Source organism: Camelus dromedarius, chromosome 10 (genome assembly GCF_036321535.1).
Source record: "Camelus dromedarius isolate mCamDro1 chromosome 10, mCamDro1.pat, whole genome shotgun sequence".
Classification (NCBI taxonomy): Eukaryota; Metazoa; Chordata; class Mammalia; order Artiodactyla; family Camelidae; genus Camelus; species Camelus dromedarius.
The window spans coordinates 22798232-23229567 of NC_087445.1; the positions used below are offsets into that span (position 1 = coordinate 22798232).

The 431336-nt window shown below is 37.0% G+C and overlaps 1 protein-coding gene and 1 long non-coding RNA gene across 2 annotated transcripts; both read right to left on the reverse strand.

Moving 5' to 3' along the window:
• Nucleotides 1-17445: 17445 nt before the first annotated feature.
• LOC135322341 (uncharacterized) lies at nt 17446-23564 on the reverse strand. Its single transcript, XR_010382866.1, has 4 exons — nt 23443-23564; nt 22366-22429; nt 19045-19154; nt 17446-17522 (listed from the first exon to the last, which is right to left on the reverse strand). It is a non-coding gene; the product is annotated as an uncharacterized LOC135322341 (long non-coding RNA).
• A 60794-nt stretch (nt 23565-84358) lies between these two features.
• Nucleotides 84359-404311, reverse strand: CCDC171 (coiled-coil domain containing 171). The gene is made up of 29 exons (XM_031449678.2): nt 404065-404311; nt 396279-396436; nt 388371-388506; nt 380107-380281; nt 375268-375458; nt 372960-373091; nt 359881-360027; nt 346840-346932; nt 343221-343381; nt 336925-337063; nt 313183-313285; nt 300521-300627; nt 298672-298761; nt 297437-297637; nt 294720-294887; nt 292997-293185; nt 278482-278986; nt 277588-277704; nt 259594-259820; nt 258924-259106; nt 255771-255956; nt 217436-217581; nt 215364-215418; nt 201464-201595; nt 174936-175088; nt 133464-135906; nt 131511-131683; nt 104827-105012; nt 84359-84628 (listed from the first exon to the last, which is right to left on the reverse strand). Exons 2-26 carry the CDS (start codon nt 396320-396322, stop codon nt 135685-135687), a joined length of 4002 nt encoding a protein of 1333 aa, XP_031305538.2. The 5' UTR covers nt 396323-396436; nt 404065-404311; the 3' UTR covers nt 84359-84628; nt 104827-105012; nt 131511-131683; nt 133464-135684.
• Between the last annotated feature and the right edge of the window lie 27025 nt (nt 404312-431336).

Consider the following 431336-nt stretch of genomic DNA (forward strand, 5'->3'; position numbering starts at 1 on the left):
ACTTGTGGACTTTAAGCTTCTGCTTGTGAAATAATTCCAAATTACCACCAGTCCCAGCCACCCCACATGCCATCCCTTGCCCCTTGAAGCTTGACTTGCTGAGAGCACATTGGTTTTTCAAGGAGAGTAAGAGGACGGTGCAAGGGTTCTGGAAACAGCATGCTAGGTTCCGAATCTAATTCAGACACACTGTACTCTGCTCAGAAGGAAAACTTACAACTCGCAGCTGCATTGCAACAAGCACTGGGATGAAGCCATGCAGGGCCCCCGCATATTTTCCTTGGCCTCGGCACAGGCCGTTGACATCATCAGAGCCTTCACTCATTCATCCACTGCTGTTTGGAGCCTGTGGCCGTGTGAGGCTGTGTTCCAGAGTCTAGGGAAGGTCTGATTGCAAATTGGGTGGTGGTGGGGATGGAGGTGGTCCCATTGAGTTTGTAAAAACAAACAAAAACGCACTGAACCATGCCTTTCCTCCACTGGAGCGATGAGTGAAACTAACCCCAACTCCCTGCCCAGCCCACTCCCCTAGTGCAAACACACCCAGGCCAAGGCTAGCCCGGAGACCCGAGGAGCCTTTGTTCTGTCTGCGCTATTTTGGGGATTGATGACGAATGTTTGCCGTAGGTAAGAAAAGCAGGGGTTCCAGTAGCAAATTCTCTCACATCCTTCCAGACGTCACTCAGGCCGCTCTGGGCCCATCTGCATTCTCCTGCAAATCCCGGGTAGCAGGAAAACCCTGTTAATGGTTCCCAGAGGTCTCAGAAAAGAAAATGGCAAAAGTAGGAAACATGAATATTAGGAAATAGGGCATGTGCGTAGGTGCACACGCTCCAGGATTAATAATTATTTTTAGAAGACAGCTCTTCTCTATGGGGGATGATGTAAAGGAGACCCTGTTAGCCGAGCCTCCCAACTCCTCAAAATCTCTCAGTTCTGGTAGCGTGGGGAGCAGCTGGGGCAGTGGCCAAGACAGGAATACTGTGAGGCAGGTAGAAAGCACCTCTGACCTTCCCAAATGTTCCTATCTGTGTTGAGAAAGTGAGATGTCACAGGCACCATGGACAGAACTCCAGAACTCTGGACTTGGTCGCTGAGACATAGTGTGGCTAAGCAAAAATCACACAGCCTCCGGATGCTGTAAACGGAATGTGTATCCTGGAGGAGGCCACTCTCCATTCTATAGCAGCCAGAGCCTGCTCCCCCTCACAGGCTCATGAATGGAATCACTTCTTTCTCAAACATCATCTGACACAAAGAGTTTGAGGAGAGCGCTCAGCCCCACGGATGCCCATCTAACCCAGTGCTGGAGGGGACCAGGGACATTCTTGGAAACATTTAACAGCCTGTTGTCTCAAGAGAACTGGTCCAGATTTGTAGTATTTGCCGATTTCTGAGACATTAATACTCCTGTCATGGTCAGTTTCAAGCTACCAACTTTGGGGAGAGAATTCACTGGTCCCTTGTATTTCTGGACATCTTGTGAGCAGAGGTACTGACAGATTTTGTTCTGAATTATTTTCTTAAGGATGTCTGTATTCTCTGTCTTCCTCCAATGCTGAAAACATGGGACTTCATGTCCCTAGAAGGTGAAAGACAGGCACGATGCAAAGAGTCCTGATCTCTGAATCCATCTCCTCATACAGGAGCAACCCAGGAGAGCCATCTATCAAAAACATCCACGTTAGACTCTGCTCAAATGAGAAATTAACTTTTCTCATGATACAGCACTGATATTTAAGGTTGCTGGTTATGGTACCTAGTGCTACTTACTCTGACAAATATAAAATAGTCACCACTACTGTCTCCACTTACTGATGAGGAAACTGAGGATGTGAGGTAACGGACTAGGTCTCACCACCAGTAAATGGCAGAGCCAGGATGAAATCAGACCTGTCTGCCTCCAAAGCTTTTTCCTGTGCTTTGCTGACTCTTCATGACAAAAACCCATGTGTGGTGAGGCTTCTGAGGTCCACAGTTTGCCCAGAGTGGGAAACAGGTCTTCCAGCCAGAGAAAGTCAGTTTTCCTTGGTCATCAGTCCCGCCTCCAGGGAAATCTGGAAGGAAGGCTGACCATCTGCAGCTTCCAGGAAGATTGATTCCTCGCGTCCAAACTACTGCTGTTCAGGGCAAGGCGAGGACCCCCTGAAGAACTCTTAACCTGATGAGTATTGTGCATTCAGGACAGCTGGCAGACTAAACAAGGGCCCCCCACGGCCGCTGAAAGACCCCCGTCACCATGGGATTGCAAACACTGCAACAATTTGGTAGGAACTCATACCATGAAATTGCTTAACACCCATGGTCCACATTGGATGGGAGCTCCCCGGGCATCTCAGCGAGCATGACCGGGACCCTGGGAAGCAGCTGCCTGGCTTTACCTTCCAGAGAGTCCCATGAGACTGAGGTTAGGCACAGTTTAAGCACTTACTGAGCACCTGCTGTGTACATTACAACTACAATGATTACTTCTGAGACCTGATTTCAGAGACTAACAAAGGATTTGTTGTTCTGATTTCTGGATATGTTTAAGAGAAAAATCTGACAACGGTATTAAAATAAGGTCACATGTGGTTGGACAGTCATGAATGATCTTGGCTGAAAAGGATCAAAATACATGAATTCAGGACTGTCTTGGAAAATACCTGACATGGAAATGCTAGTGGGTGATAGGAATGAAACAGATCAGGTGAAGAGAGCCTCTTCCATCTCGACTTCCACATCCCAGTGTCAACACTGAGTCAACACTCAGAAAATCTCTCTGAAATGTTTGGCTTAATAAACAAGAGTTTTTTGGAGCTCCCTTGGTAGTTCTTTCATTTTTTCCTGGACCCCCAGGAAATCTGTGAGGTTCACCTGGATGCCAACTCGGGGTGGTGTGGAGGCATTTTTGCCATTGTCTTTCCAAGGGTTTTTGAGAAACATATGGGCTGCTCAGCGCAGGTCCAATTAACCGTTCACCCTGAGCCTGTGCCCAGTGGTCCCACCATCACCACAGCCAGGTTTTTGGTGCTTCTGACGCGAACTGAAGAACACAGCCCAGGGGGTGAAGGAGCATAAAGCGACTAAGCTGCAAGGCTGAGGGCCTCTCTGCTGAGCTCTGGAAAACGCAAACTTCACAGACCATTTCTTTCTCCAGGTCCTGCCCAGCCTCTCCCAAGCCTTGGCATTCAACAGTCCAGGAGTAGTAATAGTAACTAATAATAGAAATCACTTCCAATCATAACATGAGGCCTGAGCTTACGAAAAGAGTCACAGGGATTAAAATAGTCTCGGTATGAAAGAAACTGTTTGTTTCACAATTCAACCTTTGGCCAACACAGCTACTAGATCCCTGGCCGTCTCCCGGGCTGGCCTTTGTGTGCGTGCAACAGGGAAATTCCAGGCTGTGTGTAACTCCCTGGGGCCCCTGCCACTAACATAACTAGTCATCTTACTACTGTCCCTCCTCCAGGCTGCCACCATTTACCTTCCAAAAACTTGCACACGAACTCGTTTCTCCCCCTGGGTGTCGTCTCATCGTTTAGGTAATAAAGCTCAATCCTTTTGCCACTATATGCCCCAAACTCTATACCAGCCTTATAGGCTACTGTATTCTACCCCTGTTCCCCCTTCTAGAATCCCATGCTCTAATCAAAATTATCCATACGTTTTGCTGGAACACATTCTTTTTTGCTTAGTTAACATTAAAGTAAAAATGTATATGCAGTGAAATGCATAGGTTTTCAGGGTACCATCTGATGAGTTTGGATAAATGCACGTAACTGTGTAACCACTCCCTCAGTATTTCCATATCTCAGAAAGTTCCCTCATGTCCCATCCTAGTCAATTCTCTCCCCCAGAGGCAACCACTATCCTGATTTCTGTCACCATAGATTAGTTTGCCTGCTTTGAACTTTATACAGAGGAATCACACAGCATGTACTCTTTCGTGTCTGGCTTTTTCCACATAACATAATGTTTTTGATACTTACACATGTTGTCACATGTATTGGTAATTCATTCTTTATGTATTAGTTACCGCCAAAGAGTATTCCATAGTGAGAATATTCCACAATGATGGAATTTTTTTTTATCCATTCACCTGCTGATGGATACCTGGATCGTTTGCTATTATGAATAAAGTTGTTATGAACACTCTAGCGTAAGTCTTTTTCTGGACATACGTTTTCATTTCTCTTCGGTAAATATTTAGGAGTGGAACTGCCAGAACACAGGATTGGTGCATTTTTAAGTTCTAAGAAATGATCAAACTACAGGCTGGGATTCCAAAATTTGTAGATACTGACAGGCATATGTAGAATAGACAAACAAGATTATACTGTACAGCACAGGGAAATATATACAAGATCTTGTGGTAGCTCACAGTGAAAAAAAATATGACAATGATTATGTGTATGTTCATGTATAACTGAAAAATTGTGCTCTACACTGGAATTTGACACAACATTGTAAAATGACTATAACTCAATAAAAAACTGTAAAAAAAAAGAAAAAGAAAAAACATATAAAATTAAAAAAAAAAAAGAAGAAGAAGAAGAAAGAAAGAAAAGAAACGATCAAACTGTTTTCCAGAGAGGTTGTACCCAAAATGTATAACACCTTAAACTCAGTAATGTTTCCTTCTCATTCACATAGTGTCCAAGGTAGTTCCATATCAGCAGGGTGTTGGAGGGAGGTTGTTACACACAGTCATTTAGATACCAGGCTACAGAAAGCCCTGCCATCCCCAAATAAGGCTTACAAGGTAACCGTGAGCATCAATATTTGACCAATGGATGGAGAATGAGAGGACAGAGAAAGAACACCTTTTTCTAAAGCATCACTGTTGAGAACTAGTCACTGGCCTCAGCAGGAAAGCTGTGAAATGGACCCCAACTGGACAGCTGCTTATCAGCCACCAGTATGTACCACGGAAGGGGAACACAAGACTTCAGTGTTCAGTTAGTCATCTCCACCACACCATGGGGTAAAGTCTTATCCTCCTTTCCAGTTGGCTATTCCCATTGAAACTGTCCCCAGTCTGTGTGGAATTAATCCTTACTTCCTCTATACTCCCATTGTGCTCGCTGTCCCTCTACTATAGCCCTTGTTAGGATCTGCCTTTCATGATTTATCTCCACATTTTGCCCATCACTTGGCATCCTCTTGGAGGGCTCTGAGGTCTGGCCATGTTAGATCCTGGTATTTGGCACACAACATGGTCTCCATAAATGTTGGCTGAACTCACTATGGTAGAGACACACGGTGCCCACCAACTCCTCCTCTTGGACACATCACTTCTCTACACCTCCTCCTCTCAGACACACCACCTGTCTGCACTCCTCAGTTGCCCCACAGTGAGCTGAGGCCATGTGACTTGTCTTGCCAATGCAACATGAACCACAGCTCCATGGCAACCTCCAGGCTGATGCAGTAAGGACTGACCATCCCTCCTGATATTCTAGGTCTCTTTCCCCTCACCTGCCAGCTGGTTGTGGAGGCTCCGAGGTCAGTGGAGCATCCATGGTCTAACAAGCAGAGTCTGTGTCCTGAATACTTGGTGGAACCTAGTCCCTCTGCTGACCTCACTGCTGAGATCGAGCACTGTTTCCTAAATAAGTTAGCCTGACGCAACTACCCACTCACACTGTGGGAACCCAGCCTCTAAACTCAGAAGGGACAACCAGTTATCTGTCTTTCTACCATCTTTCCTTACTTGCCACTAAGGGCCTACAAGATGACATCAGGCCCACACTGGTGTGTGATTGCCAGCGTCCAGGTAAAGAGAGTTTTCAAGGTGTAAGTTCAATTGTGATTTTGTAGCTAAATTTGATAATGATTCCATTGAGTCTTAAATGTTATGTATTTCTTCTGTATTTCATTCCACTATAAGCTCTTAAAAGTCAGGCACTAATTCTTGCTCCATATCCTGGGTATATAAGCTATTCATTCATTTAGTCAATATTTACTGAGTACCCACTCTGTGTCATTCATTCTTGGGGGCAGCAGAGACAGAGCAGTGAATTGAACGGAACAAGTCCCTATCCTCAATGAGTGAGACAGATAATAAACAAATAAATGTGATTGTTGAAAAGCAGGAACAGACATCCCCTCGTATAGCATCAGCTCCTAATACAAGAGGATCTTCATATTTATTTGGGTCAGTAATTGATTGATGACTGTCTCACTCTCAGAGCTGTGAGGCCCATGAGGCTGGAGCACCCTTCTACCCCTGGCATCTAATACAGTGCTGGCCCAGAGTAAACACTCCATAAATAGCTATTGAACCAAAAAAGTGAATATCAATGACTACAGCTACTATCTGCTGAGAGTCCATTATTTTCCAGGTACCATGCGAGATGCTTGCATGTACTACCTCATTTAATCCTTACACCGTCCCTGCAAAGGAGTTATGATTACCTCTGTTTTACCTGGAAGGGAACTGGGGCTCAGAGAGGTTAAGTGACCAGCAGTAAGTGACAGACCTGACACTAGAATCCTCATGCTTTCCTCAGGACCACACTGCCACACAAAACAACAACAAGGGCTTGTTTTACATTCCACATAATCCTCAACAGTGAAGAGCGACCACTAAAGGCCACCATTCCTGTGAGCTAGACAATTCATCCCCCTCTGCAATTTGCCCTGGTCAGCCCGGGCCGCCTTCCTCAGCAGAAGGAAGACGGGCGCGAGTGGTAATTACAGACTGTGTTGTCCTTTTCATTTATGTCTTCACAATCCAGCTTGACATCATGTCATAAAAGTTTATGTACTGTGTTCTCTCCGCTCCTTACTAATATTCTCTGGCGTTCTCCCCGGCCATCCAGAATCAATACCATCTCTCCTCTCTCAATAAAGTAGGGAGCTGTGAACAAGGCCCAAATGGGCACAGTGACGATTTGTGGCAATTAGACGTCACGCTGAAAAATGGCCACGCTGAAGGAGAGTGGGAAAGATCCAAGGACCAGCACACCATGAATGTGCCCCACCAGGGACCCCAGAAATTGGACTGCTTAAAAATACCCTCTATCCTCTCACTGCTTCTCTTACCCTCTCTGCCTCTTTCTTTCTCACAAGAGATAAGGAGAGAGAAGTGCATTCAAATTAGGGACCCCAGCAATCAATTTTTACTTGCAGTTGGTGGACTGTAATCAATGTTAATTAACCAGATTCTTTTTCAGCAGAGGTTGGGACAGGAGAGTAACTGCACAATACTTTTCACCACGACAACGGATATTAATGGGCTTAGGGATGGCCAGAGGGCCGGAAAGAGGAGGGCCGCGCTGCGATGCCCCGCGGAAGAGTACGCATGCGCAGGAAGATGAGCGACTGGGCCGATTACAAAGTGGTTCTCTCCGCGGGCCCTGGTAGCGTTTTTTGGAAGCTGGCGTGGGGAAGCTCAGCCATTTGCACTTTCTTCACCAAAGAGTGGACCTTCTTCCCCAGGAAAAGCGGTCTTCATCAGGGGACGATTCCTACAGTGTCAGCTAGGTCACAGGCAGCCAAGCCCCCTCCCATGATGCTATCACTTCGGAGCACTGCTCACACCTGGACCATGTGGCTCAGTGGGAAAAGCAAAGAATTTAGCACCAGAAGGTCGGTTTGAGCCTTAGGTGGTGCCTCCTGGCTCTGGAACTGTGGTCAAGTTACATAACATCCAGACCCTCAGCTCACCTACCTGATTACAGCAACTGACCTTCTCCTGGGCATTGATGCAAGACTCACATACGATTCTGCACAGAGGCACATTATAACATGCTACAGGAATGTCAGCAGCTACTACTGTAAGTCACAAGGACAAAGCCCCAGAGCCTCTGACCTCAACCAGCCGGTATGCAAGATGGGACCCAAGGTTCCTTTCTAATCTCAACCCATCTCTAATGATGTAGGAAGTTGCCTTGGCAGTTATCCATGCCAATTTTTTATTTAAAAGATTATTACCTATTTCTAAACATAAGTGTCGCATTGGAAAGAAGACCCCCCCCCCCCCCGCCAAATATGCCAATGCTATTTTTCAATAGCCCAGAGAAAGTAAAAGAAAGTTGTAACAGTTGGAAACATGACAGAGCTGCCAAAAACAAAATCAAAAGCTGTATCTGTTTTGAAACAGTGCAAGCCTTACAAATTTTCAGTAAAGACAGAGAACAGAACCAAAGAAGCCTTTGGGCTCCATGTCCTAAAAAGACCCACCACAGCCAGGTTCTTGGAGTTTCCTCCACACCATTTTAGTCAAATGGTGACTCTACCTTCAAAAGAAGCTTTCACAGCCTTCAATCAAGAGAATAGCACCAATATTTCTCATGCCTTTCAAGTCCCCTGGGAGTGAGGGAGAATACTGGGGAACATGATTAGCAGGTCATATTACCATGAGAGAAAAAGATTCCTGAGTGCCCTTAGTGGCCCCCTGGCCTCCGGAATATGGAAGTCCCAGCTGTGGTGATATACACTAGCTCTCCTTTCCAAGGTACCTGTAGGAGTCTTCCATGTAAGGAAGATGAATGAAAGGAGAGTAGGCTAGGAGAGAGAGGAGGAAAGAAGAGACAGGAGCAGAGGAGGTTGTCAAAGATTCATGGGTTCAATAAGCAGTGGTGAGCATACGCCATGAGGGAGCCTCCACCCCCGCATGCCCAGCTCACTCTGGAGACCCAGAGGGAAACACCATCTCTGCTCTTAAGTTGCTTACAGAACCCAGGCTTGGCTGGAGGGAGGCAAATTCACAGATAATCACCACATAAGGCATGGGGAGCAGGGCACAGAGGAGAGGTGTGTTCCCCTCTGGGGTTACAGGGGGTGGGGAAAGGAGGAGTCTCTAAGGAAAGGATGTTATCGGTGAAAAGAAGGACAAAAGAACAGAAGGGAGGATGAACTGAGGAAACAGAGAGGGAGGGAAAATCAGGAGACAGCTGGGGAAAAAATTATTACCTCACCCCAGGATTTATATACTAAGCTCATATGCAAATCTTGTCTCATTGATCTGTGATTTCAGTGAATAAAGCTGCCTTTTCTGGAGCTATTGATTGTGAAAAGCAAGCTGAGAAGGCCAGGGCAGTCCTGCAGAGACCTGGGGAGTGAGCTCACAGTGGGTGGGCCTTGCACTTAATTAGAGAAGAGCAATTGCTCAGAGTGATGAAGGTTCATCCTTGAGGGAGGAAGTATTTTTAATAGCACCTCCTTCCCCAATACAAAAACATCCCAGTTCCACAAGCCCGGCCTTGTCCACCACCCAGAGCCCTACAATAGGGGCCCCTCTTGGCCTGGTCTAAGGGTAGGGAGCCTCCTCTGCTCACAGGAGCACCATGTAGAAGCATACCCTATTTCCCCCAACTATTCAGATTTGCCCATGCGCGAGGCTTGGCCCCTCCTGGCTCTCTGTTGAATCCCACTGGTTTCTGGGGAAAGAGTTAGGAAGTCAGCCTGACTTTGGAGAAGAGAGACATCAGTTTTGGATCCACTCCAACAAGCAACTGGAAGATACCAGGGGCCGAGAGTTCATCCTGGGGCCAGAACCTGGGGGTCTTTCTACAGGAGCACTGAAGCTGCTGAAGTTGGCCAGCCCAGAGGGAGAAGGTATGGAAAGAGAAGAGGGCTCAGGGCTCAGCTTGGGAAGACGATACATTCAAGGGCTGGGAGAGAAAGAGGGATCTGGGAGATGAGGACAGCAGGGCAAGGGAAAGCAAGAAAAGGAGATCATGAAGGGACACAGGAGAGGAGAGAGATTTGGACACTTTAGAGTGGAGTAAGAACCAGATGGTAACAAATGTGTTCAGTGCTTATCCTGACTCAGGTTCACAAAGCGCCTCTTCATTAGGCATTATAGCAGGACCCGTGAGTATAAGAGAGCAAAGCTTACCTGCCCTCATGATGCTGGCAGTCTCCCGGGGAAGGCAGAGGATGTGTGGCAGGCAGGGCTTCTCAAATTCCGTGGTAGAGGACCAGTTGTTATTGCTTTCTTGCCTATCCATTGTGGATAGATAGCATGTTGTGTCAATGTCAAGTTGCTATAAACGTTTGCAAATTTGTATTTCCATATTTATCTTCTGACAGACTGGATTGCCTACAACATCTTGAGTAGCTTAGATGACAGAGATGCTGAATGCCTATCACACAGCTCCTCTCTCCTTCTACCTTACCCAAGGCATCCAGCATTTTTATGGATGCTAAGAAACTACATTTACCAGCTAAGGATAGGCAAGTAGATGTCTTTTGGTAGAACTTATGGGAAAGTTTCATGAAGGGGACTGACTCATCTGGGAGACATTCCCTTTGGTTCCTGCCCCTTTCATGGATGTGATGGCTGGCATTCCAACAACCATCTTGGAACCATGAGGCAACACTAAGGATATTGGGACAAAAAGCTTTAAGGACCTGGGTCCCTGCTGAGCATAAAGCTACCACATCAACTCTGGACAGCCTATCTCTAAATTTCTTGTTACATGAAAGAAAAGCTTTTATCTGGTTTAAGCCTCTGGGACAACCATCAAGTACATTTTTCATCTGTCTCATGAGTTAACAGGCACTGATCATGTGGGGCGGTAAATACTATCATCACAACAATTAGAAAAATTCAGTTAAATTGTCTCTAACACAGCTTGGAGGGAGGGTTTGCCTCTGAAAGAGGCAACAACAGAATGAAAGCCTGAAAGAGGACAGGAGTTAACTAGGGAAAAGGGTTTATGGGGGAAAGAGTTTTCCAAGCCAAAAGAACACACCTAGTTTATGAAAAAGACCAGCAGGTGAGAGGGAGTGGGGCCATAAGGGGACTCAGAGTAGTTTACTGTGGCTGGAACAAAAGTGAGAAGAGGGAGTGGGAAGGGAAAAAATAGCAGGAGCTGCCAAGGGGTGGGAGGTGGTTGTCCACATGAAGGAAGCAGACACCTGACCTTCTAGAAGTCTCCGTCCCAACCAAACTCAGAATCGTACAAACAATAGTGTTCCCTGCTAGAAATCAGCTAGCAGACATTGGCTTCGGTCTCATCTCTGAGGAGGGAAATCAGGTTCGGTTTAGCCAAGTCACTCACCTTTTGGCTTTCTGTTTCCAGATCCACAAAACGAGCCTCATGCCACTGTCCCATCAGCATCACTAGTGCTCTGTGAACAAGAGGTTGTGAGATCTTACCGACAAGGAAAATAAAGACTCCACATTCAGCCCTCCCATTTTACTGATTAGAAGTCTGAGGCCCGCAGAAGTCACCCCACCTAGAGGGGGAGGGCTGAGCCTGGAATTTTCATCTCCCAGCTCTCAGGCTGTTATTCTTTTCCTGCAAAGAGCTGAGTGTTTTGCACTTGAAGTAGATAGTTATTGTTCCTGCCAAAGGGAACACAGCAGAGCAAGATGATAGAGTTTCTTATTTCAGGAAACCTAGTACTTGAAGGTGCTTTGAATAACACATACTTTTGAAACTAACTAAATATTTGGAGTGTGTCTTCCCATCCTTCCTTTCTGCTCTAAAAGCAAAAACAAGTCTCTGTAATTGGGTGAGGGGTGGGGGAATGTGTGTTGAAATAGATAAAAGGGAAAATTTAACTCAGTAACCACAGATGTGAAAGTGCCTTGAAATATTTAGACCAGATTCACATCTTTGGAGGTAACTCAAGTTTCCACTGAATCACTGAGAAAACATAGCCAACCCCCTTCGGTGACTTCACAGTTGCTCTCTGAAAAGGTCATTGTAATCCACCCTCTTCATTCCATAAACGAACAACTCCTTAGAGTCCTGTTGGGATGACCATTTTGGGGGGGACTACAGAGAAAGTTCATAACCAAAAGAAGTGATATTACAGTAGTAACTGTTACTTATGGAAAGTTTGCCTGTTCTTTCGCTGAGTGCTTATCCTAACCCTGAGGTACAGGAATTGTTGTCCCCATTTTTTAGATAAAGAAGCTGTGCCTCCTGACCACCTTCACATCCAGTCACCAGCCCTGCTCAATCATCTTTCATGACATCTCTTTTGTGTGTCATAGCTTTCTCAGTGTTTCCTGGAACTCTGATGCCTTCTCCTCTCTGGTAGTCCCCATCCAGCCGACACCTTCCATTCCCAGACAGATGTGGGATATTTCTTTTTAGGTATCAAGGCATCGCTGCAAACTGAAAATGCCTAAACCGCCAAAACTTTTATTCTCTTGCAAACTCAGCCTTCATCTTAGCTTTTTATTGTGAGTCAGTTGCCCAAGATGGAGACCACAAAATCTACACTTCACCCAAGAGGTCTATCCACATGCCCCCGAGTACACCTTGTGGTTTCCAACCTTGCCCATGCCATTCCCTCCTCCAGGCTCTACTAAAATTCCACCATTTCTCTGAAATCTTCCCTGATCTTCCCAAGAAGTTGGCTTAAAAAGTGCAGAAAAATAACTGAACAAGGGTGTTCACAACATTGTTTCTAATGGAGTAGAAAATCTCAGAGAGAGCAACAAGGATCTATTAAACAGCACAGAGAAATATAGCCATTATTTTATAATAACTTTAAATTGAGTATAATCTATAAATATATTGAATCACTATGTTGTACACCTAAAACTAATATACTGCAAATCAACTATACTTCAGTTAAAGAAAAACTCAGAGAACTGAGTCCAACTGTCAAGAAGAGACATTATGATAGACACAAACAATGGAAGACAACACAGCTAGTGAGAAATAAAACAAAGATCTGATAACTATACGTACTGACAGAGGTTAAAGAACAGTATGTATAATATAATCCCACTATGTAAAAATACATGTTTCTATATACATAAATCTGAAAGACTTAACAGAATTCTTAACAGTGTCTATCTCTGGGATTAGAGATGAAGCAGAAATTTCACCCTCTCCTCTAAATACATTTCTAACTTATATTAATTTTTATGGCAGTGAATTACTTTTAAAATTTTTATAATTTTCCATTTTGAAAAAAGTGGTTTTTTTTCTTTTTTCATTGTTTATAGTCCATGGTATATTGGAGGGTCTGAATATGTCTTATACATCTTTTATCTCCGAGGACATGTAGCACAGTGTCTCACATGTCAAGTTTTCTTAAGTTGGGGTATTTTCATTGGTCATACAGCACTTGCCACAGGAGATTCAACTTAAAAGCCCCACTCTCTGGTGTTGCCTCATACATACTATGGATGCTGTAGACACCTAAACACACACGTAATTCACCACCATCTTCACATACCTGAGTGGAAACTAAGTAAGGTGAAGAATTCATAACCATTCTTAAGGAAAACCTGTTCATCAGATTTGGAGGGAAGAGCTAGACCACTCAGATATATATAACAAGAAGGAAAAAAATGAGGACAAATTTGCCGATTTTTACTCAATCTCTGCTTTCTTTTAGTTTCAAGGTTTTAAAGTGTTTTCTCCAGGAGATATCATGTTATAGCCAGAGTCAAAATCCATCCCCAAGATAGGAGAAACTCTGCTTAAAATGGGCACTCAAAAATGGGAATGCATAGGTCCCTATATTTACCTCTCCCTGGTTGGTTGTTTGCTGGGAGTCGGTGTAAATAATTTAAACTGCTGAGCTGTATTTCTGATTCTCAGTCATGCGGCAAGGTGTGAAACCCAAGCAGCCAGAGCACCTTGTCAGAGGACCTTCTACAGGACAGAAAAGAGGGTGCCAAGTGCCCTCTCAGCACACAGTAGCTGCGACCGCAGGCTTCTTTAGAGACCCAGAGGGACATACCCAAGAAACAGAACTTCAAAAATGGAAATGTTTGGTAGACTGAAAAAGAAAACTAGACTTCATAACTACTCACAGATAATAGCAAAGTAGTCTCATTGGCTAAACAAGGATATCAGTGTGTACTGTTATTTCCAAAAACAGCCCACTACGCCAAAAGATACTTTTAAACGTCAGTTCCACCTCCACCACACTAGCCCTTGAGAGACCGAAGTTCACCAAAATCTCCTTGTGGAATTGTGATCTGTGAGAAGACAATACTTTAATATTCCCATTAGTCACAAAGGCTTCATTGATGACAACTCTATGCCTATAGGGTATAGGGCAAAGAGGAAGAAGGTGAGAACCTTGCCATCAAGGAACTGAGACAAACATGGAAGAGTGCATAATGATGAACTCTCGTAGGAAGTAATGTTGTGCAAGGGTTCAGGGGGCTAGTCCATCAGGGAGTTATTAGATGCCTCTATGAGTCCTACAAATGTTGAGGACCATATGAGATACCAAAGAAACATGAGATGGGACTCAGATGCTGTTCTCCAGAATCTTCACATCTTCTTGGGGAGGGCAAGACTTTCAATGGGAAGCAATGTGAGAACCGCAGTAGAGCATAAAACATTAAATTATGTGGTATAAAGATAAGTGACAAATTGAGGGTTAAGAAAAAAAGCAGTTGAAGACATCAATTCACTTCACTTCAATTCGACATTTTTGGAACTCCTTATTATGTAATAGGCATTAGGTAGACACTTGGGAGAGGAAAATAATAGGACAATTTGGGACAAAATGATTTCCTTCCCCAGACGAACTTACAGTTTAGTAGGGAAGACAAGACATAGACCTAAATACAATTAATTCCAGATGCTGTCAATTGGACTCAGTTGCTTGGCCCTACAATGTCAATCCAACCAAAGACTGGTATTGAGTACAAATCAGTTAGGAAGATTTTGGCAGCAAAAAAAAAATAAATAAATAAGTGGAAAAGAACAAGGAGGGGGGAGATGAGAAGAAGGAGGGAAAAGAAAAAGGAGAAGCAAAAGAAAGAGAAGGAAAGGGAAGGAAAGATCTTGAATCAGATGGCTTAAACCAGAGAAATTTGCTATTCACGTAACTTCAAGTTCAGAAGTAGGAGGATCCTAGGCTGAGGTTACTCTCAACTCTGTGCCCTGCTGTCCTCATTTCTGGCTTCTTTCTGAAGCTAGTTCCACTTGGAGAGCAAGATGACTACAGCAGTTCCAGGCCAACACTTCTTGATATGACACCAAGGAGAAAACAAGGGACAGTGTGTTGAGAGATTTCTCTTCTGAAGCCACCACCACCATCAGCCCCTGCACTGGCCAAAGTTAATGTAGCTGTGGAACCATGACCACAAGAGTCATCCACCGTGAGCTGGGCCCTGGGCTGGGTGCTATGAACAAGACAAAGTTCCTTGTCCTCCAAAACCTCATATACAGACGGGGAAAACAGATGAATAATGAGTTACAGCACCATGTGCTATTAGAAAATCAAAAGTGGCATTTGGGAGATATGAAGGAGAAAATTCATGGAGCAGTAAAGCTAGCTGGTAGAAGAGGAAGTTATAGGCAGAGAGAGAAGTAAGTTCTAAGGCTAGAGGCGGATTCCAGCGAGTCTTCATCAGATCATGCCCTAGGTGCCACCGTGTGTGGCATGTTCCTAGTGCCTGGTGAACCAGCTGGAAAATATGAACCCCTCCATTAATGACAGTCAATATCTAAAATGAGTGAATTAATGAGCTCAGAGTATAAAAAACAATAGGCAGTTTCATGCATCTGGTGGGATGGAGAGGGTCTTTCATCCTATGCTAAGGAGTCTGAATTTTATTTTGAAGACTATAGGAAGCCACTGAATGTTTTAAGTGAAGGAATGGCATGACCAAATTTTGGTTTTGTAGTAGATCATTCTTGCTGTAGTATGGTGAAGGGAAGACTAAAGGCAGCTAGAAATGTTAGCAAGAGTTTGCCAATGATAAAGGCCAAAGAGGATTAGAGACTAGTCATCACCACCCAAGGATGGCTCTACCACATAGAAACTCCTGGATCTCTCTTCTGGTTCCATCCATTTGGCACAAAATTCTGGGACCCCATCTCTCAGATGACATCTGACTGGGAATTTTTGCCTTCATTTCCTGAGCTCAGCAGGACTGCAGTTTGAAAGATCCAGTCCTCCTTCTATGGTCTTTAGTTACTTACGTGGAGTTGCAAATACATTTCTACATGACCTAGAAGCATCCTCTCAGAAGAGAGCCTCCTGCTAGTTAAAATAAACCAAACAACCTATAGGCTGACCAGCTTCTGGGGCAAGGTATTATACAGACCAGAACTTTTTAAATAGTTGTGGTCTCTTTCATGTGCGTATGCTGATTGAGCAAGGGGTTAGCCAAGAGATTATCTGTCTGCATAAAGGACTCTTACTGAATCAGCTCTTCCCTGCCTCCTTCCTGTTACCCCAACACAGCCCACTCCCAGAGACCAATTGCTCTGGGCTGTCATTTCCTCATCTATTAAAAAAAAAAAAAAAAAAGGGAGGGGGAGTTGTTGAGGGGGAGTGGATCAAAACCTGATTTAGCCTCAGGGAGTGGTTGAGGTGAAGAGTATCCCGTCTGCTGGGTGCTCTGAGCTCTTCAAAAGAGCAAAGGAGAAGGCATATTATTCATGCAAGGCGGTGTTTTCCACTCTCCTCTCTGGGGAGTCCCTGCTGGGGAACAGAGGAGGTGGAGCGAGGTCCCCCCACACTGTCTCCGCACACTGTCTCCCCAAGCCGGCCTTGGGGAGGCTCCAGGGGGGAATAAATCGCCGGCAGCACAGCTCTGAGAGGAGAGAGGCTGAGTTGCAGGTGTGCAGTAGGCAGTCCTGGAGAAAGCACCGGCCTTCGGCCAGCTGTGCTCTGGGCCAGGCTCAGAGGCTGCCTGCTCGGGCCCAGCTCCTCTCCAGCGCAGAGACCCTCCCATAGCCGCCCCTCTTCGCCTTCACGTAAGCCCCACCTCCAATCCCAGTCAGAACTTGGGACCCATTAATAATGAATCACTGGGACTTGAATTCAATTCAGCCCATGCACATTCACTGGGAGTAATAATCAGGATTTTTATCCATCCTGCATATTGGCCTGTTTTTCCTTTGTGCTACAGTCACCACCTGAATTGGATTAGAGAAAGCAAAATACTGCAATTCACTGGAGATCACATTTCCCTTTCCTCCACCTTTGCCTCCACTTGCTGCTGAAAAACAAAGGATCAGGAAGGCTATGGCTGGGGCTCTGGCCCGACCAGGCTCAGTTCCACCTGCTCATCAGCCTAGGCACTTAAGTTATTTACTTAGCCGAATGAGGGCGCTCAGCTTCCAGAAGGCCTGGGCAGGGGCCAGAAGAGTGATGCTTTTGCCCTGAGGCAAAGACCTCTGGATGAAAAATGTTCTTGAAGAGAAGTTGTGTTGTGTCTTGTGTTTTTACAGGGGTGAGCAAAAGGTGTCACAACAGTGGGTCCCAAGCACCATGACAGTTTTCTCTCTCTCTCTCTCTGTCTCACACACACACACACACACACTCCCTACCCGCTGCCTTCCTGTTTAAGGAGAGGAATTGGATGATCTGTTTCTGTGGGCGCCCCATAATGGCATGGGGGCATTTCCCAGATTGTTTCTTCCCTGGGACAATTGTTGGATCTGCTTGGAAAGGAGTCCTTGATAGGATATTCAATATCATGCATTTGTTGCTTTAAAAATACCAGTGCCCCAGCAAGAGGAGGTCATGTACTTCTTACTGGCACATGTCCCCAGACATGGTGTTTTCTTTGTCTTGGAGAATTGCTTTGGTTTAATGGGTGTTACACACAAAGAATGATGGGAATCTGGTGATCATTTCTGAAAAACAAAAAAACAAAAACAAGAGAAGTCAAGCAAAGGCAGGCCATTCTCAGTGCTGTAAAGACCCTGAGCAGCCACTCGGAGCAGATCTTGTCCTCCCTCAGGAAAGGCCTTTGGTGGCGCTGGGGAACCCTGGATGCATTTAGTGTCACAGAAACCTTTTTCTAATGCCCAGGTCCGCATCTTCCCTCCCTGGACTGCATGAGCAATTTCACTCCATCTTTCCCACAGGCCTCCTCTGCTAACCCTTCACAGATCCCATTCCTGTCCTGTGAACCCGGGAAGTGATTTTACTGCGGTTGTTGCCTGGGTAACCCCACAGAGGTAGGAAGCTCATTCCGGGGTGTTTTCTCCTAAGACGTCTCAGCTTATTCTTACACCTCAATAAGTCACATTAGATCCAAGAAAACAAGGTAACAATTATAGCCTAAATTGAAGAGTGGGGTGTCCCCCATGATAACTGTGTTTCTCGCCCTCAAGCAACCTGTTCTGTGCAAACCACATTTGGACACGTCTGCTGGGGTGGGAGGGCTGCACCCTACATTTGAGAAGGGACAGAACATCAATCCATAAGGAGCCCTGGGCATTCCACTCCCAGCTTTAATCTTTTTTTTATTTTTTAAATCAGGAATGCTGGCTTTTCAAGGCAATCCTGGAAGCATATCCCTCAGCAAGTTCTGCTTTACCCTCCCAGGCCAAGCTCCTAAAGGGGAAGGGCCTGGCCATTTGCACCTCCGTATTCCTAGCACTTGGTGTGCTATAGATGTAATCAAACTAGTATTATCACTCAGTGAGTTCTTCACCTCACACCAAGCGATGTGTAGATATTCTCTCTCGCCATTAAATATGCTGAGTTGATTTTAACTAACCCACATAGTAGGAATGACATTGCTTTAAGGGACATGGTGGTAACTCAGTTGTGGAATCAGAGACGCCTTCTTTTAAATCCTGGCATTGTCATAAATTAGTTACTTGAAATCTGAAAGTAGTATCTGCCCTATCTGCTCCACAGAGCTATCATGAAGGAAATGTCAAGAAATATTTGTCAGTTATTCCTTTGTAAATTCTAAAGTTCCCTACAAATCTAAAGTTTCCTGAAAATCTAAGCTGCCATAATATCAACAGCCAGATCACACAGTGGGGCTGTCACAGTTTGAAGTGGTATGGTATGAAGAAAAGTCACATGTTCCAAATTTCTTCCCCATTGATCTATCATAAATTGTCTCCTCTCATCTGCTTCATGATTCCCATGACTGGAGTCACAGCTTGGATAGCAAAAAAGGTTGTTGCCAAGTTACTGTATTAGTTAGCTATCGCTGTGTAACAAATAAGTCCCAAACTTAGGTGGTTTAACCACAATAAACATGTATCATCTCACATAGTTTGTGTTGGTCAGGAATTTGGAACAGTTTTGCTCAAGGGTTCTCATGATGTGTGCAGTTAAGATTTTGACTGGGGCTGCAGTCATCTAAAGGCTTTACTGGCACTGAAGGATTCACTTTCAAGGTAGTTCACTTACATGCTGCTGACCGTTGGCAGGAGGCCTCAGTTCCTCTTCATATGAGCTTCTCCAGGAGCTACTTGCATCTCCTCACAACCTGGTACCTGGCTTCCCCCACAGTGATCAGTCTGAGAGAAAGAGCAAGCAGAAAGATATGGAGCATAACAGAGCTAAGAAGCAATTAGAAATGGTAAGCACTGTGGCAGACTATAAAGAAAGTTATGGATAATTTTGCATTAGAAAAAGAGGACATTTTAGCAATTACTGGACATTGATTCTGAACTAATGTTAGTCTTAGTAGCATTCCAGAAAACCACCATAACCCACAGGCAAAAGAGGATGTTTACAGGATTCCACTGATAAAAGGATTTTGGGGCTACTTTTATTTCTTCATGGGTCCACTACAGCCATGAACATATTCTTTTGTTATTTCCATAGTTCCTGAAGATGTAGTTTAAGCAGACATACTCAGCAACCGGTAGAATCACCACATTGGCTCCTTGACTTAGAGAATGGGGGTTTTTATAATAGAATAGGCAAAGCAGAAGCACCTGCAGCAATCCTCTGTACCAAAATAATGAACTAAGAGTAATATATTCCTGGGGCACTAGCAGAAGTTAGTCTACCAACAAAGACTTTAAAGTTGTAAAGGTGGTGATATCTATCACATCTCTATTTAACTGGCCAACTTGGCCTTTGCAAAAGACAGATGGATCTTGGAAAAAGATAGTGTATTATTTTAAGTGTTACTAAGGTCATGGCTACAATTGAAGCTGCTGTTCTAGATGTTGTTTCTTTACCCTACAGGTCTGCCATCTGGCTGTTGATCTGGTGAATGCATTTTCTCTAACAAAAGAAGTTTGCCTCTACCTGACAGGAATAACAGTACATATTCACCATCCTGGTCTGGGGACTATGCTAATTATTTGCTTTACACTGTAATTTAGATTAGAGGGATGTTTTGATCCTCTGCCCACAGAACATTATGCTGGACCACAGTTTAGATAACACGAGGCTAATCAACCAGGAAGGCTGTTAGGAGCAAATACCCTGGTAAAATACGTATGTGTCAAAGGTTGGGAGATACATACATTGGAAATTCAGGAATTTCAGAGACATTTCTAGAAGTTCACGTCTCCGTAATATTAGAATGTTTTATCCCAAGTGGAAGAAAAATTGCTGCATCATGCACCCATCACTACTAAGAACAAGCAACACCTTTATTGGCCCTCTTTAGGGCCAATACATTCCACACGTGGATGTCCTCCTCAGACCCTGTTGCTGAGTCATGCATAAGGCTACTCTTTCTTTGAGTGGAGTCCAAAGCAGGAGAAGCTGATTCAGGCCACAACACAAGCTATTCTGCCAACAGGTTTTCTGACCGATGAATCTAATCAAGCTTGAAGCATTGGTAGCCATTCAGGAAGTCTAGTGGAACCCACGTCAAGCCCTGAAAGAAGTCCAAGCCTTGATAGAACCCCAGGTGATTATATCCAACATCATATGAGTATACACTTTTTTAAAGAAACAAGTTTACTGAGGTATAATTCACATATAACACAATGTACCCATTTTAGTGTTCAATGACTTTTGGTGATTTATATGCCTGAAAAACCACAACACAATCAAAATAGAAACATTTTCATCAAACTAGAACACTTCTTGTGCCCCACTGCACAAATCCCCATCCCAACACCCAAACCTCGCCCCAGACAACCACTGATTCTGTCAGTAGAGACTTGATTTATCTTTTCTAGAGTCTTATGTAAATGGAATCAGGCAGAACTCTTTTCTATTGGGATTTTTTTCATTCAGTGTAATATTTTTGAGATTTTTCCCTTCTGTCACATGCATTAATAGTATCAGTGGCTTGTTCCTTTTTATTGATGAGTAGTAACACATTATATGGATATACCACAATTTCATTATCCATTAATAAACACTTGGGTTGTTTCCAGGTTTTGATTCTCATGAATAAAGCTACTATAAGTATTCTTGAAGAGTACTCATGTGGACATATGTTTGTGCTTCTCTTGAGTAGATACTTAAGGAGTGGAATTTCTGGGGCATATGGTTAGTGCATATTTACCTTTACAAGAAACCAACAAACTGTTTTTCAAAGTGATTGTACCATCTTACAATGTCATCAGAAATATAGGAGAGTTCCAGTTGCTACAAATGCTTACCAATGTTTGGTATTGCCAATGTTTTTAATTTTAGCTGTTCTAATGGGAATATAGTAGTATTTCATTATGGTTTGAATTTTTATTCCCTGATGTTTAATGATGCTGAGCATCTTTTAAAAGGATTATTAGCTTAATTTTTATATCTTCTGTAAAGTGTTCAGATTTTGCCAGATTTTTAATTGCTTTTTTCTTATTTTTGAGTTGTAAAAGTTCTCTCTATATATAATGTAAACAAGTCATTTGTCAGATACATGTATCATGATTACTTTCTTCTAATCTGTGACTTAACTTTCATTTTCTCAAGAGTTTCTCAGAGAGTTGAAGCTTTTAACTTTAATGAAGTTTAATTATCACATTTTATTTAACAATTTGCTTTTTGTGCCCTGCCTATGGAACTAATTTTTCAACCAAAGAAGCAAGGCAACAGACTAATCTTACAGTATTCGTGGTGTTACTAAGTATCCCATCATCCAGAAGCAGCCAGTCTTACGGAATGGTAAAATGAACTCTTGAAAAACAAACTTATGGTTACTGGGGGTTGGGGGGAAGGAAGTGGGGAGGGATAAATTGGGAGTACAGGATTTGCAGATACTAACTACTATACGTAAAACAGATAAACAACAAGGTCCTACTGTATAGCACAGGGAAATATATTCAGTACCTTGTAATATATATGTATATGTATGTGAAGCTGAATCACTATGCTGTACACCAGAAATTAACACAACATTGTAAATCTACTGTATTCGATTTTCTTAAATGTTCAGAACGGACTCTTGAGCACTCAGTTCCAGCTCCATCTGGGAGATACCATACTCCGAGCTAGAAGTGAGTCCTGCAGGACACGACACAGGCTATGAACCAGTAACCTGTATATAGTGTTTCCTCCACAGCCAGAAAACGCGATTCCACTACCCAGAGCACACAAGCAGGAAAGGGGCCTCTAGTATTTCACCCCATGCTCTACTTTCTAAATGTTCTCTTCTCATTCCTGGAACTCTGCTGGTTTAGAGGCTGTAGGACTGAAAAATTAAATTCTCCCAGCAGGGAGCACAACCATGTTTCCAGTGAATTGGAATTTTAGGCTCTTCATCCTATTGGACATTGTTGTGACTTCAGGTAGACCTGCCTCCAACCCTGACCCTGGACTTACACAGTTCAGAGATGTTCATTGTCTGGCTGATCAGTATCTCCTGCAAAATGACTGCTGGTGTCTCCTGCAAAATGGAAGAACATTCAGAGTTTTTAAGGAGTCAGTTACTTTGTATCTTATCTTTCTTGCTGTAAATATAATTTTTAAAAAAGCACTAAAAATCGCAAAAACAGTTCAGTTTACCACAAGGGAGGGGTATTTTCGACTATATGCATATTTAATTAGTTATGGCATTATGTTATATGAATAGGCTAACACATTGCCTATTTTATTCATTGATATAGATTATTTTTATGATGAACCTAATGGGACCCATTTTGCCCTAGCAGATAAATGGGGCTATAAGGCAGTCAGACACAGGATGGGTACGTTTCAAAAGAGAGAAGGGTTTGGAAAAAGTCTGGGACATGTAGCACTACTGTCAGTAGGAGAGGGAAAAGCCTAGTTGTGGGAAGAAAAGGGAACCAGTGTATATCCTAATGTGGGCATGCAGAGGCTGAGAGAGGAGATACTCAAAAGGGGACATGAGAAGGAAGTAAAATCAAACTCACTTGTCCCAAATACCTAGTCCTGCCATTAAGGGACAATTTAATCTAGTAGAAACTCCACAGATATCTGAGTTAGGAAAGAAAATCCCTGTCCAAACTCTGCCAGATCTTCAAGGAATGTTCACAGTGCCACCACTGCCTTCAACTAGACTGTATTTTTCTCATCTGCAAAATGGGGAAATTAAAAATGGATGAGGACACCTCTTCCTCGTTTCTTAGTCTCATGAGTTTAATATGGTATCTAATTGAGTCCTTTGATCATCTCAAGTAATGGTGCATAAGGTATTTAAATTTATGCAGACTGTTTCTTTTGAAGAAGTAAAAACAAAACACATTCTCATCTATTAATGTTTAAATTTTCCAATGAGGGCACATAAAAAAAGAAAATATCCTAGTGCCCAGACGAGGGTCCAAACCTCAATTTTAGTTTTAACTCTGCCAGTTACTTGTTCTGTGACCTTAACCAAGTCACTTCCATTCCCCGGGACTTAACTTTGTTTACAGAATTACAGGATGAGATGTCACTCACCCGGGTCCCTCCAGCTCAGGATTCAGTGATGTGGGAGCTTCTGCCACAACTTGTCTCAGTCCTGACAGTGATTTTTTTCCCTGGATGTCTTGTCTCAGAGTTTGGAAGATGAGAATAGCTTTTCCTGGCCATTTGTTGTAAAGGAAATGAAAGGCACAAAGTATGGAAATATCAATCATGAGCATTGTGATTTCAACAAAATTTATCTTTGATGCATTCTCACTCTCTACCTGTTGAGGCTCACAGCCTCTTCTCAGGGCCCAACCCCAACCCAAGCTTTTCCCACAAGTTCAGGATTCTCTCGTGGTGTTTTGGGTAACCTGGTGAGCAGGTTGCATGGCCTGGAGGAGTCTCACAGACACAGTGGGGTTTGGCAGTCTTCAAGAAGGTCAAGGAAATGTTTAAACAGCGGTCAGAATACCAAGGGCTAACAATATTTTTTCATTTATGCTTAGGACTGTCAATGTTTTATTGGTAAACTTTAATCCAGCAATATCAGGTATTTTAAAGTAAATTAACTTGATGTACACATATTTTACATGTACATGTATAATTATATGTAATGGCTATTTATTCATAGTGTGTATATTCAAACCCATGATGCCAAATTCTTGGAATAAGTCCTATTTGGGTCATCCCAGCCCTCAGAATCTTGTTCTACAATTGTTCATTCTAGAATCCATTAAAATCAATCAGTCCCCAGCATACCCTGTACTGTAGTAACCAATGACTTGGGAAACAGCACAGGGCACAATATGTTAATATCCATTTGGCAATCAATGAAATCAAGGCAAATATGGGATAGGTAACTTTTTTAGCACAGAGAAAACAGAAGATAAAATTCAGGATCCTCCAATATTTACTTGTCAAATGGAAGGCTGCCAGTAAATACTTGTGAATGAATGCAAGAAGACAAGAGAGTGTCTGAGTTACTGTATTATACTGCATCCCAAAGAGCAGCACAAAGGCTGAGACCGGAGTGACAAGTGCCAAGCTCAACCAACTCCAAGTACCCTTTTTGTTCAATGAAACTGACATAAGGTGAGCAGTTTCCTGTTTTGTTATTTACTGTTTTTGAAGCAACTTTCAAAGTCTAAATTTTCAGCCCAGTTTCTTTCAGCTTCTGAAACTACAGAATACTTTGTGAGTGAAGTTTATCCTGATGGCTCTGAGATTTCCATTCATTTGTAAATAAAAATGTGCTTTTGTATTACTATGTATAGCACATGATATTTTATATTAAAAGAAACAATTTTATCATCACATCTATTAAATTATGTGGAAATTATAATGAATTGCATGGTATATGCTATATTCTAATGAAATGTGTTATTTTATAATAGCTCCTTCTAAATCCCAGGCCCTACCCTGGTACTCAGTCTCCAAAGATGGTTAAGACACAGGTTGCAGACCTTGAGAAAATTACAGCCATGTGGAAGAGACGGAAATGTTTTAAAAAATTTTTTTTGTTAAAAAGAAGTAGAAAGTCTGTGTTTACAAGAAAATCTCTAAAATATTTAGCATCATGTCTACAACTTACTCTCAAACAGTTTAGAAAAATATATGTATACTGTAATATGTATAAATAAATGTGTATATATATGCATATATACATATATATATAAACACATATCTTTAGAGAGAGAACAATAAAGCAAATATGCGAAAATATTAGTATTTGGGGAATTTGGGTAAAGGATATACAGCATGCATTCTCCATGAGGCAATATTGTACTCAAAGGAATGAAAATTGTTCTTGGGAGCAAAAAAATCTGACTATTTTTCCATGTAAAGCTCAGATATACATAGAGTTTATAAGTAGATTTACAATAAATCTGTGATATTAAAATTTCATGGCAGAAGGTAATTAGAAAAAAAAATCTGTACAAGGGCTGGGGGGCAATAATGAGGAAAAGACTGAGAAACACTGGTATACACGAATTCTTTATACTCTTTTTGCAATTCTTCGACAAGCCTGAAATTATTTCTGAATAAAAAGTGTAAACATTGTGATATGCCAGTGCTGGGACTGTTATTGGAGCTTGGATGAGGGGGCCCTAATTCTGCAGGAGTGGGTGAGGGTGGCGCTGGGTCAGGTGACAGGGGAAGTCCCTAACAGAAGGGTGACATTTGCCCCAAACCTTGAAGGAGGATCATGAGTGTGCTGGGTAGATAAGGACAGGGTCTAATCCCAACAAGCTTCAGAGGAAGATTAAATTCTATATCATTCAGTTTTATTGTTTAGCATATCTTACCATATTCTAATGAGATACAAATTGATAAACCATGTCTTTTCTAAAGGATGACTCACAATTAAATAACAATTCGTTGTTACACAGAAGATCCAACTTCTAAACTTTCTAAAGAAATGGGAGTTTGAGGAAAAGCCTTTCCTCTAGGATTCACCCCAACTTTCAGTCTCTGAGGGAATGTTTCTCGAGTCACAATTTATAGACTTGGGAAAGCCTTGGGATTTTTGGACAGGGAAGGTGCCATCCTATGAAACTGGCCTTTTGCTCTGCAGTTGCATTGGGTCACAGAAGGTGGCTTTCACATTCCAGAGCAGCAAACCCTGCCTTGCTGTCAGCTGGAAATCCAACACTGAGCTGTGGAAATGCACAGTCAGAAAGCATGCTGTGAGAAGAGGCACATAAAGGGGCAAACGCTGGAAAAATTGTACTTTTCTTCCCATGACAGTTGCCTTTTGTTTGGACAAATAATTTGAGGAGAGAACAAAAAAGCGGCTGTTTGCTTAATGCCAAGCCACAAAATCATGGAGCCTTTCTGGCCCCAGCTAGGAGAAAATTCCTTGTCCCAAGCATTCCTGATGACTGGTCTTCAGGTCCTGCAGACTGAGGTGACACAGAAAGCACCCACTGTCTCCAGTGCCCCCTTCACTCGGCAGTGCCCACCTCACTCATTTGTAACTCAGTAGGACAGGAGGCCAGGGAGGCCAGAGAGCTCAATGCCAGGCCAGGCCAGGCCAAGCCAGAGGGGGCTGCAATGGAGAAGGGTGACCTGAAAGTAAGTCAGTAATGTGTAAGGATGCCCTGCCTGCTAGTTGCCTGTTTTCTTGGCGAGAAGAATCTGCAAAAAGAGCACAAAACCTTGTGTTCAAAAGTTTTGGCGTTTGTAACATATACAGACGCGTACACACATAGACACACATGCCCAGAAACACCCAAACTGCTTGTGATATATACATTTGGTGCCAACATAAACAGGATCTTGGCCAAAAACCATGTTGGTTAGCAACTGGCCAATGAAGTGTTTAAAGTTAGAGGCCAACAGAAAAACCCAAACAGTGGTGTTTTTTCTTAAACTTGAAGCCACTAGTCAGCATTGCTTTTCCTTTGCAGAACGGCTTTCTAATATCTTCACTCAGGAAAGATCCTGTCTGCAAAGAGGCCTGTGATGAGTTTGCTATTAGGTGAGTTCATTACCATAAATCCATCCAAGGCAAGTTCCAATAACAATTACCAGGCCATCAAGCCATGAAACCCAAGGGCCGTTTTGAATTTGTGACCAGTGCCAGTGAGAGGGAGGAGGGAGGTGCCGGGCTTCTACAACTGCCTGGTCTCCAAAGTTTATGGAAGGACTGAGGCCCCAAAGGAGGAAGGAGCAGCTTGCTGGGCCAGCCAGCTGCCACCTGGAAGAGTAGGCTGGGAAGGAAGTATATGCTGGTCACTCAGACCTACAGAGTCCACCCTTGGCCCCATGTAGAGTGAGCACGTCATCCTAGGGGTATCCACACACTAGACACGACTCTTCCTCACCATCTCCCACCTCCAGGGATCAAATGCTCCTTCTACTCCCTAATAAAGTTGGTTCCCAGGAAAGGACTGATGTCCATTATTTACCACTTGACTGAATATATTTTAGTCAATGTTAACAGGTCATAGGATGTGTTGCACTTGAAGTCTATGGCCCAACAGCCTTGACTTCTGCTAGAAGAACTAGAGTCCTTGGACAGCAAATGGGAGAGGGTTTGGTAAGGATGAGGAGTGTCAGGCTTTCTCAAAAGGATGCTCACTGTCTGCGTGTTCTTCATATCTCAGCCTCATTCTCCATTCCTAAGTAGGTTAAATCCGGCCGAGATGGTCTCTTGGTACCATATACCTCTCCTTAGCCCTTGCTAAGTCAAGACTCATGTCTATACTGAACCACCATTCTCTCTCAAGTACCTAGCCCAGTACCTAGCATATAGCACATTTCAGTGACTGTTTGTTGAATGAATAAATCAATGAAAGATTAGATGAAGGTTTGGATGGATAAATGGATGGGTAGATGGGTGGATAGATGGATAGATGGATGATGGAGGCATGGATGAATGATGATTGATGGATGATGGAATTTCAATATAGCTCCATCGGGGCCCTGTTCATCTTTCTATGATCCTGCCTCCCTGAGAACTCTCTTGCAAACTTAAAGAAGCCCAATCAATAGGTGATGGTGTTACTGGATGCTCATGATGAATTACTGCAGTAGCAACTGAGAAAGGCCAAGAGAGCAACCAAAGAGAAGGGCTGGGAAGGTAAAAGGCAGAGAGGGAGAAATAAGAGAGGTTGAGAGGTGTGCAGAAAAACAGACCATGGGCAGCTGGAGGAGAAAGGCAGAAGCTTTGGGGACCTGAAGGAAAAACAGAGGGAAGAGAGGCAATGAGACTAGCCATGGTGCTGGGGGGCGGGGGGAGTGGGAGGCAACTGAGAAGTGGGAATCATGGAAAAAGAACTTGTATTATCTGGAAAACAAAAACAATAGGGGCTTCTCTAATAGGACTACAGGGAGGTGAAAGTTGAAAGTGGGAGGCTTGTAAGAGACGAGGAGAGGAATCGTAACCAGAAAAATTTAAGTAGCAGAGAAAGAGAGAAACAAGACGAAAGAAAAATGCTGGTCCTGAAAGCTACAGAAGGGGTGCCTAGCCTGGGAGAGCCAAAGCCACAGCCGCTCTGCCAAGGGAGGAAACCTTAGGAGACCCGCCCAACCAGAATCTCGAAGTCTCAGACTTTTTCCACCTTATGAGCTGTAAATTGATCTATTCAGTTAGAGAAACCTGGTTTTTATTGAGTAATTTCCTCTGAACGACCTCCAGTTTTGAAAATGTCCCCAAAGTTCTCTGACTGCTCCCTCCCCCGCCAGGTCCCTGCGTCAATGCCCGTAAATCACAGAAGGCAGGCCCCCCTTGCTGCCTGTCCCCTGGCTAATCCTGATATGGCATGGGGTCCTGCGTGGTGCCGAGACCTCGGCTCTGTTTGTTCTGCCAGCCAGGTCCCAGAATGCACCTCGCTGAGCTGACATCCAGGCAGCCGCTCAGGAGCCCCCAGCCACAGAAGAGATTTCTAACTGTTCCCAAGCCACGTCCTATGCCTGGCCTGGATATCAAGGAAATGTCTCCATTTTTCTTCTTAGCCCTAAAATGGGGCCTCTTGCAGATACAAACAAGGAGCTCTTTTATGGGAAGCACTGCCCATCACTTGCTTTTACATTGCATCCTTTATGCCAGTATCCCTCAAAGCACTTTCACAGACAAGTGTTATTGTCTCCCCCCTTACAGATGGTACAGAGAGGACAGCACAGAAAGTTAAGTGGTTCAATGAAGGTCACTCAGAAAGTCAGAGCAGAGGTGGGAAAAGAATCAGAGCTCCCTGCTCCCAGGCCTATCACCTGCCACTCCCAGGCCTAGATGGAAACAACCAACATCTGTGAGCGATCTTCCCACACTCCCAGCAGCAGTGTGCAACAACCCCCCACCTTTGCTACTAAGGCTCAGAACTGAAACCCTCTAACCAGGATTGCATAGATCCTTGGATGGAAGGGGCCATCTTGCAAAATCAATTGAAGGCCGATGGACTTGCCAAGACCCAGTAGGGTGGGAGGGGGGCCTGAAAGCCCCCTCAGGAGGCAAGATGCAGGCGTCAGGCTCGAAAAGCAATTGCATTACCTGTGTAGCTGAGGTTTTACTGCTTGCTCAATCTGAAAGTTAGCGAAGTAGTAATCAATGAAAAGGAAATATAATTGAGAAGATTAAAAGCTGAGGGTGGGTATGGACTGGGGAGGGAAGTGATTGCTAAAGAGGTCCATTTGTATAATTCAAAGGTCGATGCCTCTCATTAAACTCACATCTCCAGACACTCAGGGGATGAAAGAAAATCTCTCCATGCTGACTGGCTGACACCTAAGAGTTTCCTCCGGCCACTTGCAAGGGTAGCGTGAGACCAGAGGGACAGAAGAAACTGTTGGAAGGAGACTTTAGGAGAATCCACAGCAAAAGAACATTTAGAGAAATGAAACACAAAACCAGGCCTTCTGACCCTTTTAAAAATGATATCCAAGTTTCTTTTAGACTAAGGAGGGCTTGTTTACAAGAGCTGAATGAAGGCTGAACTGATGCCCAGGGAAGTTCTAGACTGGCACAACCTCACCTCCTCTGTTTATATTCACACCCACCCTTTAAAACATACACACACACACACACACACACACACACACACACACACACACACACAGTTTATCCTTACATGGAATGGGGAATGCATGTGTTTCTACAGCTTCGGATCAGTCACGGGCTCTGGCTGACACCACATGTTTACTTGCAGAACTAGCAACTATCTGTCTCTGAGGCAAGTGACAAGTTTGTCTTCCACATTACTCCCTGGGAAAGAAGGTGTATAGGCAGGTGTGTGTGTGTATATCTATAGGTCTAAACTGACACTTGAGGGCTGTGGAGTCCAGGAGGCCAGGCCACCACTGCCAGCCAGGACATGAGCACCAGAGCAGACAATACTATGGTTTGCCTTCCTGCTGTTGCTCTTTTTCTGTGGAGGCTGCTAACAAGAGGATACCCACTCTAGGTCTCCCTTGTCCCTTCATTCATCTTCTGTCCTTGCTGCCAACACCAGCAACCCCTACCAGTGTGTCTCGGAGACTACAGGATATAGGCAGGGCTGCCAGACTTAGCAAATGTATTCATTTGCTATTGCTGTGTAACATATCACCACCAACTTAGCAGCTGAAAACAACACAAATGTTTCTCTCACAGTTTGCAGGGGTTTGGAGTCTGGCATAATATGGTTGGGTTCTCTGTTCAGGGCCTCCCACACTGAAATCAGGATCACCCAGGCTGCTATCTCTCTTGAGGCTTGGGGTCCTCCTCCAAGCTCTTTCAGGGTGTTGTCAGAATCCAGTTCATTGTGGTGTAGGTCTGAAGTTCCTATTTTCTTGTTGGCTGGTAACTGGGGGCTGCTCTCAGCTCCTAGAGGCCCACTGCTGTGTCCTGCCATGTGGCCTTCTCTGCAACATAAAAGTATTCTCCTTCAAGGCTAATGGAGAATTCTCTACTGCTTTGAATCTTAGACGTCTTCTGTCTCTGGCCCCTAGATCCAGATTTAAAGGGTTCTTATGGTTAGGATCTAGCCCATACAGACAATCTCCTTTTGGATTAACACAAACTCAACTGATCAGTAACCTTTATTACATTTGCAAAAATCCCTTTTGCCATGTAATGTAAGAAAATCATAAAAGTGATGTCTCACTAAGTTACTGGTGTCACCCACGCTCCAGGGGAGGAGATTATTCAAAGGTAAGGGTCAGTGGGGAGCGTCTAAGAATTCTGCCTAACACAACAAATGAAAATACAGGATGCCCAGTGAAATTTGAATTTCAGGTTAACAATGAATACTTTTTTTATTATGATTATATCTCATAAAATATTTAGGACACACTTATACTTAAATATTATTTGTGGTTTATCTGAAATTCAAATTTCACTGGGCATCCTGTATTTTATCTGGCAATGCTAGACACAGAGCCTCAGGGCCTCTGCTCCACATACAGGACAAAACTGGCCTGCAGTAGAAGGCATTTCCTTTGTGAAGCAGGCAGCGGTAGAACTTTCTTCAGCTGGGGGCCCTTTGGTGATAAGAGAAGGCCTCTGTGGCCATATTTCTACAGCATCACTATTTCTGCTTCCCTCCCCCAGCTCCCTCAGCCCAGGGCTGTCAACACTCTGCAAATGCATGGAGAGCAATTGTTGTTCCCAGGCCATGTGCAGAAACGGCCCTGAAGGTCAGCCACAGAGTCTCACTTGCCTAGAATCACAGCCTGGTGGGTGGAGCAGGGAATCAGGATGAGGGGGGCTTCGGTGCAGGGGGAGGCAGATGCAATCCCAGGCCCTCTCCCTTCTGCCCTGTGTGGAAGATTCCTGCCCCAGAAGAAGCTCTTTCCCTAGAGGTGGGTCATACAGGCTCCGGGCTGTGGAAAGCTCCCCTCACCGGCAGTTTTCCTTGTGAGCGATGCTTGGCTCTCCTCACGGCTGCTCCAAATCCTTGCCAGCAACACTTCAAACTCTGGCCGGCCCAGTGTTACATTTTAACAGGCCAGGCCCTATTAGTCTGATCCTAGGATGGGTTATTCTTTCCAGTTTTCACTAACAAAAATCCCCTTTTATTTGGACACTCAAGTGGCCTCTAGGAACGAGGCTTTCATGAGTTGCCAAAAATGTTCGGATGCGGCAACATTTGTGTGTGTGGCCAATTACATTGGTACCTCTGGGGCTGATCCCACAGGCCTTTCTCAGGCAAGACTTCTATGAACTTCCAGCAGACCCCCCACCCTTTCACTTGAGCTCTATCTGCAAGAGGAGGTCCTGGGTGGCTGCCTGGGCGGCTGGAGATGAGTTTATGCCTGGAGTTCTTAACTCTTATGAAATCAATCCGAGTGGGGAGAGTGATTTATAAGAGCACTGGTCAATGCATTATTAGAATTAATATCATTATTTCGCTGCTTCCTTTTTTAGTTTTTTCCTCTCATAAATCAATTTAGTTCGATAAGATTGGGCTGAGTTTTGGCTGCACACAGACTGGAGTGTTCTGCGTGGTAAGAGGAAAGGACTGTTTGGCAAGTTCAGACAATGCCTCCATTGTTTTCTGATTTATTGAAAGCTCAGGTTTTGCTAGTATTACATGGGCTTGTTGATGTTTTGCAAAGCAGGGATTAGAATTTTTCTGACCTGAAGGCTATCTCCGTATAGCGTTGGTTTCTTAGAGTCTCTAGTTTGTTGTAATTTGCCTTTTCCATAGCCAAGTAATGGCCACTGAAAGGGTGGGTAGGTATTTTTATAATCATTCTCTCTTTCCATCTTCCTGTTTGGCCAACACACACTAACTTGTCTCATGTCTGCTCTGAGTTTCCTAACTGCCTGCAGAAGAGGATCTATTTGAGTCTTTTCCTTCATCATCATATGTATTAAATATGTTGGTTGTGCAATCTGCCTTTCCTGTTGATTGGATCCCAAGCCAGCGCAGGCTGGAGACCCCCATTGAAGGCCCACGAATATGGGTATCTGGAGCATATTCATGGGGGTTTAGTCGCTCTCTTTCAATAATCTCTTCATGCACTTCATGTAAACATCCCCTCCACTACATGCTTCTCAGAAATCTGTTGCAGGAGACGTCACTAGGGAAGCCTGAGGTATTTTCTTATGAAAAGGACAACATCAGAAATGCTTAGAGATTAGTCTGCAATAGGAAATCACAAAGAGCTGATTTGTCTTCAAGTCCAGTCATGCTCACTCATGCTCACTTCGCCCTTCATCTCTCTCACCCACCACATCTTCACCCTTGCGTCATCATTCACCTGCTCGTCAGCCTTCCTGGAGCTCCATGCCATGGCTTTTGCTATCTATAGTTCTTGCCTGGAGATTCTGACTCCTCTTTTCCTCCTTGCTCTGAAAGCAAAACAGGAGAAAAAACTTAGGAGAGCAGGGTGCAGTCCCAGTGGAACACGAAGCAGCTCCTAAGAGGCATTTGGATATTAACCCATCTAGGGCTGGCCAAAAGCCTGGTGGTGATTTGTTTTATTAATTCTAGCAGAAATTGATATTTAAATAAGTCTTAAAGAGACAGGACTTCCAAATCCAGGGTCTTACATATAACACTCACTCACTAAACTATTGTGGAATCAACCAGATTTTATATTGATCAGTTTTTTTTCTGTTTGAGAAAGAGAAGTTATTAAAAAACAAAACAAACTTTCCACAAGTGAAAGCTTTCCCCAATAAGGGCTTATCATTATATCCTTAGAGATAATCCCATGTCAGAATTACAAAATAAGCCACGATACCCCAGTACTTGGAGCTGGGAATTCACAGGGCAGCCTCAGTTTTCCTGGAAACATGATTTGCCTTCATGTGAGCACAGCACATCGACATCATACCATCATTGCCCCCCAATCCCAGTTCACACACCATCTCTGGCTAACACACGCAAGTCTGTTTCTTCCAAGGAGAGAACTTAGAAAGGAACATGAATCAAGAAATTGCTTCTGAAAACTGAAAGAGATCATTAAAATGTTGGTTCTGGAATGCACATCACTGAGACAGCAATCCAAAGGTGGCAAAAACTTGACAAGTGGTGTTACAAGTAAGGAGCTTTTACTCCCTTGTAATTCCATGTTCTAAGGTGCTAGGTTCCATTTCATCTTGTCATTAACACAATATTCTGGAAAGCTGACACATGAGTCCCGTTTTACATATGCCATAGTTGAGGCTGGGGGAATTTAAGTGGCTTGTCCCAACACTCATGGGTATGGACCAAAGCCAGCTTTCTTGTTCTCCTTTTGAGAAACACTGTTCAGAATGAATATATTTTTTCTAAATAGCAATTCTTAGTCACATATCTTTCCAATCAGGCTGTGAAGTCCTTGGTAATGGTGATGATGACAATAGGGATCATTTATTTTAATCCACTACATTTCAAGCACTATATTATGCTTAAATATAACTTAATCTTCAAAATTACCCTGTAAGTTAGGATAATAACATTAGCCCCATTGTATTAATTAGGAAAGGAAAGGCTCAGAGTTGTGGATTAACTAATGCAAAGTCACACAGCTCAAAGATAGCCAAGCTCTAATTTGGACTGCATTCTGTGTGCTTTCAGTAACTGCTGGATTGCACTGCAGTGTATGCTTGGTTAGAAAACCTAGGCTGACTGTTTTTGTGTCTCTTTCCTGTAAAGAGTTTCTTTCTCCTCATTTCTCACAGCAGGCAATTCCAACTGCTAGCCCCATATAAACATGTCCTAGTGTGTAACTGACTCATACAAACTCAGGGCTAACCATCTAGAGCACAACGCACCAGGTACAAAGGAGGGGAAGCTTCTCTGTCTCTCTGTCTCTGTCCATGTCTCTTAAGAGCTACTTTTACAGCTCAACATTGTTCTATTTCTGGCTTCTCACTGATAACACAGATCAGGGCCACAAAGTGAGATCCACTCGTTCACATCCATGAGTCTCAAGCAGAGCACAGAAGTGTACAGTCAGGCCTTCAACTACTGGAAATGTTCATGGATCACTCTGGGTAAGGATTCATCATTTTTGAGACAGATAGTGTAGTTGCTCAGTGAAATCAGAAAGCCAAAACCAGAACAAATCATAATAAAATTTATATGGAACCACAAAAGACTTAGAATTGCCAAAGCATCACTGAAGAGAAAGAAAGAGGGGGGAGAAATAACTCTCCCAGACTTCAGACAATACTATAGAGCTACAGTCATCAAGACAGCATGGTATTGGTACAAAAACAGACATATAGACCAATGGAACAGAATACAGAGCCCAGAAATGAACCCACAAATTTTTGGTCCACTAATCTTCGACAAAGGAGGCAAGAATATACAATGGAATAAAGACAGTCTCTTCAATAAATGGTGTTGGGAAAACTGGACAGCAGCATGTAAATCAATGAAGATAGAACACTCCCTTATGCCATACACAAAAATCAACTCAAAATGGATCAAAGACTTAAACATAAGACAAGATACAATAAACCTCCTAAAAGAAAACATAGGCAAAACATTATCTCATATACATCTCATATACATATACACCTCCTAGGGCAGTCTACCCAAGCAATAGAAATAAAAGCAAGAATAAACAAATGGGACCTAGTGAAACTTACAAGCTTCTGCACAGCACAGGAAATCATAAGCAAAACAAAATGACAACCTACAGAATGGGAGAAAATTTCTGCAAATGGTGAAACTGACAAAGGCTTGATCTCCAGAATATATAAGCAGCCCATATGACTTAATAAGAAAAAACCAAACAACCCAATCCAAAAATGGGCAAAAGACCTAAACAAGCAATTCTCCAAGGAAGAAATACAAATTATCAATAGGCACATGAAAAAATGCTCAATATCACCAATTATTAGAGAAATGCAAATCAAAACTACAAAGAGCTATCACCTCACATCAGCCAGAATGGCCATCATTCAAAAGTTCACAAATGACAAATGCTGGAGAGGCTGTGGAGAAAGGGGAACCCTGCTACACTGCTGGTGGAAATGCAGTTTGATGCAACCACTGTGGAAAACAATATGGACATTCCTCTAAAGACTAGGAATAGACTTACCATATGACCCAGTAATCCCGCTCCTCAGCATATATCCAGAAGGAACCCTACTTCAAAAAGACACCTGCAGCCCAATGTTATAGCAGCACTATTTACAATAGCCAAGACATGGAAACAACCTAAATGTCCATCAACAGATGACTGGGTAAAGAAGAGGTGGTATATTTATACAATGGAATACTATTCAGCCATAAAAACCAACAATGTAACGCCATTTGCAGCAATATGGATGTCCCTGGAGAATGTCATTCTAAGTGAAGTAAGCCAGAAAGAGAAAGAAAAATACCATATGAGATCGCTCATATGTGGACTCTAAAAAAAAAAAAAAATCCAAAACAGAAACAGACTCATAGACATAGAATACAAACTTGTGGTTGCCAAGGGTGGGAAGGGACAGACTGGGAGTTCAAAATTTGTAGATACTGACAAGCATATGTAGAATAGATAAACAAGATTATACTGTATAGCACAGGGAAATATATACAAGATCTTGTGGTAGCTCACAGAGGAAAAAAATGTGACAATGAATATGTGTATGTTCATGTATAACTGAAAAATTGTGCTCTGCACTGCAATTTGACACAACATTGTAAAATGACTATAACTCAATAAAAAATGTAAAGAAAGAAAGAAAAAGAAAGAAAGAAAGAAAGAAAGAGGGAGGGAGGGAGGGAGGGAGGAAGGAAGGAAGGAAGGAAGGAAGGAAGGAAGGAAGGAAGGAAGGAAGGAAGAAGGAAGGAAGGAAGGAAAGAAAGGAAAGTAAGGAAAGAAAAGCTGTGTTCAGCTCCCAACTCTAAAACACACTAGCTGTGCCGCTTCAGGCCAGTCACTTAACTTCATTCAAGGTACTTCCTCACCTATAAAATGGGGACAATGCCGTTCTACTTTCAGTAGCTATGAGGATTACAATACACCTCTTCTGGCAAGGAGTAGGCCATCAACAAATATTGCTTTCCCTTTTGGAATATATGGAATATAATACAGATTTAGCTCAAGATGCTAGATTACATAAATTGTAGCCATCAACTCCTAGACTCTGTCTTAACACAGTGAAGCACTCAGAAGTTATTGCCTTAAGTGCAACTTAATTTACCCTTGTAGTAAGCACTCCAGCCCACCTGTGTGGACCACCCTGCATGGCTTTACCTTGGCACTTTGGAGGTTCTCAAGGGCTAGTGAGTCCAAGTGTGGTGGGTGGTCCCAAACTGCGAGGTTGCTATTTCATCTCTTTGCCCCACACATCACTTTTCTGTTCTGTTGGTGTGACCTCAATTTATTTCTTGCTTTCTCTATTCCTCTGTCGTCCAGTGATGTTCTCCATTGTCCTCAGACCCTCACTTCTTTCTGATTTTGTTTTCTTTTTTTTGCCCCTTTCCTCCAGTTTTCTCAGTCTTCAGTACCAGTGAGACTTGGCTGGTATCACTACTAACTGGCCAGCAGGAAACAGATGGCACACTCAAATTCAAAAAACTCTAGGAAGGTTTAATCAAAGGACTGTAAAGTGTGGGCAGGGTGCACCACACAAGGGATGATGCAGTACCCTGGGTCTAAGGACAAGGGAGCTGTTACCACCTCTAGGCCCAAAGGGATGGGGGAAGGAACCCCGAGCTTAGCTTCTAGAACCTGGAAGGAGGGTGCCAGAGAGAGAGAGAGACCCTATTGGAGAGGGACAATAGCCTCAATAGAGAGAACCAGGATAAATACCTCCAACCTTCTCTCATTGCTAACCCCCACGCCCTGTAAGTGTTTCCCATTAGACAAACCCATCAAGAAGCCAAGGAGCAAGGCTTCCAGGGCCCAGAGCAGGGTGAAGTAAGGTAGAGGGTCTGGAGGGACACAGACACCAAAAAGAGCTTGCCTTGTCCTGGCTCACAAACCCAGCAGTCACCAGAATTCTAGATAATCAGGGCGTGGCTGCCATTTTATGCAGACTCACTGGCTAAATTGTGTGTTTCATCCTCATTCCATTTCCCTTTCTTTCTTTAATTTTCTATGGCCTGCTCTACATTTAATGGAGCTATTTTAAGCATACACAGGAGATCTTCTTGCCATACACAGGGAACAATCAATGTTCTCACTTAATAATTCATTCTTTCATTAAATGCCCCCCAAGTAATTAAATAAAACATGAATAAATTCCACACTGATATTTGCTAAAGTTTTGTTTCCAGAGAATTTTACCTGTTGGCAGATATGCCAGGACCATTATTTACTATGAGGAACAATGAAACAAGAAAACCGCACAGTGGATAGTCACAGGGTACCAACTTCATTCTCACAGTTGTCAAACGCTTACTAAGCACTAGATAGTTTAGAGACATCATCTCCAAAACGGAAACAGTCCTATGAAGTTTTAAAGAAACAGAGGCCCAGAGAAGCTTAGTGTCCTGCCCAGGGTCATATCAGGCAGAATTTGACACCAGGTTTGTCTGGACCAAAGTCCTGCTCTTTCTACTATTCCCACCCCTCACTCCATCTTTCTAACACTTCTATGGGGAAGTAGGTGATGCAGAAAAAAATACCCTAGTAAGTCAGGGTTGTCCACATTTCAACACACACGTTCATGTGGTGTGTGTGTGTGTGTGTGTGTGTGTGTGTGTGTGTGTGTGTGTGTGTGTGTATCTATCTATACCTATATAGATAGATATATATAAAAGAGAGAGAGGGCCAAGTGTGGATTTCAGAAGCTTTGGAGACCACCTCTGAGGAACATTCTAAAAGAATGAGAGTGAAAAAGGGGAGAAAACTGGCAGAAAATAAGATTTTCTGCTCCTTCCTCATTCCCCTGAGCATCCTTCCCCACAGAAGTTTGGCCAGTAATTTTCCACAGGCCCAAATGTTTATCTAAGTTCTCCAAAGAAGCCCACCCTCACTGAGAGTAACTGTGTCCTGGCCCTGGTATCAGTCTGTAAGAGGCACAACTACTCCTGAAAGGCTTTTCAAATTAGAACTGGGATCATACTCTTTTTTAATAATTTGTTTCCTTCATAACCTCCCTGTTAGCATGTACTGATTGTTTCACATCATCATAAAATATACTTCTTTGCTTTCACATTAGTTTTGGAAAAGGTGTGGACTGATGCTAAACCTCCAGAAAATCCTCTGTTAGGATAGTCTAAATGCTTAGGGAGGAAACTCATCTCCATACACATCCTGACCACTTCCCTACCCCTATCCCAAAGAGCTCCTCCTCCTTCATGTCCCTTTTGGAATAGTGCCCTATCAGTACCTTTGTGGTCTCAGTAACCCCTGAGTCCTGCCCCTCCCTCACACCCACAGTATCAGTCATCAAGCCTTGTTGGATCTGTGCTGTGAATCTTTCTCCTTCTTTTTTCAATGACCACCACAGTTTAAGCTCTTATCCACTCTCTGAGACACAATGAGTACTCCATACAGGTTCTTCCTGAATAACTGAACAAATGAGCCATTTGAGAGAGACTCCCCTAACCATCTCTCCGCTCCCTACCCATGTTCCACTGAGCCACTAGAGTTAGCTTTGTAATACTTAGATTTGATCATTTCCTTCCTTACCTTAGGTACCTCCAGTTGTCTGCCAATTGCCTAAGAGAATATCCCAAATGCTTTAACCTAACACAACAGGGACCCCATCCTTCTTTCCCAGTGCCCCCTCCAGCCTACCATGCACTCTATTCATTTATGCCTCCCTGCTTTGCTAATGTCCTGTCTACCCACAATGCTTATAGCCCTACTTCTTACAGCACCTCCTGCACTAGCATGACTCCATTCTCTTAACCACTACACTATGAACGGAAGGAATTCTTTGGCCCAGACTGGCTCAGTTATAAACGGCTAGGGGAACAAAGTCACATATTGCACACATGGCCAGTGGGAAGCATTCCTCTGTGGGGGGTGGGCATGGAAGGTGAACCATTATTAAGAGGCAGCCACCCCAAGTTATCTGTGATACTTCCTATGCTGCTGTAGACACACAGAGAGTACAGGCTCTGTGTCCATCAACTAGTGTGGCAGGCAGGACCCATGCATCACAGAGGCCTGTCTGCTGACTGCGAGAGGCTGTGGCAGAGGAACCAGTTATTTTATCGGTTAGCTAACATGATCTCTTGTCATTCACAATCTAGAGACAAAATTCTTCGCTAGTTTTTTTTCTGGCTCTTGATAATTCAGCCTTATGTTACCATGCACTCCCTAAAGGAAGGAACAGAGAGTGAAAGAGGGAAATGGGGGGCAACATAAGAGAGAAGAGGCACAGAGAAATCAATGCCCTTCTTGTAAAATTGTTCTTTTCTCTTTTCACTGGAACCACCCATTAAAAAGCATGAGATCAGAGTAGATTAGAATACTTCGAACATCCTTTACCTGCAGTCTTTTCTTCAAAAGAGATTTTAGTGGCACTATATGAATATATCCGACAGACACGGAGCTGGTGGGTGCAGGCAGACTGAGAGCCCAGCATGGCCTCCCAAATTCTCCTCCACAGCCGCCTGGGAAGCGGCAGGGCTGGAGCCCTATTGGCAAGCCCAGAAAAAGCCCAATCTCAGGTCGGTCTGCTCACCAGAGAGGACTGAATCTCAGCCTGGTCCTGGAAAAGGGCTGGCGAGGGAGGGCGCAGGAGGTCTTGGGACAAGCCCTGGTGGAGTTTTCTGTATTCGCTCTTCATCAAAGAATTCTAACAGAGCTGTTTTTCTTTTACCTTTGCAGGTCCCTCACTCGAGAGGAGAACATGGCTGTATCATTTGTGGCCTGCATGTGTTGTGTCTGGTTCCCGTGGTTTGTTTTCCTGCTTTGAAAGCGAAACCGTGCATGGCTCAGAGATGGAAAGCAGACCACAGTTTGTCAGCGCGGCCATTCGTCATGTCCCCCAGAGGGGGCTGGGAACTCCTGCAGCCTTGAGCACTGCCAGCACGCGGACCACCCAGCTTGCGGAGCTCGGAAGGCCACCAGGCAGTGCCGGGCACGAGGCTCTGCTACCCAGCTAGACGGGGGCCACCCCTGGGGACGCAGGCCTGAAATAAACCAGTGTGATGGACCTGGGGCCTGGCAGTCCAGGTCTCTTGCACGGTGAATCTGAAGTGGGCCCGGGTAAACTTGCAGAAAGGTCCAGAGTGAACAGAGCTTCTCAGATCCGCTTCAGAGCAGAGCCGGGGAGGAAATCACTTTACTGCTCCGTGAAAAGTCGTTTGGCTATGTTGAACTCTTTTGTTTTTTACTGTTCTGCAGAAAGCTAGTTGTAAAACACTCTGACATACAGCAAAGAGCAAATGTCTGCACCTGCCCAGGGGGTGGGGGAACCAAAGGAGGCAGGAAGAGGCATCGCTGCAAGAAGAGGTTCCTAATGCAGCTGTCCCAGGCAGGGCGGCAGTTCTCAGCAGCTCCATCAGACTCACCTGGGCCTTCTGAAGGATGCCGTAGTCTGCAGTGGCCCACCTAGATCTTTGGGGCTGGCCGCCTGGAATTTGCATCTGTAATAAGTTCCCTGGTGAATGTTCTGTGAACTCATTTGAGAACCAGAGCACCAGGCAGTGTGATTACAGGACTCCATGATTGGGGAAGGTCTCTCCGTGTGAGTCCAGAAAGGTGCTCTGGTCTCCAGGGAAGCAGAGGCAGCCGGGGCCAGTCCCAGAGCTGACTAGCACGGCCGAAGAGGAGGATCCTGTTTGCTTTGCCAACTTGAGCCAAGGCTGGAGAAAATGAGAGTGGTGCTCAAGGCTTCGGAATCCATAAAAGCCTGGTATAAATATGTACACCACTTCAACCTGGAACAATAACAGGACAGAGTGGGAACAGATGGTAACTGGGCTTACGGAGGAGCAAGTTGAGTCTAGAACTTGTATTCAAGACCTTATTCACGCTTATGTTCTTGCTCATTTTTACAGAAAGTGATGACTGTCTCACATTGTAATTTATTAAAGGTAAAGCTGTAATAGAAAAACATGGAAGTATGTGCTTTCACACTTTCTCTCATTTAAACTTACAGGACAACCTATCTCATTCGTGTTGGGCATATGCATCCAAGGCCCTGCACTGTGACCCAGTGTCGACTCCAGGCGCTCAGCATTCATCAACAGCATCGACGGGGCTCCCCTGGCAAGTGCAGGGATACTACAGTTTATCCTGACCCTGGAACTGACCTGATCTTTCAGGGTTTCCCAGAACATGATGAAGTGGTCCCTACCCTTCAGTCTCTCTCCCACTGACCTCTGCCCAGGAACACCCTCAGACCAGGCCTGTGTTCCAGGGATTGGCTGGGTTACCAGTTCTCTGGGACCATTTGGTGCTTCGTCAGCCCCCACTGGATGGCGACTCCTGAGTCAGGTTTCCTGACTTCATGACTTCAGCATGTGTGGCTGAAGGGACTGAGCAATCGTGTTCTCCACAACATCTGGCATGCTCTGTCTCTTGGGCTTCGTCTTGCAAATTTTCTAAGGAAAAAGAATCCTAATTATCTAATTTCTTTCCCATTGGGTACCAGGGTGAGTTTCGGTGGGAGGAAGGTATGCTGAAAAGAAAATGGCTCTTACTCCTTCTTGTGCATTATCTGACTTTGAAATCCAGTGATGAAAATGTCTGCGGGAGAGAGGAGGGGCTTTGGCAGGAGAACACATTCCAAGAGCTACTGGCCCTAGCAGTCAGCGATCCTATGTTGTCACAAATGATTTATGTTAACACAATCAGTGTTCCTGAGGTGGGGGTGACCACCACTGACTATGGCCAAGGCTCCTTGGAAAAACAAAGAAAAGGAAGAGCTGATGGAACAAATGGTGTGAGGAGAGAAAGAGGGATTAGAGAAAAAGTACATGATGAAATGGGGATTAAAAAAAAGAAATAGCTGGAGGGAAGAACCAGGAGATGATTCTCTGCTTTACAAGAATTACTATTTCTATTTCCCTGACTATCTTCTTCTACTTTTAAAAGGAAAGGTGTTTTCCTTCATTGTATTAACACACAAGAAGTGCTTCACTGCATTAGACATTTGGGGAACTGTTGATTGAGGAGTCTCTCTCCTCATGTTAGAGCAGACAACTCTGAGCCAATATGTGAAATTCAATCAGACTTGGTAAAGACTCAGGGAGTAACTGGAATGACTCATGAATTTCTTAAAAAATTACCTTCACGCAAGCTGGATGAGTGAAGTTGTTTGCTTTGGGGACAGAAAGGTAGGCTAAAATGAGGCCATCATTGGTTTCCTTCTCTCTTCCTTTTTACTTCCCTACTTTTTTGCTAAAAGAGTAATTTTTAAGAGGATAAAGATGATCAAATTCATTCACATTTGGGATCATGAAGTCTTGGACCCATGATTGGCTTATGGTGTTTTTCATGTGGTGAGGATTGAAAAGAGGTCTTTAAAATGGATACAAGCAACCTCTTTGGTTGTCAGCTAACTCAGCATCAACACCACCTCCCACTACACCACCCTCTGCATCAGAGGGGAGGAGCCTGGAAACACATTTTCAGAAATCTTCCCCTGTATGGTTGTGGGTGAGAATAGGCCTTTCAGAGGCCCTTGCACAAAGTCTGGAAGCCAGAGTTCTCCAGCTAGATTTCCCAGCAGACACGTGGTCAGTCAGCAGATGCTGGGGTTTCCAGTCAAGCTCTAGAGAGTCACCTGCTCCAGAGTTGGAGGCCGGTGGTGTAGGCTTCCTGGAGGCTTGAAATTCATAGTGACTTCCGGAAAAGCTTTTGAGAATTACCCACACCAATCTGGAGGGAGCTGAGCTCAGCAGTGGGAGTTTCCTTGAACTTAGCTCCCCAGCCGTTCCAGCAGTTTTGTAAGCCTCTAATTCTTTGAATTGAAGCCATTACTGCTTATAATACTTAGAGTGGCTTCTATTTCCCTGAACAAGCTCTGAAAAATGCAGCAAGCTGTTGGAATGGGACAAAATCACTTTGGGAGGGAGCGTAGACAGAGAAGAGAACAAGAAGCACATAAGCTACTTCCTTCCTTCTCCTGCTTCGCACAGTCTGACAGGCTGCCCTCCAGCTCAGTGGGGTCATTCTCAGCATTCAAGCTGGGTGGCTGGTAGACCACCTCTGATGCCCCCAAAGATATTCCTTCCCTGATTTAAGCAACTGCCTTCATTTTGAGCATCCTTCTTTACAGATTTCAAATATTAATAGAACAAATTCTGGAATATATTGATTCAAGTTTAAAAGGAAACACCTGTGTTCAACGTTCACTCAGTGGAATATTCTGCAAGAACAGAGTAACTCAAGTAGAAAATAATGTTTCAGTCTCTTTAGTCTATCACTAATCACAGCAAAATCAACTGTTTGCTTCTGAGCACAGTCCCTGTAAGCCAGAAAACACAGTGAGATCACTAAAGGGAGGGGCTGAGCACAGGCAGCATATACACTAAAAAATTTGACTAAATGAGTTTTTGAAATCACAGAGAGAATTCCAGGAGATATGGTTATCAGGATAAAATAGCATTTCTTGGATGCAGAAAGGGCATTGAAACTTCTTAACGCCTCCATGGAGGAGCTAAAAACATTGAAAGACCCTTTCAAAACCTGGACCTAAAGAGGTTCCATCTCCAGAGAATCTGAATTTCTGGATCTCTAAGAAAGGAAGGAATGTGAAGCTATGCCTTTCTAGAATCACCCCCACCCTTGTCCTAAGACGTATTCAACAACACAGAAATAGTTTAACTGGCTAGCCAGCCAGAGGACCCAAATAAACAGTTTCATTTTCCAACAAAGGGAGTTATTTAAAATCTCCTTGGACTACCCCAAAAAATCAATGTCAAGAACAACACAAGCAACATTTGGAATGATCTCAGAGTACTGTTTCAACCTTTGTTCCTTCCTGTGGTGAAGAGAGAGTAGAATTTAGAAGTTCTGAATTTGAACCCCAGGACTGGCCAGTTTTTAACTGAGTGGCCTTGGGAAAAATTACTTTGCTTTATTTGATTTTCTTCAACTATAAAACAGTGATAATCGCTGTACCCATGTACCCTCCTAGACCCCCATGGTTATTGTGAGGATAAAATGATGAGTATGAAATGTGTTAGAAAACAGGAATATTCTCAGCATATAACCTATTCCTAATATCTTATATTCTTGATTATGGTAACCCTAACCAACTGCTCAGATTTTAGGTTATCACTCTTAATGACAAAATAAAAACACTCCATAACCAATTACTGTGGCATGGGAGTAGATAGTGATTTTATTTCACTGACTTACAAATAGTAAATCTGCAACCACACAGCATTACCATGACACACACATACTTACAAATAGGAAAGTCCATAGCAAAGTTGTTATGGTAACAGTATGAGATTGGAGTGGACCATGTCCCCGCTAATAAATGTCAGGTTGATTTGAATTACTTACTAAAGTACAGCTTAGACAAAGCCAAAAAGGAAAACCAAAGCTTTCTCGGTAAAATGGATTCCCAAAGCATAAATAAAAGATTCCACCTGAGAAGAATGATTTATTATCTCTCACTCAAGAAAAGGATGCACAGTCCATTCTACGTGACTACATCTCCTAAACTGTTTACTACTGGTTTGTAAAAAGCTCACACATGTGTGTTCATAAGCACACAGATACAGACAAGTGCACACACGCATATACACCACAGATACTAAAGTTCAACTAAAAGAAAAACTAGAAGTCATTGATCACTTGAAATGAAACTAGGAACATCTTTGCCCTAAAAAAGCAAATTTCCCCACCTTCAGGTCAGAAAGAATGATGAAAGTTTACATCAGCCAAAAGGAACCTGGTATTCAGGAAACCCAAGGCATTAAAGTGAGGCTGTCACAAAAGAAAAGAGACAACGTCTAAAACTTAAAAACCCATCCTACCTAACATGAAGATGTGAATGAATTTATTCTGCTTCAAACCAGATTGGACCATGTATAATTCACTTCCTTATAAGCTATTTGATTAGAAATGCTGGAAATAATCATTTAACAGCAAAAAAGAAACAACCCTTTGTTCTCCAAGTTCTCCGCGCCACCAGAGATAGGACTCACTGTGAAGAATATTTACATTTTTGTGAGGAAGACACTATACACCTTTCTTAAGAGCAGCTATCTTGAAATGAATGAACATAAAGAATTTCTTCTTTTTTTAGTCATATATAAACTAAATGTTTCTGTTTTCCAACAAAATTTAGACAACTTTTCAAAGTCAACAACAGGTTTTTAAGGTTCTTATTATGTATCATTTATAAGATACGACTGGCTCATCATGAGATCAGCACTACTCTATAATTAAGATAAATGAGTATCTGGGATAAAATATTGGATCAGTGGAGAAGAATTCATTCGAGGGCTCAGTGAGCATTTCTGTCTTGTGTTTAAAAAAGCTAATCAATAAGAAGCAAATATTTCTGGTGCATTATACAAATATAGCTGGCAGTTCACCATTTAAAACCTGGGTTCCCCCCATGCAAGCCCACCTCCGGAGCTCTATCATACCTGGCAAGAACACAAGATTCCCATTTTCTTTTTCTTTTCTTTTCTTTTTTTGTTTGTATTCAGATGGGGAGGTAATTAGGTTTCTTCATTGATTTCCACTTGGAGGAGGTCCCCAGGATTGAACCTGGGACCTCTTGAGTGCTGAGCATACGCTCTACCACTTGAGCTATACCCTCCCCCCAGATTCCCATTTTCTTAAGGAGCTACATCAGTTAGAATGTGTTTGATTATAAGAGGTATAAACAATGAGGAAATGTATTACCTCACTTATCAGGAAGTCTAGGCACATCGTGGCCCAGACTCTGATGCTCTGAAATTCTCTGTTTGGCCCTTTCCCACTTGTTGGCATTTGTATTCAAACTGGCTTCCTTCATGACTGCAAACTGGCTGTCAACAGCATCTAGGGCTACATTTTTCCTTATTCATATTTAGTCAGCGAGAGACAAAAACCCTCTCCCAACTGTGGAGTAAAAATGCTTCCCTTCAGTCTTTTTTGGCCAACTTAAGTTCAGTGGCCACACCATTGACCAACAGTTGCCAAGGGACCATTAGGTGTGAATTGTCCTAATCACTGGTTCCAGAAGTAATGACCAGCAAAGGAGAAGGGGTGGTAAAGACTGGCTCGGACAAATCAAGACCCATCTCTGAAACCAGAGGCTGAATGAACCTACGTGAGTTATTGGGCTGCACTCAGTGCAGAGGTTGAACACCAGGAAGAAAATCAGGGTTTTGTTAGGAAGGAAGAAAGGGAGAATGGATGCTAGTAAATAATTGACAATATCCATCTTAGAACCCAAAGGGCTTAGCAGAAGTGGTAAGAAGAATTCGGCCACTGACAGTGTGTCTGGAATTTATGTGGAACAGTGGTCTGCCGTCAGTAGGAAGGGGTGTTTCTAATTGTAAATCCATATGCCTCCACCTAGCCCCAGGAAGAAAGATTCTAGTTTCCTTAAGCAAGAGGGCTGCAAATAAATTTAAATAGGCTGATGAAACTTTATCAGAACCTGTTCTAAGAATTATAAAAACAAAGACATTCCCTTTATTGGCAAAAACAGAAATAGCAGCTGCTGATTTAGAATGTAAGCAGCAGAATGGAGAAACATAGCAAGGTAGCAGCAGAAAAGCCCAAATGCCTTCAAGAAGACAAAAGTCTCCCTATCAAGGAAAAGGAGACTGGGGTGGCTTTGGGAGTTAGTATTTCTATCAGATAAGAGCTCAAAGCTGAACATGTGAAGATAATTTCAGAATCCTTGGTTAGCTGTTAAGAACACTTGCTTAACACTGCTTTCTCTCCCAGGCTGGAAAATAATGTTTCTCATAAACGAGGATCTTCCAAGAACTTTCCAAAGGTGAGCAGCTGAATTTCTTGACTTGCTGTGTCACCACAGGAAGGTCACAGAGGAGACCACAATACTGCTCATTGGGTAGATCAAGCCTGGAAAAGGCATGGCCTTTTCATTTGAACATGCTTCAATATTCCTATTTTGAAGTTAGAGAAAAAGGGGTAGGAAACAGTTAAGGAGCTTGAAAAATCAAAGAAAACTATGGGCAAACCAAATTTTTAAAAACTGGAATATAATGTATACTAACACACATACACACACACACACACAAACTATTGTCTGAAATTTTCGTATCATTAAGACCAAAGTAACTGCTTGGCTAAGTCATCTTGAATTACGTAGAAATGACAGAACTTCCCAGACTAGCTGCCCATACATTCTCCAACAAAGAAATCCACTATACAGTGATAAGTGGCTGTGAATTACATAATCAAGATTCAAATAATTTTCACAGTCTAAAATGTTGGGAAAAAATGATCATGGACAAATGCAAAGCCCATTACTTCGGTTGAAAGAATCAACTGTAAAGACCGGGGGATACCTGCTTAAGAGCTGTGAGTTTTGATTGGGTCTGTCAGCAGACAAGTTAACTATGTGATCATTAGTCTAAAGTAATTTCTTAAAGAAATCAATAAAATATTTAGATCATGGAAAGTGATAACTCTACCACTTTCAAACTGGATCAGACCACATTTAGGGTTCTTGATAACTGGTGAATTAATGATTATGCTGACAAAGCAGAACATGTTCAGAGGAGAGGGCAAAAGGGGAAGGCTCGGGAAATCATACCATAAATACAGCAGAGAGGGCATCCTGTAGGGTTGGAAATAAAGTTGTTCTGTGTTACTCTAGAGAGCAAAGACCAAGGCAGTGGCTTAGAGCTCTCTGTATGAAAAAGAGGACACCATTAAATGTCCTATGTCACATGTCTGAAAGGCAAAAGGACAGACCCTGGAGCCAGTCAGCCTGGGTTCATATCCTGCTCTGCCACATATTGACTCTGTAACCTTCAGTAGGTTGATGAAATCCCCTGTGCCTCCCTTCCTTCATCAGCAAAATGAGGATACTATGAGTCCCTACCTCCTAGGATTCTTCTGAGGAGTACATGAGTTATAAGTGCTTAGAACAGTGCCTGGTAAATGGTAAGCACTGTATGCATCTTTGCTGTTAATATAAAGAACCAGTTTTTTCATAAACAGAGATTCCATGTGTATTCATTCAGTAAAGCTGCTATAACAAAATACCACAAACGAAGTGCCTTGAACAACACTGATTCATTGTCTCACAGTTCTGTAGGCTACAAATTTGAAATCAAAGTGTCGGCAGCATTGACACTTTTCTTTCTAAGGGCTGTGAGAATCTTTTCCATGCCTCTCCCCTAGCTTCTGGAAGTTTGCTGGCAATCGTTGGTGCTCCTTGGCTTTGAGAAGCATCACCCTGGTCTCTGCCTTCATCTTCACATGGAGTTCTTCCCATGTGAATGGCTAACTTCTTATATTTTCTTTTTATCAGGACACCAGTCATACTGAACTAGGGCTCATATTAATGTCCTCATTTTAATGGGATTATCTCTGTAAAGACTCTATATCCAGATATGGTCACACTGTGAGGTATAGGAGGTTAGGACTTCAACATATTAATTTGGAGGGATGCAGTTCAAGCCATACTCATGTCACTGAGGATCTTCATAAAGAGGCTACATGATCAGAGATGTTGCTGGTTTAATCCTCCAATGCATCTGATTGAGGACAGGCTTTTACAGAACAATTATAGGTCAAATCAGGACTCACAGAATGCAATTTAAGGTACAATAAAAAGCTTTCTTTCTCAATCCAGAGACCTGACTTGGCCTCACAAATTACAATAGTAAAAAGACAGGGCTATACATTAACTTCCCTTGTTCATTTTCCTGTAGAGACAGCAATGGGAAATATCTCCTTATGACCCCTTCAAGGCTGCATTCTTGCTTCAGCATTCTTTTCCTCCACAAGTAACAAGCACCCAATACAGCGGTGTCAATGAAATAATATTCTATCACTTCTGGAGCACTGCAGATTTTTCCATCTTCACCTCGTTTTATCTTCCCAACAATGATGGAGAATATGGATATCAAATAGTTCATCCTTATTTGCACATGAGGGAACTGAGAGGTTAAGCTTTTAGTCTGGGGTCATGTAATTAATTAATGGCAGTGCTGTGATTAGGTTTATGTTTCCTGATAATCTATCAATTACAAGTCAATTTATTGAGCATCTCCTGTTTGTTTAGTACTGTGCTAAGCATTGAAGATTGAGACCAGGGTATCAGTCAAATCAAATCACTGAAACTTCTAGCACTTAATTATAAGCTACATCAGTTGAAAGAGAGTGGATTCTTGTTCGCTCTTAACTAAGCCATGACCATAAAAGCTCTCAGAATATGGTTTTTTTTTTTTGTCTTGGTGCAAATGCATGCAGATCACCCAAAGGACTTCACTTTAACCTCCCACTGTAAGCAATATTTTGAAATGCTGTTTTCCTGTCCCTTGTTAGAACTGCTCTCTCAATTCTTCCTGCATCTTAGCAAGTTCTGGAGACTCTGTCTCTGCTCTCCCTTCCACACCCATACCTTGGAGAAAGTCGCACTGCCATTTGGGTTGGTCATCTTGCCACAGAAAGCAATGGCAGAACTTTCTGGGGCTCTGAAACCACTTCCACTTTTTAAACTTAGGTATCAACTCAGAAAGGAGCAGAGTGTGCCTCCCCCATGTGTCCAAGGACAGTCCTGTTAAGTGAGTGCATCTGTGAGGTTTCTGCCTAACAAACAACCATAAAAATCTCAGTGGAAATCAGCAAAAAGCTCTTATTTTTTGCTCACACATCTGAGTTGTCAGAGGTTTGGCTAGTGATGTAGGCTGAGCTTGGCTGGGCTTGGTTCCAATCTGTGGGTTGGGTTGAGAGCCCCTCCACATGTCTCTCATCTTCCCTGGAAGAGCACTTTCCTAAGGCACGTCCTTTCCACAGCAAAAAGCAGGAGCACATGAGGGCAAGTCCCATCCCAAGCTCCCACAAAACCTCCATTGGCCAAAACAAATCACTTGGCCAACCCTCAAGTCACGGGGTGGGGAAGTACTCCCCACCCAGCATGAAGCCGTGTGAAAGGTGAACAGGTACAACACAGCTCTGGGGAATGGCAGCGCAGACCAGTCACGTGCTCGCCCCATTCATCAGGTTGCCCCCGATGCCGTGCCCCCTTAGATACCTGCCCTTCCAGCAGCACAGAGCCTTTGACCAGTGAGCTATCCTACCTTCTCCTTTCCTCCCCAAATTCCATGACACCACCTTTTCAAAAGCATCTCCTCCCGTCTCATGCTGTTTTATTAAAAGCATTCGGCCAGGCTGGGAAGTTGAGGAATCCCACCTGCATCTAATATATGATAATTTACTAATGTAACCCAGCAAACCCAGTTTGCTTTTTTCCTTAGTCTGTTGTTTGCCTGTTGCATTGTTGTTGGCTGAGTTCCAACAATCATAATAGGAAAGGGAGAAAAGAAACTATTTAGAAGATGATTATCCAAATATCCAAGCCATTCTCCAGGTAATGAATCCATACTGAGTGAGACTAGCATTTGGAACAAAAACGTAAGAGGAAAAGAAAATGAAAAATTCCCATTAAAGTAAGTGGGTCCTACTAGCCTGTCTTTGCAGGCCCGCAACATGGAGCCCTACAGATTTAGTCGTTCACACCTCTCCGATATTTTCAAAGTCATTAACCAGGGTGGACTTGTCAGGGTTTCAACAATGTAATTGTTTAGCTATAGATTTCCTTGCTGGCTGGGGCCTGAGGTTTCTGATAATCACAGGCAAAGGCAAAAGTCAAAATAGACAGTGCATGGGGAAAGGGAGAGAACCCAGCATGTGAATTTACTGAGGTGCGAGGGCCTGGGGCAGCACGCAGAGAGGGTGAAGGCTGCCAGAGGTAAGGATGTGGAAGAGCAGGGTGTGGGACCATGCAGCTCTAGCGTCAGATCACAAGTGAGATTTCTACTTCCGGACAGAGTGAAAACGAACCTGAGATGCTGGCTCCCTCCCATACAACCAACCTGGAAGAAGCACAGAAAAAGAAGCAAGATGGGATTTGAGGAAACACAAAACTGCAGGGAATCCCCGGGTAGACTGAATATGGGTGAGGACCAACCTGATGCAGCAGGTATCTGAGAAGTGATGGAGGACACTCTTAAGTTGCCCACATTATCTCTGGAGGATAATCGCCTGCCCCACTGTGGAAAAGAAGGCAGCGACATCAGCCGGGTGGTAGGTGGGACAAGGATAACGCCAACACCCTGTGGGGTGACAAACTGATGAAAAATGTAGACTGGCTAGCTGATCTTCAGCATTCACTCCTCTACCTCCTCCATGCCCCCTCACCTCAGGGCTGGTGGATCACAATCAAAAGCCTGTGTTCTTCAAGTTGATTTTGACCTCCACTCAAAATGAGAAAACACATTTTATGTGGCTACTTAGTACGCAGATAGCCCTGTATAAAGGAAAGAAAGTTTCACAAAAGAACGTGCTTACTGTTGGGATGCCCTCTATATTTTCCAACCCGTCCTGTCCTGTCCTGTCCTGTCCTATCCTATCCTATTTCATTCCATTCTATTTATTCTGCCACTCCTCTCTTCCCCTATCTTCCTCTCCTGCTCCCCTTCTCCTTCCTCCTCTTCTCCTCCATCTCCTCTGCCACCGCCTCCTCCTCTTCCTCCTCCTTCTTGTTCTCGTCCTTTTCTTCTTCCTCTTCCTCGGCTCTCTCCCTCCTCCTCCTCCCCCTTTCCCATATTAGCTGACTCACTAAATTGATTTCATGACCCATTAATGGGCTGCCACTCAGAGTTTGAAAAACTTATCCATAGTGATAATTTCCTTCCCAGGTTGCTTTCTCAGAACATTTAAGAGAGGATTCTGACCAAAGCTGTGGCCTAATGAAGGGGCAGAAGTTGAGATTTGGGCTACACCTCGGAGGGGCTTGGAGCACTCTGCCTTGGGGCTCACCTCCGTCCCTCTTCTAGGAGCTTCAGCAATACAAAGACCCTCTATCAACACAGATAACCAGACGTGGTAACTGTTACTCACGGAAAAAATAATTTTAATATAGAATGCAAAATTTAGCCAAATTATGATTGAAACCTGGGCGCTCAATAGATATATTTTCAAGTATACAAGGCTTTAACAGGCTTGCCAGGCTATTTAGACAACTCAGGTAAAAAGTAAATCCAGGAGATTATTAGAAGAAATAGAGGAAATAAAGGGATTCAAATAATTAGTAGAATGTGTTGTCTAAAAAATTAAGAAACAAAGAAAAATAAATAAATGTATTCACAATAACCCAGAACAAAAGTTTCAAACAATATCAACAAGAGGATGGGGGAAAGGGATAGACAGTGAGATGTGGGAATGTGCTAAGATGTCCAGCTTTTTCAGGGTAAGATTATAGATGGATGACAGATGATAAAAATAGACAGATGATGGATGGAATATAGACAGATCTGAGACAGCCATAAAGATAAATAAATTTATGTATAGGAGAGATAGACTCTCAAATTACCTAAAAATTTTTGCATATCTATCAACAATATATGGTCTATGAGAAAAATTAAAAGAAAATAGAAAGGTTAAAGGATAAAAAAATATTCAGAGCAAATATGAATCAAAGAAGATCAAAGTATCAATTTCAGTATCTGACAATGGAATTCAAGACAAAAAAAGAATATAAAGAGCAATAAAGCAAGAATCATATAACCATCACTGGGATATACAAAACTCACGCTATATATATTGTTATATATAGTAACAATGATAAAACTGGGAGAAATGGGAAACAAGGCAACATCTCCCCACAAAAAAAAGCACAAGTCACAGAGTCACATTTGTACTTAGAGCGTTGGGAGGCTTCCTACCATCCTGAGACTAAAATTCAGTATCAAGGCTTGTGAGGCTTTACATGATGTGGTCCCTCTTACCTCTCCAGCCCCATTCTTCATACCTCACTCTCTTCAGTACTTTCTGTATTTTTTAAAATTTATTTTTATTCTTCTTAAATGCCTTTTCTTTCTTACTTCCAAACCATAAGATCTGTTGTTCTTCTACCTGGAACATCTTTCCCATCTCTTTTATCTGGCTAATTCTTACTTATCTAAACCATCTTAGATTAGGTATTACTTCTTCCACCAGCCTTGAACATATCTGTCCTTTCATAGTATTCCTCTCAGTTGTAAATTTCCTGTTTGACCATCTATCACCTCCACTAGACCATAAGTACTATGAGGAAAACGTAGTGTCTGTGGTGGTCATCAGTGTACTTCTAGTGCCCAGGACACTGACTGGCATAGGAAGGAAATGAAAAAAGTATTTTAATAGTAACTGAATCCATAAAAATATCTGTATAGTAAAACAAAAACTTTTTCAAAAGGAAGTAAGTACAACTTCTGGTTCAACATGACAGAATTAACATGTGCATTTATCTCTACTTCTGCCTTCCCAACAATTAAACTTTATGAAAATGCCAGTAAAATGATTTTTAAATGCATGAATCTTCCAGAACAAAGAGAAAGCCATCACAGATAGCTTATCAAAATCAGTAAAGATGAAGCCTAACTGGACGGGGTCAGTGGGCATGGAAATCAACAGGAAACAAGATCAAAGCACAGAGCTGGAAAGGCACTGTAACTGAATGTACTGGGTATTTTGGAATATGGTGGGTAGAACACACGGCTGAAAATAAGGAGACTGATTGAAAGTCCTTATAGAAAATGTAAACACCTCCCCATCCTCTCATCTAGCCCAATGATACCAAGAAAATTCCTTACACCCAAGCAACAGAAAAGAGGAAAACTACTAATTTAAAAGAAACAGACCAAAAAAGGATTCACAGGAAATAGAGACAAGGTAGGAAACAGAACAAATACACATAGTTAAATATTTTTTTGCTGTACTATTTTTAATGTCCACATCTTCCTTCCTAGTTATTATTATTATTATTATTGGTAGTAGTAGTAGTAGTAGTAGTAGTAGTAGTAGTAGTAGTAGTAGTAGTAGTAGTAGTAGTAGTAGTAGTATTCCAACTCTATTTTGTTCATTCTGACTTGCATACCTTCCCAAAGGGGCTTCTATCCTTCATTCGAATAAATGTATTTTTTAAATCAACACAATTAATATTCTATGCGAGATAAAAGTAGATTTTACATCCACGAAACAAAAACAGAGTGCCTGAAAACAGAATTTCACCAAATAAGTAAGAGCTCTTGTAATTTAAAAATATATCTGACAGCTTTCTTGAGAGCTGGGACAGAATAGTAGGTATAAAATATGCTGTGTCTCACCCAAAATTATCACTCCGCTGATCCTTATCCAGAGCTCCTAAACCAAACCTGAGTAAACAATGCCTTTCTATGCAAGGTGCCATCTTGGGGAGGAGGAAGCAACTTTGGTCCTGCTCACACCAACCTCCAGTTCCTCATTTGTGGTCTTAGTCCCAGGTCCAGACTTCAGCTCTAATCTGTGTAACCACTGATACTCCCAGGGGTCCTCCAGCAAATAGGGATCAAAAGATTTATGCACATTAAAAAAAAAAACTTGACTAGAAGATAATACATGGGTTTAAAGAGGTAAAATGACTTGCTCAAGATCGTGCAGATGAGGGATACAGACACTAACTCCTAAATTTCCTGATACCTTCTACTTGTTAATTCATTCATTCATTCAAGAAACATTCTAGCAGGGGTAGGAAAGATAATTAGTTCCTGCAATTAAGGAGCTAACAATCTGGAGAAGAGAGAAAGAGGTAAGCAAGACTGTTCGACTAATGTTAAGATGGAGCTCTGCTGAGGGGGCTATGATAGTTCTGGAAGGGTATTATACCTGAGCTGGGTCATAATGGATAAAGACAAGAGAAAGAGAAAGGGATGCAGAGGACCAAGATAGAGAGGAGAGTGACCACTGTGTTTTGGGGGCACTTCGGTGGCTTTTGAAATCTGGACGGCAAAGATCAAAGTCACAAGGAGAGAGGAGACTGAAGCACTGGGCAGGGGGCCAGATCAGCCAAGAGCCAGAGTGCCATGCCAATGAACCTGGATTTCATCCCACAGCCAGACAAAAGGGAGATTTTTAAGGGTTTTGATCAGGTGAGTAATTCTTGCCCAGTATATAATCCATTTATTGATACGGATTACAAAGGCTATGAGGGTATGAGAAAGGAGAGACCATTGGAAGCTGGTGATTATGCCTGAAGGAGGCAGATGATTTAGGCTGATGAAGAAGAAAGGTGAGATCACTTGGAAAAGGAGGCAGTGGCATGAAAGAAAATTGGGAATGAGAGTGCTGAGTTCCAAAAACAGTCAGAAGAGCCCTCCACCTCCAGGAAATAACCAGGGACAAGGAGGAGGGTAGGAAAGATGGGGCCGGTTAAGGCAGACACCAAATTGAGGAGGTTAGACCTGACATAACATATTGGTGCTTCTCCAACATTTCTTCCCAACAGCCGAGGAAAAGGAACCCCAGAACTCTTGGGTGGTGGCTGGAAGCAGACTTCAACAATCTCAGAACTTCTCTGAAATCTATGTTTAATCTTTAAAACTCATATGAGCTTTACATTCTTCTTTACATAAAATCAATCTGTTTTAATATAAAAATCTTTTAAATTACTTTCTCATTAAAACACTTAACTTCCCACACCCCAAGAAAGATTTCATATTAAACTAGTATTCCAGAAAGATACTTCTGTGACTTCTCATGCCTCATGAATGCCAGTATCTGAGGGGCACAGAGATGCCCAACAATGAGAATTCCAGTTCTTCAGGTAAGCTGTGAGGTGAAAGAGGTATTTGAGGAACTTAAATAAGCTGAATGGTGCTGCCCAGGTGAGACAGTTTGAAATGGGTGTTAGAAAGCCAGGTAAAGAGGCTTTTGAGATATTCATGATGAGATCTTAGACCAGAGGATGGCAGTAGATGAAGAAAAAATGATATACACCAGAGAAATTTTTGAAGACTTGATGGATGATGCAATATGGGGCCAGAAGCAGAAGAAGGAATCAAAGATAACCCTGACTTTGAATTAGAGGGACCAGATGCCAGGGTTGAAGAGGAATTTGAGCAGAGGTGTCTCATCCTTCCCAAGGATCAGGAGTAACATATTGACTTCAGCCAGCAGTGCATACCCACATGTGTGCTGCACATGTGGAAATGTGTTAGAGATGGCTGGACATGGGGGACAAGATCTAAGGTAGAAACACCTCACAGCAGTCATAGTTGACACTACAAGAGTGGATGGAAGGCCTGAGTGAGTTAAGGGGAAAGAAAAAAATTGACGACTCAACTTTGGGAGACAGACATAGATGAGGATTGGAAAAGGAGAGAGGAGCCTCCATGCAGGAAAGACAGAAAAGGTGTACCCACCTAACATACGGACATAACACTTTCAATTACAAGCAGTGGGGAAAAATCCAAACTGGAGAAAGATAAGTTGGTTGGGGGCGGGGGGGAGATTTACTGACTGGTATAACTGAAGAGTCCAGGTGCAGACCCTGACCTCAGGTATGGTTAGAACCCAGTGCTCAAATAATGCCACTGGAAACCCATCTCTATCTACCCCTTCACTCTTCTTCGCTTCCCAGTGGCTTCACTTTCAGACAGATTTTTTCATCATGATGGCCCCTGGAAGTCCAGGTTTTATCCTCTCATCTCATTAACCAGGATGAAAGAGAACTTCTCAGTCCTAAAAGTTCCAACAAAAGTTTCCAACAGAAGTTCCAGGTTTGGCTCTGATTGGAGCATCCTGGCTCACAGGACCAGACACCTGGCCAGACCTGGACCAGGTGCCCCAAAGCCTCTGCACCCACACCTACATGAATTAAGCACTGGGGAAGGGGGTGGCCTTAGATGAAAGACGGTTATGCAGCTTCCATAAAAGGAGAAAAGGAAAGGTCTCAGAGAAGCAGAGAGAAGGTCCAGTGAGAGAGGGGGAGGTTTTAAGAAGTGGGGGTAGAGATAAGATGGCCAAACATGGGAAATACCCAACAAAGACTAAAGTGGGGGCAATGGAGGCTGCACTACACTTGGCTAGACAGGAAACAGGCCAGCTCCTCTCTCCTCGACATCCCCCCACCACCGTAGGAGAGTGAGTCTGAGCAGTCAAGCCCCACCCCTCAGCTTTCCTCCCCGACTGCCAACCTGGCATCCAGAGCCCAGGCCCGCAGCACCTCCATCACCACGCCTCCCAGAGACATGCCACAGCCACTCTGGCTGGGGCCTGCAGGCCTCTCAGGCAATAAAACGTCCAGGCTTCAGAAAGCGGGCTTGTAATGTGAGAGACAGGTCCTTCCTGGCTGGACTTCCTGCCACACACATCATCTGATTTCTTCTTTCCCAGCAGGTAATTTTTCCAGGAAAAGAATCCCCCCTCCCCGGTCCTTTGCCTCTGACCCACTGTTTGCCGAGGCAAAACCAGCAACGCTCCTTGGCTGGACTTCAGAGTTCCAGTCCAGCCAGGGGTGCTAGGTTGGGATTTAACCAAGAACCCTGAGGGGCTCATGTTCTGTGAATCAACCCCCCCACGCCCCGAGACATCAAACCACACTTCACCCCTCACTCTTTTCCTGGCTGCTGCAGCTCATTGGCGTTTAAAGCAACATCACTGGCAGCAGTTCATCTGGAACATCCTGGTGCTCTCCTTTGCATGATAGCGAGCACCCTTTCCCTCCGAGAGCAAGGGAGAGAAGCAGACAGACAGACAGACAGGGAGAGGGGAGTCCTGCGGACAATACAGATAAATACGGATTTCACACTTTCGCAGCAGGAGGGAAGCCATGGCCATCACATCCAATGTTGCCCTCCAGCCCAGGATGGACCGACAGCAGCTCCCCGTAGGAATCTGAGCTGGATCTTTTTGTGTGATGTTTTGAAGCATGTCAGCACTCCTGGGCACCGTCAGCCTCCTCCAAACGACCTGAGTGCGGGTGTGAATAGTAAGCTCTCACTGCCTTGGGCTGTGCAGAGGGAAAGGCTGGGAATACTGTTCCTCTCACTGTGAAAATCAAGGCAGAAATGCCTCATCCTCAGCTCCCCAAATGCCCTTGAAGATCAAGGGGCAGATAAGCTAATCTATTATAAATTCTAATGCAACACAGTTCCCTGACCAGAGCCTCTCCTCCTTCGGTGCCCCGAGCGTTAGCCAATATTTCATCAAAACCAGCTCCCTTCTGCAGGCCTGCAACTGCTCCTCCCACTCACCCCAAGGCGCGTGTACTGGTGCCTTCTCTGGGTATGTGCTACACACACACACACACACACACACACAAGCACACATGTACAGGCACACATGGACACACATTTACAGACACAGCTGGACCCTGATTATCCTTCCTGATTTATGACCGTACCTTGCCCAGTCTGGCTTAAAATGATCATTCTTCACTCTCAGAATGTTTTAATTCCACAGAAGGATGCTTCAAACACCAAAAAGCATACACACATGCACACACACAAACACACCTCAAGGAGACACTCAGAGCTGGTCCATGAGATACTCATTTCTGAGAACTTGTCTTCTGATTTCAGCTTTCCCCCTTATTCCATCTAGGCCTGATCTCCAGGGTCATGGAAGTAAATCCCAAACCCAAGAGCAGCCCAGCCACTCCTATGGGCAGTGCTGTTCATTTCTTGGCAGTCAGGAAGTCCACCTCATACAGCTGCTTCAGTACCTGCTCAGTCTTAATCCTCCCTCCAGTTAAGTGGGTCTAATAAATGGCACCAGGAATCAGGATGTGAGAATTTGAGTGGTAACCCTTTAGAAGATGAACACATGATGATCACTATTCAGCCAGGGGGAGGGCAGCACTCAAACTGACCCTGAGACCCTGTCTGGGTGAGCAGTTTAAGAAAGCATCAAAATCTAACAGCTGGGTGCAAGCAAAGAAGAAATGGCCCCCTTAAGAACTGCATTTCTAGCAGACTGTAATCCCAGGTTTCTACTGAATGTAATTATAACCCTAAAGGAAAACCTCTCCGCAGGGCTTCCGGCGTGCTCTGCACTGTGTTTCACGTGGACCATCCTCTGAGGAAGGCTCTATCATGAAGCCCTAGTTTGTAGATGAGGAAACAATAGTGGAAAAGTTAAATAATTTGCCCGAGTGGTGGAGCCAGACCACCCTTTCACACATACAATATACTGCAGCAAGGAAGGGCCTGAACAAGGGAGCAAGTGTGTGCACGTGGAGAGGAACATGGAAGAAAACTCAGCACAGTACCCTAGGGTTAAGGTGGTGGGATTCCAGACGATTTTTTCCTTTTTACTATAGTTTCTATATTTTTGTCTAGATTTTCTCATTTCTACAGTGAACACATGTTGCTTTTATAAGAATAATTTTTAAGTGTTCTTTTGAAAGAGCATCTCCCCTTTCTGTTTCTCCAACCACTGTGCTTTTTCACCCAGAGCAGCAGAGACAAACAGGGCCAAGGCTCACAGTTAGGCAGGCTTAAGCCATTCCTAAGACACAGCCACCAGAACAAGGCAGAGTGACCGAGAAGAGGTTTAGTCTGCTGTTAAAAAACATCATTAGGGAAGTGGATTGTGGCCTCATGCGCCCCAAATCCATCCAAGCTCCCAATGTCTGTGGACCGCATCAGAGAGATAGTGGAAAAGATGGAAACAACCCCAGATAAGGGTCTGGAGACCAAGCTTCTAGACTTTTTCTCTTTTTCATCCTGTGGTATCCAAATAATTTCTCCTTCGTCTGAACCAGCTTTCTCACCTGTGACCTCTGAGGGCCTCCTGGATTCTAAGAACCCTAAGAGGTGCTGTGTGAGTGCCAGCCATGCTCCATGTTCGTTACGTGAACTGTCTCACTTCATCACCACAAAAAGCCAGGAAGCTGATCTTGATATCCCCACTTCACAGATGGGAACCCTGAAACTCCAAGACTACATAACTCGATCAAGCTCACCAAACACGTAAGCCACTGAGCTTGGATGCAAACCCAGCTACAACAGACCTCCAGATTTTGGAGTTCTTTTGGAGTTAATCATGTTGTTAGATTTCTAATGCCAATATTCTCAAGCAAATCCCTGGCCCAGTCCTCTAACTCCAGCTCTGTGTCAAAGTGGTGTCGACATTATCATTGCTGCTTTGGGGGATGATTTTTAAGCAAAGTGCTTTGTACCTCTTACTCTGTCTCAGCCCATCCTTCTCCCCTGCTTGTCACGCAGTCTCCAGAGTCCTTCAGGGCCTCTCAAGCTTTCCAAGTTTCATCAGGAAGAGAGCTTAGCTCTCTGGCACCCACAGAGAGACAATCACACATTAGCCTCTAGGTGCCAGCCTATGAGCTTTTCCCAGAACGATCTAGAAGTGGGAGGGAGGACGGAGTTTACACTATGCCCAGCCTGTTAGCTCTTCGGACGGGCAGCAATAATGGAGAATGTGATAAGCTGTCACTAGAAGCCAGCTCGGTTCTCTGAGACTTAATGGTAGAATAACACAATAGGGTCAGACTAAAAAGGTTCCCTTATGAAAATTTTATCAGCAACTTTGGTAAATGGCTATGGGAAAGGTGCTTTGCTCCCAGGCAGACCTGGGACCCGATTTTACAAGGTACAGGCGGCCTGCATTGCATCACCTCCACAAGATATTAAGGGCACTCAAATTGAATTAACACCAAATCAAGCCAGTGCACTTAACAATACAAATGCACTTAAGGGATGCCTCAGGATGATTTGTGACTAAAGAAAGCAAAGAAGAAAACGGCCTGCAAGCCACAAGGGTGGTGTTGTGTGTCATATACAGGAAAGGCCATAAGTAGAACTTAGAATACCGGAAAACCATGAACTTCGGGGGCTCTCAAATACCTTAGACCCAGCCGTAAAGTAGAAGGCCGCTTTTGTGGTATGCAGAAACAACTGATAAATAAATTACAGCCCATTTTCTTAGTGGCATAGTCTCCATTACCTCTGACAGCGGCATAACTACTCTGCTAAGATGATAAGAGGCAAATAATGGTGTATCAGGTAGCGCCCCAGGAAATTCTTCGCCAGTTGCCAGGTCTCTTCATGACAGTGATGACACAAAGACCCTCAGTGAGAGCCAAGTGATGAGAAGTGACAGCTCGCCAGGCAGACCTGGACAGGTCCTAAAAAGCATCAGCTAAAAACGTCCCTGGCAGAGGGGACCCCATAATCGGGGCTGGTGCTTTGGTTCCTTTCCTTTCCCCATCAGCATTTGTCAACGTCGACTTTCTCCTCGCAGGTCTCACTCCTTTGCTCTGTCTCCCTCACCCTCTTCCCACACCCCTGTTCTCACTCGCCTCAAATTCTCTCTCAGACAGCCCCTGTCTACTGAGCTGGAAGACAATTTGGCCCTCTTCACAGATGAATGGCTCTTCTGAGATTATCTTGGAAACTTGGACACATTCTGGACTTGGGAGAATTCAGGGGGAAAAAATGGCCTCACTGGGGATTCCTTTCCATCAAGTGAAATACACACAAAAGCATGCTTTTGTTATCCTTCCAGGAAAGAGCTGTCTCTACGCAGGGTCTTACTCAGAAAACGGGCTCCATTTAGGTTGGAGGTGGCCTAATTTTGTCAGAGTTAAAGCAATTGCTCGTCAACTCATGAGGTGGCTGGGAAACTGGGACAGGGGGGTTCCATTTTTCACTACAGAGGAAGAAGTTCCCAAAAAGGAAGGACAATTTCTAGCTGTTGTGTTCCAGCCAGGACTTGCTCGCTCCAGGAGGCAGGCGTTATTGTAAGGGAAACTGACGTGGGGGGACACAAAGTTCTCTTCATCTGGAATGATGGCTCTTGGGCCCTTGCTTTGCTAGAATTCAGCTGTGTGACTTTGAGGGCATTACCTGACTTCTCTTTAGTAAAATGGAGATATTTGCATCTTTTCTAACATTCTTGTGGGACTGTCTTGAGGAAGCAGCAAAAGTAATTGTGGGAAAGCTTTTTGAAATTAGGAACCATCTGTATATAAGGCACTATTATGACTTAGGTCTGTTTGTAAAATATACATGTAGAATATATATGACTTACATGTTTGCAGAAAATAATCTACAAAATACACATGCAGACCCACTTCTTACAAAACCAGTCCTAGGTCCCAAGAAAGAATATTTAAACTACCTGGTTTTCCATAACAGGAGCCTCCTCTCAGATAATCAGATAATCAGAGGAAGAAGAGCAAACAAATGTGAAGGAAATCCATTGAAATTCCCAAAGTTCACTGTACCAATGACTTGTTAGCTTCTTCCATACAAACTTTGAAGCCAAACAATCAATGGAATCATTCCTGGCATTCTCAAGTGCACCAAATACATCTGCAGGCTCATGATAGGGTCTTGCTTCTCAGAGTGGAAGCCAGGGCTTCGCCCCATCTTCACATCATCCTCAGAGAAATCAGCCAGCCTGACAGGTGGCAGCACTGCAAGACACACATCCTTTGGGGTCCTTTACCTCCACCCTGGTCATCTAGAGCCCCTGGCCATGTTCTGCCCTCTGCTCACTCTATTCTCCATGATCTGTTAGATGCTTAGGGGTCACTACTTACATTGCTTACTTCTTATCTATTATTAGTCCTCCTTCCTCAAACAACTTCCTTCTTTGAATCTCATAAATCATTCATCAATGGTTCATCTAGTCAACACGTATTTATTGAGTACTTTACCAGATGCCCTGCATAGTGCCAGGTGTGAGGAATAAAAGGGTAAATAAGACAACATCTCTAACTCAGGGAGCTTACTTTCTGCATCACTGTTCCTTTCTTTAAAAAAAAATTATTTAGTTTGTTTGTTTTTAGGGGGTTTTTTTTTGGGGGGGTAGGAGAGGTAATTAGGTAATTTATTTGCTTGTTTATTTATTTATTTTAATGGAGGTACTGGGGATTGAGCCCGGAACCTTGGGCATGCTAAGCACTCAGTCTACCACTGAGCTATACCCTCCCCACCCCTCCACTGTCCCTTTCTTGACCTCCGTCTTTAGTTTCTCTGTTTGGTCTGAAATGCAGAGTGCTAAGCTGAGCACACCTTTCTAGAGAGGGACGCTTCTCCATAAACTGGAAAGGAAGCAAAGTTTGTGTTACCCCAAAGCCTCCATGTATACATGCCCAACTCTACCCATCAGGCCTATCAGACAGAATTCATTCCTCCCTCACCTGGGTTCTCACCTTTAGACTCATACATATTTCTATTACATAAAGTGTTCAATTATTTGTTTACATGCCTGTCTCTCCTAAGCACACTCTGGCCTTTTTGGCTTGGGTACCTGTTCACCTTACTCATGCCTGAATCTGCAGAAGGCTTGGTCCTTAGCTGGTACTCAGTAAGCCTTGTGGAATGAATGAATGAATGAATTTGTCACCTCTTTACTTCCTCTGTTCATGACCATCTTTCCTTTCTTTTTTTTTTTTTTCCTATTATTCCCAACTCCAGCCTATTATCCAGAGAGGCAGTATATCACAGTGGTGACAACAAAGGCTCCTTCTGGAGTGGCTCCCATTGGCTTGCAAGAGCAGATAGTTAAATATTCTGGAATTTTTTTTAGCTGATGTTAAACTGTTAGTAACTTGAAATTGGCTTTAGTGGGAGTATTTACATGAGAGAAATCAGTAAATACTCTACATCAGGCATTTAGGATTTTGTTTTTTGGGGGGGGGTGCTTATTTGTCAGTACACCACTGCTCTGATTTAGCCAGACTTGGATTTGTAGCTCAGTTTTGCCACTCACTAATTGTGTGACCTTGGACAACTTGCTTGGCATCTTTTAAGACTCAGTTTCCTCATCTATCAAGAGGGAATGATAATTACGGCTTGACAGCATTATTGTGCGACTTGAGTGATCAAATATTTATAAAGTGCTTAGCACAGTTCCTCATACATAGAAAGTGCCCAATAAAAGCAATTTATTAGTATTTGTATTTGTATTAGTATAATTCCTTGGCTTTTAGTTAATGTATTCTTTCATCGTTTGTTATACTTTCTTTTCCTTATTCCCCAAAGGATTTGTGACAACTCAGTAAAGCAAAAAGCCACAGAATCGAAACTATAAATTAACAGTCAGGATAAAGGAAAATAAAAATCTTAATACCAAGTCAAAATCACAACACTATCATGATTGGATGGAATCTAACAGACTAAGGCTCACTAGAGTGTTAGTTGGAGATTTCTTAAGATGTTGCCAAGAAAGTCACAAAGTGTTAGAGCTGACAGGGCCTCAGAGATCTAGATCAATTCCTTACCTTTCAGTTGGAGAACTGAGGCAGGCAGGCAGGAAGGAACCATTTCTGGAGCACTTACAGGCATGATGGCAGGTGTTCTCACTGCCATCATTTCCATGCTGTTCCATTTTACAGATGAGGCCACTGAGGCCAGTGAAGTCTCAGGCCCCTCCTAAAGCCACCAGCTGGTAGTGGTAGAACTGAAATGGGACCCAGATTCCCATTTCCCAGTCCACTCCTTTCATCTTTCCAGATACCATGTTGTCTCAATACAGAAAGAGCCATTTTGTGATAACAGCTTCCTGGAGATCAAAAAATCTCTCAAGATCCAACAGAATTATAGGAGAAATGGCAGGCACTGTGGTGGAGGGGCCTTCCCAGGGAATTTCCTAGGTCTGACTGTGACAAATGAAGCAATGACATGCACGAGGCCAGTGGCAAGAACAAGTTTTTGCATAAAACACATCCTCATGTCGTGCGGGCTTTTGACAGAGTACAATTAAGAGCTGTGTTCTTAATTGATAATCATTTGTGGTCCCCTCTGAAGTTCAGGTATTTTTCTGCCGGTCTTATAAATAGATTTTTTTCTAACTTCTACCAATAGCTTCAACTTCATTCTTCACAAAACTTTCTGTTGGAGTGGTGAATATGCAAGGCGATCAAATCTCTTTTCCCTTCTTCAAAGGAAAGAAGCAGCACAAAACAAGAAAGGGGTTAAAAAGCAAGAGAGGGACAGACCTGGGTGGGCAAGGAAGAGCCTGTAGAATTCACAAAGGGAACGAATCCTCCCCTTATGGAGACTTGACAGCAATGTCTCATTTATGAGGCCACCACCCTTCTTTGGCAGTATGCAGGCCGGTGGCCCAGCCTGGGAGTTCTGTTTTATGGGACTCGTGTTATTGCCGTCTGAGGTGTAGCTGACCTCACACCAAATAAACATGTCAGCCACTCCTCAAATCCCGTTCCCAGGTGTGGCACCAAGGCTCCCTGCAAGGACCCTCATGGCCATGACTCTCTTTTCCCCACCTCCACTCAGAAATGGCCCTCAAAGTTCTAGTGTCCATGCTAGCAGCCCTTTCCCTCTCTCCCTATCCTCTTCCCCAAGTTATCTGTCACATTTGTCCACGATGTCACGAACTGGACATGCATGCCATCTGAATGGAGGGCAAGTCACTAACCTTCAGAGAAACTTCTGGATATTAAAGAAGGTCCCAGAAGGAGGAACACCAATACACAATTAAATACAAGTTCTATTACACATATCTTTCAAAAGTTAGGTAGGGCATTTTTTTGTATTATTTCTTTTCCCAGTTTTTTTAAAATGTATTTTTCCTGATTTGTTTTTCACACAGCAGTCTTAGCTGCTCAGACTTAATCCCAGGCTGGCTCAACCACAAGCATAATTCAGAGCCACATCATTCCGCACCTGTTGGATGAGTTGGGTAACACTGACTCACTCTTACATTTCTAAATGAGGCAAGCAGGGTTAAAGAAGATCTGTGAACCACAAATCAAATGAAACCCCCACAATCCACTGGAAAGCCAACTCTAAGCGCCGTTTGCATCACCCACCGTGTAGAAGGCCTCCCCCGACTGTCCCTCTCCAGACGTTCATGTGCTCATCTGGGAATATCTGTGGTTGGGCCATGCACCCCCTAGAAGATTGATATGGATTCCAACTCCGCCCACCATCTCCGTGACCTTAGTCAAGTCACATCAACCTCTGTCCTTTAAGTGTAAAATGGGAATACCAACAGCTGCTTTACATCCTTCACACAACAAATCATGATAATGTGATTTTTAAAAATGGCAGTTGCTATTCTTGTGATTAGATCAAAAGTGTGATGGGTGTGTGTTTCATTAGATCAAGCCTGGAGCGCGTGGTTCTGGAAGCATTTCTTTCGAAGCTAGCAGCGAGGCCGCTGTGGAGACAGGAGAGGCTCCACCTTGGGAAGAGGAGAGAGACGTACTGTGGGAAAGCCCACAGCTCGCCCAGACAGCCAACCTGAAACCACACTCTTCAGAAAGTACTGCGTGTCCACCCTGACAAAAAGAACTCAAACCCTAGGGCTTGAAAACTCTGAGACTGTTTTCCCAGGCCCAGCTCTGCCTTAGAACTTTGCTGAGGAATTTACTTCCCTCGTCACTTGAGGGAAATAAGAAGCTCGCTGAGACAACGATAACTCTGTTCTGGAGGTGAAACAACAGCTCTGGTTCGGCCTGTGTTTTATTCCCACCTCTCCTGCAGGCTTTCCCTGAAGTCTACCAAGGGAAACAGGCCTGGGAGGGGCATCTTTGCAGGTCTATTACAAGGTCTTTTTGTGCTCTGCTTCTCAAGTTCCTGACTCTGTGAAACACAACTTGTAAAGTGCCTCTTTAGGCAGAAATACCACTGAAATCCATGTCCTCCTCCTCCTCCAGGAACCAGGGAGAGGTGCAGGCACCCATGGGAAGAAGGCCCTCACCCTTACAAACATGTCTGAACCAGGTGAGGGTGACTCGTGCAGGCCAGCAAGGAACCCCTACATGCTAGGCTGTCACTGTAGAGTAACAGGCAAGGGGCTGAGAAATGAAGGGAGGAAGAGGGAGGCGAGCGTTCTCACGGTGGACCGTGAGGGGAGAGTGGAAGGATGTGGTCATGGGGAGAGAGGAAAGAAAGATGAATGGGGCCTGAGTCAGTCATAGGCTAAAGCAAACAGGAAGGTTTTAAAGTGAGATTTGAGGAGAGGAAGTGGTTCTGAGCAAGGAGGGAGAGACTTCCAGAGATCTGTCTTGGAAAAGAGCTACTCTTCATTTTTTTGGATAGTCCTACTCACATGAATATTTCCTGGCGGTACTGACAGACGGGTGAACCAATTTTTTATTATTTTTTTTTTCAAATCACAACTGGCTCCAACCTTTCCCTAGAACTTGAACCAAAAAGGATTAAGACTTTCAGTTTGAAAACATACAGTGTATTCATTTGTGTTACACTGCACCGCTGCCTGCTGCTCTTAGCAAACACTCTGGGCCACCCAGATGAAGGGAGCACGGGGAGCAGGGTGGCCTGTCCAACTGAGGTCATCTCTCAAATACTATGTCCAGTGCACCTCCGTGGTCCAGGTAACATGATCCCAGGAGAGCTCAGCATCTTTCTAAATTGCCAGATGTAGAACTCCAGTTGGCTAACTCTCCACCTGGCAAGAGGGGCTGTGCAGGGAGGGAGGGGAGAGGGACAGAGATGCAGGGCTAGGGGGTCTAGAGTAAGCTCACATGAAAGGATAAGGGGTTTTTTGTGTGGCATTCTATGGAAAGCATAAAGACACAGATCCAACCAAACAAAGGGTCACCTTTGATAGAAGCACAGTTCCTTGCCTTATAGGAACTAACCTTAGGATAGTTCTAAAAGCCAAAACAAAAACCAAAAAACCCTTCATTTAAAGGACTTAAAAACAGCAGATCTTTCCAGCTCCTTAGGGATGTCCCCTTCCTAAAACAGTTTATCAGAAATTGTTCTGTCCATATTGTGAAAGATAATAAAATCCTCTGGGCTTCAAGAACTAAGAAGCTTTGTTTGACTTCTTGATTTATGATTCTGGGAAATGAACCTCATAAGCCTCATTTTTCTCATCTATAAAATGGGGCTAACAAGCTTTGTTCCTACCTCAAAAGATACTACTCACATGGCCTGAATTTACATGAAGATCCAGATATGTACACAAAAGAATATTATTCACAATAGCAGAAATTTTTTGCAGAACAACTAATAACATCCAGATTATCATTTGTTTCTTCCTGGTCTAAAACCAGTCTCTGGCATGGCCAAGCTTAAGGCTGGATCACTTTTTATTGAGCTAGAAAATAAACTATTTAAATAAAGACCCCAGTGTTTTCCTGTGCTCTGTCCATATTTTCTATTATGAAGTCCAGACTCACTCCACACTGCAATAAAATTTCAAACCTTGGTATCGTGAACACATTTTAAATGCTTATATTATTTTTAATAGCTTTATTGAGATATGATATATGTTTTCTTATATACAAGTTTCCCCACTATTCAAAAGTATAGTGTTCCTATGAAACCTTCCATAAGCCAAAATGCTGTAAAGCAAAGAAGCAATTACCTTAGAACACATCTTGCTAACGGATGCATGAAATAAATCGAAATAAAGCATGAATGCTCACAGACACAGTTCAAAACTGTGGCAGCTTGATGCTGAAATGGTGGGGCCACTCTTGCTGCCTCTACGATGGCTTGTTGAGATACCCATCCTAAATGCTATTTTCGCTTTTTGCCCTTTTCTGTAAAAGTGGAAATCCTCTTTGGATTTCTTTTGGTTGGTGAAATGGGTACTAACACAGGTCTTTCGTAAAACTGAAGTGGCAAAAAGCGAACTTTCAAAAAGCAGGGGATACCTGTATTATTTTTTTGTACTTTAAAACTTCACTGTCAAATACAGTAGTCACAAGCCTCAAATGCCTACTGAAATTTAAATTTAACTTAGTAATTATTTGGTTTAAAATCCAGTTCCTTTGTCACACTAATCACATTTCAATTACTCAATAGCCAAATGTGGCTAGTGGTTATGGATTAGACAGTAAAAATATGGACTATTTCCATCATTGCAAAAAGTTCCATTGGGAAACATTGTTCTAAAATATCATCAGGCATACCTCAGAGATATCGTGGGTTTGGGTCCAGAACACCAGAATAAAGAGACTATCAAAATAAAGCAAGTCCCATGATTTTTTTTTTTTGGTTTCCCAGTATACACAAAATTTATGTTTACACTATACTGTAGTCAGTATATTAAGTGTACAATAGCATTATGTCTAAAAAATGTACATACTTTAATTAAAATATTTTATTGTTAAAAAATGCTAACCATCATGTAACAATGAAGGATTGCCATAAACCTTCAATCTGTAAAAACCACAATATCTGCAAAGTGCAATAAATGAGGTATGCCTGTATACTCATTACAAAAATTTGGAAAATACATAAAATCATAAAGAAGAGAAATCTATTTCTTATTTTCTTACCATCCAATGAAAATCACTGTTAATATTTTGGCAGATTCTTTACCAAGTTTTCCTTTTTCTGCACATCTGCTTCTTTTGTTTTGATGACATTACATGGTTGTGATCTACTGAATATATGATGCTACAGTCTGCTTTTTTGAAGTTAAAATATAAACATTCTTCCATGTCATTTTCTACTTCTCAGAAACATTTTCAATGGCTACAGAATATTTCATCAAGTAGCAGTGTCATTACCCTATTGTTAGGCACAGAGAGGGCACATGCTTGAAATTTTTTAAAATAAAAGTACATTTTAAAACTTGACACCATTTGCTAGCTTAAAGGGGGCCAGAGAAATTGCTTTGCTCTATGGTAGTTCCTAACTAATTGTACTTTACTTGGAACATACACAAAATCCAGGAACAGCTGACTGATATCCAGGAATAATCCACCTGAACCAGCGGGGGCTTCCTCTTTCCTCCTGAGCTCCTGAAAGTGGGGGAGGCGCACAGGCACCATCACGCCTCAGAACACCCATCTCCCACGACTTGAAGGCTGTGCTCAGCAGATGCTAAGTAAGGGCAACATGCTGCAGAATGAGGATAATCATTACAAAATTACATGTTTCACTTGCCAAAAGCTAAGGCAGAAGGATTATGCTCTCACAGAGCATTCTTTCTGCAATACACCGTGAGCCTCCCAGGACTGAGGAGGTGATTTACCTGAAAGGGCCCCACACAGCGCCTGGCACACTTTCCAACAAGCTTCCAGAAGCCTCACTCTGCTGGTTCTTCTCCTTCTGCACTGGCTGCTCCTTCTCCATCCCCTGTGCAGGATTCCCTCCATGTCCTGAACTCTGAGCATCCAGGGCCCAAGGCTCTGCCTTTGGACCTCACCCTAATGACATTCTCCCCTGGATGGTCTCAGCCAGCCGCAGGGCTTTAACCACCACAAAGACCCCCAAGTTTCTCTCAGCCTCTTGACCTCTTTTGGAACCTCAGTCTCATAGACCCCCTGAACATCTTCTACAGGCATCTCAAAATAAAAATGTAGTTTTACCCCATTCTCCCCAACAAATGAACAAACAAATGAACAAATTTTCAAAACCCTGTAGTCCTCCTTGCTCTCATCTTCTCTAACACTTAGTTCATCATTAAATCCCATGAGTTCTACCTCCCCAACCTCTGCTGCCCTGACCAAGCTGCTGCCCTCCTGACAGGTCTCTCCGAGTCCACACATGCCCCTCAGGGCCTCCTCTCCACATTACTTCTCCACCAAGGTGGTTCCACCCACCTCACCATTCCTGGGGTGTTTGGAAACACAGAAGCATTTGGGGCTGTCACCACAATGCTTGTCGCCGTTAGCCCCTGGGGATAAGTATCCTAAATGCTAGGATGGTTCCTCACAGCTAAGCATTCTTTCTCCCCAAGTGCCGAGAGCCCACCACTGAGAAGCTCTGAACTAGAGATCCTTCTAAAACTAAAGTCAGATTTTGTTTTGCCCTGTTCAAAACCTCCCGTGGTTCCCCATCTCACACAGAACAAAGCTGTTTCTTACCAGGACCCAGGAGACCGCCCTGATCCACCCTCACCTCCCCACCCTCCTCACTCTCCTCACTTCACATGGCTCCTTGCTCTCCCTGATCTGGGCTTTCACACTGTCTGCTCTGTCTGCCTGGGGGGCGCCACCTGGCCCCCTCCCTGCTGCACTCAGGCTTTTGTTCAAATGTCACCTCCTAGGAAGGCCTTTCCCACCATCACCATCTCTAATAGACCCCAGAACCAGCAGCCCCTTGGTGTCTGTCCCTTTTGCTTTCTTCCTCTGGCTGGCAGGACAGTGGGTTACCAGCGAGCCCTTTGTCCTTTCCAGCCATGGTCTGGCTGTTGTCTCATTGAAGCTGTAACAGGACCAACCTCCAATATCCAGGCAGGACCCAGGGTTCAGAGTGTGGCTTCAGAGAAGAACCACACCCCTCCAAAGATGTGAACGCCTCACGAGCACACTTTGAAAAACAGCAGAAAAAGGCAGGTATGTTGCAGGAGGCAGGAGAGGGCATCATCAGGCCAGGCTTCAGGTGCTGGGGATCAACGCCAACCCCCTCCCCTTTGACAAAGGCCAGCTCAGCCCTGGAACTAAGATGAGTGCTAACAGGGGCAAGAAATGAATGCATCAATGACAACTGAGAGGAAACATGCCCAGGGAAGGGATGTCTAGATTTACACTCATCTGTGGATCCAAAAAATCCTCTGGTGGAATAAGAATAACTCTCTGAAACTGTGCCTTGAAACTCATCACTCTAAAAAGCTCATAAAATGAAGAAGTGCAGCCATGGGGAGGCAGCCAGCATCTTGAAGCCTGCAGCAGGTGCCAGATTCACATCAGGAGCTCTCTCTGGCCAAACAGTGCAGAATTTGGGGATTCAGCCTTCATGACAAATAGCAGCTGCTGTCACCGTTGATGGTGAGAGACCACACTCAAGAGGCAGGCTGACCGGCAGATTGCTTTTCGGAGAGGCAAAGGAGCGCGAGGGAGAGAGAAGAGAGGCAGTCATTCCTTGATCTGTATCTGAGCCTTGCATCCTGCTGAGTTATTTACATCCTCAAGACAAGTCTACGAGGACAGGAAACTGAGACTCGGGTGGGTGTAGTAACTCGCCGTAGGGCACAGCGTCAGTGGTGGAGCTGAGATGGGAGCCCTTACTCATCCCCATTCCCCGCTCTGAGGCTCAGCAGGCCTGGGCTCTGATCCAGGCTCGGTTGGTGGGTGACTTTGGGCAGTTATCCTTAGTTCTACAACCTCAGGTTCCCCATCTATCTGAAGCAGACCTGCCTGGAGATCTCCGAGAGGCCGCCCAGCTCTGAAATTCTATGATCTTCAGAACTTACACCCATCAGTGAGGATTTGTCCAGCTACAACTCTGAGAAAAATTATTCCTGTGGTTATGAGACTCAGAATGTTAAGGCTTTGCAAATGTTACCGTTCCAGCAACAATGTGTGCATAGAATATTCTTGGCCGGGGAGGAATATTCGGGAAGAACGGAAGTCAGCAGTGGGCTTAAATGAGCTGAATGGCAAGAGAGGTGATGGGAGGAGGGAATCTGGAAAGGCTCACGGTCTGTTTGAAAAGAAAAAGGGTTTTAATGAGACGTGCTCACTCACTCTGGATTTTAACAATCTCTCAAAGTGTAACTCGGGGAAAGGAGAGTTAAGGAAGAGGGTTTGTGGAGTGAACAGAGAGGAAGTAAGAGAAAGTGATAAAAATAGGACAAATTCAGCCTATCAAGCAGAGGGCAGGGTCTACAGACAAGCTGGCCCCTGGGTAGGGAGGCCCACAGTTGGCTCTCAAGAATATTTTAATGCCAGAAATTAGGTTTGAAAAACAGACATTTCATTTTAAAAATTGGGAAGCTCTAATGTATACAGGGCAGGTCAGTTAGTTACCCTCTTCAGGCTTGTTTCCTCACTTCTGATGGGAAGAAGAGTTCGTACCTCATAAAAATTTTGTGAGCATAAAATGAGGCAACAAATGCATAAGCCAGCAATGCGTTTAACCTGAAAGTGCTGTTACTCATTCAGTGACAAGAAACAGCTCATGGCAACAGCGAACAAGGATGCTAAGACCATGCAAGGCCAGCTTCCCCAGTGAGAGCCCCCTGGCCACGTGCTAGAGAAACCGCAGAAGGAAATTGGGACTGGGACCAAGGGTGGCCTCCTTGGAGCCTCTCTACCTCCGTCCGCTGGCTCCTTTAGACAGAGACGGGCCACTTAGAGGGATGGAGAGGCCCCGACAGGACATGCGGCTTTCCACCACTCCAAGATGGAGGGAACTCAAGTCAGGTTTAGTTAGAAGATGAAAGAGATATGATACCATTTATACCCCAAGACAATGAGGATAGTGTAAGTGGTTGAGAACTCTGGGTTTGAATTGCTGGGGTTGGATTTCAGATCTGTCATGGCACAGTCAAGCTGGGTAACCATAGTGTGGGCTGGGTTTCGGAAAAAACAGCAAAGGATGAGGTAAGTGGTACCTGCAGAGAGCTGTTATCACTAAAGGGCCCCAAAGGTCAAGCAGGGCCTGATCAGTAGAACCCTGAGAGACAGTTCCCTAGAGATGGGAAACCAGAGCAAGCCTGTTCAGGCCCCTGAGGAAAAAGGAAAGTGTGGAGGGCAAGGAGAAAGAGGATAGCCCAGGACCCTCCTGGGACAGGGAACAAATGGAGGCCTGGGGCCTGCTGGCTGCAGACATACATTGTCCCAAAACTATTTGTAGATAAGGAAACTGAGGTGAGAGGGGCTAGGTGATGTGGATAATCAGAGACACAGATGAAACCAGAATCCAGCACTTCCGTCCCTCAGTCTGGCCTTGTAGCCTAAATGCCTCTTTGAAACCATTGCTAGTACTCCCACCCATGGCACTTAACACATGCCAGGCATTGTTCTGAGTACCTTACATACCTTACTTAAATCCTCAGAGCATCTCCATTAGGTGGATATGATTATTACCTCCACTTTACAGATGGGAAAACTGAGGCCTAGAAAGGTAAAGCCACTTACCTAAGGTCACATTACCTAGTCAGTGGCAGAACTCAGGCTGGAACCATAAGAACTTCACCCCAAATCTGTGATCCGAACCTCTAATGGAGAACTGTCAGAAGGAGACCCATAAATAAGCAGGAGGGACCGTCACTGTCACTGAGGTATCAGGACTTGAGGTAACCACTTATTTGCTGGAATGTGGCATTCACTGCCCAGTGCCCCCAGCTCACTCTCTAAGGCCCTTCCAAGGGGACCTCCTATCCTTCCTCCCTGGCCAGCTCTCTCCTAGAGAGGTCTGGCGGGGGCATGGAGCAGCATATGAGGACTCCTGGAGGGCCCAGGCCTGCCCTTCAGTCTGCACCTGCTCTGGCCAGCCCAGCTATGATGCAGAGTGCCATCTGTGTACAATAAGGGCTCCACACGGTCTCCACCAGTTCAGTTCATCAGGCAGTGTGTCCTGCGCCCACTCTAGGCCCCTTAATTGTGTTCCCCAGAAGGTTCACAGGACAGAGTGATGGATTTTTAGACAGGAGGCAGCTCAAGTTCAGCCCAGTGTCAAAATTTGATGAGTCAACTGGTGCTTTGCCCAAATCATAAGAGCTCATTGCTGGATGCAGTACAGACTTCCTCACCCAGGCACCCTCCACATGCCCTTTTCCACTGGGGTCCTTGCCTCCTGATTGATGTGCCAATGCTGGCAGAATGCTAATCCTTCTGAATCCCCACTCCCTACCCAGCCCAGGGCCAAGGATTCTATGTCACAGGTAAGGAACAGGATGCAGTAATCAGGCAATGTGTGGTGGGCAGAGCTCTTCCACAAGTGTCTCCTTACCTCCCTTTCATGACAACCTTGGAAGTCAGGCAATAATAATGATGGAGAACATTTATTGATCTCTTAATAGGGGCCAGGTTCTGATAAAAGTGCTTTTTATGGATTACTTACACAGGTATTGTTGATCCCCATTTGACATGAGGAAACTGAGGTTGAGAGAGGACATGTAATTTACCTGAAGTGCCAGGATTTGAATCCAGGGAGTAGTGACTCTAAATACTCTGATATCCTCCCTCCTCAGGTAACAAAGGGTTTGGTACGCCTGGATAAACTATAAATGAACTGTTGGAATCTGTCTGGAAAGTAGAAAGTGGTGGGAACTTTTTAAATTTCAAATAAAATATATTATGGTCATATTTGCCCTTTTTGGAGACAGGGAGGTCAGCATGCAGCTATCATGATGTTGGATGGATGAATAATAAAGGCCACCTGCACTGAAGCAGTGGCAGGAGGTAGGGAAGAGGAGGCAGATCTAGGAGATGCTGGAGGTCAGCTCACCCCTCGCCTCCAGGAGAAGAGTGCAGCAGATCCTCCAGTGCCCTCCCTGGCACGTCCCCTGGGCTTTGCCATTTCAGCTGGACTTCCAACAGCCTCCCCGGCACCTTGCCTGGGGTTCCCCGGGGCTCCCGTAGTTCTAAACCAGGGGCCTGTGCCCCAACCTGGTGGGTATTTGACACTGCCTGGAGACATTTTGGATTGTCATGCCTGGTAGAGGGGAGGGTTACTACTGGTATCTAGTGGGTAGAGGCCGGGAATGCTGCTAAACCTCCTAAAATTTCCCAGGACAGCTCCCACAGCAACATATTTGTGGTTCAAAATGTCAATAGTGCCGAGGTTGAGAAATCTTCCCTGCAGGATTAAGACTCCATTGCTCACAGTGGCCACTAGCTTGATGAGGCCCCTTCAGTGACCTCCTTCCTTTCTGCCTCTCCTCTGCTGCTTTACTGAGATCTCCTAGGATCCTCTCCCAATGAGCCATTTCCACCGAAATTACCATCTTAACATGTGCTTCTGAGGGTTCCCAAACAGGAAAGGCCTTGAGCTGTTTCTGGTTTTGTTAAGCAGGTGGAATCTATCTCCTCTCCCCTACTGAAAAAAACCACTCTCCACCATAAGGAAAAATATGTTTTTAACATCTTTACAGAGAAAAGAAAAAAGACCAAATGAATAGAAAACAAATGGCGACCTCTTAGGACACACTCAAGAGAGCACTGAAAAGAACAGAGACTGGATGTAGGCAGAGTCCACTCCCGTGTGTGTCCTGGTTGAGGTGAGTCTGAAGGATACTCAATGAGTAGGGCAAATTGGCAACAAGAAAGAGAATGGGGTTCTAAGGAGAAAAAGTGGCCTGTGGTGCTCCCCAGATTCTAACCCCAGGTTGCAATCCCTTGGGTTTCCTTTCCTTTCAAGGCCAGTTCACGGGGTGCCCTGGGAATTGGAAACACAACTGTGGAACATTACAGGGAGTGCACTGGGCCCAGAACGTCTCCTCCCAGTGCATTTCCTCTTTGTGGGAGGGAACAAGATGGCTGCAAATGTCTCCAATGTGAAGGGAAATCTTTGCTGGTGTCACGGCCAGGGGATTACATCTGCCTACAGTTACAGGATGTATCACTTGCAGAGAATTCCTTCCACAACATATTCAAAGAACAAAAAAAAAAAAAAAGTATTAAATAGCTGGTTAAACTCAATCTATATTTTTCATTTTTTTTTCCTCCTGTGGTTTTTCACCAAACTCCATTTTGACATGCCATTAAAAGAAAACTCTATGTGCATGAGCAATAGATTTAAAAGAAAAAAAAAACTAATATATCGTGCAACCCAACGTATACAATTTGGAAGAAGTAACCGGATCCTCTGCTCTGGCAGGCTGTAAACTGGGCTAGGGAGGGACATTGTTTTTCTTTTGGTCATTCTGCCAAGTTAAAAAGGAAGTTGGAGATTAGAACAAAATATTTAAATCAAAAATGAATCCTTCAATGAAAGTTGCTTGATCCCCTTTGCTACCACCCCCTGCCTCCCTTCCCCCTTATTGGAAGCATATTTCTCTTTGAAAAGAAGTAGTGTATTGTTGCCGAATAGAAGGGAGACAGCCCACTGGGGAGACACATCGATCTCATCATCTTAAAAGTGGGAGACAAATGACCTAAGGCCTCTTCCCAATCAAATGCTGTTTCTGCACATTCTCAGAATAAATGACACCGTTTTCCCTGGGGAGCAGGGAGTGCTCTCTCCGCAGCTGGGCTCACCTACGCTAGCTGTGCACCCCAGCTCTGAAAGCAAGGGTGAGTGTAACTAAGATGGACACATCTGAGTGATGCCGGGACATCGCATTGTTCTTTGAAACTCAAGCAAGACTTTGACTCTTCGTAATGCGGAACTTGTAGAACAGCCCTTGTATTAAGATTCAGTATTTTGGCTTCTTGAAATGTCTTTCAAATGCACCACAAGAGACGGATAGATAGCTTAGGTTCTACTGAGGAAAAAGATCCAAGAAGGGAGAAGTAAGGAACAAAGCCACATTGAACATCCAAAGATTCCCTCTTCCACTGTATCTGCTAGTCTCTCCTCAAAAGGATTCCATTTTTGAAGTGGCCCAAGTAAACGTGGTCCTCTTTGTGCTGTGTCCCCTTAACACGTGTTTAAAAGAACAATGCAAAACAAATAACGTGGTGGGAATTTCTAACATCAAATCCTTATTAGAAACTTGGTTCAAAAATTCATGAAGGAAAAAGTTAGCAAGAATGTGATTCCTGAAGAGCTCAAGAAAACAGGGCAATTAAAAATAATTTTATTAAATCTGTTATCATCTTTGTAACTGGCCGGGTCCTACATACGTCAGTACTCATCCTCATGATTCTACGGTCTTGCTAACCAATGCATCTACTGCTCTTCAACATCCTAAACAACTGTTGATAATGCAGCCTACCAACATGAATCAGACAGTCATAACAAATAAACAGCAGAATCATCCAAGATGTACATGAAAAAGGGTACACTGATGGCATTAATAACCATGTGGCAATATATAATAATGGTTTTGCTCTCCAGAGGCCAAGAATCAGCTGTACTACGCAATGGATTATGCAATAAACATTTGCAAATAATAGCTATTTTGACAATGAACAATTATATAGAACACATCTATATCCTGATTTTTCTCCCCAACTTCTCTGGCTTCACCATCTTATGACTTCAGGCATTTCAATGCTGATCTTGTGTGAGAGATGACCTGGGATTATCACACTTCCCTGACTTAATGCCTACCTAATACCTGTGCAAGTCACCTGGAAGCCTGGCACTCCCCCTTGCAAGCACTAAATATTTTAGAAAAAGGATTCAAAACTGAAAAACAGCATCATCAAATATTGCTTGATAAACCCCAGTGCAAGCCTTTGCCATGGTCCACTTTGCTCACTTACAACATGTCTTCAACAGGAGGCAACCACTCAATTTTACCCAATTCGTGTGTGCGTGTTTGTGTGTGCATGCATGTGTGTGTTTCTTCTGCCTGATCATCTTCAATGATCTATTAGAAACGATAACAAAAAAAGAGCTTCTGTCCCTTCAAGCCTCTCTTTTGTTCTTAGATGTAAACCCCAACACCATCCTCATCCCTAGATAAACTGCACATCTCCATACGACTTCTAGCTCACCAGCTTGATAGTTCTTAATGGCACACGTTCAAAATATCTGTAATGAAAACAGCCATCTCCCAGGGAATGAGCCAGATGCTTTACCCCCATATTCTCATCTAATCCTCCTGACACCTTGCCCTTGGGTTTATAATTCACTTCATTTTGTACAGGAGAAGTTGAGGCTCAGAAAAATCAAGTGACTTGCCCAAGGTCCCTGAGAGTCAGTTGCCTTCAACCCCTCAGCATCTTTCCTGGGGCTGGCCCTGCCTGGGAGCCATTCTCTGTCAGTGCCATGCCACCTGGCCTATGGGGGCTGTCGTTTGAGTTGATTGTGTCACTCTTCCCTCAGACCAGAATCCTCATGTTGTCTCTTTTTTGTCTCACCCTGAGTCATCTTGTAATCATCTCCCACCCGCCTGGCTGGGTCAGCCTCTCTGGCCAACTGGGTTGCCTCCCTGACTACATACCCACACCGCTGCTACCCTGGAGGCTGTGCACTGCTGACTCACTATTCCAAGGACACTGCTTGCACCCCTCGGTGCTCCTAAGACTCTTCCTCCACCATGAACTAACTAGCCGTGTGAGTCTGGGAAAGTCATTACAACTTTTTGACAGTTTCTTTACACTTACAGTAGACACCATAATCCCAGCTCTATCTCTGGAAGAAAACTCAACTGATGATCAAATGAGACTCAGAAAGTGGCCTTTTGGGGGCATAATTCCCATGCCAGATTTTGTCTCCAAAATAGCCCTGAAATGCAAATTTTCAGCCAAATTTGCTCAAAATGTGGTGTTTCTGAATATGAATCCAATGCTGGTTTTTTTCCTCCACAATTTCCTCCTCTGCCCACAAAGAATGAAAGCTGGTCAACAATTTTTCCCTGCAAAACCTGAGTTCACAGTTTGTGGTCCAAAAGGTGTGGCCAAGAATTTTACTCAGTAATAAACTTAGCATTTCTCATTTGTGAAATCACCAATAAGGAAATTTCAATAAGGAGTCTTATTTTTAATACCTATGAATCATATTTAATTAATCCAACCTTAATTTTCGAGATTAAGTCATTTTCACTGAGGTGGCCAAAAAGAAAAAAACAAAAACAAACAAACAAAAGTTTCGGAGGCATAAATTGAGAATCCTGGTACCCAGACTGGTTCAGATCAAAACAAATCCCAAGAGCCTCCCATGCCTCCTCTTTACCATGCAGTAAAAATTCCAGCTCCTCAGCCCGACTTTCCAATCCACTTCCAGCCTCAATCTGCCTTTCCCACTTGAAGTTCCTTTTTTCCTACATGAACCATTTGCTGGAGCCGCTCTGGATTATTTGCTCTTCTTTTAAAAACCCTTTCATTTTCCTTCCTCTGCATTTTCCTTCAGACCTCCCCCAACCCAGAATGCCTCCCCCAAGCCCCTTGACATAACCAAATCCATCTAGTTCAAACCTCCACTTCCATCTACAAAACCTGTCCTCACCACGCCAGCCTGAACAGAATTCTCCTTCCCCTAAGCACCTGTGGCAAGCTCATCCTCTTCCTCACCATGTGCTGCCTTCTGATGCTTCTCCCAGTGTCATCTTGAACATCATTAAACATCATTCCTTTTCATATTTTAACGTTTGGTGCCCCGCCCTGCCTGTCTATCCCAGAGCGAACTAATGTAGCACTTCACACAGAGTAGCCACTCATTAAAAACTTGATGCTTAAATTTGACCCACATGCTTGCAAACTAGTCTGATCAAAAGAAATATTTCTCATGCATAAAGCGATGGAATTGTAGAAATCCACCCAGTTAAATATTTTTGGCTAAAAAGGAAGGAGTATCTTTCCACCGTCTCAACGGAAACCGTGCACGGGAATGTGTTTGGGGTTCAGAAGTAGAGAGAGGCTTGTTAATTTTAAAGCCACATAGCATGTTTGGCTAGGACTATGACTCCATTTGTGTATTTCAACCACGTAAAATACACCCTGGGATTCTGGACTGAGAAAAATAGCCATATAAGGAGAAAACAAGACATTCCCTATAGCTGCCCTTGTAAAACACTCCATGATTTAACCCTCTGCTCGGACAGATCCAAGCTCCCGCACTTTACAACTGCAAACAATCAGATTTCTGGGAGGAACTCAGCGTGTGACCAGCACCACTAGGCACAAAGGATGGCAAACAAAACCTGACCGGTCACGCACAGGGCAGCACAACCAACGCTTTGTAGTCCCCTGCCTTTCTCTCCGCACTGGGCCGTCCCAGCCGCAGCAGAGCAGGCACCGAGATGAGGGCCAGCCCAGAGACAAATCTGAGGGGCTCATTAATTCTTTCCTTCAAGAACACCGGGATCTGGGGTCTGCCCCCACCTTCTAGGTGGTAGTCCATCAATCTGCAGAATCCTCCCATTGGGGAGGTGGGGGAGGGAGACAGGGGCTCAGAGAAGAGAAGAAAGAACTCCAGGAAGAGCAGACAGAGGCAGGGGCTGGTCGACTGTGACACCCGTCCCCACACGCAGTGCCCGTGGCCTCGCGGGGCCTCTGCTGTGGGCAGAGGACGGAATACAGGGCCAGAGACCCACAGAGAGCCCTGGGAGCCCTGACTTTCACTCTCGTCATCTTAATGGCTATTAATAACTGTGTGAGATGCAGTTTTCTAGACGGTAAAACTGAGGTTCTGAGAGGCTCCATGTCCCTCCCGGGTAATGAAATGAGTGGGGCTATGATTAGAAATAGTCTTACGGTGTGGCTGACACTGCTCATTTTTTCCTGCAGTCCAGTCTGGTCTTCCTCCTTCTTGGAATAGGCTGACTCCCCAAGACACACGTACACAGTTATTGCGGAGCAAAGAAGATGGCGACCCAGCTAGCGACAAGGTTTCCCAAGCTCCCACGCGGCCCGGGCGGTCACGTGACCGAGCTCCCGCGCGAGGCCCGCCCGCGGCAGCGGTGCGCGCGAACTCTGGGGCCGCGGGCGCTGCCCGTGGGCTGCAACGCAGAGGTGGGAATGAGGGCGAGGACAAGAAAATAGAAGGAAGCTGGACGACCTAAGGAGCAGCGCCGTCTACCTGCTCCGCGCTGCCGCCTACATCTGGGCTGCTGAGAGAAATGAACAATCTCATGTGAGCCGCAGTATTTATTCTTCAGTGTCTTTGTGACAGCAGTTTAGCCTGCACCTTAACTAACGCGTGTGACTTTCTGCTGCCTCAGCTGTGTGCAAAGAATCTTGAGGACATACTAGCTTGCACTCATTTAAAAAGCAGAAGGAAAAAAATCATTGCCAAGTTAGCATAACGGTCAGCAGTATTCATGTGCCAAAAATCACCCCCTCCCTGAGGCAAGGCTGGAAAGGGCCTCATCTATGCAAGGGAGTCCTGTCTTGCACAGGTTAAAGGTCAGAAAATCCAGATTCCTACCCCCCCCCCCCCATAAAAGAGTGTCCTGAGGAAAGTTCACCTTCCCAAATGAATTTCAGAAAGAAGGACCCTAAGCCTTTTTGAGCGGGAATCAGAAGCACTATGTAGATAATTGCCACTATCATTCCGAAATTGATTTATTCAAATCTTCCTTGCTAATTTAAAAAAAAATTTTTTTTTACCTATCTAAAGAGATGTGTTAAAACATCTCCTCTCGTTATGATTGTATGTTTGACAGTTCGTACTGGGAATTCCGTTTTTGCCTTTTATTTGAGGCTACTGGGTAGATATTAGAATTGTTCTATTTTTATAACAATCTTTATCCCTAATCATGAAGTTTGCCCTAAAGTCTGATAAAATTCTGCTAATTCTATTAACTTCCTTTTTTGGCCTGATAGCTCTTTCCCCATTCTTTGCCTTTGTTTTTTTCCTCTGCCCTTATAGTTTAGATGAATCTCTTATAAACCACAGATTTTTTTTTCATCCAAGTCAACAATCTCTGTGTTTTAATTGACACATTTAGTCTATTTACATTTATTTAGGATTTATTTCTGCAATCTTATTTGGGGTTTTACATTTACTTTGCTATATATAATCTTTGCTTTTCTTTTTTCCTGCCTTTTAATGGATTGATCAAGTTTCCTTTCCCCTCTTTTCCTATTGTACTGCTTTGGTAGTTATTCATCTCATTTTTATGCTTGTATACACATACAACCACGTTAGATGTGATCTTTACATTTTTATCACACATACTTGCCTTTAAAAAGTATAAAATAAGTCAGCATCTCTACTTACCTCCCAATCTTCAGAGATCCAAACATCTCCCATTCTTTTTACATATTGTTGTTCAATACTTCAGTTCCACTTTATTTGGTACCCTTAAAATTTGTCAATATATATTTTTTGTCAATATTATTGTTATTTTCCACAGATGATACTTGTCTAAATTTAGTATCCCTTCTTGGATTTCATTCATTCATTCTCTTCTGGTTCAGTTTTCTTCTACTTGAAATAAATTCTTTAGGAGCTTCTTCATGAGAGTCTTTGATAATTAAAAACAAATAATTTCATCTCTGTTGTTTAATAATAATTTAAGTGGATGAAGAAGTGACAGTTATTTTCTCTTAGCATTTTGGATATATTATCTTATTGACTTTTGGTTTCTGTTGTTGCTGTTGAGAACCTGTTGCCTATCTAATCAATTTCCTACAAAGGAAATATGCCTTCTCTCTGCAGTTGCTTTGAGAACTCTTTGGCTTTGGTGTTCTGCATTTTCATGATAGTGGACTCAAGGTTTGGATTTGCTCTTATTTATTCAGCTCATGGCTTGTGCTGTAGCTTTCTGAATCTTGTGATCCTTATCTTTTAACCATTATAGAAAATCCTCAGCCTTTTTTGTCTTTGAATATTTTTTTCCTCATTCTCTACTTTCTTGAGATTCTTATTATTTCTCATTTTATCACCCATATCTTTAATTACTCTCATACGTTTATGTCTTTGTGATCTATTCTGAATTGGAATCAGATATCTCTTCCAGCATATTAATTTTCTCTTTAGCCATATCTAATCTATTCTAATTAATGACTGTAGTTATTGCTTCTAGAATTTTTCTTTTTCAAACCTGTATTTTCTTTTTACATGGAACCTTGCACATTTATTAAGTTTCCAATTCCTTATTTTATGTCTCTAATCATTTTAAACACACTTACAGTCCTGAAACAACAGATCTGCTATCTGAAGTTACTGGCAATCTGATCCTAAGTGTGTTCTATCTGTTGGTTCACCATCAGGGGATCGTTTGCTAACACGTTTTGTAATTTTGGAGGGTAAGCTTGTCTCCAGTGTTGCCTTCTTTATGGGAATCCCGTGTGTGTGGCCTCCACTGAGGGTAAGTCAGTAGAGATTTCTGCATTTGGTTCACAGTTGTGCGGCATCATGGTCTAGAATCACATATTCTTGTTACTAGCTCATCTCAAATATTCTTAGACCACAAATTCAGCATAAATTCAAAACTCAAACTCAAGGAAGGCATAGGTTCTTGATTCAGAATTCTTGATTCATAACTGAGAGACATTTCTTTGTACTCAGATCTCTGGTTAAGACAGAGGAGTCCCCTTGTCTTCCTGTGCTGACAGCTTGCATCAATGCCTGTGTTTGGCCCATCGTGGAGGCCACACAGTGCAGGTGTCAGCATTCACGACTACTTGCCTTTCTAGTTCAAGTTTCCAAGACAACGAATGTGGTCTCTATGTCTTTGGTTTAAATGTGGCTGGCTCATCTTGGGTCAGGCATCCATACCCAATGCAATCGGCTGTAGACAAGGTCTCATAGCACTTAAGGAACTCCCTTTGGGGCTGTGTTTGGAGAGAGGACTTCCCTAGCACGAACACCTAGAGGAAAGTAGGAAATAATCATTGAAGGAAATAATTAGCATCTCTGTAACCAATAACGTTTCTCCAAAACTTCTCTTGTGTAAGCTCTGCTGTCATTGATTGTGTAGCCTCCGTGGGGGGCATAACATTGTTAAGTGTGAGAATCTGAGCTATTGTAACCAGAGTGGGCACTGATAGTGCCTCTCAGGAAAGATCAAGGTGAGCACGTTCTGCAGCGCAGTGGAATCTGTTTTCAACTCAGATTAAATTTGGAAGTTGCTCTTCCATACAGCACCTAGCCCAATGCCTGACATGGTAGATATTCAATATTTGTTGGAATAAAATATCAAACATTTCCTTCGCCCTTCAGTGAGGAGATAATGCAGTGCACAGAGGTAGCAGGCAGAAAGTATTCAAAGAGAGACAGAAAGCTACAAGGCCATGCCAAGAGAAAGAGAAATCTTTCCCAGAGAAATAAGTAAATCAAGGCAGGCAGTGAGCAAAGAATGCTGGAGGAAAGTTACATCTTTAGAGGCTCAGAATTTGGAGTAGATTTTGAATTAGAACATATGCCAACATGGAGAATATTCTTCAGTTCATAAATAAGAGCACCATCACAGGCCACACAGACCCTTCCCGCAGAGGGGTCACTGTGAACTTGGGTATTACATTAAGATAAAGCACACCCCACCAAAACCGAAGGCAGTTCTCTTACACACACCTGCATAAGGGACTTAAGGGGAAGGAACTGAGAAATATTTAAAGGGACACACTGGGATAGTATTTCTGCATGTAACAATACCCATGTTAATTATGTATTAAAATATATGTAGCTCAAATCATCCTGTGGGTTCCTTCTTAATATGTTCTTTTTAGTTTTTGTTTTTAACACCCAAGTTAAAGGATCTCTCCAAATGCTCTTATAAATAGATATTTGGATTAAATGAGCACTGCAGTCAAAGCTGGGGAGCTAAGAAAGCAGTTCTCCTTACAGAATGCTGCCTTATCCAGGATTTTTTCTAAGTGTAATACTTCTTAGATTCAGTCTACTAATGGAGTCTCCAAAATTTCTTTAGAGAAAGTCTTAGGGGTGGCCACATGGTTGAAAGATGGGGCTCTCAGACTTGATTTGAAACTATATTTGTGTACCAAGTATGCTATGCTTCTCCTCAAATTGTGGTTTTATTAAGGTTGGCTTGGGGGAGGAGGGAGGTTAGACCTCATTCCCCAAGCTAACCTTTGGTCCGTCAGAACTCTGAAACTGAATGGAGGACCCCACATATAAAAACTCTGACGATTAAAACCCACAGCAAGAAAAAAGATGATTGTAGCGCCAACCCAGGATCCAGGGAAGCTTTGTTAGTTAAAGTTGCAGGCTGTTTTGGCTTTTCAAAACACTCAAACCACCTGTCCCCCAGACTAGGGGTAATCTTCATCACGACGGTGACATGCTCGCCCCCTGCCCGTTCTGAAGCACAGAACTCATGACAGTCTTCCTGGATGAATTCAATAGAACTTAACTCTGTCACAGACCTGGAAGATCTAATACCAATAATGACCTCAACACTGAACCTAGGGCAGTATTCCCAACAGAAGCTCCTGCAGTTGTTCTCAGATGAAATCAAATTACTGTGGAAAAAATGTGTGAGACCTCCCTTCCCAGACTGGGGTGAAAAGGGCAGCTTCCTGGGTTACCACCCATGGAAAACACCATCTCACCAGCTTACAGGTGGCGTTATTCCAGCACAGGAATGCGGGGAATGTGTCAAATGTGTGTGTCAAATGTGTGTCAAATTAGGTAGCCTTCCTCTTGAAACCGTTAAATCTTTGCATCTCATCGTAGCAGGGGTTCGTAGACGGGCCGGCGGTGGGAACCCAGCAGCATAACAACTGGAACCAAGCATGTCCCTGCAGAAACGAGGCACTCTGCCGTGGCCCAGAGCGGGTGCCTGGGCCTGGCATATCTCACCCTCCTCCCCCCAGGGAATTCTTTCCAGAAACGCTGCTGGGTGGCAGCTCCCTCCTCTACCAGCATTCCTGCAAATATTTATGATATAAGATAAGCACTCAGACTTCAAATTTATACTAAGCAGCTCAGGTGAAAAGACTCTATTTTGCATAGACGAGCATTCAGAACTCTGAGCAGCTTCTGGGTGGGAAATAACCATTGCACCCTGCTCCTCTCTAGAGCTCCCTACGTGGGCACCACTGAGAACCAGAAGGCACCCTTGCTGGGGAGCCCCGACTAGATGTCAGCCCAGGGTGTTGTAAGTCGCAGGACACTTCCTGAGTCCTCACCTGGTTTCACCTCTCTCAGGGTCCTTGTGAGAAATAAATGAGGTAACAATGTCAGAGGTATACTAACCTCTTCTATTCCACGATGCCATGGTACCCAAGATCATTTGTGGGCTTTGTCCTAGCCCGTGCAGCAGGTGGGCACTTGTGTTCTTGATTGTCCAGCTCCAATTCCCTCTTGCTCTACTAACAGCACCTCAGTTTTGTCCTGGAGAACCTCTCTGCTGATGCCGATGGTTTGGGTGCCCTCCTCTGGCCAATGGCTGAGAACGTGACCCACACTAGACCAACTGGAACTGCCCTTCTGGGAATGTGGGTCAGGGCAGGTTGGCCCCTGGACAGAAAACTTTCAGAGCTACTTAAAGCTGGGATCCAGACCCTAAAGAGCCTGTCCATCGGTCCCTGTTTTACCACATCCCAGAAGCTGCCCTGATCCTCATTCCCTCCTCAGGTTCTTGGAGCTGCTATCCATCCTTACAGTAGATTCCCTGTCTGCTTCTTGGAGCCAGTGTGGACTTCCACGCCTTGCAACAGTGTGTCTCAGTATCCCCTTCCTTGCACAGATGAAGAAAGCAATTACCAGCTTCCAGGAACTAACGAGGCGGGGGGAATGAGACGCCACCCTCCAAGCTGGCAGCCTGTGCGCCCTCCACTGCACCCTCCAGGGACTCTCCTCTCAGCCTCTTGCCTTCCCCTGTCTGCCACATCACTCTCTCCCGTTCCACGTCACCCCAGCTTGCAAACCAGATCTCTTTCAACTCTCAAGTCTCTTTTTCCTTTGGTACCGGTCTATTTTCATAAATCTTTCATTTTAAAATAAATCTCGGTGTCTCGTTCACCACCACATTTCTAAAATTCATTCCTCTGCCCCATTCCTCTGCCAACGTGCTCATTCCAGAGGAGGGCTGGCAACATCCCGGCCTTTTGGCTCCCTTTCCTGCCACCTTCCTCTCTCCCAGAGAGAAAATGAGGTTTGGACTTGGGTGGGTTGAAAGCCCATCCATGCATGCCACACATAACATTCCCTTCCTCGGCACTGGTGTATTCTGAGACAAAAAGGCCTTTGATAATGTTTCTCTGGGGGCCTGTTTGGCGACATTTTGCGAACTGAGGGGCTTTGGCCAAGTTCCCCCTGCTGGAGAGTGAGCAGCGGGAACTGACGAAGGGCAAGTTCAGTCCCCGCCCAGGTCTCTGGGCAGCCTCTACGGCTGAGCCCTGTGCACTGCCACATCCTCACCCAACCCGGGGATTGAGGGCATGATCATCGTCCATGGTATCTATTCCACCTAAACATGTTTCTCCTAATTGAGCCTCTACAAAAATGGCCCTGTTTGGCAGCCAGGGATTGTACCCGCCCCTCAGGAAGTGGTTACATATTAGAATTCAGGGTACCTCTTGCAGCTGGGAAACACATTCTATAGACCATCCTCTGGGGGCCTATACGGAATTCACACCTGTGATTAACTTAACTGGCCGTCCTATTTCCCTAAAGCCTTGTACAGATCCAGTTGAGAGAGCAGCTCTCTGGCAATGAACAACTTGAGTTTTTAAGGGAGAAATCAAGGTGTAACAGATTCAAGTAATTTAGCACATCACAATAAACACTGACTTGAGCTAGGCTAGATTTCTGCCGACGTACATAATGAAAAGTGTGTATGCTGATTTCTGTCTGTATGACCTAACACCTATTATTAGATTTGTCCTGAACATTTTAAAGAGTTTTTCTAGTGTGAAATATTGAATTTTCTTTTCACTAGAAACTTCACATGCTACTGAAAATTAGATTAGTAATTTACTTCTGTGTGGGATTCAGAAGTAGCATGTTGTACGACAGAATGACCGCATATGTGAAACATGTGTTTGTGCTCAGTTGGGAGAAATTATTTTTATAAATGCAGGCTGAAGAACTTATTTTTAAATGACTTCTCTTAAACTTAAAATTTATTTTAAAGCTAAGCTGCCACCACCATTAAGAGAAGGAGAGAGAGAGAGAGAATGTGGGCAGAATTCAACAACTCCTTTCCTAGCCATGTTGCATTAGGCGAGTTCTCTAAATGATCTCTTAAATTCAAGGTTCTGGCCTCAAAACTAGATTTGTTTCTCAACCTCATCTCTAGTGTACTCTTGTGCCCCTGAAAGTTGAATCATGGGCAGAAGTTTCCAGTGCTTTTATTCCTTCCCTGCTTTGAAGTCCATTAATTCTCATGTTGGTTTTCCCTCCACCCTCCTGAAAAATATGTGTGCGTCCCCAAGATGGAAAGCCAGGAGCTGGCACCTGAGGACGCGATCACATGGAACAGGGATGGCAGGAGAGGCGAGGACCTGACCAGTGTGGTGAGCCACCACCACATACCATAGAAGGGAAGTGAGTCAGTCCTCTGAATTCTGTGGTGATGAACCCAGAGACTCTATCACCCTCTTCCCTCCCTGTGGGCACATGCTGACCAAGCTGGGGCCGCCTGGTGTAAGGCAGGGCCAGACAGTTGTTCTTTTGCCCTTAACCATGCAAAATGCTGCTCTCGAATATCAAGTGTTGCTCATATTCTTAATCTAAATTCACTTTCAAAACACATTCTCTTTCCAGTAAAGAGAAACTGAATAATACACGTCTACAGTGGACTCTAAAATCAGGGTTTTGTTTTTTTTTTCGAAGTGACTTCAGAACAGATGAAATTACTGTATACATACACACATTTTTAAAACCATGTATATAACAAAATATGAATTTGTGCACTTGAAAGAACGCAATTGAATAAACTGAACTGAATGGGTCTATTCAACCAAACATTCCATCCATATAAAAACACAGATAAGTACAATGGCTGTAGAAAGTCATACTGATGACGATGATGGCATTATGACCCCGACTACTATGAGGTACCTGGAGTGACTCAAATTACCAGTCCCAGTCCCAGCTGGAAGAAGCATATTGTCTGATTAAGCGCGCGCACACACACACACACATGCACATGCACACGCACACACACTCCAGTCACTTCTTATCTGATTCAGCCTGCGCCTTTACTTTGTAAACCAACTTGCTTCCCAGGTCTTTCTCATTCTGGCTCCATAAATCTCATATCTACCTTCCTATCTTTTCCTCTCCAACCCTGGCTGCCTCAACTCGATTTCAGGCCCTCTTGCTTTTTTCCCAGATGACAGCAATAGCCCCCTTTCAGGCATAGGATGTTGCCTGTAACAGTCCACCAACGTGTGCAGGGCTGACTCATCTTGCTACCCTGACTCCCTCAACCATAACAGACCATGCTAATCAATCCCAGAGCTCTTCCCCTTGAGCCCAGACACGACTGCACAGCTCTTGCCCGCATATCACTCCATGGTCACTACCAGTTTATCAGAGTTATCTTGGAAACAGAATCTATTCACCACCCTTGATCTAAGGCCTTTAAAACAAGGTTCTTCAACCAGGACTGATCATCAGCATCACAGGTGCCTGAATAGCACCTAAGATCTAAAATGGGATCTGCAGGCATGAACATGGGCATCGTAAAATGCACCGTGCATGACTTTTGATGTGCAGACTTCATTAATGACTAAGTAAAATGACCCCAAACCAGAAAGTTCTGCCTGCTCCAAGTCCTCTCTCACCTCTCCTTTGCTACATGCTGCCTTATAATCTTCACTGGTTCCTGTTCCACAACTATGAATCTTGAACTTTTCCTAGCCAGCTCCTGACAACTTCTATTTGGATACCAGCTATATTAGTGCAGGACTAATAACAGGACAAGTATACCCTACAAGGAGCAGATGTCAGGATGGGATTGGATGTGCAAAGCTTTACTATGAGAAATGTGCACGGAGCCAGAAGAGACTGGGAGAGTTGTCAGACTGCAGTGCAGGTCTGACCCCTTGAAAAGGAGAGAGAGATGGGTACAGTCATCTTGGGCTGCAGTGCAGCACTAAGGCAAGTTCAGGAATTCCTGGAGCCAAAGTCACCCATCAGAAGAGTCCAGTGTTTTGGCATCCCTGCCATGCGCAGTCATTGACTGGAGCAGACCATGGGCAGCATGGCTTCAGCACAAATGCAGCAGCTTCAGAGTGCAGTAGCCAAGGCCTCGGTCAGCTAGTGACTCCCTGCATTTGGAGCTCTGGGAGGTGCCTTCTCAGAGCTGCCATACCAGGTAACTGACAGAGGCTAGGACTGTTGGATTTAACAAATAAACATACATGCCACCGATTACCAGGGACTGGAGGAGTGGGGGAAATGGGGAAATATTGGTCAGTGGGTATCAACTTTCAGTTATAAGATTAACAAATTGGGGGATATAATGCACAGCATGATGATTGTAGATATTCATAAAATATACTGTATCATATACTTGAATGGTACTGAGTGGATTTTAAGTGTTCTCATTACAAAAAAGAAATGGTAACTATGTGACCAGATGGAGATGGAAGCTAATACTGTGGTGGTAAAGTCATTTTGTTATAAATGTATCAAATCAACAGTCATATACCTTAAAATTACACAATGTTATATGTGAATTATATCTCAATAAAGCTGGGAAAAAATCCAGGACACTAAGTTACATTTGGATTTCAGATAAACAACAAACAATTTTTAGTCTAAGTATGTGCCAACTGTGGATGTCCGGTATTTTACTTGCATTAGGCTGTATCTGTGACAATCCTTATTTTTAGAACTGGATCTGTAATTTGGCACAATCCTAATAGGTCCCTCCCCTGTCACTCTCTCTCCTACCCAGTCATCTATCCTCTTCACTACTCTGTATCGTCTTCTGGAAGCACCATTTTGGTCATACCAGCCCCTACCCAAGAAACTTCCAATAGCTCCCATGGCTTTCAGAATGAACCTTAAACTCCTCAGACTGCTATTCAGCCTGAGTTTGCAGCATTGGTTCCCACTGACCTTTGTACCCCTGGGCTCCAATGAGACCAGATCTTGCAGTTTTCAAGACACACCCTTACACAGTTCTAGGTATTCTGCCTTTGCTCCTTCTAGTCCCTCTCCCTAGAATGCCCTTCCCAGAACAGCCTTCCCCCAAATCTCCACATTTCCAACTTTGACCTGTGCTTCAAGGCTAGTTCAAGGGCTGCTTTCTTCTTGAAGAGATAAGCTATGTTCATCATCACCCTGCCCAGAATCATTTACATCTAGTGACATAGGAAGAAGCCAAAATAACATAGAAAGACAAAACCTGATATGCCCTGAACATCAAGCTTTCTGTACAGAGTGGATTTTAGCAAACAATGTTTCCCAGTTCCATGGGTGGCATTAATATCGATAGCTCCTGTACAACCAACAGGGTAAGTCTTGCTTTTAGCCCTGGTGCAGATGTTTAATTAATCAGGGCCGTCGTCCTTGTTCGCCCTTGACTGGGTTTCCCTGATGATTACCCACCGGAAAACTCAGCCCTTTAATGCAAACAATGTCCTGATTAATGTTTTGTGCTGTGCACCAGGTTAGGGGAGCAGGTCCTTCATTAGTGAGCCAGCCTGGACTGCAACATTCAGTCCTGAAAACTCAAACCTCATTTCATACGCAACTGTCTTTCCATTTTCTGTGTGTCAAACCTTTATTTAACTCCCTTTTCTTCCTCCCAACTTTGATTTGGGGGAAGGAAGTTTGCAGCAACTGAATATAAAATAGTAAATTATTCTGACTTCAGCATAGTTTTGAGGTTGATTTGAGTGGTGAAAATGCCCTCTACCCAGCCGTGTCACGGCCTCTCCGCAGTCGTGAGCCTGGGTGTGCCTGCTTTTTGTGGATGGCAAAGTATTCATTCATTCAGTGCCTTTCTCTCTCCCTCTTTAGAAAAGGGGAGGAAATCAGATGATGAAATGAAAACCTTTAAATAAAATATCATTCACACAAAGGAAAAGAATTTTCCTCTGGGTCATTATCAGTGGAAACCCAGTGAAAAGATAATAAGCACAAGATTCCTGATTAATTAAACATTTGTGCTCATTGTATGCAATTATTCTGGGGAAAATCAACTCCGGGACATCTGTTTACTCAACCTTGGGCTAAGAAACCACCAAACTACCTCTGCCCTGCATCTTCGGGCATGATGTCAAGGCACAGAACTGATAGCTCACAAGGCCGAGGAATATGCTCACTAATTTTCTAGGCCGGAAACATATGACCATGCCAAATGAGCAATAAATTACGAAGGTTGAGTAAGCTTGTAGAGGGTTAACTGGAGAAATCAGGAGTGACAATATGTTAATATAATACATATTTACCAATATGCATAATCGTTTTATGCTACAGAGCAATTAAATATAGATGATAAACATTTTCATGAATGCTTCAGTTATTATTGCTTTTTACCCAGTGAAACCACATTTCTAGCTTTTTCCTTTTCACCCAGTGTCTTAGTCTGTTGGGCTACTATGATAAAATACCTCAGACGGGGTAGCTTATAAACAACAGAAAGCTATCTCTCACTGTTCTGGAGACTGGAGTCCAGGATGAGGGCACCAGCATGGCCAGGTGAAGGCTCTCCTCTGGGCTGCAGACTGCCAACTTCCTGTTGTGTCCTCACGCGGTAGAAGAGGGGCAAGGGATGTCTCTAGAGCCTCTTTCACGGGAGTGCTAATCCAATTCAGGAAGGTTCTGCCCTCCTGACCTAATCACTTCCTAAATGCCTCTCCTCTTAATGCCACCACCTTAGAGGCTAGGATTTCAACATAGGGATTTGTAGGGGACACATATACTCAGACCACAGCACCTAGTTAGGTCTCCAGTTTCAATGATGTTCCCAATATCCCTAACCCCCATCACTGTCACCCCTGTCTTATCTTCCTCCCCTGGCAGTTGGGGCCAGGGAATATCCCTGCCAAGTTTTGTGGGAGCCCAGAAACAAGAAGGAAATGCTTCTCCCCTTATCAGCTGATGAGCCAAAACCACAAGTTGCAAATTGAAGAAGATCAGAGTCCAAGAGTAGGTTAAACAGAAAGAGAAATGGAGGCCCAGGAAGTCAAATGGGAGGAGGCCCTGGGCAGTGAAGGAGCAAGGGCTGGAGAACTCACTGGCTGGAATCCAGATGCCCAGAGCAGCTTCCTAAGAATCTCCCACTGCAATCGCACAGGCTCCAGGGAAGGAGAATCTGGATTCTTAGAGAGCCTGCATGAGATGTGATCAAATGAGCACACATGTTGGAGGAACTGCTAACAACTGACTGACTCTCCCCATCCATCCAACACCATATGCATCTGCTAAAATCCTGGTTCTGATGGGACAGGGTTTGGGTGTCCTCAGATCTACCAAGTAGAAGACTAAAACCATTAGGCTCCCCTGTGAAGGGAGAGAGGGGTTACCATATCCACTCCTCTGAGGGAATTAATCACCCTGTCTTAGGAGTCACTGCAGGAAAGATATGACTCTGGGACCTGGTCAATAATCTCCATCTGGCCATAATTTATGGGAAAACAAGGGTGGCTAGGCAAGCATTGTGATGAAAGCCCTTGAAAATATCTTCTAAAATCAGGATGCCCACCAAGGGATGAAATGAAAAAGCAAACAATGCTCTCCCTTCCAAACCAACAAAGAAAAAGAAAGAATAAAAGAAGTGACCTGGAAATCCATGGAGGTGGAAGATCTTTTTTGTTTTTTTAAGAGTCTAGCTGATGCAATGAAGATCCTGCTCAGGGCACAAAAATGATCATTTTCATGAGGTTATCTATGGAGTGCTAGATTCTAAAGGATAAGACGTCCCAATATGCTGGGCTTCCCAGGGCTATTTCTGAGTGGTCCTAAATCTCAGGCCCCATATTTGTAAACAGTCCTCTCCCATATATGCTCTTGCCTGTTGTTTCTGATTGTTGTGTCCAAGATGCATAGCCAGAACTCTTTTTGGTCATGTGACTTCTTGGAATGGAGCTACCTCTTTAAATGCGTTTTGGTTTCCAGTTTAGGGTACTGGCTGGAAGGTATACAGCAGAATATAATACCAAACTCATGAAAGACAGTGTCTCATAATCCCTGTTCTGGACCTGTGCTCCTAAGTCTGTCTCAACTGCCCTTGCTTCTGGTGGTCTGAGCATGCCCTTGGAGGCAGTTCCTCTATACCCTGAGGCAGCCATGATAACAACTGATAACTCTTCCTCCCATATACGGTAAGGACTCTCATAGGGTCCCCAGCTTCCGGGAGGTAGGCAGAAAGGATGTGATGTTAGGAGATAGCCCCTTGTAGTTCAAAATATTCTCCTTTTAGAGTGGGCGCTCTAGCTTTGATTATGCGGGTGTGGGCCAGTTTGAGATAGGATAGGATCAAGGCATTGTATTAGTTTCCTATTGTTGCTGTAACAAATAACCACAAACAACGTAAAATTATACTTATAGTTCTGGAGGTCAGAAGTCCAAAATAAGTCTTACCAAGCTAAAATAAAGGTATGGATAGGGTTGCTTTCCTTCTGGAAACTCTAGGGGAGAATGCTTTTTCTTGCCTTTTCAAGTGTCTAGAGGCTGCATGCAGATCTTGGCTCATAGTCCCATCTTCTTTCTTCAAAATGTATTATTCCATCCTCTGCTTCCCTCATTATTTCCTATCTTTGTTAACTTTTTTTTTGTTACATTTTTACTATCTTTGACCTTCTTGTCTCACTCTTGAAAGGACCCTTGTGATTAAAATGGGTACACCCAGATAATACAGAACATCTCCCCATCTCAAGATCCTTAACCACATCTGCAAGGTCCCTTTTGCCAGGTAAGGTAACATATTCCTAGGTTTCAGGGATTAGAATGTGGACATCTTGCTGGGGGTGGGAGGGAGAACATTATTCTGTCTACCACACATGTATTTGAACACCAGGAAGCCTTGGTTGTGACTGAGCAGGTGAATTCCTTACTGATCTTCAGATGATCAGTTACTAGGACACACAGAGTGAAATAAATAAATAAATAAATAAATAAATAAATAAATAAATAAATAAATAAATAAATATTGAATAAGCAGGTGGTAATGTCCAGTGAACCCTGGAAATTCACAAACATTTTTGCCTGTTTTGGAGGTCTCCCAGCTGGAAAGGGCTGACTCCTTGGGGGACTTCATGCAAACAACCTGCCTGGATTGAACATGGTCCATGAATTTCAACTCTAGTTTCACAAATTCATGTCTTTGGACAAGACCATAGGTTGTGCTGCCCCAATTCATGAGGGATAAATTAGAGCAGTAACTCTTAAGTCAGGGTGTCAAAGTTCATTGTTTCTCAGAATGTTAATCATTTTGCTGTACTAAAGACGGCTCATGGTCAAATTCAAACACATTTGAGAAAAACATAGTTAAGTTCCAACCTAATTACATCTATCTGAGTCAAAGAGATTTTTTTTTTTGAAATCTGAGGACCTGTCAGAGCCTTTAATACGCTAACAAGCAGTTGAAACCACTGAAGGGGAACACAGAATAGAACATAGCCCTAAATATTTTGACCTCAGAACCCCTTAGAGAAGGGCACCTGTTTATGTCTTAGAGAATTTGGGCTCTGTGGAACAGAACTGGAGAAACACTGTGTTCAAATACTAACTATTTAGGTGATGATGATGCTCTGTCCAGGGTTTGATCCGGGTACTGATTATTCAGTGTATGGAAGGTTGTTTATCACTCATCAGATTCCTGGATGTGGATGAACTGCCATCACCCCAGGGTTTTGCTCTACAAAGACCTGTGCTGCAGGAGCAGGCAAATGACTCAGCTAGTGGGCCTGAGGAGGAAAGCACAGCCTATCAGAAACAGAACACCTTGGTATGCTGGCATCTTTCTTCTTCACAGAGAATACAGGGGCCTAGAAAGAGATACAGGGCCTGAAGAAGCTTTACCATAAATTCATGCCTTTTTATTTGCAAATGATGTCAATTTCAGGTTCAGCAATGAAGTGTACCTACCTAGATAAAAAATTATTTTTTGTGTCTGAAAATACTTCCTGGTGGACAGAGTATTTTTCCTTAGGAGGACCCCTAGGTGAATCTGAAGGACGGATATGGTAAAGGGGTGAGGCAGGTTCCACTGACCACTCTCCGCTCCACAGGCCTAGCAGGCAAGGGTGGTGCATCCTACTGCTGGGCAGCAGGCCTCACAGCCACAGTCACCCAGCCTACGGCTCCCCCCACTGCAGATATTAGCATGACATTTCCATCCCATCGGTTCTGACAGGTAAGATAGAAGGTGACTATAAATACATGTGGGAGGTCTCCAGACCCATTTACCTCCCTTGAGACTTTCCTGGAACCAAGCCAGTAAATTCTATACCATCCCAAATGAGCTGTATTTTCCTTGCTTCAGTGTCTGTTAGGATATGAGGTTCCATACATACTCAACTGCTCACAGCTAGAGTGCCCATCACCTCCCTCCAATCATAGCCACTCTGCCTACTTGCCCCTGGTCCAGGTCAACATCCTAATCATCTCTCTCTCCCCGGATCCTAGATAGGCTAGCAGTGGTAACTTCTGGGTTCCTTCCTGCATCAGTCAGGAGAGGCTGCTTTTAGGCTGCAGTAACAAGCAAGCCCATGTTTCAGTGGCTTAAAGCAAAAGTGTATTTCTCACTCATTTCACAAGTTCATCTCTCAGCAGCAGGGGGCTCTGCTCCACACTGGCCTCACTCAGGGGCTCAGGCTAACAGATCCTGCACCATCTAGAGCATAGCTAGCTGCATAGGAGGGAGGAGAATGGTAATCTTGTACTGACCCTCAAAGACTTTGCTCACATTTCATTAGTATTTTCATAGCAGCTATCATTTATGGAATATTTACTCTGAATCAAACACTTTACAATCATTTAATCCCAAGCACAATAAACTTATGAGATATTTATTTCCTCCATTTAAAAAATAAGGGACCTGAGTCTTAGAGAGATTAAGTAATTTATTGCAAATCTAGCAACTGGCAGAAACTGGCTTTGATTCCTAGTCCAGCTAGCTCCCAATCTCCTGCTTTTACCTAACTTGCCTTCTTCACTACAGAAGTTTCTCTGAGTTCTTATCTATTTACTTCTATTTATTTCTTATTTCTTATATTTATTTCTTATATATGTGAAAAATATTACAAAAATGTAACAATTAAATCACAATTATATATTTAAAGAATTGTCTTATTGAACTGGGAAAATTTAAGTAAAAATGTAAAACATAGCCAAAAGCACATAATTAGTGTAATATTTACATTCATCTTTGCTATTCATCTGCTGCTAAAGTTGCTAGTTTATTTCCCTACTCACACTTAAAGAACTTTATTTGTTCAGTAACTATTTTCCTTTCTTCCCCCCCGAAACATCTCTTGACAAGTCTCTGAATACTTTACATTTTAAGAGACTTTTCAGTGCCAAAGTCCATTGATGACTTCTCCCCTGCCCAGAAGCTGCTAGTCAGCAACACTGAGCTTTCCATTTGAGCTCCTTGAATTCATGCTCAAACCAACAGAATGAATTCACCCATTTGTAATGCTTAATGACTTGATTCATTCAGTTAACAACTTGTCAAAATATTTGCATTTCCAGAATATTTTTGATGTTTTATAGAGATAATGAAAGCAAATATTTAAAATCCAGACCGTTCTGGAAAATATAGAATATATGGCAATTATAGGTTGTAGCTATTCCAAAACCACCAATAATAGTTTAAAAAAAAAGAAGTTTCCTCCTTCTGGTATTTATATCTTCATGCTGGTATGTATCAACTAATCAACAGACTTAGCATTGACTGGGTAGAGGGTTATTCCTCTTCCCACAAGTGAAATTGCTCTAACCATGTCTTTCTTTCTTTCTCTCTTTCTTTTTCTTTCTCTCTCTCATCCCTTTCAACCCTTACCTAAAGCCAGATTGTCCTTGGAGTTCAACTCCTGCCCTTGCCTGTGGGAAAACCAGAAATAATAACTAAAAAAATCTGGTGGCCTTCTGTCTTCTTACAACAGAATTTGGAGTCCCTTCCATAGGGAATTAGGCTCTGTGTGGAATGGGTCCTTCATTTAACCACCCACAGATGTCACCCAATTTACTATCAGTGGGCATTGGATGGGAACCATCAACTCACCAACATCTGAAAGATGTTCTTTCTAGGGACTCGCCTCTGGTTCTTAGGAAGACAGAAAGAAGAGGTGAGAGCTCAGAGTCCTTCCCTAGGCAGGCAGGGCAATGTGGTGTGATCCCAGAAATCATGGGTTAGAGGTCAACTCCCAAAGCAAAGGCTTTGGAGAGGGATTTTGAAAGGAAACTGTTAATGTTTTGCCTTTGCAACAGGCTTGTTCCCACTTTCTTAAATTAATCCACCACTTCTTTAGACTCAGTCAGTCTTCCAAATAGCCCTAAAACTAAAAGCCTATTATCCATGGGCAAAATCGCTCAATCCTGGACACTAAGTCAAATGACCAAAAGGCCAGACTAGAAAGAGATATCTCTGGGGAGGAATGATGGTGGCCCTGGGTGATGTCTTCTGAGTTCACACCATCTCTGAAAAAAAGGCTATTCTGGGATTGCTGAAGGCTTAGTTCCCCATAACCCTCTGTAGCTGTCCTGGGTATCAGCAGCTTTCTGAAAAGCTCAGTAAGGAGAAAACAGAACCAACCCTCCAGTGAAGTGAGGAGTTGACAGGGCCTCTGCGACTGAGCACAGCTCCACAGGGTGCCGTTCAGATTCTCTTCTGTGTGAACAGTGATCCCTGGGGCTGCACAGCCTTAGGACGTAAGCCGAGGCTATGATGGAGTTTGATTTATTACTTTGATTACTGATTATGCGTAAATGATCATAATTTATTCAATAAGGAAACAAGTTGCTTAAGAAGTTAATAAATGAATAAGGTCCAGGTATTAGCAGGAAGAGAAAATAATGTTTGAATGACTACACTGTTGTTAATAGAGTTAATTTATCTCTTTGTGACGTTTAAATACTGATATATGCGCGAAGAAATCCACTTTAAAATTTTGGATCCCCCCACCCCGGCCCTGCAGTTTGGGAGCCAGTGGAGTCATCTGTTGCCCTGTCTCACTTTCTCCTCACCTTCAATTCTACCAAAGGCAAGGCTATAAGCTCCTCAGAAATAATGACATCATGTCTTTCTAGTCACTAGCAGCTTCTTTTACTAGATAGCCTAGAAAAGCTTGGAAAATGATAATTCATTTAGGAGGTGAGACACCAGGTTAGCAAACATTCCAGACATTTTGAACAACGTTGTGGTGGACATGGGAGATCAGCACCTGACATCCATCCGGCCCTCCTCCTAGTGGGTCTTCCTGTACTGCAGAAGCTGGAAATCTCAAATCTATATTTATAGGACTCCCTGGCCACCACAGTGACAGATGGGATTTAAACTGCAAGGCAGAAATGAGGTAAGGCTGTGTTTTGTGTTCCTTTCTCCATTTCCATTGGCAAACACTGCAGTGGGCTCTCTGGTTTTCCTGTACAGATTCCCTCCTCCCCCAACAGTGGTAGCTTCACAGGGCAGAAGCAGTTCTTTCTGTGACCCAGTTCTGTGATGTGGCTCTCAAAGTCCTTATCTTACAGCTCAGCCCAGTCCTGTTTCTTTTGCAAAGCATGTAATGAAATAAATCTCCATAAACTAGAGCAGGTGAATTCTATTCCCAGCTACTGAATCTTGACTCATTCCAACTTCACCCAACCTCAGTTTTAACCAGAGAAATAAAAACTGCCTCTTAAAGTAGCAAAATACTTCAACAGTGCTCTTTGGCGCTTGTACTGGTGGCGCCAAACAGGTACTCTCAACGTCACAGGTTAAGAAGCAAATAACTACAAGCTCTTAGGAAAGCAATTAGGTAAAAAAGAATCAAGAATTTAAAAAAGCCTACAACTCAGGAATCCTTTTTAAGAATCCTAATTTTAAAATATAGGAAAAAAGCTGTATGTACTACGAAGTCCCCTGCAGTATTATTTATAATACTTTGAAAGTGGAAACAAGCTAAAACGACGGTCATAGGGAATGTAAAATAATCATGTGCTATCTATGTGGCTTGGTCATAGCAACATGAGAGTATGTTTAAGTGACTCCATTAAGTTTTAAAATCAAAATAGCAATGCTTTGTGCAGTGTGATAAAAAAAAAAACTATGACAGTAAAACATGCAAACATGCATAGAAAATATAAAGTCAATATACCAAAATGGAAAAATAATCTTCTCTGGGTGGAGAGTCTGGGCAGCCTTGGTAAAATTTCTTTCACTTTTCTGTTTTTTCTCCCTTAATTTCTTTAATTAAAATGTACATTTTTAAATTGAAAAATAAACTTTAAAAAACTTATCTCTAATGTACCAGCATAAAATCTTTTGTGGTTAAGTTTCTACTGCTCAAATCCATTCTTCCCCCGCCCCCATCATCCAATATTTATTAAGCAGGCCCTTTAATGTCACAAGACTCTACTGCCACGCATTGATTTTTATGATCTTACTGGAAAACCGCTAGGTGCATAGAAAGGTATCTGCGCATAGTGTCTGCATGCACATAATATATCACCTTGGATTGCCAGACAGCAAAGGAGAAACACCATAAACACTAATTTTTACTCCTAGATGGCTTGGTAATTTGCTAAATTTCCCTGTAATTGCTTCTAATTATTCATTACATTAGAGTAGAAGGGGGTGGCTATAAATTTTCAATGAAAACAAAATTTAAATACAATGCATCCAAGATGTCTCCGCAGACCCAGGTGGCAACCTGTTTTCCTTATTAGGGAAATTCGACAGACATCGGCAGCACACGCTGCTTCTTAATGTGACTGAGGAGGCTGAGCCCAGGAAGCAGCACTGAAGAGCGTGATGCTGGTTTGTGAGGATGCTGCAGGAACGGCTCACCACTTCCACTCTGTATGAAAGCATTGGGGGGGGGGGCTGACCACTTGCACCCTCCCTGCGAGGTGTCAGCATCTCCTGGTAATTCAGAGCAAGGCTGGTCATTACTCCATTCATTCATTCGTTTGCTCTTTCTTTCATTCACAAAGTACAGATCGAGCACCTGCTCTGAGTGATGCAGCATGAGAAACAAGCCGCTCCTTAAGAGGGCTGTGGGAAGGTGATCTACAAGCAAAACACCATAGCCCAAGGTGATGGACTGTACCTCCCCAGTGGCACAATCAGAGCCCAGTCCCAGTGCTTCTAACACCTTCTAGACAGAGCTCTGTCTAGAAAGGGATCCGAAAAGCTTCAGGGAGTGGGTGGCAATGGAACTGGACCTTAAGGGACAATTAAAATTGACAGTGTATGTAGCTGCTGTGGCAGGCAGTGTGGCAGTTCATCAGAAAGCTAAGCACAGAGTAACAATATGATCCAGCAACTCCATTTCTGGGTATATAACCAAAAGCAGGGAAAGCAGGGACTCAAATACCCACGTTCATGCACATCCATGTTCACAGCAGCATTATTCACCATAATCAAAATGCAGAAACAACCCAGTGTCCGATGGTGAACGAGTGGGTAATTAATGTGATAGATCCACATGATGGAATGTTTCAGCCTTAAAAAGAAGTGAAATTCTGATACATGCTGTAACATGGATGAACCTTGAAGTATCACATTAACTGAAATGAGCCAGATACAAAAGGATAAGTGTTACATGGTTCCACTAATTTCGGGTACTGGAAGAGCACAATTCATAGAGCCAGAAAGTAGAACAGTGGTTGGCAGGAGCTGGGGGGAGAGGGAGTAAGGGACTCTTCTTTCAGTCAGGCAAGATGAAAAAGTTCTGGATGTGGATGGTGGTGATGGTTGCACAACAATGAGAATGCACTTAATGCCACTGAACTGGACACTTAAAAATGGTTAAAATGGATGATTTAATGTTACCACAAATTTTAAAAGTGTTAACAAAATTTGACAGTGTAGCGAGAGGAAGGGCACTTGAGCCAGAGCACAGAGAGGGACAGGGAGACCAATTTGGCTAAAAGATACTGGATGCAAGAAGTAAACAACAATAATAACAAAAGAAGTAACCATAAGTATAACCTTCAAATAGTATTTATTTTTCTGCCCCGGGCCCTGTACAACTTCTTTTGCTACATTATCTCATTAAATCTTCTCAATAATCTATATTTTATTATCCCAAAGTTAGAGCTGAGAAACCTGTGACTAAGAGAGGGCAAATAATTTGCCCTGTGAGCATCAGAGTCAGGTCCTGACTGTGTCTATCTGTCCTCAGAGCCCACCCTGCATGTTTTTGCCTCCTGCAGGTGATGTGGGAGAAGTGGGTTGGACCCCTGAAGCCCTGGATTAAGGAGCTGGGCAGTAATGAGTAAACAGAAGGGATAGAGGAAAGAATTTTGAGCAGCAGAATAATGCAAAGAGAACTACATTTAGGGAGTAGTAATCTGACAGTGCGAGACAGGAGGCTAAAGGGAAACCTGGAAGTTTTCTAAAGAATAAATGATGACAATCTGGCTTGAGAGGCTGCAATGGGAAGAGGAAGGATGGGCATGGTGGTCTCTTCAAGGGATCAGACACAGACTGAGTATGGAGGATAAGATCATTCTGATAATTATTCTGTGGTTTTTAACACTGGGAAGATTGTGCAGCTATCAGAAATAGAAAGCCCAGAGAAGGAAACAGGTCTGTGAAGGAAGAAAATATACTGGGGGCATTTGGAGTTGAGAACACCAGTAGATCTGATGGGTGAAGACATTCCTCAGACTGTTGGAAAGTGGAAGTGTCAGACGTTAGTTTGAGAAGTTTGAGCACTCAGGCAGGAAAACCATGGCAGCCAGTGTGAGGGTTGGGACCACACGGCTAAAACCTTCACATTGAAGCCTTTAGGAGTCCTCAAGATGCTGGCTGGCTCCCTGCCTGCTCACCCTGCCAGTCTACACCCTCTATCCTTGCACACCAATCCCATCAATCACCCATGAATGGAAAACCAAGGAATATCAGACACTTGAGGAGATTACAAACATGAATAAGGAAGATCGAGATGAATAAACATGAACACATGACCCCAGAGGAACTGGAGATCATTCAGTGAACCGAAATCACTTTCACTGGTGTTCTGCAAGAGATTTGAGATAAAACTGTATCCGTGAAATGAGATCATGTTGCTATGATAAAAGAACAACCAGAAACCCATAAAGAATTCTTCAAAATAAAAATTATCAGTGTCATAGTAACAAAATTGCAACAGAACATTTGGAAATAAAATCAAGGAAACAGCCCTGGACAAGGAAAAGCTGACCAAGTAGTTAACAAAGCCTAAAACACAATAAGAGTAAAGAGACCCAGATTGCCAGTCCAGGAGGACCAACCTCTGACCAATCAAAGACATAATACAAGAACAAAAGCTCATGAGTCTACATGTCAAAGGAGTCCATGAGGTCCCAGCACAAGCAATAAAAGAACCACACACCCTTGTAAAACCTCCACACCAACAACACAGAGATCCTAAAATCTTCTAGAGCTAAAAAGACAGTTCATCTTCACAGATGCTGTGGGCATAGGGGCAAAGAGGGCAGTGGGGAATCACACGTGGGACATCCACCCTGTGAATGCTTCAGTCTTGAAGGCCTGCCTTGGGAAAGTTCCAGTGAGCCAGAATTTAATTCCCTTTAGTGTTTGCTTGCCATAACTTTCAGGAGAGAACTTCCTATTTGGCGAGCAGTCCACGTGGGTCTGACGCCATGAGCAGGACGGAGTGGTCAGGGAATGAAAGAGAGTCTGTCCTCTCTTCACCTCCTCAGGCTCCGCAGAGAAGGAACGGGCGCTGCTGGCTCAGTGGGGATGAGGCTCTGAGTCACTAGGGTGTCACAGTGTGACAAGACCAGCAACCCTTGAGAGGATGAGGAACTGAGACAACCTTCTGACGGGTGGGTGGGGAGGGGAGAGCCCCCTCTGGGAAGGGAAACCCTTGGGTCTCAGCTGAGCTCCTCACACCACTGTCATTTCCTGTCCATCCGTCTCCTGCACTCACCGTGAGCTTTGGGAAAGCAGGGTCTTATTTAGCATTTTTCATCCTGCACTTACCCGTCCTGGTGCACAGTTCAGTAAATGCTGAGTGGCTGTCTGGACAGAGGCAGGAATGGATGAATTTCTCCCTTTGTTCCACAGAAAAGGTGACAGTGGCTTCTGGCTGGCCGTGCCTCTGGAAAGTATGCACGTTCTGCTCCATTATTAAAAGAAACTCCGCATAATTGGGCTCCATTGTCACTCCTAACAACAGAGAAGACCATTTTGCCTGTCATTCTTCAGAAAAATTGTGAATAATAAGTTCATATGGATTATTAAAACTTCACCTCTAAGAGAACTACACTGCAAAATATTTAAAACACAGCATTTTTCACACTGCTACTCTTCCTCCAACGGTGTCTTTCATTCCTGCTTCCAGAACTGTCTTTCTGTGCTGTTCCTCAATGTCTTTACTAAAACTGCCTTCTTTGCCTGTGGCTTACTCCATTGACGCTCACTGTGAGGCCTCTGCTCAGATGCACGATCTGTATCCCTGCTGTGAAACCCCATGTGGGGACACCTCTGACTAATTCACTTCCATCATTGTTTCCCAGGGATCCTACAATCCCACTCCTCTTCCTCCTTTAAAGGCTAAATGCTGTCTCTGAACCATCCGCTAAAGGGCATTGTGTACACAGAAGGCAAGCGCCCTTCAACCCACAGGCAAATATTTACCTCGCATGATTCACATTACTGGCCTCCGGCAGGAGCTTAAGTCTCCTCTCCCCACTCCCTCTTTTTCTACACGTGGCTCCAGACTGAAGTATTTCAGACCACAGTTGCTGTTTCTCATATGCACCCCCAGTGCCCATGATCCCTGGAGTGTTGCTCAAGATCACCTCCTCAGTTTTAAGAAGGGACTCTTCCTTGCTTCCCCTACTCTGTGGATGAACCTGCCACAACAACTGTCTCTATGTTACACTAAATGTTACCTTTCCCAGCTTCTCTTCCCTGTTAAAATCCACATATTCTTACATATGATTTTAGCAACATATAATGAGACAAGGAGGCCATCTCTGGTTGGGTCTCACAGAGTTATAACATTTGGTGAAGGAGGTGGGGAGGGAATGACTCATCCAGAAATGACTGGCTGGTTCACAGTAACCAAACTTATAAGGGACTGATGTATAAATCAGAAAGTCAGTGCATCAGTTTTGTTATAGCAGATAGAACTTACTAGTGACTCAAAGGTTGTATCTACTTTTGAGGAACCCACCTTTCCAGGATCCAGTTGCCTAGAGTACCAAGGTAGGAATCAGATAGTTGATAGAAGAATATGTAATCAGAGTGAAAGCAGTTGAACAATCTTGTGGAACATTTTGTCCAATTTCTGAAAGGCCTGATGGATTATTCCTGCCTTTCTAAAAAAGCTCATCTGATCAATGGCTAGATGACATGAGTCCATTAAACACAGTCTTTCTCCCTTGAAGAAAACTAGACAGTACACTTCAACTCAGGCTGCCCAACTCAATCTTTTCAACACTCTGCCCATATCACTGACATGATGATTAATTTAGCAAACTGAATTCTTACAGGGCTGCTTTTTTCTTTTATGTATGTGTGTGTGGTGGGTAGATGAGAGTGATTTTCCATTCAATCATCTAAATTCAAAAGTTGGCTGATGTGTTTGTATTTCACTATTATAATGTCCATACTGAATATTCACCATGTTTAGAACCACTGGCGTAATCTCTGCATCTCTGTTAGTGGTTGCCAAAAACAAAAAACAAAAAAAAAACCTCCCAATTTTCACATCCTCTCTGTGTCTCCTGAATAAAAATCTACATTGAAGGAGATGGGACCAAGTGATTTCAAAGGTCCCTTCCAGCTCTATAATTCAAGGATTTTATGCCTGAGATCAGTGTCCTGCTCTTAAAAAAATCAAATGACCACATAAGACAAAGGCCCCCTCATTTGTCCTGGGCACACAGCAAATGGAAATTTGCACTGAAACTGACTGGAGAAATTAGAAAAAGAGCAATGAAATGATGCATCAAGTGTCAAGAGCTTTCTGAGGGGACGAGTTCCTGGTTCAACTGCGTGTCTTACTTAGGTTCCAAGCCAACAATATTTACCTATCTGACAAGCTATTGGGGTGGAGGGTAGAGGGGTAAATTTTGTAACTATCAAAAAGGGTTTTGAAACACTTGGATGAAATGTACCATACAAGGACTAAATATTCTAATTGGCCCTTTTCTGTCTCATTATTTGCCAGTGAAACTAGTCCTGTTGATCTCTCGATAACGGGGGCGTTTAGAAACAGAATTCCACGCTCAGACAAAATCCAGGTATTCACTGTTAACCGTTAGTAAGTGTTGTATGTATGAGAACTGGGGTGTCCTCTTTTCCTTCAACTACAAAGTGTCCCTTTGGAGCTCACGCTTCACTCCCCCACACAAAATGCACTTTGCTAAAATGTTTACTGTGGAGTGGGGTCCTTGTAGAAGGCTGCTGAGGAGGTGAGGGCTGTGTGCAAACACACGGTGGGGAGTCTGGATGGGTTTACAGTAAGCACAACCGCCCCACGGGGACTGGAGCCTTTTACCTCTCACTGGGGGGAGGGAGGGTGGGGAGTGTCTGCCATTGACCGGGTGCTGCAGCCCCAGAAATCAATTCAGCTAATGAGGGCTGCAGCTGGGAACAGAGAGGAGCAAGTGGGAGCTGGCAGGTGACGTTGTAGGCTGTCTGCAGACACAATGGAAGCACAAGAAACAGTGACCACCACGTCCGTCCACTTCACCTTTGGATGCTGCAAACTCGAAACTGGGTAATATGAGCCAGTATTAAAGGCCTAAAGCAGAGGTTTAGATACAGGCTGCTTTCCTGGTTGAATGGAGGTCTTAACTAACTCGTCAGCCCAGGACACAACCAGCACCAGAAATAACAAATAAGGGAAAGAAAGATGATTTTCTGATACTATATGCCCTTGAGAATGTTGAAAAATTCAGCCAGGAAAAGGCAAAGTGTCACACTTAGAGCTACCACTCATCTCTCGTAGAGCAAAGATCAAGAAACCAGGACCCACTGGAGAAATCTTACCCAATGCTGTGCTTTCCTTGCTTGACCTGGCTTTGTGTTGTGTTTCGCTCTGTTTTGTTTTAATTTCAAAAGTCTTTGGTGAGTTTTCAGGGCTGCACGTTGTGAGACGCCAGGTATACAACCCAGTGTGGTAGTTCCTAAGTGCTTCCCCATTCACCAAATGCCCCACGGCTCCCTTCCCCTGAACCACATTTCTGCTACCTGGCTGTCCCTACAGGTGTCTAAATTGTCCAGATTTGACACTAAGATGTAGAACACCAAGATTTCTGAGGAAAGCTAGGAAAGGGCCTAAGGCCTAGAGAATGACATGTTCTGCCCCTGACGGTTGTTTGAAGCTAGGAGCTGGAGGAGGTGTTAGATTTCCTTTCCCTGGAAGAGCCTGGCTTTGGATGGATGAGTTGTCCAACTGTGTCTAAAGTGGAAGCCAAACTAGATGTATTCACACACACACACAAACACACACACATACATCAGTTTAAGTGAGAGATAATTCCTTTATCATAAAATTTCCCATTAGGGTATACAAGTCAGTGGATTTTAGTATATTCACAGATACGTGCAACCATCACCACAGTCAATTTTAGAACTTTCTCATCAACTGAAAGAGAAATCCTCTACCTTGCAGCAGTCACTATCTCTCTGCCCAGCCCAGGCAACAATTAATGTACACTCTGTCGCTGTAGGTCTGCTTATTCTGGACATTTCATACAAACAGAATCACATGTGATACTTTGTGGCTGGCTTCTTTCATTTAGCATACTATCTTCAAGGTTCTTCCATGCTGTAGCATCAATCAGTACTTTATTCTATTTATGGCCAAATAATATCTTATATTGTGGATATACTGGATTTTATTAATTTATTCATCAGTTAATGAACATTTGGGCTGTTTCCAAGTGTTTTTTTTTTTTTTTTTTGCTATTATGAATAATGCTGCTATCAACATTCCTGTATAAGTTTTTCTGTGGCATATATTGTGGTTTCATTTCAGTAATATTGAGGAGTGGAATTGCTCAGTCAGATGATAATTCTATCTGTAACCATTTGAGAAACTGCCAGACTGCTTTCCAAAGTGGTTGCACCATTTTACATTCCCACTAGCAATGTATGAGGTTTCCAACTTCCCCTCACTCTCCCCTACACTCGTTATTACCAGACTTTTTTATTATACCCATACTAGTACGTGTGAAGTGGTATCTCAGCATGGCTTTCGGCAACGTGTGGAGCATCTTTTCATGTGTTTACTGGCTCTTTATATATCTTCTTTGGAGAAATGTCTATGCAGATCCTTTGTCCATTTTTTATATGTCTTCCTATTATTAAATTGTAAGAGTTCTTATATATTTTGGATACAAGCTCCTTACTGCAAATATAATTTGCAAGTGTTTCTTCCACTCTATGGATTACCTTTTCATATCTTGATAGGATCTTTTGACACACAAAAGTTTTTAATATTGAAGACATTCAATTTATCTATCTTTTCTTTTTCTTTCGTTGCTTGTGTCTTGGTGTCATATTTAATGTTCCATTGCCAAATCTGAGATTACAAAGATTGACCTCAGGCTTTCTAAGAGTTTAAAAGTTTATAGCTCTGAAATTTAGAGCTTTGATCTATTCTGAATTAATTTTTATAGTATGTGATGTGAGATAAGGGTCCAACTTCACTCATTTGGATGTGGCTATCCTGTTGTCCCAGCATCATTTGTTGAAAAAAAACTATTCTTTCCCCATTGAATGGCCTTGGCACCCTTACCAGGTTTCTTCTTAAGATCTCTTCCAAGTCTGACACAGACTTTCTTACAGTCTTAACCTTCAAAAGCCATCCCTCCTTTTAATCTTATTTAATATAGCCAGAATTCCTACCTTTCATGAGTGCAGAAATGTCATGTTTAAAGTCAGGTTTTCCCCAAGTCTTCCTGAGAGCCCCCAGGACACACTTAGGTGTCCCATGGTTCTGTCCTAATGGCCATTTGCCTTAAAATGCAGCCACCTCTCTCTCTGGCCCCCAGTGCTTGCCATTTTGTCATGGCTTCTGACTGTTGCCCCTCTCCTTGGATTCCTGGGCCCCAAGCATGGCCACAAGCCTCCCTCTTAATTGCCAGAGCACAGCTAAGAAAATGTAGTAACATCTAACACAATTTTACTGAAGGCCTAGGGTATGATGCAGAAAGAAATTACAACACAGGGGACAATAACATACAGTTGGATGTTGGGGATTGCTGTCCCAGGTTCCACTTTGCTGTCCACGAAGCAACCACTGGATACCTCCCACCTTAGTCCTCTGGGCCAGTATCACCCCAGGGCCAGTATCAGCAGAACTTCCCCAGATAAATGTGTCCTTCACCTGCCCTACATCCACTCTCCTTTTAGCTGAAGGAGAAGAAAATCTTTTCTTTTTCCAAGTTACCATCATTATAATCTTGCAAAGATGTAACTCTGCTCATAGCAAGGATTTTTTAAAATATTATTATGGAGAATAGCTTATGTCCTCTTCATCTTAAATACTCCATCCCAGAAAAAGATCCAGCTTTAACTTTGCAGAACAAAGGAGCTCACAGAACTGTCGTTCCCAAAACAAAAGAGCTGTGTGTACTCAGGTGGGAAGTCAATGTCTACTTCTAGCTGAAACGGAAACTTCTGGCCACACTGAAATCACAGATACTCACCCTCCTATCCCTACTCTTGCCATTAAACAGGCCATCAGGTTCCGGGGTACGATCTCTGGGAACTCTGTTACTGAACCTGGTGTACCACAATAGCTTTTCCTTAGCTCTATTGTTGATTCTTCAATTAGAAATATTCTTAAAGAATTTTTTCTTTTTTTTTTTTTAATGGAGCTACTGGGGACTGAACCCAGCATGCACTCTGCCACTGAGCTATATACCCACCCCAACTCAGTAATTTCTTTAAAAGAGAAGAGTTATGTCTTATTTCCAATTTGGACTTTAAGAAAATATATTCTTACCTCTGATATGCTATCTTTAAGGTTTTTGATCATTTCCCTTATGGCTCTTTTTGGTAAGAAAATGAGACTCACTTAGTAGTTCTAATACTATCCTACTAAAGCAAAAAGGTGACCACATATATCAATAGTCAAATTGATAGAAAACTGAGAAAACCTAAATGCCTTTAACAAGAATCATGTGACTATAAATGACATGCAGACTGTGTGGTTTTTTAATCCAGATAAACTTCTGAGTTATTTAGTCCAATATTATTTGGAAGGGAAATGGAACTAATTTTTTAACAAAACGTTTTACCTGGACTGCTATAAAAATAAATTTGAGGAAAAAAAATCTTGAAAGTAGATAGTTAATGGTAATAATCTCTTAGATCTAAAAAATGCTTTACAGGCAAATTGACTGTTGACAACTCTGTTCTTTTTGCTCCAAAACAAGGATTGATCCTCCTTAATTCTTCATTATAAAAAAATCAGAAAAAAATAGAACTAATTCTTATTCTGAGTAACTTATATTCTTGTGCCCAAAATGCCTTTAATAGAGCATCCAGCATAGGGTAGAAACCTAAACAAGAAATTGGTGATTTAAATAAAGTGGAAATGTGAATGTTCTCAAGTCTGCCTGTGTGTGTGGTTTGTGGACATGAGGCATCTCCTCCCCCGAGCATCTAGCCTGGCTCCTCTACAGAGCAGGCCTTCACCACTTCCTGTGGGGTGGATTTTATGTGAATGATCTTCATTACCCAAACTTTATACAATAATTCTGTAATGTTCAATGAAAATGAAAACTTCTTGGACTGAATATTTTTAATAGCCAGACTGCTTGCAAGATACTCCAGGCTGGCAAGGATTTTGCAGGGATATCTGTGCAGACAGTGTCACTGAGGAATGAACAAGCAGGCAGCAAAGCCTGTGGAGGCAGCAAAGGGTCTCTCCCTGGGATCAGTGGAGATGGAAGCAGGGCAGTTCGGCCTTCTCACTCCTCCTCAGTGACCTCAAAGATCCCCCCATCACGGGAGCTGCATCATAAAATGGCTCCTTCGGCCCTTTTCCTTCCCAGGCTCCTTTGGTTTCCCTAGTCCTGACATTATTTACCTTCAACTGGTATTTCCCGAACCTCGGCTCTGTACTACATGATGGGCACACCCAGAACCAAGTGCAAGCTCACAATATAGTGTTCCTTCAAAATTCTAAGGCCAACGTTCTGCCAAAAAAGCTCTGCTCAAAGGGGCATGAAGCACTGAAAAAACATGGGTTTGTAATCAGTGGTATGACATGGTATTGAAAGCCATGGACACGGATGAGTTTGACTAAAAAGAGTATAGGATGAGAAAGACAGGGCTTCAGAATAAGGCCCCAGAAAGATAGATCCTGAATTCCTGTAATGGCCTACCTTTGGGCTTCCTTCATTTCAAAGAGAATTTACTCTTCTATCTTATTTAAGTTACTATGAGTTTTTGTTTTCTGTTAAGTGCATCCAAACTCAATCCTAACTGGAAAAGTAAGGCAAAAAAAGATTAGTCAAGAATGAAGAAAATTAAGGAGCAGTCGTTGAGGTAGGAAGGAAAACTAAGAGAATGTCACAGAAGCCACGGGGACAAAAGTATCCCATGAAGGAGTGATTGGTCGAAAGTGCCCAAAGCTCCTGAGAGATAGAATACGGTAACACTAAAAAGCATTCCTAACTATCCATTGGACTCAGTGGCCTACAAGTCATGGATGACTTTTGTGAAACTGCACACATTTGTAACCAAGATGGAATTCCATTTGGAGTGGGTTGAGTGATGAGCAGTGAAGAAATGGAGACCACAGTATAGACAAACCTTTTGAGAAACCTGGCTGTGAAGGAGAGGCAAAAGATACAGTGGAGGCCAGAAGGGGATGTGAATGAGGACAAGAAAGGTTATTTCTAAGACAAGAGTGGCTTGAGCCAGTCTTGAGAGGAGTGAGATAACAAGGAGGAGCATCAGTCCTTATCCAGACCAGGTGCTATGGCCCCTCATTACAAACACCTCCTCACAAGCACCCTTAACTTCCTTTCCTGTCTCCCTGGCATCTGGGAGGGGACACCTCATTCCAGAATGAACCCACCGATTCTCATGTCTTCACCTAAACAACCACTGGAGAAAATCACGCAGCTGAGCTGACGGGCTCTGTCTAAGAAGCATTCTTCCCCCTCTGAGATGAGTATTCCATGTCTTCTCTCCTCTCCTCAAATCTCCAGACTCTCTCCCCACCCTCAGTCTGCTAACGGCCTGACTTCAACTTCATTGGAAAATCGAGAGCATTAAAAATGGTTTTTAAAAATTTTTTCCAAACTTTTTGAAGTATTAAATAGTATGTTTTTCACCAACACCTCCTTGTCACAGAGATATGTCTCATTTAGGCAATTCTGGAGATGCGCATTGCCTGAAGGAGGGTTACTGTAAGCAGAAAAGTCAATTTTTTTGTTTTTCACAGTTATTTTATAGTCAATAATCTGGAAAGAAAAGGCTTTGGGTTTGTAAGTTTACAAACTTTTTGAGTTTTATAGATCTTAGCCAGAAGACACGTGGCAACGCGTGTACATGTTTTGGATTTCACAGTGATGGGAGCTGTGAGGGCACGGGGCACGTGCAATGTGAAATTCTCCTGCCCCCATGGCTAACAGCATCCCCATCCTGGCACTTCCCTCCTCAGTTCTGATAATGAATACACAAGGGCCTGAGAAAGGTATGGTTGTCAGGGGCTCAAACCCCTCAGGAATGACAATTTGGGTAATGTCACCAGGTAAATCACTGGGACCAGCTAAGGTGATAGCTGAGGACAAGGAGGATTTTGGATAGACAGCGGAGAAGGGAGTGAGTATCACTGGCAGCCCTGAGACCAAATGCAGCAACAGTGGCTGTAGTTTGTCCTTCCAACCTCCCCCTTCTACATTTCCCCTCCAAAAGAGAGGCCCCCTGGCAACCTGGAAGAGCACTCCCTGAACATCTATGAAGTGGGTCTGGACTCTGGCAGCCAAGGAGGTGGGGACCTGCTCTCCCTTCAAGAAAGAACTTGCTGTTCTGATGCAAGGAGTGCTGGATCTAAGAGCCTCTGGCTGTAGCACCTTTGGGATCTTCGACAGTGTCATGCTCCTCTGGGCAGTCCCCAGCCAACTGCTAAGCATGGTGGGGCTACAAGGGTCTGGCCATCTCTGCCCGAAACAGGTCTCCTCTAAAAGCTGTCTTTGCTCTAAAGCTCCATGTTGGATTGGCGCTGTCTGGTCTGCATGAGCTTTGAATCTCTCCCTGCCTAATTCTTCTTCCCTTCTTCGCCTTCTATAGGTGTCAGATCAGCTCCACCATCTGAAGGCTTCCTCCCCAGTTCCACTCCCTCTCCCTTGATCTTTCACAGGCATTACTCACACTACTCCTCAATACACCTCTTGCACTCTCAACTCTGTCTCAGTGCTTGCTTCCCAAATGACCCAAAATGACACAGATGGTTGAATGATATGAGACCCAGGATGCAAGTGGACAATCCCCTCACCCTATACCAATTCAGGACTAAGCTTTGTTGATTATTCTTTTTCAATGTATGATGTATCCATCCTTATGTCCCATTTTCATTACCTGTTTGAGCCTTCACTACAATTTGCTTTCATATTTATTTACTTAATTGTGCTTAAAATTATTTTTAAAAATAATACAATGTAGAATTCAAACAATACAGAACTAAAGTTATCCTTTTATATTCCAGTCCTAATCCTCAGAGTTAACCATTAACTTGTACATTCTTCCAGACTGACTTATATTTCTGCATATAAACACGATTATACTAAACATTGTTATGCAACCTGCTGGGTATTTTTAACCTAAAAATATTATTTTGGACATATGAACATCTTTCCATTATCAATATATGTAACTCCACTTCATTCTTTTTAATAGCTGTTATCATATTTAGTTAATGAGTCTGTCATGGAAAAACTTGTATTTCTAGGATTTAGCTGCTATAAATAAGGCTGCAGTGAATCTTGTATTTATTTCTGGGAACTGATGCTCCATGTCTGCCCATTTTTTATTGCAGTGTTCACCTTCTTCATACTGATTTGTAAGAGTTCTTTAAATGTTGGTTTTCAGAGTATAGGTAACCTCCTTGGTTAAGTTTATTTCTAGGTATTTTGTTGTTTCTGATGCAATTGAAGTGTTTATGCCAGTTATAAAGTTCTGGTTCTTGAAGTGAAAAAAAAAAAGTGAATGAAGGGCCACAAATGGCAAAATATCCTTCTTTCTTATGGGTGAGTTGTATTCCAGTACATATATATTTGCTGCATCTTCTTTATCTATTCATCTGTTGATGAGCATTTGGGATGCTTCCATGTCTTGGCAATTACAAATAATGTTGCTATTAATAGCAGGGTATATGTACCTTTTTGAATTAATTCTTATTTTGTGGTTGGCTTTATTCCTTTGATAACTATGCAAGTTTAAAAAGCTAAAGCTCTAAATGTTCTCAGAAACAATGAACAGTACATATATGTAAATTTTTTAAAAATATGTGCAGTAAAAACATGTCATAATAGTTTCTGGTGTACAGTATCGATGGACTTGGAGGGCATTGTGCTAAGTGAAATAAGTCAAAGAAAGACAAATACTGTAAGACATCACTTACACGTGGAATCTTAAAAAATACAACTAACTAGTGAATATAACAGAAAAGAAACAGACTAAGAGACGTAGAGAAGGAACTAGTGGTACCAGTGGGGATAGAGAGAGGGGAGGGGCAAGATGGAGGTGGGAGGATTACGAGGTACAAACTATCAGGTATAAAATAAGCTATAGGTATGTGTTGTACAAGATGGGGAATACAGCCAATATTTTATAAAAACTATAAATGGAGTATAACCTTTAAAAATTTGTGAGTCATTATATTGTATGCCTGTAACATGTAATACTGTACATCAACTATACTTCAATTTTAAAAACATGATATTGTAAAATAAAATAAATAAATAAAAAGAAAAAAGTTCTTTAAATGTTTAAGAAATTAGCTCATTTTCTGATATGTGTTACAAATATTTTTCTGTAGTTTGCTGTTTATCTTTTGACATTGCTTGTGGTATGTTTTTTTCTATAAAATTTAAAGTGTATACATAGTCAAATTAATGAGTTTTCTTTGTTACAGATTTTAGGTTTAGAGTTGTGCCTAGAACAACCTTTTCTATACCACTATTATGAAAAATAAATCATCTATGTGTATTTCTAGTACATTTCTAGTTTTCATTTTAAATATTTAAATCTTTTATTTTATGGAATTTATTTCTGTATAAGTGACCTAGTTTTATTTTTTCCCAAAAGGCTGCCAGTAATTCTAATGCCATGTATTAAACAATTCATCTTTCCCCACGAATTTGAAATACCACCTTTACCACACTCTAAATTCCCATGGTAGTTCTTAATTACTATGCTCCCCAGCCCCCTAGGATCCTTGCAAAACCTGTGTTAATCGGCCATATGTGAAAAAACAAATGAGATAAACAGCAGAATGGAAACACTGACCTAAATGTAAGTCAACAGGAGAGTTCTCCAAGGTCCTTATCACTACCTCTAAAGTTGAAAGAAATGGTCCACATCGTCAGTCGGTTCCAGGCAAGCAAGCAAGAGGGCACAGGCCGGGGCAGTCTGGGCTCTTGTTGCCTTCTTAATGTGAAATCCTTCCCATTAGAGTCCTTGGGTTTTATGAAAGCGTGGTAGTTTTTAATGAACGCAGAATTCCAGCAAAGCTTTCACTTCAAAGCCTGTTGCTATTACAGCCGCTGCATTAGTAAAGTAAGTAAGGGGATCAGTTGCACATGAGAACTCTGAGCGTCTTACAGCCTCCCTCAGCAGCAAGACAGCCTATCTGAAGGTGATTGCAGATGGACATGGCCCGGATCTTTGAAGTATGCTCAGTGCAGAATCAATTCAGGAACTCACAGATACTAGTTATCAGCTCGTGTTTATTCACTTCGCAGAGAAGGGTTTAATTAGAGTAATACATATTGGTCAATGCTTTGCTTTTAAACTTTACCTTTGGCCCATCAGCAGATCAATAGGTATTTTAATCTTCTTCTGTTTTAGAACTGGTTTTAAGACTCACAGCAGAGGCCCAGATTTCACAATCATTAATTGCTATTATCAGCCCCTTTCATTTCCTAAACGTCAGCAGTTTCTTAAAATCCTGCTCTCATTCCTCAACTAAGTTATCCCTTCTTGTTCACCACTTGGTTCTGCAGTGTCTTTCAACCAAGTACAGAGTTTGCCAATAATGGGAAGAAAAAGAACGCCCTGTAATTCTCCATTGATTAACCAGTCTATCTGCCTTCATCAACAGTTGCACACAAAACTCTAGAAGTACTCTGGCCACTTCTTGATGGATGCTGTCAAGTACTTCCAAGGCCCCACGTGTGTCTGCCAAAGAGCAGAGGACTCATATTCTTTTTCTCTTTCTTTAAACCAGTACTGAATTATCCTCTTTGGGTGGCCAATTATTCTACATATCACAGTGTAACATCTTTCTTCCCAAATTGTCAGTATTTTCCAGTGTATCAAAGGTTGGGACATCAGGAGAATCTGCCCTTTCCTCACTGCCTAATTCGGGCACATCACTTAATCTCTGTGGATCTAAATATCCTCATCCATAAAATGGGATCATAAGAGAAAATTTTTGGAAATTATGAGATAATACAAATAATGTATTTTGCACAGAGTCTGGATACCATAACACATCCTATTAATGGACTGTTCCTGTTAACAGTGTTGGTATCACTGGTGTTTGTCGACTAAATAAAGGGTTACTAACTGAGTGGACACGAGGACTCTTACTAAATGGTCAACTGTATTCCCACCTGTGAATGCATCTCTTACTCGACTTAGGTAGAAAAGGAATTTGCATGATCCAGCGAACAGTCTTTTTACGTAGTGTACTGCACTATTTCAAGCAAGACTATTTCCATTGGCCACATTATGGAGCCTCCCTTCTTGTACTGCTCTTCGTATACACAATTCCTTTGCTATTTTTATAGAGTTTATTTTATTCTAAACATAAAATTATACATGTTTGTTGTAAAAATATAGAAATCTAGGAAAGTATGATGGAGAAAATAACAATTATAAAGAAAACAAGAATTATTCGTAATTCTACTTCTGGTAGTATTTTGGTTTTTTTTTCTCACATATATACCAGTGTAGCTATATACATTATGCATACATACAGAGACAGATCAAAATCATTCTGCATATAGAAGCAATTCTACTTAAAAACAGGCTTGGTTCTCAAATGTAAATCCATTTGTTCAAAAGTCCTTAGCACAACATCTGTTGTTGTTGGGTAAAGTCAGACCATTTTGTTCTGTTGTGTAGCTTAGTTCACATCCTCAAAAGACTGAGCAGAAAGCCTATAAAAATAACAGCTTCTATATACAGTTTTATGCCCTACCTTTTTGATCAAACACCAAATCATGAGAACTCTGCATGAGAACAATGCAGTAAATATTCTATGAAACTGTGATTCTAAATATTGCATTATCAATTGTTGTAGGACTACAAAATTTACTTGACAATTCCTTATTTTGCTTTTACAGATAACCTTGTGATACATATCACACAGAGAGATCTTAGTGTACATCTCTGGTTATTTCCTTAGGATAGATTCCTAGAAGCTGGATCAGAGGTAATGGAATCAGATAAGAATTATGATATAGATGGCCAAACGCCTTCCTGCACGATTGTACTGATTTACACACTTCCCACTCTGGCACTATCACTGCCACAAAGTTACTATTTTAAAAATCCCCCCGGTCAGGTGGGTGTGAAGATGTATTCCCTCCCACCCACCGTGGTACGTGCTTTCTGGGCTCTGGGGGTCTACACTTCCTTTAGCCCTCGCAGGCACTAGGGCTCCAAGCTCTCTGCAGTAACCCACGGCTGTCCCAGCGCCGCAGACTCATGGCACTGCCTTCTTACCTGTTTGCCGCTCCCCTGGGCTCTGCCGTTTCAGAGCCACACTGACTGGCTTTGCTTACTGTGAGACCACACAGCCGTCTCTTCCGACACCAAGGGCTACAGACTGCCCTGGTCTCTGCTCTGCCACAGACTGGAAAGGGCTGTTTATGTTGCTTCATTGGTTCTGGATGGGAAGATGGTTTCTGAGCCGAGTTTCTCGTGTCCCTACTTCAAATATGCCCCTTTGACACAGTTGGAGGTAAAGTTGTCACAGCAGTGTTTAGTTTCCAAAGACCAACACACACACACACACACACACACACACACACACACACACACACACACTATTTTACTACTTGTCTTCCTACCTAGGGGTAAATAAACATAAATGAAGTGATTACTACAAACTTTTCTCATCTCAAGCAATCATATCTATCTCAATGAGCAGATTATTATAACTCCTTACATAATTATCCAGCACCAGTCAAAGAGATTTCCCAAACAGTATTCAACACAACTGTTTATCTGGGAACAATTGCCTGAGGGACTTTGGGATCAGCACTGAGGATCCCTCACAAGGTGCTAAACACCAAATCACTGCCTTCCTAGATATTCTTTATATACTTCAGAGACTCACACACAAACACACACACCTCAAAACTTCTCACAAAATCCATAAAATACAAACTACATAAAATATAAAAAATATTGCATATTGCCAGGTCTCAAATATTAAAAAGAGAGTCTGGAAAGTAAGAAAAATAGTAATAACGTCATTTCTTAAGAAATAAAAGCCTAATGCTACTTGGAAATTAAAGATATAAGAAAGCAGAGAAATGAAGTGGACTCCAGTTTGCACGGCAAGTATGCGTTCCAAGTATGCTGTGGTTGAGTTCACCAAGGGACAGACAACTGGGGAAAAGAGAGCAGACACAATGACATGACCTCAGAAAGTATTCATTATTTAAGGGGGAAGAGAAAAAGGGGCCAGAAAAGAAGCAGCAGCTATCAAAAAGGTAGGAGAATAACCAAGATCATGCATTTACGTGGAAACTGAATGAAACAGGAGCTTCAAGAAGCAGGGACAAGTCCACAGTTAAACACCGCACAACTCAAGGACAAAAACTGACATAACTGGGATTTATGTGTGGGAGGTGACCTTCCAAAGAGAATAAAAGTTCAAGCTTCTTGAATGACTTCCCTGGGGGTTCCCATTATCTCCTCCTCACCCCACGCCATTTTCTCACAGAATCTGCCATGTGTCCCCCTCCTTCTCTTCCTGTTGTCCCTGCTGAGCAGATAACTGCCCAGAGGGCCCTCCCTCTGGGCACAGATGACGGCAGGAGGTGGACCACAGAGATTCAAGAGTTTCGAGCTAAGCTCTGTCAGGTTCTTCACCTGGAGGATGCCGTGAACTGGAGCTACGGTGGCCACGTCTGGGCCACTTGGAAACTGAGCTGAGAGGGCCTGCCAGCAGAGGGAGGGGAGGGGAAGCAGAATTGCAGACAGCAACAGCGGTGCGAGAGCAGGGAGCCTCAGAAACAGGTGGGAGAACAGGACTCTGCCTCCTCTGGAGTCTGGGCTGCACTTCTCCCCCTGTGGTTCCACGAATTATCCCACTTGCCTTTCAGTGATTTTGAGTGGGATTTGGTGCCTCATAATCAAATTACCGCTACTGGAGACAGGGACTACTCCGTGCCATGTAGCTGTGTGCTAAATATCCTCTCACAGGATGCTCACAAGAGCCCAGCAAAATAGGTGTCATTATGCTCCCTTTCCCTGAGAGGAATCTGAAGTTCATGAGGTTAAATAACGTGCCTAAGGTCACACAGCTGCTGAGTGAGTTCGGTTCTAAATTCTCATACCACTACTCTGGGCCATACACACGACAGAAGCTCAATTACTGCTGATCGAGAAGTCCTCAGAAGTGCGTAGAGGCTCTGTCTGTGCTCTAATTTCTTCCATTATATTAAGTTATAAATGGAAGACGTTAATTTGCATTACCCATGCATCAGCATTTGGTATGCTCCATGAGAGAGGAAGTGTGTCGGAGAGAGACAGAGGCTTCAAAAAAAGAAGTTTGTGTTCTCCCGGTTCATGAAATAAACTACAACTACGATATGAACTTTATCAGAAGTTCTTAGAGATGCGAACAGAAGTATAATCCTTTTCAGTTATTAAAAGAACTGAAAGCTTTTTATGGTGCATGAAAAAGACAAACTCCTCCCTTTCAAATTATTCTACTTTCTAGTACAATTCCTTTAGCTGGGAGGACAACTTCAGACACTTTTTCAAATAACCCCAACCATTTAAAATGTACCTTTAGGAAGTCATGCTGAGAGTATATGGAAAAGAGACAGACATAGTCAGGAGAGGGGGGTGGGGAAGGGGAGAGAAGGAAGAAGAAAAGGTAAGACATTGTTTCTGAAGTAGGAAGAATTTCCCACTTGTTCTGGCCTACTTTAAAATGAGCTGGGTATTTCTATCCACAAAGAACATCTAACATTGTTTAGGTCACTACAACTTAAAAATCTTCTACTTGTTTCCTCCAAACAAATCTTTCCACCTATTTGCCATCCCCATCATACATAAATCAGGGCCACTGACATTAACTAGACACTTTCACTCAAAGTTAGGAGGCTATCTCAGTCAGCTCAGGCTGCTTTAACAAAATACTGTAGATTGAATAGCTTAAACAACATACATTTATCACAGTTCTGGAGGCTGAGAAAACCAAGATCCAGGTGCCATCCAATCCAGTTCTCTGTCTGTTAGCAGACTGTGGCTAGGAAGTAGGCTGGAAGGTAAGGTGAGATTACTTTGCCCACTCTTTCCAGGACTCACTGTATGGGTAGATACAATGATAGCTTTTACTTTTTGAGGAATTCCCATACTATTTTCCATAGTGGCTGCTCCCATTTATACTCCCACCAAACTCAAATGGCTTAAAGACCTAAACTAAGATGAGACACTGTAACTTTCCTAGAAGAAAACATAGTCAAAAACATTTTCTGACAGAAATCTCAGCAATGTTCTTCTAGCAGTCTATCCAGGCAACAGAAATAAAAGCACAAATAAACAAATGGAACGTAATTAAACTTACAAGCTTTTGCAAAGAAAATGAAACTCATAAAACAAAACAACAGCCTATGGACTGGGAGAAAATATTTTCAAATGATGTGACTGACAAGGGTTTAATTTCCAGAATATATAAAGAGCTCATACAACTTAATACGAAAAAAAAAAAAAAAACAATCTAATCCAAAAATGGTCAGAAGATCTAAACAAGCAATTCTTCAATGAAGACATACAAATGGCCAATAGGCACATGAAAAAATGCTCAATATCACTAAATATCAGAGAAACGCAAATCAAAACTATAATGAGGTATCACCTCACACCAGTAAGAATGGCCATCATCAAAAGTCTACAAACAATAAATGCTGGAGAGGGTGTGGAGAAAAGGGAACCCTCCTACACTGTTGGTGGAAATGTACTTTGGTACAACCATCATGGAAAACAGTATGGATATTCCTCAAAAAACTAAAAACAGAGTTACCATATACGATCCAGCAATCCCACTCCTGGGCATATATCCAGAGAGAACTCTAATTTGAAAAGACACATGCACCCAATGTTCACAGCAGCACTATTTACAATAGCCAAGACATGGAAGCAACCTAAAAGTCCATCAACAGATGACTGGATAAAGAAATTGTGGTATATTTATACAATGGAATACTATTAGGCCATAAAAAAGAATAAAATGCCACTTGCAGCAACGTGGATGGACCTGGAGATTGTTATCCTACGTGAAGTAAGCCAGAAAGAGAAAGAAAAATATCATATGATATCACTCAATGTGGAATCTAAAAAAAAAAAAAGGACACAAATGAACTTATAAAATGAATTGTGAGTTCAAGATTTGCAGATATGTAAAATAGATATACAACAAGTTTCTTCTGTATAGCAGTGAACCTATAATGAAAAAGAATATGGAAATGAATATATGCATGTATATGTATGACTAAAACATTATACTGTAAACCAGAAATTGACACAGCACTGGAAACTGACTATACTTCAATTAAATATATATATAAACAAACAAACAAGAAGACTAAAAAAAAGTTTATACACCACACCATGACCAAGTGAGATTTATCCCAGGGATGCAAGGTTGGTTTACCATGTGAAATTCAATCAATGGAACACATCCTATTAATAGAATAAAGGTCAAAAACCAAATGATCACCTCAACAGATGCAGAAAAACCCATTTGACAAAAGCTGATCCTAAAATCCAGAAAGAAATGCAAGGGATACAGACTAGCCAAAACAATCTTGAAAAGAAAAGTAAAGTTGGAGGACTCACAAGTCTTTTTGTCCCAGTTTCAAAACTTAACTTCAGAGCTATGATAATCAAGACAGTGTGGTACTGGCTAAGAATAGACACATATAGATCAATTGAACAGAAATGAGAATCCAGAAATAAACCCTTATACTTACTGTCAAATGATTTTTGAACAGAGTGTCAAGACAACTCAATGGAGAAAGAAGAGTCTTTTAATGAATGGAGCTGGAAAAAAACAAAAAACAAAAAACAAAAAACAAAAAACAAAAAGCAAACAAATGGTGCTGGGACAACTAAGTGTCCATATGGATAAAGTTGAACCCCAACTTCACTCTATAAACAGAAATCATTCACTGACCTAAATATAAGAGCCCAAACTCCAAAACTCTTGGAAGAAAACAGAGAGTAAATCTTTGTAAACTTGGTTTAGGCAATAATTTCTTAGATACGACATCAAAAGAATGTGACAAAAGAAAAAAGTAGGTAAATTAAGCTTAACCAAAATTAAAAATGTTTCTCCTTCAGAAGACTATCAAATAAGTGAAAAACCCATATAATGGGAGAAAATATTTGCAAACCATGTATGTACGGGACTTGTATCCAAATATATAAAGAACTCTTACAACTCAAGAATAAAAAGACAATTTTCATTTCCCTGTTGATCAGAGATGTTAAGCATCTTCTCATGTGTCTGTACGTTTTCTTTGGAAAAATGTCTGTTTAGCTCCTCTGCCTGTTTTTAATCATTTTTTTAATATTAAGTTGTATCAGTTCTTTTTAAGGACAAAAACCACATGATCATCTCAACAGATGCAGAAAAAGCAGTTGATAAAATTCAACACCCATTTATGGTAAAAATTCTCACCAAAGTGGGTAGAGAGGGAGCATATCTCAACATCATAAAAGCTATATATGACAAACCTACAGCTAGCATAGTACTCAACAGTGAAAAACTCAAAAGCTTCCCACTAAAATATGGGACAAGACAAGGATGCCCACTATCACCACTCTTATTCAACATAGTCTTGGAAGTCCTAGCCATAGCAATCAGGCAAGAGAGAGAAATAAAAGGGATCCAAATTGGAAAAGAAGAGGTAAAAGTGTCACTATATGCTGATGACATGTTACTATATATAGAAAACCCTAAAAGGTCCACACAAAAACTACTAGAGCTGATTGAAGAATTCAGCAAGGTAGCAGGTTACAAGATTAACATTCAAAAATCAGTTGCATTTCTTTACACTAACAATGAATCAACAGAAAAAGAAAGTAAAAAACAATCCCTTTTAAAAATAGCACCCAAAGTAATAGAATACCTAGGAATAAATCTAACCAAGGAGGTGAAAGAATTATACACAGAAAACTATAAACCATTGATGAAGGAAATTAAAGAAGACTTTAAAAAATGAAAAGATATCCCATGCTCTTGGATTGGAAGAATCAATATTGTTAAAATGGCCACACTGCCCAAGGCAATCTACAGATTTAATGCAATCCCTATCAAATTACCCAGGACATATTTCACAGAACTAGAACAAATCATAAAATTTATATGGAACCACAAAAGACCTAGAACTGCCAAAGCATTACTGAAGAGAAAGAAAGAGGCTGGAGGAATAACTCTCCCAGACTTCAGACAATACTATAGAGCTACAGTCATCAAGACAGCATGGTATTGGTACACAAACAGACATATGGACCAATGGAACAGAATACAGAGCCCAGAAATGAACCCACAAACTTTTGGTCAACTTATCTTCAACAAAGGAGGCAAAAATATACAATGGAATAAAGACAGTCTCTTCAGTAAATGGTGTTGGGAAAACTGGACAGCATCATGTAAATCAATGAAGCTAGAACACTCCCTTACACCATAGACAAAAATCAACTCAAAATGGATCAAAGACTTAAACATAAGACAAGATACAATAAACCTCCTAGAAGAAAATATAAGCAAAACATTATCTGACATACATCTCAAAAATGGTCTCCTAGAACAGTCTACTCAAGCAATAGAAATAAAAGCAAGAATAAACAAATGGGACCTAATGAAACTTACAAGCTTCTGCACAGCAAAGGAAACCATAAGTAAAACAAAAAGACAACCTACGGAATGGGAGAAAATTTTTGCAAATGAAACCAACAAAGGCTTGATCTCCAGAATATATAAGCAGCTCATAAGACTTAAGATATAAGACATAAGATAAAAGACATAAGACATAAGAAACAACCAAACAACCCAATCCAAAAATGGGCAAAAGACCTAAACAAGCAATTCTCCAATGAAGACATACAAATTATCAATAGGCACATGAAAAAATGCTCAATATCACTAATTATCAGAGAAATGCAAATCAAAACTACAGTGAGGTATCACCTCACAACAGTCAGAATGGCCATCATTCAAAAGTCCACAAATGACAAATGCTGGAGAGGCTGTGGAGAAAGGGGAACCCTCCTACACTGCTGGTGGAAATGCAGTTTGGTGCAGCCACTGTGGAAAACAGTATGGACATTCCTCAGAAGACTAGGAATAGACTTACCCTATGACCCAGGAATCCTGCTCCTGGGCATATATCCAGAAGGAACCCTATTTCAGGATGACACCTGCACCCCAATGTTCATAGCAGCACTGTTTACAATAGCCAAGACATAGAGACAGACTAAATGTCCATCAACAGATGACTGGATAAAGAAGAGGTGGTATATTTATACAATGGAATACTATTCAGCCATAAAACTTGACAACATAACGCCATTTGCAGCAACATGGATGCTCCTGGAGAATGTCATTCTAAGTGAAGTAAGCCAGAAAGAGAAAGAAAAATACCATACAAGATCACTCATATGTGGAATCTAAAAACACACAAACAAAGCATAAATACAAAACAGAAACAGACTCAGACATAGAATACAAACTTGTGGTTGCCAAGGGGGAGGAGGGTGGGAAGGGATAGACTGGGATTTCAAAATTGTAGAATAGATAAACAAGATTATACTGTATAGCACAGGGAAATATACACAAGATCTTATGGTAGCTCACAGAAAAAAAAATGTGACAATGAATATATATATATATGTTCATGTATAGCTGAAAAATTATGCTCTATACTGGAATTTGACACAACATTGTAAAATGATTATAAACCAATAAAAAATGTTTTAAAAAAAAGTTGTAGAAGTTCTTTTTATATATTAATTATTAACCCTTATCAGATATATAAGTTACAAATATCTTCTCTCATTCAGTAGATTGGCTTTTCATTTTGTTGACGGTTTTCTTCACTGTGCAAAAAGCTGTTTAGTTTGATGTAGTCCCATTTGTTTATATTTGCTTTTGTTGCCACTGCATGAGGAGACAGGTCCAAAAAATACTGCTAAGGCCAATGTTAAGAAGTGAACTGCCTGTGATTTCTTCTAGGAGTTTTACGGTTTAAGCTCTTACATTCAAGTCTTTAATCCATTTTGAATTTATTTTTGTATATGGTGTAAGACAGTGGTCCAATTTCATTTCTTTGCAGGTTCAGTTTTCACAACATCATATGTTGAAGGGACAGCCTTTTCCCAATTGTATATTCTTGCCTCCTTTGTCATAGAGTAATTGCCAATACATGCATGGGTTTATTGGGCTCTCTATTGTATCCCATTGATCTGTGCATCTGTTAATATCAAAAGGACGAAAAATAACAAGTGTTGGCGAGAATGTGGAGAAAAGGAAACCCTCATGCACTGCTGGCGGGAATGTAAGTTGATGCAGCCACTACGGAAAATAGTATGAAGGTTCCTCAAAAACTTAAAAATACAACTATCATGATCCAATAATTCCACCCCTAGGTCTTGATCTGAAGAAAATGAAAACACTAACTCAAAAAGATATATGGACTTCTATGTTCATTGCACAATAATGTATAGTAGTCAGTATATGGAAACAACCTAAGTGTTCATCAATGCATGAACAGATAAAGAGGATGTGATGTGGACACACGGAACAATGGAGTATTATTTAGCCATGACAAAGAATTAAATCTTGCGATTTGCAACAACACAGATGAACCTAGAGGATATTGTGTTAAGTGAAATAAGCCAGACATAGAAAGGCAATTACTTTATGATTTCACTTATATGTGGAACCAAAAAAAACAAAACAAATGAACAAACAAAGCAAAACAGACTTATAGATAGAGAAACAAACTGGTGGTTGCCAAAGGGGAGCAGAGTTGGGGGATGAACTAGGTGAAGGGCATTAAGAGGTACAAACTTTCAGTTATGAATTAAGTAAATAATGGGGATGTGATTTACTGCACAGAGAATACAGTCAATAATATTGCAATAACTTTGCATAGTGACAGATGGTAACTAGACTTATCGGGATGGCCGTTTCAAAATGTATATAAATATTGAATCACTGGGATACACCTGAAATTATTATGGTACTGTATGTCAATTGTACTTCAATTAAAAAAAAAGACTAAAGAGTTGAATAGACCAATTAAAAAACAAGCATAGGATTGAATAGACACTTCTCCAAAGAAGATACACAAATGGCAAATAAACACAGGCAAAGACGCTCAACACGCTCAATTAGTCATGAGCAAAATGCAAATCAAGACCACAATGAAACACCACTTCACACCCACCATGATGTCTATCATCAAAATGATGAAAAATAACAAATTCTGGCCGAGATGTGGAGAAACTGGAACCCTGACACATTGCTGGTATGAATGATGTAGTCACTTTGGAAGACAGTCTGAAAATCCCTCAAAAGCTTAAGCTTGGAGTTACCATATAACCTAGTCATTCCACTCCTAGGCACATACACAAGAAAATGAAAACAAAGGTCCATACAAAAACTTCTACATGAATGTTCAGAGCAGTATTCTTCATAATAATCCCAAGGTAGAAACAAACCAAACGTCAACTAACTGATAAGTGGATAATGGAAATGTGGTATATCCATACAATGGAATATTCTTCCACCTAAAAAAATGGAGTACTAATACATGCTCCAATATGAATAAAACTTGAAAACATCATGCTAAATAAAAAAGTCAATATATATGATTCTATTTACATGAAATGTCTAGAATGGGTAAATCCATAGAGACAGGAAGTAGATTACAATTGCCAGGGGCTGGGGGTAATAAGGAATAGGGAGTGACTGCCGCTGGGTACAGAGCTTTTCTCTGGGGAAACGAAAATGTTCTGTAGTTAGAAAAAAAGTGGTAATGGTGGCACATCCTTGGAATATACTAAAAACTATGGAATGAACTGTATGATAAGTGAATTATATTCCAACAAAGCTGTAATTTTTTAAACATAAGTATGTGCTCTAAGTGTTTAAACTCTTACTTAAATTGTTATGAAGTAGATGAACTTAGTCAATGTATGACTGTCAATTATAAAAGTTATTTAGTGATAAAGTGACACAAGGTTTCTACTCTGATTAACTTGACATTCAGGGAAGACTGTGTTGGACTTCCTCAGGAGTTTCTCTTATGGAGAACAAGGATTCTACCTCCCTACAGATTAAAGAGAATAACAAGCCCTACAGATCATTAAATGACTTTTAAGCTGGTAGTGGCATCCACATGTCAGGATAGTTATATACAGCCCTGCAGGTTGTGCACGAGTCATTCAGATGATGCAGTAGATGGTGCCCTCTGAAGGTGTGCTTGCTGGCAAGCCCTGCTGTGCCCTTCAAGGAGTCTTGGACCCAAGCACACTTCAGTAAGAACATCACCACCATTAATTATCTGAAAGTGCAATTTCAATTCTGATTGTGAAAGTGAACTCTGCTTCACAGGAATCTCTCTTTAGTCTTCTTAGTACATATTTAGAATTATTTCTCCCCAGCCCAGAGGAAATCTTAAGCATAATCACAGGTGGTGCTTCTGTAACCATACAAGTAATCACAATGAGTTCCATAGTCAGCTGTGCATCAAGGTCACTAGAATAAGCTTTGCCTTTAAACCTCAGGTCCTAAATGATTTGCAGGGAGTGTTCCAATTCCAGAGCTTTCTACGCACAGTTTTACTGTGAAAGCCTCTTACTTTCAGACCAGAAGTGACCTTAGAAAAAGTAAAGACAAATATATTTTGCTTATTTCTGGAAGAAAAAGGGTAAAAATGAGATATTCTAGCCTATATTCTGTATTTATTTCTTGTATGGTGCTCTTTACTAGGCATTCAATATAATTCCATTCACTGTGGATTGCATGTAGGATTTTTCCCTTATATAAATATCCTAAAACGCAGAAGGGATCTATGGAGAACAGGTAGTTCCCCTTATATTCTTGTCATTAGTGAATATTTATGAATATCTGATAGCTCTTAACCTGTCAGCTGAGTCTTCTTCAAATCTAAATAAGACTTTTTATTTTACATAGTTTCCTACAGCAGCACAACATTTCTGGAGCCGCTTCACTGGGAGGACTCTGTCAACAATCAGCATTTCACAGTCATTAACATGCAGTAAAAGACAATGAAGCATGACTCAATTAAACCACAGAAAACCTGTCTTCAGGTAACATTAACCCAGTAGTTTTCAAAACCTCTGTGGGGCTTCTGCTGCATGACCAGCATTAAGGTCAGTACTTTGAAAACCCATGCCTAAGCATCTAACAAACCCACACACAAGATGATTTAGAGGAAAGAGCAAGACTCTGTTTTGATTAACCTCCTTCCCATACTGTATCCAGATATTTTACAATTTATAGCATGCACTATCAATTAGGTCTCACTACTGCAAAGATTAAGAACAAATTCTCCACTTGAGATGTCAGTGGAAACTTAATTTGCACAGAAGATACAGTTTGGGAGACCCGTTTGGGAATCAATTCTATTTAAAACAAACAAAAAAAGGCTTATGCAAGGAGTGGTTCAGAGAAAATATGTTAGCACCCACAGCGTGAACTGACAGGACATCTGATGTCTGGGTATGACAACCCACATATTCCACAGCCAGAAAAGAGTCATAATAAAATTGCCAAGGTTCAAGAGAAAAGATGGAGCTCTTCTACCAATTTGTGAATGTACATATTTATGTCTCACTTAACCAGGAGGGCTAGATGTATTCCTTACAGAACCAGAGGCTTTTTGGTTTCTTTTTCTTTTCTTTTTTTAATGTTACTTTTTAATGGAAGTGCAGTTGATTTACAATATTAGTTTCAGGTGTACAGCAAAGCAATACAGTTATACATATACATATATATTTTTTCTTTTCATATTCTTTTCCATGATATATTATTACGAAATTGAATATAGTTCCCCATGCTATACAGTCGGTTCTTGTTGTGTCTGGTTTTGTTTTTGCTGAACTTGAAATACTGAACACTGTAGGTTTAAGTCTGCACTATTTTAGGTTTCATATATTGAACGCAATCATTTCAGATAAAATTTCTCTCATTAAACTAAACCATTTAAAAAAAACTATATGATTTCACCAAGGTAAAGATAAAATATATTCAAATATTACATAATAAAAATTTTTGAAGACTTCATTATTTGGGTAAATTATTAAAATTCTTTTACTTCAATTGTAACAAAAAGCATGGATAAGTGACCAGGGCCATATATTGAACTCCTGGGTAAACAGTAAAAGAAAATACCCTGGCACATTTAAAATATGATTTATAAATTCCAAGTCATTACTCGAAGTCCTAGGTTTCCGGTCGAGACAGCGGAGTGGTAGGACCACGAGATTGCCTATCCTCGTGACTACAATGAAACCACAACTGAATGCTAAACAACCATCGAAAAAAGACTGGAACCTACCAAATCATTACTCGAAGCTATGATTAACATAAATTCTTTCAAGTTTGAATTTCCTTTGTAAGAAAGCAATAAAAATATGCCAATAGAAGGGGAATCAAATAAAAACAATAGACCTTTAAGATAAACAATAATTTAAAGCATAATGTCCTTTTAAAACTGTAGACATTAAAATACACAATGAAATCACAAGTGAATTAAAAAATTATCAAAATGATGGCAACAGAATGTGACTAAATGTCCCAATCAGACCATCGCTGTTTATTATATTCAGAAGCCAGGAATATAAAATGGAAACCTAAAAAACGTGAATTTCAAGTTATGAAGGCAATTGATCAGGATAATTTAAAAGAAATGATTTTTCTGTTAGAAAATATTAAAATGAAAAAGAATATGAAAATAAATATATGTATGTATATGCATGACTAGGACGTTGTGCTGTACACCAGGAATTAACACATTGTAACTGACTATACTTCAATAAAAAAAAAGAAAGAAAATATTAAAAGATTAATGTATTAAAGTCTCAAAAAAACATTCAAAATTTACTGGTTGTATTAGTTTCCCATGGCTGCTGTAACAAATTACTACAAACCTGTGGCTTAAAACAACATAAGTTTATTCTCTTACCTTTCTGGACCTTTGAGAGGAGAATCTGTTTCTCTGCCTTTTTCAGCTTCTGGCAGCACCTGTGTCCTCAGCGTCTGGCCCTGTCCTCCATCTTCAAATTGCATAGCTCGAATCTCTGCTGCCATTGCCACATCGCCTTTTTCTCTCTGTAGTCAAGCCTCTGCTTCCCTTTCCTATAAGGACATTTGTGATGGCATTTAGGGCCCACTTAGATTATCCAGGATAATTTCCCCATCTCAAGGTCCTTAATTTACTCACATCTGCTAAGTCCCTTTTGCCATAATTAGGTAACATTCACAGGTTCCAGGGATTAGGACATGGATATCTTTGGGGTCATTATTCAGTCTACCACATTCATCCAAAAATATATATTAAAATCCCATCTCCATCCTAGGATTTACATAAAGTAAATTATGTAAATTTACTTTCTTGATTAGCTTTACTCAGCATATGTGATTGTTTTCCATTGGGAAGTTACAGCTTGGTCAGGCTGGCTTACTACTAATATCTTTCAACCCAGGGTCTGTCCTTAGACTATCCACGTAGTCTCTCAGCCCAAGCTAGAGACACTGGGCAACATAGTAAAGGGTGCTGGTTCCTCTGAAAGATAGGTACAAACATCACTATTCTTCCCATTATTAGTCATATAGATGGATGGGTGTGTTTCATTTTGTTTTATCTAATCAGTGCATAGGTAATCTAGATTTCAAACCAAACACACTTCTGAAAATTATTCCTAACTAGTTGGGAATTTTTTTTTTTAATTTGTCCTTTTTAGAAACTATTAATTCTGGAAGTCAGGCCTAGCAAGGTGGAAATAATGCGGGCTTTGGAGTTACAGCGCTGGGCTTACTAATTATTAGGTTCTGTGTGATCTTAGGTAGTCAAATGCTTAATATTTTAGATGCTCAGTTATTCATCTATAAGATGTGATGCAAATACCTAATAGGCTTATTTTGAGAACATTAGAGTTTTTCTATAATAGCTGGCATAGAAGAGTTCCCCAATAAATACCAGTTACTTTCCACTTTTACATTAGAAAACTTGCCCATAAAAAATGCACAGTAAAATACTAAGATCAATTTACCACTGTCCAGTATTTTCTATAGAATGAATTCAGATATAACTGGTAAATCAAGTAACACGAAAATAGGAATGATCTCATTAAGTACATGATAGCAGTACATACTATAAATGTGAAATAAATAGTGCTGTCAAGTTTAATAAGAGTCAGACATTTGGTAAATTAACACCATTCTACTATTTACAAGGTTATTTACCCATGTCATTAAATAATCGTTGACCTGGCAATTCTCCCAATTTCCTACACCTCTCTGCAGTTGTGTTTTATCATTCTCAAATGTTTATGCTACAAATGCTTGCAAAGCCTCCAAAAGTAAGTGTGACTTCGGAATCAAAACAATAACTTTAAGAATCCCCTTGAAAGTGATGGATGATACAGGTATTTTTCTAGATCACGGAAGGTAAGAAAATCCACACACTAAGGTGTAAAGTAAAACTTCCTTTCCCCTCCAAAAATACTTGAAGTTGTTCTCCTGAGAAAAGTCTACTTCATACATCACTCTCAAGGAAGTAAAGAAGCTGATAGAGCAACCATCCTTGCCAACACAACACAGATCTCAAATATGCAGCGAGTGGTCACAGAGGTGCTCGAAAGCAGTCTAGAATTTCTCAGATCTCTATAGGATACGTCATTAAATCTTCTCCTCCTGCTGGGTCTGACTTCTGGGAAAAAAAAGCATACAGTATAAAAATTACTATATTTGGTAGTGAATACTAACGATCACTCAGAAGGCCCATCCTTCAGTCTCTGTGGCCTTCAGCGTCCAGTTGGTTATAAATGTGACATGCTTTGATTTGATTTAATAACCTTCTTGAATTTATAGTTCAGAATTTATTGAATAAAATCTATCTGTAAAATCAGATACTCACATATATGGAGAGACATATATATTTATTTCTGGTGTTATCCCATTAACAGATTGCAAAATTAATGCAAGAAGACCAAGGTCTGTCCAAGGCAACGTTTACAAAGGTGTCCGTCCCCCTTAAATTAGTAGAATCTGGAAACAGAGTCAACACAAACACACACACACAAACCAAACGTGTAAGTGATATAAGGTAACACTGTTTTCCTACAGTGTGAGAACTGGAAGCTCAATGATGTCAACGGACTAAAAAGCTGTATTTGATTTCAATATAGAGAATACCTTAATCATTGCACGGAATGGCAGAAGAGACTATTTTGAAATGTGCAGAAATTATTCTATGATCTATATGAGAACAATCAATAGCGTTTTCTGTATTACAATAAATTTGTAAGTTGAATTTCATACATGTTACATTACATTACACAGGGCATATTCTTTAATACTCAAAACCCAGAATGGTTAATAAAAAGAACACCAAGTGATTTATACCATCCAAGGTAACATAGCACTGTTACTGTCATACTGTGTAGCAGAATGCTGTTTCTCATAGTACTGGGCCAATATAATAAGCTTTTTATAAATCCTTAGAAAGCTGTTTATGTGAAGTAAAATTACTTGGTTAATTTGGCTAATAACATTAAGAGTTAGTATACCAATTTTATGCACCAAGATCAATTAAAAAATTCCTAGAAGTTGGGTATATTTGAATCAAATGCCACTGTAAAATTAAGACAATATAGATTCCATAATACATACTATTATTTTCCAATGTATCCATAATGAAGAACTCCATAATGAAAAATCATATAAAATATGAATTTTATGTCAAAACTCTGTCAAAAAGTACAGTTCACACCAGAAGTTAGTATCACTGGGGAGTTAAAAGATTAATACAGAAACAAATACATATTACAAATATTCTTTTGTTTCTCACTTACCATGATGCAAACTGCAAAGATTTAACCTTTAAGGGTTAAGGAGTTTAATCAATGTCAATGTCTGATCTTCTGAAGGCGATAAAGAACAGTCTGTCTAGCGATACCCAACAGAACATCACTTTGTCAAGCCACAAAGCTCCCAAAAGCTTGTCAAGTAAGTTACCAGAAACCTCTTTGTGGTTAGAACTCAGCTCCTTCCTGCTTGACCTATTATTTGATATTTGACCACTTGGTTGCAAGACACTTGCTCTTTCTAGCTGAAATGTCACTGGGGCATCTTGTCAGCTCCCCGACATCTCGGCCTGACATACAATTTTACTTTTGTGTGCTACAAGGCAGAAAATGCAGGGCAATGGCCTTGTTTTAAATTCTGTCAGCATCAAAGATGGGCGTCACTCTTGGGTCCTACCAACAACAAAAACAAAAAAGGAGTCTATTTTGAAGGTCAAAACAGCCATTACCTTGAAGTTTTTCAGCTTATACTAAATACATTACCTGCTATACTGGTGTGGGAACTGTCCTTAAAAAGTGCCTAAACACACCACAGAAATCTTCTCCGCACAATTGCTCTACTTTCTTATCAAATGCACACTTGATAAAAAGTATGCGTTTTCAATGCCTGCAGGGACCAGATTCAGCAGTTAACTTAACTTGTTCAAATGGGCAAGTGGTATCATGTAGCTTTACAAGGAGCAACCTGACCTTCTCACATTGACCAGGAGTGACATTATTGTGCAGGAGGAGAAGCAGTCACATCATTTCTGTTTTGCACAACCTGCTTAAAGTTTGCAACTAAATGCTTGTCTTCAGTTGAGCTGACAAGAGAGAAGAGGGGGCTCAGTGAACCATGGCAGGGCTGCCATGAAATGACAGGAATCATTGGCATACATTTCAAATAGCTCTCTCAATCCTATTAAAGTATTGCAGTCCTGCTTTAAAATAGACAAGTATGAAACAACTTTGATAGATAGAGACTAAAATGGCTTATTGATTTTTTTAAGTCTGAGGGAAATTACCCAAAATGTGTCATTCTTTAACATTTAAAAATATGTTACATAAAAATGAGCAACTGTGATAATAAATAAAACTTAGAGGGGAAAAAAAGTTGGTTATTTCATTATTCAAGGAAACACACAGGTACCTGCACACATCAAGATATCACACAATTTTTTAAAACCCACTGCCCCTTGTGCTGAAACAGAATTCAACTGATAAGAAAATCCCCCTTCAAAACAATTATAATTGTACTGTTAACTCTTCCTGCATCTTTTTTATTTCATAAAGTCATAATCCAATCTGAGTTGGTCTCTTGGCAATAGCAGATGCAGTCCCTGGAGAGGACTGAGATGATGCCAGGGGCGCAGGATTTATACGTGTCTCCTTTAAGAAAGTGTAAGTTGTATCAAGTTCAGCTTTCAATGGCAAAAAATCCCCAACATCAATTGTGTCAGCAGGAAGAGCAGGTCTTGAAGGAAGGGAGAGATTTGAATGGTCTCGTGATCCTGTCTATGATACAAAAAAGAAAAGAATAATAAATATGGAATTGAAAACTCTTAATCAGAGTCCAAAACCATAAGCAGAGAAATGGACTAAGAATAACTGTAATATGAAATGGGGTGGAAATTGCCATTTAAATAATCTATATGATAATACATAAATATTAAATTATTTCCCAAGTTGTGACTGAACCACTTATTTGTTCTCTGTCATAAACTTGTCAGGACATCAGGAGTTTGCCTAAACACTGAACACTAAAACTTTGTATAAAACTTTTATAAAGGTACTGAATCAGAGTCAATACAATCAGGCATTTTTTACCTCTGCTTCCATTCCCTGGCAAATTGCAGAAACCAATGCTTATTATGTTCATTTCCTTATGCTACATAATATATACTATATAATTGGCAGATTAGACTGCTCAGAAAATGAACTATGGATATTTACGTTTTTAAGTTATCAGCATGATTTATTTAATTGAACAGCATAGCACAAAGAAAAATAAGTCAATCCTGCTGCCTTCTAGGAAATAGTACACTGAGATATAATATGCCAGTGAGATGAACTTTTTGTCTTTACCTTTAGTAATATTGCCACCACCCTATATTTCTTTTGTTTTTTTAAATTGAAGTATAGTTAATTTATAATGTTGTGTTAGTTTCTGGTGTACTGCAAAGTGATTCAGTTATACATATATAACCTTTTTCATATTCTTTTTCATTATAGGTTATTACAAGATACTGAATATAGTTCCCTGTGCTGTACAGTAGGACCTTGTTATTTATCTATTTTTTGTATAGTAGTTTGTATCTGGTAATCCCAAACTCTTAATTTATCCCTCCCTGCCCTTTCCCCTTTGGTAACCAGAAGTTGGTTTTCTATGTCTATGAGTTTGTTTTTGTTTTATAAATAAGTACATTTGTATCACATTTTAGATTCCACACTGAAGTGATACCATATGATTCGTCTTTCTCTGTCTGACTTACTTCACTTGGTATGATAATCTCTAGGTCCATCCTTGTTGCTGCAAATGGCATTAGTTCATTCTTTTTTATCAACGAGTAGTAGTATTCCATTGTTTCACATCTTCTTTATCCAGTCATCTGTCAATGGACATTTAGTTGCTTCCATGTCTTGGCTACTGTAAACGCTGCTGCTCTGAACATTGCAAGTATCTTTCTGAATTAAGAGTTTTCTTCGGATATATGCCAGGAAGGGGATTGCTGGATCATGTGGTAACTCTAATTTTAGTTTTATAAGGAAACTTGATACTATTTTCCATTGTGGCTGGCTGCACCAGATAACATTCTTACTAACAGAGTAGGAGGGTTGCCTTTTCTCCACCCCCTCTCCAGCATTTATCATTTGTGGACTCTTTCAATGATGGCCATTCTGACCGCCACCACCATGTTTTAATAAAGACTGTTATAAGTATTTGGAAATCATGCACAAAATATGGAACTGCAACATGAAAACAATCTGTCACATATTTTAAAACATTATGACTAGCCAGAAACTAATGGAAATCAAACTTAAGAAATCTACACACTCATGAAGTACTTGAAAACAGAATTAATATTTTGATGAAGCTATATATTTAAGCCTTAAGTAACATCAGTAATCAGGAGCTAATAGTTAACCTAAAAGAAGTCTTACCAGTAAAGCAGATAGCTATTATTTTGTGGCATTTATAGGTAGCAGGAAAATAGTGATCAATTGTACGTCAGAGTTTTCCATATTTCCAGCAAATAAATGTTGCTGAGATAATAAGTCTAGTCATGAATGTCTCCACTACAAACCACATTTTACATTGCAGAGGTTTTTAGAAAAACATCTTTTTGGTAGATTCTCCTATGGTTTTGACAACAAAATAGCGTTAACTCTAAGGATCTGCTTTATTATGTCATGTTATACAAAACCATTTCTACATGTGAAAACAAGAGGGAAGCTATCTCTGGCTTTAGGAGAGTATTAGAAATTCACTTGTATGCGTTACCATTTTTGTGGATTTTTTTAAACTACAACTGAAGAAAAATCAATGACTGCATCTAACACCTAGTTCAGCAATTTTCTTTGATCTCTGTTCTTTTGATTTCTTGATACTCCACTGCAAGCCTACAGCTGACGGAAATCATCTCTTTTTATGCTGGAAGTTAAAAAAAAAAAAAGAAAAAGAAAAAGAAAAACACCTAAAATGGCCACTTGAATGACTCTATGAAGGAGAGGATTTAGCTTATCCTTATGGAAGGAAAAGAACTCCCGAGGTCATGTGTTGACTCTGATTAGCAGCACTGATGAGGTTTTACTTGCAGAACCTTAATGCTGGGCCTGAGCATATTAGTTCAGAACCTGAGAAGGGGCATCTCATTACATCGGAGTCTGGAGATGTAGACTCCTGCACTTTTCCTGCTGCTAGAACCACCTTATGTGATTTTTTTTTTAAGCCAGTTGTCTGAATTGGTAGTGTTATTACTTGATCGATTTTGCTGCTGTAAAGACTACAATGTCATCTACCAACTCAGACCCGGGGGTAGGAGGAATACTGAAACAGCAGCAGATGGTGGGGCATGACTGTCTTCATAATAAAACTCAGAGCAATTGTATTGTTTATTATGAAAAAAGAATATCGTCAGGCAAGACTTCAAAAGTTTGTTGTTACATCTTTATATTTCAAGTTCTGGTCTGAGACAACTATACGTGCAAAGGGAGGGGCGTGCAGAATCAGAGCAAGATGGTCAGCTCTTCCCTGAGGGTATCTTCTTCCTGATGCTTTAGCCGTGAGACAGGTAACGGTGCCAAACTGACCAATCACTCCTGCTTTGCAATGTTACATAAACATGTAATTTACCTAAATCTATGTTCTGTACTTCCTTTTTTGTTCTTATGATTCTATCAACCTAACACATTAGCAAAGTCATCTTTTATGGAACTGCTCACTTCCCCTTAATATCTTACGCGGATCTTGGCAGTCTACAAAGGGGCCCCTCTTTTGCCTTTTCTCATTTTACTTTTTCATATGTCTATTTTCCACTGTGTTTTCTGAAAGTATTTTTTAAATCTAATATAACGTTTTATGACTAAATAACCTGAAATGGGGTACTGAGTATTTCTCCAGTATTTCAAATCAGAGTCTCACTTTTTGTATACTATCTTCCAACGTTACGTCCTAAACATAGGAAATAACCTAAAAAAAAAGAGATTCCTTCAGACTTGTACCCCTCAAAAGGTAGGCACTCCATCAAGTAAACAGACTTACTTTTGTGTAAATGAAAACATTTTTTTCTGTCACTGAAGTCATTTACTGTACTTCATACACTGCTATAAAATAATCTTTTTCATGAAATGGGATAAAATTTGATTATAAGTCACTTAACAGCTTAAAAACAAACCATCAAAATTTCTGGTGAAATCTTGATTTCAAAATGGCATGTTAAAATAACAAGTAAATATAAACTACTTTTCTTGCTACAAATAAGACTCAGAAATATATCATAACACTTTTAATGTAACACAGAGAATAAAAGACAATTAAATAAATTCTTATCAGAGACCATTAAAAGTTAACATTCACCATCTGATCTTATGTTTTAAATCTGTGGTCATTTAAGTTACTTTTTAAACTCCTGAGGTGTTCTGGTAGTCTCTCATATAAATCCAAATTAAAGCAATTTTTAAAAAAGAAATTAGTTACCTGAAATAAAAGCTAGGTGTCATGTGAATCTTTATGGAGGCACTTTCATTTACTCAATAAGCTATAAATGATTCTATTTGAACTGTTACAGCCCATCAGCTAAAAATATTTATTCACTATACAAAATGTGTCTACTACATTTCTGCATTTAAAAAATCTAACGAAATATACTAATTAGACATGTCCACTAACCAGTTTTCAAGGCTTTAATATCTTAGTTTTCTAAGAGTGTTTTTTCAACAACAAAAATAAAATATTAGTGTAATAATAAGATAATGACTCAACAATTGTACATGAATCAAAGCCACTTTGCAGTCCTAGCCTTCTCGAAACAATGACACTAAGCCATTTGCCTCCTGTGTAGCATTTATGACCGAGTTAAGTCTTCTAGAAACTAGTACTACAAAAAATGAAGGGTGATGTGATTTAGTAAGCCTGAATAGTATTGCAAGGAGATTATGCTAGACACATAGTACGGTGAAAAGAATACTAGACTAGGGGTCAGAAGACTATGGTTTTTCTTCCCAGTTCTGTTCTAATCTAGCTGGGCTATTTGGGCAAGTGAACTAGTCCTCCTAGGTCTCACTTTCCTGGCCTGTGAAATGAAGAGCTAGGCTCTCTCCAGCTCTGATGTTCTACAGGTCCACCATGATTCCAACCCATGATGACATGTAAGGTTAACGCCTAACTTTTGTCAGTGACATTAACCCAGAAATCAGAGTTTTCCAAACATAATACTTAAGATTTTGAGAGGCTATAGATGGACCATTTTTAAGGGGAAGGAATACATACTGCATATGGTTCTTTAAAAAAAGGCAAATAGGTAACAAAATTAGCCACAGTTTAGATGATGTGGCTACATTCAATTAAATCCTGTGATACATTTTTTATTACTTCGACCTCCATGATGATGTTTTAAGCTCTGTAAATTATTGACTGATTTTAAGTAGAGTGTGCAGTTCCACATAAACTGATGAAGGAATCAGAGTACCCACAAGAGGGCCTTACAGTGAGGCTCCCTCGCCATTTCTACTTTAGCTCCTAATGTGTTCTCACCACTAGAGCCTCAGTACTCAACATCACAGAGTTTTCTTCCTTCCAAATACTTCAAGTTAGTTAGTTAACCAAATGTTACCTGCCTATTTTCCAGTTCTGCTGTGCTGACATCATAGGACACTGCAGCTCACACAATCAGAGTTGGCAATACTTATATACATAATTTTCTCTTGTGGAATGCTCAGTTATGTACCTGAGACATCTATCCACACACACATATAAATATAACTGATAAATAAATACATATATACTTGCTATATGCATATTTGTGTGTATATACATAAACATATGAGCATGTATGTATATATATATATGTATGTATGTGTATATATATATATACACACACACATACTTGCTACCACATCATTAATTATTTATTCCTTGTAGTTATCAATTCTAATTTTTAGTTACTAATATCAAACCTGTAGAACATTTTATACAACATTCTCTCCATAAGTCACTAAATCTTAGCACAGACCAGCTTGGCTCTTTAGCTCAGTGACGTCAAGATAGGCTAGGAAGGGATATGTGAGTCAGTGGAGCACTGTAAAGGAGTTCCCAGACAGAGGGGGAACAACTGAAGAGGCCTGGGTACCTAGAGACTAACATAGGAAGGCAATCATAGAGGCAGAAACAAATCATAACAGAGAGGGAGAAGACACTAATAATCAGCGTGACAAGTTACTTAACCTGTGTGAGTCTGCATCCTATCTGTATCTGCATAGGAAGAATAATCCCTCATAGAGTTGTTACAAAGATTAAGTGAAATAACATACACAAAAATGCATAACATACAGTAGCTCCTTTTGCCTCTTTTTCTATTCTTCTCAAGTGATAATAAATTCCAAATTTTTAACTAGAGCTAACATGCATTGAGCATATATGCCAGGCGCTGTGCAAGGTTTAGCTTTATAGGCGTTACCTCAATTCTCACAACCACTCAATGAGAAGGTACCACTGTTACCCTCACTTTACAGGTGAGGAACTAGAAGAGTGGAATACACTGCCCCACGCTGCACCACCTGGTGACTCTTGATCCATGATTCTTCTCCCCTTATGCTTGACCACTACCTTCCCATGCCACTCAAAGAAGACACAGCCTTCAGCTTATTTATATCCAGAGCTATTTCATAGAAACATTAAGGGCTCAACAAATATCTGTGAAACTGGAAAATAAAAGCACATAGAGGGGGGGAAGGTATAGCTCAAGCGGGAGAGCGCATGTTTAGCATGCACAAGGTCCTGGTTTTGATCCCCCACACCTCCTCTAAAAATAAATAAAGTACCCCCTCCCCCAAATAAAGTTAAAAAAAGCATACAGATTGTACTCAAGGTTAAAAATAGATGTTTGTATTTTTGATAACATATTTTCTTACAGTCCAACATTTGAATATCCCTGTATTAGAGTAAATAAAGATTTTATGACATTTATATAAAATAAAAGTTCTAGCCCTTTCACCAAGAAGCTTACGTGTTGTTACATTCAGAGATAAAAACTCAGCTCTGAAGCTTTAAATTACACTAGAACATTTAAACTTTAATTTTAAATTACTTTAAAGATGTCTTGTGCCTGACAAGATAACAATTCCCATTTTCTTCTCTTGGATGTTTAGATTTCCTGACATGACTGAGGTTGGAAAAAGAGTCAAAGAATTTTCCCAGATGGCTTTTGTTCTTTCTTTGCCTACTTTCCTTCACTCCCCTGTCCTCCCAGTGTGCTCCTTTCCTGGCATTTCTAATATATCTGATGGTAGAGAATACCAGAAATAGCCAGAAAATGCAAGGAGACCATTTTTTCCTGTATCTTAGAAATATATATATTTTAAACAACCCAAAGACAATCTGAAATGTGAGTACATCCATACACGCAAGTATATTACAAAGGTCTAAAACTGAACAAATAAAAACTTAAGCATACTATATAGAAAAAAGCTACTGCAAAACTGAAATGATAACCTGATAAAAATATATGTGACTCACATCATAGCCATAGGGTGACTTTCTTAATTTACAAATGGCTCTTGCATATCAAGAAAAAGAAGGACCTAATTAGAAAACAGGCACAGGATAGTGTATTTTTTAATACTGGGTTTAGTTGTAACAGAAAATTCAAAATGTCAGTGGCTTAAATAAGACAGAAGTTTATTTCTCTCTGATATGGCCACTTGAAGCTATGAGGAATCCAGACTGCTTCTATCTTGGGTGCCACAGCCTCAGTATGTGCTTCTACCTCAGGATCCAAAATGGCTGCTCAAGTTCCAGCCATTTTGCCTACATTCTAGCCAGAAGGAAAAAGGACAGAGCAAAGGAGGTGGTACCACTTAGATTTAAAGACACTTCCCCAAATCAGAATACTTTTGCTTACATCCCATCAGCCAGAACTTAGTCACATGGCTAACTTAGTTTCAGGAGAGTCTGAAAAATATAGCTTTTTTCCACCCTCTGAATGGCCCAGGTAATATTCAGAGGTTCCATTACTAGAAAAGAAAGAGAAAACAGATATCAGGAAACCATTGGCAGCCCCTGTCTCAGATACATACTGGCTGTTTGGGCGGGGAATAGAGAAATACAATAGCCAATAAACATGAAAAAAGAGCTAAACCTCATTCATAATTAAAGAAATGCAACACGAAACATGACAATGAAAGCTTACCTTCCAGATAGCCCAAAATTTAGATGTCTAATGATATCTACTGCTGAGAAGAGAGAGAAACAGGCCAGTTCCTACCTTGTAGGCAGGGATGTAAGCTGGTGCAACCTTTCTGGAAGACACAATTTAAATTGTACCTGCCTTTGATCCAGAAATTCCACTGCTAGGCATTTCTTCTATGGCTACATTCACAAAAGTTTGCTAGGATAAGCATACAGACGTATTCATTGAAGAATTCTTTTAGAAAAACATTTTTTTAATGAAACTACAGGGTCCATCAACAGTGTTATTTAAGTGAAGTATGACTACAACAATTTAAAAAATTGAGGTAAATGTGTAGGTACTGATGTAGAAATACGCAGAAGTGAAAAAAGGTTCAAAATAGTGTGTATGTGTGTATAAAAAAGAACCCATTTCTATTTAAAAATAAGTATAAACATAGAAACATGCATGTGTACATCTTTTTTTCTTACTGAAAAGGGAATCACATCAAACTTAATTTAAAAAAAAAAAAAAGGGGGGGGATAAATAGGAGTGTGTATTACGCAGAAAAAGCTTTGAAAGTCCAAAATTTTCTTTCCATGGTTTTTCTACCTTTAAAACTGATGATTCATGAACAAAGGCTATCAACTGCTAGTTCATGAAAGTCAAAATACATCTGATTAATAAATAAGTGGGAAAAATATGGTAACCCCCAAAAGTAATCAGAAATGTAAAGTAAAATGTTTATTGTCAATCAAAATTGAATTTTAAAAATTATGATACTGAATGCTAGTAAAGGCATTATAAAACAGGCACTCATAAATTGCTAGTGATTGTACAAATTGATAGAATCATTTGGACTATAACTTGGCAACTGTCTTAATGAAACAGTTAATATCATTTGACCCAACAATTCCATTTATGATTAAGTTCCTAATATTAATAAAGACAGACAAAAATTGGAAATAATCCCATATTCAACAACAGAAGTACATTTACAAGAGCCACTTGATGGAATGTTGTGTGGCTGTAAAATTTATGGTTATAAACATCTGGATAACATGGACAAATGCTTTGGCTTGACCAGTGATCAGAAGCCTTTCTCTGTAAAGGGTCAGATAAATATTTTATGCTTTGCAGGCCATATGCTCTCTGTTGCAACTGCTAAACTCTGCTGTTGTAGCCCAAAAGCAGCCATAGACAATATATGTAAATGAATTAGTATGGCCATGTTCCAATAACACTGTATTTATGAACACTGAAATTTGCATTTTACATATTTTTCACATCATGAAATATTACTACCCTTTTGATTTTTTTTCAAGCATTAAAAAAATGTGAAAACCATCCTTAGGTCACAAGTTATATAAAAACAGGTGGGAAGTAGATTTGGCCCACCAGCGGCACTTTGCCCACCCCTGAGAGAGGCTATCTAAGCGAAAAGGAGATACGCAAAATTACATATAATACTTGTTGTGAGGTAATGGTACTGTAGGAGTTTTTTTCCCTAAATTTCTGCATTTTCCAATTATCTACAAGCATGCCTCACTTTTACACTAGAACCCTTTTATTAAAAACGACTAATTTTATATATACTGAAACTATTTTAGTACAGTTATGACTCTGAACTGTGTGGTCAAAATGAAATGTAATTGGTTTGTTAAAAGTCTCGGGGGTAGGTCTTGAATCAAGTATTTTTCAAGTTTTGAAAAGATTTTAATTTAGCTAAGAACACTTTCTTATTTCAGCTTCCTCAGTTATCTAACTCATATCCACAATCTGACATGAAGTAAATAAATACACAAAGAATTTTATGGAGTATCTTGTACCTCTACTCTGCACAAATGCAGCTTCTTCTGTAGAGTGGCTACTTACAAGTTGTGGGCCTTCATTTTACTCCAAACAGCACTTCCAGCTGCCAAATTACAACTTCTGTGGTCAAAATGTACACATGTCACACTCTCTCTGGGAACTATTAGGTAAAAGTTTTCTGACCACTTTTTCATTACTGAAGAATTTCCTCTTAAAATCTTAAGTCCTTTTCATTCAATGTCAAAAATTTACTAATAATCTGGAAGCTATAAACTTAGACCTTTTAGCACCATGTTTTTCTCTGAGTGGAATTGACCAAGTACTCAGGTAAAGAGGAGCAGAAGAAAGAAAGAATCATCCAAAATTTAAAGTTGTTTGAAAGAGATAATTTTCCTAAATCTTACTAACACTGTAAGTATCTATCAGTCACATTTTCTCAACAAAATGAGCAATAAATTTACATTTTAAAAGTTAAAACCCACTTTTTCCAAGCCTCTCCCTTCCACTGCTGGTTTAAACCACAGTCCCTCTTTATTCCACTATATCACACCTAAAATCCCTAGCAATTCTTCATGAGATGCTGCAAACATTCTTTTTTCCCCCACTGACCATCCAAGATATAAGTCCTGTATTCCCTATGGCTGCTGACCCTTTGGCCAGTGGCAGAGCTGGGCCTTTCTGGAGGGAATGGTTATGTTCAGTTATAAGAATGCGGCCTCTCTATTTCTCAGTGAGAGCGGGGCCCTTCAGATGTAAGACAAATCATGTGATCTGGGGTTCACATCTGTGGAATGCCTTCAAATCACAACAAGTGCTGGGGAGTATGTTCCAAAATAAACCACTTAGCTGGCAATGACATTTCCTTTAAATGATGGGCAGGAATGTTACTTCTGATAGAACCAGGCCACTTCCAGCAATCTCAAACCAAACCCATCTCTAGGGAGAACATCTTATAGAATAGCGAGAATAAAGCACAACCACAAAATTCCAAAATAATATAGTTACAGATTACATTTCAAGACTCTACTTCTTACATGACCAATTCCATATGATAGACTTTCCCCATGGTTGCATCAAGCGTATCTAAACCTATGTTCACCATTAGTATCATAAATTAGCGCTATTCATTAATCCTTCCAACAGATAATAACAATAAAAATAATACAATAATAATAAAATCCTTTTAATAGCTATCTACTCAAAGCACCTACAATGTGCCAGATACTGTTCTAGGTACTGGGATACAGCAGTGGATTACACACCAAAAAATCCTCTGCTCTCTGGAAGCTCACTCTGTCCTTAACTATCTGTATCCTGAGTCAGTCCAGTTCTCCTAACATTATAATTTGCTCAATACTGTATAACCACACAACTGCTGTTTCGTAGTGTTAAGTTTAATGGACAATGGCACTTAGAGTCTGCCAGCCTCACTATTCTGCTTACATAAACAAGGTCTCAATAATGAGTTACATTTCCCTGGTTTATCTCTGACCTGTTCACACAAAATCTCAAGTGCCCTGGCAGAGTCCCCATCAAGACTTGCTGGATGTTTGCAATCTCTCCGCCAGGTCCTCCTTCTGATGTAGTAGAGGGGCTCACTGTGCCATATAGGTAATGTCTCTACATGGCATTGGCTCTATGCCCATCCTCTCTCTGTGTCTCCTGAAAACCAGCAACTCTGACCAGAACCCAGTGTCTCACGCTGTCTGTCACAAAATATTTCTTTCAGCTTCCATCTGTAGGTACTTTTTTCTAAAAGTCCAGATGCCAGTCCCTAGGCCTGCATGGAGGAAAAGCACTGAGCTGTTCTCTCCGTCTCCTGTCTCCTGCTCTGGACACCTGCCCCTAAAACCTTCAACAATCACCAAAGCCCTCACTCAAATTAATTCCCAAAGAACCTGCACACCACTTTTGCACAAAGGCCCTGACTTCTCTGGAACACAGTACGGGTTCAGTGTAGGGTATCCATAACTTAATGATTTTGACATAGGTTTCAAAGCTCTTTACTAAAATTTTTCATCAGTTATTTAAGTGCCTCTTCACTTTCTCTAGCCTATAAATGCTAGAGAATTTTAATTTTGTAAACTTCCAGACTTCTATTTCCTACTTCATCTCTTCTTTATTGTCTATTTGCTTATTATTTGAGAATATTCAAATTTGCTCTCAAAGACAAGAAAACATAGGACAGACGGAACTCATAAAAAGTGTTAAGCAAAGAGAATGAATCAGCCAGTGGTGGGTGAGACATAGGCAGAATCCTTACAATAAGAACAGATGGTAAGTTAGCACCCAATAGGACAGTTTACTTACAGATAGAAAGGGAAGGAAAGACCACATCATAAAGGAAAGACATGCCACTCTCTAGGTTAATGTCATCCTCCAATTGGCCCCAGAACTACAGATAAAACCCAAAACTGTTCGGCAGCCCAAGTGGCAAGCTATAGCGATTGGCCAGTATTTGTCCTGCCTCTCTCCTAGAAGGCAAGTGTGACTAGGTGGCCCCAGGCACCTTCTGTCACCCAATCCCCCTTTTTCAAACCTCCACCCTGGTCCTCATAACCTCATGAAGGGTGGAGAAGGCTCATGCAGCCAAGAGAGAGGTCCTATGAATGCTGCACAGCCAAGGAATCAGGTGGTATGGTCCGTCCCCCGCTTACTCCCTACCTTCCACTTCCTGCTGTGTGTTTTAAATTGATTTGATAAACCATGTGATTTGAGTACCTTAATTTGGTTCTTCAACCTCTCATGTAACGTGCCTGATAGAGTACTTGAAGGCTACCACTACATCAAGGTAATGTCCCATAAAACACCTTTCCTCCCCAGCGCTAATCAAAACACAGACCCTGAAGCATGCCCTGCTTTCTCCTATCTCAGCATCTCTTTCTCATGCTGCTTTTTTGTTTAAAAGGAGACTTCATCAGGTTTTCACAGTTTATCACAACTTCTCTTGTCCCCAGACTTTCCCTGCCATCTATCCCCTCGCATCTGGGTTCCATGTCCCTTCTCTGCATTATTGTGACAACCCACACATCCTACTTTATATAACAGCACAGCATCACAAGCTGCTGTTTGCTTAAACCTGTGCTGTTCAATGCAGTAGCCACTGGCCACATGTCATTATCTAATTTTACATTAACTAAAATTTAATTTAAGGTAAAATTAAATGAAAAATTAAAGTTCAGTTCCTCAGTCACACCAGCCACGTCTCCAGCATGACGGTGAGTCCTAGTGGACAGCGCTGGCTGAGGGCGCTCCTTCCCCGGAGGTACAGGCTGTTTTGTTTGTTTCTGTGCTACCAGGAGCTTGACTAGTTACTGGCGCATCGAAGGTATTCCCTGTGTCTGCATACTGCTGACTCAATGGAATGTTTCTAATCCATATTCTAAAGAAAGCCAACAGGAGGGCATGTTTCGATATTAAAACTTTTCTCTCCCCAAAAAAAACTTCTATTTCACAAATTTCAATTTTCATCCTTTAATTCTAACTTTCTCCAATTCTTCCTTTCTAGAGTGTCCTTTAAAGTTTCAGGAGGGACCTCACTGTTCCTTTCTGTGTCTATCTTTCTCGACCTTCTGGTGAGTGTCTTAATGGCATGTCACCTGAGGCCACGCGGAAAAAGAAGGAAAGAAGTTTGTGACAAAAGACAAGAAGACAGTAGAGGACAGTTCTCTTGGCAAGTGTCCATTCTCCAGACACCCAGGCAGAAATCCTAGCTCTCTTACGCCAGATTTCTCTATATAAGAGGAAAATGCATTGCTTATTCTCCTGCTTTAATTTTCAATTTTTTCTAGAATCTTGAGAAAAAGATTCTATTATGAACTAAATTTGGAGGCAATCTAATTGTTTGATATAAACCTTCAAAGCTTCCTTTGAATTGAATGTCTATCTGCTTGGGCAGAAAAGGGGAAAAGGGGAATTTACATTCACTTTGCTAAACATTAGCATCTTTTGTTCAATCAGGTGAATGCAGGACAGTTCCAAGAAACAGCTTAGAGAACAAGAGTTGACACAGACGGTGTAAAATCTTTTAAGGTGCTCGGATTCAATGAGGGAGAAAGTGAGACGGAACCATATTTCAGCTCCCTAACTGTGCGCCAGTCTGCGGGAACTTTGTGACAGGTCTCTGTCTCTCAGCTACACTTGACTGGCTTTTGCTGACATTCAGCTGTCAGACAGCAACCCTCTACCAGGCCGCTAACATGCTCCACAGCTTCACCCAATTAACTCGCTTTCACTTGACACGGCAGCAAAAAGCTTCATAATAGGTGGTCAGGGTGCACGGTGTCTGCCGCCCGCGAACTGCTCATACACAGCAAGATGTTTAACTGCTTTCTTCTTGCCTGTGTGCTCAGATCTAGGATGACTACAATTCAGTCATTCCATCTATTGAACTGGACGGGAATCTAAGAAATATTACAGTGATGTAGTAAGCTGCTCAAAAACAGACTTCCAGATGACTAAAGTTAAATTTATTTCTTTAGGCCCCTCTGAGAGGAAGATTTGATGTTTCACCATCAAAATTTAATACCGACTAGCAATCAATCTGTGGTTAGTGTTTCCACTCTATCATTAATAGTAGAATTGTAGGAAGATGACCTGGGATAGAAAAAGAACATCTGACTTACTTGTCAGAACAGAAAGGTCTAGGCACAAGTCAAGAGTGCGAAACTCAGCCTTTGCTCATAAAAATGCACTTTTTTGACAAACTCAACAGTTTTTCTATAAATTTGTGTCCTGCTACTTAGCCTTTCAGAAGAAATACCCTGTACTTGAAAATGTGTTTGGCTAAGAAATAAAAACTCATACTCATTAAAAAAAAAAAGATACGAGTAACTTACACACTTTCTCTCATTTCCCAGTATGTTGAGACCTAAGCAATATAACCGGTTTTCATTTGTTTGCACTCTTTAAGTCTGGAAATTGTTTTCCATGTTGCAGAAAGAAAAAGAAAAGTAATATAAACCGTTTGGTTTCCTACATCTATAAAGTCATGTAACGTAGAGGCCACCAAACAAGTCACCTTATGATAGGACTCTATCATTGACATCCAGATGCAGATCCTTGTAGCTGCGATCAAGATAAAGTTACGACTTCAGCTCCAAGTACCCTCTCAGTAATCAAAGCTGAAAATCTAATTAAAGGAATGGGGAATTCTAGCTTCCAGCACCATGAACTAATCCTAGGAGAGATTTACCACTACTTTACACTAGGCGAAGTGGAGTTTAAGTGTACTGTGCCATTCTACATGAGTCAGAAGACTTTCTAAGCTTCTGGAGTCGTCTGTAAGTAGCAATGCTTTTGTGACATGCCTTCAAATGGAAGGAAATCCTTCTCTACATAAGATGCATATCTGTTCTTTTGCACACTCCTCAATTCTTACCAGATGCTTGAGGCAGGGGTAGATCTTGATTAAATTGCAATTAGGAAAATACCCTGCCTCCATTTTGTTCATTAAGTCCTGTCAATTTTTCCATCTACATCTAAGCTACAATCGAATCCTCCATCTCCATTGTTACTCCTCACACACACTTGTCATTTTGACTCCAAAATGCCTTACCACAATTTATTACAAATATTCATGTATATGTCTATCTTCTCATAAAACCTTCAGATCCCTGAGAAAAAGTCCCTTATCTTATCCTATTAAGGATATAACATAATACAATGCCCACGAGTGAGGACTTTGGGTTCACACTGCCTAGGTTCAAATCTTGAACTCTACACTTGCTAGTTTCTTCATCTGAAAGAAGGAGATATTAACCCACCTTAGGTAGGATAATGAGAATTAAATTAGTTAACATAGACAAAGTGCTTGGCACAGTGGCTGGCACACAGTTAACATTCCATAAGTACTGGTTGTTATTATTCTTATTACTACATCCTTAGCACTTGGCAAAGTATGTAGTACTCAGTAGGAAAATAATGCATGGTAAAGGGATAATTAGCTATTTTTTGAATTATTAATTCATTTCAGGGATGATATAAAGAATAAAAATTGTTCATGAAGAAACTAAGTAATAGATTTAAAACTTTGAGTTCTGATGGTATCATTTTACAGAAATAAATAATAATTAAAAATACCTAAAGTTTTAAAAATCAGTAAGAATTTAACAAGTTTCTTAGTTTTTTTTTTTCTGAGCAGATAATATGCTCTTCAGAGAATAAAGAAAAAAAAACATAAGTTTCTATTGTCCATAGACATTCTTATGTACCCTCCTTTTTAAAGGATTTGATGGCTTGTTTATCTAATTTGAGGAAGATCTCATTTTTTTACAGAATTTTTAAGGAATGTGAATGAAAGATTTATTTGAAATGAACGTTCTACTTGGATACCCTTTTAAAATTATTTTAATCCCTTTTTTCCTGAAAATAGCTTTACATTTTTCCATCTTAACTAGAAGAGGAATTTGGATTGATAAAATATAGAAGTATTTCCTGGGCTGAAATGCATACAAAATAACAGGCCATGTTTTATTAATATGTTGTATGGCCTTTAATTAAAGACATTAAAAAACGGAATTGTCCTTTGCACTTAAAAAATTACTAGTATTTGAAGTATAAACAAAAATTTGCCAAACTTCTAAATTTAATTTCAGTTAACAGCTACCCTGACTTATGCCTTTTATAAAACTAAACCCCACATTAAACTTACTAACTGTAACAGTTTCCTAGGGCTGCTATAACAAATTGCCCCAAACTGGGTGGCTGAAAACAATAGAAATTTATTTTCTAACAGTTCTAGAGGCTAGAAGTCTGAAATCAAGGTGTCAGCAGGGCCAGACTTCCTCCAAAGACTCTGGGGAAAAATTCTTCCTTGTCTCTTGTAGCTTCTGGTGGTTACTGGCAATCCTTGGCGTTCTTTAGTTTGCATCACTCCAACTTGTACCTCCATCTTCACAGGCCAGGCCATCTACTCTCTCTGTCTCTGTCTCTCTATCTGTGTGTCTTTCCTTATAAAGACACTGGTCATTGAAACTGACAAAGGCCTGATCTCCAGAATATATAAGCAGCTCATACTCAATAAGAAACAAACAAACAACCCAATCCAAATATGAGCAAAAGACCTAAACAAGCAATTCTCCAACGAAGACATACAAATGATCAATAGGCACATGAAAAAATACTCAATAGCACTAATTATCAGAGAAATGCAAATCAAAACTACAATGAGGTATCACCTCACAACAGTCAGAATGGCCATCATTCAAAAGTCCACAAATGACAAATGCTGGAGAGGCTGTGGAGAAAAGGGAATCCTCCTACACTGCTGGTGGGAGTGCAGTTTGGTGCAGCCACTGTGGAAAACACTGTGCAGATTCCTCAAAAGACTAGGAATAGACTTACCGTATGACCCAGGAATCCTGCTCCTGGGCATATATCCAGAATGGACCCTTCAGGATGACACCTGCACCCCAATGTTCATAGCAGCACTATTTACAATAGCCAAGACATGGTAACAGCCTAAATGTCCATCAACAGATGACTGGATATAGAAGAGGTGGTATACTTATACAATGGAACACTACTCAGTCATAAAACCTGACAACATAATGCCATTTGCAGCAACATGGATGCTCCTGGAGAATGTCATTCTAAGCGAAGTAAGCCAGAAAGAGAAAGAAAAATACCATATGAGATCGCTCATATGTGGCATCTAAAAAACAAACAAACAAACAAACAAAGCATAAATACAAAACAGAAATAGACTCACAGACATAGAATACAAACTTGTGGTTGCCAAGGGGGCGGAGGGTGGGAAGGGACAGACTGGGATTTCAAAATCATAGAATAGATAAACAAGATTATACTGTATAGCATGGGAAAATATATACAAGATCTTGTGGTAGCTCACAGAGAAAAAAATGTGACAATGAATATATACATGTTCATGTATAACTGAAAAATTGTGCTCTACACTGGAATTTGACACATTGTAAAATGATTATAAATCAATAAAAAATGTTAAAAAAAAAGACGCTGGTCATTGGATTTAGGGCCCGCCCTAATCCAGTATGAACTCATCTTAATTTAACTGATTTTTTAAAACTGAAGTATAGTTGATTCACAATGTTGTGTTAGTTTTAGGTGTACAGTAAAGTGATTCTGTTATATATATGTATGTTTCTATTCTTTTTCAGATTCTTTTCCATTATAGGTTATTATAAGATATTGAATATAGTTCCCTGTGCTATACAGTAGGTCCTTGTTGGTTATCTATGTTATATATAGTAGTGTGTATATGTTAATCCCCAAACTCCTAATTTATCCCTCTCCTACCTGCTTTCCCCTTTGGTAACCATTTTGGTTTTCTATGTCTGTGAATCTATTTTTGTGTTGTAAATAAGTTCATTTGTATCATTTATTTAGATTTCACATATAAACAGTATCATATGATATTTGTCTTTCTCTTGTCTGACATTTTTCTCTTAGTATGATAATCTCTAGGTCCATCCACATTGCTGCAAATAGCATTATTTCATTCTATTTTATGACTGAGTAGTATTCCATTGTATAAATATATTATATCTTCTTTATCCAGTCATCTGTCAATGGACATTTAGGTTGCTTCCTTGTCTTGGCTATTGTAAATAGTGCTATTATGAACACTGCAGTGCATGTATCTTTTCGAATTACAGTTTTCTCTGGACATATGCCCAGGAGTGGGATTGCCAGATCATATAGTAACTCTATTTTTAGTTTTTTAAGGAACCTCCATACTGTTTGCCATTTAACTGATTATATCTGCTAAAACCCTATTTCCAAATAATGTCACATTCCTAGGTCCTAAGTAAACATGAATTTTCTAGAGGACTCTATGCAGCCTACAATACCAACTACTAACAACGTAAGAGGTAATCAACTAGGGTAATTATTCTTAAAATTTTGGGCTTAGGGTACCTATGTAACTCTAACTTTAGATTATTTTAAATAATAGCTTAAATATTAGTTTAGCAAAATCTCATGGATTTCCTAGGCCCTAATAATGTTTAAAAAGTCATTGTTCATGAACACCATTTCTGGTTGAAGCTATATATTTACTCTTCAAATGTTACTAAGCAAATGGAGCAGATACGTACTGAGGCCTAATTATACCTTACAGTGAACTAACCTTTTCCTCTTCATTTCCAATTGCTGAATATTTTATGTTCACTATAAACAAAATATGTTCAGAAAGCAGTAGGGTGTTTTTAAAGTGTTTTAAATGATGCCATGATAAACATAAACTTTTATCCAAAAGTTCCACAAACACCCTATGAAAGACACTTTTCAAATGTCTGTGAACACTAAAGTCTCAGAATTTCTATAGTATATGAGCAACTATAATTTTCTAATAAATACATGCAGAAACGGTTTACAACAATGGTGATACACATCGCTTGTTGTTCCATTATCCAAATTCAGGTTACAACAATTTGTTGTCACTCCCAAATCCCAAAGTAGCTTGATTTGTTAAGATCATGTTTTTCACTTTTTTAAATGAACATAATTTTATTATAATAGAATATCATATATGCAAAAAATGAGACAAATTAAAATGTTAATTTTTTAACCTAAGCAGTAAAACCCATGTATTCAGAAAAAAAAAAGTATTAAAATATAAAAATGCTATCACCTCTGCCATCAATAAGCCAGGCACTTAACAACATATCTTGAAACCTAACTAAATATGATGTTTTTAGGCAAAGATATAGAAATGTCCATCAGAAGGCATTCTAATGCTAACTCCAAAGCTGTTCCTAGAATAGGGGAGTTACTTTGAGGCCTTGGTAGTTCCTTCCTACATAGAGAGTAAGTGAAAGTTTTAATTCTGTGCCCAATTAATCAGAACGTAACAAATAATATTAATAATTATAGCAGGGACTTTATAGGTATCCTTTCTTTTAATCTTCATACAAGCCTAGAGAGAGAAGCTATGATGAGGAACTGAGGCATTCTTGAAGAGGCTGTGAACTGAGCCAGGATCACACGGTTAGCACGAGGTGAAGCCAAGGTGTGAATTTTCCCACTTCGGAGCCCCCACACCCAGCCCCTGTGAATGGGCTCTCGAGGTGGACTGCCTCTCTTTAAATCTTTGCTTCCGCACCTGGGAAACCACACAATATGGAGATAATAATAGTACCCAAAATAATATATAACCAGGGGTGTTGTAAGTATTAATAAATTAACACATACTAGGTTCTGAGAATGTTGGTTTACACATGGAAAGTACTGAATAAATGCTAGCTAATCTTCCTCCTCTTCCTGCTCTGTACCAACCCTCTGGCTTGAAAACCATGTATATCCATAAGCCTGCTCTTTTTCATGTTCACAGACTGTGCCTTTACCTGGAAGATACTTTCCCTTGGTCACAATGGGGTTTCAGTAAGAAAATGTAGAATGAGTTCGGTCAAAAAGTAAACTGCTGGCCACGGTGCTTTACAAAGAGCCGGCAGTCTCGGCTCTCCGGCTCATCCGCTAGATGGCGCTGCACAAACCACCCAACGTTTCTGAGTCTCATAAATAGTACCTCGATTCTAAGAAAGTTACAAGGTTGTATACAATGGTGTATTTTGAAAACTGCAAAGAATTGCAGAACAAAATTATCATCATTATGGGGCTAAGGATATAAGGATGATTAAACACCATACCTGACTTCCAGACCCCAAGCCTAGCAAGATAAAAAATGTACGTAGGCCTGCAAGCCCTCACCTTGATCTAGCTCTAGATGTATGGGTCTGGTCCGAACAAGGAGTCGTGACTTGATACACTCCTTGAAGATATTAAGTTGATTCTCGGGACCTGACCCTTTTTAATCTCTTTTCGTAAATTGTTAACAATCACTAAAGGAGAGCGTTTACCAGTGCTCTCAAGATTTTTCAAAACCAATGACAATCCCTGGATCAGGCTGGTACCCTGGAAGGAGTAGGAGTGGAAACAGGATAGCCTGATAACTTGAAAATAAATTCATAACTCCAAATGTATTTTAAAAAATCCCTTCATAAATAACTGGGGGACTATATCTCAATTTGCTCATATGATCCCCAAATAAATGTACAATTTTTTTAAGTTGGGATTTATTCATTTGATAAATATTAACTCATTGCTATTACATGCTTAATTATTGTATGATTTCATATCAGTGAGCCAGTTTTTTCAAACATACAGCATTCTGACCATTTACAGAAATAAAAGGAAGCACAATGTCTTATCAATCTCTGCATGATGTACTCCATATGCATTTCAGAGGTTCTGAATTCATCAATAAGTGTTTGCTTCTGGCACTGACCTTTAGAAGTCTTTACATTTCCTTTTAAAAACTTCTGTTCCTCTTGTCCTTAAACTGACGTCCAACTGCCAAAATGCCAATTCTAGGGTCACTGAATTAAATGCATCGACGACAACAGTGACAAAGCTGTTAACAATGCTGAGAAACACACGTGTACTACTGGATCATTATTACGTTGCCATGAACTTGATAGGAAACAGGAAATCTTCAAAGGGAAAACTAACATCAAATAGAGCTGACAAGACAGCCAGCAGTTTAACTCAGGATCCATCTCCTTACTCTGTTTGGTTTGGGTTCAGCAGCTACGGTTCAGGGGTCAGGGCTATTCTTGGATGGGCTGACGTTCCTACTAGCAGGTTCTTAAGCTGCTTTGTTTCTTTTTTAAAATTTACTGTTCTACATTGCTACTAATGTTATGACACCACTTATAGTGTAGAGGCTCTTTATCAGAATTTAAAATTTCTAGAATACTCTGTATCTTGCTTATGGTATATTTCTTATGATAAGGAAAATGAATCAATTTTTTTTTCTTAGTGATATGAAATGTCAACACATAAAGGTTATTTGTTGCAGAATTATAGTTTCTACTGAACTAAAATGTCCTGAGCACTCTTTTTACTTAAGCTTAGAACTTAAAAGAACAGTTCTTTTATTTTCTGTCTTATTTTTAAGGCCTATAGATGGTCAACTAGAATATTCCTCACCATCATCATTATTACCTATTTATTGTACTCCAATAGTCTGCTAGCTGCTAAATAAGACACAAACAAAGACACAATCCCTGATCTCAGGTGAACAATTCAAATACAACCACGTATCAGAAATTTCTTTCCTTTTCTGTTTTCTTTCCCTTAAGAAAGGGGGGTGGGGAAACCACAGAAGCAACATTTTCAGTAATAACTAGACATAATGAATGACCTTAGTAATAAAGAAATTCTGAACCCACAGAGACAGTGGACCAATCACAGCCACAGGCTTGGCTTTTTGAAAACTGAACTTCCAAACAAGCTGGTGAACTTTAAGTTGGGCCACATAATTTGGAATTTGTGATGGAACTTTTAGCAAGCTATTCCTTATGTTCCAGATTGTGTACTAATATCTAGGAATAGAGCAATCTCCTATGCACATGGCACTTCTTTTTTAATGGGGTTAGTCAATTAACAATCAACTACAGTATGGTATGATTAATGTTATAATAGTATAACAGGGTGTTTGGGGAGAGACTTGGGGTTTAAAACTTGGGGAAAAATCAACTAGGCACAAGGTAGAAAATAATATTCCAAACAAAGGAATCAGCATATATCAAGGCTTGTGAGACAGACAATCTGGTACTAATTTTTACTAATTTAAGTAAAACAACTAAGTTAAAAAACACAACTAATAAACACTATAACTGATAACCTTATGTTAGGTCTTTGCATTTTGTCCTTAAAAATGAATTGCCTTATTTTATATAAAATGTGTACATTTTGTTTCTAAGTGACTACTTAAAACACAGGGTTTCAAGCTGCTGTTTATTGTCTAGGATGTCTTTCAAATCAAACATTGTAGGTCTTAATTTTCAATAAACAAACAGCCAATTTTCTATTTTTAATACTGGATTTGAAATACTAAATACATCAAAATGTTAGTATAAGAATTTTGATACAATGAATGGAACTTATGGCTCTGTTAAAGATCATGTCAGATAAATTTCCGCAGGTATTCTTTTTTTGATTCCTTACTACCATTGTATTTCAACATCAGTGTTCTTTATGCCTCCTATCTGTCCAGTGATACACTATGGGTGCAAATTAAGAATGACTAAGAATTAAAACAAGTTAAACTATAAAAATGGTCAAAGCTACAATGATATCCAGAAGTACTCAACTAAGTAAAAATTAACCAAGTGTCAAATCAGGAGTACTACCTGTGGGTTCCACTAGCCAACATACCAATTTTCAATGAATTCAGGGGTTATCAGTATTCTATTACAAAGGTGAAAATATTTAGATACTCATTTTATTTATTAATCTAAAAGAAAACGGGAAACTGAAACAGATGCCATTATCAGCATTATCAGCAAATGATCTGAATCCTCTGAAGCAACCTCCCAGATGAGTAAGGTAACAGTGAAGTGATACAAACCCATAAGAAGACAGCGTTTAATTTGTACCTACATAATTCTGGAGGTTACCAAGGAGAACAGAAGGTTATGACAGAATTGATAAAGTGAAAGAAAAAACATTTGTTCAGTGCTAGAAGGAATGTAGAGATCCTCTGCTCAAAATCTCCTCTTTTACAATTGTGAGAACTCCCAGAGAGCTGATTCGCCCAAGACCATACAGCCAGGGTGGCAATGCCACAATTAAGTTCTTAATTTTTGGCTCTTCAGGCCAGTGAGTTTCCACTGCACTGAATTAGGAGCATGTCCCTTCAACTCATCTGTACCTCAAAAATCACCAGTAGAAACGTTGAAGAGATAAAGCTATAGTAGCAGTGAGTACATACGAGGTGTGGTAAGGAAGACAGAGAGGGAAAATTAGTGAAATGCTTGGCTGACATCTTCGTTGGTCTCCAAATTCAGTCTGCAAGGTTGGCTTTATATAAAGGGTCCTCTCCTTATTCCCAATAAGGAAATTCTGTGACTGTCCCTACCGAGAAGGAGGTCGAGGCATAAAGTCAGTTACCATTGCACTTCTGTTCCATTGTAAATTTCCTTCAGTCACTGAAAAAGAGAAATGACTCTAACTGGCTTGGAGCTTAACTGGCTAAGATTTTGAAATCTACAGGTAGATCAAAGACTGTGCATAGAAAGCCATGCTTTCACGTGGTACTCCGAAGGCTTTACTAAGTTTATGAAAGTCAAGTATAAGATGTAGACTGCAAAACATATGCTAATATACGCTAACATATGTTTTCTTTCTTCAAAGGTTAACTATACGCTTTTACTCAAAAAAAATATATCACTATTCTCCCCAAAACGAATGATATAAAGTTATATATTTAATAAAAAAAAAAAGCATCAACAATCAGTATCTTGTAACAGTTGTTCCTAAAAAAGTTTATACATAAAGTAAAAATATTTGCTGGAAGAAACAAAAACAAATCTTAGTTTTAGGCTTTCAAGCAGCCATAAAGCAAGTAAAAATGATTTTACGAAGTACACAAGTTATCATAACATTATTCATTGTTTTTCTTTTTCTTGTTTTTTTTTTTTTTTGCCTTGAGTATATAGTCTATATTTTATGACATGTTTAAGTAGCTACTTATTTAACAGATCAATGTTCCTGAGTGTCTTCTTGATATAACATGGGCTTTCAAACTTTTTCAGTGCAGAATACTTCCATTAAATGAAATCGTATTCAGAAATTTCATTTCTAAATAAGGTAAAGTTATCCTGCTTAGAATAGGGGTGGAAGTGAGAAATCTGTTCTCTAGGTTTCCCCACTCCCTCCCTGAGGTAGCCATATGAGACAGGGATAAATAAGACTGAAACTCACTAAACAGATGTTTCTAATAAATGATAAACCACCCCCCTTTACTTAGCTTTCTTAGTATTGAAAATAGTGACCAATTTAAAATTTTTTGAATATTTCTAAAAAGCATGGCTACACACCTGATGCTTTTGTTATCAGTGCCATTAAAAGAAGAAACAATGTAGTTATAAAATCTGAATTATTTTAATAACCTTACATCAAACTTCTTGGTTTTTTACCTGCTTTAGGAAAAACACTTAACTTATTTTAAAGAATTGGAGGATTTTATATTCAAATAAATATGGATAAAGAAATATAAGTACATGAACCATGATATTAAAAAAAGATTAATCCACAGACAAAATATAACTATACCCCCAAATAATGAATACCTATTTGTATATATAGAGCCTCTATATAGATATACACATATATCTAGATTCAAAACCCTTTCCTAGGTCTTTTTATTTTCACCAAAAAAAAAAGAGGCAAAAACAGTTAGGAAATACATAATTACAACTGTAAAAACCTGTAATAGCCAATGTCATTTAATAAAATATTTTTAAATTAAGTCATAAGCCACCAGAAGGATTAACAAAATGATACATCAGAACAATCACTTTATCATGATAAAATTAGATATAATCTATATTGTATAAAATTATATGACAAATTTTTTTTCAACCAAATTCCTATTTTCAGTTAGAATTCATCAGAAATAAGATGGTGGAGACTAGAAACATAAAGCTGTAACCTGAGCTGGCCCCTTACATTCTGGAAGAGTATCTTTCCAATTGGTGTCAGACAAACACTGAGAACAAAAGGACCTCCAAAAGAATAAGCCGAATTCAGATTCCATCAAAGTATGCCCTAAGCCAAAGTTCTGGGAAACCAAGACAGCTACTTCTTCCCAATTTCTCAGCTAACACAGAATCTTAAGAACAAACGCGATATATCCAAACTTCAAACCAGTATAACATGGAAGGATGTATACTTTCAATTCTCTGTGCAAAAAACAACTTCAAAAGGAAAAAGGAAGGTCCTTTTGTTCTAGGTAAAAGGCCTTAACCATAGGCCTAGTGAATATGTCACTCTTTATACAAGTCATTTTTTACTGAAAGGAAAAAAGTTAGTCTTCTTTTGCACAGAAAACTATAAAACTATAAAACTTCTATTGACGTTTCAATGTTCTTGTCTCTAACAGCCTAAAGGTATACTCAACTTAAAATTTGGTCATTTTTAATGTTTCTGTACTATTTCATACCCTGGAATCCATTTTCTAAGAAAAATATCTATCTCCATCTTTGGTTAGAGCATGGGCTTTGAAAACACAGACAGCAGTTCCAATCTAAGATCCCAAACAGCATGATATTGGGCAAATTACTTATCCTCCCTCTATGGACTTATCTGCAATATGGGGAAATAATATTGCTCTTATAAGATTGACACAAAGATTAAATTAAATAATAAGTAGAATAGACATAAATATGTCTCTGTGGTATCTGGCAATTAGAAAATGTTACTGATATTATTTAGGGACTACTAATTTAAACTCAATTTTGAATTAGTTGCCAAGACATGTGTGCTGAATCATCAACACAACTGTTCACCCACCCAGGCCTCACAATCCATTACCTACATATCAACTCTTAATTCGATTTGAACAGAAGTTTCCTTATCCATACATGGTCCACAGTGAGTCTGTAAATTGTTCAGTGAGTCTGAATAGTAGAAAAAGATGTGCCTTGACCACCCACTTTGTTGGATTTAATGTCTTGGGTGTGGGAGATTTCATTTTAAAGAAATCATTAAGCTTCCTCTTGAGTATTCGGTTTGGCACAAACCGTGCATTTTCAAGTAAAAATTTCTTTCAACATTATTATGAGAATTATGACTATGCTTGTTGTTTAGCTTCCCACCTTACTTTTTTGGTATTGCTTTCTATTTACTGTTCACCTTTTAAATATTGACAAATTAAAAAAAAATTCATAGCATATAAGAGGAGTTTTAGACATCTAAAATACAATGACACTGGAACTACTTTAGATATGTAGCTGTAATATGTATGATCAGTGGCAATTGTGTTGAAAATTCCACACTGTTGGAACAATCTAATTATTAAGACTCTTATTTCCCCTGCAGGTGTAAATACAAGAGTCTAATAAGCTTTCTCACTATGAAAAAACATACATATATTATATTAAAATATTAAAAACTATTTAATGAGGTCCGTTTCCTTCCAAAAGTAAACTGAGGTTGTGTCTGAACCAGCTTGAGGCAAGGGAAGTTTCAAATACAACGTTTTTAAAACTAGCCATTATTTCCCATGTTGAAAAAAATTGCAATTTTATTTCCTAACAGCAAATGAAACTGTCAGGAAAATTTAGGTGTAATAAAATTGGGTGGTTAAACCAACATGCTGGACTTGAAATAAAACTGAATTAAAGGAATTAAAATTAATTCTTATGTCAGTCAACCCTTTAAAAATACTATTCAAAACTTACTGTTTTTACAAACAGAACTTCCTTGTTCTTGATAAAGTACAAAGTTAACCATCTCCTTAATGACTACTAATGGTGCTACAGTTGAAACTGTGCATCGAACAATATTTTGCATAAAAATGTGTTGCTTCTGGCAACTTTTCTGCTTAAATAAAAAGTTGTCAAGGAGGGTGACTTTAGTGGTACAGAGTTTTAAAATGGTGGACTCAGTCCAAGGTTAGCTAATAACGGCTGACATGCCCTGGAATCTTGAGGCCTAAATCAACATTGTTTTCACAGCTGTAATTAAGCCACCTAATCAGAAGCACATTTTGACGGGACAGTTTCTGGAAGCCAGACATTACAATTTCTTATGCCTGGAGTGCAGTGGCTCATGAGAGGTCCTCGTTTAATTTCAGGTTAAATGGGGGGGGGGGCAGTAAAATAAAAGGACTATTTTTTTTTAAGTAACATACAACTGTTGAAATGAAGCAGGCCTATGTGTTCATGCCTTGACCAGCCTTGCACCCCACCCTCCTCTGGCTCTCTGCTGAGTCCCCCAACTCTCAAGTGGCAGCTGCACGCAGCGAGATGAAGGGTCTCTGCCAAGATCAACAGATGAGCTGGTCTAAACTGGCTCTCTGTGTGTTCTGATTGTAAATTGTGCTGGTGATGATTAGAGAACTCTAACACAGGATGTCGACTCTTAAAACTGTCCAGAGAAAATAATTTTTTTAAGTTCAGGAAAAATTTTTTTCTAACTTTTTTTGTGGCTTGGGTATAGTGTTGTGTCTATAACTTTCATATGATTCAAATGAATTCACCCAAATTAAGCAACTTTGTTATTAAAAAAGAAAAAAAGAAGGCCATGGCTTGGCTCATAGCAAGGACCTTCATCTCGGGTTGTTTATATAATAGTGCTATAGAGGGTGGTTCTCCGCCGGCACACGAGTCATGTGTTTCTACCACCTGCCAACAGAAGATATTCCTAAAATGATGAAAATCTAGGATGTGATATTCACATCTTATCAAGTAACCCTGTGGATGTCTTTAAAACAGCTAAATTGCCAGCAGAGGTTGTTTTCTGCAATGTTGTTGCGTTCTGTAACATTTCAACTTTCAACCCCAGAGGCCACTGTAAAACTATCAATATGAAGGCACTAGTCACTGGAGTCTGATTACATTTAGTTCTGCATTTTAATTACATATGGATTCTATTAACCAAACCTTTTTGCCTTATAGGCAACATTTTAATCAAATTACTATAATTTTCAAATATGTTACAATAGTTTGACAAGTTAAAAGTTCACATTCCTAACATATTAAATATCAAAAAAACTTTGCATAAGAAAAGGAAATACTCCTCATAAGTAATGCTAATACATTTTCAGATTACTTTGGGGACTTTCTGACTACCTAGTTACAAGTTATATTGTGAGATTTATATTACTGGTATACATTTGCAAATGGGTTACTGGTGTTGAATATAACCAAATTCAAAATATAATTATGATTATTACAAGTTTAGAAACACACATTCATTTTACTGTAAATTGAAGCAAGAACAAAACAAAGCATGGTTAGACTCTAAGTATTAAAAATCAGTATCCGTAACTTCAGTCAAAGAATTTTTGAGCTGAGAGGGAATTTAGATTTCATCTAGTTGAAACCCTTCATTTTACAGCCAGGAAAAACCAAGACCAAGAACTTGTGTGATTTATTTCCCAAAGCTTTGTGTTGAGTTGATAACAGAGGTTGTTCTAAATCCAAGTTTCCTCTGACTCTGTCACGCTACTTTCCAGTACAATACATTGCCATTCTGTGTAAGCAACAATCTAGCTGCCTATCCAATACCATCCAAGAACTAAAAGAAAGATGGCTTCACGTGGCAAAACACACACAACGTAAAATTTACCATGTTAACAATTTTAAAGTGTACAATTCAGTGGCATCAGGTACATTCATAATGTTGTGCAATCATCACCACCATCTTACCTCTACAACTTCTCCATCACCCCAAAAGTAAATTCCATACCCATTAAGCAGTCATTCTCCATTCCCTTCTCCCCCTCCGCCTTGCCCCAGTCAACCACTAATCTGCTTTCTATCTCCATGGAGAAGAATATATCTATTCTGGAAACTTTATACAAATGCAATCATATAGTATGTTGCCTTTTGAGTCTGGCTTCTTCCATTTAGTACAATGTTACCAAAGTACATTCATGTTATAACATGTATCAGTACTTCATTCCCTTTCATGGTTGAATAATATTCCATTGTCTCAATATACTACGTTTGTTTATCTATTCATCAACTGATGGATATTTAGGTTGTTTTCATCTTTAGGCTATTATGAACAGTGTTGCAATGAACATTTGATATTTTCTATTATTTTTTGAAAAAATGTTTCATGGCATTACCAGTAGGTGTGAAGTGGTATCTCACTGTGATTTTGACTTGCACTTCCCTAATGACTAATGGTATTGAGCATCTTTGCGTGTGTTTGTTGATCATCTATATATCTTCTTTGAAGAAGTGTCTGTTCAAGTCCTTTGCCCATTTCAAAATTAGGTTGTTTGTCTTTTTGTTGTTGAGTTGTATGAGTGCTTTACATATTAGACCCTAATCAGATACGTGAGTTATATATATTTTCTCCCATTCTGGGGGGTGTTTTTTAATGCAGAAGTTTCTAATTTTGATGAGCTCTATTTTTTCTTTTGTTATTTATGCTTTTAGTGTCATATCTAAGATCCATTGTCAAATCCAAGCTCATGAAGATTTGTATCTGTTTTTCATTAAGAATTTTAGGTCTTATATTTAGATCTTTGATCCATTTTGAGTTAATTTTTATATATAGTGTGAAGTAAGAGTTCAAGGAAATACATTTTTGAAAATAAGCTTTTTAGCGATTTATCTAAAGTACACTTCTAGTTCTAAAGTAAGTCTCACATACTCTAGGCCAAAGAACAATTAATTTTAATTTGATATAGCACCATTATCGACAAACATTTACTGAGTACCCACCATGTGAGTAGAAGATATCACACTGGTCATTTTATGTCTTTATGGGTAAAATATACAGTCAGGGGCCTCAAAAAATCTGAAAAAGTTTAAAATTATTTAAGTGTATACTGAGAAGAATGTTCTTCATTGTCACAAATAATTTTTAGTTTTGGGTTTTTTGGATTTGGGGGGATTTTTTAGGAAGAGCAGTAAAGAGGAGAAGAAATATACAATTTATATTACTTGAAAGTATTTACTTAAAATTTTATGTTGGCCTAATAATATATAGACTATCCTCTTCATCCACATTAATGATTTGCTAGAGAAATATATGAAATATAGTTTTAAACTTAAGACAATTTTGTGTGGAAAAAATTTGAGGTAGAACTATGGTTTGTGCAAAGTGCCATGACAAGTGTATATTGAACAAGTATTACTGAAGGACTGCTCTTGCCATTAATTTCAATTCAAATCAACCAGCATTTATTGAGTTGAGGTCATTATAATGGATTATAAAAATAATGAATATGATATCCCTCACAGACTCATGATACGGTAATATACATACACAACTAACTGGTTATGTAAGTCAGACTACTATATAGTTCTCCAACAGGTAAATACAGTGATAAATGAGCATAACAAAGGGAACGCTTACTTCTGCCAGCTGAGAGGTGAACTAAAAACCAGATGGAGTCAGGATATGTCTGGATGTCAATGATAAAGAATTTTCACTTTATCACGAGGAAAGTGCAGAGCCAAAATATGTTTTGGGTCAAGCTAGGGTCTGACCTTATCTGTGTGTTGGAAAGATAACTTGGGCACTAATGTGGCAGGCGAGATGGAAGGGGAAAATCTGCATATGGGGAACCTCACTGGAATACCATGGCAATAGCCCAGGGAATCCTTAATGTGAAAGGTAGAAAGGAGAGACTGACTCTAAGAGATCTGTGGTGATAGAAACAATAAGACTTAGCAACTGACTAAATATTGTTGGTAGAGGGAAAGTAGAACAAATTTAAGGGTGCTCCCTTGGGCTGGGAGGTGAACAGCTATGTTGGAGCTAGGGAATGGAGGGAAAGCACAGGTTGGGAAAACGGGACTGGTAGAGTCAGATAATAAATTCAGTTTGGGACCTCGGTGAGTTTGAGGTTTTTGCAGAAAATCAAAGTGGAGATTTCCAAAAATCTAGCAGGCAACTGAAGCCTTCAAAGAACTTGATTTAGTAAGAAAAATAAAATAGAAGAGATACAGCATATTTAGTCACCACCACTCTGAAAAACTGGTAGGAATATTTAGAGCATTAGACTGTCAAATTACCATCTCTACTTTCTACAACTTAATTACTAATTGATTACAATGATCAGAGTTTGAAATTTTCATTCTTGCTATGCCCTGCTCCACCCTTGTAATATTTCATCACTGAAGAGTAGAATTATATAAACATATATTTATTACACATAAATATATGTATACATATATAAAAATGTATCTGATATTAAATGTTTATTATAAAAGTACATATTTATATGACAAATATAAATTATATATACTTAGATAAACTATATTTATATACTTATATAAATAAAAATTTTATGGTATCATGCCCCTATAGTCACTAACCAGATAAGTGAAGGTGGTTCCTCTTAAACTGCATCACACAAAAACCAAAAGGCTAGAAGGGAGCTGTAAGGCCAGTGGTATACACATTATTATCTCTAGGTCCCTATTTACTATACACAAAAAGCTTGAGTTTCTGGACTATGAGAAACTTTAAAAGTTTGGAAGTTTATGTCAAGGATGAAGGAAAATGTTTGCATGTTGACTGAGCTTTCCCACCTTTTGATATTTTTGTTTCCCTTATTTAACTCTGTTAGTTTCCAAAGGCCAGAGCTGGACCTCATGATAAAAATACAGGAGAACTTAATGAACACCTAAGTAAGCAGTATTTAGCACAAGGGTAAAACAAGTGTTGTTATGACAACCAATGTCAGTGAATTTCAAGACAAAATAGAAAACAAAAAACAAACAAAAAATGTGGTTGGGAAGAGTAACTACATAAAGCAAAGGGAGCACGTGTTTTCTAGCACAGTTAATGGAGACATATGAGTCAGAGGGGTTCTCAGAAAGCTGAAAGTCACAGCTCATGGGCACAATGCTCCTCCCCAAGTTTCCTTCATCTCTCACCATCCTCCACCTGATTCATGCTGTTCTAGTCACCTAGATGTCTTTCCATCCCTTCAGCATCCCATGCTTTCCCTTGTCAATTCCTACTAATCTTCCCTTTCTCAGCTAAGACCTCAATTCTTCACCTAGACCACCCCAAGCCAAGGTTAGATCCCCCAGTTACGTGCTCTCATAGCATCTGTGATTCCACTTCAATGTCATTCTTTTAATTATTTGTGTAGTAGTTGTAGTCTCCACTATACTTGAAGGGCCATGATAGCAGAGACTTGTTTTAATCCACACTGCAGTCTCAGAGGAAAGCACGAGGTAAGAAATCAGAGGCCCTGTTCTAATGTGATTGGGGTCTAATTAACAACTTGGGAGCAAGACTCGAGAATCTGTACTATTTTATACCATTGAACTGCACCGGAGAGCCTGTCTCTACAATTATGGCTTGGTTTATGGCTCATTATTAAAAATTATTTTTCTTGAAGGGCTAAAAACCTCAATAATAAACAACAGGAATCAACTCAGATAAAGTATCTGAAAGATTATGAAAGCATTTTACCTAGAATAAGTTACTTAAATTCCGTCAGTTTTTTTATCCATACAACACTAATACTAACAAACAATACTTCCTCTCTCAAGAAAGTGTAATAAAAATAAATGGGACAAAAATTTGGGGAACTTAAAAAAAGGGGATTCTCATTTTTTTTATCTTAACTGAACCAAAATATCTAAACCTTTCAGGTTTATTGACTATATAATACCACTTGACAGCCATCCAATCTGACATAATGTGAAAAATGATGCAAAGATCTTTCTCCTGCAATATACTAAACATAATGTTCCTCTGATTTGTAACTTATTATTTTCTCACAAATAAAGTACTGTAGAATTAAAAACATACTGCTTAAACATACAATGGAAATGAGGCAAATCGACACTATAGCTTGAAGCATCATAACTCACAGCAAAGTATTTGGGTTTGGCATTAAGTGTTTCACATACTGAAATATGTGTTTCTCCACAACTGTGGGTGTGCCGGTCTCCGAACACCCACAAGTAATTGGTTCTGACTGCTGTACTGTTCTCTACTGGGCTGTATGGTACTCAAAAGCTCTTTACTCAAAGCCCTTTCTGGTTACTATTACTCAAGATAAAAGCTCTAGCACAGCCCAAAGTTAATGGGTCAAAGACCAACATACTGAAAATGTTAAAGTCCTGGCAAGTGTACAATTGATGAGAACTCTTAGATGAACTCCAGCATTACTATTACATGTTGCTGAACAAAAAATGAAAATGTCACCTAAAGAGGGACAAAACTTTTAAAGATGACTATTCACATCTGCAATATGACCAGTCTCTTTCTATGCATTACAACGTCATGATATATTAAGTTTTTTATTAATAATGAATGTTTATTTTTTATTCCCATCCAGTGAAATGGTGGGGAAAATACAGAAATGAGCATATACTGACTGTCCTCAGTTCATTAAATAAGTGATAACAACAACAACGAACATTAATACTGTATTTAGTATGTGCTAAAAGCACTGATTTAAGGGCTGTTTTAGTTCTTTTGCCTACTCATAAAATGATTTCCTCATGCCTACATGTATTTCTTAAAGCTACACGTATAGCTTAGCTAAAGGAAATATACATAACTACAAGAAAAATTTTTATGTATAGTGAAGCGAACCAAAATATATTGAGCACCTGTCAATATGCCAGATTGCTTAATCCTCACAACAGTCCTAAAGGTAGGCAATTTCATTTACATGTTACAGATATAGAACTTGATACTTAAGAGTGTTGTGTGGGCAATAAACAACTGTGTCAGAAAGCACCCCCAGGCCTGCCTGACTCTAAAGCCTCACATGAGGGAAAGGAGGCAATGGTAGGTGGGGTGGGTATTGCAGGAGAAAACTAGTTCATCTGAGGACCCAGTAATAGAGTTTCCAGAATGGCCCAAAATAACAAATCCTAGAGAGACCAAACAAGAACATCAAAAGCTAAACAGTCAGAGGCAGAATCAAATCAGGGTATCAAGTAAGAAGCAGGGATTGGATGGTGCAAGAATGGAATGGAAACATATGAAGGTAGAGTTTGAAGTGACTGTTACAAGTAGTCTTGGGCTCCAGGGGGTACAGGCTGTTGTGTGACCTAGATGTCTTTAATTGAGGGAGAATGAAACTAAAGTAACAATACATTTTTTATTATACACAAAAACTCATTATATAATTTAATTCATTAAATATATGTATTATCCATAAGGTCTATTCCTCAAAACAAAATGAAGTAAATATTTTGACTGCTTCTCCCCCTTAACAAAGTATCAAATTGCTACACATTCTTCAAAGAGTCCCACAAACACTTCACCTTCTCAGTACTTTCTTCTGTCAATGTTAGGCAGGATGAACTCCACCCTCATCTATGTTCCCACAGACTTTATATATGCTATTTCTATGATTTGCTTATGTGACCATTTCCTTGCTAGAAGAGGAATCCACAAAGGCAGAGATCGTGGCGTCACCTTTGTCCACATTAAAAAAAAATAAAGTGGTAGACAAACATCCAAAAATATCAGTAATTATATTAAATGTAAATGGTCTAAACACCCAAGTAAAAGCCAGAGATCATCAAATGGATAAATAAAACAAAAACAACTACATCTTTCTACAAGAGGCCCACTGTAAATATAAAACATTGGTTAAAAGAAAAGAGTGGGAATAGATAGATCATGCAAATATTAGCCAAAACAAAGCTGGAGTGTGAAAAGGTGGTAAGTGAAATTATAAAAATGGACAGTATAGTCAACAGGGGCCAACACCAGACTGCTGGAGTCTTATTTTAAGACAATATTGAAACATGTTCAAGTCACTCCCATATTAAAGCAGAATTCCCTGAATCCTCTAAACACTCTACTCCAATTTTTCACATTTAATAGCTAAATCTTTGAGAGAGATGTCTAAATTCACTTTTTGGGGGGGGGGGGCAACTCCCATTAATTTCTCCACTTCTTGCTAAAAAAGACTTTGCTAAGGTTACCGAGGTCTTCCATGCACTAAATCCAGAGGCCATTTTCAGTCCTCATTCCACTTGATTTTCAGCAGTATATGAGACTATTTACATGTCATCTTCTTAAAATACTCTATTCTCATGGCATCATACTTTTTTGGTTTTCCTCTTCCCTCTGCCTGTTCCTTCATAGCTTACTTTCCAACCGTATCCTCTTCTACTCAAGTATTACATGCTGGAGTTTTTCAAGCTTCATTCTTAGGCCTTTTTCCCTTCTCACTTCTATAAACCATCTCTATGTAGTCTTAGTCTTATTAACAGCCTCAAGTTATATTTGTATAACAATGACTTGAAATTTGTATCTTCAGCTTGGCATCCTGCTTGAATTCCAATTCAAGCAGCCTTCTTGACATCTCCAGGTGGGTGTCTCAATGGCACCTCAAAATTAACATACCCCAAATTAAACTCACAATAGCCCCTCCTGTTTCAATGTTTCTAAGTAAACGAGATCATTTATCCATTTCCAAAAGCAAAAAACCTAGGACTTCTCTGACAAACCTCTACCTCATGTTCTTCACATTCAATTGTTTCTTCACACTACAGTCAAAGTGATCTTTTTAAAAATGCAAATCTGAGCACATCACTCCTTTTTGAAAAAGTTTTTCCATGACTCTCCCCCCGTTCTTAAAGCAAAGATAACAAAGTCTGACCTCTGCCCTTTTCTCCAGACCACTATTATCTCAGACCACTTTGCCTTTGCTCTCTTTATTCCAGTCACAGTGGTCTTTCTCAATTTCAATCCACAGAGCCTTTGTGGCTGTCCGCACTCCCCTCCTTCTGATCTGGAACACTACTCTCTTCCACCCCTGGTTACCTCCTACCCAGTCTTCAGATACTGGCTCAAGCATCACTAGCCCAGAAAAGGCTTTACTCACACCTCAATCTAAGGCAGGCTCATTTGTTCAAAAACTCCTATACATTTAGGTTCTTTTCTTTCCATGGACTTACCCTGGTTAGTAATTATACATTAATTAGTGTGATTACATGAAAAATAATTAATTCCACTGTTAGATTTTAAGTTCATGAGAGCAAGGATTGTCTATTTTGGTTCACATGACATCCCCAGGAGCAGAACTGAGCCTGCTACAGAGTAGATGCTGAATAAATATTAAACAAATGGATAAAGAAAAAAACTAACAAACAATAATACAAAGAAGGCAGAGCTCGAGTAAGCAGAGGCCGGAGAGCCAACAAAGAAAAATCGATAACAAGTGAAACAAAGGAGGTAAGTATTTAAAGAAGAAAGTAGGTAAAGCCTCATACATCACAGAAAAATTAAAAGAGATGAGAAGGAACTAATGGATAAGCAGAGCAAACAGAAAATTATTGGTGACCTTTAAGAAAATAGCTTCAGTAGAATGAGCATATACAAGAAGAAAAATATAGACTACTTTTCAAGAATACGTCTATGAAAAGAGGGGAAGACTGGCTGCAGAAAGTGCAGAGAGCTCAGCCATGGGAATATACTGCTGGTGATCACAGAGCAGGAGTTACATGCTCAGGGCTACAGTAGGAAGTAGAACAAAATGACGAGGTTTGCAGTGGAAGATATTAGGCTGGTAAATAATTTTGTCCTGCAGTGCAATCCAATTACTTTCTATCCAGATAATAGTGATAAAAAATAATAGCTAACTGTTTTTGGACTACTCATTAAATGCAAGGAAAAGTCCAAAGTACTTTAACACTTCTCACTAGACCTCCCAACTTCTCTATTAGGGAGTATTATCATTGTCCCCATTTTACAGATGAAAAACCTGAGACCCAGGCCAGGTGATCACCAACTGACAGAATGTGAATTTGAATCTGGGTTTATCTGACTTCTACAGCACATACCATTAACTGGTTAACCCAATATACATTCCTTCTTCATTCCCTTGTCCCTTGACTCATAGCTCAGGGTGGCCACATGACCCATTTCCAGCTGACGGAATGTAAGTGGAAATATATTTGGAACTTCCTTGGAAGGCTTTTTTTAAAAAATATATAAACATTTAAATACATACTTAATATCTATTATCTATTAAATTTATATTAAAATCTCTAAATATATATATAACTTATATAACAAATGTATGCTATAAATATTTAAATATTTTTTAAATGGAAAGCCTTCCAATGCTTTATTATATATATATATACATATAAAACACAGATATTGTGGGCCATCCCATTCCTCTGACGTGAATGTGACTGCAGATCCTAGAGTGGGCTACTGTCTTAAGACAATCAGGGAGTAGCAGAGATATTATAGAGAAGTTTGCACCACTAAACTAATGACAATAGCCACCTACTTCTAGACTTCTTACTGTATGAGAAAAAAACATGTTTTTTCTTAAGTCATGAGTCAAGTTTTCTATTATTTATACTTGATTGCACTTCTAGTGGATATAATTCCAAAGCCCATGCTCTTGTCTACCAAACTCAACTGTATCTCATCTATGAAATAAAAAGATTAACCTCCCTCAGAGAGTTCTGAAGGAGTTCAAGTTAGAAAATGCATATATAAATGTCTTGAAAAATAAAAATTATTGTACAAATTTTTTAGTGTTTTAAAAATACTGATTCTCAACGAATGGAAGTAACTGGAGTGCAAACACACCACAGACACATGGGACTGGGCAGCAGTATCCTGCAAGGACACATCAGAATCCCGTGGGGAAACCTTTCACATCACACATGTTCCCTTTTGAGAATCACTGCCAGTGTAAACCTCCTCTTACAAATAAGATGATGAGCATCTCCTGAGTGTCTGTTCAAAAGGCTGAGAAGTGACATTTTATTATAATAGTGAGATACATTAAGCACATCTCCATTTTTGAACCCATGGGGGCACAGTTCACCCTACCGAGTTTGACTGTTCTTAAAATATAAGTAATTATTTTTATATGAATAACAGTAACAAAAACAACAGCTGATACAATCTAAACAGTATAATGTAGTATTAATCAATGGGATCAGAGAGTTAGCAGGAAGAAATGTAAATATACTCCAGAGAAAGGCTAGAATATATTCCAAATACTTATTAAAATCTTTATAAAGGTTTCTTTGTTTTAATTTCTCTTACTTGAGGTCAAATTTACTACTCTCTCATTAAAAAATTAACAAAGTAATTTTAAAAATTGAACTCAACTTAACTCACATCTCAGGTTCCAAATAATTGGTTTGTTCATTTATTGGATAAAGTACTAGTATTTTTCATTCAGTAACCATTTGTTGAGCCCCTATTGTTGGGTAGACTGCTCTCAGTACTACAGTGACTTTACAGCAATGAAGAAAATACCCTAAATTGCTTGTCTTTATGGAACTTATATTCTATGAGGGTAAGCAGCAAGCAGAAAATAAGCAAATAAATAAAATATATGTAAACTGGTAAGTGCTCTAGTGACCAAAATAAAGCAAGAAAGGCATAAAGTAGATAGGCAACGTGGGGGTGAGAAGGAGACGGGTTTGTGGGATGGGAGAGGGTTGGTGGTTGCAATTTTAAATACCATAGTGATAAAGCTTTCATTGGGAAGCTGACATTGAAGCTAAGACCCAAAGGAGCTGAAGAACCAAACCACAGCTATGCATCTATCTGCTTTCATGATGACTCTTTTTCAGTTGAATCTATCATTGGAAATTAGTCAATATCTGAATAGCAAAATGATACTGTTTTTCCTTACAAGTCACCCTGATCCATTCTAATCAAATCAAAAAAAGAAAAAAAAGATATTCCAGTTATCGGTAACCCCCTGAACTTCACTGTTGATATAGCTGGCTTTTGAGAAAAAAGTTTAAATGTGTATTTTGTTCCTTCATGTCACAAATGTGTTCATTTTTGATACTCTCCAAACACATATTTCAAATGTAGAAAATTTTGTTTAGTCTTAAATGAGCCCAAATTTCATCATGGGCTAAAATTTTAAGACATAAAATGACTGCTGAAACTGAATTTTAATCATATAGATGAATCACAACATGCATCTTTAGCTAGGCATGTATTATGGATAAGTCTAGTTTTCTACAGAGAATAATCACATGTTCTAATTACCATTTTGGTTATACGCATAATTAATAATATTCTGTCTTAATGGGACACAACTGAATCTTCAGACAGTTGCAAGCTTTAACTATGCATACTGCCAAATCCAACTGTCAGCTGCACTGCCAAACACAAAGGAATCTTGATGTAGTGTTTTAGCATTGATAACAATGTGCATATCTTTGCACATGATACAATAGAAAAATTAATTGCTTTTCTTCCTTCAAAATTTTCTCCACACTTAATAATTTTATCTTGCTTGATTGATCATTTACCCTAAATTATATATACTGGCGAGTGATCTTATGAACAATAAAAACATGAATGTAAACGTGACTCAAGATTCAAAGAAGAAAAAAACACTGGACTTACTGATTGTAAACTTTCATTTTCACGTAAACAAGCTGTGTGAAGTTCTGATTTCAAGGTTGCAATGTGACTTCGATGAGATGTCATTTCCTTTTCTAATGTAGCAATTCTGTTGCTTGCAAGCTGGTAGACATCGATGAAACTTTTAATCATAGCCTTAAGAAATAAAAATAATGTCACATACAATTCAAATAAAGCTGTTCCCAAGGGAGAATTTCCATAATTTGAAAGCAAAATCATTAAAATTTTAAAATAAACAACTTTTCATCTTTCTTTAAAATAATAAAGCTAAACCTCACATTCTGTATTGAGAACAGTGACTATTTTAAGAAAGTTTGGGAGAAAATAATTGAGACCTCTTCCAGTGTATTTATTTAAATAAGGTGTACTTTGATCTATTGTGCTTAAAATTTAGAATGCAGTTTTTAAAGATGGCACACTTATTTTCTTTGTAAAGTTAAATTCAAGTTGTAATTTGACCTAAATTTCAATCTTAAGACACACAATGGATAGAAATACAAGACATTTCAAAATAAACTTGGTAAAATTTTCAACCCACCTAAAAAACAAATGGTTTGAAACAAAAGGAGCTGAAATAATCCTGTGATTTTTAACAGTAAATAATGTGATTCTTATATTGTAAGAAAAGCAAAATTACTTTCATTCATGTAACAGAGGAATGCCCTTGCATTATACTAGATATAATAAAATAAATAACACAAGGAAGTGCTGGTAACTTTTTCTCTCTCCTAAACAGTATAATGTTTGGGTGATTGCTGGGACTCTGAATTACAGTTTAATCATATTTTATAGGCTTTTTCTTCTAAAGCAAGCTGGGGTGAATTTTAAGTCCAAAAATACTATTATACCTTTTCAAAAAGTCTTTCCAAATACTTCAAATATAGCAAAGTAAAATCAAACATTTCAAAGACATATTTAAATACAATGTTATATTATTTCCAAGAAAAACACGTTCCAACCACAGCCACAAATTAGTACAATGGTAGACAGTCTGAGAACTTCCAAGTTATATTGAATCTGAAGAGTCTGGTTTGAGAAAGCTTTAAGAAAATAGATATTTGGGCAATTCTGAATGCATATGAAATAAGAATCTGATGAACAAAAAAGAAACAACATACACACTGTCTGAGAAGCAGAAGTAGGTGAGTCATTTGTAGTCAAAAGCAAGAAAAGCCACACCTTTTTGCCTAACAAATTCTTATTTGCCCTCAAAAATCCAGCTCAGAAACCACCTCTTTCAAGAAGACTCTTTAGAGCCCAAAAGCAGCGTTAAGTTCTATTCTGGGTCCCTCATGCTTACTTCTGCTATTGCATTTATCACATTAGCAGACATGTATTGGTTTACACGTTTATTTTTATTACACTAAAGAGTTCCGAGGGCCAGATACTGTGCCTAAGCATGTCTGTATCTTCAGGGACGGTGTGAAAGACTGACTGAACAAATGACCAACTGAACGAATGAATGAGTGAATGAATGAACAAATGAATGAAAAACCAGACAAGATGAAATACCACAAGTCAAATAGGCATATTCAACTTGGCAAAAAATACCTTATAGGAAAGGCAGAAGATATCTGGGAAAATATAACCTTAACACTGTAATGAACAAATTATTAACCATACTTTGTTCAAGTCAAAAAAAGAAGCAAAAGCATAGCTGTAGGCATAAAAAGACAGAGTACGCAAAAGTGAAATCTATCGCCCAATACTAAGTAAGCACGATACGACCTCATGTTTGGGAACATCCCCCATGTCCTAATGCACCTGACTTTGAGTCATTAAAGTAAGCCTATGGCTAATACTAACACAAAATATTCAAAAGTATATATTTACATGGTATACTCACTTTATACAGTATATAGAAATGAAGTATATCCAAAAGTATAGAAAGTATATAAAAATCAGAAACTATGAAATCATATCTGTTTCTTCCTGTGCCAAGTCTCTCTCCACTTTTACATTCATTTACCTTCTCCATTGACGAGGTGGACCAGGAGTCACAAGTCCTATTTTTTCCTGGTTCTCACTGTGCCACTTACTTAGCTTTATGGGCAATGCCATGTCATCTCTCTGAGCCCCCATCTCCTCCCTCCACAACATGGGGAAAAGGGTCGTTTTCTCGCTTACTGCCAAAACTATTGTAAGGATCAAAAAGTTAAAAATCTAATACAAAGCTATTCTCTTAATACTTCAACCACACCGCATCTAATATTTAAAAAGCCCTCTAAAAATGGTAAACTAGTGAATTTCACTGCAGTATTACCACTGTTTTATTTTCAAATTGTCCACTAATATCTTAATGCGACAATCTGTGATTGGTGGTTCATATACACGTGTTCTTGTTATATAAGGACCTAAAGTGTGTAAAAGGCATGAAAACTTGCATAAATGCTTATTTAATAAAAAGAAAAAAGAAAGTACCCTTCTATCTTTAGCAGGGTCCTGAATAATTATTTCAATGTAAGTCATAATAGAATTGGCCTCTAACATTTAAGGATAAAAAAGTTCAACATTTTAAAAGTTATCCTGTTTCCTAAATTTGGAGAAACACATTTCATGAATTCTCACATACATAATATCCTACAAGGAATAAACAATATAAATGATATCCCTTCAAACCTCTCTTTAAAAAAAAATACTTTTTGAGAAGTAATAATTGCATTTTTATATGATGGATGGAACAAAGGCCACAATTACTTTGGCTCCTTCCTTGACCTACTTTTAATAACTAAATTCTAATATCCAATGCAGTATTAAGAGAAATCACATATTACCCTTTATAACACTAAAAAGAGTAGAATAATAATCTACTTTTTGCTTAGGATTTAGAATCTGAAATGCTTAAAATCATTAAAGCAGTACTTCATTTGAGAGACAAAAGAAATTTTGTATAATACTTACTATATAGGATATTTTTTTCAGAGCAGCAAAGGTACATCAATCAATACAAAAAGCATGTTTCATGGTAAAGCGTATGTAAAATATACTATACGCTTCTCAAATGAAAACCTTCAGAACTGAAAGGTAGTGTCAGTGAAATGGCAAAGCTATTCAAAGAAGCCACAGCTCTTTTGAAGAATAAAGAATGTTAACTTCCAGTATTAAAAAGTGATTCAAACTATGTAATAAAAGATGCCAGTGAAATATCCAACTCTTTAATAAAATAGAGGCACCAACTTGGTAGAAGAAGTGAAAATGACAGCTGGAATCAAGTAAGGGCATGGGCGGAGGAGGGAGTGGCATCTAATGGCCTCTCTATCAATCTCCTGAAGTCCAGCCCTTGACAACATACCTCACTCCTATATTAAAACATCATATTTTTTCACATTAGGAAACAATGACAGAGCAGCATAATATTGTGTACAGCAAGTCCAGTATTTGTTATTTTTTAAATTTTTTAAAATAGCTTTATGCTTTTAAAAAATTTTTAAATAGCTTTACACTTTATTATTATATTAATTATTAATTAATTATTATTTAATTATTTTATTTTGGTAGGGGGAGGTAACTACGTTTATTTTTAGAGGAGGTACTAGGGATTGAACCCAGGACCTCATGCATGCTAAGCAAGCACTCTACCACTTGAGCTATACCCTCTCCCAAGCCCAGTATTTGTGAATTTATCCTATGTCATCTTTGGCCCTTGGGATTTTGAGTATACCATGCAGTGAGACATTCATCTCAGAAGGGCTTACCCAGTTATATGACAAACAGAACAAAAGACAGTTTCTGGATAAAAACTGCCTTTTGTTTTAGAGATAATCTATAGTGTTTATAATCAACATAACAAGATGGAATTTATATAAATTCCACAACCTATCTATTTTAAGGAAAAGCATAAATGTTTTAGAATACAAAAAATTCTGAGATACAAATAGGTGACTGTCACTTGAGGACTAGAATATTATTTATATAATTTTTTATGTACATATTATGCAGTTTTACTGACTTCAAAATTGGACTTCAGGGAAAGTGGGTGCCTTGGGAAGCTGATGTCAGGAGAAGGAGGAATTAGTGTAAAATGTCATAAGACCTAGATGTCAACAAAATAGTAAATTTTTTATTTATATTTTTCAGTAAGTAACTGGGAAGCAAAAACCTCTGACATTTTACTTTAAATTATATAGTTATGGATATACTTCATTTATATACACTATATAAAGTGAGTATACCATATAAAATAGATATACCAGACATATCAAACATGTGAAATATAATAAATCCCCATAAAATGGGGGTAATGATTCCTACCTTACTAAGATTTTGTGGGGATTAAATGAGTATTAATACATGAAAAGACCCTAACTATATGACACATAGTAACACTCAAGTAAATGTTAGTTATAATGATGACAATAACATCAAATTAGGAAAATTACTATTTAAACTCATAAAATATTCAATATTTCTGATGGGTGTTATGGGACATATTATAAGTATTTTAAATATAAGATATTCTATACCTATTGAATATATTAAAATTCTTTCAAACATAAAGAATTTTGGAAACTAATGAGTATTTACTTCCTAACAACAAACATCCCATTGATAATAAAAGTTACAATTTAAGATGTCTTTCTTAAGGAAGAAAGTCTTACAATAATATTCTTATAGTTTTCAGTATCAAATTTTATTCCTTGGCACCTCAAATTAAACATAAATTATTTTCTTCAGTATCTAAAATTTACTCATTTAGTAGACTTGCTTCCAATCCAGTATTTTATAATGGAGGAATATGGCAGAGAATGAGGGTTAAAAGATCTGTTACTAGTAGTCTTCAAACAGCAACTATGTCTACCAACCAAGAGCCAGTCTAAGATCTGGAACTGGACTCTTCAGTTTGAATGCCTGGCTTCTGGCCCTCCCTAAATGCATCATTCACCATGACATTCCAGTACAAAGTTATACAGGAAAGACTGGACAGGGACAGAATGGCAGCCTGACAGCTACCTCCTTGCTTTACTACAGGGAATTGCATGCATGGATGTGTGTGTGTGTGTGTCTGTGTGTGTGTGTGTGTGTGTGTGTGTCTGTGTGTGTGTCTGTGTCTGTGTGTGTGTGTGTGTGTGAGAGAGAGAGGGAGAGAGAGACGTCAGACTGATAACAATGTTATCAGCTGGCAAGAATACTGACGAATTATTAAGGAATAGAAAGGGATAAATTAGGAGTTTGGGATTAACACATACATATATTTGTATATAAAATAGATAAACAACAAGGACCTCCTGTATAGCACAGGGAACTATATTCAGTATCTTATAATAACCTATAATGGGAAAGAATCTGAAAAAGAATATATACATATATGGATGTATGTATAGAGAATCATTTTGCTGTACACCTGAAACTAATACAACATTGTAAATTAACTATGCTTCCATAAAAATGGTTAAAAAGAAAAAATATATAATCTAGATAGAATGCTTTTGATTGCCACCTGTCATCAAAGAAAAAGATCTATGGATTTGAAACTCTCTCTTTTTGTTAAATAAAATTGCATAATTCATACTCAAGTTCAGGAGTACCTGGAAGCAGCTTTTCCAGCAAACCTTATATAGAAGAATTTAAAGACTACTTCTAATCTCATTGTAAACCACTGTAAAGATTACACTATATAAAATAATTTAATCCACAAATGACCTAATCATACAGCATACGTAAAAGTTCATACAAAAGAAAGTAAATAAATGAGTGAGGATACCATTCTTACTGCATTCTTTACCACATTATAAAGTCCTTCTTCCTTTCCCTTAACATACTTTGTAGAAACATTAATGTAAAAAATGGACCAAGTGAAGATACCAGTGCCAATCCATATCAAAGGATAAAAATTTTCTCTCTTACTTTATAAAAAAAAAGGAGCAGCTATTGTCTTGCATACCCACTGGGATGTATTCAGTCTCCAAAGTGAGTTAAAATGGAAAAAAAATTGGAGACTTCCATATATAGATTTTTTATTATATTTAATTCTTCTAATAGACTTTATTTTTAGAGCAGTTTTAGGTTCACAGAAAATCTGAGCAGACAGCCCAGAAAGTTCCTGTGTACCCCTTGCCCCTACACACCCAAAACCTCCCTCACTATCAACATCCCACCCAGAGTGGCGTATTTGTCACACACTGACACTTCATCACCTTAAACCCACAGCTTACAACTGGGTTGACTCCTGGTGTTGTACATTCTGTACATTCTACGGGTGTGGACAAATGTATAATGACATGTACCCATTGTTGAAGTATACAAAATAGTTTCACTGTCCTAAAAGCCCTCTGTGCTCTGCCTATTCATCCCTCCCTCCTCCCCAATCCCTGGCAATTACTAATCTTTTTACTGTCTCAATAGTTTTTATCCTAACTTTTTAATCTTTTAAAAAAATCTCTTAAAAATCTTACCTTTTAGAAGTTTCTATTTTTCTTTGTTTTATGTTACAGAGCTTATTCAACAGTAACAAGTACATGATTTATAAAGGTATAAATATACATACATATATATTGGGGACACTGGCTCAGAAATAAAAGTAATCAATCAACAAGTCTGGAGAGCACTCCTCTGCATCACGGGTGACTAACCCAGGGGAGTGCACTGGAAACAGCGGACCTGGACAGCTCTCCCCCTACTGGTGCTAAGCAGGGCTGCAGCAGTTTGGTTTGTCCCCAGAAACCAAAACAGCAAGTGGGCAGCCGAGAGCCAGAAAGGCACAGTAGGGCCTCAGGCAGCCTCCACATCCAGAAGACAATCTACCAAGCCACTGTGCCTGGCAGCACGGATGTCCCTTTTCTTCCCCTAACACTCAGATGTGAGCTCCAGTAATCAGAATACTCATCTACATGAGCACAAAAGTAGCACCACACTCTCGATGCCAAAATCTTTTTTGTTGCATAATGGATCACCAAAAACTGAATGGCTTAGTATCTTATAGTTTCTATTAGTTGACCAGGGGTTAGCTGGATACTCTGCTCAGGGTCTCACCAGGCTGAAATAAGGGTGTCAGCTGGAGCTGCGATCTCATCTGAGACTCAGGGCCCTCTTCCAAGCTCACTGAAGTTGTTGGCAGAATTTAGTTCCTTCCGGTTGTATAACGAGGTCTCCATTTTTTTACTGGCTGTCAGCCAGGGTGACTTTCAGCTCCTAGAGCTCCCACTTGGGTTCCTGCCAAATGGACTCCTCCTTTCTCAGCATGCTCTTTCTTCCAGGCCAGCAGAAAAGCACATCTCTGACACCTCACCTTCTCTTAAAGGGCTCATCTGATTAGGTCAATCCACGATAATCTCATATTTACTGGTCTCACCCTCAAGGAGAGAGGGTTAATTATACATTGCTTGTACATCGGGGGAAGATCTTGGGGGTCATCTCATTAGCCATTAGAAAATGGAAAAAAAAAAAAACAGTGAGAAGTCACTACACACCTATTGGAATGGCTAAAAAAATTCATGACAATATCAAAAGCTTGCAAGGAAACAGAGAAGCTGGATCTTTCACATCCGATGAGAATGCAGAATGGTACAGCCACTCTGGAAAACAGTTTGATAGTTTCTTAAAACACACACACACACACACACACACACACAAAACAAAACTAAGCAATCACTTACTTATGGCCTAGCAATTACATGTCTGAACATTCATCCTAGAGAAATGAAAATTTATGTCCACACAAAAATCTGTCCATGATTGTTCATAGCTCTAAATGTAATAGTCAACCACGAGAAATAACAATAATGTCCTTCAGTGGATAACTGGCTAAACAAATTTTGAAACATCCACACTGTGAATACTAATCAGCAATATAAAGGAACAAACTATTCACAGATGCAACAACTTGGATGGATCTCAAGGGCATCATGTTGAGTGAAAAAAAGTCAATCTCAAAAGGTTACATTCTGTAGGATTGTATCTATATAACATTCGTGAAATAGCAAGATTATAGAGACAAAACATTTAGTGGTCCACAGGGGTTAGAGCTGATTTTGAGGGAGGGGTTGAAATGTCTATGAAGTGGTTAGTTGAGGGAGATCTTTGGGGTGATCTTTGGGGTGACGTAACAGCACTATATCTTGATCATAGTGGTGACTACAAATATACACATGATAAAATGTCATAGAACTAAACATAAAATATCAATTTTCTGGTTATGATATTGTCCTAAAGTTACATAAGATGTAACATTGGGGGAGACTGAGTGAAGGGTGCATGAGGACTTTTCTGTATTATTTTTGTAACTTATTGTGAATCCATAATTATTTCAAAATAAAGAGAGTATGGGTGTGTGCATTAGGCTAACATTTAACTAAAAAGAGGGTCATATACAAATTCATATACATATCTACATATATTTTAGAAACAAATAAACAAAGGGAAATAAAACTTTTTTTAAAGTTTAAATGGCAGCTATTTATCTGGCAAAGGCCTGGACTAGTCTAATCAGTCTTCTACCCATAACTCCTAGAGACTCATTTATGCATATACTTGGATAAAACACCTAGCATTTTGCTTATCACACTCCACCTGAGAGGATGTCAGACAACTATCTATATTCACTCACTGACTGGCACAGCACCACCAGCTAATCAGTACAATCTGAGGGCCATGTGCACTCAGCCCAACTCTCCACTCAAAGTCAATGCCACATCTGCCCTGAAGTAGCCCAAGGAGGGACATGAACCCACACTCTACCACCAGAATCACCAAATGAGCTAGAATGTATGGGAGTCAATACAGCCTAGGCTTGACCAATTCTTTGCCCAAGGTGGTCTCACTTCCTCTAGAGTTCCATTCTCCAAAGCTTACCAGGACCCCACTTCTAACAACAATTACTATGTGCCAGACACCACATTATGAGCTTTGCATATTTTTCCAATTCTGTAAGACTCATATTATCTCTATTTTATAGAATAAGAACCTAAGGCTCAGTGATGCTAAGTACATTATCCAAGGTCCTTGGATAATAAAGAATGGAACTAGGTTTCAAAGTCATGTCTGTCCACTTCCAAAGCCCATGGTTTGCTTTGGACTGGTTTAGTGTTTTTTTGGTTTATTTGTTTTTGGCTATCTATCATACAAAGTTTCTCAGTTAAATCAGCAGAATTAATTTAGACTTTCCAAGTTTCGCCAAATTGTGCAGATAGTCTATCACAACCCTCACTTTAATGAAGTGTAAATTTAATTCATATTCTCTCTGCTATTGACTGAGAAAGGTACAAGAGCAAAGCCCTCTTGAATTTTGCTAACAAACCAAGATTTTCAAAGATCTCAAACTCATTAATAATTATTATACTACATTGACCCTGAGCTACCAATTTTTGCTTATGTGTTGGAAATAAATATTTATTTCAAGTAAATGAATTTCAGGTGTTATTTCCTTGGGGACTTCATTCATTCCGTAGAATGAGTACAATAATCATCTGCAACAAATTCGTGAATCTCTATTCTATCCCAATGTCATATAATTTCTACACTTCCCCCAAAGCATCTTTTGACCCTAGGAAAATGTAACATGAAAGATTGTGGGATTATTTTAAGGAGAAAAAATTAAACTAAGATTACAACTTACAGCAAATTTTCTGTTTTCCACACAATAGGAGATTATTTTTTTAAAAGAGAGAAAATTTGGAAAACAATTTCTAGTGTGTTTAATTGACTTATATATGAAAAATGACAATGTGTTGTGCATCTCTCAGCAGCCTGACTTAAGGATCTGATGGCATCAGTAAAGGACTTATAAGCAAAATACCAAGACAGTGATATTCCAGTTCCTATCCACACAGGGTTGTTAACTCCCATGACTCAAATTCTCATTCTGAATGAGATCTAGGCACACTAGACATATGTACAGAAGGAATGGGATTGCAAGAAATTATATTTCAATTCCTTTTTTCCTATTAAGATTGAGGAAAGTTTTAGTTTTTATCTTGCCATGTCTGAAAAATTTCCTGGCATAAAAATGACCTTTCCTTCATGTAGAAACTAGAATTTTGGTAAACCTGGTTCCCCACCGATCCGCTGTAGCATGCAAGATATTTTCCCATTCCTGGAGAACCCACGCTTGACCCTAAATGTCCCAGGGGTTTGTGTACATGTACTGGAATTACTATGTTTCCTTTAGAGACTGGTCTGGGCACTGATGTCCACTTAAGACTGTGTACTTGTATTTATTTAGTACAGGGAATGGTTAAAATCATGTGTAACTAGATACTTAATGCAATATGCACACAAATACTGAAGTGTTTTTTTGTGAAAACAGTGACAATAAGAAGAATAGTAAATGTGTCAACCTATTAGAAGAAAAAACTTTACTGCAAATGCACAACCTCCTGAAGTCAAGCACAACTGAAGACAAAACAGCATGAATTGACTTGACGTGATCCTGTATATAGTTCAGGTTATGTTATGTAAGAAAAAGAGAATCGAAGTTCATTTTCCTCTTTTTGCCACTTGAAATGGTTCTGGACTTGACTTATCCCATCACTCAAAATTTTTACTGGCACCACTCTGAAGGATGTAAATATAGTAGCTTTCCAGGTATGAGAAGGAGCCTCATGGGAAACCACGTTCAGCAAAGCTGTAGAATACTTTTGCATCAGATTTTTTTAAATGATGTTTTCTTTGTATTGTGTTTAGACTCTAAACTTTTTTCTGGCTTCCACTCAACCATGGCATATACAACTTAAATGTGCCAAAAACAAGATCAATTCTTTTTCAAGTATGTTATTTCCAACCAGAATTGAATCAAGGCCAATTTGAGGCTAAATGCAGCCTCTAGTTAATGGTGATTCCTGCTCTTACTATGCTAAAGATTATGTAAAGAAAGTCCAAAGGGATAACAAATGACACCTTGGCTTCCTATAAGAATATGGAAAAGGGATCATTAGAATAATCAGAGACTAAAAAAAGTTCCTCTTGGAAACATATATGCATATGGACATATAATAATATATATCTGTAATATAATAATAATAATGACAGACTATAATAATAGTAATAGTAGTAGTAGTAGTATCCATAGTAGTAATAAATTCTCTTGCTTTAGGGACTAAAAAATTTTAAGTAATATATGAAACATTCATCATATAGGTAAATTATAGAACTGGCACTGGGTTTATTAATGTGTTGCAAAACAAGGTCTGACAAAGTGAGAGTAGTGTAGCTAGTGGGTAACACAATTCATTGTAGGTCATAAGAAACCATGAGGAAACTTAACCTCATTACTTTAGCTCTCCATCAGAAAAAACATACACTGTTATAATTACCATTTCTTGAGCACCTACCATGTCTTCACATCACTGGGAGTTTTACAGTGGAGATTTATCAGCTTGCTTTGGATTCCACTGACAATATAGATAAGACTTAGTATGAGATGAGTGTAAAAATAAGTATTTTGATTTAATTGTGATGGTGGAAGCTGAAATTCAGGCAGTCTGGCTTTGTCCAAGTGTCAAAACTGTAACATCTGGCACTGATATGTAGAAATGTTTATATGAACTTTTGATAACTAAGAGTATATTCCTTGGAGATCACAGTCACTCTAATATTCTTTTAGTGTTACCCCTTTGCAGGGTGACTTAGACTCCTCACCCAAAAGAAGGGCATTTCCTAGCTACACTAAATAAACTGTGTGAAAATCTGAGCAGGGTATGTTTTCTGCAGCACGCATCATCTCTAATATTCACACTGTCCTTGCAAAACAGGAATTACTTAGCACAATTTTACATACAAAACCACTGATGTTCAGAGTCCCTAAATAACTTTCTTAAGGGCACATTGCTAATAAGCGGCACAACAGGAAATTAGGGGTCCATCTGCTTCCAGATTACCTGCACTTTTCTTTTATATGCACATAGTTCTACTTCTTAAAAAGCTCACAAGAGAGAAAACTCCATTTCATTAATCAACATATATAACAACATTACTGAGCACCTGTTATGTTCCAGGTGCTGAAGACACAGTGGTAAAGAAGACCACGCTCTGCCCTCACAAGTCTTACATTCTAGTGAGAGGCAGATAACAGACAGACATATCAGGTCGTGTGTTATGAAGCAGGCTCAGGGCCAGAAAGTGTGAAGGGGGAAGCGAGGCTATTTCAGTTAGTGATGAGAGAAGGCTTCCATGAGGTGACAATGAAGCAAAGACACAGACAAAGAGAAGGCCTGAACCTCCTGAAGATCTGCTGTAAGGTACACCAAGCAAAGGGACCAGCAAGCACAAGGCCTCAGGAACAGGGCTGTGTCTGCTGTGTTCAAGTTACAGCAAAAAGGCCAGTATTGCTTTATACTCATCGCTATATACTCAGTGAATCAAGTGGAGAGCCCTGGGAGACAGAAGTTGGAGAGACACCAAGCCCAAATCAGGAAGAGCCCCAGGTCAAGATGAGAAGGTTGGAGCTGATTTTAGGGGTAAAGGGAAGCCATTTAGCTGTATATGAAGAGAGGAGGCAGGTTTTGATTCACATTGTGTAAGTTGGGAAAATAATACGTTTTAAAATTTCATATTGAAACTGAGTGGATAAAAACACTAATATTGTAGATTATCTCCTCAAAAAAGACAGGCCTCTTCCTGTTTAAAAAAAATTTTTGAGGAGGATATAAGACAAGGTTAGTGAAACATTCAGGCCCTTTCCTAACCTTCACACTTCCCAGAGGCTCACAGCACACATGCTGGCCCTTGACGTTTCCCATATTGGTGCTTGTTTCATTCCTTTTGTGTTAGGAACTAACATCTGAGGTTCTTTTTAACTCCTCTCTGAATGCACAACCATCGCAGTCATCTGTCAAGCACAGAGCTGCATACAGAGCAGGAGTTGCATACTTACTTGTTGAGCTTGTTGAATTAACAGCATACAATATGGTGTGGTTCCTCATTTTAGAGTTAGTGACACCTTCAATTTCAGTAATAATGTGGACTGTACTGAGAGTGCCTATCTAACCCCTTCAAAAGATATCTGGAGCTTAACAAAGGGCACTTTATATTCCAATAATCTCTTCCTGATTTATACTTTCTGCAGACCAAAGTGATAACCAGCACTCTCAACTTGTCTTTTCCACAATCAACCTACAAGGATCCAGTTGCTTTCATCAAATTTGATAGTATAACAAAGACACATCCTAATTTTAATCTTTTGGGGGTTCAGTATGCAAATTTTCTTAAAGGAATGGTGTTAAGATAAAGAGAAAAGTTATAGAAATAAATTACTTACAGGGCTGAGAGCTAGCTGTTACCTGCCAAAGAAAAACTGCCCAATCTATTATCTCAAAACCAACAACTTTCAGAAAGCACACTTGATCTAAGCTAACGTAAAAGAGTAAATACATACACACACATATACACACAATGTTCAACACTTATCTTTCCTCTTTTCACAGAAAACTGTTAGCTTTAATTATGAATCTCAGCAAAGGATATCCATAATTAGTGTCTTTACATTAATTTGTACACAGGTGCTAAAAAGTCATTTAGTTGGAATTGTAAGAATTCGATGCACTTGTTTGTGGTTTAATTAAATCCAGTATGAACAATTTTCAACACACAAGAAAAGCAAAAATAAGAGAGAAGGAAAAATATTTTATGACTTTATTAAGAGCTAATTCTTGTATTACCATGATCCCATTCTAATTCTGATACATTTCACATTGGTTGGGGAATCTACAGGCTTCAATCAGGATTATCATCTACTTCAGCAACTCCTAAAATATCTATTCTATAACAAAATTAATTTAAGTATATTAAACTATATCACTCAAAAAATACTGTTACTATATTGTTTTAAGAACAAAATTGGTTTCTGATATTCAACTAAATCAATGAATCTACTTTTTGCACATTATGAAGAAATAAACAATAAGATTGCCATGAAATCTGGCAGAGACCATAATTTATTCACAATACCACAGAGCTTCAGTACCTGGAAAGAATCTTACCAATCATTCAGTACAAGCCAGTCTGCAGATGAGACACTCCCATGTATGTCGCTGCTGTAGAGCTATCTAGTGGCTCAGCCTCACACTCCAGATATTTTCCATCTATATTTCCTGATAGTAACATTTTACATGAAAAGGGATTTTTAACTGCATAACTGTCAAGGCCCACTCGAATGCCACCTCCTCGATGAAGCCTCTCTCAATCTTCCCAGCAAGAACGAACTTCGTTCTTCTCTGAAGGGCAGACTATGTACTTTATGCCTCTCCTACAGCAATCATGCTTTCCATCTCATATCAATCTTAAACTTCATACTCCCTCCAAAAAAGAGTTCTGAGTCACCTCTGCATCCCAGAGCATAGCACAGTGCCTTGAATTTGGCAGATGCTTAGTACATCACTGAATGGTGTTAGCTATTCCCAAATCTATAGGATCAAGAGACTTGACCACTGTATGTTTTAAAGCCAATGTACTGGTTTGAACTGGTCTCTAAACACTTTCAAAAATATATAAAGAACTCATACAACTCAATAGCATAAAAACAAATAATCCAATTAAAAACAGGCAAAGGATCTGAATAAATATTTTCCCAAAAACATACACAAATGGGCAATAGGTACATGAAACGGTATTCAACATCACTAATCATCATGGAAGTGCGTATCAAAGCCACAATGAGATATCAACTCATACTTGTTAGAATGGCTGTCATCAAATCAAAAAGACAAAAGATAGCAAATGCCGGTGAGGATGTGGAGACAAGGAAAACCTGTGCACTGTCAGTGGGATTATAAATTGGTACAGCCACTATGGAAAACAGTATAAAGGTTCTCCCCAAAATGAAAAATGATCCAGCAATTCCACTTCTGAGACTATAATCTGAAGGAAATGAAAACACTACGTCAAAGAGATAGCTACACCCCCATGTTCATAGCAGCATTATTTATAACAGCGAAGACATGGAAACAACCTACATGTTGATCAACAGATGAGTGGATAGAGAAGTCTACACATATATATATTTATATTTATACTTAATACTTTGTATATTTGTATTTACACCTTACATTCAGCCACTAAAAAAATAAACTCCTGCCATTTGTGACAACACGCAGGGACCTTGAGGGCATTATGCTAAGTGAAATAAGTCAGACAGAGAAACACAAACACTGTATGATCTAAAACTCAGAAGAAAAGAGATCAGATTTGTGGTTACCAGAGGTGGGAAACAAGGAGAGGGGGAACTGAATGAAGGTGGGGTGGTCACAAGATACAAACTTCCAGTTATAAGATAAATAAGTCCTGGGGATGTGATGTACACCATGACGGCTACAGTTTACACTGCTGTGTGCTATGTTTGAAAGCTGTCAAGAGAGCAAATCTAAAGAGCTCTCATCACAATGAGAAAAACATTTTTTTTCTTTCTCTTTTTTGGTATACAAGATGATGGATGTTAACTAAACTTATTGTGGTCATTATTTCACAAAACTATATCTAAGTCAAATTATGCTGTACACTTTAAACTTATACAGTGCTGTATGTCAATTATATCTCAATAAAATTGGAATAAAAAATAAAGATAAATAAAGCTATAAACAATCCAATAAAGAAATAAATACTCTCAAATGATATTTCCACCTTCCCTCTAGAATAAGTAGAAAACGCTGACGTACAGGCCACCCTGGTTCCTAAGCCTCCAGTGGACTGCCAGGAGTCAGAGACATGAACGACCGGCCCGTGGGCTCCCAGTGACCTTGCTCTCCTCACTGAGAGCCTGTCTGGACACTAGGAGAGCTGGCTTCTCCACACCCTTTAAGGGTCTGCATTACCTTATCCAGTGGGAACAAATTAGAAGGATATGCAAGAGAAGAAAAGTAGTTTATGCGACCAGAAAGTCCATCCATTCTGCTTTCAGAATATGAAAGGGAGGGGCCCTGAAAGAAAGTCTCAGGGGATTCCTACTCACATGGAACGAAAATGTACCTTCAGTCTACAAACAGGTATTAGACTTACGTAAAATAAAGCCTATTAGAGCCGTATCTGATTAGCGTATAACACAATTGTTAAAGTCTCTTTGAGTTTTCAGGGGGCACAGACTACACATAATTCCTTTATGACTCAAAACACAAAGCAAGAGATACTACATATTAAATTCAAATTTCACTCAAGAATACCATCTCATGTGCCTGACTATAAGAAAAACAAGTCTTGCACTGAAGCAATAATATGTGCTAGCTTTGAGGGAAATGTTTTATAAATGCTGATACAGTTCCCACAATCCCTATCTGAAACCTTGGAACCAGATGTGTTTTGGAGCACAAGATTTTTTGGATTTTGGAAATATGCAACATATACCATTTATTGAGTAACACTCATGGGGATCTGGGGCAAAAGACTCTAATCAAATACATTTGACAGCAAAACACTGGAAAATCACACTGAGGGGGATATAAGATGAGCTTCAGTTCTCAGGTTTTGCCACAAAATTAGTTCAGGTCAGGTTTTTGCCTCCGAGTTACGCATTTTCAGAGCATTGTGTTGCTACTTACCACTCAGTGCTAACGAGAAATCATTAAACCTCTTAATTTGCCGTTATAAAAAAAACCCGGTAATAACATGAGACATCCAAAACTTTCAAAGAATCCCTTTTCACTTGATGAAGAATCATAATGTTCCTCAACCCCCCTACACACATTATTATTATCTCAATAATAATGACCATAATTGCTATCTGCTGAGGGCTTTGTGTAAGTCCCTGGGCTGTGTCTCATAAAGAATTTTCTATTTTGTCCCATGATATAACTTAATAAATATAAAAGGTTAAGCTGCATGCTTTAATTTAATCATGATTTCCTCCTCGATTTTAGAAAGATTATAAACATGGAGATTCTTCTTTTAGATTTTAAATTTTGCAGGCAAATCATTCTACCAAATAATCATTGAACCAAAGATCTAAGGTTTGAGAACTTTTAAAAGCCTATTTACAAATATAGAAAGTGTGCCTCTTTCAAATACATTACAGATATCATTTAGGCTTGTGGTATGTTGCTTTGCTAAAGCATGGACCACCAGAATAGAACCTAGGCGCTTTCTTCAGTTTAGTGCTCAGTTCTCTGTGCTGCCCTTTTAATCCTAAAGAAATTACACCAAGTCAGGTTCACTTTGATGAATGCACATTATAAAATACACCCTGGACAAAATATTGCTCTGCAACACGGAAGCAAAGTCATACAGTCCACAGAGAAATCTACTGGTTGGGTGTGGGTGCGCTACCCCTCACTCAGAACAGATAGTAAGATATTAACATTTCACATTTTCCTTAAGTTAATTTTCTCCACAAAAGTTACACCTCTTTTTTTGTCAGCACTATGAGACTTTTGGCCATTGAAAGGAAAAAAAAAAGCTACTACCACTTTTACTAGAAGGCTCTGAAACTGAAAAGTATTTAAACCTTCAAAATTACCCTACATTTCATTGGTTACTTTAATATACAGCACTTACACAACCTCAAATAAAATAATTTTTAAACAGTGATTCTGACAGCTCCAAGTTTAAGTGCAGAGAGAAAGAGTTACTGTAATTTGAAAAGATTTAGGATCACTTTTAGTTCTCTTTTTCAATTCAACACACTCTTTCTGTCTGTCTTTCTCTACACATATACATACACACACTCTTGAGACTAATAATAGTCTGTTTAATAAAACTTAAGGCATTTGTGGAATTATTACAAGAAATTACTTTTGTACCTATTTTAGACTGAATGATTTACTGCATTTCCCTTAATCCTTAAGTTGCATATTCATTGCTGTATTTTCCTCTATCTGCTGTCACTTAAATTGTCATGTAGAATAGGGCAAATCAGGGTCAGTTTATATAAGCGGCATCAATCTGAAGAACTTCATCAGTCTTTATTTCAAGGCATTATGCAAAGAAAACTGACATTAAGAGAGCCTTAACTGACAGCAAATGAAATCAATCAGCAAATCACTAAGCCATAATAAACTCACTCAATTTGTAGATAACCCTTCCTTTCCCAGGTCTTCACCTAGGCAGTCCATCAAACACTGTTTTTTTGTCCAAGTAGCTAAAATGAATAGCAATTCTGTTGTAGCACTTGAAAGTTCAAGTGCTCACAGGCTTCATTCTCTCAATAATAAGCACTAAAAGGTATTATCGAATAGGGTTAGACTTAAATAGGCTTCAAAAATGAAAAAAAAAAAAGATAGAGGAAGGGTCAAGCTTGGGATTTAGTTTTTGCCTCTTAGTGTTAATGACAAAGAAATTATGCTCGTATCATTCAGCAGCTTTTCTGCTTTGAGATACCTAGAACTGAAAATTGTAACCAAAAAAAAAAGCTCTGTACTTTTATCGGTTTTGTGTTTTGATTTTTCACTAAGTATGTCTCAAACATCTCACATACAGGCAAGTACTGTCACTATTTCAGAGTTGGAATTTGAAGTCCAAAAAAAATTTAAATGGTTTAAATACCAAAAAATGAGTTCAAAGAAAATATGAAAACAGCAGTAATGCTTGAATTACTTTGTAGAATAATTATTTAAATAGATGTATACGGCAGGCATTCGCCAAAGTGTTAGCAATGGCTTTATACTGAGATTGTAAGGAAACACTAAAGTTGTGGAACATTTTATTCTTTCTATTGCACATGTTGCTACTAAAGTGAAACCTGTATTGAGCAGGTCATCAGTCAAAAGTCTCCAAGAGTCAAAACACTAAAACACTATTTAATGTACTTAGGTCACTTTCCTGAAACCCAGATCTGTCTGCAGTTCAGTCCAACATAGCTTATACTAATTCAGCATTTTACAATATAAAAAGCACCCTCACATGTTTTTTATCTCATCTGATCTCCCCACAACCCTGTGAGTGGAAGCAAGACAGGCTTCACCACCTCCATTTAAAGATGAGGAAATAGGAAGCTCAGGGCTATCGAGCGGCCTGCCAAGGTGGCTAAATTACAGAGCCAGAACCTCAACCCAGGTATTCTGACTCTTCACGTAGGCTTCCTCCAATATTACATTGCTTACCTCTCTCCACAACGGACGAAATTATTTCACCTCTTCCAAATTCCCATTCTGATCAACACGATGTTTCCAGCAAACTCCATGACATATAGAAAATTGCACAAATTCATGGTTGCCAACTTCCCCATAATCTGATTTACTTGCTTGTCTTTTAGAAGGGAAAAAAATCTCAACCTGAGATTGAAAACTAAGTGAGTTTACACCCGATCAAGGAATGTTTATAAGCCAAATATTTAAAGGAAAACAATGGGAAAATTATCTATCAGTGCGGTTTAATTTTCAAAGGTCTTTCATCCATGTCACGTGATCCTCACAACTGCCCCAGGGTACACTGGGGCAGGTACCATCATCACTGCGTTACTGACAACAAGCTGATGCACCAGAAGAGTAAGGGCTGAAAGCTCACAGACAGTGATTCTAGGACAGGGCTGCAGCAGTGCTTTCAGAGCCACACGGATGACAATGCCTAGTCATCCTTCACAAGAAAGACCATGTTGTTTTTCACGAGAAAAAGACAACAACTGGATAAAACAATGACAACTCCTGCTACCTGTGTAACTTGTGTATACAGGGGGAAGGATTTCATCTGCTGTGTGGATAATCTTAGTACTTTTTGGTAAAGTCGCCTAATCTTGTCAATCTTCTGTGATACTGACTCTGCTATGATTTTATTTTCTTTCTAATTATTCTTCCTTGCAATAAACAAAGGAAGGAATGATAAAAAACAAAACTGGGAGAAAGATTTTATTTTAAAGAATTCCTATCAGATTTTACTTAGTGTCAGTTTAGATCACTGATACCAAATCATTCCCACAGGGAATAATTTGTGAGTATTTTCAGCTACATTGAGAAGTAAGGATTTATGAGATTCCTCTGTATAAGATTTGGTGTAGCAGAAGCTTTATACAGATGCATTTCCTTGCCCCAATATGTCATCCTGTCATTATCAAAAAGCAATGAGAGATAAAAGTCCCAACAAGAAAAATAAACAAGAAACTGTTGTTTCAGACCGCCACTAATTTGAAATAAACCCCATGATGCAACATGCAAAATGTCTTGTCTGCCTAACATTAAAACACTTTTTAGAACTTCTAGCCTTAACAGATACTTTTTAGAAATCTTAGCTATCACTTAATGCTCAAGACTATGGTTTAACAATGGATACAAAGGAAAACATTTTTTTTACAGTAAGTCTTTTAAAATAAAATATGGAGACTAAGAAAAGAATGATATAGCATATATCACCTGGTAAAATATCTGAACCAAAAAACCCCATAATTTTACATTTTTCCTCTCAAGATTCTGTCCTAAAATTCTGATTGATGCATCCTCCGCCCATCTCCACCACCACCACCACCACCTCTGCTAAAAAAACAAACAAAAGAAAAAGGGCAAATCAAATAGGCCCAGGAAGAGAAGGGAGAAGGAAGGGAGTGTGAAAGGACTTAGGTGATGATACCTAAATGACTCTAATAACGACAGACGTGCAAGGCTGAGGCTCCGGCGAAGTCTTCCTGGTCACTGGAAACTAAAACCTCCTAAAATCTTAGGAGAAGATACGGATTGAGTACAACAATGCATAACTCACAATGACTAAAAACCAATGTTTACATGCTTTTCTTTGATTATTTAATCACCGTTATCCCAATTTGCAACACATCCTTAAAACTAGTCCTTCTGTATACATGAACATCGTACTTCTTGTGATATTTTGTTTCATTTAGCATCGCTCACAGCTCCAATACCAGGAAGTTTTGAAGAAACTTAATGTCTGCTTGTGCATTATCCAATCTTCACAGTAGAATTCTAAAATTTTAACTAGCAAATAATAAAAATATTTTCTCAGACAACATTATGTTAGAAATTGCCATTTATTCTTCCTGGTGTCAACATGAAAAACAAAAGCACTAATTCTTATATTCATCCTCAAGTTAGGCCTCAAATCTAGGGCATTCAGATTCCCTGGCACAATTTACATTCTTTGGAACCAGAGGCTACAGCTGTCAAGCAGCTAGATGAAACAAAGGGTGATATTTTTCCATCAAAATGCATTTATTCTCAGACAAACTATATGATTTTTCCAGCTGTTTTCCCCTACAAACAGCTCTTCCCTGGGAAGTACTTTCCAGCCTTTGAAGAAGGTAGCATTTCAACATTCTGTTTGATTCCATAACCAAATTCTATAATCATTTTATGTTTTTTAGTTTAAAAGATATTTTGATTTTAGAATCTAAAGAGAATTGCACATTCATAGATAACAACTTTAGATAACCCTGAAATCTTTTTGATACCTTATTACTAAAATGACCCAACTTATCAAAAAGGTCAGATTTCCAATAATCTGAAATATTCAAAGCACAGTCATGGATCCATAAATACATGAAAAAGAATATCTGTGAGACAAACAGCTGTCACAAAATATATTCTCTTTACTTCACCATAGAGACTGTTAGACTGAACACTTGCAACTCTGTAAATTAAGGACCCAGTGAGAATGGACACCTGAAAAATCAGGTAAGACCTAAATCATAAAAAGAAGATAAAACTTTCTTTTAGTATTAGAAAATAAAGACCCATACTTTTAAAAGGAAATTAAGAACCAACAGAAGCCATTTAGCTGTTCAGGGACAACTAGGGGATATGTATCAAAAGCTTTAGAAAGAGCATAACCTTAGATGCAAGTCCACTAATTCAGTCTAAGGAAAAAAATTGGACAGCAATGCAAAAGTTCATACAAGAGGATATCCATTGTCACCTTATTCACGATAACCCCAAAATTAGACACAAGGTAAACACCCATCAATAGAAAACTGATTAGACTACAGGAGATCCATGCTGTGGAACATAACTCAATCATCAAAAATGTTGAGGTAAGTCTGTATTAACTGACAAGAAAGACATCCATGATTTGTTTTTAGGTTTAAAAAAAAATGCTTACAAAATAGTGTGACTCAATTATTGTTTGTATACATATATTATATGTATAATTATATGTAAATGATATGTATATGAGTGTTTATAATTCTACTTAAAATGACTAGAATTAGGTACAGATATTTATTTCTTCCTTCTCTACATTAAAAAAAATTTCTTCTCAAGAAGCTCTTTATGATTTGACTTTATAAATACAACAAAATAGCTGGGAGAAATTTTTATGCCTGGAAAATAATACAGATGTAAGAAACCATGGTATCCCCAAAGCTGTGGGTATAATACATAACAAACAACCATACCAAGTAAGGACTTTGTAATGACATGGGAGGTCATGGGTGATTAAAGGATTACTGTATTTACGGTGAAGACTCTGCTGTTTAAAATCTTCATAAATAAATAGTTTCATGATGACGCCTTTCTAATGAAGTGTTTATAAACATATATTTATAAAACACACTGCATTTCCAGAGGTATAGTTACTATGCACTAAGCCTTAAACACTTTTATGAGATGGTTTGGGGGACTTTTCCTTTTAAGTGAAGTGGGTCTAGAAGAAAAAAAAAAAAAACAAACAACGATACTAAGTCTTCTAAAGGCATGCACAACCCAGGCACAGCAGCTTCCTGTAGTGTCTGAAATCCAGTGTTCGTTCACCCGTGCATACTGGGGGCCTCCTCTATGCTATGCAGGGTTCGGAGCTCTGAATGCAGCAGTGAACAAAGGCAGGTTCCTGGCTTCATGAAGCTTCCATGTTAGTGGAGAGCTAATAAACACTGAGTATTTACAACGTACCTGTCACTATTCTAAGCACTTCAGATATATTAACCCATTAAATCGTCACACTAACACTGAGTTAGAAACTTTCATTATTTTCATCTTACAGATGAAGACGCCGAAATACACAGTTTAAGTAACTATCCCATTTAACCTCTTTTGGATTTCTATTCCCTCCAGTATTTCCTCACAAATGAAATTGTATTTTACAATAGACCTTATCTTTATTCTTTTTCTGTCTCTGCCACCATGAAAAACACAAATACACACATGCACACAAACACTATGCCACGGTTTTCAAAAGGCAGGAAGGCACGGTTAAAAGGATAAATGAACCAGTTTCCTTATTCACTAGGTAAGTGGACTTTTGCAATTTACTTTATCTCAATAAACTTCAGCTTCTTCCTTTGTAAAATGGATAAAAGCAGAGTGCATATTACTCATAAGGTTGTTGCAGGAATTAAATGAGAGAGTAAATGTAAGGTTCTTAGCACAGTAACTGGTACAGAATAAGCACTCAATAAATGTGAGCTATTGATATTGTTCTGTGTTGTTTACTGTTGAATGGGAATGGAGATATAAACAAACGTTTACTGGATGCCTGCTAATATTTTCCAGACATTAAAAGCATTACAAGTCCTAATTAGTGAAAAAACACAATTCAAAGTGCAAGACAATGAGTAACAGGTATTATCTTTAATTAAAGTATGGGCAAGAACGTTTTTTCTTATAAAGTCCTCTGCATTCAACAGTGTACTGGACTTTTTAGCTAACACTAACTTGTCTAGTCTAGGTGGGGTTTTTTCCCAGTATTGTAGTAGATTAATATGCTGTTATTTGGGAGATAAAAGCCCAGGTATAATAGTTCCAAAATTTGCCACAGAAGCTTAGGTAAGGAGTTTCGCTGGAGACATGGCCTCTTGGAACACCAAGTAACAAGGAAAAGTAAATAGGGAGCTAAAGTTGATCTTGATCAAAATTACTTAAAGCTTGTGAAGAATCAAGGAAGAGTGAAGAAACCAAATGGAACGATATAAAGATCCTAAGTAACTATTCCTAAATAAAGGTAATAAAATCAAGCTACTGTTGCTTATTTCATCTTTACATAATGCCCTTAACGATGACAGCCACCACGCATAGTCTGCTTCCTTTGTGCTAGGCACTGTGCTCTCCACATGCATTGCCTCATTCAAACTTACCATAAGCCCAAGAAATGGGTAGCATTACATGTTTTTGCAGATAAGGAAACTGAGCATGCACTTTTCTGAGTCAAGAGAGATAAAGTAATCCACTCATCCTCATCACCTTTCAATTGTGCTCATTGGCCTGCCTTCCGTCCTGGATGTTATCTATAATAAAGTTTGCTCCATTGGAAAAGACAAGCAGTGCTGTCCAGGAGAACCTCAGCTCCTTCTACTCTAAATGATAGTTGTGCAGCTTGGCCAAATATTTCACCCACTCTACCACATCCTGCGTAGTGGTCCTCTCCTCATCATAATCAAAGGACTTGCATGCTTTGAATAGTCCAGTTCATCAGTACAGAGTACAAAGCTAAATGAATACTGAATTCCTAAATACGTAGCTACACTTAGTATAAATATACATATTCATATACTGCAAAAAGAGGTGAAGAGTTCTATAATATTAGCCTGTCAAATGGAAACAAAAATTTTTATCTGCAAATTTGTCTACGATACAGCATGAACTATGACCTATAATACACAGATGTATAATGAATATTGTGCAAATGGAAGGAAAAACTCCACTATAGATTTCAAAGGTTCCACTCTTACCATTTCACATAGGTGTCTAGATTTTTACTGTCAGATTTTACCAATTCAGGCTTTGCAGTCAAATGCACCTAGACTTAAACCCAGGCTCTGGGCCCTGCCATTTACTTGCTGTTGATCTGAGGAGAATTACATGCAATAGTTTTTGGTTTTTCAGTTGTAAAATGGAAATAATGCCATCTATTTGACAGGCCTATTGTGAGAATTAACTGAGATCATATATTTAAAGAGCTAAGTATGATACCTGGTACCTAGTAAGTGCTCACTAAAGTGACAGTATTATTATAAAATCTTCAATTAATACAGTGCCTTTCTTCTCAAAGTACTCCACAGCATATTGCCAAATGTGTACGTGTGTGTACGTAAAACACTTATTATGTCCCAAATCACGTGATCGCCTCTGCATGGAATACTAAACCAAAACATATATTACTAAACTACAGTGCATACTACAGCATGTCAATGCAAAACTCACCCATGTGTTTAGGTATATGGCAACCCGCATAACTATTTTTATTAGAATCTGGAAAAGATAGTAGTTTAAAATACAGGCCTATACATTTCCTTCTTGCTATCCACAGACATCAGAACTATAGAGTTCATGTTTTGCCTCAAAAACTGGCATTCCTAGGAATCAGTCTCTTTCCAAATCATCAAAATCTCGAGTCTGGGCGACGTCTTTATTTGTGAATTACGACAAGTACTAAGCCCTGTTAGATTCCGAATTAAGATAACCAAGTAAAGGATTACTTTACAACCACTAGAAAAATTTCAAATCATATTGGGCTCATGGTTACAATGAATTCATAAATAGTGATAATCAAATTTTAAATGTACATCTTAATCTTGTACTAAATAATGGTATGATATTCTAGCCTATAACTAAAAATAAAAATGTTTTATGCTTAGTTTTATAATTACATATGTATTAGATATATTGATGGACAAGCTAATGAAAAAACAAGTATTTTTTCTTTGTCGAGCATTAATTTGAGTACTAATAACAAATTAAATTAGGGTATGGAGCATGTAGAAAAATTAACATAGCCCTACTTGTACTGACATTAATTTTGTACAAAATTAAATTTCACAGGGTCATAAACTGAAGAATGAAAAAGTTTATCTTAAACTCAAAATGTGAAACATAGGTTGAGTTTTAAGAGATATTTCTCTTAAATACACTGAAAAATCTAAGGTGCTATTGAACAAGGACAATCTCTTTTGAAATATAAATCTCCCTATAGTTCACATAATGTTGATATATTTTTCTAATAAAGAAATTGGACATTAAAAGGAGAATAAAGTACATACTAAATTTTGTTTTTTCCAGTTAAAAAATATTTTTAACCCTAAGGAAAAAAATGAGCACAATAACATAACAGTAAACTAGAATAGAAAGCTAGCTACAACATCTGAAAATGAGTATGTTTTTGAAAATAAATATCATTACTAAGTTTATTTTAAAGTTATTTGAGGTTTTACGATTTGGTGCTTTGAGTTTTATAAATGAAATAATACAGTTGGCACATATTACAATGTTCATTAAAACTAATCACTGAAGTATAAAATACTCTTCAATGCAAAGTACAGTTAGTTTCTAGATTTACTGAAATTAAATTACCACTTAAGAAATGTTGGATATACTTTGAAATTAACATTGAAAATGTCAAATATCTCTCCTGACAACTTTATCTAAAGTGATTTATTTTAAAACAATAAGAGGTACAAATTGAGACTAGCTTAAAGAGATAAGCCTAGCGTCTTATTGTCCTCTGCTGCCAGGAAAGTATGTTCTTTTAATAATGTACTTAGCTGTAAAATACGTTTTTTTCCTTGGTAAAAAAAATACTTGCCTGGATTATTTAATTGGCCAGTTCTAGGCTTTAAAGAAAAAAACAGTTATGTCTGAAATATAGAGTTACATGGCAGAAGAAAAAATGAGGAAAAATCACTTGCATCTCCTTTAAGTTAGTCACAATACTTTGAGGTTTTCATTCTCTCCAGTAGTGAAATTTATTTTTCTACATGACTTGGTAGCAAACAATGTTATTTAGACTCTAACCTGGCATGCTACAACCTCTGGCCCGCCCTTGAGCCCCTCCAATGCAAAGGTCTCCAGGTGCAGTCTGGGTAGCTGCAGGGTGAAGTCATTCCTACTTGCCGCAGTCCGTGACAGCGAGATCTGATCTCTGACCTAAAGGGAAAAAAATAGCATCAATGGTAATTCCCCTTCAGACACATTAACTGGGATGAACTGGGTCCCCTTGAGCCCACTGAGTGGACTTGCATTGATCGCTGGACCTGAAATCCATGAATAAATTTAGGACTAATTGATTTTTCGTTGCAAATAAATCTCTAATTCAGAGTGCTGGGGGAGAATGTTAAGAAGAAAAAGCATCCTCCTGCTTGAAATGAGGGAGGGAAGAAGAGTCACTGGAGCTCTTCTGATCAAGAGGTTTTGAATTATTTTTTTCACTGTTCCACCCTCAAAAGAAACAGGGAAGAAGGAAAAAAAAAAACCCACAAAATCAAAAATAAACAATAAGGAATCTCCTACTTATTCTCACTTTCTTAATAACAAATTTAATTTAACTAGTATTAACTGATATATACTGAACAAGATACTTATTAGGTACTAGTCTTTAAAAGGAAACTTCAATATACACTCTAGAATAAAAACAAATATGCTCAACACACAAGAAGACTTAAAAATACACCAGGCAAGAGGTTTGTTTGCTCTTTTTACTCTTATTAAACTTGAGTCTTAATGACTAAATACATATAAACCAACTTGGCCACACAACTTTTAAATAAGATAATGGACAAAATCAGTAGTATTTGTACTATATTTTAAATATTCGGCAAGGTAACAATATACACATATCACAGATACAGGAGAAATACCAATTCTCTTGCAATGCAGTTGATATTACACTGCCACCTTCTGGACAAATGAAAAATACTCCCTGTATAATAGACATAAGAAACTGCTCAGAAACAGTTATTTTCATTTTTGATATCCAAACTTAGTAAAAGCCTTAAAAATTTCAGAGTTTAGTTTCCTTTTAAGATCACTAATCTCCAATCTTTAATCATATAGTTTAATGATAGGAATTTTCATATTTTCTAACTTTCCTTATGCCTGAATAGTTTTTAAAAATTTATCTCTTTGACACCATATATTTGATAAATAGTATACAATTAGCTTAAAGCCACAAGAAAAAAATGACTTTTTATGAGATAGCAAAGGTTAAGAATGAGGAGAACTATAAAAGTAACACTAATTGCTCAAGTAAATGTATTTATATCTTTAGTTTTATTTGAGCAACTTCACATGTAACTTGGCAATCATATATGATAGAAAATCAATCCTTCATTTTTCTGTTCTTCTCAGGCAGCTTGTAAAACTTTGAACTATTTCCTACTTTATGAATGAACTATCGTACTATACAAGGTTTCCTTAAATCAGCAAACATATACAAACATACGATGACGTCTTTCATTGTTTATGCTAGTTGAGGCTATAAAAACCCTTACATTCTCAAGCTGAGCTGAAGAATTTCTGTCAATAACTGAATGTCAAAGGGTGTGCTGTAAAACATACACTACAATACAATTTTTATAATAGTGTGAGTACGATATGCACATTGGAGTCTCAATTCAGAATGTATATTTATCTGTAACAAACATTCTCCAGAGTCTTTTGTCAGGAGAAGAATGCTTTTAACTTACTTAATATACCAAAATAAATCATATTTTACAAATATATTTGCTTTATGTTTTCTATTTTATATGTGTGGACACTTTCTTTTGCCTTTTTTTTTTGTCACCAGTGTGCACTCAGATAAAAGAAAACATTAATGTGGATTAAGGTACTGAGAATTTATCAACATCAAACCACTAGTGTTTTGCCTTCTACCCTTCTGAACAACAGTCAATAGATCTAAATATTTTACTGCACCCTGGCCAATTCATTGTTTGATGTTTAAAAACTCACCCAGAATCAAAGAAAATTTATTAAATTTGAGCCCCCAAATGAGATACTATTAGCTTTGAAAGTCAAGTTTAACTGCGATATTGATGATTCTCTTTTTTCTGTGACAAAATTCACTAGGGAAATCCTGGATGTCAAAGTACAAAAGCAGATTGCTAATACAGGCAGGGGGGGGAGAAGGAGCCATGAGCAATGTAGGTACAATCCACAGCACACTCCAAGCACTGGAGGTCCTTTAACCTGATTAATATCAGGCACCATACTTCATCTGTGAAGCCTGACATACAGGAACAGTAAGCCACATTTTATATTCTCTCAATAAACTTTCTGAACAACATTAAGCTGGGGCATCTGGCATTTAAAACTGTGATTTATTGTCAAATTAACATTTTCACTACAACATTATTTAATTTGCCAAATTAAATAATTCTTTGTATTTGTATTAGATAGGGGAAAAAACTGAAAATGCAGTTGTTTTGCTAAACCAAACGACGGACATCATAATTACAGCATTATTTGAATAATATACATGTGTTAACACTATCATTTAATTATAAATTATCTGTTGAATGTTGACAGTGCCATCGTGAGACAGTGCCCCATGATATATAATAGACACAATATCACAAATATTTCTACTGAAATTTAAGTTTTTTTACACCTTTAAATTAAATCAAAACTTTGAAAATAGGCATCTAAAATGTTCTCCACATGTTTCTAGAAAAAGGTGGGGGTTTTTTTAAGTCTTGAAAAAGGATTGACCAGGAATTGTTTTATTTTAATGGATAAAAGGAGTGAAAGCATCATGTTTGAAGAACACAAAACAGTGACACTAGGAAAAATAAAACCTAACAATGCAGCAAAGAGCAGGAAGGAAAGATGACAAGGACCAGGAAAAAATAAAGGGTGAAAAGGGGGAGGCTGTTCAGAAAGAATGCAAAAGTCAAGTCTGAATTTCAGGGTGTGGACAAGGAGAAACAGGGAAACGATTCAACACAGAACAGTAAGTAAAAAGACTCTCATTTTATTGCATTAAATTTGTTCATGAGGAAAATAGAACAGGCAGGCTGAGAACAAAGTAACTAAGATCAGAAAAGAGGTAAGTGGGATTTCTTTAAGAAATACTGCCCACTGGATACAAAATGGTCCCTTTCAAAAATGAGAATTTAAAGTAAATTTCTTACTGTCAAAAATTTTTTTGAAGTAACAATAAAATCGTCTTTTTCCCTAAAGGGAAAACTAGTTTCGCCTTCTAAAATAAAGATTTTAGTGTGAATTAGGATTAGAACAACCATCATCACCTGTCTTTGGTTTGAATTAATCTTAAATTTCAAAAGTCAGCCTTTAATTCTGCTACAGTACATCATTATTCATCCTATAATTAAGATTTTATACCCTTTTTAGTCTGATTTACTTATAAATGTGAGCAATAAATATATTAAAATGGCTAAAAGTTCACTTTTAACCTATAATGAAATTTTTTACAGAGTTCCACAATATAAATTTCAACTGTCAAGTTGTATACATTTAGAACATTCTATAAAAAGTGTACAATTTCACAATATTCTGACAATCAAAAAAAAAAAACCTATGTTACTTCATTTGAAAATTTTGATTTTTAGAAAGTTTACTTTCTTCCTCCCTTATCACATACTTTCAGAAAGCAAATATTTTAAGATATGCCATAAGAAACAAGAAAAACAGGTGTACAGAGAAAAATAAATGAAACTTTCTAAGAAGTCAAAACATCATTGTGAAATATTTATTTTATTGTAACAATCTAGTTCCAGATTGAAATGATTCATAAGATCTACACTATACTGCTCCTATTTCTGATTAGCCTTTACTCACAAGCCACCAATCTGTTTCCTAATTTTCTGTACTCCTACCAAAATACCACAAAAGTTATTTCTGCTAGATACATCAACTATAAAATTAAACTAGCTATTTTTACAAAAACTGCTCAACTATCAAAATGTGAACCTGTATGTTTTATCATGCACAACTATAAAAGCCCTCTGGACCCAATGTTCTAATTAATAAAAAATATTCATGAAATATGGTACTAGCTGTGTTTTTACCAGTAGGATACCAAGGAAGAAGCAGTGAGGGCTGTAGATACAAACTCAGATACATGTGAGAACACATGTAAGATGCACACAATGCCTGAATCCTGAATGCCTGGGAAAAGCAACTGATATTAGGACTTTACATCATACTCCTGATCTGCCTAAAATTTTACTTGCTCAAATCTATTATGGCCTCCAATGCTTCAAAAAACATTCTTACCAGAGATTCCCATCAAATACAGATCTCAACAATGCTTCTTGTAACTTCCACTCTTATCATTCTGTGTTCAGGTTTTACTATATTTCCACTCCCTACACTTCCTCCTCTGTACTTTCTTCCACTTCTGCTGATTGCTTATTGCTTTCTCTTCTCTCTTTATTCTATTTTTCATCCTATATACTAGGGCAGCCTAGCACTATTTTTCAACCTATACATTAGAGAGCAGTGTCCTTGGCACACAATATAGCCCAGGGACCAAATCCAGACCACCGCCTGTTATTGTAAATAAAGTTTTATTGGAACACAGCCACACCCATTCATTTGGCTATTGTCTTTGGCTGCTTTCCTGTGACGAGGACAGAGTTGAACAGTTGAGACAGAGACCATATGGTTCACAAACACAGGTCACAGCACAGACATTTTCTGGTTCCTTCTTTCAAGTGTTTCAGGAAATAAGTAACCTATCTCCTAAAGTATTTTCAAGTTTTACATATTCTGGTACACAACTTGACTGGGTTTAACTTTCCTGGCACCATGACTGATCACCCATTCTAACACCTAAAAAGAAAATTTGATCAAACAAAGCATATTGGAAAGCATTTGTCAATATACAGAGAAAGGAATTGGAAAGGGTTAACCATATACTCTGTAGTAACACTAGCAGCAAGGAAAACTCTATGCATACAGAAATTCTTGGTAAGCTTGTGATCGAATAAGAATGTCATTCCAAACTCACAAATTCTACAAGGCAATAGGAAAGAAAGGATAATAAACAAGATATTTAGACAGTTCCAGGACCCTGGTACGTGCCTAGTGGTAAGTCAGGGTTTAAAGCACGTCAGTGCAATGGAAATGACATTCGCAAACTGGACAGTTATATCCAAACAGATATCTCCCTCTTTTATCTTTTCTTTAATTAATTAATGAAATGGATAGAGTACAGTACTATTCCTATTAGTAACAATACCATTAGTACTTCCTAAAGCACTTTATACTTTTCAAAGTACTATCCACACTATCTCAATTCATTCTGCCATCCGCCTTGTGAAACAGCTACTGCCACCCCTAATATGAGGACACTGTTGTCCAGTGCTCTCAGCAACAAATAATAATGCCTCTTAATATCTATAATGAACAGTTAGTAGATGAGGAAACTGCTCAAGATTTTGGTACTTCTTCCATTTCCCTGCCTAAAAAACAACACTATTATATATTTTCCCTTTTCTTTGTCCCTTGTCTGGCAACCTTAGCAAAAATGTGTAAGTTTCATAAAAGAAGTTTTGTGATAAGCAGTGGAGACTATTACTTAAACACCCTTATTTTCCTCAGTAGTTTCACTGAAACTGTGGGCATTTTCGTTCTCTCATGTTTTCTCTCCCCGCACACACACACACACACAAATTATCTTACTGTGAGACAGGTATCTGTGCAGCAGTCCTCCTAATACAATAATCATAATCTCACATGGGAGATCCCCGAACTATGAGGTCCCAAGATACATGCAACAGGCCCTGCTGTGCTCCACACCTATGGGAGGGAGGCTTGGCACTCGCAGCAGAAGCAGGGGCTTCGCTGGCGCTGCAGCAAGCACAGACACTCGTCACTTGAAAAGAAGGAAGTGAGAAACTAGCCTTGTCTTGCTGGCAGGTTATTTAACTTAACCTACAACTCTGGAGCAGAGCCAGAACTCTCCAACAACTGCAGCTGCTGTCACCAGCAAATGGGCAAAATCCACCACCACCACAACCACCCCACACATTATAGTCACATCCCAATTATGGAACTAAAAAACTGATCTCTTGAATCAAATTACCAAGCTGGCTACATCCCAATTAAGAATCTGAAAAACTGAACCCTCAAATCAAGTTATCAAGCTGGAATATAAGGTGATTTAATCACGGGCATCTTATAAAGGAACAAGACAGCACAATAAATCTGTGGTGTAGATGATATACCATAGAATGCACCTCACAAATAGATTACTGCGACCTTGGGCTATTAAAACAAACACAGAACCCATACTTGAGAATAGAGAAATGCACTTATGAATTGTTATAGCTCTCCATACAGAGGTATTTTCTTTCCTAGGGTAAGTTATTTCAAAGGATACAGACAGAGGCACATTGCAATTAGGTTATTTGGGTGTGTTTAAGCTAAAAACTGTAAAGCACACGTATATGACATTCTCTAGTGCCTTATCTTTAGTTTGTCAAGGTTTTTAAATCCCTCTTGAGCTAGAGTACCATTTTTAGCTTGGCTAGGTCAGAATGACACCGAACAATATGAATGATGACACACAAGACAGCTATATGGACAAAGGTGTCATCAGCAAGCCAGCTGTGCTAACGACTGCATATCCAGCACAGCTGATCTTCATAACCAAGATCAAGAAACTAAGAGTGGAAAGGAGCTCAAAAATCATAAGTAACATTTAGAGAGTCATTCATGAGTCACTTAAAACTGGGTTGTCAGAGGCAGAAGATCACATTTCAGCTTTAAAATAACTGTCAGTTTCATAAATTAAGAAATATTCTATGATATTTGTACTCTTTAATAAATGCACTGAAAACTAAAAATCAAAGTTAACTATGTATTCTGGTTAACCATTTTTAAGATAAGATTATAAAATCACATTTAAAGATTTGGCTATTCAGAGTCTTCACCTGTCAGATTCTGTTTGATTCTATTTTATTCCAGAATTCACTCCAACAATAGAAGTAATCATCTTTCTATTTCATAGGAGTCAAAGTAGCTATTGCCTATAAAATTCGTTGTTACCATCTCTGTCTTTCCTAGAGACATTCTTATAATTGAATCTAGGCTTTCTCCTCTAGATTTGATGAGGTAAAGTAAACACACTTGATATTTTTAGCATCAAATCAAATAAATAAAGATAATACCAGCAAGACTTTCACTGGAATCCAGAGATGGCTTTAGTTCTGTTTAAAGACTGGGTGATGGTAAAAGTTCGACTCATTCAACAGACATTCATTAAGTACCTACTGGGTACCAGGCACTGTGATAGATGCTGAGGATATAAAAATTAAGGAGACAGAATTCCATCCCTCAAGGACTTCAAACTCTAGTGGCATAATTAATCTTTCAAAATGCATTTCCTAGCCTCCCATTTATCTACAATGTCTTGTTTCTCCTGTCAATTGCTATACTGCCTTCTTTCTTTGCCAGAGTATTATGTTAATAAATCTCAAATCTTTATCTTTAGCCCTGACTTTTCCCCCGAGGCCCTGCTGATCACTCCACATTACCTTAAACTCAGTATTTCCAAAACAAAACTCATCGTTGTCTCCCTTCTTCTCCTTACCAAAAAGGAAAAAAAAGCGAAAAAGCTTGCTCCTTTTTTTTTATTCCCAACATCAAATAATCACACTGCCCATCCTGGGAATCCCCCTCCCCTGCCTTTCTCACTCCATGTGCCATTTTACTAAATAAGCTTCATAGCCTTTTTGATACCACCTATCATCACTCTTTGGTCCAAACCTTCACCAGGACTCATCTAGCCTACATACTCATAGTTCTTAAAACCACCTTCATTTCTTACTATTTCCAGTCTGCAAGTCTGCCCTCTGGAGTCCCAATTCAGTAAGGAAATCTCACCACATCACTCCTTAGCTTAAACCCTAGTTTAGTTCCATTGCCTCCATTATAAATATCCAAGGTTCTTAAAATGGCAAAAAAAAAAAAAAAAAGAGAGAGAGAGAGAGAAAGAGAAAGGAAGGAAGGAGGAAAGGAAGAAAGGAAAGGAAGAAAGGAAGGAAAGAAAGGAAAGGAAAGAAAGGAAAGAAAGGAAGAAAGAAAGAAAAGAAAAGAAAGGAAAGAAAGGAAAGAAAGAAAGAAAGGAAAGAAAGGAAGAAAGAAAGAAAAGAAAAGAAAGGAAAGAAAGGAAAGAAAGGAAGAAAGAAAGAAAGGAAGAAAGGAAGGAAGGAAGGAAGGAAGGAAGGAAGGAAGGAAGGAAGAAAGGAAGAAAGGAAGAAAGGAAGAAAGGAAGAAAGGAAGAAAGGAAGAAAGAAAGAAAGAAAGAAAGAAAGAAAGAAAGAAAGAAAGAAAGAAAGAAAGAAAGAAAAGGAAAAAGAAAAAGGAAAAAGTCCTTCCATGACCTGGCCTCCCCCTGCCTCATTCAGCCACATCTCTTGCACTCTCCTTGCATTTAATGCTGAACTGAGGCTTTCTGGCTGTTCATGCTTCCATGCACTTGCACACATTACTCTCTCTGCTGGAATCCCTTTTCCATCTTTCCTCATACTTCAAAGCCCTATCCAGGCATTCATTTTCTTCTAAGAAATTTCCAGCCAACCCTTGGGTCTTCTAAGTATGCCTCATAGATGAATAACTCTATTTAAATGGATGTGAAACTGCATCTTATGGATGCATATTTACCATAGTATACTGGAATTACTGTGTCTCTACCTTGAAGAAAAGGACAATGTGCTATATACGTATTTGCTGTTATTGTGTGTGTGCTTGTTTGTTTCCCCAAAGGCTGGTATGATTTCTGGCCCATAATATACACTCAAAAAGCATTTGTAGGACTCAATCATTTATAGTAAATACTGTGTTTATGATGGATTTGAGGTTTTAAATAACTTCATTGTACAAACAAATCCAAAAGAGTGTCAGCTTTTTGAAAACCCCTGTGACTTCCTAGTCATTGGTATAGTGTCATTTCAGCCTTATAAATTTACAGGATTTATAGATGCAAGGTATTCTGGAGTTTTTTGAGGTTTCTGGATTGAGACTTTCTATTTTATCTTTTAGCCATTTTATTGAAAAGGCATCTGGCACTTTTCATAAATGTTCAGAGGTAACTTTAAAGTTCATAGAACATTATGATCATACACAGAAAACACTTTAGTTAATCCTTCCAAACTTGTAAGACTCAAGCAATCTCTAAAAGCCTCAAGAATCTAACCATTCTGCTAATTCAAAAATAATTTTAAAATAACTACAAAAATGTTCACATTCTTCCCCACATTCCAACTTTACCTAAATCTATTTATTTTCACCCCCAGGTATAGTAAACCAAGACATCTCTCTATTAGCATCCAGTAAATACTTACTTAATTTTCTCATACCTAACTCAAAATAATCCAGACATTATCCTATCCATCCAGTTGTTACCCTACTCTGAAAATTATTTTAGTATAATTATTGTACTTTCTCTTTTCTTTTCACAATAGAAATACTTCAACAAGTTTGGAGATGCTCTTAGTTTTTTAAAACTTTCAATTCCTGACAGGATATATTATCAGTAGTATTAGAAGCCTGCTGGTACAATTATTAGGAAAATAAAAGTATCAGATTTTAGAGAGTGATGTTAGCAAAAAGGCCAAGTAAGGAACTCCAAAAGCCAGTCCCTCCACAAAAGCAGTGAATAAATGGCAGAATTTGTCAGCATCAACTTTTTCAGGATTCTGAAACTAATTGAAAGTTTACAGCAACCAGGCAAAATCTTACTCTAGAAAAAGCACCTGAATTTCAGTATTTAAGGAAATCTCTGTCGAAACACTAGCAGACCACTAAGTTAACAAAACAAAGATTTCAGTGGCCACACATGACCAAGAATATAGACTTTACAAAATTAGTTCACAAAGTCACTAAGCAAACAAAAACCACTAGAGTAAGTAGCAACAGCAAACACTAGGGTTGGGGAAGAATCTGATTTCTAGAGTTGTCACAATGTAATATTCAAAATACCCACTTTTCAACATAGAATTATGAAGTATGCAAAGACATAGAAGGTATGGCCTACACATAAGAGAAACAGACATTAGTAAGAATTGTACCAAAGAAAGCCTAGTAATAATTGGATTTATTACACAATAACCTTAAATCAATTATTTCAAATGTGCTTAAAAAGTTAAAAGAAACGATGAGAGCAACATCTTCCAAAATAAGAAATATAAATAGATTAAAAACACAAAAAGAAACCAAACAGAACTTTTGGAGTTGACATATTCAAAGTGCTGGAAAAAAAACCAAAACTGTCAACCAAGAATTTGATATCTAACAAAAATATTCTTCCAAAATGAAGGAGAAATTAAGCCATTCCAAGATAAACAAAAAGGGGAGAGTGCACTTTACCACTAGTCCTGCTCTAGAATAAAGGCTAAAGAAAGTCCTTCAGTCTGAAATGAAAGGACACTAGACAGTAGCTCAAACCCACAAGAAGAAATCAAGAGTACCAGTAAAGGAAACTGCATACATAAATATAAAAGTCAGTATTGATGTATTTTTGATTTGTAATTCCTCTTTTTTGCTATATGATTTAAAAGACAACTACATAAAACAATAATTATGAACTATTTTGATGGGCACACAATGTACAAAGACATAACTTCTGACAAAAACATAAAGGGGGATGATAGAAGCAACATTTTTACATACGATTGAAACCAAATTGGTATTAATTCAAAATAGATGGCTATAAATTAACATGTTAATTGTAATCCCCAAGGCAATCACTAAGAAAATAACTAAAAATATACAGCACTATGTACCTTTGCATTATACCATATACAAAAATTTATTCAATGTGGACCAAATACTTAAATATAAGAGTTAACACTATAAAATTCTTTGAAGAAAACATAGGGGAAAATCTTCATTATACTGGATTTGGCAATACATTCTTAGATATGAGACAAAATATATGAGCAACAAAAGAAAAAATTGGACTTCATCAAAGTCAAAAACTTTTGTTCATCAAAGGACACTATCAAGAAAGTGAAAAGACAACCCACAGAATGGGATAAGGGGATATAGGAGTGACTGCATAATGGTTACTGGATTTCTTTTTGGGGTGATGAAAATATTCTGGAGTTAGTTTTGATGGTTGCACAACACTGTAAATGTATTGAAAGCCACTGGATTGCACATATTAAAATGGTTTAAACGGTGATTTTTAAAAAAATGTTCAATACTTATGGTTTTTCCAAAACACAAAAAGTAGTTGAGAATTCAACTAAGTAGAGAAGTGCGTGTATTTAAAAAATGCACTTCATGAAAAGTTGTGATGATTTTGTTTTTCTTTTTGTCTTATTTTTCTTAATTCCAATAACCTGAAATTAGCCCAGAAAAGTTTCTTTTAAAAAAAGTTAACTTCTGGCCTACATTTAAAAACAGCCGTTTTATTTTACTTGAATTAAAATTTAATTGAATTAAAATAAAATAAAATAAAACTTCCATTTCTTTGAAAAAAAGTAAATAAATTACTTAAAGTAATTAAAATTTAAATTTTAAAATAAAATAAATTAAAATAAAACTTCTGTTTCTTTGAAAAAAAGTATATCTTTCAAAGAAAAATGAGTGGCCTTCTTTATTAAATACTAGTATCAGTCCCAAATGAGATTTTTAAAATAATATACAGTTAACTGCTATATATAATACAGTTTTAGGATTTAAAAAGGTGAATGTAATGTGTCAAATTTAAAAAATTAACAAATATCAAAAAAGTAATTGCTTTTCCTCAAAGCAAACATGTTTAAGTTCTTTAAAATACAAGAAAATAATGTCTACATGAAAGTAAATTATTTTATTTGATTGTGTCAGAAGGTAGCACTAAAATTCAACTCAGCAGGTTAAAAATCAGTTTTATTCTAGAATAACTGGTGCATACCCTGAAAACACATACAAAATATGAATAGCTATAATTTGACTACATAGAATAAACTAAGCTAAAAGAATTTGAATATAACCACAATCATTTTTACTGTACCATGAAAGAGTCTGGACCCTCCTTCTGTACTACTCATAGTTTCTCCAAGATAGTAAAATGCCACTGGATAGTCCACTGTGGCTGGAAAATAAGCCTGAAAACTCTGGCATGAAGACAGGTGGGCTTTACCTCCCGAGGGCTTCCGAGGGACTCTCTGGGCCTCTTATCACCCATTTTTCTCACCCAAACTTCTTAGAAAAGAGAATTAGCCCAATAATCAAATAGCCCTTCCTAAATTTGCACATCAAGCTTCAAAAGTAATTGGTAATTTAAAAATCACTATACATATAGAAATTTCTAAAGACATACATCAAAATAGTTAACTATCACATCTGAAGGAGAAAAAAAATCCCATAAAGCAAAAGTAAATCTACAGTGGTTATAGGCCAATTCTACAGACATCTTTCTTTCCATATGACACAAAAATCAAAAGAACTGCGAATGACTAACTGTATGATTATAACTACCCTGTGACCATCAGTCTTGATTATATTTAAAATATATATTTTGCTATTCCTCATACTGAAAGGGTAAGGCACAACATTTATATTTCATATTGATGATGGTTTTCATCTGATGTCAAAGTCCATTCTCAAGACAGCAGACATCCAACATTATTTTCCTCTAGCTGGGAAGATGACAAACAATTAGATTTCAAAGGTAACATTAACTGGTATAAAAAGGTATGCCATATATATGACATCATTGATTTTTCCTATACAAAGTCTCATCATACACCAAAAAAATCTAATCAAAGATGTCTCTTTTCCTACAAATCCAAATTTCAGATTTCTAGCATATATGGATTTTATGTGATTATACCTAAACTACACTGACTGGCTAAACTTTTTTAAATGGGAAGAAGGAGAAATCATAGTTTCAAAGAACATTACTTAAAAATAGCACTCAGAGTATTAGATTTTTTTTCAGAATGCTTTTGGTGATATGAAATACTGCTAGTTACCTTTATTATCAAAGAATACAGAGGCTTAGTGTTTCTAAAATGTTAAAACATATTAAATATTAGTTTGCTAATGTTATTTAATATCTCCTTAACAGGATTCGTTTTTAAGATATTTTAAGTAATTTACAAACTATATTACATAAAAAAAGATTCACAAAGTTATTCTAAATATGATTCACTTGTAAATTCATATATCTTAAAACTATGAGGTATTTATATTTCCAACAAATTGTCTATCAAACAATAACAGAAACACATAAATAGTATTTCTCTACTTTTAAATAATGAAGTAATTAAGGTGACATTTTTGAATCTGGAGTGATAACAAAATACATAGCCAGTATTAAGTCAATATTTAATGGACTAAAATTTTAGTTATATCATAATATCCTTATTATGCTACTCATCACTACAAATTAAAAGTCAATTTATCATACAGAAGTAATCAAACTGAAAATAATAGACTATTATTAAATATATTCCATTTCTACTTTAGGAATGCATTCTTACAAGAAGGTAAAATTACAACTTGAAAAACATTGCTGCCTAGTTAAGGTATATGAGTACTGTCAAATACAATACATTATATCTCTATATACGTACATAGGATAGTAGGTCTAAGAGTGGTGAGAGGTTAGACAATGTGGTCAAACATTTTATCATTATGAGACATGTAAGAATCTTAATGACCTTTGGGCCAGTCAGCAAAGACCACAAATAACTCAAGTGCAATTATACCAGTTTGGGGAAACCACTATTTTCATAGTTTTATCAAGGACAGAAAGTGAATTCTGATAAAAATTATGCAAAATAGCATTGTACAATACAAATTTTCAGTCATTTGAAAGGATATTTTTCTTAATTTACTTCTTAAAAGCTACAAAATGAATTAAAGTACTTCATGGTTAATAAAATTAATGACTAGGAGAACACTGTTATAATACTAGTTGAACAATACTAAAGAAAAATTAAAATTATAGTACCTTATGAAGCATATTTTCTATTGTTCTCATATGATTAGCAACACATTCTTTGTCTCTAGAAACAAAATAGAGATAAGGTATTAGTAAAACCCAAGCCTTACTACAACTGTTACACATTTTAGTATGTCACTATTATTGAAAAGTAAGAGTTGCTTCATTGTACCTCTTCTAAAAGTGTAAAACCTAACTGGTATATTTCTACATTTAACTATTATCTTCAGTTATATTGCCTGCCATAAATCAGAGGGAGAAAAATATCTTAAGGATACCTTCAAAGTTAAAAAAGAGTGAAAAGAAAGAAAAAAGAAATCATGATTACCTTATTGATTTAAAATGTACTGAAAAGGCTAAGCTTGTATTCTTTTGGTTTCTAATGAAAAAGACTTAGAAATCTTAGTAATGGAGATATAAATAGCCACACTATGCAAAATAATATTTTCCTTTCTACACAGGCTTTTTGTGCAATAATAATTACACAAAAACCCTCTATGGCCTTGACTAGAAATATGCAAAGTTCCTATTTTCTTCTATAGCTTTGTGTATTGAATTTAGCCATTATAATAAAATTAAAAGTTTGGATGAAAATGCTGAAGACTAAAATTTAATGGTGAATTATAAATTGAAAACTGTAAATAATGTGTTAGTTCTCCAAATTTCAAATTAGCTTTCTTCAGTGTTATAAAAAGCATGTGCCCATGGTCACATAACACAGACATGACAAATTTTTGAATTAGCAGCAATGTTTTGAAGACACTGTATGAATCTAGAGGTTTTATAATCCTGTTTTCATTAATCTTGGAATTTTCAGTGCTCTGAGACATACTAGAAATTATCCAGGCTAAGAATTCTCATTTGACAGAAGGAAACTGAGACTGAATTAATTCTCATTTGACAGAAGGAAACTGAGACTGAATTAATGACAGCAAAAAGTTGATTTAGTCAAAGTTATATTTTTTAAAAATGACAATTACATATACCTAATGTGGTGGCACAATGTTATACAGCTTTACAATTTTCCAAAAATGTACTTGGGGTTTTCAAACACGCCAATATTGTAGCGTTGTGTAAACTAAGTGTTTTAATTATATGTGAGCAATTTTCCAAGCCTACTGACAAAGCTGTGGACATCCTAGGATTGTAGATTGCCCATTCTGTGATTTAGTTTATAGACTGTATTTATATTTTATATTTATGCTTAATAAGAGAGTTTGTTTCCAAAAGTTTTATATGTACATATATTTACAAATATAGGAATCTAGAATCCAAATTAAGAAAACACTGAGTTTATTAAAATTAGATGTTTCTTTAATCCATAAATAGATTTTCCTTAAGCCATGCTGTTGCACAAAGGACTGGCTTAAAGTACTCCATGAAATTTGATGTGGGGAACAAATAAAAATACCCAAGAGAACTGTTCAATTTGAACTTCAGAGTGTATGTCAACTTGATTACCTGGTAAAAGGAAAAACACTCTCATCACATTTACATAGTCGCCCACTCTGAAAACTGCATATTTTTTTTCCTATTTAACATATTTGAATATAAAGCTATAAAATTAAACGAATTTTCCACAATCAATATGTTTTTATTGCACTTAAAAAGATGCTACAACACACATATTGATTATATACTAACATTGCTTTATGGAAATAATCACTTGCAATAATTTTAGTCTATTATAATATATGCAGAACAAAAATTGGGAGGCAGTAGGGCAGAAAGAGATGAGAAATACGTGATAGAAGAAACTATTCACAACTTAAAGAGTCTTATATCTCATATTACTGAAAATATTGTTTTAAACATGTAATACTACAATCGAGACTAAAATACACACAAAATTAGAGGTTATATAGAAACTTATTCTTTTCTGAGGTTTCTCAATAAAATATACATTTAGTATGTTGAGTTAAGAGTTTCCCTTTTTGAGGATATATCAGAGAATTTCAAAGAGAGACAGCTGTACTTTTGTTTTCTAACACTGTATTATCCAGGGCTAAAACCCAGAGCATGAAAGTAAGAATTGATCTTTTGTCTGTTTTAAGTGATCTCCCCAAGGTCCAAATGCTCACTTGGCTGCCATGCGGAGGGCACTCTCTGCATCATGGATGTTCTCCTCCAGTCGACGCTTGTCCTGCTCCAGCTGGGTAAGATGTCTATTGAGCTGACGCAGAGATTGATCTTTTCTTCTCAGCTCCATCTTTGCCTCGGAGAGACTCTGCAAGCAGACAGAAAACAGAGTTACTTGTCAGCCCTGATAATTAACTTCAATTTATGCCATAGGCTATTAAACAAAGAAGGATACAGACTGACTGAGAAGTAGACTTGGGTCATTACACATCAAGGTTTAACAAATTTTCTGCAAAAATTTTACATACTTACTAATTAGAAATGATAGACCTGATATGATTCTGAAAAATGTTTAGCTGCAAAAACAACTCTATTTTAGTTTTTAAAATACTGCAAGGCAAATACATTCTATTCTTACTAAAAACATCTAATTATAAAAACCTCAGGTTGCACTTTCTTTTAATGATGAAAAACTAAAGATTTCAATGGTAAAAGAACATGAAATTTAGAGTCTATTTAAAGCAAGAATTATCATATGCCCAAAGTGTATGTGTGATTGAGAGGACGGTGGATTAGGATACCTATAAGAGGATGGGGAACCCAAGATTTAAAGTGCCAGTACTGTCTTTATAAATGTGTCTATAATAGTTAGGTTGTCATAGACACCTCAGTGAACAAACAAATTAAACTCCAAAATAAAATTCACTTATTTCCCATTAAAAACTCTCATGTCAGAGATAACAACACAAATGTGATCAACATGTTTCAATAGAGATACAAATAATACTTGCATTTGGAATTATGTTCCATAAATACTTTCCTAGTCATAGAAGGATAAAATCTGTCGACTGATATTTGCTATGTGCTTTAATCTGAAATATTCACTTAGCACAAAAATTTCAAGATGCAAGGGTATACCTTCATCTTGGAACTTTGAGGCTAAAGGTCTTAGAATCAGACACTCTTAGGTTAAAGGAGTATTTTCTAGACTTTGCTTTAAATTTTAGGATGTAAAATAATATGGGGATCAGAGGATCCCTTAGCACTAAAAATCTGCTCATTCCTTTGCCTATTAAATTTCTAGACTATGAGCTTATCAAACAGTTTTTCAATTAAGTTTGTGAGATAGTGAGCTAAATAACTGATTTCATACACATAGTATTTTTTCTTCTAAGAGTTTAGCCACACATTAACATCCACAACCAGTAAAGAACAACCAAAATGCAATAATATCGCGTTTAAAACTCTTCTAATAATATTTCAATGCACTCACAATAGATAAAGAATTCAAGATGCCTGTATGGAGCTGAAACAATTAATTCATTCTAAATGCTAGTGAATTGAAAGTAATCATCAGCCAAACCACCTATTTTTAAATGCTAAAAAAACTTTAATTCAGTATTTCACTTTTCAAACAATCAAGTTGCTGTCAGACAAACACAAGTTAAAAAATAAAAATAAACAAACTATGACCACTTATTAGATATTATATTTTATTTTAAATCTTTAGTATTAACAGATCTTCAAGAACATCCCACTATGTAAATAGTCACTGATTCAAACAAACTTTAAAAAGACAACAAAGAATAGATTTTAAAAGTCATGCTAAAGTAAATCTACTTATTTTGCGCCAATGTTAAGATATTTAAAGACACTGAAGTACCATGAGATTTCTTTCTTTAAAACATAAAACCCATCTGAGTACTTTTAAAGCCACTATTTCTGACAGATTTTAGGCAATAAAAAATGCTATTTTTCAGATCTGAAGATAAAATTAATGATCCACCACCAGTTACACATAAAGCTTGAGTTCTTTTTCCAACAGAAATAATAGATTTGTGCCAATCCATTCAAATTCTCTTGCTCAGTAATTCTTATGACTAGAGGTGTCTATCAGTGAGGGATATTCAGGATACTGACTCCAGCCTTGCCCAGACTGACGCTCACTAGTCCAATCTGAGAGAACCCATCACCCTAGAATCACTGAAAAACTACACTTGACTTCTCAGCAATTCTGATATCCTTCCAAAGAAGATACAACTCATAGAATTAGAATTTCTACTGTATATCTAAATCTCCTTGTTTCTGTTGGCCTTCATTTTCACCTCTCAGGGGGCAATGGCAGGGAGCCACCAAACTCTCCTAACGCTTGCATTATTTCAGAAGCATAGCTGAATAGCCTATTCTAAGAAAAATTATGGGAAACAGATAAAAAGTGGTATAAATAAAGTGATATGGATCACAATTCCTTACTGTGAAAATGAAGAGATAATAGAGTTTTTGAAAAAAGAATAATCACAGTTATATAACTTATAGACACAAAATTCTCATTTTAAAGAACTGAGGGACACCACAATGGAGCATTACTCATCAATGGATCCTAAGGTTTGTCGTGATGTGTGCAAAACACCAAGACATAGAAAGTGATTCAATAATATGTTTTTTCCCTGATATTCACTGTTTTTGTCTTTGAGGACAAAAGTACAATCTTTAAAAATCCTAACATTGAGCTTTAAAGAAAGAAAAACCTATTTACATATGTGTGTGTGCATGTGTATATATGTCCCATGAATATACTTATGTACCTACACCATATATAATATATATTATACATACATATAAAATTTTAAGTCCAGCTTGTCTTTTCTCCTGTTCAGATTTATCTAATTAAAACCCATGATAAACTTTATGGACTCTAATATTTCCAACCGAATGACTGAAACCAAGAGGGTGTGCCTCTAGGCAGCAAGGCAACAATGATAAGCAGCAGGTTAGCCACTAATTTCTCAACCAGGGTAGATTGTGAAAGTGTGATGTTCTGATATCCAAGAAACTGTTCAGGAGAGAATAGGATAAATCAAGTTTAATAACTCTGCTCCTAATTGTTCCCCCAATGCTCAACTCTAATTACTTGGAGAACTCTCCTGACTGTCACCTGATATTAAGTTGTTGGAGGCTGAGCCTGGAACAGCAAGATAATCAATAAACATTTAGTGGGGAGAAGAATGAAGATCCTGTTAAGCAGTGGGAACCTGCAGCACCCAAAGCCCTTCTGCTCATGAGAAAACCTATGGGACAGCCATAGTGATTGCAAAGCAATAATCCAAAGCACTGTTTTTAGGCCTTGAGGCCTTTAGGCAACAGTACATTTGAGGAAAAAAGGTTAACACGGTCACCCTAATTACAGCCCACTTTCACATACTTCATATACAAGCGAAGACAAGCCAATTAGGTAGAAAGGAAGATAAGGGAAGTTTTATTTGTATACTAATTAAACCCCTGATGAAATTAAAGGAAAAACATACAGCTCTGTAATTGTGTCTGAGAAAGGTCACTTCAGGTTCAGTTATCAGAACAGCACAGCCTTGAGATATTTCACTTAATCCACAATACAGCCCTCATTTTGTACTCAGGTCTTAATATTTACCAAAAAAAAAATATTCAAAGACTGATACTGCATTTATCTTTAAACTGTGTTGTGAACAATTTCAGCTGTTAGAAAGTTAATGCTAAATATGATAACAGGAGTTTTTTAAAAGACAGAAAATATTCCACCGACACAAGTACCAGTACCACAAAATTATTTACCAACGATTCCAAGTTTCCACTTCAAATCCAAAATGTCTTAAAGCAAAGTTTTACAACAAAATCCCAAGCTGAATGTATTTCAGAAGCTATTCTGCAATATATTTATTTAATTTCTTTTTAGATAATAATGTCATTGCTCATTTTCATTTACACCTCTCATAGTCCAGGAAAAAAGCCAATGTTTTCACTGAACTCCTCTGGTAAGAAGATATTTTTACATCTGGTTGTTTTCCTAAGATGGTCATGAAAAGCTATTTGCTATTAATGAAAGCTGGCAGGAAAAGCATGGATACCAAGGAAGTAGTTAAGCACAGAGGAAGCTTAGGGACAGACTAGAGAATAGATGTGAATTTTAAACTACACACACATTTTTTAAATTTCTTTTTTCTTATCTATAGTTTCTGAAGTTTCTATAATAAACATGTGTTACTATTGCATAAAAACACAAATTATTTTCTTAAGTCATACATAATTTCATATTTCTAAAGCTTTAAAAGTTTATTAACGCTAACAATTTTTAAAAAGTTAATTGTGAATATAAATTGAAATTCTATTACTTTGCACCTATGAAAACATTTTGTGCAGTGGAATTTTTAAGTAACAGCTTTATTGAGATATAATTCACACTTTTAAAGTGTACAATTCGGTGGGTTTTACTATTCACAGAGTTGCACAACCATCACCAGTGGAGGTCTCTTTTTGAAGAGAAGTTCATTAAAAAAAAAAAAAAACTTATCAAAACAATATGGCTACCTAAATATAGTATGTCTCATTATTTCAGCAAACCCTAATTTTAAATGACACAAGATATACAAGGTTTATTATGTTGTTCAGTAATAGTTTCAAAGTGTAAAATTTATAACATGAATTCCCTAAACCAGAATATCTGATTAATAAGTGTGGTGTTTAATACAAAAGTTAAAATTATCTGAAAAAATGTGCACAGCTGTCCAATGATTATTTCTGGAAGTTAAGGGATCATCCAACATAGTTCTTTCTCATAAGGGTACAGTACTGCACTGCTGTAGACCATTAGGCCAGCTAGGAAGACCAAGCCCCAGGAGATACCACTTCTATAGATTTTTCTTTTGTCTAATGGGAAATATCTATGGATCCACATTCCTACAGACTAAAAGCTAATGGCTTATTCAATTTGGAATAAAAGTTAGTCATACAAAATGAAAGGCAAGACAACAACCCAAGTGTTATAAAGAACTAAGCCACATTTCCTAGGTCAGGAAAAAAAAAATCTATAACATTTTTTTCTAAAACTTTACTACTGTCTGACTGCAACTTTTGAATAAACATTCCTAGATTGTGATAAATCAGGCAAAACATCTCAGGGTACTAAAACTAATGTTGGAAAAGGAAATGGCACTGTCCTCAGCCCTACCATTATAACGTGACAACAAGCAAGTTATACTAATCAAGAACTGAGTAGCTGCTGGGTGGATCAAACTATCTACATTGCCATAGAAAGTATAAATTTAAAATGATACAACCATCAAATTTGCAATTGGGTACGCAAGTTAGGGATGAAACTAAAGAATAACATATTTTACAATAAAGTTTGAAAAATCTGTGAGATAAGCAATTAGAGAAATCACAATAAATATATAATAGTAAAAGATGGTAATATGGGGTAAAATTAATACATGAGTAAATTTCAGTCGTGGTATTCTATATTTTATATGGATGATTTTAATTCAAAGTTCTGTAATTTTAAGTTATCTTCCTTAGGGACATTGACTTTTATTGCTCTCCAATAATAATCCTATACAAAACATAAGTGACATTAACAAACTGAAGTTAAAGATCAAATAATTAACCCACTTTGGGGTTGAATAAATGACAGCTCTAGTTAGAACTCACAAGTCTAGTAAGACAACAGATGTGAAAGTGTCCTACAAACTGTAAAAGGCTACAGAAATTGAGTATGTATAATTAATGCAATATTTATACTTCTACATGTAGTGTCATTAGTCTTCTTTAAATCCCTATCTATATGTGGCAACGTATAAGTTTCTATATTATTTCTACATCATCATTTATATATACACACATATATAATAAACATACATAATTTTAAAAAGAACTATTTCTATTGCACATGAAAAAGATAAAAGAACATTGAGAAAAACAAGTGTAAGATAAGTCACTTTTATAAATAGGCCACATGGTAGATGATTATCAAAAACCAAAGCAGACGAGCAGTGAAAATTCACCTTTAAAATTTCAAAGTATGCTATAAGATTTTGCTGTATGATGCTTTGTGATTATTGGTACCATATTCTCCCATGTTCTCTTGAAAATGTCCTCCTAAATTCCATCAACATAAAAGGAAAAAAGTTAATCCTTTTCAGTAAACTAACTGAAAGTGATCAATAGTAAAATATAGTGAAAATAAAAGGAACCTCAGAAAAGTGTCAAAAATGTATTTAACGCTGTTTGTTCCAAGCCTCACATAGGTACTAAAAACTCTGGCAGGCTAAACGTGTTAGATAATAATGAGGTAAACTGAGAGAGAAATAGTTAAAAGACATTTTTAAATGACAAAAAAAGGGGGGATAATAAAGAGAATTATGAGAGCCCTCTCAGCTGGAAAACACTCAGAACCTAAGTACAGAATAGACAAGCGGTAGTTAGACTTACTGTGACACATGGCATGTAAGCAGTGATGTGGCAGTAATGTTTTCTCAGAGTGTAAAACAAGCTGCATTTGGCTGGACTATAGACCTTAGGTGACAGAAACTAGCTGCAGGTGACAACCATCATGATGCTGCTATAATAAAATCAGCTCTTACATGACCTCTAAGTTCTCTAGGCCAATACCTAAGAAGTGAAGCGATGAAATACCCTAAGTCCCTCTGTTAGACTTTATCAGCTACAGACTACTCGGCAGGTTCCAAAAGCTTCCCCTAGCTGACAGCCCTAGCTATGTGTTGGTCCAAAAAACTGCAGAATTCCCCAGCAATATTTTAAATGAGCCAAGCTATGAATTAGGCTGCAGAAAAATATCATTTACAATTTAACTGCTGTTTTAAAATCATTAGGGAATTACCTAAAACAACTGTCTACTAACAATTGAGAAAATACGAATAATTTATAAAGGGTTCATATAGCTGGGATCCTGACATTTAAATAAAAGGAACTTACTGAAGGAAAAATGTTTCAATTTCAAGAATTCTTTTTGTGATATAACTGAATAATGGGGTAGACAATCCTATATAATAATTAAAATACCTTCACATTTATTTCTATTGTACTACAGAATTTAAATGACTATCTTGAACCCTTGAATATGCTATATATTAAATAGCATATTAAATAATACTAATAAAAGTAAATACCAGTTGAGTAAAAATCAATTATTTGAGAATCTGAAGTCAAATCTAAATTAGAAAAATAAACAGGTTCTTTTAGACTTGAAGAAAAAACAAAAAGTTTATTCTTAAAAAAATTTATTCACTGGATAAATTTTTTGTATTAAGTATTTCACCTCTGATTTCTTTCTTAATTTTAGAGGGGACAAATTCTGAACCACAAACATTTTCTACCTTTCTCTATCTGACACATTCCATCTTTGTATGAAGGCACTAGGCCTGTTCTCAAACCATGCTTGTCATACTGTAAGTGTTCAATAAATGTTTGCTGTTTTAATTTATTATTCCAAAATCCTGGGGGAAAAAAAATAGCTTGAGTAACAACTGAACCATATTATTTTTTAAAACCATATTCACATCATTATACAAGCATTTTATAGTTACATTTATTAACTCCTTTGATTCTTCATAGTCCAATGAGGTAGATCGCATTATCGTTCCTATTTTACATGCAAGGAAACTAAGAACCAGGAAAGTTAAGTAACGTTCCAAGGCCATGTAACTACTAACTGGGTTTATGCCAAAATGTGAGCCCAAGTCTTCTACAGCTAAACCCTTACTCTTTTTTTTTTAATTGAGGTAACATTGTTGTATAACACTATATAAGTTTCACGTGTACATTTTATGAAGATATCTATATACACTTCAGTGCGCTCACCATCCAAAGTTTCATTTCCATCCATCATGATACAGTTGACCCCTTTAACAATTTCACCTTCCCCCCACCTCCCTTCCCCTCTGGTAACCATACTCTGTTCTCTGTATCTATGTGTATAATACTTTATTCTTAATCCCACACCGCAATATTAGTAACCAACTCTTCAGATTGTCCATAAAGTCTACTAACTGGGGAAAACCCATGGAAATGTAAAAACAATAGTTCACCTATTTATCAAGTTCTTGTTAAGGTCAGAATAAGGTAATTCAATTTATTTAAATGTCTGCTTTCTATTTATATTGAAATAAACTCCAAAAAGGACTTTAATGTTACATATGGCACACTTTCAACATCAAAAATCAAAGCATGTACAGTTCAAGATTCCCTCTGTAAAAGCAGGATCACTGTCATCATTTGTTAAACGCTGATTACTAATGAAATAAGAAATAAATACTTGCCATAGTAAGGATGAATTATACAGCATGCCATTGCAGTACAGAACTTTATATAATTCAGGCCACATTGGGTTGCTGTTTTTTTTTAACCTTTCAAAAAGCAATGAAGTTCTCTATGTCTCTTTCCTTTATAAGTCTGCAACAATAGCATTGAACTTTCCCTGCAGACCTTGATATTTGGTTGCCTAGTATAACCTCAACTTTTAAAATATTTATTATAGGAGCTCCACGCTATCACAACAGTATATCAAGCTCTATAATATCAGCACTTATATCTAAATCTTCCTGTCAAGGAGATCTTAACTCCTATGTGAAATACCATCTTTGTGCCTAATTTTTAAAAATTTGTGTGTATATATATATATATAAAATTGAAGTATAGTCAGTTTACAATGTTGTGTTAATTTCTGGTGTACAGCAAAATGCTTCAGTCATACATGAACATACATACATTCATTTTCATATTTTTTCACCGTAAGTTACTAAAAGATACTGAATATGGTTTTCTGTGCTATGTAGTATGAACTTGCTGTTTATCTATTTTATATATATATTAGTTAGTATCTGCAAATCTCAAACTCCCAATTTATCCCTACCCACCCTTTTCCCCTCCAGTAACCATGTTTGTTTTCTATGTCTGTGAGTCTGTTTCTGTTTTGTAAATAAGTTCATTTGTGTCTCTTTTTTTGTTGTTGTTAGATTCCACATATAAGTGATATCATATGGTATTTTTCTTTCTCTTTCTGGCTTACTTCACTTAGAATGACAATCTCCAGGTCCATCCATGTTGCTGCAAACGGCATTATTTCATTCTTTTACGGCTGAGTAGTATTCCATTGTATAAATACACCACAACTTCTTTATCCAATCATCTGTTGATGAATGTTTAGATTGCTTCCATGTCTTGGCTATTGTAAACAGTGCTGCTACAAACATTGGGGTGCATGTATCTTTGTGCCTTTTCCCTCTGGATATATGCCCAGGAGTGGGATTGCTGGATCATATGGTAAGTCTATTTTAAGTCTTTTGAGGAATCTGCACGCTGTTTTCCACAATGGCTGCACCAAACTAGATTCCCACCAGCAGTGTAGGAGGGTTCCCATTTCTCCATGTCCTCTCCAGCATTTATCCTTTGTAGACTTTAGAATGATGGCCATTCTGACTGGTGTGAGGTGACACCTCATTGTAGTTTTGATTTCTGTTTCTCTGATAATTAGCAATACTAAGCATTTTTTCATGTGCCTATTGGCCATTTGCATGTCTTCACTGGAGAATTGCTTGTTTAGGTCTTCTGCCCATTTTTGGATTGGGTTTTTGTTTTTTTGTTATGAAGTCATATGAGCTGCTTATATATTCTGGAAATTAAGCCCTTGTCAGTCTCATCTTTTGCAAATATTTTCTCCCATTCCACAGGTTATCTTTTGTTTTGCTTATGGTTTCCTTTGCTGTGCAAAAGCTTATCAGTTTAGTTAGGTCCCAATTGTTTATTTTTGCTTTTATTTCTATTGCCTGGGTAGATGGCCCTAGGAGAACATTGCTAAGATTTATGTCAGATAATGTTTTGCCTATGTTTTCTTCTAAGAGGTTTATAGTGTAAATCAATGCAGTTAGAATACTCCCTCACACCATACACAAAAATAAACCCAAAATGGCTTAAAGACTTAAACATAAGACACTTTGTGCCTAATTTAATCCAAAAATACCACCCTTAAAGAACTGCCACCATATAGATCATATTATGTTATAGTAATAGAAGAATTAGTAATTAGCACTGAAATTTGTTAATCGGAGATATAAAATAGACTTGCATTTGGCTTAAATCATTCTATTATGTTTACTCTGAAAGGGATAAGGGAGAGGAGATAGGGGATAGGAAGGGAACTGAAAGAGAGATCAGCAACTCAAAGACCATAGTTCTGATTCTCCTCCAGGTCACCACCATTTATCCACAGCAAGACTGTGACAGGTGACACGAACAAAGCACACAGCAGCTACAACAAAACCTGCTGTTTCACCTGGATGCCCTCACTTCCCAGTATCCCTACTACTGCAAACACTCTAACAAGTAGGTAAAAGTGGGACCAGTTCTCCTGTATAAAAAAATGTACCTTCATCTAATTTGGCCCTTGAATGCAAACCAACTTCTTTATTTGATGTCCAACTAAAGAAATGGTAACATAGCCCAGCCTGGAAGAAAACCTGGCTGTTTTGGATTTGTCTAGAATATGGCATCTCTAATTTGGCCCGTCAAGAAGTGATGTTTTAAAGAAATAAAAACAAATAGGAACAGTTTATTGAATTGGGTAGACTGAAAGGGGCTAAAAAATCAAGTGGCTTAATCATTTTTCCACTAATAACTTCAAACATTCCATTAGATTTCCCTAAGGGCTTCTTAAAGTTACTTTTGGCTATACAAGATTTTTGCCTCATAGGCTCATCCTAAAACCAACCTCAACATAGGATGTGACTCTACTGTATTTATTTATTCACTCAGCATACATTTACTGTATGCCTATCCATGTCGAAGCCAAAAATAGTAGTAGTAGTAGTAGTAGTAGTAATAGCTAACACTTCTTAAATACTTACTTTATGCCAGACATTAACACAATTAGTCCTCATAATGACTCTATGAGGCAAATACTACTATTATTTCCATTTTACAAACGAGGAAACTGAAGCATAGAGTTCAAGTAACCTGCCCAGATTACACAGAGCCAGAGTTCAAAACCAGCAGTATGACATGTAAATTAATAAATACTAAGAATATACTCCTCTTGGAAAAGACTTCCTATCTAAAAAGGTGTGGTTTAAAAGCAGCTTGTATTAAAGCTAGGTGACCAGTGTTGTGAAGAGCATTCTCAGAAAAATAAAATGGCATGTTCTGAGAAATCCAAGAGGTAAGTTACGGCTGAAGATAAGGAGCTATTAAGAATGGTAAAGAAAAGACTAGAAAGGTACATATAGGCTAGATATGGTCAGAAAGCTAGACTTTTCCTTGTAAACGATTTTATAAGTACTCCACAAAGTTGCATCAGTGATGGGGAGTGTATAGCTCAGTGGTAGAGTCCATGCCTAGCACGCATGAGGTACTGAAATAAAATAAATAAATAAATAAATAAATGTACCTAATTACCACGCCCCCCAAAAAAGATCTCTCAGGGAGAACGCATGAATTAGTGGACTCCTAACCCCCAACCTCCTTTCAACCAGAATGTGCTTTAATATTCTCAATAAGCTTTTGTATGAGATTTTGTTCACAGATTCTATGGCTAAATACTTGCCAACTATTGTCACAGAAAGCCACGGAAAGCTGCTGAAGGATTCCCAGCCACACAGCAGCATCCTCTGATCTCTGTCTCAGGGATCGTATTAACAAACTATAACTGCCAAATTAGAATGAACACAAGACACCATTTTGGCCATACTGCAATCACCCATTTACATCTTCAGCTGGACTCTAGCGAAGCTTTAATAAGATTTCACCTTTGAGTATCAAGATTCACTAATATACTAGATAAAAAGGGATTTTAGAAAGAACTGGCTTCTAACATCATTTTTCTTAGTGTACTAAAGAGTATTACCTCAAATTCACTTTCACATTACCCAAGCAGAGAGTATACGTTAAATATTTACTTTATATAAATGCAGCATCCTAGGCATATGTTTTCTATTTCTACTAATAACTACATGAAATCCTGTAAGTTTTTTTGAATCATGTGACAAAGAGCCATAAACTTAGAGTTACAACAGAAATACATGATGAAAAGAATATACTATTATAGGAGCACCAAAAGTGGACTAACAATTGAAGTTAATGATTTTTTAAGGAGAACTAAACTATTTGGTCTATAGTTTCAAACATGTTTTTAGATTTTACCAATAATAAACTGATTATTATGTTAGGTTCTTTTAAAGAGAAAAGGTTAGAACGAAGTTACTACTGGCAATAACCATTATGTAAAGTTTTAAAATAACTACAATGGTTGGTACCAGCTTTCCCATCATGTAATAAATGAATCATGGAAGTTATTTTTTAACACACTCGAATGAAATATAAAATCTTTAATCCCTATTCACTCCTATTAATTACAGAAAAAGAGATTGAGGCTAAGTAACATATAGGTTGCTAAAACAAAGATGAAGACTCACATCTAAAACAACCACAATTTCAGCAACAGCTAGTAAATTCAAACAAAGTATTAGGAAAAAGCAGTCAGACAGACCCAAAGCTCAGGACAAGTTCTTAAGAAACTGTGCTTAGGAAAACTTTCATGTTTGTTTGGGTAATGTTTGGAAATACCTATATTCTAAGGAAGTAACTTAATATAGCAAAACATTATTTTGTACCTTTGCTTCAAATGGAATTTTCCTGCGTGATGATATGCATGTGTACACAAACACACACACACACACACACACACAAAATAAACAGTACCGTTTTGATTATAAAGAGCTTCCCATAACATTAGTATGGTTTACATTTCTGGTCCCTCTGTAACCAACCCATTCACCTGAAGAAAAACACACAGCTGTTCTAGCCTTCTAAATGAGCAAGATCACCATCTAGTGGTGACTCCTTGAAATGCCAAGCAGAAGGCTTCTGGAGCCTAGAAAATGCTTTTTTGAAATATGGTTAACAGAGTCTATAAATAGTCTAGAACATTCAAGTTCATCTAAAGAAAAATAGAATAACATGTTGAACAATGTTTTTATACTAATAAGAACTCTATAGCAAGAGTGAAAAATACCAGCCAGACATAAGGCTCCCTGTTTTCAGTGCTCCTAACCAACTAGAGGAAAAGAGTTACAAATGTTAAAATACAAAGTTACACAAAATTTGGTCAATATAGCTAACTGGAAAACAGATTCTTTATCTTTTCTGTATTTTATAAAGTTAAAAAAAAAATTAGTTATGCCAGTGGATTGCATTTGTTCCACCTCCCTGAGAGGAAAGTATACTTTCCTGTCTCATTGACATCCAGCATGATCACGTAACTAGATGGCTCCTCTTCTGGAAAGAAGATGATATATTCCCTGTCTTGTCAGAATCAAGAGCATCCAAGTTATTTTCTTTGGTCAATGAAATGTGGGCAGAATTTAAAACAATTTCACCTCTTAGCAGACATAAGACCAGCAATGTCCTATCTAGAAACACTTATGATGAGACCAACAATGTCCAAGATAGGGGCTGCTGTATCAGCCTTACTCATAAAGTGAGGAACCCATGGAGCAGAAGCACAGCTGACCCACAGTGAGTACGTATGACATGTGAGAAGTCACTTGTAAGGCCACTGAAATTTTGGAGTCATTTGTTACTACAACATTATGCACAGTATACTGACTGATACAATTTTATTCCCACATTTGGCAATTTACTCTAGAACTTATATAGCTATGAAATCATCTGTGGACACTTTAGAAAATCATTTTCTAGCCTGACTTAATACTGGATCATCTGTAGAAGAAATTAATCATAACTAAATAATAAAAACCATAGCACATTATTTGATTTTTAGTCAGTACAAAGATATGATAAATGTATATTGCTATCTTACAGAAAAATATTGCATTTGCATACTATAAATTAAAATACATTTATCTATACAGCTATAATTCATAAGAAATTTTTTTCTTCCAAAGCCTTCCCTAACTTATAGATGCATATTTTAATTAGCACTTTTCATTCTAAAAGATCTGAGAAAACATGTAACAAATGTAAAGCATGATACCATATTTTAAAATATATATATGATATATACATTACTAATATGCATGTAAATATACAAATATATACATTTAAAATTTTGAAAGGTATACATCAAAATGGTAACAAATACTCTTAGTAATATTTTTCCACTATTTTCAACATAATATGTATAAACTATTTCTAACCAAAAAATTGCTATAGACACAACTCTTAAGATCAAATTTCATCACAAAATCTTAGTTTAAATTTATATACAACATATCATAAAAATAGTAATTGAAATTGATTCTTTAATGTACTCTACTAAACAAAGGGTAGAGAATTACTTATAACCCTTTATAGAAAAAGTACCTATATATAGAGTTATATGTCATATTCAGTTAAATTTAATCACTATCATTTATTTTATTTACTTCATGTATTTCAATGATTTGTTTCCCTTTCAGAGAATAAGTACCAAGAGCCTTAGCATTTCTTATGCTAACAGTCATATCATAATACTTATCCATCTGATTCAGAGGATTTTGTCAAACTCCCTTCATAATTAAAGATGCCTCTTTGTATGACTTTTAACTATGACATACATAGAAGCCCTAAATCCACATTCTTTACAGACAAATGATTTTCTAAATTCCACAAGAACTCTATGCCTGTTTGTGTCACAGGACTTAAATCAGAAAAAACAAATGAATTCAATTTCCACCACAGAAATGTGCTTGATGATTTTGGTCCTCCACTTTGATACTTGACCTTTACTCCTGAAATAAGATAAAACCACTATAAAGGTGTTTTCTGTTTCATCTATCATAGCAATTTTCCCTGTTGGTAGTCTTAACAAGAATCTTTATAAAGGATCTATACTGCCCTAACTACATTTTGGAATCTGGAGAGGTTTTTGCTATCAGAAGACAAAACTGATAAATATGTTTTACCCCTTTATAGTTTCATAGAATAACGATATTCTAATTTTGGAGAGTTAATACTACCTTATATATGTTTCTGGAATTAAAACATAGAAAATAATACTTAACAGCATTCCTTAAGATCAAAGCACTGCAAAGTCATTTATTAGGTAATCCTTTAATTGTGAAAACACTAAAAATGCTGATTTTAAGATTAGTAAACACTAGTGCTTTCTGAAATAGCATGTTAAATTAGTGATGTAACAGTGAAATTATTAAACTTCCGAGTAAAATTTGAGCATATTAATTAAATGTTTCCTACAAACAGAAAGGTACAATGATTAAGAATACACAGCCCCACATAGGGGTAAAATTACCTCTAAAATGAATTATAAACACTGTCACCTAATCATGTCACAAATACAAACATATAATTAGATAATTTCCTCCAAAGTCTAAGACATTAAAATTTATGCTCATTGCATTATAAATGTAATGTTCTAAAGCTGGTTACTATAATTGATCACAAGTAAATTAAATATTTCTGAAACAAAACGATGACTAAGCCTCAGACTAACGGAAACTAAAACTAACACATTCAGGCAGTATATAAATTTCAATTATCCCTTTAAGTTATAATGTTCTCTTTACGAAATAAACTGGGCCCTATGAAATAACAAATAACCATCATCATATTTAACCATGGAATACTTGTAATTAAAGTCATACATTGGGGTCATTTTTACAGTGCATTCAAAGGAAATAATACTTCTAATAGAGAAAAGTCTTGCTATTATTATCACCAATAAAGATCTCTGAGTTCACTCCTTGTTCCACCAATTACTATGACCTGGGACAAATTAAATTCTCTGTGCCTTGGCTTCCTCATCTGCAAATTATAGATAATAACAGTTATCTCAAAAATTATTTTAATGATTAGGTGAGATATTATCAGCAACTTACTTAGCAGAGTCCTGAGAAAATAATATCTAATTCAAGGACAAATGCTAACAAAACTTACACAGTTCCTAAAGCCACAGCCCATAATGGAAGTTTATAAGATTACAGAGAACCCCCTCTGTAGTTAATAATAAAACAAGCCACTGAGCAAATACGAGTCATAAAATGATAAAGTTGCATATCTATATTACATAAAGTATTTTAGCATATGATCAATTCAATTACTCACAGAGGAAATTCTTTAAAAAACTTAAGACTCTCATTTAACATGGCAAACATCTTCAGTGATTATATATTTTATTCAGCATAATATAAATGATTATCATTTACAAAATTCCAAATAGTTTACATAGACTTGAAAACGCTTTTTTCAGAATGAAATGTCTATTTCAGACTAAAATGTAAGTTTATTTAAGGATGGAGTGCCAAGAGATCAAATGCCAACCACAGCCGAATAAGGTCAAATTAGAGGAGAAAGAGATTTGACTTGTATATCACTAAGAAGTGGTTTCAATATGTGAATGCCCATTGAAGATTTATGTGGCCTTTCTATGGCGCTGCACAACCAAAAGCTTAACAAATAAAATCTTTTTTGACTTAAATTTTAGTGAAAAGGAAATGGAGATCATAAGGATAGCTGATTTAAGTTTAAAAGTAAAGGCACCCGAAGGAAAATTCCTTTTAAGTAGTGTTCTTCACAGGAAGCAAGACAAACAAATAGGAGGCCAGGGCAAGGGACAAAAAAGAAATCAAAACCAAAATACTCAAACACCCTCTAACTATAAGGGACTTTAATATTACAACAAAATCAGAAAAAGAAACCCAGAGAAGTCATATACATTGATATTTAGGCTACCAGGAAAAACATGATTTCGAACATTTTCTTAAAAGGCAGTTTTGTAGGCCTATTGATTCCTTTTGCACATTTCAAGGTAAAGTAGTTACTTTGTAGTTGGCTCAATAATATAACAAAGATCTCTCAGGAATCTGAACTTAATAAGAACATTCTCTATTTTTGAAAGCAATTCTAAAAAGTTAACAGTTGAAACTAACTGGATTAAATGGTATGCAAGTACATATGCTTAGCATGCAATCTACTTATGCAATAATTCCATTTTTCTTCCAAAGCATACGTCAATAAATCTTTTCTACTGCACTATAAATTCCAAGGTCATGGACCAAAATGTTTATTAGTATAATTACAATGTAGAAATAATACCATTAAGCTTCCAGTTCCAGGTTTCATAAGTTAATAGAAATAGAAGATTAAGAAAGTGTCAAGTGTGGTTTTAATTCTTAGACACTAAAAATAGTCCTAGAGTAGCTCCCTTTTTTTTAAAGCATGATTTAACTTCGTTTCATTTTCATTTGATCTTTGAAGTTGCAAACATTTTTTAAAAAGTACTTGCAAAATGCAGTTCTGTGATCATAAAGATAAAGATATGGCCTTAAGAAAAGATGGGGAGAAGAGCCAAAATTTGTAAATGGCTCAAAGGAGTTCATTTATAATATGATGAATTACCCAACTTTATTTTCTTTTTTTTAATTTTTAAAATGTAGGTACTGGGGATTGAACCCAGGACTTCATGCACTCTAAGCATGCACTGTACCACTGAGCTATACCCTCCCCTCGCACCAAACTTTAAACAAATTCTTCAATAGGATCTCTGGTCAATTTCTAAATACTTAAGATTCTACACAATTCTTAAACAGTGTGTGCAGTCTACCTCTATAGAACTGCAAAAATGTACAATACCGTTAGGTTCTTGATTCCTCCAATATCCAATGGCTTTACTTTCTACTCCCAATAACAAGCAGAGAATCAGTATTTCAGAGAAGAAAGTTTTCAATATTACGTTCAAAGATTCTGGGTGTGTAGTTTCACATGAGAAAGAACTGCGTTAAATGAGATATCTAAACCTCAATATCTTCACTTCCTATTATTGTGGACTTTATTATCTTTAGAATTGATTGGAATGAACTAGTGGTTGTTTGGGAGTTTGTTTTGTTTGGGGAAATCTCTTTTGTAATATGCTTGCTGTTTAATAAAGCAGCAAACAGTAGTACAGAACTTAGAAAATAAATATCCCTGCTTTCTTCTGTCACTGGAATAACATATGAATTATAATACTATGGAGGTTGTTTATGTGTCCTCTGTTTACAGCATATGTGGAACGTTTAAAGTGAATCTCAACAGGTCATCAGGATCTGGTCAGTCTTCCATGTCTTACTTCTCAGAACTTTTCACCACCATAGACACAAACAACAATAAGAACACTTTCTTGTAAGGATATTTAGTTTCACAACTCACTTAATGCCTTAAGCACTTATAAAAATATAAAAGCTTGTGGTTGCTAGGGGGGCGGAGGGTGGGAAGGGATAGACTGGGATTTCAAAATTGTAGAATAGATAAACAAGATTATACTGTATAGCACAGGGAAATATACACAAAATGTTATGGTAGCTCACAGAGAAAAAAAATGTGACAATGAGTGTGTATATGTCCATGAACGACTGAAAAATTGTGCTGAACACTGGAATTTGACACAACATTGTAAAATGATTATAAATCAATAAAAAAATGTTAAAAAAAAAAGAAAATATAAAAACTATCCCAATTATCATGCCAACAAGGAATTTTCTGAGCATGATCAGTTGTATCGCTGCTGGAGGGCCACTGACCTGGCTGCAGGCTGACCTGGTCAAATCTCAACAAGTCTATAGAACACCAACTTTTCTATCAAAGATGACAGATAAGCTCATTATCCTTAGCAATCTCCACAGATTTCCCCAATCTCACTCATTCAGTAGTGAGCTTCTTTTCATGTTTGCTACCCTATGACACAGTTCTTACATATAGTTTTAACATAGTTCTTACATATGTTTTAACATACATAACATGAATCTCTTGCATACCAAGTTTTGCAAAGTCTTCTCGGCAAGAGAGAAAACACATGGTAAGCAGATTAATAGCAATTTAAGTTTTAGATGATTAGCCCTTAAAATTAGTGCCTGACTTTCACGGTCCCCTATTTACCCAATCTCACATCTTCAGATCTTTCATCTTTTTCTTCCTAACTTTCTTCTCATTCTCTCTCATCTTTATGTATTTTCAGAATCATGGCTTTCAATTAAAACATACCAAGGTGGTCCTAATTTCTTTAAACTTCACTTTACCATAATATTCCTTCTTCAGGTTATCAAGTATCATCTTTTCTCTTTGTCCCTGTTAATTCCTCAAAAGTAAAAAATCTCTATCTATACTTTCATTCCCCAACCACACACCAGATGTAATAAAAGAGTAGGAATTTTAAAGCCAAAAGATCTAAATACAAATTCTACTTTAATATTTACTTGCTGAGGAAACTTGGTCAAACTACTAACATCCCTGGGTTTTATTTTCCTATCTGCAAAATAGGAAATTATGCCACCTATATCACAGGTTGCTGGGAGGACTGAATGTGATAATACAGTTGAGGTATCTAGCAGAGAGCCAGACACAGTTATCACTCGATAAACAAAACTAAATGTGTTCTACTTCTTGCCATGTGAAATGTGGCCTCTGGTTCCACCATTTTCCTAGCCGAGGCAGAACTCAACATGCCAGTGTCCACTTCCCAGCCCCTCTATGTACTAGTCAAGAAGGAGAAAGCTCACTTACGAACTAAGGGTACACAATCCCTGGAGATTGCTTTTTCAAATAAACAGAAGATAATTTTCTGATCTGTTTTTAGAAAAGAACGAAATAATTTTACAGAGAAAAATAGTTCTAATGAAAATCTTAACAACTCTCTAACAATCTACAACTTTTACAAATAATACCATCCAGGCTTCTATAGTGCCCTCTGCCTCTATAATGGTCCTCTGTATTCTGTATTACACGTATGTATATACTTACCTGCTCTTCCTCAGTAAACTGAGATGTACTTGGGGACAGGAATAGTTATTTGTTGAATAAACTTTTCCTTTGAAAAGTGTCTTCTTTTAAAGAGTTTCTACATATAAATCAGAGCCTATGCAGAAATATTTTAAACAAAGTTTTCAACGTTGATTCAAACTTCCTACATAATATTTTGGGACACTTGACATATTGAAAATGCTTTCAATGAAATTCTTCACGTATGACTTTTCTAAGTCCTGTTTTTCTGTACCTCCTCTGTCTTACCACTTTCCGAATTTAGATCTTTCCTATATTTTGTCTGTTCTTTCTTTCAAATCTTCAAGATATTTCTACTACTCCTTACATCTTTAACAGTACTTTACTACAACCACCAATTATATATTTCCTCACTTAAATTTATGATCATCTCAAATTAAATAAAACCAAGACTTGAAATAGAAATCTTTCCTGCATTCCCCAAACTGACCCCTCACCCTATCTCTTTATGTTATAAATACTATTAATCTTACAAAGTAAAATATTAATTCATCTTTTATTTCTCTATATTTTGTGGCCTCTAAATTCACTCTGCTATGAAGCTCTACTATTAAAGACTTCTAAGAAAGAAATGTCATCATCTCAGATTTTTTGAAGTGGGTAATAAGAAATAACAAGATTAATCCTTTTCCTTCATTCTAGGCTGGAGGAAAGCAGATCAGGTAAGGAGAATTCTAATATTAACTGGTCAGGCATAGCTTAGAAACAGAAATGCCTGTTCAGCTACAACAAACTAGAGGTTCAAGTATCACAAGATCTTTAAATCCAAGTGGCCTATTCAGTCTACAAGGAACAAAACTTAGGACACTCTCACCCAACTAGCTTAATCAGGTTAAAAACACATATACACAAAATTAGGAATAAAAAAAGTGTTAGTATCAGATACATGTAAGCTTTTAATGATTATAAGGAAAGATATGGCATACTCCTGGGTGTATACAAACACGTTTTCAAAGTTAGATGAAATGAAAGATTTCTACAGAAATACACAGTCAGGCAACTGATTCAAGAAGGTCCAAAGTCAAGTGCAAGGTGACACTTCTTCTCCCCACCAAAACTCCATTTTAGGAAAAAGTATCAACAAACAACAATAAAAATAAAGGGAGAGGGACCATCAACAGAAGAAAAACTTTCAAAAAATACATAAGAAGAGCAAAAACAGCTGACAAATAAAGCGCAACAGAGGAAGATTCACCACGTGGAAGAGATGTGGTGGTGCTTTACAACCTAGAAGAGACTCAACACAGAAAACACAAGGTGCAATGCAGGGCAGGAGGAAGTCATGGAGCAGAAGACAGAAATTAATTGAAAGACTGCACTTAGAGTGACCAACCACACTCACATGCCCTTCCCCCAACCATGCAGAACCCACTAAACAGGCATTTACCTGCAAGGAAAAAAAAGGAGAGAGAAATTTATTCCATAAAACAAACTAAAAGAAAAACAAGAATTGGATGAGTTCTCTAAGAGAGAAATAGGCAGGTAGGTATCGTGACAGTGCCACAGAGCAAAGACCAGCACACTCATTTGGGTTTTGCCCACCGTAACAGCCAGCTCACAGCACATTCATTCTGAAGGAAAGCCAACCAGCCACCACGTCTTATCTCTGTACAAAGAGCTCCTAATTCGCTTTTCTTTTTCTTCACTCGTAAATGTGAATAACCAGACAGATCATACCATAAATCTGAGGAAAGCCTTGGTTCCAGTTACTAGGGCTACATAGCAAATTACTCCAAAATGCAGTGGTGTAAAACAACTATTTATTAGGCTCCAGCATTCTGGGATCAGAAAATAAAGCAGGGCACACCAGGGACTGATAGGCCCCTCTCCCTGAAAACTGGGACCTCAGCTGAAGGCTGGAGTGTGAAATCATCTGAAGGCTCAGTCACACGTGTCTGGCAGCTGATGCTGGCTTGTTGCAAGAGACCTTAGCTGGGGCCGTCAGCTGAAAACTGCCTGACATAGCTCACCACATGACCTGGGCCTCAGAGAATGAGGGCTGGATTCCAGCGGAGAAGACTGAGAGTCCAGAAAGAGAGGAGAGTCAGAGTGAGAGAAGAAACGGGTGGAAGCCATGCTGCCTTCTATGAGCTGGTCCTAAACATCCTGCAGGGTCACTTCTTTCTTATTCTACTCAGAGAGGCAGACAAAAGGCCCACCCAATCTCAGAGAGAGTGAAATAGACCTCACTTCTTGATGTGGGAGTGACAAGGTGCTGGAAGCATTTGTAGGACCAGAAATACTGCTGTGGCCATTTTGGGAAAATGCAATCTTCCACACCTCCAATGTGAAAGAAAGCAATAGAAACAAACAGAAAAAAACAAAACAAAACAAAACAAAAAACATAAAGACCTCAGGAGAAAGAGAACTTAAATAATAGTGTATTGTCTATTAAACATACAATTTTAAAACCACAATTTAAGAAGATGCGGTAACTCTCTTTTAAAAAGGATGTTACGAAAAGGGAACCAGAAAATGAAAAGCAATTCTTAGAAATTAAAAATATGATACTGATATAAAATATTTTTTAAACATTTTAGAAAAGTTCATAGAAACTTACAGACTTTACCAGAATCTAAAATGCAAAGACAGAAAATAGAAAAGAATATATAAGAACCACAGAGGATCAAGCCAGGATATTTGACTTCCAATAGACTAACAGGTGTTCCAGAAAAAGAGAAGAGGGGAAAAAAGGAGAAAATGAGATTGAATTTTGAAGCATCTATCAAGTATTACTGCACAAGGGAGGAATGCTAATCCTCCAGAGGCTTGCACCTACCTCACTGTGGTGCTCTCCTGCAACCAACACTGAACTGAACTTCAGATGGTCTAAATTATAAACACTCAGTTGAAGAAAAGCATTTGAAAGCTAAACAGCTGCAGATTAAGACACGTCTGGAATTATTCCAATTTCCATTTCTAGCTACTTTAACCAAATTTTCCTTTTTTTAATCTCCCATAGAGAGAAAATAAAATTCCCCCAACTCTGAAAGAAAATGCAGACTATGAAGTTGGGGCAGATTCTGAGTTCAAATTTTGACTCCAGATACTATAGAGGTGGCTACATGTCATTATGCATTTGTCAAAATCCATAGAATCTATGACAAGAGTGAACCCTAATATAAACTATGGACTTTGGTTGATAATAATGTGCCCATGTTGGTTCATCAATTGTACCAAATATGCCACACTGATTAGGGATGTTGAGGGTAGGGGAGTATATATGTGTGAGTGAGGAGGGCTATGTGGGAACTCTTATTTTCTGCTCAATTCTACTGTGAACCTGTAACTGCTCTAAAAATAAAGTCTATTAATAAAAAAAATTCTGACTTCAAAATCCACAAATATGTGATTTGGGGCAAATTTATTAATAACACTGATCCTTAATTTCTATTCATGTGTTATTATATGTTATCTTTCCAGGTAATTGCAAGGATTACAGAAAATCTGTATAAAGTGTCTAATCTGTAGTAGTTATATTATTAGCATGGTTCAGAATCCTCATGAGAAGCCACAGGTGTGACAGCCACATTCCCACTCTGCCTACATCATCAAAGAAACATTCTCTGAACTAATGCTAGGACGACTGATCTACCCATTGCCTGGTCTCATCTACTCCTCATCTGTACTTTCAGTTACAAATTATAGGACTGATGTAATTAAGGGAGATGACTGTAGCAATATGAATTCTGCAAACATGAGGCAAATCAATAGGTTCTATTTCTAATACTGTGAACTAGAAAAGTATTCTCATCTGAGATTCAGTCATAGATAGAGGAAGAAGAAAAGCTGGGTGATTCTGTTTTCCGCTTCTATGCCATGAGAAGAGAGACTTGGGAGAGTTAAGACAAAAAGTGAAAAAGTAAACTCCTCCAACTTTTTAATGAATTTTACTTCTCTAAGTATAGATGGATTACCACCATCCAAGTCTGAGAACCCAAGAGGAAACAAAACATTTTAACAGCAGACTGGCCTGAAGTCTCAAAGCCACGTAGATAATGACTAATCTCATAACAGTACTGTGAGCCATGTTGAGATTCAGACAATGGTTTGCCCACTAGAAGCTGTCAGAGTAAATGAGAAGGCACCATTTCTATCAAGGTGCAAAGATGAATCAAGGGGTAAATAGCAAAGGATTAATAAGAAAGATATCTAATTGTACACAGATATTTGTTTCTTAAAAGAGTTTATGTGACAGAAATCAGCCAGCTTCCTGTGTGAACTTTGCTCTGTTCAGCTATTTTAGTAAAAGACTTTTGTTAACAGCCAAAAAGGAAAATCTGTGAAATCTAGGTCTCAGGTAAAGCACAAGCTTTGAAAATTCAGACCATAAGATCATGTGAATCACTTCAAAAAACTAAAAGTAGACTTACCATATGATCCAGCAATCCCACTCCTGAACATGTATCTAGAGGGAACCTTAATTCAAAAAGAGGCATGCACCCCAAAGTTCACAGCAGCACTGTTTACAATAGCCAAGACATGGAAACAACTTAAATGTCCATCAACAGATGACTGAATAAAGAAGTTGTGGTATATTTATACAATGGAATACTACTCAGCCATAAAAAATAATAAAATAATGCCATTTGCTGTAACATGGAAGAACCTGGAGAATGTCATTCTAAGTGAAGTAAGCCAGAAAGAGAAAGAAAAATACCACATGATATTAAAAAAAAAAGACAAACGAACTTATTTACAAAACAGAAACAGACTCACAGACATAGAAAACAAACTTATGGTTACCAGGGGGAAAGTGGGTGGGAAGGGATAAATTGGGAGTTTGAGATTTGCAGATACTAACTAATATATAAAATATAGATAAGCAACAAGTTTATACTGTATTGCACAGGGAACCATATTCAATACCTTGTAGTAACCTATGGTGAAGAAGAATATGATAACAAATGTATGTATGTTCCTAGTGATTGAAGTATTGTGCTGTACACCAGAAATTGACACATTGTAAACTGACTATACTTCAATAAAAATACATTTTTAAAAAATTAAAATTAAAAAAAAATTTTTTTAATTAAAAAAAGACAAGACCATGTGAATCAAAGCACTTGCCACCACCTGGGGGCAGTATACTACTAGCTGTTGGGACAGACCTAAGGGCAAAGAGCCAACAGAAGACTGAACATGCAAATGACAAAGACCACACCCAAAGCACATCATAGGTTTCTAACCACATACATTCCAAAATTCATTCAGGTACTCATACATTATAGTTTATATATTTACACAGACAATTAATGTAGTAAAATATATAATTATATATAAACTTGTTATAAATTATATTTTATATCTGTATATAGTATATATAATTTATATATAATGAAATATATAAATATGTAATTAAATATATAATGCAATTTATATATACATGAAATACACCTAATTTATTTTTATAAAGTATATAATTATATAGTATGCATATTTATATATATATAACTGAGTATGTGTATATATATTCATACATACATACATTCATATATGTATATATGAATATGGTTGAAATTGGAAAACCAATATGCAATATTTTATTTACTAAAGTGGGAATTTTGAAAATAAATTGTACAGGGGGGAGGGTATAGCTCAAGTGGTAGAGTGCATGCTTAGCATACATGAGGTCCTGGGTTCAATCCCCAGTACCTCCTCTAAAAATAAAAATAAAATTCCCCCACCTCACCCAAAGAAAAACAAACAAACAAAAAAAGAAAATAAATTGTACAATTTCTTTTTGTAAAGTTCAGGAAAAAATTTTCTCTATCATGTAGCCTAATTCAGAATATGATTAAGAAGCTTCATATGGGAAACTCAATTCATTACTACTGAGTTTTCCCTAAGTGGACAACATATGACAGGTGATAGGAATATGTAAATTTTCAGGTGCAGAAGCAATGTCTGTTTTAAAACTAATCTAAGAATGAATTTGGAAAAGGCAAATAATTTTTCACCCTGTCATGGAAATATTCTTATAATACACAAAGAAAACATACAGCACTTCTCAACTTTCCCTTTAAATCAGTGTGAAGCACTTTATTTTCCTTAAATATAAATTACCAAAATTTCTTGCTGTGACAAATTAATATTATGATTTTGCAACAGTAACATTCTTTAAGGCTATTAGGGCCCAAAGAGAAGTGTTTTAAGCACTATTAACAAATATATTTTGCTTTTATATATTGCAAATTACCTTTACATAAAATTATGTGAACAAAAATAGCTGTGTTGGGGGAAATTCATTGTTCCTTTTTATACTCTGTGCAAAACAAAACCAGACTTTTCCTTATCTGCCACACTGGCAAAGCTTCCTGGTTTTGAGATGTCATTACTGGTGTTTTCACAGTAATACTTAATGAAAGCCAAAGCTGACGGTATGGGGTCAAGTAGGTGCACGTATACATCCTTCCTCATGTATACACTCTGTGCAAACAATGGTTCTGAAAAAATATTCACAGCTTTAAAGACACACATGCCACTTTAAAGTATATCTTTTGACCCAAGAAATTGGCTTCTTGAGCACTATCTTAAGAATATAATCAGTTCTGCGGTCAAAGACTTAACTGTAAGATGTTCATCTCAATATTTAATAGTGAAAAATGCACACAATCTAAATATCCACAATAAGAAAATAGTTAAATACATTTCAACACGTTCATATCATGGTTCATATATGGCTCATTAAAATAAGGTTTTAAAATCATCTTAAATGTCAATCCCATTCACCCAGTGCTGAAGATCATCCTTGATTCATCTCTTTCACACTTCACATCTAATCCATTAGGAATTATGTAAGTTTTACTTTCAAAATGCAAATAAATCTAGAATTTTCATCACTCTTTACCCCTACCAAACCCTTCTAAGCCACTATCATCTCTGGTCTAGATTACACTGTTGGCCTCTAACTGGTCTCTTTGTTTCTACTTTTACACATGTACAGTCTATATTCTAATAGATCTTGCATGAGATAAATGTAAATAATGTCACTCTACCCTCCAAAAAAGAATACAAAACTATATATATGTGTGTGTGTGTGTATATATATATATAGCATACTTCCACTTATATCTGCCAAGATATTAATAATGGTTATATATGGGTGATGATGAGATTACATACAAATTATTTTTATTTTTTCTGTATTTTTAAAGTTTTCCTTACTGAGAGCATGTTTAAACAGAAAAAGCAATTTAAGATAATGTTTGTGAAAAAATTTATGCAAAGTTGAACCATATGATTCAAAATATTTTCAGTAATATTTTAAATATAATCTAGCCAAAGGTTAGTACTCAATTAAGAAATATAACTCTTATCTAAAATTACTATTCATTGAGGACAAACTTAAACGTGGAAAAAAAGTATCTTAAACTTGAGTACCTATTCTTCAAAAAAAAGGAAAATGTCATAATAAGTTTAAAAGAAAATGTATTTTATTTTTTAAAATATTTTTCTGCTGTGTTCAGTCTAACAAAAATGGGAAAAAACTTTTTTAAAACCTTCTAGCTTCTGGCTTGAATCTTCTCTGTTAAATTATTATTTTTAAAAAATTATCTGAGAGCTGTTGTTTTCTTAATTCTTTTTACTCTGACCTTGAAATATAATTTACTACTCTATAGGTCTCAATGGTATAAGTCATTAGGAAGATAAAAAAATATATATGGGATTAAAGTAAAAAATGATAAGACTTTTAAATTAAGTAATGACGTTAATAATCCTCCTTTATGAAAATGGGTTATGTGATAGATGTTAATTATTATTATAATCAGGATTTATCAACTAAAAAATGTTTAAATTTTTTAAAGTAAATGAATTTAAGGGCTCTTTTAAAAGATTACTGGAGAAAATATGGCTATTTATTTAAAATTATGTAAATAAATGACTTCATTGCAACATTCTCATTCTATAAACTCAGAGTATGACAAATAATGTTATTAATATATAAAGGTTAGGGTACTTTTAAATAAAAAGAAGGTAAATATTCATAAAATGTGACCTTTTGCCACAATTACGACAGCTTCAAAATATCTCTGTAAATTATTCCACCTGAAATTTGAAAAACATCCCCTTTTTCTTCTTACTTCTTCTTTCCTATCTGTAGTGTGAATGTAATTAAGTTATGAGAATGGAAAATAATCAAGGACAGAGTTCATTTTCTATTAATATAGAGACATGAGCAAGAAAAAGCCAAAGCGGCTGCAAGAAGGTGAGGGATGATATGGGGAGGGGGAAGAGGCATGAGCCTTGAGATTCTGCTAGACTGCTACAGCCACATGAGAGGAAAGAAAAGATAGCAAAGTTAGCAGATGACAGAGGATGATGATGAACCTTTACATATGAATAAGAGCTGGATCAGAGGTAGACAAAGGAACTAGTATTGGGGAGACTTGCTGTGAATAATTCTTTATTTTTCTCCTCTCAACCAATGCCTAACATTTTGCATGGACAAAAATTACAAGACTGTGACAATTCCAGATTATTTAAGATTTTGTAAACAGTTTCACAAGCTCTCCTCCATTGTCACTTCAATTCTTTCACCAACCATTAGGATGTAGGTAATTTTTTTAAACTTAAATTCAATATATCCTTCATAAAACTAAATACTGTACTTCCACAGTAAAGACTCAAACATATATATTAATTAATTAGATAACCAGAATTTATTTTTTTAAAAAAATAAATCAGGAAGGTTTTTTAAAACTTTACAGGAAGATTCTTTGCTTTATTAAATAATCCTATAAATATTTAATTTTTCTATAAATAATAAAAACATCTAGAATATTTCAGATATAATTGAAAGTTAGAAGAATTTAATAGTTAACTTTGCCCAAGAAAAAATAAGGAAAAGCTCTAGCTATAGGTTTACTCTAATCCTAAATGAATCAGTCCTTTTTAATGTCAAACTTGCTAGAGAAAGAGCAAAATAGAAAATCTCTTTTCATACAAGCAACGTTATTTCAGAAAAGTCATTATGTCATTCCATTTCTGTATCCTTTCCACTATTTGCTACCAATTCATAAATTACTATCATTTCCTAAATTTTTATTTATAGACATCTAATTTACTCCTATACTCCCCATCAGCATATTGTCCATAAGCCTATGGTCTATTTTGTTTTTAATATATTATACAAACATCAAATATAATCTAAATCAAAGAAGTGCACCATCAAATTACAATTTGTAGGACAACCAGGAGAAACCAATTCACGATGGGGCAATGGAATGGATTTTCAGAAGATGAGCCCAGCTCCAGGTTAGTACGAGCTACAGATGTCAAAAATATTTGAGGAGATCAGTGGGCTATTTCAGATGCTTTGTTTTTCTTTTTTGTTTTGTGTTTTTGTTTTTCAATATTTCTCTAACTGACAAAGTTGATTAACACTAGGAAAATTATCCCTTTCCAAAGGAATATCTCAAGTGCTAAGAGGAATATCTACAAATGCCAATACCATAGAATTCCCAAGGCCTTCCATTTATTGGAACTGCAATTCACAGTCCCTACTCTAAAATTTAATTACCTTGATCACTTCTTAATTCACTGTATATGCAAATGCAAACAGTAACTCTGATTTTTGACTACATTCAATAAAAAATTACTGAGTTTTGGATATGCACCAGAACTAGATCTACCATGGCCCTGTCAGGAATTCAGCCTCCTTACTCCAATCTACAATATTTTAAAAATTGACACAAATCTAATGCCTATCAGCAGATGAGTAACTAAATAAAGGATGACTTATTTACAGTATGGAATACTGTGAATCAATTAAAATCATAAATGAATAGACCATTTAAGATTTGTTGTTTAAGACTCAAAGAGTCAGTGGGGCCACTGTGGAAAACAGTATGGAGATTCCTCAAAAGACTAGGAATAGACTTACCATATGACCCAGTCATCCCACTCCTGGGCATATATCCAGGAGGAACCCTACTTCAAAATGACACCTGCACCCCAATGTTCATAGCAGCACCATTTACAATAGTCAAAACATGGAAACAGCCTAAACATCTATCAACAGATGGCTGGATAAAGAAGAGGTGGTATATTTATACAATGGAATACTATTCAGCCATAAAAACCGACAACATAACACCATTTGCAGCAACATGGATGTTCCTGGAGAATGTCATTCTAAGTGAAGTAAGCCAGAAAGAGAAAGAAAAATACCATATGAGATCGCTCATATACGGAATCTAAAAAAAAAAAAAAAAAAAAGACAAAATGAAACAGAAACAGACTCATAGACATAGAATAAAAACTTGTGGTTGCCAGTGGGACGGGGGGTGGGAAGGGACTGGGATTTCAAAGTAGAATAGATAAACAAGATTATACTGTGTAGCACAAGGAAATATATACAGGATCTTGTGGTGGATCACAGCCAAAGAGAATGTATGTATGTTCATGTATAACTGAAAAATTGTGCTCTACACTGGAATTTGACACAACATTGTAAAATGACTATAACTCAATAACAAAAAATATATGTATGAAAAAAATTACAAAAAAAATAAAAGAGTCAGTGGGGAGGGTATAGCTCAGTGGTAGAATGTGTACTTAGTATGCATAAAGTCCTGAGTTCAATTTCCTGTACCTCTGTTTTTAAAAAAAGTAAATAAATAAAAATAAACCTAACCCCCCCACCCAAAAAAGGGGGCAATGTAAAATAAATAAATATTAAGGAAAAAACACTCAAAGAGTCTAAGACTTTTTTGGTCCAGATTTGTGGTTTCTTGGCAACATAAAAGTTGGTAGGCTTTTCATTTGTTTTTTCCAGTCAGTGCCATATGCCAATAAACACAATATTCTTTCTTAGAGATTATTCTCACTACTGTTTTTCCTGTTTCCATTTAGCCATATATGCATGCAGTTATAGTGTGTGTGTACCTGAACTTAATAGTGGTTATCCTGAGGCCATCTAAGATAGCAGGTTAGAGTAAGAAGGCCATACCCCTAATTTGTTCTTTGCCACAAGACTGAGTCAAAATCAGCTTCTTCTAAGCCCCAGATTTCTAGACTCTTTCTCTTCCCTTTTATTTGTGCTCATATGCCAACTAATTCCTTCCTGAGTTCATTTCTTTCTTTGTAACTCTTTGTTCAAGGCAGACTATCAAAGCCAAAACATATTATCATCAATTAATTCTTTCCAACCACTTCCCCTAAAACCATAGGGGAAGTTTGCTTCCTAAATTATCACAAGAACAGTTCTATCAAATGTTTCACCACAGCTTAGCAAGAATTTCCATCTCTGATATCAGTTTCCTCACCTCAGACTGCCTGATGTCTATGCCAGTGCCTCGTACTTTAGGTACTGGTCATAGCAGTAACCCATCTTCAGGTGTATGTTTCTGTATTAGCTCCTGCAAGTATTTTATTCACAGGTTCACTCTCTCATTAAAGTAACACTGTTTATTTCAATCATTCTTTCACCTACTCTATTAACATGGAGTGTCTAGCACTAAACAGAATCTGAGCTCTATTAAACAAAAACATGTAAGGCAGGATCTAAGATAAAATGGTTAGCCTAAGTGGTTACTAAATTTAAATCCAAGCTTACTGGAAGTTGAGAAAAAATAAAATATATTAGATATGTAGCTTTCATTGTTTTACAAACTACCCATGTTAAATACAGAAATGTTGCCTAACAAAACTGCCTCAGAGGTCCAATAGCACTAAAGATACAAACAATATATTTTCTCTATCTGTGCTGCTAATATGGCAGTCGCTAGCTACATGAGGCTATTGAGCACTTGAAATGTAGATAGTGTGACTGAGGAACTAATTTTACTTAATTTAAATTTAAATAGCTGCACATGGCTAGTGGCTACCATATTAGATAATGCAGCTCTAGACGCCAGACTCAACTACATACATGGGAAATACTACTCCTACAAATACACTTATGCTGATTCTCAGCTACATTTAACTGGCTCACAGTTCTGTCTCACTCCAATATCTACTCCATCATTCTGGGTAACCTGAAAGATAATATGGTCAACCCATCTAAAACTATGACCTTTTCATTTCCTTGACCTCTTCATGTCCTCTACTTAATCCCATTCCATACACAAACCCTGGATCCTACTATCCCATAAACTAGTTCTGCATCCAAAATCACTGATTCAGGCATCCTGCTCTCTGCTGTCTGCTAACAAACAACTATTCTTTCAGATTTATTGTTTAACCATAAATTACATGACTATTCATTGATCTCCTAAGCCATTAGCCCTCTCCCTTCTTCATTTCCCTTTTAATCCAGTGTAGATCCAATGGCCAATTAATCCAATAATAATATTGTTTGCACTCCATCATCCCTTGCCCTCTCATCATCCTGTCTAACATATCTAGCAAAACCCCAATCCTTCAATCACCATGTGTACTCATTTTTCAGTGCATACATCTACGCAGTCAAATGCCTTAGGGCAAATTAGTATTACCATAGATTAATGATTGCTCTCAAAGAAGCCCTCCAATTATATTTCTGCTTAGCACTCTGATTATATTCTTACTGTTGACTTAGTCTCCCACTCTCTGTAACGACTACTTCAAATCCTCTCTATTCTCCAACTGCTTTCGTCCTCCAAATTCCCTCCTTATTCAAAGCATATGAGTCTACCTCCTTCACAAAGAAAGAAACATCAGTAAGAATATTTACCAACAACTGCCCTCATCTAAGCCCCTCTTTTTCTACATACATAATAAGGGAGGTCCTATGTAAAGCCAATTTTGCCACTCATACTTTGGCTTTTATCTTTCCCAGGTCTTCTCAAGCATTTCACACCAGTGGTTCTCAAAGTGTGGTTACCCATATGGCTAAATACTAAACACTTTTAAAAAATAAAGATATGTACTATATGAAGTGCTAAAGGAAGTTCTTCAAGTAGAATGAAAATGATACTAGATGAAAATATAAGTCTTATAAAAAGGAAACATGGTTCAAATATGGGGGCACTAATGAAAGACAATTTTTTCTCTTGTAAAATTTCTTTAAAAATCTACTTCACCATTTTAAGCAAAAACAACAATATATTATGGGGTCTGAAATGTGTGAAAATAAAATCTATGACAACAGCAATAGAGAGAATGGGAGAGAAGAAATGAAAGCATATAGCTGTAAGATTCTTACATTATACGTAAAGTGATATAATATTACTTGAAGATAGACTATGATAGGTGAAGGAAACATATTGTAAACACTAGAGCAACTCCTAAAAATAAAAAGGAATCCATAATTAGCCAACAGCAGAGATTTCTAAAAGGTCTGAAAAATACTCAATACTTCTAAAGGGTTAGATAATAAATATTTTAGACACTGCGGGCCATACGGTCTCTGCTGCAACTATCACTGTAATACAAAAGCAGCCAGAGACAATATGTAAATACACAAGTGTGGCAGCATTCCAACAAAGCTTTACATACAGATGGCAGGCTAGATTTGACCACTGGGTGATACTTTGCTGATCTCTGACCTAATAAGCCTATCCTTAAATACCTAGGGAAAGAAGAGAAAAACTAACCCAAAGTGTATAGAAGAATGGAAATAATAAAGATAAGAACAGAAATAAACATCATAGAAAACAAACAATAGTGTATGTTAACAAAGACAAAACTTGTTTTTTGAAATGAATGACAAAGCTGATAAATTCCTAATGAGAGGAAAAAAAAGGGGGGAGGGGGAGGGAAGAAAGAACACAAAGTACCAATATAAGAATAGACGAGGGATTATCACAGCAGATCCTAAAAACATAAAAGAATAATAATGAAATATTAAAAGTAACTTATACCAATAAATTTGATGTCTTACACAAAACTGACAAGCTGATTCTAAAATTTGTATGGAAATTCAGTGGACCTAAAACAGCTGAAACAATTTTGGGAAAAAAAAGTGGGATACCCACAGTACCTTGAAAATAGGAATTATAGGACTTCCTATAAAGGCACAGTAAATAAAACAATACAGAATGAGCATAAAGAAAGACAGATTTTTGAAACAGTAATAAAGTTCAAAAGCAAATAAGTAAACACACACACATACACACACAAGTGATTTTCAATATAGGGGCCAACATAACTGAAGAGAGAAAGGACAGTCTTTTCAACAAATGGCACTGGAACAAGTAAACATCTATATGGAAAGAAAAAAAAAAACACTTCAACCCTTACATCAAGTTGTACATAAAAATTAACTCAAAATGAATCACAGACCTAAAGGTAAAAGCTAAAAAAAAAATTTTCTAAAAGAAAACACAGGCAAAAATCTTTTCTGCATCACAGTAAACAAACATTTCTTAGATAAAAGACAAAAATTAACTGTAACATTTTAAATGCTTCTAAATTTAAAACCTCTTCTACTTGAAAGATACTGTTAAGAAAATGAAAATTCAGTATTCTGACTGAGAAATAATATTCTCAATATTCTGACAGAGGACTTGTATCCAAAAGAAAGAAAGAATTCTTGCAACTGAATAAGAAAACAAACAACTCAAAGCTAAATATCAAATGATTGGAACACATATTTCACAAAAAACGCATATGAGTGACTAACAATAATAAGTATACTAACAGATACTTAACATTATTAATCATCAGTGAAATGCAAATTAAAACCAAAAAACATACCATTACACACCCACTAGAACAGATTAAAATTAAAAAGACTGACAGTACCAAGTATTTGCCAGAATATGAAGCCATGCAACCTACTTCCACTGTTGTTAGAAATGTAAAGTCATGCAGCCCTTATGGAAAAAGACTTTGACAATTTCTTAAAAATTTAAACTTACTCTTACCATACAATCCAGCATTTCCACTCCTAGGTATTATCAAGAATAGTCAAATCACGTCTCACCCCAGGGACTTGTACAAGAATGTTTTTAGCAGTGTTATTCATCATAGCCCTAAATGAAAACAATCTAAATGTCTATCAACAGGTGAATGGATAACCAAATTTCTGTATATTCATATAATGGAATACAACTCAACAATACAAAGAAACAGTATAGATGAATCTCAAAGCTGTTACACCAAATGAAAGAACTCAGACACAAAGAGTACATACATATTGTCTGATTCCACTGATGTGAAAGTCTAATAAAAGCAAATCTAATCTAGAGTGATACCAGGTCACTGGCTGCCAGGCTAGAGTGGAGGGTGGGGCCAGTAAAAAGGGTAGCTGAATGGGAAAGAGCACAGGGAAATTTGAGAATTTGAGTGATAAAATAAATGTCCTATATCTTGATTGTGGTGGTAGTTATACACATATACATTTGTCAAAATGCACTGAGCCATGTATATTTTTCCTCAGCTAATTTCAATTCGCTAGTATCTTTTCATCAATGTCTCTGATGTTCAAATCAATCACTGAGTTTTTCATTTCAATGACTATATTTTTATTTCTTGTCCTTTATCTATTCATAAGCTATTTCTTAAAACTTTTAAAAATATTTAAAGTATCTTTTAAAGTACCTGCCAATACTTCGAGAATGCCTACCACCTCAGGTGTAAACTTTCCCATTTGATGTACAACTCATTTCTTCCAATGGTTTGTAATACTGAATTCTCCATAAAAGTCTTTTGTGTGTTCTGTGAGCTACAGAAGCATCCTCACTGAATATTTTCAAGGTTACTTCTGCAAGGTCACACTGGTTCTACAAGGATTGGACACCCTGAAGATAATTTCCCAGCTGAACAGTCCTTGGACCTAAAGGTAGCATAACTAAAACCCTACATTCATGTGTGGCATAGGCCTGCGGTGTATTTAAAAATATTTTAACCCCGATAATATAGAATTATTATACTTTTACTCAACATCATATCCTAGCCGGTACATTAAGGCAGGGGAGGAAAAAAATTAAAGGATTATGGTTTGAAAAGGAGAAACGAAACTGTTACTACAGAACAAATAAAATCATGGTCTACGTAGAAAATTTTAGAAAGTACAGATAAAGCATTATTAGAATTTACAAAGAAGTTTAGCAGTGTGGATGAATATAAGATTAACATATTTATTCACGTGCCAATTAGTTGGTTGATCTTAGTCTGTGGATGCTCTTGAAGGAACTAAATTAGGCAAGCTTTCTTCCAGAGAAAATTTAATATTAGTTTCTGCCTAGACACTATTGATCAGAGATTATCCCATTCAGGTTATTAGGCAATTTCTTAATGTGGGAGTCAAGGGTTCAAGGCCCAATCTGCTGGAGGCCAAATCTTAGTTCCCTACTTCGAGCACTGGTTTTTGGTATTTGCCTGCAGGGTAAGCCCAGCAACTATTCACAGTGCTAACTTTGATTTCAGCTCACTGGGGTTTGCTGGTGTCACTTGTTCTTAGAGATTCCCTTTACTCTTTAATGCACGGCTGTAATACTCAAAATGTCTTATCAAAATCTAGCTGTATCGTAAAGGAAAGCCATTCTGAGCATCAAGTCCAAAGTATGATTTATAAAAACTATTATAGATAGAAAAATGATTAAAAACAAAGCCACAAAATGTTAATAGTGGTGTTTTCAGATGCTAAGTTATGAGTAACTTGTTTTCTCTATGTATTTTCCATATCTTCTATTCGTCTTATTTTGTTTTTAAAAAGAAGCAGCAATAGTTTTTATTAAGTTATGCACAGGACACACACAAAAAACTACTTGTTAAAGTATTACTGAAAAGCACAAAAGAATATTCATCAAGCATATACTTGTTTTTCAAACAGGATCTTAATTAATTCTCATAAAAATTCTATAACTTCAGTATCATTATCCCTAATTTTGCAGAAGAGGAAACTGAGGCTCAGAAAGGTTAAGTTATTTGCCCAAGTGACAGTACTGGGATTTGCATTTGGAAATACTTATTCCAAGGCCAGTGCTTTTTGCACTGAACCATGCTGCCTCCCACAAGAGAGCATTTTCACATTACCACCTGCTCACTCTAATTAAGAGACAGTAATTAAACAGTTCTCCACTCTTGACAACAATATTTAAGCTACTGGCATTTTAAAGAAATTAGTATGAACAGCTTTTTATCTGCTGGAAAATACTATACCTAAACACAACTACAAGCTATTTCAAAAAGAGAAGACTCCAACGTGAGTGCAATGCTTTATCAAAGCATGGTTAATTACATTATCTATTAATGGGACATGAAGCATAAAAATGTTGTTCAATGACCAATATACTTATAAAAATATTCAATTTGACTAGCAATCAAAAAATATAAATCTGAGTAACAATAATATATTGATCAAATTGGCCAAAAATTTTTTAATCATAAAAATCAGCTTGGGTAAAAAGTAAAATTCTCATATATTTTAGGAATGTAAAAGTTTCCATAGGCAAACTTAAAATTTACTTTAAATTTTAAATTCACTTTAAAACATATGTGTCTGTAGACCTAGTAATTCTTCAACTAGGAATTAATCCTGAGGAAATAATCATAATATGTATATAAAGATTTAGCTATAGGGTTGCTTATCTTAGAATTACTTATAATAGAAAAAAAGAAAGTAATAATAAAGAAAAGGAAGCTGAAACAAATCTAAGTCTACCTAATTAACCTAAGAAAATAAGTTAATCATTTTAATACAGTTTTCTAAAAACTGAATTCCAGTTTCAACGTGTATAGGCCGGAGACCCTGAGCAAGTCCACTGAACTCACTCAATTTCATCAAAAAAGAATGGGAACAATAATGGTGCCTATTTCTCAGGGGTAGTTTAAGAGTGAAACAAAACAATCCACACAGAGACACAGTACAGAGCCTGGCCTATGTATGCTGTCAATCAACAATACATTTAATGTTGTGATTAGGAAAGCAGATGTAAACTCTGACTCCCCAGGTTTGTAACTTACTAATGGTTGTGCAAGTTATGTGCCTCTCTGTATCTTGGTTTTCTCATCTACAAAATGAAAATAATCCCGTCGTTTACGTGAGGATTATGAGATAACACAGTATTTAGTGCTTGGCAAACAGGAAGCTCTCAATAAATTTTGATTGTTTTCTTAGTATTCATAACAGTATTTAGCTATTAGGATAAATACATATTATTTGTATAATAAATTATATACCAACTCTGAGTTGCTTACTGTATTAGGTATGACACACAATACCTACTATACAGGCTGTGCTGTATCATGTTGGTTTCCCTGAAATTAGTTCTTCCATTCCAGTGTGTATAACCTCGCTAGTGAAAACTAGAATTCAATTACATTTTATAGCCAACATTTCCAAAAGGTATCATAGTCCTAGATACCATTACAAAGTTTTCTAAATGACAGCTATTTTACTGAACTTCTTTTTCCCCTTCTAAATACCTTTCCCACAAACAAACGACAGGGAGAACAACTCTTCCTAACCAAACCCCACCTCCTCCTCAAACTCACACTTACATAAGAATTAGACAGACCCAGACCCGTAACTCCCAAATCTGAAGGATACAGGGATTTTCAATGTTCCGAGGGCATAAAACAAGAAAAAGAAAAGAACTAAAGAGAGGAGGAACTAAGTAAAACAAAGAATAAAATTATTACTGGAAAAATCTCCACTTGGTTTCCAACTAGCAAAGCCTACTTTTACTTTTCAACACACCTAAATGCAAGCTTGGAATTGAGGTCCTAGAACTACATTTCATTCCATCCTTATAAGCTCTCATGGAATAAAATTTCAAATTTTGGCATCTCTTCCCTATTCAAGAGATTCACCTGAGTCCCGCAAAGACCCACACCTAGAGGAAATAAACCATTATGCAAGGCATGTTTTCCTACCTTAACAGCTTCTCCAAGAGTTTGGTTTTTGTCAGCTTCCTCACTGGAATGTAATTCAAGTCTGTAATTCAACTCCTGTAGTTGTTGTGCCTGTTCATTCAATAGCATTTGTGCCTGTTGTTCCCGAAGTAATGCATTATTCAGTTCTTCACATGCACTTTCAAACTTCTCATGGGTGATCAATTTCTGAAAAACGGAAAAAAGTTAATTATAAGCTAACTGCATTGTTGTATCATTTAATCTTCAGAACTGTATTTGTTAACATAAAAAGTGCAAGATAAACATTTGCAAATCCCTGATACAAGACAAAAGTACAATTTGTTTTTTTTGATTTCATAAGTCAAGATAAAAAACATCACTGATTTTTAAAGCACAACAGCTATACTCCCCAAACTCTCCTTTTAGTCAAACAAAATCTCAGGAAACTTATTTCAAGTTCTGCTCTTCTCTGGAATCCCTTAAGGGGTGTGGAATCCAGGGCAGAACATATTTGCATTATCTTCTGGCAAAACATTTAAACAAATGAAAATTACACACAACAAATGACAAGAAACATCTTGATCTTGAAGTACAAAGAAAAGGAATGCTTCACAAATGGTAGGTACATGAGAAATACATGTGGAAAACTAAAAGAAACCATGCAAGTCACTTAATCATACTAAGTGTAAATATATACACACACATTTAAGATTGATAACTTTTCCATTATTGAAAATAATTTGAGGTGGATTAATATAATTAACACAAATATAAAGACAACTGATTTAAGATTTTTAAAACTCTGAGGATGGAGAACAGAATAAAAATCCTGTTGATTCTAGGCATCTGGAATGTGTGAACTATTACAGTAGAATGGGGACTTCATCTCTGAGTGTTCTGACAAATCAGACAAAAATACAAAGGTGCTCAATAAATATATATTCCTCTTGGGCCAATAATACCAAGTATGCAGTTCATGTAAAAAGAAAAAACTTTTGCTGAAACTAAGTTTGAGGATAAGTTTATTACATGAGTTCTTTCCACGTCATAATATATAAGCATTCAGTTTTACTTTGGCACTATGTACTTGCCTGTTACCTCCCGGAAGCAACTATCTTTTACTATTATTTGTCTTTTCAAAGGCATATATAATGAATATCTCAACAGTATGGCATAAAAATAAATGTCTAATACTTATATCTAAGTTAATCTAAGTAACGAGAATGATCGCAAGGCACGTGGGGCAAGTTGCCTCATTTCCTGACAGTCATCTAGTAAAGGTGTGTCTAACAGATCACTGATATTTATACAGTGTTTAGATTTGAAGAAACATTTATTTTTTCACTCCCTCTTAACAGTTGCCTTGCTCCCTACATTGTCCTATTGTAATCAAACCCTCCACTTTCAAAACATCAATTCTAACAGCCTCCTCTCAACACTCAAGCTTCATTTCAACTTCTTAACATCCCTTCATCCCCTGATGCCATAAAACGCCTCTGGGTCTGGCGAACAGATTATTTCTGTACTTCTTATACCTTTTATTTGTTATGTTGTTTTAAATTATCACTCCTTGCCATCAGAACATTCTGTCCTTTGCAATTCACTTCACCTCTGTAAATGAAGATCCCTATCTTTTGATTTCTTCCTACTCCTCCAAAATGTCTCCTTTACCAAAAAACTTAGCAAATGTTAGACTCTCGCTTGTCCATCCATCCCTCCCAGAGACTGGTGCAATTCTGTTCACTCTTCTGCAAGTAAGTGGGGTCAAATAAGCATAACAATGGAGAATAAGAAAGAGATAGTGTGTGAAAGAGGTTGTAGAGAGCTAAACAAACAAAAAAAAAATCATGGACATTCGCTACTGAATAACTTTCAGTAGATGAACAATGAATTCCAAAACATGCAAGGACTGACTCACTTTTTGACACATCCTTTTATGTTACAATTTTAGACCAACTCTAAGAAGCCATTTTGTTTCCCTCCTATATACTTTGCCTGAAATAAATGAAAGATGATGGTTCCTGGCATGGTCCCCAATTTTTAAAGAGGAAAATAGCATCATTTTGCCACCTATTTTGATTTTATCGAAACAATCCTTTATTAACATAGCTAGATGTGAATATTAACACTACAGTGAACTGTATGAGTTTTAGAGTATGAGTTTTAGAGCTAGAATACCAAAGGTCAAATCCTGCATTTCTACTTACTAGCTGCGCAACTTTGGGCAAGTTACTTAGCTATTCTGTGTCCTACATTCCTCATCCATAAAATAAGTTTAATAATATTATTGAACCCTTACTGATATGACAAGACTAAATGAGTCAACACCCTACAGTGCTTAGGGTCAGTGCTTGATACATGGTCAACACGGTTATTAGCTGTTAGAAATCATCACTTTTTAACTTTATACTACAGAATTGTATATCGAATATAAAAATTGCATATCTCATTCCTTCAATTAATCCTATTTTTATTTCTACACTTCAGTGGAAATAATTCACAATGAACATTTCCTGGAACACGTTCTTTACTTTTGCTGCAAGCTAGTCATTCAATCAAAGTTTACTTGATACAGCAGTTAACCATCCTAACTATAAATCATTTTCTACTCCTTTGGTCACAGTAGACTTTTTAACAGGGCTGTGAGTTCTGCTGACACAGAATCAGTACTCCTTTAAGCATCTGGTATCATTCTTCTTTTTTTTTTTCAGTTCTTTTCATTGACATGAGTTTTAATGATGCTGTGCTTTTTATTTAATTGACATATAATATTGTGTAAGTTTAAGGTGTACAATGTACAATCTGAAACACTTCTATACTGCAAAACAATTACCACTGTAGCATTAGCTAACATCTCTATCAAGTCACATAATTATTACTTCTCTTTTTGTGGTGAGAACATTTGAGACCTAGTCTCTCAGCAAGGTTGAAGTGTGTAATACAGTATTGTTCATGCATTTTGGAAGGAAAGTTTCCTAGAAATCCCATTTCTATGAATGGGATTTTGATTATTTGAAAAAGAAAACATAATAAAAAGTTAAGAAAAACAAATATATATGCATTTGCCCTCTGATATTTTAAATATATGTTACATGTACATAATATGTATTATATGTATTTAATATTATAGGAAAGTTCACCAAAGCCATAGTTTTTTAAATCATATATACTTACAGACTGCTTAAATTCATTTAATTGCATTTGGAGACCCTGGGCTTTGTCAAGCTCCTTTTTCATTTCATTCACATTTCGTCTGAATTCCGTGACCTCCAAGCGCAGTGAGCGGCGCTCCACTTCTGCTGCGTGCAGTCTTTGTGTAAATGCAAATATTTGCTTCTGTAATGATGTGGTGCTTTTCTATTGTTAAACAAGAGCAATTTTACAAGTCACTACAGATTTACTAGTAAATCCATAACAATGACCATTTTACCAAATTAAACATAACTTAGGTTATACAGAGAACAATACCAGCTATCACTAAAACTTATAAGTGAAAGCTTTATTTTTTATGTGAGCGATAATTTGGCTTATATGAAATAGACAACTGAAGAAAAGATGTAATGTAGATGGCTAGAAAATGGGATAGTTGTTTATGTCTCACACAATTCTGCTGCAGTATACTTGTATAGAACAGTAAACTCAGAACTCATGTCAGAACTTTTGTTATTTTGATATTTTGGACACTTATTTGGAGGTACTTTTATTTACTGTATTAAATGATTACATGAAATCTAAAGTAAATATACATACACTCGTGTACAACTAATTGAAACTACAAATAAGTCTAATTCAGAATTAAATTTACAAGTCATAAAATCCTTATTTAATGAAACTGCATACATACCAAAATGGGCACATGACCAGGCAGACCATATTTCAGGGCCAGTGTGTTGACTTTATGAAGTCCACGGGCCAGCCTCTGAACCAGGGAATCTTTTTCTACATATGTAATACTCCTATTGCTGTGCAAAGGTACACTGTCCATTGCCAGACTAATTTTATCCATGAGTTTTGCAAAAGAATTCTTGGCTGCCCCTATAAGTAAATGTCCACAAATTCTGGAATTTGGATCTTCAAAGAAAAAGAAAAAAAGACACAGAAAAATGTGAATTGTCTCTTGTTCGTTTCACAACACTGCCAATCACAACAGGGTGAAAATATTTTCTCAATTATGTAACTCCCATTCACCTGTAGTAATTCATTCAAAAAGTTCCCCTTCTATATCAATTTTCATTATGCAGAAAATAGGCCACCCACTAAATAATGTATCTAAAGAAAATCTGCATGTATTTACAGTATGTCATTCACACTTAACACTATGACACTAAAATTCATCATTACTCTTTTCTTTGTTTTAAAACCTAACGAATTCATTTTCTACTTACAACTACTGAAGCTTGTTACCTTAATGTCATACTATTTATATTCTCAGACAAGAAAATATAATTTGCCTTATTCCAAGGCAATTAAAATTTTACAACTACAATTACTCATTTCCCCACAGGATTTTGGTAATCATCCCTCTCATATAATGGACTTAAGGTCCCAGCATATCCAACGTGGCCTGCTCACTGCTAGATTCATCAGGTCTGTAATTAATAATTGTGTTTAATGTTGATAAATAAAATTGTCAGTGCTCTTTCTACTAATTGGTATTCCAGATAATGGTTAATAGGTTTATTTATGCCTTAATAAAAGTCATGTAATTTAGTTTTCCCTCTGCTAGGCAGGTCTTAATCTGTCATTACTTGTCTTACGATACTATCCGGGTAAAATGACAAGCATGGAGAGACTGTTTAAATTCAGTAATATAGGAGTCTGTATTTCAAGAGCTACTGCTATTGGAATTAAGTTAAATCTTGTCTTTACATTAGAAGCACAAAAAGCATATCTGTCTAGTTTTATCCAATAGAAAAATGTTTTATAATTCTAAGAACACATATGGTTCAACACTGAAAAGCAACACTGACTGACAAAGTGATCAGTGGTTTTCTAAGTCATAAAGGATCATCTCACAAAAGCCCTGTGTTCAGAAATTTGAGCCTTGTTTTGTTTTTATTATTCTTCAATGTATAGAAGGAAAGATTAATTTTTTTAATTGACACAACAGTCATAGAATTTGAAAACCACATTGCTTAGAAGTTATACATAAACTAGAAATTGTTAATTGGATAAAAGCATAATATCTTCCATATAGAATTGACTTCTTTCATTAATTGATGCTGCGACTTCTAAGAATATAAGTAAAATAAGTTTAATTCTATATGCCTCTCACAAATATGTTCTCTGAGAATCCCATGAACAGAAGGCATACAAAGTATAATTAAAATGCACAGGTCCTTTCTTAACAATCAGACTCCTTAATAAATCTTGAATGAAAAGGAAGTTAGTAGCTTTTTATAGAATCAACATATAATGCAGAACACTGAGTAAAGAGTTACTAAAGTACAGGATGCATTTAATATGTTGAATAAATGAACAAGTAGTAAAATTTATTTACTTATCTATAATATTTAATATAATGCATCATTCCAATGTCTATATATGTACTCCCCGTTTCTCCAACCAGCTTGCAACTCCTTGACTATGTCTTTTTTCATCTTAGTTAACTCTTTTTATCTTCACTGTGCAGCCTAGAATATATATGGGTATTTTTTACATGTTTTTTGGACTAATTGTATTTCTTTTTACTTCTGTAGCAGCTCCAACAATGCTGAATACAAGAATGCATTCAATAACACCAAGAGAAATTAGTTAACATTAACTTTTATGGTATGTCGAAAATTATTCTTTTTAAACAAAGAAGATAAAAGCTTATTGTTTTAAGATATTTTCAGGAATATAAAATTAATAAAATTTTCACATATAAAGAGTCTTTAGAAGCAAAAATCAACTTTAATTAAATTTTAAATAGTGGTTTATTATATCACAGAAATGTGTCATGTAGACACTAACCACTCTGAAAGGTGAAATGAAGTGGCAATATAATTTCACAAGGCATTCTTCTGAATTTTTAAGAAGTGGGAAAGAAGCATACACTGAGTTCCTGACTGCCACACTAAGTGAATTACAGAAAGAGTACTAAATAATTTATGCTTTGATGAGTAAGAAGTGATATGATATACTTCACATTATACAGTACAGAGTGCAATTAATTCAATATTAAATGAAGAAACAAAAAAAATCCTCTAGTGACATAGTTGTAGAATTACTTGTACAATGATACGGAAATAAGAGAAAAAATAAGGTCACTAAAATTCCTCATGTCTAAACTTGTCTAGACTGTTTAAAATGTTTGACTTGTTACATTTAACAAATTCTTGTTTGTGTTAAACACATTTGTTAATCACTTTTCCCTATTTAGTAGCATGTGTCTTTCAAGAAAGAAGAGGACTTTGTTCTGCAGTTACTTTTTCCAGTAGAAGGGGCAATATTGCACATCTGAGGTTAAAGTCTTCAAAACAAATTCATAAATAACTGTTTCTACCAGCAGTTCCAAACCTGTGGACTACAGATCTTGGGGAGGGGGGAGGGAAGGCTGAAAAGTTATTATAAGAGTTCCACCACTTTCAATTGCAGTAACCATTGCCATTTGATCTTTATTTATCCCTAAAAGAATACAGCATGAATAATATATGCTGATGATGTTGTATGTAATAAAACTAAAAGTCCTTCAAAACATTGCAGAAGTCAGCTGCTACTAAAAATAAAACTATTGTGTGGGGAGAGCACAGTCTGCAATATGTTTTCTTATTAAAATGGAATCCTCACATTCAGAAACATTCCTTTAATGAAAAAAGGGAATAATAATTATTTAATATGTATGTAAATATGTAATTATTTAATTTAATAATAATGTTAGTCATGAGTATAATAATAATGAATACTGTAAATAATAATGTTAGAAGTGTTAATCATGAGTAATGTTAACTACATTAAATTTGACTCAGTTCTAGGCAGTTTGGAACATTTTTCTCATCCTTGAAATCTCCATCTCCCTTGCCATCTCCCCCACATCCTGTGCTTAATATTTTTCCAATCTATTCAGTTTTCTCTATGATCATGGCCTTAACTCACCTATCACTCTTGCAAGAGTCTGCCTACTTTCCTCCAGTCATTCCCCTCTTCAATCTATTCTCCACTGTAGAAAAAGTGACTTCTAAAACACAAATAGGATCTTGTCACGGCATCTGTGTTTACGACTCTCTTTGAAGTTTATGACACCTCAATGACACTCTTCAGGTCTAGGAATAAATTTCAATCTCCTTAAAACATGACTCATGTTATAATCTGATCCCTGCTTACTTTTCCAAGAACATCTTTCACTATTATCCCTTTTATATACAACTCCCTTCAAGGGGCCCAAACACATCACAATCTTAGAGCATTCCTCTGAGCAGAAATAGTGCTTGTGTGTTCAAATAGCTAATAATTTGGGAAATATCAATTGGTTTTTTAAACTTGGTAGCCAATCATTAAGATATGATTCAAAGCAGTGTTCTATCTAAAAACAAAACAAAACAAAACAGCCCAAAATACTGTTTTTAAAAAGTAATGAGAGAATGTCTTACCATATTTTAAAACACCAAGATATACTCATGAAAAGAGCAGTATGACACTGGTACTAGAATAGATAAGAAGACTAACGGAATAGACTGGAGAGACAGGGAACAAATCCAAGTATGTATAATAATTTAATATATACTAAATGGTATATCTTAATTCAGTAGGTAAAAGATGGGTGACTGAATTTAAAAGTGTTGGGACTAGCTGGTCATCGGTACACAAATAAATCTTATTAATTTCTTCACCACTTCTCCAAACATTATCCCAGATAAATCCAAAATCTAATGTAGAAATCAAAACTACTAGACCAAAATATGAGCAACACAATCTGAAGTAAGGCTAGCCTTTCTAAGTAAATCACCAAAAGTAAAACCATAATGTAAATGACCAATAATTTTAATTATATAAAAATACACTAAATTAAAATACAAACTGGAAAAATTATTTACATTAAATATGAAAAAGTGCTAATATGTGTGATACACAAGGAGTTCTTGTAATTCCATAAGAAACAAACACACGTCCCCATATATGAATGTAATGAGATAGTTTGTAAAATACTAATGAGTGTAGAACCACTGAAAAGATATGGAACCTAACAATAGAAAAGGCAAATAAAGAATAATATAGTTTACTTTGCCTTTCAAATCAATAAAGATGAAAAAGACTGCCAACACTTCATGTGTCAAAGACAATATGAGGAAACCAGAAATCTCAGTACTGTTCATAGGAATGTAACGTAAAGCAGCTTTTTTTTATGAAAGGCAGATTGGCAATACTTTCCAAATATAAATTGTGCAAAGTCGCTTCTCAGGAATTTACCCAAGGAAATAGCTGTACAAGTGTAAAATGATTTTATGTACAACCTATTAATTACAGCATAGTTTATTACAGCATTGCTTAAAATAGCAAAAAAAAAAAAAGAGAGAGAAAGAGAAAAAAGAAAGAAAAGAAAAGAAAAATGTCAATACCGTCAATAGGGAATTCTCAGAGCAAACTATAGTCCACAAAGTGGAACAGTATGTGACCAAACACAATAAATGACACACACCTGCCTTACTGACATGGAAAGACGTGTATTACCCGGTGAGGAGAATGAAAATATCATGAGGCATGACTGTATGATTCCCTAATATAAAACTGGGTGTGTCTGTTTGTACACATGTTTTTTACCCATGTCTGGGAGATTTGTAGAAATCATCAAAGTGTTAAGAATGATTGGGGATGGCCTTTTGGGCGGTTTTTATTTCTTCTGTGCAGGTTTCTGTACTGTGTGAGGTTTTTACACCAAGCACAAGCGCTTTTACAGAAATAACAAAACTATTTTAAAAAGCACTGTGCAAATGCCTTTCCTCATTCATTCATTAAACAGCTAGCTGTAGAGCAACTCATGGGGATAAAGGCACAGTTAGGCACCTTATAACACCTATAACACTAATTAAGAATCAATAGCTCTTGTTTCTATCAGTATTATTTATCAATAATACTATAGACATAAATGCCTAATAACAGGACCAGCCCAAAACATCCTGACTTAGACAAGTGATTATTCGGGGGAGGAATTATCTAAAGCAAGGGTTCTTGGTCATTTTTGTCCTATGAACACTTTTGGTAGCCTGGGATCCCCTTCTCAGAATAATACTTCCAAATGCATGAGTCAAAATACATAGGATTACAAAGGAAGCAAATTTTACTGAAATGTAGTTACCAAACTATTTTAATTATAAATGTATTAAGTGTAAAACAATACATTTTAAATACAGACTAAAATTAATTTTTCTAAAGGCATGGCATGGTGAAACTTGTTGCTTAATGAAACTAATAGCATTAAACTAGGAGGTTATCTTTACTAAGGTATCATACATGTCATGTTGAACATCAAATTTTTTTTATAGTTAAAAGTGATGAAAATCCTTATTCACGAATATATACTGCTGCAAATGTAATTAAAGCTTCACTTTACAAGGTAGAGGTAAGCTTCTCTCAAAAAAATACCCGAATTCTCCAAGGCTTTTAAATTCACAACCTACTGTGGAAAGTTTTTTTGTTCAAAAGTCAGTCAGTTCATCTTTGGCTAGGTCAACCTATTCAATACAATTTACATCAGAAAGAATCTGAATCTACGGTTCAAATTTGAGGTTATGAAGATAGAAGGAAATTTAGTGACTCTTTTGAAAGGGTTCTGAAGTGTTTCCAGGTGCCTGCAGGTTGCTCTCTCAAAGAAATAACAGAGCATTTTGTATTTAGGGAATACTGAAAAACAACCCAGACATGAAGAACTCAAGAGCTCAGCTGGATGAATGAACAACTACCAGGTGCAGAGTTGTCCTGATACTTGGCCAGTTACATTGCACATGTGTACACAGAAGACTGATCACACACCATGTATGTGATCAGTCTCATGATGACTGATCAGTAAAGATGAGCATAAACTGTATCTGGAGACAGCTGTAACAACTATATTACAATATGAAAACATCAACGATCTCTATTAGTAACAAAATCACCATGCCATTGATATTACCTTGGTCTGTCATCACCATTCCTAACTGAAGGAAATGTCAAAGTTCACTAATGATTAATGAAACAAGATGTAATTTTTTTCCATCCAAGTCCACAGACCCACCCTGCACCCCCCTCCAAATTCTATCCATGGACCTTTTTGGGAATGGTTCTGTGAACTCCAAATTTAGAGACCCCTTTTCGAAGGAATATACTGCTGAATCATAAATCTATACCCTTGAGCCTCTACTTCTGTGCCAACTTAAATAATAAGAAACCTGCCTACCTGGACTACTCCACTTAGAGAAGTATAACAGAATATGTTCTCAGTTTTCACTGAAGATGTATATAAGTAATGCTCACAAGAAAAAAACTTCCACATCTTCTATGAAGTAGCTTTTAAAGATATAAACTGTGATGTTATTCAATATTTCCAATATGATAGTCCATGTAATAAATTCCTCTTAAGGTCTGGTAGCAAAAAAACAGTTTGCTCCATATAATTGGAGACATTAAGAGAGCATCTCACTTTTGGGCAACAAGAAAAAGCTCGGCTTAGCTAAGTTACAGGTTTATTAATGAGGGTACAGGGAAGTGAGAATGTACAAATAAATGAAAATCAGATCAAGAAGGGTCTTGTATACTAGCTGAAGAGTTGACTCATAAAGGAAGAAATGAGGAACGATGCTGCTGCTGATACAAAGACCTGTGACAGACTAAGCACTGCCCATATGCAATAACTCCTTTAAACCCTCACAACAGCTAGTAAGATGGTACAATTATTATAGCCATTTAAAGTAAGTGAGAAAAAAGAATAATGAAAAATGGTATACAGAATGACCCAGTAACATTGAAATACACACAAAACAACTTGAAAGACGTACACACAAATATTAATCATACTCGGATAGGGAGATTATAAAAGCTACCTTATAGTTTACAATGTAAGCTGCCACAGTTTTTTTTCTGGAACAAGGTGGGGGTTGTAATTATTTTTAAATACACATGCATTATTTTAGTATAGATTTGAGAGGAATTTTTTCCTTCTGTTCTTTTACAAATTCCTGAAAAAATAATTATATTGATTTATTAGATAGTATCTGGATAACCAACCAAACCTTCTAAGAAAAAGAGTCTCAGGCTCTTAAAAGTTTGACAAACTACCTACAAGTTGCAAAATATGTTAAAGTTTCAAATACATTTCTTAGAATAATTTTGATTTTGTATATTACTTTAACAAATAAATATATCCTATGAAATTTCTGACACTGGAATTTTACACAGTCATGAACACTTCCAAGGATAACTTATCCATTGAAAAATTGTTCTTAAAATGATGGGCAAGTAAATTTTAATTTGAAAATCAAAATAGCTGTTCACCATAAAATTCTTTCAAATTTTTATATGCTTGAAAATTCTCAGAATAAAGTGTTTGAAAAAAATACGGTAAAATGCAAAAATAATAATTTTTAAAGTTACAAGATAAAAGAACATTCAACAAGTTAAATGTGGCTTCCCCCAAAACAGACACTAGTAGCTCAAGTACCAAAATGATTCATAGTCCGATTGCACTTGTTTCAATTTCAGATACGAGTGAAATTATGTGAATAACAGAACTCTCTAAATTACTTCTTCTTCTTAACAACTTCTTGTTAAAATGCAGATTCTGGGCAAGTAGCTCTGGAGTGGAGTCTGAGATCATTAATGCCATGCTGCTGGTCCACAACCACACTTGGAGTAGCAAGTCTCTTTTTACTATTTATGAGGATTCAACAAAGCCTTAAAGTTTTAAACTATATACCAACAACTACTTATTAATACAAATATCTTTACTTTCTGCTTTGAATTTCCTAATATGAAACCTCTCTGTCACGCCAAATACAACCTAGATTTCTGAGTTTTGCCATAAAGAGTTGCTATGACCTCTACAGAGTTAAGTCAAAGTATACAGTGAAAGACAGTTCTGAGTAGTAGGAGCAAGGGCATGTATATTTGGGTCATCTATCTTCTAGATAATTAAGACTCAATTATAACTGAAACGGGTAAATGTGTAACAAAACGTATGTACATTCTATTCGTAACCATCTACTCCTACACTGTTCAGAAGTATTTCAAAGCAAACCAGCACATTTGTTGCCATCTTGAGAAATTTAGTCTGAACCAGTAATATGAGAATGTCGAGCTATCTATAGAGTTCTTTAGTCCATTCCCACAATGATTGATATCCCAGCCCTTCGGTGAAAGTAACATTCTCCCCTGTTTGAGGTAAATGATCTCTTGCAGGCACACCATTTGGATACCTGGAAGAGGTAATTTATCTCAAGTGGGCAAACACTTTAATGAAAGCAAGAAGGTTGCCACCTGTCCAGTATTTATAGAGGCAATATAGAAACTGGGGTCTTTGCCCACTGCCTGGAAATATATCGTCAAAGTTTAAGAAGGCAGTAGGGGAAACTACCTTTAGCAACCATCTCAATTTCCTAGCAGTGAATTTAAGATAATACTATTGAACTTCCAGTTTCATGAAAAAGTATAAAGTAATACAGAGGTTCCACTGAGATACCAACAGATAAAAAAAGAGAGAGAAAACAGTATTTATTGGGCAATTACACATACAAGGCACTTGGCTAAGAAAGTTACACTTACTTCAAATCACCCTATGAGCTAGCAACTTCTCTTAGCCAAATTTTACAGATAAACGATACTGAGGCTGAAAAAGGAACTGATTTTCCCAATGTCGCACACATAATAAGCTGTAAAACTCATATTCAAATCTAGAGTCCTGGTTCTTAATCCATATTCCACTATGTATCCAGCATGTTTCATTTTCTCTCCTAGACAATTTTAAAATTTTATCTCCTAAATAGTATGTGTACAATTCAGAACTTATTCTAAAAAGATAAGAACCTAATTTTTAAAGAGTAACACTGATTTTTTTTTTAACCTTGGAACAACGATAATAGGAGAAGCAACAGCTACTATTTAATATATTAAAAGCTACTACTTGGTATTGGCATACATGTACAAGTTTTCCTGGAGCTAAAAAGAAAAGTGACAATGATGCTATCAGTATGTAGTCCTGACATGTAACATGATTTAAATTTTCAACAAGTTCTTCAAAAAGAAAAAGAAACAGAAAGAAAGAACAGAGAACAAACACAATTCTAAGCAATACTCTTTCAATTCAGAATTTTCAGATTTCCTAAATAGACTTTCCAAGATTTTGCCATTTCAGTTTCCCACATGGCTGAAAGAATTAAGATACTGCTCATAGTATTAGATGATTCAAGGGACAAGGAATTAATTACAAATCAAAGCTGAACTGATATTCTTGATACCTGTCTTATGATGAGAACATCCTATTGTTAATTGGTTAAATAGAATGCCCAACTGATAAATATTACCCCGACACTATAATCATTCTGTAGAAGAATATTAACAGAAATAGAGAAAAATTCTCAAAAAGTATGTTTTTTAAGAACACTATAGTTATGACAGTATATCATAAGCAAAGAACAGCATCACTTTCGAGATATTCTTGTTGAAAATGATTAAGCTAAATCTGATCATGAGGAAACATCAAACAAATCAAAATTAAAGGGTATTCTACAAATAATGGGCCTGTAATCTTTAAGGTCATGATGGCCAAGGAAAGACTGAGGAACTCTCTCACACTGAGGAAGACTAAAGAAATATGAATAAATGCACACATAATTCTAAACCAGATCCTCTTTCTAAAAAAGACATGGTTGGGACAACGAGGGGAAATTAAATGAAATCTGAATTAAACATACCGTGCTGGTTTCCTGATGTTGGTTGTTACACTCTGGTGATACAGAAGAATGCCCTTTGTTTGAAATATACATTAAAATACTAGGGAGTGATGGTGCATCACGTGAGCAACTTGCTCTCAAATCATTCAGCAAAAAGAATTCTCTGTTGTGCACTTGCAACTTTTCCCTAAGTTCGAGGTTATTTCTAAATAATTTTTAAATGAAGATATTAAACAGTATGTAGCCTATGATATCATTGATATCATTTGTTATTCTGTTAGTGGATGGATGCATGCGTGGAAGGAGGAGAGAAGGAAGGTAGAGCGGGAGACAGGGGGGTAAGGAGGAAAGAAGGAAGGGAGGAGGGGTAGGTGAATGGATAGAGAGGGAGAAAGAGGAATAAAACAATTGGAGGAACACATAAGAAAATACAAAAATGTTAACAGTAACTATCCCTACGTGATAGGAAAACAACTTTGTTTTTGTTATTGCTGTTCTCTGATTTATTTTTTCCTGAATTGACCTAAGTTTTCTGAATTGACCAGTTTTCTTTTATAACAGAGGCAGTAAAAATGCAAGTAATTAAAAAAACAAACTGATTCTTCTCTACTGCAGATGTCGATTAACTGATTCAATCCATCCACGCACTCTTCCTTCTCTCTTGCCAGTCTCCAGGTAGCCAATCTAAGGATAACCATGTAATCCAGTTTGGGCCAATGAAACAACAGAAAAAGCCTGCTGGGGAGGCTTTTTGGAAAGCTTTTGCCTTCCTAATATAAAGGGATATATTCAGCAGCAACAGGACTTCACATTTTTAACAGCTTTCTTGAGATATAGTTCACACACAACACAATTTACCCATTTAAAGTATACAAGTCAATGGTTTAATATACTCAGAATTATGCAACCATCACCACATGCAATTTTGTAAAAATTTAATCACCCTCAAAAAGAAACTCCATATCTATTAGCAGCCACTTCCCATAACACCCAACTCCCTCACAGCCTTAGGCAACCCCTTATGTACTTTCTGTCTCTAGATTTGCCTAATCTGGATATTTCAAGTAAATGGAGTCATACGACACGTGATCTTCTGTGACTAGCTTCTTTAACATAGCATAATGTTTTAAAGGTTCATCCATGTTGCAGCAAGTATCATTCCTTTCTATGGCCCAAAAATATTTTATAATTTGGATATCTGTCCATTATCCATTCATCAGTTGATGGACGTTTGGGTTTCCAGTTCTTGACTATCATGCATTATACTGCAAAGAACATTAATGCACAAGTTTTTTTTTAATGTGTATTTATTTATTTTTATTTGAGGAAATTGAACCCAGGACCTCATACATGCTAAGCATGCATTTTTACCACTGAGCTAAATCCCCTCCCCCAACCAATCCTTTTTTTTTTTTTTTTTTTTGATAGACTTTACTTCTTTAGAGCAGTTTCAGATTTACAGCAGAATTGAGCAGAAAATACAGAGTTCCTACACAGTCCTCCCCACCCACACATATATACTCCCCTACCCTCAACATCCCTCATCAGTGTGGCATATTTGGTACAATCGATGAACCAACATGGGCACATTATTATCAACCAAAGTCCATAGTTTACATTAGGGTTTATTCTTGATGTTGTACATTCTACAGGTTTGACAAGTGCATAATGACACGTAGCCACCACTATAGTATCATACAGAATAATTTCATTGCCCCTGTGCTCCATCTATTCATTCCTCCCTCTCTCACTCTCCCCAAACCCCTGGAAACCACAATCTTTTTATTGTTTCTATAGCTTTGCCTTTTCCAGAAGTCATTTGGTTGGAATCGTACAGTTTGTAGCCTTTTCAGACTGGCTTCTTTCATTTAGTAATATGTCTTTTAAGTTTCTTCTATGTCTTTCATGGCTTGATAGGTCTTTTTTTTTTTTTTACTGCACACATATTTTTTAATTTACATACATGTACTGTTCATTGTTTCTAAGAATGTTTAGAGCTTTAGCTTTTTAAACTTACATAGTTATCAAAGGAATAAAGCCAACTGCAAAATAAGAATTAATTCAAAAAGATACATACACCCAGCTATTAAAAGCAACATTATTTATAATTGCCAAGATATAGAAGCACCCTAAGTGCACATCAATAGTTGAATAGATAATGGAGATGCAGTATATATATGTGTGTGTGTGTGTATATACACACACACACACACACACTGGAATACAACCCACCCATAAAAAGAAGGATATTTTGCCCTTTGTGGCCCTTCATTTCTTTTTTTTTTTCACTTCAAAAACCAGAATTTTATAACTGGCAGAGACATTTCCATTCATCAAAAACAACAAAACAACTAGAAATATACTTAACCAAGGAGGTTACCTATACTCTGAAAACCAAAAGGACACAAAGAAATGGGAAGATTTCTTGTGCTCTTGGATTGGAAGAATCAACACTATCAAAATGGCCAAACTACCCAAAGCAATCCATAGATCCAACCCAACCCCTGTCAAAATACTCATGACATTCCTTACAGAACTAGAACAATTCCAAAATGTATAAGGAACCACAAAAGACCCCGAACAGCCAAAGCAATCTTTTGTAGCTCTCTTTTTTTCCCTCTTTCTTCTTTTTGTTCTCTTTTCTTATGGTTTGATGACTAGAGAAGGTCCTTTAACATTTGTTGTAAAGCTGGTTTGGTGGTGCTGAAATCTAGCTTTTGTTTATCTGTGAAGCTTGTGATTTCTCCATCAAGTCTGAACAAGAGCCTAGCGGGATAGAGTATTCTTGGTTGTAAGTTTCCCCCTTGCATCACTTTAAATATATCATGCCACTCCCTTCTGGCCTGTAGAATTTCTGCTAAAAAATCAGCTGATAACCTTATGGGAGTTCCCTTGTATGTTACTCGTTGCTTTTCTCTTGCTAATTTTAATATTTTCTCCTTATCCTTAATTGTTGTCAATTTGATGACTATGTGCCTTGGTGTGTTCCTCTTTGGGCTGATACTGTGTGGTACTCTCTGTGCTTCCAGGACTTGGGTTGACTATTTCCTTTCCCAAGTTGGGGAAGTTTTTGCTTATTATCTCTCCAAAAATCTTCTCAGGTCCTTTCTCTCTCTCTTCTCTTTCTGGGACCCCTATAATGTGAATATTAGGGCACTTCATGTTATCCCAGAGTTCTCTTAAACCATCCTCATTCCTTTTTTATTCTTTTTTCTTTTTTCTATTCTGAAGAAGTGATTTCCACTAATCTGTCTTCTAGCCCACTGATCTGTTCTTCTGCCTCATTTAGTCTATTCTTGGTTCCTTCTAGTGTATTGTTCATTTCAGTGATTTTATTCTTCAGCTCTGTTTAGACATTCTTTGTGTTTTCCAACTCTTTGCTAAATTCACTCTGTGCATCTATACTCCTCTTGAGTCCCCGAACATCTTGGCCATCATTACTTTAAACTCTTTCTCAGACAAATTACCTATCTCCTCATCACTTATTTCTTCTTCTGGGATTTTATCTTGTGCCTTGGCCTGGGAGATATTCCTTTGCTGCCTCATGTCGTCTATCTTTCTATGTGTTTGTGGATTCCTTCCACAGGTTTTGGGACTATTGTTTTCTTATTTCTAGTATCTGCCCCTGGTGGATGAAGCAGGTTTCCTGTCAGGAGGAGCCAGAGCCTGCCCACTGCTGGGTGAAGCTTGGTCCTGGACCTCTGGTGGGTAGGGCTGTGTCTAGAGGCCTTTGTGGCTTAGGAAGTCTGATGATGGGTGGGGCTATGTTCCCACCCTGTATATTTTTGGCCTGAGACTTCCCTACAGGCTGTGGGTGGGCTAGGTCTTGGTGCTAATGATCCAATCAGGACGTCAGCCTCCAGGAAAGCTCATAGATTAACACTCCCAGAATGTCCGCCACCAGCTTTTATGTCCCCTAAGTGAGCCACAATTGTCCCCCACGTCCCCAGGAGACCCTCCAAATCCAGCAGGCAGGTCTGGCCCAGGTTCCTACGAAATCACTGCCTCTGCCCTTGGACCTGGTGCACGTGAGTTTCCGTGTTCGCTTCTCAAGTGAATGGTGTCTCCGTTTCCCTCAGTCCCGTGGGGCTCCCAAAGCCAAGCTCCTCTGGCCTTCAAAACCCAATGCCCTGACCGGAGCTGGGAAGCCTGACATGGTGCTGTGGGAGGGCCTCTGCGACTTAACAAATCTTCAGCCTGTGGGTTGCCCACCCGGGGGGTATTGGGCCCAATTATATCGCGAGCACGCCCCTCCTACCGTCCTGCTGTGGTTCCTTCTTTATGTTTTCAGTTGCAGAAGATCTTTTTTGCTAGGTTCCAGTTTTTTTCAATGGTTGTTTAGAATTTAGTTGTGGTTTCATTGTAGTCGTGAGGAGAGGCAAGCTCGTGGTCCTACCACTCTGCCATGTTGACTGGAACTCCCATGTACAAGTTTTTGTATGCATGTATGTTTCCATTTCTCTTGGATACGTACAAAGGAGGGGAATTGCTGTCTCATATGATAATTCTATTTCTAATACTTTGGGGAACTGCCAGACTTTTCCAAAGCAGCTGTATCATTTTTCATTCTCACTAGCAATGTGCCTCACATTTTGTCCTTCCCAACTCCTTCCTGCACAAATACAATCCTGATGCCTGAAAGTAGAGTAGCCACTTCAAAACTAGGAGGCACAAACATGAAGCCGCTAAGGATGGCTAGGCAGAAAGACACAGTCTGAGTTTCTACCTACCTCCAAACTTCCTATCATTTAGGAGGAAAAAACCTTATATAATTAACCTACTTTAAGTGGGGATCTTCTATTAGTCATAAAGGAAGCAAACTGTGATGCCCCCAAACATACAATGCATTATATTCAGAGGAAGAAATTTCTTCTTGATTTTTATATGTATACTATTTTATAACAAAACTGTTTTAAAAAGTCAGAACTATGTATGATGTGTAAATCATCTTGAAATTTTAAGATAAACTGGTGTATTTTGATTTATTCTAAATTTTTATCAAACCTCTTCATTATTATTTAGTTAATACAATAATTCTTAATAATGATCAATATTTGAACTAGGAAAAGTAAGTAAAGTAGTAAACAAAGACATTCTAAGCACTTTACAAATTAACTCATTTAGTTCTCCAAACAACTCTGAGATAGGTAATACTTACAATTCCCATTTTACAAATAAACTGGGGTAGAAAAAGTTTAACTTGCCCATGTCACAGAACCAGTATTCAAAGTCAGGCAGAATATCTGCTTAACCATATGTTGCTTCATTCAGTCACCTACGTTGCCTCCACAGTACAGCACTTCCGCAATTTTAAAACAGAAAATAACTAGTAGTCTAAAGTGTATACAGGAAAACATGTATGTAATCACATTTATTAATGCTATATGCTACTTTCATGGTGAGATGGGTGGTAAGGGTTAGGGTTAGAGTTTTTTTTAACAGCCACTATATAGCAGGTACTGTACAAAATGTTGAACAAACATTATCTCATTAAATCCTCATAACAACCAGAAAGGTGATAGATACTATCTTCACTTCTAGGTAAACAGTGTGAGGCCCAGTAAAGTTAAGTAACTTGCCCAATTTCACACAACTAATAACTAGCAATGTTGGATACAAAATCAAATCTGCCTTGTTCAAAGTGAATGCTCTTTCTACTATATAATAATGAATACCTATTGAGGTTTTCCATACACTTAAATTATAGACTCCACATGACTATATAAGCTGTTATGCTTTACATTTATTACCCTTACTATTATCTGTTGAGAATCACTCATATACTTTGAAAATATTTTCCCATCTTCTTTGCTAAAATATCCAAAATTTCTACTACTAGGATAGACTTAAAATAAAAACACATTACCTGGAAAAGACAATATATTAACTCTTCATCATGTTTTGAAAAAATTATTCGATAAGCCCAGCTTAGCCAAGTCATTACTGCAGAAAGTCCACACGGATCATTTTTGTACTAGTTCAGTAATAATTATCTATCTGCCTGAACCACATCCTTTCCAATACTCTTCAGGACTTTGATACATCAATTATTTTCCCCTTGTAAGCAACAACCATTTTCTCTTCTCTTAAGTAGTGTTCCTCATCCAACAACATTTAAAGCCTTCCCTACAATCAAGTCGTTCTGAACTTGTTTCCTCAAGCTAGAGGCACGACAGGTTCTAACATCAACAGCAGCTTTGTTCCTGGAGGTAGGCAAGCACTCAAAAACACCACTCTTGGTCTCTCTACTATTTGACAGGTCTTATCTACATGTATTTTCACCTGAATAAGGTCCTGAATAAGAATTTTGTCAGTATTTTAACTTAAAAATATTACAAGGAGCTACCTTTAGAAAATGTGCTCAGGAGAAATCGCCTCCTACTTCTATAAATCTTCCACAATCTGACTCCATGCCAATGACCTACCCTTTCCTTTATTATTTCTCAATATGGTTATAATAGAAAAAACATTTTATCTAGATGCCAGACCTGATACACATGGATTTACATTCTCGCCTCTTTAATGTCCCTTCTTCCCATTCTATGCTTATTCTCATGTCTGCATCTCTGCTTAAGCTATGCCCCGCACCTGAATGCCAACTCTCCTCTCTTACTTACTATCATTCTAGGCCAAACTAGATCACCAGTTCCTCCCTGAAGCCTTCCCAGTACTCACAAACCCACATTAGCTGCACCTTCTATGGATTAAAATCTGTTCTTCCTCATCCAATCCTTGATTTCATTCTGCCTAAAGCTGTTCATGAGTTGTCGCTCTTACTCTCACAACCATTGTGTATGTTTTTCAGAGGGCCAGATCAAGTCACATTTTTATCTCCTAAAGTATACAGCACAGTGATAATGGAAAAATGTATTAAATAAGGTAATAATATAAACAAGATTACAGCTTAAGAAACCAATCTACTTTTAGGTCTACATACCTAGAAAGTATATGACTAACACAAATCATCTGCTTACTAAACCAAATGCAAAAACTTACTAAGTTCTGTCAAGAATGTAAAGTTTTGCTTTGAAGTTACAAAACCAACATTCTTAAAATACATTTACTTAGACTTTTGTTTCAGACTCCAAATCCAGTATGTTGGCATTTTGCCAATACACTAAAGCTGCATATTCCTTACCAACATCAATGGCCACAATCTAAAAACAATCTTTGAATCATAAGTTTCATACTACAAGAGCCTAGGTTAAGATATATATTTATTTAGCAGAATTGTCGAAAGAATTACATCTCAACTTATCATTTCATTAATACTTAGAATAGTTCATTATGCAGGCAGGTATTAACAAGTCCATTATATTTTTTACTATTAATGTGTCTGAAATGACCATAATTAGTCCAACGACATAGCTTAACCAGTAGGTAACTGTATGTTATTCTTTTAGCATAGAGAAATTAGTTTTCATTGTACCTTTCGCAGAAACATGTCACACAATTATGAGTCATGAAAAAAATAAATGAATTTTAGACCTTTGGAAATTATCGATTATAGGTGGTTTCATACCTACTATTCAAATTAACTCTATTTAAAATTAAACAGAAAAAATAAAAACACATCACCACTGAGAGAGAAAATTTTTCTACTGATCCAGTTATTACTTAAATTTCTAAAGTTTATAGCCAGAAACAGAAGACTGAAACATTTGAAAGAACATGGCCAGTATTACCTAATAAAAAAGCTAATGATGAGCTTTCTATAGGAAAATCAGATCACAAAGGAAAATAAAAAGGTGGATATATTCACCAAGAAATGTCATTTAATTTCCCCATAAATGAAGACAAAATTATCCATCAAAATTTACATTAATACACTACATTACTAAATGTAGATTTAGCAATCTCTCTATACCTGAATAAAAGAAAGATAAGAACAAATACATTTTCTTCCCTGAAGGTTTATTAGAATTTATACCATAAACCATTTCTGGACATTTGCTTTTTAAATGTATTTTGTAAGGATATAAAAGAGGGAACCATACCTGTTTTACTAATAGCTTCCTGTAACTCAGCCATAGAACTGATTATTGCAGCGAGAAGGTCAGAACTGGTGAGCCAGCTGAGAGCTTGCAAACAACGTAACTGCTCTTTTTGATATTCTGCAAAAATAGAAAAAATCCATTATGTGATGCTACAAAAATTAATTAAAATCCATATTTAAAATTCACAGCAATATTTAGCTATTTAAGAAGTAGATCAAAACTTACACGCAGAACTTCACCTAGTGTGAAAGTCTACAAGAAATATTAGATTTTATTGACTTTAATTAATTAATGTATATAGCTAATGGTTAACTGATAACAAATAGAGAGAAAAGGTAATCTTTGGCTCTACTCATATTACTTGTTTGCTTTTTAAAGTTAAAAATTGAAATTATTGTTTCCTCAGAATAGTCAAGCGTTTAAAAAAGTGTTAGCTGGAAAATTTACATTTGTCTCATTTTCATTCAATTCTTCAATAGATTTTTAACTCTGATCATTTTATACTAATTCAAAGAAAGCAAAAATAAATTATACTGCTAATTAATTTTAAATAGGGTAGAGTTTCTGGATTGACTTACTAGAAAAACCACTTGTATAAGCTCTTCAATTTACTGTGAAAAGAGCATTCAAATATAATAAAGCTAGATGAAGTTGAAATTATACGTATTTGCTACCTTTATATTTTAATGTTTACAACAAAAAAAATCAAAACCTAATTTATACATAGATAACACATTTATTCATACACACAAACATATCTACACATATAAGGGACTATGCTACATGATTTGACATGTGAAATGAATTTTTAAAGTTTCTGCATAATGGCCAAACGTATTCACTTTTATGTCACTTACAGTCAACTTAGATTTTAAGAAACACAATTTATCTTACTTGGAAATTTATGCTTGTCTTTGGGCTCTCCCGTACATACTAACATGCCTATGCCTTCTTTGAAACTCTCCATCCAGGTAAAAAGAGAGGCACATGATTGGCCCAATGTCTTGAATCTGTTTGCTGCCAAAATTGCAATAACACCTTTCCGGAACACACGTATCAATCCTTTGAAGGGTTTTTTCTTCATCTTGGCTTCCTCTTGCTTCTTTTCCTCTACAGTTGACAAAGCCTGGGCTAGAGTTCTAACTTCCAATTTGAACAACTCAAAGGTGTTGACCTGCTCCTGGAGGAAGTCTCTCTGTGTAGATAAGGCACATGATCGGCTATAGAGAGGATATAAGGCACCAGACATCAATGCACAGGCCGCCAACAAGGATGTTTGTTCCCTTTTAGTCTGTGATAACAAGTTTTTGAAGTGTGAATTTTCAAGAACCAACTGCTCATGTGACTTCTCCATATGGTTCAATTTTTCCATATTTTTTTCAGCAATTTCTTGAAATTTCTATAAGAGAAGTCAAATAATATGTTTGATCATGAAACAAATAGGCATTTATTACCTCCTCTTTAACAAAAGAAAACAAATTTCTGCCAACAACTATTTCTTTTTCTTCAAAAGATCTGTGTTCTAAAATATCCAAAAATATGTATATAATAGACTACAGTAAGCCAAACACCTTAGATTTAAATGTGCATGGTGATTTTAAATCTTCTTATATAGAAACTTTACACAGAGTATATAAATTTTAAAATACTTCAGAAATTCCCTGTGTACTTATGCATAAATATACAAGTTTATTAGAAAATGAAAATTTCTCTTCTTCCATTCCTCAGTAACTTTTATTTCCTACTTTTCAACAGAACTCACACCACCAACAGAGGCTTTCCTACATATAAAAAGGCTTACTTTAACTTTTTGTCAAAAGAGCAAACGGGTTAAATAAATAACACAACACGTAGCACCCGACTGTCTGACATAATTAGATGATAAGAGACTGATTATCAGAGCATACTCTTGTACTTTGGTTTCTTTCTTCTTCCCCAAGATAGAAGGCTGTACAAAGTACAGCTCCAGCACTGAGAGGATATACTAAGAGTGAGTGGGGCCTCAGCAGCTGTCTGGTCCTTTTCTCCTCATTAAAGTGCTTATAATCCAAAAGTTAATTTGCAACACAAAGAAATTTTAACTGCAGGCAACTGATTTTAATCACTAGCAAATAAACCAACTCTCTATGAAATTTTATGCCTAATCATTAAGGAATTGCTGAAATAAGAGTAAATTTTCGAATATAACATATTCCAATTTCTTTTACTGACTCATTTATCATTCAATAAACATTTATTGATTACTCACTAAATTCCATGTGCTAGGAAAACAGACAGGTAAATCAATTATTGTGGTATAATGCTATGATGGAGCTATGCTAGGTTGCCAGAGGTACACAAAAGGGCATTTTTGACATTGACAGTTTTTGGAGGAAGATGGTAAAGGACAAGTGGTAATAGACGTATAATAGAAAGAACAACAACAACAACAAAAACCTCAACTCCACCATCAAGCAGGCTAGCCAATAGCTATCCTTATAGTAATTTAATCTAACCTTTTACAATGCATGGTGATTTAACAGCTTTAGTTGGATCTTTACTCAACCAAATAAGCTGCCCTGACTTGGTCATGGACTTCTTTCTTTTTAAAACAAGCCAAGGGATTTCCATTTGAATTAGGGGGTCAGTCAGAGACAAAGAAAAATCATGCTCTGTACATGTATGATAAAGTGAAGTGCTGTCTTCATTATGAGACAATCCTTTTGAGGGCATTAAAGAAAATATTTCTCTTTGTATTATTGGTTCAGACCACACTCCATCTGAAATTTAATGTTGGTCTTTGGGACAGGTTTATGGTGAGCATGTATCTGATTCAAGAGTTACCCACAAATAACTAAAAGAATCAAATGCATTTCTAAAGTTTACATTGGCAGGAAGACCTCAAAGGTGATCAGACTTAGAAAAAAATCACACAAACTCCTGAATACTCTGCAAGATTTGGATGTCAAAACCTACCACGAACAGTGTTGACAGGCAGTGGCCAAAAGGATTCAAACTTGTCAAAATATCTGGCTGAAGAAAGTAACCCCTGGACTAAAACCAGTTCTGAGGCTAGAGGATGACGTTCCCAAAGGTGCACAGCAAGTGGAAGTGGGCACTCAGAGGTATAGTCTTGAGTACAAAAGAGTAAAGGAAGTATACAAGGGGCCACTCTCTGATGATTCAACTTCTTGAATGCTTTCTCTTGGACCAGGTTGGGGGTAGGGGTAGATTTTGGATTTAGACATGGTTTTAAATGTTTCTCTACTGTACTTTAATTCCCTTTATTTTCTCCAACTCTGATCCAGCCATACCTGTAGTGATACTGTGAGAAATAAAGAAATGGGGAAATAAGGGAATTGTAGCTTACCCCTAACTACATCCCCACTGATGGCCAAGTTCTGTCAACAGTACTCTATCAATAGGACTGTATTCCATATAAAGACCACGAATAAAGGAAGGATGTCCCACTGGGAGCAGCTGAAAGAAGCAAGAAACTCTGAGAGCACTAGCCAAGTGGATGGCTTGGAAGCAGAAGTGCAACAACCATTAAGAAAAGGGAAACTGACATGAGTTGCAGCTAGAAAAAGCAGGAAGACTAGCATATGGCCAAGTAGGAGTCAGAAAACAGAAACCTGTTCTAAGGAAGTACAAATACTTGAAAAGGAAAATGATGGAAATTTGAGAAGTATGTAGATAATAAATGATTAAGCTAAAGAATTTAAACTTTACCCAGAAAGGTATGAGAAACCATAAAATCCTGGGACAGTCGCTAAGCTTTAGAAAAGTGGATGGGAGAATTGGCAACATTAATAAAGACTCCCTGGGGTAGCAGTAGGGTTGCAGGGAGTAGAAGGAGCAAATGGAAATTACAATGTTTAATTCCATATTTTCTCCAAAATCAATCCCACCAATTCATTTGAGGGAAAAAAAGGGAAATTACAGAAAGTCTAGGATAAAACAGACACACTGGTCATAGCTAAGTAGTGGAAATAAAATAAACTTAATCGAGATCTAGGTGGATGCCTATTTATGTTTTTACAGATCTCAAAGTCTAAGGCAGAAGTAGATTTTCAACAAAAATTACTTTTTTTGATTAAAAAAAACCTGTAAAAAGATATATTTGCTAATGGTATTTTAAATGTTTCCCAAAAATTCAGTCATTGGTCAAAATCAAATGGACTGTGGAAACAGATATAAAAGTAAAGTAAATCTATTGCAAGAAAAATATTTAATTTTAGTGCATGATAAATCTCAAATTTCTCTACTGTATATGGCTGGTCTATTTCCACAGAGCCTTAGGTTTAAGTTAAAGCATTTTAGAGAGGCAGCCAGAAACAGATAGTCCTGAGATGAAGATAACAGAGTAATTAAAACATGGCTAGAAATGGATAAAAATCAAGAATATATTACCAAAAATCCTCTACGTCTTTCTATATAGAGAAAAACAGGAACACACTGTAATTTTTAGAAAAGAGAACTGAGATTCTGGACTTAACAAAGCCAATTTTCATTTTAGGCTACCTAGCAGAAGCAGTAGTGATGTAACAAAGCAATTTTTAAAGATCCTCACATCATTTTATGGTCCCCAAATTTTGATTTGTGCTGATTAATTACTACCACTATGAATGATTTCAAGAGACTTGTCATATATATTTGTATTGTAAAAAAGAGGTGCTATTCATGAATTGCTATAAGAATAAATAAAAGACTAAGAATATACATGAGGTGGTAAATTCTACCAAACAGTCAAAGAAAATTTAATACCTATTGTGCTCAAAATCTTCCAGAAATTTGAAAAGAAGAGAATACTTCCCAACTTATTTTATAAGGTCAACATTACCCTGATACCAAAACCAAATAAGCACAAGGCAAAAAAAGAAAATTATAGGCCAGTATCTCAGATGAACACAAATGCAAAAATCCTCAACAAAATATTAGCAAACCAAATACAACAAGACATTAAAAGGATCATACACCATGACCAAGTGGGATTTATTCCAGGGATGCAAGGATAGTACATCATCTGCAAATCAATCAACACAATATATACCACCTTAACAAAATGAAGGATAAATATCATATGATCATCTCAACAGATGCAGAAAAAGCATTTGACAAGATTCACCACCTATTTATGATAAAAGCTCACAATAAATTGTGTATAGAAATGTACCTTAACATAATAAAAGCTATTTATGACAAACTCACTACTCAATGGTGAAAAACTACAGTCTACCCTTATAAGATCAGGAACAAAATAAGGATGCTCGCTCTCACCATTCTTATCCAATATGATATTGGAAGTCCTAGCCAGAGTAATTAGGCAAGAAAAAGAAAAGACAACCAAATTGAAAAAGAAGAAGTTTAACTGACACTATTTGCAGATGACATGACTTTATATATAGGAAAACCTAAAGACACCACCAAAAAAAAAAAAAAGCCTACTAGAAATAATAAACTAATACAATAAAGTTGCAGGGTACAAAATCAATATACAAAAATCTTTTGTGCATTTCTATACACTAATAACAAACTAGCAGAAAGTGAAATCAAGAGGAAAAAATCCCATTTACAATTGCAACAAAAAGAATAAAATATCTAGGAACAAATTTAACCAAAGAGGTGAAAGACCTGTATACTGAAAACTGTAAGACACTATTGAAAAAAACTGAAGATAACACAAAGAAACAGAAAGATATTCCATGCTCATAGAATGGGAAGAATTAACACTGTTAAAATGTCCATATTACCTAAAGCAATCTACAGATCCAATGTAAGCCCTAACAAAATCTCACAGATATTTTTCACAAAAACTGGAACAAAAACATCCTAAAATCTGATGCTGAAGGTATCACACTCCCTGATTTCAAATAACACTATAAAGACATACGAATCAAAACAGCATGCTATTGGCAGAAAAACAGAAATATAGATCAATGGAACAGAAATGAGAGTCCAGAAATAAACTCTCACATATATGGACAATGAATTTATATCAAAGGAGTAAAGAGCATACAATGGATTCCTTTATAAAGGAGAGTATCTTCAATCAATGGTGTTGGGAAAACTGGACAACCACATGCAAAAGAATGAAACTAGATCACTATATTACACCATATACAAAAATTAACTCAAAATGGATTAAAGACTTGAATGTAAGAACTGAAACCATAAAAATCATAGAAGAAAATATAGGCAGTATATGTTCTGACATCAATCGTAGCAACATCTTTCTGGATATGTCTCCTAAGGCAAGGGAAACAAAAGCAAACAGGAACAAATGGGACTACATCAAACTAAAAACTTTCTGCACAGTGTAGGAAAACATCAACAAAAGACAACCAACCAAATGAGAGAAGATATTTGTAAATCATATATATGATAAGTGGCTAATATCCAAAATATGTAAAGAACTCATACAACTCAACCACAACAAAACAAACAACTCATTTAAAAAATGGGCAGAGGATCTGAATGGATATTTTTCCCAAGAAAACATAAAGATGACCAACAGGCACATGAAAAGATGTTCAAGATCACTAATTATTACATAAATGCACATCAAAACCACAATGAAATAGTATCTTGTTACAAAACCAGACCCATTTGATCTATGCACAGCAAGCCAAACACTGAGACACAAAGTTGTAGAGCAGAGAGCGTTTACTCTCGAGGCATCCAAGCAAAGAGAAGGGAGAACAAATCTCAAATCCACCTCCTCAAATACCAGGGGCTTGCAATACTTATGGGTAAGCCGAAGTTTGGGAAGCATGGGGAAAGGTAACTGGAGACAAGAAAAATGTGAGGTAACCGTCATTCTGCACAGGCACAACTAAACTATGTGCTCTTCCAAGGGACGCATGCTCTGAGGGTGGAGGTCTTGGCCCTCTGACGTCAGAGTCACTGATTGTACGTTCACGCATGCCCATTTGGAGGGCTGGTGATCCCATCCAGTCCGAACTGGCTTAAACGCTAACTGGACACAGCTGACTCCAAGTTCTGGCAAACACAGTTTAGGCTATGTGATGCTCAGAGGACAATTAAAGCAAGCTTGAGTGATGGCAGGCTACAGCTCATTATTTATTAAGCAAGTTCCAGTCTGATGGATCTAACTGATGACCACCCTCAGTATCAATCTCATGCCCATTAGAATGGCTATTATCAAAAAGACAACAAATTAGTGTTGGCAAGGCTGTGAAGAAAAGGGAACCCTCGTGCACTTTTGGTGGGAAGGTAATCTGGTGCAATCACTATGGAAAACAGTATGGAATCAAAAAATTAAGAACAGAACTCCCAAATGATCCAGCACATAAACAAAGGACTTTTTTTTAAAAGTCTTACATTTATAAGTTACATATCTTGTCTTTTTTGTGATGACAATATTTTAAAATATAATAAACATAAATTTGCCTGCTTTTCCTATGATGTAAATATTTCTCTGTTAAAAATAAAGCACATTTCGTGGAGAAATCAGAGCTTTCATACACTGCAGGTGGAGATGTTAAAATGATGCAAGTGGCTTTTGAAAATAGTTTGGCAGTTCTTCAAAAAGTTAAATATAGAGTTACCATATGACCTAGCAATTCCATTATCTTTACATATACACTCAAACCCCATAAAGGCTATTTACTCAGCTTAAAAACAACACCTTCATTTTGTAAGTTTAGCACATAAAAAGATAGTAATATGCCAAAAATGGTACATGCCTGTGTTTACTCTTGTTTCTAAGGCAGTACAAATTATAAAATTATCCAAAGGGATAAGCCAAGCCCTCAGAAGAAAATGGTTCTCTTTATCTTTAGACTGAGAATAAATTGTTGATATAGGCAAGATGCTTGAAGTACTAACTATTAAAAGATACTACCTCAGACTGTCGGAAAGTCAGCCTACTCTAAGTTCTAATCTGTCTCTTGTCTCCCTTCCTTCTGGCTTTCAGATCCTGACAACAGGGCCCAGGGTGGCTGCAGTCCCCTCTACGAAGCCTTCAAATTTTGACAACCTCCTCTTCTAAGGTGATAGCACTCTTCGGCAATTAATTACATACTGTCTTGTGTGAATTTTCCATGTGTTGATATAATGCCTCCCATCTAAATTTGAAACTTTTTGAGAAAATAACTATTTTGCCTATTTACTAGTACGAGAGCATTAAACACGGGGCTCTACATATCTGACATATAATATGTAAAGTATTTATTTAATATTTTATTTAAAAGTGACCTTGATATTCCTACCTATAGTAATAATTTTGCAATATAGTATACTAAAATTTCAGTCTCTCAGAAAAAAAGAAGTCTGAGAAAAAAAAGAGATAGGGAACTACCATTTTTTGAATGGCTGATAGTATGGCACTGATTAGCTTCATCAAGATAATGTTTAATTACTAATTAATCAAGAATGTGAGTTCAAGAAAAATGAAACTGAGTTGTCACCAGACCAGTCTTCAGATGTCACTTTATAAACAAAAATAGCATGTTTCTAAATAGCATGTTTCTAAAAAGTGCTGCAGTATAATTTTTAAAAGGACTAGAGGATAAGGATGATGATAATATATTCAAAGAGCACATAACTTTCACTTTGTAATTTCTAAACACCAAGCAAGGTGCTAAACATTTTACATCTGTTATCTGCATTCTAATTCTGACCCTAGAACTTCCTTGCTATACAAATGAGCAGTATCAGTTCTCTGAACCTCAGTTTTCTCATTTGTAAAATAGAAATGATGCTTAAGTGACCTATGTCACATGGTTGTCGTGGGGCTCATGTAAGAAGAGGCAAGCAAAGGTAGAAAAAGCATTGAAAAATCTATCAAGCATTATAAAAATTAAATGGATAACATTATTATTAAGAAAATCAACTTCTAAATCAATTATTTAAAAGTCAAGAGTATGAAAATGAATGTATGTATGTATATGTAGGACTGAAGCATTATGCTGTACACCAGAAATTGACACATTGTAAACAGACTATACTACAATTAAATAAATAAATAAAAAATTTTTTAAAAAGTAGTCAGAGGATTTTTCTCTATTTCATTAAAGGTGTCCAGTCACACCAACTCACAGTCCATCAAACACGGTGCACACAGGATTGTGTCTAAGTCTCTGGGAATCATCTCAGAAAGGCATGTATCCCTATCATCTTCAACAATATAAACAAAGCTGCATTTTATTTTTGAATATTTTTGGAATTCAAAGAAAAAATTTTCAACATCTAATGACAGTTTTATGACTAACTCAGATTTCTTGCCAAAAGTACTATTAATACTGTGATATAAGAGGAATAAAATGCAATATATTATGATAAACCCAAGCTTTTTTGATTTTTGTTCATTCTTAACTCATTTGATTTCACTAAAATGTCAGATAAACCAAAAGTGTTTACCATAAACATTATATCAAGGATTAACCATACTTAACTGACAGTGAAAAATCTTTACTTCTAGAAAGGAAGTTCTCATTTCATTAATTTCATGTTTTTCAGATAGAAAAGAAATAAAAACATAAATACTAAGATTACAAAAACAAAGTTAGTAAGGCAATGTAATGTGGCACTCAGCCCAGATGCTTCAGTACACATAGATGCTTGAGATATATTTACATGTAGGCTCCAAAGTATTTAAATTCAAGAATTACCCAACCATGTGGCTAGCACATTTAACCTAATGGTAAAAACATGCTATGATCTGAAACCAACCTTCCTGTTCTACAAGTTTCATTAATCTAATAGCTTTTCCACTAATTGTTTTAAAGCTTACACATCCAAAAGTCTTGCAAATAACTATATTTTTCAGATAAAAGCAATTCATATCCCAAAATTGTTTTTTACTTAACTACCTGTCTTTTACTAACCACTTCTTTACAATAACCAAACATTAAACATATGGCTCTATAGATCAGTCATTTGTTTTCCAGCAGATGGCATCTATTAATGGCTATGTTCATCTAACACCAAATATCCTCTACAACAAACAATCCTATGCAAAATTGTGGATTTTTCCCTCTCAGGTCCTTATCAACATAACTGAAAATTAAGTAATGTTAAAAAAAAAGAAAATAAGATAACATAAAATGAAAATATCTTTATTTGCATTGCAGCTTTGGGAAAAAAAGCACAAATATAGAATTAATTATAGTAAAATTTCCTAAAAATTTATAGGTTCTGTAATATGCACCATAGTATCAATTTACGAAATATAAAACCCAAATGAATTGCTGTTGTGTATCCAATTACATTTTATGACAATTCAAATATGTACATAAATTATATAGGCAATGTGCCAATATATAATATTAATGTACTTTTAGGAATAATGAAAATGATATTTTCAATTTGCATATCCAGGGATCAAAGCCAGGAAGTTACACATTCTTCAGAGAAAAGTCTTCAGTGAGCTTCTCCTAAAACATTAGCATTTGTGATGACTGACTCCCTTACTTCAGAAAGTGAATTGCTATGCCTTCCTGATGACTTAGAATAAAGAAAATGAGTTCAAAATACTGATAGGACAGTTTGAATTCAGGAAGTGTGATGCCTCCCATTTTGTTCTTTTTTTCTCAGGATTACTTTTGGCTGTTTGGGGTCTTTTATGGTTCCACACCAATTTTAGAGTTGTTTCTTCTATTTCTGTAAAGAATGCCTTTGGTATTTTGATGGGGATTCTATCCAACCTGTAGATGGCTTTGGATTGTATGGTTATTGTTAACAATATTACTTCTTCCAATTCATGAACAAGGGATGTCTTTCCCTTTGTTTATGTCTTCTTCAGTTTTTTCAGCAAAGTCTTGTAGTTTTCATTGTCCAGATCTTTCACTTCTCTGGTTAAATTTATTCCTAAATATTTTATTGTTTTTGATGCTATTGGGAATGGGATTTTTTTTTTAATTTCTTTTTCAAATGCTTCCTAAGTGTAAAGGAATGCCACAAGTTTCTGTAAGTGTATTTTGTAATCTGCTATTTTACTAAAATCATCAGTTAATTACAACAGTTTTTTGATTGACTCTGGGATTTTCTATATATATGATCATAGCTTCAACAAGCCATAGTAATGAAAACAATTTGGCACTGACACAAAAATAGACACTAGACCAATGGAAGTGACATATACAGCCAACTAACAGTCAATAAGATAGCCAAGGATACCCAGTGGGGAAAGGACAGTCTCTTCAACAAATGGTGCTGTGAAAACTGGATAAATACATGCAGAACAATGAAAATAGAAGCCTATTTCACACCACTCAAAAAATTAACTTGAAATGGATCAAAGATTTAAACATAAGACCTATACCATAAAACTCCTAAAGAAAACATAGGGAAGAAGCCCAAAGATATTGGTCTTGGCAGTGATATTTTGGATATGACACCAAAAGCATAACCATTACAAACAAAAATCAACAAATGGGACTACATCAAACTCAAAAGCTTCAGTGCTACAAAATTAACAATTAACAAAATGAAAAGGTAGTCTGCAGACCAGTAGAAAATTTTTACAAACCATATATCCAATAAGGGGTTAATATCCAAAATGTATGAAGAACTAACACAACTTAATAGCAAAAAAAAAAAAAAAAAAAGATTAAAAAATGGGAAAAAGAGCTAAATAGCCATTTTTCCAAAGAGGATATCAATATGGTCAATAGGCCCATCAGATGATGCTCAACATGACTGATCATAAGAGAAATGCAAATAAAAACCACAATGAGGTATCACCTCATACCTGTTAGGGCAGGTATCATCAAGAAGACAAGAGACAATAGGTGCTGGTGAAATCTTTATACACTTTTGGTGAGAATGTAAATTAGTCCAACCACTATGGAAAACAATATAGAGGTCCCTCTAAAAATTAAAAATAGACCTACCATATGATCCAAGAAATCCACTTCTGGGAATATACCCAAAAGAAGTGAAAACAGAAATTCAATGAGATGTATGTACTTCCATGTTTACTGCGGCATTATTCACAGTAGCCAAAATATGGCAACAACCCAAATGCTTGTCAACAAATGAATGGGTAAAAAAAAAAAAAAGTGTTATATATACACAATGGAATATTATACACCCATGAGAAAGGAGGATATCCTACCTTTTGTGATAACATGAATGGATCTTGAACACAGTATGCTAAGCAAGATAAGCCAGACAGAAAAAGACAACTATATGACATCACTTACACATGGAATCTAAAAAAAAAAATCAAACATAGAAAAAAAAAAACCCAAGAATAAAACAGTGGTTACCAAGTGATGAGGATTAGGGCTTAGAAGGCTGATGTGTTTAAGGGTACAAACTTAAAAGAAAGAGGTCTTAGATACAACACTAAAAGCACAATCCGTAAAAGAAAAAATCGATAAACTGGACTTCATAAAAACTTAAAACATTTGCTCTGCAAAAGGACATTTAAAAGAATAGGGGAGAATACTTGCAAATCACTTGCATCCAGAATATATAAAAAACTCTTGAAATTCAGCAACAAAACAAGCAACCTAGTTACAAAGTAGGCAAAAGATATGAACAGATAATTCACCAAAGAAGATATTCAGATGGCGAATAAGCAAATGAAAAAATGCTCAACATTATTATTAATTAGAGAAAACAGAAATTAAAATCACAATGACATACCACTACACACCTATTAGAATGGCTAAAAAGAAAAAGGAAAAATGATAAAACCACATGCTGGCACAGACGCAGAGCACTTCGAATTCTCTCACATAGTACTAAGAAGGCAAAATGGTACAGTCACTTGGGAAAACAATCTGACAGTTTCTTATAAAGTCAAATATATACTTACCATATAACCCACAAATCAGACTCCTAAGTATTTACCCAAGAAAAATAAAAATTTATGATCACACAAAAACCTATCTATGAATGTTTAAAGCACCTTTAATCATAACTGTAAAAAAAAAAAAAACAACCAAAAGGCCCATCAGCAAGTATCTGGATAAATGGAATATTACTCAGCCCAAGATCACTCCTTTTTACTCAGCTGTAAAGAGGAGTGAGCTACTCTCAGAAGCAATGATGTGAACAATTCCCAAACATATTTTGTTAAGTGAAGAAAGACCCAAAAGGCTACATACTGTATAATTCCATTTATATAACATTCTGGAAAAGGCAAAACTATAGGGGGGCAACAAACTTTCAGTTCCCATATATAGTAAGTTGTTTTTTCACAGGGGGGACTAGGGCTACTCAATGAGAAAAGTGAAGTCTTGAATAAATGGTCTAATGTGTCTAACATCAGACACAAAAATTAACTGGAGATGGATCACAGACCTAGACATAAAAGTTAAAACTATAAAACTCCTAGAAGAAATGATAGGTGATTATTTTCAATCTTGCAGTATAGAAAGATTGCTTACTGCATAAAAATAGTCAAAAGAGAAAAAGATTCGTAAGTTGAACTTCATCAGAATTTTAAAACATGAGGTCATCAAAAGAAACATTAAAAAATGAAAAGACAAATGAAATATTGAAAGAAAATATCTGTGGTACATACATATGACAAAGGAATTATATCCAGAATTTATAAGGAACTTTTACAAATCAATAATACAAATACAAACAACTCAAAGTTTTAAATGTACAAACATATTAAAAGACACTTCACAAAAGACATATAAATGCAATAAGAACATGAAAAGTGTTCAACATCATAAATTACCAAGAAAACGTGAATTAGAACCACAATGAAATACATTTTCAAACAACCAGAATGACTAAAATTTAAAAGACTAACAATGCTAAATTTTGCAAAAGATGTAGAACAATGAAAACTCTTATACATTTATGGTAGAAATATAACATAATACAACCATTTTGGTAAAAAGTTTGATAGCTTTTTTTATACATATATGCCTATCCTATGACCTAGTAATTACACTCTCAACCAAGAGAAATGAAAAAATGTCAACAAAATAGTTAAATAATAATGTTTGTAGCAATTTTACTTACAATAGTCACAAACTGGAAACAACCCAAATACCCATCAATTCACCACAAACTATGGTATACTTTCAAAATGGAATACTACTTGACCATAAAAAATAATGAACTACTAATACACACAACATGGATGAGTATCAAGAAAAAATAAGTTGGGTGTAATAAGCCAGCCACCAAAGACTATATACTGAATGAGCCCATTGAGAGAAAATTCAAGAACAAATGAAAGTAATCTATGATACAGGCATCAGAACAATGTTGCTTACGGGGAGTGGAAAATGACGGGAAGAGTGCACAAGAGAACTTTCTGGGCTAATGGAAATGTTTGTCTTAAATGGGGTAATGGTTATAGAGTGTTTACACTGATCAAAACATCAAATTGTACACTTAAGATCTGTTCACTATACCTTCAAAAAAATTAAACTGTTTAGGTCTTTTACCTCAGTAGTAGAAAATGCAGAACATATCACATGGCATCCTGCACACAATGAACAAAAGGCAACTTTTAGAGAGCATAATAATTCACTGAAACTCAGAGAGAGGCTTAAATTAATACAGGGCCCATATGTTTGGGACAACAACATAGTCTTATTTTAGACAATCTGAAACTGCTTACTGGCAAACAAATATGGTTTCTTTTTTAAATTAAGACTTGCCAATGTAAACATGAGTGGGCCAAATAAAGAGGTTAAATACTGAATCAAGCATGGGAAGAACATATAACCTTCCAGTTCCTAGGTGCCTTGAGAACAAATGACCTACTATTAAATTCAATGCCAAAAAAGTATACACTATCATTGTCACTCCTGATTTGGCAGGGAAGACAGCTAACAATATAAAGTATGTTGACAATAATTTGTATAAGAAAAAAAATACGGTTATATTAACTACCCATAACTTCTGTTCTCAACTGAATCCAATATAGAAGATATATTACATCTCACAGTCAATTGTTTTGCAACAGAGTCCACAACTATAACTCTATTCTTACACAATGTTAGGAGGCATAACAAATTTCAACCCAAAATCAGTTTAAATGATGGTTCATTTAACCAAATGATGGTTAACCCCTACAAATGGAATAAGCTGGATCAAAGTATATCTACACTAAAACTGACAATATTTTGCTAAAATTTCTTAACCTTCATTTTTAAAATAAAGAAAACACAATTTTAGTATTCAACTGATCCATGCATTCTGAGATGTTTTAACCAGAAATCTATCCATTTCCAAACTTAAGTGAAAGACAATTCTTAATATGCACACGTGCGCACACGTGCACACACACACGCACACGTGCACACACACACGTGGATGTGTGTATGTGTGTGTGTTTGCTTGATCCCATATGTGTGCACCTAACAAGCAAGTTCCATGTGGTTCTCTGAAGTTTCAACCAACTTGGCATTGGTACTAAGAGAAAGTACTGGAAAGTTAAAGACTGAGCATCCCATTTTTAAAGCTCTTTGTGGAAGTGGCATACCTGTGCCCTCCTCTGGACCTCCAGGAGGAGTTCCGAGTACTGCAGCTCCAGGTCCTTCTTTTGTTTGTGCCAGCAGCTCTCCTGGGCTTTGATCTGCTCTGCCACTTTGTTAAAGGTGTCTTCCTGCGTCTGCTGAAGCTCTCTCATTGTATCAGACTTGTTTTTACAGATGTACTCTAGATGACTTATCTAAATGGAGAAATGCAACACAGAATGAGATGTTCACAAACCAGTCCTCTGTATCACCTCCCCCAAAAGCCATTTCAGAATTTCCTACTATATTTTATCACTTAAGATCATATAAAAATTTTAAGTTAAAACAAAAACAAAGAAATTAAGGAATAGGAACTAGTAGGACAAAATTACATTTTAGCAGAAAATGGTGTCACATGTATGTATAGACGACAAATCTTTTCTTTTTCTTTAGTAAAGTGACTCGTTCTATAATCAATTTTACTGACAAAATTTAGAATATTCTTACTTCTAGAACCAAAGCTCAAGCTATTCAGATATCTCAATGTGAAAGGAAGTATTTAAATGAGATTTACAAATCTACAAATATGTTATATATAATAAAGCAGAATGTTCCAACCATTTTTTATTTCACAATTAAAACACTGGAAAGAAAATCATCATCATCTAACATGTAATGACAATTAATGATGTTTTGAAACTATGAAAACCTATTAAAACACAATACCATCACAGAGGGTTAATACATGTACTCACTTATCAGTAATTTTCAAACTCATGATACACACATTCACCATAAAGAACAGCATTTCCAGTTCTCACAGTTCATTTCTTCATTTCCTCAATCCTAATTCTCAGCGCCTGTGATTGCCAATCGGACGAGGTAAAATGCTCTCACTCTAAAACTGAGCTGAGATGCTCTTTCATTATTTCAAAAGATTAAAAAAGAAACTTAGGAATAGCTTTTCTCTTTTTTGTCCCTTATCAGCAAATGTCACTGCAATTAAGATCTGGAATATAGACCATGTAAATATAGTTCTGACCAGTTCAATAGACCTGGGATAAGAATCATGCCTTTAACAGTGGAATATGTTGTACTGCTAAGCCATTTTAATTTTCTATAACCAAAAGGAGATTTTTGGGATTTTTTTTTTGAAAGACTGAGTTCCTTATGGTAAAGAGACCATAAGTCTACTGTTTTCTCCTATAATATATCCTTCTTACATTCTGAAGCACTAGGTGGGTTTTGTAACATACAGTTTGTTATATTAAAAGAAATGTCATAAACAAAATTTTTAAATTTTAAGTGCTTTCAAAGTAACAACTCATTATTTCCTGAGCAAAGAATTTTAAGATCATGTTTTTGAATAACTGTATCTTGTTTCTATTTTATGCTAACATAAAGAGTTGGTTTATTAATGTAAATGACTAAGTTCTTTGAATTGCTTCATCAGTAAGATTAATTTATTTTGTTTTAATTAGGTCCCTGTGGCTAATACTGGCTAGTAGTATTAGCATGTCCTGCACAGAAAGTGGAGCTTAGAGACTTCATACAGACTTCAGTCACATTTACATGCCCACAGCAATGGCATCAAACTGAGTTGTAGACAAGCCATAATTAATGGTATTGAATTATTAACACCCAAATTCTTTTTGAAATAAGATGAATGTCAGCCCCTCTTAATGATACTGTGATGTGGACAAATGTCACTGGATTTAATAGAGGTATCTGGTGCCTGAGGACAGTTACCTTCTCATTAGCCCTGTTGAGGTCTACGATCAGGGCATCAACATTCTCCTGCAAGACTGCACAAAGCTCAGACCAAGAGAATTTATCCAGCATGCCTTCTGGTTGTTTTATGAGCACAGAGCCTGCTATCAAGTGCTGATACAAGGTATGAAGGAAGGTTAGCTTCTCCTGTGAGAAAAAAAAGAAATTAATTCCAGTATATAAGCACTGTAAGAAGTAAAACACATAATACACATAGTGAAGAATTTATTTCAAAAATTCTGGAAAGGAAGTCAAATTTTCAAGTATCAGAATATTGTTATCTTGGTGACATTTTCACATTCAAAATAAAGCATGAGGTAGAAACTTGAAATTGCTTACACTTGGTTTGCAAAACCAAAATCTGAAGTCTAGAAACCAGAAGCCCTGGATTCTGACACCAGTTTTGCTACAACTGAGGACGTGATTCGAGTAAGCACCTTTCCAGGCCTCATCTTTCTCAGCTGTAACATAAAGCATCTGGACTAGTGGTTTGTAAGCCCTTTTAACTGGATGTCTAATATGGTAATTCTATAATTTCATATTTACATTTGTCAAAAAATATGTCATTTAAGTCAAAAAAACAATATAAAGAGAAGAGCATTACTCAACTCTGAAAGCTGACGAAAGTTATACCAACATGTACTTTACATGCACACAATTACTCCAGCTTTCCTCCTTCTCCAGAGATTCCAGTTTACTTACCACTTATAGGAAATCTATCCAAGCCCCTTAGGCAAAGCAGACAGTGATATGAAAGAGATGGAAGATGGGCTCCTTTGTTTTCTTCACTTAGAAGTTCAAACTGTATTTGGCACACTGGGCATATGTAGGTGTTTAAATATTTCAAAGTTAACAGTCCGAAAAAAAAATGAACATAGCTGCCCAAGACATACTTTTAAAACTAACCAATTAGAAATATGCAAAAAAAAAGTTCCTTAAAATTATATTGCTGTTGTTGTAACTAACCATCCATTGTTTAATGACCTAGAAACACTATACTGTAGAATTCAGTAAAAAGTTGATCCCATCTTTAACACACAAGGAGAGTTTACTGACTAAAATGCCAAATGGCTCTCTTTAGAAGGTATTTATTTCATCTATTAAGTCCCAAAGAATGGAACTCAAAACAAGGTAGTTGTGATGCTACAAAATGAACATTTTATGTAGATAAAATAAGTTCCCTCAAGATATTTTTATAGATCAGCAAGAAAACTTTTAAAAGAAGAAAATTAAGAGGAAAAAAATAGGAATTCTAATCTTTCAGATAAGAAAAACTGAATAAAGCATATGTAAAGGTTTTGTAATTAGAGACTGTGGTAAAAGTTTTCCAATATATATAAAAATGTGTATCTTTAAATCTCTCTATATGCCAATATATAACAATTTAAAAACCAAAAACTCTGAATATGTAGTTATATCCACAAACTTGAGTTAGGATATCAGAAAAGTCTTCATAAATATGCTATGCTTTTTTTAAAGCAATTAACAATGTCTTCTGCATTTCTGACTAAGCTGAGATGTTTAAAAAAATCTTATTAAATAAAACTAATCAAACACACTATTCAGGCACTAAAAATCTCTGCCCCGCCCCCCCCCCCCCCCATTTAGAAAGTGGAGTTCATCCTAAACGGTGATTCATTGTGTCGCCATCATGTCCTTTTTGCTTGGGCTGTGATGAACCATGCATAATAATTATCCATTTGGCGTGAAAAGTGAATCTCAAGATCCAAAATCAATTCACACATGTTGAACCCAACCACAATGCTGTAGACATGCTGACTTTACAATACGGTCAGGCTTCTAGTTTCCTTTACTTTAATCACTATCTGATGTGTAGAACAATTCCAGCCCCTTCATGTGGACACAATTTAAATCCCAGACTGTAAGAAGAGTGGAAAGAATGTTTCCTTTCTACCCTCTTGGCATTCATGTTCGCATTTGTTAGAGTAATGGACTCAATATGCAGGACGGCTCAGATAAACCAGCTCCACTCTAGCTAGACTAGTTCTATATCCCACGGGTGAAAGAAAATATAAGATAACAATTCCACTCCCACGTGCTCATACAGAATATAAAAGTTTGTCATAATATTTTAAGAAGTCATTAATAAGTTAAAATGGATAGGCAACTCTCAAGGGCATTAATTTTGTGGGATTTGTATTTTTCTAAATTTTTATTAATATCCTATAATTATAAAGAGTAAGGAGACTATTAAAGTAGATACTATTCCTGTTTTGCAAAAGGAAACAAAGATGTGGAGACCAAGCTAAGTGGCCTGTCCGTCTTCACAGTTTGTAAATAGAAATACCTCTATCCAAGTCAATTCTTCCTGATTACAAAAAACATTCTTCCCACCAGGCCAGATTACAAAACTACTGAAATAAAAAAATAACTTTGTCATTGGCAAACAGGACTGTTAGGAGCATAGCTGCTTAAGATAGGATGGTCTAACAGTCAGAGAAAACTAGTTGTACAAATGATAAAAGAGTTAAACTATTTTCTTTCCCTCACAAAATAGGATGATACAAGAGTAATGCAATAACTGATTTTGCAACTGGCATGAATAGTTCAGAATGGCTCAGAAGAATTTTTTGAATTAAATCAAATAATAAAAATAGCCACCTGATGGATGTAAATTTCTAAAACTGAGATTAGTGCAAGGCCTTTCCTGACAGTCATCATGCCTCAGGTAATACCTCAGTGTCTTTATGAAAAGTCTGGGAAAGCTTCTGCAGCTCACTTTCAGACTGGGCTGCTCGCACCTTCTCCTTCTCCCAACAGTGCAGCACGTTTTGTAGTTCCACTTTTAAAGTGCTTATTAGAGCCTCTCTGTCTGCACATTTAGTGCGTAAATGACTCAACTCTTTATTGACATCAGCCAGTTTATCTTGAAGGTCCTGTTGGAGACACCAAATAAAGAGATTGTATGAATGCCAGCCAACAAAGGGGTGGGGGGGGATAACAAATACAAAATACATAATGAAGACTTCCAAAGCTTTGACATAAAAGAATCACAAATCCAAGTGTGTGACTATAATACTAAAACATCAAGGTACATTATTGAAGGCATTTCCTAAGTATAAAATTTTAGCTCAAAAATTAGAAAATTTGTCATGTTTTAACATCTAAATATAAAATGTTAATAAGATAACTTGTTCCATAAAGCACTTTGAAACTTTTCCTTTCAGCTCACTATAAAAAAATCAACTTGGTAGCTCAAAAACTTCTAAATAACATGTAACGTTTTAAAAAGAAATTTCTTAAATTTACTATAAGAACATTTACTTCCCAATGACATTCCAAATACCAACAGAAATTTCAAATATGTGCCATAAAATTCTGCTGAACTACTTATTCCTTACTCTTAACAAATTCTATTCAAGTATGTCTATGGCAAACTCAACATGAACCAACACCAAAAAATTTCAATTTAGAGTTACCTCAGTGTAACTTTGCAAAGATGAAGTACATAAAACCAGTGCAAAAAATAAAATAAACTGTTGTCCTAGACCTTAGCCAGGTGTGGTCTCAGCCATCACTAGGCATGATGTACTAAAAACAATGAATGGCTCCACCCCAAAATGATGAAAACTAACTCCAAATACTGATGTGCTTATGTAAAATATGTTGAATATGTATCGAAGGCTAGATATCAGATCTTAAATCATTTTCTGAATCTATGGTATTATAATTAAACCTGGGAAGTGAATTTCTCCTTTAACCAAAACAATTTCCAATCAAGTTTTATTTTTTAATGAAAAAAACATTCTTCTTACTTTGATCAATAATAAAAAAAATTTTTAATTATACCTAAACATACTTAATAAAAATAGAAAGATATATTTCTAGATATATCTACTTTAAAATAGTCCCAAAATAATTATATTTGTTTCTTAATACAAAAGGAAAAAGTTACTCTAAACTACAATACCTTTATATTTTTAGTGTGAGATTCTATCTTCTGTTTGGTAGAATCAAGTTCATTAGATGCCTTTTCCTTAGCATTACTCATGCTGCTTAGCTGATAAAAGAAAATGTAAGAAACTTTTAAGGTATTTTTCATGGATGGCTAATCTTTAAATGTTTTTTAATGCAATTACTTAAAGAAAAAAATTTTATAGTAATTAAGGGTCTTAAAAAATTATTTCTTTTGGTTAACTATGTAATTTCTGTCACGAGTTCACAGGCCTAAAAAGAAAAGAAGGCATTCGAGCTTAAAATGTCAGTGGTGTTATTGTGTTTTTACTAGATGTCTGGATAAAGGATTTCATTCTTACTATAAACAAATACAACTTTATTCTTAAAATCCTACTGGACCAAATTGCCAGAAGCAGTGGCATCTACACAGAAAGAAAAAAGGACAGGGCAGAAGACTGTTCTTTTTACATCATGAGGGTATTCACTGGTCTCTCTCTCCATATGACAACTTCAGGATCGGTCACGTGCAGTCCTACTGGGAAGGCTTGTGGCAGGTCATCAGTTGGTCCTGCTCCGCTTGTGATTTATTTTCTTTGACAGTTCATTCTTCTTTCTGTCAGACTGCTCTTTTTGCTTTCTTTGCAGCCACCCCCTTGGTCTCCCCACTGCTGTCTCTGGCACTGGTTCACAACAAAGCGCATTACTAAGCCAAAGCCTGCTGAGTCGACTTTTCAACTGCGCTGAGGATCATGTGACATTCATCCTCCCAAATAACAATTCGCTGTGGGTAATATGTTCCTAGTTACCCTGCAGCTTCCAGACCTAGGCCTCAGAAGAGTTTCATAAACTACTAACAGTACAGGTTGTCTTGTCTCACTGGGAAAGACTTAGCAGTGTTTGTTCTTTATAGAACTTTAATTATTTCAGTGGTCACTTTTTTTTATACCGTTTGAACAATTACAGACAGTATTAAGAAGACTCACTTTTTCTTCTTTGTTCACCATAGGAAACTAAAGTAAAGTAAGACTCTTCTGAAATGCGAAATATAAGGGTTTCATGGCCTTTGTATTACATGAAAGAAACAGATAAATAGACAGGTAAACACTAAATTCCATGCTATGTGGCTTGTCTTTCTTTGGTAGGAACAATTGCTTGTTGTTTTGCTAACTAATTGTATTTAATGTAGCTATTTCATATTCTCTAATTTGACAAGATGCAACTAAACAAACTCTTCAATTTTTAAAGCACAAATTCATAAAACATTTTAATACCCAAGAAAGTTATCAACCCACAAATTAAACAATACATAAGAGAAGATAAATAGAAGCACAAGCTTTCTCAGTCAGGAAACTAAGAACCTTCAGGCTACACCAAACAGATATTCATTTTTAAAAACTTCTAACAACACGTTACTCCCATTAGAGAATGAAAACCAACTTTTCTCTTTCTTATTAAGACTTCTACAATTTATAGAATTCTTAACACAAAATACTGACAAAATCTAAATTTCTACTATCTATTCCAAATTTCATAAAAACTTATTTAAATATAACATGCATTAACTAAGTGAGTTTCACAGTTTTTTATTAAATTAAAATAGATAAATTTATGAAGACCAAGAAGTAACAGAGTCTTTATAATTTTGAAAATAATAGTGTAACAGAAGAGTTACAAAACCATAAGTGAGACACAACTATAGGCCACACTTAAAGAAAAAACAGTGACAGCAACTTATTATTTTTTGTGTCTGTGAAGCTGTCAAATCAACATTCCCAATATTTTTGACCTCTGTAACAAGCAAGTAATACGTACTGCTGCAGGCCGAAGGCTATGTGTGTGGAGCCAAACAGTGCAAGTGTTACCTCATTAGATGCATCTTCCAGCTTGTTCTGGTAATCTGTCAAGGTACGCCGCAAAGTCTCAAGGACAACAGAGAAGCTGGGAGGTTTATCTTTGTCCTTGTGGATGCCTAGAGGAAAATACAGGATGAAAATATACCGTTAAAGGCACAAAGAGACAAAAGCTAAGCAAACAGTAACAGAGATATTACAATTAGATAGAGGTGAAAAGACAGCATGATACACTGAGCAGAATCTTATTCTCCAAGGTAAACTACTATATAGCCAAGTATTAATAGCTTTTCCAAACAAGTGGTCAAAGAAAGTTCACAATATATCAAGTTCAAATTTATGGCTACTCTGTACCTTAACAAGGCCCACCTTGTAGTTAGTAGTGAGCTCTTTTTTTTTCTTTCCCTATGTCCAAAGTACCCAAAGTACTTGAACCCACCTGTTGTCCAAGAATTAAATGAACAGTCTATACTAACATTGTTTTGGGGAGTTACATACGCTTACCTTGGTCCTTGTGTTTCTGATCAATCAGGCCTATCTTGCTTAAATAATGATTTCTGAACCCAAGAGCACATAATTTTCTGTTATGCTTGGAAATAATATTCTCCAATCCTTACAATTCTCAAGTTACAATTTGAAATAATAAAAATGCTATTATCTACACAGGCCCACATCATGTTTCAATTAAAACCCTTAAAACTGATACTCACTGTAAAAATATGAGTATTTCCATATTATGCCCTCAAACTATTTTAATTTTGCTGGGCCATAAGTTAGTTGAGCTAATCAAGGTCACATGGCCAAATATAGTTTTAAACATTAATCCAAAACAATCAAAAGTTTAGTTTCAAAAACTACTTTAAACTGATTGCTTATTAAACTACTCTGTACCTGTTAAAAAATAAGTAGCAAATTTTAAAACTTACTAAAAATATTTTTTTCTATTATAATTTCTCCCCATCATAGTTTACAATCTAAACATTAATATAGATAAGAAAAATATTTTCAACAAAGGTAATTTTTAAAAGCATTCACAATACAAGTTTTACTACTCATTGATTCATTCATTCAACTAAATTAATGAATTCCTACTATGTACTAATCCTGCATTTGGCACATGGAGGTGAACAAGAATGGTGCAGTCTGTTCTCATAGAGTTTACAGTCTAAAAAGAGAAGGTGAGGTAGTACGGAAATAATTACATAAGATCATTCACCCATTCTTCAAGCATTCAATTGCTGGAACTTTGTAGGGAGGAGAGAAGGAAGCAGTGATAAAGGAAAGAAAGAATGAAGAAAGTGGAAAAAGATCTTTGGTTAATCAAAACAGCATGGTTAATTATAGACCAACTCTATTCATCTCAGAGTACTAGTGATAATTAAAGTTTTAATTCTGGACAAAGTATTATTAGTAAATGTATTACATTCACCAAGGTATAATTTAAACATTATCTTAAGTATGGGTACACCTAAGATTTTCTTAGACAGAGAATAATAATTAATTTAAAAAGCAAAAGTAATATGGAAACAACACATATCCCAGGTAGGGGGTAAAAAAAAGATAGGGCTCTAAGCCATGAAAATGGAGAAGACAGTACTCTTTGTAAAGACTATGAGTTGGAAAGACAACCCATTAAAAATTTTATTAAAGGTCTTACCAAATATATTTTTTAATTGCTTTCTTGCACAAGATAAAAAAAATGTAATATATAATTCTTTTCTTTTGCTACAAGTAGGCAATGAATAAATCATTCAAGGACACTCGGGAAATCTGCTAGCTTATACAATAAGGAAGAAAACTTCCTCTTAGAAATCCAGAAGAATAAAAGCATCTTAAAATGGGCGTTGAGGGATAAGGGGACAAAATGCTCTCTCCTTACTGATCCATGCACATGCTATATTCTAAATAAAATAAAGTTTCTTTGCCTGAAAATGCTTATACAATAAAGTTCAGCTCAAGCACAAAGTATGCTTTATGTCCCACCCATATCCATTATGAAAAGAAATACTTACTGGTCCCATAATATGACAAAATGCTTACAAATAAAAAGAAAGGGTCACTCAGGACCCATGACCTTACTGACTAATTCGATTTAGCCTAACAATATCCTAATCATTGCACTATAGTCCAAAAAACAATAAACTATTAAAACTATCCTATCAGAAGAAGGTCTAAAAACTCACAGATAAAGAGCAGTATAAAAAAAATTTGAACAGTACAGTAGTCATAAATGGCTTTTCAAAAGTCAAAGTCTAAATGAAGAACAGAATGTGTCAGGAATATTTATACCTTAATTACACCAACTCAAAATCTGGGTTTCCTGCCCCTGTCTTTACACATGTGTGTCTGTACATGTGGGCCAGTCTGTCCTTTCACATCACCGCTGCCTGTTTCAGCCTTTCTCTCACTTTCAAGTAGTTTCAACTCTGGGTATACCTTGGCAAATCTTTTCTTTGAATTAGTAGCCAAGTCAGAGGAGGGAGTGAAGTAGAAGAAAAGGTTCCAAACTGTCTATTTAAATGTTCCCTTTTAGATAATGTGAAAAACTAAATATTTTTACATGACTCAAATAAACCATTCCTTTTCAAGCTGGTGTTATTATCTCAGTAACCTAGAGTTCCGCAGAAAAAGCAGTAAGTTGTTAAGAATGAGGTGAGTCTATTTCCTCCAGCTTGGCAACCATTCTCTTATTTACTTCAGTATCCTGCAAGACCTCAATTACGAAGAAATAATGGACAGAGAATATAAAACAAAAGACTGAGCTTTTTTTTGGGAAAAAAGTATCTGTTACAGAACATGAGTAGTCACATTCATCAAACAGGAAATAAAGAAAACAAAACCCTGTTGTTTAATGTTGATTTTTAATTATGTAATAAAACACAGAAAGTAATATTCAAATGGGTTTTTACCTGACAACAATCTAAACATTTAATACACTGATGACTAAGAAATTCCTTTCTCATTCTAAAAGCACTAAATGTAAGTATTTCATTGGCAGTTATACTTTTTAAACTCAGGCTACATTCTGTATATTAATTTGTCTTATTCACTGAGATCATAAACAAACAACTTCATTATCTTGCAAACATTGATGCCCATTCTGGAGTTTTTAAGGAAAATGGCTCATAACTTTTTTAACATATGGACAGTATTTATTATTTAAGTCCTGCTCACCCACCTCCTATGTCCCCAGAAAGACTCCAAAAACTACTTCCTTTGCCAAGGTTGGAGAAATGTGTTGGTGTGAGGGGAGTCCCTGCATCCCTGATGAGCTCTGTGTGCCTTGGTAAGATTCTATGCCATGTAGCTAGAAATCCATGGATAACAGTGGGAAATGGTGCCATCAAGCTGGGTTCCCTGAAGTCAATGAGGATGCAGGGGTCTCAGGTGACCAAGGCCAAGTGTAGCACTTAACTTCCAGAGATAAGATGGACATGGTTATCATAAGGGGCAGTGAACTCAAAGCAATAAACAAAATGGCTTTACCCACAGAGATTGATGGCATTGGCTAACTGATCATGGTGTTCCTAGGACTAAAATAGATTAGCACTCACTTAAATGTTACCTGATCTGTATAAGTAGAAAAGCTCTAGGTTTGATTACCAGAAGTAGGAGTGAAATCAACACAAAAGAGTCTTGGCCCTCAACCAATTCTCAGACCTGAGCTAGTTCACAGACCTAGTGGCCCGTGAATAAAGAGGATGGGTGCTCTTTAGCAAAATGATCGGACTGCCAAAAGACCACACTGTAAATCTTCCTAGCCTTCCTCAAAGAAACTTGCAACCATTTACCAAGATGACCATGCTCTGGGGAAGGGGAGTTACTCACACTTACCATGGATAACAGGACACTGGACCTGAAGTGACACTAATTTCTGGAGACCTAATATGCTATTGTAGTTCACTAGTTAGAGTAAGAGCTTACAGAGGTCATTTTTAGCTAAGGTCTATCTCCAGTGGGTTCAGTAGATACCTGAATTCACCTCATAGTTATTTCCCCAGTTTGGAATGCACTGTTATAAAAGACAAATGCAGAAACTGGCACAATGAGCAAATCAGTATTAGTTACTTGACTTATGGAGTGAGGGATTTACAGAGGAAAACAAAACAGAAGAAAAGCAAGTGGAAGTAACCAAAACTTTTACCTACCAAAATAGTAAATCAAAAGTAATGCCCACATTCCTGGAGACATTGCAGAGATTAGTGCCTCTGTTAAGGATGTGAAAAATAAAGGGGTGGTGATTCCACCCACATCAGCATTCAACTCATCTATCTGCCCAGTGCAGAATACAGAGCTTAAGGAATGATAGTGAATTACTATAAGCATAATCACATGTGACTCCAGTTGCAGCTGCAGTTAAAGATGTAGTTTCATTGTTGGAGCAAATCAATACATTTCCTAGCAACTGGAATGAAGCTATTTCTTCTTTCCTTTTAGTAAAAATCACCAAGACAGTTTCTTTCCGCTGGCAGGGCCAGCAATCTTCCTTCATGGCCCGGTCTCAGAGCTGTATCAACTCTAGCATAATCTAGTCTGTAGAAATTTTGATCAACTCTCCATTCTGGAAGACATCACATGTTCCACTTGCTTCTCTACCAAGATGATGATATTCTGACTGCTCAAGTTCAGCAGGTCAAGTTTGGCAGGTCTTTATAGGTGAATCACAGTGTAAACGTTTAGGATGTTGGAACAAAGAAAGCCATCTTCTACAAATAACTATTCTCCTCTTGAAAATCAGCTTTAGACTTGCTACTGGTCCTCAGCAAATATGACATTTATGCCCACAAATTTAGCATGTGACCTGAGTTGCCCATCATAAAATGGTTATTGTCCAATCCACAACCCATAAATTTGGGCAAGTACAATAGTACTCTATCCTCAAGTTATAGTGGTATATACAAAACTGGGTTCAAACAAGTCCTGAAGGTACAAGTAAGTTACATGAGCAAGTAGTCCAGATTCCTAAGAACCCTATTCTTGTTACATTGCTTCTCTTAACCCACATCCTGGACTGTGGAAAGCCCCTATGACCGGTTGACTAATGGGGGAAAAATAGGCTTGTTACTTAGATGTTTCTGTATGATATGCTGATACTACTCATACACTGACAGCTGCGGCACAACAGCCCAACTCAAGGATGGCCTTGAAAGACACTGGTGAAGCAAAATCCTCCCAGTATGCAGAACTTCAAGTAATGGAACACAACTTTGATTTTGTCTGGAATGAGAGATGACCAAGGGTAAAAATATGCACTAATTTGGGGGTAGTAGCTAATGGTTTGGCTGAATGGTCAGAGACTTGAAAAGAACATAATTGGAAAACTAGCAACAAGGTGGTCTGGGCAAGAGTGTGTGGACAGACTCCTGAAAATGAGTATTGTGCCCAGGTCAACTTCAGTAGAGGATATAAATAATCAGGAGACAAGATGAACTATTCTGTGGGTGTCATCTAGCATGTTTTCCCACTTTTGTCCTTATTCATCTTTGATGTCCTTATAACATAGGAGTCATGGCAGCAAGAATGGAGATAATACATGGGCTCAGGAACACAGACTTCCATTCACCAAGACTGACAGGATAACAACTCCGGTTGAGTGCCAAATTCATCAACAGCAAAGACAAACACTGAATCCATGATATGGAACCACTCTCTAGAGGCACCAGCCAGGCACCCGGTGGCAAGCTGACTATACTAAGTCACTTCTATCATGGAATTCACAATCTTCATTCTTCCTTAGGTAGACACTTGTTCTAGAAAAAGATTTTCCTTTCCTAACTGTAATATTTCTGCTAAAATTATCATCCCTGAATTTATAAAATAACTTATTAACCATTATGCATTCCATATAGCATTGCTTCTGACCAAGGAACTCATTTTATAGCAAATAAAGTGTGGAAATGGGCCCATTTTCATAGAATTACCTGGTTTTACTATGTCTCCCATCACTCTGAAGTAGCTGGCATACAAAATAGTAGAATGGCCTTTTGAAGATTCATGGTACTGGCTGGATGGCAATATTTTGTGGGACAAGAATAATACATTCCAGAATATAGTATGTGCTCTGAGTCAGCAATCAATATACGGTATGTTTCTCTCATAGTCAGGATTCACAGGTCCTGGAATCAAATGTTGGAAATGGAAGTGACTCATATTACATCTCAGATCCACCAGTGAAATGGCTGCTTCCTATCCTAGAAACTGGACTCTATTGGCCTAAGTCTTAATTCTCAAGGGAGAAATGTTTCCACCATGGGACACAGCAATGGTTCCATTAAAATGGAAGCAGAGAATGTCACCCGGTCATTTCTGAGCTCTTCATGCCAGAAAACCAAAGAGCAAAGAAGGTTCTTCTATACTAGGACAACTGGTCTTGATTATCAAGGAAAATTGGTGGTAAGAAACAGTATGTCTAGAATGCAGGTCATCCCACAGGGAACCTATTAGTACACTCAAGTTCTATGATAAAAATTAATGGACAAACAATCCCACTTTGGGGTATATACCCAAAAGAACTGAAAGCAGGATCTAGAAGAGATATTTGTACATTCATGTTCAAGGCAGCACAATTTGCAATAGCCAAGAGTGGAAGCAACCCAAAGGTCCATCAACAGATGAATGGATAAACAAAATGTGACATATACATACAACGGAATATTATTCAGCCTAAAAAAGAAAGGAATTCTTGTCATATGCTATAACATGGATGAACCTTATGAATATTATATTAAGTAAAATAAGCCAATCACAAAAAGATAATGCACACCTCCCTTACATGAGGTATCCTTAGTAGTCAAATTCATAGAAACAGAAAGTAGAACGGTGGTTATGAGAGGCTGGGGGTAAGAATAAAAGATGTGATGGGTAATTTTATGTGTAAACTTGGCTGGGCTATGGGCCCAGATATTTACTTAAACATTATTTACGGGTGTGCCTATGAGGATGTTTCTGGATTAGAGTAGTATTTGACTCAGCAGACTGAGTAAAGCAGATCACCCACTGAAACTGGATGGGCTTCATCCAACCCACTGAAGGCCCAAATAGAACAAAAGGCTGAGCAAGGAAGGACTCTTTCTCTCTGCCTGACAGTCTTCAAGCGAGGACATCGGTCTTCTCTTGCCTTTGGACTCAGACTCAGACTGGAACTTACACCATCAGCTCTCCTGTTTCTCAGGCCTTCAGAGTCAGACTGGCTCTCCAGGGTCTCCAGCTTGCCAAGCGCAGATCTTGGATTTCTCAGCCTCCATAATCATGTGATTAATTAATGATCCTATTAGAAATGTTGAGCCTGCTTAGTCAAGTCACTCCCTTGTATTTCACAAATCAAAGCTATGAGCTTGATGAAGTAAGACGAGCTTGGTTTGCAAACCTCAGTGAATTAGGAGGTGAGGAAGCAAGAGAGATGACACAAAAGGAGACCAGTATGCTGCCCTTCTAGGCATCCTCAGCTTCTCAGTAACCCATGAAACTCTAGATAAAAAGGTAACAGCCATGTGGTTCACAAGGACAATTAAAATTCTCAAGAAGATAATAGATGTAGGCAATAATCCTTTACTAAGAAAGTAAAGGAAAGAGGAGATGAAAAGTACCATTTGTTCTGATTTTCTAAGAGCAGTACCTGAGATGCCCAATTCCTGGGTGAGGAATTGGGCTTAAAGGCAAAGCATATACATGCTTAAAGGCACTGAATGCTGTTGCTATTATTTCCTAGGGTCCTTCAACTTCTCCAGTAGAAAGAAAAAGAATACCTCTGGAGTATTATTACAAATGATTTCCTCAAGGAAGGAAAGGTTAAACAAGGTTGGAGGGTTCTGTCACAGTCAACGCAAAAGTCAAACACCCTGAGGAGGATCCAAGATTGAGATAGAAGAAAAACTTTGTTTCATGAACCTAATGAAGGAAAAGTCACATTCTATATGTTTGCTAACATCCTCAGGCAGAGGTGAAACTGTGTTAGAAAAAGCACTTGAGGCAGAGAGACTACATGGGTTCAAAAGTGGGAAAGGATTTTCCCCATACACACCCTACTATAAGAATTTCCATCAGAAAAGAAATGAGATGTGAGCAGCTATTGTGCACCAATTTCAGGGGAACTAGAATTCAGAAATAGGAAATAAATGTCCCTGATCAAGTAAATAGAGGCTATCTTGTTTAATAACAGTAGGCAATCAAGGTAACATTTCTATGACCCATGAAGGATTGTACATCTTTCCAGGAAAGATGGAAAGTCAATCTTTCCAGTGACTTCTTATGGATTACTACCCAAAGGGCTGCTATAATTTGGAAAGAGATTCCATAAGTACCTTTATACCCTCAAAAAATTAAATATATAAAACAGAATTTCAAAATTAATTCATTCATGCTTTTATTTATTCATATTCAATAAATATTTGAGTGCCTGCTTTGTGCAAAATATCATTCTACCTGCTTACAATCCTTTAGCTAAGTAAAAGAGACAAAGATCCTTGCCCTCACAGAGCTTGGATATTGTGAGAGTTAATTTTACGTGTCTACTTAACTGGGTTAAAGGATGATCAGATAGATGGCAGAACAATATTTCTAGACGTGTCTGTGAGACTGTTTCTGGAATTGATGAGCATTTGTATCAGTAGACTGAGTAAAGATCTGCCCTCACCAATACGGGTGGGCAATATCCCATGCACTGCCCTCCCTTACCCACCCACCCCCAGTTCCTAGGCCCCTCCTCCTCCCACCCCAATAGAACAAAAAGGCATAAGGGAAAATTCTCTTTTTTCTTAAGCTGGGACTTCCATCTTCTCCTGTCCTTAGACTTGGGCCTTTGGACTACAGAACTTTTACTATGGACCCCAGGTTCTCAGCCCTTTGGACTCAGACTAAATTATACTGCCGGCTTTCCTGGTTCTTCAGCTTACAGATGACGGATTATGAGATTTCTTATCCTCCATAATCACATGAGCCAATTCCTATAACAGATCTCGTGTGTGTGTGTGTGTGTGTGTGTGTGTGTGTACTTCTCTTATTGAATCTGTTTCTCTGGAGAATCTTTACAACACAGATATAAAAATAAACACACCACACAGTCTGTTAAAATGCTGGACAGCAATAAGTGCCATGGGAGAAAAATGTAGAGTGGAAAAGGGAGAGCAGTAGTTGGGCAAGAGGTATGAGGATGGGTAGTGAGCAGATAAGCTTCACAGAGAAGGTGAGATTTGAGCATGGATTCAAGGAAGATAAGAAAGAGATCTATGTCGATATATCTAGGTAAGGAACTCTCCAGGTAGAAGCGATGGCCAATAAGAGCATGTTTGGTATGTTCAAGAAATAGCAGGAGGCAAGAGAGGCCCAAACACTGGAGGGACAGGGATAGCAGTAGTATAAACGGGTCATAAAAAATAGGGGCAGACAATGCAGGGTCTTGCAAGCCATTGCTAGCACTTCAGTTTCTACTCTTATGGAATGTAGAGCCCAGTAAGGTTTGGAGCAAAGGAATGACATGCTCTAACTTAGGATTTCAGATGATCATGCTGGTAGTTACAGAGAAAGAGACTGAAGAGGAGCAAGGTAGAAGCAGAAGACGGGGAGGAGGCATGGAAGACATTAGGAAACAAAGTGCAAACTGTCACAGACTGATTTCTGGTGAAAGATCAAGTTAAATCCTCTAAGTAAATTAATTCCCGAATGTCTTAGACTAACTGAAACTTCTCCCTATCTGCTACATGAAGATAAACTGATGAGTTAGTCTTGCTTCAAAAGATTTCTTCATGAAGAAGACCACGAAATCTGAAGACAGGAAATAGAACACCTTGCAACTATTGTCAACTCTGGACTAAAATTTGTTCAAAACAACAGTTTTTCATTCATACCATTTTAAAAAGTAAGTAAAAAAAAACAATTTTGTAATCATCCCTCTAAATTTCTACCATGGTTTGCTTTTCTTGAAATGGGAATTAGGTCCAGAGTATACACTGAACTGAAAGGTATGAAGAGGTAATAAAAGGGAGTAAAGCACCATGACTACCTGCCATAACTGCAAAACAAAGGAGCTCTTTGGAAAGCCCTTTCCAAGATAACTAAAGTAATTTTGTAACAAATTCTAAGGCTGCACTATCATCACATAGTAAGAATTGGTCCCTATTTGAAATAGACATTTTCTGGAAGATAGATAAATATATACATCTATAGATATAGATATATAGATATTCACTATGGATATATATGTGTTTATAAAAATACATCATACACATGCACATATGCACACACACACAAATATACCCTTGAATTACCCTGGGATAAATTTTTTAATTACCTCATTTGAGAGGAACAAATTGGTCACTATTGTGTAGCTGAAGCCAGGTATAATGCAATAGGCAATCTTAATTGTTCAGGATCTTCCATAAATTGTTCAGCAATAAATTTTATTATTTATATCCCTCTCGGTTAAGTTACAAAACCCAACCTGAGCTGGTATGAGCAGAAAGGGAGTCCATTATAGTTATGTGGGCAATTTCATGGAAGCCAAGAGCAAGAACAAAATTAAGTTTGAAGTAGGTATGTAAATCAGTCAGAGTTATTAGTAGGAAAAGAGATGGCACACTTAGAAGAGTTCACTGGAAGAGAATTTAATGAGGAAATTTACAGAAATGTGAGCAGATTAAGAGAACCAAGAAGATATGATGAGGCACCAAGAATCAGCAAGACTGGAAAATCAATACCATGGCTAAGCCTACAGAGTCAAGAGCTAACGCTGTCACCATAGTCCAATACAAGCCACAGCTGTGGAAGAGGACCTGCTTGAGAGATGAAACTACTGTCAGGAATGCACAGGAGCAGAAAAAGCTGGGGAAATAAACACCCTGACTTTCTCTTCTTTCCTTTCTTCCTCCACCCTCTTAACCTTCTGGTAGTGCACCGACCTTCCAAAACCAACTAGAAGCCAGAGGGCACAGGAGTCCAGATAATACAGTCCATAGACATCAGCCCCTACAAGGCAAAACAGAGACCAGAGGAAAACGGTGCTAGAGCAGGTAAAAGAGTGAATAACCAGCACAATATGGAAACAAAGGCCACTATAACAGTACAAAAATCCCTAATTCTGTACGCAGTCCCTTTCCCAGGAACGCTTTCTCTGTAACGTATATGATGGGCGTAAACGTGGAAAATCAGAAAGTGAAAAAAGAATTGTTCATGAAAGATAAGAATAATAAGAAAAACTTTATTGGAAGACAATTCTTTTTCTACAGGTTTAATTAATAATAGCTTTTGAGTTGCTTTGTTATCAACTTTAAATCTCAAAGGAGACATGACCTCATTATTCTTAGCTTTTCTAATTCAACTCTGAAGAAATATGTAAAATAATATTGAAGCATTAAGATATGCTATGATAACAACTTAACAATTTTTAAAATCCTAAAACCATTAAACAATGATACATCTCAATAATAAAACAGTACCACTGCAAAAGAAAATTTAATCTTCCAAAGCTTTAGCAAATACAATCGAAGAGCAGGTATCTCTATTTTTATATCACTTTTATACACCTTGATTTTTCCACAGTATCAAACCGTAAAACACCAATGCTTTGGGGAAAAGTTTAAACAAAAACAAAGAAAGTTAAACATTAGTTTTATAAAATTGCTGCTAAAATATATGAAGGATAAAAGTAGAACTGAAAAAATAGATAAGAGCATATCACAGTAAATTTCTAATGGTTCACCAGTAGAAATCTGCAGATCCTTAAGGTGAAAATAGGCCTTGATCATATCCTTCTGTTTTTTTGAGGACAATAAACTTTCCTGAACTTAAGTGTTTCCTAAAGACTCATTTGCCAAATATCTGTTGATTCCTTTAAAAAACAAACAAACAAAACCAGAGCCCTGAAGCTCAATTTTAAAGTGTAAAGAATTTTACATGCTTTTCTGAAGAATATAATTGAGTCAGAAAGTAACTAAATAATTCGAAGCAGACAGTATGGCAAAAGGAAATTGAGGTAGAAATGTAAAATTATTTAAGTCAAAGCTACTATATCACACATAATGGCATAAACACAAAAAATTAAGAAAGTAGAAATCGTGGAATGGACAGCATTCACTAACCTACTAATGCTTTTGCTAGTTTCCAAAATATGCTTACCTAGTATACAATCTTTATAGTTCTTTATCATATTAAGTGGACTAATATTAAAACCAAAACATTTTACCTAAGCACTCTTATCTGGGGAGTTCGTATTCCGTAGCAGGAAATGAAGGAGAAAAACCAGCCTAGAAAGCAACAGTGTGGATTATGCACTGTTACAGCCTGTGTCCTGCATAACCTTTTGAATGCATGACCTTTAAGTTGCTGAAGGTTGCCTCAGAATTTGGCTCAGTTTGATGGAAACATCTGTTCCCCTTGCAGGTATACTGTAAGGACTTTTTTCTCAGTTGGATTCAGAACACAGCAAGTGAGCCCTTGTCTGTCCAATCATACAGACCCCAACACTTGTAAATCAAGTTCTGGGAGGACAACAGCAGGTCCACATTCCGTCACCCTTTCTCAGCCAGCTAGGCCAACTGACTGCTGTGAGAACTGCTCTTATCATGTCATCAAATCAAAACATGTTGAGATGAGGGACTAAAAGAGGCATCTGCAGAATTCCCAAAATGTAGTGACTTTGGAACATTGACAGATGCATCTGTCATTTTATACCTTCAACTAACCTGATGTCCACTGGCTCGACACAGTAAAGCTGTCCACGATCGATTCCAATTCTTTCACGTTATTTTCACACGTCTCTACTAGAAAGGCCTGGTGTTTCTTAGCCTTTTAATTGAGAAAAAAAATTACACATGATAAGGTCATGCATTATAGGGGCTGCAGATTTTTTGTGTGAACACATATAGCACAATTAAGTATAAAATGAGCTAATAATTACTCCATTCAAATCCATTATTAATAAACCTCTTTTTGTCTTAATCATATGTTTTACTTGGCTTAATGTAACACCGTATAAGGTCTCAATAAGAATTTACTGAGGTCTTAGTGCCTGTCACCATTCTCGATATTTTAACACACAGTAATTCTTTTTATCTTCATAACAACCCTATGAGGGAAGGGCCATCATTATTCCAATTTTACAGATAAGGAAACTGAGACACAGAGGAATTAAGGAAAACTTTAAAAGACCACGCATGGAGTCATGTGGCAAAGGCAGTTAAAAGTGAATGTAGTGTGACAAATTAAAAGGAACTGCAGCAGTCTACTCAAGAGATGACAGCAGCTTAGATTAGAGTCTTAACAGTGAAAAAGAGTTGTGGGGTATATGAACTGGCGGGCATTGGGGGGTGTATACTTAGGCAGTGGAATGGCCAGACCTTGGTAATGCTGCACTGGGTTATATTACATTTATTGGATTAGACTGGATTGAATTGAACTGCACTGGCTGGATAGGACTGGATGAGATTTGGGAAGTGCTCAGATAAAAGGAGGAGTTAAGACCAATCCCAAGGTTTCAGACTAGAAGAACTGGGCAGATTTCATTTTGCCCAGAGAATGATGGAAGTAGAAAAGGTCTTATTTTGGCTGTTTCTATTTGTGTATTTACTTGTTTGCTTGTTTTTGGCAGGGATTACGAATCATAAATTATGTTTTGATCATACTGCATTAGAAATACCTTTAAGACACTCCCAGCACCAACACAATGCCTGGCAAATAACAGAACCTAAGTAAACATATGTGAATTAACAAAGAACACATAAGTAAAAAAATATGGGAGGCAACTGGACATGATGGTGTAAAGCTCAGAAGAGAGGCCGAGTACAAGTTTGGGAATCATCTAGAGATATGTGAACCCTGCCTTGAGTGTTTGATGGGAAGAGAAAAGAGCCTAGGACAGAGTGTAAGAACTCCAGAATTAACACTTAGAAAAGAAAAAGACTGAAAAAAAGAAATACAGAAGGGGACAGTGTCAGGAAAACCAAGATAAGAGAACATTTCAAGGATAGAGTTGTCAGTTATGTCCAATGTCACAGAATACTCAAGCAAAATGGAGGCTAACAAGTGTCCACTGGACATGGAAGTCACTGGTGACCTTTATAAAATCTGTTATAACCCAGACTGGAACAGGATGAAGGAAGAGTAAGAATTTTTTTGTTTTAATTGAGTAAGAGAGAAGTAAATGCAAACAGGAAATTTAGACAACACTTTCTTGGTAAAAAGGGAAGAGGAGATAAAGGAGAGTAGTTGAAAAGAAGAGTGAGGTTGGAGAAGAGTTTTTTTTTTTTCTTACTGAAGTACAGTTGATTTAAATGTTTCAGGTGTATAGCAAAGTGACTCAGCTATATAGGCATATATACATAGCTTTTTCAGATTCTTTTCCATTATAGGTTATTACAAGATATTGAATATAGTTCCCTGTGCTGTACAGTAGGTCTTTGTTGTTTACTTTGTATATATAGTGGGTACCTGTTAATCCCAAATTCCCAATTTATCTCTACGTTCTCTCCCCTGTAGTAACCATAAGTTTGCTTTCTATGCTTGTGAATCTATTTCTGCTTTGTAAATAAGTTCATCTGTATCATTTTTAGGTTCCACATATAAGTGATACTGTATAATATTTCTCTTTCTCTCTTTGATTTATTTCACTTAGTATGATAATCTCTAGGTCCATCCATGTTGCAGCAAATGGCATTATTTCATTCTTTTTTATGGCTGAGTAATATTCCATTATATATATACTACATCTTCTTTATCCATTCATCTGTCAGTTGGACATTTAAGTTGCTTCCATGTCTTGGCTATTGCAAATAGTGCTCCTATGAACACTGGAGTGTATGTATCTTTTTGAATTAGAGTTTTCATCTTTTCCAGATATATGCCCAGGAATGAGACTGCTGTATCATATAGTAACTCTATTTTTAGTTTTTTAAGGAACCTCCATATTGTTCTCCATAGTGGCTATATCAATTTACATTCCCAACAGTGTAGGAGGTTTCTCTTTTCTGCACACCTTCTCCAGCGTTTATTTGCTGTAGACTTTTTGATAACAGCTATCCTGACTGGTGTGAGGTGGTACCTCATTGTAGTTTTGATTTGCATTTTTCTAATAATTAGTGATATTAAGCATCTTTTCATGTGCCTATTGGCCAACTGTATGTCTTCTTTGGAGAAATGTCTATTTAGGTCTTCTGCTTATTTTTTGTAATTGAAGTATAGTTGATTTACAACATCGTGTTAGTTTCTGCTGTACAGAATATTGATTTAATTATACATATATATTCATTTTCATATTCTTTATCATTATAGGTTATTATAAGATATTGAATATAGTTCTCTGTGCTAAACAGTAGGGCCTTATTATTTATCTATTTTATATATAGTAGTTAGTATCTGCAAATCCCAAATCCCTAATTTATCCCTTCCCAACACCCTTCTCCTCGGTAATCATAAGTTTGTTTTCTATGTCCATGAGTCTGTTTCTGTTTTGTAAATAAGTTCATTTGTGCCATTTTCTGTCCAGTTTTTGACTGGGTTGTTTGTTTTTCGATATTGAGCTGTATAAGCTGTTTGTCTATTTTGGAAATTAAGCCTCTGCTGGTAGCATTGTTCGCAAATATTTTCTCCCATTCCATAGGCTGTCTTTTCATTTTGTTTATGGTTTCCTTTGCTGTGCAAAAGCTGTTAAGTTTAATTAGGTCTCATTTAGTTTTTCTTTTATTTCCATTACTCTAGGAGACAGATCCAAAAAAAAAAAATTGCTGTGATTTATGTCAGTGTTCTGCCTTTGTTTTCCTCTAGGAGTTTTATAGTATTCAGTCATATTTAAGTCTTTAATCTATTTTGAGTCTATTTTTGTATATGGTGTTAGAGAATGTTTTAATTTCATTCTTTTACATGGAGCTGTCCAGTTTTCCCAGCACCATTTGTTGAAGAGTCTCTTCTCTGTTGTACATTCTTGCCTCTTTTGTCATAGATTAATTGATCATAAGTGTGTGCATTTATTTCTGGGCTTTCTATCCTGTTCCATTGATCTATGTGTCTGTTTTTGTGCCAGTACCATACTGTTTTGATTACTGTAGATTTGTAGTACAGTCTGAAGTCAGGGAGAGTGATTCTTTTTCAAGATTCGGCTATTCAAGGTCTTTTGTGTTCTCATACAAATCTTAACATATTTTGTTCCAGCTCTGTGAAAAATGTCATTGGTAATTTGATAGGGATTGCACTGAATCTGTATATTGCCTTGGGTAGTATTGTCATTTTAACAGTATTGATTTTTCCAATCCAAGAACACAGTATATCTTTCCATCTGTTTGTATTATCTTCAATTTCTTTCATTAGCATCTTACAGTTTTCAGAACACAGGTCTTTTGCCTCCATAGAAGGTTTATTTCTAGGTATTTTATTCTTTTTGATGCAATAGTAAATTGGATTGTTTCCTTAATTTCTCTTTCTGATATTTTGTTGTTAGTGTATACAAATGCAACAGATTCCTGTATATTAATTTTGTATCCTGCAAATTTATTCATTCACTGATGACTAGTAGTTTTCTGGTAGTGTTTTCAGCACTTCCTATTTATAGTATCATGTCACCCACAAACAGTGACAGTTTTGCTTCTTTTCCAATGTGGATTCCTTTTATTTCTTTTTCCTCTCTGGCTGCTGTGGCTAGGACTTCCAAAACTATGTTAAATAAAAATGGCAAAAGTGGACATCCTTGTCTTGTTCCTGATCTTAGACGGAATGCTTTCAGCTTTTCACCAGTGAGTATGATGTTAGCTGTGGGTTTGTCATATATGGCCTGTACTATGTTAAAGTATGTTCCCTCTATACTCACATTCTAGAGAGTTTTTATCATAAATAGGTGTTGAATTTTCAAAATCTTTTTCTGCATTTATTGAGATGTTCATATGGTTTTTACTCTTCTATTTATTAATGTAGTGCATCACACTGATTCATTTGCATATATAGAAAAATCCCTGCATCCCTGGGATAAATTCTAGAATTTTGATTTTTTTAATATATGAGAAACTTAAGCATACCTAAAAGCTGGTGAGATAGAGGCACTAGTGAAAAAGTGCTTACAGAAACAGAAGAAATGGGAGAATAGATACTACAGGACAAAATTTATCCTTAAAATATGTAAAACTAATAATTCTTTCTTTAGATGTCCGTTTAAATTATCACTTCTTTGGAAAAGCTATCTTTTACTCCCTGACTATATCAGTTCCCTCTGTTAGATTCTTCTTAGCACTTATCAGTTATGATTCTACTTTTATTTCAGTGGGTCTTCTATTAATATCTATTTCATTGAATTTAAACTCCATGAAGGGAAGAAATGTGGTCTTTTATCTTTGTCCTCATCAACCTAGCCCCAGCACATAGACAATACTAAGTATCTAAAATAAGAGTTAAATAGTTGAATAAATGATAGTACATGCTATCAACAGAAGACTCAAATTAGGATTCATCCACACAGACTTTAAATAGAAGGAGGAAGCTCTTCTTCATATACTAATATGAAAAGATCCCTAAGCTATATTGTTGAGTTAAAAACAAAAGAGGAGGTAGAAAAGATACGTTCTACTATAAAATAAATGGTCCAATGTATAACTGAAAGCCCTCTGAGTTGTGATACAAAACCAAACAAAATCAGAATTCAAGTTTTTTGCATCAGTATACCATTAGTAACATGCTTTTTAATGTTGTCATACTAAACAAGTTAATATCAGGTGGGAAAAAAAGAAAGAGAACAGTATGTTTAATATGCTACCATTTGCATAAAATACGTGTGTGTGCACATATTTATAAATATAGAGAGAATCTCTACACTAAATCACATGAAAGTAGTAACTATGGCTGGCCCTGGGAAGAGAATCTTGGGGCCCAAAGGCTAGGAAGAAAGAGATTTCATTTTTCACTGTAGATCTTTTGTATCTTTTAAATCTTGTATCATGTGCACCTATTATCTACTCAAAAATTTCATCAGCTTTTTAAAAACTCCAAATAGACAAGCCAACAAACAAAAGCTTTACCATGGTAAATACGCATGCACACTGTTAATGTATTAGGAAACACTATGAGGACCAACTGGCAAAGAGACCCAGATGAAGATTTGTGGATATCATCAAAGCATAGACTCTCAGACCAATGCAAATTTCATATCCATAGAAAAAGAAACACTAAATTTTAGTTATTAAAAAATAAGTAAGTAAAAGAGTCAAAATGGAATATATTATTACCAATGGGCACCAACCAAAGTTTATCTAAAAAAATTGTATTTATAAAGCACCAATTGTGAAAACACATTATGGAGTTACTTTCAATTACTAAATATTTCAATATTCTATTAAATTTTTTGAGTTTATCTATATTATCCTTTTGGTAAAAAAAATCAAGCAATTGAGAGAAATAGAGGGTAACCCAATCATTATAGGCAATGTGTAGTCATAGTTCGTTTTATAATTATAGAAATCTTATTATATAATACACAAAATTATATTTTATATAATAAAAAATTACTTCCATAAAATATATATCATTTTAAATTCAAACAGGACCAAAGTATATATACTACTATATAAATTATTTTTCCATTCATAGTATGTCTCTGACATCTTTCTATATTACATTTTTTTAGCTGCTAGTACTCCATTGCTTAATTAATTTTTCCACTGTATCATTCATTAATCTAATCAGTTCCCTAGTACTTAGATTTATGGGTTATTTGCATCTTTTGCTATTAGTGACAATATATAATATACATCCCTACATGTGTAGTTGCATATCTTTGCATGCACATTCAAGTATCTCTACTCAATAAACTCCTAGAAATAGATTTGATGGGTAAAAGGGTTTGTACAACTGTTTTCAGATAATTGTTACCAAAGTGCTCTCCAAAAAGGCTTACCAGTGTTAACTACTATGAGTGGTATAAGTGCCTATTTCTCAATACCTTTCTAGTGGTAAGCATTATCAACTGATTTCAATGTGTATGTCTTAAACTGTAAATAAGATTAAGTATCTTTTCATATGCTTATTAGCCACCTGTATTTATTTTTCTGTGAACTGTCTTCTTATATCAGATGCCCACTTTTATATTACACTGTCCATATTTTCCTTAGTAACTTATTACAGTCCTTTATAAAATATGGAATCAACCACTTTGTCATACACATTGCAAGTCATGATTGCCAACTTGTCATTTGCTTTCTGACTATATTCTTAAAAACAAAAAAAACTTTTAAGTGATCAAAGTCATCAATAATTTGCTCTGGGACTTCTAGATTTTATGTCACACTCTCCTTACTCCAAGATTATAAAATACTTAATTCCCTTTTCCTTCCAGTGCTTTTTCTCTTTTATGGCTTTTTGATCAGTCCAGAATTTGTTTGATAGAAGCAATATGGCAGGGATTTAGTTACATTATTTCCTCTTATGTACAGTCAGTTATCCAAAAACTATTTATAGGATAGATCTATCTTTAAATATTGATTTGGCATATGCTAATATTGTGATTTATAATAATAAATATATTTTTGGTCTTCATCCATGGTTCCCAGTACACAGTTCCTAAATCTCTTTTAATTTCCTGTATAAGAGTCATAAGGGCATCTTTTGTCAAAATATTTGTTATATTTAGTTTTATTCCCAGTTCCCCAAATGGCTTCAGAGAGATAAAGGTGAAACAGGTATCTTGTTATTCATAACAAAACTCCTTTCAATCACATCTGAGCTTTATGTTAATGAGTTGATTTTTGGAAAGCCCCTAGATAACCTAAGGATGGGGGGGCTGGTTGCCAGGGGAACCAACCATGTGATCTGAAGGTTGGAACTTTCAATTTCACTCCCAAACCTCCAGGGAGGAAAGAGAAGCTAGAGGTTAAATCAATCTCCAATGGTCAATGAGTTAATCAGTCATGCCTACATAATGAGGCTTCTATGTAAACCCAAAAGGAAAGGGTTCTGGGAGCTTCTGGTGTGAGAAACACCTGGATATCCAGGGAGGATGGCACACCCAGACAGAAAGCATGGAAGCTCAGAGACTCTTCTCACATACCTTGCCCCACACACCTCTTCCATCTGGCTGTTCTGAATTACATCCTTTTATAAAAACAAACAAGAAAATCTATAATCTAGTAAATAAACTGCTTTCCTGCATTATGCAGGCTGCTTGCTCTAGCAAATTAACTAAATCTGAGGAGGGAGTTGTGGGAACTTCCAGTTTACAGCTGGGTGGTCAGTAAGCGCAAATAACAAGGTGGACTTGGAACTAGCATCTCAGATGTGTGTGTGTATGTATACGTGGGGGGGTGGGGAGTAGATGGGCCGGAGGGTGACAGATGGGAAGCAGTCTCATGGAACTGAATTCTTAACCTGTGGGGTCTGACACTCTCCAGCTAATTGAGTCCTATTGTAGGACACCTAGGTAGTGTGGCAGAATTGTTTTAACTTTTTTGAAAACCTGCCGATTTTTTTTCCAAAGGGGCTGCACCATTTTACATTCCCATGAGCAAAGTGTGAGGATTCCATTTTCTCCACATGTTCACCAAAACTTGTCCATTTTTATGTCCATTTTTTAATAATGGTCATGCTAATGACTGAAAAGAGGTATCTCATTGTGGTTTTGATTTGCATAACCCTGACTAATGGACTAACAGACTCTCAGTTCTTTTCCATATCATATGAATACCACACTCTCTTGACTACAACAGCTTTGTAGTAAGCTGTAAAATTGGGAAATGTTACTCCTCCAACTTTATTCTTCTTTTGCAAGATTATTTTAGCTATTCTAAGTCTCTTGCATTTCCACATGTATTTTAGGATCAGTCTGTCAATTTCTGCAAAAAGTCAGCTGGGATTCTGATAGAGATTGCATTGAGTCTATACATCAATTTCAGGAGTACTAACATCTCCACAAGTAACAACATTAACTCCTATGATCCATGAACATATAGTGTCTTTCTATTTACTTAGGTCTTGTTTAATTTTTAAAGTGGTCATTTCTAGTTTTCAGCATACAATTCTTGCATTTCTTTCATTAAGTTGCACAAGTACTTCATTACTTTTGGATGTTTTATAAATGAAATTATTTTCTTAATTTCATTTTTGGATTGTTCATTGCTAGTGTACAGAAATACAACTGATTTTGGTATTGATCTTGCATTGTATCCTGCAACCTTGCTAAAACTTACTAGTTCTAATAGTTGTGTGTATGTCTGTGTGTGTGTGTGTGTGAATTCCTTATGAATTTCTAATATACAAGATTACATGATCTGCACATAGGTAGTTTACTTTTTCTTCTCCAAAATTAATGCCTTTTATTTCTTTTTTCTTGCCTACTTCTCTGGCTGGAACCTCCAGTACAGTGCTGACTAGGCATCGTGACAGTACACATCTCTGTCTTGTTCATGATCTTGGGGAGAAAGCAGTCATTCACCATTAGCTTTGACACTGACTATAGATTTTTCACAGATGCTCGTTATTCTATTTCTAGTTTGTTAAGCATCTATGTTATGAAAAACTGTTTAATTTTACCAAACATTTTTCTGTCACTATTCAGATGATCATTTGGTTTTTGTCATTCTATAAATAAGGTCTATTAACCAGTTGATTTTCAGATGTTAAATCAGTCTTACATTCTGGCATAAATCCCACTTGATCATAGTGTAAAATTTTCTTTACAAAATGTTGGACTTAGTCTGCTATCACATTGTTGAGAATTTTGGCATATACACTCAAAAGGGATACTGGTCTGAGTTTTCTTTTCTTGTGATGTCTCTGGTTTGTTATCATGTTAATAATACTAACTTCATATAATGAGAGGGGAAATGTTGCCTTCCTCTTCTCTTTTTTGAAAGAATCTGTGAAGAACTGGTATTAATTCTTCTTCCAGTCAGAATGGCCATCATTAAAAACTCCACAAATTATAAATGCTGAAGAGAGTGTGGAGAACAGGGAACTCTCCTACACTGTTGGTGGGGTTGTACTTTGGTGCAGTCATTATGGAAAACAGTATGGAGATACCTCAAAAAACTAAAAATAGACTTACTATATGATCCAGCAATCCCACCCCTTGGCATCTATCCAGAGGGAACTTTAATTCAAAAGGATACAGGAACCCCAATGTTCACAGCAGCACTATTTACAATAGCCAGATATGGAAACAATCTAAATCTCCATCAACAGATGATTGGATAAAGAAACTGTGGTATATTTATACAATGGAATACTACTTAGCCATAAAAAATAAAATAAAATGCCACTTGCATCAAAATGGATGGACCTGAAGAATGGCATTCCAAGTGAAGTAAGCCAGAAAGAGAAAGTAAAATATAATATCACTTACATGTGGAATCAAAAAATAAAAGACAAATGAACTTATTTATAAAACAGAAACAGACTCGCAGACATAGAAAACAAACTTATGGTTACTGGGGGAGAAGGGGGTGTGAAGGGATAAATTAGGAGTTCAAGATGTGCAGATACTACTATATATAAAACAGATAAACAACAAGTTTATACTGTATAGCACAGGGAACTATATTCAATACATTGTAGTAATCTATAATGAAAAAGAATATGAAAACGAATATATGTACGCATATGTATGACTGAACTACTTGCTGTACACCAGAAATTGACACAATATTGTAAACAGACTACACTTCAATTTAAAAAACAAAAAAGAACTGGTGTTAATTCTTCTTTAATATATGGTAGAATATATCAGTGAAGCCTTCTGGCCTGGACTTTCCTAGTAAGAAGCTTCTTGATTACTAAGCCAATCTCTTTATTTGTTATAGGTCTATCCAGATTTTTTTATTTCTTCTTTACCAGTTTTGGTAATTTATGTCTTTCTAGAAGTTTATCCATTTCACCTAAATTACCTAACTTGTTGTTCACAGTATTCTCTTATAGTTCTTTTATTTCTGCACAGTCAGTAGCTGTGTCCCTTCTCTCATTCATAATTTTCATAACTTACGTTTCTTCTCTTTTTTTCGTCAGTCTAACTAAATGATAATCAATTTAGTTCTCTTTTGAATCAGCTTTTAATTTCATTGATTTCTTCTATTATTCTGTATTGTTTCTCTTGTTTCTGCTTTAGTCTTTCGTTTCTTTTCTTCCACTTGTTTTGGGTTTAGTTTGCTCTTCTCTTTTCAGTTTCTTAAAAATGAAAGATTAGGTTATTAATTTGAGGATTTTTTTAATGCAAGTGACTATAGCTATAAATTTCACTCTTAAGCACTGTGTTAGCTGCATCCTGTAAGATCTGATATGTTCTTTCAGTTTTCATTCATCTCTAATTAATTCCCTTGTGATTTCTTTTTTGATCCAGTTTATTTAGGAGCATGTTAGTTTTCACATATTTGTGATTTTTCCCCCCATATTTCCTTCTGTTATTGATTTCTAATTTAATCCACTATAGTCAGAAAATATACTTGGTATAATTTCAATCCTTTTTAAAGTTAATGAGGCTTATTTTATGGCATGACATACAATCTACCCAGTAGAATGTTTCATGTGTACTTGAGAAGAATGTGCACTCTACTGATAATGGATGGGATATTCTATAAATGTCTGTTAGGTCTAGTTTGTTTATAGGATTGTTCAGGTCTTCTATTTATTTGTTGATCTGCCAAGTTGACCTACACGTTATTGAAAGTGTGGTGTAGAAGTCTCAAAACATTATTGTTGTCTATTTCTCTTCAATTCTGTCAGTTTTTGTTTCATGTATATTTGAGTTCTATTTTTAGGTGGATATACATTTACATTGTTAGCATTGTTAGTTCTTCCTGGCAGAATGATCCTGTTATCATTGTGAGATGTTCCTCTTTATCTCTAGTAACATTTTTGCTCTGAAGTCTATTTTGTTTTATATTAGTATACCCACTCCAGTTCTTTTTATTTGTTGTGTGCATGGTATAGTTTTTATATCCTTTCTCTTCCAACCTACTTTCAATAATTTCTCTTTACTGATCTTCTCTATTTGATAAATTTTTCTTCATACTTTCCTTTAATCCTTTAAGCATGGTTTCTTTTGCTTTCTGATCATATTTAAATTAAAAAAGGTACTGTGGCATCTTTGTCAACTCAGTATTCCATTCAGTGCCTTCAAGAGCAATTTCTGTTGCCATTTTTCATCTTATGTATGAGTCACACTGTCGTATTTCTTTATATATCTTATAATTTTTCACTGATGACTGGGCAATATTGTAGCAACTCTGGATACTGGTCCTCTCCCTCAGAGTTGTTGTTGTATTTGTTTGAATATTTGTTTATGTGTTTAATAATTTGATTGAACTAATTCTACAAATTTATTTCCATCACAGTGGGCATCTTCTGATTCCCTGCTCAGATTTTTCCCCCTTGTTTTCATTTTTTATGTTGGCTACCTAGGGTCACCCCTCGGTGGGCATAAGTCAGTTATTGGTCAAAAGTTGTGCTTAAGACTGCTTAGCCAGTTGGATTTTTACCCTTTACTATTGGATGTGTTTGCAGCTTGGAGGCTGCTCTCACAGTTCAAGACGTTTCCACTGTTTTTTTTTTCCCCTGCCTTCAGCCAAGGAATCATAGCCTGTAGGTTCTCTCTCTGATCACTACTGAGAGGGCACATCCTTGGGCATGCACACAGTCTCAGAGACTGCCAGGCATGGCTGTGAAGTTATTTTCAAGCATGGATTCCGGGAATCACCTCAGGGTCAGAGTATCTTACTGTGCAGTCAGTCTTTGGTTGTGTTTAAGCCCCTTGTGCCAATGAGACTTCCACTCTGTTTTGATGTGTCTGTGTGCAGCATGGGGCATGTTTCAAGTCTGTCTCGCATTCTGCTCTGATTACTCCTGAGTGGGTGCAGCCTAGGACTTGCACATAGCCTTCCCAAACCCCAGACTTAACTGTGACCCTGTGAAGGCTCTTCTTGGTTATCTTTCTCTAGTTCTATTAAACTTCTGGATGCTCTGTTATTTCATTGTATCACAGAGGTATGAGGTTCCTCTTAATTAACTACTCTTCGCCAAGATTTGTACTGTTTTCAACCACGCCCTTAAACATGGAGCTCGCCACTCTAACCCAAATAAGGTCAGTCCCCTCAAGCAGAGCTGCAGAGCTCTTTCCCTTCATAGCCAGCCAGCTTATCCTCCACTGCACTGGAGCTGGGGGGTGAGGATCCACTTTTTCCATAGCAACAATCCTGCTCTCTAAGTGGCCATTGCAGGGCACTACAACCCCTGCTGTTCTGGGACAAGGGCAGTTGGCCCAATATTCTTGCCCTGCCATGCCAGAGATACAGCTTCTGCATTCCAAGTGAAAGCTGAGTAGAGGAAGAGAGATCTGATCCTCTCAGCCCTGCCTGGAATAGAGTTGCTACAACATAGAGCTCTGAGGGATGAGAAATTCCAGTAGTCTGCCTTTCCTGTGATGAAAGAATAGCCCCTGCCTGGGAGCTAGAGAGGAAGGGCTCATCCTCTCAGCTGCATCAGCCCAGGACAGAGGTTCTGTAACATGGAGCAGGGGCTGGAAAAGGCGTTATGGAACCAGACATCACTCGAATGCCACAGACTCTCACAGTTTCTACCAAAATTTACTAGATTTTCTTCTTTCTAATTGCTTGAGATGTTATTTACATAATTCAACCATTTAAAGTATACAATTCAATGGTTTTCTGTACATTCATGGAATTGCACAAACACCACCACAATTTTAGAACAGTTTTATCACCCCAAAAGAAACCCCTTACTCATTAGCAGTCACTCCCCATTTTCTCCCAATCCCTTCAGCCCTTGGCAACTCTAATCTATCTCTACAGATTTGCCTATTCGAGACATTTCACATAAATTGAATTATACATTATGTGTCTGGCTTTTGTGTCTGGTTTCTTTCACTTAGCTTAATGTTTTCAAGGTTCACCCATATTGAACCATTAATCAGTACTTCATTTCTTTTTATACCTGAAAAATAATCTATCATATGTATGTACCAACTTTATTCATCCATTCATCAGTTGATGGACATTTGGATTGTTTCTATTTTTTTTTTTTTGCTATGCAAAATGCTGCTATGAATATGCAGATGTCTACTTTCATTTCTATTGGGTATATACTTAAGAGTACAATTACTAAGCCATATGATAACTCCAATTTTAACATTTTGAGGAGCTTTCAAACTATTTTCCAAAGTGGAGGCATCATTTTACATTCAACAGCAGTGTATGAGGATTACAATTTTTTTACATTCTGGCCAACAATTGTTATTACCTATCTTTTTTCTTATAGTCATCCTAGTGTGTGTGATACAATATGTCATTATAGTTTTGATCTGCATTTTCCTGATGACTAGTGATATTGAGCAACTTTTTATGTGTTTATTGGCCATTTTTATGTTTTCTAAGGTGAAGTCTATGTTCAGATCTCTTGTCCACTTTTTAATTAGGTTTTTTCTCTTTATTGTTGAGTTATAAGAGTTCTTTATATACTCTGTTTAAACTTCCTTTACCAGATATATGAGCTGCAAATATTTTCTCACATTCTTTGAGCTGTGTTCTTATTTTTCTGATGGTGTTCTTTGAAGAACCAAGGTTTTTAATTTTTATGATTAGTAGATTTTCCTGAATAAAAGTTTCTCCTTTGCCCTTAGGACAATTTTCAAAGCTTTATATGATTGGGTTTTTAATTTTTTCACCAGTTAAACTGTTGTTTTGATAGGTTAACCAAGCTCTTTACTCCATCATTCCAGAAGTTCTTCTCTACAATATATTTTAATGTCCTAAAGGTTTAGCCTCCTAGGTCTTCATATTTAGTATTTTCCCAATATTATCAGAAAGTTATCTTTCCAGAGGAGCTCCAGCATCATAGAGTTCACACACACACACACACACACACACAGACCCTCTGTTATTTCACTACATATATTATCTTTAATGCTCACTGAAAATCCTGCACAGTAGATATTATTAACACCATTTTACAAATGAGCAAACAGATTCAGAGGGATAATATCACTAAAGTCACATAACTATTATGAGATAGGGCTGGGATTAAAACCCAAATCAATCTGTCTCCAAAATATATGTTCTTTCTATTGTGATATGCTGGCTCAGATTAAGTCCCATCAATTTCAAGGGATAAAAATGTACAGAAATATAAATGAAGAACTCTAGACACATTGCATACTTGGAGTCAGCTTAATATAAAAGTTCAATTAAATTCCTGGTTTAACAACAATTCTTCTCTTTCAAGTATAGGGCTGAATCCTGACTAAAACATGAGCTAAATATGTGACATAAGTCAGACAGAGAAAGATGAACACCATATGATGTCATTTATATGTGAAATCTAAAAAATCAAAACAAATGAACAACAAAAAAATGAAAACAGACTCATAGATATAAAGAACAAATGTGTAGTTGCCAGAGGGAAGGCAGGAGAATGGATGAAACAGGTGAAGGGAATTAAGAGGTACAAACCTCCAGTTATAAAATAAGTAAGTCACAGAGATGTATTATATACCACAAGAAGTATCATCAGCAATACTGTAATAACTTTATATGGGGATAGATGGTTACTAGACTTATCATGGTGATTATCTCATAATGTATATTTAAATGTTGAATCATTATGCTGTATAACTCAAACTAACATAGTATTGTACATCAGCTATATTTCAATTTTTTAAAAGATGAGCTAAAGTTTCAATACCATTACAATTCAAAATCAAATTTAATGTCGAATTAGCCAGGAAACAATGATCAGTATAAAATTTTTCAAAGAATAAAGGAAAGGTCTGATCAATGACAAACCTTAAAAAGAATTAACCAAGCCTTAAAAAGAATTAACTATGCCTTAAAGTTGCTATTCCATTAATAATTAGCAATATTCTCATTTTCTATAGAGATATCTGGCAAATAGTCTCATAATACAGCCAATACAAATTTTACTTAAATCTAATAATTAGGTTTACAAACTGGGTTACGACCAGAAAAGCTATCCTTTTTTATTATTGAAATATAGCTGACTTACAGTATGTGTTAGTTTCAGGTGTACAGTAAAATATCCTTTTCTTTTACAGTTGACATTTTTTCACCTAATAAATTGTTTTGGTTTTATAAATTGAAGTTTCCATTCTTCATGCATATAGAGAAAGCATTTGGAGTTTTTTTAAGTGTGGATTGCACTTATATCTAAATTTTGTTCTCAAAACTGTTAGTTCTCTTAATAGCCTTTTTGATATACAAGAAATTCTAGAATGAAAACAGAATCTATCAGCTAAATAAACAAAACATCTTGGTTGAAAACAAAGTGCCAAGCAAAGAAAAAATACTAAGTTTCTAATTTTTGATTAACATGTCTTATCATATGGCATAAAGAATAAGTTAGGTTAAATGTTAAATTGTTGTTTCAACAAATTCTATAATTCTACACACTTATAGAAATTTAAAAGATAGAACTATAGGATGAAAGAACTTACTTCTTTTTGCTTTGGATATAATTCGCATAGTTTTATTACTCTAGGACTAAACATGCCTTAGAACTGTATTGGCTAACCAGGTGATGTTCAGTTGAACATTTATTGATCACTCACCATGAACCAAGGACTACTTTAGATGTCATGAAGAATCTGCAACCAGTATAGAAAGGGGACTAAAAATATCAAAATAGTCATAGAAAGTTCAGAAAAATTTGTGACTGACAGAACTTAATGTATTATTAAAGAGGAGTCAAGCTTCCTTATAAAATATCTTTAGCCAGAAAGAACAATGAGATGACAATGAACTATGTTATATTTCCACTTTGGTATTTATATCTCACACAATGCTAAAGTGAATGAATTTCTGGTTTAATCTAACATGTCATTCTATCATCTTATCTTCCTTTGAGCCCACAAAAACTCAAAAACTCATCCCTCACTTTTGCCAATCATGCATGAAGATCACTAATAGATATGCATGTAAATAAAAAATTCTAATACAAGCTCTTGAAATAACACATAAAAAGCACAAGCAAACATTTATATCTAGAAAATGGCCAAATGGACCCTGCTGATCTGCAATGGAAAAGTTGACTCAAACTATAAATAACAGTAAAAGTAATTAAGGGAAACAGTTAATAAGAATAAAAATTATAGAAAAAACAAATAGGTAAAAAAATAAATACTTTTAGTCACTATGTTTGTTTAATGAAGTTAGCATCTTAAAAATGAGTTGAACTTTTGTAGCAATGATACACAACACTTAGAACTTCTAAACATTCTGAACTCAAGTAAGCTTTTAAATTAGTTTAAATATATTTTAAGCCATTACAAAGGAATTTTGAGTAAAAATAGAGGAGCACCAGAACCTATAACCCACATCACATATTTATGCTCCACAGCTCACCTTTTCATCTTATCTTCCACCCAGTTACCATGACATACCCAGTGCATTTGTAAGGAATCCAGAGAGCTTGTTCAGCTGAACTGAATTTGATTTGGTTAGCTTTCATAATCATCACCATGTGCAGCTTTTCCTTGATTGTACTGATGATAACTAGTATTTCTTACTTCTTCATAGAACAGTTTGCTATTTCTTCCCCTCCTGGTTTGCCTGTGCTGCTTCCATGGATGTGAGCATTCTATGATCCCAACTGCTTGTTATATGAGGAAATGTCACCCTCTCTTACGTAGCTCTACAATTAGTTTATTTTTCAGAAAATGCTACCTTCCAATCTGCATATAGGCTTACAATTAGTTTATTTTTCAGAAAACGCTACCTTCCAATCTGAAATAGGCCTTGACACACATAAACATCTCCTTCTATCTCTATTTCTTTCTTTCTCTTTTCCTCTCTCTTGGTCTTTCCCCACCTCTCTCTCCCTGCTCACTCTCTCTCTCTCTCTCTCTCTCTCTCTCTCTCTCTCTCTCTCACACACACACACACACACACACACACACAATACCATCTTATTTTTTCCCAGGTCAAAAATGAAATTTGAATTTTCAAAACTTAATAATTTACATAAGAATAAATTTCAAGAACCTAGAGATTATCATACTAAGTGAAGCAGTCAGACAAACATTATATATCACTTATATGTGAAATCTAAAAAACAGTACAAATGAACTTATTTACAAAACAGACTCACAGATACAGAAAACAAACTTCTGGTTACCAAAGGGGAAGGGGAAGAATAAATTGGGAGCAGAGGATTAACAGATGCACACTACCATGTATAAAATAGATAAACAACAAGAATTTACTGTATAGCACAGGGAACTATACTCAGTATCTTGGAACAAACTATAATAGAATGGAATCAAAAAAGGAATATAGATATATACACATGTATACATATAACCAAGTCACTTTGCTGTATACCTGAAACTAACACTATATTGTAAATCAACTATACTTCAATAAAAAAAATTAAAATTACATTTATATGGTAAAAAAATAAAAATAAAAAGTTTTATGCCCACATTATAAATTTAGGGAGTCAGCCATATAATGCACATTTAAATACACAAATACGAACATACACATTTGATGAATACTATTTAATAATATTAAATTTTTCAGGACCACTGAGAGAGTAAGAAAGTGATGTTTATATTAGCAAAAACAATGCTCATGTATAAATACTACTCCTATTCTGGGTGAAATGCAGAAATCAATAAATTTTTAGCAAAAATTCAGAATAGAATATTAGCCCATTAGTTTTGAATACCTCCTGCAAAATCAGAAACATGTCCATCTAAAGAAAATCTAATAGATCATTTGAAGCAAAAATATTATCGAGAAACATTAACTGTACCACAAAACATAGCAATCAAAGAACTTTTCAAAATCCTATCTAATGCTAGCAGTCATTATTATTATATAATCAAGTCAAGCCCCCAAAGAATAGGGAAAAAATACACACTTGACCATTTTCAATCACAAGTTCTTTAGAGAATAAAATATTCTTTGAGCAAAATCTCCTGAGAACTAGAATTCCCTTCTCAATATATGGTCTCTCCTAGAGCTGTAACTAAATATTACTGAGTGGCAGAAAAACAAATCTCAAGGAATGATGGACTTTAAAAAATTTCATTGTAGAAAGCACAAAGCAAATCCTAATAACACCAATTTGAAAACAACAGCTCCCCTGCTTCAAGAGAAGCATATATAAAAACTCACAGTAACAACTAAAGGACCCAACTGGATCTGTTGAGCCTCTGATGGGCTGTAATAAGCATGATTACTAAGTGGCTTAAACTAGAAATTCCGTTTTTATTTAGTAGTTGATTAAATACCTATTAAGTTCACAAATTTTCAAATTAATAGTTCAATTTTAATCAAAACTTTTTAACATCAGATTCAATAGTGTGTAACACAGAACATGAAACTAATTTCATTAAAATCTTAGATGTGCTATGTTGAAATTCTATGACATTAAAAATAGTATACTATTCATTTGCTAATCATATCTTCTAAATCCATATATTGAATAGGAGGAATTTCATGGATATAAAAGAACAGTTAAAGTCAGATAGGTTTATATTTCTGAATAGTAATAAAAGACTCAACATACTCAGTTTGAACTTTTCCAAAATTATGTCCTATATTTGTATTCTCTTAAAACAGGGGAGCTATAATTTTGCAACTAGTTTATTAACACTTTGTGTATCCTGACCTAGATGATCCCTAAGGCCTCTTTCAGTTCTAAAGGGCTATGCTATCCTAAGTTATATAACGGTCACTTTAAGTCTCAAAACTTCTTGATGTCTTTGCACATTATTAATAACACCTTGATCTCACTTGCAAACCTACAGAGGAAAGTAGCTTTAATTTTCTCTGCAGTGCAGTGCAACAGAGAAAATAAAGAGCAAGACTTGAATAATGGCCATGAATGCGACCTAAACTAGAAAACAAGCTGTTATCTCAAAGGGAGAGAAAAATTACTTGTAGCTAATTTATGCCTCCCACCTATATTCTATAAAAACGGAAACTATTATGTTCAAAAGAAATATAACTATAGGAAAGACACATTGGGGTATATAGGATTATGGGATGTCATTGAAACAAAGTTTCATTCCCAAAAGCAGAAAGTAAAAGTTTCCTCTAAAGTCACTTTCTCTTCAGTCAAAACCAACGATGAATTCAAAGCAAAAATAATAGCCAGACTATGGGGATGCAGAACTAGAAAAACTGCATTTTTATGGCTTAAATGTTTTAATTTGATAGGTATCTCTTTAAACAAAAATTTTTAAGACAACACAAGCACACAAAGGCCATTAACTTATTGGGGAAAAAAAGGAATATTTACAAGAAAAGTGTATTTAGGGAAAGAGGTAGATGAATTTTTTAATAAAAAGAAAAACACTGCATGTACTATTTAAAGTTATAGTATTTTTATTAAATAAATTTTCATTAAATATTTTTTAAATTTCATATTATGCTCAGGTAAGCAACAGTTCTAATAAGCATAAAACAGAATAAGTTCAAAGAGAAAGCTAATAATAGTGGAGGAAAAAAGAGGAAGAAAAGAAAACAAAGATGGAAGAAATAAGACATAAAGCTAGGGGTTTAAGAGAGATTGGGGAAAAAAAAAACAGAGAGGAATATATAAATAGGCTGAACCATATGAACTATAGGTGATTTAAGGCTGCAACCTGAATAAATTTTTGAACATCCCATTGGCTCTTCCACAAGGAACGATTCACAAATCTGCAATTAATTTTAGTACTTCATTTTAATCTTTGAAGAAACAATTAGTCTATACTCTTCAACACTATGATCAGAGCAATGGTTCTTTATAGGATGAGTGTCAAGGGCCCACACAAGCAAACAGAGGTTGCCAGTGAGCTACTCGCCTTGTTTCAGACCATCCACCCAGTTTAAAAGAAACATGTTTGCACCAAGTAAATTATTTTTAATCACAAATCATCCAACCCTCAGTGGTGAATTAAGCCAACTTCTTTTATTTTGTGTCTAGTCACTGGAGTGCTAGAAGACCAGAATCAGGAGGATTCATGCAACTTATATTGGTGATGAGGTCTTCTTGTTGCATTCTCAGTTATAACTTACTTTCCAAATTATTTGATTACAGTATCTAATCAGCAAGCAGACCAAGTCCAAGACTCAGCTCAATGACTCGGATGTGTTTTTCTCCACCATGATTCACCCCTCTGAGCCAGGAGTTAAGAGGTGGGATAGCGCATGAATTTAGGGCAGCACATAACAGTGAACAGGCATCCAAGTACGCTACACAGAGAGCTCTAAGCTTTCTAAAACCCCACATCCAAAGTATTCAGATTACAAATTCAACCACAGCACAAGCAATTATATCAATCCCTGAATCAGAACAAACTGGATATCTTGAGTTGAATGGAGACAGAGTTGAATATTTGAGGATATACAGACATTTGTTAAGGAAAAAGAAGAGAAAGAGCACTTCAGTCAATGTGGGTCAGAAACATGAACAGCCAGAACAGACACAAGAAGATATGAAAATATATGTGTTGAAGAAGCCAAGAATACTCTAATGTGGCTGAAGCAAGACAGAAAGCACCTGTCTGTATATAATATTGTACCACTTGAAATGATAAAGAGTTTAAATGTTATCCCATTATTACTTTTCTGTCTTACCATTACCTTTCTATCTGGGCAGCACTGATTTGGCCACTATGTCTTAGTATAACCCAGAGTTTCTATCTTTTTTGAAAAGGAGAAAAAAATACTCATTTTCCTCAGTAACTATTGTCACTAAGAGTTGTGAAATATAACTGAAAGTAAAGAAGCCAAGTCTCTACTATAGAGCTACAGTAATCAAAACAGTGTGGTATTGGCACAAAAACAGACATACGGGTCAATGGAACAGAACAGAGAGCCCAGAAATAAACCCACACACCTACGGTCAATTCATCTTTGACGAAGGAGGCAAGAACATACAATGGAGAAAAGACAGTCTCTTCAGCAAGTGGTGTTGGGAAAACTGGATAGCAGCATGTGAATCAATGAAGTTAGAACACTCCCTCACACCATACACAAAAATAAACTCCAAATGGTTTAAAGACTTATACAAGACAAGGTGCTATAAACCTCCTAGAAGAAAACATAGGCAAAACATTATCTGACATAAATCTTAGCAATGTTCTTCTAGAACAGTCTACCCAGGCAACAGAAATAAAAGCAAAAATGAACAAATGGTGCCTAATTAAACTTATAAGCTTTTGCACAGCAAAGGAAACCGTAAGTAAAACACAATGACAACCTAAGGAATGAGAGAAAATATTTACAAATGATGCAACTGACAATGGTTTAATTTCCAAAATATATAAACAGGTCATACAACTTAATAATAAGAAAACAAACAACCTAATCCAAAAATGGGCAGAAGACCTAAACAAGCAATTCTCCAATGAAGACATACAAATGGCCAATAGGCACATGAAAAACTGCTCAATATCGCTAATTACCAGATAAATGCAAATCAACTACAATGAGGTATCACCTCACACCAGTCAGAATGGCCATCATTAAAAAGACCACAAACAATAAATGCTGGGTGTGGAGAAAAGGGAACCCTCCTACACTGTTGATGGGAATGTCATTTGGTGCAGCAGTTACAGAAGACAGTATGGAGATTCCTCAAAAGACTGAAAAATAGACTTATCATATGATCCAGCAATCCTGCTCCTGGGCATATATCCAGAGGGAACCTTAATTCAAAAAGATACACGCACCCCAATATTCATAGCAGCACTATTTACAATACCCAAGATATGGAAGCAACCTAAATGTTCATCAATAGATGACTGGATAAAGAAGTTGTGGTATATTTATACAATGGAATACTACTCAGCCATAAAAAAGAATAAAATAATGCCATTTTCAACAACCTGTATGGACCTGTAGATTGTCATTCTAAGTGAAGCAAGCCAGAAAAAGAGAAAAATACCACATGATATCACTTATATGTAGAATCTTAAAAAAAAAAAAAAAGAAAGAAAAAAGAGGACAGTAATGAACTCACCTACAAAACAGAAACAGACTCGCAGACACAGTAAACAATCTTATGGTTACTAGGGGAAAGTGGGTGGGAAGGGATAAATTTGGGGATGGGAGTTTTACAAATGTTAACCACTATACATAAAATAGATAAACAACAATTTGATACTGTATAGTGCAAGGAATGATATTCAATATCCTGTGGTAACTTATGGTGAAAAAGAATACAAAAATGAATATATGTATATATATGCATGACTGCTTCATATATGAAGCATTATGCTGTGTACCAGAAACTGACACACTGTAACTGACTGTACCTCAATAATTAATAAATAAATAAATAAATAAATAAATAAATAAATAAATAAATAAAGCCAAGTCTGTGAGGTAGGTATGTATGTGGAGAACAAGACGAACAGAAAATAGAGTATGACTATAAACTTCATGCCCTCCCTCTTAAGGTTCCCAGCAAACTGCAGAGTAGAGTATGTTGCATCAACCAATAAATCCATCCAACAAATGTTTACTGAGGCAAGTACTACTGTGTAATCTTGGTATGTAAAATGAATTAAGTTAACCTCAAATGCACTCTCAATTACTTGGGGAAGAGAAAATCAGATTTTGGTGTTAGGACAGAGATGCTAAACTAAGACCTAAAGAAAGTTGGGAGAGGGCTGAATTCTGATTTTAGGTGGATGAATAAGCAGGAAAAAATGGAACCATGGAAAGCTTCACAGACTGCCAGATAGCAGAGCTGAGTATTACAGGATACATAGGAATTTGTTTAAAAGAAGAGAAAGAGCATTTCAGTCAACGTGGGTCAAAAAATGAACAGCCTGAACAAAAGCAAGAGGACATGAAAGTGTATCATGTGTTTAGGAAGCAAAGAGTACTCTAACGTGGCTGAATCAAGACAGAGAGAGGGCGATGGCAATAGAAGACACTGGAAAAGTTAATGTAGAGCCACAAAGAAAGGGGCCTTAGGACAAGAACTTTATTCTGAAAGCAACAGGAAAATACTGATGGTTTTTTAATAAATGGAGGATGACAAGATCAGATCAATATTTGAGAAAGATAAATTTGGTGATGGTATGAAGGCTAGATTATTGGGGAATGAAGACAGAGTGATAAGGTTCAAAATGATTACAAAAGGGAGTCTTTGAAATCATTAGATCTACTGATTATAAACCCTAATTCCCCTTCCATCTAGGTAACACTGTTTTATGAGCTTAGAAAAAAAAGAATAATCTCTGAATAAATTTTGAAATATCATATAATTCAGAGTTTTTACTAGTTCATTTACTTTCCCAATTATTCCAAAGATGTTTTATTATGTATATCTTTGTTATAAACAGCATCTCCAGTTTTGAAATTTTATATCAATGTCACTAAAATTACTTTCATACAATTATTTCATGGTATGTAGTGAGAAAAAAAAAACCTGTAAACATCAAATTTGACCCAATAAAGTAATTGCCATAGGGTTTTCTTTTTTAACCTTACCATTACAAGTTCTTCCTGTAATTCACTGCAACTTTTTTCATTATACTGAAGTCTCTTTGAAAGGTCTATAATTACTTTCTTCTGTTCCTCGATTTCTTCATTTAGTTTCTTGTTTTTGGAGAAATACTCTCTTTCTAATCTGAAAAGTTAAAGTGTCAAAGCAAGGTTTTAAAATATGCTTTTATCAAGTCCTATTATACAACGTGAACACAAGCGGCAGATGTACTATATATCATGGTTTTGTGCCCAAAGGCTTTAAAGGCCTCTTTTCATTTTTTCAAATAAAAAAGACTGCACATTCTTAAATGAAAGACTCTATGGGAACAATGCCTCCCCCTTTTCGGTAGCAGATATTTGTACTATGTCCAAGGTTATAAGTCAAATGGATCTGGTTCAGGCTGATTTGTTATTACCATTATTTATGATAGACAAACCCCACCCACTACAGTCCAGTTTGCTCAGAAACTGCCTCAAAACAGAAAGCAGTCCTAACAAACCATTTTCTAATTAAAGTATAACATTAGAAATGGCACATATGTTTTACTCCTGAGTATCCATGCAAGTGGAACGCATGTGGTGACATGGAAAATCCAAAAGCAAGAATAATCAAAAATCATTCATATTCAGCGGGGAGGGTATAGCTCAGTGGTAGAGTGTTTGCCTAGCAAGCACAAGGTCCTGTGTTCAATTGCCAATACTGTCATTTAAATAAATAAATAAAACCTAATTACTGTATTCAATGTTGTATGTCAATTATATCTCAAAAAGAAAAAAAAAACTGGAGGAAAAAATCATTCATATTCACTGTGAAAACATAAATTTCTTTTCAAAGGATTTGCCTTCCTATTTAAATTTTGCTCAGGCTAGCATTAAACTGTGTTTACATTCTTGCTTGGACCATAAGATGAAAAGCAATTAGGAAGTACCATAGTTTAAAATTTGCTATATGGATAATTTTATTTCAATGGATTGAACATGGATAATGTTTTTAATATGGATAATTTTAATTCAAATTAAAGTGCTGCCACTATTTTTTTAATCTGACATCTCCCTGATAAATGCAACAGACCCATTTCCTATTACTTATAAGCCGTAATACTGGAGATTTTATGACACGTATAACAAAGTCTACACTATACTCAGGCTGTAATCAAATGAAGAGCTAATTTTTGAGTGATGCAAGATCTTATTCTGAACGGTTGACATTTCTTTTTCTAAGGTGGAACACAGACAATTCTACTGCCAACCCTTTGGTATATTCTCCTTTGAATCAAAGGTATTGTAAGATAGAGTAGGTAAAATTTAAACATGTATAAAAGGATTAGTTACTACATTTGTATCAATCTCCCAGAAAGTAGAACTAAACAACAAAAATGGATCAAAGTAGAGAAAAGATAAGAAAGTCAATCCAGCAATCCCAACATACAAACAACAGAAGTTTCAGAAAACAGAAGGTAAAGAAAATGGAAAGGAAGAAACCAGCAAAGTAGTAATAGAAGAAAATCCCAGAAATGAATTATTTGAGTTTCTAAAAAGAGCTCAATGAGTGCCCAGCATGAATGAAAGCAGCCCATGCCAGGCCCGTCATCGTGAAATTCCAGAACACTGGGAACAAAGAGAAGAATCCACATTATGTCCATAGAGTTTGGAAATACATAATATTAGTATTATCGTGTGTTATATTATAACACCAGTAAACCATTTCTAGATACTTGCTTATGTTTCCAGATTTGGTGGCCACTCTGTGCAAGTTTCCAGAGGAAAACATGGGCCACATTCAAAGTTTAGGAATCAAATGACTTCAGACTTCTTGACACTAGAACTGAATAAACAGCCAGCTGAACTAAGAGAAAAGGTGAAGATTAAATAAAGACATTTTTAGGATGCAAGTTTTAAAAATTTTCCTCTCATATAAATTTCTCAAGAGGCTACCTTCCAAGAGAGTAAATCAAACAAGGAAGAAGGCATAAGATCAGCAAACAAGAGATCCAATGTAAAAAAGAAGTAAAGGAAATGCCAAAGATGATGGTGAAGTGAAGTCCTAGGTAGGAAGGCTGTGACAGTCTATAAAACAATTTGTCCAGAAAGGAGGAGGTCTAGAGAAGAATCCAAGAGGGGTATATCTTAGAAGATACTTAAAATGATAGAACGTCTGAGGTATAGAAACGTAAGAAGAGATTTTCAGTTCTGTTAGAGAGTTCAAGAATAACTTAGTGACTGGGACACACAAACTAATCCAACTAAAAGTGAGGTGATTATTAACTATTTATTCATTTAATAATTCAGCAAATCTTTATTTTGCAGCTCTTGTGTGCCAAGAAGTATTCTAGACTTTGGAAGACAGCAATGAACAAAATAAAGTTCCTCTCCACATGAACAATAAAAAACAAAGAATATAATAAAATGTGCAATAAAGAAAAACAAAGATGAGGGACCCAAAAAAGTTGTAGAAAAAAATTACCCAAAAAAGCAACCCTACTGAAACAATGGGAGAAGGAATGGAATAACTGTGCGTTGTATGGTAGAAATGTACAATGGAGATAAGTAAGTAGAGGCCAATAGGTTAACATTTAAAGGTAGAAGCAAAAAAATGGCACAAAATGCATGTTATTTAGAAGTATGAAGTTAAATATCAAAAGAAACAGCTATAAGAATTAAAAGTAGTTGCCTCAAAGGAGTATAAACTGGTCATAGAGAACAATAGGATACCAAAATGCTGTCTTTCATGAGTTTAACAGTACTATTTTACTTTTTAGACTATGTGAAAGTGTTAATTTGATTAAAATAGAATTTTAAATAAAAAATATTATTACTCAGCAAATATAAATGCACTTGTTCTTTGGTGCTATTTTATAAACAAAGTCCAAATCGAGTCCACTGAAATGGGGAACATCCTTTGCCATGAGGAATCTCATGCACAACCCAAAAAAGTTGGCTCCTATGCTTCTACCAACAGTCCCACCCAAGGGCAATGTGTAGGGCAAATAAAATGAAAGTTAAAGGGAGCCCCAGTCTCTTAGAACCTAATACAAAACAGACAGAACTTGAAAGATGGAGGATTTAGGGAAAAAAGGAAAGGGAGCAGAAGGAAACTCGTAGTTAAGATGCCTTCTTTTCTACTGGATTCCTATTTTTTAAGGACTCAGCTAAGAATCTGACAACAGTACAGCTGTTTTAACAGTCTTCTCCAGGCTATCTTTTACCAAGAATATGAACAGTAACAGTGTTACAAACTATAATACTTTGGTTCTTTTTATACTTCGGGGTGATATTTTTTTAAAAATAGAGAATTTCTATATGTTGAATGTAATAAGATAAATATATTTAGATTCAGTCCATTCAATATCATATCTTTGACTAGTGTTACTTTAAATTAAATTTAAATTTAAAGCAGATTTAAAGATTACCATGATCTCCTCCCTACTGCCCAACTATCAGTTACTACTGCTAATGAAAATCTGACATACTGAAAGGTCCAAAATAAAAAGATTGAAAAGTTTTGTTCCACACTGCAAGCTTTCAATGGAAAAAAATTTATAACTAAGGAAATTTGATTACAGAAATATAGAATATATATAGTATTTAAAAGTATTGTTACATTATATAATTTGTTAAAATACCATGTTATTGTTCAAATTCTTAGCTGAGCTCTTTAAAAGATAATGTTTAGTATATAACAATTTTATTTATTGTATTATTATATATAACACTGAATATATAATGATATATTAAAATATATATTCTATCTAATATGTGTATTCCATCTATATATGTATACTATATATTCATCTAAAATAATTTCATGGAGGAATATTCATTGTCATTAAAGTGTTGGCCAAAACTAAAACTGAAATATATACACAGCTTTTTTCTCCTGCCTTTCAATAAGATCTTGCCTAGATCTACCTGGGAGGAAACAGAAACTTAAAAACCTTTACCACCAGCAAGGTTCAGGCAGCATTTCCTCTATACTCTCATTATCTCCAGTTGCTAAATCAGTTCTATCCAACAGCTAAAACGTCTGCTCTAAAACTCACTACTCTCAAAGTTGTAAATTAAAGGAATTATTTACCGTAAAGACCTAAAATATCAATTCTCTTTTTAAAATATATTATCCAAAACTTAGAACTACTTTGAAAAATTAATAATTGAGTTTGTAACTCTAAAAGATTTTAAAGAAGATTCTGAAAAAGAATCAAAGTACAGGTAGAAAATGAAATAACTTATCCAGTCACCCCTCCTGTCATTTCCTTCTCATACCACAGATAAATGGAAAGGAAGGGGCTGTCATATTACATACAATGAAAAGGAAGATGGGATGGGGGAAGAGAAGTCACAGGAACTATCAATAAGTAGTGAGCTTCAATTACTACTTAATTTTTACTATTTTTTTAATTATTATTAACTGTTTTATTATTATAGCACAGTTACAAAGGGATGAAGAACAGAAAAGGGACATTATGGTAAAGTACTTAGGATTGTTGGCTGGTGCTTAGTTGGAATACATCACTAACATTTAGAATTATTAGCCTGTGCTTATTGGAATACAAAATTTGAGTAAAAATTTTCAAGCACCAAAACAGAAACAATAGCAAAACAAATCTAAGGGAAAAAGTTTGCTTTGAGGGCCAACTTAAATAGTACATAGGTTAAAATGTTACAGCTTAAATGTTAGCAGGTATCTTAAAATTCCTCTAGTCCAACCTTTGCAGGACTCTTTTCTTCTTCAGTATCCATGACAGAGAATCATCCATCCTCTGTTTTGAACTTTCCAAGTCAGGGAGTTCACTAATTTCCCAAAAAGTCTATCACTTCATTGTGGGAAAGCTTTAATTGTTGGGAGTACAGTCTGACTTCTTACAGTTTCTCTAGCAGGTCCCAATCATTACCTCAAAGCAACAGTAAAGAAGCCTGTACTATACACTACATAAAGGCCCTTCAAACATATTTATATATAAATGTGCAGATTCAAGCTATGGTTCAAAGGAAAATGAAGCATAAATCCTTAGAATAATGTTCACAGAATGTCATTTAAGTTATTCTAGAGGAAGCAAGAAAATTTGGTTAAGAATTATTCATTTAAAATATTATAAGCATTACTAAGAAAAATAATCACAGTTCAGAATTTCAAATTTTTTCAAACTTCAGCCTTTCAAGTGCCATCTTTATAACTTTGCCATACTCATAACAATTACTACCATTCTAAATAATACTTTTCTTTAAATTAACTCACATCATAAGTTAAATGAAGTATTTTAAAAGGAAACTTTATATTACAACTGTAAATGGAAAACCATTATGTATCATAAATAGAAATGAACATTAAAAATAAATACATAACTATAATATATGAATACATGTCACCTACCAATGCTGGTATGTGTTCCACCCTCTGAGAAGGAATGATTTAAACTGTCTATTATTGATTTATTTTTGGAAACATATTAAACAATTATAAACTTCTTAAAGCATTTCACAGAACTCTTCAGACAAAAGACATTATAACTGAAAACGGGTAAAACTAGTAGGAGTTAGAAAGGTCCTGACTCTACCACTTATTAGCTGTGTGTCCTTACCCTCATTAAGCCTCGAAATTTGTAGATATTGACAGGTATATGTAGAATAGATAAACAAGATTATACTGTATAGCACAGGGAAATATATACAAGATCTTATGGTAGCTCATAGTGAAAAAGAATGTGACAATGAATATATATATGTATGTTCATGTATAACTGAAAAATTGTGCTCTGCACTGGAAATTGACACAACATGGTAAACTAACTATAACTCAATAAAAAATGTTAAAAAAATTTAAAAACAATAAAAAATTAAAATTTAAATAAAGCCTCAATTTCCACATCTGCAAAATGGGGATAAAAAGAATAGCTATCTCATAGGGTGTTATATAAATTAAACAAAACCATGCAAAGCTAAATATGAAGTGAGTCACATGCATGCAAGCCCCTAGTTGCAGTATCACTCCTTGTATTATTTCTGCAGTTTGAGACATTCGCAAACATTAGCCATCTCCACATAGACCATTTTAATGGCATAGAAGTCAGAGTCTTTAAAGATACTGTATTACATCAGTAACTATAATGTAAAACACATTAATATAGTTAATTTCTAGTGTAAGAAAGTATTACTGCATTTCTGAGACTCTGTGGAATAGCCATGATACTTCAAAATCCAGCAGAGTGTTTCCACATGTACCTGGTACTACACATTTATACTTATGTAGGTTTCATAAAGTCTTAATATTAATTTAGAGAATTTTACAGTAAAACACTTACAAATTTAGTTTTGTAAAGCTCTCTTGTGCATTGTGCTTTTCTCGCTCATAGGCACTTTCAACTTCTTTGAATTCATTCTTGATCATTTCCAAATCAGCAACAGCTTCTGCTTGGCTGGCCTTTTCTACCTGCAAAGCTCCTTCAAGGTCTCGAATCCGTAACTACCAGATGACAGAAAAGCAATTAAAGGGAGTGAAGAAATATTAGCATCAGCCTCAAACTGAGTACAGTACTTTATCAAACAGCAGTTTATCATTCATCCAAACAAGTTTTTCTTTCTGTTTTTGGTTTAAAAAAGGAAAATAAACAAAAAGCAGTCTATTCCCTTCCTCAACATGATTAATGGAAGGGAGGAAGAGTGGAAGACTCAAGTACGCTATGAAAAAGGACAGACTGATGCAACATCATCTGTCCTACCAAAGTGCCTAATTTTGACCTGCTAACCCATTTGAACATTTCTTTCATAAACATAATAAGTTAAGTGGTTTTTGAGAACTAAAGGGAAGTATCCTTCCCCTCTTTTGAGAAACATTATTATATGAACATCTTCATAAGCTTAAGAAAGTTAAAAGATCTTTTTATTCCTAGAGATTTTTCACTGTAAAAAGTTAAAATGTTTATTATCAAATAATACTATTTGACTAAAATATTTATGGGTGTAATAATATGATATCTGGAATTTGCTTCAAAATAATTTGGGCGTAGGAGACTAGAAGAGGATTAATAGATAACACACAATTGGCCTGAGGTTAAGTCTTGAAGCTGAGTGAGGGGTATACGGGTAGTTCATTTCACTGTTCTCTCTACTTCTGCATAAACTGGAAACTTTACACAATGAGACATTTTAAAAACCAGATTCCCTGTACATGCCAATAGTAGATAAACAAAGTGCGTTCCCATAAAAGAATAATTTGTAGATGTAAAAAGGCTACAAAACAACTTTCAAAAAGTAAGTTCTCTATGTGGGCCTCCATGTAGTGTCAATATATACTGAAAAGAGCAAAGTCCAGATCACTGTATACAGTATGCTATACTTTGGGTAAACAAGTGGAAAACATAAGGATATGTACAGGCAAGAGAGTAGAATAACGATAGGGACAAGAGTGAAAGTAAGAGTTTTCAACTGCTTGCTTTTGTTTGGATTTTTGAAGTATGTGAATATTTTATCTTTTCAGAAAATTAAGTTAAAAATAAAAATAAGTTTGTTAAAGTTCAAAAGAAGATGGGGGTTGGAAAAAAATGCTTTACACTAGATAGAAAATGGGCTTTGGAACCATAAGACTCAGGTTTGAGTCACAATTCTTCAAATTAACTTAAGTGCCCTTAGACATATTAAACTCCCAGAGCCTAAGGCTCTTCATCGGTAAATAATAAATAATAACAACAACAATAATAATATACAGACTGTCTACAGGGTTGCTACAAAGACCTAGTGAGACAATGTGTATTTAATATTAATATGCATTTAATATTTGATATAAATATAAAATAATTATTTAATAAGTGTTTAGGTAAATATCATTAGGCACTTGATATGTGCCATGCAATGAGCTGGTGCTCAAGATATACACACTCATCGTGAAAATACACAGTCTTAGCATTTGTTAGAAAAGGACGAGTGCTTCCTGTCACAGAGGCAGACCCAAATGGCCATGAAATCAGAGAAATGCTATGAACACTGTGTGACACAGCCTCCCAGGTATAGAAAAGATAACCTGAGTTAGGAAAAATGAACTCACCAAAAAATGCAGCCTAGGAAATAGAAAATGTTTCAATAAATTAATCTATACAAATAACAAATCACCAGAATTACTATCTCTAATTATCCAAACATATTGTGGAGTAATTGAGACATTGAGATAATAATTGAAATAATATAACTAATAATTTATTCTCTTTCACTAAAGTCAAGAAGTAGAACAGATATGTGGATACAACTTTGTAAATTTTCAAAATTGGTCTTTTAAATTTTATTTTTCTTTGTTGTTTTGTCTAAACCCAATGCTCACAAGTAAAATAATAAAGCTAGGAAACATTTTCTTCTATCTACATTGCTATTTTCTTTCAGAAAATATGCAAACTCAATCACAAACGATAAACCAATCCAACTGAAAGAAAAGCAGACTTAAAATAATCAATTCTGAGTCAACTCTCTTGAATCTATTTTCTCATTTTTATGACGCATCCAAACAAATTTAATAACAGAATATTTCAAACATATTTTTAACTACAGTTTATGATAAAATGGTGATTACAACTATTTACTAGTCTCATTTGCTTTTAAACTAGTCTGATACTGAATTTTACTAGGTGTACGTCATTGAAAATACTTGTCAGTATTTATAGATATATGACTCAAATACACACTTTTGCTTTTTTCTAAGTTACAGCACTAAATTGAGTATCAAACATTAATTTTTAATTATATGAGCAAAAAATATACATGCAATAATTTTCATTTTATAGCTACTAACTATATATTCTCAGTCATATAACTACAATGAAAAACTTAAATTTTGAATTCTACTTCTTTCATGAATTTAAAACTTCAGCTTTACTGCTTATTAATGCCATTTTAAAACAAAGAAAAAAAAAGCTTAACTTAAACAAGTTTGCTTTACATATAGATGCACTCAAATACATGGGTCTGAGAATTATGTAGGTAAAAGGCATTTCATTAAAGATAAAACTGAAAATACTGTATTACAAAATTCTTGCAGACTGTTGTATCCTATATTAAGACCTGTTTAAATAACAAGGTAAAATTTGAAAATTCTACTAATTAAATTTTAATATAGCAGAAAAGTCTGAGTCTTTTTAAAATATTCAAATTTAAGTATGGAATTTGGACTTTGGAACTTTATGTAAAACTCTTTACAACAAAGGCTTGGTCCATGGTAGTAGTTTGCCAACCCCCAGTTAAAATGCCTTTGCTTCTTTTGCAAATTCCTTCTCTTTCTCTAAGACCTAGGGAAAAGGACACTTTCCTCAGGATGCCTTCATTTACTTCCCCTCACAGATTAATCCTTCTCCTTATTACGCTCCCACAGTATTTAGTATTTCCTATTTCTAACTATATCTATATATAGGTACACAGAATCTCTGGTAATAGAATGTTTAAGTCCCAGTTTGAGCTCATTCATCTTCATACTTTCAGCTCTTAATATGGCGACAGGTGATATGCACAGGATATACACTTAATCAGTGAAGGTGCATATTTTTTAAAAGTTTTCAGAAAGAAGTTCATCCTATGGATGTTGCTAAAAAAGAACACTCTGATCAGCAAATCTTCCTGAAATGGGCCAGATGGCAAACATTTTGTACTCGCAGGTCATGAGGTCTCTGTCACAACTAGTCCACTATGCCAGTGTAGCACAAAAACCACCACAGACAATATAAACCTTCATAAGAACATGCAGTGGGTGATTCGGCCCTGGGGTGTAATGGGGCAGGTCCTCTCTAACAGAGTAAAGACTACCCTCAGCTATTTCTTTAAACAGAATAACGCATGTCTTAACAATATGCTACCTATTCTAAATGCACACCTTAGTTCTCTGAACATAATCCTGTTTTTTCTAGCTTAATAAAATTCATACAAAAAAATGTATTTTCATTTTACCTGAATAATTTCAGAATTAAATTTTGATTCCAAATGTGCTGCCCTTTCTGCTTCAATATTTTCTTCTAATTTCCTCACTCTTAGTGTAGTTGCCTGAAAACAAATTAGAAGTTTAAACTCATAAGCATTGATATTTAAATTGGGTATAGATCACTATTGTAATGAACACTTCATATCACTGTAGCCTCATTTTTTTATTCGCAGAAGCATAAAAGTTATATTTTAAAAATCATGTAAAAAACCATGTAAAAATCATGCTTGGGAAGAATGCTCCCAAGCTTGCTTTCTCTTTCTTTTTTATTAAGGTATAATTTGCATGTAATAAATTACATATGTTGAAAGTGTATAATTTGGTGAGTCTTGTAAATTCACAGACACAGAAAGTGTATTAGTGACTGCCGGTAGCCAGGGGCAGAATGGAGGAATAAGCACTGACTGCTAATGGGCATAAGGTTTCTTACTGGGGTTATGAGAATGTTCTGAAATTAAATAATGGCAATGGTTTCACATCCTTGAATGGTATACTTTAAAAGGGTGAATTTTATGATAGTGAAGTATATCTCAATAAAAAATAAAAAGAATCCCTAAGTGTAAGAACCAAGGACATGGGGGTGAGGGGTATAGCTCAGTTGGTAGAGTGGGTGTTTGGCATGCATGAAGTCCTGGATTCAATCCTCAGGGCCTCTGTTAAGAAGAAGAAGAAAAAAAATCTAAAGAATCAATAACATTTCAAAGAAGTCACAGCCACCTAAGTAAAGCTTCTTGATTTCTGTCAAAAAGTTCCTCTAAATGCTGACTTTAGTCCTTAGAACAAGGGATCCCCCTTGGCTACAGGGAGAAAGCATGGTATGTACTAAAACAGAAAAATACTTATGGTTAGCCAGATTAAAATGAGTATTACCCTAGGTAGGGCCAACACTAGTGGAGGGAAAAAATTACTGTAACAACACAAGATGAAATTTCTGTCCTTGAAGAACTAAAGTCAACTTGCTCAGTACTCAAAACACTTCTGTTAGGTTCTACAGGCCAGAAGAAGTCTAACCATTGTCAAGGAAATAACCCATAGACCTTGAGAATAAAGGATCAAAACAAGCAAAAAGCTAATAAAGGGCAAATAGAAAAACCAGTCTAACAATGTTAATATACTCTTTCAGATTCCAAAAATTATTTGCATAAGTTTATCAAAATAAGCATTATATCTTATTAAAATAAAGAATATTCAGTGATTCTGTAATAAAAAAATGAACAATTCAAGTCTTCTTTTCATTTTTCATGTATATGTTGTCATATTAATTATCTGATTTTCACTACAAAAATCAAGCAAATGTTTTGTTTTCTCTGCCTAAACCAAAACCAAATGGGTTGAAATAATAAACCAGAGATCACATCTTTATTTTCACACTTTCTGGTTTTAAATGAAACGTCCAGAAGAAAACAAATCTATAAACTGTTTATTGATACTAAAATGATCAATTAATCAGTAAGGACAACAAAAAAATTTTCAACTCTTTAAACAAATTTCTTCCAAGAGTAGGTTTTGCTGATGGAAATAATTAAACTAAAGCCCTCCTAATAAATTTTGTTTTTCATCTTCTAGTCTGGTGAATTAATTCTTACATCCAGCAGAGGGTGACAGAGGAACACCAACTTGCTGTTCACAAATATTTTTCTCCAATATACTATCTACGAGAACTAGTACAACAACCATAATCTGTCTCTCATTAGTATCCAATCCTAATGTAATCTACAAAGCAAGAGCAGAAAGTATAACAGAATCCATATTAAAATACAAAATCCAACACAAATCCATATATACCACCAGCCAATTTAACTAGATACAAGTTTGTCTATAATACAAGGATTATACAATATGCTGTCTGTTCCCCAATACTATGAACATCAGTGTGCTTTATGTAACACAAAACGATCACATTTTTTTATCATTTATTAGCTGGTTGTCATGTCCTTTCCTACTGCAATACACTGCCAAGAGATTTTTATTCCAGTAAATTCTGTGTTCGTTGTACCTAATTTTTTTTTATTTTATGATTTATATCTCATTAAACCACAATAAGCCCAATTAGATAAGAAAAATGAGTTTTCATTCTTTGAAGAAGGTAACATAGAGATGGCTGTCTCCTGTCCAACCCTTTGGTAGATGTTATTTTATGATAACACAGGCATGAGCTGCCAACTCCAATTGAGCAGCAGAACTAACCAAACAAATCCAGACCACATTTGTTCTCCACACCACATTTGCTCCTATAACTTTCAGGGCCAAAAGTTTCACAAAAGTTATGAAAACATATGTGCACAATGAATCTGCTGAAAGACTGGGCAAAAAACAGTTCCTATTACATCCTTTCCTCCTCAAACAGAATACACCCAGCTTAAAGGATATATGTGAACTTAAAGAATTAGTCATACAGAAAAACTTCAATATATAAAATTCACCCCACTAAAATGGACATCAAGAAAAATAGGGGAGGAAATACCACGTAAGTACATACTAATTAGAGATTTCCAGTATGTGTTACATAGTACTGTTTCCAAAACAGCTGCACAAAGTTTACCCCAGAATGTCGACAGCTGGGTAAACAGAAAGTGGTTGTTTAACTATTTTTCCAGATTTTATCACCTGATATTTCCAATTAATGAATACTCTTACAAGTAACCAATATAGTAATAATCCATCTTCAAAAAGATGATTCTAAAGGACTGAGTCATCATAGACTGATTAATTCTATAATGGTTATTTTAGTGGTAAGTATATTTTATTATATTTTAACGGCTGTAAATAATATATTATACGTGTGTTAACAATTAACTACAATACCTATTCCTTACTTATGTGGGGGTAGGGAGAAAAGAATGGTTACCATACTTGGAGCCCTTAATCGGAAGATCTCAAAGTATTTTTTATTACTAAGAAAGAAATCTTAGAGAGTCAAAATCTCAGTATTTGAAAAACAGAAGCACCATAATATCACAATACTTAAGTCATATGTTGAGGAGTCATAACTAAGAACATCATATAAGTCCTTTCCTATTTATCATCCTTGTTCTAATCAAAGAACTTGAAAAGTAGTATTATTAATTAGTCTGACCTTTAACGTGGGCTCTTTATTTTTTAAAGTAAGCACTTACATTGCTAAGTGTCACATTTGCATGAGTGTACAGTACTTATGTTAATGTCATTGATGACATAAATCCTAAAATTGAATACTAATATTCTACAGTTTTCAAAGAAGTGTCATATGTATTTTGTCATTTGACTCAATAATATGGTACATTTTACAAAACAAGCCAATACAACATAGTACGTAATATTTTAAATCTTTATAAGGCATTCTTATCTGAATATCTGGGGGTTTTAAGTAGGTCTCTTACATCACATGTAGCCAGTACACTATATAAGAAAAACAGCTCTAGTCAGAGGCAGAATTAATGCTGCTTTTGTGACTTGTAACATGGGAACTGCTGTGTAAAAGTGAACAGCTGATCTTCTGATCAAGGAACACTGATCCACTAAATTCTACCCTCACAAAAATCCAAACATGTTATAGTTATTCTCAATCTCATTAAGTGCACATGACTTTATTAAAACACAAGCTTATCAAAAACAAATGAACATGCTTGCATCTTTCCATGATCATCTCACTGATATTTACTCTACTATGTAGATCCACCAAAAAGGAAAACAGAATATTTAAAGAGTACCTACCATGTGCCAGAAAAAAAGGAAAACAACCTGTGTCGTAGATGAAAACTTATCTGTCTCTACCTGATGCTCCTTTTATTTCTCTGCTACAAATTACTATTTATTTTTAACTGTTTTATTAATAGCCCAATCATAACTGTTTTCCAGGATCCTTTTGATTATCTTATATGAACAGGCTCACTTAAAGCAGTCCTCACTTTAAAATAAAACAGCAGTATCAAGAAATATCCAAATGTACAAATATTCAGAGCTCTATGTACCCATCACCTTGACCATGATTAACTCTGCAGTTTCAGGAACCTCAAAATTAGTCACTGAATATAGCAATAATCGAAGGCTTAACAAATTCAGGATGGACATAAAAAGGCAATGAGATGATTATAGGAATAAACTGGAGAACAAAGAAACTTCTTTTAATCACAAGGATTGAAAAATTAAGTATTTCACTCAGCCTGTAAAAGAGTTTAGTGAGGGAAAAAAGATTACACATTATATATTATACTTTCAAGGTATAATAAAAGAAACCACAGACAATGAAAATAGGAAATTTCAGGAGAAGAATTTACAGACCACAAATTCTGATTAGCATGATAATAAATTAATTTAGCATCTTTAAAATCATCTTTACCTTTTCTGGCAACAAAAAGTTCAGTATTTAACAAATATTTGAATAAACTTCCAATTTTAAAATCCACTTGAACATAAATACAAAAATATATAATACTTATAAGCATAATTGTGTAACACAGGTGATTTCATTATATATCTACTTTACAGTTGATAATCAACACAAATAGCTGTTTAAAAACCATTCCTACAAACACACGATGGCTTTATAAAGATGACTCATAAGAGGTTGCTTCATGGACAATGTGAGAGGTGAGACTCATTTGTCTTCCCCTTTTCACTTAAACGTAGTATACGTGTAGAGAAAAAGGCTACATTCTACCTTTCTTTATGTTGTTATAATATAGAATAAGACTGACAGACGCAATTCAGAATTTATTTGCAAAGACTGTTTTCTCCCACTGTAATCGTCACGAAATTCTTCAGTTCTCTCAGAATTAGGTTTGCATCTTCTCTTTTCTCTTTTCTTATTGAGTTAAGCTTATTTCCCATGATAAAAACAAAACATAACAAAACAAAACAAAAACCTCCCCTAGTTGTAAAGAGGTTTATAAAAGCCATGGATATTTCTTTTACAGTTCACTTTTCCCTTGGTTCTGTGGTATCCAGCACCACATTTAGAAAATTGGATTGGGAGTTTGTTTTGTTGTTTTTTTTTTAATCTAAGAAACCATTGATCCATGTTAAAATGATTAAGCTACACAATGGTCTATAGTTTATCAGATTTTTTAAATTTATATATATATACACATACACACACACACACACACATATATAAACTTTTGGGGACCAGGCACATAAAGAAATTGCCTTTTCATGAAACATAATTGTTAAAGCTTCACTAAAATTTAAAACATTAATCAGGCTAAGTGTCTATTATATTCTTTGCTTTAGTCTTATATTACTGACATTAAACAATGTGTTCTATTAAATTAAAATTTCAACAATTTTCCTCTCTATTATTTCATCTTATATTACTCCTTTTAAAAAAATACCACTGATGATTATTTAACTACTGAAAATTACTAGTAGTTAATGTCTCCACAAATGAATGTAAAAGTGGCAATAAACTGCTCTCTAGAAATTTAACTTCTCCTTCAATTATGTCATCCTCTGGTCAAATAGCCAATACAAACACATTCACTTAAACACAAAGCAAAAATTTTTAACGTGTCTAAATATGAAGAATTATAGATAAGTCACAGGACTATATTTGTCCACTTATAAAATTCTTATAAATAAAATAAAAATAGAGACTATCTGGACTACCTTCAGATTCTCCAAAAGCAGAGACGTGGCATAATCAAAAGTATTTATGGAGTAGCTAAAAAAAAACCACAAGTAAAACTAGTCTAAAACAATGTCATATTTACAACATCAATAAAAAAAGAAATTAGAGCAGGTGAGTATTTTATAAGAAAAATAATCAATACTGAGTTGTCCAAAAACAAATCCTAAAGTTTAGGCGTTAGACATTTCCTCACTTGAGTCAAATTTGGCTTACCAAGAATTTTATCAACGAAAATTACTGTTACCTAGTACTTCACATCTCTAAGGCAATTAAAATGTTTTCAGTGATGATCATAGAATTTTATAGCATCCTAAAGTGGCTTCTGAATGATTTTTTTAATTCTAAGTATATTCAGAACTTTAACTCTATTCTAATCCTTTTTAATCAGCTGTCCACAAACCATATAATATTAAAAATGATAAAATAAAATATAATGATATATTCCTAAATTTTCTGACCTGAAAAATGTTCAGCACAAGTGACAAAAAAGCTAAAAATATTATTTAGAATATAATCTCATTTTTTAATTTTTTCTCTAAACTTATATAAAATTAGACCATGCGTGGTAAGAGTAATTTTATCTTTGCCAAGTTCATATTTGTCATTATCATTAAGAGTTTCTATATATTCCACACTCCATTCTCCCTACTATTAACATCTTATAATTATATAGTACAAATAACCCATTAAAAATGCAAAATGGATCAGAATAAATATTTCTCCAATGATATACAAATGGTCAGTAAGCATATGAAATGATACTCAACATCATTGGTCATCAGAGAAATACAAAGCAAAACCACAATGAGATACCATTATACACCCACTATACAAGCTGTCATTAAAAAGACTGATAGTAACAAGTGATGGTGAGGATCTAGAGAAATTGGAACCATCATACATTGCTGGTTAGAATTGTGGGAATATAAAACTGTGCCACCACTGTGCATAACAGTCTAAAGTTAAACATACAGTTATCATGTGACTCAGCAACTCCACTCCTAGGTAGAACTATAAACATGTCCACAAGAAAACTTGTACACAAACGTTCATAGAGTCATTATTCATAACAGCCAAAAAGTGAAAACAGCTGTCTATCAATTGATGAATGGATACACAAAATGTGGTATATAATACACTGAAAGATTATTCAGTAATAAAGAGGAATGGAGTACTGACAGACGATACAACATGGATGAATTCTGAAAACATCTTGCGAGGTGAAAAGAGTCAATCACAAAAGATCCAATATTGCATGATCCCATTAATATGAAATGTCCTGAATAGGCAAATATATAGATGCAAAAGTAGATTAATGGTTGCTTAGGGCTGAGAGGGAAGGAAGAAGAGGAGAGACATAGTTAATGGAAATTAATGGAAAAGTTCATGGAAATTAATGGAAAAGACCTATAGATTGTAGCATTCCAACATTTTCCAATAAAGTATTTGGCACATCTCCTTATCACTTGACAGTAAGGCTTCCCAAGACCAATACCCATATTTAAGTGCTACTCAGCATCTCCACATGGATGTCTAATAGGCATATGAAATTTAAAGTATCTAAAACCAAACTCCTCATCTCTCCCAAATCTACCCCACTTGCATTCTTTGCCGGTGAATAAATGGCAATGTCATCCCCCATATCTCAAGACAAAATCTTTAGTATTATTCTCTACTCCTTTATTTTCCTCTCACAAGGCAGGTCCAATAAATCTGAAAATTCAGCTGATTCTATCTTCCAAAATACATACAAATCTGACCATCTCCTCTACCACTAACTTGGTTTAAAACACCATAATCTCTCATCTAGACCACTTTAACAGTCTCCTAAATGGCCTCTTACAATGTGTTTTCCAATAAGTATAAAAAATGATCCTTTTTTATTTTTTTATTTTATTGAGTTATAGTCAGTTTACAATGTTGTGTCCATTTCTGGTGTACAGTTAAAACAAATCAGAGCGGGCATATCACTTCTCTTCTCAAAACCTTCCAATGGCTTTCCACCTCAGAAAGAAAGCCAAAGCTCTTACAATGAACTACAAAAGACTTTCGGGGTTCTATAAAATCTGCCTACCATTCTCTGTATCCTACTAGGCTTTCTCTTGCTCATTCCATTTCAGTCACAATGGACTACCTGCTATTTCCCAAACTTTCCAAGCACAATCACATCTCACAGCCTTTGTACTTTCTATTCCTTCTAGCTAGAATCTCTTCTTCCAGTTAGCCATATGGCTCAGCCTTTCTTCCTTAAAGTCTCTGCTCAAATGTCATCTTATCAAGTCAGCCTACCTTGACCACTAACATAAGGGGGTAACCATCCCATTCCATTATTTATTATAACCCTCATCTGCTTTATTCCTCTTCATAGGGCTTATCATGTTCTGTTTAATTTAATGTATGAGTCTCCCTGACCGAGTATCAATTTCAAAAGAGAAGATGCTTTGTTTTATTCACTGTTTGCCTCAAATACCCAAAAGTGTGCCTGACACTCACTATAAATATTTTCCAAATAAACAAATGAATACAGTAGTCACAATATAAGAACAGGATGCTACAAAAATGGTACAGAGAACAAGAGCCCTCAGAAACTAAAAAGAGAATAGAAAATATTCAATTAGAAGATTAGAAAAGTCAAATAAATCTCCCACAAAGCAACAACAAAAAGACAAAGAGAAAGACAACAGAAAGGTAAGAAAAGCAAAAGACAATCCAGTTGGTCAGACAATTAAATAATTAAAAGCCTAAAAAATAGAAAATGGAAAAAACCCTAAAGAGGAAATTATGAAGAAATAATATGAGAGAATTACACAAAATAAAGGACATGAGTCCCCTAACTAAAATAGTCACCAAATGCCCTGCACATTGAATACCAAAAAACCTATACTAAGAAACACTGCTTATCTTTGATGTTCTGAAATTTTATTGTCAGTGGAAATTCTACAGCAGTAATAGCTTGGCATCTTCACAAATACAAAGGGAAAAGAAAGCTATAGATAGAGAATGGATAGATTGAGAGACTTAAGAGACATCAGTTAATTACAATTTGTAGACCTAATAGGGATTCTGATTCAAACACACATTTATGCCATATATGGAGCAATTTGAAATGTGAAAAATGCCTGGATATTTGATTATATTAAGTAATTACTGTTTATTTAGGTTTGATATTGATAATATGGTTCTAAATAAAAGACCCTTTATTTTTCACAAAACACAATTAAATATTTATGGTTAAAATAACATGATGCCTGGGATTTGTTTCAATATAATATGGGAAGAAGAAAAGTGAGTAGGGGTGTAAATGATACCAGATTGCCTATAAATGAATAATTGTTGAAGCTGGTGATGGATACGTTAGGTTCATCATACTATGCTGTCTACTTTTTTTAATGTTCAAAGTTTTCCATTAAAAAAAGTGAAAAATAAGAAAAGGGAACCCTCATGCAACACTGGTGGGAATAAAAATTGATGTAGCCACTATGGAAAATAGAATGGTGATTCCTCAAAAAATTAAAAATAGAACTACCATATGATCCAGCAACTCCATTCTTGGGTACTTCTCCAAATAAAACAAAAACACTAGTTAAGAAAGATATATGCACCCCTAAGTCCATTGCAGCATTACTTACAACAGCGAAGCTATGGAAGCAATCTAAGTGCCCACCAACAGATGAATGGATAAAGATGTGGTATATATATACAATGCAGTATTAGTCATCCATAAAAAAAAAATGAAATCTTGCCATTTCCAACAACATGGATGGACCTGGACAGTTTTACGCCAAGTGAAATAACTCAGATAGAGAAAGACAAATATTTTATCATTTCACTTATATTTGGAATCTAGAAAATAAATGAATAAACACAACATAACAAAAACAGAGTTATAGATAGAGAGATCAAACAGGTAGTTGCCAGAGAGGAGGCAGTGGGAGGGGAATAAACAGGTGAAGGAGACTGAGGGACAAACTTCGAGTTGCAAAATAAATGAGTCACAGGTATGAAATGTACAGTGTGGGGAACATAGCCAATAACTATGTAATATCTTTGTATGATAACAAATCATAACCAGATTTATGGTGATCATTTTGAAATGTACAGAAATATCAAATCACTACATTGTGTAACAGGTACTACACAATGCAAGTGTTGTAGGTGAAGTATACTTCAAAAACACACTCATACAAAAAGAGATCAGATTTATGGTTACCAGAGGCAGGTGGGGGTGGGGAGAGGTATTTGGATGAAGGCAGTTGCAAAGTACAAACTTCCAGTTACAAGGTAAGTAATTCTAGGGATGTCATATACAACATATTACATATAATTAGCACTGCTGTATGAAAGTTAAGAGAGTTACGCAGAAGAGTTCTCATCATAGGAAAGAAATTTTTTTTTTTCTGTTTCTTTCGATTTGTATCTATATGAGATGATAGATAGTCACCAAACTTATTGTGGTCATCATTTCATGATATATGTAAATATATCAGATCATTATGCTGTACACCTTAAACTTATACAGGGCTATATGCCATTATATCTCAATAAAGCTGGAGGAAAAAAAGTTTAAAAGAATAGAGGACCAGGAAAACTTTCAGACAGGAAAAGAGTGAGAAAACGGTCACCAACAAGGGAATACAAATAAGAATAACATCAGGCTAATCAACAGCAACAGAAGAGTCTGGGAACCAGTGACGCAAGGCCTTCAAATTCTAAAAGAAAGACTTCCAATCTAAAAGTCTGTATTCAGCCAGATTATATCCATCTTAATATTTTACTGATAAAAAACGTGTTCAGACATGCAAGATCAAATAAAACTTAGCTCCCAGACACCCTTTCTTTAGAAACTACTAGACTATGTACTCCAAAAGTAATGGAGGCAAGGGACCTAAGAAACAGAAGATCCAACAGAGGATAACGAAAAGTCCCCGGGTGATGGCTGTGCCAAGTGCCTAGACAGCACTGAGGAGGTGGTGCAGAGGAGAGTCCCAGAAGAATAGGATAATTTTCTGAGGAAAGATTCCATAAGGTGGCCAATCAGAATTCCTTCCTGGTTTTAAAAAGTTACACCCCCACTTTCAAGGTACAAGAATTTTTAACAGCAATTTTACCCTCAGCAATGCTGGGTACTATCATTTTCTTTAATCTTACTATTGTTATGAGTGTTACTGTCTTTCTTACATTATGGTGAAGTTAACTATTTTTCATGTTTGTTATTCATCCGAAATTATTCTTTCATATCTCCTTTGACTTTCTTGGTAGGTTTTTTTCATAAAGGCTTTCTGCTTTTTCTTACCAAATAGTAGGGGATTTAGAGAGAGAGAGATTTATCCTTTGCTGTAAATATTTTTCTCATTTGGTTGTCCTTTTATTTTATTAGAAGTGGAGGCTTTACTTATGTATGACTTTAATTTTTCCTAGTCAAAGCTATGAATTTATTCCTTTACAATTTTGTTCTTCTGCTTTATTACTAGTAAGTCATACTGCACTCAGAGAGCAGAAAAAATTAATTCAAATTTTCTTCTTAGTTTATTGCTATTTTTAATATTTTACTCTTTTTAATCCAACTTGAATTTATTTTAGAATATAATGTCAGGTAGGAATCTAATTTTATTTTGTCCTAAATATTTAACCAATTATTTTAACATGATTCACTGAATAATCTTTCCTATTCTTACTGATTTAAAATATCTTGATATACTAAATTTTCATATATACTCTGCAAGCTCTACAAGTCTACTACTGGTCTTTCATTTCTGTGCCACTGGAAGTCTGATCTTAGAGATACTGTAATTTTTGGCCACTCAACAACCTTTTCCCTCCTTTTGGTACCAGCATCCTAATTTCCTAAAAAAGAATTTCTTTTGAGTGGCTTTAATTTTAGTAGAATTGAGAGGGATTTATTTGGGGCAAATTATCTCTTTCAACCAAATGTTCTCTTTCTGAGATTTGAATCCTGAATAATGTTACAAAAAGAATGAAAACTGCTGGTACCAATTAACCCCAATTTCATCCATCATTTCTGCTACCAAGAGCTCTGGAGGTGCTCTGGGACTCATATAATTTCTGAGCCTGACTCCTTAACATCCCTCTGAATCTGTGAATATGATTCCCATATTCACTGAATCCCCTATTTAAGTTAACCAAAGCTGGTTCCTGTTGCATACAACCAAAAACCACAACTGGTACATTACTGAAGCTTTATAATCTGTATTAACTTCAGGTATAGTAAGTTCCTACTCATTAGTCTTATCAAAATGTTTTAGAGACTCTCATGTGGATGAATTTTACAATCTGTCTTTCCAAAGCAAATCCACTGAATTTCTGATTGGAACTGCTTTAACCCATAATATAATCTAGGGAAGATTCATATCTTTACACTGTTAAGTGTTCCCAAAATGTCTCATCATTTTCTTTTAAGACTCTCAGTTAAATTCCATAGTTTTTTAAAATGTATTTATTGTTAATTGCATTCCTGTTGTTGTCAGTGTGGTGATGAAAACTGTTCTAGTATTTTATTCTCTGATTATTACTGTTCTAAGAATGTAAACGTAGCTGTTATACATTATTTTCTTTTTGACCTCCTTCTTGAATGTTCTTACTAGTATCAGTAATTTCAAAGTTTATTTTCTTGACCATTCAGGTTATCGGGGTTAGTATATCATCTTAAAATAGTAAGAATCATACCTTCTTTCCAAAAATTATAATTCTTACTGCTGTTCTTGCCTGTATATATTTCTTTGGCTAAAATTCTCAGCAAATGTTAAATGACAAAAGTGAACTTAAGGAGAGAATCTCCAGCATTTAATCATTAAATACTCTTTATAAATGTTTATTTACCTAATAAGAATTATAAGTTTTTGTTAGGATAAAATTTATTTATCTATTGAAATATTTAATTTCCCACAAAGCAAAAGAAAATTTTTTAAAAGAATTAACAAATAAGTTAGATTTCTCTCAAGATTCCAGTGATTATCAGTATCATTTACTCATAAAAATCATATCTTTCATTTGTAAACTAATACTCCTTTTCCATCTAAAGTCATACCTGAAAAACATTTTACAACACTATGCAGCTGGTACACATGATTTAAACTACAAAATTAGAATTTAGTATTAGGTATACAAAATATTTTCCTGTGCTGCTTCCTCAACCTTGTAATGTAAACAGTTATCCTCAAACTTTACAAATATTCCATGACAATTAACTGTTAAAAACAAACAGCTTTTTTTTTAATTAGGAACAAAATTTACTCAGATACAAAAGTTTTCAAAGAAGCTAATATTCAATTGAAATAAATGTCAAAAAAATTCGTTTCATATTTTATCGCAGAGTAAAACTTTCTCTGACTTTAAATTACTGACTGGAAACATATATATGCTATAAAAGAATGAGAAAATGTACCTCAAACTCTTTTCTAAGACGTTCCTCTCGTTGAGTGCTAAATTCGAGTTCATTTGTTTGTCGCCGTAAAAGGTCAGAGCAGTCCATGTGCTCAGCTTCTAATTTTTCTACTTTCTTGTGCATATTTTGTACAGCACTATCTTGTTCCTGGAAAATAATTCATTTTTGCATCAATAAGTTTATAAGCCAACAATGACTAAAATTTATTCTGTGTAAGACAGTGAGTAACTAAATCTGTGCTTCAACCATAATAATAGGTTAATTTACATAAGCAAGAGAGGACTGGATATTTTCTAGCAATGTTTCAAAATATACACGTATTTAAACAGCACTACCAGGGTTTTACAACCTAAAAAATCTGATTAATACATATTACAATTGAAAATGTATATAGCTTACTACAATGTTATGCCTATTCAACTGACCTCTGAAGGTAGTTATATAATACTGTGGTTCAACTGCCATGTATAAAGTTTTCCTCTCTCATTAAAATTGTATTAAAATATTTAGTAATACAAATATAAACCACTCCCTTGTGTGATAAGGAACGATTAGCCTGAATGCCTAATAATGACCCTTGAGAGATTTTTATGTGAGCTCATGGTACTTTATGCTTAGAGCTCTTAAAGTTGCATCCACTAGATGGCTGTATTTCATTTTCTCTTCAGTTTTCAAGTTTTGAAATCTTTGCTGCATTATTGAAAGAAAAATAACATCAAGTTGTCTTCTATTTAGGTCCTTCAATCTCCTTTTCCAACTAAACTCAGAAATCACAGTTGAATTTTATACAAGTTCAAACATAAAGTTAACACACATATCAAAGGTATTTTCCACAGTAATTTAGATTAATCTTTCTCACTTAAGGTGTTTGACAAAGCCTTGTTTCCCCTCTTTCCCTCACCAGCATAATCTTATTTGGGAACACACATGTATTAATACATGCCTCCAAGTATCCCTAACCACTCAAATGGTATGATCAGGATCTGAGTGAGAACGTTTCAAGTACCAAATATAATTCTCTGTAAAAAATTCTAGTTTGGCAAGTACGCAGCAGTATAGTCCACAAAGGATGAAGAAGAAAATTTAATTCCTCTCCACATTTTGTCATTCTTAAGACTACTATATTCTACACCTGACTACATATGAACTCTAAAGAATTATTTTCTTCAGGTAATGGGAACTCCTTAATATACAAAAGTTCATCTACTTACACATTTTCTATCTTTAAACTATCATAGATAAGAATAAAGCCGGGTACCAGAGCAAGAGTGTGTCAACACTGCCTACAATCAACAGAGAGCACTCACAGTTTTCATCATGACACCCTGAATTCAGAAACAAAGGGTATTGTGAATAGCCCTATGTAATCTAACTTCATCATAAGAGTACCTTCATTTATGAAAGCAAGTTTTAAGACCATTAAGCATTACACAAGTATAAGTTACTATTATTATTCTACATGATAGGACCTCCTTCTCCAAACAGTCAATAGTATCAGTATTAATTCAAACTACTGTTAAATTATATGCCTTCTTGACTTACAAATATGTAATTCCAACTTCCAATCATCCACTTAGATCACTCTGTATAAAAATGTATAAACAGCAATTTACAAGGCTAATCACAAAATAAACTAAACAATTTGAAATAGAAACAAAGTCTATAACCAAAAATGTTTATCTCCTAGTTGAAGGCAATTATTTCAAACAATATTTATTAAATCAAGAAAAATAAAGTATTCAGGAAGTCTCATGAGATATATTTATAAGAAAATATGACTTGTGATTCCCATTGCTTTGATAAATAGTATAAAAAGAAAACAAAGAATCATTCCAAATACTATACTAATATATGCCTATCATTCCATGTGAGTTTGAATTTAATCCTATAAAAAAGAACTGGAAAATGAATGGCTATTAGTTAGGGCTTTAACTTTATGATATTTGACTTATTTAAATATTACTTACCAAGTAGCTTTCAACTAAAAGTCTTTCAAAATGTAGATCACAGTTCTAATGCAGAGGTCAAGTAGTCATTAATATTATGTGATAATTACTACACATTATTTGATATGGATACCAACATAGAGTTTTTATTGAACAAACTGCTTTCCTCATGTAGTATAATTTTTAGGAATTCTATTCACATACCCAAGAAATTTATAATACGTAATTAAGTTAAAAGATTACATTAATTAAAATTACATTGATTGATTTTTCTAATGTTAAACTCACTCGGCCTCTCCGGTATAAAATCCTTTTATATTTTATCTTTTTTGTATTTTTGCTGCATTCCGTTGGCTAATATTTTGTGTAATACTTTTACATGTATATTCATGAGTGAGAATGGCTATAATTATTAGCCCTTCTTGTATTCTTGTCAGTTTTAGTTTGGTATGTTATCAAGAATTTTCATCTCTGGCAGAGTTTATGTAAGACTGAAATTATTTGTTCCTTGAATGTTTCTTTCTATTCACTGGTGAAGTAATTTGGGCCTGGAAATTTGACACTGACTCAATCAAGTCTTCTACCTCCTACATCTTAAATTAGTTGAGGAAGGTAAGGGGATTTTATTCATCTGTTTGAAATATCCAGCCAGATAATCCTATAGCAAAGATCATGGTTAAAAGAGCTAACCCAACACTGACAGCTTCTAATAAGCTTTTTAGTCCCGTACTCTTACACATAAGAAAACACGGTATTTTTTTAAAAAATTCCCCAGCATAAAAGATGAAATCTAATCAAATGGAGAGGGGGGGAAAAGATCACCTGGGAGAAACATATACAAAGAGAAGAAAACTTCAGAATATATTCAGAGAACATAAGTAGTTACAGAATGGCAGAGTAAAGACGACCAAAAATTCTTTCCTCCATTAAAGCAACAAGAACATTGCCCAAAAAAAAGTCAAAATCAAAATATTTATAACTGGAAATTAACCAGAGGCCTGCAATAATCCAAGAAATATTTATCAAGAAAATCAGTAAGAATAGCAGTAAGAATAGCTGAATCTCAGTAAGAAAAGCAAATTTTGTGGCATTTAAATTTGCCTTAATTCCACACTGCCTTCCCCCAACTCCTGATGGCCTTGAAAATCAGCAGTGTCAATACAATTGCATAGACATCGAAATAACCTTTATGTCCATCAACAGATAAATGGGTAAAGAAAATATGGCATATAAGTATACAGTTTAATACACACACACACACATACACACACACACACACACATATATACAGGTGTGTGTGTATGTGTGTATATATATGTATATATATATGTATATGTATATATAGTTGACCCTTGAACAACTATAAGCATGGGTTTGAACTGCATGGGTCCACTCATGCACAGATTTTTTTCCAATAAATATGTTGGAAAAAATTTTCGGAGCTTTGTGACAACTTGAAAAATAAAGATAAACTGCATAGTCTATAAATATCAAAAAATTAGAGAAAAGTTACGTCAAGAGTGCATAAAATATTGTACATACTAGCCTATTTTATCATTTAGTATCATAATATACACACAAATCTATTATAAAAAGTTAAAATTTATCAAAACTTATACACACAAATACAGACTCTACTTGGCACCATTCGCACATGAGAGAAATGTAAACAAACATAAAGATGCAGTATTAAAACATAACTGCATTAAAATAACTGTAGTCCATAGTGTATACTGTAATTATTTTGCAGCCACCTCCCATTCCACTGCTCAAGTGAGCTCAAGTGTTGCGAGTATCTGCTTAAAATGCGGCTTGATGCTAACTATTTCCACATGAGCCATTCATCTCTCCAGTAAACTTCACATCACAGGAAAAAGTGATCTCTCATGGTTCTCAAGTCTTCATTGTGTTTAGTGCAATACTGTAAACCTTGAGTAACACCATGGGACCTATACAAAGTACCACTAGTGGTTCTGGAAGAGCTCCCAAGAAGCAAACAAAAATAATCACATCACAAGAAAAAGTTGAATTGCTTGATATGTACCATTGACTGAGGTCTGCAGCTGTCATTGTCTGCCATTTCAAGACAATGAATCCAGTGTAAGGACCATTGTAAAAAAATAGAAAAGGAAATTAGTGAACTATGGCTGAAGCTACAATAGCAGGTACGAAAACTTGGCACTTTTTGTGGAATACCTTTTTATCTCATATTGAAAAGGCAGCTTTTACGTGGGTGAAGCATTGCTGTAAGAAGGGCATACCTACAGACTCTAATATGATCCAAGAAAAAGTGAAGTCATTATATGACAACTTAAAGCAAAAGGAAGATAAAGGATCTAAAGCTGGAGAATGTAACACCAGCAAAGGATGGCTTAATTATTTTAGAAAGAGATTTGCCTTTAAAAATGCCAAGATAACAGGAGAAGAAGCTTCTGACAACCAAGAGGCAGCAGATGAGTTCCCAGATGCTGTTAAGAAAATCACTGAAGAGAAAGGATGTCTGAACAGGAGAAACCTGTCTGAACAGGTTTTTAAAGCAGATTAAAATAGCCCCACTAGGGGAAAAGACGTCCAAAGGATATTTAATCATAAGGAAGAAAAGCAAGCACCAGGATTTAAGGCAGGGAGAGATAGGCTAACTCTACTGTTTTGTACAAAAGCAGCTGGATTTATGACCAGGACTGCCCTTATCTACAAAGCTGCTAACCTCTGAGCTGCTGGTCTTTTGGTTGTACCAGAAGGCCTGGACAACAAGAACGCTTTTTCTGAATTGATTCCATTGACGTTTATCCCTTAAGTCAGGAAGTACCCTGCCAGTAAGAGACTGACTTTTCAAGGTCTTTTGATATTGGGCATGCCCCTGGCCACCCAGGGCCCCATAAGATGAACTTGAAATGGTCTCCTTGCTCCAAACACAACATCACTAACTTAGTCTCTAGATCAGGGGGTCATAAGGATCTTTAAGGATCATTACATATGGTATTCTATGGAAAGGATGGTCAATGCTATGGAAGAGAACCCTGAAAGAGAGAACATCACAAAAGTTTAGATGGATTACAGCATTAAGATGCCATTGTTCTTATAGAAAAAGCCATGAAAGCCATCAAGCCCAAAACAATAAATCCCTGCTGGAGAAAACTGTGTCCTGATGTTGTACATGACTTCACAGGATTTACGACAGAGCCAATGAAGGAAATCATCCAAGAGATTTGTGGATATGGCAAAAAAAGATGGGGGTGAAGGATTTCAAGATAAGGATCTTGGAGAAATTCAACAGCTAGCAGACACTACACCAAAGGACACCACACCAACTTAATGGAGATGAATGCTTCCAAACTAGTGTCAAATGATGAGGAAGAAGACATAGAAGAAGCAGTGCCATAAACAAACTGACATTAGACAGCCTGGCAGAAGGCTTCTGGTTTCAAGACTGCTTTTGACTTTCTTTTACAACATGGATCCTTCCATAATACGGGCACTAAAACTAAAACAAACAATGAGAGGAGGACTGGTACCACTTAGGAACATTTTTAAAGATGTGAAAAAGCAAAAACTTCAGATAGAAATGAGGATGTATTTCTGTAAAGTTATACCAACGGTACCTGCCTCTCCTGTTTTCCACCTCCTCCATCTCTCCCACCTCAGCCACCCCTGAGACAACCCCTCCTCCTCCTCCTCCTTAATATGAAGACGACAAGGAAGATCTTTCGATGATCCACTTCCACTTAATGAATAGTAAATAACGTTATGGTGTACAGTTAATAAACTTATCTGTTGTGTATATGTGTGACTTCATGTGAATATCTCATAACTGTACAGCAAGGACTGTATGAGACGTTCCTGTGTCCTCATCATCACCTAAGTATTCATTGTCTAGAAAGAACATCCTGTGCAAGATTTGTGTTGAAGGAGATAGCCTATCCTTACACAGGCATAAGGTGAGTGGTATTTAATATAAAATTAGTAATGTGTTAGTTTTCTTATGGTTTTATAACTTTGTTTTCAAAGAATCACGTTACTGTACAGTATGTCTCTCTCTCTTGTAACTAGAGAAACTGCATATCAGCCTATCATCACAGGTAAATGTTTTTTTCCTAATGTAACAATGTTTGCATCAGAAAGACTGTAATACTGTATGCCATAAAATTTTTATTTTATAAACTGAATATTAAGATATGATGTATTTTATAAATTGAATATTAAGATATGATGTATAACATGGCTACAGTTAACAATACCATATTGCATACACTGAAAGTTGCTAAGGGAGTAAATCTTAAGTTCTCACCTCAAGAAAAAACATTTGTAATTCTGTGGTGTAATGGAAGTTAACTAAACTTATAATCATTTTGCAATACATACATATATCAAACATGCTGTATACCTTAAACTTATACAGCATTACATGTCAATTATGTTCAGTAAATCTGGAAAGAAAAAAAAAAGAACCGTAGCTATGAAATCCAGCATGCTGGCTACTTTTAACACCGAAAATATTCAGTAAAACCAGAACTTAAATATGAGATGAAAAGTGAGACTGGAGGTCTTCGAAGATCATCTCCGTAGAAAGGACACAAAGAGGGCAGGCACCATCAGTTAAACAGATTGGAGCAAACCTACCCAATCATCTCTGCTTGCTTGTTCCTCAACCCCACTTAAATAAAGATGGAATTAAAATGAACTGCAGAAAAGATGACAGCAAACAAGAGACATCAAAAGCCAATTTGGAAGATGGAAAGTAAATGGACAAGTGATAAATGACAGGTTTCAGCTTTTTCAACCTTGCTGAATACTCAAAAAGGGAAGAGCCTAGTAGCATGCTGAATTCACATCCACAAAAGATCAGAAATTGGAAGCAGCAATTACCCCTGAAACCAAGCCACAGGGTCGAAATGAATATAGATGGATTATGGGATGTTCCTAAAAGCAGCAGTTAGTTATAGCCTCAGATCTCCTCTGCCAACTCCCTCCCTGACAAAGGCTCCTCTCCATCTTGGAAAAAGAGAGTTTATTTACTAACGAGAGATGCTGACCCAAAGAAGTTCTGAGGTCATGAAAACCAGACACAACTGAAGGTCAGGATAAGATATTTTATTAAAAATGAGATTAGGTGAAACCTGTATCGAGGGTGGTAAGACCTCACAGCTCCCCTTCTCTCTTCAGAACACTGACTCCTACACTTGGGTAGTCTAAGCATAAGAGGAGAGACTGGAGGGCTCCTTTATGGGGAAACTACCAGTACAAGGGAAAAGAGCTGCAGATGCTGGTATTTTTAAGGTGCCCAATTAAATGGAAGGGCTCCACATACACCGATCTTTCTCCCAGCCTCTTAGTGCCTCATTCTTAAACATTAAACACAACCAAGGATCATCAGACTTTTGAGGAAAGCTTCTCATGTGAAACTCAGACAAATGGCGCCAAACACTCAGAAAAAACAAAGATGATCTGGGACAGAGGGAACACAGAGAAGAGACACCTTCAAAACAAGCATGACTTCCATTCTCAGAGAGTTAAAATAAGACATTACAAGCATGAAACAAGAAGTCTGTCATAAAAAGGTAGTGAAAGAATAAGAAATAGCTCTTGGAAATTAAAAACCCCAAAGCAGAAATGAAAATACAATAGAAAAGTTGTAATATAAAATTGAAGAAATTTCCCAGAAAATAGAGCAAAGATATAAAAGGATGAAAAAGAGAAAAAATTAAGAATGTCAACTTTATGCTAAATTGACCTTTAATCCAATTCAATTCCAATCAACATTACAGCAAGGCTTCTTGGTGGAATATAGCAAGCCAATTCTTAAACTCACATGGAAGATTAAAAGGCTAAGAATAGGGGGAAGGTATGGCTCAGCATGAACGAGGTCCTAGGTTCAATCCCCAGTACTTACATTAAAACACACAAACAAACTTAACCCCCTCCCAAAACAGGCTAAGAATAATTCTCCTCCCCCTCAAAAAATATTAAGAATATGGAGAAGGGAACTTCCTCTATCAGATATCAAGACTTACTCTAAAGTCATGACAAATAAAGCAATTTTAAAATTGATTCAGGGGGTAGAGCTAGGTGGTAGAGCGTGTGCTTAGCATGTGCGAGGTCATGGGTTCAATTCCCAGTACCTCCATTAAAAAAATTTTAAATTGATACACAAACAGGCAAACATGTAAGTGAAATAAAAGAGAGTGCCAGGAACCAAACCTTAGATGTATAGGAGCTTGATATGAGAAAGAAATAACATTATAAATCATTAAGTGGTAAGAAAACAGACAGCTGAATAACTAGTATAGGGACTTGCGGTTATCCATTTGGAAAAAATAAAATTAGACACCACTTCATGCTCTATACAGAAAAAATATTTTTTTCTTTATGACTTGGGGTTATATAAGACATAAAAAGCACTATTAATAAAGAAAAAGACTGATAAATTCAACTACATTAAAATTTAAAACTGCACCCTCAAACAAAATGTAAATCGTCTCCATGTCTCCACACAGAGGAAAAAGATATTTGCCATGGGTATTTAAATAACCAAGGATTAGTAACTAAATATATTTTTAAAAACTCCTATAGATCAGTAAGAACATACAAACAATCCAAAAGGAAAATAGGAAGAAATATAAAATTGCAGTTCACAAAATTTTAAGAAACATCAATGGCCAATAAACATAACATGCTCAATGCCAGGGAAATAGAAATTCAAGCAAGAAGAGACACCTCCTATTGCAAAGAAACTAAACTGGAAAAATACCAATGTTCAAGAGACTGCAAGGAAAAGGAAACTTCTCTCAAATTGGCACAACCACTTGGGAGAACAATTTAGCATATATTTTACCTCCTAATAATTGCATATACACTAAATATATCTCACATAAACAAAAATATTTGGTGTTCATGGAGGCACTGTCTGCAATAATTAAAACTTGGAAAGAACTTAATCAACCCAGTAATGGATAAACTAATTATGGTATGTATATAGGATAAAATACTCCAGAGCAGCTAAATTGAATGAACCATAGCTAGTTTATTACCTTGGTTAAAACACAAGTGAGAAAGACAAGTTGGATGAATATTCATACTGAATGAACTGTATGTATATTTTTAAATAGCTCTTAGAAATTATTATATTTTTAAAACACACAAAATACTAAAAAAAAAAAAATTGTCAATGTTTACAGACAGAAAATTAAACACCAACCTCAAAATGATGGTTATCTTTTGAGGGGCTGAGGTGGTGGTGAGATGGTGAAGTGATTCAGTCTTCAATGATACAAAATTTATTGTTTGTTTTCAATTCTGAGTCATATATGACAAACACTAACATGATCTAGAAGGTAAGTGTTGGCTATGTTAATTGTATTGGTTCATTATATTGGTATTAATTATATATTATATATTAATCCCTATTATTTTTTGTATTTTCAAATATTTGTTATAAATGTATGGTTTAATCAATATAATCCGCGTCTGGGGTACATTACAATATGCAAGAAAATTCCAAGAGTTATAAAATACTTCATGCAGTCAAGATTATCAAGATCAAGTCAAGATTAATCATATATCAAGATTAACTTCCCTTCTCCCAAATAAATTTTTTAAATTTTTGTTACACAATTTTTCTAATCAAACCAAAGCTCCTGTATCCTTACAGTGAAAAAGTGTGTCTGTGTGTATGTGTGTAGTATGTGTGTGTGTGTAACAAAATCATATTAAAGATACCGAAAATTGAGCAAGTTTTTCTTTGTTCCACTAGAGGGAGGTGTTGAACTTAAAATATTTTTAAATAGAGCTTGTTTCTGAACTGACATTTAACATCACAGTTAAACCACTGTGCTGTTAGAAAATAAACTTGCTTTCTTTCAACATTTTACAGAAACATAGCCCTAGAAGTACAATTCTTTACATGTACTCATATAAATAACACTTCTTGAACTCCAAAATATGGTTCCAAGTCTGAAGAGTTAAAGAAGTATAGTTAGAAACGTATCAGAGCTAAAAGACTCCTACCTAACTAATGAAATATACCGACATAGACAGTTACAACCTTAGTCTTATACACGGTTATCTCCTGAAAGAGCCAGAACAAGCTCCTCCTCTCTAAATCCCCAAAGCCAGCATGTTCTAAAATCAAAAATAGTGTTTACTGCTGCAGAGTATAAACTGGTACTAACTTTATGTAATATCTATCATAATTGTAAGTCCATAAACTTGCAGAACAAGCAGTTATACTAGGCATTTACACAGCTGAGTCACTTGTACAACAGCTCCAAGATACAGACAAGGATGCTGGTGATTCATCTTAAATTACAGCAAAAAAATTTTGAAGGAAATAAAAAGGAAACAATAAGGGGTTCATTAAATATACTAGGAATTTCTACATGGAAACACTACATGGAATAATGTACACCAAACATGTGGACACCAAATATTACTGAAGCATATTTATGTAAATATAATAATACATACTTATACATCTTAGTTGAAGAGTAGGATCGGAGGGGGAAGGGGCAAGACTTTCACTTTCTGCTTTTAATTTTCCCCAAATTGCTATTGCAGAGACAAGAAATAAACAAAAACAAAACAAATGTTCGTTTTAAATAAGAAATTTTTTAAAGTAGAGGTAAAAAATAAAATAATACATATTTTTTCCAAGATCAACATAAATACATCATTCTAAAATTACCATGGCTTTGATGTGTTTTGAAATTTCAAATAATGGACACGGAATTTTTATGTTTATCAAAAGAGGGTATGCATTTAAGAAAATGGAAAACAATTCCTTACAATGAGGTTACTTTTGAGGTAACTCCACTAGGAATCTCCATTAATATTCCAGAGAAGTACACCTCTATTTCACACTTCAATTACTGGGAAAGAAAGGAAACATGACAAAAAATTAAGATTTTCTTTTTATAGTTGAGTCTGAATTCTTAAGCCCAGATGAGAGAAATATCACACCAGCTTTGTCTGCTAAAGATGAGGTTTCACTTAGGTTTTTTTTAAAACTTATTTTAAAAACTGAATTCCCTTTAGAGAGCTACACAAAGAGAACACTATGTGATACTAACACCTAATTATAGGCTAGGAATCTAAACCCATCAACGGCCAACAGAGAGAGTAGAGAATTTCAATCTATCCCTCAAGTTGTTTTAAAAAAGACTTTTAAAAAATATAAAAAGTTTTTAAGCTTGCTTTATAAAAAGAAAAGCAGTTGCCTTTTGTCAAAAAGGACAAGAAATTGAGAGACAGAGCTCTGAACATTTCAGTTACAGGATCTCTACAATAAAATCTATCTTACAAAAGGTAGTAGTAACTAAGGATTATATTGCCCTATTCTTCCCACACATAATGATTAAAGGCTGATATAGAATTTTATTAAATACTCTTAGTACCTCATAATATAATGTCTGATATAACCACATATATTTCATGTGAGATTTATAGGATTGACCAGGAAACTGCATCAAAATCACATCATCTACATATTTAAACATAGGTCTGTGAAGCATATTTTATAACTTTCAAGCTTCTGACTGGTGGCACTGGAAATTTCTAAGTATTTAGAAATGAGGGGAGAGGGTGGGTGTAGCTCAGTGATAAAGTGCATGCTAAGCATGCACGAAGTCCTAGATTCAATCCCTGTTACTTCCATTAAAAAATAAATAAATAAATAAAATTTCTTTAAAATGAGGGGGTTATTTTCATTTACTTATATTTGTTTGTTCTAGGTAACTTTTAAGACAATTATCAACAACAGTTCAAATGTCATGTACTCTTGGTGATTGCTCCAAACTCTGATGCAGTTAATTAATTTCTCTTTCATGATCTCATAGCATTTTGTTCAAAATTTTATTATATTATGATACATTTTCTCTCTTTACATATCTCCCCATGTTGAAAGATCTTTTAGGACAAAACTCATATCTTAATCAATTTTATATTCTCAGTAACCACAGCAGGAACTCAGTAAGTACTTGGGAATGAACAAATGAATTAATGAAAGAACTAACTACACAAATTACAAGCAGACTCTAAGAATACCAAGGGGTCTAAAGAGTGATTGTATTGTCTTTCCAGGTTCCACAGAGGGACTGACTGGGAAGAAAAGAAGTGCCCAAGGACCAAAGGTTTGGGAAAGGTTTTGTTGGTATTCTGAACACTTATATGTACAATAAATTAATTATTTCCACTGCTTAGTCCCAGTTTTCACTCTTAAAGAATTAAAGTGCCTCCTACTTGCTGTGTGTCTAGGCCAGTTTCGTCTTAGAAAACTCTTTCCAAAACAATGCAACTCCAAAATTTATTTTAGATGGGTATTTTTCATTCTGTAAAAAAATGCATATCTTTGATGTCTACATAAAGACTATATTCCAATTTGTCATTTTGTGTAGAAAAAAAGGTTTGTCTTATCACAAAATAAGTAATAGACGAAATGATGGAAATTAATTTGAAACTTTCAGTTAGTTGGTTAGTGAATGAACAGTTTTAATTTCTCCTACTTCTCCTTTACAATTTACATATAATCTCCTGAAAGAATGCAAAGTACACAAGATTGAGAATCTGGAAACCTGTAATCTTTTCCCACATTAATCACTCAATCTATGATGTGAGTAAATCACAAATTGCCATTTGCTCATCTATAGCTAGGGTTAGATATAATCAGTGGTTTTCAAATTGGACTACTCCAACCCTTAGGGATTCTGTGTGTTGGCGGTGGGGGTGTTAATAGACCATGATCAAGAATTTGCACTTCTTAAAAAGAGTTAAAAAAATCTATGTGATTTATAAGCATCCTTTAATATCCAAAATCTGATTCTCCTATTTCTTTATGCTATTAAAGACTGCTAAAAGTCTCATATTTTAAATTGGAAAAATAAATGCCAAATGTATACATATCCTTTTCACAATCACATAATTTATGCAAAGGAAGTCAACCAACTCTAATTCTAAAAGTATCTGTTGGTAACAGTTGCCCATATTGTCATTAACTACAAAGGAAACATGGCCTTCCAGAGATCAAAGACTAGGAATTATTTTCTCCGTGAGTAAGCTAGTCAGTTATCACACTAATATAATTTTTAATATCATAAGCATTAAAAAGATATTTAAAGAACTGAATTATTATTTTAAGATTACCTGTACTATAAATTGCAACTCTCTTCTTTCTGCTTCCCATTGTTCTGCTTGTAATCTGAACTCTTCCAATGCTGTCTCCCTGATATGAGATTCCATCTCATTCTTTTCCTGCTGATGTTTTTCCAACACTTCCTTTATAAGAATAAAATCTTGCTTTACTATTAGATCAATAAAAGATAGCTTTCTTCCTTCATCCCCAATTTAAATATACAAATGGTTCTCCTCACCTATAGACTGATAAAGCTCATTATAATTTACGTTAAAATCATTAATTAATACAACTATTATATTTTGATCACCAGAATGTAGATCTGAGTAAGAAACTATGGTTACTCATTTAAGCAACATTTCATATATGTAACAATATATAGAGATATAGATATAATTAACCTAATTTTTCCAAAAAATTTAATTTCAAGGGTTTGAATAAAATGCATCATATGACAGACACAAAAACAAAGTAGATGGTTTGGCATATATGTAATCTATATGTAAAGGAGATAATGTGGAAAGTGCTAATTACCCATGGACAAACTTTGAATTATTCCTGATAATTTATATATAAATCTGACAAAGAACACTATTACAAAAGGTGAGAAGGAAGGAGTTTTGCGTAACAAATCAGCATGAGGAAACTAGAATGTTAAAAATTCGAAAAGTCAAAAAAACTTTTTAGGTTTGAACTATTAACTAATTTCTAGCTCTACAGATAAACAATATTTGCAAGAGGCTTCCCTTTAGGGGTTTTCCTAGTTGTACTACATTTACAAGATTTAATTTTGTTCAAAATCTCATAAGTATAAAACACAGGTTTCCTGAGAAGCCCAATTTTCTAACCTATAGGGTTTAAAACAAAGTCTGCATTAACAGAAGGAGAAAGAGTCTGTGGTTTATGAGAGAGGGAAAGCCTCTTGTTCTTATAAACAGTAACATGGATCTACACAGTAAAGATTGCCCTCACAAAGAGCCTGCAGGCTTTTCCCCCCCAGCTAAACAGTGATTCCTCTTCAATCCCAAAGGTCTCTACACAGATCAGTTCAAAGCCAGTTGCATAAAATCAAGGCAGAGTTCTCCTACCAAACAACTGATCAAGATCACATCAAGATCTTATAACTTGAGACTCAGGCTGATTGACTGTAAGGAATGCTGCTACCAATACCCTTCTTTCCCCACAGCTCTAAGACATTTTATGTGGAGGTTACACAGAGGGCCCAGGTTCCAGCTGCCACCTAAGCTTCCCCCATTCAAATACTAATGGAGCCCTTGTACATGCCAGGCACTGTTCCAGAGTCTAGGAATACAAAAGTAAACAGAAGAGAAAACTGTGACTACTGACATGCAGGAAATCAAGAGTAAATATTCTGACAATATCAGGAAACCCTCGTGCTGAAACTTTTACCTTTAGGGAATGCTTTTGTAACTAACTTTTAGTGAAGATTTATTTCTAGTATTCTGAAAAGCTATTTACATCAGTGGTAAATGCAGAGCATTTTTATCTAGTATTTTTTAGTTTAAAGTGATACTTGATAAAAATGGCAAGTACAGACAATTCAAAATCTTTTAGGGGGAGGGCACAGCTCAGTGATAGAGTGCATGCTTAGCATGCATGAGGTCCTGGGTTCAATCCCCAGTACCTCCATTAAATAAACAAACAAACAAACAAACAAACAAATCTAATTACCAGCCCTCCCCAAAAAAAAAATTAAAAAAAAAAAAACAAAATCTATCTTTTAAGTGGCTGGCAACTTCAACCTTAGACCATACTTTTACTTTAGAGAATAAAAAAGAACAAAAAATAAGAGAGTAAATACCTTACAATAATTTCAGGAAAAGGTCATCAAATATTTTACATATTGTGCCCAGACAGAACATGCATAGATAATGAAGTTTACTCAGATATATAAAAACTTTCCTATATTGATTGTAAATTTAGGCCAAAATCAAGGAGCAACATTTCTAAAATTCCAAATTTTCAAGCTGCTGGACCAAAAGTGTTGTGGGTTCTTATCTTCTTACAGTAATATGCCCATATGAGTGTTATTTTTAAATTTCCGATCAGAGATCTCAAACTGTTTTTCACAAAAGAAACAGTATACATATTAATATATTGCTAAGGTATATTATAAAAGAGACTCGTAAAAACGTGCCTAAAGAGAAAACAGGGAGAGAGGAAGGGAGTTAGAGGAGTGGGGAGGAAATCAGATTTTCCTGCTCTCTGATATTCTCCTTTCCAAAGATAACTTCAAATAATGTAAACACATGTCAATGAACATTACATATAGAAAAAATCCTTTATAAAATATTTTACCTGTAGAGTTTTCTCTAGTCTGCTTTTTTCTTTCATAAGTAAATCATATTCTTGATTGCAATTTTGAATGATACTGTCTCTTTCCTCCAAATCACGTTCAAATCTTCTGCATTCTTCTTTCCATTTCTGCTGGGAGGTCTGGAATGCGTTCTCGATCTCATTTGCCTTTCCTTGAAGTTCTGTATTCTGAGCTATTAAAAATACAAAAGTATGATAGGTATATTTACAACCATCAATTAAAACCATAGGAGTTCAAATAAACCTAGGCATTGGAGCTAATTTTAGTTAGAGCGCGATCTTAGGACAAAACACTTCACCACTTCTCACACCAGTGAACTCTTGAAAAGCTCACTATCCCAGAACCAATCTATAATTTCTCAATCTTTTCTTCTCCTCCAGACAAAGGTAATTTTGCCATGAATAAATAGTATGCCGTATTCCCAGAGGCACACACAAGTTTATGTGCACCCGCTGCAACTCTACTGTTTTCTCTCCTATTCAAAACTTAATCGGATTTTGTTTTAAATTGTGACATGTAATAAGGTTACTTTTTTAAAAGACTTGATAGATTACAAATTTTGATTTTTAACTTGGCAACAAATTAATTGTGGCACATCTTACACTTGAGACTGTCACAAAATTGAGGCTGGGAACCTTAGAACTATAGCTATTTATTCCCCCAAAGTTAGGCTCAACTCACGTTTTATCCTAGTATTACCTCAACAATAGCCATCACCTCCCAACTCACTATGGCTGCTGCTCTGTTTCAGCATCTACAAGAGAAGTAATGAAAGGCTTCCAGGTAAGAGCTCCAGCACCTACCATCTGATTAAACCTCTCTGACTCTCTAACCCTCAGTGGGAATAAACTGCCTCCTAGTTAAGATACCATGAAGATAAAATGAGGAAATATTTACAAGCACACTTATTAAACCAAAAAAAGCCACAGTTAGTAGTATTATTTCTAAGTTATATTTGTGTTTTCAATGGATCATATATTCAAAGGTTCAAAATACAAAAGTATAGAAGGTATAAAAAGTCTCCCTTCCATCAAGTTACTCTCTCTCCAAGACATTATTCTACGGTTTAGCATCCTGTACTGCAAGTAAGAAGTTTGAGGCCATTTTGATTCCCATTCCTTTGCATTTGGCCTATTTTTCTTTCTTTTCCTCTTCTTTTGCCTTGAAAAACCTCAGGTTCTTCACTTTGTCTCCATTCTTCTGAAATTTTATAATGGTATGCCTTCACATGGGTCTATTTTTTCCATTGCACTGAATATTCAGTAGGCCCTTTCAACTTGGCCACTCATGCTTTAGTTCGTAATGTTTGCTTAAATAATTTCATTGATCATTTATCCCTATGTTTTCTCTCTAATCTCTTTCTTTCAATATTACCTATTTTTCAGATTGGTCCTCAAGTTTTCTTGTCTTTCTTATTTTTCCACCTCGGTCTTTTTTCCTCTAATTTCTGGGATACTTCTTCTATCTTCATCTTCCAGTGCTTCTACTGACATTCTGACATCATATTTTTAATTTCTAAGAGCTTTGTTTTTTTTATACCACCTGGTTCTTGCATCATGGATAGAATATATTATCTTTCAGCTCTGACAATATTAATACTACCTGTTTCTTAAATCTTCTTCCTGAAGAGTTTCTGAGTCTTCTAAATTATTTTTTTCTCCATTTTAGAGGCTTTTCCCAAGAATCTGCGAATTCTTGGTTGTGTGCTCGCAATAGAGTGTAATTATAAGGTTGGCATACTTTTTATATATCCATATACTCAACCCCTAGATTCTGGACTTGAGGAAGGAACTTTACAATGTCATCTTCGCTGGAGGAGGATTTGGCTGTGCCATTTATTAGGAAACCCCCAACATCAGCATGATTAGGTTTTTCCTCTGGGCTTGGTCAGATGATCGACGGAAGAGTCTTACAAGCTCCTGTATGGAGTATAGAAAATTCAGTGCTAGATTTTGGAGAAGTCAATAGAAAAAGGAAGCTGGATGAAATAGTTCCTCAATAGTCAACATTGAGTATGCTATATTCCTGTTTTTGTCAGTCTGAAGACCCTGTATTTTATCATCTTCAGATATTAAGCCTCCTGACTTAACCTAGAAAGTGGGAGCAATCCCAAAGTAGCATGCTCTTGGGAAGAGGATCTAATAACCTAAGTGCCTCTAGAGCAAACAACTTTCATCTTTTTACTACTGCTATTCCAACTCCTAATTCCAAAGGTATTTGGTGCTCCAATAAGCCTCAGATTATCTAGCATGTTGTCTGCCAGCTTTCCCAACTCCTGGCTTAGGATTCTGACATCTCAGGTCTGCTGTGTCAGTTACCCTCATCCATTTGTCTTCCAGCTTGTCACATTTCCTACTCCCTCAGTCATTACGAGATTAACTCTTTTAAAATCCCATAACTCTATTAGGTTGTTTTTCACCCTACCCTCAACATTTTATCATAAAAAATATCAAAAATACATAAAGTTAAAAGTCTTGTACAATGAACACCTATAAACCCAGACTAGACTCCATGATTGTTAACATTTTGCTATGTGTATTTTCTTTATTACACAATCATTAATCTATCCATGCATCCATTGATTTTTTCATCCATCAGACCATCCTACTTTTGTATGCATTTCCAAGCAAATTGCAAATAAAAGCACCTTTCACTTCTGAATAATTAAGCACTCATATAATTAACTAGAATCCAATACAGTTTTTTTCTGCAGGTAAAAATTTATATACAGTGAAATGGACAAATCCTTAGTGTACCATTCAAAGAGATCTGACAAATGCATACACTCATGTAACCCAAACCCCTATCAAAATCAAGATATAGAACATTTCCTTCAATCCAAAAAATTTCCTCCTACCTTTTCCTAGTCAACCCCCCTGCGAATGAATCCCAGAGGTAACTGCTGTTCTGAATTTTTTTCACCAACGACTAGTTTTCTCCTAGAATTTCACATTAATGGAATCCCACAGGGTGTCCTCTTCTGTGTAAAGTTTCACTCAGCATAATGTTTTTGAGATTCATTCATGTTATCACATGTATCAGAAGTTGGTTCATTTTTACTGCTGAGTAGTATTTCATTGAATGAATATATAAAAATTGTTTCTTCATTCTTATGTCAATGGACATTTGGGGTTCTTCTCCAGTTTTCGGCTGTCATGAATAGAGCTGTTATGAAATTCTTATACAAGTCTTTTGTGAACAAATATTTCTCAGAGAAAATACCAGAGTGAAACTGCTGCATCACTGGATAAATATGTATTTATTTTAAAAGAAATTGCCAAGTTTTTTTTTTCCAAAGTAGTTGTACCATTTCACTCTCCCACTAACAAAGTATAAGAGTTCCAGCAGCTCTACTTCCTCACTGACGTCTAGTATTGACAGTCTTTTCAATCAGAGCCATCTGATGGGTATACAGTGACAGCCACTCAGTTTTAATTTGCATCTCCCTGATGACAAGGGAGGCTAAACAGTTTTCATGTGATTAATGGCCATTTTTCTATCACCCTCTGTAAAGTGTCAGTTGAAATCATTTGACTTTGGGTAAGTAACTTCCCATATATATACGATTCCTGGACTTCATTTCCTAATAATTAAATGAAATTCATTAACCTGTATATCTAGTGCCTTTCAAGCTTTATATTACTAAGTTCCAGTTAGTGGTGTAGCTATTAAATGCCAGAGGTAATCAAAAGTATTTTTTAACAATGGCCAGGCCAAGACTAGGGATCTTAACCTTTACAATAATCATAATTTAACATTCGTTTAGCCCCGTACAGTTAATAAAGCACTTTCACTTTCTTATTTCATCCTTAAAAAAAAAAAACAAAAACCCTAGGTTCAAGTATCAGTAAGTAAGTGGCAGAATCAGGACCTAAATCTAAATCTTCTAAATTCATGTTCAGTGTTCGCTTAATTAAAACCTGCTGAGTTCAAGAATGTTCGTAGCAAGGCTCTTCTTAATAACCAAAAATCAGACACTACCCACTACCAGTATCAATAGAAATGGATGAATATAAGTGTGGTAGTTCACATTATATTACACTAAACATCAGTCGGAAGTTCATACAACAATAGGGATGAACTCACAAACACAATGCTGAAGGAAAGAAGCCAGATACAAAAGAATACATACATGATTCCCTTCATATAAAGCACAAAAAAAGGGCAAAATTAATTCTTGCTATTAAAAATCAGGATAGCGTGTAGAGGACTTCTGGTAATTTTCCATTCCACGATCTGCATGTTGGTTATGAGTTAGTTATACATTTATCTAGGCACATTTCCTTATATATACATTATACTTAAATAAAAAGATATTTAAATGTTCTTAACATTTAAATTTTAGAGTGTTATATAACAGATTTCCAGGACTAAATCCACTGCCTCTTTCTTTACTAGGCACCGTACTCTAACCCTGGTTCCTAAACCAAGCTAATCAGCAAATCACCTGCAGTGCTACCTGAACATGTAGTAGAGTCTCTCAAGCTAGAGATTCTGATTCAGATTATATGTGACGGGAGGCCTATAAATTTTTTTAAAAAATCTCTATGTGATTCTGCTGATTTGATTATTCATGGAACAAGTACTCTAAAAAGTGAGTAACAAAATTTTGAATGCCTTTTCCTATACATGCACAAAAAAGACTAATGTTCACACAACTGCCAGAAGACCTACACACTCAGCAAAGTCTGTCCACCAAAAGCCAGTCAAAGAAATCAAAACCCTACTCTGATTCTATATGGAATCCATACTCAACAAGGAGCAATGCTATACAATGAGGGTATAGCCGTAAACACGGGAAGAAACAGAAATGGTTTTACCATAGAGTTTTTCTTGGATCCTATGCGCCTCAGCTAATCTTTCTTCAGCAGCCCGTCTTCCGAGTCCAGCTTCCTTTCTAGCAACAGCCAAGTCGTACTCCAGACTTTGTCGCAATGCCTCTGCTTTCTCAACCTCAGATCGTAGCTTGGCAATCTGGCTCTCGTAGCTTGCCAGCTAAAAACAGATTTCCAATATCACGAACCAGTATTAAAATATGTCTCCAAGATTATGAGATCATGCACCCAAACATTTAAATTTCTTAGAGAGATCTGTTTCTATAATATTTATAAGACAAGAATTTATACATATAAGCTTTCTAAAAGACTGGAAAAGAAGCAATAGCCTTACCCACCAAATAACACTCATTAATTTTCTTATTTTAGAGAATCCACTAGAGAAAAAAAACCAAAATTCTTGTATAACTTCTTACCGAAAATAAAGAGAAATCATAGGTTTTAATCAGAAATAGTCATAACCACAAAGTGAAAAAAAAAGTGTGACACATAGTAAGCACTTAAAAATTTTTTCTCTCCTCTCTTCCTATTCCCTAAATGAAATCAAGAAGCAAACTGTATCAAAGGATAGCTTGGTAAATATTGTCTACACTATTTCTCTTGATTTCTCCAGCTCTGCTCTGTACTGTAGAAACTACATTTGTCAGGCTTCCTTGACCTACATTTGGGTCAAAGAGAGGAACTTATGGTACACTTGAGGGCAGGGGAGGAGAGGCCAGGGTGTTTGTACCTCTCTACATCTAACCCAGCAGTATCTTTGTCTTCCCTGTGGCTGTAAATCCTTCTGGTTAGTCCCTCCTTCCATGGCCCTAGCTCTTTCTAAATGATTCTGGCTTTTTTCAATCGTAGGAGTAGAAGCAACTTCCTAATGTTGCTACCCTCTGGTTTGCCCTAACATCCTATATTTGTGTTTTTACTTCTTCTGGTGCTTGTGTAATCAATTCCATTTGGACACCAAGTAGTATACTCTTGGCATCAGAAATAGTCTCAAAATAGGTTTCTGATACTTGGTGGTGAAACAAAATGAGCCTAAATATAATGAAGACCTTTTAGCAGGAAGAAATGAAATACTTTGGCAGTGACCCATGGCCTACAGTGGGATCACAATTATTTAAATGATTATGGGCAGTTGTTTAAAGTAAAATACCAGTTGAGGGCAAGCTTTTGGGAAATGAAGTAGCAACTGCACCTGACCAATATGTCAGTGTTGTTTACTGCAAGACCTGTGGGGTGGGAAGGCTAACTCTAACTACATTAGAGAACTTGTCAAAAAGATAATCTTAGGGTTTCAGAGTCTCAGTTCAAGACAGAAAACCAGAAAGTTTCTATGTTGACTTTGAAAGAATCTCTTATTTCTCATAACCCCATGGCAGACAAGTCTAAGGACCAGACAGACAAATCTAATTATGAGAAGGCATAATCATAATACAAGTTGAATGAAGAGCCCCATCAAGTTTCTAATGTTAAGATGGTCTATATCAGCTGGCCATTACATAGAAAGGAAGATCGTATGAACGCTTTTGCAATTAGACAATCCTAAAAACTGTAAACTCCAAAATCTCCCTTAAACATCCCTTTCCAACAAAAGCAGCCTCTACTCTCTGTCTGAGGTAATGGGCCTTCCCTTGCTTAAAGACTTAGTAGTGGCCTGCAATAACTGTCCTGCAAGAGGATTTGCAAGACGCACCTCCACCTCGTCACTATAGATAGACTCAGATCTCAGTCTGAGGAGAAACGCTGTCTGCTTCAGGTTAAAATAGCTTCTATAGCAAAAGAATTGCAAGATCCTGCTAAATCTTGTATTAACAAGAACCTGAAGAACATATATACGCCTGATTTTAATTTAATAAGCTAGCTCTAACAGTTTGCTTGGATAGGTAACTGTAAATTGAATTCAACATCAGCCTACAATCACTTAATAAGGTCAAAACGCCAGTACTTTCCTGACATAATATGGAGACTGAAGACGATGGGAGTGATTTTATTATGAGCAAACCAAAATCTCCCCTTTCCCCAACTACATCCTCTTCTAGAGCTCAAAGGACATTCTTCTCCTAATTAAAATGCTCTAAAACACACTAGACAGCATAAGCACCTTTAGAAAGCTCTGGTGAAGATAATGATGGGAAATGTCATAACTGAGATGGACTCCCCCAGTCTCAATCAAAATGGTGAAATTCCAGCGTGGCACAGGCCAAGTGGTAGTAATTAACCAGTAGAGACAAGGTGAGCCCAGTTACTATAATGGGCAGCAGTGGTACGATAGTAATCATAGCATTTGACCACCAGATCTTCAGGTAGTATCTAATTGATCCTGGTGTACAAAGGAATTAAAAAGATGGACAGCCTTCTAAAGCAGTGCTATCCAACAGATGTATAATGCAAGTATTAAGTGTAATTTTAAATTTTCTAGTAGCAGTATTTCAAAAAGTAAAAATAAATATGTGAAATTAATTTCAATATTATATTTAACCCAACATATCCAAGATTATTATTTCAACAATCAATATGAAAAATTATTAATGAGGCACTTTACTTTTTTTAGATATTTTATATTTTTTATACCAAGCTTTTGAAATCCAGTGTGTAGCATATCTTTTTTTTTTTTCTTAAGCTTTTTTGGGGGAAGGTAATTAGGTTTATTTATTCATTTTGTAGCACATCTTAATTCAGACCAGTCACATTTCAAGTGCTCAAAAGACACATGTGGCTAATGGCTACCATACTGGAGAAGCAGTTCTAAAGCCCTATTTGATCTAAACAACGGAAAGAAACAAACCAGAAGAACTCTAAGCCTAGTGAGCAGAATCCTTACCTGAGTCTCCAAAATATGAAGTCATTCCCTGCCATCAGTTCCCAGACTCCCTGACTCCTTGAGGTAGCACTGCTACAAGTATGTACTGTAAATCTTCCCCCAAGACTTTCCCTATGGGAAACGTAGAAGCTCTGAACTGGATACTAGTATCTCCCATACACAGATTCAGGAAATAAAGGATGGAAGTGGGAGCAGCCTCTCTCTATTTAACCTAGCCTCTGATAACCTTACCATCTACTAACCCACTCACTGAGTTCCACACCCCTCAACCCCAATCCATGCAACTTTGGGCTTTGATATTTTGAAAGAGATTTTAATTCACAAAGGTTGAATACTTCCACCAGGTGACACAAAATGATCCATTTTGAAACACACTGCAACATGGATTAACCTTGAAAACATGCAAATTAAATAAACACAAAAGGACAAAAATTCTATAGTGTGACTTATAGGAGGTTATCTACCTAGAATATTCAAATTCATAGAAACAAAGTAGATTAGAGGTTACTAGGGGTGGGGGAAGGGGGAAGGAAGGCAGGGGGGTTATTGCTCAACAGGTAGACAGTTTCTGTTTGGGATGACGAAAAATTTTGAAAACAGATACTGCTGATGGTTGCACAGCACTATGAATATAACTACACATAACTAAATTATATACTTAAAATAGTTAAAATGGTAAATGTTATCTTACATATTTTTTACCACAATAAAAAAATTTTCTTAAGAAAATCCATTAAGTACCATATGACCCAGGAATCCCACTCCTGGGCTTGTATCCAGAAGGAAATCTACTTCAGGATGACACCTGCACCCTAATGTTCATAGCAGCACTATTTACAATAGCCAAAACATGGAAACAGCCTAAATGTCCATCAACAGGTGACTGGATAAAGAAGATGTGGTATATTTATACAATGGAATACTACTCAGCCATAAAAACCGACAACATAATGCCATTTGCAGCAACATGGATGCTCCTGGAGAATGTCATTCTAAGTGAAGTAAGCCAGAAAGAGAAAGAAAAATACCATATGAGATCACTCATATGTGGAATCTAAAAAACAAAAACAAAGCATAAATAAAGGACAGAAATAGACTCACAGAGAATACAGACTTGTGGTTACCAGGGGGTGGAGGGTGGGAAGGGATAGGCTGGGATTTCAAAATTGTAGAATAGACTACACTGTATAGCACAGGGAAATATACACAAAATGTTATGATAACTCACAGAGAAAAAAATGTGACAATGAGTGTGTATATGTCCATGAATAACTGAAAAATTGTGCTGAACACTGGAATTTGACACAACATTGTAAAATGATTATAAATCAACAAAAAATGTTAAAAAAAAATCCATTAAGATGGAAGCCGAGATAACCTCTAGGGTAGTTTTGGGCTCCTTGGGCCACTGAAACAGAAGGTAAAGAAAGGAGTTACTATATTGGCTGAGTGACTGATCCTGATTACCAAGGAGACAGTGATGCAGGGAAGACCATGGAAACCTGGGCATTCAATGATATGACCCTTAGTACACCCATATCTTCTGACATCCAATAGAGGCAGCACCAGTATAGAATCAAACTTTTCAAGAATGAAGATGTGGTCACTCCACCAAGGGAAATGCTGGCAGAGGAGAAAGGGAAAAAGGAATCAATTGTGACAGAAATGATAAATATCAGCTTATAACCTTGGGACCAGTTCTAAGAATAAGAACTGCAGCAGCTCTGCATATCTGTTACATGTATACAGTAGTGATTTTTTTCTTTGCTCCTCCCGTCTGGCATTATATGAAGAATGTTAGTAGCATTTGTTTCAATTAAATTCATGAGACACCAAATTATAAGAATCTGGTGGTGAGGATATGTATCATCTGTGAGATGAATGCAGTGACTAATAAGCCTTCGGGTCTCCCATTTTGGAGTGGGTGAGAGCATTTTTGTGTAGAGGATGTTTGAGTTACAACCTGCAGTGTTATGCAGGAACAAGATATTATTGCATGGGTGTCACAGATAAGTAAAAGCATGATAATGAATGCTGAAGAGCACAAAGCATGGACTGCCAATCATTTGCCCTTTTGATCTCAGATCCATTTCCCAACCCCCGTTCTTTGCTCTACTCTATTATATCACAGGAATTGTAATTCCCATGCTCCATTGCCAAACGGCTCTATTTCTGGCAGTGTCTCTGGCAATAGCTGCATCTCTTTTCAGGTTCCAGCTCCCCATCCTTTCCTTCCAACATCCCAGCACTGGCTGAACAGCCCCTCCCATGGTTCTACCTACTCTAGACAGTTTCAACGTCCAAACTCTTGTAACATTGTCTCCTCCCATTGGCCCCCTGGCCTACAGGTGGTGGTGGTTTCCCGCTGTTACTAAACTTTGGGTGGCATCATCATTCTCTGTTTGGATTCCTAGGTCTTCCATCATGTATACAATCAATTTCCTCCATTAATGTCCTTCTTTTAGTTTGATTGGGCCTTACTTGATTTCCACATGGCTGAGAAAAAAAAAAACCCTACCCATGAGGTTGTTTTCTCACTTAAAGTTCAACATATGCACTAAAACAGCAGTGCAAATGACATATGCAACAGCAGCAAAAATGGTGTCTCCCTCCTTTTCAAAACAGATCTGCATAATTCCAGGTCCTTATTTTCAATCAGCTATCTTAGAACCTCCTCTTTATGTCACTCTCCATAGCTTCCTTCATATCTTCCTTCATGCCCTTTCAAGCATGTCTCAGCCTCCAAAAAAAAGTTTTTTCACCACTTTTACAACATCATCTCTTTGTCAATCTGGCAAAGCCTCCAGAGAATAATGTAACTAGATGCATAAAATGAAATACACAGGATAACAAAGGAAATCAAAGTATAAAAACAAATATAAAATATAAAAACCAACTTATGATGCCATAATCTATGTTACTTCTTTTTTTCAGGGGTGGGGGTGTAGGCTATTAGATTTATTTACTTATTTTTAGAGGAGGTACTGGGGATTGAACCCAGGACCTCAGGCATGCTAAGCATGTGCTCTACCACTTGAGCTATATGTCCTTCATAACTAAATGAAATGCTTAATAAGAGTTAGAAGTTAATAAAAATAAAAATGTAATGTCCCCCTATCCAAGTACACAGATTCCTTGATTTCTTGGTTTCTAAGGATCCCCAGCTTAAGAATCCCTACTCCTAAGAGAACTGGCTAGGTCAGTCAAACAACACCTTCAGGTCCTAAACCCTAAAAGCCTACCGCTTGGTTCTAGATATCCAGTACCTTTTGGGTAAAGAAAGTTATATTGCTCTTCTTTATCCTTTCCCATCCTCATTTCTCTAGAGTATTTTCTTGCTCTATCATCACTATCTGGGCCAATGAAATATCTGAATGAATAGTTTCATAGTCTCTTGTCCTATTTCACACATCTGTATTATTGTGCCTTGAAGGTCAATCTGTGTTGTCACAAATGGCAAGATGTCATTCCTTTTTATAGCTGAATAATACTCCATTATATATATAATATATATATATACACATATGTCTACACACACACATATATACATACACATAAGACATTTTCTTTATCCATTCATCTATTGTTGAACAATTAGATTTTAAAGATATTGTGTGCAAATCATCCAACATGACATGTGTGAGCATTAGGAGTATCTGACAGGGCAAATATCTGGCCTTAGTTTTTAGATAGTTTGATTCCTCTCTGCCTTGCTTTATAATGGGCATATGTGGGAGATTATATGACTAAAAATTACCACATAATATGAGTAAAATTACTACATAATACAAATAATTGAAACAATAAGAATGAACAGCCATATAAACCTGGAGCTGAACCAATTATAACTACCTATTTTGAGAAAACCTTTCTTCCCTGAGATAATTTCCTGTCTCTTTATTGTGAACACATACTTCAAAACATTTTGATCAAATAAAAGAGGATAAATAATATGTTCTGCTAAAAGGAATGTGATGACAACTGGAAATATATGTGAAAGAATATATTTAATGGATGAATGACTATCATGATACTAATATTCTCAAGTAAAATGTATATTTGGTTTTAGAAAATAAGTTTTGGAGATTGAGGAGAGTATGAACAATTAGCATCCATTTAACACATACTACTTTATATTCAGTATATAATATTACAACATAAATAAAAGCAATTACTACTTCAAGTATCACTTTAAAATTGCCTCAGCTGCCGCAAAAAATACAAATAAAACAGTCAAATACTCATCACTTGCAATTTTAATCATAAACCACTATTCCTTAGACAACCTGAAAAAAATCATTTTTCCAAACATTTATTCAACACACAGCCTCTGAGAGCCTACTATGTGCCAATAAGCAACTTGAGAGGTACAAAGACAAAGCATGGTCACTGCTTTCAGCCCTAAGGAAACTTTAGGACTAAAGAGCAGGTAAGCATGAAACAAATGTTTTAGCTCTAAAATATCTGTAATAGCAACATGTTATGGCAGAGCAAAGAAAGGAGTAATCACTTTCACCTAGCGGGGCTTTAAGAGGTTTCCTGACAAAACAGTATGAAAATTTAGCAAAACAGGAAGGAAAATACACTGCTTTTGCTTAACTGTCAATAAATTACAACTACTATTACAGTGCATAGGCATCTGACAAATTCTGTTTCACTTAATTATCTCAACAACCCTTTGGGACCAGCATTCACAATGAGAAGCCAATGATGTACAGGATAAATAACTTGCCCAAAGTCACATATCTTGTAAATGGAAGGGCCAAGAATGAGTCCAAGTCTGCATAACTTGATATTCTTTCCACTACATCAGGCTGCCTAAGCTGAGCTTTAAGAATGACTAAAATTTAAATAGAGAAAAAAAAAAGAAAACAGAGAAAAAACACAACAGACAGAAGAGACATAAACATATAACTCATGAATTATCTTAGGGTGAAAGGTAACTATTGTCCTTGGAATATATGCATATACATGTGAAATATATATATTTATATATATATACACACATACTAATAAAAGATACAATAATATAATAAAAAAGAAACCAACACAATTCATGAATTAACTATGATTAAAAATTTCACACTCAAATCTACTTAAGAGATTGTTTTATGACTGAGAGCAAAAGGAACCTACATTAAGATTTCCAAAATGTCTAATTTACAAATGCATTCATCAATTAATACTTTTGATCAAGTATAACTCATTAATTAAAATAAATTTAAGACAACATACCAAAAGACATAATAATTCATTAAATTTCTACTTTAACGCTCCTATACAATTCCATCATTTTAAAAACTACCTATTTTATTAAAATTTCCTTTTTAGGCACAAAAATGTTAAAGTGATGCTAAAACAAGGAGTTTGTAATATAAAATGAATCTAAAACAATCAAACTTTTAACATTATTTGAGAGGAAAATAAATTCTACCTCTGCATTGTGCTTAGTTGTTATTTCTAATTTTTCTTTCTTAGCCCGATGGAGCTTTTTTCTAAGATCAGCAGTAATATCCAAGTCTGTTTCACTTTTAACCGCTTGTTTTGTATCAGATGAGGCATTCTTTAATCTATAAAACGAGATAAAAATAAAATATAATTCTTAAGAAGTAAATTTCCAGCATTTCAGTTATTTCTGGTAACTTATTTTTCAAAAAATACAGGGAATATGTTACGGTACTTGCCCTAAAGAGACTTACATGCCAATAAAAGATCGATTGTAAAAGCTAGATAAAAATACAAAGAAGTATATGAATAGAAACAAACCACTGTTCACTGGGAAACCACCACGTTGTTCAAGATTGGTACTTGAAAGGGTATATGATCATATCACAAGCTGAGAAGTTCTGGGAAAGACTGAACTTTTCCCTTTCTACTTTTTTAAATAAAATATTTTACTTTTTGCAAATGTAATACACATTACAAAAAAAAAAAACTGTACGAGAATACAGATTCATGCTTTAAAATAACAGACTAAAAATGCTGCAGCTAGGGGCTCTCCAGCAAAACAGCATAACCAGATCACTCTACAGAGAGAGCCTCACACACTCAGCATCCAATCATCTTTTTAGGTCCTTAGTTTTAAATATGAACAGACAGCCAAGGATCACAGAAGTTAACATCTAATAAAAAAGATGGAGACCACAAAGTGCAGGACAGGGGGGTTGGGTAGTAGTCAAAGATTATTAGGGGGAGGGGAGTGACTTTAAAGAAAGAGAAGAAAGACCTAACATTAATATCCTCAGAAAAATAGTAGAGGATATAACATCCATAAAACAAAAACTGGATGTGATTAAAAATAAAATATTCATGGGTCAAAACAGCCCTTGGAAATCAAAAACACAAATTAAGAAACGAAAAACTAAATAAATAAATGTAAACAAAAAATCTCCCAGATGCCTGAAAAAATTCCAAGAGAAAATAATTTCCAATTTAGAATTTTATGTCCAATAAGCTACCATTCAAAGACAAGGGTATGAGAAAGACTATTACAGATCTGCAAGGCACGAAAACATTTACCTACAATGAACTTTCTCAAGAAGCTATTGGAAGATTTGCTTCACCAAAATATGGACCCACACTGAGAAAGAGAGGACATGGGATTCCAGAAGCAGGGTATTTAAGACAAGGAAGTGGCAAAGGGATGTCTAAGATAGTGATGAAATTAAGCAACAAGTGACAGCTGTGCAGCAAATCCCTTAAAGGGTAATCTGTCCAAACTGAACTGGCCAACACCTCCAGGAGTGATTTCTTTAAGAAGATGAAAACAGAAAATAACAGAATACTTCAACTATTGAACATATTAAGAGATTTATGCAACTTGGTGGGAGTATGAGGTTGAATTCATAAGTTAATGGATATTAAACCAAGTAAACAATAAATGACACAACTATTAAATCCCAGAAAAACAAAATGTGCAAGTGAAAAAATACTGTCGCTAAATACTACTACAAGGCTCAACTAGGAACTTTTCATAATTATATAATAATGTGAAGACTGAATAACTAATCTAAGCAAGATTATAATATCACTAAATGTAGAGAGAATAGAAAAGGGAGTCAAGCATGAATGAAAACTCAATTATGATCTTCGGTAGTAAAAAGTAGGTAAACCTGAAAAATCAAACAGCAATGTAAAAAAAAATTATTTTGAAAGAGATATGGATTTTAAAAAATCATTTCAGATAGTTGAAAACGACTGTTTCTAGGGATGAAGAGTTACATGTCTCAAGGTAATAAAAGGTAATAAGTACTGCTATTTTTCCTAAGAGCAGTAAGCAAGCCTTGCAGAATAACTGTCTTTAAGTAATGTACATATGTAATTTTAATTTTTAAAAAATAAGACTAAAATAAAACAATACAGAATCAACAAAACCAACATTTGGTTCTTTAAAAAGATCAATAAACTTGATCAATCTTCCATTAGACAGACAAAGAAAAGAGAAGAAGCTCAAATTATAAAAATAAAGAATGAAAGGAGGAATGGCACTACCAACCTAGAAGGATTATTATGAATACCATGAACAACTTCATGACAACAAATTAGACAATTTAAATCAAATAGATAAATCCCTAAAAAAACAGAAATTACCAAAAGTAACTCAAAAAGAAATAGAAAATCTGAATAGATCTACAACAGATAACAACATTGAGTTAATAACTTTAAAAATCTAACTATAAAGAAAGCCCAAGTCCAGATTGCTTCCCTGGTAAATTCTACCAAACTTTAAAGAAGAAATAATACCAGTCCTCACATTACAGGAGGAGGAAACACTTCTCAAATTATTCTGAGTCCAGCATTACCTAATACGAAAATGAGACAGAAATCACAAGAAAGGAAGGCTAGAGACCAGTATCTCTCATGAAAAGGAGTAGAAAAAAATCCTCAAAACATCAGCAAACCAAATCCAGCAACATCTTAAAAAGATTATATAGCATAAGTAATTGGAATGTATTCCAAAAATAGAAAATTAGTATAATATCTGAAAATCAATTGATGTAATATACCATTTTACTAAAACAAAGGACAAAAACTACATGATCATTTCAGTAGATACAAAAAAAGCATTTGACAAAATCCAACACCCACTCATGTTTAAAAAAGAAAACCTCTCAACAAACTAGGAATAAAAGGAAATTTTCATCAATCTGATAAAGGGCCTCTTATCAAAAACCTACAAGTACCATCATACTTAATGGCAAAACACTGAAAGCCTTCCTAACACTGGGAACAAAACAAAGAAGTCTGCCATTAATACTTCTATTCAAGATTGTGCTGGAGGTTATAGACAATGCAATCAGGCATAAATAAACAAATAAATAAATTTTATATATATATATATATATATATATATATGAAGGGAAGAAGTAAAATGGAAAATAATACTGTAAGACCATCCTAAGAAATCCATTAAGAAGCAAAGACTAAAAATAAAAAATAATTTCAGCAAGGTCACAGAATATAACATCAGTAGACAAAAATCTATCACATTTCCATATAGTAGCAATAAATAATCCAAAAATGAAATTAAAAATTAATTCCACTTAGATAGCATCAAAAAGAATAAAATAGATTCATTTAACAAAAGACAAAAACGACAACATAACACCATTTGCAGCAACATGGATGTCCCTGGAGAATGTCATTCCAAGTGAAGTAAGCCAGAAAGAGAAAGAAAAATACCCTATGAGATCACTCATATGTGGAATCTAAAAAAAAAAAAAAAAAAAAAAAAGAACATAAATACAAAACAGAAACAGACTCACAGCATAGACACAGAATACAAACTTGTGGTTGCCCAGGGTGGGAGGGTGAGAAGGGATAGACTGGGAGTTCAAAATTTGTAGATACTGACAGGCATATGTAGAATAGATAAACAAGACTATACTGTATAGCACAGGGAAATATATACAAGATCTTGTGGTAGCTCACAGCGAAAAAAATGCGACAATGAATATATGTATGTTCATGTATATCTGAAAAATTGTGCTCTACACTGGAATTTGACACAACATTGTAAAATGACTATAACTCAACAAAAAATGTTAAAAAAAAAAATTTAACAAAAGACATCCAACACTTCTACACTGAAAAGTACAAAATCTTGTTGAAAGAAACTGAAGACCTACATAAATGAAAAGACCTTCCACATTCATACTCATGTATATGAAGACTCTGCATTTTAAGGTAGACATTTTCCCCAAATTGACCTACAGATTCAACATAATCCCTAAAGGCCTTTCTTTTTTTTTTTCAGCAAATGACAAGTTGATCTTAAAATTTATATGGAAAAGAAAAGGACTCATAAAAACCAAAACAATCTTCAAGAAGAGCAAATGGAAGGGTTTGTACCTTCTAAATTCAAAATTTACCAAAAATGTACAGTAATAAAAAGTGTGGAGTTGAAGTGAGAATAGACATGTAGATTAATGTACCAGAATTGAGACTATAAAAATAAACTCATACATAGATAGTCAATTAATTTGCAACAAAAGTGTCAAGGAAATTCAATGGGGAAAAGATAGTTTTATCAACAAATGGTGCTGAAACAACTGGATACCCACAAGCAAAAGATAAATTTAGACCCTTGCCTCACCCCATACATTAAAAGTAACTTAAAATTGAGCACAGACCTAAATGTAAAACCTAAAATTATAAAACTTCTAGAAGAAAACATAGGAGAAAAATCTTCATGACCTTAAGCTAGGCAAAGATTTCTTAGATATCAAACCAAAAGCACAATCCATAAAGAAAAAGAACTGACCTTAATAAAAAAAACTAGTAATTTTTGTACTTCAAAAGACATTATTAAGAAAATGAAAAGTCAAGCCAACAGATGGGAGAAAGTATTTGCAAATTACACATCTGATAAAAGACTTGTATCCAGAATATATAAAGAACTCATTAAGCTCAATAACAAAAAGATAACAACCCAATTTAAAATTGGGCAAAAGATCTGACTAGACTTTTTACCAGGGAAGATATACAAACGGCCAAAAAAGCAAAGAACATGCAAACATGTTCAACATCATCACTTATTAGGAAAATGCAAACTAAAATCACAAAGAAAAAAAAAACACAATTACATACCACTTTTCACTCACTAGACTGGCTACAATCAAAACATCAAGAAATAACAAGTGTTAGTGAGGATGAAGAAACTAAAACCCTTATACATTGTTGGTGGAAATGTAAAATGGTTCAGCCACTTTAGAACACAATTTGGCAATTTCTTAAGAATTTTAACATCAGTTTACTGTATGAAGCAGTAATGGTGCTCCTAAGAATCCACACAAGAGAAATGAAATCATATGCCCACACAAAGACTTGGAAACAAGTGTTCATAGCAGCATTATTTGTAATAGCCAAAATATGGAAACAACCAAATGTCTATCAACTGGTGAGTAGGTAACCAAAATAGTGTATCTGTAAAATGGAATAATATTCAGCAATAAAAAGAAACAAAGTACTTGTAGTTCCTGTTACTCCATGATAAATCTGAAGAACATGCCTAGTGGAAGGAGCCAGACACAAATTACCATATATTGTATGATACCTTTTATAGAAATTGTTCAAAAAAGACACAGAGACAGAAAGTAGATTAGTGGTAAATAGCATAATTTAAATAACATCACTGATCCAGATTCTCAAATTCTTAAGAGTAACTCAGCCATTAAAAATTATGATAGATGCAGTCTCCCAAGGTAATAGAAATAAAAAATAAACAAATGGGACCTAATCAAACTTATAAGCTTTTGCACAGCAAAGGAAACCATAAACAAAATGAAAAGACAACCCAAGGAAGGGGAGAAAATATTTGCAAACGATGCAAGCAACAATAATTTCCAAAATACACAAACAGATCATACAACTCAATAACAAAAAATCAAACAACCCAATCAAAAAATGAGTAGAAACAGACATTTCTAAATAGACATTTCACCAGTGAAGACATACAGATGGCCAATAGGCACATGAAAAATGTTCAACATCACAAATTATTAGAGAAATGTAAATCAAAACTACAATGAGATATCACCTCACACTGGTCAGAATAGCCATCATTAACAAGTCTACAAATAACAAATGCTGGAGAGGGTCTAGAGAAAACGAACCCTCCTACACTGTTGGGAGGAATGTAAATTGGTGCAGCCACTATGGAAAACAGTATGGAAGTTCCTTTAAAAACTAAAAATAGAGTTACCATATGATCCAGCAATCCCACTCCTGGGCATGTATCTGGAGAAAACTAATTCAAAAAGATTCATGCACTCTAATGTTCACAACAGGACCCTTTACAATAGCCAAGACTTGGAAGCAACCTAAACATCCATCAACAGATAAATGGATAAAAATGTGATGTACACACACACACACACACACACACACACACACACACACACACAGAGGAATACTACACAGCCATAAAAAGAATGAACTAATGCCATTTGCAGCAACACGAATGGACCTAGAGATTATCATACCAAGTGAAGTAAATCAAAAAGAGAAAGCCAAATTCCATATGATATCACTTATATGTGGAATCTAAAATATAATACAAATAAACTTATTTAAAAAACAGAAACAGGCTCAGACGTAGAAAAAAATTTATGGTTACCCAAGGGGAAAGGAGGTGGGGGAGGGATAAATTAGGAGTCTGGGATTAGCAGATACAAATGACTATATATAAAACAGATAAACAACAAGGTCCTACTGTATAGCACAGGAAGCTATATTCAATATCCTATAATAAACCATAATAAAAAAATATGAAAAAGAATATGTATATATATATATAACTGAATCATTTTGCTGTACACCAGAAACTAACACAATATTGTAAATTAACTATACTTCAACAACAAAATTATGGCAGATGTAGATTAATGTGGCAAGATGTTCCTCCCAAAATTGAAAAAGCAAGATACTAAATAATGTGAAATAATATTCTAATTTTGAAAATATATATTTATATAATATATTTATATTTTCAAAAGAAAAGGTCTGGACAAGTAAATACCAAAATACTATCAATAGTTAATCCTAAGTGATAAGATTATAAGCAGTTTCATTGTTTTATTTATTTGTATTTTTAAAACTTTTCTAAAAACACATGCATTATCTACATTAAAATATACATATCAATAAATATATATATGCACATATACAAAATAGGGTATCAGAGCAAGAAGTAACCTTGAAGATATTTTATTTAGCAGTTTTCAACCATCTTCCTCATCGTGGTGGTGGAGAACCAGCTGATGAGACTCATCACTCTAAACCCTTGCAACATTTGATAAAAGAAAAAATTCTCCTTGAGATAAAATTTTAGCAAAGAAAATGTTTACATTTTATTTATGCATTCTCTATCTTGCTGCAGAAAGGATTTAAGGTAGCTCCTAAAGACAGGTGGAAAATATTTTTACAATAAATCCCACTTATAAGGTGAATTACATGTTAGTCATGATGCTTGCCCAATCCACACATCCTTGCTGAAAAAGTGCTCAAGATCAGTTCTTTTCAAACTAAATGTGAGCAAGGACTATCCACACACCCTCACTGCTCCTGTAAAATACATCTAAAAGTGATAACTAAAAAAAAATTTTTTAAACAGATAAAATATAACCCTAAGTGTTTTATTATTAGATTCAACAAACAGAAAATTACTGTTATGTGATTATAAAAGTTTCTAACCACTTTCAATTTTTGTACTTATTTCTTTGTAAACCACACTTTGAGTTGTACTCTCTGTAACGGCTCCATTTTATATTACAGACTGAGATTTTTAATATTATTTACATCAGACATGAACAATAAACTAAAGGTAAGGCACCTCACACAAAGGCAGATATCAATGATTCAAACAGGTGAGCAAAAGCAATTCTTAGGATGTAAACTCCAAGTAAAGGAACAATTAGCAACAGGAGCTAAAACCAACATAATGCTTAACCAGAGTGATGAATCAGAGTTGGGGCCATGAGGAAAGAGGAGGAAATAGAACCACAGAGATTATGGCAAATCAAGTAATGTCTACACAGAAATATGAATAAGCAGAAGAAAAGACTTAAAGAAGTGAAAAAGAATAACCATGTCTCTATGGGCCAGAGAAAGTACAGACACTGATTTTCATACACTGAGCTAATTAAGGAGCCTAAAGAGCCACACAGTCTCCAGATCCAGTTCTGATTCCTATGAGGCATCAATCCTGCTCCTCTAATTCCATGAAATTTCTACTTCCCTCACTTTCCCATAAGAATTCTTATAATCAGCCCCTCTAATCACTTACTTCTTGCTCTTTGCAGCCAGAAGCATTCCTCGCTAGAGGAAGAGACTGAAGGCTTACCTTTGGATATCACCAGGGGCATTACTTGTAGTGTTTATACTCATGACAAGTCTTCCAACTCTTCCAAAATACCCCACTGTTGCTTAACAATACACTTCGTTTTTGATGATTAAAACTGTCCGAGATGTCTGTTAGTTACAGGTCACATGGGCTGAAGTCTGCCAAAACAGTAAAAAATATAATAGTAGATTTTTATATAAGTTCTGAGACTATGGGTGATTTTTCTTTTCTGTGACTTAATTGTATTTTTTAAAACATTCTCTAAAAAATATGTAAATACTTATATTTTAAAAAGCCACAGTGTTTTCTTTTAAAAAAAAAAAAAGATTAGAAACAAACGTGACAAACATTAGAAAGATATTCCTCCTGAAAAATTGTGCTGAACACTGGAATTTGACACATTGTAAAATGATTATAAATCAATAAAAAATGTTAAAAAAAAAAGAAAGAAAGATATTCCTTCTTGTAAGAATAAGCTAATGCTATTGGATGATTTTAATTTCACAAATAAAAGTAATAAAAGAGTGACAAATTGTTTTTAAACTGGAAGAAGAATAAGTTAGTGCCTATCGCTAGAGCACAGAATTCAGTTTGAAAGAAAATGAAGACCAGAAACATTTTTTGGTTCCCAAAAGCTTTTTTCATAAATGAGATATTTTTAATGCAATGCTACATCCAAAGAGGCCAAAGTACTCCCACACACAAAAGAGCTTATGGTAATTTGCAAAAGCCTTCTCCCAAGGGACTAAAGAGGAAGAAGGAAAGAGGAGAGTATTTGTCCCTTTCCCTGGCCTTCTCTCTGAAGCACTCTTTTATGGGAGATACTCCAAATCATACAGAGTCAAACATTTAAAGTAAGTTACTTTACTACAGTATGAAGGAATCTCTGGGTACGCATTTCAATCAGAGAGATAATAATAATTAACTAAGTCCAAATAGACACAAATATGAAGATCTCACAAATAGCTCTTAGTAGAAGTCCAATATCCTAAAAAAAAACATGAGATTTGATCTTAGAGAGCTATGAGCTAGGATACCAATAAGCATCTTACAAGTATGTGGCCATGGGCAAGTCATTCAAACTCTCTGAGCTTGTTTCCTCAACCATAAGAAGGAGATAACTATATCAATCTCACATATTTTAGATTTAAATAATACATACAGCACACACAGAGTGCACAGTCACTGTCAGTTTGTATTACTGAACACAAACCCTCTGAGAAAATATAATGATCCCTGATAAATGAAAGGAGTAGGCAATACTTGGGGTGATTTGGTCTGGGGTAAAGATGTAACAAAATAATTCTGTAGTGAAATTATAGGTGTACAGGGATAGCTAGAAAACAACAACAAAAAATCTAAACTGATTTGTCCCTGTTTCCAGTAAACAACTCAGAGAAATCACTGAAAGAAAAGGGACTCTAATAAGCTAAATGAGATATAGACTCAACTACGGTATTGAGAACTGACTAATGGCTCCTAGAGCCAAACAGTAAGGGATCTTTAAAATAGTGATTCAAGTAGGTGATAGCAGAATAATCTGTCCTAAGACAAAGAGGATGGAACTTTTACCAAGACTAGGGGGCAGGGAGAAGTCCCATTTCTTCAGGGACCTAAAAGACTAAGTTTGTGAACAGTGGTAGACAAACATACCACTATCATTAACTTAGTGAGCAGCTGCTACAGTGCCAAGCACTATGCTTGATACTTTATTTATACATAGAACTATAGACCTCTGATCCTTACAACACTGCAATGTAAAGATTAGCCCATTTTCAACAGAGAAAACTAAGACTCAGAGATTAGAACTTTGTCAAAAGTCACAGTTACAGGACCAAAACTCCGACTCATAACTATCCAACTCTAAAGCCCAAACTCCTTCTACAAGGTCACTGTGGATACAGTTAAACCATAAACTACCTTACCTCAGGTCTATTATCTTCGCTTCAATCAAGGAAACATATGATTAGAGAGGCTTAAATGACTTGCCTAAGGCCAGTCAGCTACTAGGTAGGGGACACCAAAAACTCAGTCAAGCTCTTCTGATACTGAATCCCAAAACTTTTCATCTGACCACCATGCCGCCAAAGCTCACACTCCAAGGAAACTGCCTTCAAAACAGAAGTAAAAGAATCAAAACCTAAAAGGAAGGGACTCCTCTATACCTAAGAGTAATGTCCAAGGCTCAAAAGTACATAGATAAAATGTTTCTATTTTTGTGAAAAGGATTACTACACACACGTACATGTGTGTGCCTATGTGTCACAACAGGCACAAACAGAACACTTATGTCCCTCACAGGAAAAGGATTTATATGGTTAGGGTCTTAATAATGTCTGCTGTTTTTAGTTTTGTCTTGATCTTGGGCAGAGAAGTACAAGAAGAGGCAGTTTACCAAATTTTAACATAGTTGTTTCAATAAAACTAAATTGAAGAAAACCATCATTTTTCAGTGCATTATTTCAGTCTGGAACATCTTCAGATCTGAATGGTCTTCTAGAAAGAAAGTGTCTTCTATAGCTCAGGTGTAAGTTTCATTGATTCCCAGGTCACTGATACAGCTAATGTAGTAGGCAGATGATCTTTGCCCCCTGGTGTTTCTCTCTTGTATAATACCTTCCCCTTTACTGTGGACAGAACCTGTGACCTGCTTCTAACCAACAGAAAATGGCAAAGGTAATAGGATGCCACCCCGATGACTGCATTATGTTATATAAGACTCTGTCTTAGCCGATTGAAGTGACAGACAATCTGCTGACCTGAATAAGCGAACTGCCAAGCTGTGAGCTGCCTATGGAGAGGTCCACGTCACAAGGAGCTGCAGGCAGCGTCACCCACAGGCAGTAAAAAACTGCATCCTTTAGTTATACAGATATCAACAGTACACAAATTCTGCCAAGAACCTGAATAAGCTGGGTAGCAGATTCTTTGCCATCCAGCCTCCAGATGAGACTACAGCCAGCCGCACCTTGGCCACAAGCTAGTGAAGCTCTGAATAGAGGGCCCAGTTAATTGGTGCCCAGACTTCTGACACATGGACACTGAGAAATAATAAATGAGAGCTGTTTTAAGCCACTAAGTTTGTGGTAACTTGTTACACAACAACAGAAAACTAGTATGGATAAGAAGCTTGGAAACGCTCTTGCAGAGTTAAAAAAAAAAAAAAGAAGTTGAAAGACATATAAAATACAAAAATGGATTCTCACACCAGCCCTGTCTGTGTGTCTTTTATAAAGTCTCTTTGTTTTTCTATAGTTTAATTTCCTCATTAATTTAAATAACAGAGTTTGTAAAAAATCCTATCTAAGGTAACTCAATAGAGAATCTAGAAAATCACGGGCAACATTTATAACAAAAAGAATTACAAAATACAACTGAATAAGGGCAAGCCATCAACAGCCACAAAATCTGTATGGGAGTGAAGGTGTCTACAGAGGAGAAAGCAGACAAAAATAACAAGGCTGCATCTGAAAGAGTCCCCAAAGAGTCAACAGACAGTTAAGGGAAAGCACTGCAGGACAATCTGAGAGCCATGGCTAAAACATGTAACAGGCATATGGGAAGACAATCTTGAAAGGGCTGATACAGTCCAGCCTCATGGACTTTCATAACTGACCTGTCGAGGTCCCCTTCCTGGACAGGGGTCCACACTAATGAGAATCAGTAGAGGATGGAATCAAAATTGAGCAGGATAGGGGAAATAAAGACAAAATAAAGAGATGGCCCAGACCAAACTGTAGGAGGAAACAGAATCAGGAAATCTCAGAAACAAGCCACCATAGTTTTTAACACTCACAACAAACAAAAGACAGGGAGGGTTCCACGAAGTTAGAAAAGTTTTCCCAAACCTTGCTCAAAGTTCAGGTAAAGGAACCTTCCATAAAAATAAGCAACAGAAAAGTAATGTGGTCAAATCCCATACAAACTGAATATTAGAAAAAAGAGTAAAGAGAAGAATGGACTTGTACAAACAAAAGACCAACAGAACGATGTGCCCACAAAACAGATGAAAATTATAACTTACTATTTCAAACTGAGCTAAAAGACACTAACAAAATGGTTTAAGGCCAAAAAGAATAGGAATCAGAATTAGAAAACCTCAGAAACAAGGTGACAAAGATCAGAAAGAATTAGAAATAAAAGAAAAGATCATGTCAGTAATGAAGACTAAATTAGAGGAAATACAAGAGTAAACAGACATGACCAAAAAAATGCCTTAAAGGACATATGAAATGAAACAGTGGTAACATTTTTTTTTTAAAAAATGAAGAAAGAGATCAAAATGATTCAAGAAAAAGTGACAAAATACTGAAAACAGGCAAAGAATAACCAACAGGCAGGTTAACAGGAGTCCCTGAATAAGATCAAAGCAAGGGAAACAGAACACTAAAAACTGTAATTTAAGAAAATTTTCCTGGAATATGAAAAGATTTTGATCTACACATTGAAAACACAAACTGCATATCTGAGAATACTGACCCAGCACAACCAACACCAAGACACATTCTAAGGTAACTACTGGACTTAAACAAAAAACGTGTACACAAATGTTCACAGTAGCATTGTTCCTAATAGCCAAAAAGTGAAAACAATCCTAATATCCATTAACTGATCAACAAATAAATGATATATGAAATATTATTTAACCATAAAAAGGACGGAAAGATTGATATATGCCATGACATGGATGAACACTGAAAACACTACGCTAAGTGAAATAAGCCAGATACAAAAGGACACATACTGTATAATTCCATTTAAATGAGATGTCCCGAATAGGTAAATCTATAGAAACAGAAACTAGACCTGTGGTTGTCAGAGGGCAGAAACAGGGGGAAATGGGTTTGACTGCTAATAGGTATGAGGATTCTTTGTGGGACTGACAGAATTACATAGTGGTGACTGCTGTACAACTTAATATATTTAAAAAACCATTGAATTGCACTCTTTCAAATGATGACTTTAATGTTATGTGAATTATAGCTCAATTTTTAAAATTCATCATTATAGAAAAAAAAATCCTATCTATAGTCTCCTTCAGCAAACTCTTATTTGCTTCCTCTCTCTCTCTGATATCATCTCTCAATGACACTAGGGTTCAAGGGCCTACCCCTGAGTGTTTTAGGAAGACTAAATCAACTAAGGGCCAAATACAGGTGCATGACTGAGTTTAAACTATGATGGGATTTCTATGCTATTGAATATGACAGAGAAAATGTAGCAACATCTCCCTTTCCTTCCACTGGAATGAAAAGAAGAAATGATGAGGAAGGTAAAGTAGCTAGATACAGTAATAAAAATATCAGTGGAATAGGAAGTCAAAGAATTGCAGGGTCCCCACATAATACATCCTCCTAACTTTACCTGAAACTTCTTGATGAAATGCCACAAGTTAAGATAAACAATAATTTGGCTAATCTATATGTATAATTAAAGATTTCTTATAATATGTAATCAATGTCAGCCTTTCTCTTCTTCAATAGCTGTGTAACTCTTTAAATAATGCTTTCCATTTGAAAATATTCATCATTATTTATGAACAAATGGATACCTCAAAGCCACTCCCTGTCATCATTCCTACTGTGACAAACGTCCCTTATCCAAGTATCATGCTGAAAACTTTCTATAGATTACCTCATTTCACTCTACACCAACCCCAAAGGGAAGATACTGTTAATATTCCCATTTTACACCCAAGGAAACTGAAGCCTAAAGATATTCAGTCAGTTGTCCAAAATTGCATCTCTAGTAAGTGACAGAGTTAGGATTCAAACCCAAATTGGCTGACTCCAGAGCTCTACTCTGTACCTTGCTACCGACCTTCAAGACATCGCTCATCCCAGCCAGGGAGCATGTGAGACCTCCCCTATCAAGGAAGCATTTCTGTTCCATGCTGCAGATTTCTTAAACACGGATCATTCTTTCCCACATCCAAATAAACAACAAGTCATGGTCTTTTTAATGAAATATGACTCAAACTTGGATTTATCAATCCAGGTAAGATTTCCACAGGCTTGGGCCAAAACTAGGCCATCCTTTGGGCAGTGGCAAATAAAGGCAAAGTTTAAATCAGCGTTTTATGTTGATATGTTAATAGATTAATCCTCTCTTGGTAGTGAAGTGGGACTATTCTCACCATCCTACTAAAATAGATGAGGGGTTGTTATATATACCATTCTTCAGTAAGAAGTTTTTTACAAATAAGTTATAGGGCAATTGAGGCCAACAGATCAACAGTCTAGACATCCTGAGAGTTAAGTATTGGCCAGAAAGAACAATTTTACTTTATATTTCAGAGCCACTGCTGGTACAAAATTTTCCTGCCTCACATCTGAGCCCTTCTGTGGGTCATCCAGAATGGACTCATTTCTCTCAGTGTATCCATACAGATTAGGGGGAAAGGGAGGGGTGGGGAGGTAAAAAGATAAAAACTCCTATTATTGAGCACTTCCTACATGCCAGATACTACACTAAGCGTATGTGACCTCACTGAATCTTCTAATAATCCGAGAGATTATTATGCACATTTCACAGATGAGAACACTGAGGTTTGGAGAGACTGAGTAACTTGTGTAAAGGTATTTAGTGGGAGGGTTAGAATTCAAACCCACATTATGGCTGACTCATAAATCCATCCTCTTTCATAACACAGTGCTGTCTTCAATGGACCATATTCCTTCAATAGTAACCACACATGTGTTAGGAGTGTCTATCAGCAAACAGAGAGCTCACCTTTAAAGGAAATATTCGGTTCTTTCATCAAAACAAGACCAAGACAAGCAGGATGAGACTATCAAACAATTTTAGGATTAAATGGGACTTTACGAGACCAAGACCATCCTCCTTATCTGACACATAGGAATCTTAATGCCAGGGGGATTGGGTCCACACCAAAACTACTACCCTCAACTTTCCTTTTAGCAGGTTGCACTGCCTTTGTTTCCTCTTCATTTCATGGGAAACCATATTCATTTCCTGTTACAGGCTTGTTTGTTGTTATAAGGCACCAACTGTTCAATAAAACAAGTGACAAAAAAATGCTAAGTTCTTTCCTCCAGGATTATGAGAACAACTATAAAATAACAGTATGTAATATATTTAAAAGGATTGAACACCAACTGAAATTGCTTCTCAAGTAAACTTATCCAGTATCATTGGAGATCTGATTAAAACGGAGGCGGGGGGCAGGAGTGTATCTGCCTAGGATAAACATTACGTGGAATATAGAACAGTCAAAAGTAGGCTCCACTTCTACAGAAATTGTACAACCTCGGAAAAACTCAAAGCTCTCTTTTCCGTCACTTAAGAGTCCTGGAGTAGAAGCTATAGAAAGCCTAGCACAACACATTCATTCGTTTATCAAGCATTTATAGAATGTCTAGTGTGTGGCTGGCATTTTTATTTTAAAGGTGGAAAAGATGTGGTCCCTGTCCTCGAAGGACTTACTGATTCTCGGGAGGGAAAGAACCCGGCAGTCTGGAGTTGTAAACCTAAGACGCTCCAAGCCCAGACCCTCTGGGTCCAGCCCTCTGGTCCGTGTCCAGTTCTCTGGGTACTGAGGCAGCAGTCTTTGGCTGGGAGGCTCCAAGACGACCTTCCTCCAGGTAGGCGGAGAGACCCAGCCCTGGGAGCCGGAGGCGTGTCCCCACGGACGACACGAACAGCCAGTTAGCCTTAAACTAACTTGGGGGTACCCCATAACCCTCACTGCAGTCCCCCATACCGTTCCTCTCAACACCTCCCCGCCCAAGTCTTTCGCCTCCAAGCCCCCACACCCGGAGGTTACCTCAGGGGGTGGTCCTGTGATCCAGACTGCACACCCCAAACCCCTGGGGCAGCTTCAAATCTCAAAGGCAGAAAGAGGCCCAAGCAGATCCCAGGGTCGGAGCAAAAACTATTGGAACTCGACAGACTCTAGGACCCGGGGAGGCGGAACAAATAGCACAGAGGGGACAACACGGGCACTAGCCTCAGGGAAACGGTGTTTACAACGGCCGCTTCCGGAGACTCGACCTCCCTCACAGAGCGCCGCAGACTTTCACTGGCCTCCCGGCGCGCCCCAGCCCGCCCCTTTCCTCCGCCTCCAGCGGCCAGCAGCTCGGGGATACGCACTCGGAGAACGCCGGGCTCCGATTGGAAGATCCCGGCCCGCGAAGCTGCGCGGCGCTTCTGGAAGGCGAGCCGGCGCATGCGCTGTTGCTGAGGAACGGCTCGCTCGCCACCGCGCGCGGTCCCGGCGCGGCCCCTCGCCACGTGAGGACGCCTCAGCCCACGCTCCAGTGTGGTGGTCTCAGCGTGAGGTGCCCGGGTCAGCGTCCCAGAATCCCCAGAGAGCCGACTGTGAAAAGGCAGGTTTCTAAACCCTGACCCCTTTTCCCCGCCTCCTGAATAAAAAAATCTGAAGAGGTCGGATCCCAGATCCTGCATTTTTAAGCCAGTTCCCCAGCTGATCCAGTGCAGCCTCTCCGCCTGTGTGGTCTGGTGCCAGAGTCGGGTAAATTCTCTGGGCTGGACATGTGCACCAGTGGCTGGTTTCCCGCTGCTTTGTCCGCTCTCCTCATGCACTGGGCTTCTCGTCCCCTCCTCCATTCCCCTTGTGTCCCAGCCCTGTAACAGGGCTGGAAGAATGCGGGTCAGTGCGCTGATGCTGTTGTAGCGCCTTTCATTATAAATACTACATAACTGCGTACCTCGAAAAAAAGTCTTCGGCGCATTAGCATTTGCTCCAGTGTGCTCCGTTTTCCTTTCCTACCCACACACACCCCACACGCTTTCCTAGTTGATACTTTATACTTCGGTTTCTCCCGGTAGCCGCGTCACAATCTGCTGCCGCCTCAGGGAAACTGGAAAACCAAATACTCTTGTTCCTTGGCTTTTGAAAGCCTATTCCCCAAAGAACAGTGTAAATTGGCGGGATTTTGATTAAGGATTTTTACCTACACCATCTCCTCCCAAAAAAGTGTTTAATACAAAATGAGCCTTTCATGCTAAAATTGTCCCATGTTGATTGTAATCAACCTGAAACCAGGTGTAGGGGCCGTCTTTCCTCTGTCTCCCTTGGGAGAGCCAACGGTCGTAAATGCAAATACAAATTGAGATTAAAACCTCCTTGATTCCCGTAGCCTTGAAACTTTAATTGGCTTGAGTTTAGTCATTTAGATTAAAAAAGGAGGCCCATTCTGCCTCCCAATAATTTAGCCAGGAAGGGGATAATTGCTTCAAAGAATAGAGTTTATGGAAATGAAAATAGTCCATTCTAACATTTAGAAACGAAAGGAAAGGTTACTTTTTTTTTACTTTACTAGTTTTAATTAATATTTATAGAATGTTTTATTTGTGTTTTAGTAGAATCACAAAGTTGAATATTGTACAGTAAGAAGTATTAACAGTACTATACTGTACTGTATACTTCTTATAATGAAAAATGAGTGCCGGGGGAAAACTTTGCGATCTTCATTTATTCATTCAGCATTTGTTGAATACAGACTATATACCTACCCCAGAACTATATGGCTATATGATATAGGTACAGTGGAATTCAGAAGAGAGAAATGTTAAAATCAACCCTGAACAACCGGAAAGGCTTTATAGAGAACTCTGAGCTTAGTCTGCAAAGATGGTTATAGATTCACCAATCTAAAAGGAATTGGAAGTCATGGAAGCTACAGACACCAACACAGGAAACACTATGACACCTTGGGAAAACTGAACAAAGCTGTGTGTGCAGTCTTGTGGGTGGGCGGGAGTGGGGAGTAGGATGTCAGGCTGGAGAAGGAAGCAGAACCCAGATCATAGAGGGCCTTGTAAGTCATACTTAATTTACCAAACGACAAAGCTAATCAAGGATGTTGAGCAGAAAAGTTCTAATAGTTACACAATAAATCAGACTGCTTTCAAATACTTGGAGATTTTCTTTGTTTTTCTAATAGCTAAAAGGTTAGTTCTCTTGTCTCTCGTTTGCTTAACACGCTACTACTTAGGGAAGCTTTACAGAAAGATGCTGTCTAGCCTACTCTTCTTTTAGCCTCAAAAGTCAAAATACTCATTCTTTATTTTGAGGTATTATTTCATCTCTCACCACCACACTACCAGAACAGCTTCCAGAGTCAATAATGACCTCATTACCAAATCCCAGACTTCTTGACACTTTGTCCTCAGATTTCTCTCCAGAGTAGGGGAGACTCAGGGTTTCACCAGCTCTCTGACCTTTTTGCTGCTGCTCAGGGTACCAGTTATCTATCCCTTTCTTGCCTGTCTCCTAGATACTTTCTCAGTTTTTGCCCTCAAGCTTCACAATTTACCATATTAGCTTCTTTGGTGATGTCATCCATTCCCGCAAGTGTGAAATCTGGGTCCACAATTTTCAATCCTTTATGTCCATCTGACATCATAATATAAACTGAACTCTGGTTTTGAATTTTTAACTCATTTGAACAGTGCCACTTTATGTCTGACAATATTGAATTCAGTGTATCTAAAACTTAATCTTTCTCAGCTTCTCACTGGAGCACCCCCAAACTGCTCCTCTACCTATTTATAAAACTTCTAATCTCTTAGACACCCAAGTGAAAAAACTCCTCTCTCTCAGTCTCTCAATTCCTACATCTGAGGATCACTAAGTCCTACCTACTTTGTCTTTATACCCTGTCTTCTTTCTCTGGCTCCTGCTAAACATTTTCATTTATTTGTTTCCTTATTGTTTCATATCCAGACACTTGTAATCAGGATGTTCCCTGTGGCCTGATACAAGTCACTCACCTCCTCCTTCTGTGCAAATTCTCAACACTTTTACTTACAAGTTGACAACTCACATCTAGGGCATTTTTAAACCAGGAATTATGAGAGGTGAGGATCAAAAAAGGAAAAAAATCAGTAGTAGGCCTAAGGGCACATATGCACCATTCTGACACGAAAGGAGTGTTATGAGCTGATTGTATGCATGTGAGCAGCAGGGTTTTTTAAGCACCAGATGAGCCACATCCTTTTGACCCGTCAGTAACCTCTCCCAAAAGGTTCAAATACCAGGTGTTTGATTATTATGCTGCTTTGGTATCAACCCTTAGAACTGCAAGGCCTTGTCGTATTGCTCTCTGTGGCTCTGGTTCTTTGCTACTTCAGTCCCTGTTCTTTGTGCTACAACGGAAATGATTCTCGTGAAGCATAACTCTGATTATATTGCCCTCTTCATTAATTCTTTTAATGGCTCCTCAGTCCTTACTGAATCAAAACCAAAGGTTGCCTCCATCAATCACGGTCCCTTATTCTTGTCTCTACCTGCCTTCCCAGCCTTGCCTTCTCCTATCTCACAATAAATCTTCCATCTCATTCACATTAGCAATGAAAAACACAGATAAATGTAATAAGAGGTAGACATGGACTTACATTAAAAGCTTTAAGATATATAGGCTAATATAAAAGATTTAAATCCAGGTAACATTATTTATTAAACATATGTGCCATTCCTATGCTAAAAGTGGTTTCACATGTATTCTAATTTTTTTCAAAAAACCACACATTTTAAACATTTGTTCTGATAATAAATACACAGTCACTTAGATCAGGGCAATTATTAGAAGTAAAAGTCTCCCCAAAGTCCTGCCTTCCCACCCAAGATATAAAAAGTGTTAGGAATGTATTTTATTTCTGTAAAGAAATGCAACATTTTTGATGCATAAATAAATACATTTTAAAAAAGACATGTTTATTCATTTATTCTTATATTTATGCATGTGTATACACACTAGTACACACTGTTAGACACTTTCCATTTCCCACCCCATCCTTGCTGAAAACCTCAATTTGTAGAAGTACCAAGTAGAACTTCAGGAAATGAATGTTCTGATGACACTATCCTGTTTCCTACTGCCAGCTACTGGCTCCCCAAGGCTCCCTGGTAGCTAGGCTGGGCTACGTGACCAGCTCTGAATATTAAAATATAAGGGCACGCCTACTGAGGAGATAATAAAAAGAGTCTTGATCCTCCATGACACTATTTCGTTGCTGACCCATTCCTGGACTTCCTTCTGACCTTAGAATACAAGTCTGTGCTAGTCATGTTTTCTGTTATTTGAAGCCAGTGGTGTGCTGATTTCCTTGATGTACGTACTCTAAATACTGCCACTGTGGCTAATTTCAAGCAGCCAACATGGAGTCTCTGACTGCAGAGTTCAGAAGAAATTTATACATTGCACACTCAAGAGCCCTGTGCTCTCTCAAGCCTTAATTGGCCAGCTCTAGCACATCACTGCTGGGAGCCAAACAAATACTCACTGAGGCATTGAATTCTACCTAGCTGGCTAGCTATCTACATATATATATATTTTTTTATATCTATCTGTCTATCTATATATGTTTTCCTTAGCAATATAGCACTGACTCATTTCTATGTCAATATGAAAAAATAGATACCTTTTTTATGGCTGTGTTGTAATCCATGTTAGGAAGGCCCATAATTTATCTTGTCATTTAGGTTGCTTCTACTTTGTATCTTTACTTCAAAAAATGAAAATAAAAACATGTTCTGTAGGTATACTTTTTCATTTTTGTCTTTTTAAAATCATAGTATAAATTCCTAGATTAGGAATTGACAGGTAAAGGGATAAACATTTAAAACTGAAACTAACATAACTACCTGTCCCTATGTTAAGTAATGGAGGGAGTAGACAGACTTTTCTCTTCTTACGTCAAACAATTCTGGGAGCAAGCAAAAATAGCTTGGTTGCTTGCTCCAGTTAATACTTGTTCCTGGAAGATAAGACTGTGAACTTACTAAAGAGATTGCTTGTGAAGACCAAGAGTTTACTTATCAATAAATGCTTCAAAACCGTTGCTTTGCTGTGCCCACCAATATAAGACTACTGTATCTTAAACTCTACCCAACCCCAAATATTTCCCAGACTTCCTTCCCTCCCTAAAAATATTCAGCCCAAGCCCCAAAACTCTAGAAATAACTGGGTCTAATTTTCCATTTTGAGTCACTACTAAGGCTCAGTCAAGGTAGTATTCTTCCTTACTGCATTAAATCTAGTAAATTCAACAGTTTTTATGATGAGCTTTTGAGAAGTCAACATTTGACAGCTGTATTTTAATTTTTTAGACATAGTACCAGGTTACCTTTCAGAAAGAGCATCAATTTAAAGAAATATCAACACTGTGTGCCACTTCCCTCTGCCCTTGCCAACACCAGATGTATTTGTGGTATTGAAACTTTTCCAATCTGATAAGCAAAAAGTGATACATCATTGTTTTAATGTTCTTTTAATTTGCATTCATCTGATTGTTGATTACATTTATCAACATTTAGAAATACCACTTTTATCTGTGTAACTAGATACATTAAATCACCACTGCCATCAGAATTTAGAAAGATTGTGCTGAGTCTAAGAATTTAACTCATAACCTTATAATGAATAATTATAAAGCTGCAGCCAAGTCTTTGTAGATAAAGTAGCATCATTTAAAGAAATATGCATTTAAATTAATTATTTAATTTAAATATTGAGCCCACTTCTTCTTATTCCTGGCCAATCTAAAAAGCATAGTTTGAACACAGATGTTAAGGAGTGGACATGAGGGCAATAATGAAAGAAAGGAACCAAAGTTGGTATGCATAACAATTTGAAGTAACTATCCCAATATGAATAGTGATGCTCTTGCAAATTATGGCCAATAGGAGTGTGTTTCTCTTCTACTTGTAAATTTACACAAGCATTCTCCAATATTTATCCTTAAGTGATATAAATGATATCTATTTCTAATCCACAGTTACTCTCCCAATAGACTTCCAAAAACACAAAGAAGCTGGGTGCATTTGTCTCTGGTGGGAATATCTGAAAGAGGTCCAGATTTCTTAACCTGCATGGGACTGCTACACAGAATTTCATCTCCCAATGCTCACCCTGGATTTGCCTATTGAAGCTGTGAGTTACTGTTTTAGGTGAAATAACTCTAATCTAGAGAACCATACTTGTGGGGAGGAGAATGTCTCCTACAGTGAAGTAAGACCATCCTCTGTAGTTAGAAGTTAGGATTTCCCAAAAGGAAAAGGAAGCACTATGGTCTCAGTCTGAAGACTGAGGAGAGAAGACACAAGGGAATACTTGGTGGACCCCAAAGTTTATAACTTAGTGGGCATCTTTGTCTCCAGCCTTGTAAAAATTAACATTTAATATATAGTTTTGTATTTTATAACCCTCACTAGAGAAGATAACAACTGTAGAGTTGGAGTTGTAGATAAAAGTAAGGTCCAGTTCATGAAGGGAATACGCTCCATGTTACCCTCTTCTAGCCTTCTATAGAAGCCTTTGTGAAGTTGTCAGCATTGATGAAGGAGGAAAAGTGCAGTTAATGAGTTCCAAGTTGTAAGCAACTCAGAGGAGCACAGAAGCATTGAGGGGCTCACTGGCAAAGAAGCAGTGGTCAACTCAGAAGCAACTGAGAGACAAATCCCTCCCCTTAAAAAGAAAATATGCTTGAGGAGGATGACTGTTAAAGAGGGCTAAAAGTTTGGGAGATATCTATCTCTACATATACTTATAGATAGATAGATAGGTAGATACATGCACACATATCTATATATATTTCTGAATTTTCTATTCTGTTCAATATATCTCCCTATGTCCCTATATTACACTGTTTTAATGATTATACCTTTGTAGTTCATTTTTAACTCCTAGGTTGTCTCATTTTTCAAAAATTTCTTAATTATTTTATACATTTAATTAAAATTTGTTAACAAATATTTACTGAACACTTACTATTTTCTGAATGTTGTAGGTTATAAAAGTATAAAAGCAAACAATACTCACAAAAATCTTTGCTATCATAGAGCTTACATTTTAGTGAGGGGATACAGGTGAGAACTGAAACCAGCATACTTCCTACATACAACCTCATGAGACAAGCATGCTTTCTTGTCCCTATGTTAAACAATACTGACACCAAGCAAAAATAATCTGTTTGCTCCAGAAAATACCTATTCCTGGAAGATAACACTGTGAACTAAAGAGTTTATTTATCAAGACTAACAGCTTTCTCATTAAGACTTGCTTCAAGACCTTCCTCCACACTGTGCCCAACAATCCAACCATCCCAAGGAGTTCCTTGCTAGCAAAACTCACCTTTAAAAATTTCCCTATAAAAGAGCTTCCCTCGTTTCCTCATTGTAAGTTACTTCAGAGGTGAGTTTAGGTAATTACTTTGATCCCTAGATAAGAAGGAAAGCTATACACTCAGAGCTTTTGGCACAAGTTCAAAAGTCTTTTTAGAAAATATTTCATATGTTAATACATATGAAAGTCCATGTAATATTACTGATTAAATAGATGATTTGGACATGTTATAGTCATACATCTTTAGATTAAGACAATTTTATGTTTTCTCTCTGATTTTCTCACAAAAAAAAATGTTGCTTTCTTTTTTTAATACATGCCTTGGATTTAGTTTCTCATGATTAAAACCTTTTAAATTTCTCCGTTAGTTCTGTGCAGCCAGTAAGTTATTATTTCCACAGATGGTTTAAGGTTACAAACATAAATTTGTGTTTGGCTAAATGAAATTACAGTAATGGATATTTTTAAAGGATATAATCTCATGGATTCTTATAATATTATGCATGATCAGGACACAATGAGCACAATGAGTTAACACAAATTGTAATTTCCAGATTTTTTAGTCATCTTTAAAACCTTAAATTTATATTAAAATAAGTTAATTAACAAATATAGTGTGGTTACCCAAGTAATTTTTATGTAAAAAAAATATTGATCACTAAAGATAATTTTAAATTACTCTTGCTCCTAATTTTTATATATTGAATGGCTGTGGATTAGCAATAGAAAGATATGCAAATGTTTTAAAATTATTATGTACACACACACACACATATATAATTCTGCCACCTTAAAATGTACTAAAGTAGTATTATATATATGCTCAGTGGATAAAATTAGCAAGATAGTTTTTGGTTTCCTACCTTCTAATTTCTCTTGTGTTTGAAAAATCCAAAATTGATTACTCTGATTAAAATTTGTAATAATGAGAATCATTAAATAGAAATAGGAATATGCATTCAAACCCATAAATATGGCATGCCTGTCTGTTGTTTAAGGGTATTATTGCAGTATATAAAAATATTAAATTCAACAACATGATATATATATTGTCCTATTTAATACTGATAATGCTAAATATATTTTAAAGCTAGTTTAAACCCTTAATTTAATCATCTGTTAATATTTTTATATATTTGTGTATGTCTAAGTGCATGCATATAAAGGTATATAAAGATAAGTTCAAAAGATTTATTTAAAATAAGAAAAATGATAAAAGGGAAATTTGAGGGCTTATGTATTCTCTACTATAATTTATAATGTGGATGGAAAACAAAAAGTAAAATTAGAATCTGAATTTTTTTCCTGTAAAATAACCTGATTATTTTGGCTCAGATAAACAGGAGTTCTTTGTTATTCCCAAATAGTCTGTTAATTTCTAGACTTTTGGCGTATTTCTGAATCATTTTGATGAGAAGTTTAAAAAAAAGGTTAAGTTCCTAATAACGTTATTACTTGTTGTATTTCCTATTTATTACCCATAACTATTTCTTGCCTTTGAATAAGATGACTTATGTTTGAATTTTATCTCCTCTGGCAACACTTCTTGATTCTGTCTGTCTCACATTCAGCCCAAATTCAGAATAGTCAGACTGTTAAGCTTTTTTATAATTCAAAATTTTCTATAAGTTTACTGGAATAGCCACCAGTTCAGCCAAAGACTCGGTCCCTCAACTTATAAAAGAAAGATAGTAAAAGTAATTAGGTTTGTTTGACATTCTCCAAATTTTAGTCAACTTAAAACTATTGTGAGAACTCTTCATCAAATTTAGGATAAAAATAAAATTATACAAAATTTTTGATAACTGAGAACTTCTTGTGCATCAGTTATCAATTTGATATTATTGCTCTGCTCCAAGTCTACACTTTTTTGCCCTGATTCATGATATTAGTCCCTACAATCATTTCTCTGTGGCCAGCAAATGAGATGTTATGGTTGATCAGCAGAGGGGAATGGAGTGACATGACCACAGCTATAGGAAGACATTTTTCCTTTGGGTTATAGACCTCCCTTATCATTCTCCAACACAGGAGTCCAACAGAGGAGCTCCAGCTTTATTGTCAGACTGTGGTTTCTCTTCTTGAGACTACTTTAGACCAGGTCCGGCCAATATACATCCTCTGGCAACAGCTGGCCACTTCCGCTGACTGACCCAGGCTGCCTATACTCTTCAGCAATGGTGGACCACTTATTCAGACCCCTCTATTGAGTTTCTTTACCCCTGGCAGCCTGAGTGGCTGTGTATGTGGTAGGCAAGTCCCCTCTGAAGCAGTCTGAATCTTAGCCTTGGGGAAGTAGCAGGTGGGAGGAGTTTCTTCTCCTAGTCTTCGGTTCTTTTATTGCTCATTATTCCTCAGCCTAGAGGTAGTAGCTGCGTTTTTGCCCCTGCTATTCTGGGTCCCTTAAAGTCTCCTTTTATCTCTACCCCCTACTAGTTAATAATTATTTTTATATTTGTTTAAAAAACTGATGTAGCTTCTGTCTCTTGTCTGATTCCTGGCTGACATATCTTAGAAATATACTTTTGATCATGTCCAAAGACTGATACAATAACTATCTCCAAAAAGATTTTATTTCTAGGCTGTTGAGTTCCAATGCCTTTGTCAATCAGGAGCCATCATAATACACTTTGTGGTACAAATCAAAAAGCCTTGGAGTCTCCTTCCTATTCATTATATGGTTCAGTTACTGTAAACAACAAACACAATAGCAGAACTCTAGAATGTTGATCCTTAGAACCACTTCTCTCAATTAGAGAGATTTAAGTCACTTAAATTACTGGAAAACTATACTGACCAGAAACTGTAAGATCAGGAGGAGACAGTTTCTATCTAGGATTTTCAGATCAAGATGACTGCACGAATTAGATAGTTTCCAAATAAGACTCGTGAAATAAGCTCTAGATGGCTGTCATAGACTGCCATGCTTCAATACGCATGCTTTTCTTCTTTATTTGCCAAGCTATTTTCTTTCCTCTTGGTTGCTTTAAGGTTTTGGGTTGCTAACTATGATCCCTATCCTTAATAATGCTTTTTGCATCCCTAGTCACTCCTTGGTAAAACTCCAGTGCTTGGCTGCAATTTTCTTGTGATTTGGCTAAAACGCAAAATCAAAGCAACTCTTGGGTTTATATTCTCTTTCCTTGGTGTGACATTCATTTTCCTTTTATATTACTTCCTTGTAATAAATCAGTTGATTTCCTGGGTAACTGGATTCAATCACCAACTGAATTTTTGAGAGTAACACAACAGGTCAGGCAGTGAGAAATGCCCTACCATATTCCCCCTCTAAAGAAACAGTACTTAGGGACTGTGTAATAAATCATTTGACTGGCCTTTGTCCCTAGTTCTTAGGGGATATCTCTAACTCCTTATAACTCACTCAGGGATAGGAGTGTCAAATACACTCAGACCACACCTGACAGTTTATGCTAATGAGGTAACTCAAATGGGGGCCAGATCAGAAAGACAAACCATGTGATTAGAGGGTTGGGGCTTTGAGCCAGTGATATCAGCTTGACCTCTGGGGAAGAAAGAGAGCCTAAAGATTAAGTTCAACCAGATGAGCAATGATTCAATCAATCCGGCCTATGTAATGAGACTTCAGTAAAAATTCTGGAAAGCTCAGGTGAGCTTCTCTGGTTGGCAATATCATTGAGTATTTCACACTTTGATGCTGGGAAGGTAACACATCCCTGAGGATGATGGAAACTTCACATTTTAAACTCTCCCTGACTTCATCCTATGCAGCTCTTCTTTTGGCTGATTTTAATTTGGAGCCTTTTGCTATAATAAAACTGCAGTCATACATATAGCACCTCTGAGTTCTCTGAGTCTTTTTAGTGAGTTATCAAACTTGAGGCTGGTCATGGGAATTCCTGAATTTGTAGCCAACTAGTGAGAAGTGAGGTCACCCTGGGGACCTCTCTAAAGTGAGGGCAGTTTTATGGAGAACTGTGTTCTCAGAATTTGCAGCTTGACAAACTTAGTATAGGAAACTTTTGTAGGAGTTAACCTTTGCAACCAATAGAAATAGAGCTTGGAAAGGATTTAAAAACAGATGTCTGCGAGGGTATAGCTCAGTGGTAGAGTGCATGCTTAGCATCCTGGGTTCAATCCACAGTACCTCCATTAAACAAACAAATAAATATATAAACCTAATTATCCCCCCAAACATACAAACAGATGGAGTAATATGGAGTATATTCAAAGACTACATTACTTTTATAGATCTTACAAGAAAAGAACACTAGTACACTTAACCCTAAGCTCTTTTACTTCAGAACTAACTAGTAATCTCTCTTACAAATATAATTTCCTGACACCAACAACACTTATGTAATGTTGCAAAACATTACTGTAACATTTGACAACTCCATAGAGATATTATCATGAAAAAGATATCATTGGTTATCCCCTTGCTACTGGTATTAAATTTGTGGCACAAAAACTGCTATCAGCAGATTGAAGAGAGAGAAGTTATCTTGGTTAATTGATGCCTGCTTTTAAGATAGGTCCCAATACCACCCATATTTCAGTTTAGCCCACAAAGTTCCCTTTCCAGGAAAAAAAAAAAAAGCTTTAAATAATTTAATTCAACAAAGGAAAAGTCAGATATGATTTTAGTTCAAAAACTTAAAAACTGAAGGAGATTTTGGGGACTGCCTTCTTCTACACCCAAGGCTTTTCATTTTATGCTCTCCATGAGGCCTGAAAAGTAGGAGTAATCCTCCATGCTATACGTCAGACAATAGTAAAACTAGATAATATGTCTAAGACTATGGAACTCCTCACCTAAAAATTCATGAGATTGGACAAAATATGGTTCAAAACAGAGAGTCATTAGATGTACTAACTTCTTGAAGGAGACTGTGTGCTTTCTAAGTGAAATGATGTACTTACATTTCTGCAGATTTCCCTGGGATCTTTAATATAACTAAAAATAACTGGAAAACATATCATGAAACTAAATAATCTGGCTAATACTCAAATCCCTGGTTCTGTGGGCTCTTCATAGTTGAAGTGGAATCTATTCTATTAGTTTAATTTGGACATTTTTACCCAAATTAGGTTAGTATTTGTTTATGTAGCCTTGCTCGAATGTAGAACTCAAGAATCTCAAAGCATGGGGGGTGAGGGTGTAGCTCAAGTGGTAGAGCACTTGCTTAGTAAGCACGAGGTCGTGGGTTCAAACCCCAGCACCTCCTCTAAAAAAGTAAATAAATAAATCTAATTACTTCCCCCGTCAAAAAAAAAAAAAAAAAAAAAAAGAAAAGAATCTCAAAACAGTTGAGCAGTCACTGTGCCTACTGATGATATTCCACCCCCCAAATAAAACAAAAACAAAAACAAAACAAAACAAAAAACCCAAGTTGGCACTTGTAGAGGCTGGAACAACTACTATCAGAAATTACACCCACAACATATCAAACAGATATAGGTCTAAATTGACTATGTCCCCAAATGATAGTGTTCCTCCAGATTAGCCTAGAGAGTGGTAAAATGGGGGACTGGGAACTTAAACTAACATAATTCTCAAGTCCCTGTGATAAAGAATAACACAGCAAAAATATTATCTTCTGGTTGGGGAATATAATATGAAATAATTAAACAGCTTATTTATCAAAACTGCTAGCTCATCATGACTCACTTCAACATTCTTACTTTGCTGAGTCTACTAATCCAAAGCTATTATATCATAAACTCTGCTCATCCACAGCCAGCTCCCCACCTTGCAAGGCTTGCCTTAAAATCACCCAGCCCAGGCCCTAAATCTCTATAAATGCCTGTCCCTAATTTCCTCATTTTGAGGCACCCTTTAGACTCTGTCAGGGTGATGTTTTCCCTTAAAAAAAAGTAAAATAGATTTAGCTTTTTTTTCCCCAAAACTTTTTTTATTTTTGGTGGGGGCAGGGAGGTAACTGGGTTTGTTTGTTTATTTACTTCATTATTTATTTGATGGAGGTTCTGGGGATCAAACCCAGGAACTCAATCATGCTAAGCATGTGCTCCACCATGGAGCTATACCCTCCCTACCAAATTTAGCTTTTTGATCAGTGGGTTTTCGTGTGCACATGTGTGTTTTCTATTATAAGGGGTCAACAATTGATACAAGCAATAAGCAAGCAAGTGAAAAAATAAATACCATGCCAGATGAGGATAAGTGCCGTGAAAAAAATAGACAAGAAGGCAAGAAAATGCATGTGGTTGGTAATAGGGAGTGGGTGGGTAGGTCAGGTGTTCCAATTTTAGATCAGGTAATCAGGAAAAGTCTCCCTAAGTGGATGACATTTGAGCAAAGGCCTGTAGGTGGTGAGGAAGCAAGCAGGCAGCTATTTAGAGAAAGAGCATTCCAGAAAGAGCATTCCAGAAAGAGGGACTAGCAATTTCAAAGAGTGTGAGGAAGGAGCTTGCCTGGCATGTTGAGGAAGTAACAAGGAGGCCAGCAAGAAGAGAGAGCAAATGTCAGAGAGATTGGATATGAGGAATGAAAGCTAATAGGAGGGAAATAGTTTGAGTAGGGTCTTTTCCCTAAATGAAACAGGCAGTCGTTCAGGTGAACTTTAGTATCAATTTATCAAGGAATTCCATGAAATATTTAACTCACTTACAGGATAATTGACATTTTTATGGTATTGAACCCTCCCATCCAGGAATATGCTATCTCTATTTATTCTAGACTTTCTTTTATATCCTTCAGTAAATCTTATATAGTTTTTGTCCCATGAATCTTCTAAATTCTTGTTAAATTTATTACTAGGTTTTAAAAGTTTGTTTTTGTTTGGATTGGTTTTTTGCTTTTGGGGTTTTCCCCCTGGTATATTCTCTAACTGGACTACATCTCAGTCACTACTGTTACTCTAAACTCAACCACTGTCCTGACCTCTATCGAGACAGGTTAGTTTTGCCCATTTTCACCTTTATATTAGTGTAATTATTAGCATATTTTTAAAACTAGTAATTTTTAAATAAATTCCTCTTGTAGACTGTTAACTTCCAGAATTAACTCTAATATACACTTAGTACATTCTCTTAGAATATTTTGGTAATAATTATATTGTCTTTAAATAACAACAATTTGTTCTCTTTGTCTTAGTAGTTATAACTTAACTTCTAGCTTACTGAATTGGATAGAATTCTCAGAACAATTTTGAATAAAAGAGGTGATACATTTTATTTTATTCATGATATTAATGTGAAATAATTCTTACATTTACTCCCTTTAAATATAACTTTGACTGATTAGAAATTATTTTTGTATTAAGAAATACCATTGTCTCACTAATTTCCTATTTTTTAAAACCAAAAGCCAATTTCTGCACCTGCAGTGAGCACTTTAAGTGGTATATTGAACAAGCAAACCTGTGAGATGTAATCAAAATGCACTTATATGTTGTTTCCCATGGTCGCTTTAGCATGTGTTCAGGGGGCAAGGTTTATTGCTTCCCCATGGATGCAACTCAAGTTTGACTTTTCTGATCACTCAGCTGATTGGAAGTCCAGATATCATTGTAGGAGGCAAATTCTGTTTTCAATTCAGTAATTAGAATGTTTTGTCCAGTATACAATCAATATTTATTAACACTTCAATCTGTATTCACACTTGGCAGAACTAACAAGTTAGCAGAACTAACTTTTGGCCAGGGCTTGATTTCAGGTGGGATGTCTGTTTTTGTGAAAGGAAATATAGTCAGTTTCTTCTCTTTTCCCACTCACTCCCTGGAAGGAGGAGGTAAAAGAGGAACAGACAGTTGAAACTTAATTTCTACTATTGTAAGATGACCTCATACTCTCTGGGCCTAGAAGATTGGCTTGTGCCTAAATTTTTAACTAAAATATTGCAAATCTATAGAAAGGAGCATACATGATATCCTAATTCTGCAAAATGAGAATATCCATGTAAGAGGACCCAGATCAAGAAACAGAATATTGCCATCTTCCAGAACTCTTCCTTGTACCACCCCTTAGCCCCTGTGCTTACTCTAAATTCAACCACTATGCTGACCTCTATTAATATAGGTTAATTTTGCCTATTTTTGACTTCACTATACATGAAATTATAGAGAATATACTATTTTGTGTCTGGTTTCTTTCACTCATTATGTATGAGATTCATTCATGTCACTGAATGATTCAGTAAGACATTCTTTTTTTATTTTTATTTTCCATTTTTGGGGTGTTGGGTAATTAAGTTTATTTATTTATTTATTTTTGGAGGAAGTACTGGGGATTGAACCCAGGACTTCATGCATGCTAAACATGCACTCTACCAGCTGAGCTATACTCTCCCCCAGTCATTCTTTCATTTACTACTGGATAATATTCCATTGTCTGAATATATCACCTTTATCCATTCTAATGTTGATAAACGTTCAGGAAGCTTTCAGTTTGGGCTAATACAAATAATTCTCTTATAAACATCTTGTACATGTCTTTGATGTGTGTATATATATATATATATACATACATACACACACACACACACACGTTAGGAGGTATATACCTAGGATTGAAATTGTTGGGTCAAGGTGTCCAGTAAATGTTTAAAGTTGTCTTTTTCTTCATTAAACACTTTTGTGGACTCTTCTGAGGCTCCTTGCTGGTATCCTCCATCTACAACTCCCACGACATGGGCAACAGAATGATCTGCCATTCTCCACTCAGCTCATGGATTTCTAACAGTACTCCACATGGTGTCTCTTTTGGAGTCTCATTGCCCTTTGCAGGAGTCTTCTCGGTCAGGAGTCAATAAGGCTCCATTCTGCCCCACCTTCTCTGTTCCCCACCACAGGGATGTATGTCCAATTCTCTAAAAGATCTTATGAAAGCCCCTGACTTTCTACCTCTGCTACTTGAAGCATTTGGGACACAAAATATATCATAAATTTTCTCTAAAGAAATCTCTTTAGAATTGTCTTTGAATCTCCCCAAATCTGATCCTTTTTAATGTTCTTAGGGTGGGAATGGGATCCAAGATGAGTTGTTATTCCTTTGAAAATCTGCAGATTGTTCTGTCTCATAACTCACTTTGATACTGAGTGCTCCATCATTACTCAGTACCTCAGCCAAAACATCAAGTTTAATATCCTTAATATCCACATAATCATTTTTCTACTTTTCCCTAGTAACATGACCAGTTGTGTTAATATTTTCTAACATTGAGTCGTCTTGGCAATCCTGAAACTATTGATTATCATATTCAAATTTGTATTTATTGTATTTGTAATAACTGTTGGATTTGAGTTGCCATTTTTTAAAGTTTGTAATTACACTCATAAATAAGATTGGGTCATAATTTTTTAATACTATCTTTTATATGTTTTAGTGTTAGCATTATACTGAATTTGTGAAATGAATTAGGGATCTTTTCATACTCACCTTTAAATACGATAAGAATAACCTTTCTTGGGAGGGTTGCTAGAACTCAGCTTTAACCTTCTATTCTTGGTATCTTTAAGGGAGGAAGAATTTTGATTTGGAAAAACCACAAGGGCTCCTAAAAATAATTTGGAAGAATTTGAGGGACCGTTAGAATTTGAGTAATCACACACAGGGGTAATAAGAAGAGAAATAAACTTGCTACTGTTACTGAGATCTTTTTCTTTTCCTTTAATCACAGAGAAAACATTTGCAGTGAGAATTGCATAAGGCAAAGTTTTTTGTTACACTCAACAGAATCTTACGCTAGATAGTTCAAGCTGAAAGGTATTTGTCATATTTAATGCAAGAGTTTACTGAATAACTGGAAGGGCTGGAGGAAAAGGCTTTATGGTGAGTGTAGTAGATAGCTAACACTGGTAATGAACTGTGCCTCTTGGCTGTCAAACCCTTGTGGAGACCCTGTGCCTTGAAACTGGAAATGGTCTTGGTCTTGAGTAATAAATTTGGAATTTGGGATTTGCAGATACTAACTACTATATATAAAACAGATGAACAGCAAGGTCCTACTGCACAGGGAACTGTATTCAATACCTTGTAATAGCCTATAATGAAAAAGTATATGAAAGGAAATATGTATGTATAACTGAATCACTATGCTGTACACTAGAAACTAACACAACATTGTAAACTGACTATTCTTCACTGTCACCCCTTCCCAGAAATAAAGTTTGTACCTTTGGGAAAATCAAACCAACAAACAAAAACTAAAACAACACACACAAAAAAGAAATTGGAATGGTCTTGTGACTTACTGTGATTTATTTTAATGCTATGATATGACACTCTGCCAGTTCTGGGCCTAAGCTTTTGGAAAGCATGACAGCATTTATGCTTAGACTCTGGGAAAGCTCTCTGCTTGTAGGAAGTCAGGCTCTCCTGTGGGAGAAACCAGATGCAGAAACCACATGGAACAGTGGAGACACAAGACAAGACGGTGAAGATGTGAGGAACCCAGACAAATGTGAGAAGCAAAGCCCCCTGTTCTCTATGGCCCATGATAAGCTCTTCCAGGCAGCCTCCAGCCATTTGAGTTACCCTAACTGAGGCACCAGATATATAAGTAAAAAAGCCATTTTGGATGGCCCAGCCCTCTGCAAGCACCACATGGAACGGATGTGAACTCTCCCCTCTGTGTCCTGTTCAAATTCCTGACCCACAGAATTATGAGAAATAATAACACAGTTGTTGTTTGATGCCTGTAAGTTTTGAAGTAGTTTGTCACATGGCAATAAATAACCAGAAAAAGCTCCCAAACCCTAAGGGAAAAAAACCTTCCAAAACCATACCACAAATTGACCTGGTAAGAAAGTTTCCACCACCACCCATCTTGGAGACATGCTACAATGTGGGCACTCCTGCCAGCCAAGCAGCTGCTTTCCACCCTACCTGTGTCCTCAACCAGAATCAAAGGTTCTTGCAAATGCTTCTGACTGGTGCAACTTAGGTCACATGTCTAGGAATAGAGACCCTGCGAGACATAAGTTTGGATATTCTAATTTGAAAATACCACAAAAAGTTATCAAAATTTGAAGGAGCTGTTCAAGATTCTAAGCAGCCAAAAAATGTTTAACCTGAAAGAACTGTCTGTTAAAGTTAAAGAGTATGATGGTCACATCCAAAGCCATTATTTTTATTCCTGGTATGGTTTATTATTTTTGTCTTGTAATTCATAGTATATTGTTCTTAAATTCTGCCCATGCCCCTACCCACGTCTTATTTAAACTTGTATCAAATTAAGAGCACCTTGAGGCAGCAGACATAGGCTTCAAAAGGGTGCAAATTTGGGTGAAGTTTTAAGATCCTTTACAGGTTCCAGAACAGCTTAACTTTTCTTTTGCCTTCCATAGGTGATTTATTTTGTGTCTAGTTTTAGAAATCACCCCATGTTCATACTCACTTCCATTTAAAAAATCATATTTACTGAGGTCTATTTTACATGCCAAAGAATGTACCCATTGTATCTGTACAATTAAATTGGTTTATTTTTTATAGATTTATAGAGTTGGGCAACCATCATCATAATCCAGCTTTATAGCATTTTCATCACCAGAAAGTTCCCTCATGCCTGTTTGCAGTCCCTCGCCAGTCCCACCCCAACTCCAGGAAACCACTGATGGCTTTCTGTTTCTGTAAGTTTGCCATTTATTGACATTTTATATAAATGAAATCACATATTATCTCATCCATTTTTAAATGAAAAAAGATTTACATTTGTTTTTACATAAGTAATATATGTTTGTTCTAGAAACTTTAGAAATACAGGTTAAAAAAAGGTGAAAAATATAACAACCAATTTTAACTCCACTACCAGGGGCTAATAACGGTTAACATACTGGTATACATGAAAAAGAGAGAGTAAAGCCAAAACCCTGTCTTGTGGTTGACAGGCCCTGCTTGATCTGGACTCTTTCAATGTCATCTAATGCCATGTTCCCACACCCCTCTTCACACTCCAGGCAAATAGATTTTTATTTCACTTTCAGGAATATTTCACCCAGAAATATTCCAAGCTCTTTGCAAACACAGTTCATCTTGTCTGGAACTCTTCCTTCATCCTTTGAATGACTAGCTCTTTCTCTTCCTTCAAGGGACTGTTTAAAACTCATCTCCAGGACAGGTCACTGCTGACTACCCTGCCTAAATTAGCCCCAGACTCACCCTCCTCTTCATATATTTCCTTCATACCACTTGATTCCATATGGAATTATTTTATTCAGTCGCCTGTTTGCCTCTTTGTTTATTTCCTCCACTTGATTGTAAATTCCAGGAGGGCAGAATGGCCAATATCAATTACGTTTGGTGTTGTATCCTTAGTACCTCTCATGAAACAAGTAAGTTTGAGTGGAACAAATGAGTTGAATACAGCAACTTATCTTCTCCATGCCTCAATTTCCTCATTAGAAAATGGGGGGAAAATTGCATCTTCCTTATAGGATTTTTATAAGCACATAATAAGCACTTATTATTATTATCAATATTATTATATCATTATCATTATTTTAGAATCCTTGGGGAGGACTTTTTTGATTTCTTCATTCTTTTTGGAATTTTCAGTTTCATTTTGGCTTTGTGATTTCCTTCTCTTGGAATGTCCTATTACTCTGGGTTGTTCAATCATATTCCCTTTGATGTAGCTGGTGTAGTGAAAAGGTGCAGAGTCTCATCCTCTACCCTGTCTAGAAGACCAAGGAGAATTCAGAGTGGGGCCCAAGATTAACAAGACAGTGAGTGTGTATATAGATGTCTGAGTCCAAGTACTCTGTGCCTTCAAGAGAAATCCTTCCTGAGTCAAACAGAGAAAAACAAATATCATATAATATCACTTATATGTGGAATCTAAAAAAATGACACAAACAAACCTATTAATAAAGCAGAAAGAGAACATTGTTCTCTCATAGATATAGAGGACAAACTTATGCTTACCAAAGGGGAAAGGAGGGGTAGAGATAAATTAGGAGCTTGGATTTGCAAATACTAACTACTGTATATAAAATAGATAAACAATAAAAGTCCTACTGTATAGCACAGGGATATCTTATAATCTATAATGAAAAAATACATATATACATATGCATAACTGAATTATTATGCTGTACACACCAGAAACTAACAACATTGTAAATCAACTATACTTATATAAAAAAAAGAGAAATCCTTCCTTTTCCTTCTCACTATTTTTGTTGGCTTCATCTTCTTGAGCCTACTCTCAACTCTAGAGAAAGTTTTCATGGCCCTAGGAATGGCCAAGTTTGAGATTTGAGGCTATAGGGATTAAAAAAAAAACAAAAACGCTACAAGATCACCTGAGATTCAACCTAGTGCAGTAGATCCAAGGATTACAGCAATGGGATCAGGACATGATGCCATAGTAAGGAACAGTGTGCATTATCTGAGCTCTTCTCTATACATATCTCTCATGAGGTCTGGTGGTAGACTGCTTACCATGGTTAATACCCTCCTGCTTACACTCTCTTTTTATCAGGGACATGACTAACATACAGAATATACTGATTTTTTTTTCCTAATTTCCTCTCTATCCTAATGACCCTACTCTCCTCCAAGTATAAAGATAAGAAGTGTTCTGGAAAGAGTTCTGGTGATGTAGAGTGGTGATGATGTGTCACAACATAAATGCACTTAATGCCACTGAACTGTACACTTAAAAATGGTTAAAATGGTAACTTTAATGTTCTATTTTACCAAAGTTTGAAAAAAGAAGTGTTATTTTTAAGCAGCTACCTTAGGTAACTTGAAACGGGGAAAAAAACAAAACAAAATCCTTGAAAGCTTTATGGTGCCTTACTGTAGTAAACTAGAACAGGAGATAAAGATAAAAATTCAGTACATCTCTTTTCTCCTTTTTGTTCTACTCTAACCAAGAGGCAAGAAATAGAAATAGGTAAAAAGATACTGAACTGAACTTGAGAGCTTTGACCAATGTGAGCTGGACTGAAGAGGCTAGACTGAATGAGAAGCTGAGTTTTGCAACCTTCAGAACTAATTCTACATCTTAACTCTCCCTTCACCTAAAATGTCAGTGAAGAAAACACATGAAACCTTCTCAGCATCACTCCTACACAACATTTATGACCATTTCCTCAGCCTTGTAGCTGTTTGGACAATTGTACCTTATATATGTGTAAATCCACACTTGAACTTCATAATGAGCATGGTCATACTTCCTTCTCAAGTCATACATACTAATGTAAAATTATAACTACAATCTAGGTAGTTTCTAGTATTTAATTTTTACACAAAGAGGAAATGTAAAACTGCATTAAAAAGATAAAATTTTATATGTCTGCAGAGTCCTCGAAAAATTGTTCTGGCGTTCATCAGTGATGATGTCACATATAGATAAACTGCTTGAAAACCACTATCAGTGTATTGCTTACTCAGGCTGCTCAATTACACAATTTTTGATGAGAAAAGTAACCTTGAGAAAATGCATGCAAAAGTAAACAATTCTGAATCCCAGAAGTCCTTGTCATTGAAACATTGCAAAAAGGAAAATAATTTCTGAATAGAGTCAGTAGAAATAAAATTATAGCCTAGTTTTCTTAGTTCTGTATTTATATTTTCACAGCCAGTATTTCTTCTGTTTTTATGTAGTTTAAAATTATTAATTCATCTTCCTTTATGAATATGTGCATATAGCTTTTTATTTAATTTGGTTAAATCTTGTATACTAAAACAATAATTTTACTGTTACTAGCTGACTTATGTAGGTGATCCCTGACTTATGGCGACCTGACTTAGAATTTTTCAACTTTCTGATGGTGCGAAAGTTATCTGAAATCAATAGAAGTCATCCTTTAACGTTTGAATTTTGATTTTTTTCCTAGGCTAGTGATACATGGTTTGGACATTCTCGTGATACTGGGCAGCAAAAGTGAGCTTCTAGTTACCAGGGTAAACAACTGATACACTTAGGAGCATTCTGTGGCCATACAACCAGCCTGTTTTTCACTTTTGTTACAGTATTCAATAAATAACATAAGATATTAAACACTTTATTATAAAATAGGCTCTGTGTTAGATGAGTTTTCACAACTGTAGGCTGATGCAAGTGTCCCGAGCACGGTTAAAGTAGACTAGGCTAAGCTATTATGTTCGGTAGATTATGTTTTTGCATTTTTAGCAAGTTATTTTCAACTTACAATGGGTTTATTGGGACGTTACCCCATCATGAGTCAAGACAGATCTGTAATATAAACAGTAGGGCAATATTATGAAAGTTTGGAAATCTTATACAAAATTTCTTAATTGGAAAAGGTAAATAAAGGGCCCATGGGGAGGCAGAGTAAATATGGGACTTTAGTATAGGATGAGGCTAAGAAGACAAGACCTAGGAGGTGTAACTAGGTTTGGACTTTCAAGAGAAGGAAAAAAATGAATCAGCAGAGAGTAATTGAAGGACATTTCTTAGGGAGACAATGGTGTGAAGAAAGGTACAGGGACAATCATATTATAAATGGTGGAGGGTAAAGAAACTTAAAATGAAGTAAGTTTTCTATACTTCACTCAAACTGGTAATATGTCAGCAGACTAGTCTGCAATAAATTATGTATAAATAATGTAATAACTAGTGCAACAACTAAAATTTTATACAAAGAAATATACTCAAAAACACTATGGATAAATCAAAATGGAATTCTAACAAAAGTTCAAATAAACTACAGGAAAGTATGGAAAAGGAAACAAAGGGGACAAAAAACAAAAAATAAAATGCCAGAATTAAGCCCTAACTGTTAATAACCACCTTAAATGTAAGTGATCTAAATATACCAACTATAAGATGGAGCGTGGCAGCATGGATTAAAAAGTATGATAACTATCTGCTGTCTACAAGAAACATACTTCAAATATAAAAACACATTAGTAAAAGCTGGAAAATTTATACCATGAAAACATTTATTAAAAAAAGCAGAAACAGCTATATTAATATTAGATAAAGTAGACTTCCAAGTAAATAAAAAAGCTAAAGACAGAAACATTAAACAATGCTAAAAGGATCCACTAAGAAAACACAGCAATTCTAAATTTATGTTCACCAAACAAGTGAGCTACAAGATGCACGAAGCAGAAACTGATAGAACTTAAAAAAGAAATAGATAAGTCCATAACCATGGTTGGAGACTTTATCTCTCTCAACAATTGTCAGCACAACTAGACAGAAAATAATGGAGGGTATACAAGAACTCAACAACACTGTCAACCAGCAGGATATAATTGACATTTATTAAATATTCCACACAACAAAAGCAGAATACACAGTCTTTTCTAGTACCCATGGAACATAAATAAGTTACACTATATCATGGCCTGTAAGACAATCCTCAAAAAATGTAAAGGAACCAAAATCATATAAAGTGCATTCTTTGTTGCTATTCGCAGATAACATGATTATTTATGTAGAAAATCCCAAGATTATTTATGTAGAAAATCCCAAGATTTGATAGAAATCTATCAAAAAAATTTTTCCCAAAACTAATAAGTGAGTTCAGGAAAGTCTCAAAATACCGGATAAACATACAAAAATGAATTCTATCTGTTGGCAATGAACACATGAACACTGAAAATTAAAACTACAATAGCTCCAAAAAATTAAATACTCAATTGTAAATCTACAAACCATATATGCTCCAAATGCTAATGAAAAAAAAAAAAATAAAGATGGTCTAAATTAGTGGAGAGACATACTGTGTTCATCATGGATTAGAAGACCTAACTTAGTAAAGATATCAATTCTCCCCAAATTGATATATAAGTTTAACATAATTCCTATCAAAATACCAGGAAGATTTTAAAATAGGTATAGACAAGCTTATTCTAAAATTTTTATGGAAAAGCAAGAAACTAGAATTGCTGGAACAAGAATAAAGTAGAAGGAATCACACTACTTGATTTTATGATTTATTTTAGAGCTTCAGTAATCAAGACAGTATGGTATTACTTCAGTAACCAAGATTGTGGCTCAGAAAGACACAGTGATCAGTTAAACAAAACAGAGAAATAAGCCCACACAAGTATGGCACAGTGATTTTTGACTGAGATAAATATGCAATTCAATGAAACAAGTATAGTTTTTTCAGCAAAGGTGTTGGAGGATTTGGATATTCATAGACAAATAGAAGAAAAAAAGAACCCACATCTAAGTCACATACCGTATCCAAAAATCAACTCAAATGGATCATAGATTTAAATATAAGATGTTAAACTATAAAGCTTTTAGAAGAAAACATAGAAAAATCTTTGTGACCTAGGGCTTGGTGAAAACATGACAACAAAAACATCCATTAAGGGAAAAAAAATTGATGAATTGGACTTCATCAAAATGAACGACCTTTAGTCGGTTTAAGATCTGGTAAAGATGAAAAGACAAGATATTGACTGGAAGGAAATATTTGCAAATCATATCTGATAAAGGATTCTTATCTAGAATATACTGAGTGCTCAAAACTCAGCAGTGAAAAAAACAATCCAGTTAGAAAATGGGCAAAGGACATGAGACATTTTACCAAAGAGATTATATAGATGGTAAATAAGCACGTGAAAAAAATACTTGGTATCACTAATTATTAGAGAAATGGAAATTAAGACCACAGCTATTAGAACAGTGAAAAGAAAAAATAGTGACAATTCCAAATGGTTGTTAAGGTGTGAAAAAACTAGATCTCTCATACATTCTGGGAATATAAAATGGTACAGCCAGTCTGGAAAACAGTTTGGCAGTTTCTAAACAAAGTATGCAACTACTTAATGATCCAGTAACTGCACTCCTGGACATATATCCCAGAGGAATGAAAATTCACACCTACACTAAAACTATACATGAATGTTCATAGCAGTTTTATTTGTAATGGCTAATATCTGGAAACAACAAAAATATCTTTCAATAGGTGAATGGTTAAAAGAAAAACTCTGTACATCTATATCATGGAATCTACCCCGATATAAAAAGCAATGCACTATTGATACATGGAACAATTTAAGTGGATTTCAAAAGCATTAAGATGAGTGGAAAAAGCCCATCTGAAAAGTTTGTGTACTGTATGATACCATGTATATAGTGGAATGAAATGACAAAATTCAAAATGACAAAATTATAGGGATGGAGCAATGATTAGTGATTGTCAAAGATTAGAAATTATAAGGGGGAGGAGGATGGAATGACTATAAAGTGGGAGCACTAGGGAGATACCGTGATGATGCTGATGAAGAAAAGAAAGCAGTGTAGGAGCCATGTGTTAAAAAACCACACATATATTGTTGAGAAAACACTATGAATACTGTATTTCTCTCTCTGTGCTAGCCCAGTTCCTAATAACTTTCTAATATAAACATAATACATATAAACAAGCAGATTTTCCTTGCCTTAAACAAAAACTTCTCTTGATCCTTCAATATACAGACCTATTTTTTTTTCACTTTTTATTTTGGATTAATTACAGATTCACAGAAAGATGAAAGAATAATATTGAGAAGTCCTGTGTACCCTTCACCAATTTCCCCCCCATGGTTACATCTTTAACTATAGAACAATGATAAAACTAGGAAACTGACATTGGTACAATGTGTATGTCACTCTATGCTGTTTTTATCACATGTGTAGATTCCTGCAACCGCTACTACAATCAAGATACAGAACCACCGTATCACCATGAATACTCCCTAGTGCTGCCTCTTTATAGTTATTCCTTTCCCCTACCCCTTACAATTCCTAACCATTGGCAATCACTAATCATTTCTCCACCCCTTGAAGAACCAAAGGTACAAAGATAACAAAAGAGATCATCACATCAGGACTCCTATTTACCAGAACAAGAGATTAGTCCATTTTTGAAGCTATATCTCTTGGGTACCAAAATTGGGAAGTAAGAACATTCAAGAAAATGAGGAATTATATACAAGAAAGAAGAAGAAGAATTAAGGCACAAAGAACAGGCAGAAGACTAAAGAAGAATGTGGTTCACTGACATTGGGATAAGAGAAACCTTTAACTGAGACTGGATGTGGAGATGTAAGAAAGAAGCAAAGCAAGTGTCTGAGATGAGAAGTGATTACAGGGAGATCATTCAGTGATTTTAAAAATTCCATTGGAATAGCATCCAGTCTAGGCAGCCTTCAGAAGAGGCACCAACAGCACTCACAGGTCAATCCCTGTCTTGGCGGAGCTTCTTTCCAGCTGTTCTGATGACCACCCAGACTCATTAATGCTTTTCTTATCTCTTGTGCCTGAGAATGACTCTCCTCATTGATAAATCCAGTCACTGCCTCAGACTAGTACATCTCTATTTTTCCCCTCATAAGGGCCAAAATTCCAAAGACTTATTGATTTCCAGAGGAAGCCAGGCCTAGACCTAGGTTTGTGACGTCTCTGACTGAACTAGCTCTTTGATCACTGTTCTTTATCTTCCCCATATTCTTGCTAACTTCCCCACCACAAGGTTTAAAATATCACACTTAAACAGTCCAGTAATTGCATTCATACCAATAAGTTTATTATGTTACTAATACTATGTATTAGTGTGGGGAATTATACATATTACAGGTGAAAGATGTGAAGGAAGGGATTATCATTGCTAAATTTTGGAGATAAGTATCCAATCTCACTTAGAATGATTTCCATTAAAATGGTTACAATGAATGTCTTTGTGGTCAGTGGAAAATGTCAGTGCTTTCAAAGGGTTAACCTTTAAGCAGATGAAAAATTCACAGTCAAAACAAACATAAATACCCTCAAATACCCTCTTATCTGCTTTTTCAGCCTAAAGGATAAGGGAGACCGCATCAGGGTTTTTCACTGCCCCTTCCTCTCATTTATTCAACAAATATTTATTGAGAAAAATTTTATTGGGTGCCTGCTAAGTGCCAGGGCATTTAGAGGGCAGGATCAGATTATGTCTACTTCAAATTAGTTTAAAGACTAGTTGGAAAGATTGTAAAAAAGAAATTATGCCACAGTAAGATGAGGTCAGAAGTCTTTCAAGAGATTTTTGAACTG

Excerpts from the sequence above, each read along its gene's own strand:
- CCDC171 (XM_031449678.2), bottom strand. The coding sequence starts at position 396,322 with ATGAGTATAAACACTACAAGTAATGCCCCTGGTGATATCCAAAG. Across the intron at positions 277,705-278,481 it reads AGACAAGCATAAATTTCCAA|AATATCAAAAAGAGCAGTTA; the intron begins GTAAGATAAATT and ends CTATTTTTGCAG. Across the intron at positions 175,089-201,463 it reads CAGAGGTTGTAGCATGCCAG|GCTATGATTAAAAGTTTCAT; the intron begins GTTAGAGTCTAA and ends TTATTTCTTAAG.